This window comes from Schistocerca nitens, chromosome 6 (assembly GCF_023898315.1).
Source record: "Schistocerca nitens isolate TAMUIC-IGC-003100 chromosome 6, iqSchNite1.1, whole genome shotgun sequence".
Lineage (NCBI taxonomy): Eukaryota > Metazoa > Arthropoda > Insecta > Orthoptera > Acrididae > Schistocerca > Schistocerca nitens.
In genome coordinates, this window is record NC_064619.1 from 200987026 (window position 1) to 201563741 (window position 576716).

At 41.3% G+C, this 576716-nt stretch overlaps 1 protein-coding gene and 1 pseudogene across 1 annotated transcript; one reads left to right on the top strand and one right to left on the bottom strand.

Moving 5' to 3' along the window:
- Positions 1–37497: 37497 nt before the first annotated feature.
- Positions 37498–455005, bottom strand: LOC126263283 (alpha-catulin). The gene is made up of 11 exons (XM_049960368.1): positions 454919–455005; positions 224241–224442; positions 151083–151648; positions 141249–141503; positions 140182–140430; positions 116904–117063; positions 102089–102210; positions 76991–77041; positions 71975–72253; positions 61128–61334; positions 37498–38325 (listed from the first exon to the last, which is right to left on the bottom strand). Exons 1-11 carry the CDS (start codon positions 455003–455005, stop codon positions 38188–38190), a joined length of 2316 nt encoding a protein of 771 aa, XP_049816325.1. The 3' UTR covers positions 37498–38187.
- On the top strand, positions 124034–124151 carry LOC126191850 (5S ribosomal RNA; annotated as a pseudogene).
- Positions 455006–576716: the final 121711 nt, after the last annotated feature.

The following is a 576716-nucleotide window of genomic DNA, read 5'->3' on the forward strand; positions in this document are numbered from 1 at the left end:
TACTAGCTGATGTAACACTTCTGCCATAATTCTATTAGGTCCTGGTACTTTCTTTTTTTTAACTTCGTTTTTGCCCACCTCGCTGCCTCATGAGTAAATGGAATTGCAACAATATTATTCACATGCTGCTCTAGTAATTCAGAGTGAAGATGCCGATAGTACTCTGTGTCTGCCATTGTCATATCTTCCACAAACAGAGTTCTGCATAGTTGTTGCCCTGATGTCTCCCAGTCTCTTCATTGTTCCATCTTATTGTCTTAGGATTGATAATTGCAACATTCACACTAATTTGTTGGGGGTGTCAACATCAAATGCACATCACTGCAGTGTTTGTAACTTGAATTCTGCTTTTAACAGTTCCCACTCTGTGCTGATTGTGTAGTCACTCAGGCTGGATGTTAGCATCTAAGTCATTATCTGCATCTGTAATTGTGAAATAAATGAGATTATGGCCACTTGTAAGTCCATCACAGATCTTACAGTTTGTAATGTGGTCACCAATTTTCGAGTTTGTGATGGTGATTTCTATATTTGTTTTCACATCTGTGCAATTTTGGAAATTAGGGAGGTTTAGAAGCCTGTTTATGACATTTGGGCCAAGTTCTTGAACAGCGTTCTGAAGACAGTGTCCTCTTTCATCAGTTACTATGCTATGCCACAATTATGACTTCACATTTGTGTCCTTTGTGAAAATGTGTCGGCCCCATATTTATGCTGCTTTTAACTTTTCTGTATGTGGCTGTATCCTCTGACTGTATAGAAAATGTTGATTAGTTAGGTAAACTTTTGTAAGGCAGTCATTGTTTCTATTGTCACTGCATGTTCATCAAATGTTGATGTATCTTCACCACTGTTAAATCTTTATCTGGCACCATAATGGCAACTGCTGGATGGTGACCTGATGTTATGATCTTTGCTGTAACTGGCATGTGGGGTAATGCCCCATTTGTAGAGTTTGGCTGTTATATACATAGTATGTGTAGGTCCAACTTCTCTAACACATGCCCAAGTTCTTCCATCACCATAGCACTGCATATCACATTTATCTAACTGATTTTAATAATTTATCTACTTTCCATGGCCATTGGACTGTGAGCTGATTGTATGTGAATGCTATGGGAACCTAATAAGCACATAGCTATGGGGCCATTGCACTGCAGACTGTTAAGGATGGTCTGAGCACGTGTATTACATTCCCAGATATTGGAGTGACTTGAAGACTTCTTTGATAAATGTAAAAAGTATGTAAGTCAATGCAGGTGAGTGGGAAAAACAATTCCATAGCATTCAAATACAGCATTATTAGTGTGCTGCTTGAGACACTCACATAGGTAACATATCTAAGTGTAACATTATAAAGCAATACAAAATGGAACAATCCTGTAAGGATGGTAGTAGGGAAGGTAATGGCTGACTTTGGTTTATTAAGAGAATTTTAAGAAAGTGTAGATCAACTGTAAAGGCAGCCACATCTAGAACAATAGTGGGATCCATTTTCGAGTGCTGCTCAAGTGTTTTGGATCCCCACCTGGTCACTTTAAACAAAGACATTGAAGCAATTCAGGGGCATGCTGCTAGATTTGTTACTGTTAGGTTCAATCAACATGTGAATATTACTGTGAGAATCCTTGGAGGGAAGATGATGTTCTTTTCACAAAACACTATTGAGAAAATTTAGAAGACCAGCATTTGACTTTGAGTGCAGAACAATTCTACTGCCACCGCATACATTCCACATAAGGACCATGAAGATTAGATAAGATAGGAAAAAGTAGGGTTCGTACAGAGGCATATAGATAGTCTGTTTTCCCTTGATCTACTTGTGAGTGAAATGGAAAGGGAAATGATTAGTAGTGGTACAAGGCATCCTCCACCATTCACACTACAGTGACTTGCAGAGTATGTATGTAGATGTAGAAGTAGATCTACGTTAGGAAGTCAGGGGGCTCTCTTTGATTCTGTGAAGATTTTAAGCAAATTATTACAGCTCAAGTAGGCATTGAATCTTATCTCTTGCCTTATCCCAACTTTTTTTCTAAACTTTAGGAGGAAAACTCTTTTCTAAAATTGTTCTAGTGGTGGTGGCTCTTGGAAGATTATTAGTCTTGACTACACTGCTGAAGCTGTATCAATATAATAGGCTGCCTTTTTATGTGGCTAGTAGCACCACTACACTCCACTGGCTTCTTGAACAGATGACTGCACTGATCTCGTATTGTATGAATTATGTAAATTATATTCTGGGAGTGATCACACAACAAAAGGACATTTGTGGTTCTTGAAAAGAAAGGCCTTTAGTGTAACTTTTCCACATCTGCCTTCATTTGACCAGTGCTCACTAGATAATGCTGTGCCAACAGAAACAAAGAATGTATAGAAGCTATTCAGAACATTCCTGTGCCTGAATCCATTAAGGTCCTTCAAGTATTTGTAGGAAAAGTGAATTATTACACACATTTTATTTCCTGGGCTGCCTCCATAGCCCTCCTGCTAATCTGTATCCATAAAAAGGTATTCCCCTTTCAGTGGCCAGAAGAGTGCCATCTTACTTCACAGAAGTTAAAATCTGCCCTCCAACTTGCACCTTGCCTTGTGACTTAACAATCTCACTTGCTTCTGCTACTGACAACAGATACAGTCCAATAAAACAACAGGGCTGTTCTGTTTCATCAGTTAGAGGACGGAATGGGATGCCAGTCACGTGTGTGTCAAACACACATACTCCAGATCAAGAATATTATTTACTGATTGAAAAGGAAGCATTAGCCATCACCTTTGATGTCCATGAATTTTACGTTTTTTGGGTGCTAACAAATTTCATTTTTTCACTGACCATAAACTACACATCACTTACTGAAGATATGGCAAATTTGCCAAAACATATGGCACATTGTCATCAGTAGGCTTTCTATTTGACAAATTTCCAACAACCCATTCACTATCACACTTCTGTTCATCATTTTAATGTGGATGCACTTTCTCCCTTCTGGCAGATCCAGTTACTGATTTTGGCTGCCAGGATACAGTTCTTTTATTTTGAGTCATCAGTCTTCTGACAGATTTGATGTGGCCCACCATGAATTCCTCTCCTTTGGCAATCTCTTTGTCTCATAGTAGCAGATACTGTGCTGGCATAACCTGTCACCAGCACACCGGTTGGCAAAGAGCTTGCAAGAAGATTGATAATAAGTGTTGAATCAATTGTGCCTGTCAGGAGAGAGAGACAAAAGACAGACTCGCAAGCAATGTGCCACCAAAGCCCTCTTGACTGCTAGTATTTAGGTCACTGCCACAGACAGGAGGGCCCAGTCAGTCACAGACAGTCAGCCCAGTTGCAAAGAGAGTCAGTCTCAGCTCAGTCACTATTCTAGTTGGCATCTGTCAGTACATTGTGACCAGATTTGAGTTTATAGTGGGACTTGTACTTCACCAGCAGATGATTAATGAATCCTGTTAATGCATGTGTGCAGTTATGTTATAGAAAGAGGATACATTCCACCAAACAATATCCTCCCTTTTTTTTCCCTGATACAAGACTTTACAGTGGCAACAACAACACAAAATCCGACAAGAAAAATTCAGTGCAGATTGATGTTAATCAACTTGTCCAATGATTTTGCTCCATTCTCTTGTGTTTTAGCTTGCTGGGGTGACCATTTTACTAATATGTTGTGTTCTTGCAAGTGTACCAGGAGGGGTGCTGTAGAACTAATCAGATTTGTCTTTTCAGAGACATTGCTTGCTTTTTTGCTATATCGTATTTGTGTAAACCATAGCTACCTCGCTCCCTCCACCCCCTCCCACCATGCCTCAGCCACAGATGACCAATGGGATGGATCTAACACAATTTTCAGTTTCAGAACCAACAAATTGCTGCCTTGCTGACAATAGTAAAACAACTACGAGCCGCACAAGCTGTGTCGGCCGCACAACAGACAAACAAATAAGTCCAACAAGTGCCGCTGACCAGCATACCACTGTTCCAGCAATTTAATGACACAGAAGAGCAATGGCTCGAATACCTGACACAGTTCCAAGCACATTGTCAAGTTCATTGCGTTAAAAGTACTGTAAACTGCAATACTTTCTTTTGATTGTGGGATCGCCAGTGCTCTGGTTACTACAAGAACTATACCCATCTGCGTCTCCTGACAAACTCAGCTATGATGTAGTAATTCATGCATTAACTCAGTACTATGACCAGCAAGTTCAAGTAGCTGTAGCCAGGTATCAGTTTGCTCACTTGCAGAAAAAGCCAGAACAGACATACCATCAGTGGTACACAGAATGAACAGGCATGACTAGGAAGTGTAAATGTAAGTGTTATTGTGGAAACTTTTATGGTGATTTAATGATTAGGGATGCAATAACATTCATGTGTTCCAGATGGTAGAATACAGGAACACATCCTAAATTACTCTGATCCATCACTTCCTCAAGTATTGCAAATGTTAGAGCAATATGATTCGGGTGCCGCAGTGGCCGATATGTTTGACCAGGCCCCGATTTATCGGGTCGAGTTGCCCCTTACTTGTGACCACCCCAAGCAGAAGCAACATTGAGTGTGTACACAGCCATGCAGACAGCCACACAGACGTGTAAACAGGCCTGTGAATTTAGTGAAGTCTTGCCCTAGATGTTTTGCTTGGCATTAGACAGGAGGGCCAGCATGTAATGCAATGTGTTATATGTGTGGGAAATATGGCCACGTCCAGGCAGTTTGTTTGCATTGGCACAAAAATGCCAATTTTGCTCACTCCCAGAAAAACAGGCTTGTGCACTTGTAGTGAACATTGTGTCTTCCAAACCTACAACAGGTTCTGACAAAAGTAGGATCAAGGCTGTGTCTCCTTCTAACCATAGTGCTGTGCAGTGACATTCTAACAAACTATTTGTCTCATTATGAATTGCTGGTCATCGTGTGAACTTTCAGTTAGACACAGGTGCCCCAGTAACTTTGCTTAATCATGCCACGTATGAACAGTTAGGCTCACCATGTCTTTCTAAATCAAGCAAGCACCTTACTGCTTACAACAAACAGGAAATTCCAGTGCTTGGACAATGTAGTTTGCCTGCCACCTACAAATCTCTCACTAGGTCAGTGAATTTTGCTGTGTTGAAATCAAGAGACAATGAGAACATTTTCATTTTAGATGTCTTTGATTTGTTTGGACTTAGCATCCACGAGAACGTACTTTCCATATCAGCTTTTGCACCGAAAGACAGTATTGGTAGCTTGCTTGAAGACTTTCCTGAACTATTTTCAGTTTTTCTGCCCCCCCCCCCTTTCCAATTGCTTTAAGAGACAAAGTATCCAGTGAATTGAAAGAATCACAAGATAATGGTGTAATTGCTCCCATTCAGGCTAGTCATTGGGCAAGTTCATTGGTTTTATTGCCTAGGCCTTCTGATCACATTCGCATTTGTGTTGAATTCAAGTCTACAGTCAACCCACAGACAATAGTTGACACTTATTCATTACCTCGTTCTGAAGAAATCGTGGACAGCCTAGTAGATGATCTGATAATGTGTTTAGATGATCTCAAAAATAAGAATGAGATTGATATACTTTGTCTGTCTGAGCACCATGTAACTGTGGGGATGGAAAATGTCAATATAAATGGGTATAATTTAGCATCTTACACTTGTAGATCTAATATGGATAAAGGAGGAGTTGCCATTTTCATAAAACAAGGGAAGAAATACAGAGCTGTTGAAGTAAGCAAATTTTGTGTTGATCAGCACTTTGAGGTTTGTGCATGTGAACTTCCGCTAGATAATGTTTTGTTGATATTAGCAACAGTGTACAGGTCTCCACTAGAAGATAGTGAGCTATTCATAAAAAAGTTTGACTCCCTATTGTACTGTCTGTCAGACAAAAAGAAGAAGTTATTAATCTGTGGTGATTTCAGTGTTAACTTTCTAAGCAATTCTGATAGGAAAAGTGAACTACAAGTGTTGTTAACAACATATAACTCATAATCAGTGATCAATTTCCCTACATGTGTAACTCTGAACAGTAGTACTCTAATAGATAATGTATATGTACAGCAAGAGAATGTAGAACAAACATATGCTTTCTCTGTGGTAAATGGATTATCTGACCATGATGCACAACTGATTAACTTACAAAACCTAACAGGGTGTACACTTCTTAGAAACCATTAAGCAAAAGTGTGAGGGTGCTCAACCTGGTATCTATAGATCACTTCAGAGAAAGTTTAGAAAATATAAACTGGGAAGATGTACCGGTATATAATGACCCAAATGCTAATGATAAATGCAGCATATTTCTTGATAAATTTATATCCCTTTTTGAGCATTCTTTCCAAAGAAAATTACTAAATGTAACACCACAAACTTTTCAAAGAACCTTGGATTACTACAGGTACTAAAGTGTCTTCAGAAAGAAAATGAAAACTGTATGAGACAGCAAGAACTAGTAAAGATCCAGAAGTAGTTTTACACTATAAAAATTATTGTAACATACTGAGAAAAGTTGTAAGGAAATCAATAAATATGTATGTTAAAGAAGAAATTAACAACTCTAGCAATAAAATCAAATCAATATGGAATGTTGTTAGGAGGGAGACAGGAGAAGTAACCACTGGGGTAGGTAGTATTACTGTTAAAGAGAATGGTACCATCTTAACCAACAGTACACAGGTAGCCAACGTATTTAACAATCACTTCTTAAGTGTAGGAGAAAAAACTGATGAGATTAGTTCAAAAGAAAAAGCCAGGCAGTACATGGAAGAGTCAGTCTTGAAAAATTTTAGTCAGATTAAGTTTCATCTAACAACCTCTTGTGAAATAAGGAAAATTATTAAATCTTTGAAAAATAAATGTTCTGTTGGAATAGATGACATCTCCAACAAGTTATTAAAACAATGTGGGGCAATTACAGCTGATGTTTTGAGTTACATATGTAATGCATCACTCACTCGGGTATTTTTCTAGACAGGACAGGTTAAAATATGCCATTGTCAGGCCTCTCTACAAAAAGGGAGACACCACAGATGTCAATAATTGTTGGCCAGTATCCTTGCTTACAGAATTTTCAAAAATATTCGAGAAGTAATGTACTCGAGATTGGTTAGCCATCTCAACAGTAATGGGATACTTAGTAAATCACAGTTCGGATTTCAGAAATGCTATTCCACTGAGACAGCAATATACAATTACACTGCCCACATAATAGAGTCTTTAAATAGTAAAATGTAACCAGTAGGAATATTCTGTGACTTATCCAAAGCATTTGATTGTGTGAACCATGACATTATGTTAGAGAAATTACAATTCTATGGTATAAATGGAACAGCATATGAGTGGTTTAAGTCATATCTACAGAACAGGAAGCAAAAAGTCTCTTTATATGCTTCAAGTGATTCAAAGGAGTTTGCCCCTTCATCTAACTGGGGTGAAATTACATTAGGTGTTCCACAAGGTTCGATCATGGGTCTCCTCCTGCTCTTGATATATGTGAATGACCTCCCGTCTTATGTGAAACAAGATGCTGATCTGACACTGTTTGCTGATGATACAAGCATAATTATTAATCCAGTAAAAGAAATTCCAATTGAATATGATACAAATAAGGTCTTTGGTTTTCTGCGAATGGGCTTGCTCTGAACTTTGAAAAAACACAGTACATCCAATTTTCTGCTGCAAGAAGTATAATTCCTTCAATAAACATAACACATCAAAAGAAGTCAGTAGCCAGGGTAGAGCATACTAAGTTTTTGGGTGTACATATAGATGAGAATCTTAATTGGAAAATTCATATTTTTTATCTCCTAAAGCGTCTAGATTCAGCAACTTTTGCAATGAGAATAATTGCCAATTTTGAGGATATAGAAATTAGTAAGCTAACATACTTTGCATACTTCCACTCTCTGATGTCATACGGAATAATATTCTGGGGCAACTCAACACTTAGGCAAAAGGTATTCACTGCTCAAAAGAAAGTAGTTACAGTAATGTGTGGAGTTCATAGTCGCACATCTTGTAGGCATCTATTTAAAAGGTTAGGAATTCTTACAACTGCTTCACAGTACATTTACTCAATAATGAAATTTTTTCTCAACAACATGGACCAGTTTAAAATCAACAGTGCTGCTATAAAACTTTTTGATAAATTACCAGATGAAATAAAATGTCTGACAGATGGCAGTAATAGTGAAGCTTCCTGGCAGATTAAAACTGTGTGCCGGACCGAGACTCGAACTCGGGACCCTTGCCTTTCGCGGGCAAGTGCTCTAGCAACTGAGCTACCCAAGCACGACTCCTGGTTCGCAGGAGAGCTTCAGTTAAGTTTGGAAGGTAGGAGACGAGGTACTGGCAGAAGTAAAGCTGTGAGGACAGGGTGTGAGTCGTGCTTGGGTAGCTCAGTTGGTAGAGCACTTGCCTGCAGAAGGCAAAGGTCCTGAGTTCGAGTCTCAGTCCGGCACACAGTTTTAATCTGCCAGGAAGTTTCACATCAGCGCACACTCCGCTGCAGAGTGAAAATCTCATTCTGGCAGTAATAGTTTCGAAAACAAATTGAAATCATACCTCCTTGACAACTCCTTCTATACCATAGATGAATTTTTGAATATGAGTAAATAAATCTGGAGATATAATATATGCATTTTGTACCATTTAAGGGAACAGGATAGATAATAGAAATATTTAGAGGGGGGGGGGGGTTGTTTGGGGGAAGAGACCAGACTGCGAGGTCTTCAGTCTCAACGGATTAGGGAAGGAATTCGGCCATGCCCTTTCAAAGGAACCACCCCAGCATTTGCCTGGAGTGATTTAGGGAAAGAGTTGACTGCAAAAGTGCCACTGTGTTCAAACTACCTTGATGATATTGTCATCTCAGATCATACACCAGAGGAACACATTGCCAATTTGCAAACTCTGTTTTCAGTGTTATCAGAAGCTGGACTCAATTGTCGTCTCAAAAAGTGTGACTTTTTTCAAACTGAACTACAGTTCTTAGGTCATGTGATAAACAGTCAGGGTGTGCACCTCTTCCAATCTCATTTGCTTGCCATCGGTGACCTGCCTGTTCCTCGCAATGTGTCAGAACTGCTGTCAGTACTAGGCAATGTGACATACTACATTCAGTTCATACCAAATGCTGCTCAGATCATGGCTCGATTGCATCACTTGCACTGCAAAAATGTGCCTTTTGTGTGAACTAAAGACTGCCAAGATGCATTTCAGAAACTCGAAAATGCCTACTCAGTGACAGATGATTAGTGCCTTTTGACCCTGCCAAGCTGGTAGTTTGCTTTTTCCTAAGGAACTGTTGCTGTGCTTTTGGTCATAATTGGTGCGCAAGACAGACCTATTGCTTTTGCCTCAAAGTTGTTGAATCAAACTTAGTGCAATTATTCTCAAATAGAAAAAGAGGCTCTTGCTATTGTGTATGAAGTGACCAAGTTCCATCACTATTTGTATGTTTGCAAGTTCTATTTAGTGACAGATCACAAGCCTTTGTAGTCCTTTTTTCATCCAACAAAGCCACTTCCCACACACACTGCTCAAAAATTTCAATGCTGGGCTTTGTTCCTTTTGCAGTATCAGTATGAAATTGTATACAGACCTATGGCAAAGCTTGGCAATGCAGACGCCCTATCTCACCTTCCGATTGGTCCAGACTATGATTTTGATGCTTCTGCAACATCTTGTTGCCAAATCAACATGCAGGACTCTGAATTGTTGGAATATTTTCCCTTGCAGTACAAAAAATTGCACAGGTCATGGAAGCAGACCCTGACCCCAAGATTTTGTTGCATTACATTTGAATATCTTGGCCTCATTCATTGACAGTGCCCAGAACTCAGTTGTGTGTCGATAGTTTGCACGTTGGCATAGCCTTCAGTTCAACAGGGTGTGATTCTAGTTCCAAATGATAGTGGACAATCGTGTTTGCTTATTCCCAAAGTGTTGTGAAAGGCTGTGTTGCAATTGCTCCACCAAGGACATTGGGGAATTGTTCGCACTAAACAGTTAGTGTGACTACAGTGTACTTGACAGGACACAGATGCCTGTATTGACGAGATGACATCACAGTCTCATGCATGCACAGAGAACCAGTCTGCTCCACCACAGACATTCTCAGCTTGGTCTAAGACACAATTGCCATGGCAATGAGTGCATGTAGACTTTGCAGGACCATTTTGGAACACCCGTTGGCTTGTAGTGGTAGATTCTTTTAGCAAGTTCCCATTTGCAGTACCTGTGGCTTCTACCACATCACATAGCATCATTCAAGCATTGTCCTCCATACTGTCAGATAACAGACCACAGTTCAGTTCACATGATTTTGAACAGCTTTCAGAACGAAATGGCATTCATCTTCTAAAAAGTGCTCCGTTTCACTCATAGTCCAACAGAGAAGCAGAACACTTCATACACACTTTTAAACAACAGATGGCCGAGCTTTGCACCACCTGCTCACAGAAACAGGCACTGCAACTCCTTCTTGCCTCATATTGCACGAACCCATGAGACGAACCATCACCGGCAGAACTTCTGCATTGCCACTGCTATTGGACGCTGCTATGCTTGCTACACCAACCATAGCATCATCACCACCCTGCAATTATTGCTTTGTGCTGTGGGATCTTATTCTTTTTAGGGTTTATAGCAACCATGGGCACTGGGTAAGAGGTGTGATCCAGGAACATATTGGATCTTCTATGTATTTGATTGCAGGTCCCAGTGGTTTGCAGTGCTGCCACCAGAACCAACTTTGCACATGTCATTTACCCCATGTTTCTGCTGCTTTTCTTTCCCAAGATTCGTGACCTTAAGGGACCATGGGGCCTTTGCAGCCACCCAGTTGTGCCACCAGGACATCCCAGGTGGAGCAAATGGATGATGTGCCCTCGCCCCTGCTGCCCCACTCGCCAACCCAATGGACCTGGACCCCCAATTGCCATCACCCTCATTATCCTAGGACACGCCCTCAAGCCCGACATGTGCCCTGGCAGCAGTTTTCCAGAGGATGTTGTTGTTGCCTCGCAAGCCAGATGGTGGAGTATGCATGTCAGTAGTATGTCGTCCTCCACAGTCACGGTTCCCAGCTCATCTCTACATCCAGCATTCTGGCTCTCTCCCCATTGTCATTGACAGCCACCCTACATAACAACAGGGCAACTGTGTTTTTTTTTTTTTTTTTTTTTTTTTTTTTGTGGTGGTGGTGGTGGGGGGGGGGGGGAAATGTCCTGGCATAAGCTGTCACCAGCACACCATTCAGTAAAGAGCTTGCAAGAAGATCGATAATAGGCGATTAACTAAGTGTGCCCTTCAGGAGAGAGGCCAAAGACAGACTCGCAAACAATGCGCCACCAATGCCCCCCTGACCACCAGTGTTTAGATCGCCGCCATGGACCAGTTGGCCCAGTCAATCACAGACAGCCACTCAGTCGGTCACAGTCAGTCAGTCCAGTCACAGATGGAGTCAGTCACAGTCAGAGTCATGGCTCAGCTCAGTCACTATTCTAGTTGATATCTGTCAGTACATTGCAAACAGATTAGAGTTTATAGCGAGACTTGTTCCTCACCAGTAGAGAGGCTAATGTGGACTATTGCAGAAGAGCTTATACCACAACAACTTATTTAAAGATAAGTAGCTTTTTGTACTTATGATTAAAGAACCCTGTTCATACATGTGTGCAGTTGTGTTACAGAAAGAGGAGACCGGCCACCAAACGACACCCTTTCCTTTCTTCCCCTTCTTCTACAGTGGCAATGAGGACACAAAACTTACTTACATTATTTGCTGGCTGTGTTCTAATCTCTGTTTTCCTTTACAGTTTTTATCCTCAACAGTTCCCTCTAGTACCATGGAAGTTATCCTGTGGTGTCTTAACAGAAATTCCACCATCCAGTCCCTTCTTCTTGTCAATGCTTTCCATGTATTTCTTTCCTCACTGATTCTCCGGAGAGCCTCCTCATTCCTTGTCTTATCAGTCCACCTAACTTTCAACATTCTTCTGTAGCACCACATCTCAAATGCTTTGATTCTCTTCTGTTCTTATTTTTACACAGTCCATGTCTACAACCATACAACGCTGTGCTCCAAATGTACATTGTCAGAAATTTCTGCCTCAAATTGAGACCTATGTTTGATGCTAGTAGACTTGCTCTTTTTCCCATGCTAGTCTACTTTTTATGTCCTCCTTGCTCCATTCATCTTCATCCATTTTGTGATCACCAATACTGATGTTAAATTTCTCACTGTTCTCATTTCTGCCGCTTCTCATTACTTTCACCTTTCTTCGATTTACTTTCAATCCATATTCTGTACTTATTAGACTGATCATTCCATTCAGCAGGTCCTGTAATTCTTCTTCACTTTCCCTGAGGATAGCAATGTCATCAGTGAATCTTATCATTGGTATCCTTTCACCTTCAATTTTAATTCCACTCTTGAACCTTTCTTATATTTCCATCATTGCTTCTTTGATGTATAGAGTGAACAGAAATAATGAAAGACTACATCCCTGTCTTATAGCCTTTCTAATCGGAGCACTTTGTCTTTGATCATCCATTCTTATTGCTCCCTGTTTGCTCTTGTACATATTGTACATTATTTGTCATTCCTGTTGCTTACCCCAATCTTCCTCAGAACAAGATTGAAGGAGTATGATTTACACTCCAGAAAGAGATATTCGATTCTCATACTGCCTTGCAGGGTGGAATACAGGAAATTTCAAGTCTCATTCTGCTCTACTTAATGAGATTGCTGAATTTAGAGAGAGACACAGGAATCTTCCTGAAGTGGTTAGTAATTTACATGGTGAAGTGTCAGAATTAAGAAAGATAATGAAGCCTTATCTGTTAGTGTTGTTGGATTAACTAACTGAGTTCCACAGTTATCTCATGAGCAAGACCAAGCTCTAAATGAAATGCCTACTGCACAGAAAGAGAAATTAGATGATACCATACCTAGCTAACAGATAAGGATAACCAATTAATTGGCAAAGTGCAGGAGGAAGTCAACTGAGTTAGAGAGACAATTATATCACAGAAAGATAATTTGAATAAAGAAATTAATGAGAGATTAAAGGAAGTCAAAACACAGATAAGAAATGATTTTGGTCAATGGTGGAATGAAGCAAATCATTGTCAGGAAGCAGTGAGTCATGAGGTAGTTGGGCTAAATGCAAAGTTGTGCAATAACCAGTCTGTTGTCAATGATAATGAAAGAGGAAATGGACAACATTCCACAGCATTTTCTCCACAATATCAAACCACATCTAGCAATCCAAATTTGTCAATCCAATGACACACTGTGTGGAGGACATGGACAAATTAGTTACTCTTATGATGGAAGAGAAACTCATTAAACACCATCAGTTTTAAGTGTTCAACCCAGAACAGAAGACAATTCATCCCATCATTTTTATTTGTGCATGTAAAGTTGCATTGCCACGAGTGTGAACTGAAGCACAGAAGATTGGTTACATGAGTGGATTTTTACTTTGTGATAAAGGACTTTGACTGTGGATGCAGCCAAGTCCTGCAATACCTGTGAACAATTCAAGAAAGTGTTTATTGTGAAGTATTTGTCAAATGTGATACAGTAGCATTTGCTTAAAGAAGTATTTGATCATAAACCTTTTAATGTTCATCAAGGCAATTTACACAAATGCTTTGAAAAATGAGTTAATAATACCAAATATTGGACAGAACCAATAGCAAATAAAGATTTGATAAGGATTCTCAAGGCCAAACTGTCCCTAGAAATCAAGGTAAAACTGATACGAATCTGTAAGAGCACTTTTCTGTATTAGACACTCTTGATATGTTGTATGAAGACCTGTAGGTGAATGGATCACAACCTCACCATCAGGTGAACTCTAGTAATCAGAACAACTATCTCAGAGCTAGTGTACCACAGGACAATAGAAGGTACCAAAACATGACTGGGGCAAGTTAACAAAATCCCACTGTAGGTAACATGTACAGCAATGGCAATAATTAAGGAAATGATAACTTGAAAAACCATAGCCACTTCCTAAGTACCAGGCAAGAAAGGAGATTTAGCCCTGATTTTCAGACAAATCAAGGATGTAACCAGTGGCATCAAAACCAATCTACACCTCCTAACATCAACGATAACTTATGCAATAATCCACCGATCATCACAGAAGTGGTGGAGGACATTTGTCCTTCTGGACTACAACCAGTGTTAAACTAAATACAACCACATCTTTCTCCAATATATTGGTTGACAATTGTTATAGGGGCCGTAGTAGTAGTAGTTTATTGATATTATGGTATAATGATGAGAACGACATATCTATAGAACCCTCAATCTGCCATGTGTATTGAAATAGATGGCTAAATTGTAAATGCTGTACTGGACATAGTATCAGTGGCATTATTCCAAAGGATTCAGGATAGAGCTTGCATAACCATTCTTCCTACAGTGAACTGTCACATAACTGGGGCTGTTGGAGGACATTCTCAATCTGTAAAATTGCAGACATGACTGAAAATAATACTGGGTAATGTAGCAAAATTTTGCACATGCTTAGTGGTGCCAACTTTATTTGTCGACAGTATATTGGGGCTAGAGTGGCTGCAAGAAAAGGAGTCAACAACAGACTTTTCTTCAGGCACACTGGCATTTACAAATGAGGTAGTCACAGCCGCAGTTAACCTGCTGGCAAATGAACACATCCATGGGAAATACTGCCAAGGATTTGTCATTAAATGGATTAGTCAAGTAACTGCAGATAGGACTAAACAAATGCCTGTGGTAACAGAAACATTGTCACTACAAGAGCAGGTCAAAGCCAAGATTGATGAATCAATATGTTGTTATTAATAACATATAACTTAGAATTAGTGGTCAATTTCCCTACACATATAGCTCAAGACAGTAGCACTCTAATAGATACTGTATTTGTACAGAAAGAGGATGTAAAACAAACACATACTTTCCCTGTGGTGAATGGACTGTTAGACCATGATGCACAACTGATTAACTTACTAAACCTAACAGGGTGTACAGTTCTTAGAAACCATTAAGCAAAAGTGTGAGGGTGCTCAACCTAGTATCTATGGAGCACTTCAGAGAAAGTTTAAGAGACATTAATTGGGGAGATGTATATAATGAGCCAAATGCTAATGATAAATGCAACATATTTCTTGATAAATTTATATCACTTTTTGAACATTGTTCCCAAAGAAAATTACTAAATGTAACACCACACACTTTTCAAAGAAATCTTGGATTACTACAGGTATTAAAGTGCCTTCAGAAATAAAAAGAAAACTGTATGAGACAGCAAGAACTAGTAAAGATCCAGGAGTAGTTTTACACTATAAAAATTATTGTAACATACTGAGAAAAGTTGTAAGGAAATCAAGAAATATGTATATTAGAGACGAAATTAACAACTCTGGCAATAAAATCAATTCAGTATGGAATGTTGTTAGAAGGGAGACAGGAAAAGTAACCACTGGAGTAAGTAATATTACTATTAAAGAGAATGAAACCATCCTAACCAATGGTACACAAGTAGGTAGTATATTTAACAACCATTTCTTAAGTGTAGGAGAAAAAATTGGTGAGAAAAGTTCAAAAGAAAAATCCAGACAGTACATAGAAGAGTCAGTTTTGAAAAATTTTAGTCAGAGTAAGTTTCACCTAACAACCTCTTGTGAAATAAGGAAAATTATTAAATCTTTGAAAAATAAATGTTCTGTTGGAATAGATGACATCTCCAACAAGTTATTAAAACAATGTGGGGCAATTACAGCTGATGTTTTGAGTTACATATGTAATGCATCACTCACTCGGGTATTTTTCTAGACAGGACAGGTTAAAATATGCCATTGTCAGGCCTCTCTACAAAAAGGGAGACACCACAGATGTCAATAATTGTTGGCCAGTATCCTTGCTTACAGAATTTTCAAAAATATTCGAGAAAGTAATGTACATGGGATACTTAGTAAATCACAGTTCGGATTTCAGAAATGCTATTCCACTGAGACAGCAATATACAATTACACTGTCCACATAATAGAGTCTTTAAATAGTAAAATGTAACCAGTAGGAATATTCTGTGACTTATCCAAAGCATTTGATTGTGTGAACCATGAAATTATGTTAGAGAAATTACAATTCTATGGTATAGATGGAACAGCATATGAGTGGTTTAAGTCATACCTACAGAAGAGAAAGGAAAAAGTCTCTTTATATGCTTCAAGTGATTCAAAGGAGTTTGCCACTTCATCTAACTGGGGTGAAATTACATTAGGTGTTCCACAAGGTTCGATCATGGGTCTCCTCCTGCTCTTGATATATGTGAATGACCTCCCGTCTTATGTGAAACAAGATGCTGATCTGACACTGTTTGCTGATGGTACAAGCATAATTATTAATCCAGTAAAAGAAAGTCCTATTGAACATGATACAAATAAGGTCTTTGGTTTTCTGCGAATGGGCTTGCTCTGAACTTTGAAAAAACACAGTACATCCAATTTTCTGCTGCAAGAAGTATAATTCCTTCAATAAACATAACACATCAAAAGAAGTCAGTAGCCAGGGTAGAGCATACTAAGTTTTTGGGTGTACATATAGATGAGAATCTTAATTGGAAAATTCATATTTTGGATCTTCTAAAGCGACTAGATTCAGCAACTTTTTCAAGCAGAATAATTGCCAATTTTGAGGATATAGAAATTAGTAAGCTAACATACTTTGCATACTTTCACTCTCTGATGTCATACGGAATAATATTTTGGGGTAACTCAACACTTAGATAAAAAGTATTTTCTGCTCAGAAGAAAGTGGTTAGAATAGTATGTGGGGTTCATAGTCGCATATTTTGTAGGCATCTTTATAAAAGATTTGGAATTCTTACAACAGCCTTACAGTACATTTAATCACTAATGAAATTTGTTCTCAGCAGCATGGGCCAGTTTAGAAACAACAGCGACATTCATAACACCATAAATAAGAGAGACTAACACTATCCTTTACTCAACCTATCTTTGGCACAGAAAGGGGTAAATATGCTGTTATAAAAATTTTTGACAAATTATCAGATGAAATAAAATGTCTGACAGACAACAATGAAATGAAATGATCGTATGGTATTTATTGGTCGGGATATCCCCTTCGGGGTTTGGCCGCTGTATTGCAAGTCTTTTTAGCTGACACCACTTCAGCAACTTGCGTGTCAATGATGATGATGGACACATAACGCATAGTCCCCTGCTGGGAATTGCACCAGGGCCCTCTTGCATAGTAGGCAGTAATGCTATCGCTGTGCTATGGAGGCAGATACAGACAGCAGTAATAGCTTCAAAAATAAATGGAAATCACTTCTCCTTGAACTCCCCCCCCCCCTCCCCCCATGAACCATAGACCTTGCTGTTGGTGGGGAGGCTTGCGCGCCTCACTGACGTACCGTACTGTAGGTGCAACCACAACGGAGGGGTATCTGTTGAGAGGCCAGACAAACATGTGGTTCCTGAAGAGGGGCAGCAGCCTTTTCAGTAGTTGCAGGGGCAACAGTCTGGATGATTGACTGATCTGGCCTTGTAACACTAACCAAAACGGCCTTGCTGTGCTGGTACTACGAATGGCTGAAAGCAAGGCTAAACTACAGCTGTAATTTTTCCCGAGGGCATGCAGCTTTACTGTATGCTTAAATGATGATGGCATCCTCTTGGGTAAAGTATTCCAGAGGTAAAATAGTCCCCCATTCAGGCCTCCGGGCGGGGACTACTCAAGAGGACGTCGTTATCAGGAGAAAGAAAACTGGCGTTCTACGGATCGGAGCGTGGAATATCAGATCCCTTAATTGCTCAGATAGGTTAGAAAATTTAAAAAGGGAAATGGATAGGTTAAAGTTAGATATAGTGGGAATTAGCGAAGTTTGGTGGCAGGAGGAACAACACTTTTGGTCAGGTGAATACAGGGTTATAAATACAAAATCAAATAGGGGTAGGTTTAATAATGAATAAAAAAAAAAAATAGGAGTGCGGGTAAGCTACTACAAATAGCATAGTGAACACCTTATTGTGGCCAAGATAGACACGAAGCCCATGCCTACTACAGTAGTACAAGTTTATATGCCAACTACCTCTGCAGATGATGAAGAAATTGAAGAAATGTATGATGAGATAAAAGAAATTATTCAGATAGTGAAGGGAGACATAAATTTAATAGTCATGCGTGACTGGAATTCAATAGTAGGAAAAGGAAGAGAAGGAACCATAATAGGTGAATATGGATTGGGGGGGAAGAAATGAAAGAGGAAGCCACCTGGTAGAATTCTGCACAGAGCATAACTTAATCATAGCTAACACTTGGTTCAAGAATCATAAAAGAAGGTTCTATACATGGAAGAAGCCTGAAGATACTGAAAGGTTTCAGATAGATTATATAATGGTAAGACAGAGATTTAGGAACCAGGTTTTAAAATGTATGACATTTCCAGGGGCAGATGTGGACTCTGACCACAATATATTGGTTATGAACTGTAGATTAAAACTGAAGAAACTGCCAAAAGGTGGCAATTTAAGGAGATGGGACCTGGATAATCTGACTAAACCAGAGGTTGTACAGAGTTTCAGGGAGAGCATAAGGGAACAATTGACAAGAATGGGGGAAAGAAATACAATAGAAGAAGAATGGGTAACTTTGAGGGATGAAGTAGTGAAGGCAGCAGAGGATCAAGTAGGTAAAAAGACGAGGGCTAGTAGAAATCCTTGGGTAAAAGAAGAAATATTGAATTTAATTGATGAAAGGAGAAAATATAAAAATGAAGCAGTAAATGAAGCAGGCAAAAAGGAATACAAACGTCTCAAAAATGAGATCGACAGGAAGTGCAAAATGGCTAAGCAGGGATGGCTAGAGGACAAATGTAAGGATGTAGAGGCTTATTTCACTAGGGGTAAGATAGATACTGCCTACAGGAAAATTAATGAGACCTTTGGAGAAAAGAGAACCACTTGCATGAATATCAAGAGCTCAGATGGAAACCCAGTTCTAAGCAAAGAAGGGAAAGCAGAAAGGTGGAAGGAGTATATAGAGGGTCTATACAAGGGCAATATACTTGAGGGCAATATTATGGAAATGGAAGAGGATGTAGATGAAGATGAAATGGGAGATATAATACTGCGTGAAGAGTTTGACAGAGCACTGAAAGACCTGAGTCGAAACAAGGCCCCGGGAGTAGACAACATTCCATTAGAACTACTGACGGTCTTGGGAGAGCCAGTCATGACAAAACTCTACCATCTGGTGAGCAAGATGAATGAGACAGGCGAAATACCCTCAGAGTTCAAGAAGAATATAATAATCCAAATCCCAAAGAAATCAGGTGTTGACAGATGTGAAAATTACCGAACTATCAGTTTAATAAGACACAGCTGCAAAATACTAACGCGAATTCTTTACAGACGAATGGAAAAACTACTAGAAGGCGACCTTGGGGAAGATCAGTTTGGATTCTGTAGAAATATTGGAACACATGAGGCAATACTGACCTACGGTTTATCTTAGAAGCTAGATTAAGAAAAGGCAAACCTACGTTTCTAGCATTTGTAGATTTAGAGAAAGCTTTTGACAATGTTGATTGGAATACTCCCTTTCAAATTCTGAAGATGGCAGGTGTAAAATACAGGGAGCGAAAAGCTATTTACAATTTGTACAGAAATCAGATGGCAGTTATAAGAGTCGAGGGACATGAAAGGGAAGGGAGTGGCAGTTATAAGAGTCGAGGGACATGAAAGGGAAGGGAGTGAGACATGGTTGTAGCCTCTCCCCAATGTTATTCAATCTGTATATTGAGCAAGCAGTGAAGGAAACAAAAGAAAAAATCGGAGTAGGTATTAAAATCCATGGATAAGAAATAAAAACTTTAAAGTTCGCTGATGACATTGTAATTCTGTCAGAGACAGCAAAGGACTTGGAAGAGCAGTTGAATGGAATGGACAGTGTCTTGAAAGGAGGATATAAGATGAACATCAACAAAAGCAAAACGAGGATAATGGAATGGAGTTGAGTTAACTCGGGTGACGCTGAGGGAATTAGATTAGGAAATGAGACCCGTAAAGTAGTAAAGGAGTTTTGCTATTTGGGGAGCAAAATAACTGATGATGGTCGAAGTAGAGAGGATATAAAATGTAGACTGCCAATGGCAAGGAAAGCGTTTCTGAAGAAGAGAAATTTGTTAACGTCGAGTATAGATTTAAGCATCAGGAAGTCGTTTCAGAAAGTATTTGTATGGAGTGTAGCCATGTATGGAAGTGAAACATGGACGATAAATAGTTTGGACAAGAAGAGAATAGAAGCTTTCGAAATGTGGTGCTACAGAAGAATGCTGAAGATTAGATGGGCAGATCACATAACTAATGAGGAGGTATTGAAAGAAATGGGGAGGAGTTTGTGGCACAACTTGACTAGAAGAAGGGATCGGTTGGTAGGACATGTTCCGAGGCATCAAGGAATCACCAATTTAGTGTTGGAGAGCAGTGTGGAGGTTAAAAATCATATAGGGAGACCAAGAGACGAATACACTAAGCAGATTCAGAAGAATGTAGGCTGCAGTACATACTGGGATAGAGTAGCATGGAGAGCTGCATCAAACCAGTATCAGTACTGAAGACCACAAGAGCAACAACATCTCCTTGACAACTCCTTCTGTACCATAGATGAATTTCTGGCTACTAATGCTTAGGTTGCCAACTAATTGTTAAGTAATGTACCCTTAATGTTGAGAAGATGACTGAGTGGTTGTGAACTAAATTCTTAAGTCCTACAGAATGAGAATCTAATTTGATCTTCAATTGGCTGGCTCATTGGTGCAATATGTTCGTGGATACATCTTTTAAGCCCTGAGATGTGACATTTAGTTGAACAGTTATCTAACAAGTGATTTATCTCAGAATTTGCTGAGCTGAATGATTAACATTTTGTGAGCAAGTTGAAATGTATACCAAATATCAAGTGTACCAAAATCACTACATGAACACTATTGTAGTATGACGTGATGAATAAACACTTGAACCATCAAACTGCTAACTGCCATTAAGGAGGAAGGAAGACATTACAAATTAATTATGCTAGTAGTTGATGTAGCAGTATCACCTTGAATCTGAATATCTTCCGTCTGTAGTTGAAGTGAAAGGGAGCAAATGATTACCCATATTGCTGAACAAAAGTCTTTTCCACCTCCTCATGTAACTGTTCATTTGTTTCATGTCTGCTACCAACCTTGATGATGTTGCTGGATGGAGTCCACCCCTACCTGAATGACAGTACTACCACCTCGCAGTGTCTTCCCACACTCAACCAGTTCCGAACTGGATCCATCCTCTTGGTTTCCTGACTCCTTGCGATTATCACCTCAAGTCAACACCTTGAGTTGCAAATTTACAGTTGATCCAAAGCTAACTTCAAGAAGTATGATGAACTGTATGTTAAAAGCATCGTATAGTGTCTTTTTTTTTTCTTTAAGCCAACACACCTTCAACTCACACTCATTCTTAATAGTTTAAGTATAATGGATCAATATGACACTACAGCATGCATAGACATCTAATACAATTTACAATTACGTCCCTCAGATCTGAAGGCCTTGCTTGGGTTTCTATCTTGTTTTCCTTGAGCTATGCCAAGATGGAGAGGCAGATTTGTTAATTCATGGTTTATGAGCCTTTCCAGTTCTAAGATATATAATAGTGAGTGGGAATGGGCAATGAAAGATATACCATAGCTACACAACATTACAAGAAGTGAATACATATACACACCACTGTATGACTATAGGAATGATTAAGTAGGAGATCCTTCATTTCACTTGTGGTGTGAAATTTCATTATGTATATGAACTTTCTGCCATGCCAAACCTACTGAAATAACTGTTATATTCAACAACTAAATTAAATGGTACAATCAACACATGTCATTTCACGCTTCAAGGATATGTTCCCATTGGGGAGGGGGGCGAGGCTGTATAGTATCCCCTTTCGTATCAGAAATGACAATTCAGCATGTGTGGGAGGATTTGTTAACTGTGGTAATTATGTGTATTGGCCAACAGTAGTCAACAAACAATTTTATATCTATTTCAAATGTACTAGATCCTCTATGCACACAGGTTACGCCATGAATGTTGAAACTGGTTGTGTACATGCATGGAATGTTGTTGATACTGAATTGTGAAGAAAAAGATGAATAAAATTCAAAATCATAATGATGAGAGATTTCAATTCAATTACATCATCTATTCATTTTATTAATAACAAAGTCAATTTTCAGGTGGTATGGATCCTATAGGAAGTTGGACACTGCAGACAAGGCTGCAGTATGGTTGATGTAATGCGTTGAGGATTGAGCAGTGCTACAAGAACTGTCTAACTTCTCTATTTGGGCCCACACTGCACATTGCGGAGTCCCTCTGACTGTAAATGCTCCTGGAGATTCTGTGGAGCATTATAGACTGCATTAGAAACTAAATCTAATATTCATAATAACAGGCAACATACTAAGAGATACTTCTCTATTTAAATCTGTTGTTTCAAAAAGTTGATTTTCATTTAATTAATGTTGTTGTGGCCCTAAAGTGTGGGTTACAATACATACCCAACTTGATTAAGACAGTAGTGCCCTTACAGATACTGTATTCGTACTAGGGATGTGCAATGTTGGGGTAAATCATCTATGCTGATTTCAATTTCATCATTGACATGTAAACATCTATGGTTGATAAGAACTGACATCAGTGATCAGTTTTATTGCATGTCATAAAAACAACATACATCTAATATACTTATTAAATAATGAATACTGCAATTATTAAACAACATTTTTTCTACAAAATGAACAATAACATTTTTGAGAGGAGTTTCCCATTCAGTCTATTGCATTGTCAACAGAAAGCATATCCTACCTTCAAGAACATTCATTCAGAAGCTGATGATATGACTATACATCTCAAATATTTATGTGCGTTTTTATGTAGCTTAGGGTAGGGAGCACCAATGCTGTGGCTTCATCTTCTTAACAGATCTTGTTGAAGCTCTGGAAAGTGATCTTTAAGATAACTGAACGTAATGATACAGCCATTTCTGTTCCTTTTTAAAAATTATTTTTTTCTTGTTTTATTTTATAAAGTTCACCTCATAATTTATATTTAGTTGTACCATTTTCCTGTAATGTGTTGAGGATTGAGGAATGTTGATATGGCTAATTCGTTAATATGTCCAGTTGGTAGTAAGAACTTTTTCATTTGTAATTTTGTTCTTCAGTTTCTCTCAATGGTCTGTATTTCTTGCATGTTAGATATTTTGATATTCAGTATATTAGTTATAAGCATTACCTTACTGTTTGTAACATACTTTTCTACAAAAAATTTTATGGGCCGCAGAATGTCACAAAAATGTGCCAGATCTACAATATCTGGAGCTGTCAATATCGGTGGTGCACTAGCATAGCAATTGAGGATGTTATTAATCACTGGAGGCAGCTGCAAAAAATTGTTCAGTCGTATAAAATGTTGACATCAATCCAGCAGATACTTCTCGGATTAATTTGAAGTCTGATCCTTTTTGTGACTCATAACATGATACTATTTTTGTTTAAGCCATAGTACAATCTTTTTCAAAGCAGTAATCAACTCAGGCAGTTTATGAATCTTTTCAATAGTTTTTTTCTACTAAATTAGGTATGTGGGCAAAATGTATGGTATAGGATTTCTTTCACGTGCTATTTGCATGCCTTTAACCATATTGCTCCTGTTGTGTTACACTGTTCATGTTTTGAATTTTATTTTGAAGTAGTTCTTAGTATCTTTAAATTTATTTTCCAGGATTGTCTTGAATGTGTGACTTCATGGTACTTTTACAAAAATGTGCAAAGATTTTCAGCATATTAAAAAAGCTTTCATTTTCCAAATTTTGGAAAGGTCATGTATCTTTGCAAATCATGTACAAAATTGCCTTACACAAACATACTTTTCATTCCAGTTCTTGAACCATATTCCAAGATAGTCTGTTGTGCGCCCTAAAACACTAACCATCATCATCATCCAAGATAGTCTAAGAACTTTAACACAGTGTTGGTTGAAGAGTGTTTTTAAGACACTAAATGTGAATTACTACTTTTACCTGATACACATTTATGAAAAATATTCCCGCTCACTCCCCCCACCCGTCCCCCTTCCCCACTGCCCATGTTTGACAAATCACAAATAATGTATAGTAGATAGTAGTAGTGTCATTATGAAATATATTCATTCAAATGATGAGAAAATTGAAAGTGGTAAAATCAGCCTGATTACATTTTCTAAGTGGCCTACCAATAAAATGCAGTCTTTAGTAAGCCTTCCGCACAACATTTTCTGTGTGTTCCTTCCAAATTAAATTGTTTGTACTTGCAATTCCTGGGCATTTAGTTGAATTTACAGCTTTTAGATTTGACTGAAGTTTAACAGATTTCTTTTAGCACTCATGTGGATGGCCACTTTTCATTATTTTCACACCATACAGTTATCTTTTCTAAATCATTTTGCAATTTGTTTTCGTCTTGTGATGACTTTGCTAGTTGATAAATGACAATTTCATCTGCAAACAGCCTAAGACAGCTGCTCAGACTGTCTCCCAAATCATTTAGATAGATAAGAAACAGCAAAAGGCCCTATAACACTATCTTGGGGAATGCCATAAATTCAGGTTGTTTGCCGAAGCATACTGGTATATGCCATTGTTAAGCCTCTCTGTACAAATAATGACCCCATTGAAGTCAATAACTACTGCCAAGTGTCACTTCTGACCTCATTTTCTAAAGTTTTTGGAGAAGGCAATATACTCTAGGTTTGTCATCCATCTGTGTAGCAATGAGGTACTAAAGAATACACAGTTTTGATTTCAAAAGGCCCACTCTACTGAGACAACTACTTCGATATTTACTGAACACATAATAAAGGAGGGCTATAGGAATAGAGGCTATATTGCATGAAGGGTTACCATCTGCACAATTCAGAAAGGCTGGTGTTGGTGGTAAGGATCCACTGGCACAGGCTGTGAAGCTGTCACTGAAATGAAGGATGTCATGTTGGGCAGTGTGCTGAGCAACAGGGTGCTCCAGATGCTCTCTTCACCACAGTTTGTCAATGGCTATTCATGTGGACAAATAGCTTGTTGGATGTCATACGTATGTAGAATGCAGCACAGTGGTTGCAGCTATGCTTGTAGATCACATGACTGGTTTCACAGGAGATCTTTGTGACCAGACTGGTGCAGGTGGTGGTGGGAAGAACATCACATTATCTTCATGTGGAGAAATTGACTGGGAGTCTCACAGTGTTCAATCATTTGTCCACTACAGCCTTGCCTTACATTAACAATCTGCCATTTTATTTGAATCTGAAGGCAGAGGTAATCCTGTTTGTAGATGATACAAATTTTGCTCTGGAGCTGAGCAAAGAACCCTCAACAGAAAAAATAGTAAATGATGTTTTTGTAGAGGTTATTGACTGGTTTTGCACAAATGGACTAGCTATAAAGTTTCAAACACACAGCTAATTCAGTTCTGTAATGTCAAAAGTATCCCACCTCCTAGTAACTTAGTATGTCATCAAGAAATAATAAAAGTGGCAGAAATTTCTAAGTTCTTAGGCGTGCAAAAAAAGTGAAAACTTAATTTGTAGAAATCATACAAAAGACCTGTTAAAACATTTAGATTCAGCTACTTTTGCCATAAGAATAATTTGCAATTACAGGGATATAGATGCCAGTGAGTTAACACACTGTACATATTTTCTTTTGCTGATGTCTTATGGGACAATATTCTGGTGTAACTCCTCACTCAGGCAAAAAGTATACATTGCCAAAATAAAGTAATTAGAATTACATGTGGGGTTCACACATGTCATCTTGCAGGCAAATCTTTGAGCAACTGGGAATATAAATTACAACTTCACAGTACATTTATTTACTTATGAAATTTGCTATCAGCAATCTGTCTCAGTGTGAGAGAAACAGAAATATTTACAAGTGCAATATTAGAAGGAAAAATTATCTGTAATGCCTCTTGATGAATCTAATTTGGGAACAGAAAGATGTGAAATATGTAGCTACCTTTGACAATCAACCAGTGGGTATGAAATGTCTGACAGACAAAGGCTTTTCAAATAAAGAATAAAAACGTTTCTCCTGAACTACTACTCCTGTACCATACAGAAATTCTTAAATAGAAATAACTCATCAAGAAGTAACATTTGGAACCTTGGTAACACATATTCAACAGAGGAATGTCATGTTTCATCGATGTACACTGGCTATAAATTTGCAAAATTCTCACATAAGCAGGCTACTGTGGATATTAACAGTTGATTCCTTTCTTGCATTCACTTAATCACACATCTTTGTCAACTAGATATTGGATGTCAGACAGAACACACATTCACAACATAGATTCATAAGTAGCAAAACACACATTTACTGTGTAACAAACTTGCCTCGTTGCCTTTATTTCACTAATATATCATGGGAAGAGGCTAAACTCAGTTTCACAAATAAAAATGCATAAATAATGTAAGGCTGTATGTAATAAATAACAAATTCTTTCTTTAAATTAGACACCAGGTACAAATTTGTCAAATAATTAATTGGCAACATGTTGAATGTGTCGTATGCTTGTTCAGCATATGGCTACGACAAAACAATTCTGTTGTAATTCAAGATATGGATAACTACCCTGTACTTGTGCACATTAACAGTGGCAAATTTTGTGGACCCAAGCATTTATAGGACACAGCCAGTTAAGCTCTCTCATAGTATTAACAAATTTCCAAAACCTAAATTAAAGTTATTAATTCTCTTTCCCACAAGATATTATGTGCTGCATACATACAATAAAAAATATTTTCTGCATGATCATACACATGGCTAGAGGAGATAACCAATGTGCAAGAATATTCATTCGCTGCTCAAAGCACTGGTGGCAGGACTACCACAAATACAGAAGCTCACAGCTTAGTCATACTACACAATATGATTGTAATACCTTTTCATATACATACATCTCACATATATTTAAATATTTCAGTCAAGATTGCACATTTTCTTCTGCAAGACATGCCTGCTGAATTAAAATAGACATTTATATTTTAATGAATTCTCAACAGTATCCTGTTAAGTTAACAACACGGACTCTCCTAAAGAAAAGTAAATGAGTTACTTAAAGTAGAAAATATGTGTGTGTTGAAGGATTCAAACAGTGAAATACATGTGGCATGTTCACAGCCCACGGGGCATTTACAGTATATGAAATAGATGACACTCTACATAGTGAAGCAGAACTATGGTGAGATAGTGATACACAGATGACAGCAAAGCTCAGAGAATTAATTCTGCTTAGAAGATGTACTAGATCTGTGCAAACACTTCTACCAGTTGGGAAACCTCTGTCCTTGTTCGTAATGCTCTTTGATATATAGATGATAACCTTTCAATGTCAATTTTTTATATCATGTTTAATTATTATGCAGGCTGTTTCTTAAATGTATTAGAAGTTGTATTTGATAAGTACAACTACAATATATGGGTAAAAATAAAATGAAACAAACATTATCAAATGAAAATTTAAATAGCTGCAATAAATGTTGTACACCTGGTATGGGTAATGAAACTTATTACAAGAAAGAATAAAACTGTCCATTTTAAATGGATATATTTTTTAGCTCTTTGCCTATGACTATATACAAAGTGTACAATAAAGTAAAAAATATACATAAATAATAACAACAGTAATAAATACATGGCTGAACATACAAAATACTAGAGTTTATTGGGGATACATACAGTTGATTCTGAGAGTTGAAAAAGTTTCCAGCATATTTACAGTTGACAACATTTATGGAACACAAATAGGGAACAGTACATATACATACATCACATGCATGGACAAATAAAAAATTACACCTATAGTAATGAGTATTGCTGTATCAAAATTCTACCCTGAGTTATACATGAGTACACAACAATATTGCACCAGTTCCACTGCTAACTCTTAATAAACCAATTGAAACATTTTCATAATTTTAGAATCTCCTTGTATTCACCTTTGAGCATACATCCATATAAACTGCTTTCATAACAATGATAATTCTATCACAATATTTGCAAAATTTATAATGAGGATGTCATCCACAATCTGTGAGTATTACAATTAAGAACCTATGTGAGTTGTTGCATTTGATCTGTCTTATACTTCCATGATGTGAGTAACTACCTTGCAAGAAATTAATATGCTAAATCTAAAAAAATTAATGGAAATTATTTTCCTTATTTGGTAAGTAGCTTGGAAAATGAAGGTAAATAAGTCATTCTATGTCAACCTACAGGTGATGAACTAATTTTAACCAAAATAAGAGTTTTATTATGACTACCCTCCTTCTGAAATAATGTGTCATATATATGTAAATCAATCTCAGTTCATTGCAGTTCAAAGCATTTAAATACTGAATGGTCTAAACATAAGCAGGATACTGAAGGCTAAAGAGAGAGGCACAGCCTGATAAGCTAGTCAGCAAGGACAGCAATGTGACTCTGACTCCAGAGCGCAATATTCAAAGTACACTGAAAGAATGGATGAAAGAAACAAAAACCATATGGAAACAGCTAATTAACTGCATAAAAAGGAAGTAAAGAGAGCATAAAGAAGGGGCAGTGGCAAAGGGAAGGAGAGGGAGGCAGTGAGAAAGAGAAGCAAACCTGCTAATGTTGGAGATAAATGCACACGATGTTACAGAATTTCATCAATTTCTCTGATACCATTGTTCTACTACTGAACCTTAAAGTTTGATATGCTATTCCTACACTGAGTTAAACTTATCAATACAGTATATACTCATCACTATAAACAGCGCTGCAAACAGAACACCAGCAGCTTCTTATGGTTTAGCCATTGTTTGTGACTGACTGTAATAAACATTAGTTCATCTGTAATTTACTAGGAGAATGTACCTAACAAAATAAGGAGTCTAATCAGATGAAAACAATAAGCAATATGCAATAAAAACAGCCACTGTTTCAGGAAATTGAGTATTTTATTTCTATACACCAACACTCTGCATATTTTTAGGCCAAAAGATGACAACAATCTGCAGATAGAGGACTAATGGACCACCAATCTGCTGCATACTGACAGTGTACTTCAAGTGAGTCGAGCAAACAATAAATATGTGTAAGACATTTTAGATAATAATGAGATGGTATGAAACATCTAACACTATTGAACTCAGGCCTACAAAAATAAACTTACGTGAACATTACTTATTCCAAAACTACTTTGGTACACAGAGCAAGCTACAATCGAGTTACATCATCAATAATCTTTGCCATTATAAAAACAGTGATATGTTATAACTGACTATGGACATCCCTGTCCGCAGCTTGTGGTCTTGCGGTAGCGTTCTCGCTTCTCGCACATGGGGTCCTGGGTTCGATTCCCGGCGGGGTCTGGGATTTTCTCTGCCTCGTGATGACTGGGTGTTGTGTGTTCTTCATCATCATTTCATCATCATTGATGTGCAACTCACCGAAGTGGCGTCAACTAAAAAGGACTTGCAATACAGTGGACGAACTTCCCCGCATGGGGCCTCCCGGCCAACAATGCCATACGATCATTTCAGTTCATTTTCATGGACATCCCTGGCCTTTGATCCATAAGCTACAGTGTAGAACCAGATGTCAAGCAAAGGCAATTTGATAACACACTAGATGATGATATTACGCAAGTAGTGGAATTTGCCTGGACTGAAATTTGTGCTATGGAATTTGATATTTATATACCAATGTACTATTTTGAAAAATGAATTAATTACTTTTACCATGCAGTTTACTATTTCCTCTGATGATCAAAGTTAAAAAAGGTTTCAATTTCATACTGGTAACACTTCACTATTTCAACTCAAACAACATACTTACTTTCTAAGAGTGTGCAGACTATATAATAATTTCTGACCTTATTATGAAAAGGATGGATTGCTACCCACCATATAGCGGAGATGCTTAGTCACAGACAGGCACAACAAAAAGACTGTCAAACAAAAAGGCCTTCATCAGATTTAAACAAAGTACCCACAAACACACTCATGCAAAAGGAACTCTCATAATCATGACCACAGTCTCTGGCTGCCGAGTCTGGCCTCTGTGTGACTGTGCTTGAGCGTGCATATGTTTGTTGTCTAACGCCAATGAAGGCCTTCTTGCCCAAAAGCTTTTGTTTGACAGTCTTTTTGTTGTGCCTACCTGTGACTCAGCATCTCCACTATATGGTGAGTAGCAGTCTAACCTTTTCAAAATATTGTTATTATACCATTCTGTATTTTCCGTTCTTAAATTTCTGAGCACGTAATTTTGAACATGATTTTAGCCAAGAAGTATTCGTGATTATTAGAAGTCCCCAGCAGTTTAGAAGGCTCTACAATGAGACTGGTCGTCATGCATTTGATGTTTTTAGTTATAGTGATCATACATTTGATGGCATTTTAGATAACTTCAGAATGGAAAAGAAAGCCAGGAGTGTAAGAGGAGATGAAGTTATGCAGTCTTAACAGTCCTTGAACAAAACATCCATTCATTTACAAATAAACCTCAATGATTCGAACTTCGGCATTGTCAAACCATAATAGCATGTATCAGAGGGAACAGGTAAAGATAAATCAAAATTTAGGCCTATTATGCATATGCTGTAAGGCTTCTTTAAGAAAGGAGAAGTAACTGTTTGAAGTTAGAAATGATCTTTCCTCAGCTTGCTAAGTCAGTTACTTTGAAAGGGCAGCTATTAAATTAGCAGTTCATATATGCAAGAAATTAATGAATTATGTTTGTATGAAATATAAAAACCTTTTTCAGTAAATTAACTAACACTGTCAACAAATTCTCTGAAAAATGTTTTATCTAGAGATGTTATCACAGGGAATTACTGATTCAGTCAGTACTATATTTTTTTTGTACTCATGGCATATCATAACTGGTGAACACTGCAAAAACAGCACTAAAACTATGGTGTTATCCAAATGCAGACAACAATAATAGTGCCATATGTGCAAAAGTTACTACAGTCAAGTTATAAAGTTGAAATTATATTCAAAAGAGCCTGCTAAAACCAAGGTTTGCAAAATAATTTTTAAAATTCCAAAATGTTTAATACTGTCACAAGAGCATCAGAATAAAGTTGGGAGGATATATAAGCATGAAGAAGTGAATGACAAATTTCTTAAGTACAAATTTTCAAAAGGCTTTTTTTTAAATATTCTGTTTTCAGTTGAATAAAAAACTGTTCATATCATTTATAAATCCTAAAGTTTTATCAACATTAAACAAAAATATAAAGAAGAAAATCACTAAACAATAAAAACATTTATAATTCAGAAAACAACAAAGATATCTGGAATGTAATGATGGAAACAAGAAAGGAGAATTAAATTATAACAAAAAATATATCAAAACAAGGGTAGAATCATGTCTGGTTCACTGAAGTTAATCTGTAGTACTGCAACATGGTTCCAAAAAGTTCCACATACAGACACAACACCTACAAAAAATAAAGCAGCAAACAAGAGCTCATTATGACTTGTCAAAAGTTAGTACAGCAATAAAAAAATAAAGATCATTAATCTGGCTGTGTGGACAGTCTGAGTGCTGGGTGAATTAATCAATAGATAGCATGAAAGATTATTTAGAGATATAATGATGAGCTGATTTTACCTACAGCGTGCAAATATGGTCTCATTTTTACTCGTGAAATATAGTGTTTAAGTCACAGAAAATTTAATCTCTGTCATTATCATTGTACAAAATAATAGAATCAGTGTTGAAATACGGCAAATGAAACAATAAGTTTATTATTATCACTGACATTTTCATCTGATATCAACACAGTAAGGGTAATGCGTAACCAAAATGTTTGTAGTTAAAGTAAAAGATGGACTAATTAACTATTTAAATGAACATAACTGTCTCTGTAAACTGATAGAGGTACAATACTATTCATACTAGAATTACAAAGATTGTACTTGAGGCATTGAATATAACCGGCTGTATAAAGAATATGCTACAGGTAATAAGAATATCTTATGTCTGCTAAATTATGGATACTTGGTAACTCCCATAAATTTAATATCAGACAGTTGTTTTTTGGAAAAAGAGTCGGTGGTTCTTTAAATTGAGATGGTCAAATTAGAGTTGTACCAATGCAAATATCAACATTTTTGTGATTAGTATGTCTTGTATTTACACTATTTGTAGCTATGGACTTATTTCTTTGGGATACCGTAAACAAATCTCACTGCAAGGACCCATTTAAAAAGCTATACACAAAAAAATTGAGATCAAACAACATTCAGCTGCAGATGAATGACCAGCTGCACAAGGGCACACTAAAAAATCTCACAAACTTTTGAGTCTTCCTTGTTATGGTGTAAACAAGGCCCTGCCCTCCCCCCTCCTCACCATCAACACGCACACTTACTTCTGCAAAAGAAGTATTTGTGAGTGTTGTGTGGATTTTCTCATTCTTTAAAGTATGCTTATTTGCCACACAATTGACCAACAGATGACTAGTTGCCTGTCCTTGATTTTTATTCATTATTTCCTGGCTTGTTATTAGAAATGTTAGGTACAGAATCTTAACTATATCAACCAAACTGCAATCTACATTAAGAAAAGAAAAACATATGGAATCACTAAAGACCAAGAACTCTCATGGATATGACGGGGTATCTAGCAGAATACTGAAGTATTGTTCTATGTATGTTAGCCCAGTACTTAGCCATATCTGTAACTTTTCCTTTAGGAGTGGTCGGTTTCCTGATCGATTAAAATACTCGGTAGTGAAGCCACTTTATAAAAAGGGAGACATTGATAATGTTGACAATTTTAGACCTATTTCTATGCCATCGGTGTTTGCTAAAGTTATCGAGAAGGTTGTATATACAAGGTTACTGGAGCATTTAAATTCACATAATTTGCTGTCAAATGTTCAGTTTGGTTTTAGAAATGGTTTAACAACTGAAAATGCTATATTCTCTTTTCTCTGTGAGGTTTTCGACGGATTAAATAAAAGGTTGCGAACGCTAGGTGTTTTCTTTGATTTAACGAAGGCTTTTGACTGTGTTGACCACAAAATATTACTGCAGAAGTTGGACCATTATGGAGTAAGGGGAGTAGCTTACAATTGGTTCGCCTCTTACTTTAAGAACAGGAAGCAGAGGGTAATTCTCCGCAATATTGAGAGTGGTAGTGATGTTCAGTCCCAATGGGGCACTGTTAAGTGGGGCGTTCCCCAAGGGTCGGTGCTGGGGCCACTGCTGTTTCTTATTTATATAAATGATATGCCTTCTAGTATTACAGGTGATTCAAAAATATTTCTGTTTGCTGATGACACCAGCTTGATAGTGAAGGATCTTGTGTGTAATATTGAAACAGTAACAAATAATTTAGTTCATGAAATAAGTTCGTGGCTTGTGGAAAATAATTTGATGCTAAATCACAGTAAGACTCAGTTTTTACAGTTTCTAACTCACAATTCAACAAGAACTGACATTTTAATCAGACAGAATGGGCATGTTATAAGCGAGACGGAACAGTTCAAGTTCCTAGGCGTACGGATAGATAGTAAGCTGTTGTGGAAAGCCCATGTTCAGGATCTTGTTCAGAAACTAAATGCTGCTTTATTTACCATTAGAACAGTATCTGAAATAAGTGACACTTCAACACGAAAAGTAGTCTACTTCGCATATTTTCATACGCTTATGTCGTATGGTATTATTTTTTGGGGTAATTCTTCTGATTCAAAAAGGGTATTTTCGGCTCAAAAACGGGCTGTTCGAGCTATATGTGGTGTAAGTTCGAGAACCTCTTGTCGACCCCTATTCAAAAATCTGGGAATTCTGACATTGCCCTCACAGTATATATTTTCTTTAATGTCGTTTGTTGTTAGCAATATTAGCCTATTCCCAAGAGTTAGCAGCTTTCACTCAGTTAATACTAGGCAGAAATCAAATCTGCATGTAGAATGCAGTTCCTTGACTCTTGTGCAGAAAGGAGTGCAGTATTCTGCTGCATCCATTTTCAATAAGCTACCACAAGAACTCAAAAATCTTAGCAGTAGCCCAAACTCTTTTAAGTCTAAACTGAAGAGTTTCCTCATGGCTCACTCCTTCTATTCTGTCGAGGAGCTCCTGGAAGAGCTAAAAAATTAAGCAAGTTCCAGTGTTACATTGTTGATTGTCTTCATTTAAACTTATGACTTGTCACCTGAATATGTTTTTTTTTCCTATATTTCATTTTATCTGTTTCTAATATCGTGTTATAATTTCATGTATTGACTCGTTCCATGACCATGGAGATTTCTCCTTAATTTGGTCCCACGGAACAATAAATAAATAAATAAATAAAATAAAAATAACTTCACAAACAGCTCTATGACAATGAAATAACAGCCATGCAGACTGTATTAAAAATCAAATACAATATTCTATCAATGCATACAATTATACATATTTCCAAAACAGATTAAAGATGAATTTGGTTCCTTAAGAAAATTTAGTGTTAAAACACCAAGGTATTAGAATTACATATTACAGATGAAAACCACTCATCAAAATCCAGAGTGACATTGATCTTTCATGTCCAGACACCAGCAGCCTAGTACACCCAGGATGTAACAGAAACATTGTGAACCTCATTTCCCTCTTGTTATGTAGAAATGGTGTAATATCTTAAATTTACACAATGTGCTCAACCTGCAGAATGACTAAAATAACAATTTCAAACAATGGAAACACCAGGTAGGAATATCAACAATGTAGCAAAAGATAGATCGCTACCTACTGTAAAGACGACACATCAAGTAACAGACAGGGACAATTAAAATACACTTATGTAAAGCTTTCAGCCACAGCCTTCATTAGTAAAGAGAGACACACGTCATTTACACACACAAGCAGGCACACCTCACACACATATGATCACCAAGTCAAGCATCGGGCCGGATGCTGGAGTTAGTGGCCGTGTGTGCACGAGATGTGCCTGCTTGTGTGTATGAATGGTGTGTGTCTCCCTTGATTGATGAAGGCTGTGGCAAAAAGATTTATATAATTGTCTTTTAATTGTACCTGTCTGCAACTTGACGTGTCTTCTTTACGGTAGGTAGCAATCTGTCTTTTCCTACATTCTTAAAATAATAATTTTCTCTTTTGTTACTACAGTTTTGTTAATCTTCATTCAGGACACACAAACTAATCATATACACAGTACTGTACATCTCCATATACTATATTACCACATTTTGGTCAGACAGAAAAAATATATGATATGAGAAATGCAAGTCATTAATTTCTATGAAAGTAAATTAAATACCTATACCTAATAAGTTTTTTATTATGTGAAATGATAATCTGACTTACTAGTTTCTCATTCAGATGATGTAGGAAACAGTAGTTAGTCATTTAAAGGGAAATTCCATAAAAAACATGATACTAAGTATGAGTATTAACAGCTAACTAAATAAAAATATTACATCCAGTGAGAAACTGTGCAAACTCATAATGTTTCTGGTTGGTTGGTTGGTTTTGGGGAAGGAGACCAGACAGCGTGGTCATCGGTCTCATCGGATTAGGAAAGGATGGGGAAGGAAGTCGGTCGTGCCCTTTCAGAGGAACCATCCCGGCATTTGCCTGGAGTGATTTAGGGAAATCACGGAAAACCTAAATCAGGATGGCCGGACGCGGGATTGAACCGTCGTCCTCCCGAATGCGAGTCCAGTGTCTAACCACTGGCCACCTCGCTCGGTTAATGTTTCTGTTCCATTTGTATAGTTGTTAGTAAAACCTATGTGTTTTCATTCCACTGTTGAATGTGTATGCCAGACTAGCAGATATGTCCAAATGTACCACACAGTAGTAGTTAGTATGTTGTTTTTCAAATTCAAAGAAATGGACATGACAACAGATGTATATTTAGCCACCATCGATTACCCAACATTACGGCATGAAAAATAAGGATGCAGCAGATAGAAGTAATGAGTATAGAAACAAGAGCATTAAGCCATGATAAAACAGCCAAACACAGCCATATGAACAAAAAGTGTCGTTAATACTATCCTGCAGATTTGTAATGAGGGGTGTGTTTGACAAAACTACACAAATTACAGTAAAAATTGCAACATAAATTTTTCTTTTGAAGCCCTCATAATGCATTAGTTCACACAAAAGAGAATTTTTATCTATAAATTAATTATGATGCTGGTGGTGGTGGTAGTAATAATTATAGCAGTAGTGGATGTTCATATTCCTGAACTAATTCTGTTGGCAATAGCCTGTGTCTCTAAACAATTTGTATGTCAACACACTGTTATCTAGTGCACAACACTCACTCCTAAGTGCACAGCTATTTATTGTCTTTAAGGCATCATGTTTATACTTCACTGGTCAGCTAATTACTGTTATGAATACCACAAGGGTACACAAGATTGTAGATGACTTCCTCACCTGATATGTAAAAACAATTTAATGCTGACACTGACAGCTTGCTACAGTTAAAGCTATTGTGGTTGTGTATAAATTGAGAAAAAATGTTTATAAATTCAAATAAATCTCCCACACAAAAATGTCATAGTTTGCAGGCACAGTTATAACTTTTGTCAGCTGATATTCACAGAGACACATGAAAATGCTTGGTTCCTCTCCATATCAGCACACAATATCAAATAACGAACAACAGCACCTTCACATCCTGCTGCTGCACAAGTGGAATGTTAAGAAGCTCATGCTTTCTTAAACCTAAAACAGCCTCTGCAAGGTATCATGTAGAAGTAATACTTAACATCATTGTCCATCATGTAACAGCCAGATGAACTAACATGCTTGTGAGACTACTTCCTTTCCTCACAATGTTACTGGCTTTCCATTGTTATATAATGATTCACTGATCTTATTGCATTGCCTTACACTTGCAGTCTGACTAGCAAATGTGTGTTGCCGATCATTTATTGCTTTACTGCTAGTTTTCTTTTTCGTTTTGTCACATACACAGGTAAGAGAAATACTGCAAAGGATGAAATGCACTCACATGAGTAATAAAGCATTACCACAAGGAGCACATTACTAGCTATAACGTATAAATACAATGCATATATATAATTGAATACTCATACAATAACTGGATTACAACAGTCTAAAAACAACTGTACAATTCACTTACAATTCAGTCAAATAACCTCACTGCACACTTTGTGAAGTTCCCTATAGCAATGTAAATCTCATTCAATGAAGACAAAACTCCTAGTCTTTTATTTTTCACTTAATGTTATTTGATGTTTAGGAACAGGTCACCACACCAAATATATGATGGTGTAGCACAATATATGATTAAACACTGGTCTAGTATAAAAATACATTTACAACATTTAAATAATAAGACATAATAATCACAGTTACAAACTATGTAATGGTCAACAGATAACACGGTGAAAATGAAACCTATTTATTGCAGGGATTCATTAACAATACTGAAATTTATAGAAGAGGAGACTTATCACAGATGACTCATGTAATTTGTACAAAAAAATCTCCCTCTACTGGGCAAAAAGAACAACAAAGTACGAACTCACACACAAATTTCATTGGAGATTCCCTTAAAAGGACTAGAACTAGAGGTATGGGATACGGATAGGGATGGGCGTTGGGGGAAACAGAGAGGTACAGAGGGCTTGCTTATCAAAAACATAAGCAAATGAAGTCATCCTTGCATAAAAAAGTATACAAGTTTCAGGGGTGATACCAAACACTATATCAAAGGCAGAGAGATAGTTTCTGCCTTTAATGGAAGATGTCAAATGCCAAAACCTGAGAATGTAACATATACATTTTTGTCTCTTATCATGATGTAAGCCCACAGAAACAAATGTTCTTCATAGTCTCATATGTTAGCAACATCTACAAGTGCTTGCCAAGAATTGGCAATTTGATAATATCAGCTGGCTTAGTATTTCATCTGAAGGAGCAGCACTGGCAGCAGGCTCCAGTCTCAGCCTCTCTTACGTACTGCCTGCTGATTTCCTCGGCAGGCCGCAGCAGGGCCTCAGAACAAAAGGAAAGACACCCTGGTACGGCGCGCGTCGCCCTTGGCCCTTCGGGCCATCCCGAACTGTCAGATGGAGGGATCGGAGCCAGGGGCACCACCCATCTTGCCTCCCTCACCCCCAGCTCCGGCCCCTGTCCCATCCTCGTCGCGGAATGGAGACCCGGATGTGCCACGGGAAGACAGGCCTCGGAAATCCAAGTTGTACTGCAACAAGAAACCGTATCTTATGTACTTCTCCTCAAGCAAATGCAAAGACATGCCATTACATTAATCAAGTAATACCACATATATGCTGCATGGAAATATTCGAGGAATTGTAAAAGAGCAATTGTGACAGTTGGTCCAGGTTAAATAACACTTTATGCTACTGCAACTACTTGTATGAATTTTAATTAGTTTTTGCACAGTGTGTGTCAAGCAAATGTAAAGTATGAAAAAAGATTAGAAGATATTAATGGTGAGAAACAGATCAAATTATAACGCATCATTATTCCATGTGATAGTTATTATGCTCAAAAACAGTCAATCTATAAATATGGGTTAAGTAAGCCAAATATTAGTTACTGGATCCTGAAGAAACACTGTATCTACAGTCTCTGACAATGAGACATGCAATTTATCATCCTCCACAACTTTCATATGAAGAACAATACTTTTTTTGTGTGTGCAATGAAATATATTGTCAATCATCTAACAAAAGGGTATTGAAACAACATAAATATGTTCTTCTTCTTAGGTATATACATCCTAATTGGCAACAAAGCACAGTAATCAATTTTCCTCTTAACTCCTTTCAACAAAACATTCACATATTTACTTGCATATTACAGCAGCGTGTTAGATTATCAGCATTCTCTGAAATTTTTTATTTGTTTTTCTATTTCCAACTTGACTGTCACATGAGACATCAGACTGATGATAGCAAAAGATGATTACCACATTTGTCACTGTGAACTTTTACAATATCCTTGTAGTGATGGAACTAAAAAGCTTGGAAAAACATTGTGTCAACTGCTAATGTAGAAATAAAAATGATATAGTGGCTCCATGTAAGTGAGAATTGCAAGAAAAGATGTAGAAGTTGAACATTTAGTGAAAGGTGACAGTGAAATATTTTTCTTCAAGCTCTATGGACAGAGTGAACATAGAAGAGCACTAATTTTGGAAAGAATGTTCTTCTTTGTTGAGGCTCATCATCTGGGCAAAAGAGTTTTTTTTTTTTTTTTAGATTTCAGAGCACCAGTAGTCCACATGAGTATGATTTGCTCCACTTAACAGCAGAATTTACACATTATCATTCAAAATTTAAACACACTTGTTTGTCATATCCACAAATGTCTTCCCTTTCACTTCTGTCATCCCGCCAGAGTTCCACCTCCATATATTTATGCTTAATATATGTACTTTCATATGTCAGTATCAAATATTATTCTGCTTAAAGTATGACTGTAAAAAGAGGTAAAGCTGTCATAAGCTCAAATTTTGGGTTGAACACCACAGTGTTTTACTAGGCACAATTCAATTATACATGGTATGCTATTGCTTTCCTATGGCCTATGAACTGATTTACCCAGATAGCTTTATGGGGATCAAGAGTTTAATATGGATTCAGAACCATGGAGCAAATTGGCATTTTTCACACGAACAAAAATTATCAGAGGTGAAAGAAGTGAAAAGTGACTAGGACTGAGTGGAGACTGAACTGGAGATCTTTTGCACTTTATCACTGTCAAAAATTTTACATCTGCTGAACTTCAAAATGTCAAATTATACAAAAACAAGGGTATAAAATGAAAAATGTAATTTAAAATTATACAAGCAAGCATAAAATTTTTGTTAGTTCTCAAAAGACAGCTCTTTAAACACTTAGAAACACTTAGGAGATTTATGCTACGTGACTAAACACGCACACACTTCAAGCAATAAGGGAAGATTTACACTAGACTTTTCACAGACATTAACACATGTCACACATTATTAACACACACACACGTACGACAACATAGAAGACAGCAAGCAATTACACAAACAAGCATGCACTGTGGGCCGTACATGTTGTTCTTGTGTCCTGTCACCTGGGAAGAGAAGAATAAGGGTTCCCAATGAAACGCATCATAGCCTGAGGACTCAGGAATCCAGGAATGTGATGATCAGCTAGTGCCCAGCTGCTGATTTCAACTCGCTGTGGCATGTACAGAGAAAACTGAAAAGTAAAACTCTTCACTAAAGTGCTTACAAATCTACATCCATTCAAACAAAAAGTTGTAGAAATTTCTTGAGACATTACATTATCTTACCTGCAAAACAAAATATACTGATTTTAACTGTACAATATATCCTAACTAACTTGTAATTACAGACTGAGATTTAATCAGTTAAAATAAGCTGGAACATCTTTGATTGATTTGCACTTCAAATGATGATGGTTCTGCACAGACTTTTAAGACAGTGACAGTGCACCAGAAATCTGAATAATTTATAAGTCATGCGCAACAGATGGCTGTAAATTACTTGCATATTTTAAACATTGTTTTACATAAAATCTGATATGAGAGAGATTAGCACACTCCACACTATGAAAGGAAGTAAGAAGAAATAGATAAACAATAAAATGTGCGCAGAGACACAGGAAGAATAGAAATAACAAGTCATGTGTATAGTATACTGTGGTACATGGTAAATTTGGATGAAAGGAAATGTTATTAGGTATCAAAGGTGGCAGGTATGTGAACTGGCATGTCTGTATTGGCTGATGGGAAGTGGCAAACACTGAAAGCAGTATGGGGTGAGAATTGGAACATCACAATCCAAGCCATCTGGATCCCTCACTCTGCCACTAGCTTCTCTGAACTATGCTTATCCTTACAACACATTCACCACTACTGTAATCGCCCTGGTCTCAATCTTGGGTAACCCACTGTCATTGCAGCCTCCATCCAATGGTTTCCCCATCTTCTGTCCTGTCACCCCCTCCTAATTCAGGTCCACACATCGCCTTCAGTGTGTGACACTTTCCACTGACCGCTACAGTCATGCCAGCTCATGTATGTGCCACCCCTCCCTCTACATTCCTAACCAGCAAACCAGCCATCCCCTCCAATTCACCCACCACCCAGTCCCTAGTCCCTCTCCCACCTCCCTCGCCCTTTACCCACCCTATCTAAAACTAGCCCACCACAACCAGTCCACCTGCCACAAAATAGCATTGGCATGGTTAGTCTAGCTGGCACCATGCAGGAATATAAATATGCGTGTGTGTTTTTTACTCTAGCTCATCAAAGGACACTTCCAAAAGCTAGCATGTATTCTTTCTTTTGTGTGTGCCAGTCAAGAACTCAAAACTTCTGCTTTTCAGTGAGTGGTCTTCTTTTTTGTGTATTCATGGTGTCTCAGATCTTTTGGGTCAAATTGAAACAGGTGATAGAAGGTCCAGAACTGAGTATATTGATACAGGGAACCAACTAACAGAAATGTATATTTAGTGTGTTATGAACATACACTGCATAACAACGATAATACTCATAGTAATTGTTCAAGTGATGACCGATAGTCTAAAAGCATGTATTGCATTGATGCATGCAGTTCTACTGCACTCTTGCAAAGATCCCATGTGTCTGTTGAGCACTGGAACAGGCTACAGATGATAAACAGTGTACACCTCTGCCCACTAACCAGACACTGTGTGCAGAGCTCAATAAAGAACTGAATTTCTTTTTGTTATCTATCAAACTTATTGTGCTGCACCAAATTAATATTCCACAAAATTTTAAAGAGTTCTCAAATGTAAAAATGTGTTGTGTAAACTTTGCATACACTTGATTTCAATCCATAAATTGCAGTGACTGAAATGTAGATAAGATATCAAAATTTTATTTAAAATTGAGAGCAGAAGGATATTTCATTTTGTTCTTGAGTGACTAGGTTTCATATCCAAAGGACAATTGTGCATGATGTGTCCATGCAGGGCCTTGCACATTATGAATCATGTGGTAAATGGTTCAAGATACTGAAGTGAGGTTTTCTACAAATGATGGAATGCAATGCACCACATATATTGTATGATAAATACTTTAAAAAATTTTTATTCACGGAGATAAAGAAGTAAGTCATCCACAACAGTGAGAGATCAGCAACTTGGGACACATTCAAACAACTATAGCACTGCAAGAAAAACCAAGAAGAGTGCACATACGCATCCACAACACCAGGGAAATGGCACAGCAGGATGTGTATGTGTGCCCACAGAAGCAAAAGTGTTAAGGACTATGAAACTTCCTGACAGATTAAAACTGTGTGCCCGACTGAGACTCGATCTTGGGACCTTTGCCTTTCACGGGCAAGTGCTCTAACATCTGAGTTACCCAAGCACGACGCACAACCCATCCTCACAGCTTTACTTCTGTCGTCTCCTACCTTCCAAACTTTACAGCTCTCCTACGAACCTAGCAGAACTAGCACTCCTGAAAGAAAGGATATCTCATTCTGTTAAGGACTGTGTCTTTAAACTACAGATATTCTTTAATCAGATATTCTGCAAATAAAGCCCCATTAGTCAAATGGTAGATTCACAATTACGGAACTTGCTGACAAAAACTGTAATTACCTTTCTTAAATTTTGTTTCCCCAAACAAGGAAAGTGTTTGACAAGCAAATTGAAGATGTGCCTTCCTGACAGTTCTTCCTGCTCCACTGACAGTATTTCAGTTATAAAGATATAGAAGATGTAATGAAAAAAATAGCATACGTATTTTATTAGATAGTTTCTCATTTATTTTCCTGTGTCCTTTTATCTTCTACATCCCCAATTTCTCACTATCTATCTCACAATACTTCATTACTTTATTTCCAGCAAGAGTTTGCTAGCTATCACATTAATAGGTTACGCAGCTGTAGCTCTCACAGACTCATAATCTGCATGTTTGTGTGGTGAGTCCATCATGGCCATTCCTGTTAGTGTTCTCAATTGCAGTCTTTAAAAAAATCATTGCCTTGTGTCAGACTCACTCAGTAACAGTGCTTCTCAATCATCCAACCTCACCTCAGAAAATCATGTCAATTAGCTTTTCATTTCTTAATTTTCTTCCTGTTCTCAATGAATGACAGGTTAGTTATTTTATTTCTCCTATTTGCAATCAGTATTACTGAATAGCTAGAATATCATCATTTCCAGGGGCACAAAAATATGATTTTTGGTATTTCATATAATTATTGAAAGAATTTAAACATTTTGAATGCTGCCATAATCTTCTCATTAAGAGGTATAATCTTGCATTGTAGGTTGCATTGAAGTCAGAATCTGTGTACATGTCTTGAGGCAGCATAACTCGTAGCACCCAAATTAACAGCATTATATTTATCCAGTATTCCAGCAAACTTTACACATAATTCCAAATCTTTTATAATCTTTATCTGGGTTACAGCCCTACAACATAATGAAAGGATACCATTTTATCAGTTATTAAATGCTCATTGTTCATGCACTAGAACTTAAGCATCAAGCATACTACTAACTCTATTCACTGCCCATTTTGCAGACAGTAATACGTATACCACTGAAGACACCGACAAGGTTTGGCTTTTGTTTCTTCAACCATAAAGGTTTTACATTCTTAACATCAGATATTTAACACATTAACTCATCTTTGAAGTAATCAGATCATCAATGCTGTTTTATACATTAGAGTTTGATTCTTAAAGAACTGGTTGGTGGGGAGGGCGGGGGGGGGGGGGGCGGAAGCGGTTACTGGTACTTATATATTCAGAAATAGTAATACTTGTTACATCTCCTTTATCGGCTACCCCCTTGCACAGCACATCAGCTTGTGCAACAGGAAGTTGAACCAGAAAATCCACATGGTGGATTGATGATCATTGGTCTAGTACAATAGCTAGCTCATATGTGCTTGTTAGGTAATTTTGCACACTTTTATAGGCTATTTTAGAGTTATTTCATCATCTCTGATCCAGAAATCTGATACATAGACACTATACAATAAATACAGGGTGTCTCAAATCTTTTGGGTCAAATTGAACAGATGATAGAGAGTTGACAATCAGTTATATTGAGATATGGAACAAATGATCAGAAATGAATATTGATTGTGTTACAGATATACACAGTATAAACTGCCTAACAACAACATAATTCATAGTAATTGTTCAAATGGGATTGCCAGTATCAATGCAGGCATGGCAAAGGTGCATGAAGTTCGCCGCATTCTCTAAGATCCCCCATGTCAGCTGTACCAGGAGACAGGCAGCTTGGACCCTAGCAAAGGTCTTCATCCATTTCTACAGGGATTTTGTACTCCAACATCCTTATGTAACACCAGAGGAAAAAGTCCAGATGTGTGAGATCTGGTGATTGTGCTGGCCATGGGACAGGACCTCCCCTTCCAACCCAACAATGAGGGTACATGTCAAGGTGCTTGCAGACATGAACATTGAAGTGGGCTAGTGCACTGTCACGTTGGAACTACATCCTTTATCAGACTGCAAGGAGTACAATCTTCAAGAATTGTGGCAGCACATCTCACAGGAACACTAGATAATGTGGAACAGTCAAATGGAGAGGCAGCAAATAAGGTTCTCTTAGTTGATCTTGGACAGTGCCCATCCTTACGATGACAGAGAATTATTACTGGTGGCCACCAGTGTGGGTAGCGTGGAGATTGTCCCCACTCCAGACATGGCTGTTGCAGGTGTTGAAAACACCATCATGGTTGAATGAGGCCTCATCCGTGAACAATAACAGGGTGTATACGCGACAAGGAAAAAAAAATTCCCGGATTTTTCCCAGATCTCCTGGTTAAAAATACATTTTCTCTCTGGTGAAAATACACTTTTTCCATGTTCAGTGACAGTACATTTTGCCGAGCGGTGTGGCTGAGCGGTTCTAGGCGCTTCAGTCTGGAATGGCGTGACCGCTACGGTCGCAGGTTCGAATCCTGCCTTGGGCATGGGTGTGTGTGATATCCTGAGGTTAGTTATGTTTAAGTAGTTCTAAGTTCTAGGGGACTGATGACCTCAGATGTTAAGTCCCATAGTGCTCAGAGCCATTTGAACCATTTTTTTGACAGTATACTTTCCCTCGGAACTGTAAAACTTATCCTATGAATGGATATGGTTTTATACAGCAGCGTAGAATTTCCTGGCACTTTAGAAAACGAATCTCGGAGGGGAAAAACATGTTTTGGAAAGATCTTTGATGTGCAGCAACATGTACACTACATGATGATGATGATGATGATGATGATTAGTGTTTTAGGGCGCACAACAGCGAGGTTATCAGCGCCCGGTACACTACATATTTTCATATTACAAAAGTATAAATCGAATTCCACCAACAGGAAAAGTTAATGGTTTAAATTAATATACATAGTGTTGCTACAACAAAAGCAAAGCTTTCGCATATAATATTTGTCTTGAAAATTAATAAGCGACAGGAGAAGCTAAGCTTTCACGTATAATGTTGATCTGTTTAGTGCATGATAGATTTTAAGATACATCACACAAATAAACCAATAAAATTTTTAATACTGACATAAATCTCTGATCTTCTGGGCTCGAAATTCTTCTAAATGGCTCATCATCAAAGAGTTGATTTTTAAAAGAGAGCAAACACGCTCTGATTTAAGAAATTCATCGTACATTCTCTCACATAGTTCATCTTGCGTACAAGCAAGTTTACTTTGAAAATAATGCTTCTTGAACAACAATTTGCATTATTTTCCTGCGACCTGTTATAAATGGATTCATTCAGCAGTTGCCAGAGAGCACCAGATAAGAGGCGTCACCGCGCTTGCGCAGCAACGGTGACGTAGGAAGCCCGTATTAAAAGATCTTACATTATGTCATAAAAGAAAAAAGACATTATTGGATACCCAAAGAGGTCAGAATTTCGTGAACCATACTAAAATGCATAGTTCGCCTTACAGTGCACATTCGTATGTCCAGATTCCCAATGACGTAGGCCTCAACCTGATATGAAGCTTTTCGGTGTGGTTTTCGGGCCATAAATTTTCTATGAGTACCATACAGTATTATCTCATGTTTTGTTCTTTATCATGGCATAATGCCATATGTGATAGACGATGAAAACATGCACTTGGAATGCAGCGAACAGTTGGAACTAGCATTAGTGTGGAATAAAACACTTTGTTTCAAATAAATTGACTGCCTCAGCAGGAAAGCTTAATAAAAGCCAAATTTCTTTAGCAAACCGACAAAAATAACTTTATTGTCCTGCAAGGAGATTTAATGCTTGACTGTCAGAAAGGTGGAAATAAAATAAAATCTGAAACTAGTAATATACTTCAGCCTTCCGTAATTATGTAAATGTATTTTAATTCACCTGGTAGCTCCCAGACACAGAAATCCATCTTGTTTTCATTTGACGTGAGAGCAGTAAATGAAGAGGAAACAGAAAAATTGCTAAATGTAAACAGAGGTCACATGGAGACTACCCCCACCCCACTATGACTCGGACTGCTCTGCACATCAGAACGTTAAAAGACTTTTCAAAAATAAGTTCACTTTGTGGCACACATCTTTCTGAAGAGTCTGATGCATACAACATATGTCTTCGAGGAAATGTAAGACACAAACCTTGCAATTGATATTGGATAGGATTAGTTGCAACCAGGAGAACAAGAACTCTTCAGAAAATCTGGACTCTTTATTGCCTATAAGCAAAAAACTTGCTCTTCTGTGTGACATAAAATTAAATATAGGATACCTAAAACCAATAAAGACAAGAGACAGGCATGACAGTACACATTTCTTCAATCCTTAGGTCCTAGCTATTTTTCTCTCTAATCTTGCTACAGCTTTACAGGGCGTGGTTTCCTTTCTGTGAAAGAACTATTACCTTGTCGAAGTTCGTCAAAAGTTTTGCTACATGAAATATAGATATGTCATTGTCTAAAGTCGTGTGAAGTTAGCACCCCTTTTTCGAGAAATATACATTTTTTTCACAGTTCTTGATAGATGTAGCATAGTTCTAGAGTTCTTTGTACAAAATTTCAATAGTTCTGCAGAATTTAGCGACCAAAACAACAATACTCTAAAAAATTTTCGTATCGAAAATGTTCTTTGGCAGTTTCCGCAAAATGTAAATAAGTACAAGAGTTCTGAGCACAGTTCTGAACAGAGCTCCAAGAGTTCTTTCGAAAATCCAAGTAACATTTTTTTGTGCAGCTAATAGTTTACGAGATAATTGCATTTTAATGAGAAAATCGTTTCACTTACTGTGAAGTTGGCACCCTTTTTTTCAGAAATATATATTTTTTTCAGAGTTCTTGATAGATATGGCATAGTTCTAGAGTTCTTTGTACAAAATTTCAATAGTTCTGCAGAATTTAGCGAAGAAAACAACAATATTCGAAAAAATTTTCGTATCGAAAAAAGTTTTTGTCAATTTTCGCAAAAATTAAACTTGTACAACAGTTCTGAGGACAGTTCTGAACAGAACCCCAAGAGCTCTATCGAAAATCCCAAACAACATTTTTCTATGGCGATAATGGTTTGAGATAAATTGATTTAATATGGGACACACTTTCTTTACGGAAAATATAAATATATTCGTACAACAGTTCTGATGCCAGTTCTGGACACCACGTGAAGAGTTCTATCGAAAATCCTAGTGAAATTTTTTTGTGCAGGTAATAGTTTAAGAGGTTATTGCGACTTAATTAAGAGTTCCATAAGAGCTCCTACTGTGAAGCTGGCACCCTTTTTTTCAGAAATATATATTATTTTCAGAGTTCTTGATAGATATGCCATAGTTCTAGAGTTCTTTGTACAAAATTTCAATAGTTCTGCAGAATTTAGCGACGAAAACAATATTCGAAAAAATTTTCGTATCAAATACATTCTTCGTCAATTTTCGCAAATTGTAAATAAGTACAACAGTTCTGAGCACAGTTCTGAACAGAACTCCAAGAGTTCTATCGAAAACCCAAGTAACATTTTTTTGTGCAGCTAATAGCTTACTAGATAATTGCAATTTAAGGAGAAAATCTTTTCACTTACTGTGAAGTTGGCACCCTTTTTTTCAGAAATGTATATTATTTTCAGAGTTCTTGATAGATATGCCATAGTTCTAGAGTTCTTTGTACAAAATTTCAATAGTTCTGCAGAATTTAGCGACGAAAACAATATTCGAAAAAATTTTCGTATCGAAAATATTCTTCGTCAATTTTCGCAAATTGTAAATAAGTACAACAGTTCTGAGCACAGTTCTGAACAGAGCTCCAAGAGTTCTATCGAAAACCCAAGTAACATTTTTTTGTGCTGCTAATAGCTTACGAGATAATTGCAATTTAAGGAGAAGATCTTTTCACTTACTATGAAGTTGGCACCCTTTTTTTCACAAATATGTTTTTTTTTCAGAGTTCTTGATAGATATGGCATAGTTCTAGAGTTCTTTGTACAAAATTTGAATAGTTCTGCAGAATTTAACGAAGAAAACAACAATACTCAAAACAATTTGTATAGCAAACATTCGTTATTAATTTTCGCAAAAAGTAAATTCGGACAACAGTTCTTAGGGCAGTTCTGAACAGAACCCCAATAGTTCTATCGAATATCCTAATTACAATTTTTTGTGCAGCTAACACGTTACGAGATAATTGCAATTTAAGGAGGGAACCTCTTCACTTACTGTGAAGTTGGAATCCTTTTCTTCAGAAATATATATTTTTTCAGAGTTCTTGATAGAAATGTCATAGTTCTAGAGTTATTTGTACAAAATTGGAATAGTCCTGCAGAATTTAGCGAGAAAAACAACAATACTCGAAAAATTTTTCTTATCGAATACTTTCTTTGTCAATTTTCGCAAAAAGTAAATTCGTACAACAGTTCTGAACAGAACACCAAGAGCTCTATCGAAAATGCTAATAATATCTTTTTGTGGCGATGATAGTTTATACGGTAACTGCTTTGATGTTAGACCCACTTTCTCCACAGAAAAAGTAAATTCGTTCAACAGTTTTGATGAACAGTTCTGGTTAACACCTCAAGACTTCTATCGATAATCATAATAACATTTTTTGTGGTTATAATAGTTTGTATGGTAATTGATTAATTGTGGGGCACTCTTACTAAAAAAAAAAATGTCTGTTCGTATCCTCTGATGCCAGCTCTGGATAGCATTGTAAGAGTTCTATCGAAAATACTAGTAACATATTCTGTGCAGGTAATTGATTACGTAGTAACTGCCTTTATTAAGGAATGCTTATGAGCATTTCCCGTGAAGTTTAACCCCTTTTGCGATAAATATAAATTATTTTCACAGTTCTTGATTTATATGCAATAGTTCTAGATTTCCCTCCTCAAAACACGAATAGTTCTACAGAATTTCGGGAAGAAAACATTAACTCGGCAAAATTTTGGTATGGTAAAAAATTATTTGTCAGTTTGGAAAAAATAAATTTGTATAACAGTTCTGTTGGCAGTTCTGGATAGCACCGGAAGAGTTGCATAGAAAATGATAAGAACACTTTTGTGGCGATAATAGTTTATACATTAATTGTTTTAATCTGATACTCACTTTATCTAATATAGCAAAATTCGTAGAATAGTTCTGATGACAGTTCTGAATATCACCCACAGAGTTCTACCAAAAACTATAATAACATTATTTGTGACGATGACATTATATGAGATAATTAATGTGGGACTCACTTTTGTCATGTAAAAGTAATAAATTCGTACAAAAGATCTGATGGCATTTCTTAATACGACCCTAAGAGTTCTACCGACAACTGTAATAACATTTTTTGTGGGGGATAACAGTTAATGAGATAATAGCATTTTCGAGAGACCCACTTGGTCTACATTATAATAAATTGGCACAACCCTTTTGCTGACAGTTCTGGATAGCACCGAAAGAGTTCTTTTAAAAACCGTCATAACATTTTTATGGTGCCAGTAGATTATGAAATAGATTGTGTGTTCACTCTGCAGTGGGTGTGCGCCGATGTGAAAACTTACTGGCAGATAAAAACTGTGTGCCGGACCGGGTCTCTAACCCCAGGCTGGGACGAAAGAATATCGTCACAATATCCTTTCGTCCAGGAGTGCTTCTTCTGCAATTTTCGTAGGACAACTTCTACGAAATTGGGAACGCAGGAGATAAAGTACTGCTGGAAGTACAGCTATGAGTACGATCGTAAATTCTCACTTTTATTTTGGAAAACCGAAAATCGAAAACCCGGATGTATATTCTACTAAATACAAAAAGTCTAAATGTTCAGCACTATACAAATGCCAGTACACCTTCTTAAGACTGACTGTAGTAACTGTAGGTGGAAGCGTGGGATGTGCACGCTTAGATTATTCAAGGAGAGAAGGCTCGCCAGTGCAAAACAAACATATGGCTGAGAGAACAGATACATTCACACGCGCCACTAACCATATGGTGTCACACCTGTCGAGAATCGCACCAGAGGTACAATGAGCTGTGGTGGAGTGCTGTTGGCGTGGTTACTATGCAACTTACTTGATGGGCATCAATACACCGTTATATTAATGTACAATACTTGAGAAACAATGTCATTCACACACTGCGAGTTCCTTATCACTCAGTACTAGACTAAATTACCGGCCTAGTGATAAGCAGCCTATGTACCTCACCGACTACACATCTTCGTGTTACAAGAAAAAAAGAGAAAAATACCAAGGGCCACAAAATATGAATCCGGATAAACCGGAAATCCGGATTACTGAGGACCAAATAAACGAGGTTCTTATTTACAAATTTCGAACTTCTTATTAACTTTAATACTGTATCCCCTCAACATTATAACACCTCTATCAGTCATGTATTGAATTAGGATTTAAACATACTACTTAGTTCGTTTGTACGATATATTCAGTAAATATATTTACATTTCTATATATTGTAAAGACTTTTAACTCTCGCTGTAGTGTAACTCATCAGACTTCCACACTTCCTTTCTAACTAGAACAAATGTTTGCAACAATATTAACGACAGCAATTTCAAATTTATTCGTTACACACAGCACATGTTTTTAAGTATCCTAGCGGCTGGTGATGTTGCCACATAACTGTCATCCATGAGGGTCCTGGGCATATTTTTAGCTGTTATTGGGCCCTGGATGTCATGAGAGCTCAAAACAATTACTGTTTTACGTAATAAAATTCATCTGGTTCTTCCTGATTCTAAAGGTATACACTTCATGTGTGCCTTTCATTGTTGCATGATTCAGTATCGACGCTAATGCTCTCGACATATGAGCCGATTGCTCGTTTTTATCCACTGTGCCCTTTCGTATTTCATTTCAGCGATTAATTTATTTGTTTATCAACGTAGTAAGTAGTACAAAGATAATCCAGAATGTAAACTGCACTTAAATTCTGTTTGAACTGTTTAATAGTCAGTGTCCGCTGTCTGAACGTCAAATTTCAGATTAATACACTGCGCGTGGTTGCGTTATTTTATAGGAATTTTATTATTGAAAGTGGGAAGTACTAGATAGTGTTGAAGAAATACAAAGCATATTGTTCGAAGACCATAATATTATTCGAAATTTACCTGTACCAATAGGTGCAGCCAAAACAGCATTTGTGATGCTGTAATTACCTCATAGATAACGATATTTGTCTATTGTAGTTTTGTATTCCAATCAGAATTTTGAGAGCATCAAAGCCTCATTTCAGCGTGAGAGAGGGGTAAAATCAATAGATGATATTGAACTGAAAGCCTTCATGAGTCTCTTGTTTTTAATTGTTGTTAACAAAAGTAACAGATAAAGCCTGGAAGATCTGTGTGGAACTGATGGTGATGGCATTGAAAAATTTCACCTCGCAAATGAACATAAAACGTTTCAAATTTATTCTGGAGAGCCTTAGATTTTACAGTCGCGCTATTCGTGCTGAAAGGAGACAATTAGACAAGCTAACAGCTATTCGGGAAATATTTACTGTGTTTGTACGCAACTACCACAAATCTTACACCCTTGGAGAAAATGTTACAGTAGACAAGAAGCTGGAAGGATTCTGTGGAAGGTACAATTTTCAGCAATATGTATCAATCAAACCAAACGAGTATGGATTCTTAAATGTGGATTCTTAAGTATTTTACCTGTACAATTTGGAAATATACGCTGTGTTGCAACCAGAAGGATTTACCAACTGAGCAATAAACATTTTGATGTTGTTCTGTGACTGTGTAAACCTATATATCAGTCAGGTCGAAATGTGAAAGCGGACAACTGGTTTACTAGTACTGGAATGATAATAGAGCTATGAAGGGAGAATTTTTCTTTTGTTGGCATGATGAAGAAAAACAAGCGTGGAGATTTCTCTAGAGTTTGCTATCAGTAAAAGAAGGGATGCCCACATTTCCTTTTTTGGCTTCCACAAGACTGAACTTTAGTTTCCTCCGTACCTAAAAAGGGGACGTGTGTGATCCAGGCATCACGTTTGCATGAAGATAATTCGATAGATGCTGACATTGTAGATAAACGGAAGCCATCCACCGTAAATTTTAAAATAGCGTTAAGTGTGGTATTTTCACAGCGGATAAGCCGAATGCTTTGTACAACGCTGCAAGAAATGTGCGCCGCTGGTCAATGGTTGTATTTTTGTAATGATCAGTACCGTTGGAATCTATGCACAAGTGATTTATTGTGGCAACAGTAAGAATTGTATCAAAATGAAAGGGTTCCTGAATCAGCTATGTTATACAATGTTGTTTTCTTCGCTAAATTCCGCATAACTATTGAAATTTTGTACAGAGAACTCTATAACTATGACTTATCTATCAAGAACTCTGAAAAAAATATATATTTCTGAAGAAAAGGGTGCCAGCTTCACAGTAGGAGCTCTTATGGGGTTCTTAATTCAGTTGCAATTACCTCTTAAACTATTACCTGCACTAAAAAATTCTACTAGAAATTTCGATAGAACTCTTCACGTGGTGTCCAGAACTGTCATCAGAACTGTTGTACAAATATATTTATATTTTCTGTAGAGAAAGTGTGTCCCACATTAATCAATTTATCACAAACTATTATCTCCATAGAAAAATGTTATTAGGATTTTCGATAGAGCTCTTGGGGTTCTGTTCAGAACTGTCCTCAGAACTGTTGTACAAGTTTAATTTTTGCGAAAATTGACAAAAGATGTTTTCGATAGAAACATTTTTTCGAGAATTGTTGTTTTCTTCACTAAATTCTGCAGAACTATTGAAAGTTTGTACAAAGAACTCTAGAACTATGGCATATCTACCAAGAAATCTGAAAAAAGTATACATTTCTGAAAAAAAAGGGTGCCAACTTCACAGTAAGTGAAAAGATTTTCTCTTTAAATTGCAATTATCTCGTAAACTATTAGCTGCACAAAAAAATGTTACTTGGATTTTCGAAAGAACTCTTTGAGCTCTTTTCAGAACTGTTGTACTTATCTACAATTTGCGAAAATTGACGAAGAATGTTTTCGATACGAAAATTTTTTCGAATATTGTTTTCCTCGCCAAATTCTGCAGAACTATTGAAATTTTGTACAAAGAACTCTAGAACTATGGCATATCTATCAAGAACTCTGAAAATAATATACATTTCTGAAAAAAAGGGTGCCAACTTCACAGTAAGTGAAAAGATTTTCTCCTTAAATTGCAATTATCTAGTAAGCTATTAGCTGCACAAAAAAATGTTACTTGGGTTTTCGATAGAACTCTTTAAGTTCTGTTCAGAACTGTGCTCAGAACTGTTGTACTTATTTACAATTTGCGAAAATTGACGAAGAATGTTTTCGATACGAAAATTTTTTCGAATATTGGTTTCCTCGCCAAATTCTGCAGAACGATTGAAATTTTGTACAAAGAACTCTAGAACTATGGCATATCTATCAAGAACTCTGAAAATAATATACATTTCTGAAAAAAAGGGTGCCAACTTCACAGTAAGTGAAAAGATTTTCTCCTTAAATTGCAATTATCTAGTAAGCTATTAGCTGCACAAAAAAATGTTACTTGGGTTTTCGATAGAACTCTTGGAGTTCTGTTCAGAACTGTGCTCAGAACTGTTGTACTTATTTACAATTTGCGAAAATTGACGAAGAATGTTTTCGATACGAAAATTTTTTCGAATATTGTTTTCGTCGCTAAATTCTGCAGAACTATTGAAATTTTGTACAAAGAACTCTAGAACTATGGCATATCTATCAAGAACTCTGAAAATAATATACATTTCTGAAAAAAAGGGTGCCAACTTCACAGTAAGTGAAAAGATTTTCTCCTTAAATTGCAATTATCTAGTAAGCTATTAGCTGCACAAAAAAATGTTACTTGTGTTTTCGATAGAACTCTTGGAGCTCTGTTCAGAACTGTGCTCATAACTGTTGTACTTATTTACATTTTGCGGAAATTGTCAGAGAATGTTTTCGATACGAAAATTTTTTCGAGTATTGTTGTTTTATTCGTTACATTTTGCAGAACTATTGAAATTTTGTGGAAAGAACTCTAGAACTATGGCACATCTAACAAGAACTGTGCACAAAATGTATATTTCTCGAAAAAAGGGTGCTAACTTCACACGACTATTGTCTAATACTGAAAAAGCTGTTAATACAAATAGTACGCAAGACTGGTGTGATTTCTTGATCTGATTTCATCTATTTTGTCACTGTGTGCTGGATAAAACAAAATAGGCCTTTCTAATATTGCAGAAATTGAACACACACCAAATAAGTGAGACTGTTTTGGGAATCATTTTTATAATACGACAGAATATAATTCACTAAGTACCAATACGAAATACCTATTTGGCCTACTACAAGCAAAAAGCTTTAATTAGGAAATAGTTTCACATTTCATTCATATGCTCCAGTTTCTCATGCACGAGACCAAAAAGTAGTAGAATGAAATTTTTGTATAAATTTGGAATCATCACATTCTTCCATAATTTGTATGATGTCCCTAATTCTTCTCCTTCCTTGTTCTAACAAACAGTCTTGTCATCACTAATTCTGTAACTATTCCGACCACTGTCAAAACTCATTCTCCGGTTAACTTTACTAAACCCACAATCACCGGTTTAGTTGTCCAGCGATTATTCTCTGGCTAGGTGTTATTACATGTTTGTACAATGTGTTTTCAGTGCTACTCCCAGAATGGAACTTAAGCAGCTGCTAGCCGGGGACTACAACTGGCCCTGTCTAGTGTAGCAATCTCGCCAAAACTTTTCTGTCAACATTTCACTTTCTTGGATACACTGAGAAGATGACATGTAATCCTTCTTACCTGTTATTCCTGTTAGTCATTCATTTCCACTCTGGTAGTCTGAATCTATGGATTTCACTAGCAATTAAGACAATGCTGAACATTCGCAAACCGAATCAACCACATAAACAAGCAGCAGTTGGCATTCACTGGTTCGGCTTTATTCTGTCCAGCTCATATAGCCCCATCCCGTTCTGTCTGCAGGAAAGTTTATTTCTAGATGTGACGACGATTCCCCTGGCAGAGACATTACGTACACTATGCACGCATTCAACTTGTAATTCACTCAGAAATCAACTTAGAACGTGTTCAAAAATTATATGAATAATCGATAGACCGACGTGAGCTGGATGCTAGGTGCTTTGTGAAACAAGGTTTTTTCCCTCAAGAATATGAATTTGCCCCCTCCTCCTGAAATTTCTGCATGGTTCAGATACTCCGGTTTGTCTCCACACCCCGCTAGATCTGGGCCTGCTGCGGGTACTATTTGGCTGGTTGCTGCTACACACCCAACAGCCACATTTCTGTAGCCAGAAGCGGGAGAAGGTACTACTCATATGTGACTCAACTGCGTGTGTGCATGAGCCCACTCATAACTGATTAAATGAGTCTAATACAAACAGGTGTGACATCATGCTCATCGGAGGCAATTTGTTGTTATGAAATATTGCATAGTCTTCCGAAAGCCTTTAACACATTTTGCTGTTGGCAGATGCTTGTACGAGCACTGTGTTATTTTATATGGCACATTTCCTTGGCAATTTAAGTTTTATTTTCGTCTTTGTTTTTTTTTTTTTTTGTTTCTCGTTTATGTTTTAACGCTACAGTATTATTCTGCAGTAGGGGGATACAGTAATATCCTTTGTTAGAGTATTGGTTCTTACCAGTCAAAATTACAAAAATTTAACTGAATACTAAAACAACGAAAAATTCCCGGAATTCTAAAAAATTCCTGGGTTTTTCCTGGTTTTCTCCTGGATGAAAAAATTCCCGGGTTTTTCCTGGATCTCTGGGGTCATATACACTCTGATTAAAAACTGTATGAAGTGTGACACTGCAGCACTGCAGTGGATAATCCATTGACAGAAGTGAATGCGGGGCTCAAAATCTGTTGGTCCCCGTGTTTGCACATGCCCTTTATGATAGTGATATAATACATGTTCCACAAATACTCTTCACACTGTATCCCTTGAAGTGTGCATGTCTCTGGCAAGTTGACAGGTCCAGAGATAAACTTCTTCCAGTTACGATAACAGCTGTTGGGAAAGTGTCCTCTGTGCATTTATTTGCTTTACAGGAACATCATCCTGCCACACCATACATTAAATGTACGTCTGTTATCTCTCATGATGAACATACGAATACAGTAACACACCTCACCTTGGTCACTAGCTGTCTGATGCAATGGACTACTGACACCAGTGACAGTGGTATGTGTGCACCAATGTGATGCATGTGGTCTTTATATGACTCATGTGCTATGAGCTAAGTTCTGCACACAGTGTCTGGTTAGTGGGCAGAGGTGTACACTGTTTATCATCTGTTGCCTGTTCCAGTGCTCAACAGACACATGGGATCTTTGCAAGAGTGCAGTAGAACTGCATGCACCAATGCAATACATGCTTTTAGACTATCGGTCATCACATTAACAATTACTATGAGTATTGTCGTTGTTATGCAGTGTATGTTCATAACACACTAAATATACATTTCTGTTAGTTGGTTCCCTGTATCAATATAATCAGTTCTGGACCTTCTATCAGCTGTTTCAATTTGACCCAAAAGATCTGAGACACCGTGAATACACAAAAAAGAAGACCACTCGCTGAAAAGCAGAAGTTAGACTGTAAGATGTACAAAAATCAATTTTTTTCACCTAATAGCTTTAAAAAAATTTGATGATAAGTGTTTCATATCAGCCAGAATGTTGTTTCTCAGCACAGGCACCAGCATGTGGCGAGCAGTACAGCCATAACGAAAGCAACCTCAGCATAGAACACAAGGAGTTCATCTATTGCAGCGAAAGGGTTAAATGAAGTTTCTTATCCAATGGTGATAAGATATTACAAAGAAAATAATGACTGGGGACTATACTGTATTATTAAGTCAGGCATAACTAAACTGGACATGGACAGTGGCTGCTAGAGCTAGAAGCTTTGGAAGAACATTCCTCCAGTCAGAGTTCTCAACAACTGAACGCTGTCCGCTATAAAGGATAGTTCACTTGCAGTATTCAAGAAACGATCTGTTCATTTGCAGTGTGGAACTGGGCCCTGCTCACAGCCTGTGTGACTATCATCAGCCACAGCAAACAACACCACATTTATGTACACTGGCAGTCATCTCCCTGTTTGACAGAGCCTTAACCAAGTGGCAGCTAACAGCCTTTATTTAAAAGCTATAGTGACATGTAACAAACATTATTTGACAAGTAATTTTAATGAAGATCTTAAGGAAATGCTTATAGAATAGTTTTGGGGAAATAATTTTTTGGTATGGATAGTTGAGTAATGATTTAAAATACTTGTAAAAAATAAGCATTTACTCTACAGCCCACTGTGATTTATTATTGTTTCTCCTGTGGTGATGTTAGTTATAATAGCTGCCTAACAAGTAAAACAGCATTAACTGTTGCTCAGTGTGAAGTTCTATTACTTTTAATTAACTAACAATAAATTCCATTTTACTCATTAAGCAGCTGTTAACTTTCCAATGTGCATGTGAAAGTCATCTGCAGAAAGTACATTTATTTTTGAAGGCAAAAATTCCTACTCCAGTTTTTTTGTCTTGCCAGCAGTTTAGTCAATAATTAATGTCAAAGTTTGCTATTTATACAAATGGCCTCCAGAAATGGCCTTTACCAGAACAGGCAACCACAGATGAATGACAGAACAAGCACCTACACAGTACTTGTTGAAAATACGTGGCAATACATAGAAAGAAAAGCATACCATAATTGCTCTGTGACATGTGCCAAGTAGTTCTGCAGGTACTTGGAGGAAGTACTGTGATAACCATCATTCTATGAGATATAATGTTTTTGTGACACCTATTAAATTTAGTTCTTGTCAGAAGCTACATCTCATAACTGACCAACTCATTTATATTATAAATGCCCATTTCAGATTTTTGCTCATTGATTTATCCCTAGTTATGACTCTCTTTTGCTTGGTTTGATACTGAAACTTTTGTTCACTTGGAGAGTAACATGCTATGTTTGGACAAAGTAGTTCAATGAATTCTGTATAATAAGTCATTTCATGTATGAATTAGCTAGTCCTAATATGTTCTTCTAACTTTACAACAGAAAAGTAGCAATAGCTCAGTAAAGAGTGGTTTGCATGAAAAGGGAACATTACTCTTCGATTCTCTCTCTCTCTCTCTCTCTCTCTCTCTCTCTCTCTCTCTCTCACACACACACACACACACACACACACACAAACACACACCTCTACCTCTCTGCCTGTCTATCTATATGTCTACCTACTACTTTCTCCACTTTATATATAAAACAGGTAGGTCAGAGACTGTTGTTAAAAAGATTCCTTTCCCTTTAACATTTCTAACAGGAGGAGGAGCTACTGGCTATGAAAACTTCCACAATTCCATAACATTTACGTGTGTTTTCTCCTGTCACCAAGGGTTAGAAGATTTTTTTTATCTATCCAATCATATTAAGAAGTTCTACATATTATCAAAAAGCACAAAAATGATTATTGTAGTGTCCATGCAACCAGTGAAATGTACATAACAATGTGGCATACCAAATTAGTCCAAATGTCCACATTATCTACAGGTTTCATTTGCAACTTCAGTTTAGCTAACACTACTAGATTTAGTATAAAAGTTCTGGTAGAATGTAAATACTTTAGTAATAACAGAGGCCAATCACTGAACAGCAGAAGCATTGATTCATTGACAGGCACACACAAAAAGAGAGAAAACTTTCTAGCTTTTGGTGTCATCCTTTCTTGAGTTAGGGTACAAATATACACAGAAAATGAGCAGCCAGCTGGTGCCATGTAGGGGCAGAGGTGGGTGTATGCATGTGAGCGTATATGTATATGTACATGTGTGTGTTTTCTGTGTGTATTTGTACTCTAGCTTGAAAAAATGATTACTCCAAAAGTTAAGAAGTTTTCTTTGTATTTGTGTGTGCCAGGCGACAACTCAATGCTTCTGCTTTACAGTGAGTGGTTTCCTTTAGTCCTAAAGTATCTACCAAATTTAATAAGTGCTGAAGCACCAAAATTTTTATCGCAATTCTGGTATTATAGGAATGTCTATCGTCTTACTGCAGAGAGATGCCCTTCTAATCACAAGACCAGGTGGATTCTAACAAAAAAAACATCCTGAACACCCAAGCAGTCATGAGGAGTTTCTGTAACAACCTGGTAAATAAGCCTCTTGGGGATCATACAAAATGGATGGAAACTTTCATTGGTACAAACTTACTCTTGAATTCCATCATTTGCAATTTCACTGGTCCCAATTCACCAGTTACAGTCATAATCACTTCACCATTTTGTGGGAAACTCACATTAAAACCACAGTCTGTTATCATTCATGATAATGTTTTGGAAAAAAGAATTGGCTCCTTTTCCCATTTCAATGAAGATGTAGCAAATATTCAAAAGTTTTTTGTTTTTCAGGAACTGAAGCAGTACTGTATGAATTTCACTCACACTTTTTTCCATCAGTAAACCCTTTTCGAGTGAACAGTGTTTTCAAAATATGAGTACCTAAAAACATTTTTTTGCAACTGAAATTATGATAACTGATCACCAATTCTTTTGAAATTTGCTTTTATAAAAAGCATGTTCTAAATGATTCAGTTTTTCATAACTTTCAAATGACTCATTGCCTTTTTCGAATCTTTGTTCCATCAAATGCTTTTCATAGAAAACACTTTTTACCTGAGGCAGGAGCCAATAGGCAGTTTGAAAACACTTGTTACTTCAACTCATGTACTTCTGTAGCTGCTTAATATATCTTAAAATTCGATTTCTTGATTACTACCAATTCCTTTCCTACTCCTTAACATAGAAAGTAATCAGATTTCACATTGTGATAACAAAAATGGTTGATCTATATGGGAGCAAAATTAGACTCTTTGCAAAAATAAGAAAGCCAGAATGAACTGCACAGGTGAGATTATTACATTTCCTGAGTGGTGCAACTTTGAGAAACAGAGCAAGAAAGAAAACTTTAGAAAACAACAGTATGTAGACGAAACTGTACATCATGTGCAAATGTGTCAGTCTAAATGGCATTGTCAACTTATTACCCAGAGAAAAGGTTGGTATGTAAAACACTCCAATATCAACACTGAGAATGGTAAGTTTAGGAATAGTATATTGTTGATGAATTGAACAGTTTGTGTCATTGCATAATAAAAGATGCTGAGGGAACTGATGATGAACAGAGCAACAAACTTTTGTATTGACTCAGTGACTCATATACTTACAGTTGTAGGTAACACTAACAAATAATGCAGCCTGTATGCTCAGGGAAAAAAAAAACAGATGGACTCCTTAATTTCTGAGCAGGGCATGTATATGTCCTATCTGTTATTCACATTAAAAAAAACTGTACAGCACACTCAAACTTCCAGCAATCTGACAACCCACATTCACTGTCAGAGAACAAATACTGATTATCTCAAACCAAGTTAAATATTGTCATTAAATGCAAAAGTAATATGCTACAGAAATTACAAGATTAATAAAACTGAAATAGGGTGAAACATAGGTAGTTTACCTTTGTGGCACAAACAAAGCAAGTTGTCACCACTTTAGAAATGCAGTCCATAAGACTTTTTGTTTCTTGGATAACATTGTCAACCTTTGTGAACGTAGCAGCTTTGCCCACAGTTGGGTTTTTCACCGTGAACTGAAGCTGCTGCACATAGGTTGGTACCTTGTCTAAATTTTCAAGTAGTTCCTTCTTATGAGGACCACCTGGAACCTAAGCAGAAAAAGTACACGTAAGTATTTCAGGCTGGCAATAAAACTTAGTACTTTAGGTGTTTCTGGAATGTAATAACAAAAGACAGACCTTAAACAACAAAGCACTCTTCAAACATACACAGATCATCACTAATTCTTGGATAGGAGTTGCAGTGACACTACTTAGGATCTTATGACACATATGGTGCACACAAGGGTGATACTAGATAGGCACAGTGATTTCTAACATGCTCTAAATGAATCACCTTTATTGCTCAATGTATTTATGTGCTGTAGATTCAATAAATCACATACTATGGAATCATCATTGCATTTGTTGGCCACATATGAAGGCATCATATCATTTCGTATGTGAAATATCAGACACGATTTTCAATTATAGTCTTGTAAATGCTGAGAGTTTTCTTGCCCAGCATTTTACTCGGTACTGTTATGACATTTTGAAGGACAGATTATATTCATATCATGTTTATTACCACGTAGGATTATTAATTTATACATCGAATTAACTAACAATCCCAAATTCTGTTAAATTCCCCCCTCAAAATTGTGTATTAAACTTTTAGCAGAGTTTCTGTATGAAAAACAATTATTATAATCAATAAATACACATAAGTGGGCTAAGTTATTGGTTATGATTTAATATTGCAATAATTAACTATTTTAATTAAATCAACTGTGGGTTCTTGGTGAAACATTGTAAATTAGCTAAACAAACACTGTTTTCTGCCTTGTTTCACAATTTTGTTATTAATGTTACTTATGCTATTTGATGTTTTCCCTGTAACAGGTAATCTGCACCATTTCTTTTCCAGTTTGTCTCTGTTTTTCATTGGGGACACTAGGAATCTGGCTTGCTTCTTCATCTTTTTACCTAAAATTTTACCAGTGATGTTGGGGCTAAATTCATTATTTGTGGCTACTGTTTTTACTGTGTTAAGTTCCTGGTCAAAGTCTTCTTGGAACATAGGGATAGAAAGGAGGCAGTGGATCATGTGGTGGATTGCTGCATGTTTGTAAGTTGTAGGATGATGGGGGGAAGCCAGGATGAATGTGTCAGTGAAGGAGTCTTTTTGTTAAATTTTAAATATTTATGATTACTGTCTTTAAGCTAATGTCCAGGAAATTTATGCCCCCCCCCCCCCCAAAAAAAAAAAGCCACGGTGCTTGTGGAACAAGGCAAAAAACAATGTTTGTTTAGTTAATTAACTATTTAAGAAATACATCTAGAAAATGGTACCAAACCTAGGTAAGTAAAGGGAGGTTTATCTTTGGACATAGAAAAGACTTCAGTGCTCTCTACTCAGTTAGAATGCAGATGTGTGCATGTATTGTGTTTAATAAATAAATCATTTTTAAGTCCAGCTGTTCTGATTATGTTATCAGTATGCTTCCTATCACCCAGTAGGGAATTCTACTACAGTGATGACCCTGTATAAATGACAAAATGCGTCATGCAAGTTATCGTGATGATCAGCCTACTAAGCATTTACAATGCAGCCATCTGGGATTAATATGTGTAAGTGTATCATAGCACAATCATTGTGTGGAACCAGTGATAAAACATGAGTGTACTTCAGCTACATGTGGAATGTTGCCAATCAACACAACACTTACAATGTTATGAGAAAGGCGGTCAACAAACAACTTGTTATTGGACTTTGAACAAGAGTCTACAATGAATAAACAACAGTGTGCACAAAATCAACAAATACATCTTAGTTCAAGTGGTGAAACATTTCACAAGTCACCTTTGCTGCATTGTGAGAATGGACATTTGCTCATTCTGCTCATTCTCACTCAAACCTTTGAATACTATTCACCAATACCAGCTTGGCTGTTCATAGACATGCCATGTAATAGCCTTTATTTACCTTACAAGCTCAACCCACATCCAAAAGTGCCTCCGTTCAGACCTGGCAGCCTACTCTATAGTTGGCCACCAACGAATGTGAATTTACTTAATCAGACATCCTTGATGATGGCACCAAATTTGTCATTGTCATTTGACATCTGGCAGAACAGTCAGACTTAATCAGTGACAACATCTAGGCAACACTTCCCCACAACAAGTATGATGCAGCCAAACCAGCAGTGCTACAATTGCTCTCCAGGACATCTGAGCAACAGTTAAAGCAGGCTACCTATGATGAACAATTGGGTGATAGAATGCCATCTCACTTTTTGTAATGATTTTGATCTACACTGGACACTGACCTCATGTTGGATGCTGACCTGCGGTCACTCTGGATCATTAAACTCCCACCACAAGTACAAATATGAATGATGTCACATGAAGCCTAATCTTCTGTGAGATGTTTCACTTTAATGGACAGGGTGTTTAAACCTCAAGTGCCCACCACATTGAGCAGAGCTGACGACAGCCCCCCTGACAGTAAAGTCAGCACTCTGACTCAACACACTGCACACAGTACCACTCCTGCTGCAGGCAACACTATGATGAGCACCACCACCACTGACTCATGATCACAGCCCTGCTGGTACCATGCACAGTCTGGAGAAACCGCAAGCAACTTCTGCTCCCCTTATTGATTCCCAAACTTCAAACATGGGCTGCCATAGGTACACTAGCCTGTACAGAGAAGCAAAGATGCCAACAGACACTACACAGGACTCAAGTGCATGCCCCCCAACCGCACACCTGGGTGGCTGACTGTTCATCTTCAATTGTAATTTGAAAATGCGCTTTCTGGAGGACACTGGAACTGACATTAATCAATACCACTAAAGAGCAAACCAACATTTGACAAAACATCAATATTACAACTTCATGGAGCAAACAATTCAAAGATCAAGATACATGGATCCACCACGCACACCTTACAACTATCACCTAAGTAGCAACTCACATAGAACTTCTATGTCACTAACATCATGGAACTGGTAATGGGAATAGACTTGCTTTGTCACTTCCACCTCTCACCAGACATCTAACATGCTTCACTCCTGCAGCACAATATGGGATATCACATCACAGGGCTGCCCATCTGGAGAACTGTATGATGATATTAGGTTTGTCAACACACTTAAGAAGTGTATCATGACAGCAGAACAACTGTTATCCATTCACAAGCTTTATGCTGTCAGCTCCGCAGCTTCCAACACACTCCATGCTGGAACGTGTATCTCCTACAAGGTTTCAAGGACACACTGGCTGCACTCATGCTAGTAGAGGAGCAGCTCAAGGCCATCTCACACACTGCCACTCTGATGAACACAAAGGAACACAGACAACACCACTCTCATTGACTGAACACTTTTGCATGTGCAGGTGTTGGTGTACCTTTAGATGTCTCTTAATTGAACACTCCTGCTTACAGCTTGTTTAATGACTGTGAATGCAAATGATTTACCAAAACTAAGTAGCTGAATGCCTTAAATATCTTCTGCAATTCAGCATATAACACACATTTTGTTACTTCCATTTCTTGTATTTTCGTCTCTTGGTTCTTGGCTGCTTGATACATCTTATGCATGTTACCCCAACTTCCTAATGTAGTATGGCCAAATCTCTAGCATTTCATGCACCTTAAAGTACTTGTATAAAAGGCCTTACCTCCAATTCAATGGAACCATTCTTAACATATTTAGGTAACACTGGCATACTTAAAGTTACAACAAAAGTAGCAGTTTTCTTTTGCTATCATCTACCTTTTCCGTTACATTGCATGATGTTTTCTAGTTCTCTCTCTCTCTTTTTTATATAGATTAGCTGTGGCTATATCCATTATATCTTGGCAAGTAACAACATCTTTACTTGAATTATGTGATAATTCTTGGACTACTTCAGATGTGTGTGCCAAATACTGTCTAATCTGTCAAACTGCTCAGATAGTTTTAGCCACTACCAGATGATGAGCTACTCAAATGGTCTAACTTGTCCTGTGCTGAATATTTCTGGAGAACTTCAAGTAGTGGCTCTTGTCTGGGTTTTACCACTGTCAAAACAAACTAAATATAGCAACTGCAAAAAATATTCAGACCATTAATTAATGACTTGGAAAAATCTCTATAAGTTTATTATTGTAAATGGAAAACCATAGAAGTGTTTCTCATTGGATGCTGAGAGATGAAACTGATTCTGTCAAAGACACCTTTGTGAGAAGACTGAAGATGGCCAGAATGGCTGGATAGTGTGACAGACTTCAGGAACCAGTACCAGGATGCTGACCCTGCCAGAACAGCAGAGGAAGGCTGCTGTGTACAGCAACTGATGTGGTGCATTCGCTAGCCTGCCTTCTCTGAGACTAGAATGAAAACTGTGAATTGTTGCAGCACTTTAACACCTTAGGTCAGAATAATTACACAGGTGCTAATCTCAAAGGCTAAGCTGGCTGCCGTTTGCTACACTGTATAGATGAGGTCTACCACTACAACCTTAAAAAATTGCCCAAGTAACTTCAAAGACATTCTGGGAGGGCATTTTTAATTGCTCATAAATTTGTAGAGATGGTTCATCATTCTATTTCCGCACTTTATGGTGATGGTAAATTATAACTGACTTTGCACAAAAATGTATGGAACCTTAATTTATTAAAATGACCCCCCCCCCCTCCCTTCCTCCCCTAAAGCCACTGAGCCATTGCTCACATCACAGATTACACTCCTCTATGTACATTCTTCCCAGAAGCTTAGCTGGGCACAATTTCAGACTAGGCAGGGAGCTGTTGGAGTCAACGCACTGAAATCAGTATTAAGATTATGTCAATAGATTTACATCTTTTTCCATTCTTTCTTTAAACATGGCAGTTTGATATTTGCAGTAGAATGGCAGTTATTTCACATGGCTACTGTAGTATGTATAAGGGTGAGTCAAATGAAAACTTTAAATATTTTTTAAAATAGTATTTATTGTGTGGAAGTGGTACAAAGCTGTATCACTTTTCAACATAATCTCCCCCATGCTCAATGCAAGTCCTCCAGCACTTAAAAAGTGCATAAATTCTTTCAGAAAAAAATTCTTTTGGTAGTCCGCGCAACCACTCATGCGCCGCGTGGCGTACCTCTTCATTAGAATGGAACTTCTTTCCTCCCATTGCGTCTTTGAGTGGTCCAAACATACAGAAATCACTTGGGGCGAGGTCTGGTGAGTATGGTGGATGAGGAAGACACTCAAAATTCAGGTCTGTGACTGTTGCAGCTGGTGTACGGGCAGTGTGAGGCCTTGCATTGTCATGTTGCAAAAGGACACCTGCTGACAGCAATCCATGTCGCTTTGATTTAATTGCAAGCTGCAGATGATTTTTTAAGAGATCTATGTATGATGCACTGGTGACAGTGGTCCCTCTAGGCAAGTAATGCTCCAAAATGATGCCTCTTTCATCCCAAAAGAGAGTCAGCTACCGTTCCCTGCTGATGGTTCTGTTCGAAACTTCTTTGGTTTTGGTGATAAGGAATGGCGCCATTCCTTGCTCGCTTTCTTCGCTTCCGGTTGGTGGAAGTGAACCCTGGTTTTGTGCCCAATAATGATTCTTGCAAGGAAGCCATCACCTTCTTGTTCAAAGTGCCGAAGAAGTTCTTCACAAGCATCAACACGTCGTTCTCTCATTTCAGGAGTCAGCTGCCATGGCACCCATCTTGCTGACACTTTGTAAAACTGGAGCACATCATGCACAATGTGGTGTGCTGACCCATGACTGATCTGTAAACATGCTGCAATGTCATTCAGTGTCACTCGGCAGTTTTCCTTCACTATGGCTTCAACTGCTGCAATGTTCTGTGGAGTCACAACTCATTGTGCCTGACCTGGACGAGGAGCATCTTCCACTGAAGTCACTCCATTTGCGAACTTCCTACTCCATTCATAGACTTGATGCTGTGGCAAACATGCATCACCGTACCGAACCTTCATTCATCAATGAATTTCAATAGCTTTCACACCTTCACTATGCAAAAACCGATTAACAGAACGCTGTTCTTCCCTGGTGCAAGTTGCAAGGGGGGCGGCCATCTTTATACTGATACTGCGATGGTATGTGTGCATCTGCACTATGCTGCCACCTACAGGTCATTCTGCACACTGTTTGTAGCATGTTTACCAACTTACAGGATAACAGCGCAAAATTTCAATTTGTTGTTAGAAATTTAAGGTTTTCATTTGACTAGCCCTTGTAACAAGGTTCTATGTACTTCAGAAGAAGACTTAATTGCATCTACATCTATACTCTGCAAACCACTGTGATGTGCATGGAAGACCATACGTCCTACTCCACAAGTTATTTTGGATTATTCCTGTTCTATTCAGATATGCAGCATGGGGAGGGAAGAATGATTGCCTAAATGCCACTTTATGTGCTACAATTAGGCTAATCTTCTCTTTGTGGTCCCTATGGGAGTGATACATAATGGTTGTAATACATTCTAAAGGTCAGCAAGTTGGGTATTTTGCTCACTTGTACTTCCTCAAGTACACTGCGCAAGTACAAATGCTCCAAGTGGGGCAGCCTTGGGTAGAACAAGTTGCCACAGGGAAGGCAAAGACCACCTGGTCTGACACACTCACTCCACTGCTGTTGCGATGGTTATTGTAGTAGCTTGGTGTGTCTGCAGGCTGTCTTTGCTTGTGTCATACTCCCACCAGTTGATGGATTTACACCGACATGAGTTTAGTTAGAACATAGCGCTATTCTTATTAACAACAAATGCATGTAGAAAAATGTAAGTTAATGTGGATGAGTGGGAAAAACAAACCCATAATGTTCGAATACAGCATCAGTACTGTCCTGCTTTACACAGTCATGTCGTTTAAATGTCTGGGCATGATGTCTTGAAGTGATGTTAAACAGAACAAGCAAGTGAGGATTGTAGTGGTAGGGAAGGCAAATGGCCAACTTCAGTTTTATTGGGAGGATTTTAGGAAAGTGTGGATCATCTGTAAAGGAGTCCACATACAGTACACTAGCGTAACATATTCTTGAGTACACAACAGGGTTTAAAGAAGAAATCAAAGCAATTCAGAGGTGAGCTGCTAGATTTGTTAGCAGTATGTTCAGTTACCATGATAGTGTTACAGATATGCTTCAGGAGCTCACGGAAATGCTTGGAGGGAAGAAGACATTCATTTCAAAGAACACTACTGAGAAAGTTTAAAGAACCAGCATTTTAAGCTGACCACAGAATGATCCTACTGCCATTAACATACATTTCACGTAGGGACCATGAAGATAAGATACGAGAAATCAAGGCTCATATGGGGGCAGACAGACAGTTGTTTTTCCCTTGCTCTATCTGTGAGTGGAACAGAAAAGGAAACTACTAGTTGTGGTACAAGGTACCCTCTGCCACACACCATATGATGACTTGTATGTAGATGTAGACATAGAACTGCATGTAATGGACATGTTTGTCTTGCACATTACACCCTCAAATTTTGGGAAAAAGTAAGTTATTGTAATTTTGTTCCAGCTTACCTGAAACCTAAATTTTATTACAGATTTGATGAACAGTAATGAACGTCTCTTCTCTGTCAAAACAGATGTCATATTTAGTAACTGTAAGGGTGATTACACAAATGTTACTATTCTTTGCAATGGCCAAATGTCAACTTTCTCCTGAATGAGATGGAGACAGTGCTGTTCCAGCGCTTGTAGTATCCACAGTTAAAAGATGATAACACAACAGCTGTACCATACTGCCAAAACACCAGTGACACTGCAAATAGCATTCTGTAATTAATTGCAATTTTCATTTGCTGATTACACAGCATATATTAAACAAGAAAACTGGATCTACAGTAATCTGAAGGTACCTCTTTATCTTTGGGCACAGTATTACAATGGCATTGCTTTGTGCATTCATAATAAAATAAATTGAATTGTTGGATACTTCTCACTTTGGAGCACTTCTGTTGCATCTTTCAATGGCTCTAAAAATGTAACGAGTTCTTTTGGAGTGTTGTTGTCATAAGAGGTTACCTTTCCATAATACGCCTTTCTCAAGAAGCATTTCCACGATTTTATTGTACTGTCCAACCACAGATTGTCGTACTCTAAACAAGCTGTTCCATCCAATCTTGATTTCATGGTTCAAGTTTGTCAGGCAGCATAAGCTCTGAAATAAATCACTTTGACCCCATTTTTCAAATAATTGTCATCAACAATGTGTGTCAGGGCTGTGTCCAAAACAAGTGTAAGGCATGCATAATGCTGAAAGAATTGCAATGCCCTGCATTTATTAACACCTCGGTAAGTGAGAAATGAAATATTATTAAAATGCTGGAGATTTACTCTCAAGCTAAATAAAGTTTTTCAGTGTAGTCCTTACAAATTCCCCAAATTTTTCTTCTCAAGAAAGTGATTTATCACAAATACCATACTTCACAGTGCCTTGTCTCAATAAACAAATGCACAGTAATAGATAGGTATCATGTTTTCCAATATATATTAGTCGAAATATTCACTATAAATCCAAAGACATTCACACCTATGGTCTGGTTAACGCTGTGCATCATACACATCCATATTTCATCGGCCTGTCTTCCAGTGTTTCATATTTATATCATAGAGTGAGGCAAAATGTTGGAGACATCTATATGTCCCAATTCTGAATTGGCATTTAAAAGCTCCAGACATAAAATGTGAAGTCCCACACCTGATATTAATGTAAATGGACAAAGATCTCTAGCACACATTTCTATGCACCTCCTAACGTGGTATGCTGTCACTCACCCAACCTCCACAACATCCTAGTCCACCCCTATGCCACTCCCAATCTCAACCCCTTGCCACAATGATCATTGTAGAAGACCCAGGTTTATCCTAACCCATCAGGGGCTAGGTCACATGTGAAAGCAGCCATGTCATTTGCCAGCTCTGCTGCAATCATTGCACAGTTTTTTATATTGGTGTGACTATCAATCAGCTGTCCACAAGGATGAATGGCCACTGCCAAATTGTGGTCAAAAGCAAAGTCTGCTGAACATAACACACTTGATTTCAATTGCTGCTTCACTACCTGAGCCATCTGGATCTTTCCCTCCACTACCAGCTTTTCTGCACTGGGCAGATGGGAGTTATCCTTACAACACATTCTCCACTCCTGTCATTATCCCAGCCTCAACCTATGCTAACATACTCTCGTAACAGCCTTCCATCCAACAGTCAACCCCCCCCCTCTCTCTCTGTCCATCATCTCATCCCCATTCTCATCTCTCAAATGTTCAAATGTGTGTGAATTCCTAAGGGACCAAACTGCTGAATGGCACCTGATACCACGTGGCCACTTTGCGTGGCTCTCACCTCTCATCACCCTGTGTATTTGCATCTCTCTGCCAACGCATCCACCCGTCTTTCCCAGCTCCTCTCCTTTTTCTCCCACCTCCCTGCCTCACAATGTTCTGATGCTGTGCTTGTTGGCAATTTAGTCCCTGCACACTCCATCAGAAAGCGTTAGTCTCTCTCCCCACCTGTACACTACTATCCTTTCCCCTTCTCCATCCCCTCCAGATTGCTGCTTGCATCCCACATGATGTTGTATACCAGCCCGAGATGCTGGAGTTGGCGGCTGTGTGTGCGTGAGGTGTTCTTTTGTGTGTGTGTGTGTGTGTGTGTGTGTGTGTGTGTGTGTGAGAGAGAGAGAGAGAGAGAGAGAGAGTTTTACTGATGACGGTTGTGGCTGAAAGCTAATGTGAGTGACTTTTAATTGTGCCTGTCTGCAATGTGATGTGTTTTCTTTATGGTAAGCAGCAACCTGTTTTTTACTACACTGATAATAGTCCTACCTGGAGTTTCCATTGTTTGATTAACCAACATGTGAGATAGCATTAACTCTGTCCCATTATTGTTTAAGCAGGATTCCATGCAGAATTTAAGCAAAAACATCCATCTCAGTTTATAAGACTACGTACTAATTTAATTTCAACTGCTTCCTTCGTAACACCACCCTAAAAGCTGCAAGTCCATGCCAGAATCTTCATGTTGTTATATTTCACAGGATAACTGGTGCCAAGGCAGTGTTCTGTAATAGGAGATTTGCTTGGCTGTTTCAAGTGAGTGTGACATTTATGTTCAGTAAACCAATGGTAATTATGGTCTGCCCAATATATGAAAGGCCACAATGGTGAGGAAGATGAGAGACACAAAAAACCAAGATCATTCTTTAAGGATCCAAGATAAAACACCAGCTAAGAGGGCTGCTTTGTGGTGACTCAGTGTGGACCCTGATATCATTATATTACCTGCAGGCAATGGCAATGTGTTAGATAAGCCAGGTTATGTTCAAAAGATATATGTTTTACAATCTGATTCGGTGTATTGTAAAATCAGTGCTGATCCAACAAAGAGTATTGAGAGAATGACAAACAACCACCTGAAAAAAAGTTGCTTTCTGCAGGAGACTATCAACAGTCTTACTTTTATGCCTTGGCTTAATCCTTTGATGACTACTACAGCAGAACCATATTGAAAGACGACTTGTGAAAGCTGACAAAATTTTAGTCATATGTGGGGGCTGTCAGTGGCACCAAGAGAACAGGATTCATTAACATTTACAGCACGTTATTTATAACCCTTAAACAGTGTTGCCTCATTAGATATTAATCAACATTCGATACATGTCTCAAAAGTTAATGAAAAACACACAATAACTTACGAAATTAAATTAATTAAAAAAAGTTATTACCTGGTATGAAAACTGTCTTACAACTTTATACAAGCGATTTGCCTCCTCAGCAAAGTATTCTGCCTGTGTAAAGAGGTCTTGTGTTGTCTTTAATGCTCCTTCACCTCTTGTGAACTGATACATGGAAAATGCCATGGAAGACATATTTTTGGCACGCTTCACAATGTCGTTGTTCTCTTCCAGCGCTGATCCACTTTCCTGCCACTTGTCTGTCTCAGCATCCATCTCTGATGATATGAGTTTCATTTCCAAACCAGTTTTTGCTATCTTGGCCTGTTCCTGAAAAATTTGAATGACATTTTAGTATTATGCTTTCCTATACTATGCACAAATGGAGAACCACACAGAACAGCATCTGCATGATGGATAGCAAAAGCGAGGCTACATTTATCCTACTACACTGAAAGCTGGCATGCTGTTGCTAATCTACATTTCCTGCATTAACTAATGGCTCATGTACGTAATGTGAGAGAAACTGCTCCCTTGAAATAGTACATGTATATTTGGGAAAATGAATAGCTGTCTATTTCAGGAGACACTACGCAAATGATTCTGACAGAAAAAAGGAGAGACAGGCGTAGAGATTTCTGAATATCTAAGCTATTGTGATAATACTGGTATTCAACAATATATGTTTTTAAAATGCCAGCTTCCTCCACTGTAGGTAATGTAATTCTCAAATTGCGATAACACTGGACTTACGACAAGAAATATATTTAATTGACTGTAGAAGAGAGTGCTGCAATCAATGAACTGACCACATTGTGTAATGGGCAGTCAGTATCTTAATAGCTGAATTTGGATTTTCATCCATTCTTCTTCTATCTGTTTTTAAAAAATTTATATCAGTTTGCTATAACAAGACACGTTACCTACAATTATGAAGGATAGATTGCTACTCACTATAAAGATGACACATCGAGTTGCAGACAGGCACAATGGAAAGATGGTTACCCACTAAACTTTCGGTGAAGCATTCATGAGAAAAGAGAAACACAAACACATTCACACCAGCAAGCACACCTCACATATACATGACTGCTATTTCTAGCTACTCAGACCTGAGAAGCCAGAGATAGCAATCGTGAGCTTAGCATGTAACAGCCTTTTTGTTGTGCCTGTCTGCAATGCAATGTGTCATCTTCATGGTCAGTAGCAGTCTATTCTTTATGTAATCATCAATATCCCGACCTGGTTGATTGGTTGGTTTAAAAGGGGGGGGGGGGGGTGACCAAACTGCTAGGTCATTGACCCATTGTTCCAATTAAAATAATTCCACAAGGGTGGGAGTAAAATAATTGAGGCATACAAAACACAGCTGGAAGAAAGGAGAAAACCAAAAGAATGACAGAAGGGCAACAAAACACTAAAATGGACAAAATCAAACAAAAAAACCACAGAGAGATGCAAGAAACATGTAGAAGAGATCAAAACAAGAGAGCAGGTTACCATGGCTGGCTGACCATGAGAAAAAAAAGAAGCCAGCCACTCTGCAGCACATTAAAACCTCCGCCCTAAAGGCACTAGGGTGGAGGACACAGAGGGAAAAAGGACATGCGCTAAAACTTAGACCAAATGATAAAACTCACCCTCACGAATAAAACGTAAAACTAAAGCTGCTGTTGGAGCATTGTCGCCCGACACCGAAGGCAGGGTGCTGGGAAAGTTAAAAGTCCACCGCAGAGCAGCTACAAGTGGGCAGTCCAGCAAGAGGTGGACGACTGTCATTTGTGAGCCACAGCAACACTAAGGTGGGTCCTTGGGACACAGGAGGTAATGATGCATTAGCCACGTATGGCCAATGCAGAGCCAGCAGAGGACAATTGATTCCCTGTGAGAGGATTGCATGGAAGACTTCCACACATTCATAGTGGAGGGACTCCAGCCTCCACCAGGACACTGGTCACCAGACTCGTTCTAAAAGCTCCCGTTGCTAGGCGAACGCCACAGTACTGCACTGGGTTGAGGAAACGCAACACTGAGGGTGCCACCAAACCGTAAACCAGACTCCCATAGTCAAGGCAGGATTGAACATGGGCTCTGTAAAGCTGCAGCAGTGTAGAGCGATCTGCACCCCAGTCGGTGTCGCTCAGGCAGCGGAGGGCTTTGAGGTGCTGCCAGCACTTTCGCTAAGCTGACGAAGGTGAGGTAACCAAGTCAATCAGGTGTCGAAAACCAGTCCTAAGAATCGATATGTCTCCACTACAGTGAGTGGATCATCATTAAGGTAAAGTTCTGGTTCTGGATGAATGGTGGGATGCCGACAGAAATGCATGACACGTGACTTTGCAGCTGAAAACTGGAAGCTGTGGGCTAGAGCCGATGACTGCGCCTTGTGAATGGCTCCCTGTAGGCATCCTCAGTACTGGAGGAGCAGTACAAAATGCAGAAGTCATCCGCATACAGAGAAGGTGAGAGTGACGGCCCTACAGCTGCTGCTAGAGTGTTAATGGCCACTAAAAATAGAGACCCATTCAATACAGAGCCCTGCTGGACCCCATTCTCCTGGATATGGGGGGCAATATTGGAAGCACCAACTTGGACATGGAAAGTACGAAGCGACATGAAGTTTTGGATAAAAATCGTGAGTGAGCCCCAGAGACCCCACTCATACAATAGGGCAAGGATATGATGTTGCCAGGTCGTGTCATATGTTTTATATACGTCAAAAAAGGCGGCAACCTGATGTTGGCATCAGGAAAATGTTGTTCAGATGGCAGACTTGAGGGACACAAGGCTATCAGGATAGAGTGACCCTGTTGAAAGCCGCCATGAAATGGAGTCTGTAAGCCGCGTGACTCCAGGACCCAACCTAACTGCCAACACGCCATATGTTCCAGCAGCTTACAAAGAAAGTTGGTGAGCCTGATGGGCCGGAAGCTATCCACATCAAGTAGGTTGTGACCAAGTTTGAGCACCGGAATGATGGTGCCATTTGAGGATGCAAGAGGCTGGGCGGTACGTCAAGCATAGTGCTCAGAAAAAAGCTCGGCAACTGCGTGTGCATCGGTAGATAACGCACCATTGATGTTAATGCCAGGGACGCCTGTTGGGGTCTGGTACCTAAAAAGACATCTGATCTACGTCCAGACTTGGGAAGGTGACGTATGGCACCCAATGGTCAACCAGTACCTCTCCCAACAGACCTATTTCCATTGTTTTATAAGCTGGTGAATGCAAGCACAAAGTCGCTTAAAGGCTATTAGGTGCCCTAGCGAAGGGTGCTGCTTATGTCACTGTTGAGCTCGATGATTTGGGGTCACATTTATTAGCACTGAAGTTTGACCTTGACTGCTTAGAGAATGCTGGTGTTTGACTGCCAGCAAGAGATGATGTACTACACTTTATGGTGTATCATCCACGCTGATACCACCCACTCCAACCAGGTTCCCTCCCCATGGGCGTCACTCAGCTGCAGCAAAGGCCACCTGGCAGTGTGTCCATTGCTGGGAGTCCCAATGCCCCAGGGTGACGGGCATCTACTCCTTGGCATACATGGTGAGTTAATGGTGCAGGCATCAGCAGAGTGATCCCTATGTGGTCATGGAGCTACTACAACCAACAGGGTACATGGTGGCCGCACCACAATGGACTGGCTACCGTGCTGGATATCAGGCGCCAACGAGCTAAGAAGTTCATTATCGTCGGCAGTGCAGAAAGCGACATTGCAAGGAGGATGGAGGAAAACACACACAGGAGGGTGACCACGCCCAACAGTTGGAGAATGAGTGGAAGTGCAGATCCATGTCAACAAAGGATGCGGGAGGTCCTAGCACATGATGGACACTATGCACCATGTAAGGCACCCTTCCACAATTGGCTTGCACTTTGGGAAAATTTTGAATAATGGAGGTCAAATCCTACAGGGACCATCACATGAAGGCCAAAAGTCTGAGACTTCTTTTAGTCGCCTCTTACAACAGGCAGGAATACCTCGGGCCTATTCTAACCCCCAGACCCGCAGGGGAGATTTCGGAGCTGGACTTTCCATTATATTAGCACATGGTTCTATCTTAGTTTTGGACAAGACCATTTACGCTACATTTGTACTTATTATTTTTCAGAAATTTTATATGAGAATGTATTTTACTTCACAGACACAATACTTTGATAATCTTTAGGAGAGACAATAAATGTTAAAGGTGCCCTAAGGTTAAGAAATTACAGAAGAATACAGAGATTTTGATACAAATGAAATTTCAGTTACTTAAAAACAGAAACACTGCAATTATTTTCAAATTACACCAGATTCTATTTGGAAATATGATAGATAAATATTAACACTGAGATTCCTGCACAGTACAAAACAATTTTCAAGAAACTGAGTAGCGCACATTATTTTTTTTTAAATTTTTTTAAAGCACTATCAGCTACTTCTTGACATTGCTACACCATTATGATGTTCTTGAAATGTAGCAAGTTTAAAATTAATCAATTAATAATCTCAGGCAGCAATGTGCAGATCAGCGGGCACATCCTTCTACAAGCCATAGTTAAGATACCTTTAACACTGTAACTTCAAATGAAAATGATAACATAAAATAAAATCACTGAATTATTGAAATAGTGCTTAGCAAAGACCATAAAGCTCCTAGTTATTGCTAAGCTGAAACAGTGATTATTTGTGCAAAAGAAGCTTTGTGCCGATCTGTGACTGCCAGCTGAGAAGACGCCATGGTGCAAACTAGAACATGGAAGCAACATGCAAATGAAAGGTCAGATATGGAATGTAAGTGAGCTGTTAGCATTAGAAACTACCTGTAAGGCCAGACAAATCTCGAACTGAATACTTTTTCAGTCACCTCGTCTGGTAAGAAATCTGCAAATGTATATTTTTACGAACAGGTTGGTAAGCACAGAAGAAGATGATGGTGGTGATGAGAAATTCTATAAGTACTAATAGAGGTGATAGTAGTGGCAGTGGTAACATCAGTAGTAGTAGTAGTAGTAGTAGTAGCTAGGAAATGGCCAATGAGTGGACCATTTATCCTCTGAACACTATTATAAGTAACTTACCTCTGAATCTAACCTCACAGGTTTTAATGGTTTGCTGGTTGTACCATGTTTCTGCAAACAAATGAAGCACTGTTAGAAGTTGGTACAATTTGTCATCACAACACAAAATGATGTAAAATGTGCACACTATTTACAAAATGGAAAGTGTAATATCATTTAGATATTTCAAAGCAATGCTTCCCACACAGCTGTACACAAACTGCTTCCAGTTAGTTTATAACGTACAAATTTTCACACATTGGTAAAAAAATACTTAATATCAAATCACAGTTTAAGTTTTCCATAAATAAAAAATTTCTCAATTACCTGTGAGTAAGTTCTTATGTTTTAAATTTACAGACATATTATGACAGACAACAAAATGTGGAAACAAATTATAATCTATAGACTACGGAGCTATACACTACAAAAAATCATGGTGCATTGTGCAGACATTCAGCATACCAAATTACAGTATGTGCAGTTGCAAATAAATCTGTTAAACTGCCGTATCTGCTGATACATGGGAAGGTGTCAATGACTGAATTACTATTTGCTGTTGTCTGAATAGAAGAATCAGACTAAACTTTTTAGTCAACAATGAAAGCCTAAGATACTTAAATTATAGTAGTCTCTATGCTGCATGTCAGTTGAAAGTATGACAAGGCATAGCAATATTGTTGTGAAGAAAGTTACCTCAGGTGATGCTGAAAGTTAGTAAATTCTCTAAGGAGAATGATTTATTGCTTGTTAGTGAACAATTCCTCTCAAATTACCGATCTGAGAACACACATACAACAAATTTACAATTTTATAAAGTGGTAATGATCCTCAATGGGCAGCTGCTCTTCTGTATAATCTGATATCAAGAGCACCACTAATAAATGAATGTAACATGTACATGAAGTAACACAGATAAAGTGAATTTTGGCCACTTACACAAGACATCCTTCTCTCTTCACACACATGATAAAAGAGATAATTCTAACTAGACTGATGATTTCAAAATATGCAGGGTTATTAAAAAAAACCGGACCCAATTTAAATATTTTATAAAACATAAATTACAAGCACAAGTCACAAATTTGAAGCTTCCTGGCAGATTGAAACTGTGTGCCAGACTGGGACTTGAAACTGGGATCTTTGTCTTACATGGGTAAGTGCTCTACTGACTGAGCTATCCAATCACGACTCACAACTTGCCCTCATAGCTTTACTTCAAGCAGTACCTTATCTCTTACTTTCCAAATTTCGCAGAAGTTTGTCTCCATAAGATGTGGGACTAGCACTCCTGGAAGAAACGATACTGTGGAGTTACAACTCACCCACAGCCTGGGTGATTGTTTCCAGAGTGAATTTTCATCCTGCAGTGGAGTGTGTGCTGATTTCAAACTCCCTATCAGATAAGCACTGTGTACCAAATTGGGACTTGAACATGGGATCTTTGCCTGATACAGTTATGTGTTCTACCAAGTGAGCTATCCAAGCACGACTCATGACTTGACCCCATAACTTTGGGTTTGCTAGTATCTCCTCTCTGCAATATCCTTTCTTCCAGGGGTGCTAGTTCCACAAGTTACACAGGAGAACTTCCATGAAGTCTGAATGATACAAGATGAGGTGCTGGTGGAAGTAAAGCTGTGAGGGTACCTTGTGACTCATGTTTGGACAGCTCAGTCAGTAGAAGTTTTGCCCACATAAGGCATAGGCCCTAGGATGGAGTTCTGATCCAGCACACAGTTTTAACCTTCCAGGATGTTTCAGATCAGTTCACAATCTGCTGCAGAGTGAGAATTCATTCTGGAAACCATCTCCTCAGGCTGTGACTGAGTCAGGTCTCCACAACATTCTTTCTCCCAGGAGTACCAGTCCTGCACGTATGCAGGAGAAAATCTGTGAAGATTGGAAGGCATGAGATGGGATACTGACAGAAATAAAGCTGTGAGGGTGGGTCACGAGTCATGTTTGAGTAGCTCAGATGGTAGAGCACTTGCTCATGTAAGGTAAAGGCCCCAGGTTAAAGTTCTTGTCTGGCACTGTTTTGATCAGCCAGAAAGATTCAAAACATGCAAACTTTGTTGCTGAGTAAAAGTAATTCTGGAGACATGTTTTAATGCTTGATGTGTCTCCCTCTTGCTGCACAGCAAACATCCAAGTGGTAGCCAAGCTCACCTGATGTGAAGAATCACCTTTTACGTCACCCAGTTCCCCACAGCTGTGATTGCACGTATGCAGGAGAAAATCTGTGAAGATTGGAAGGCATGAGATGGGATACTGACAGAAATAAAGCTGTGAGGGTGGGTCACGAGTCATGTTTGAGTAGCTCAGATGGTAGAGCACTTGCTCATGTAAGGTAAAGGCCCCAGGTTCAAGTTCTTGTCTGGTACTGTTTTGATCAGCCAGAAAGATTCAAAACATGCAAACTTTGTTGCTGAGTAAAAGTAATTCTGGAGACATGTTTTAATGCTTGATGTGTCTCCCTCTTGCTGCACAGCAAACATCCAAGTGGTAGCCAAGCTCACCTGATGTGAAGAATCACCTTTTACGTCACCAAGTTCCCCACAGCTGTGATTTGATTCCACAAGCTGACCAAAATTGTTGGTAGATGTGGGACACAAACTGCCTTTTTAAAATAAATCCCCAAAAGAAAAAGTCACATGGCATGAAATCGAGAGAACTCAGTAGTCATAAGGTAACTGCCAGGTCCTTTTTTCCCCCATGCAACTTCTACATATATACTCTGCAAACCAATGTAGTGCATGGCAGAGGGTATCCTGAACTACTACTAATTTGCATTCCTGTCTCACTTGCAAATAAAGTGAGGGAAAAAAGCTGTCTAGGATTCCCATTTGTACAAGGGCTATGCTGAAAGTTTTTAGCAGAATGTGTGAAAAAAATTATTTGCAAAAAAATGTTTACAACTTTTCAAAATACTCTCCATTAGCATGCATACATTTTTCCATTCTCTGAAACCACTTAGAAAATGTGTCAGTCCAAGCTTCTTTGGAGATGTCACTTAGTGCACTCTCGTACGCTGCAATGGCCTCTTCATCTGATGAAAACCGCTGCCCTTGAATTTTTTCCTCAGTCTTAGGGAACAGAAAGAAGTCACAGGGGGCCAGGTCAGGTGAATAGGGGGGATGGGGTAACACTCGCACTTTTTCCTTCTCCAGAAAGTCCATCATTCTAGCAGCCCTGTGCGCAGATGCATTGTCGTGATGCAGCAGAAGGTGCCCACTCTTGGACTTTGGGATGCTGTGACTTCCATGTGGCGATGACTTTTGGGAGACAATCATTCACGTACCATTCAGCATTGACTGTACATGTGTCCAAGGTCACAGAGGTGAGATGCCCGATCTTTGTGAAAAAAAGTTGCCACCATCTTTGTTCCAGAGCTCCAACTTTGTCGAACTTTTGAGGGTGGTTCCTCCCCTGGAAAGCACCACACAGAAGACTGTCTCTTCTTTTCAGGGTCATAATGGTAGACCCACATTTCATCACCTGTGACAATATTGTAGGTGTCTTGGGACTTCCCTCCATTGAATTTTTCGAGCATGAAACGACACCAGTCCACTGTCGCCTCCTTTTGGCTTTCTGTCAGGGAATGTGGCATCTGACGGGCACATCTCTTAGTAAGGCCTAAGTGACTATGAATGATGGTCTGTGCTGCTGTTGATCCAATATTTAGGGTCCCTTCAATGTCAAAAAAATGTAAGATGTGGATCTTCTTTAATCATTTTCCTCACAGCATCAATGTTTCCAGGAGTCACAGCTGTTCCTGGCTGACCGGGACGAGGTTCATCTTCAATTGACTGCTGACCCCTCGAAAACTTGTGAAACCAATTTCCAACTGTGGCCCTAGAAGGGGAAGCTTCACCAAAAACACGCAGTTAAGAAGAATGGCATTCTTCAGCACTTAAACCCTTTTTATAATCGTAAAAAATCATGGCGCGAAAGTCGCAGTGCGACAGTTCCATCATGCACTGTCTCTGACTCAGCACTGCCTGTGCTTTCTTACCGCGCTGTGGGGGATCACCGCTAGCCAGGGGCTGCGCACGCGTGTCCCAAGGTCGAAAAACATCGCTCTTTTGAATGAAAACAACCCCATTGTCCTCCGCCTTATGGTTTACGGGCTGCTAAAACCTTTCGACATAGCCCTCATATTCCTGAAGTATCTCTGCAACACTTGTGTGTCGTTCAAACTTACCAGTAACAAATCTAGCTGCCCTCAACTGCTTCAATGTCTTTCTTTAATCCAACCTGGTACAGATCCAAAACACTCAAGCAGAACTCAGGAATAGGTCGCAGTAGTCTCCTGTATGCGGTCTCCTTTACAGATAAGCCAAAGACAACCATTTTCCTTTGCAATCACAATCCTCAAAAGAACTTCAAAAATGGTTCAAATGGCTCTGAGCACTATGGGACTTAACATCTATGGTCATCAGTCTCCTAGAACTTAGAACTACTTAAACCTAACTAACCTAAGGATATCACACACATCCATGCCCGAGGCAGGATTCGAACCTGCTACCGTAGCAGTCGCGCGGCTCCGGACTGAGCGCCTAGAACCGCTAGACCACTGCGGCCGGCAAAAGAACTTCACCACAACATCAACAGCAAACCACAGCAGATAACTACCAACCCTATGTGCCTGACCATTTATGTTATAGAAAATAACAGCAATTCTATCACACTTTTCTGGGGCATTCCTGATGATACCCTTGTCTCTGACAGATAAGTCCAATAATTATGCAGTAAATTAATGTTAAGGACATTGCTCTGCAATTTTGCAGGTTCCTTCTATTACCCCTCTTATATACAGGATTCACCTGCGCTTTTTACTAGTCATTTGGCACTCTGTACTGGACAAGAGATTCACACGCAACTTAAGTGAGGGGCCAATGTCATAGAGTACTCTCTGTAAAACAAAACTGGGATTCCATATGGAGCTGGCAACTTATTTGTTTTCAAATCTTTTAACATTTTTGTGCACTAGGAATGCTTGTAAATATGCTTTCTTGGCATTTTCTGGATTTTATTGTTAAACCACAGTGGGTCTTTTCCATGCATTATTCACTTAATAGTCACATACTTCTCCAGAGCATGATTTACAATCTGTTTAAACTTTGCCCATAATTCCTGTATGTTCATCATTACAGAACTAAATTATGTCACTTCATTGTCTAAGTGAGATGCTAACAACTGCTTATGTGCTCTTTCTAGCAGAAGCACTCTCCTAGCCTTCTCCACTGATTTATCAACTTTTGTAACCACAGTGACTATGACAACACCACAGTCATTAATCACTATCTATATATTGATGCCATCGTTAAGGTCCTGCCAATTTGTGGCTACAAGGTCTAAGATATTTCCATTGTGTGTGGGCGGCCGAACTAGCTGGTCAAGACAGTTTTCAGACCACGTGTTCAAAAGAACTTCACAAGACTGTCTGCCTGTATGTCCTGCAATGAATCCACTGATGTCTCTGTTTATGCTCAGTATATTGAAGTACTACATGATTAGGGCACAAACTTTCTTTGAATGATTCTAGCATTATCACAGCTTTAATTTTCAATCATTAACTTTGTTTTATGATGACACATAACACACATTTAGCTTCATCAAGTCAGTATCATGTTGCTATGTTTCACAGGCATTTTGTGAATCCCATATGTAAACATGGGGATCTATTCAGCTTTTCAATAGCATGACAAATAAATTTAGCACTAAAATTTATGCACAGGAGAAATGTTTCTTACCATGTCACCACAAAATTCAATACACTTTTCATTACAATTTTTGATAAAGAGCTTGCACCAATTGTACAATGTACATTTTGTACAGCAAAATGGATCTAAAAATTCATCATAGAATTGGTTGAGGTTTTCTTGATTCTCTACTAGCTCTATTGATGGACTTATCTGCACTATCCAAGACACTTTCTTCAATTTGTCTCATGTCCTCATCTAAAACATGCAGTCATCTTGCACTTCGTACTTTGTAGAAACATCCCATATGTTGAAATTGCTTAAACAAATGGTTTAAAGTGTTCCTAGTTGGTGGTTCAAAGTGTTGAAACTGTTGACTCACTTCTGAATTCAAGAATGCAGAAAACATTATGCTGCTTGGTAGTCATCTTACTCACAACTGCTGTGAACTGGCTGTCTGTTAGCAGAAGCACTCTAGTGATCATTAACACAACTGTCAGCACTCTAGCAGTAAGAAACAAAAACTTTAGATCCTCTTGATTCCAAAGGACTGAAGATTATTCACATCCAATTTACATTTCATGAAATAAAAATTAATCAACTTGGATCCATCTTTTTGAATAACTATACATTACAGAGTACTTACAACACAAAATAAATTTCAAATAATCTCAACAACTGATCAAAAAAAGAATGATATAACACATTTATGATGAAATAAAAGAAATATCTATAAATGGTAAGTAAAAGAAATAAAGAGGAAAACACAGTCAGGATATGTCTGGCATGTTATGTAATACATCACTAGATAGGGAATTCCCCCAGTGAGATGACTGTTATGTAACAGGAAAGGGTATAGTCAAAGCATTGGTTTTATTCTGACTACTGTCAAACTGATGAACACAGTAGAATATATACTTCCTGGTGTGCAGCCATTTTGAAAATCCCATTTTTCATCACAATATTTCAGTGTCTTTCCTAATTGTCTTTGCATGCTGCAAGCAAAGAATTTTGATATGCTTTTGATATGGTGTGCAACTTGACAATTATCAGTGCACATCTCCATCACATATAGATTAGCGGGTGATGAAGCTTGACAGAGGGAGAAGCCATATGGAAGACAAACCAACAAAATGAAATTCATCCAGTGTTCCAATAACAATGCAGAATGAAAAGGCTGTGTTTGTGGAGAACAGGGTGGCTTTCTACCACAAAAAGACAAAATCTGTTACCAACTATCTGCATTACTTGGCTGGGCAATGAAAGAAAAAAGATAAATTTGATGTGCACCTGTACAAAGTGTCCCCTGCCCTGTCTCTTGGAAAGATGCTACTGTGAATTAAAATATTCCAGGAAACAACGATGTCAAATTATGTTTTTGCACATAATATATATCATAAACACTAAAAAATGTGTACATGCTGTTGCTCTAGAAGGCTTTAGATGTGAAGATATACTCCTCTCCTAATTCATCTCCTACATGCACTGCAGTTAGGATCTAAGTGCCATCAAAGCAGCTTCTTTTTCCTCCATCACAACCTACTTGTTCTTCAACAATCTGTGGTTAACATTTCATCCTTTTTGTCATTCACTGCATTTTTAATGTTGCACAATTTTACTTTTTCCAATGGTGTCTACAAAAATAATTTAAAGCTACATTTCTTGTTTACAAATATCAATAACATTGCTAACATTTAAAATTTGTAATAAAATGGCAGTATTACAAGAGGTGATCACAAATTTCTGTTTAAGGGTGTTTCTGCAGCATATATGTAAAGTAGCATGACTCTCGTGTGGGTATATAAGCACCGACATGTAGGCAACGTATTAGTATGGTATTCGTGTCTTTCTGATGTGCATATGGCAAATGCAGAATTGTGAATTATGACTACATTATTGCCAAATGCATCCAAACAGGATCAATGGGCTGTTATTCTTTTCTTGGCTGCTGAAGGGCGAACACCAGTAGACATCCACCAGTTTTAAATTGACCCCACTTTTAATGTGACCTTTTAGGGCTATTGCTGCTAGCTATTAATTGGCATATTACTTTCTGACAGTATAGACTGTAAGGTTTCACTCCCTTCCTTGTTGATCAGTAATGAGCTTGTAAATAGGAGTGGCACATGTGTATGATCTTTTAACTGGTGACTGTGAGACGTTGTTCCTCGTTGCCACTTATATATCCCCACTAAATTTAAAACCTGTTAGCCACTCATGTAAAAGGAAAGTTTCATTGCTCTTTATAGTTTATATAATAATTTTATATCACATCTGCCACTCATTTTTACCACAGTTCTGTACCGACCTGTTCAATACGCTTCTTTACTACGCATAATGCAATTTTAACGTATTTCATGTATTTTTTATGTAATTTTTTTGTTTTGCTTCATTTTAAATGTAAACCACTAAATTCATATTGTGAACGGCTGGGCTAGCGGCCCCACATTCTTCTCTCCGTCAATAGATGGCAGCACTTTTGCCACTTTGGTTTACCAATTTGCCTCCACTTTCGCATCCACTACTCCCTGTTCTGTGGTCACAGGCAGCACACCGTACCTGGTACAAACAATGCTCAGGGACCACAACACAGTACAAGTGTCGTGATATCATTTGTATATTTCCCTACCCAGGCAGTTGTCCTTAGTACTGTCTGGTTCCACTTTCGCATTGACATTGGTTTCACAGCACCTAGCCCGACCAATGGTTTTGAAATGTTTGTTAAAAGTTTATAAAACTTTTTAGCAAATTTTTTGTTTGTTTTTATGTGTGTTGCGGCATGTGAAAATTATCTACCGGCTTTTGCTATTTCCAGTACAATCCGAAACAGGTCGTGTGAAAATAAAGAAATTTACAACTGAAGCAGTATTTTCAACCTCTGCCATCAGAGGATGAAAAGTATGTCTCTTGAAAACCACCATCATGGAATGGTGCACCAAGGGACGCTGCTGATTCATGAAAATACATGTCCCTGTATCGCAAATGTCATAATGCAGACGTTAAACCAACTCGAGTGTGAGATACTTGAGCACCTGCCCTATAGTCCTGTTCACGCCTCACATGATTATCATGCCTTCAGTCCCTTAAAAAAGGCCTTGAAAATATGATTCCTATCGGACGAGGACATGCATCAGGCACTTACAGATTTCTTTACTCAGCACTACATGGTGTTTTCCAAAACAGGTATCTTCAACCTGGTGTTTCAGTGGGCTGATTGGCTCAATGCTCATGGGGATTTTGCCTGATTGCATACCAATTCTGGACTGTATGGACTACAAATGGAAACTTTTTGATAGCCCTCATAATTATGGCATTTTTAATAACTGTCATCTGCTAAATTATGAATAATACATACAACTACAGCTCATTTAACTGAATATTAAACATTTACTGTAGTATTTATATAAAACAAATACTACATATTGTAAAATGGTTCTTAGTGGACAGAGTAAAAGAAGCTACAGTATCAAGTCAGCAAAAAAGAGATGAAACTTTCCACGGCAGCAGCAACTTTTAACAAGGATTGATAAAAGTTAACACAGACACTCTTTGACAAAGGAATGAACATTAAGCATCCAAAATCAGTTACTGTCAGCAAATAACACTGCAGAAATCAAAACTCGCATCAGCATTCTTCAAGGAAAACTATAGCATATGAAATACGCATAAAAGGGTAGTGTAGATATGATAAAATATAATTTGAGGAAATATGCACAAATTTGGTGTGGCAGTGTGTTGTACCTTCCCTTTTGCTAAACAGATAGAAGGCCTGAATCTGGTAAATCACTTGATTTTTAACTTCATACCTCTATATTCAATAAGCGACAAATTAGGGAACTAGATACATCACAGGAGCATATAGATTTGTAACAAGTAATAGAAAGACTTTCGCGAATTTTGTTTCATGGGCATTAGGCCATGGTACAAGGCATATTTCTGAGCCTAATGTTTCATCTCCAAAAGCTCAGATAACAGTTTCAAATTTTAAAAAATCTCAGCAAAACAAATTGTTTATATGTACCTGTGCAATGGTCAGGTCATCACATCATCAGACTGCTGCCTACAACAGCAGAGTCATACCAACATATGTTGTGGTGTAAATTGAAAAAGGGGGGGGGGGGGGGGGGGAGGAAAGGAAAGGGATTTCATGTAACATGACAGCAGTGATACCCTCCCTTTCCTTACTTTTCTCCCCCTCTCCACCTTCAATTTACATGTAATGTATCACAGCTGTGGAGTTGCATGGTGTCTGTTCTTTCAGACACATTAAAAAAAAAAAAAAACAGACACCAAGCATTCATTTATATAACTGATTCTTATAGCTGGGCAATGGATCCACCTTCTTCAGAGCAGAAGCACAAGTATGTCTGACCTCCTGTGGGAATCTCAGTGTAGCATGCATGGAGGAAATGGACTAGGAATGCAGATAGGTGGTGCTCGATGGGATCAGCTGTGAGGCATGCCGAGATAGTCTGCACAGTTGTGATAATACTGCGTCTTGTATGGTGCAGTGGTTTACGCACTTGCCCCATAAATGGGAGATTCCAGGTACGAATCCCGGTCCGGTACACATTTTCACTTATCGCCACTGAATCCATGTAACGTCCCACTGCAGTTGACAGCAGTGATCCCCTCCCTTTCCTTTCCTTTCCCCCCCTCTCCACCTTCAATTTACATATAATGTATCACACATGTGGATGCTGCATGGTGTCTGTTCTTTTGGATATGTTATGGTGCTTGTAGTGCAAGAGAGTTGGTGCTGCTTGATTAATTTATCACTTAATCACTTCCTTTACCATTTTCCTTATCACTTTTTCTTTATTTGTCACTTGTCTAATTTCAGTCCTCCTCCTTTTCTGTTAAAGTTATTTACGTGCATTTGAATTTTTATGGCCCCTTTGTGCATCTTAGCATAGTGATTTGATCTCGATAAAATCACAGTATCAGAGAAAGAAATTTGGTAATTCCATTTTCCCAATGCATCATCTTCCAATTTATCTGTGTTTCCCAGATGACAATTGCTCTAGTGTTCCTTAAGCCAGGTGTTTATGCTTCTTTGTAGTTCCTCTGTAACTTGACACATATGCAAGAGACTTTATATATTGCCACTAAGGAAAGTGAGAGGTGTATATCATGTAAATTGTTCAAATGTCCATGCACCTTTAATCTAAACACTATGTCAGTATCTGTCTCTTCTTATTACTCTGTTGACACAATCTCTAGCTGCTTATACAAATGGGAGAAAACTTCCCTTTATTTGATTTTGTCCAATAAGTGCTCCAGATCCTTTAGGATGCAGTGCCCTGTTTATCTCTTTGTCAGAGTAGCTGTTTCTTCTGAAAGTACGCATTAAATGATCGAGCTTTTCTTTCACATAGTGTAGTTCACAAATATTTTTAGCTCGCTACAAAAACTTTTTAATCATTCCTCTTTTCTACTATGCAATTTATGTCAATGTGTCTATGCGTAAGAGTGGGCTTATGCAAGACTTTGTGCCCTAAAGTTTCATTTTTTTAAGTACTCTAATATCCAAAAATGAAATTTATGTGTCCTTTTACGGTGGCAAGGGCAGTGGATCCCACTGACATCTATAGTGGTTTATTGCACAAAGTTAACAATAGCATGTCATATGATATTACAATATAAAAGGCTCTTCTGGACTTGGGGTGGAGCTGGCACGGTGCTGTGGTTAGGGTGTGACTGGTGGCTGTCGATGCTCGGCACGGCACGACAGGATCCTGGCAATTGACCCTGTGGTGACACGAACACAACTGGCGACTGGCACCTGGCGAGGCTGGCAGCATCAGAAGCCCAACAAGTCAGCAGCAGAATTGGTGGATGATGGAACTATTGGTGAGACACCACTCAGTAAGTGCCAACCACCCCCGATGTGGTGAGGCCACTCGACTGGTGAGGGTGATATCACTCTGGGCAATGGTGGTGTTGGCGATAGCTGGGTGGTGTGTGTGCAGTAGAGTGGAAAACTAGTGCCTCTGGAGAGGACATGCCTGCATCCCAGCCACTAGACAGCATACAGGATGTGGGGGGGGGGGGGGGGGGGTAGGGGGGGGGGGGGTAATGTTGGTGCTTGATGTGTCTCAGTTAGGAATCAGCCACAATGAAAATGAGTCCTACTTTCCCTTTTTTCACAGTGAACTTTATGTTATAATTAATGTCATTTGGAAAATTTAGAAATTCTAATAGTTCTTTTTCTCCATGAAGCCAACATCCAACACCAACAAGGAGGTTTCTTTTGAACCATCTCAAAGGCTCTTTCTTCTATTTTCCCAAACAGAAATTTTATTTAACTGGTGTGAGAAGCAACTGCTGTGGGCCACTTCTGTAAAGTATACAAACAATAAATCATGACTAGTGCTAATCTACTGACACTGATTATTATGAGCATTATTTCTACATTAGATTCAAATATATATTAGAAGAAAAAATAGGTACTTAAAAAAGCCACTGCTCCTTCTCTAGTACTTCTCAACTGTTGTAATACTACCCAGCTGTTGCTTTTTTTTTTCTAGTACCTTAAAAAGAAGCATTAATGCAGCTCTATACAGATCACTATTAGCTCTCTATATACAGGCAAAAATAAAGATCTTTCTAACAGAAATATGAAAGTTATGCAAAATGTACATCCTCAAGTTAAAATAGTCTGGTAAATTGTAGTATGTGTGGTTTATGAGAAATTCTTTTACTTAGTTTTTTTAATATTTCACTATTTTCAGTTTTCTGCATAATGTCCACTACCTACTGTTACAGGCTTTTGTGCCAGAGTATAAAAATCCATTCTCAGCCCTAGGCAGGAATTCACGGTCTGCGTGAAAACTGTTTTATTTCAGATATTGATGTTGCGAATTATACAGTTCAACCTAAATTAATTCCTGTCATTAAACACAAATATCACAATGGAATGTACATATTAGCATGTTAAGTGGAAGGAACCCCAAGTCCCTGAAGAAGCTTCTTCAAGATGTTTGGTTCTTTTAGCACACTTATGTACAGTAAGTAGTTTTAGCTCAGTTGTTCCAGAAAAGTATGCTACAGGTCAGTATGTATTGATATTATGTGAAGTATGCTAGCGATCCCATCTTCCGGGGCCACTTCAGTTTATTATTCGTTTGCGTGCTCAAGAATTTCATACATGTAGTCTCGTCCAGCACATGCCCATTGATTTCTGAGGTTTTTGTATTATAAGGGTTAAGCTCTTGGCTGTAAACCAGTTGGAAGCCTGTTCCATTACTCTCCTGCCCATGTATGGTCTGGATATTCTTGGGCCCTTTATCTATATACGTGTGCCATCAGCAAACACTACAGTTTCTGAAGATTCCTCCAACATCCAACACCAAGAATGAGAGAGGATCAAGCACCAAATCATGCGACACATCATCACTCTGAAATTAATATAATTTGTTATTGTGACGCTTTGTTTTGTATTCTTATGATAAGACCCCATCTATGCAACAGGACGGCCCTTAATGACACACCATTTTAATTCACCAAGTAGGACTATAAGACCTGCACAATCAAAGGGCTTGGTAATATCATAGAAAATGCCAATTCGTCTTTAGTTCTACTTGAATTAAGTTTGTGAGGTGATATTTTGCTTTTTCAGTTAAGAAACCTAAGTGAGTTGTTGTTAAAAAGTTATTATCAGACAGATGTTCAGATCACTGTTCGGATCATCGGCTCCAGTAACAATTTTTATGACATCACCAAAACAAAACTTTATAGAGAAGGAAGTGCAGTTGAGAGCTCTTTTCAACACTACAAATGTTTACAAGTTCCCATTTTCAGTTCTGAAGTCAAGATCATTTTCTCCATTTTCCAATTACAGTTTGCCTGAAATGCATTTTACCAGAAAAATATTAGTAGCACCAGTTCTGAGAAGAAATACCTGCACGGGAGGTCTGAAGAACCCTATGTATAGATGTTCTTCTTTGATCTGTTTAGTTTAGGTAATCAGAATATTTATGATGAGTGAACACACCTTCATATGCCCACTGCTTCCAACACAAGATACAGCATGAGTGATACAGTCCACAAACTGCACAGTATCCAGTCTTCATACTATCTAAATATATGGTACCTCACAAACACATGCAGCCCAACTCATCTCCAAAAAGTCTTTTATGTCTTTTGATATTCTTTTCAGCTGTCAATAACATCTGTTGACAAAGTGCCTAAGATGTCTTAATATTATTTTCTACACATTACAAATGGAGATTGTCAACTTCTTTAAATGTTCTTATAAATTTAATTAAAGCAGTGCACAGTTTTTGAATCAGAATTTTTTTCTTTGTCTAATTAAATGGATGTAGTGCATTTTTGTTGTCATCCTATGGTGTCCATATGATTGGATTACATAACATTATATCTTGCTATATTGTTCATGCAGCATATGTCACTTGTGTGATGATGGTGATAATTATTCCTGGCCAAAAGAGAATAAAATGAGTGCAATATGATAGACTGGATACTTATTTTAAGTAAAATCATTTACTCACATTTACTGTTCATTTGTCTCTGCTGGCACACTGGCACAAATAAATCACTGTTACACTGGCAAATTTCAGAGACGTTTATAATGAAGTAACTGGGTTTCATTAACGTTCATAAAATTATAATGTAACTTCAACTAACTGCATACACTTGTACATAAACAGTTACACTGTGACACTCATTTTACAAATTATTATTTTGGCTTTAGTGGAATATACTGAACATTGTGCTGAATATACCACCTGTAAAATAATGTTCTGAATATATAGTGTTTCACGATCCATTTTCTTGTCTGTCATTTTTTTGTCACATATGAGAGATGTCTCAAAACATTCTCAAGGATTTCATTGCCAGTACAAAATCTTTTGAGACAATTCTTGTAATGCATCATTAATCAAATTTTCATCTTTTAATAATAATCAATTTTACACTTTGTTCATGTGCGGATTCTAAGTAAAGGATGGCCTGCTTGTTCTCTGAGAGTAGTTTGTGAGATCCAGGATAGTCAATGCTAACTATCCTAATAACTCGCATAGAACTGTGCATAAGTCAGTGATGAATGTGTATCCATTGACCTTGAATGAAATTCTTAAACATTGTCGCACACTTTTTCCACACTTCAGCACAACTTTTGACTCTGATGTGACATATATAGATTTTGCATTTGAACCAAATGCACCCTCCTCTGGTCAAAGGTAGTGCTGCTTTTATTACTTCACAAGTGAGTGACTAATATTCACAAAAAATTATTTTGTTTTCTTTCAGACCCTCAGTGTGGTAGATGTCTTGTAAAAACATTGTAGTAATAGTACTGAACCAGAATACTTCTGTAATTGATGATGTCTTGTTGCTGTAGATTATACAGTAGCAATAGGCCTATTTCATCCCTATGGGCATCTTCAGGCTATCTGCAGGCAAATGTGCTTTGTTAACAGGTGCAAAATTATAAATAATAACAATTTTGTTTCTTTGTGTGTCGGTACTTACATCCATATTCCATCATGACATTATCGCTGTCTTATAATTTTATTGTTGTGTAAGGAACTCCAATTGCAGCCTATTTTTATTTCTTAATCATTTACTTTACTTGTGACTGCTATTGTTGAGAAGTGTCAGCTTAGGTCTTTTATTGATGGTATATAGTGTTGTAGTTTTGACAGCTACGACTGACAGCAAATCCAAAGATGCTGTATGGTTACAGTTTGATTATTTGTCTGCATATTTTAAAGATCTGTAGCATGCTAGTATTATCTTCACTGTGTTTTCATACTGTATACATCTTTGTTTTTATTTTGTTTGAATTATTTAGAATCCAGCTGTACAAGTTCAATTAAGTTGCCTATATAACTTTTATGTTTCAGGTCCATTTGACATTTAATATTTTATCAGGGTCTGTCTGTGAGATATACTGGTTTCAGTTTCTTCCACAACATTAATTTTGTGTTTGTTATGTGATCTGCCTAAGTTTTTAAGTGGTTGAAAAATGTGGATTAGTTTGTGTTGCTATTAATTTTGTGTTCAAAATATTCAAATGTGTGTGAATTCCTACGGGCCAAACTACTGAGGTCATTGGTCCCTGTGTGTTCTCTGTACCTAGTTTCAAAGTTTCTGCCTGTTTGTCCTATACAGAATTTTTCACAGTCTTTACAACTGATGTTATATATGCCTGTTGGTGTGTATAGTGGTGGTTTTGCTTTATCAGAATGGATCAGTGCTTTGAGGTTGTGTCCGGTTCTGTATATGAACTTAACTTTTGTTTTCTTTAGTAATGTGTTCGGTTCATTTGATATATGTCCTGTGTAAGTTTGTGGTATGTATTTGAACTTTTGTTTTGTGGGTATTTCTTTTCTTAATTTTATGTCATTATGGATCTTAATGTGTTTAGATTTATTGTGTTTTTTGTATAGTGTTCTCTCAATGCTTGGATTGAAGTCATTTTTTTGAGCTACATAAGTAAGGATTGCTAATTCCTTTTGTATGGCTGTATGTTATCAAAATAGATTTATTAGTTGTTAATCATTGTGTCAAAATATGCATATTTGTATGTTTTCAGGTGGCAAGAGTTTGTGTTGTTATTGGTTTGCTTGTGAATTTGATTTTAGCTTGTAGTTCAGTCAGCATTTTACGTAACAGTTGTAATATGATGTCAGATCTGTCTGTTAGCAGCAATCATCCACATAACAGAAATAATGTGATTTTCGTTATTAGGGGGTTGGTTAGATTGAAGAATTTTAACTAGAAACAGTTTAGCCAGAAGTCAACTATTGTTCCTAATATGCCACATCCCACAGTAACACCATCTTCCTGGGTGTAAATATCATTGTTAAGTTCAAAGTAATTTTGTTTTAGTAGATTTATGATCTCATGTATTCCATTCATAGGTAGCTCCCTATATTGTACTAAGTTCTCTTCTATGATGTTATTGTTTCTTGGACTGCTGTTTTTGTAATAATGTTATAAATGTTGAAGGACACAAATTTTCTATTCTGTGAAATTTTTATGTTTTTCATTTGATTGGCTGGTGTTCTTGAATCCTCTATTGTGAATTGTTTGTTATTGAGCAATATTTTTTGAGCCAATTATTCAGTTTTTTATTAATTACATATGTGAGACTATCAACAGAGTTTACTACAAGACATATCAGTATTAAATTTTTATGTATCTTTGGTCGTCTGTGTAGTTTGGGTGTTTTTGGATTCATGTTTATTTATGCTCTTTTTTCAAAATCAGTTAGTAGGATGTCACAGCTTTTTTTTTTTTCTTTTGTAGTTTCTGTTGTGTATTTGTCTGTTGGGTTCCTATTTATTTTGGTTATTTGGTTTGCTATAAAAAAATTCTTGTAGTTTGTTAATATAGTCATTTTGTATATTACCACTACATTATTACCAACGTCAAATTTGATTACTACCGCATTGTGTGTAAGCAGCCTGTAGGTTATGTTATTAAGTGTGGCATACTCTTTCTTTGCTAGTTTGTTATGTATGATTTTGGGTTAGAACTGCCTGCACTATTAATTTTGTTATGTTGGTGAATAAACAATTTGACTGCGTCAATAGCTTGTTGCTATTAGGTTTTCCATTACTTTCATATGTGGTTTTAGTTGTACAATGTGCTTTATATGGTAATAGTTGTTCATAATTTCTAAAGTTAATATTCGTTAAACTTTTTGTTCTTATATGGAACTGGAACAGAGATGTGTATTTCTGTATTGGCTATGTGGCCAGGTAGATTGTGGAATTTCTTTTTATGGTTTAGACATATTTGTTCGATTGTGTACACAACTTTGTCTGTAAAACTGGACAACTGATGAAATATCGCCGGACTTCTATTAACACTAAGAGCAATAGTAATTGAATTAGACAAAGATAATAGTCTACTGGTAATAAACAAAAATGACTATATTAACGGCGTATAGGACTTTCTTTATAGCAAACCACATTTGTTAGTTACTTACATGTTCCAGGGATAATGTTGCACGACAGATTGCAATGATGTGGAATGAGTCATTTTACACATCATTATAGTAATAGAAATTCTTCTACACAAGTTGCAGACAGGCACAATTAAAAGACATTTACATATAGCTGTCAGCCACAGCCTTTGTCAGTAAAACCACACACACACACACACACACACACACACACACACACACACACACAAAACCACCAACTCCAGCAAATCGGGCCAGCATTCCGACCGAGATGCTGGAGTTAGTGGTTGTGTGTGCATAGGGTTGTGTGTGTGTGTGTGTGTGTTTTTTACTGACGCAGGCTGTGGCCAAAAGCTATATGTGAGTGTCTTTTAATTGTGCCTCTCTGCAATTTGGCATGTCTTCTTTATGATAAGTAGCAATCTGTCTTTTACTATATTGTTGATATTCCTATCTGTAGCTCCCATTGTTAGAAATGTTATATCACCAGATCAGTGATCAAAAATTTTTGTTGCAGCATTGTGCACCCTTATTGTTATAAAGACTGCTGACCAAACTGAATACAGACCCCACAAACAATTACACAGCAGAAACTACAAAAGTAATAAAAAGCTGTGACACTCTAGTAACTAATTTTGAAAAAAAGAGCATATATAAACATGAATCCAAAAAGACCCCAACTACACGGACAACCAAAGATACTTAAAAATTTAATATCTGTATGTCTTGTAGTAAACTCTATTGATAGTCCCACATATCTGATTAATAAAAAGGTGGGCAACTGTCTCAAAAAATATTACACATATATCAAACAATACACAACAAAAAATTCAAGAACACTCGCCAATCAAATAAAAGACACAAAAATTCCAAAGAATGGTAAATTCATGTCCTTTAACATTACTAATTTCTACAAAAAGATACCAAACCAAGAAAGAAAACTTATTACTATGTAGGAAGCTACCTATGACAGAAAGACAGGTGATCATAAATCTACTAAAACTGGTACTAAAACAATATTACTTTGAATTTAACAATGATATATACACCCAAGAGGGTGGTGTTGCAATGGGACATAGCACAGCAGGAACCATAGCTGAAGTCTTGCTAAACACTTTAGAGCTAAAATTCTTCAGTCTAACCAAGCCACTAACAATGAAAATCACACACTATTTCTGGTTCACGGATGACATTCTACTAATAACAGATGCATCCAACACTGACTAACAACAGTTACATAAAATGCTGAATGAACTACACACTAAACTCCAATTCACAATGCAATCTGATATCAATGAAAAAATACATTTTTTGGACCTGACAATCAAAAATAGTAATAATGAGCACATATTTGAAATCTACAGAAACATGCTGTGTCAGGCAATAATGTTAATGCAATCTCTTACCACCGGAAAACATATGAACACACATTTTAACACAATGATTAAAAGACTAATAAATCTACCTTTAGAACATAGACGTGTACAAAAAAAGTTGGAAATATTTACTTATGTAGCTCAACAAAATGACTTCAGTTCAAGCACAGTGAGAAAACAATATGAAAACTGCAATAAACCTAAACACATTAAGATCCTTAATGACAAAAGTAACAAAAGAAATACCCACAAAACAAATAAAAACAAAGATACGTTACAAAAACATAGCAAAGATTATACTCCCATGACCTAGACCATTACGATACACAGACAAATAAATGAACAAACTGCAACCATACAGCATTGTTGGATTTACTCACAAAACCACAACAGTATACAGGATGAATCACCTAAAACATGCCCCACAAATATTGCCAAAATGGAGAGTGCTATTGATGTGCAATTTTCACACAATGGATTGGTAATCAGGGCTCTTATTGTTAGCCAATAAGTAGATTATAATAATACTTAGAAAGTGTACTTTTTATGCAAACATACATCTTTTTAAATTGAGCAATGCCTAGTGACATTAACTAACTAAAACTAGGATAAATTAGAATGTCAGTGGTGTCTGTTGCAGGATTCCAGTGTGAGTCGTTTATGAGACATTGTATTTTGAAAAATTCCCATGCTGACACTTGTACAATAGCTGAGATAGCACTAACTAAAAAACAATATAAGAGTATGCACTAGATATGTGGATTCTAACCAGTGACAAGACAATTGACCATCACAGGTTTTGCTCAAAATGACCACCAGCAGTGACAATACACACTTCCAGTCTGGTATGAAATGACTGCTGCACACATACTAGCATTTCAGCAGGGATGTTCATTGCTGCATCTCATCGGGTGTAATTGGTATGACCTTGTAGACAGCTTCCCTCAGCTTTCCTCACAGAAAAAAGTCTACAGGCATCAAATCTGGGGTAAAGATTGGCCAAGTTACAGGTCCTCCGCATCCAATCCAATGATTTGGAAACAATTAGTGAAGACATGTTGTAGTACTTCATGCACTATGGGCTGGACAGTAATCATGTTAATACCACAGGTTCCTCCTAATCTGCAAATGAATGTATTCTAACATCCATGCAGGATGGTCTTTTAGGAGGCTCCCATACTTGTGTACATTCAGTGTTCTGTCTATGAAAAATGGGCCTATGAGCTGATGTTTCACTATCCCACACAGCACATTTATACTCCACTGACACTGATGTTCCACCTGAGGGATTGTCATCAGACCAATAGTGCATGTTTCAGCAGTTTACCTGGCATGATTGGTAAATGTGGCTTCATCTCTAAACAAGATAGATGATATATCTTGAGTATTCTGTGTTGATGCCCATGTACCGAAGTTAACACAATTCTCATAATATATTCGACACAGTTCTTGATGGAGAGAGATGGGATAAAGATGGACCCTATGTTGATGGAGAACTCATACGACACTTGCCTGAATCATGCCACTTCCTTGTGTGATTGCACGGGAGCTAATGTGCAGATCACCTGCAACAGCAGCAAGAACATTACTTTTCTCCTCTTCTGTCATCACTTGTTTCCTCCTGTTATGTTATCTAGGTGTTACACTATCACTTTCGTGTAACTGGGTGCAGAGGTTGATAAAAAAATTGCCACAATGGTTGACATCTATTGAGATATCTTGCCGCACACACCGTACAAGACCGAACTTCATTCTTCATACGCTTTCCATAAACCATGAGCATGTCAGCTTTTTCTGCATTGGTAAATCCCATTGTCCACTCACAATCTACTGCTTGGACTGCCACACAGATTGCCCAGCAAGTTGCAATGAGTTCTAGGCTCAAATGGCTCTGAGCACTATGGGACTCAACTGCTGTGGTCATTAGTCCCCTAGAACTTAGAACTACTTAAACCTAACTAACCTAAGGACATCACACACATCCATGCCCGAGGCAGGATTCGAACCTGCGACCGTAGCAGTCGCACGGTTCCGGACTGCGCGCCTAGAACCGCGAGACCACCGCGGCCGGCCTGAGTTCTAGAAACACGTAAGCAAACTTATCATCATCATACTTTACAACTATGCAGGTTGAATGGCACACACAAGTGCTGGCGTGGAGATTTTTCAAAATACAATATTTCATAAATGAATCACACTAGGATCCTGCAACAGACACCACTGACATTCTGATGTACCCTACTTTTAGTTTGTCAATGTCAATAGGCACTGTTCCATTTAAAAAAAACATATGTTTGAAGAAAAAGTACACTAAGAATTATTACATGCTGTTTATTGGCTAACAATACAAGCCCCTGAATATAAAACCATTCTGTGAAAATCGCACATCAACAGTGCGCTCCATTTCTGCAATATCTGTGGTGCAATTTTTAGGTGATTCAGCCTGTATACCATCGATAGAAGACCTAAGCTGATATTTTCCAAGAACAGCAATCATAAGTAAATCAAATGATTAGCAAGTAAAATTTGGGTGCAATTATCATTCCTTATGCAGCAGTAAGATTATAAGACAGTGACAGTGTCACAATGGAATACAGATGTAAGCAACACCATACAATTAAACAAAATTGTTATTACTTATAATTTTGCAACTGTTAACAAAATGTATTTGCATGCTGATAACCTGAGAATGGCCAAAGAGTTGAAATAGGCATACTGTTATACACAGCAAAACAGCATCTATAATAGTAGCTTTCTGGTTCCATACTATTATTGCAATTCAAAAAATATCCACTGGTGTATTAGCCACCTGGTATCGGTACCTCATCCACTGTGGTCATTATACATCATTATTTGAAATTGTTATGCTCTTTTCTACATTAAAAAATAGAGAAACTAAAACTTACGCATATCGGGAGTGGAAAGGAAATTAATCTATATTGCCACAAAGTTATTGCTGATTTCATCTGATTGAATGTGCAATAGCCACTGGTATGTTCAGGACAATGTTTGTCACAATCTCTCACAACAGTGATACGCTGATCTCCCCAGATAAGAGATTTTGCTGTATGATGCTTCACAGTTAAGTGAACAACACATCATTCCTTTTGTGTGCTAGTTGTGTGGGACCTTTGAGATCCTAAATGCAGCAGATATCACCCTCCTAAGCCCACCAGTCACGGGAGCCCATCCAAAGCAAAGTATCAATATCACAGAACAATAAACAGTGATTTGATAGGCCACCATCCCATTGTTGTCGAATTCTAGAACATGTTGGTAAATGTTACACATCTTACACAGGGCACGACATGATATTCTCACAAACAACCAAAATTCACGTGCAGTTTCTGAATACGGCTCCTGCTGTGTAATTTTTCAGACTGTTGACGGATTTACTCCAACCTACTTTGAGAGGTTGGGCTGAAATGCTAACATTGACATATTTAACCCTTTCCACTCCAACAGTGAGTGGTGCTCGATAGAGCGAATTTTGTTTTCCACTCCTATGTTGAACCTCATACTACATAATTTCTTGTAGCTCTCATATGCCCCGATCTCGAATCTGAGTGTACTGGGCATCAATGCTGCATAATACTTGTATCTAGGGAATCCTGTGTTAACTTGATGGTAATTTGTACATTTAAGTTAGTAGGAGCAAAATGGCTAGTTACTCATGCATCTTCCTTTCTGAGGAAGAGACTGTAGAGCTTTTAGAGGGAATTCTATGTGAAAATGAGTGTGACAATGATTTTGATAATAATGATTTTGACAATGGAAGTGACTCATTTGTCACCATTTCAAGTGAAGTGATGATGGAAACAATCTACCCCGAAGAGCTTCAAAAAATATACAATGAAAAGTCTTGTATTGAATGCTTACATAAATATATTGGAATGAAAGTGCAATTTTTGTTTTAATATATACCATTATTGTTGGTCGGTGACTGCATTGTTTCCACAAAGGGACTCGCGCAATTCTCTGTGGTGCACTCACCGCCCAGGCAGCAATGATTTAAATAAGAGCACATAGAAACACCCTGTGTCTGCATTACAGAGTGCAGAGGGTTAAGCATGTAGTACACTTGAAGCCAATTTTACACGTGATGCATACTACCTTTATGAGATCACACTTTTAATGAACAGTAGCACATTTGTGATGATTTCCACACATTTTATGACCAGTGAAAGACAAATAGTAATTGAACTTTAAATTAATATTACAGAAAAATGTAAAACAATGACCCTGAAGAACAATCATGTACATCATAGTCTTAAGATAGAAATCAGGCAGCTGACATGATTTATCCAAACTTGTATTATGTTTACTACACTGTTATATCTATGAAAATTTTGGAGTGAAATTGTAGTTAATTGTTGTGTTCAATTTCATTTTTAACATTTTATTTCCTTCAATGTAATTATTACTTCAATTTAAACACTTTACTCCGGATCATCTTGACTGCGAGTGCTTCTACGTTTATTTCAGTTGTTCAGTAGTTTAGTTTCTTAGGTTGTTTAACTAGTGATAAGTTACTGGTGGTCATTACATGAATCTAATAAATAAAATAATTTATTATATCAAGAACTAACATAGTCCAAGCATAGTTTTCCAAGAAATTTTATAATTTACTTGCTTGCGACATAGCTTCTTATTTAACATTTTTTTAGAACTATGTGATATAAGTAGTAGCAAAGTTCTTTCAACTTTTGCTATCAAACCGGCTACATACCTTTTATTAATGGATATACCCTGAATGTTGACAGTATTTATTTGAACCCAAAAATTAAAAATTAACTTTAGCTGCATATGTTAACTGCCAGGAATACTAAATTTCTTTATTTACTTATTTTGTCACATATCGAATTCTGAGGTTGTGAGCATCTTTCATTAATCACATGAAATGAGTTGTGAGAAAGACTTGGGGTAAATAGATGGATGCAAACCTCATGCATATAAGAAACATTTTGCATTGCATATAAAACTATTTATTTAAGTCTGACTGGATGAGATTTCCCTGCATGTCATACAGAACATGGCAACAGCTGAATGACAAACACACACATTAAATAACCAATTGCTACTCATACCAAGCATACATGCCATCATTTCACTGATACTAACAATAATATCAAAACAATCCACAAAGATGGTAAAATTGAGTTTTATTATGAACTTATTTACATTTTATTGTACAATACATGACTGAAAAATTATAAGCAATAAAACAGTAAATAGATGCCCAGAATTATTTTTGAAGTACTCATTTCTAACTGATTAACTCACAAGCATACCTAATGCAACAATATGAATTTATTTGTAGGCTATTAGTATTTTTTGTTGTTGATGAATTAACAGTTGTTTACCAATATCTCACCGCCTTTTAAGAATCTTTAGACAAATGAAGCCACCCCATTGTAAACATTTCTGAAATTTTGCAGTGGGGAGAGGGATGCATGTGTCCCATTTGTCAGAAGAAGCTAATGTACTTGTACCACATGTAAATATATTATTTGAATTCATGTAGTTACCCAAGCAAGCACTAATTCATTTTATTATTTACACACTATGTTAGTTATGATCAGGGGGAAACATTATAAGTTCAAATAGACTAAGCATTACAAAGAGCAAAAGGACTGCAGTCAACAAAATTGATGACTTGCTAATGTTTAATATTATATTATGTACATATAAGCATCTGATCATGGCAGAATACTAGCACACAGTGTCATACTTATTTAAGTGATAAATAAAAATGCACATGTTAATGAAGAGAGTATTCTACACTGGTGTCAACACATTAGACAGTTTCATGCTTCCAATAAGATAATGATACAGACTGGTAATGGTTAAGAAGACACTGGGATGGATATATGCAATAGCATTAACACAGTCAAGAATAGTCTGACAAGTATAAGGTAAAAATATGTGATGAGAAGGAGAGTTAGAGTGAAATAATATGAAAGGTAAAAGAAAACTGCATGGAATAATACTAAATGACACCATCAGAATATCTCTTGCTGTAACTACAGAGTCTGTTACACAGCACAAAGCCACGCATTTCTAATCTAAAGTAATCAACTGAAGTAATAAGACTCACCCCTGGTCTTGGTAAGGACATGTACACCTGTTTTCCAGATTGTCGCCCCTGGCACTGCTCCACAATTTCTTTTGAAACAGTCTGGACATCCGATGCTAAAGCCTGCCACATATCTGCAAACACTGTGGACAACATCATCATCTCAGAATACAACAGAACAGCTGGATGAGAGTAAGTTGTGGATGCTAAAATGTGTTGAATACTAGATGACCAAGCACAATTAACTAATTCCACATCGTTGAGGGTTCTATCTTATGGTTAGGTGTACAAAATGCTGGCACTGAATGAATGAATTATTGATTAGTTAATTAATTAATGCTGCCTCCTATTTTATTTGCTGGTAATAAAATATAATTTCTGCTTTATTTTCTTACAATGAACTTACAATATGAAAAAAACAGTACACAATGACTGCAATATGCTAGCCTAGCAGCAGAGTGTTTCTCCATTGCATCAAATGATTTGGTTGCTGCATTCAATCAGATGAATTTCATAGCATGGGTATCCCCTGCAAATGATGTCTGCAACTTCCATCCAACTGGTGAAAGTAATGGGCTGGGCTATCCCTATGAGCAGTATAATGTAAGACACCCAGAATCACCAACTGAAGTATATGATATGTCTTTTTAATAAACAGCACCGATACACTGTAACTTCATTGCATGAACAAATATACTGCCCAACAAAAATGTGAAGCATCCAAAAGACATGGTCAGATGTTAATGTAGCTTTGTACACATACACAACATCAATGGGTATTTAAATTATTAAGAGCTGCAATTCTCTGTGACAGGTAGAATGGTCACCAGAGAGCATTTGTGTTCTCTGTGTTTAGTATTATTACCACACCTAGTAGAGTATACAAGGGGTGTGAACAGCTTTGGATGCTGAATGGTCACTGTGAAAGACATGGAGCTGTCAAGTACTCATGTCAGACAGAATTATTATCAGTGCCTGACAGAGTTTGAAAGGGACCTCATTGTGGGTCTACATTTGGTCAGCTGGCTGAATCATGCAATATCTAGATTTGTAGGGCATTCGGATGCACTGCACTGCATGGTGTAATGCTCCTCCCTTGATATAGCAAATAGAAAACTGTTCTTTTTCTTCACAACATTGTGAAAGAAGCAAATAGTTCTCATTACACAAAAAAATGTGACTTTATTGACAATTGTGTCGACCTGATCCACATTCACATTCACAAATTCAAAACACAAGAATAACACACACAGCTAAAGATCATTTACATTCCAGAATGAGATTTTCACTTTGCAGCAGAGTGTGTGCTGATATGAAACTTCTTGGCAGATTAAAACTGTGTGCCCGACCGAGACTCGAACTCGGGACCTTTGAGTATCGGGTGTGAGACGTGCTTCGGTAGCTCAGATGGTAGAGCATCTGCCCGCGAAAGGCAAAGGTCCCGAGTTCGAGTCTCGGTCGGGCACACAGTTTTAATCTACCAGGAAGTTTCATATCAGCGCAAACTCCGCTGCAGAGTGAAAATCTCATTCTGGAAACATCCCCCAGGCTGTGGCTAAGCCATGTCTCCGCAGTATCCTTTCTTTCAGGAGTGCTAGTTCTGCAAGGTTCACAGGAGAGCTCCTGTAAAGTTTGGAAGGTAGGAGACGAGATACTGGCAGAAGTAAAGCTGTGAGTACCGGGCGTGAGTCGTGCTTCGGTAATTCAGTTGGTAGAGCACTTGCCCACGAAAGGCAAAGGTCCCGAGTTTGAGTCTCGGTCGGGCACACAGTTTTAATCTGCCAGGAAGTTTCATATCAGCGCACACTCCGCTGCAGAGTGAAAATCTCATTCTGGAAACATCCCCCAGGCTGTGGCTAAGCCATGTCTCCGCAATATCCTTTCTTTCAGGAGTGCTAGTTCTGCATGGTTCGCAGGAGAACTTCTGTAAAGTTTGGAAGGTAGGAGACGAGATACTGGCAGAAGTAAAGCTGTGAGTACCGGGCGTGAGTCGTGCTTCGGTAGTTCAGTTGGTAGAGCACTTGCCCACGAAAGGCAAAGGTCCCGAGTTCGAGTCTCGGTCGGGCACACAGTTTTAATCTGCCAGGAAGTTTCATCATTTACATTGTTTCATATTTCAAACCACTTCATGCATCTGTACACAATCAACTCTAAAATTGCTCTGATGCAATTAGTGCCGGGAACAATAATATAAGATGCTATTTTTTATTGAACCTTCCTATGAGTCAATACAATGCTAGCATCACATCCAGTTTTATATTATACATCAGGTTTAATTTATTAAGCATTTCTTGTGAATATTCATTCTTTAAATATTTTTAAGAATGGCAGTTGTTGATAACATATGTAATATGTTGGCAATATTCAGCCTCTAGACATCCTGTCATACTGGTCATGTCAGTTACATATCCATATTATAAAAATTAAAAATATGAATAGTAATATATGTTTTGTCTGCATTTAAAATTGCATAACAAAATAATAACAAACAACATAGTTTTGCTTTTAGTGCATTTGCTGTTAGTTATTTGCAAACCAGTCTTAAAGTGTATTCTCACATTACGTGAACATATAGATAAATGAAAAACATATATATATATATATATATATATATATATATATATATATATATATATATATATATATTTACAGCAAAATTGCACCCAATGACAGGAAAACTATATGAGCATCCAGAGTTATGGATAATCAAATCACAGTATTGGAAGTGGTGCCACGATCAGGAAGCTTGGACTGCTGATGAATGGTGTCACATTGTGTTCAGTGATGAACTGCGTGTCTGCACTAATCTGAATGATCATCATTGGCAGGAATGGTGGTGATACACAGAATGGTCCCATTCTTCCAATGTTTTCGAGAGGCTCAGCAGTGTTAATCCTCGCATGGAGGCGTGGGGAGCAGTCGGGTATAACTTCACATTGTGACTGGTTATGATTGAGGGAACTCTGATGACACCACAGTACATCATCGATAATATGCATCATCATGTGTTTTCTCTCATACAAGAGTACTATGGCGCAATTTTTCAACAGGACAATGCTCCTCCACACATGGCCTGTCTCTCTTCAAACTCTCTGCATAATGTTAAGGTACTCCCATGGTCAGCAAGACCTCCAAGATCTGTGCCCAATAAAACGTGTGGGACCAGCTCAGAAGTCAAATCCACCCCAGTACCAATATCCAGGATATCAAGGACCAGTTCCAAAAGTTGTTGGCCAGCTTGCATGAGGAGAGGATACTACGGCTTTATGAGAACCTTCTCAAGTGAATCAGTGCAAGTGTCCCGGCCAGTGGGGACATCATTCTGATAAGTGGGTTCATACTACAAAATTCTTTGTAAATTTGACACAACTATTTGTATAAAATGATAAAAGTTAGGGATTCTAGGTTATTAGAAAGTCAATTTGTTTTTGATGTAATCTTAATATATTTTTATATTGATTATTAAAAGGATTTACTTTACAAAATTTATTATATGAAAGATTTTTGCTTTATAAAATATTTCATTTAAAAATCTGTTATTCTTTCCACCTGAATATGTTGTCATTTTTCAATGAATTTGAACAAACTTATTTTCATTGTCACTAGTGAAACATTGAAATTGTAACAATAAAAAAATAATATATTTGTCATGACTGTATATGAGGGCTGGTGTTTGGCCAATGCAATTTGTGCAATTGTGAGTTTTAAGTTGTTGGAAACCAGAGGTTGGGGCCACTATGTGAGATTTTGAAAGTTAAAACTGGTAGTGGAAGAAGATATTACTTACATTGACATAAAAATTAATTTGAAAAATATAAAACCTGTTCCACATCATGTATATAATTAACAAATTGAAGACTTTTGCCATGAAGCGGAATGAAGACCAATCAAAATCAACAACTGTTGGCAGCATCAGTCTTCTCCAGGCAAGTATACAAGATATCATGGCATGTTTCCTACTTCTAAACTTTTAAGATATTACAATAACCTTATTTAATTACTTGGAAGAACAGCAATTTAGAAGGGTAAATTTTTTGTGACAAGTTTTCATACATACATGGTGATTCAGAAGGAATGCCACATAACTTGTGAGGTGATTCTACATGTGAAAAACTAAAAAAGTCCTACAAACATGTGTCCAATTTTGGATTGTCATGGAACTGGCGAGAGAGAACAGGTTGAATACTACACACATCCATGAATGAATATTATGAAGACAAGTGCGAATGTTACTTACTGAAATCCTGTGCAGGTGCTGTGGTGGACAGAATAATGGTGGGACAGATGACTGATCCATCCTACAACAGATGTGGGGGTTCTCCTACAGATGGCAGTACTGTGATGTTGCACTGAGGCAACATCTGCAAGTGTACCCAGTGTTTAATCATGAAATGGATCAGTTAGCAGCCATGATGCCATGTGTGTGTCGTACTAAAATGTTGTTTAATTGAGCAAAACCAACATCTTTTTTAATACCAACATGTCGCATATGTTCACCCATGCAGAATATGTAGACATGTTGTTTGTGTATAGCTACTATAATGGTAGTGCTCATGATCTGTGAAGAATACCAGAGATGTTTCCCTGATCAATGGACCCCCTGGGCCAGGGTACTTCCCCAGGTTTTTTGAACATAACATGAATCCATCCAGTGTACACACAACATCAGAATGTGAGGTCATCCAGTCAGTTGAGGAAAGGAAAGACACTACTCCAATAGTACAACAGAGTCCTACCACCAATACACGGCAGATTAGCCATCAGCTCAATATTCCACAAATGCAAGTGTGGCAAACACTACATTCCGAGCGTTGTACCCATTCCATGTGCAGCTCATGCAACATCTGCATTCAGGCGATTCAGGAAGCGGACAACAATTTTGTGAATGGTTGGCTGTACACAGAGAAATCATACAATACACTTTATTTATACATGAGGCTACGTTTATATGCAATAGTATCATGAAAACCTGCAATTCTCATACACTGGTGATGGAGAACCCACATGACACTAGGAAGGCAAGATTCCAAGTTAGGTTCTCAGTGAACATCTGGTGTGGTATGACCTAGTGACAGAGCCCGTGTTCCTACCAAATCGCATGAAAGCCACAGCATACTCACATTTCCTGATAGAGGACCAACCTGTACTTTTGGAAGAGATGATTTACAGTAACGATTACATACACTCCTGGAAATGGAAAAAAGAACACATTGACACCGGTGTGTCAGACCCACCATACTTGCTCCGGACACTGCGAGAGGGCTGTACAAGCAATGATCACACGCACTGCACAGCGGACACACCAGGAACCGCGGTGTTGGCCGTCGAATGGCGCTAGCTGCGCAGCATTTGTGCACCGCTGCCGTCAGTGTCAGCCAGTTTGCCGTGGCATACGGAGCTCCATCGCAGTCTTTAACACTGGTAGCATGCCGCGACAGCGTGGACGTGAACCGTATGTGCAGTTGACGGACTTTGAGCGAGGGCGTATAGTGGGCATCCGGGAGGCCGGGTGGACGTACCGCCGAATTGCTCAACACGTGGGGCGTGAGGTCTCCACAGTACATCGATGTTGTCGCCAGTGGTCGGCGGAAGGTGCACGTGCCCGTCGACCTGGGACCGGACCGCAGCGACGCACGGATGCACGCCAAGACCGTAGGATCCTACGCAGTGCCGTAGGGGACCGCACCGCCATTTCCCAGCAAATTAGGGACACTGTTGCTCCTGGGGTATCGGCGAGGACCATTCGCAACCGTCTCCATGAAGCTGGGCTACGGTCCCGCACACCGTTAGGCCGTCTTCCGCTCACGCCCCAACATCGTGCAGCCCGCCTCCAGTGGTGTCGCGACAGGCGTGAATGGAGGGACGAATGGAGACGTGTCGTCTTCAGCGATGAGGGTCGCTTCTTCCTTTGTGCCAATGATGGTCATATGCGTGTTTGGCGCCGTGCAGGTGAGCGCCACAATCAGGACTGCATACGACCGAGGCACACAGGGCCAACACCCGGCATCATGGTGTGGGGAGCGATCTCCTACACTGGCCGTACACCACTGGTGATCGTCGAGAGGACACTGAATAGTGCACGGTACATCCAAACCGTCATCGAACCCATCGTTCTACCATTCCTAGACCGGCAAGGGAACTTGCTGTTCCAACAGGACAATGCACGTCCGCATGTATCCCGTGCCACCCAACGTGCTCTAGAAGGTGTAAGTCAACTACCCTGGCCAGCAAGATCTCCGGATCTGTCCCCCATTGAGCATGTTTGGGACTGGATGAAGCGTCGTCTCACGCGGTCTGCACGTCCAGCACGAACGCTGGTCCAACTGAGGCGCCAGGTGGAAATGGCATGGCAAGCCGTTCCACAGGACTACATCCAGCATCTCTACGATCGTCTCCATGGGAGAATAGCAGCCTGCATTGCTGCGAAAGGTGGATATACACTGTACTAGTGCCGACATTGTGCATGCTCTGTTGCCTGTGTCTATGTGCCTGTGGTTCTGTCAGTGTGATCATGTGATGTATCTGACCCCAGGAATGTGTCAATAAAGTTTCCCCTTCCTGGGACACTGAATTCACGGTGTTCTTATTTCAATTTCCAGGAGTGTATGTACATGTGACATGGTGGATCAACAATTCACTGTACCTGACAGGTATACCATTATCTGGATAACACATTTCCTCAATGATGGATTGGCTAAGGCAGAACCATTAACTGGCATGCCATATCACCCGACCTAACCCCACTAGACTTCTATTTCTGGAGCTGCTTAAAGAGAGATGTGTACGCTACAAATATGGATACACATGAGGAACCTGTAACTCCCATCACCCATGCTGTTGGCCGCATTAAAACCTGGTGAGATGAGGTTTGATGTGCAACACAAAACACCCTCCATCACGTTGACAAGTGCAATAGGTGGGCTGGGGTCTTTCTGAAGACCTCGTGTAGGATGGATCAGTCATATATATGCCCACCAGTATCTTCTTCTACATGGATTGTGTTTGAGTTCAAAAGGCACCACATGTGGTGGTTACGTGATTCTCTCATGTAAATCATAAAAGGGTGAAGTAAAAATTTAATATTGAGTCCCAAAGGCACGTGACTGATGATACAACCCACCTGTAAATCACACCACAGATTACGTCAAGACAGCATTGCATCAGCTGACAGTGCATGCCTTCATTGCCAGGCATCCAAACAGTTACTGTGGTGTTACTTATATATGCCGATCAAGCCACTAGTAGGTTGGAACTGGTGACCATAATCAGACGGCAACCACACCAGCAGCCCTACCAGCATCCATCAGACAGCTGACGTCATCGTCAGCCTGCCATTCAAATGTGGTGGCCCCAAGTTTGGGGTGCCAGCTGCTCCACATTCCCATTGCTGCTTTTGTCCAGCAATCACCGGCTGTGCTAAGCCCAGTTGATATGGCCTGCAAGAATGCTGTTAGCCTCAGCTGACCACCAGCTGTTTACTTGGGATCCAATGTGTCGCACCGCAGAGCCACGATGCTGCTGTCCTTGCCACATGCCATATCGTAGGTCACTTCATGCGAGACAGAGACAGACACCTGACTACATCCGCAGGACGCTCTGGATTGATGCCAGACTGCAACTACTGGACAAAGGCATCCATCCGTATCTGATCTAGCTGATGAACAATAACGAGTTCTCCTGAACACTGTCAGTCTTGCTGCAGCCACCTCCACCTCCAAAGGATTCCTGTAGTCTCTCTTTACACCACTGAGCCCACAATGCTCAGGTGAGAGAGCTGAAAGCCATTCTGACAAATCTAAAGAATGGCTTCTCCACAATCCCTCCACTGCAGTCATTGCACACCAGACTGTTACATTTTGGGGTCAATGTCATCATGAGTAAGCATTCCTTGTGTCTGGATTCTCTCTGTCCTCCTACGTATGTATTACTGATGTGTCACATTTACGTCAGGAATGAGGGAGATTGTGTGTTGGGGGGGGGGGGGGAGGGGGGGGATGCCAGGGTAGGCAAGTGTAAGTAGGAGTCAGTCATATAAATAAAAGGCGAGCATATACATACTGTAATTTATAAATTTAAGAGCCCTTCAGGGATCACTGAGCAAGGTGGCGCAGTGGTTAGCACACTGGACTTGAATTCAGGTGGATGACGGTTCAAACCTGCATCCAGCCATCCTGATTTAGGTTTTCCTTGATTTCCCTAAATCACTTCAGGCAAATTATGGGATCGTTCCTTCGACAGGGCACAGCCGATTTCCTTCCCTAATCTGTATTTGTGCTCCATCTCTAATGACCTCGCTGTCAACGGGACATTAAACATTAATCTCCTCCTCCTACTTTTGAGATGTATGCTAGTAGACATATACAGAATGCCTGAGTCATATGGGGCTTTCGTCTTCCTTTCTGTTCTTGCACTGTACTACTTCTGCTTCTATTTGTGGAAGGTCAGTTGGAATGATAAAACAGGATCTGCCCAAGACTGCTGTTGGGATCAGTGTAAGAAATAATGGGAGACATAATAGGAGAGGGTATTGGATTTCAGGGAAATATGATGAGGAAAAGCTATTATTTGAGTAACAGGAGTTGGAATAAGGTTGCACGGGTTGTAGCTGGTAGACCCCCTATCATTAAAGGAATAGTCATTGTATCACAGGGTTTATGGAGCTTGTCAACATCAGAAGGTCTCTCTAGGATGAGTGGTGTATTTTAAGATTTAAGCTATATTTTTCCAGAAGCTCTAATCACTAATGTGACAGCAGTGACTTTATTGCAGATTCTTTTTGTAATCTGCTTATGTCTGTGTTGTTTCTACCAAATTATTGTGTTTTTACTTTAAATAGCAGATTTCACAATGTAGTGTGATGAAATGTAATGGGCTAACAGGATGATGTGTAGCATGGGGAACAGCACAAATATTTTGGTGAGGATGAGCGATATGAGTGAGTACGTAATTCTGCAATTTTCTGCAACTGTAGATAGATCAAGTGGGTACTATGGGAATTTGTAGTAAACCACACAGAATTCCAAGACTCCATCCCTACAAAATGATTTAACCCTGCTGCCAAATGGACAGTGAATGTCATAGATTGTAAGTGTTTTGTGGACTAGATTTGCCTGGAGCCTCAATGAGAGAACCTAGAAGACAGTGCATGAATTACATACAAGTGAACCCAATCATGTAAGGCATGGTCATCGGTAACAATTGGAGTCAAAGTGTAGTTATAGAGATCAGCTAGCCTAGTGTCTGTTTGAAGGACTTGTGCACAGTTTTCAGAAGAACCCAGTGACTGTAACTGTACAAATATAGACACTCTGTGATATCTGAGAGTATGTTCTACCCAGCTCTCAACAGCACACCACCAATGTAAATTTGGGGACCGGAATTTACATTGCAGTATGGATAGAGTACCGCGGTGCCAAGGAAAATCAGGACACAGTGTTCTAATTACCATCCCAAAGGCATGTGGCTGATGAAAACACATTACCTTAAAAAGTGGCAAGATGCTCACAATGACTTATCAACACTCACTGTGGCAATAGGTACAGGAATATGTCAATAGTATCACAGAACTTTTTGAGCTTGGTAACCTGAACAGGTTTGCCTTTACTAGAAAACAGCCAAAGAAACAATCACTGGTGTGTTATTTATATGCACTGATCAATCCACTAGACAGGTTCAAGCCAGCAACTGTAACTGGACATCCAATGTTCTATTGGATCTCCTAGCCTCTACCAGTCAGCCATCATCATCATCATCATCATCATCATCATCATCATCATCAGCTCACTACTCATTCATCAAGGTCCAAAGTACAGGAGATCATGCTGCCTTCACCTAGCCACTGCTCACTGTGCTAAGCCGAGGCACTACATACTTCAGGAATGCTGTGCTGCCTCAGTTAATTGCTGGCCACCATCTCAGCACCTAGTGCATCAGCAACACATAGTCACAGTGCTGTTGGCCAGGCCATGCACCACAACACAATGTCACTTCATGTGAGCCAGATATCAACATCTGACTATTCCCATGGAACATGAACACCATGTACTGAGGCCATGTTGGGACCATCATTAAAGGGTAAACATCTGTATCAGATATAGCTGATGAGCAATAAAAAGTTCAGAATGTTGTCTGTCTTGTTGCAGCCACATTCACCTCCAGTGAATTTCTGTAATCTCTCGTCAACCCCTCAAACCCACAACATACAAGTGGGAGAGCTGAATGCTATCCCGACAAACATGAAGAATGGCTCCTCCACCACACTTTTGCATCAGTCATTGCACATCAGACCGCTACATATCTATGACCTGCAGATGCACTAAATGCTATTCTTACACAAGGAAGTGGGCAAACCAGTCAAAAGACTGATGACCCCCCCCCCCCCCCCCAATTGCCACCAACTGTACAGTATTTTGAGTGACGTCTGTCACTTACTCTGTTTAATTTATGCTGCATGTATATTCTAACAAACAATGCTGCATGTATTCCCTGACAGACATCTGTGTCTCTGAAAATATTTTCAATTACGTTTTTGTGACATGTTAGTGGAATAGCACAAACAATATTTTCCTGGTATTTTCACTCAGAGTTCAGCTGAATTTATTGCTTGGCCTGTACATAATTCCCCAAGTGGTTTTACACGGTCTAGTCACATTAATGTGACCACTGCCTATGTTCACTGTCAACGAGCAATAAACGCTCACAGACAGATAGCAGCATTAGCACTGGAGAGCATATAAACTGTGTCGGGGAATGCAATAAACAGTGCAGTCATTGTTGTAATGCTGAAACTGAGCAATTTATCTCACACCCAAAAGGGCATGATCATTGGCCTTTGGGCCAAGGGTGGAAGCATTTCTGAAATGGCTATGTCTGCAACTGTTTGTGTGCCACCGTAGATAAAGTATTCTGTGCATGGCGAGTTGGTGCTAACTAAAACTGTTACTCGGGCAACTGTGGTGCACCATGGACCACAGATTACAGGGGTGAATTACAGCTGCAGATATGTGTACAGGTGAATAGACATGCAACTGTTGAGCAACTGACCAACCAAATGAACCAACGGGCTACCACCAGTGTCTCCTCAATGGCCTTTCAGCAAATGTTGCTGAGTATGAGCTCCTGCAGCAGGTGCCTAGTACACACACCCATGCTGATTACTGTTCATCAACAATGAAAGCTGGAATGTGCCCGCCAATATTGCAACTGGATGTCCACAGAGAAGTCCATTGGAATATGGCCAATGGTGTTATAGCATGAAATGTCCGGAAGTAGACACACTGCAATAATTGTTAGGAGGGTCCAGGCTGGAGGAGGGAGCATTATAGTCTGAGGAATGTTTTAGTGGCATTCCCCGGGTGATCTCATACTCTGGAAGGCATAATGGATCAACACAAGTGCATCTATCCTTGGGAATCATACCCAGCCTTACATGCACTTCCTTTTTCCTCAGCATGATGGTATCTATCAGCAGGACAATGCAACATCGCACACAGCTCACTGTGGACGTGCATTGTTTGTTAACCATGAATCCTCAACTGAGAAACTTGGTACAGCTGGCCATGGCACTGGAGCTGATATGACTCCACATCCCTTTTGGTACCTTCCAGAACCTCACTGATTCTCTTCCTGCACATCTCGCAGTGGTCCATGCTGCAAAAGGTGGTTATTCAGGCTTTTGACAGCTGGTCACATTAATGTGACTGGACAATGTATATTCAAAAGTTATTTTTGCGGGGGAATCAAAAGAGGAGAGTGGCTGTCAAGACACTTCAGAGGCAAGCAGTGACATTATTTCTGTAACTATAATGCTTGAACAGTGCAGATGACAAAGGCTGAGGATGAGGATCTCACACTGTTGGATTCTGATAAGGCCGGAACATCACTGTCTGTGTGGCAGATATGGCTATATTAACTGAATACAGCACTGTAATTTTGGATGCCAATGGTGCACATTCAGAACTTATTTGTACTTTATTGTTGATTATATCAAGAATACTATGAAGGAGCAAACTAATCTGTATGCCCACTGAAGTGTAAGGACAATATTAAACATGAATTCCTCTTCAATTGACATACACTATGAAAGTAGAAGTAGCCCTTGCTAAAATCAGAATGTATATTTATATGTAACAGATTTAACAATGTGAAACTTCACATATTATGGTTCCAATCCTGTTTCTACTACATGTAAATGATTTACATGTAAAAAATAGTGACAGAAAACTATACTATTTGCTGATGCTACAGCATCTTAACTACAGGTAGTACCAAGGAAATGTTTGAGAAAACATTAAAACTGTCACACTGAATATAGTAGAATACTTTATGCAAAGAGCTTTATTATTAATCTGGTAGAAACTCTTGCAATGGAAATATTCACCACCTAGTCCAGAAATGTACAAACAATTAGAAAAAATGGAGAGTATACAATTTCACTGTGTAGGGCTACACTAGAACATGAAATGGGATACACATGCAGACTACATAAACACAAGGCTGAACAAAACATGTTTCACAATATAAATATAAGAAACTGTGTATGATAATCTTAGGACCATATATTTTACTTATGATCACTTGGAATTGAAATAAGGTGTAGAATTTTGGGGAAATCGTGAAGCAAGTTTGAAATCATTTAAATTACAGAAAAAGCTTATTGGACTAATAGACAGGGTCGATCAAAGGTCATTATGCAAGTAGTTACTTAGAAAAAATGAAATTTTGCCACACACATTTATTTAAATGCTAGAAAATGTAATTATAAGAAAAATTAAATAGTAACAGTCCTTGCATCATACATAGTGAATCTATGTACAGCTACAACACAAATGAATGGTCTACCTTTACAACAGCCATATACAGCACTATTATAAAAAGGCATATGCCATCCCCGCATCAAACTGTGTAACACATTACCCAAATCCACAAAAGTAATAATGGAAAGGAAAAATTTCAAATCAACCATGCACAATTAGTTGATCAAGCATCTCATCTATACAGTAATAGGGTATGTAGAAACATAAAAAGTGTAGCACCAATTAAAATTGTGTTTGTAAAGTGTATAGAACAATAAAATAAGGTGTAACATTAATTTTTACCAAAAATGATGTATGTGTAAAAATTTTATGAAATGTGGATAGTAATTAAGGAATGACCCTCTTCTTCTTTGTTTACTGTGAAGTCCTAAGTTTAGAGGACCAATAAATAAAAATTAGTCCTAGAATCGTGTTGTTTCATGCAATTTCAGTCCTAGCATTTTGAGTCATGATAATTATCTGTCTGTTCTCAGAAACTTTCATGTAAATGATTATTCTTTTGTCGTGGAAAAAGGGGAAACTGCCCACAAACCACTGCAAAGGGTTGTAGAAATGGCGTCTGCTAATTTCCAAAGTGCGTACATGCCATCTCATAAGATAACTACACATGACACAAAATGTTAAATTTTGTGGTTACGTGTATTTTAAGCAATACATGCCACAAAAGGCAAATAAATATGGTATTTAACTACACATATTATTAGAGCCAGATGAAACATATGTCTACAATTTTTATGCAAGTGAGAGATCTGACAGTGAATTTAGAGATAATATTGCCTGGGTATTTATCTATAAAAGATTACGCTGTGTTTACAGATAGATGATACATCAATACTACCATTGTTTCAGAAATGAAAACTGCCAAAACCAGTCTTGTGGGAGCTACAAGGACATCCAAGCTGAGATTACCTCATTCAGCAAAACATACAAACCTTCAGTAAAGTGAACAAATTTTTAAGTGTCAAGGGACTGTCTTAGCACTGTCTTGGAATGATAAATGAAAGGTACACATTGATAAGCACAAGGCATAACACTGAAATGGTCATCCTTACTGATAAGAGAGGTAGGGAGAAGTCAAGAGAGGAACGCATCTACCAGCTTCTGGGTCTATGGCAACTGTCTGTGGAGGTCTTGATGAGAGCCGAAATTCAAAGCACAACCTGGTACATAAAAACTCTCCAAACTATTGATTAGATATACTTTTTGAAAGAAGTGAAGTGGTGTAAGAAGGAAACAATATCAGGCATAAATATGACTGCAAAAGAATGACACAAAGCTACATGCTGCCAGAGTAGTGAGCGCAAAAGATCCACACCACTGAAAAATGGACACACATTTACAACTAGATAGCAATGATGTTAGCACAGAAGCATTGATCTCACTTTAGGTTTGTAAACATGCAAAATGTACCTATTATGGAAGTATTCAATGCACAGAGAAATAATTAAGGGAAGCATACAATCGGTTTCAAGAAAGACCTCACTGTGAAACAATTTCAAACATTCTCAATATAGGGTCAAGAGAGGATATAATGACATATGAGTAAAATTTCAGTCTTTACCAGACCAGTTTAACTAGTCTTTATCACTAATTATAATTCAAATGACCAGTTTTTGGTTATTTAGACAGTCATCCTCAGGTCACATCAAAGATTGTAGTGATGTAGCATGTGCATACACTGTTTAAGATGTGTTACCTTCTTTAATCAAGTATTTTGAATGACCTGAAGGCCATTGTCTAACACTAAAAACTGGTAATCAGAATTATTATTTGTGATAAAGACTAAACACTTGTATTTGAATCATCAGATTATGTACTCAAAAGCTTAGCTACATCAAGCTCGATTCAACTATAAATGTGAAAGTAACTAATGTGTTCTAACCAACACAAAACATATATATAAATATAAATAAAAAATTCAAATACAGTTCATAAAATAGAATGTCAGTTTGTTTGATCCAGTAACACTCATTTTACTTCCAGCTGAACTATGTGGTAATTGAGCTAAAATGAAAAATTACCTTCAAGATTTTCCTTTGCTATTTTTGATGTTGGGTGCAAAGATAAAGTGTGAGCAGCTGTTATAACTTGTGGTCCATATATCCTCAAATTAATTTCTGTGTATTTGGCAGAAACTTGAAGAGTGTCGGTAACTGCTATATGTCTGAGAAGCTTGCACACCTAAAATGGAAGTTGAAAATTACAAACATTCTGAATGAAAATTTGTCCACATTAAATGGTTTCTAAATTTTTCATTTGAAGATGTGCAGGCAACACGTAATTGCAGTTTTCGGTTCAATGTGAGCAAAGTATTGGTCATTTCAAATATCAGTCTTATTAATGATATGTATGGTAAATATGATTCACAACTATTGTTAGTTACTTAAGTCATCCTCTCAAGACAATCCATATAACTGCTAGAATAAGACACAAGCATAAGTTTCATGTGCAATCAGAATCATGCCACATTTTGCCATGTTTTACATGTACTATGCTTTACCAAAACGAAATCAAGAACCTTAATCGACATTTAAACTCTGAGCCATTCATTACAATGAAGAAAATTAACAGTTTAATGATACTGAATGGAAAATGATTTACTTCTCTACTTCACTCAACAAGACCTTCAATACCAATAGACAAACATAGATTCCTTTTGGAAATGATACTGTTTTAGAAGATACTAATACTTATTTTTCAAACAAGTCTAAAGATTTTTTTTTGAGGTGGGAGGGAGGTACTGATAATCATCCACAATTCAACTGAAAATTTCATTTATAGTTACAACAAATTTTTGACAACTTTTAGCAGTGTGATAAGCAGTACAGTAAACTCCTGTTTATCCGAATCTTATCCAAAATCCACTTTATCTGAAAAATTTTTTTCCGATTTTCGCGGCTCACATTGGCGCTGTATGATGCATTGCACAGCTATGCTTTTGGCTAGCTAGACTGACACTTGACAAGTTTCAACTTGTCTGCACCAGGAGCCATGCATTCGCCGGTGTTTTAATCACTGCACTGGCATGTATAAAAAGTTCAAATGTCGCCAATGTATGTGTGTGTTGGTTGAAGTTTTAGGTTGGTTGGTGTGATTTTTAAAGGGACCAAACTATGTGGTCATGGGTCCCTTGTTCCATTGAATGAAGTCCATGGGATAAAACGGAAAATATACGGGACACACCACAGGAGTTTGAGATGGACAAAGAAAACACAAAGCTGAACACACTAGGGACAACAGAAGACAAGAAAAGCACAGACATACAAGAAACAGGCAGAAGAGCTTACAACAGTAGAGCAGATGTCCTGGGCTGGCTGATCAGGTTGAAGTTATAGCATGTTTTTTGTTCGTATTGTGTCGTTTCTTGCCATTGCCATCTATTGGAACTCCTTGGAAGTACAGTATGTACAGTATTGCTCTACGCATCATGATGTTGAAGTTATAGTATATTTTTTGTTCGTATTGTGTTGTTTCTTGCCATTGCCATCTATTGGAACTCCTTGGAAGTACAGTACATACAGTATTGCTCTACGCATCATGATGTAGCCCTGTTGAAATCGACAATGAGAGTGCGGCGCCAAACACTTTCTGCCTGTTGTCAGCACATCAGACGAAGCCGAGCATTTAACAATTTAACAGTGTTGCCGCATGGGCTTGGGTAGGACAGGGGAGAGGGGATAGACGTATCCAATGCTTTCATTCCATGGCTGCCACAGCCTGGTTTCAAAAGTCAAAAGCTTTGTCTAGTGCGCCTTGAGTGTTGTCAAGTCATGAGTCTGTTTGTTTTCGATTTAACGTTTTGTGCTCACACTACATGCTTTAAAATGTCCACAGATAAAAGTGGCCAAATGCCAAAAAAGAATCAGTTGAGTGCCAGTAAAAAAATTCTGAACGTGACTACAAGCGTAAAACAAAGAAATAGTGTGATCTTGCTCGAAGAAAAACTTTGCGCTTTGCAGAGATTTGATGCTGGTGAGCCACTTGTGAAAGTTTCTGCGGATTTGAATGTCGGTAGAAGTATGATTGCTGATTAGAAGACAAATCGATCATAAACTGAAAAATTTTGTTCCATCCAATTGTCAGGCAGCACAGTGAAATCTCCAAAAACAATGAGAAAAGGTGCACATCCTCAGTTAGAAGAGGCCTTATTTTTGTGGTACGTACAAATAAGAGTCAAAGGTATGCCAGTTTAAGGTCCTCTACGTCATCAAAAAGCGATGACTTTTTGTGAGCTGATTGAAGGAAAGGAGCAAGAATTCCTCGGAAGCAGCAGCATGGCATTTGGGAAATTGCCATCGGCAGTGAATTATTATCCAGGGATGAAGCCGCTATCACTGATTTTAAGAAGAAACTGCACACAATCCTTGACAAAGGGGGTTATACTTGTGATCAACTTTATAACTGTGATGAAACCGTGTTGAATTACAAAATGTTGCCAACAAAAACTCTTGCCTCTACACAAGAAAAAAAGGCATCAGGATATAAAAAAAAAGAGTTACTGTACTCACATGCAGTAAAGTCCCTGGCAATCATAAATTGTGTCTTACTTATATTGGCAACTCCAAAAAACCAAGAGCATTTAGAAGGCAACCAGCTGATAAACCTTTGCCATTGTGGTACACAAATCAGTCTAAGGCACGGATGAATGGTGCCAGCTTCAAAGAGTGGTTCCAGGCAGAGTTTGTTCCAGCTGTAGAAAAATACAGCAAGGAAAATGGACTTCCTTGAAAAGCACTACTTCTTGTGGACAATGCTTCTTCTCACCCAGATGATCTACAAGACGGGGATACCAAAGTTCTATTTCTCCCACCAAATGTCACGTCTCTATGTCAACCGTTGGACCAAGGTGTTCTTGAGGCGATGACAAAAAATTACATATGCAAGCTGCTGGAATATTTAATTGATGTGACTGATGCTGAAGATTTTGTGCAAGATCTTAAAAAATCAATGTTTTAAGTGTCATTCATTGGATTGCAGACACTTGAAATCTAATTCCTCCAATTTCTCTTGTAACGTCTTGGAAAAAACTATTACATCATAAGGCAACTCATCAGTGGTGGGAAGGAGGCAACACCAAAACTCAAGCTAATGTGCCAAAAACAGATGAAAATGACGTAATTTTTGTGAATTTACTGAAGAAGGTACCGGGTTGTGAAGACGTGAACTTTGAAGACATTGAAGAGTGGATGGAGAATGACTTTTTTGATTGGACTGAAGAATAAATTGCCCTAATTGCAACCAAGTAGGAAGCGTCAGATGACGAAGCAGAGAAAAAGATTCCTCACACAGCTGGTTACGAAGCGATCCAAACAGTTCTGGAGTACATCAGCCAACAGGAAGAGGCAACTTGTCCCGAAATCGTTGGTTCCAATGTAGGAAAGATATTGCCACAACAAAAGTGTCTCAAACCAATAAACAAGAAACCATTACACACTTTTTTACCAAAAAAATAAATTCTAATCAAGCGTCCTAGAACTTCAACATCCATAAGGTAAAAGTTTTTTGTTTTTTACTTTAAAGTTCCTCTAGACAAACTTTCTGTTCCTTCGATTAATATCTAGATTTGTTTCATAATTTTGTACAGCAGTTTATTTTTTATTCAAGAGAGTAGGTAATAGAATTAAAACTCCTGTTTTTTCCCACTGCCAAATAAGGTGGATTTTTTTCTGTAAGAACACAAAATAAATGAGTTTTGCTATTCAGCATTTAAAACTTTGAGTTTTCAATCATACTTTGGCACCTTTTTAACACGTCAACACAATTTTTTCAGTCAAAAACATGCAGGCCTATTTACAACCATATCAATAACATTCTAAGTACCCTACGTATGTTTTATGATCATATTTCACGGTATTGACGCAATTAGGAGTGTTTCACATGTGAAAACAGAGGGACTTCGGTTGATCCGAAATTTTCGTTATCCGAACCAGCCGTCATCCCGATTATTCTGGATAAATGGGAGTTTACTATATTGTCTTTTCTTCCGATATCACTCAAAATTTGAATTTACCTGTTTTACTAAAAGCTAAAAATAATTTGTCTCTTTTTTTATACACAGTGTGTTTAGCTTCATAACAAAAGACTGAGACGATGACCTAATGGAATATATGTCAATAATATCAAGGAGCAACATGGGTCCATATCAACGCTGACTGTAAATGATAAGTTTTATTTTTGTAACAACTTTCCCCCAGAACTACTTTTTATTTACAGTTTTCTAATTGGGCAAGTGGGTGCCTGCTTAGTGTTCTGTGTTTGCAAACAGGCTGTAAACTTTTCAATTTCCAAGCACTCCTCCATAACAGGAAGGTTTGCAGAATTATATTCACTGTATGATCATTCATCATGCATTTTACCAAATGTGACATAATGCATCCATTCAGTTACTATTTCTAGATTTTAGCTTCCATGTGAGCATCAAGCAGTTTGCTGCAGAATTCTAGAGCATATTCTGAGTTCTAATATAATAAATTTCCTAGAGACCAAAAAGCTTATGTCCACAAAACAGCACAGCTTTAGAAAGTATCCCTCATGTGAAATCCAGTTTGCTCTTTTTTCACATGAGATACTGCGAACTACAGATGACAGGCAATGAATTTCTAAATTTCTGAAAGGTATTCGATACAGTACCCTACTGCAAACTGTTAACGCAGGTACAGGCATATGCAATAAGCTCCCGGACTGGCTTGAAGACTTCCTAAGTTATAGAACCCAGTATGTTTTCCTCAAACATGAATGTTCGTCGGTGACAGGAGTAACATCAGGGGTGCCCCTGGGAAGTGGGCCGGACCGTTGCTATTTTCTGTACACACAAATTATATGGCAGACTGGGTAGGCAGCGGTCTGTGGTTGTTTGCTGATGATGTCCTGGTGTACAATAAGGTGTCAAAGATCAATGACTGTAAGATGACACAAGATGACCTAGACAAAATTTCTAGTTGGTGTGATGAATGACAGCCCATTAGAAACATAGAAAAATGTAAGTTAATGCAGATAAGTAGGATAAACAAACTGGTAATGTTGCAGAGCGAAATGAAATGGAACGAGCATGTGAGGATTGTGTTAGGGAAGGCAAATGATCAACTTCGGTTTATTGGGAGAATTTTAGGAAAGGATGATTCATCTGTAAAGGAGACAACATATAGGCTGCTAGTGTGACCTGTTCCTGAGTACTGCTCAAGCGTGTGGGATCTGAACCAGGTAGGATTGAAAGAAGACATCGAAGCAGTATAGAGGCGAGTTGCTAGATTTGTTACCAGTAGGTTTGATCAGCATGCAAGTGTTACGGATATGCTTTGGGAACTCAAGTGGGAATGTTTGGAGGGAAAAAGACAGTCATTTCGAAGAACACTATGAGAAGGCCTAGAGAACCAGCATTTGAAGCAGAGACCTGTGTGTCCCTAATCCACTACAGTCCTCCAACCGTGGCAAGGGACCTACAATTTTACATGTAATCTGAAACGTGTCATTCCAGCCAACTCTTCACATAATTGAGAAGTGAAGGCTAGATGAAAAGCAGACTAAAAATTTCCATTGTCTCACTGCACTTTGATCCTATGACTGCTCTGTTTCCAGGCTTGTCCTTTACCACTTGACCACCAGGCCTGAACCTGAACGTGATATTAGCCCAGAACATTTTAACACCTTTCAAAATGCTCAGAACTGTAATTTAAAAAGTTTAATTCATCTAGCATCTAAGAAAACCAATATTTAGAAGAAAGATTATACATTATTTATTTTACTTAAAATTACAAATATTAACAATAGTGCAAGAACACAGGACAATAATAAATTACAGCTTGTTCTGTACCTCAGCCAATAAAATCAAAGCAAACCAAAAAATACCTAATTATACACAGAATTATATAAGACATACTATACTGCCCATTTTTCTGGAAAATGATGTGCACAATTTTTCAGGTAAAATGTCTCTTAGGTAAACCAATAAAGATGAACTGAATGGTGAACATACACGCCCTGGAAGCTAATAGAAATTGGCAAAAAAGAATCAAACTTCTGAATTTTAAATGGCTATAGTCCTTTTGCATAGAGTTTTCAAAACTGAAAGTTCCTCTCTAAACTGTATTTATGTGTTTTGTGTTGATTTTATGATATCATCAAAACCTTACTGACAGCACACCAATTCACCAAACATTTGGGACTACTCATGCTAGGTAGATGAGATAACTGGAATTTCTTCACTGTTACTGCCATTAACCCACATCTACTAAGAGGCATTTTGGCAATATGTTATCGAGGGATTCTATAGTGGTCTTTAATGAGCTTATTTCATTCATTCAGTAATGGATCATTCAATTTCAAAGCACATATTTACACAGAAGAATAGCACAGGATTCCGAGGAGAGATTAAGTACTATCTGAAAGATCCTACACTGCAGTGGTTACATCCATATCTTTGTCATGCCCATCAGGAATTAATGAAAATTATATCCAGACAAGAATCACCTGGTGCAACTGGCTCTTAACTCAAAATCTGGACTTCCCAGTTTATATACAATGGATTGATGAAGCTACTTTCATATCCAATGGTGAGGCAAATATCTACAATGCACACTACTGGCAAGAAGAAAATCCTCACTTGTTGTACCATGATAACCAACACAACTTGAGTACAAATACTGGACATTTCTATGAACTGCTCCCAAATGTAATGGGCAGTAAGAATGCAGTTGTTGACATGGTTGCAGTAAGTTGTATGCTTGGCACATTTTATTTTTTGGCTAGGTGTACTTTATATCAAATAGGTCCTGATCAATAGATTGGTAGAAAGCTGCCAGTGACTTGGCCATCACAGTTTCAAAATTTCATAAGCCTTGATTATATCTTTGGCACAACAAAGAAATGAATGGAAATATCAATTTTATGAAGCTTCTGGTCACTCCCAAATGCACTGTTATAATGATTGTTATGTTGTTTTCTATAAGTGATTTATAACAATCCATTTTGGTGGTGAACCCCCATAGAAAGATGTGTTTGACTGTACTTGGAGGAAGGCATGAAGTGTTTTGAACACCAAAACAAGAATACACGTTTCTTCTAATAATTTTTGTAAGTACACTGTTAATATTTGCAGCCATTCGGCTTCAGTTGCTACTTCTATGCTATTTATCTAGTAGGTAAGAATAACTATGCCAACAGCCTTGCCGCAGTGGTAACATCGGTTCCTGTCAGATCACCAAAGTTAAGCGGTGTCGGGCTGGGCTAGCACTTGGATGGGTGACCATCCGGTGTGCCGAGCGCTGTTGGCAAGCGGGGTGCACAGCCCTTCTGAGGCAAACTGAGCAGCTAATTGATTGAGAAGTAGCGGCTCCGGTCTCAGAAACTGACATACGGCCGGGAGAGTGGTGTGCTGATCACTTGCCCCTCCATATCCGCATCCAGTGACGCCTGTGGGCTGAAGATGACACGGCGGCTGGTCAGTACCATTGGGCCTTCATGGCCTGTTCGGGAGGAGTTTAGTTTTTTTTTTTTAAGAATAACTATTGCTTGTCCTTTACAACTGATACATATATTTTAGTTTTTAACTGAACATGTGTCTCATAAATATTTTAGGTATCTTGGTCTATATGGAAACAAAATCAATAACTGTTTCTTTGCCAAAAACTTCTGTTTTTAAACAGTGTGTGTGTGTGTGTGTGTGTGTGTGTGTGTGTGTGTGTGTGTGAGAGAGAGAGAGAGAGAGAGAGAGAGAGAGAGAGAGAGAGAGCACGTGTGGGTATGCACACAATGAAACAACTGAAACAATTATTTCCTTTGTAAACCACTGAAGATCACTAAAACAGTTAGGAAAACATCTTCAGTTAAAAACAAAAATAAAATTCAGTTGCAAATGATGGGTAACTATTACTCTGATCTAGAAGTTAATCAGCATTTTATAAGTGTCAAAATTTCCAATCAAGTTTATTGAAAGTTGAAAATACAGAAAAAAGTTTGCTTCCTTACTTAAACATAAAAAGTAATTTTTTTCTTCTTTCCTTACACCATTGGTCAGATTGTCATATCCACAAAGCTTTTTGAGCATATAAAAAAATCTGCAGACAAAAAATTAGTTTTCTCCATTTATGACACCCTTATCTGAATGGTTAAAAAAATTTATCTGAAAAATATTACAAGTACAATTTTCTAGAAAATGGCATGGTATGTTTGGTTTTAAGCACCCCCTACATGAAATAAAGCTGCAATTTGTTTGAATGTGACCCTCATGTGTACTGAAGATTATATGTCCTGCCCTGTTTTGATTAAATGGGCTTAAAACTGACATTGTAAAATACACAAATTTTCAGTAAAGCTGAGTTGCACTTATGGGGTAGGCCATAAACAAAGTCCTCATTCAAGTCTACTATCTCAATTGACTTGTATGGATATACTACACCAGAGACAATGTTACTTTCTGGGGCACTTTCTATAAACTAAGATAGTGATACACCACATATGAAATTATAATTTTTTGGTCAACACACTCAGCTGAGTTTGCTTTCATTTCAGAGAGGTAATGAAACAATCTGTTAATCATCCAAGTTAGTGTTCCAGTTATTGCCTCCACATCAGCTCACAATTATATAAATATTAACTACATTTTGCTTCTCACTCATTTTTCATTAGTTTCTTAGTTCAGTACTTTTACACATGCAACCATACTCTGCAAACCCCTGTGAAGAGCATGCCAGATGGTACTTCCCACTATGCCATTTATTTGGACTTATTCCCGTTCCATTCACTTATGGAGCACAGAAAGAACGACTGCTTGAATGCAACTGCATGTGCTGTAATTGTCTTCATAATCATTATGGGAGTGATACTTAGGGGGTCGTAATATATTTGTTACTTAAAGTTGGTTCTAGAAACTTTCATGGAATAGTCTGCATATGTCTTCAAGCATTTGCTAGTTTAGCTCTTTTTGTATCTTTGTGACACTCTCCCATGGGTTGAATGAACCTGTGACCATTCGTATTTCCCTTCTTTGTATCTGTTCAAACATCCGCTGTCAGTCCTATTTGGTTTTGGGTGCCACATACTTTAACAGTATTCTAGGATGGGTCTCATAAGTGTTTTGTATACAGTCTCCTTTGTGGACTGTTTGCATTTCTGTAGTATTCTACAATTGAAACACAGCCTACCACCCGCTTTACCAATGAGTAAACCTATGTGATTGTTCCACTTCATATCCCTAACAATTGTTATGCCCAAGTATTTGTATGAGCTGACTGATTCCAACTGAGACTCATCCACATTGTTGTCATAGGATACTATTTTTTTTCCATTTTGTGAGGTGCACAGTTTTACATTTCTGAACATTTAAAGCAAGATGTTGATATTTTCACCATTTGACTGAATGTTTGTGCAGCTTTTTTCAGACAATGCTTCACTGTAGACAACTGCATGATGTACAAAAAGCTTGAGGTTACTATTAATTTTGTCTGTCAGGATGTTAATATACAACTCAAACAGCAAGGGTTACAACACACTTCCCTAGGCTACAAATGAATTACTCCTACATTTGTTGTTGATGCATCCTCCCTACCAATAAATTCTCAATGCAGACAAAATTACACTTGATAGCCTATGTAAATGTAATTTCACTAATAAATGTTGCTGTGATACCAATTCAGCTGATATTCAGAAGTCACACCAAATCTACCTAACTGCCTTCACCAATGGCTTCCAGGATGTCATGCGAGAAAAGCGCAAATTGTTTCTAATGCCTGATGGTTTCAGAATCTGTGCTGATTGGCACAGAGACCAGTCTGATGAAATATCTCATTATGTTTGAGCCCAGAATGTGTTCCAAGATTCTATGACAGATGGATGTCGATGGTATTGGGGGACAGTTCCATGGATTATTTCTGCTACCCTTCTTCCAACTAATGGCCATATGCTCTTGCTCATGTGTCTGGTATATTAAAGTTAAAAAGGGGGATGATTCACTCACAAGTTCTATAGGGAAGCTTACAGGATTTCCATCAAGTCCTGGGGCTTAAATTTTTTAGTGATTTCAGCTGTTCCACTACAACCCTGACATTAGTATGTATATATTTCATCTCTGACATCTTACAAAAATGAAACAGGGGCTATTACTGTAATTTACTTTCTAAAGAAAATTTGAAAACAGAGTTCAGCATTCCTGTTTTGCTTCGCTATCCTCAATTTCATTTTCTTTGTTATCTTCTCTATCCAGTGCATGGTCAAGTACTTTTCTAAACTCAAGCCACGTGCTACTCCTCAGAGCTAAATATTTTGATGTCCTTGAAATAAAACACTATTACTACTTTATCTAGTTCACTGAACATACAAATCTTTCTACTTGTTTTAGTTGGCCTTTGTACTTCAGTTATCATTCTTCCTACAACTTCCTCACAGTCATGGTACCAGTTTCAATGTGCACATCCTCAAAGAGGTTAGATGAAGTCTATTTGTTGCCATTAGATCCAATAAATTTTTGTTGTGAGTATACTTTCAAACTGTGTGTCCCAAATAGTTTTCAGAGTATTGTTCCACAGGTTGTCTTAGCAAGCCAACTCTGACTGGCAGTAATTTTTTTATTGCAGCCAATGTTACCTAGCTAACAAATACTGTATGAAAAGTATTCTCTCTGGTTATTGCCAGCAGCGGATGTAACTTTCAGGAAGCTCGTGACACTTGGCTTATTTGGAAAAATTTATTAATTTGCTACCAGTTTCTGTCAATGACCATCATAAGGCACCTGAAGCCATGTTATAAAACAAATGAAAACAAAATCTCAAGGTACAAAACCTCGTAAAGACATAAAATACAAAGTGTAACATTTCCAGAGAAGTTTTAGCATTTTTCCAGGACAGTTTGAGATCTCAAGGGTAAGTAAATACATACAATGACTAAAAATGTAAGGACTTCTGTATTTCTCCCCTGTGTAAGCTAAACTCTTACGTACTAACATCAACATCTTTTGTAATGAACTTTTTTATGTGGAAAGGAAGCCAAATGATATGTGTGTCTCATTAAGACCACTGTTGTTATTTTATTTCAATAAAACAAAACACATTTTGGGACAAAAATATGCATTTCCTTGGAGTCACAAGACAGATTTAAAATACCTTTAGTGATTCCAGAAATAGCCTCAGAAAAATTTAGGCGTCTGGAAAAAAGTGAATAAGGCAGGGAAGTGTTGTGAAAACCAGCACTATAGGTGACCACCAATAAAATGTTGGTTTTACCATGTTCATTATTGTTCCATAAAAACATGGGAGAACTGCCGGATATCAGTAACTTCCCGCCACAATATTTCGGCGCAGAGTCTTCTGGCCATCTTCAGGTGAATGCCATTGTAGTAGTACTGGCGAGTACGCGCTGGGCTCCACTATTTAAAGCATTCTGAGGTGACATTGCGCATGCGCTGCTCAGCGCGTGCGTTCATAACGGCTCCGTGCGCTGCGCCTCGCGCCCTCCACTGTGAAAGCCTGGTGTATCGGTGTCAGGTCGATTTCCATCTTTATGCAGATAACTACGTCGACTACGAAGTTTCTCTATAAAAGGATTCCGAGCAGAGTTCAGCTGATAACCGCTATCTCGATTGATGAGAGTCTCGTTGTCAGACAATCTTATTTCCACAGATTCATTGATAATCGAGCTCCAAAAGTTTGATGTATGGGCCAAAATTTTTGTGTCGTTGTAATTCATGGAATGGTCTGTGGAAATACAATGTTCGGCGATTGCGGACTTGGTGGGTTGGAGAAGGTGAGTATGCCGTTGGTGTTCCACAATGCGTTCCTGCACAGTTCGTGTTGTTTGCCCTATATATGATTTGCCGCATTCACACGGAATTTTGTAAACACCTGGTTTACGCAGGCCCAGGTCGTCTTTAACGGATCCCACCAGTGATGAAATTTTGGAAGGAGGGCGAAAGATGACTCTCACTTGATACTTTCTCAATATTCTGCCTATCTGTGAAGAAATATTCCCAATAAATGGTAGATAAACAGTCGACCTGAAGGCCTCTTCCTCTTCCTTGTTCCGTCGTTTGTAGGTCTTCATCACTCTGTTCACTTGCCTAGGTGAAAAGCCATTCTTCAAAAATACTTTTTGCAGGTGTTCCAGTTCCGCTTGAAGACTGTCGGCGTCAGAGATAGTATGGGCACGGTGGACCAAGGTTTTGAGAACGCCCATTGTTTGTGCTGGATGGTGGCAACTAGTAGCTTGTAGATACAGGTCTGTATGAGTGGGCTTTCTGTACACCGAGTGACCAAGTGTGCCGTCACTCTTCCGTCGCACCAAGACGTCTAAAAATGGCAGACAACCATCTCTCTCTATCTCCATGGTATACTTTATGTTTTCATGTATGGAGTTCATGTGACGTAAAAATTCTTGGAGACGGTCCAGACCATGACGCCACACTATAAAAGTGTCGTCAATGTACCGCCAAAATACTGTCGGTTTAAAAGTGGCAGAGTCGAGTGCTCTCTCCTCAAAATCCTCCATAAAAAGATTGGCCACCAGGGGAGACAAAGGACTCCCCATGGCGACACCATCAGATTGTTCGTAAAATTCGTTGTTAAATATAAAATATGTAGAGGAGAGAGTGTGCTCAAACAATGCTGTAATGTCTGCACGAAACATATTGCCAATGAGGTGTAGTGAGTCCACCAGAGGCACCTTTGTGAACAGTGAAACCACATCAAAACTGACCAATAAATCACTACTTTGCAGTTTTAGTGACTGAAGTCGTCTGATAAAATCACCAGAATTCTTTATGTGATGTGCACACTTGCCTATCATTGGTTTGAGCAAAGATGCCAAGAATTTTGCTAGGTCGTAGGTGGCTGCTCCAATGTTACTCACAATTGGACGTAATGGCACATTTTCCTTGTGGATCTTAGGCAGTCCATATAGCCTAGGTGGAACTGAACTGTTTGGTTTCAGTCTCTTGATGACCTCCTTCCGTAGAGAACTATTTGATAAAAGTTCTGCTGTTATTCGCACTACTCGGCTCGTGGGATCCTTATCGATTTTGCGATACGTTGAATTACATAATAAAACTTTGATCTTATTAATATAGTCATCCCTTGGTATGAGGACAGTAGCGTTTCCTTTGTCAGATTTTAAGACTACTGTATCCACATCTGCTTGTGAGTTACGGAGAGCTATCCTCTCCATGGGCGAGATGTTATTCTTCATTGGTGCACCCCTGGTCAATACACGGCAAGACTCTCGACGAACTTCCTCCGCTTCATCTGTATCAAGACGGCGTACAGCTTCTTCGATGGCACTGATGAAATCCACTAGTGGCGGTGAAACAGGTGTGGGAGCAAAATTCAGTCCTTTTGCTAGCACAGACAAAGTCGCGTCATCTAAAGTTTTCTCTGTCAAATTAACAACAGATTGTCGAGTTGGAACTTCCTGCTGCATCTGTTTAGAAAGTCTGTCAATCTTGGCAGTTTGCCTCGCCACAGCTTTATCATGGTTCCAGTTTGCTTTAGCCCATGTCACACCATCCACCCAGTCCCACGACATAGAAGATAGTCTTGCTGCCAATTCCAAATGTATGTGGAACATGTCCTTTGATACAGAATCCAATTCACGCCGAGTAAAACGAATCCTTTCTCACACCAAAGCCATGCTTGCTTTACGTTTGATGTTGTTTGCAGCAGTGGTATTTATGAAATGCACAATTTTGGCAAACGTTGGAATAATGCCCTTGTCTCTGCAACTTAATAAGAATATCAACAAGCTCAGCAGCCTCGCTCTTCTTTCACGTAACTTGTTGAATCTTAGAATACATTCCATCAGTTCCTCCCCGTAGAGTTGCTTGATGTGATGTTTAAAGATTTCCCGGCGTACTGATTGTTCCATAAAAACACGGGAGAACTGCCGGATATCAGTAACTTCCTGCCACGATATTTCGGTGCAGAGTCTTCTGGCCATCTTCAGGTGAATTCCACTGTAGTAGTACTGGCGAGTACACGCTGGGCTCCGCTATTTAAAGCCTTCTGAGGTGACATTGCACATGCGCTGCACAGCGCGCACGTTCATAACGGCTCCGTGTGCTGCGCCTCGCGCCCTCCACTGTGAAAGCCTGGCGTATCGGTGTCAGGTCGATTTCCATCTTTATGCAGATAACTATATCAACTACAAAGTTTCTCTATAACAGGATTCCAAGCAGAGTTCAGCTGATAACCGCTATCTCGATTGATGAGAGTCTCGTTGTCAGACAATCTGTGTACAGAAAGCCCACTCATACAGACCTGTATCTACAAGCTACTAGTTGCCATCATCCAGCACAAACAATGGGCGTTCTCAAAACCTTGGTCCACCGTGCCCATACTATCTCTGACGCCGACAGTCTTCAAGCGGAACTGGAACACCTGCAAAAAGTATTTTTGAAGAATGGCTTTTCACCTAGGCAAGTGAACAGAGTGATGAAGACCTACAAACGACGGAACAAGGAAGAGGAAGAGGCCTTCAGGTCGACTGTTTATCTACCATTTATTGGGAATATTTCTTCACAGATAGGCAGAATATTGAGAAAGTATCAAGTGAGAGTCATCTTTCGCCCTCCTTCCAAAATTTCATCACTGGTGGGATCCGTTAAAGACGACCTGGGCCTGCGTAAACCAGGTGTTTACAAAATTCCGTGTGAATGCGGCAAATCATATATAGGGCAAACAACACGAACTGTGCAGGAACGCATTGTGGAACACCAACGGCATACTCGCCTTCTCCAACCCACCAAGTCCGCAATCGCCGAACATTGTATTTCCACAGACCATTCCATGAATTACAACGACACAAAAATTTTGGCCCATACATCAAACTTTTGGAGCTCGATTATCAATGAATCTGTGGAAATAAGATTGTCTGACAACGAGACTCTCATCAATCGAGATAGCGGTTATCAGCTGAACTCTGCTTGGAATCCTGTTATAGAGAAACTTCGTAGTCGACGTAGTTATCTGCATAAAGATGGAAATCGACCTGACACCGATACGCCAGGCTTTCACAGTGGAGGGCGCGAGGCGCAGCGCACGGAGCCGTTATGAACGCGCGCGCTGAGCAGCGCATGTGCAATGTCACCTCAGAATGCTTTAAATAGCGGAGCCCAGCGCGTACTCGCCAGTACTACTACAGTGGCATTCACCTGAAGATAGCCAGAAGACTCTGCGCCGAAATATCGTGGCAGGAAGTTACTGATATCCGGCAGTTCTTCCGTGTTTTTATGGAACAATCAGTACGCCGGGAAAGCTTTAAACATCACATGTTCATTATTGTTCGTTATTACCTACTGTTTTATGTCTATTATTTTACAGGTATGATGTGATTATTCTTCTGAGAATACATAGCGTACAAACTGCCAGGAACTGCCACAAATTTCTTCTTCTTATCATCCATGCTTTCTAATATATCAACTACTTTTGGGGTGCCAAAATGTACAAGAATAAATAAACTGTCTATAAAGCGTCACACTGTACAATGTACTTGCTAGCCTCTGGCCTGCCAAGGAGCACTGCAGTCTTTGGTCTATGGATAAACCACAAAAGTCCACCACATTATGCCACATAAAACAGACCTGGCCTGTGGGTAGATCAGTGAGACTAGATCCAATGGGCAAGCCCTGCACATTTGTGGGAAATGATGGGCTTCAGATCGGCGGGCTCGATCCATTAGAGATACCCACAGAAATCGCCTGCGATATTGCCCCATTGTGGAAGTCCACTTGTGTGGCCAGCAATTCATGTGTCACAGACACCATGTTGATGAAATGAGATCGCAATGATCAATCCATGCAACACACAACTTGCGCAAATACTCCGAGAATCAGTACTAATGAGGATAGGTTGCAGCTCACTGTGAAGATGATCGCAGAGCCATAGGCAGGCATGTAGAAAAGACAACCACACTCTCACAACTAAATTTTCAGCTATAGCCTTTGTCACACAATCACTCGGACAAAACTCATGCACACATGACTGCCATCTCCAGCCTCTGCACCAACAGTCTCTTGAGAATCAGATCCAAACAAATCACTACTCACGCATCACTGCCTCTCATTGGCAGCTGCTAGGCTAGTGGCAAGAATTGGCGGCACTGACAGCAAGCTGAGGGGAATGGTAGAAATGGGAGAAGCAGAAAGAATGAGGGAGTAGGGAAGTGGTGCCCAGCCAGTGACTATGCACGACATCTCAGTAAACAAACCATTTCATCTACTGAGACAAAAATGAGATTTTTCATGTATTTTTCAAATTTCTGATTTCCCTGACACTTTTAAAATTCCCTTATTTCCAGAACTTGTGGCAACCCTGGCATTGCGAGACAATAAACATAAAAATATGTAACCTGTGACAAAAATCTTTCAAGCATTAATTAAAACAAAAGTGGCAAGTTCTGGGTACAATGCATAATTCAGTGTATCACATTGTCCCACAGGGACAAAGGAACAAATGATTAAGATTAAGGTTTCCAGAATATTAATGGTAAGTCATGTCATCTCATGGATATAAGAAAAACTAACCACAGTTAAACGGTCCAAGGTACACAGTATTAAACTCAGTAGCTTCATAAAGGGTACCTTAGTATGCAGAGGACCTGTCAATAAAAGCATTAGTTCATCTCCATACAAGTGGCTAAAATGACGTAGACATGACACCTAACTTATAGTCAAACAGATACAAACAATGGAAAAATCAGGATGGAATAATGACAACATTATGAAAATGATAGATTGCGTCTCACTATATAGTGCAGATACTGAACTGCAGACATGCAGACACACACAACAAAAGACTGCCAAACAAGTGAGCCACGACGTCTGACACAAGGTTCCGTCTTGTGAATAACCATACAGCTCTTACAACAACAAATAACAACAAATAATATAACAATAATGTCAAAAAACAAGAAACATACAACAGTTATAAGAGTTGATGCGAATGCATATTCTGACGGAACCTGTGATGCCTGTGCATAACATTGACTTTAAATCATCACATACACGTAACAACAAATTGCATATTGTTGCAATGGATGGATATGTGTGTGTGTGCGCGCGAGTGTATACCCGTCCTTTTTTCCCCCTAAGGTAAGTCTTTCCGCTCCCGGGATTGGAATGACTCCTTACCCTCTCCCTTAAAACCCACATCCTTTCGTCTTTCCCTCTCCTTCCCTCTTTCCTGATGAGGCAACAGTTTGTTGCGAAAGCTTGAATTTTGTGTGTATGTATGTGTTTGTTTGTGTGTCTGTTGACCTGCAAGCACTTTCATTTGGTAAGTCACATCATCTTTGTATATATATATATATATATATATATATATATATATATATATATATATATATATATATATATATATATAGTAGAGGGAAACATTCCACGTAGGAAAAATATATCTAAAAACAAAGATGATGTGACTTACCAAATGAAAGTGCTGGCAGGTCGACAGACACACAAACATACACACAAAATTCAAGCTTTCGCAACAAACTGTTGCCTCATCAGGAAAGAGGGAAGGAGAGGGAAAGACGAAAGGATGTGGGTTTTAAGGGAGAGGGTAAGGAGTCATTCCAATCCCGGGAGCGGAAAGACTTACCTTAGGGGGAAAAAAGGACGGGTATACACTCGCACACACACACACACATATCCATCCACACATATGCAGACACAAGCAGACATATTTAAAGACAAAGAGTTTGGGCAGAGATGTCAGTCGAGGTGGAAGTGCAGAGGCAAAGATGTTGTTGAATGACAGGTGAGGTATGAGTGGCGGCAACTTGAAATTAGTGGAGATTGAGGCCTGGTGGGTAATGGGAAGAGAGGATATATTGAAGAGCAAGTTCCCATCTCTGGAGTTCGGATAGGTTGGTGTTGGTGGGAAGTATCCAGATAACCCGGACGGTGTAACACTGTGCCAAGATGTGCTGGCCGTGCACCAAGGCATGTTTAGCCACAGGGTGATCCTCATTACCAACAAACACTGTCTGCCTGTGTCCATTCATGCGAATGGACAGTTTGTTGCTGGTCATTCCCACATAGAATGCATCACAGTGTAGGCAGGTCAGTTGGTAAATCACGTGGGTGCTTTCACACGTGGCTCTGCCTTTGATTGTGTACACCTTCCGGGTTACAGGACTGGAGTAGGTGGTGGTGGGAGGGTGCATGGGACAGGTTTTACACCGGGGGCGGTTACAAGGATAGGAGCCAAAGGGTAGGGAAGTTGGTTTGGGGATTTCATAGGGATGAACTAACAGGTTACGAAGGTTAGGTGGACGGCGGAAAGACACTCTTGGTGAAGTGGGGAGGATTTCATGAAGGATGGATCTCATTTCAGGGCAGGATTTGAGGAAGTCGTATCCCTGCTGGAGAGCCACATTCAGAGTCTGGTCCAGTCCCGGAAAGTATCCTGTCACAAGTGGGGCACTTTTGTGGTTCTTCTGTGGGAGGTTCTGGGTTTGAGGGGATGAGGAAGTGGCTCTGGTTATTTGCTTCTGTATCAGGTCGGGAGGGTAGTTACGGGATGTGAAAGCTGTTAGGAAGAAGGTAGAAGGTAGGGGTGCGGGGTGTCGGTGGGGTCAGGAGGTTGATGGAGTCAGGTGAAAGGTTTTGTAGAGGGCCTAAGGTTCTGAGGGTTCCTTGAAGCTCCGCCTGGACATCAGGAATGGGATTACCTTGGCAAACTTTGTATGTGGTGTTGTCTGAAAGCTGACGTAGTCCTTCAGCCACATACTCCCGACAATCAAGTACCACTGTCGTGGAACCCTTGTCTGCCAGAAGAATGACGATGGAACGGTCAGCCTTCAGATCACGGATAGCTTGGGCTTCAGCAGTGGTGATGTTGGGAGTAGGATTAAGGTTTTTTATGAAGGATTGAGAGGCAAGGCTGGAAGTCAGAAATTCCTGGACGGTTTGAAGGGGGTGATTTTGAGGAAGAGGAGGTGGGTCCCGCTGTGACGGAGGACGGAACTGTTCCAGGCAGGGATCAATTTGGATAGTGTCTTGGGGAGTTGGATCATTAGGAGTAGGATTAGGATCATTTTTCTTCGTGGCAAAGTGATATTTCCAGCAGAGAGTACGAGTGTAGGACAGTAAATCTTTGACGAGGGCTGTTTGGTTGAATCTGGGAGTGGGGCTGAAGGTGAGGCCTTTGGATAGGACAGAAGTTTCGGATTGGGAAAGAGGTTTTGAGGAAAGGTTAACTACTGATTTAGGGTGTTGTGGTTCCAGATTGTGTTCATTGGAATTTTGAGGTTTTGGAGGGAGTGGAGCTGGAAGTGGGAGATTGAGTAGATGGGAGAGACTGGGTTTGTGTGCAATGAGAGGAGGTTGAGGTTTGCTGGAAAGGTTGTGAAGGGTGAGAGAGTTGCCTTTCCGGAGGTGGGAAACCAGGAGATTGGATAGTTTTTTAAGGTGGAGGGCGGCATGCTGTTCTAATTTGCGGTTGGCCTGTAGGAGGATGCTCTGAACAGTCGGTGTGGATGTGGGAGAGGAAAGATTAAGGACTTTTATTAAGGATAGGAGTTGACGGGTGTGTTCATTGGCTGAGTTGATGTGTAGGTGAAGGATTAGGTGGGTGAGGGCAATGGATTGTTCAGTTTGGAACTGGTATAGGGACTGATGGAAAGATGGGTTGCAGCCAGAGGTGGGAACTTTAAGTGTGAGGCCTTTGGGGGTAATGCCAAATGTCAGAAAAGCCTGAGAAAATAAAATATGGGAGTGTAATCTGGCTAGGGTGAAGGCATGTTTGCAGAGGGAATGTAAATAAAACTTAATGGGGTCGTTGTGGGGGTGTTGTGAGTGTGACATGGTATTAGAAGGTGGAAAGTGTAACATGAGGCTGAAATGAAAATGAAAATGAAAATAAAAATAAAAATATATGGGGAGAGATAAAGGTGAACTAGAAAGCAACTGGAGATCTGGTGTGAAAAAAGGGGAAAAAGTGTTGGTTAGAGCTGGGCTATGTTGATCCTGTGGTGAACTTGTGTATGTATACAACGATGTGTATAAAGGTTAGGTGGTTGTGTTGCCACCAAAACACGTTAAAGGGTGGAGAAATTCGGGAAAATTTCGAAAAAACTACGTGTAAATGTATTAAAAGGAGTGGTTTTGTGGCGGCAAATTATGAAAATGAGGCTAACAATTGTCTGACGAAGAAATAATGACGTTAAAACTTGTGGGAAGCGGCTAAAAATGATCAGTGATGTGAGAAAAACTGAAATGGAAATAAAGCAAAAGTTATTAGAACTAGCCGAAATGGTTGTTGAATAGGTGAAAGGAACTGTTTGTGAACTAGAAACGGTGGATTTTATAGCAGCGGTAGTGTTGAAAGCGGAAAAAAAAATATTTTTTTTTGTTATATCCTTCTTAAAAAACCTTGATCCTACTCCCAACATCACCACTGCTGAAGCCCAGGCTATCCGTGATCTGAAGGCTGACCGATCCATCATCATTCTTCCGGCGGACAAGGGTTGCACGACCGTGGTACTTGATTGTCGAGAGTATGTGGCTGAGGGACTGCGTCAGCTTTCAGACAACACCACATACAAAGTTTGCCAAGGTAACCCCATTCCCGATGTCCAGGCGGAGCTTCAAGGAATCCTCAGAACCTTAGGCCCCCTGCAAAACCTTTCACCTGACTCCATCAACCTCCTGACCCCACCGACACCCCGCACCCCTACCTTCTTCCTAAAATCCACAAACCCAATCATCCCGGCCGCCCCATTGTAGCTGGTTACCAAGCCTCCACAGAACAGATCTCTGCCTACGTAGATCAACACCTTCAACCCATTACATGCAGTCTCCCATCCTTCATCAAAGACACCAACCACTTTCTCGAATGCCTGGAATCCTTACCCAATCTGTTACCCCCGGAAACCATCCTTGTAAGCATTGATGCCACTTCCTTATACACAAATATTCCGCACGTCCAGGGCCTCGCTGCGATGGAGCACTTCCTTTCACGCCGATCACCTGCCACCCTACCTAAAACCTCTTTCCTCATCACCTTAGCCAGCTTCATCCTGACCCACAACTTCTTCACTTTTGAAGGCCAGACATACCAACAATTAAAGGGAACAGCCGTGGGTACCAGGATGGCCCCCTCGTATGCCAACCTTTTCATGGGTCGCTTAGAGGAAGCCTTCTTGGTTACCCAGGCCTGCCAACCCAAAGTTTGGTACAGATTTATTGATGACATCTTCATGATCTGGACTCACAGTGAAGAAGAACTTCAGAATTTCCTCTCCAACCTCAACTCCTTTGGTTCCATCAGATTCACCTGGTCCTACTCCAAATCCCATTCCACTTTCCTTGACGTTGACCTCCACCTGTCCAATGGCCAGCTTCACACGTCCGTCCACATCAAACCCACCAACAAGCAACAGTACCTGCATTATGACAGCTGCCACCCATTCCACATCAAACGGTCCCTTCCCTACAGCCTAGGTAATCGTGGCAAACGAATCTGCTCCAGTCCGGAATCCCTGAACCATTACACCAACAACCTGACAACAGCTTTCGCATCTCGCAACTACCCTCCCGACCTGGTACAGAAGCAAATAACCAGAGCCACTTCCTCATCCCCTCGAACCCAGAATCCCCCACAGAAGAACCCCAAAAGTGCCCCACTTGTGACAGGATACTTTCCGGGACTGGACCAGACTCTGAATGTGGCTCTCCAGCAGGGATACGACTTCCTCAAATCCTGCCCTGAAATGAGATCCATCCTTCATGAAATCCTCCCCACTTCACCAAGAGTGTCTTTCCGCCGTCCACCTAACCTTCGTAACCTGTTAGTTCATCCCTATGAAATCCCCAAACCACCTTCCCTACCCTCTGGCTCCTATCCTTGTAACCGCCCCCGGTGTAAAACCTGTCCCATGCACCCTCCCACCACCACCTACTCCAGTCCTGTAACCCGGAAGGTGTACACGATCAAAGGCAGAGCCACATGTGAAAGCACCCACGTGATTTACCAACTGACCTGCCTACACTGTGATGCATTCTATGTGGGAATGACCAGCAACAAACTGTCCATTCGCATGAATGGACACAGGCAGACAGTGTTTGTTGGTAATGAGGATCACCCTGTGGCTAAACATGCCTTGGTGCACGGCCAGCACATCTTGGCACAGTGTTACACCGTCCGGGTTATCTGGATACTTCCCACCAACACCAACCTATCCGAACTCCGGAGATGGGAACTTGCTCTTCAATATATCCTCTCTTCCCGTTACCCACCAGGCCTCAATCTCCGCTAATCTCAAGTTGCCGCCACTCATACCTCACCTGTCATTCAACATCATCTTTGCCTCTTCACTTCCGCCTCGACTGACATCTCTGCCCAAACTCTTTGTCTTTAAATATGTTTGCTTGTGTCTGTATATGTGTGGATGGATATGTGTGTGTGTGCGCGAGTGTATACCTGTCCTTTTTTCCCTCTAAGGTAAGTCTTTCCGCTCCCGGGATTGGAATGACTCCTTACCCTCGCCCTTAAAACCCACATCCTTTCGTCTTTCCCTCTCCTTCCCCTCTTTCCTGATGAGGCAACAGTTTGTTGCGAAAGCTTGAATTTTGTGTGTTTGTTTGTGTGTCTATCGACCTGCCAGCGCTTTCGTTCGGTAAGTCACATCATCTTTGTTTTTAGATATATTTTTCCCACGTGGAATGTTTCCCTCTATTATATATATCTGTCTGTCTCTCCATCCATCCATCCATCCATCTAACTCCTTACTCTATATATAAAAACCTCCTGTAACGGGACATCCTCCTCTAGCATTACTTTTCCTCAAGCAGTAATTGTTGATACCAGTACTGTTTTTCAAATTTTCGACACATCAATATTATCTCAGTTGCTTTTCTGAAAAATTTCATATAATTTTATACACAGTACACTATATTTCTAGCTAAAATTTATGAAAAGGAATGTTATAATCAATAAGTACTAGTTCTCAATGTACAATTACTATTATTATTATTATTATACAAAAGCAAACGGATAATTGAAGCTATACATCTGCAAGTAAATCATCTTATTTTTCTATCATATACTTAAGAAAAGTAATTGATATCTGCTGTGTGTTGATGTGTAGTTTATTCATGATTTGGATAGCACATCAGTATGAATAAAAGTAATCTACTTCTCTGACATTCTTGGTCTATTAAATTTTCTTTATACTGGTTTGAGAGATCAGACTGCACATATAATTTTTTTTTCAATCAATATATTTTTGAGCACTTGATAGCCTTTGTGTATCACAACTCATCACTTCAAGTATGACTCTGTAGACATTGTTCAAGGCTTTCTTATACATGTTATGACTCACCTCAAGAATGTGGTCAAGGCATTCAGTGAAGCGATCAGAGCAATCTTGCAGGCGGTCAGCATCAGCTGCAAGTGCAGCATTGCGTATCGCTGCAACTGTGTCGTGTGCACCCCGTAGTGCAGCTGGCAGTTCTGCTGCTTGTTCCAGAGTTGTCTGTCGCAACTGGTGTCCCATGTCACGTGCAGCACGAATTGCACCACATACTGCACTCTCCATTTCACTTGTAGGTGAACTGCCTTCACATTGTTCCTGTGAGAGAAAGTATGAGAACCTGGTGCACACAAGACATTTAAGACAGTTACTGTATCAGTCATCAGGCTAGACACTGTGACCATCCGTTTGTGCCTTCCTTTTGTACTTATAGCCTTTTAACAATTGCTAGATTATTTATAATAACTAACTGAAAAGTTTTTGACAAAATGCAAGAATAATGGCCCATCAAAATTATCAGTTGCGGCTGTGCCCAACTTGTGCAACTTGTAGCCAACAATTACAATGACACAGAAGCAAGGCCACCATCAGCATCTGTGTGTGTGTGTGTGTTTTATCCTCTTCTATCAACAGTACATTCTTCTACATAATGTTAGTTTTGCTTAAATTTGTAAGGGACAGATAACTATCTCTGTGTCCTTCATTATCGAATACCAGTAATACCATAAATATGCAGGGATTTTCACAATTACTGTCTGTCCATTTCTGAAGTACTTTACATTGCAGCTGTGTAAGTTTTATATAGTTGTTATTTCTCCAATGAAACATTTGTTAAAAACATCAAAATAATGTCTAAAAAGTAATTTTGCATTAATATCATCTCACAGTGATACATTTCTTTACTGAGTGTAAATAAGAGTGATGGAACTCAGGAAATTTTCCATGAAAATATGATTCAACTAGATGAGAGTTATGCTACTGCTCCACAATTTTTTGTTCCAGAAGTCAGAAGACTTCAGATTTGTAGTATTTACACAAATTTACTGAAGAAATTTTCCTAAGAAAACATCTGAGATATGAGAAATCAGAAGTAAGTCTCCTCTCAGCTTTTAATATTTCATGTTGAGAGTGCTTACCAGACTGACACCAACACGTAACAGCTGGTTGAGCTCAAGTTTCGCCCGATCACAGAGTAAGAGGATGCTCTCACGATGCTCGTGACTGGTGTATGCTGAGTCCGTGAAGTCTTGCGTACGTTCCACGACAGCATCGAGTGCCACTGTAAGGCGCTCCTTGCAGCCAGGTCCAAGCAGTGTCAGTCGCGTCATCTCCACCAGGTCCTCAAAGTGTTTTAGCGCACCAGACACAGTCCGACTAGCATCCCAGTCCTCCTGCAACACACAAAATCTTCCATGCTGTTGGCTGTCATCTTGTTCTGCAGTCCCATACCTCTATTTGCTTACTTTCACTTTGCACCATGTGAATTTCTTTATACTGATTTAATGTGTACATTGTTCATGACTTAATGATACTCTTTTGGCTCCTATCATCACCATCACCATCACCACCACCACCACCACCACATCAAAACAAGTGCTTCACTGCCCAGCCATGTCGTGGACAGTTCTGTGAGACAAACACTAAAATGTAAAAAATTTACGAGTGCAGCAGCATTTTGGGTTTCTCATGAATATATAATATGTTATAATACTTAAAACAATTTAATTGTATCAAATTAACCTGTATTTAGCAAACTTCCAGTACTATGGTTTGTTTTAAACAACATGTCAAATAGAAAATAGCTCCTGAAACCCATTCTTCAGTGAGTAATGTGAAATTAATGCTCAATTTCGTTTCCAGTAATCATTAAGAGCTGACAAGAATAGCTGTGCTGCCTTCCTTACAAGTCAGTCGCAAAACGTGATGATCGCTCATTTATCTGTATATCTGCAGATATTTCAAACCATAAAAACGTTAAGTGGGAGCAGAAGAAAACATATATGAATGTATTTAAAATTTGGAAGCTTTTTGAGCCAGTGGTTCTTTCTTATGGCTAAAGGCTTGAAGGGGAAGGAAGAGGGGTGAAGAAAAATGGCTAGTGGGGTTTAGAAACTGGCAAGAGTTTGGAAAAGTTGTCTAGAAGCTTGGGTCAGAGAAGACTTACCAGACGGGTTGAGAAAGAAAGACTAATTCTTGGGGACTACACCAGATCAGATTTGAAAACCTGAGACCTTAAAGGTGGAAGATAGGGTAATACATGAGACAGACATTATTGACAAAACATTGGCATGTTAATAAAAGTGGAAAGCGAAATGCATTGTATGTTATAGAGGTGGAGGGGGAGGGGGGGGGGGGGGCAATAGACCATGAATGAAATAGGAAACTAAAAGGGTGTGAAGAAAGAAATAATTACCGTGAAGAAATGCTGAGACCAAAGAAACTAACATAAATTAAGGTGAAGTGGCTGGCAGGAACCAAGGACATGTTGTAATGCCTGTTTCCACCTGTAGACTTCTGAGAAACTGGGGTCTCGGTGAAGATCCAAATAGCACATGTGGTGAAACAGGCACCAAGGTCTCTCATGTTATACAGCATATTCTGCTACAGGATATTGTATGTTGCCAATATATACCCCCCGACTATGGCTATTCATCCTAACTGAGAACTTGGTGGTAGTCATGTCAATGTAAACAGCCAAACGGTGTTTATGTAACAGCTGGTATAAGACAAAAAACATTACATTTTCAAAAACTGGTTATTTTTGTTGACCACAAAATGTTAAAATATTTCCAATGCTAGTGCAGTACATTCAGCCTACAACTGAAATTAACATCAAAATATTAGCTCTTCCATAATTTACACGATTCTTTAATTGATATTCTGGAAAGCACAAATGTAAATAGAAAGTGACTGGATCTTGTGCGGATAATGCCAATACAATTTTTGGCACGGTTCAGAGTGAAGAACAGTGTAAAGATTTATTAAAACTTCCATAGGGCTTAGGAAGAAAAATAGTTTATGTGGGCTTAGCAGCATATATTGCCCATAATGATAATTAAACATTGGCTGACATGTTACCAATAGATGTCTAACATACTGAGTTATGAAACTTTATTTGTACTTTCAGACACACACCATGTGTGTAGAAGCTCTCAGTGATATTTATGAAGAAACAGAAGATGCAATGTAAAATAAAGTTGAGTTACAGTAGAACATTATGACTTGCACTTTTATCTGCAGCTGAGAGAATCTTGCAAATTTATTTGCCATTGAAACCTTACTTCAGTGGCTTGTAATTATCTTTTTGTTCGGACAATCATTTAAAACAAAATAAAATGTCAGTTTTAAATATGAAAGTACATTTCTTTTGAATTCGTTGATATTGGGTTGTAAAACTCCTACCTCAACTATTACAGGAGATCCTTTTTAATTAATAACAGGATTAAGTTTGAAAGCTATTCTTAAGAATGTAAATTATGTACATAGTTTTTTATCTTTTTTATGGCTGAAAAGCTTTTCTCAATTAAGGCACTGGACGTATGAATAGTTAAATTCAGAGTTTTACAATTTTACAGTATACAGTCTGTAGCCCATTTGACAGTAATCTTCAACAAATCACAAATAATTTTAGGATCTGTTTTTCTGTAAATACACCCAACCACTAGTCATGGTCTTAAACAGGAAAAAATAAAACTGATCTATAGCAGTAGAGTAGCACTAAAACTAGCGACTGTAAAGCAATTTCAGAGTAACACTGTTCATATTGATCAATATTTTGTACATTTCAGAGTTCCAAAGTTATTGAATCTACCTTGTAACTCTGCCTTGCAATTGCCCCATAACTACATCCAAAATTTTACAGTAGAGTCTTCACCAAAGGTTGTCTCCAAATTGACTGTAGTATTATTACAAGGATGTCTAGTTACTGGTTCATATATATGTTGCCCACGACTGACTCTTTCCTATATTCTTTCAAATCTGTAATGTTTGTCTTTCAACATTTCTTCAAATTTATTACTTTTGTTACACATTAGCAAATGTCATAAGCTCAATGTATCAAACAAGGTCTCAATGAGAGGAAAATACCGGGAAAAGTCTGTAGAATAAAATTGAAACAGACATCCTCCATCGTGATTTCAAATCCACAAAAAAACAGTATAGGCCTCTTCGTCTCATTTATCTGGATCTATTATCTTTCTGGAAAGCGAGAACTGTTGACTGTAATGTAAGGTTTTCACCAAACAGGATGCAGAACTTCACCATGTAGCACTTCGGGCAGCAATTCTTTTACTTCCTCGTCTACAACCCTAGTTCCTTAGTCCAACTTGAGGAAAAGAAAAATGCACAACCATTAACAGTGAGGGAAACAATTCTGGATTCTTTGATCTTTGACATGGCTTGCAATAGGACTGAATTCAGTCGATGAGTGAAGTGGTGAATGAACATTGCAGTAGAAAACATGTTTATCACTCTTTATTGCAGTCCATTCAGATGACCAGCAAATTGCAGCTCCTACATTACTTTGAGCATCTTCATGAATTTTAGAAATCTTTCATGGATTGACCAACAGCTGTGACATAGTTAAATACTGACAGGACCTGTGAAAAACAATCCGTTGTTTCGTGAAGAATAACCAAGACAAAAATTGAATCATTTTTCTCCTTCCTTACTTTATTAATGAGTGTGTTTGAAACATAAACATTCAAGTTGCTCTGTAATACATTTGAGACTCATTTAAATATAGAAGAATGAACTAAATGATGTTTCAGTTTTTTGTCATATTCAATGACAAGGTGTACGAGATCAACATAACAGCATTCCTTCAGGTTTTACATATTAAGGCATACTTACATCCACTTGTTGCTGTTGCAAAGCTGCGTATTGAAATGCTGTATAGAAGATTTCTGGTTGTTAGTATGACCCAGTTCTAGGTCTGCCCTCTTGTATTATGTTCTTGTCCTCTTAGAAACAGCAGGCAGAAAAGTTTGACAGCAGGGTCCCAGACACACACTCTGGTGCTGCCCTGCTCAAATCACCATGATTTCGCCACTCAGCGGTACTATAAGCAACTGGCTTGGTTGCTTGCCATCTCTCTAACAGCAGCGTACCTATGTGATTGTTGTTATAAACTCGTAAGACTTGGATTAAACTATATCCTACATATTTAATTAGTAATCTTCCTTAATTTCAAGCATGTTTTCCATAGCACTAGAAAAGAAATCACAGCTTTTGGTTGTTACAATCAAGGCCAACAGTTGTTTACTGCAACACCTGGGGTAGCAGGTAGCCACACATCTTCGAGTTCCAGCAATCGCTTGTACTGTGCACAAACATACAACTTATGTTGAGAATCATGAAAAATCAGCAGCTCTAATACAAAATTATTGTATAATATCATATTTGTCAACCCATGTCAGGAATTACTTTGAACTCCAATGCTTTCATTAGCTTCATCATTGTTTCGAAGGTCATTCTGGGTAAGCAATGCTTATCTTGAGTGCATTAACTGCCTTACTTTTTGTTGCAAGAAAAATGTCTTGACGTACAACATGCATTCTTCTGTAATGAATGCTCACAGCTGTGGTTAAAATTTGTAAATATTCAAGCTGCAATATGTAAAGATTTTTTTTCAGATAATGGAAGGAGATAAAACTATCATATGGAATTTTCCTACTTATTTGTTGATTTTTAAAAGACAAGTATCATGCACAAACAATTTAGAAAATGATTATACACCTCTGAGCAATGGAATGTGTTTAAAAAAAGTACATTCATCTACACAATGAATTCCAGACATAAAAATAGGATTCACTTGAAATGAAGTCTAAAACAGGCTCATACAGAGCAGAATTACCAACTGTTAAAGGTGCAAATATCTATGACTTTGGTCAAAGTTAGAGTGTTTGACCAAGTAACATATGTATCAAATTACATGGACCACTAGGTTCAGAAGAGATGAGAGGAGATTAAGAACAATATGGAGCAACAATGGTTAGTATCGTTCATATATCTGAATGAACAGCAAATATCACAGAAAAACTGCCTGGCCATTGTCCAGTACCTTCTCTATCAGGGGTGAAGCACCCACCAAATGAATATTTTTGTTAATGAGTACCAAGTGAACATCAGAACAATGATCATTTAAATTTGAAACAATACATGCAATGATAATTTTAAAATTTAATATTGGCAGTTGTGAAAATTTTTAAGCAGTTCTGGACCAAAACCCAGTATTAATAATAATAATAAAAAACACTCCTGTGAAAAACATGATTTTAACAATCAACATACCAATGCTGAAATAACATAAATTTTTTACTAAATTTAACTAACTGAAAACCTCATCTACATCTACAACTACATAAATACTACACAATCCACCATACGGCACATGGTGCAGGGTACCCTGTACCACTACTAGTCATTTCCTTTCCTCTTCCACTTGCAGATAGAGTAAAGGAAAAACAACTGTCTTTATAACTCTGCATGAGCTCTAATTTCTTGTATCTTCTTTTTGTGGTCCTTACATGCATTGCATGTTGGAGACAGTAGAATCGTTCTGCAGTTAGTTTCAAATGCCGGTTCTCTAAATTTTCTCAGCAGCATTCCTCAAAAAGAATTGTACCGTCTCCTCAGGGATGCCCATTTGAATTCCTGAAACATGCCTGTAAAAGTTATGAGTTGTTTGAACCTACCAGTAGCAAATCACAAGCAGTCCGCCTCTAAATTGCTTTGATGTCTTCCTTTAATCTGAACTGGTACAGATGCCAAACTCTCAAGCAGTACTCAACAATAGGCATCCTAGATGCGATCTCCTTTACGTATGAATCACACCTTCCTAGAATTCTGCTGAGAAAATGAAGTCAACCATTCACTTTCCCAACCACAATGCTCACAAACTCGTTCCATTTCATATCGCTTTGCAACATCACGCCCAGATATTTAAACAATGTGACCGTGTCAAGCAGGACACTACTAATGCTGTATCTGAATATTACTTGTTCATTTTCCTATTCATCTTCATTAACTTATTTTTTTTATCTACATTTAGAAGTAGCTGCCATTCACCACCACAACTAGAAATTTGGTCTAAGTCACTTTGTATCCTCCTATAGTCACTCAACTTCAACACCTTATCATACAACACAGCATCATCAGCAAATAACCACAGATTGCTGCCAACCCATCTGCCAAATCATTTATGTAAACAGAGAATAACAGTGGTCCTATCACGCTTCCATGGGGCACTCCTGACGATACCCTTGTCTCTGATGAACACTTGCCTGTCACTTATGAAATCCCCAGCCACAGCCTCCAGAGAGGTCTGCTCTGACTTCTGAAAAAGCTAGCTGCCTTATGATACAGTTCAAAACACAAAACAATACAAGGTTGCAAGTCACATCGCTTGGAACAATAATGCAATTTGTTTTCCATTATGTAATGAAATCCAAATTGCTGCAATAGGATTTTATTGTTTTATTGCAATGAATCCATTTTGGCTAGATTGTCATCTTCAGAAAAATTACATAATATTTTTAATTTATTTTATTATATTGTTAGTTATCATATTTTCAGATATACAAATTTTGTACTTATATCCATATACTATCAGTGGTCACTGTTACTCTGCATTGTAATACAGTGTAGTGAAGATTTAGGACTCTTACGTTATAAGTTGTTTTGTGGTTTGTTGCTGTTATTAAGGACGATTAAACACTAAAACTCGTATAGCAGCAATTTCAATTTCATTACATAACATCTCTAAGGGATATCTTCAATTCTGCATGTGCACTGGTTCGTAAATTGTTTTCCACTGTTTTATTGATAGTTAATGAAAAGTCATAACAAACGAAAAAAACAGATACAAAATATGTCTTTATACTTCTGATGTATTTGCTTCACTTAGCACAATGAGAGTGCCTGCATCTAGGGGTTTGTTTATCGATTTATTGTTTCAACTGATTCCCAGTTCAGCAGTATCTGTGAAACAAATCACATCAATAATGTCAACAAAGTAGTGTATCATGTTCTGGAGAATCAAGTTGTTTTGCTGTAATACTAAAAAATTTTTATTACAGCTTTTGGTAAAACTGCCTTTCTAACCTCCTTGGATCCTAATCTGACATGTATTTCTTGAGATATTACTATTTTTCAATGGTTTGTAACCCATTTTGAATTTTGTTGACTACAGCTCCATCTACAACACATCAAAACAGAACTAGCCTTTTTCTGAAAACCAATTCATTTTCCAAAATCACTATGTAAACACAGTTACTGGATCCACTAAATGTGTTTACATAGTGATCTTGTGAAATGAATTGGTTTCCAAAACAAGACCACAATACAAAATTATAGATGCCTCCTGCATCGACTGATCAGGTAACCAAAACTAAAAAATGTCGAATACAAAAATTACGGATTTTTTCCCACAGGATTTGTACTTGCAATAAAAAATAGGGGTTCCTGTTTAAGATTTCAAAGTTCACCCCCTTCCACTCCCTGGGGGTGGGGCAGGGGAGTCAAGATAGGTGTCAAATTGGATGTCTGCCTTCAAGACAAACAACTTTTATTACAGAATTAGAAAATATTTTTCACTCTGCAGTGGAGGGTGCACTGATATGAGACTCCCTGGCATATTAAAACTGTATGCCATATCGAAACTCGAATTCGGGACCTTTGCCTTTCACAGGCAAGTGCTGTACTAACTGAGCTACCCAAGCACAACTCAAAACCCATGCCAATAACTGTACTTCTGCAAGTACCTCATCTCCTACCTTCCAAACTTCACAGGAGTCCTCCCGTAAATTTCGCAGATGTTCTGTAAAGTTTGGAAGATTTTGAGACGACATAGTGGCAGAAGTAAAGCTGTGATGATGGATTGTGAGGTGTGCTAGGGTAGCTTAGTCGGTAGAACACTGGCCCGCCAAAAGGCTACGGTCTCGAGTTCTAGTCTCAGTCTGGCACACGGTTTTAATCCACCAAGAAGTTTCAACTATTATAGCCTCTGTTGTTAATCTGATTTGTTGTTTTCCAGATATTTCCCAAAACAATATTAAATGTCTCACCCTTACTTCAATTTCAGACTTGTCTGGATTATTCTAAGATTAGAGTCAGCAGTTTTGAAAACTGTAAATGTACACTACTGGCGATTAAAATTTCAATATCACGAAGATGATGTGCTACAGACATGAAATTTAACCGACAGGAAGAAGATGCTGTGATATGCAAATGATTAGCTTTTCAGAGCATTCACACAAGGTTGGCGCCAGTGGTGACAACTACAACGTGCTGACATGAGGAAAGTTTCCAACCGATTTCTCATACACAAACAGCAGTTGTTGCCTCGTGAAACGTTGTTGTGATGCCTTGTTTAAGGAGGTGAAATGCGTACCATCATGTTTCCGACTTTGATAAAGATCAGATTGTAGCCTATTGCGATTGCGGTTTATCGTATCGTGACATTGCTGCTCGCGTTGATCGAGATCCAATGACTGTTAGCAGAATATGGAATCGGTGGGTTCAGGAGGGTAATACGGAATGCTGTGCTGGATCCAAATGGCCTCGTATCACTAGCAGTCGAGATGACAGGGATCTTATTCGCATGGCTGTAACAGATCATGCAGCCACGTCTCGATCCCCGAACCATCTGCACGAACAGTTCGACGACGTTTGCAGCAGCATGGACTATCAGCTCGGAGACCATGGCTGCGGTTACCCTTGACGCTGCATCACAGACAGGAGCGCCTGCGACGGTATACTCAAGGACGGACCTGGGTGCACAAATGGCAAAACGTCATTTTCTCAGATGAATCCAGGTTCTGTTTACAGGATCAAGATGGTCGCATCCGTGTTTGGTGACATCATGGTGAATGCACACTGGAAGCGTGTATTCGTCATCACCATACTGGCGTATCATCCGTCGTGATGATATGGGGTGCCATCTGTTACGCGTCTCGGTCACCTCTTGTTCGCATTGACAGCACTTTGAACAGTGGACGTTACATTTCAGATGTGTTACGACCCGTGGCTCTACCCTTCATTTGATCCCTGCGAAACCCTACATTTCAGCAGCATAATGCACGACCACATGTTGCAGGTCCTGTACGGGCCTCTCTGGATACAGAAAATGTCCGACTGCTGCCCTGGCCAACACATTCTCCAGATCTCTCACCAATTGAAAACATCTGGTCAATGGTGGCCGAGCAACTGGCTCGTCACAATACGCCAGTCACTACTCTTGATGAACTGTGGAATCGTGTTGAAGCTGTATGGGCAGCTGTACCTGTACATGCCATCCAATCTCTGTTTGACTCAATGCCCAGGGGTATCAAGGCCGTTGTTACGGCCAGAGGTGGTTGTTCTCGGTACTGATTTTTCAGGATCTATGGACCCAAATTGCGTGAAAATGTAATCACATGTCAGTTCTAGTATAATATATTTGTCCAATGAATACCCGTTTATCATCTGCATTTCTTCTTGGTGTAGCAATTTTAATGGCCAATAGTGTAAATGTATCTGCGGCAAAGGCCTCCCGTCACATAGACTCTTCATGTGGTGTAAGTCCCAGAAGACACCACTTCGGTGACTCGTGTGTCGGTGAAGGTGAAGGTGAAATAATGATGAAGACAAGACAACACAACACAACACCCAGTCGCCGAGTGGAGAAAGTCTCTGTCTCTGGCTACAGTGGCATACCGAATGGGGCGGGCAAGGGGCCGAGGGGGGTATCTATCGTGCTCTGGGCACCACTTGCAGAGGGCGCCAAATGGTCTGCAAGACAAACAAGAATCTCTGGAAAATCACAAAAATTCCAACATTGTAAAATGATATCTGCAGCCTTCACATTTTAGTATCCTCCAATCCATCCTCCTCTTCTTTTTCCTCCTTTCCCTTGCATTTCTCAGTGTTTACCGCACTTCACTTCACAAAAAAGCGCCCCCAGTGCAAGTTAGAGACAGCCGAGTGCTCACCTCGGAGGGAACGGGTGGCCCCACGGGCGAGGCGCCGGAGGCAGCTGCGCCGGCCCGCGCCAGCTGCGCCGCCGAGTCGAGCACGCCGTCCTTGACGACGTAGTGGATGAGGTCCATGGCGCGGCGCATCTGGCAGAAGACGGTGTCACGGTTCTCGCGCGCCGAAGGGCAGTCGGGGTGCCGCAGGCACGCCTTGGACGAGGTGAGCAGCATCATGGTGGAGCGCTCGAGCACCTGGCGCGCGGCCGCCATCTGCGCGCGCCGCCTCTCGTCCTTGAGGTCGTTCTGGCGGTCGCCGGTGAGGTGCGCCAGCTCCACCATCTCGGCGCCGAACTGGCTGAACGCCTTGACGAACTCAGTGAAGTTGGTGACGCCCTCGAGGCGGCCGAGGCTGCGCGCCACCTTGTCCTTGGCGAGCAGCAGCTGCTTGACCACCACCACGTCGGCCAGCAGCAGCACCCGGGTCACCGACGCCAGCAGCCCGCGCGCCGCCCGCACCACGGCGCCGCGGTCCGCCAGCGAGTCCTCCAATACCGCCGCCTCGCACAGCTTCTCGATCGCCGCTCCTGCAACACCGTAGCAGTTCAAATAACACAACTCCGTCATTGATCCGTCGGTTCGGGTCCTTAACGAGTCGGCATCGTAGCGGGCGCGGATCCAGGTTTCACTTCTGGGGAGTTCAGAGATTGTTGCTGTCTTTTGTCTCCCCCTCTCCTCCACATGTAATTTGTCTTCATCCCCCATTTCTAAAGTGCCACCAGATGTGTACCATTTCAATAATAATAATGAAGAAATTACCATAAAATATAAGAAAATTTAATGTAAAGGTGAAAGTTCACGGGCTTCCAGGCAGAAAGCAGCGAGAACCCTCGCAATTCGAAGAGTAGAGAGAGGGAGGGGGGGGGGGGGTACGTCGTGTTCCTCTTTTGAAAAAGTTGTAAACTAGTCAGTTACCTTATATTTTAAAATTCTGAAAACATATTTATTGCTTTTAACGATTTATTCTACCACATTCTATAAATGTTTTAAATTTTACAGTTAAACTTAACGCTAACATTTAAGTTTAGTAGCAATTGTCGTATCCTACAATGAAAATTATGTTCACATTTAGCTGGTTCACATCAGTATCTCTTTAAATAGTATGTTTGGACTAAACGTCAACAACAATTAATCAAATTTGTATTTTTTAAAATTTTTATGGTAATGAAGTACTCCAAGCTTGGTAACACACGTTACAGAAAATGTGGGATATTGCTAAGAGTGGCCGGCCGTTGTAACCGAGCGGTTCTAGGCGCTTCAGCCCGGAACCGCGCTGCTGCTATGGGCGCAGGCTCGAATCCTGCCTCGGGCATGGACGTGTATGATGTCCTTAGGTTAGTTAGGTTTAGGCAGTTCTAAGTCTGGGGGACTGATGACCTCAGATGTTAAGTCCCATAGTGCTTAGAGCCATTTGAACCATTTTTGCTAAGAGTGTGATACAAGGTACTTTCACGGTCTGGGCCATACTTACACAACAATACCTCTTTAAAAAGTATGTTGTGAATGAAATCAACAATTAACGAATTTTGTTTTGTTTTTTTAATTTTTTTAAGGGTGAGTATAAAGTACACCCCTCTTGGTAATGTGCATTATGGAAAATGCCTTGGTGTTGCTAAGGTTAATATACTGCGACCTTTCGACGAGTGTCGTACTCAGCTTCTGAGGAATGCAATAATAATAATAATAATAATAATAACGAGCAGAAACTAGCAAAATACACAAAGCAATCACTCATATAAATACATCGGCTACACCACTGCAATTTCATAACCACTTCTACAACCCTTTGGATCACATAACATCAACAGATACGAAGAAAGTAAACTGGAAAAAGAAAAGACTACATGGCAAGCACCCGTATAATCTAACACAGCCACACATCGATCAAGACGCATCCAACACATGGCTAAGAAAAGGCAATATATACAGTGAGACTGAGGGTTTCATGATTGCAATACAGGATCAAACAATAAACACCAGATATTACAGCAAGCATATTATTACAGATCCCAATACCACAACAGATAAATGCAGACTTTGCAAACAACAAATAGAAACGGTAGATCACACCACAAGCGGATGTACAATACTAGCAAATACAGAATACCCCAGAAGACATGACAATGTAGCAAAACTAATACAATTACAGCTTGCCTTACAACATAAACTTATAAAACAGCACGTTCCTACATACAAGAATGCACCACAAAATGTACTGGAGAATGATGAATACAAATTATACTGGAACAGAATCATTATAACAGATAAAACAACACCACATAACAAACCTGACATCATACTCACCAATAAAAAGAAGAAATTAACACAACTAATCGAAATATCCATACCCAATACAACAAATATACAAAAGAAAACAGGAGAAAAAATTGAAAAATACATCCAACTGGCTGAGGAAGTCAAGGACATGTGGCATCAGGATAAAGTTGACATTATACCAATTATACTATCAACTACAGGAGTCATACCACACAATATCCACCAGTACATCAACGCAATACAGCTACATCCAAACGTATATATACAACTACAGAAATCTGTAATTGTTGATACATGTTCAATTACCCGAAAGTTCCCAAATGCAATGTAACATATACCATACAGTTAAAAGGAAGTCCCGCTTGATCAAGGTCCGCGTCACTTTCCATTTTTGACCAGACATAACGTCTGAGAAAGGAAAGAAGATAATAATAATAATAATAATAAAAATTATTATTATTATTATTATTATTATTGGTTCAATGGCTCTGAGCACTATGGGACTTAACATCAGAGGTCATCAGTTCCCTAGAACTTAGAACTACTTTAATCTAACTAACCTAAGGATATCACACACATCCATGCCCGAGGCAGGATTCGAACCTACGACCGTAGAAGTCGCGCGGTTCTGGACTGAAGTGCCTAGAACCGCTCGGCCACCAAGGCCGGCTATTATTATTATTATTATTATTATTATTATTTTCTTTCTTTTCTCAGACGTTATGTCTGGTCAAAAATGGAAAGTGATGCGGACCTTGATCAAGCGTGACTTCCTTTCAACTGTACGGTATATGTTATATTGCATTTAGGAACTTTCGGGTAATTGAACATGTATCAATAATTACGGATTTCTGTAGTTGTATATATACGTTTGGATGTAGCTGTATCGCATTGATGTACTGGTGGATATTGTGTGGTATGACTCCTGTAGTTGATACTATAATTGGTATAATGTCAACTTTATCCTGATGCCACATGTCCTTGACTTCCTCATCCAGTTGGATGTATTTTTCAATTTTTTCTCCTGTTTTCTTTTGTATATTTGTTGTATTGGGTATGGATATTTCGATTAGTTGTGTTAATTTCTTCTTTTTATTGGTGAGTATGATGTCAGGTTTGTTATGTGGTGTTGTTTTATCTGTTATAATGGTTCTGTTCCATATAATTTGTATTCATCATTCTCCAGTACATTTTGTGGTGCATACTTGTATGTGGGAACGTGTTGTTTTATTAGTGTATGTTGTAAGGCAAGCTGTTGATGTATTATTTTTGCTACATTGTCATGTCTTCTGGGGTATTCTGTATTTGCTAGTATTGTACATCCGCTTGTGATGTGATCTACTGATTCTATTTGTTGTTTGCAAAGTCTGCATTTATCTGTTATGGTATTGGGATCTGTAATAATATGCTTGCTGTAATATATGGTGTTTATTGTTTGATCCTGTATTGCAATCGTGAATCCTTCCGTCTCACTGTATATATTGCCTTTTCTTAGCCATGTGTTGGATGCGTCTTGATCGATGTGTGACTGTGTTAGATGATACGGGTGCTTGCCATGTAGTGTTTTCTTTTTCCAATTTACTTTCTTCGTATCTGTTGATGTTATGTGATCTAAAGGGTTGTAGAGGTGGTTATGAAATTATAGTGGTGTAGCTGATGTATATATATGAGTGACTGCTTTGTGTATTTTGCTAGTTTGTGGTCGTTTTGTAAATAATTTTCTTAAATTGTCTACCTGTCCATAATGTAGGTTTTTCATGTCGATAAATCCCCTTCCTCCTTCCTGTCTGCTTAATTTGAATCTTTCTGTTGCTGAATGTATGTGATGTATTCTATATTTGTGGCACTGTGATCGTGTAAGTGTGTTGAGTGCTTATAGGTCTGTGTTACTCCATTTCATTACTCCAAATGAGTAGGTCAATATTGGTATAGCATAAGTATTTATAGCTTTTGTCTTGTTTCTTGCTGTCAATTCTGTTTTCAGTATTTTTGTTAGTCTTTGTCTATATTTTTCTTTTAGTTCTTCTTTAATATTTGTGTTATCTATTCCTATTTTTTGTCTGTATCCTAGATATTTATAGGCATCTGTTTTTTCCATCACTTCTATGCAGTCGCTGTGGTTATCCAATATGTAATCTTGTTTAGTGTGATTTCCCTTGACTATGCTATTTTTCTTACATTTGTCTGTTCCAAAAGCCATATTTATATCATTGCTGAATACTTCTGTTATCTTTAGTAATTGGTTGAGTTGTTGATTTGTTGCTGCCACTAGTTTTAGATCATCCATGTATAGCAAATGTGTGATTTTGTGTGGGTATGTTCCAGTAATATTGTATCCATTGTTTGTATTATTTAGCATGTTGGATAGTGGGTTCAGAGCAAGGCACAACCAGAAAGGACTTAATGAGTCTCCTTGGTATATTCCACACTTAATCTGTATTGGCTGTGATGTGATATTATCTGAATTTGTTTGCATATTAAGTGTGATTTTCCAATTTTTCATTACTATGTTTAGGAACTGTATCAATTTAGGACCTACTTTGTATATTTCCAATATTTGTAGTAACCATGAGTGGGGTACGCTATCAAAAGCTTTTTGGTAATCAATGTATGTGTAGTGTAGCGACCTTTGTTTAGTTTTAGCTTGATATGTCACCTCTGCATCTATTATCAGTTGCTCTTTACATCCTCGTGCTCCTATGCAACATACTTTTTGTTCTTCATTTATAATTTTGTTCTGTGTTGTATGTGTCATTAATTTCTGTGTAATGACTGAAGTTAATATTTTGTATATTGTTGGTAGGCATGTTATGGGGCGATATTTAGCTGGGCTTGCTATGTCTACTTGATCTTTAGGTTTCAGATCAGTTATTCCTTGTGTAAGTGTATCAGGGAATGTGTATGGGTCTGCATTGTAACTGTTAAATAATTTAGTTAGGTGTGAATATGTTGAGGTGAACTTCTTTAGCCAGAAATTTGCTATTTTATCTTTTCCAAGGGCTTTCCAATTGTGAGTAGAATTAATTGCTTTGGTGACTTCATGTTGCAAAATTATCACTTCAGGCATTTGTGGTATCATCTTGCATGTGTCTGTTTCTGCTTGTATCCACCGTGCATGCCTGTTATGTTGTACTGGGTTTGACCATATGTTGCTCCAGAAGTGTTCCATGTCTGTTATGTTTGGTGGATTGTCTATTTTAATGTGTGTGTTATCTATTGTCTGGTAAAATTTCTTTTGGTTTGTGTTGAATGTTTGGTTTGTTTCCTTCTATTTTTACATTTTTTGTATCTTCTAAGTCGTTTGGCCAATGCTTGTAATTTCTGCTTCTTTTCATCTAATTGCTCTATCGCTTCTTGTTGTGAGATTTTACCTAACCTTTTTCGTTTTTTTTCTGACTTTTCATTTCTTATAAATTGTGTTAGCTGTTCAATGTCGATTCTCAGTTTTTTCTATTCTGCTCTGTAGCCTGTGCTGTCATGCTGGTTTTGTGGGTTTCTTGTGTGTGTTGGTTGCTTCTGATCTCTGCCTAGTGTGTATATTTAGTGTAGTGAGTGCTCCTATATAAACCAGTAGTTGTAACTCTTCCATTGTTGTGTTTTCATTTATTTTGTTGCGTATGATTGTGTTGATAGTTTTTATTGTTGTTTCGACTTGTGCGTTATTTGGCGGTCTATGCAAGAATGGTCTAATGTCTGTATTTGTGTCTTTGTATTCTATATATATCAGCTGAAATTATCCTTCTATATCTAACATGTGTGTCACTTCGTGTTCTATTTGTGCTTGTTCTGGTGGCTGTCTTAAGATTTCGTTTTCCTCTGATTGTTTAATTGATGTGTGTTGTTCTTTGTTTGTTTGCTCTGGGATGTTTGAGTCCATTACTGTATTTTCTTCTTCTTCTGATTGCACATTATTTTGTTCCAGTATTTGTTGTACTTGTTGTTTGATGTTTTCTAATTCTGACTGGGGTATCCTGTTATTTTTGATTATTACACGGATCTGATCAGCTAGTCGTTGTTCTGTTAAAAATTTTAATTCTGGGTATCTGGTAATAAATGTTGTGTATACTTGTGATCTGTATCCAGTTGTTGTTTGGTAATAACAGAACATGAGGTGTCGATTAACTTCATATGACCATCTCATCATCTGTCTTTGTTTTCCTTATAGGGTGGATGCAGGAAGCATATCCTGCAAAACACCTCTATTTGGATTTAAATCATTTTCCAGTTGGCTAGCAGTGTCGTTACCATTGTGGGCGGGCGTAGGGTTCAAGCGTCGTCCCCGACCATGACGGCGCTTGTCCGATGCTTCTTTAGTTCTGTCCTGAACCAACTAATCACACTAAAAGGGGGGTTAGCTCTATTAGTGGTTTGTTCTTTTCGTCGCCTTTTACGACTGGCAGAACATACCGGAGGCCTATTCTTTTCCCGGGCCTCCACGGGGTTTATTATTATTATTATTTGTTTACACAAGTGAATAGTACATTGCATTCGCTTAACGCCCACGAAATAGCAATTCACAAAAATAAAGCCTTTGAAAAGCAAAATTTGAGAAGAATATACGCCACGCAATTAATTTAAGAGCCGTAACAGCAACAAACGTTCACAGCTCTAATAACGTTATAATGTACCCAGTACAGATGATCCAGGAGATATCGTCGATATTCAGGGGTGTCACAAGAACGAGCATTCGACGCAAAAATGTGAAGTATACACGGGCTCTAAAATGCTTATCTTAAGACTGTGACTACTTGTTCAGTAGAAGACGTGTTTCACAGCAGCGAAGATGAACAAGTGCTCATAGCTTTTGAGATACGCACTTTACAGCCTATTCTTATTGGACATTTTTTGTCTTGTTTTGGCGCCCCTACCACCACCTTTCAAAATATGCGAATCATAGAGGCGGCTGGTGTGTCCGAGCGGTTCTAGGCGCTACAGTCTGGAACCACGCGACCGCTACGATCGCAGGTTCGAATCCTGCCTCGGGCATGGATGTGTGTGATGTCCTTAGGTTAGTTAGGTTTAAGTAGTTCTAAGTTATAGGGGGCTGATGACCTCAGAATTTAAGTCCCATAGTGCTCAGAGCCATTTGAACCATTTGCAAAGCATAGAGCCTGCAGTAGAAGAGATTTGTTCTGCAGTGTAGACGATTAAAAATTGCTCATAGCTCACCTTTTCGTGAGGCAACGGAAACCTGCTTTCAACTTCAAGGAATCCATTTCTAATACAAACATGCTTTCCACTTCAAGGACTCCGTTTTTAATACTCTGTTCCCACCTCCGTAATGCTCGGTTTACACTAGCAAGTTATTGCAGCAATTTACTTGCGCGGAGTGACTTGCCGCGCGACTTGCAAGTGTAAACATATCGCCAAGTCGACTTGCAACCGTAGCAATTTATTGCGGAAGTGACTTGCTGCACGTTTTCCGCGTCCAGTGTGAACACCACGCAAGAAGTATCTGCAAGTAACTTGCAGCTTTTAGGATTTATTTCTATTTCCTTCAAAGTGGGAAGCGCAAGTTATAGTAAGTATGTCTTCTGCATAACACTCATGTTTAACATTTTACTTAATGTGGTGACTTAATTTTATACAACCATCTTACGTATTATATGCAAACAAATTTCAGAAATGGAGGAGAAACGGGAATGGATGAAGCCAGGATACAGAACATTTTATTGAAGCTGTGGAGAGCTACCCCGAATTATGGAACGTGCATAACCGGGACTTTTAAGGATGAAGTGAAGAAGATGAGCGCATTAAATGAAATCTCGTGGATATTCGACACATCTGTGAAACAAATACACAGAAAAACTAGCATGACTTGAAGACACAACCCCTTTGCCACCTGCATCCACTTGCTTGTAGTTTTAGGAGTCAAGAAAAAGACGATGTGTAATTATTACATGTTCTATTTAATTAGCTTGTCACTTTCCATTTTGTGAGCTTAGGAAAAAAAATTTATAATCATATCGTTCTGTAAAATGCAGTTTATTCAATAAAAATTTAATTTCACTGTTGTGTTTTCACATACCTTCAAATAATTTTCCCTTTTCAAGACGTCAAAAATGGCTCTACATACATCGGGTACGATCAGAGAAATCGTGCTGACGGGAATATGAAACAAGTACATTAGTGACTTGTATGAGTCTCCTACAAAGAAAAGATTTCAAAATTCAAACTTTTTTTTAATTGTATGTTTCACATAAATAAATGAAAAGGCCTATTTTATTCGTAGCTCATCTGTAGCTATAAATCTTAGAGTGACTAGCAAACGTTGCTTTGCTGAAATAGCAGTACGTAAGTTTGTGTCTCGTTCTGATATGACGGGCGCTATTAACGTCATCAAACACTCCAGATGATTTGAGAGCATTCTGCATTAGTTTTCAAAAGTATCCATGCTCTTGATACTAAGTTCTTGCAAAAGGTTATTATAGGCACCATTCTGCGATCTTCTCAGTATCCACTCTCTAACCGAAATACTTCTGTTTTTCATGTTTTTCATTACAATTACAAGAGCTGCAGCATATCCCACCCGCCTACTTGTCATTTTATACTTCGGCTGACACTAGTAGTGCTACTCAAAGCATTTGTAAACAGTATCAGCAAATTGACGCAAGTTTCTTGCCAAAGAACTTGCGGAAGAATCTTGCTTAATTCTTGCGCTGCTGTGTACAGAAAGATGCAAGCGGCTAACAATAACTTGTAGCAATAACTTCTGCAAGCGACTTGCTAGTGTAAACCCAGCTTAAGGCGCTGCCACATAGTGAACAATACAATACAGTACAATACAGTACAGTACAGTACAATACAATACAGTATTTCTAACCGGAAGTTCCCGCTGTTAGGCTGTACGATCTCGTAGAGGCATTGTTTCGCCGAGTGTTGTCAGTAAAGGAGTCTCTGACTGCTGTTAGCGTGGCTTTTGAAGTTTTCTTATCACTGCTTTAGTCTGAGGTAAATACTTTAGATTTCTATCTAATTACCGTTGAAATATATTCATTTTTTAAAATTCTTACGCTGAAATAATTAACCTGCATGAGAACCATGTCACAGAATATGTTTACAACGTAAAAGACTAGAGAATGAATATTGGTCGTATTTCAAAGACAGTGTATATGAGAACTGTTAAAGAAAATCTGTAAACCTCATTCAATTTTTTGTGAAACAAAGCGAGGCATTCCTCCTCTTGTAACTCACTTCAGATAATGCCTACAAACCTGTAGGAGGTACGTGTGATAGAGCTCTATAATTTATTGAGTAATAACTGTCATATTGTAAATGTGTGTGCATTCATTGTAAGAAACATTTTAGATACTAAAGTGTAAACTTTCATGTCCATTATAATGGATTCTGTAACAGCTGAAGAAATCCGTATAGAAACAGTGAGAATATTAGCCAATGCAAAACCGCCGAAAAGTAATATAACTGTGGGTGAGAGAAGAGCTTTAAAACTCCTGAATGACGACGATAGTATTTTGGTTCTCCCAGCTGACAAAGGAAGCGCAACGGTGGTTATGGATGTGGCCGACTATCAGAGAAAAATTACGGATCTACTGGATCCGCAAGCATATAGGAAGCTGAATAATGACCCCACTAACAACGTTCTCAGAACTGTGTCGCGGTTAATAAAAAAGTCCTCCATTGAAGAGAGTGTACAGAAAGGTCTCTGCAGTTCGGTTGCGCTACCACCGAGGCTTTATGGATTGCCCAAAATTCATAAAGAAAATGTTTATTTAAGACCGATACTAGGTGCCATTGGTTCGCCCACCTACTCGTTAGCCAAGTGTTTGACTACGCTGTTAAAACCACATGTGGGCCGTTCGGACTCGTATATAAAGAATTCGACACATTTCATCAGCAGATTGAATGGCATAGTGGTCCAGCCGGAGGACATATTGGTCAGCTTCGATGTGGTATCGCTGTTTACCATGGTTCCACTTAATGATGTATTGGAACAGCTGGATCGAATTTTTCCTGCCGATATCTTAGAGCTGTTTAAGTGTTGTTTGACGACCACATACTTCAAGTGGAATGAACAGTTTTATGAGCAAACGGATGGCGTGGCTATGGGAAGCCCCCTAAGTCCCGTAATTGCAAACTTCTTTATGGAGAAATTCGAAGAACAGGCCTTAGGTACTGCCAGCAAGAAACCAAATGTATGGTTCCGATACGTGGATGACACGTTTGTGTTGTGGAGACATGGTAGGGAGGAACTAAGCCGGTTCCACGAACATCTGAACAGTATAAACTCAAGAATTCAGTTTACAATGGAGGAGGAGGTAGACGGCAAACTACATTTCCTCGATGTGCTTGTGTTTAGAAACGAAAATGGTAGTTTGGGCCACTCAGTGTACCGCAAACCCACGCACACGGACCGTTATTTGCACCGGGATTCGAACCACCACCCACAACAGAAGCGGGGTGCTATCAAGACGTTAGCGGACAGAGCTAGAAATATTTGTGAACCTGAGTTGCTCGACGCTGAGATGGAACATCTCCACAATGCACTAACGAAGAACGGATATTCGTCCGCCGAAATAAAACGTGTGTTGAGGCAGCCACGCAGAAATCATACTGACGTACAGGCTACTGCAAAATCTAAGGTTTTCCTGCCGTTTGTTAAAAATGTAACGGAAAGAATAGGGAGGATCTTGACGAAGCGGAATATTACCGCAATTTACAAGCCCACCAGGAAGGTACAGGAATACCTTAGGCCTGCCAAGGACGCTCGCAAACCATTGGAAAAATCTGGAGTGTATAGGATCCCATGCAGCTGTGGTGATGTTTATGTGGGTACCACCAAAAGAACTGTTTCTAAACGTTTGGAAGAGCACAAGGGAAATTGTAGGAGAAACGGAACGATCAGCTGTTGCGGAGCATGCTTTCCAGCCAGGGAACCACAATATTCGTTTCGAGGAGACGCAAGTACTAGCGGCCACGAGCGGATACTACGAAAGGCTCTACAGGGAGGCAATCGAAATCGCTAAACACCCAAATAATTTCAACCTAAAGGAGGAAGGCGTCAAATTAAACGGTATATGGATGCCGGTGTTAAAGAAGATGTGTACCACTCGTCCACTACTGGGTGATGGCAACGGCGATCGACGGCGACGGACAGCGGCCAATTGCACTGACGTTTTCAAAACACGTGACGTCACGCCGCGGCGCGGGGGCGCGCGGACACGGAATTTAGCGGCAGTCAGTAGCGAGCCAGTGTGTGTGTTGGACCTTCCATCAAGCTACGGACCCCCTTGAAGATGTCTCCCGCAGTCGGAGACGAAACGTTGGGAATCACCTCAGAATTCATCAACCGACCACGGCATAACAGCCCGGATAATTATAATGGGCATGAAAACATTTTAGAAACAACGTTTTACTTTTATTGTGTCAGTTGTACGCTGCAGAAATGCAGAGGAATTGTGCACACATTTTTTGAAGGCAGAACGACCGATACCTTATTGGATCGTGTAATTTAAATACTACATTTTTAAAAAGTTGAACCTGCCTATTCTTTTTAACGAAGCCCGAAGTAATACTTATCACTTTTTACATGGAAGTCAATATAATGTAAGCCAGTTTTTATTTGCGCGGTCAAAATGTTTTCAAACAATGATGATGTACTGTAGCCACCAGTGCCTGATACACCAAAAGGAAGAAAATAAGCAATGATCTGCAAAATAACAATTAAGGTGATACAATATAACAAGATAACTGATTACTTGCTGATGTTTTCGAATAGTAACCGCATCACGCCATCGCATTTGTGACTATCTTTGGCGAGGCAAATTGTTGTTCACGCATTGCATAATTTTGGTTCGATGTAATTATTTTTTTTCACTTTATTATCTGCCCGAAAGGAACAAGGGCGCTCATACCTGGGAGCAAGGGGTGCGGCCCCGCCAGCTCGTAACTCTCAGGAAAAAGAGAAAAATATACTGTGGTCAGCTGTGGTTTAGGAAATGATTTCAAGGTCGGTATTACGCACGTTTTTAAAGGCGCGGAACTGAAAGTTTTTATGGCTACATACAAGTCGCCATTAAAAATACTCCATGCCCCTACGTCTAACCCGCCCTACCCCCCCCCCCCCCCCCCCCCAACCCCTCCCTTCTACAAACCATCGTATGGCTGTATGGCTGCCCTAGGGAAGAGGGATACGTTACACAGTATTTGGTGGTTCCTGTTTGTTGTAAAATGTGTTTTATTTACATTACTTGTGCACATCATCTGCAATGTTTGACTGTGTTGGTAAAGTATCCTTTCCACCGCCTTCTAGGTAGCACGTGTTTTCAGATCTCTACAACGAAGTTTTATCTATTTTGCTACATTTATGTGACATTTCTGACTAAGTAGATTTTTTATTTGCATTCCTTTTCTTTGAGATGGCTCATTCTCTAGATCTCAACAATCCTAAACACTGTGAAGACGTTTATTATTTACGTTACCTGCGAAAGTGATTCGAAAACTGAAGGAGATTAAGGTGCTGTCGATGAACTGAATGTTTTAGATGAAGCATTCACAGGGGATTCGAATGATCTTTCTGTTGAGCAACACGCTTTTGTTGGTGAACTTGACGCTGAATCATTTGTGCTTCCCAAATATGCCATCAGCGATACGTTGGGCAGTGAAAGTGGAAGTGAAGAAGAATGGAAGGGAGATTGTTCTTACTTTGACGACTGAAGAACAACTCTCTAGGAAGAAAGGAATGATAGTCTCACTCTCATTGCAAACAAGACAAACTTGAAAGCAAAACAAAATCAAGCTAGTAGAAGCCCTTAAAGCTCTGGCTGGACGCAACTACTCAACAAATGAAAGCTTTTATAGGATATCTTCTTAGATGGACGTTCACCAACTTCTGCTCTCACTAATTTTTTGAATTCGGACCATACATTAGAAGTAGATCCAATCGTTGATGTAATGACAAGCGAAAGATTTAAGAAGATTGTAAGGAATATTCATTGCAATAACAATTCATGGAAATTTGACAAACTGCATTAACTGCAGCCACTGATTGAAAATCTCTTGCAGAACTGTAAGAACAATTTTGAGAACTACTCATCTACATCAAAAGATTAATCGACAATTCCCTTCAAAGGATGATGATCAATACATGCCAATAAAACCAGTGAAACGAGGCTAAACTGTGAGGTGCTTGGCAGATTCATAACTGGATACATATTAAACTTCGATGTTTATACAGGCAAGCGTAAAACAAACAGTAACATGACATTCGGTCGAAGGGTTGTGGTAGATAAAACGAAGAAAGTACGCAACAAAAAATAATGTAGTTGCATTTGCGATGTAAAATCGCCAATGAGGTGTGCGCCCATATTGATACTAGATAGGAGTATGGGAACAGCTATTATTGACGCTGTGATAATAGTAAAATAGTTATAGGTATTTTATGACCAGTTATTTAATGACACGTTTCGAAAATATCATCATTAGATGAGACTTAAGTTGACTCAGTACACTGTATGGTGTTTGTTCACTGGACTGATTCTGACAATGATATTTTCTAAACGCTACATTAAAAAGAGTCGTCACAAAAACACCTGTGGTCATTTTACAACTATCATAGCATCCATAATAGCCAGTCCCATACACCTGTCTAGTATAGTTGCTTTTGAAAGATTCTTCACCACTGTGAAATTGATGTCAATACTTTTGAAGAAGGGTGTGTGTGCATGTGGAACAATGATGATCAATAGGGAAGATTTACCCTGAATTATGGAAGAAAACTTGAAACTGTGGAGAGGAGAATATCAATTTGAGACAAAAGTGGATGGATAACCGTCCATTCACTTTTCTGTCCTCTATTCATGACCCAAGAGAAATAACAATGGTGAAGAGGTAATACAAGGATTGTACTAGTACAGAGATTCCCTGTCCTAAAGCTGTGGCAGGATACAACATATTGGGTGGCGCCGATAAGTCTGACTAACTACAAGAAAGATATGCTGTGAAATGGTGGCACAGAATATTTTATTTCCTGGTGGATGTTGCCGTAGTCAACAGTTTCATACTGTGGAAAATACACTACTGGCCATTAAAATTGCTACACCACGAAGATGACGTGCTACAGCCGCGAAATTTAACCGACAGGCAGAAGATGCTGTGATATGCAAATGATTAGCTTTTCAGAGCATTCACACAAGGTTGGCGCCGGTGGCGTCACCTACAACGTGCTGACATGAGGAAAGTTTCCAACCGATTTCTCATACACAAACAGCAGTTGACCAGCGTTGCCTGGTGAAACGTTGTTATGATGCCTCGTGTAAGGAGGAGAAATGCGTACAATCACGCTTTCGACTTTGATAAAGATCGGATTGTAGCCGATCGCGATTGCGGTTTATTGTATCGCGAAATTGCTGCTCGCGTTGGTCGAGATCCAATGACTGTTAGCAAAATATGGAATCGTGGGTTCAGGAGAGTAATACGGAACGCCGTGCTGGATCCCAACAGCCTCGTCTCACTATCAGTCGAGATGACAGGCATCTTATCCGCATGGCTGTAACGGATCGTGCAGCCATGTCTCGATCCCTGAGTCGACAGATGGGGACGTTTGCAAGACAACAACCATCTGCACGAACAGTTCGACGACGTTGGCAGCAGCACGGACTATCAACTCGGAGACCATGGCTGCGGTTATTCTTGACGCTGCATCACAGACAGGAGCGCCTGAGATGGTGTACTCAACGACGAACTTGGGTGCACGAGTGGCAAAACGTCATTTTGTCTAATGAATCCAGGTTCTGTTTACAGCATCATGATGGTCGTATCCGTGTTTGGCGACATCGCGGTGAACGCCTATTGGAAGCGCGTATTCGTCATCGCCATACTGGCGTATCACCCGGCGTGATGGTATGGGGTCCCACTGGTTACACGTCTCGATCACCTCTTGTTCGCATTGACGGCACTTTGAACAGTGGACGTTACATTTCAGAAGTGTTACGACCCGTGGCTCTACCCTTCATTCGATCCCTGCGAAACCCTACATTTCAGCAGGATAATGCACGACCGCATGTTGCAGGTCCTGTACGGGCCTTTCTGGATACAGAAAATGTTCGACTGCTGCCCTGGTCGGCACATTCTCCAGATCTCTCACCAATTGAAAACGTCTGGTCAATGGTTGAGTAAAGTTTCAGATAAAATGGCTGTGTCGACCATGTAGCTCGTTCACTCCTCACTACTGCAAACGTAGTGGCGTCTTTTAAGGTGGCAAGATGCAGCCTGCGATACAAGAGCCGTCTGTAGCAGTCCTTTTGTAAACGATGGGCTGTTGATCTGGCTGTGCGAGGCGTACGTACACACACACACACACACACACACACAAATTATACTAATTAAGGTACGGCTAAATATACAGCCTGTTACGATAGTGGGTCAGTGGTCGTGCGGTTCTAGGCGCTGCAGTCTGGAACCGAGCGACCGCTACGGTCGCAGGTTCGAATCATGCCTCGGTCATGGATGTGTGTGATGTCCTTATGTTAGTTAGGTTTAATTAATTCTAAGTTCTAGGCGACTGATGACCTCAGAAGTTAAGTCGCATAGTGCTCAGAGCCATTTGAACCATTTTTGATAGTGGGTCAGAGCTCAGATTGATGGTTTGTTTACATTAAAAGTCATAAATTAGACTTGGTTGAACATAACTGTTTACACAAGGAGATGTGCCACAATGCATGCTGTGTCAGTATGCAGTCAGCCACACTACCCCAAAGAAGGTTTTGGGATCCTTGCTGTTCATGTTGCATACTAATGACATAGCAGACAATATTATTAGTAAGCTCAGACGTTTCGCAGATGATGCTGTTATCTACAATGAAATACTTTATGAAAAAGTTGAACTAGTCAGAACTTGATAAGTATTCATAGGGGTGGCCAGACTGGTAACTCGCTTTAAATGCTCAGAAGTTTAAAACTGTACACTCCAGAAAACGAAAAAACGCATAGCATTCTACGAATGCAATATCAATGAACGCTAACTGGAATCAGGCAACTCATATAAAAATTTGGGTGTAAAAATTTGTAGGGATATGAGATGGAAGATCACACAGGCTCAGGTTAGGCAATGCGGTTGGCAGATGTCAGTGACTGAAGAGATACTAGGAAAATCCTAGAAAGGACGTTGCTCCCAAAACACTCAAGTGAACCATCCTAGAACACTACCAAAGTGTGTGAGACGCATAGCAGATTGGTAACACGGGATATCGAAAGTATGCAAACGTATGCAAAAAAGGGGCAACACGAATGCTCATACGCTTCTTTTTAACCTCACTGTAGAGCGTTTCTGACATCTCCAAAAACCTGAAGTTGCAGACGCTTGAAAGATAGTCGCCAACTATACTGTGTTAAGTATATGTAAAAATTTTCAGGAACCAGCATTAAGTGTTGAATCTAGGAATGTACCAAAACTTCCTACATGCTGCCTCTGTAGCGACCGCAAGGATAAGACGAGACTAATTAAAGTGGGCACAGAGGCATTTAAGCGATCATTCTTCCATATGCTTGCTGAAAAAGATGAGGCCCTAATGCATGGTACTGCTGGAAGCGCTCTCTGCCACGAATTTCACAGTTGATTTTAGATTATAGACAAAGATGTAGATGTTCATTAAAACCATTTACAAAGGACCAAACCGTGTTCAGAAAGGATAAATTAAACACTGTTGGTGGTGGAATGTTTATTGCTGTCAGAAGTAGTTTACCTTGTGGTGAAGCCGAAGTAGATAGTTTCTATGTGTTAGTACGGGTACAGGTTATACTTGACAACCGGAATAAATTAATAATTGATTCCATTTACCGACTCTCCGACTTAATTGATACAGCTACTGAACAGTTCGAAGAAAACTTAAGTCTCATTTCAAATAGGTCCACCACTCTTACAATTACAGTTGGTGGCATGTTAGCGAAAATACATGTTTAAAATCGGTTGTAGGCATAAACCGTCATCCAAAATAGCTCTGAATGCTTTCTCAGAAAATTATTTTGTACAGTTAGTCCAGGACCCCACTATAAGTGTAAGTGGTTGCGAAAGCATATTTTACCTCTTTGTAATAAATAAACCTGAGCAAATATGAAGCAGCATAACAGATACAGAGATTAGTGACCACAAGATTGTTGTAGCGAGACTGAATACTGTAACCTCAAAAACCACCAAAAATAAACGCAAATGACATTCATTTAAAAATGCAGACCAATCTATGTAAGTGTAGATCAGATGTGGTTTGAATTCAAAGAAATAGTATTGACGCCAAGTGAGAGAGATATACCCAATAACCCAATAAGAGATGGTGCGGATCTCCAAAGGTGCAAAAGCACGTCGGAACACTGTTGCAGAAGCAACGAAAAAAGGTCGCCAAATTCCAAAGAACGCAAAACCCCGAGATTGACAGTTTTATAGAAGCTCGAAACCTACCGCGAACATTAATGCGAGATGCTTTTAATAGTTTCCATAACGTAACTGTTTCTCGAAATCTGGCAAAAAATTCAACGACAGTTTGGTCCTATGTAAAGTACAGTAACAGAAAGACACAATCAGTACCCTCACTGCGCGATAACAATGGTGATATTGCAGATGACAGTGACACTAAAACATAGTAAACACAGTTATCTGAAATTCCTTCACTAACAATATATAGTAAATATTCCAGAATTCGAATCAAGAACAACTGCCAACAAGGATAACTTAGAAGTAGATATCCTGGGTGCAGCGAAGTAGGTTAAATCATTTAATAAAGGCAACGCCTCCAGTTCAGACAGTATACCAGTCAAGTTCCTTTCAGAGTGTGCTGATAGAATATCTCGTTAGAAGTCATGTGCAACTGCTCGCTCGTCGGAAGATCTGTATCTAAAGACAGGAAAGTTGAACAAGTCACACCAACACCGAAAAAAGAAAATCAGAGTAATCCGCGCTAAATTACAGACCCATATCGCTAACGCGATTTCAGTAGGATTTTGGAACATATACTGTGTTCGAACATTACGGGTTACCTCGAACAGAACGATTTATTGACAAACAGTCAATAAGGAGACAGAAAATATCGTTCTTGTGAAACTCAACTAGCTCGTTGTTCTCAGGAAGTAGTGAGTGCTATCGACAGGGGATGTCAAATTGATTCCATAATTTTTGAATTCCACAAGGCTTTTGACACCGTACCTCACAAGTGATTTATAATCAAATTGCGTGCCTCAGTATCGTCTCAGTTATGTTACTCGATTTGTGATTCCGTGACAGAAAGGTCACAGTTCGTAGTAATTAATAGAAAATCATCGAGTAAAATATAAGCAGATATGGCGTTCCCCAAGGAAGTGTTATAAGCCTTCTCCTGATGTACATAAAATATTTAGGAGACACTCTGAGCAGCCCTCTTAAGACTGCTTGCAGATGAAGCTTTCATTCACCGTCTTGTCAAGTCATCAGATGATCGATACCAATTGCAAAACGATTTAGACAAGATGTCTATATGGTGCGGTAAGTGGCAATAGATTGTTAATAATGAAATGTGTGAAGTCATTCACACGAGTACTAAAAGGAATCCGCTAAATTACGGTTGCATGATAGATCATACTAATCTGAATGCTGTGAACTCAACTAAATCAGTAGGGATTACCATTACGAATAACTTAAACTGGAAAGATCACATAGATAATGTGGGGAAAACAAACCAAATACTGCGATTTACTGGCAGAACACTTAGAAAATGTTACGGGGCTGCTAAAGAGACTGCTTACACTATGCTGTGCGGGATCTGCATCAAGTAGATTTGACGGAGAACATCGACAAAGTTCAAAAAATGGCAGCTCGTTTTGTATTATTGCGGAATAGGGAAGAGAGTGCCACGGATATGATATGCGAATTAGAGTGGCAACCATTAAAGGAAAGGCTATTTTCGTTGCGGCACGATCTTCTCATGAAATTTCGATCATCAACTTTGTCTCCAGAGTGTGAAAATATTTTGTTGATGCACACCTACATAGGAAGAAAAGACATCATAATAATATAAGAGAAATCGTAGTTCGCACGGAGAAAGATTTAAGTGTTAGAGACTGGAACGGTCGAGAAATAGTGGTCTCGCGGTCGCGTTCTCGCTTCCCGAGCACGGGGTCCCGGGTTCGAATCCCGAAAAGGGAGGGGGTCAGGGATTTTCATCTGCCTCGAGATAACTGTGTGTTTGTGTTGTCCTCTTCATTTCATCATCGAGATTGGTCTGAGCAAAGGTTGGGAATTTGTACGGGCGGTGATAACCGCGTAGTTGAGAGCCCAACAAACCAAACATCATCATCCTTATCATCGAGAAATAGCTTGGTGGTGGTTCGATGAATCCTCTGTCAAGCACTTGATTGTGAATTGCAGAGTAATATGTAGATGTAGGAGAGTAAAATTATTTAACATTTAAGGTATTGTTCGCAGCAAGAATTGCACATTCAAAGACAAAATGGCTTCCCTCACAAGGCTGGGGTGGTTTGACGATTATGAGAATGAACGAAAACATATTTCTCTAAGTCCATTATCGCCACAATGGAATATTATAGCGACATTGTGGTCCGTACTTTAAAAAAAATGAATTTACACTCTTTAAGCACGTCTCAAGGAACTGGGCTAGTTCTTTTGGTGAGAAACGGAATAAAATTTCGCTGATCTCTATTCAAGATTTCTAAACATTGTCCTCGGGAGGATGCTGACTGGTTGGGGTGTCAAATGTGGGAACACGCGACAATTACGTTTTGTACCATATTTTTTCTTCAGCCCTCATACTGATAAGAAAGTATTCTCCTAGTTTTCTTCTACATCTGACAGTGTCTTTTATGACGTTTTCTTTATAGGAAAGTTATTCCGGATCTGTCATGCCTATGCCTTCATTTTAAATATCTGTTTACGGATTTATTAGGCATTCTCTAACTGGCACACTTTCGGTCATAGAATATTTTCTTTCAGACACAGAGTAAGAAGTAAATTAGGATATTAACAATAATATTTGTTATTTCTTGAAGTATTACGAAACACTTATTGTTCCACAAGATTATAGACGACAAGATCAGAGTAGTGACAAAAATCTATGGCAAACTGGAAGGGATAATATTTCTATTTTCAGCATTTCTGCCTTCCAGACATTTGCGTGATATGACGGCGTTTAGTGAACGCAGTCCGAGCAATGTTACCCACTGTGCGTGCTTTAAATAACCGCGTTAATCTCTAATCTCGCCAAACGCAATCGATGAACTTCGGAGTAAATGTCAAGAAACATTCTTCGTGAAAAAGATGGGAGATAAATTAGTTACGGATAAGGAGTGCCGAGCACGGCAACACACAATCATGTTATGAAAATCAGGCAACTGTTATGGCGACCTTCCCTCGAGCGTCGAGGAGAAGACGGTTGGTCTGCGTTGTAACGAACTGTCACCCGAGTCTGATACTCATATCGGGTCTCCAGCCGGAACATAACGTCATCTTGTCACAATACTTCGGCGGCCCACGAGGCCGAAATGTTGTGTCAAGATAATGTTATGTTCCGGCTGGAGACCCGATATGAATATCATCAATTACGACGCCGGAAAGATTACTTAGGCATGTCACACGAGTCTGTCTCGTCAAATGACTAAGAATCGGCAGCTATCGACACACTGACTTAACAAATTAAAAACATCACTGGAGACACGTTTGCGATACTTTATAAAATTCTGCATTTCGTAGGATTGTACAACTTCGTACAGTATTAAGGAAAAAATTTCGTTTTAATCAGAAAAGAGTCTATTTGGCATTGGAGACGGACAGAATACAATGGACCACCTGCACGTCGTGATTGTACTGTAGAAGGGAGCAATAGGTATGGGCTACCACCTTTCATAGGATTCAGAGATTTTGAGAAAGCCTTTGACTCATAGAATATTGAACAACATACATATCAGTTCTACGGATTTTCATTAGATTGCAACACGATAGAAGTTATTTCATAACTGAAAGAGGAGCCAGACAATTAAATTTCGTATCAACAGTACTGTTGTGGGCAGCGTCCTAAACTGAGAAGAAGAAGAAGAAGAAGAAGAAGAAGAAGAAGAAGAAGATGATGATGATGATGATGATGATGATGGAGGAGGAGGAGGAGGAGGAGGTGGAGAATAATACGTGTGACTCCCCAAATTCGTTAGTTATACCATCATCGTTTTGAAGATAAAGTATAATTTTATCTGCACTAGAGGCAGACAGCACAACAAAGAATAGAAAAATGTAATAGAGTCTGGACATAGGCCTGAAATAATGATAATCAACGTACATAAATTGTAAAGACTATCAATAAAGTCATACACCAATTAATGAGTTTTTGTATTTAGCGCAGTTGAAAGCTAAACGGCTCCACTGACGCCAAAGGAACAAACAGAATATAAACAAATGAAGTCGAGTGTGTTTGGTAAACTAAGCAGGGTATTCCAAACTAAGTTTCCTACTTGTACGATACAGAAAGTGCACAGTCCATATGTGTCACATGTTTTGACGTGTGGCAGTGACGCACGGATTTTTAATGCGACAACCACTCAAAAACCTACAGTTTCTCAGCGAGAAATGGACAGATACATTTGGAAATTACTAGTAGATTCAGGAACAGAAACAAGAAACCTTAGTGGAAGGCGTATTTAAGATTGTAATAAAAATGAAACGGAAACGGGTAGAAAATGTATCCAGGTGAAAAGAAATACCGAGACGACCTACTAATGGCATGTGGGTAGATGACTTTAAACAACATGCAACAGTTAATGAGTGTGTGCATAACTCAATACTGTAATGCTGAAGAAATCTGGAGGTATTTATCAAGTAGTGAATGTCACATGACTCAAAATGATGATGATAATGATGATGATGATTTCGTCAAAATATAAGTGCACTTGTACTACGTCATGAGTGTACACAGTTTTGAATGTATACTGAAATAAAACGCTTTACTATTATTTCTTTGAACATGAGCTGGCAAGTGATTGGTAGAGAGTATATTTTCATAACAGAGTGTATGTCATTTTCATACATACCATAAGATATCACTACAATTGAGACACCAGAGTGATTTCAACCCTTCTAAAGCTCCTCAAGCCGACTGTTGGTGGTGTGACTGTAAAATGGAAACGCGAACAACCACCACAGATAAAACAAGACCAGGCAGACATAATGAACTGGCCGTCAGGGACTTCCGAGCAACATGGAGGGTGGTTGTGTGAGCTCGTGTGCTCCAGCCTCCGAGCAGAACGGAGATCATCATCATCATCATCATCATCAGGAGCAGCAGCTTATGTGTTGTTGTACACAGTTCGTACACATCGTTTAGTTTAGTGGTATCCTAACTCACACTATGTGATCAAAGGTATAAGGACAACTGGCTGAAAATGACTTACAAGTTCGTGACACCCTCAGTCAGTAATGCTGGAATTCAATATGTTGTTGGCCATCCTTAGCCTTGATGACACCTTTCACTCTCGCAGGCATACGTTCAGTAAGGTGCTGGAAGGTTTCTTGGGGAATGGCAGCACATTCTTCACGGAGTGCTGCACTGAGGAGAGGTATCGATGTCGGTCGGTGAGGCCTGCACGAAGTCGGCGTTCGAAAACTTCCCAAAGGTGTTCTATTGGATTCAGGTCAGGACTCTGTGCAGGCCAGCCAATTACAAGGATGTTATTGTCGTGTAACCACTCCGCCACCGGCCGTGCATTATGAAAAGATGCTGGATGGTGTTGAAAGATGCAATCGCACATCCCCGAATTGCTTATCAACAGTGGGAAGCAAGAAGGTGATTAAAACATAAATGTAGGCCTGTGCTGTGATAGTGCCACGCAAAACAACATGGGGTGCAAGCCCCCTCCATGAAAAACACAACCACACCGTAACATCACCGTCTCCGAATTTTACCGTTGGCGCTACACACGCTGGCAGATGACGTTCATCGGGCATTCGCTATACCCACACCCTGCCATCGGATCGCCATATTGTGTACCGTGATTCGTCACTCCACAAAACGTTTTTACATTGTTTAATCGTCCAATGTTTACGCTCCTTAAACCAAGTGAGGCGTCGTTTGGCATTTAAGGGCGTGACGTGTGTCCTATGAGCAGCTGCTCGATCATGAAATCCAAGTTTTCTCACCTCCCGCCTAACTGTCTAGTACTTGCAGTGGATCCTGATGCAGTTTGGAATTCCTGTGTGATGGTCTGGATAGATGTCTGCCTATTACACATTACGGCCCTCTTCAACTGTTGGCGGTCTCTGTCAGTCAACAAACAAGGTCGACCTGTACGCTTTTCTGCTGTACGTGTCCCTTCACGTTTCCACTTCAATATCACACCGGAAACAATGGACCTAGGGATGTTTAGGAGTGTGGAAATGTCGCATAGAGACGTATGACACAAGTAACACCCAATCACCTGACCACGTTCGAAGTCCGTGAGTTCCGCGGAGCGCCCCATTCTGCTCTCTCATGTGTAATGACTACTGAGGTCGCTGATATTGAGTACCTGACAGTAGGTGGCAGCACAACGCACCTAATGTGAAAAACTTATGTGTTTGTGGGTGTCCGGATACTTTTGATCACATATTGTACTTCGAGGAGAAGTGAACAGTATCTGATAATTTAACTGTTTTAGTGCTGCTGTTTATTTTGTTGAATGAGTTAGCGTCGTTTACAATAGTTTGTGTTGAGTGAATTTACTTTGTGGTGTAGTTTGCCGCCGCAGAAGTCGCTAGTGTAGCTCGATTCCGTGACTTGCAAACAGTATATACGCAGCAGAGCACCAGCCTCCTAGCAGAATGAAGATCGACAGCAGCAGCTTATCGGTTGTTCACAGTTTGTATACATCGTTTAGTTTAGTGCTATCCAAACTTACCTCTGAGTAGACTAGTGGTTATTCGTACTTCAAGTTTTTTGCGTAAATTTTACTGCATATCTTTGTGTGAAGCAAATTCCTCGGGCAGCTTCCTACCGCAAGAAGCGCCACGTCAAGTGACTCCCTTCAAATCTCTTGTTAATACACAGCGTGTAATTTAGATCAGTGCTTTAGAGTTTGCGTAATTATTTCTTGCAGTAGCTGCTGTACGTAAACAGCTGAAAGTTGTGTTGGCCACGGGCGACAGACTTCTGTGTACTGCTCAAGCTGCGGCGAAATCGGGGCCCCGTTGACGAAACCTGCGACATCTCTGGTGCTGTTTGAATCCTCTGGGACCTGGTTGCTGCTGTATCTTCAGATATTCAACATCAGACCGGACTGCCTTCTCTCGAGAGCGAATGGCGGACAGAGGTGGATTCACATGTGGCTGGGCGAAAGGCGAAAGAGAGCACGGACCGCACGACTGTCTCTTTACGCCTTATCAATAGGTACAAGGTGATGCCTAGTGTTGAATGCTTCTCCTGTTGGGCCAGTGGCCGATTTTTCTGCCCACTCAGGACAAGTGCAGAGGGCAAGTATGCTAGTCATTGGGAGCTCCAACGTTAGGCGTGTAATGGAGCCCCTCAAGAAAATTGCATTCAGGGCGGGAAAGAGAGCGGTATGTTTGACGGGGAGGGGAGGGGCCTCGTCCGAGATGTTGAAGCCCTGTCGGCGGCTATGGGTGCAACCGGCTGCAAACAGTGGCACATGTCGGCACGAACGACGCCTGCCGCTTTGGTACTGTGGTCATCCTCAGTTTCTATTGGCGGATGGCTGATTTGGCGAACACAACTAGCATCAAACACGAGGTAAAGGCTAAGCTGACTAACTGTAGCATCCTAGTCAATGTCTGTCGCTGTCCTCTGGTTTGTAGCACAGTGGAAATCTCAGACGATTCTGCTATGGTATCAGATGCAAATTTCTCGACCTCCTAGTACTTCCTTTAATGGGTTACGCGTGCACAACACGGAGGAAGCAGGTACTAGGGTAGCAGAGTACGTGTGGCGCGCACATGGTTTTTTCCTTTTTTTTACGTTAGAGGAACCCCCCCATTCCTTTGGGACCAGATACGAACTGTCAGTCAAAACTTAAGATGCATCAGCCACAATTTTCTCGGAGAATTCTCGTCCTCGTAGATCGGACATCGAAAAGATTATTATTATATTAGTAAATTGCAGGCGCATCCAAGAAAAGGTCTCAGAATTAATATCGCTTATTGAGAAATCTAATGTCTAAATAGTATTAGGAACAGAAAGTTGGTTGAAACCGCAAGTGAATAGGAACGAAATCCTAAGTTCAGATTGAAATATTTATCTCAAGTATAGGTTAGTCGCCAATGTCGGCGACGTGTTTAATGCAGTAAAGAATTCGATCATATCTGGAAAAGTTATCGAGGACTCTGAATGTGAATTAATCTGGGTGAAGTCAAGCATCAACGGCCAGTAAAAAAAAATGGTAATCGGATGTTTTTATAGACCGCCTGGAGTCAGAAGCTGTACTAACAATGTGCTTCAGCGAGCACTTGCCCAAAATCGTTAGCAACTTTTCTGATAATGCCGTTGTAATAGATAGTGACTCCAACTTGCAAGGCTTATTCGTGTGACAATATTCTGAAGGTCTTGTCCAAAAATTAGAGAACGACGCATGAAGATAATGTTTTAGACCAGCTAACAAGAAACAGTTCTGAACTTATCGAATCAGTTAACGCAGAGGAAGGTATTAGTGATCATAAGGCTGTGGTAGCAACTGTGACCACAGGTTTTACAAGGAATGTTAAGAAAGGTAGGAAAACAATTTTACTCAGCAAGAGAGACGGAATACAAATTGCAGAATATATGAGTAATCAACATCAGATATTCAGTGCTGAGGACGAAGATGCGGACTACAAACGGAAAAAAAAGCATCCTTCAGTATGCCTCAGACAACGATGTCCCGAGCTAGGTGTTAGATGATGGGAAAGAATCACCGTGGTCTAATAGCTCTGTTAGCAAACTGCTAAGTAAACAAAGAAAGCATCACAGATTCAAGCGAAGTCAAAACCTAGCAGACAAACGAAAGTTGCAAGAATCGAAAATGACCGTAATGAACCATGTTCGCACCGGCCGTCTGCACATCCGATCCGTAGTATTCAGTTCACATTTACTACACCTTCCAACCAATACAGCTGTCGCAAAGTCCTGAATCAGCAGTCGGAGAGTGAAGACTGTTTCCTGACCACGGCCTAATTAATTAAATTTGTTTATAAGATAATTATTGTGTCTAGTGTTATTATTTCTGAAGTTACAGAAACAGAACGATCAGTATGGAAAAGATGGACTAAAGAATGGCTTCTGAAAATAATAACGCCTTCGCACCTTCTTTTGAAGGAGCTAAATTTTCGAAAAAGGAGTGATTTTTTGTATCGTTGCATTACATTATACAGCAACTGAGAATAAATGACATTGTACTGAGCAAATTGATAAATGCTTATGAAAGACTTGTAGTGACACTGGCAGAAGCTGTACTGATGTGGGATTTCCTTATGTGATATCAACTTCATTGCTGAGCTACATAGTTCTGGAAACATGTAGTGCCATATATGAAGTACTAAAGTACTTCACATGGTCTGATCATCTGGTCTGCATCAATTCAAGAGCCGCCAAGACTTCTCACAGGCAGAACACAAACAGTAGCAGTAAGGCAGACAAACTTTTCAGTTGGTGATTCATTCACACGCTACTATTTGTCTGTGCAAACACTTTCTGTACAGACGAATCGCTGCAAATATCTGAGCGTGTCAAGAGCGCATAAGGAGAACAATGAGAGAAACGTTCAATGACTTTGAAAGTAAAATTTTGTCAGCCGATCTGATAAAAGTCCCAAAGAGGTATTGGTCTTACGGAAAATCAGTAAGCAGTTCGAAATCATCTACTCAGTCACTCGGTTACAATACAGGTACCGAAACGGAAAAAAAACGGAGAGAAGGCCTAAACGCAGAATTCGGTCTCCCGAAACTGTTTCACCGCCGTAGATCGTAACACGGTCCCTGCTTTCAATTGTCATACGAACGTCGAAACGGCAGATATTGAAATAAATAATTGCGGAATAGGAAAGCAACTACTGTCGCTTAGTAGTGGCAAGGCATCAGGACGAGATGAGACACACGTAAGATTCTACAGAGGTTATGCGAGAGAACTTGCTCCCCTTCTAGCAGCAGTTTATTGTAGTTCGCTGGGCGACCAAGGGTACCTAGCGACTGTAAAAAAAAGGCACGTCATTCCCGTTTTCAATTAGGATCCTACAACAGATGCACAGAATTGTAAACCTATATCGTTGACGTCAATCCGTCGTACAATTATGGAACGTGTTCTATGCTAAAAAATTGTGCCGTTCCTGGAGAATGAAAATCTCCTCCATAAAAACCAAAATGGATTCAGCAAAACAGAGATCCTGCGAAATTCGGCTCGCTCTGTTCTCCACGAGATCAACAGCGCGGCAGACAACGGCGCTCAGGCTGTGCCGTGTTCATTCACGTCAGGAAGGCATTTCACGCGGTCCTGCACTGCCGTTTAGTGAAAAAAAATAAGAGCTTACCTAGTATCGGACCAGATTTGAGACTGGATTCAAGACTTCCTTGCCAAGAGAACTAACGTGTCGCTCTTAAAGGATCAAAATCGACAGATGTAAATGTAATCTCCAGAGTATCCAAGGAAGTGTGATAGGCCTGTTATTGTTTGCAACGTTTGTAAATGATCTAGTAGAAATCATAGGAGGCTCTTAAGACTGTTCGCAAATATGCGGTTGCCTATAATATAGTAGCAACGCCACAAGACAGTATCGATTTGAAAAATGACTTAAAGAAGATTTAATGACAATGTTTCTGAGCACTAAGGGACTTAACTGCTGTGGTCATCAGTCCACCAGAACTTAGAACTACTTAAACCTAACTAACCTAAGGATATCACACACATCCATGCCCGAGGCAGGATTCGAACCTGCGATCGTAGCGGTCGCGCGGTTCCAGACTGTAGCGCCTGGAACCGCTCGGCCACTACGGCCGGCTATTAACATGTATGGGAAAGGAAGTCCACTTCTGTACAACTAAACTATTGATAACAAGTTTGCCGCGCGGGATTAGCCGAGCGGTCTTAGGCGCTGCAGTCATGGACTGTGCGGCTGGTCCCGGCGGAGGTTCGAATCCTCCCTCGGGCATGGGTGTGTGTGTTTGTCTTTAGGATAATTTAGGTTAAGTAGTGTGTAAGCTTAGGGACTAATGGCCGTAGTAGTTAAGTCCCATAAGATTTCACACACATTTTAACATTTTTTGATAACAAGTTGCCGGAAACAGTATATACCGGGAGAAACAATCCAGAACGACCTTAAGTGGAATGACCACATAGAACAAATAATAGGAAAAGCAGATGCCAGACAGAGATTCACAGAAATAATCTTAAGGAAATGTAACTCGTCCACGAAAGAAATGACTTACAAGGCGCTTGTTCGGTCGATTCTAGAGTATTGTTCATGAATCTGAGACCCTTACCAGGCAGGATTGATAGAAGAAATATAGAAGACCTAACGAAGAGTGGCGTGTTGCGTAACGGGATCGTTAACAGTTGCATACCAATTGGGGGGGGGGGGGGAGGCGGGGCTAAAACTCATGTCGTGTTCAGTAGTTTATTTAATAAATACATGACATTTATCGTAATTATAATTGCTACAATTGACAATAGGAACAGCTTTTGGTTTACACTCATTGTTGAGTTTTAGCGATTGTTATAACTGAAGGTGTAGCAGGTCAACAATCACCACTCGCAGTCAACCGGTAAACAGTGTGGTGAGTGGAAGGTAATATCTTTGTGGCATTTGACAGAATGTACAAGAAGATGAAATTGACAGATGAAGAAATTAGAAATTTGCTTCAGAGTTCAGACAATGAATTTAGTGGTGAACTATCCGAAAGGTCAAGCAGTGAAACTGAAGATGTAGTCATGGAAATTCCAGATCAAGTAGTTTCTGACAGCAGCGAGTTGGATGAAAGTGAACAGGGTAAGTACTGATTTTTATTACTTTTTGCAGATATTTTGAAGTATATTAGGTTGTGTGTCTCGGTAGAGTGCTTAGTTTCCTGGTTTTCGGTTCTGTTTCATATTTTTATAGACATCCAACCAACAAGAAGACGACCCAGGCCGAAAGCACAAATTGATCAACTTGAAAAAGACAAATATGATATGGAAGAGAAGCCCTTACGTAAATCAAAGGAGGAGGTCTGTTGCTAAAATAATGAGAACCCCGAAAGGAACTAAGCCAGGGATAAAACCTGATACACCAGGTAAAGCTTTTCTCATGTACTTCGATGATAACATCCTGGATAACATTTTGATGTGTACCAATCAAAAGCATGGAAATCTTAGGGAATCATCTGAAGATATTTTCATAAAAAATTCGAAAGCATTTGAAAGGGAAGAAATTGTGTCAGCAATTGTGATATATTTAGTAAAGAAAACTTTCCGATGTACCGAGCTTCATTTTCGGAGCATAGACTGAGGCTCTCCACTGAAGTGCTTGCGTTTTGATGATGCTCTAACTCGAGCAGCTAGAAAACAGACCGACAAATTTGCTCCATCAGGGATATATGGAACATGATAGTAAATTTCCTGAGTTTTATAATCCTAGTGAGTCAGTCACATTGGATGAAGAACTTGTGACCTTCCGTGAGCGATGCCCATTCAGGCTATATATTCCAACAAAACCAGGAAAATATGGAATAGAGGTGAACCTGTTGTGTGATTCAGATACGAAATACTGCTTCGCTGCGGATCCCTAGGCTGGAAAGCACGCTAATGAGAAGAACCATAACAGTGGCCCTGAAATCGTTAGAAGATTGATTGAAATGTCTAACTTGAAACAATCTGGAAGAAATGTTACCATGGACAGAAAGTTCACTACCGTTCCACTCGCATCTGATCTTTTGAAAGAGAAAATAACTACTGACAAACGCGATGTTCCTACAGAACTCCGTTCTGTTTCTCTAAAAAAAAGCTACACCAGGAACAATCCGATTTGCCTTTAGTGATGATGCCACTTTAGTCAGTTACGTGCCTAATAAAGGAAAGGTTGTTACAGTATTGTCAACCCAACATCATGATATGAATGTGACGGAAGAGAAGCCAGACATCATCCTATTCTACAATTGTACAAAGTCAGGAGTGGATACCTTCGATAAGTGTGTAAGAACGTACAGCTGCCGTCGAGCAATGCGTCGGTGGCCAGTGGTGGTGTTTTTCAACTTGATTGACATTGCAGCATACAATTCATATGTTGTATTTCAAGATACAAGGAATGGACAAAGAATTACCCGACAAAGAGTTCTGGAAGAAAGAAGTACCTGAAAGATCTTGCTCGTGAACTTTGTGATCTCAACATGAAAAGACGCGCTCAAAATGCTGTAGGCCTACACTCAAAATACACTACAGCGTTATAAACTTTTGGGTATGAGTGTAATCAAAATCAAGGTGGTGTGAACAGAGGAAACAACGTTACGGAGCCGCGACGGAAAGCAACACGTGCAGTTGTGCATAATCTGCCAAAGAAAGGACGTTGTTACTTATGCGCCAGAAGCAAAGACCGTAAGTACATGAAGGCTTGCACTTCTTGCAGGGAGTATATCTGCCCTGCACACACCAAGAAAGAAGTAGTAGTTCGTATTGTTCTGAATGTGAACCTGAGTAATCCTTGTAATTGTGAAATTAATACAAATAAAAGTAAAAAACTATATATTTTTTACTAAAAATGTCCCATAAACCCTTTCCCAGTAATAAAAATCAAAATTTTAATCTTCTAATCTGCCAAAATTATGGAAATAAATAAGTAATGTGATTTATCCTAAATAGAGAATGTGTGATCGTTGTGGGGTCAGTCGCTGGCCCCTCCCATTGACGCTGACCAGTGCAACATACAGCATTGGTATGCAACTGTTAAGTTGGCACAAGAGCGTTACAGAGATGCTCAACAAACTCCAGTAGCAGACGCTACAAGAGAGATGTTGTGCATTCTAGAGAGTTTTGCCAGTGAAATTTCGAGAGAGTACTTTTCAGGAAGAGTCGCACAGCATGTTACTTCCTCCTACATACGTCTCGCAAAATATCTACGTTGAGAAAATTCGAAAATTAAAGCTAATACAGAGGCTTACCGACAGTCGTTCTTCCCACGTGCCACTGGCGAGTGGAACAGGGAAGGGCGGATCAGTTAGTGGTACCAGAACTACCCTCCGCCACGCACCGTCGGGTGGCCTTCGGAGTACCGGTGTAGACGTAAATAATAATAATAATAAGGCCCGGGAAAAGAATAGGCCTCCGGTATGTTCTGCCAGTCGTAAAAGGCGACGAAAAGAACAAACCACTAATGGGGCTAACCCCCCTTTTCGTGTGATTAGTTGGTTCAGGACAGAACTAAAGAAGCCTCGGACAAGCGCCGCCATGGTCGGGGACGACGCTTGAACCCTACGCCCGCCCACAATGGTAACGACACTGCTAGCCAACTGGAAAATGATTTAAATCCAAATAGAGGTGTTTTGCAGGATATGCTTCCTGCAACCACCCTAGAAGGCAAACAAAGACAGATGATGAGACGGTCAGATGAAGTTGATCGACACCTCATGTTCAGTTATTACCAAGCAACAAACCTAGGAACCAACACAACTGGATACAGATCACAAGTATACACAACATTTATTACCAGATACCCAGAATTAAAATTTTTAACAGAACAACGACTAGCTGATCAGATCCGTGTAATAATCAAAAATAACAGGATACCCCAGTCAGAATTAGAAAACATCAAACAACAAGTACAACAAATACTGGAACAAAATAATGTGCAATCAGAAGAAGAAGAAAATACAGTAATGGACTCAAACATCCCAGAGCAAACAAACAAAGAACAACACGCATCAATTAAACAATCAGAGGAAAACGAAATCTTAAGACAGCCACCAGAACAAGCACAAATAGAACACGAAGTGACACACATGTTAGATATAGAAGAAAAATTTCAGCTGACATATATAGAATACAAAGACACAAATACAGACATTAGACCATTCTTGCATAGACCGCCAAATAACCCACAAGTCGAAACAACAATAAAAACTATCAACACAATCATACGCAAAAAAATAAATGAAAACACAACAATGGAAGAGTTACAATTACTGGTTTATATAGGAGCACTCACTACACTAAATATACACACTAGGCAGAGATCAGAACCAACCAACACACACAAGAAACCCACAAAACCAGCATGGCAACACAGGCTACAGATCAGAATAGAAAAACTGAGGAAAGACATCGGACAGCTAACACAATTTATAAGAAATGAAATGTCAGAAAAAAAACGAAAAAGGTTAGGTAAAATCTCACAACAAGAAGCGATAGAGCAATTAGATGAAAAGAAGCAGAAATTACAAGCATTGGCCAAACGACTTAGAAGATACAAAAAGAAGTGAAAATAGAAGGAAACAAAACCAAACATTCAACACAAACCAAAAGAAATTTTACCAGACACTAGATAACACACACATTAAAATAGACAATCCACCAAACAACAGACATGGAACACTTCTGGAGCAACATATGGTCAAACCCAGTACAACATAACAGACATGCACAGTGGATACAAGCAGAAACAGACACATACAAGATGATACCACAAATGCCTGAAGTGATAATTTTGCAACATGAAGTCACCCAAGCAATTAATTCTACTCACAATTGGAAAGCCCCTGGAAAAGATAAAATAGCAAATTTCTGGCTAAAGAAGTTCACCTCAACACATTCACATCTAACTAAATTATTTAACAGTTACATTGCAGACCCATACACATTCCCTGATACACTTACACAAGGAATAACTGATCTGAAACCTAAAGTTCAAGCAGACACAGCAAACCTAGCTAAATATCGCCCCATAACATGCCTACCAACAATATACAAAATATTAACTTCAGTCATTACACAGAAATTAAGGACACATACAACACAGAACAAAATTATAAATGAAGAACAAAAAGTATGTTGCAAAGGAGCACGAGGATGAAAAGAGCAACTGATAATAGATGCAGAGGTGACATATCAAGCTAAAACTAAACAAAGGTCGCTACACTACATATACATTGATTACCAAAAAGCTTTTGATAGTGTACCCCACTCATGGTTACTACAAATATTGGAAATATACAAAGTATATCCTAAATTGATACAGTTCCTAAACATAGTAATGAAAAATTGGAAAACCACACTTAATATCCAAACAAATTCAAATAATATTACATCACAGCCAATACAGATTAAGCGTGGAATATACCAAGGAGACTCATTAAGTCCTTTCTGGTTCTGCCTTGCTCTGAACCCACTATCCAACATGCTAAATAATACAAATTATGGATACAATATTACTGGAACATACCCACACAAAATCACACATTTGCTATACATGGATGATCTAAAACTACTGGCAGCAACAAATCAACAACTCAACCAATTACTAAAGATAACAGAAGTATTCAGCAATGATATAAATATGGCTTTTGGAACAGACAAATGTAAGAAAAATAGCATAGTCAAGGGAAAACACACTAAACAAGAAGATTACATATTGGTAACCACAGCGACTGCATAGAATCGATGGAAAAAACAGATGCCTATAAATATCTAGGATACAGACAAAAAATAGGAATAGATAACACAAATATTAAAGAAGAACTAAAAGAAAAATATAGACAAAGACTAACAAAAATACTGAAAACAGAATTGACAACAAGAAACAAGACAAAAGTTATAAACACTTACGCTATACCAATATTGACCTACTCATTTGGAGTAGTGAAATGGAGTAACACAGACCTATAAGCACTCAACACATTTACACGATCACAATGCCACAAATATAGAATACATCACATACATTCAGCAACAGAAAGATTCACATTAAGCAGAAAGGAAGGAGGAAGGGGATTTATCGACATAAAAAACCTACATTATGGACAGGTAGACAATTTAAGAAAATTCTTTATAGAACGAGCAGAAACTAGCAAAATACACAAAGCAGTCACTCATACAAATACATCGGCTACACCACTACAATTTCATAACCACCTCTACAACCCTTTAGATGACATAACATCAACAGATACGAAGAAAGTAAATTGGAAAAAGAAAACACTACATGGCAAGCACCCGTGTCATCTAACACAGCAACACATCGATCAAGACGCATCCAACACATGGCTAAGAAAAGGCAATATATACAGTGAGACTGAAGGATTCATGATTGCAATAAAGGATCAAACAATAAACACCACATATTACAGCAAGCATATTATTAAAGATCCCAATACCACAACAGATAAATGCAGACTTTGCAAACAACAAATAGAAACAGTAGATCACATCACAAGCGAATGTACAATACTAGCAAATACAGAATACCCCAGAAGACATGACAATGTAGCAAAAATAATACATCAACAGCTTGCCTTACAACATAAACTTATAAAATAACACGTTCCTACATACAAGAATGCACCACAAAATGTACTGGAGAATGATGAATACAAATTATACTGGAACAGAACCATTATAACAGATAAAACAACACCACATAACAAACCTGACATCATACTCACCAATAAAAAGAAGAAATTAACGTAACTAATAGAAATATCCATACCAAATACAACAAATATACAAAAGAAAACAGGAGAAAAAATTGAAAAATACACCCAACTGGCTGAGGAAGTCAAGGACATGTGGCATCAGGATAAAGTTGACATTATACCAATTATAGTATCAAGTACAGGAGTCATACCGCACAATATCCACCAGTACATCAATGCAATACAGCTACATCCAAGCTTATATATACAACTACAGAAATCCGTAATTATTGATACATTTTCAATTACCCGAAAGTTCCTAAATGCAATCTAACATATACCGTACAGTTAAAAGGAAGTCACGCTTGATCAAGGTGCGAGTCACTTTCCATTTTTGACCAGACATAAAGTCTGAGAAAAGAAAGAAATAATAATAATCATACAATGTAGGCTTTCACGGTCGGTGTTGTCTTCAGTTTAAACTTCCGGGCTGAGAGGCCGTGGTCGATGTATAAAATTTCCACCTGACGTTTCGTCTCCATCTGCGGGAGACACCTTCTGAGGTCGTCCGGCTACTGCCACTGAGGCTCCAGGTACTCTCGCATTTATAGAGGGCACCACCATTCGTCACGTGATGCCGACGGTATGCCTATCTTTGGAAGGCTCAAAAATGGTTCAAATGGCTCTGAGCACTATGGGACTCAACATCTTAGGTCTAAGTCCCCTAGAACTTAGAACTACTTAAACCTAACTAACCTAAGGACATCACACACACCCATGCCCGAGGCAGGATTCGAACCTGCGACCGTAGCAGTCCCGCGGTTCCGGACTGCAGCGCCAGAACCGCTAGACCACCGCGGCCGGCCTTTGGAAGGCGTCATCATTCTCGATTAAGAGTAATCGATTGTCATTCTGCTGGCGCAACGTCGACATCCATATTTTGTCCAACTTTAAAACTTCCTCTTTTCTATTGAAATTGTTATGGTGTTTGTGAATTTCTATTGCTTCTCTACACATGCGCGCATGATAATGGGATGTTCGTGCTAGAACGCTTGTCTCATTAAATTTAATTTCATGATTCCCATCTCGAAAAACATGCTCAGCTACGGCCGTAGCCTTCCAAAGATAGGCATACCGTCGGCATCACGTGACGAATGGTTATGCGCTCTATAAATGCGAGAGTACCTGGAGCCTCAGTGGCAGTAGCCTGACGACCTCAGAAGATGTCTCTCGCAGATGGAGACGAAACGTCAGATGGAAATTTTATACATCGACCACGGCCTCTCAGCCCGGAAGTTTTAACTGAAGAAAAAAACATAATAATAATAAAAAGTCGTATATCGGCGGAGGGAATCACTTGTTAAGTTCCAATGTGCTACCTGATGTGTTGGCAGAAGAGCCAACACCGTGTTGCTAGAGGAGACCGAAATGCACGCGTTTAAGCTCACGCAGACTGGCGTGAGGTCTGGAACAAGGTAAGTAATTATAGTAGCCAAAAATAGTACATAGCTTCTGGAATACTTAACTTTAATCCATAATTGGAGAACATCGCTCTTGTTTATACATGAATAGAATCTCAATATAAACTGGTAATGGCGCCTTGCTAGGTCGTAGCAAATGACGTAGCTGAAGGCTATGCTAACTATCGTCTCGGCAAATGAGAGCGTATTTGTCAGTGTAGCATCGCTAGCAAAGTCGTCTGTACAACTGGGGCGAGTGCTAGGACGTCTTTCTAGACCTGCCGTGTGGCGGCGCTCGGTCTGCAATCACTGACAGTGGCGACACGCGGGTCCGACGTATGCTAACGGACCGCGGCCGATTTAAAGGCTACCACCTAGCAAGTGTGGTGTCTGGCGGTGACACCACACTACCAGCAGTCCAGATAGCAAAATGAGTGTGCACATGGAGTTAAAAGGAATGAGGTGCAATGGTCGAGGAGCTCGTCATAACGAGGTGGTCTAAAGCGCGACGCTACTGGACAGTGGACGACTGGAAAGGAGTAATCTGGAGTGATGAATCACAGTTCCATGGCAATCCAGTAGAAGGGTTTAGGGTTGGCGAATGTCTGGAGAATGTTAGCTGCCGTCATGAAGTATGGACGAAAGTAAGATAGGTTTGTCAACAACGTGTGCTATCAGCGACAATAGTAGATTCCAATGCATAGTGTCTCCACAGCAGTGTTGCCACTATGTTCCAACCCACGTATGCAACGAACACGACAAAGTAACTCGTCACCCTGATTACAGGTTTACGTGCGCGAATTTTCTCAAGATTCCGATATGTAAAACTAATAATAATAATAATTTGACAGCCGCGTGGTTTCAGGCGTCTTGTCACGGTCCGCGCGGCTCCCCCCGTCGGAGGTTCGAGTCCTCCCTCGGGCATGGGTGCGCGTGTCGTCCTTAGCGTAAGGTAGTTTAAGTTAGATTAAGTAGTGTGTAACCTTAGGGACCGATGACCTCAGCAGTTTGGTCCTATAAGATGTTACCATAAATTTCCAAATAATTTAACATCAAACCTCACGGGAAAAAAGGAAATGTACTGTGAAGTCAATAAATGCGTCATCTAATAAATAACTCGGCCGACAATTTTTTTTTTTTTTTTTTTTTTTGCAGATTTCCGTACAAAAGACTGAAATGTGAATGTGTTGTAATGTGTATAATTATGTTTAAAGAGAGTCTGTGAGAACTGTTCAATGGTAAATAAATATCTTAAAAAATTTCTTCCGTGTTGGTTATCAATATGGGACTAATAGAAGATATACAGAAGACCCAAGCGCTGTACGTTAGACCAGCATGTGCTTAGCAAGATTGTGAGGCATGTGAAAGACCCATCGTAGGTCAACAAACACCTTAGAGAGCTACTTCGAAAGTAAAGAGAAGATCACAGATTTAAGAGAAGTCTAGTTCGAAAAGTAAAGTAGCCGCGCGGTCATAGGCGCCTTACCACGGTTCGCGCTGCTTCCCACGTAATAGGTTAGAGTCCTTCCTCGGGCATGGGTGTCTGTGTTGTCCTTGGCGTAAGTTAATTTAAGTTAGATTAACCAGTGTGTAAGCCTAGGGACTGATGACCTCAGCACTTTGGTCCCATAGGAACTTACCACAAATTTCTAAACTAAAGCTGAACGAAGCCAAAATCACCGTAAGGAGAACATTGCGAGAAGTGTTCACTGAATTACAAAGTAAAATTTTGCCTACCAATCTGATTAAAAATCCAACGAAATTTTGGTCTTACGTAATATCAGTAAACGGATCGAAATAATCCATTCAGTCGCTCACTGACCATGCTGACATCCAATCGAACATGACCGAAATATTGAATTCAGTCTTCCGATATTGTTTCATCGCGGAAGATCGTAATAAAATTCTTCCTTTCAACCATCGCGCGAACGTCGAAACAGTGGATATTGAGATATGTGACCGTGGAATAGGAAATCAATTAAAATCGCCTAACAGCGTAACTGCATCTTGACCAGATGAGATGCCTTTTAGATTCGACAGAGATTATACAAAGAATTTGTTCCTGTTATGGAGGCAGTTTATCTTAGATCTCTGGAGCAACGAAAGGTAGAGGCCTACAGCGAGTGGAAAAAAAAGCGCTGGCAATTCTTAATTTCAAGAAGAGTCGTCGGATGGGTGTATGTACGTACATATATCAGGCGTTTCACATAACGCATTTTTTCTCTGTAACTCTCTGTGAAAGAAATATTTATTTATATAGGTAAACGTAAGAAACATCTTTCTACAGATGTACGAACATAATTTATCCATTGAGTTTCAGCAACGAGTAACAATTATTTTAAACTGAATATTTTTTTGTATCATTTAGCCGATGTATTTAAACCTACTGTATGCAGATCGGTATAAATTACACGTTTGTAAATTGTAGCTACGGAGACAGAAACGTTCAAAGTTTTATGGGTGATTGTTAGTAACATAGTAAGAGATGATACAAACAGGCGATGTTCCACGTACTGCGCGACCACTGTGTCACTTGTTGCGCGGAAACTAGGACCGGTGAGGCGAGGTTCTGTCGCGTTCCGCGGACTCTTGGCAGCTGCTGTAGCTGTTTTCTCTGAACTAACAAGCTCACCCTGTTGACAACTCTGTCCTCTTCGATTTTCTTCGTACGTATAAAATTCGAAGGTAGTTGCCTCAACATCGATTTCCTAAAGCGGAACGTAAAATTCGGGAAAAAACTGTCTTCAAAGATTAGAAGATATCCGAGAGCAGTTAAATACAAAACTTTTACAACTAAGTAACAGAATCGTCAGTAGCTAAGCACGTAGCGTAGAAGTCTGATAATTGTGAAGTTGCTTGTTCCAATCTTGCGTTAGCAACATTTCTTTTTACTTTTATATAAATTGCATATTTATTAACAAATATAAATTTTAATTAAGAAATACTGAATCCTAATTTTTAATAAAACATCGCCTTGTTATTTTTCATTAAATTAAAATTTGGTACTTATATGCAAAATGTCTTATTGATAAATAAAGTATTACCGGTGCATGCGATACATATACTTCCCAGTTTTAACGTCTTACAACGATTTTTCTAGTATTTAAATATGTTTGCACTCGCTGAGTAATCTTCGCATCTTAGTAGCTGCCATAACTTGGTATGTCACATCGTTGATTTAATTTTGTTATCTTTTGTTGAACTGAATAACACACAGAGGAATATTTTTTCCGTAACTGTAATGGCGTTTGCTTTCTCTATTGTTGATCTGAATAACACAGAAAAGACTATTTTTTCTGTAACTATAATGGCATTTGGTTTCGATGAAGTAGAACGCGAGCGCGACGGCTTTTGAATTTATTAAGCAATTTATAAACCGGGTGGTTGTAATTGAACTTTCACTATTTAACACGTTATAACACGGAAACTAATTACCGTATGAGTACCAAACTTGGTATCATTAATGTCGAGAGTACGGGGTGCACGATTTCCATGCGTCACAGCGCCACCTTCCAGTTCCAACTATGACCATCGCGTCCTGTGTTCAGTCATCGTGATTCATAGTTTCACACACGTGACCAGTCGCAGTGCACTTGTTTATGTTTCAACATGAGTTTGGACAAAAGGAGCAGGGCATTATTGGTGAAGCTCTATTATGAAAACAACAGTAACGCTGCAGGTGCAGTTCGAGAATATTGTCGGCTGAAAGGATTACGGAAGGGTCCTCTTCTCCACCTGTTGTGCGGAGCACCGGAGCATGATGAAGTAATTCGAATACACTGGAGAACTAGGAGTCGCTCCGGGAAGAGGCCGACGACCGGATGCACCACAGGTGGTTGACGAAATCGCTGTTGCTATGGGAGACAACGCTGCGCGCATTTCCCGATCGTCATGCAGTGCGCGTGCTGTGTCGCGACAGTTGAACATCCCGTGGTCCACTGTAGGGAAGGTGCTTCGAACCATTCTCAAATGGTATCCGAACAAGATCCATATCGTACAGCAGCTTGCACACAGGACGCACAACGACGTGTTGGCTGCGCTCTCCACTTTCTAGCAAGGACTGAAGTTGATGAGGGCTGGCTCTGGGGCATCCCACTGACAGATGAATCTCATTTTTCTCTGACGAGTGAGATGAACACACAGAATTGCCGAGTGTGGGATCTTCACCTCCAGACACTGTGCATGAAGTTCTTCTGTATGGTGAACGTGTCACCGTATTGTGTGGCTTGATAGCTACTTACATCATTGGCCCATTCTTTTTTGAACAGGTGGACCAAAGAAGTACAGTGTGACTGGCCAGTGTTATTGCGATATGCTTCGGCAGCATGTCACGCCCGTCCTGCACGAGAGAGTTGCATTGAGCTCAACAGTTTTCATGCAAGATGGGGGCCACCGCACACCGCTCGCGATGTTCATCTGCTTCTCCGAGACACATATGGAAACGATCGAATTATCAGCCGACCGTTTCCAAATGCTTGGCTGGCACGATCACCTGATCTCACTCCCTGTGATTTCTGGCTGTTGGGTTACCTGGAGGACAAGGTTTACCAGGGGAACATTCGCACATGTGCTGATCTGAAGCGCAGCATATCAAGAGAGGTAGCCAGCATACCTACGGACATGCTTCGTTTTCCTGTGCAGAATGCAATCCTGCGCTTTAAGACTCTTCTGGACATTGATGGGCACCATATTGAGCCCCCTTGGTGGCAGTAATGGTACCGGAATGTAATGGTATGATGTACCGTAGCAGCACATTAAAAGTGTTTCAATTGAATTGATTCTGCATTATTTCTCTTTGTCCTTGATATTAATGCTACCAAGTTTAGTGCTCGTAGGGCAATTCGTTTCCATGTTATAACGTGTTAATAGAGAAAGTTTATTTATAACCAGCCGGTACATGCAGGACTCCTGTGCTAAGAGTCTTCAGGCACATTTTCTCTGGTATTTTCGGCAGATACATGCGATTTCGTGTTGCAGCGCAGTCAGCCCCAACGAACACCATTCATCACGTGTTTCATGAAGAACGTAGTGTTGCTGGAAATCTTCGGTTTGTTTCCCGTTACAAGCAAAATCATTTTTAAAGCGGAAGTTTACGTGTCCATTCGATAGAGTGGTCCATAATGAGTGTAGTGCGATATTCGATTCATCGACATTGATCAAAGCAGACAGTAAAATCGCGAAGAGTAATCAGTACTGAAGCAGTGACTGAACAGTGCTTCTGCATGGCGCTAGCAGTCAGCGTGTGCCACGGCGGTGATGTAGTTGCTGGAGTACGGGATTGATTGATTGATTATATAAGCCCGCATCTCGTGGTCGTGCGGTAGCGTTCTCGCTTCCCACGCCCGGGTTCCCGGGTTCGATTCCCGGCGGGGTCAGGGATTTTCTCTGCCTCGTGATGGCTGGGTGTTGTGTGATGTCCTTAGGTTAGTTAGGTTTAAGTAGTTCTAAGTTCTAGGGGACTGATGACCATAGATGTTAAGTCCCATAGTGCTCAGAGCCATTTGAACCATTTTTGATTATATAAGGGAAGCAAAAACAACATTGGTCAAGCCCGCTGCTGCCCGCACCGAAACAGGGTTTATTGTGCGGTATCGTTCCCTGTGTCTCTAGTAAAGCCAACCAAAGCCCTTGTAACAGTGCAAGGAGATCCTTTACAAGTGCTTTGCTAGACACAATTTCTTCAGATCTGGTTGGTTCGAAATTTCTGTGTACTTTTAATCTCCGATGCCTCGCATTCGAAGATCAAATGTGATGTACTTTCCTAGCCCAAACCACACATCCTGCATCTTGAGTCTCCTTTTACTATCCCCACTGTACAGTATGTATGTGTTTTTTGAAATTCCCATGGCCTGTCATAATCTGTGATCTTGTTGTAGAGGCTGCCAGTGCTTTCAGGGCTGCTTGGCTGTCTGAATAAATGAAAATGCTACGATCTCTGTAGCACCTCCGCAAATTCTCCTCCACACACACCCTGATAGCGGATGTTTCTGCATTAAACACAGTGGTCATCTTCCTAGAGAGATTGCACTCCCCAGCCTTGGCTGCACCTCGTATACCCCGGCCCCATCACCTTGGTCTGTTTTCGAACCGTCAGTGAACCAGACTATGTCCCCAGTACGGTGTCGAAATTTGTTCTCCCAGAGCTCTCTACTTCCAATTACTACATTGAAAGACTAGTTGAAGCAGCTGGGAGTTTTTATATAGTGAGCCGGCAATTCCCCAACCATACCTATGTCTACCCCACTCAGTATCTTAGTGTGAGACCCTGGATACCTGAGTGAGTTCCAGTTTTTGCCAGTCTTTAGCCTGTGTGCTCCAGCTGCTGCCGCCATCTTTACCCACAGGTGTAATGGGGGCATGTCCAGCATTGTTTCCATCCCAGCTGTGGGCGTGCTGGTGCTATTTCCGCCTGTAACGGCTAAGCACGCCAATCTCTGCACCTTAGCAAGCTCATTAGGAGCTGCCTGATTTTCTACCTTTTTCCACCACACTGTAGCCCCGTAAGTGATCATAGGCCTTACTACCGTGGTGTATATTCAATACATGCTCTTCTGGTACTCATTAGCGTACCTTTCGACTTGAAACAGGTGCTTCTTACGTGGGAAGTCCGCGATAGTTTCTCATTCAGGGTTACCCCTAGATATTTCACTATCCCGTTCACTGGTATAGTTACATAGAGACGCTTCAGATTCCAATATGTGTGTTGGATCTGCTTCCTCGTAAATGGTACTACAACTGTCTTCCTAGGACTGACCCTTAGAACATGTTTCCTGCACCAATTTTGCACATGTTCAATGCTCCTTATGCCAAGTATTACTATGAGAAGATCGTCTGCGTATCCCAGAATACCGGTTACTCTTCGTGTTTTACTGATCCTGTTAATACATATCGATAAAAGAGAATCGCACTAGACTAATTTTGAGACCGCTATGTTGAATGGGCATATAAAATTCCGATTTAAAAATCATTCTGTTTGTAACGGGAAACAGACGCTTTCCGTCGACAGAGGTCGCCGCTTGAAAGATGCGATGAGCAATACTTGTTTGGGGTGACTCCAGCTACACATTGCATAAACGAAATTGCAGATATCTCACGAAACACCAGGAAAAAGTGCCTGACGACTCTTAGGAGAGACACCTGGTATGTACCGACGGGGATACATGCTGAACGTAGGTGTACGTCGCCAAGTGGTGTAGCAACTGAGCTAATAGTACAATTTTTTCATTGAAGTAGACTTAAAAGCTAAAAGCGCAATCTACTCCATTCATTATTGAAGTCTCCTTAACATTCTGTCATTATTATTAAGTGCACATGATTTCTAAGTCAAAGAATTTACTTTGTTGTGCCGTGTAAAGGCGAGAGTACAAATTGGCAACAGTACAGGTAATTAAAACCTCGCATTGTCAAGGGTTGGGTACACTTAAAAAAGAGTGCCTGCTCTGTTTCACACAGTACTGCAACTGCTATGTATGTATATGAGCATACGACAGACCGCCGGGGCACTATCAGTCATTCATGCGGTATGGAGTCACCACAAAGCACTCCCGTCCGTTGTCAACGTTTCGACATTGGAGCCGCTAGCTCCCAATCAAGTAGCTACTCCATTGCCATCACCCTGCTCCAGCTCTCCCACCGTAGGAAAACCCCTGGCAGTACCAGGAATCGAACCCGCGACCCCTGCATGGTGACGTCGACCACTCGGCCATAGAAGCCGACAGTGTCTAGGTACTTAACTGCATTTATTTTATACAACAAATTCTTATTAGGCGGGAAATACGGTTCAAACACACTTATGAACGCTTATTTATTCAGTGGAGGCCACACAGGGACGTACAAAATCCTGCCAAAAGGTTTGCAAAAGAGATTAGAAAGTCAAACGGAGGAACAATTAGGAGAACACAGGGGAAGGTGTAGTAGAGAAAGATCAGGTGTCTAATAGATAATAAACTGAAAGCTCTTAATCAAGTACAAGAAATTTTGAGCTCAAAATCTTTATGTAGCCATTGTTGATTTAAGCAAATAGCCTACGATTCCGTCGATAGAGATACACTATTCAATGTCCTAGAAGAATTTGGAGCTGACAATAAAAAATAGCAATCATTAAGCAAACTGAGTAATACAGTTTCCAAAGTTAGATTTTTAGATGAAATATGTATATCTTTCGAATTTGAAACAGGCGTGATGGCAATGGGCTGTGTCCATTTCTCAATCCGTCACTCAACTGCGATTTGGAGAAAGTAGTGCAACTGAGAAAAAGAACAGCAGAAGAAGGAGTAAATGAAGTGAAACTTCGAAGAACGAGGGACTGACTGTTTAGCTTTTGCCAATGTTTTAGCAATCTTACCAGAACCTGCAAGATCCATTGAAGAACGCATCAGAAAAAACTCCTAATATAAATTTCGTTTGAAAAACCATGTATACATGAGTAACGTTAAAAGTGCATCAAAATATATGGAACCAAAATGTGGAAGATTAAAGATAGACTTAGAATAATAATAATAATAATAATGTCGTGTGGCTAGAGCCTCCCGTCGGGTAGACCGTTCGCCGGGTGCAAGTCTTTCGATCTGACGCCACTTCGGCGACTCGAGCGTCGATGGGGATGAAATGATGATGATTAGGACAACACAACATCCAGTCCCTGAGCAGAGAAAATCTCCAACCCAGCCGGGAATCGAACCCGCGTCCTTAGGATTGATATTCTGTCGCGCTGACCACTCACAAGGGAACCTCCCCATCGCACCCCCTCAGATTTAGTTATAACTTGGCACAGTGGATAGGCCTTGAGAAACTGAACGCAGATCAATCGAGAAAACAGGAAGAAGTTGTGTGGAACTATGAAAAAATAAGCAAAATATACAAACTGAGTAGTCCATGTGCAATATAGGCAAAATCAAGGACAATGACGCGAAGGAGCGCCGTGGTCCCGTGGTTAGCGTGAGCATCTGCGAATCGAGAGGTCCTTGGTTCAAATCTTCCCTCAAGCGAGAAGTTTAATTTTTTATTTTCACTTTATTTGACAAACTCTTATGTTTTCATCACTTTTTTGGGAGTGATTATCATATCCACAAGAAAACCTAAATCGGGCAAGGTAGAAGAATCTTTTTACCCATTCGCCAAGTGTACAAGTTAGGTGGGTCGACAACATTTTCCTGTCATGTGACGCACATGCCGTCACCAGTGTCGCATAGAATCTATCAGACGTCTTTTCCTGTGAAGGAATCGGTTGACATATGACCTTGCAATCAAACGTTTTTGGTTCCAATTGGAGAAGCACATCCTTTCGTCTACTAATCGCACGGTTTTGCGGTGCGGTCGCAAAACACAGACACTAAACTCATTACAGTGAACAGAGACGTCAATGAACGAACGGACAGATCATAACTTTGCGAAAATAAAGGAAGTAAACTTTTCACTCGAGGGAAGACTTGAACCCAGGACCTCTTGTTCCGAAACTGCGCACGCTAACCACGCGACCACGGCGCTGCTGCGCGCAGATTGTCCTTAATTTCGCCTCTTGCGCATGAACTACTCAGTTTCTATATTTTTGCTTATTTTTTCATAGTTCCACACAACTTCTTCCTGTTTTCTCGATTGATCTATGTTCAGTTTTTCAAGGCCTATCCACTGTGCCAACTTATAACTAAATCTGAGGGGGGTGCGATGGGGAGGTTCCCTTGTCAGATACCGAGGGGCGGGGGGGGGGGGGGGGGGGACAGTCTTAGAATTAAAGCGGCTGGGGGAAATAATCCAGCAAAATGCTCTGTAAAAAGCAGCTAACGTAAACAGACTCAGAAAAATGGAAAAAGGCATTCCATTTAACAAAGAAAAATTACGACATAACACTGAGGCATTACATGTGGCGATTTTAAAACTGCGTGTCCTTATGCTTCAGGATGCCTCGCCCCAAACAGAGCCAAACAGTTGAATAATTAAGAGAAATTATGAAAACAGGTTTTCAAAACTGAGGAACAACAAGGCAGCCTACGAAAAAACTGAGGATACAATAAATACTATGAGAAAGTCGAGGATTACATTTTATGGCTACTTACACAGAATGGATAACAAGAGGATGACAAAAATATTTAATTCTTTTGACAAAAAGTCAAAACCCCAAATTTCATAGTTTATAGAAGTTAAGAAAGATTTACAAGAGTTGGGAACCACAGCCAAAGATACAGGAAACAGGCAAGAATTCAAGGAAAAAGTGCAAAAAATAAAGAGTTTCCGGAAGAGAAAACAAACGCAGGGAGAAAGGACATGTACAGAAGAAAGAACAAGAGAGAGAGCAAGAATGAAGTAGCAATTAGAAGCCACAACAAAGAAAAAGTATATGATGTCATAAATCAGATGTTTCACGTGGCCCTGGGTTGGCCAAATTAGAAAATTACTGTTCACTCTCGAGAAATAGAAACGTTATTTTGTATTTAACGTTTTGCATTTTCCACCAAATTTTAATTTATTGTGAATACTGACATTTTCATGCAGTTAGTAACTAAAAATAAAATAAATGTTATTTTATGTACATATCATTTAATATTTGTTAATTAAACTTTCTATTTGTTAATAAGTATGAGTTTAAAGGAAAAGTAAAAAAAAATGCTACTAACGAGATTGGAACCAAAGCTTTAAGGTTGGCAGATTTTATAACCATGCGCTTTGTTTTTAATAACTTTATGAACCGGAAAACTTTATTACAAACCCTTAAAGGTCTACAGTTCTTGTTTCGCAAACGTTTGCATTACATATGCAATATTCAGCACATCAATAAATTATTACAACATCGGTACGCTACATTTACCGCATGATAAATAGTTCAGCAACACTTAAGCTCATTAACAACACATCAATATAAATTTAAGCTCCAGTATCAGTAACTTTTTTATGAAATTTATCTTACTATTATCATCGAACTTAAAGGAATCTGTCTTTAACATTGTTGTGCACTAAAACTTTTCCTCAAGATGATGAGTAAAAAAATTGGCATATTCTTCTTTATGTTGTTTCTCGTCCGCTGACGAGCCTATGGTTGTTTTGGTTGCGTGTGAAGTACATTTGGGATGAGCCCGTCTGACTTCCGAATGCGCTAGGAGTTTACGTGAAGTTGAGGGATTGGGGTTGTTTGCGTGTTTTCTGTGTGTAAGCTTGTGTTTGGTGTTTTACGTATGTGTTATTGGTCCGTACAGAGGTGTGTAAAGGTTAATTATGTGCGTTTGTGAGCATCTTCTGTGGGTTCGTTTCCTAAATTTTGAATGAGAATGTGGGGTGAAGTTTGTGTTGTTTCGTAAAATTTTGTGGCTTTGTCTTGAATAAGTGTGTAAATGGTGAGTTGACCTAGGAAGTCTGTTATGTGTTTGTTTGGGTCGTGTCTGCCAGTGCCTGAGATGACACGGAAAACTTCGTTCTGGGTCCGTTGAAAAAAATGGTTCAAATGGCTCTGAGCACTATGGGACTTAACATCTGAGGTCATCAGTCCCCTAGAACTTAGAACTACTTAAACCTAACTAACCTAAGGACAGTACACACATCGATGCCCGAGACAGGATTCGAACCTGCGACTGTTGCGGTCGTACGGTTCCAGACTGAAGCGCCTAGAACCGCTCGGCCAGATCGGCCGGCAACAGACCTTCAATTTCACCTTTTATTCTTCTGCATATTATTCTTCTCAACACCGCGAGTCCATGAGCTGATAAGCTGATTGTGCGGTAGTTCGCATACTTATCAGTTCTGGATGTCTTCGGCACTGAGTGGATAATATTTTTGCGAAAGGCTGATGGTGTAGCGCCAGGTTCATAGACTTTGGTTGCTACGTCCACCAACAATTTCAGAAATTCCGATGGAAAGTGTCGGTATTACCTGGTCACAGGGCTGTGCACAAACACAAAATTAAACCTTACAAACTAGCGGTAGCGCGTAGACTGACCAGATGCTGTTGCTCGACGGCAGTACCACAGCTGGCTGTTGCCGTATGTGAATGGTAGAGACGTTTAACATGAAATATTTTGTTCTGATGAAGCCTGGCTGCGTTTATCAGGGCTTGTGAACTCGCTGAGCAATTGATGTCGGAGTTCTGAAAATCGTTGTCCGTACCAAGAACATCTGCGTGATGTGTAAGCCAGAGTATGGTGTGCAGTTTGCGAAACACTAATTGCTGACCCTATGTTATTCCACCAAACCCTAACTTCTGGCAGAAAGTCTGAACAACATACTCCCGCATTTGGCAGCGAACTAACAAGTAACAAAAGAGCTGCAAATATTTCTTGCGAGGTAAGGCTAAATTCACATGATGGATATCTGACTCGCGTTTTCAAATCGCGCTTTTAGAAATCTAACGTCCATCTTACAACACATCACATGGGCGCGCTGTAACGCAGAGTTTGCGCAAAAAGTCTCCAGACGCAGACAAACGCGTTACGCGCGGTTGTAAAGATACAAGCCCTTGCACTATTCTGTTGACCGGGCGCTTGCGTCGTGACCAGGCGTATTTTTTGTGTGTTTCTATTACTTTTGTTGCCTGCCCCTGATAGCTGAGTGGTCAGCGCGACGGAATGTCATAGCTAACGGACCGGGTTCGATTACCGGCTGGGTCGGAGATTTTCTCCGCTCGGGGACTGGGTGTTGCGTTGTCCCTGTCATCATCATTTAACCCCTCGACACGCAAGTCGCCGAAGTTGCGTCAACTCTAAAGACTTGCACCAAGCGACCGGGCTGCCCGACGGCCCCGTCTACTCTAGCCACACGGCATTTCCATTTCCACTACGTTTGTTTATCGGACGCTGCGAAAAATGAGTGAAACCGAAGGCGAGATTATTGACATCGAGTTACTAATTGAGAAATGGTTCAAATGGCTCTAAGCACTATGGGACTTAACATCTGAGGTCTTCAGTCCCCTAGACTTAGAAACTACTTAAACCTAACTAACCTAAGGACATCACACACACCATGCCCGAGGCAGGATTCGAACCTGCGACCGTAGCAGCAGCGCGGTTCCGGACTGAAGCGCCTAGAACCGCTCGGCCACGAACGCTTGTCCACAGCGGCCGGCTACTACTTGACAAAGCAGACAAAAAAGGCAACCGTATAAAAGTAAATTTTTGAGACGGCGAGCTTTGGAAGAATTAGTTTTGATTTTCTGTGAGGGAAATCACTTAAGAAGAGAAATACAGGTAAGAAAAGCTTTCTCGTTAACAAGTACACTTCCATTCATATCAAACGGTCTGCATATTCAAAGCTACCTTAGTTAATAAAATAGCGCGAACATTATTCAGTGCGGAAGTGTGTCGTTGATTGAGGAAAGCACAATCCACATTGGTAACTAATGTGCGATGTAGTGTTCTCCAATTATTACACGCTACACCAAAAGTACACTTAACGTACCTACGTGCTGATATTAGACAATAGTTAAGTAATAGTTCGTTCATAAGTCGGCTGCTTTCCGTGTAGAGTCCCACTAAATTTTCCACATGCCTAATGGTTCATCGACTACAATCACGAAAGGGAGGGCCATGTCTTGTTTTTCTATTGAGGGTCTTTGTTTCGTTATATTCTAAGATTTTCCAGCGAGTTTTTCATACAGAACAAAATGTCTGAAAATTCATCATTCGCTGTCTATCCCATAAGCATGAATGTCTGCTCAGTTAAAGCGATAGTAGGAGTCATATAGCGCCAACAGTACTAGAGAAAAATGTTTTTATAAGAGGCTGTCCGTTCGGGGTTTGTGTTCTGAGACGCTTACCATCGACAGCTCCGATGAAATGAGAAAACATCGCATATTGTCGAAATCCTCGAGATATTTCAATCCATTTTTTTTCATCCGGTGTCAGCATCGCAATGTCTGGATGACTTTGCTCCCTCGACCAATTATCCCTGACGTAGTAGATTTTCCAATTTTGTACGAATATTGTAGCTCCGCCGCTGAACAACTGCTTGCAATATCCGAAACCGAAACACAATGCAAGCGGGTAACTGGAGCTACTAATGCGCTCTACCGCTCGTCATCTGAACTCCCTTGAAATCCCATTGCGCGACACCATGCGTCAACGCGCGTTACAGCTGAACTTAGCATTAAGCAAGAGCACACACCGTCAATGTGTCTACGACATTATTACGAGGTGTTTGTAAAGCTAGAAACTATCGTTTTCGTGTTGAAGTACTAAGTAATGAAAATATTTTCTCAGACGTCTATTCATGGCTGCTCATACTCCACCTGCCAGAGCCTGACGGAGCGTATGAAGCGACCGCAGCCAGCCTGCCTGCCCACCCGCTCCAGCAACGACGGGCACAACGCTTTATTCTTATGAAGCACTCTGCGTTACATCTGATCAAAAGTATCCGGACCCTTATTAGTGGACTTTAATATGGCCCATTATGATGGCTTGAATTCTGCTGAGGACACTTTCAAGAAGTGACTGAATGTCTGTGGTGGAATTGGTCGAAGGGCAGCCATTTTTCCTCAAGAGCAGCAACCACAGAAAATGGTCATGTAGGACGCTGGTTCTGGAGCGAAGTCGACGTTCTAAATCATCCCAAAGGCTTTCGATTAGGTTCAGGCCACGACTCAAGACATTTAAGGAGTGTTTCCGTAGGTTAGAAAATTTAAAAAGGGAAATGGATAGGTTAAAGTTAGATATAGTGGGAATTAGTGAAGTACGGTGGCAGCAGGAACAAGACTTCTCGTCAGGTGAATACAGGGTTATAAATACAAAATCAAATAGGGGTAATGCAAGAGTAGTTTTAATAATGAATAAAAAAATAGGAATGCGGGTAAGCTACTACAAACAGCATATTGAACGCATTATTGTGGCCAAGAAAGATACGAAGCCCGCGCCTACCACAGTAGTACAAGTTTATATGCCAACTAGCTCCGCAGATGACGAAGAGATTGATGAAATGTATGATGAGATAAAAGAAATTATTCAGATAGTGAATGGAGACGAAAATTTAATAGTCGTGGGTGACTGGAACTCGACAGTAGGAAAAGGAAGAGAAGGAAACGTAGTTGGTGAATATGGAATGGGAGTAAGGAATGAAAGAGGAAGCCGCCTGGTAGAATTTTGCACAGAGCATAACTTAATCATAGCAAACACTTGGTTCAAGAATCATGAAAGAAGGTTGTATACATGGAACAAGCCTGGAGATACTGGAAGGCATCAGATAGATTATAGTATAATGGCAAGACGGAGATTCAGGAACCAGGTTTTAAATTGTAAGACATTTCCAGGGGCAGATGTTGACTCTGACCACAATCTATTGGTTATGAACTGTAGATTAAAACTGAAGAAAACTGCAAAAAGGTGGTAAATTGAGGAGATGGGACCTGGATAAACTGAAAGAACCAGAGGTTGTAGAGAGCTTCAGGGAGAGCATTAGGGAACGATTGACAAGAATGGGGGGAAAGAAATACAGTAGAAGAAGAATGGGCAGCTTGGAGAGACGAAATAGTGAAGGTAGCAAATGATCAAGTAGGTAAAAAGACGAGGGCTAATAGAAATCCTTGGGTAACAGAAGAAATATTGAATTTAATTGATGAAAGGAGAAAATACAAAAATACAGTAAATGAAGCAGGCAAAAAAGAATACAAACGTCTCAAAAATGTGATCGACAGGAAGTGCAAAATGGCTAAGCATGGATGGCCAGAGGACAAATGTAAGGATGTAGAGGCGCATATCACTAGGGGTAAGATAGACACTGCCTACAGGAAAATTAAAGAGATCTTTGGAGAAAAGAGAACGACTTGCATGAATATCAAGAGCTCAGATGGAAATCCAGTAATAAGCAAAGAAGGGAAAGCAGAAAGGTGGAAGGAGTATATAGAGGGTCTATACAAGGGCGATGTACTTGAGGACAATATTATGGAAATGGAAGAGAATGTAGATGAAGATGAAATAGGAGATATGATACTGCGTGAAGAGTTTGACAGAGCAATGAAAGACCTAAGTCGAAACAAGGCCCCAGGAGTAGACAACATCCCATTAGAACTGATGACAGCCTTGGGAGAGCCAGGCCTAACAAAACTCTACCATCTGGTGAGCAAGATGTATGAGGCAGGCGAAATACCCCCAAACTTCAAGAAGAATATAATAGTTTCAATACCAAAGAAAGCAGGTGTTGACAGATGTGAAAATTACCGAATGATCAGTTTAATAAGCCACGGCTGCAAAATACTAAAACGAATTCTTTACAGACAAATGGAAAAACTGGTAGAAACTGACCTCGGGGAAGATCAGTTTGGATTCCGTAGAAATGTTGGAACACGCGAGGCAATACTGACCCTACGACTTATCTTAGAAAATAGATTAAGGACAGGCAAACCTACGTTTTTAGCATTTGTAGACATAGAGAAGGCTTTTGACAATGTTGACTGGAATACTCTCTTTCAAATTCTGAAGGTGGCAGGGGTAAAATACAGGGAGCGAAAGGCTATTTACAATTTGTACAGAAAGCAGATGGCAGTTATAAGAGTCGAGGGACATGAAAGGGACGCAGTGGTTGGGAAGAGAGTGAGACAGGAAAGGAAACAAAAGAAAAATTAGGATTAGGAATTAAAATCCATGGAGAAGAAATAAAAACTTTGAGTTTCGCCGATGACATTGTAATTCTGTCAGAGACAGCAAAAGACCTGGAAGAGCAGCTGAACGGAATGGACAGTGTCTTGAAAGGAGGATATAAGATGAACATCAACAGAAGCAAAACGAGGATAATGGAATGGAGTCGAATTAAATCGAGTGATGCTGCGGGAATTAGATTAGGAAATGAGACACTTAAAGTAGTAAATGAGTTTTGCTATTTGGGGAGCAAAATAACTGATGATGGTCGAAGTAGAGAGGATATAAAATGTAGACTGGCAATGGCAAGGTAAGCGTTTCTGAAGAATAGAAATTTGTTAACATCGAGTATAGATTTGAGTGTCAGGAAGTCGTTTCTGAAAGTATTTGTATGGAGTGTTGCCATGTATGGAAGTGAAACGTGGACGATAAATAGTTTAGACAAGAAGAGAATAGAAGGTTTCGAAATGTTGTGCTACAGAAGAATGCTGGAGATTAGATGGGTAGATCACATAACTAATGAGGAAGTATTGAATAGAATTGGGGAGGAGTTTGTGGCACAACTTGACTAGAAGAAGGGATCGGTTGGTATGGCATATTCTGAGGCATCAAGGGATCACCAATTTAGTAGTGGAGGGCAGCATGAAGGGTAATAATCGTAGAGGGAGACCAAGTGATGAATACACTAAACAGATTCAGAAGGATGTAGGCTGCAGTAGGTACTGGGAGATGAAGAACCTTGCACAGGATAGAGTAGCATGGAGAGCTGCATTAAACCAGTCTCTGGACTGAAGACTACAACAACAACATTTTCCGTCAACCATTCCCTCACAGTTGGTACCTTCTCACAGGGTGCGTTGTCATACTCATACAGAGAAACATCGTCTCCGAACTGTTCCTCTACTGTACACATAATGCACAATGCTGTAAAATGTGTTCATATTATTCTGTATTTAGCATTTTCTGACGCGCAATAACGGAACCGTACACTAACCATGGAAAACCACCACGCCGTCACACCAGCGTATCTCGTACCTCACTATTGGCACTACACATGATGACAGGTAAAGTTCTCCCAAACCCTTCTGTCGGACAGCCGTGACGTACAGCGTGATTCATCACTCTGAATCACTCGCTTCCAGTCACTCACCCTACAGTGGCGGCGCTCTTTACATCTCCTCAAGCATCGCTTAACATTGACTGCAGAAATGCGAGGCTTACGAGGAAATGCTCAACCGTGGTACCCCATTCTTTTAAACTCCCTGCGCACAGTCACTGTGCTAGCTGGACTGCTGTTACCGCTTTCGAACTCACCAGTGACTGCTTCCGCTGATTCCATGCGATTTTTTACAGCCACCCTCCGCAATGCTCGAAAGTCCATGTCCGGTCTTGGTTTAGCTCTGGTTGTTCCTTCGCGTTTCGACTACACATTCCCATCGCCAACAGTCGATGTGGGGACCTTTAGAAAGGATGAAACGTCTGTAACCGATTTGTTACTCAGATGACATCCAATGACTCGTCCACATTCGAACTTCCTGAGCTCTCCCGACGGACCAATCCTGCTGCCGCTGGTTCTCTACTGACAATGCAACACTCCCCGTCTCCTCCTGTGCTGGCGGGTCCGCCTCTCGTGACATCTAGTGGTCAATTACGCATTACATAGAGTGTCCGGATACTTTTGATCACATAATGTATGCCTCAGAAAAAGTTGTATATTCCCAACGCTCAGAAAGAAACAAAAACTGCCAGATTCTCATACAATGATTCTTTGCAGTATTCTTGGACAGCTTATCAAGTATGTAAAGGAATAAAGTTGGAAATCAGAGATATTCAGAACTGCAGTTGGGATGTCAAACTTTTACCTATTTTTAATATTAATTTGACTTTAACTGTAGATGCCCTTACATCATACCTACACCAAAAGTAGCATACCTTCTCTCGAATAGTGTTAGTTCATAACAGCACGTGCAAAGATACGCCTTCCAAACAGTTCCAAAAGTTTGGAACTATATTGAGAAACATATTATCACGTCTCTGCGCAGAAAAAATAATGGTATAATAACTGTTACGATTATAAACGGCGGGAAATTTCATGGTAATTATTACGGAAATTCCCTGATGAAACCTAGTCCTTGGATCTTCTACAGACTATCTTGTATGAGGGACAACCGCAGCCGGATGTACACATCTTGAAAAATAATCGCATGGCTGTTCTTGCGAATAATTTTTTTATTGACCTGTTTCGTAATCTAGAAGCCACATAATTAGGTTAAATATGATGCAGTTTTAATGCCATAATTCACCATATTTAACCTGATGATGTTGCATCTAGGCTACTAAATCGGTAGCTAAATAATTTATTTACAGGAGCAGTCAAACGGTTATTATTCAAGTTGTTTTGGATTTTGATTTGCTGTGGGTCATTTTAATTTCATCCTCATTCAACTGTCCTTATTTTACCGCTTTGCTAACAGCCTCTCATCAAAATCACAACTTATCGCAGCTGGAGAAATGATGATGCAGGGCGGCAAAAGAAAATTAACCTGAAACGTGAACAGCAGCGTGAATGCGATGCGGTCGAAGCATACTAAACAGATAATTTGCATCAGAGGGAAACTTTAGTTGCTATAGATCCCTTCGTTAAATAGGAAGAGAAAGATTACAGGGGAAATTCCCCTTAAATGTAATGAGTACAACGTCACTTTACTGGTCAGCACGGCATACGTCGCCGCTCCATCGACCACTGGTTGGGGCTCCAGCCCGACAGTTTCTCTGTCCAGAGTAACTCCGATTGTAGGCTTTAGCTGTTCGCTGATTTTAGACTTTAGGTAGTGTTCTCGTTCTTTTTTTCATTATTTCTTTATAAACTTGCTCGACTTGTCTTACCCGTTACGTAACACACATTTATGCTGCTTTCCTGCTCTCCTCATGATTTCAAAACATGGTTCAAATGGCTCTAAGCACTATGGGACTTAACATCTAAGGTCATCATTCCCCTACACTGGTCGCAGGTTCGAATCCTGCCTCGGGCATGGATGTGTGTGATGTCCTTAGGTTAGTTAGGTTTAAGTAGTTCTAAGTTCTAGGGGACTGATGACCTAAGATGTTAAGTCCCATAGTGCTCAGAGCCATTTGAACCATTTCCCCTAGACTTAGAACTACTTAAACCTAACTAACCTAAAGACATCACACACATCCATCCCCGAGGCAGGATTCTAACCTGCGACTGTAGCAGCAGCGCGGTTCCGGACTGAAGCGCCTAGAACCGCACGGCCACAACGGCCAGATCCTCATGATTTCCAGGAACAATTAATTTCACATCTTATGTATGTTCTATAATGGGAATACAAGGTCCTTTGCACCTGTGGATATCTGTTGGTAACGTACTTATAAATTTAAGAATTTCAAAGGACAAATCCATTTGTGCACTATGTGATCAAAAGTATCCGGACAACCCCCAGACATACGTTTTTTATGTTAGGTGCATTGTGTTGCCACCTATTGCCAGGTGTTTATCTCAGCGACATCAGTAGTCATTAGACATCGTGAGAGAGCAGAATGGGGCGCTCCGCGCAACTCACGGAGTTCGAATGTGGTCAGGTGACCAGGTGTCACTTGTGTCGTACGTCTGTACGCAAGATTTCCACACTCCTAAACATGCCTAGGGCCACTGTTTCCGATGTGGTAGTGAAGTGGAAACGCGAAGGGACACGTACAGCACAAAAGAGTACAGGCCGGCCACGTTTGTTGACTGACGGCGACCACCGACAGTTGAAGAGGGTCGCAATGTGTAATAGGCAGACATCTATCCAGACCATCACACAGGAATTCCACACTGCATCAGGGTCCACTGCAAGTACTAGACAGTTAGGCGGCAGGTGAGAAAACTTGGATTTCATGGTCGAGCGGCTGCTCATAAGCCACACATCTCACTCCGGTAAATGTCAAACGGTGCCTCGCTTAGTACAAGAAGCGTAAACATCGGACGATTAAACAGTGAAAAAACGTTGTGTGGAGTGACGAATCACGGTACACAATGTGGCGAACCGATGGCAGGGTTTGAATATGGCGAATGCCCAGTGAATGTCATCTGCCAGTGTGTGTAGTGCCAACAGTAAAATTTACAGGCGGTGGTGTTATGGTGTGGTTGTGTTTTTCAAGGAGGGGGCTTGCACCTCTTGTTGTTTTGCGTGACACTACCACAGCACAGGTCTACACTGATATTTTAATCATCGTCTTGCTTCCCACTGTTGAAAAGCAATTCGGGGATGTGCGATTGCATCTTTCAACTCGATCGAGCATATAATGCACGGCCTGTGGCGGAGTGGTTACACGACAATAGCATCCCTGTAATGGATTGGCCTGCACTTCGGCCCTGGCCTCACCGACCGACATCGATACCTCTCCTGAGTGCAGCACTCCGTGAAGAATAGGCTGCCATTCCCCAAGAAACCTTCTGGAACCTGACTGAACGGTATGCCTGCGAGAGTGGAAGCTGTCATCAAGGCTAAGGGTGGACCAACATCATATTGAATTCCAGCGGTAAGTCATTTTAATCCAGGTGTCCGGACACTTTTGATCACATAGTGTACGTTATGAATAAACCATGAAATATAGTACTCCACAACAGGCAAATTTGACAAACAGAAATCACCAATTAAGCTAACTGCTTGGATAACGGAAGGAGAGAAAGGAGCCGAGCGAAACATTTGTGAATTCACATTTACCATTTCTGCACAATTTTATCCTCTGTACACAGCAACAAATCACGGCTCTAGTGCCAGATGCAGATACTCCGTAATATAATCGTGCAACCGACAGAGCGAAATAAAAAATTTAGGGCATAAACAAGTGGATTGATCCCTGGAGATTATTCCCAGCAATTGAATGCAAAAAGAAGAAAAGACTGCAGTAACTCATTACAAACTAAAGTGACACTCGACCTCAGTAGAGCATATTCCTTTTCCGTGTTATAACACATCCTTGACTGGTTACCGGTGGAGAAGGGGCATCCGAACTAGACCAAAAATCTTTTTCTAGAACTTTTCAGTGATCGAACGAGAGGGTGTACACCATAGTATGTTAGCAATACATTTGAACAAAACGGAGCAAATGAAGCATATAGTGCACAATATGGATTGTCCCAATGATCACATCAATACACAGTGTTTCACACAGACAGCTCCGACGGCACTCGTTATCGCAGCCAAATGATCGATAATACAAATGATGAATGTCATTCCACGATAAACCATCCCAGAAATCTTGCACCTGTAGTTACAGTTCGGCATGCGTAGCACTTGCACTGGGACAAGTTGTAAATGGAGCATTTCTATTTTTTTGCTGGTATGACAGCAGATCTCGAGGAGACAAATCCAATGATATTATCCTTCCGCAGAGCTAACAAGAAGTCACCAAGTACAAATAACTGAATGTAGGAATTCATGAGCTGTTGTTTCGATCGTTGAACGACCCGCCCCCCGGAAGTTTCCACCACTGTCCAACGAAACTTGCGCCATTGAGACAATAGGTACGGGATGTTTACGCTAGTCTCGATGGAAACCTGCTTCGTCAAGACAAGGGGTGAACTGTATGTTGCCTTCGGAAAGAGTCAACTAAAAAACTGGACAACTGTAAGTATCGTAAGAAAATGACATGCCTACAGCTGTCCTTAAGATCTGATTTGTAATTTCTTATTAACAATTTTATGATTATATCTTATTTACCAGTCAAAAGGGTGGGCATACAAAAACTGCCTAAGTAGATCAAGTTTGTTATGAGATATGCTGTAGTTCATTTACAATACACTGCATGTAAAAATTTCACATAGCCGAATCGTTCGTAATGCATAAATCATTTTCAGAATACAATGCCATTGACTAGTGAAGCATTAGTCGACATGCTTAACTTATGGCGAATGTTCCAAAAATACATCAATAACAGCAGTACTGTATTCAGAACGAACGATTCCCAAGCAATTGCCGTCCAACTCGTCCCATCTTAGTTAATTTCATCAAAAGACTTCGCGAGACTAAAGTTTTGCTCCAAGATAACGCATACGAAGGAAGACTGTTACCAAAAATCTGCAGAAGTAGCAGTTGTTGCGCTAAATCTCCGCATGCCAGTTTTCGTCAAATGTATAAAAAGGCTGATATGTGTCAAAGAAGTGTTTCTGTGTGTTAGTAATATACATAAATAACGACCGATAAATCAAGAGCAACAAGACAGTAATTTCCAATACTGTCAGTGGATTCTCCAGCTACACAATAATTTTATGGAGAACCCACACTGGCTTTGTCAGGTGTACAACCAACGATAGTGGAGTGCGAATGCGTGGCGTGGCATAATCGGGCAGCAAGTGATCGACACTTATTTCGTTGATGGTACGTTGAACTGGGAAAAGTGCACGGATATTTTGATAAATTCTTTACCTTTGCTATTCGAAAATGTGTTCTTGAGAACTCATCAAATGACTGCAGTGGCGAACATGAGAGAGGGAGTTCTGTCGCGTGTAAAGCGATACTCCAGGTGTGTTGACAACAGTGAGATTATTTGTGATGCAGCGTGTACGATGCTGTCTTGATATAAATCGTTCCCTCTTTGAACACTCTCTTCAAAATAAAAGTCAACAACGCAAATGTGACGCCATATAATGATGTTTATTGTTTTTGTTCACAATCCTAGTTTTAATTTATTTCATGGACTATTTTAATGCACGGCGTTTTACCGGTGTGTAAATGATACAGTATATGCCAAAAAAGGAATACATAATTTGATTTCCAGTTAAAATAATAAATTTCATCTTGGGAATTCTAATAATTTTGTCACTAATAAACATTCCTTTGCAAGCATCAGACGTTTTTATAGATATTCTCGAATACTGTGGGAGGTATAAAAAATTAATTGTCTAGGTTCCTTCGAGAAATTCGTAAACTTCCGGGTGGCAGACAAGTCTATGGCCACAACAACAGCACAAAAATCCTCATTTTCCGCTTCCTTGATTTTTTGTTAGCTTTACAAAAGAGTTATACCACTGAATTAGACTCATCAAAATCTTATAACCTGGAAGCAAAAACCAGGCATAGTTCCGTTTACAAAAATAAAGTTGATGCCTTTGGTTAATAACGAAACTACTAACACGCTCTGCTGTTTTTCATATGTGCCTGGTGTCCTGGTCACTATTCATCTTTAACAGGTCAAAAGTAAGTTGAGGTGAAAAAATTGGGCATCTCGCCCTGTACACACACACACACACACACACACACTCTCTCTCTCTCTCTCTCTCTCTCTCTCTCTCTCTCTCTCTCTCTTACACACCACCACCACCACCACCACCACCACCACCACGCAACCGATGGATCCACCTTCATGTCGTAGGCGACATTCTTCTGGATGATGGTGCTCACCAAGTCAATACACAAACGACCCCCTTCTGCTTATAGGCTTATAAACTTTTGTCAGAAAAAGTCATTCCCGCTACATCACAACAGATGCCCGAGCAATTTAATGGTGAAATAGAAGGCGTCATTAGAGATATTTTGCAACCAATGGTCTGTGCTGAGAAATGACGCGTTTCATATGCTCAAAAATTTTCCTGCTCCCTGTCCCGACGGCCAGAGTTGGTCGCCCAACAAATCCTATCTTAACGTGCTCTTCCTATACTAATTAACTAGTGTAGGAGCTCCGAAGTGTTAATCTATACAAGATGACTAGCGAGTACAGAAATCTGCTGATGGGTCAGTCCAGCTTCTCGTAAGCCTATAACAAAACCACGCTCTCGATGTACAGTTGAATCCTTATCGTTCTATACATAATTGCAGCATTTTAGCACACACCGGGCTCGTTTGTTTGAGAACCAACTGCCAGTCTTTGCACAAAACATCTATCCTTCGCAAGTTTCCCTGAACGTTTTTTAATTTTCTAGCGTTGCTGCCTCACGTACACAACTGCATCATTGGCATGATCGTCGTTTTAATCATCAACATCTTCCGATTGTAGAAGACTTTGACTGATACACCTACTTATAGATATTCCATCTGGTTTTGGGTCTTCGTAAGTTTCTTCGCGCTGTTGGCCTGAATTTAATTTTTAGTATTGTAACATCCTTCAAGAATCAGTTTCTCGCACACAGTGCACTCCATGCTAAGATGCAACAATATTAAATTGGTGGCACGATTTGTAAAGCAAAAGACATCGAGTTTCTTGGGACTAAAGGTTGATGGTATACTCTCGTGTAAGGCAGATATTCCAACGCCCTGCAGAGACTGTGCGCACCTTTGTTGAGGATTATACACTGCAGCGCCAAAGAAACTTGTATAGGCATGCGTATTCAAATACAGAGATATGTAAACTGAGAAAATAGGGCGCTACGGTCGGGAACGCCTATGCTACAAGCGTCTCGTGCAGTAGTTAAATCGGTTATATATGCTGCAATGGCGAGTTATCGTGCTTTACGCGAGTTTGAACGTGGTGTTACAGTCAGCGCATAAGCGATGGGACACAGCATCTCCGAGGTAGCGAAGAAGTAGGGATTTTCCTGTACGACCATTTCAAGAGTGTACCGTGAATATCAGGAATCTGGCAAAACATCATATCACTGACATCGCTGCGATCCGGAAAAAGATCCTGTAAGGATGGGACCAACAACGACTGAAGAGAATCGTTCAACGTGACAGAAGTGCAATCCTTCCGCAAATTGCTGCAGATTTCAATGCTGGGCCGTCGACAAGTGTCAGCGGGCAAACCATTCAACGAAACATTATCGATATGGGCTTTCGCAGCCGAAGAGCCACTCATGTACCCTTGATGGCTGCACGACACAAAGGTATACGCCTCGCCTGGGCCCGTCAACACCGACATTGGACAGTTGATAACTGCAAACATATTGCCTGGCCGTACGAATTTCGTTTCAAATTGTGTCGAGCGGATGGACGTGTCCGGGTATGGAGACAATCTCATAAATCCAAGGACCCTGCATGTCAGCAGGGGACTGTTCAAGCTGGTGGAAGCTCTGTAAGGGTGTGGGACATGTGCAGTTTGAATGATATGGGACCCCTGATACGTCTAGATACGACTCTGACAGGTGACACGTACATAAGCATCCTGTCTCATCTTCTGCTTCCATTCATGTCCATTGTGCATTCCGACGGACTTAGGCAACTCCAACAGGACAACGCAACAACTCACACGCCCATAATTGCTAGGAGTGGCTCCAGGAACACTCTTCTGAGTTTAAACACTTCCTCTGGCCACCAAACTCCCCAGACATGAACATTATTGAGCATATCTGAGACGCCTTGCACTGTGCTGTTCAGAAGAGACCTCCACCCTCTCGTCCTCTTAAGGATTTGTGGACAGCCCTGCAGGATTCGTTGTGTCAGTTCCCTCCAGCACTACTTCTGACATTGGTCGAATCCATGCCACGTCGTGTTGCCGCACTTCTGTATGCTCGCGGGGGCCCTACACGATATTAGACAGGTGTACCAGCTTCTTTTGCTCTTCAGTGTAACATGGCGTACAGCCAGCACTAATGATGCACTGAAAATTGTTTGCTTCACAAACTTTCCATATCCATCTGTATTCGTTTGTTTTTCCATTTAGAGACAGTAATCCTAACTCTTATCTTTGTATTTCACTTTCGATCTTGCCATGTATACCCTGCCACACGTCAGATAAATTTCATTTCTGCTCTCTGGATTCGTAGTGTGTACGATTTTGTTGTTACCCAGGTTTAGCTTCCATATATCACAACTGGTGGGGACAGTGTTTTTGAAAATTTCAGAAGCGTATCTTTCCTTAGTTTCCTTTGTGACATCCGTCCTGTACTATCAATCATTAATTTAAATTTCTGTATATCTTATGCTGTATGCCAATTTCATCTTCCTGTGATATATTGTATCATAATATGGAGAGCAGTAACAGCCCTATAAAAGTCGGATACTCCGCAAGCTACTTTCACATCCCACGATTCCGCCGCGTTAAGAGCAAAGTGTTAAGTTCTATTAACTAGGAAATCCCGAATCTAGCCAAAACGCTGGTCCGATATTCCACAGACCTGCACTTTGTTCATTACGCGACAGTGCCGAACTAGACAATATGCCTTCCAGAAGACTTGGTAGTCGTCATTAACATCTGCTCCACCATCTACTGTTCTTTAGTCCTCTAGGATGAAAAGAGCGAAATGAACTTAACAACACCACTTTTAGCGGAATCAATAGAGACTCTTATAGAGATGGTTTTCTTTCTTCAAAAAATTGCAAAATTTTTCCACAATTCTGTAATATACTGACTCCAGCGATATAGACTTGTAATTATTTTCATCTCCATAACTTTTACTGGAAAGCGGATAGACTTGTGCCTCCATCCAATAGCTTGGAATCATTTGTTCATCCAGCGCCCTATGGTAACTTTCTGCTGTAAGAGGAGCACGTTCTCTCAGATAATCTACACTGCCTAACAAAACATGTGAAACACCCAGAAGGGGAGGAGGAAACAAATGATACTTCACGGGTTGTGGGGATCTATGACGTTATTTCAGTGAGTTTAGTATCGTGTCAAATTTACAAAGAAATAGGCGGTAGAAAAACAATTTTTAGTCTGAAGTTGCACTCCCTCTGGTCTGGGTGCTTGCACTGACTCGGTTGGTAAGAGCGTGATAATGCCACTGTATCCTCTCTTGAAGCAAGCTGGTCGACAACTGTTGTAACTGGTACTTAATATCCCGGATACTGGCACTGGAACAGAGTTGCCGTCCGATGTGTTCTATCGGCAACAGATGTGGGGACCTTGCTGGTATCGGGAGTACCTCAAAATTACGCAGACAGTCCGTAAAGACGTGTGCCATGGGTGGACGAGCGCTGTCTCCTTCGCTTGAGACGTAACATGCAAAAACGCACAGCTGTGATGTCGCCAGCCGTGACCTATGGTAATACGCTATAGCTACCCATACCACAATACCGAGAGTAAGCTAATATGCTGTACCTCTCCAAAACATTGGAAGAATGGGACCTCTCTCTCTGGGCCGCCGACATACTCTCCAACGATGATCATCAGGGGTCGTGCAGAACGTTGATACATCGCTGAACACAATGCGTCGACATTAATCAGCAACCCATGCTTCCCGGTCACGACAGCACTTCAAATGCGGGATTCTGTGATGTGATGTTGACAGCCTACTGTGGGACGGCAGTTCCCTAGTCCGGCTGCTGCTAGTTTCCGACCAATGGTGGTAGAAGACACAGACTATTGCACATAAATACTCGGCCTTTCCGTGTCGTTCACCGTTACCACTCAACATCTGACGCGGTTTACTCCTCTTATGTAACCTACCAGACCTGATAACAACACTAAAAACGAAAAGAAGTAATGCACGCTGGTGGCCATACTATCTGTCACCATGAGCGTCCGCAGGAATTTTTTCAAAGGAGAAAATTCCCAGTTTTCATATAACCGGTCCAGTACATTTGAAAACTTAACATTTCGCGAAAGCTAAACTTGACAAGAAATACACAAACTTATTGCATCTCCAAAGATCGGTAGTTTTCTGCTTCTTATTTTTAAGGTGCATTACTTTAGGACCTCAACAGTAAGCATATTCGGATAGCGCATGCAAACTATACCTTTAATGTTGTTGATATGAATATGGATGCCAGTTTTGATTCAGCGATCTGCTGAAATTATATACGCATATGATTAAATCCACGGAATTCAATGAGCTTTGGAATAAAACTACAGAATATTCACAGAAATTTATTCCCATTCCAATTATGTTTGGTTAAAATAGAAAATTAAAAACTGAAAATGAAAATAAAAATAAAAACGTCAGCACGATTGAGAATATGCAAAGGTGCCATCTTTCTTGGTGCCATCTACAAAACTTTGTTTGCTTACAAAACTTCACATTCGGCCACGTTACTATATTAATGGCATTACTTCCATGCTTTATAAATTGTATTGTAAGTTATATAACCGAAGTTGAACAAAATATGTTTTGAAAGGCAAATCCCTTTTTGGTTGGCTAGGTAAAGTGTAGCACAGTGCCAGTATACGGCAAGACGAGTGCGGGAAATCTCCCTAAATGATCCTCAAATTGGCCCAGCAGCCCAGGACTGAACCAAGGCAACCCTCGCCTCTCCAGTTTGCCTCATTATTATGCAGCATGACAACTGGACCGCGGTGTTCAACTCTGTGACTGCGTGTGGCCCTGTGTTGCACTCTCACACTTCCTGGACAGGGCTTATTTTCGACCTTCAAATTTCACAGTTTTTCTCTCTCTTTCAGCGTAGAAAATGATATTTTCTTTTCTTCGACTGATGTATTTGGAATTACGTGTAACTGTACACACCTACAGTATAGCATGGCCATGTTGTCATGAGTGTACTATAATAGCTCTATCGTTTAGAAAGAACATGCAAAATCAGCAAGCCATCTTAGGTATTTCTTGCCTACAGACAAATGGTAAACTACTGCTGTGGAGGAAGGAGGGGGTGAGGGGGGGGGGGGGGAGGCGTCCTTATGAAAACTGAGGAAGGATGACTCCCATGTATATCACTGCCAAGTTTATGATGTGTTGCGAAATACCGACGGAATCCACGCGACAGGGTGTTACCATCTTTCCGCCGGCACCCCCCCCCCCCCCCTGCCCTTCCCGCTATTCGCCGACGTCTACGCCTATCACAGAAAACTGCAATTGTAATTACAATTATTATTTACATGCCGTCGTGTATGAAGCTATCTGTGTGTTTCACGTCCAGCTGCCTCTTCTCTGCCGATCCATTTCGGTTGATCTATAAAACAACATTTATCTCAATATTTGCCATTTCGGAGTTCGTGTGACCGAGTACAATATTAACTATTTTCTTAGTGAAATTATTTCAGGAGGCACAATGCACTGTATATGACTAGATTCCCTGTCTTCTGTTTCGGTATTAGTGAATGAATAAATGATTTCGATCTGTTTAATGACTTGACATAAGCCCAAAATTTCTTAAGATTTTACGTCACATCTGTAGGTAAATCCTTAGTTCATAATTAATTTAACGCTTCTCCCATTATTCTCCTTCCGTTTATTGGTCTGTAGTGCCTGTACTGAAACCACAGCCATTAAAAAATCTAGTAAAAATATGTAAGTAGGTGTAATGTTCTTATGGTGAAATCTTGACTGTAAAAATTTCAGGATTAGTCAGAGCGGCGACTTTGTTTGATCAAAAAGTTTCCCTGCGATATCTATGTTGAAATCCCGTACCTCCCTGAACCAATTTTTGTTGTACGAGCAATTATTGCTTTACTAGTTATCATGGCTTTAAAGTTTTAATCCATGACACTTTTACCACTAATTATTCCATGTTCATTTAGTACTGAAATAGGTGCAGGACGTTAAAAAATGTATTTTATATTTTGAGAGGTCGAACTATGAGCCAAAATAAGAAAAAAAATGCAGTAAATACACGCTCTGAAACGCATGAGTTATTAGTACATGTTCTTCTCGCTACTGTGAAACACATCTCTTCTACTGGAAAGTCCACATGGCTTTACTTTCTTTTACATTCAGTATACACGAAATTAATGATTTTGTTGTTGTTGTTCATGAAATATTGTTTAGCTACACTACTCTGGAAGACAAGCACTGCAGTTAAGCTTTAAACGGAAATTCCATCGTCACCGTCAGCCGTCACCAATTCGTGCCACGACGTTTATTGTGCGATAACTTCGAGTATACGAGATTTCTCTGCAGGAACATGCTTTTTATTACTGTCAATGGAACGTGATGTCAAAAGACTTTGATAACGACGACGCATAATGTTTCGAATCACACTATAGTCATTACGAACATGAAGCACGGTATTACTCAGAAAGTAAAGTACAATTTGCACTGGAATTAGTAAAACAAGAACCGAAACGTAAATATTCAGGTTTGATCCACAAAACATTCATATCGAAATATCGCTACTTATTCTATTCACATTTACAAAAATTACGAAATTAACGACTCTTCATTTGCATAAATGACGAACTCACATCTACGTAACAATTCGCAGGCGCACGGTAACACTTTGTCGCACTCATAATCTTGCAATGGCAAACGGACCTGCAGCCCGGAAACCGCGCGTAATAACGAAGATTTCCAAGGCTGACAAGCGCGCCGGAGGCATCTGCGATCGAGTAATACGTAATACAACAATTCAATGTACACTGTTGTTGTTGTTGTGGTCTTCAGTTCAGAGACTGGTTTGATGCAGCTCTCCATGCTACTCTATCCTGTGCAAGCTTCTTCATCTCCCAGTACTTACTGCAACCTACATCGATCTGAATCTGTTTAGTGCATTCATCTCTTGGTCTCCCTCTACGATTTTTACCCTCCAAGCTGCCCTCCAATGTTAAATTTGTGATCCATTGATGCCTCAGAACATGTCCTACCAACCGGTCCCTTCTTCTTGTCAAGTTGAGCCACAAACTCCTATTCTCCCCAATTCTGTTCAATAACTCCTCATTAGTTATGTGATCTACTCATATAATCTTCAGCATTCTTCTGTAGCACCACATTTCGAAAGCTTCTATTCTCTTCTTGTCCAAACTATTTATCGTCCATGTTTCACTTCCACACATGGCTACACTCCATACAAATACTTTCAGAAAAGACTTCCTGACACTTAAATCTATACTCGATGTTAACAAATTTCTCTTCTTCAGAAACGCTTTCCTTGCCATTGCCAGTCTACATTTTAAATCCTCTCTACTTCGACCATCATCAGTTATTTTGCTCCCCAAATAGCAAAACTCATTCACTACTTTAAGCGTCTCACTTCCTAATCTAATTCCCGCAGCATCACCCGATTTAATTCGACTACATACCATTATCCTCGTTTTGCTTTTGTTGATGTTCATCTTATACCCTCCTTTCAAAACACTGTCCATTCTGTTCAGCTGCTATTCCATGTCCAGCCGGCCGCGGTGGTCTCGCGGATCTAGGCGCGCAGTCCGGAACCGTGCGACTGCTACGGTCGCAGGTTCGAATCCTGCCTCGGGCATGGATGTATGTGATGTCCTTAGGTTAGTTAGGTTTAAGTAGTTCTAAGTTCTAGGGGACTGATGACCACAGCAGTTGAGTCCCATAGTGCTCAGAGCCTTTTGAACCATTTTTATTCCAGGTCCTTTGCTCAAAAATGGCTTTGTTTCCTTTACTGCTTGCTCAACATACAGATTGAATAACATCGGGGATAGGTTACAACCCTGTCTCACTCCCTTCCCAACCACTGCTTCCCTTTCATGTCCCTCGACTCTTATAACTGCCATATGGTTAATGTACAAATTGTAAATAGCCTTTCGCTGCCTGTATATTACCCCTGCCACCTTCAGAATTTGAAAGAGAGTATTCCAGTCAACATTGTCAAAAGCCTTCTCTATGTCTACAAATGCTAGAGACGTAGGTTTGCCTTTCCTTAATCTATCTTCTAAGTCGTAGGGTCAGTATTGCCTCACGTTTTCCAACATTTCCACGGAATCCAAACAGATCTTCCCCGAGGTCGGCTTCTACCAGTTTTTCCATTCGTCTGTAAAGAATTCGTTTTAGTATTTTGCAGCTGTGGCTTATTAAACTGATAGTTCGGTAATTTTCACACCTGTCAACACCTGCTTTCTTTGGGATTGGAATTATTATATTCTTCTTGAAGTCTGAGGGTATTTCGCCTGTCTCACACATCTTGCTCACTAGATGGTAGAGTTTTGTTAGGCCTGGCTCTCCCAAGGCTGTCAGTAGTTCTAATGGAATGTTGTCTACTCCCGGGGCCTTGTTTCGACTTAGGTCTTTCAGTGCTCTGTCAAACTCTTCACGCAGTATCATATCTCCCATTTCATCTTGATCTACATCCCCTTCCATAATATTGCCCAGAAGTACATCGCCCTTGTATAGACCCTCTATATACTCTTTGCGCATTTCTGCCTTCCCTTATTTGCTTAGAACTGGGTTTCAAAAAATGGCTCTGAGCACTATGGGACTCAACTGCTGTGGTCATAAGTCCCCTAGAACTTAGAACTACTTAAACCTAACTAACCTAAGGACAGCACACAACACCCAGCCATCACGAGGCAGAGAAAATCCCTGACCCCGCCGGGAATCGAACCCGGGAACCCGGGCGTGGGAAGCGAGAACGCTACCGCACGACCACGAGATGCGGGCTACCTGGGTTTCCATCTAAGCTCTTGATATTCACGTAAGTGGTTCTCTTTTCTCCAAAGATCTCTTTAATTTTCCTGTAGGCAGTATCTATCTTACCCCTAGTGATATGCGCCTCTACATCCTTACATTTCTCCTCTAGCGATCTCTCATTAGCCATTTGGCACTCCCTGTCGATCTCATTTTCGAGACGTTTGTATTCCTTTTTGCCTGCTTCATTTACTGCATTTTTTATCTCCTCCTTTCATAAATTTAATTCAGTATCTCTTCTGTTACCCAATAATTTCTATTAGCTCTCGTGTTTTTACCTACTTGATCCTCTGCTACCTTCACTATTTCATGTGATCAAAATTACCCAGACACCTGGCTGAAAATGACTTACCAGTCCGTGGTGCCCTCCATCGGTAATGCTGAAATTCAATATGGTGTTGGCCCACCCTTAGGCTTGATGATATTCACGCAGGCATAAGTTCAGTCAAGTGCTGGAAGGTTTCTTGGGGAATGGCAGCACATTCTTCACGGAGTGCTGCACTGAGGAGAGATACCGATGTCGGTCGGTGAGGCCTGGCACGAAGTGGGCGTTGTAAAACATCCCAAAGGTGATCAATAGGATTCAGATCAGGACTCTGTGCAGGACAGTCCATTACTGAGATGTTATTGTCGTGTAACCACGCCGTCGCAGGTCGTGCATTATGAACAGGTGCTCGATCGTGTTGAAAGATGCAATCGCCATCCCCGAATTGCTCTTCAACAGTGGGAAGCAAGAAGATGCTTAAAACATCAACGCAGGCCTGTGCTGTGTATGTGCCACGCGAAACAACAAGGGGTGCAAGCCCCCTCCATGAAAAACACGACGACACCATAACACCACCGCCCCCAAATTTTACTCTTCGCACTACACACGCTAGCAGATGACGTTCATCGTGCATTCGCCATACCCACACACTGCCATCGGATCGCCACATTGTGTACCTTGATTCGTCACTCCCACAACGTTTTTCTACTGTTAAATCGTCCAATGTTTACGCTCCTTACACCAAGGGAAGCGTCGTTTGGCATTTACCGGCATGACGTGTGGCTTATGAGCAGCCGCTCGACCATGAAATCAAAGTTTTCTCACCTCCCACCTGTCATAGTACTTGTAGTGGATCCTGATGCAGTTTGGAGTTCCTGTGTGATGGTCTGGATAGATGTCTGCCTATTACACATTACGACCCACTTCAACTGTCGGCGGTCTCTGTCAGTCAGCAGACGAGATCGGCCTGTACGCTTTTGTGCTGTACGTGTTCCTTTACGTTTCCACTTCACTATCACATCGGACTTCGGCATGTTTAGGAGTGTGGAAATCTCGCATACAGACGTATGACACAAGTGAAACCCAGTCACCTGACCACGTTCTAGGCCTGTGAGTTCCGCGGAGCGCCCCATCCTGCTCTCTGACGATGTCTAATGACTACTGAGATCACTGATATGGAGTACCTGGCAGTAGGTGACAACACAATGCACCTAATATGAAAAACGTATGTTTTTGGGGGTGTCCGGATACTTTTGATCACATTGTGTACTTCACATATCCTAATGTGACTTCGGAACCCTTTTTCCCCTGAAGAATTTTACATTAGAGTGATTTGAACGAAATGCCTTAGTATATTTCTTTCTGTCAACGAAAGATTATAACCCCCCCCCCCCTTCTCTTGCTCATCCCACCGCCGCTAAGTCACTCACAAGGAACCCCTTGAGTGTGAGTTAGCTAGTTCATTAGTAAGGTTCATCTGAAAGAGTTGTTTTAACAACTATGACAGGAAAAATATTAGCTGCTAATGACTCACAATGTGCAACAGGAGGGCGACAGAAAATGATTGGCCAGGAGGTGCAGAGATCAACCTTCTATGGGACGTATTTATTATTTTTCACAAAATGGACGTTGACGCTCGTAAATGTTTGAAGCAGATTGCACCATGAACACTGAATTAAAAATGGCATCCCACAGTGATCACAAAAGTTCGCGTCTTCAAGATCGGAGGCAAACTCCTTGAAATTTAGAAATAGTGTAGGACGTTCTGCTAGGTGTCAACTCAGAAAAAATGCATATACAATCATATTGGTGTAACAGGGCGATCAAAACTGATGGAATGTGATGGCATGCAACCGAATGCGGAACAATCTATGGCGGAGCGTATCGTGAAACTAGCTATCCTGTGAATCGTAGCTGCTGATAGTGTGGTAATATGTTTTTTTGGCTCGGAAAAATAAACAAACATCCAGAGACTGAATTTGTCCCGTGGTTCCAGGTGGTAAGAACTGCAATGTCACTTTTCAGGAGGGAGTATGACTTTTATTCGCAGACCAAACCAAGAATGAAGCAAAAGTAAGTTATTTTGACCAGCTGTTGGCCAAAACCAGTGCTCGTACCGTAGTTGTAGTTCTCTGATGCCCATTATCCCCACTCGTGCTAGCTGTGATGTAAATATTCCCTACTGCCCTTGCAAGATTAACGCACACGAGAAAGAAACGTAGGGGGCAGAGCGCATCTAAATTCTCGCAACACATTAGATAACTTTCCAGCCAATTTACTGTCGCGATTAACAGTCGCTTAATTGTATGCGAATGTCTTAAGGCATTGATGTCAGTCTTGATACAACTCTCTTGGTATCTCTGACTTCCAGGGTTCGTTTTGTGTGTATTTCATCTTCAAATCCCGATTTGTCAGAGTTGAAAACAATTTCTGTAAAGAACGATGGAATAAGTTTGCTTATCTCATCTGCAATTTTTCAGGTAGATTCCGCAGTTTGCTCTAAAATTTCATTATCTTATGTTCTGCACTTCTGTAGCACTGTTTGAAGTTTTGCGACCACCCACTGCTTTCCTTAAAATCACTGTAATCTATGACGCGGGCAACTTTATGTGCGTAACAAAGTAGGCCACTATCATGCACATTCTGTAAATTACATCGAAAATCCTTGAAATGCGCAAACACAAGTGCATCTTGTCCTCCCTTAACATCCGTAGTTTTTCTTATGCACTACACGGTCATACTGCTGCCGACTTACCCGAAATCTGTTTATGATTGTTTACCATGCTGTGGTGACCTTCCATGTACGTAATTGAGGAGTGCCGGAACAAAAACCGATAAATCCGCATTTGCTGTTAATACAAAAAGTAACAAATAGTGATCTCTAAATGCCTCCACAAGCTATAAAAAGAAGAAACACACCATAAAACACTTGATGTCACGTTGTGCTGAAAATTGTTTTGTGGCAGCATGTATTATTACTCCCGTGTCTCCCCCCTACAGCTCAAACATGCGAATACAGCAAAAGTGGATGTATCGGGTTTTGTTCCGGCGCTCCTCAATTATGATTAGTACCCACTCCTTGGACAATGATTGTGCTTTACAACATTTCACCGGAGACGGGATTTGTGGCTCCCTGTCTGACAAGGATAATTAACTACATGGCTCGACACCTGGTTCAGTTTCACTTTTACTGTTAAGCACGTATCGTCATTATTGCTCTACTCCTGTACATTGTCCGCACTGTCGGGCGTATAGAACACCACACATTCCACTGACTCATTTAGGGAGAAACACTAATATTTCATCAGCCATTCCTTTCTCACACTGCGAAATTCTTTGGGTTCCTTTCTGACGAAATGTCAACTTCGGCAACTGTTGCTGTAGATACAATGCAATGAAATGTTTGCTTTGTTTATCGTTGCCATTGATCAGTTTTGTATCAACACCTCTTGCACTGTTGTGAGTTACCCGTCGACTAAGCAGTTCAACTACGCCCCAAAGCCTCAGGCGGTGCTCACCATTAGATACCTCCAGTCCCGCCCCCTGTTTCCATCAGCAGCCAATATTGTGGTTGCACGGTGTACAGCAGGCGGGGCGTCGAACGCCGTTAACACCATTGGCCTTCTGCGATCTAGAGCTCAATGAGTTCCTTGTCAGAACACCCCGAATCCTTCAGAACTCTCTGATCTCTTCAATAAATCAGTTCCCGCGAGAATTCCCAATTTTCCAGGTTTTCCAGACAAATTGCCAGCCTGTAAGTGACTACTGCTGTAAATGAAAGAAACGAACCGCTGCTGCATGCGTGAAATTCTTAACGGATGGGTTTGTTGCGGGTATCTCACCGGCGGCGCGCGCCTCCTTGCAGGCGTCGTACATGTCGGCCTTGATGTCGGGGTTGTCGTCAGCGATGGTCTCGCCGACGGTGACGAAGCGCTCGACCGCCAGGTTGACGGCCTGGCCGACGCGCGCCACGGCTCGCACGCTGCGCTCCGAGCATAGCGGCCGCTCGCGGTCGCGTTCCCGGTGCGCCACCAGCGTCGAGATCTGCAACAGGCGGGGGAGGCCGTCCATGTAGCGAACTCCGTCACAAACTCACTTTGTACAACAGGGGGTGACGGGCTTCATAATACGGTACTATAACGCGGTGTGCTCTTCACGGTTCGGTACCAGGGTCACTTCTTTTCCTGGGACGCATCAACAACTGGCAAGTGCTATCACTTCATTTCCCAGGAACTTCGCCCAATGGAAGAGGGGTCAAAATAAGCTAATTCGTGTCTCGGCTGATCTGTAGTTAGTCGACAGTCTGATAAAATGGTGGTGTCAAAGTTTTCGAGGAATTTTGCAGGTACTTGACGTCAGTTTGAGTGCATCCTATAATGAGACGAAATGGCTAGCGTCGCTGCTTCTTAATTGTGCGTCCCGTGTTCAAAACCCGAGTCTTTTTCATTTATATACCTATATCTGTAGAAGATTACTAACCCGCCAGAGTAGCCAAGAGCGCTAACGCGCTGCTTCCTGGACTCGGGTAGGCGCGCCGGCCCCGGATCGAATCCGCTCGACGGATTAACGACGAGGGCCGGTGTGCCGGCCTGCCTGGATGTGGTTTGTAGGCGGTTTCCCACATCCCGCTACGTCAATGCCGGGCTGGTCCCCACGTTTCGCCTCAGTTACACGCGTCGCAGACATTTGAAACACGTTCGCACTTATTTGACGATTTACACTAGATGCAGACATCTGGGGTACACTGATTCCATCCCTTCGGGTACGGGGTGGCGGCAGGAAGGGCATCGGGCCACCGCTAAAACTAACCTTGCCAAATCCGTTCTAACCGCGCCGACCCTGCGATCGCTGCGCGACTATGGCGTAAGCGAAAGAAGAAAAATCTGTAGAAGATTACTACGCGAATGTTTTCCAGTATATACTGATATGATTTTGTCCTTATCAGTCCACAGATCGTACGTCAGATGAATGAATTAAAAAATAGGTATGAGAAAATAATTTCGAATTGTTTTCGGTGACATTTCTGTAATGCTATCATCATTCATAATCCACTGGAAGCGCCAGTTTTCGTGAAAGTGATCTGTTATCCATGGTTTCTCGCGAAAATATTGCTAACCCGCGAAATCTTCACCAATGTGAACGACATTTCTTTCCCGAGTGAGAATCATACGAAGAAGTGTCACTGTGACAAATCTGTCTTCGCCGCAATGCTCGTGGTGTTCGGGTATCTCTGTTTCGAATGTTTCTGCGATCCGTATCATGCAAGGGAATGCACAAAATCTTTCTGAAGAATAGACATTTGAATAAAATATAAGAACTGATATGGCAATGAAATATCAGAATATGAAAATTTAAAAAGATTCTAACCCCTCAACGTAGCACCCACGTGTATTACACAGGGAGATTGTAATCGAGGTTGAACTTTCAAAACGCTGTAGAAATAACACCACTGGTCAGAATGACGCCAAATTGCAACGGAATATTATCGGAGAAGGGGGAAAACGTATGGCAGAAGAAAAAAATAGAGTGGAAATTGATCAATAGATGGCGCAGTATGTGTCAGAATACGTAAATGAAAACACCTGTCATGCGCACGACCCACTGAAGTTGGTATAAACACGCCTGGTACACGACTTTTCCTCCTCTCGCATCTGCGCCGTTCGCCATGAGTGTCTCAATGCAGGATCGCGCTCTGCTTATAAAGCTGTATTACAACGATGATGACTGTGCACACGTCGCTGTGCAGGAGTTCCGGACACTGAAGGATTTGAAAAAAAGGCGTTGGTCCGATGACTGCCAAGGGTCTGGAGAAAATGATTCGGAAATTCGAAAAGACGGGTCCTTTTGGTGTGCAACCTGAGAGGAAACGAATTGATTCAATATCAGTGGAAGCACTGGCCACAGCAATGCAGGAGGAGACGAGTGGTGGTGTGCAAATGTGTAGTGCACGATCATTGGACATACCTGTGAGCACGGTGCATAAAACCCTACGAAACACCCTTCTTTGCTCTCCATTCAAAATTACCCTTGTGCACGAGTTGCTTCCTGTTGACCTGCCAGCAAGAGAGACCTTTGCTTTAGAATTTATTGTTCGCATGGAAGTGGATAACGACTGGCCGTGGAAGATTTTGTAGACAGACGAAGCCCACTTCCATCTGCCAATACACAGAATTGTCGAATATGGGCAACGGAAAATACACACGCACTTCATCTTGAGAAGGTCACTATGTGGTGCAGGTTTACGGCAGGATTTATCATAGGGCCATATTTTTTGGAAGAGACAGATGCTTCCGGTCCTGTTACCTGTACCGTGACTGGTAAGCGCTACGAATCTCTTTTGCGCAACCACGTAATTCCAGTTCACCAACAGCGTGGACGTGTGGGTGGGATCATTTTTATGCAAGATGGCGCACCTGCGAACATTGCAAATCGAGTTAAGCAGCTGCTGAAGTGCCATTTCGGAAATGCTAGAATTATCAGCCGCCATTTCCCCACAGCATGATCGTCCGAATCACCTGATCTTAATTCGTGTGACTTCTGGCTATGGGGCTATCTGAAAGATAGTATGTTCAGTGTTCCGATTACAAACTTACTGCATTGAAGGTACGCATTGAGCAACACATTCTGAACCTGACCCCGGAAACAGTTCGATCAGTTGTGGTACATGCTGTTTCTCGAATCCAACTTGTTGCAGAAAACGGTGGTTAAGTTATGATGCGAAGTTTCTGCGAAATCAGGTGATGACATTTGCCGTGTTCTCCTCGTTACTGTAATGTATGGCACCCTTCTTTAAAGATGGACAAATAGAAGGAACGTAACAGCACCCAATTACAGGATTAGTGGCGAACATTTGGAGTATTTAACACCGCATAAATGCCAAAAGAAACGCACCATGGAGGAATTATCGAATGGGACGGAAATCGGTAGATGTGGTACATAGAACAAAGAAATGATTACACTTTCAGAAATACGGGATGATTTACTCAAAAGAAAGAGCTTCATGAACTGAGAAAGTCAATAAGATGTTGATCAACCTCTGGCCCTCTTGCAAGCAGTTATTCGGCGTGGCATTGACTGCTAGAGTTGTCAGATGTTCTCCTGTGTGATATACCAAATTCTGTCCAACTGGCGCGTTACATCGTAAAAATCCCTAGATGGTTCGAGGGCCCTGCCCATAATACTCCAAAAGTTCTCAATAGTGGAGAGATCCGGCGATCCTGCTGGCCAAAGTAGAGTTTGGCAAGCACAAAGACGAGCGGTAGAAACCCCCAACTGTGCGGGCGGGCATTATCTTGTTGTAATGTAACCCCAGGATTACTTGCCACGTAGGGCAACAAAACGGGGCGTAGAATGTCGTCGACGTACCGCTGTGCTGTAAAGGTGTCGCGGATGAACTAAAGGCGTCCTGCTATGAAAAGAAATAGCAACCCAGACCATCGTTCCTGGTTGTCGGGTCGTATGGCACGCGACAGTCAGGCTGGTAACTCGTCACTTTCCGGGGCGTTTCCAGACATTTCTTCACTAGTCATCGGGCTCAGTTCGAAGAGGGACTCGTCACTGAACACAATTCTACTGCAGTCAATGAGATTTCAGGCCGAAGACGTGTCTGGACAGGCCTGAAGGTGGGTGATATTGCATGAAACCAATAACTTTGAAAAAAAAAAAAAAAGAACAGCGTTCGTACTCATCGAATTGCAGGAAAAAATTAAAATCTTTATTGCTGTAGAACCTTTTACTGTCGCCGTGTATGTAACGAAGAAAGAAAGGATGACTGGGGTTTAACGTTCAGTCGACGACGGACCAGCTCGCATATCCGTGCGTGTTAAGGCGCCACTTCCGGGACGGGGTGACGCACCGGCTTCGGATCGAATCCACCCGGCGGATTAACGGCGGGGGTCGATGTGCCTGCCAGCATCTATGTGCTTTTTTAGGCGGTTCCTCACATGCCTCTAGGTGAATACCGGCCTGGAACCGAAGTCCCGCTTCAGTTACACGTTTCGCAAATATTTATCAATTTCTCGCTCACTTTCGCATCACTTACACTACGCGCAGACAATTGCGCACACAATCCGTCCTGGGGGAGAGAGGGAGGGATAAGGCGTGTTGACAGAAAGGGCATCCTGCCCTTGCTCAAACTAATCATTCCAAATCCGTACTGGACGTGCGTAGTGTCGTCCGACGAGTCGCCATTCAGCTTCCGGGGTCATGAATCAGGGTGTCTGCTTTAACAATGTAGGTAACTTAAGTGTTAATCTTTGTTTACGCCCTAGTGATGAGTATGCTGCGGGTACTAACGTCTTCCAAGCTGGCTTCAAAGGGCTGCACGAATATGTTCCTGGTTTTATGAACACTCAGGCACCATATTGCTCTTCGTCTTGCCAGCCATATCGCCCCATCTTAGCCCTCTGGTTACCTACCAGTCGGGCCTCTCGGACCCGTGTTGTTTTAACTGACACTATTTTGACTATTTATGACATGAATCACCTTTAAGGTGTTAATACTTTTAAAATAATTTTATTTATTGAAAGCTAATATTTTAAACAACACGATTTTATACTTCTACTGGTAGCTTTTTAGGTCCACAGACAATAGCATGTGGCCGAGAGATTCTAGGCGCTTCAGTCGGGAACAGCGCTGCTGCTACGGTCGCAGGCTCGAATCCTGCCTCGGGCGTGGATGTGTGTGATGTCTTTAGGTTAGTCTATGGGACTGATGACCTCAGATGTTAAGTCCCATAGTGCTCCGAGCCATTTGAACCAAGACACTAGCAGAATGGTCCCAGCATACTGGATTTCTATCTTTTTTCTTTACACGATATGAAAATCTTGTCATTTTCTTAGTTGGTGGTTTCTTCAGTCCGGTGTTACTAATGAATTCATTAACTTATTTACCTGTTAGTTGCTTTCCAAAATTGACAATTAAAGTCCGACGTCTCATTTTTTGTTGGTAGCCAGCATAATTCAAGTTATGTATTCATTTATTACACATTCAACAATCATGTTGAAGAAAATCACCAGTGGTCAGTGTCTTGTTTCTCTTCATACTGTATCATCGCGTCTTATGGTCTAGGGTGTCAACGCCACTTTCGTGGCATTGTACATCATTATAACTTCAGGTTATTACTTCTGATGGTGATACCGTTGGCCGGTCATGAAGAGAGCTCAGGACAGTAACAACTTTATTCTTGTTTGGAACATAAGAGGCTATCATCACATATGGTTGAAAAATAAATAATGTACAGTATACTTCACATCTTTCAGATGTAATAAAATCGGCAGGCAGTTCACCTGTGTTCTTTCATATAGTACCGACTACCGTCAGATCTCTTGACAACAAATAATGAGATAAATCTAGGGACGTAAAAGAAGTAACGCAGGTGATATTACGTCCAGACTTTTCAAGTTCAATCACCAGAGTTTCCACAAAATTCTGTTCGAGTCGCACGGCTATGGTTTGTTCCTCTTTCTACAAATACACTTTCATCTTCTTGCAGTAGCTTGTTTCACTGTCACAATTGGCCCACAACTTTGTTTCGTATCTACCAGGTTTTTATGGCATATATTGTGATCAACTGTCCATCAACAATCCTGGAATGTAGGTATATCTCAGGGTAGTACCCCATATCTCAAAAACTTCTCTGACTGGTTAAAATTTGTCACTGGACCTAAGCTCAAGTCGGGCTGCTGCACTGCCAAAGCGCAACACCCTCAGAATAGCATGGAAGCGGTTGTCAGACAATTTTATGGAACCGTTATCGGACATTCTCTCCACTCAAAGCTGACTGATATCTTCGTTTATTGACTTGTAAACACCCCTAACGATCAGAACACTACGAAACTCAACAGAATTTGCAATGAATTGTCCTCCTCCTTCGTAATGGGATTTATCATCATCATCATCATCATCATCATCATCCATCATCATCACAGGCAACTGCTATGAAATAATGTACCACAATAAGCAAGTGCTCATAACAGGGAGGACTGCTGAACACTGAAAGAACAACAACGCGAGTCAACAATACCAAATGACGTAACAGACGCTGCGCAAACAGACATATGGTTGTTTAAAAATTGATTCCAACCGCACGGGATTGCGATGCCCATGCGGGAGGAAACGTGAACCAACACGTCACCACAAAGCCATTGGTAAATTTTTATGATTATTTTGCAAAATTATGACTAAAAAAGGCAAATTAGGAAAAGTCCTAAAATTTCATTAAAATAAAATGTATAGTTAACAATAGAGGTAGTTAAAGCGTTAATCATAAGAAAATTACTGGGGCTGTTTGGATTAGTGTATGAAATGCAGCTATGAACATACAGTATATGTAATATAATCCATCTATGGAATCTGGTACATCTACAGAATCTAATCATTAACGAGTGGGTCCTGCTGGACTTAGCATACCTGAAGAAACTTGTGGTTTCTTCCTCGCTGAAATGAGACAATTACCAAGGCTATACTGCGTTCATCATAAGAATAAACCTGATTAACCATTACACCATGTATTCTTCCGCGTTTGCTTGAATCTCATTGGATTTCGTTTAGCGTGGAGCAGAAGCCAAACTTTGTCCAGTACAGTCAAGTACGCTCATAGAGCGATAATGCAGGACAACAGCTTTACCGGCGCATAGAACAGCTGCAGAGAAACAATATAGCTTCGAGTGTCATTTAATTTTTAAAGAGAATGAAATAATATTTCAGCACTACCGCACGCTTCTTAAGGACCAGACGGAAAGCGAAAAATGCTCTCGTTCTCACTTAACATAGTATTCTAATTACAAACAAGAGTGATGAAAATTCTTAACTTAAAGACAGGGTAATTTTTCTGAGCGAGCTAAGTGTGATGCAAAAGCATACTGTAGACTGTAGAGATTTCACCGCATTGCTGAATACTGAAGCCACTGAAAGTATTAATTACAGTCAGTCGTCTGGTAATCTCTTAGCTCCTTCCTTACCCGAATCCGAGAAATACATTTCAGTTCTGGAACTGTCATCTGCTACGATGATAAGGAGTCGCTGAACAACAGAATCCCCTAAGCCACCCAGGCGCCGCATTTTCTCCTTTTCTTTTATGATGAGCCGTTCTACATCCCGCCAGCGTTCGGTAGTGACATATGAAAAAGCTACGTGCGTTAGTTCAGGTATGTCTGGCTGCCTAAGTCTTGTTATTTCTCACGACGTATTCCTTAACTTGGCTCCAGATCAGTTCTGTTGGGTTCATATTGTAATGATACAGTGGCAAATGTAAAAATGCAGCATTTGTATAGTGTGCTTGAGGCTGTGAAAAATATTGTTTTTCACATTTCTGCTAGACTTATCACTCTGATTCGTGTGAGACTAGATCTGTGATGTAAAACAATGGACATAGTCCGAATAAAAAGTATTTGGTTTTTCATTTTATCTTAAAAAATTAAATTCTTACGTTTTCTTAATTTAAGCAACCTTTGTTAACAATTTTTCATAAAATGTCGATAATTAAGAAATGAATTTTACGATGACGACATGTAGGTATTACAAATTGAACGAAAAAAGCACGTCCAAAGCGGGGTTCCAACCAGCGATCCGTGAAATGCACCTGCACATTAATCTACCACGCTACCGGCACCGGCACATCAATCTATCACGCTACCGGTTACGCTACATGTCCAACGCACCAGTAAAACTCCGCTGTATGAAATTAGAGTACATCGGAAAACTTCAAAGCCGAATTTTTTCTGTGAATTTATGAAAAACATTAAGAACAACCTATTTGACGGCACTTTTTAACCATGTTCCACTCGCGTGTTTCACTGCGGAGCAGCCTCAGCCATTTTCATAATGCACATAACAGCGCGACAGTCAGAATACAACAGCACAGACAGTGACTGCACACGATTTTTGAAACAAAAATTACGAAGCTAAAGTGTGATTAAGAAACACGCAACCCATGCTCAAGGTTACAGGTGAAGACCTTAATGGCAGCGACGGCGGAGAATAAAGACTTCGGAACGGCAAAGCTGGCAGAAGAGGCAACCCTCCTTTCTGGGGATTAAATGAGAAGGTTCAAATGGCTCTGAGCACTATGGGACTCAGCCCTGTGGTCATAAGTCCCCTAGGCCGGCCGCGGTGGTCTCGCGGTTCTAGGCGCGCAGTCCGGAACTGTGCGACTGCTACGGTCGCAGGTTCGAATCCTGCCTCGGGCATGGATGTGTGTGATGTCCTTAGGTTAGTTAGGTTTAAGTAGTTCTAAGTTCTAGGGGACTGATGACCACAGCAGTTCAGTCCCATAGTGCTCAGAGCCATTTGAACCATAAGTCCCCTAGAACTTAGAACTACTTAAACCTAACTAACCTAAGGACATCACACACATCCATGCCCGAGGCAGGATTCGAACCTGCGACCGTAGCAGTCGCGCGGTTCCTGACTGAGCGCCTAGAACCGCTTGACCACCGCGGCCGGCTAAATGAGAAGGGAACTACTGGCTTGTGGTGGAGGAGAAACACGAAAGACTAAGGGAGACAACCCTAGCAGAAAACCCGTCCTTGCGTTAGGCCTAGCAAGCCAGTAGGAAAGTTTTCATATATTGCTTTCAAAACACAGACGAGTCTCGGAACGAACCACTCAGGATTTGACCTCACTACTTCAAGTACTGATGCGAATGATGGGGAGACCTATGACATTCATCAGTACAAGAAGATGAAACCAAATGGACTAAAAATAACCTGAATATTGGCACCCTTAATATATTCACCCTCAATGGAAAACTGGAATAAATGACAGATTTACAAACAGAGAGAAAGTTAGATTAAGTGTGAGATATACGAGGTGCGACAATTAAGAATGAGACTGATTTTCTTTGCAAGATGTGGCAACCCCGTAGGCTTGCGTAGGCACAATATCTTTGGCCTTGGTCTATAAGCTGCTTCTAGTCCAAGTGGCACATGACTCAGTTAACAGGGAAAGACTCTGGGAAGAAATGAAGAAGATAGGTATAGAAGATGGATTCATTAATGTAATAAAGACAATGTACAGAGGACACAATTGTAGAATTAGAACACCACTGGGGAACTCTGCATACTTCGAAAAACAACAAGGACTTAAACAAGGGAGTATTCTATCTCCTTCACTTTTTAATGTTGTGATGGAGGAAATGATTAGGGCAGTTAAAGATATAGTAACAGAAAAAGACAAAAATATGATTTTTGCAGATGATATGGCAATATGAGGCGATAAAGAGGTAGATGTACAGTTACAACTTGATGCGTGGAAGGAAATAATGAGAAGGTATGGATGAAAAATAAAGATAAGAGTGAAGTAACGGTATTTGGAAGAGACAAAGGGATCAACGGGAATATTACTTTGAATGGAGAATCCCTCAAAGTGATAGACAGTTTCACTTATTTAGGGAGTGAAATATCTAGTGATGGAAGAATAAAACGAAAGTAATAGGTTACAGAGGGGAGGGCAATTTCTACCAAAAAATAAAACACCTGATTTGGAATAACGAAGTTTCAGAAAAAACAAAATTCCTTACGGATAAGAGTTATTACTTCCCTGTTGTAAGCCGCGTGGGATCCGTGTGGTCTGAGGCTTCTTGTCACGGTTCGCGCGGGTCCCCGCGTCGGAGGGTCGAATCCTCCCTCGGGCGTGGGTGCGTGTGCTGTCCTTAGTGTAAGTTACTTTAAGTTAGATTAAGTAGTGCGTGAGCGATGACCTGAGCAGTTTGGTCCCATAGTCCTTGCCACAAACGTCCAAAAATTTTTCCCTATTGTCACCCATGGAGGAGAAACATGAACAATGACAGAAAGGGACTGGAGCAGACTGCAAGCACGGGAAATCAAATTTCTCAAAGCAGTCAATGGAAAAACAAGAATGGACAGAGTAAGGAATGTAGATATTAGAAAGGACCTTAAACAAGAAAGTACGAGAGAAGAAATCGAAAAAAAGAGATTAAGATGGTACGGGGATGTTAAGAGGATGCTTGGGCAGAGACTTTCCAAAATTATGGAAGAACTAAAAATGGATGGAAAAAGACCTAGAGGGCGCCCAAGAACACGGTGGAAAACAGGAGTGAGAATATCTGTGGAAAGAAGACGTGGCAGCAAGTGGAGGGAGAAAAGTGGTGGGAGGACCGAGCCACATGGAGAGGACTCGTCAGCACCCAGAGTCGGCAGTAGCGGTAGCGGGATCCGGATACAACAACAAGTAATAAGATATCTAATGCATAAGTAGCACCTACTTCCAAGAACGTAACAACACCAGCATACGTGTGCTACGGCTTCTGGTCAATCACTGCGTTTTTGTTTGTTTACATCAGGTTTATTCTTATGATAAGCAGAGTATAGGTATTAACATCATGTCTCCTCTGTGTGTGCTTATAAACAAACACGTGACGGGACGCCTATGACGTGGCGGTTACAGAGAGAGCCTAGGGAACGCGGCAGGGTAGCGACTGCCACGGCTGCTCGCTATTCGCTGCCCGCCCGCTTGCTCTGACAACCGGCCGACCCGGCCAGGTGGCAGGCAGCGCACAAGGAGCGTGACTGCGAGCAATTTTCCGGTGAGCAGACGAGGGGTATCGCACCCGGCACGGCGTCCCACGAGGGCTCTCTATACCCGTGAGGCCCTCTGGAATTTAATTAAACCTGACCTGCGGGAAAAGGCTTTCGGCGACGGCGCGCCGTAGCTGCAGACACAGCCCGCGACGACCCCCGCCTTCCACATCCCACTTGGTTGCCCACGGCCAGTCGCCTACGTCACTCGATTATAAAATTAAAGTAGGTCTAAAATAGCCTTCCCTCTATAAGCGGGTCGTCGTTCCGGCATTGTTGCCAAGTCACGAACGATGCTGATACGGCATCCCGCGACCGCGAACCGCCAGGGGTGACGTCTGGCCGCCAGGTGTTCGCCGCTCTGCCAGCACGAGTCGTCGACTTCGGCCGCCGAGACATTTCAGTCTTCACTGGTGCGAACTAACGTTTGTCAAAACTGGATCTCCCACAAACAACACCTGCCCGAATGAATACTCGCGGCACAATAAGTGACTAAAAAGGGACCTTAATATTGGGCCTTCTCGAGTTTCTTGACAGTAGTAAGAGCCGCGGTTCTACATCTATATCTACATTTATACTCCGCAAGCCACCAAACGGTGTGTGGCAGAGGGCACTTTACGTGCCACTGTCATTACCTCCCTTTTCAGTTCCAGTCGCGTGTGGTTCGCGGGAAGAACAACTGTCTGAAAGCCTCCGTGCGCGCTCGAATCTCTCTAATTTTACATTCGTGATCTCCTCGGGAGGTATAAGTAGGGGGAAGCAATATATTCGATACCTCATCCAGAAACGCACCCTCTCGAAACCTGGCGAGCAAGCTACACCGCGATGCAGAGCGCCTCTCTTGCAAAGTCTGCCACTTGAGTTTATTAAACATCTCCGTAACGCTATCACGGTTACCAAATAACCCTGTGACGAAACGCGCCGCTCTTCTTTGGATCTTCTCTACCTCCTCCGTCAACCCGATCTGGTACGGATCCCACACTGATGAGCAATACTCAAGTATAGGTCGAACGAGTGTTTTGTAAGCCACCTCCTTTGTTGATGGACTACATTTTCTAAGCACTCTCCCAATGAATCTCAACCTGGTACCCGCCTTACCAACAATTAATTTTATATGATCATTCCACTTCAAATCGTTCCGCACGCATACTCCCAGATATTTTACAGAAGTAACTGCTACCAGTGTTTGTTCCGCTATCATATAATCATGCAATAAAGGATTCTTCTTTCTATGTATTCGCAATACATTACATTTGTCTATGTTAAGGGTCAGTTGCCACTCCCTGCACTAAGTGCCTATCCGCTGCAGATCTTCCTGCATTTCGCTACAATTTTCTAATGCTGCAACTTCTCTGTATACTACAGCATCATCCGCGAAAAGCCGCATGGAACTTCAATGGGCTGACATTAATTTACTAAGGCAGGAAGACGCAATTTAAAAAGCAATCTGGATGATTGTTAAATTGGGAACGGGCGATGGGACGGTGAACGGACCATTTAAAGACAACAATGTCGGTATTTGTCACAGGAGGTTTAGGGAAACAATGCTCAACCCAAATCATAATCCGATATTACAGTACCTATACTGTTCAGAAGTACGACGTAATGTTCCTTCAAGGAACGGCTGCAGGCGGTGGCGGTGAATGGAGCGTGTGTTTTGACTCCACGAAACGCGAGTATGAAGATCTGACGACGGTCAAAAACTGACGAAACCGATTACCATCAAAATAAACGTTTTTACGGACGAGGCTGTTTGTGTCCATTTTTGAAGTACTTTTTGCCAGATCGCTGTTCTCCGCGAGAAATGTTCTTAAAAATTACATCAGCTGCATAATGGGGGACGACAATGAAAACTTGGGCCTGACCGGGACTGCAACGTGGATTTTCCGCTTATCGCGAGTATGCATGCATGTCCGATGGAACATTATATCGTTCTTCTGAACAACACCGGAACTGCAACATCGTGCTTATTCGCCGACATGGGACAAGCGACTTTCAATTAAAATGTCTCCTCTATGCGGGAATATACATAACGGATATACGAATGCAGGTTGTACACACATGGCTGACTACATATGGAAGCTTGTGTCTGCCCATGAAACGTGCTTGGATATCCAAATAATAATAAGGCAAGCGCTTGCTATAAGCGGCAAATCCATGTTCGAGACCCGCTCTGGCACAAAGTTTCATTGTCGTCATTCCGTTGGAAAGCTGACGGTTCGCCACATTTGAAACTGCTAATACATTTCATGTACGGAATCATAATGGTCGCACAGGAATTTGAACCTGGTACGCGAAAGCTCCTAGGCCGGTATTACACTATTCAAACTTCTTTGCCAAAGTTGATATGTCAAATATTTATGTCAAGGAAATTTGATGGTGTAATAGGGAACTTTGTCAAATGTCGCCTGTCGTCAAATAAATATGATCAAATCTAGGGCCTCACCGTAGATTTGATCATAAAAGTCGTTTGTCTTCTGTTCACTGCAATGTGAAATGTAACCGCTTGGAGCGCTGGTGTCGCTACAGCTATTTGACGTCTCTGTAGTGTATTTGTAAATATGGCTTAAAAGTTGGTGTGTTCCTTCGACTATTTTTTTATATTTTTAAAGAACTTGCCTCCACAGGGTTGTGGGTGAGCAAGGGGCACAGTACATGCTATTAATTGTGTGTTGATGGGGAAGTGGAATATGCTGCAGGCGACTTCATGACCACTATCACAGCTACAGGCATCCACCTCTACATCTAGAAACATCCAGGCAGCTTTTCAGCAAGCCGGAATAAAGAACAGAAAACAAAAAAATCTTTCTTAGCTTTCCATTCTACTTTGTTTATCCTCGAACTCTAGAGGCCACAAGTTAAAAAGCGCTTCATCTGTTTCGTACTTATTAATTTTGTTGTTGTTGGAACACTAATTCCATTATTCAAAAATAAAAATAGTTCTTATTGCCCATGTAGTGTACTAAACATTTATTTACATTCACATATTGCCCATTCAGTGCTTTATAAATCGATTCACACCTCTCCGGAATTATTTTGATTAATGTGCAATTTGATATTCGACTGCTGTGTTGTAAACTAGAGTAGCTCTCTCCTGTGTCCAGAAATCCCAGTGCAACAGTTTGCCTGTCTTCTGCACGTAAAGTATTTCTCAAAGGAGTATTCTCTTTTTTAATATGAGAAGCCACTTCAATGAGCAATTACTGAAATACACTCTCACTTACGTCCTCCATTAGCAGCTCTCGTAACACATTTTGCTGAATGCTTTTACTATCTCGACGTAATACCTATGGCTTCATCCAAGTATCTTTCATCCAAATACACACACAGTGCAATTGTGGTACTAGCAACTGCAGCGCATAATAAGATGTTGTTGTCCGTCATCCTGAAATTTTATCAAAAATATGACGACAGTGTAACACCCCTTTTTAGCGCGACGTCAAATATCTTTGTCAAAAAAATTGACGAATATTTGATCATATCTTTGATCAAATCTTTGTCAAAGAAATATGATAGTGTAATACCGGCCTTAGCACTCCGCATTAAACTGGGGACACTTTATAAATATTCACAAGTTTTGGATGAACTTCCGCCGGTAATAATATGTAAAAAAACAAAGAATTTCAGTAAACTGATTTGAAAGGAACACACGACTACTTTAAAAACCCAAATAATCAAAGTTCTTCCACAACAAAGTTCACGACTTCGCAACACGTGGTGTGCCAGTTGGGCAAATTTTCATCTAGTCCTTGTACAATGCTGCGTATCAGCACGTGCTCTGTGGGGGACACATCGGCTATGTTGCGACTCAACAGCTCTGAGTTCATGTGGCTTTGTACGGTTCAGTGCCGACAAGTTAAAATTGGCCGCAACACGGATATGTAGCAGATGTTAAACGTCTGTGTTACGGTAGTGATTGCAACGAACACAGCGTCCTCTCCACTACGCTAATCCGAAAGCTGTGTCTTGTGCTCACTACAGCTCTTCCTCTCCGCTCGACGCCCTCCTCCGGCGGTGTGTATGATCTCGTGCAAACACACCACGGCTTACGCCAGCTTCTGTTTAGATGTCGTCAGCAGCGAAACTATAAGGCGGCCGCCAGCGCAAGGCCCCGGCTTATGACGACACGAAGAAAGAAAACAGTTTAGCGTCCTCATTCAAATCCTCTGTCAAGACGGATTGACTATCACTAACGCTTCTCCTGTCAGTACGAAGGCTACAAAGAGCAGCGCAATACGCCTCTTCTAAATGGTTGTTACAACTTCCACAAACAGAGGTCTACAACAAATAACCAACCAGTTAAAAAAATCAACAGCGTTTTGTTATAGGTTTCTGTAAAACGTATTTGAATATTAATATCTTTTGGTTTTGAAGCTTGCCCAGCTCCGAATCACAACAATAATGACCGAGCGATTTGATGCAACGATTAAAAACGCGTTCCTGTGGTGTGGGCCAGGCGGGAGGGGGGGGGGGGGGGGAAAGGGCGTACTGGGCTGGCATGAGCCACGTTTCAGTGGATTACGACCAATGTGAACGAAGCGTCAAGACGAATCCTTTGACGCCATAAGCAAACCTATTTTATTTTCTGTCATGATTTTGCATTCGTCATTCTAACAACGGGTCTGGTGGCAAAATTACAAGTGACAAACTGCGGTTTCTATAATTATGTGGAGGTGAACCAGTGTTGTCTGACGCAAGCATGGAACATCGGGCATGGAACTTAACAGACACACAGACGTACGAATGGTGATAGCAAAGAAAATTTCCCACCACCTTTCAGCATCTGGTTTCGGACCAGAAGAATTGATTGACAAATTTAAAAACTTGACTTGTTATTGTCAGCAGTTAAAGCAGACTGGTGACAGCACGCGCTATGGATCGTTCACTATTAACATTTCCATACCGGTTTCAAAACTCTTCAGATTCCACCAAATAAATCCTTAGGCTCCCTCATTTATTCAGCAACGTCCCACACAGTTGAATTTAGTAAGTGAAAAAAAAAAGTTCGTATGTATAGATGATGGTTCAAATGGCTCTGAGCACTATGCGACTTAACTTCTGAGGTCATCAGTCGCCTAGAACTTAGAACTAATTAAACCTAACTAACCTAAGGACAACACACACATCCATGCCCGAGGCAGGATTCGAACTTGCGACCGTAGCAGTCGCTCGGTTCCAGACTGTAGCGCCCAGAACCGCACGGCCACTCCGGCCGGCTATAGATGATGTTTCAGGAGATTATAATTTAGAATGTGGTAATATAGACTAATTCGAATAATACATACCATATAACATATGTCCAATTTTTATTGGTTAGAGAGATATAGCTGTTAGAATCGAACCCAAATATTCGCAGAAGCTGTCAAATAAAGGCAAATGATGTTCACACTAGTTCTTTAAAAATTCCACCTTCGACTTCGATGCGCTTTCAACACCACCAGTAGGTCTTCTGAGACCGTCTACGTGTCCTTTTATGCGGGCAGCACACTATTCTTAGTGTGAAATGTCAATCTGTCTCTTGCGTTTACCTTTTCTTTAAAAAAATGTTCAAATGTGTGTGAAATCTTATGGGACTTTAACTGCTAATGTCATCAGTCCCTAAGCTTACACACTACTTAACCTAAATTATCCTAAGGACAAACACACACACCCATGCCCGAGGGAGGACTCTAACCTCCGCCGGGACCAGCCGCACAGTCCATGACTGCAGCGCCTTAAACCGCTCGACTAATCCGGTGCGGCTACCTTTTCTTTGTAGATGTCATTTTCAAACATCTCCACAGGCAAAAATCTGAAGGGGTAAAGCCGGGGGATCTTGGTAGGAAAAAAAAAAAAAAAAAAGAAAAAAAAGACAATTTCTTCCGCTCCATCCTCCGGAGAACATAACGTTTAGGTGATGCATCATCCGACTACTAGAATCTGCAAGGGACTCGCGTCATGCTGGAAGAACATACCTATCCTTGTTGCCAAACGAACCTCTTCTAATAGTTCTGGAATCTCGATTTCAAGAAAGACACTGTTACGAGTGAAAGTGAATTCATCAGTAAACAGCATTCATGGGATAACTCGGTAATTTGAAATTTGCCAATGACAAAATTCCAATCGTCTACCTCCATCTCCTTGTCAAGGTGGTGAATCCAGCGTGATTAATAAGGCTAAAGGCCGTGCTTACATAATGTCTTGAATGTTGGACGTTGATACGTGCACAAATTCTGCGTGTATTTGTGGAAGGACCTTCTACCAACTGTGTAATGTCCTCTACTTCATCCACACACTATTTCAGATGACTGTGGCTGATGGGCACTGGACCAGCCTCGCGCACTTTAATGAAAACATGGAGTAAACTCTCTTAAACCCGATATTCAGTGAATTGTAAACTGTCGGCCCTATGTTACACAAGCAGCAGCAGCATTTCCATTACAAAACCTAGACACGAATTAATCTACTCTCTCCCCGCAAATATTTACTATTCCTCCCGAAACTCCCCCGCCCTGTGTTTAAATTAAGTACCTTTCGGATAGTTTCGCAGATATCGTCCTAGATTTTACTTTTTTTTAACACGTAGTAAAAGCTCGACTTTTGAAAGAGTCTCCTGAGGCTAAATAGCGTAAAGTCACTTGAAGTTCTGTTTTTCCGCTTACTGCCAGTTTGACATTAGTAGAGATTTGTAGCAAGTTCTTGAAATCATTTGGGTTCTGGGTTTACGCACCATCTTCTTATCTTCCATTACTCTTTTGGTTACACCATCGGATCCATCCTATGTGCTAAAATAGCAGCAAAAACTGAAGTCATTACACCACGACTTTATACATGAAGCTCGTTATGGTCGACTTTTCGCGATCAGCTGAGTCACGTCTTTGTAGATATTTAAGTCCGTGCGAAACTACGCACCATTCACGATTGGTTGGGTTACGCAAATGAACAAAAACACCCTTTTGTATCCACGTCCCTTAGGAACGTAGTTTTAAGGATCCGATGTTGCATTCCAGGCGAGCGGGCAATTCATATCGTTTCCCGTGGTTCCCCTGTATCTATTAAAAGGCGAAGGCAGTGGCTGTTCCTTTGAAAAGGACACTACCCATCATTTTGCCCATCCTTATTCAATTCGAGGCTGTGATCCCTTTCTAACGAACTCGGCTGCGTCTGATGCGTCCGAACATATTAAGCAATTTTTCGGTAAACGCCTGAAGTTAAAAGCAAAACATACTTTGTATCAAATCATTCTTTTCCAGGAAGTAAGAAGTAATTTCGACGCTTATAAACACTATTGTCCAAGGATATATGTTACTTTGATTGTCAGTGGCCAAAATATGGTGTATAATTTCGTACCTACATTCTATATGTGTTATTATTACAATACAAAATTACCCGGAAGGGTCTACATACACAAAGGTAAATGTTTATCTCTAGTTGTTGTTGTTGTTGTGGTCTTCAGTCCTGAGACTGGTTTGATGCAGCTCTCCATGCCATACAGTAAAGCTGCACGCTTGGGAAAAATTACGGCTGTAGTTTCCCCTTGCTTTCAGCCGTTCGCAGTACCAGAACAGCAAGGCCATTTTGGTTAGTGTTACAAGGCCAGATCAGTCAATCATCCAGACTGTTGCCCCTGCAAATACTGAAAAGGCTGCTGCCCCTCTTCAGGAACCACACGTTTGTCTGGCCTCTCAACAGATACCCCTCCGTTGTGGTTGCACCTCCGGTACGGCTATCTGTATCGTTGAGGCACGCAAGCCTCCCCACCAACGGCAAGGTCCATGGTTCTTGGGGGGAAGGTTTATCTCTTAGTGTAAATAATTAATAATGAGAACTTACTCAAAACCAGTTAAAGCGTAACAATCGTCTGTTTATTGAGCACAAAATGTGTTCACTGTAGAAGTAAGTATAAACGTGTAAAGCGTTTGACCATGAATCAAGGGGAGGTGTGGAACAACCACGAGACCAAGTTCTGTGGCTTATGAAAAGAGGAATCTCAGACGAGAGCTGCAGAGATGGACGCCCTATTATGGATCACCAGCGCTATTGTCATATGACCTCACTACACGGGACACTGCGGAGAGATGTGGAATTTAAGAGGGGCGTTGTCGCAAACTCTAGCTCCTCCCGTTGATAGCCAACCAATGACGATGGAAACTTTTTCTACCACTAGGATTCTAAACGCCTGTCCCTGAGGCGAGCAGTACCACACAATTGTGCGTTTGCTACCTTGGCTACGGAGCAACTTTGATATCAGTAAATATCAATTAAAAAGTTACCAGAGCAGCAATTCTCAAAGAGCTATTATTAGTGGGACGACGAATAACGAAAAACCAGATTATGTTGACAATATTTGTGGATCTTAAAAAGGTATTCGACACTGATTGAAATCCCGAGAATAATACAGAAGAAATTACGGAGACAGGTGACTGATACGGATGATATACTAAATACGAAAGGGCAGTATTGGAACATTAAGATTGGCAACATCTTGTTTGGAAGCTTATCACCACTGGTGTTAAAATTTATAACAAATTAGCTAATAATGACGGGAAAGAAAATACTAGTACGTGAACAAAAATACAAGCAGAACAAAATGAATGATGAAGTTCGCAGACACACAGCCCGTTTTCGGAACACATACAGTCGAAAATGTGAAAGAATTTTTATGCTTAGGAAGTAAGTGAACAACAAAATATCAGTATATTGACGAAGACGAAGAAAGCTTCGTTAAAGGAATGAGTATGTCATGAAATAGTGACATGGACTTAAGAAAACAATATTAGGCTTGTATGTTTGGTTCGTAAAAGAAAGCGTTTTTTACCTTCGTCAGTACGCTGATATTTCGTCTGTTTCACCTACTTCCTAGGCATGAGAATTCTTTCACTTTTTTATTGTGCGTGCTTCAGTTTTGATGATCAGTTAGTCATAGTCCTCATTTCTGCTACACTTTAATCACGTTCATCGTAGCTCATTCTATTTAAAGGAGCTTCTGTTCGCATGTCATGTCACATCAAAGCTCGGCTCACCATAGAGGTATACCTCCTGATAAATGGTGTTTTATCGCTACCGATCATTCAGGGTAGAATCCGAAAACGATTGATCATTAGGTTGTTAATTACTGTTATTAATTGGTTATTAGGAGAAGCATTAACGAAACGCAGCGTGGTGGAATTGCGAATATCCAGATACTACAGAACAAAAATTACTTAATACTTCGCAGCTGAAGGCGAAATGACATTGAAAGTGTGACAAAAAGCGTTTAACTTAAAGTTCACCGAGCAGAATCAACACAACCTGCGAATCAAGAAACAAGCTATCACTTGATGAAACACCGATAAAATTCACCACTTTTGATAAAGAATTGCATCGATAAATGGAAACAGATGTTCTGGTAGTGACGGATCACAGTTGCGCCCACTATGGCAGCTACTACACGCCCTCCGAAAACTGGCAGGGGATGGGGGAACTTTGATAAACTGAAACCTGGGCCTGGTTCATCGCTGTTCGGGCAGGCACATGGCTCTTCTTTTGCATGATAGTTCGCCACAGTTTCTTTCAAAACTGTCGCCCAGAGCGCAATTCACTGTGACAGTATGGTAACGAAGCACCTGTATCACCTCCACAAAGCATTAGTATCAAATAACAAGCAAATCTATGGGTGTTCTGTATCAACAAAAATATTTGCTCATTTGCCCAACAAAAAAATGGCTCTGAGCACTATGGGACTCAACTACTGAGGTCATTAGTCCCCTAGAACTTAGAACTAGTTAAACCTAACTAACCTAAGGACATCACAAACATCCATGCCCGAGGCAGGATTCGAACCTGCGACCGTAGCGGTCTTGCGGTTCCAGACTGCAGCGCCTTTAACCGCACGGCCACTTCGGCCGGCTCATTTGCCCAACACATAAAATGTCAAGACTAAAATAATTTTTCCTAGAAAACAAGTCCTATTCCATAGACGAATTTTTATTTGAAAATCATATGTTGCAATAATATAAAAACCAGTTTTTAAGCATAGTTGCATGATTATCACTGAAAAATTATACGTCCATAAATTTTAAAACTAATCACGTAGGTATATACGTCCTGTAAACGGACTCGCTCCACATCATTTCGATAAAAGAAATCGTTCAAGTGACTCACTGAATTTGTAATTAAGAATAAGTAACCGACGATAATCTTGAAGACTTAACGTTCTTCTAAACATGGAATTTTTCAGTAGTTTCTGAAAATAGTGTTCTCACCTGATGTGCCATGTATGCTGATAGCGAACTTATTATCGCGTTATCTGAAGTTGAATTCAGAGGTTATCGCGATGGAGAAAATATCGTTATGCGTAGAAGACATCAGTTGCTATCCTTGTGTAGTCCGACTACCTCTTAATATCGTGTCGGACCTATTTTTGCCCCGGCGTAGTGCAGCAACTGGATGTGGCTTGAATCAACAAGTCGTTGGAAGTCCCCTGCAGAAATACTGAGCCAAGCTGCCTCTACAGTCGTCCATAACTGCGAAAGTGTAGCTGGTGCAGGATTTTTTGTGCCAACTGACCTATCGATTATGTTCCAAAAAAGTTCGATGGGGCTCCTGTCGGGCGATCTAGGTGCCTAAACCATTCGCTCGAAATGTCCAGAATAATCTTCAAACAAATTGCGAAACAGGTGTGGCGGTGATGTGGCTCATGTCACCCATAAGAATTCCGCCGTTGCTTGGGAAATATGAAGTCCATGAAGGCTGCAATAGTATCCAAGTAGTCGACCATCCAGAGGACCCAATCCACACACTGTTATGGAACCTCCACCAGCTTGCACATTCCCTTTTAGACAACTTGGGTCCACGACTTCTTGGGGTCTGCGCCACACTCGAACCCAACCATCAGCTCTTACTAATTGGAGTCAGGACTCATCTGACCAGGCCACGGTTTCCCAGTCGTCTAGGGTCAAACTGATATGGTCACGATCCCAGGAGATCCGCTGCAGGCGATGTCGTGCTGTTAGCAAGGACACTCACGTCTGTCGTCTGCTGATATAGCACATTACCGCTAAATTCTGCCGCACTGTCCTAACGGATACGTTCGTCGTACGTCCCACTTTGATTTCTGCAATTATTCCACGCAGTGTGTTGCTTGTCTGTTAGCACTGAGAACTATATGCACACGCTGCTGCTCTATGTCGTTACGTGAAGGCCGTTGGCCACTGCATTGTCCATCGTGAAGTTGAGCAATGAAGAGATCGTAGTAGGAGTAGACGAAAGGTTGAGCAGGAATGAAAAAGCCATTAAAGATGCTGCAGAAGAAATAATAGGCATAAGAAGGAACAGAAGAAACCACGAATGGTTTGACGAAGATAACAGGTTAGCAATAGAGGAAAAGAAGAGGGCAAGAACAGAAGTGCTACAGAGAGAAACTAGTAATAATGTGGAACAGTATAGAGAATTAAGGAGAAGAGCTAACAGACTGTGCAAGAGAAAGAAAAGAGCGTGTACGAAGAAAAAATTTCAAGAACTTGAAGAGTGAAATAAGAAAGTTCTATCATGGTGTAGGCAAAATAACGAACGGATTCCAGCCAAAAATAATGGCGTGTTCAAGTAAAGATGGGAAAATGATAAGGGAGAAAGAACAGCTAGTAGGAAGATAAACTGAAAATTTCAAAGATGCACTAAGCACCAGCCGATAATATGAAGAGACAGCTGCACAGAAGGAAAGAGTGTAGCTAGAAGTAGAAGTAGACAATGATGCCAATGAGGCAAGAAAGTCAACATCCAGGAGGTCTCCTGGGCTGTGCACAAGTCAAAAAACAAGCGAGTCCAGGGCAAGACAGCATAATCCCTGAATGAATCAAAACTGATGGTGAGGCCGTAATAAAGGAACTGCATACATTAATATCAGACGTATGAGAAACAGAAACTATGCCAGATAATTGAAAACCGGAATAATATTCCCATTTATAAGAAAGAGGACAGGACAGCATGTGAAGCTATAGAGGTATTACACTCCTATGCACAGATTAGAAGGCCTTCACAAGTATATTAAACGAAAGGATACAGAAGTGCACAGAAACACACTAGTATGGCTTTCGACCAGGCCGAGGAACAACTGAGACAAATGATGGAAAAATTCTATGAATATGATACAGATCTGCATTTCCTATTCATCGACTTCAAACAAGCCTCTGACACCATAAAACGACAATAACTATACAGAGTACAGGTAGAAGTTTGTATATATGCTAAACTAATAAGACTAATCAGTATGACGATGACAGAGACAAGAGCAAAAGCAAAGGTCCTTAGCAGAACAAATGAAAGCTTTGACTTTAATGAAGGCGTGAAGCAAGGTGATAGCCTCTCCACTGCCCTATTCAATACAGCCCTGCATAGTGTCGTAAATAAAATAAAAAAAAGAGGCACCATACTTATGAAAATTAGCCAGATACGTGCATACGCTGATGATATTACTATAGTAGGAAGAAATATCAAGAAGTGTCCTCTTTTAACTACATGGGAGCCATAAGAACGAATGATAACAGTATTGGAAAAGGCTATCAAGGGAAGAATACATGCAGGAAACATAGCTTACTTTACAAATATCCAAGAAACATACCGGGCAATTTCGGAAGTCGTTCGGAAATTCAGTATTGGCCTCATAGTATATGAAAAGGTCCGTCCCCGGTAGCTGAGTGGTCAGCGCGACAGAATGTCAATCCTAAGGGCTCGGGTTCGATTTCCGACTGGGTCGGAGATTTTCTCAGGGACTGGGTGTTGTGTTGTCCTAATCATCATCCCCATCGACGCGCAAGTCGCCGAGGTGACGTCAAATCGACCTGACCCGGCGAACGTTCTACCCGACGGGAGGCCCTAGTCACACGACATTTAAATTTTTTTAGTAAATGAAAAGAAAACGAAATACATTGTAATGTCACCATCTGAGGCCAGAAGAACCCTTAAAGACCTAGACATTAATGGGAAACCCTTCAAAGGAGTGTCCTCTTTTTAACTACTTGGGAACCATAATAACGAATGATAACAGTATTGGAAAGGCTATACGGGGAAGAATACAAGCAGGAAACAGAGCTTACTTTACAAATATGGAACTTTTCTGTAATAGCCTTGTTACAAGAAAAACAAAACTGTTAATATTTAACTCCCTTGTCCGCTCGTTATCACATACTGGCCAGAGGTATGCAAGTTGACAGAACGTGACAAAAATGCATTAAGAACCATTGAGCGGAAAATACTACGCAAAATCTATCATCCAATAAGGGAGGAAGAAGACTGCAACGCCGAATTACAGGTGTTGATTCAAGGCAGGGACATAGTAAAATTTGTGGAATCACGGCGAATACGATGGCTAGAACAAGCGGAGAGAATGGCAGAGGATAAAATTCCAAAGAAAATCATGAAAGGTGTGATCCATTCAGCTAGGCGAAAAGGAAGACCCATGAGGAGGTGGATTGACGACGTAATTGTGGATCTCATCAGTATGGGAGTCCGGAGAAGAACACCAAACAACCGAGAATTGTGGAAGAAGGTCGTTGAAGAAGCCAAGGCTCAACAAGGGCTGCAGCCCTACCGAAGAAGAAGAAGATGGCTGTACCATCGCGTACACAGTATACAAAAGGCCAGTGCGTTGGTACAACTGTCATGTGATTCATGTGAAAAGGTTTCCAATGTGATTATGGCCGCACGAGGGGAATTAACAGACGCTGAATGCGGTGTGGTAGTTGGGGCTAGACACATGGGACATTCCATTTCGGAAATCGCCAGAAAATCCAGTATTTCGAGATTCATACTGGCAAGAGAATGCCGAGAATACCAAATTTCAGGCATTACATCTCACGACGGACAACGTAATGGTCGACGGCCTGCACTTAATGACAGAGAGCAGCGGCGTTTGCTTTTGCGTCAGTGCTAACAGACAAGCAACACTGCGTGGAATAGCCGCGGAAATTATTGTGGAACGTACGATGAACGCATTCGTTGGCATAGTACGGCGAAATATGACGTCCTTGAGCTATGGCAACATATTACTGACGCCAGTGCCTTTGCTAACAACACGACATGGCCTGCAACGGCTCTCCTTGGCTCATGACCATACCGGTTGGATCCTACACGGCTGCAAAACCGAGGCCACGATTTCAGTTGACAAGACCTGATGATAGGGTTAGAGAGTGAGGCAGATCCTATGAAGCCATGGACTTATCAACAAGGCACTGTGGAAGCTGGTGGTGGGTCCACAGTGGTGTGCGATGTGTTTACACGAAATGGACTGTGTTCTCTGGCCCAACGGAACCCATCTTTGACTGGAAATGTTCGGCTACTTAGAGAGCATTTGTAGCCATTCGTGGACTTCATGTTCCCAAACAACGACGGAGTTTTTATTGATGACAATGCGCCATGTCATCGGGTCACAATTGTTCACGATTGGTTTGAAGAACATTCTGGACAATTCGAGCCAATGGTTTGGCCAGCCGGATCTCCTGATATGAAACACATCGAACATTTATGGGACACAATCGAGAGGTCGTACAGTCGACAAATCCCGCTCCGCCAATACTTTCGCAATTATGGACGGCTACAGAGGCAGCTTAGCTCAAATTTTCTGCAGGGGATTCCGAACGACGTGTGAAGTCCTCGCCACCTCGAGTTGCTGCACTACGAGGGGCAAAAGCAGGTCCGACTCGATATTGGGAGGTATGCCATGGCTTTTGTCACCTCAGCTTAGGTGGCTTGTGATGTGTGATGTAGATGTAGAGAATTAGCGTTTCACGGAATATGAGCACGAACACTGAACAACAAAGGAGCGTTAAAGAGAGCAGTGGACATTGAGAGTCGAACTCGGTTGTAATAGCGGCGGAGAACAACAACAGTTCACAGTCTGGTTGGAGTCCACGCAGCGAGCACGCGTAACAGCAAACTCACAGACCTGAAAAAGAATACTGGGTCGGTCGTCGAAATATTACAAAATTGTTAAGGCTTTCGTGGCCACTTGTTGACAAACTGCCTATTGGCTTCTGTCTCGGGTCTTCGGCCGACGTTCATCTAATGATTTTTCTGACGTTTCGCCAGCACGAGTGGCTGGCATTGTCAAAGCTTCACCCTCCATTGCCGGTGGTGAACTGGAGGCGAGCTTTTTTTTTTTTTTTTTTTTTTTTATACTATTCATTTCCGCTCCTGATGGGAGGCGGATGGGCCGCTGGAGAGCTTGTTGCTCTATTGGGGCCAGAGATGAGGGTATTACATTTTTCTTTTCTTTATTTATTTTGTACTTATTGCTAACTTACATACTAATTACACTTTTCCTAAAATAGTGTTTGGCAATATAGAATTGTTTTGTTAACTTATAGACTAATTACAATTTTTACAATTTTTGAAGCAGTAGAAGTGGAATTAGAGTTAGAAATGGAGCTAGTAATAGAAATGAAAATAAGAACAATAATACAAAAGTACAAAAGTAAGGGCGACAGTGGAGGCGGGTTTATGTGCCGATTTGTTGCTATCGATTAGGTGGGGTTTATGGTGGCGGGCGGTCGGGGTTCAACGCCTGGAGGTGAGGGGGGGTAGGAGTGTCGTTGTTCTGTATGTGTAATTGTCTTGCGTGTTCGTGTTGGTGTATAGTTTCAGGGAAGGTGTGGAGGGTGTTGTTTATGATTGTTCTTGGTGGGTAGGTGTATTTGTATTTGGGTTTGTTTTTGTGTCTTGGTCTGTGGGTGTATATTGTGTGTAGGTCGGGTCGGGAGGTGAGGGTGGTTTTCGCATAGCGGGCTCTCAGGATGGCTAATCTTGTTTGAACGGGGGTGACTTTTGCTTCCTCAAAGACCTCTTGTCTGGGGGTGGAGGGTGGGAGTCGTAGGATGCTGCGAAGTAATCGTCTTTCGGTGCGGAAGATTCTTTCTGCTTGGGTCTTGGAGATGCAGGCGAGAGGCGCTGCCGCGTATTCAAAAAGTGGGCGGATGAAGGTTTTGTATGTGTTTACAGCTGTCTTGTCATTGCAGCCTGTAAATTTGCCTTGTACCCTTCGTATGAGGTGTTGTCGTTGACGGGCTTTACTTAGGGTCTCATTGACGTGGTTGCTCAGGTTGAGGTACTTGTCAAGGTGGACGCCTAGGTATTTTGCGTTGGAAGAGGGGAGGAGCTGGGTGCCCCACAGCGTGAGGGAGATGTGGTCGGGATTTTGGTTTGTCTTTTTGTGGATGTTTCGGTGTTTGAATAGGATGAGTTGGGTTTTGGTGGGGTTGGGTTTGATGCGCCATTGTCGCATCCAGTCTTCTAGTTTTGTCAGGTAGGTCGCTGTCTGGTTGTTGATGGTGTTTATCGAGGGTCCTGAGTTCCAGTATGCGGTGTCGTCTGCATATAATTGGAGTTGTTCGGTGGTTCTTGTCGGGGTGGGGATGTCAATGGTGTAAAGGGAGTAGAGCAGGGGGGAGATAATCCCACCCTGAGCTACTCCTGCTTCGGGGCAGAAAGGGGATGAGGTGGTTTGGTTGATGTGGATTTGGCAGCGTCTGTCGTTTAATAGGGTTTTGATTAGTTGTACTGTCTGCGGTGGGAAGCCTGTCTTAAGCAGCTTGTATAAAAGTCCGTCATGCCAGATTTTGTCGAATGCTCGCTCGATGTCCAGAAAGATAGCGAGCGTGCACTGTCCAAGGTTCTGGTGTCTTGTTATGTCTGAAGTGAGTCGGAGAAGGGGATCATTGGTGGAGTGGAGTTTTCGGAAGCCGGACTGGAGGTGAGGGATGAGTTGGAGTTTGTCAGTAAAGTGTGTGAGTCTGTCTGTAATTATCCTTTCGAAGGTCTTGCGGAGGACGTCAAGGAGGGATATGGGGCGATAGGATTTGGGGTCTGATTTGGGTTTGCCTGGTTTGGGGATCATGACGACTTTGGCGGATTTCCACGCTGTGGGGATGGTGTTGTGGGAGAGGCAGAAGTTGAAAAGGAGGGACAGGAGGGGGATGATGGTGTTGAGGGGGCAGTTGCGGAGGTGAAGACGCTGTATCCCGTTCTCGCCAGGGGCTGAGTTTCTGCCTGAGAAGATGGCCTTTTTAATTTCTCTCTCGGTAATTTCATTCTGCAGTTTAATTTCTTCTTCTGTGGGGGCGGTGGGGGAGACGAGTAGCAGGGGGAGTTCTGTGGTGACTGTATTGTGGAAAGGTTCGATAAATAGGGGGTCCTGTGGGAATTTGTGGGTGTCTTCTAGGATGGTTTTGAAGGTTTCTGCTACTTGGGTGGGGTCGGTGGTGGGGGAGTCGTCTACGTTTAGTTTGAATGTCCTGTCAGTGTTTTGTCCCGTGAGTGTCTTGAACTTGTTCCAAAATTTGCGTCCTTGTCTGTAGTCAAGTTTGGAGCAGGTTTCGTCCCATTGTTTTTGTCGGTGTTCAGAGGTGAGTCGCTTAATTTCGTTGTTTAGCCTGTTCCAGATTGTTTTAAGGTCGGGGTTTCTGTCTTTGTTGATTTCGCGGTAGAGTTTTCTTTTTTCTCGGATTAGTCTGAGTATTTCGGGGGGAAGGTGCGGTTTGAAGGAGGCGATGGTTTTGTTGGGGATGGCTGCGTCGATGGCTGTCTTGATGGTGTCTATTATTCTGTCATTGATGTGGTTAAGGTCGTCGGTGTCGGTAATGGTTAGTGGGGCCAGTAGGTTGTTATTAATGGTCTCTTTGTACTTTGCCCAGTCAGCTTTACTATAGAGTTTAATCGTTCGGGATGTGGGAGCTGGGGGAGGGGGATTGATGGCGGTGGTGCTGAAAAGGATGGGTAGGTGGGGGCTGGTAAGGGTGTCACCTATTGAATACTGGGTGATGGTATCAGCGAGGGAGGGGCTGTATAGGATGTGATCGGGGAGGGAGCAGCCGTTGTGTCCTATGAAGGTGAAGGTATTGATGGGAAGTCTTGTAGCGTTTTCGGTGGTGAGGAAGTCAAGTAGGTCGGTTCCATTTTGGTTGTGTGTGGTGTCTCCTAGTAGTTCATGTCTTGCGTTCAGGTCAGTTAGGAGGAAGTATTCTTTAAAGGTTGTTAGGTAGCGGAGGAAGGATCTTGGAAGTGGTGTATTTGGTGGGTTGTATAGGCAGGCTATGATGAGGCGTCTACGTCTGGGGCGGGGTATGGATATCATGACTGCCTCCAGATGTTCATATTGAGGTGGGAGTGGGACTTCTTGGGTGGCCAGGGTAGTCTTGGTGTATATAGCAACACCACCTCTGCCGTCAGGTCGGTGTTTGGCGTAGTGGTCGTAGTTGCGGTTGAGTCTCAAATTGTCGGTAGGTTTGGTCCAGGTCTCTGCTAGTCCAAGGATGTCTATGTCGTTTCTGCAGAGGCAGTCGTTGAGAAGGGCTTTGCGGCTGTGGATGCCTTCTATGTTGACAAAAAGGAGGTTGGTGGGTTCTCTATTGGGGTGTACTGCCATGAATGGGATTGGGGGGGGGGGGGATGAGGGTGTTGGCATGTGTGTTTAACTTCTCAGTGCTTGCGAATATGGTGTTTTGATTATTGTTGTTGTGACGTTATTGCCTGCTTGATTGTATTTGAGGTCTTTGAGGAAGAATTTTTGGGCCACCTGTCGGAGAGTAGATATTATCTCTTGCCGCCGGCCTTGGAAGAGGGAAGCAAGGGTGAAGGTTATGGATTTAAGGAAGTCCTCGATGAGAAGGTGAGGACCTTGGGTGGCGGGGGTGTCAGCGAGCCTTGGGTGGCGGGGGTGTCAGCGAGCCTTGGGTGGCGGGGGTGTCAGCGAGGCGAGCTCGCGGCCGCAGACTATATGTACCTGGCGCGCCAACGTCCGAGGGCTTCTCCGCGGTCATTTCCGGTGCGGTTCTCCTCTTGCTACGTCGCAGGTAGCAAGAGGAGAACCGCACCGGAAATGACCGCGGAGAAGCCCTCGGACGTTGGCGCGCCAGGTACATATAGTCTGCGGCCGCGAGCTCGCCCCCAGTTCACCACCGGCAATGGAGGGTGAAGCTTTGACAATGCCAGCCACTCGTGCTGGCGAAACGTCAGAAAAATCATTAGATGAACGTCGGCCGAAGAACCCGAGACAGAAGCCAATAGGCAGTTTGTCGTCGAAATATTGTTCATAAAATGGAAACAACTACTCCACAGAACACGCATAGTGGCAGCTGTCACGTTGTTGGGTCTAACAGGTAGATACGAACATTAGCACAAATTAGGAAGACGCAGAGGCCGCAATCAACCGAGTGGAAAGACAAATGACTTTTCTAAAAGCAGCCACTTCCACACGGCTAATCAAGACGCACGGGGGACAGAAAATGCGAAACAAGCTGGTGGAAGGTAATTACGCTGCCATTGGAGTGAAAGCCATTCAGCGCCGCCTTCCGCCGCCAGGGGGCCGGGACGGAGCGGCCGGCCGGCTGTTGCTGCGAGCAGCCCGGGGGCCGGCCGGAGCGGCGCGGCCGCCCGGCTTACCGCGCGCCGGGCGCGGCCAGCGCAGCGCCGCGCATTCAGCCGCTGATCAGGCCGACACCTCAATGGCACGCACGCCTTTGTCGCGCGCGTAAGGCTTGACTAGTCATTAGCAGAGTGCCGTGCTGCGCCGCTGCGGGCGTTGCGCAGCTGCGCAACGGGATGCAGCCGCTGCGTCTCCTGCCGCTTTGACTTCCACTCGTCACCGTCTGGCAAGAGACGGAGAACTTGAGGTGGTGGCTGACCTGCTCTTTAGTAGTACTTTTAAATCGAATTTAGCCTCACAACTGGCCTTATGAACTGTCCCTCTTCGATTTTCTTCGTACTAGGGGGTAACCAAAACAAACCGAACTAATTTTTCGGTGGGCAGAGCTTTTGTAGTACCGCGTTTCGCCGCTAGGAGCGTATAGAGCGAAAATTCCAAAGTCAAGTCAGCCGAGTGTCGTCCTGTAGGATGATGATTATGATGATGATTGGTTTGTGGGGCGCTCAACTGCGCGGTTATCAGCGCCCGTACAAATTCCCAACCTCTGCTCAGTCCAGTCTCGCCACTTTGAAATGATGAGGAGAAAACAAACACCCAGTCATTTCGAGGCAGGTGAAAAACCCTGATCCCGCTGGGAATCGAACCCGGGACCCCTAGCTCGGGAAGCGAGAACGCAACCGCGAGACCACGAGCTGCGGACATCTTGAAGGACGTCAGGACTAGTATCGGCAGAGTTTATAGTGGCAACTTTTTGTGTGATCGTCGTTTTTGCATGGCTGATTTTCGTGAACAGCGTGAGGCGGTTAAATTCTGCTTTTTGCTCGGAAAAAATGGAAATGGAAGTATTAAAAATGTTAAAAACGGCATGCGAGGAAAACTCGAGTGTGAGACTGGTTTTCCCCTTTCAAAAATGATGAAACTTTAGTTGAGGACAAACATCGTTCTGGTTGTCTTTCCAAGGTCCAAACATATGAAAATGTTGAACACATTCGTGCAATCCTCAACGAAGATAGACGACGGACAGTTGAAGAAATTTTGGAGCTTTCGGAGTGACTTAAGAGTTCAGTGCAGTGAATTTTGACAGATCTGTGAGTAAAATGGGTGGCTGCCAAATTCCAACCAGGACTGCTGACTACTGAGCAAAATGGAGGTTCTTTGGAACAGGAATCCCGAAATTATAAAAAGGTTTTTCAAAAATTATCACAGATGACGAAACATGGTGCTATTATTACGATCCAGAATCTGAACAGCAATCAAGCCAGCGGAAGACTACAAGTTCGCATCGCTCGTCAGATGAAATCAAACATTAAGACAATGCTGATTTGTTGTATCGATGTGAGAGGAGCCGTCCATTCACAGTTTGTTCCCCGCGCTCATAGAGTTAGCCAATCTTTCTAATTGGAAGCTTTGAAAAGATTGCGCAACAGTCTGCGGCGGAAGCGGCCTAGTTAGTGGCAGTCGGGTGGTTGGTTTTTCCATCATGACAATGCGCTGTACACACAGCCCTACCTGTACGAAATTCTTGACCAAAAATGGTATGACCTCTCCTCTTCACCTCCCCCTCCCCCCATACTCACCAGACTTTGCCTCTTTGACTTCTTTTTTGTTTCCTAGAGTGAAAAGATGCATGAAATGAAAGCATTGTTTCTGAGGTGAAGGCGAAAAAAAGGAAACGACGGAGGCTCTGCCAAGCGTCACAAAAGATGGATTTAAACAATGTTTCGAAAAATGGAATAAAAGATTAGGCATGTTTATTAGTGCAAGTGGACAGTACTTTGAAGGGGATTGAAGTTTCGTGTGTAAAATGTGAATAAATAACTTTACAAAAAGTTACTTTTCTTTTAGGTACTCCGTTGTACATAGAGCCTGCCCTGAAGATCATTGCCTGGACATTAGTTTCCTAAAGCATAAAGATACAATGAAAACCTCGAAAAAATTGACTTTCAAAACGTGCCAGCGCAGTTACGTAAAGGTAAACTCCGTCCACAGGCCCTGGTGGGGGGGGGGGGTATGGACGGGCGTGGGGTCGGCACACCGTTCACCGTCCTCTGTCAATTTTCCTGACCTGCAGCTGCTTCTACTCAGTCAACTAGCTCCTCAATTGGCATCGCAACACTGAATGCATCCCGTTTAGCCCTTGCAACAAGGAAAAATCCCTGGCAGTATCGGGAACCAATCCTGGGTCCTCCGCATGGCAGTCAGCCTGACTGACCATTCAGCTACGGAGGCGGACAGGAGCGCCAGTAAGTACAAAAAATTCCGAACATTTTGACAGAGTGACCAATGGCTGAGTGTAGAGTGTAGTCTTGGAATCACCAAGTCTCACTAAGCCAACTTCTTTTACTCAAGCATGAAAAATTCTCGGTTTACTTGCCGCGTCAGATTCTCATAACATACTAAGCTTTCGATTGTCGTCATGGACTAAGTCCGTCTTGAGGTTCCCTCTTTTATACCCAGAGGACAGCATCTGCTTGGCCGTATTACGTCACGATGGCATCACGGTAACGGCGTATACTGAGATGGCGCCGTCTACGATCATAGATTTTGTTTGCGCGCTCTATCCAGCGTCGCTTGCAGTGCCATCCCTCGCGCGCGCCAGGCGGTAAAATGCGAGAAGTCGTCCTCTGGGCACTCTCTTCATCAAGTGCAAGCTTCCTTACATTGCTAAGCGCATAGCAGATGTGCCTGTTGAAGTTGTTTTCACATAGTTTTATTCCCACTACTTCCCTTTCACATAGTCCCAAAAGTTCTATGCGTGAGCAACTATTCCCACTTGTTCAAAAAGAATCTTGGTTTATTCAGTAGGCTGCTGGGCCACAGCTGATTTTTTCTCCACATACTTGTATATTTAAGGGAGCGAAATACACTGTATGCCATATTTCCGTAAGAGTCTACGGATCTTCCTATATATGTAAATTATGATACGCGGTTAATATCTCCTAACCATCACATCCTCCGCTGTAAAACGCTGAGATAATTTGCATTTCACGGAATATCACTACGAGCACTGCAAAAGAAAAGTGGAAGCCGTTTGTCGAACTCCGGCAAAAACAGAGAGAAACAAGAGGTGTTTCACAGTCTGAGTGCAGACAGGTAATACACATAACAGCAGAACTCTCAGCACCTGAAGAAGATGGCTGGGACAGTCATAGAAATATTGTGGATAAATTGGAAATAACAGCTCTGAGGAATACCCGGAAACACACCATCGATCAATCGCACCGAGAAAATCTGAGAGCTAACCCCAGTAATGCTGTAAGCAACCCGCACCAGTATAAGCGGTGTTATCAATGCAAGATTAATAATGTCCTCACTCTGCACCGCACAGGCAGGCGACGGGAATGCAAAACTACCTATAGTAGTCATCTACCTATAGTTCTATGGCGGGCTACTACTTCCTCCGTGGCACTACCGATGCCGGAAATGCTGAAACGCTAAAGTAAAATTCAACAGTTCAACTCGGAAGGAATGGGCATTACTCTACTATTCCAAGTAACATAGTTCTGCTACAATCTTATTTCAGTCCTATGTTACATCACTTGGTTTCACCGCTTACATACTAATACTATACTGAGTTAACAAAAGTCGCGGAACAGCGATGTGCACGCATACAGATGGCTGTAGTATCGCGTACACAAGGTACAAAAAGGTAATGCATTGGCATGGGAGTCATTTGTACTCATGTGATTCATGTGAAAATGTTTCCAATGTGATTATGCTCGCACGACGGGAATTAACAGACGCTGAATGCTAAATGGGATACTCCACTGTTTCCTGGAGTTTCTCGTAAGTAGCGTAGTCGTTCAGTGGTGGATTTCTTTTCCTATATATGCTCAAAATAGTGCATTTATTTACGTTCAGTGTCAACTGCCAGAGTATCCATCACCCATCAATTCTCTGGTCGTTCTGTAAATCGATACCGCCTTTAGATGTTGCTACTTTCTTATGAACAACCACATCATCTGTGAATAGTTTTAATGAGCGTCTAGAGCTTTGTATTAGATAATTTAGATACATTGCAAGCAGTAGCGATCCTATCACATTTCTTTGGGGTACTCCGGAAATTACCTTTACACCTCTCAATTTTGTTCCGTTAAGAGCGACACGTTGAGTTCTATCCGTTGTGAAGTCTTGAATATTGTCACAAATGTTGTCCGCTACTCCGTAAGATCATTTATTTTCTCACTAAACGGCAGTGCGGGACGGTGTCAAATGTCTTCCTGAACTCAACCTGAGCGCCCTTGCTTGCAGCGCTATGGATCTCAAGTAGTGAGAAAGCGAGCTGAGTTTCGGAAGATTTTCGGAAGATCTGTGTTTGCGGAATCCGTGTTAATTTTTATAGAAGAGATTTTCGTTTTGCAAAAACGTCATAATTCTTGAGCGTAACACATATATTCATAATCGGAGTGTATACGTGAACAAGGAAAAAAAAATTCCCCGACTTTTCACGGATTTACTGGTTAAAAATACACTTTTCCCCGGGTGAACATACACTTTTTCCGTGTTAAGTGACAGTGTACTTTCCGCCGGAACTGTGAAGCGTATCAGTTCTCCCTGGCACTTTAGAAAACGACCTCCTCCTCTTCCCCCCCCCCCAAAAAAAAAAGAGTTTTGGAAAAATCTTTGATGTGCAGCATCATGTAACGCTGCAAATTTTCGTATTACGTAAGTATAAATTCGAATTCCACCAAACACAGCACGTTAGCTTCCGAAGCATTGAATTGGACATTGTGATGCGCTTTTGTAAGCCAATCATAGTTAGGTTCACGTGGCCTGACAGCCGATGACCGCAGATATCTGTGCGGTTAAAGGCGCTTCAGTCTGGAACCGCGTGACCGCTACGGTCGCAGGTTCGAATCCTGCCTCGGGCATGGATGTGTGTGATGTCCTTAGGTTAGTTAGGTTTAAGTAGTTCTAAGTTCTAGCGGACTGATGACCACAGATGTTAAGTCCCATAGTGCTCAGAGCCATTTGAATCATTTGAACAGCAGATATCCAGCGCATAGGGCATGTGATGTAGTCAATCGTAGTAACACTGCTGTTAGTAGCGCGTACACACACACATGGAAAAATCTAACGTTCAAATTAATATACATATTGTAGATGAAGAGCTAAGCTTTCACATATACTGATCTTGAAGACTGATAAGCCACAAGAAAAGTTAAGCTTTCACATATAATATTGATCTTGTTGTGGGTGTGTTACACTTTAAGATACATCAAACAAATGTGCCAGGAAAACTTTAAAAAATTAAATAAATGTCCGGTTTTCTGGGCACGAAATTATTCTAAGTGGTTGGTCCTCAAAGTCTTAAGTTTTAAATTAGAGTCAAACGCTCTGTGATTTACGAAATTCATCGCCCACCTCACACTTATCATCATCTTGCGTAAAAGGACATTTACTTAAAAATTAACACTCTTCGAACCACCATTCGCAGTATTTTCCCGCGCTCTGTTACACATAGGTTTGTCACAGCAGTTGCCAGAGAGGCAGAAAACAGGCGATACTGAGTGTGAGCCGTTACGATGACGTAGGAACCCTGCATGTTCGTACGTACACAGCACAGAAACAGGACATCAGGGGATATTCCAAGAGCATCGGAATTTCGTAAACCATACCAAAATGCATAATTCGATTTGAAGTGCAGATTCACAACGAAGTAGGCCCCAACCTGATATTAAGCTTTTCAGTATGGTTTTCGGGATGAAAAGTTTTTGTTGTGCCAATATTGTATTACATTATGTTCGGTTCTTTATTGTGGCACAATGCCATACAAGCCAGAAGACGAAAACGTGCACCTGAAATCCAGCGAACAGTCGAAAGCAGCAAGCAGTGTGTTCGTTTCAAATAAATTGACTGCCGAAAACGGGGAATCAGAAAAAGTGAAACCAATAACATATTCTAGCCGTCCGTAATTATATGAATGTATTTTAATTCGCTTCGTAGCTTCCTGCCACAGAAATTCGTTTGGTTTCCATTTGACGTGAGAGTGGTAAGCGAAGAAGAATCAGCAAAAATTCCTAAACGTAAACACGGATCACGTGGAGACAACCCTCCCCCCCCCCCCCCCCACTCCAAGCCGAGCGGGAGAAAGTACTGCCCATACGCGACTCAAAGGAGCCCACTGGCAACCGCTCAAACAAGCCTAATGTAAGCAGTAGTGACTACATGCTCATCGGAAGCAATTTATCACAAAGTATTGCATTGTTTTCATCCTAAAACCTTTGACACATTTTGCTTTCGGCAGACACTTGTGTGTGCATTACGTTTTTTGTTGTTGCAAATGGCGCATTTCCTTTGAACTTGCAAGATACAGCAAAATTCTTTGTAAGAGTTTCATTTCTTACCAGTCAAAATTACAGAAATTTAAGGGAAAACTAAACAATGAAAAATCTTCAGAATCATAAAAAATTTCTGTCTTTTCCCGGGTTTTCTTCCAGATGAAAAAATTACAGTTTTTCCCCGGATTTCCCGGGGCGCACACACCCTGATAATGTTACACAAAAGATTGACGTCAACAGTATAGGTCTGTAATCGTGTGCATATGTCCTTTTGGAGTAAGGAGGTTGCCCATATGTTTCGTGAGTCTGTAAGTCGTCAATCCTTTGTTGCTCATGTTGGGCCGTAGAGGTCTTACGTTCTTATGAACTTTGGCATGTCATAAAACGTTTGTAGTCTATTCTTAATGACACTCTCTTCCAGTGATGATGACCTGCGAAGCTTTGACACATTTCTCATTGAACTGGATATTGGGTCCAGGGACAATTTTTCGTCTGTCTCCTCCTGCAGCAGCAACTGAATCTTATGATCGCAGTCGACTTTTTTCATCATGAGTCTTGCAATGCCCGTATCAGCTGGCAGACTAAAATATTTAACAGACTGCTTTTTTCAGCGGTAGGATTGACTGTCATTGTAATACGTCATTGCCTAGGTGTTTTTGTTCTTTTAGGTATGAACTAGATGAAGACAGGTTCATGGCAGTGAGATTCAAATGTTCTCTGAATCTAGTCTTTAACATATTTTCTTGTCTGCCCAATGTATATTTTCTCACACTTATCGAATTGAATCTTTCACGAATATTATCGTAAACTGTTATTCATAACTTACATTCTTTTCTTTTATATACTATTTTACAGACATAAATGAAGTTAGAAATGGAAGTAGGGAGTCCATAGTACCAACAAAACTCACTGATGGTCTAAACATTTAATACACTTTATACTTGTCAATAGAAGGAAATTAAAATTTATACGCTTATTACCATAGTCGTATGATGGGATAATTACACGAATGTTATCAAGAAATACCTTTGGGGTGTTATAAGGAACAACAGTGGTGAGTGTTTTACGTGGACTATAGTGTACCCAGCTACACTTGATGTAGCTTGGTCTATGTTTGATCTACTGACTGACTGTAGCATAATATGAAGCAATGCACACTAAAGACTGCCAAAGCAGTTTCCAGCATTTTCTACTATTTTTGGTATTGAGATACACTGAAGTTGTGTTTTGCGCAGCTTTTCTAAATATGATGAGTTCTACATATTTAAGTGGTATGTAACATATAAAAGCTATTTGGCGGATATTGTTAATTTTTCAGTTACAGGGGTTTTTGGTCAGTAAAATTCTGGATTTCTTAGAACTAGTTACATAACATGTGTACGCTTAAGACATGTGCACTATCTTGTACCTGGAAACGGACAGTCTTTTCTACCATGAGACACTTGATATTTGGAAATGGATGGAGTTTCTTTACTGTCTTGACAATTTTCCTTGTGTCGAAAATGGAAATATTATGTTAGTTGCCAAAGCTTCTGTTTAAAAATGTTTTTGTCTTGTAACTGATTTTTGATAATAATCTATTTCTCTTAATAATTGTTACTAGTGTGTGGTGGAGCAATAAAGTAACACACAGACTATTAAATACACTATACAGTACTGACAATATTTTCTCGATTGCTACAATTTTAAAACTGAACACAATATTTGATCCTAGGTATATGAGCATATTGTACATTTGGGCAGTTTTTAAGATTTGGAAAAAGCTTACTTCTCTGGAGCAATTTTTGTAATTTCAGAAAAAACTGTAGTACTGACAAAGTGAATGCTTCTATGTCAAAATATGTTAAACTTGTATTACAGGGCTGGTAGCGGCGAAACTCGAAAAAGTTTATCAAGGCAAAATTCACTCCGCCCTATACAGGGAGTTTCAAAAACACTTTTACTAACGTTGGGCAGATGCATAACGCCAAAACAAGAAAACAATGTCTGGTAAATATGACCTCCAAAATACGTGTCTTTGGAGATATGAGCATTCGTTCATCTGTTCTATTACACATAGCTCATGAAGGATGCATTTTAGTGCCCGTATTTACCAGATGTCTTTTTTCTTTTACATAAGGAACCTGCCCTCAAAGATTGTAAAAGTATTTTTGAAACACCCTATACAAGGAAAGCAAACATACTGTAAGGCTATTTTGTCTTATTTGATGCATATGGCGCTGAAGACAGGCATGTGTCGATACTAGTCCCGCAATATGAGACGTCGTATTTCCTGTAACCATAATACTACACAACGCCGGATGAAGTGCGATACGTGGTTCACTCTTTACCTATTACAGATATTGGTAAAACAGAACCCTGAGTAATGAAGCGTGGTTGTCGATTCGTTTTGGGTAATTACTACGTTTGATAATCTGCCAATGACTACTTGTCGCCACCTTCCTCATCCAAGTTTGCTGAATAACTGCAGCACATTTTCTTCGCTAAGAACGCGATCTCGTTGTCCAGCTAAGTTGGTGCTACTTCCTTTAGCCAGTCAACGAAGGAAACTTTGCGGAAAAAATCTGTATAGTCTCAAATTTTTTAACACTAGTATGGGGAGGAGGGTGGGGGGTGGGGGGGTGAGGATCATGAGTAACATAAGAGAAATCCTGACCAGTGGGATGTGAGCTGTGCGCGGGGAAGGGAGGGGGGGGGGGGGAGCAAGAACGTTTAAAGGTCGTTTTTCTTATGTTACTGAGTATTTCGAAAACCGAGGCTTCTAGCAAAATTGTTCCCAAGCGTAAATTTAAACTACATTAAATTTCCTACAAAAAAGATAGTACTCAGTTTATTTCTAGGACTAATAGTTTCTGCATTGCTGGGAATGAAAATATCGTAATTATTAAAATTAGTGATTTAATGGTATAAAATTTATGTATATTGTTAAATAACGTGGGTTAAACTAAATATTAAGGTTTCTACCACATCCAAGAGCAGTAGAGTCATATTAAGGGATGAACTGTGTTCTGGGGGTAAAACGAGGTGGAAAGCCAGAAGTGGAGGTAAGAAGCGTGAGGGAACGTAGGTCCCCGCATTGTGGTCATGCATTTCCCTCATTCATAGGTCTGCAAACATATGAGCGAGGAGGTGGGGCCGGCCGGTGTGGCCGAGCTGTTCTAGGCCCTACAGTCTGGAACCGCGCGTCCGCTACGGTCGCAGGCTCTAATCCTGCCTCCGGCGTGGATGTGTGTGATGTCCTTAGGTTAGTTATGTTTAAGTATTTCTAAGTTCTAGGGGACTGATGACCTCAGAAGTTAAGTCCCATAGTGCTCAGAGCCATTTGAACCATTTTAAGCGCAGGTACCTTCCCCTAAGCCACACCTTCGGCAGCACAAGTGGCTTTGTGCGCAGACGGACCTAGGTGTATAGTCTCGCAATGTTGTTTCTTATTCAGTAATCGCGAGTGATTGCCACGATCGCTTGTGGAGAAGATGGAGTTACGGTCTTGTCTCCCATGAACCTGATGCTCTGTGCCTAGGTGGATCTACATCTACGTGATTACTCTGCTGGCAGAGGGTTCAATGAACCACCTTCAAGCTGTGGGTTCCCTACCGCACTAAGTCACTAATAGCAAGTACAGGATGTTTCACAAAGTTATACCGACCCTTTAGAAGTTCGCATCATGAATCTCTGGCGATGCAGAGTGCAGACAGGCGCGGGAGTGTTTATTTTCCACAGATTGTGTTAACATTACATGAAGTACAGATATTAATAATAATACCAACCCAACAAATTCATATGGATAGAATCTATGTAAATCCCTCCTCACTGTTCTGCGGTGCAAGAGGGAAATTGATACTTAAGTCATCCTGTACAGAATCTGCAGCGTTCATCCGGGAAAGGCAATTTCACCCACCACGAATGCTGTTCCCCCTTAGTTTACCGACGTACTATATTTCCCCACAATTTTCTGTCCTGTTCTCTCATGTGAGTAGCCAAATAAGTTCACTGAGCTCTTTGTTCTATAGTGGAGTTATTCAGTTTATTACGTGCGGATTTATTTGCAGTTGTTAAATGAGCTGTTATGTGAAAAAGCTCAACAGCTGGAGTTGTCATCTGGCTTTCACACTATAGAGACCGTGCCAAGTTTAGCGTTCTGTCAATGTGTATTCGACCTTCTGACCATTCATTGCCAATCAAATTCCTTTCCCACCAACACCACATAGGTCGCTGACGATATCACGCTTATAAAGTAAGTTCTTCACAGCCACTGTTTACAGGAACGTGTTTTACAAAAAAGCACTTAAAAACTGCAAACAAGTACTCACTTAATAAACTGAAAGTAACTCCACTTGGGAGATACACTCTGCCAGTAAACTGGAAAGTGAGCAACGGTCATGTTGGAGGGAATCGCCCTTCTCGGAAGATCCCTACAAATGCCGTACAGTATGACTGGGAACCAATTTCCCCTGAACCAGTGCAGAAAAGTCGGCAGAGATTTATGTAGAATCCGTTCATAAGCTTTTCTTGCATTTGTATTATTAGCAACTCATACTTGTATTTCAAGTAGTGTTAACGTACTTCATGTACAACAGTAATAGAATAGGTGTAAAATCATCTGAAGGAAGAAAGAAGGAGAAATGGCGAGAAGATAAGAGACTACTAGAAAGAAATGAGAAGGAATTGAAATTGTCAGTTGGTCTCTAGTAGGGCAAAATAAAAGGCAAATACCACTACTACTGCTACTACTACTAGTAATAAATTTTTATTATAATGAAATAATAATAATAATAATCAAAATATCCACGGGTGTGCTGCCGGTCTATAGTGTCCAACGGGCACAATATTTCGGCGATCATACATGTCGCCATCATCAGGTGAACTGACGGACTGAGCTCCTGTGAACGTGCCGGCACGGAGATCCGTACGCTATGGCTGCTCAGAGGGAACTGGGTTCGGTCGCGGCGGCGGCCGATTTAAATACCCTCCGCCCGCGGCGCGCTCCCTCCACCGTCCGCGCCCCGCGCCACGGTCGCGCGGTGGAACAGATTGCGACGGCGTCTGAGATGACGTCGGTGTGATGGCTCTGTCCGCCGTGGTCGTCACAACTATACGTTTGCTCGATTTACTCTTGATTAACCCAATCGCTGGTTCCCAAGCCTTGCTAAGATTATAGCCACAGTCACGGTTTATGAGGTCGTCATTGGTGCGAATTTCGATGGCCTCTCTAACAACGCTGTCCCAGTATCTCGACATCTGTACCAGAATCCTCGTGCGGTCATACTCCATGGCGTGATTTTCCGACAAACAATGTTCAGCGACCGCCGACTTGCTCGGATACATCAGTCGAGTGTGCCTCTGGTGTTCACGGCATCGATCCTCGACGGTACGCATCGTCTGACCAATATACGACTTGCCACATTGACACGGAATCTGGTACACGCCGGCCTTCCTCAAACCGAGGTCATCTTTGGCGCTCCCCACCAGTGCACGAGTTTCATTTGGAGGACAAAACACAGTTCCGACCCGGTGTTTCTTCAGAATGCGGGCGATTTTCCCCGAGAGTGCGCCTGTGTATGGAGTAAAATGCAGTGCCTACCTCCTCCCTCGTGACTTCATCCATCTCAACAGATTGTGCTGCAGTGGTTGGGCGGAGAGCACGTTGAATCTGCCACTCTGAGTACCCATTTTTTCGAAATACAGTTCTCAGATGTTCCAATTCCTGGGGTAGACTCTCTGCGTCAGAGATAGTGCGCGCCCTATGTATTAGAGTTTTAAGTACCCCATTCCTCTGTGAAGGGTGGTGGCAGCTGCCTGCGTGCAAATACAGATCAGTGTCCGTTGTCTTCCGGTACACCCCATGACCTAGGGTGCCGTCAGCCCTTCTCTTGAACAAGACGTCAAGGAAAGGTAATTTACCCTCCGTTTCAGTCTCCATAGTGAATTTGATGTTGGAGTGTATGGAGTTTAGATGTGTAAGGAAGTCAAGGAGTTTATCCATACCATGTGGCCAGATGACGAACGTGTCGTCCACGTAACGGAAAAAGCAAGTAGATTTCCATACGGATGACGACAGGGCTTCCTCCTCTAAGTTCTCCATGTACAAATTCTCTACCACCGGTGAGAGTGGGCTACCCATGGCGACTCCCTCCGTTTGTTCGTAGTATTCTCCATTAAAAAGAAAATACGTGGACGTCAAGACATGCCTAAAAAGTTAAGTGTTCTTCTCGTCAAACTTCTGACTAATCAATTCTAGTGATTCTCGCAGGGGCACCCTCGTAAACAAGGAAACGACGTCAAAACTCTCCATGATATCTGACTCATCCAACCTGAAGCTATCAAGGCGTTTAACAAAATCCACGGAATTACGGATGTGATGAGGGCATTTACCCACATAAGGACTTAATATTCCCGTCAGGTATTTCGAAAAAATGGGTACTCAGAGTGGTAGATTCAACGTGCTCTCCGCCCAACCACTGCAGCACAACCTGTTGAGATGGATGAAGTCACGAGGGAGGAGGTAGGCACTGCATTTATTCCATACACAGGCGCACTCTCGGGGAAAATCGCCCGCATTCTGAAGAAACACCGGGTCGGAACTGTGTTTTGTCCACCAAATAAAACTCGTGCACTGGTGGGGAGCGCCAAAGATGACCTCGGTTTGAGGAAGGCCGGTGTGTACCAGATTCCGTGTCAATGTGGCAAGTCGTATATTGGTCAGACAATGCGTACCGTCGAGGATCGATGCCGTGAACACCAGAGGCACACTCGACTGATGTATCCGAGCAAGTCGGCGGTCGCTGAACATTGTTTGTCGGAAAATCACGCCATGGAGTATGACCGCACGAGGATTCTGGTACAGACGTCGAGATACTGGGACAGCGTTGTTAGAGAGGCCATCGAAATTCGCACCAATGACGACCTCATAAACCGTGACTGTGGCTATAATCTTAGCAAGGCTTGGGAACCAGCGATTGGGTTAATCAAGAGTAAATCGAGCAAACGTATAGTTGTGACGACCACGGCGGACAGAGCCATCACACCGACGTCATCTCAGACGCCGTCGCAATCTGTTCCACCGCGCGACCGTGGCGCGGGGCGCGGACGGCGGAGGGAGCGCGCCGCGGGCGGAGGGTATTTAAATCGGCCGCCGCCGCGACCGAACCCAGTTCCCTCTGAGAAGCCATAGCATACGGATCTCCGTGCCGGCACGTTCACAGGAGCTCAGTCCGTCAGTTCACCTGATGATGGCGACATGTATGATCGCCGAAATATTGTGCCCGTTGGACACTATAGACTGGCAGCATACCCGTGGATATTTTGATTATCAAATACGCCGGGCGAAACTCAAGAATCAATAATAATAATTATTATTATTACTATAAATTATTATTATTATTATTACTATAAATTATTATTATTACTATATATTATTATTATTATTATATTATTATATATTATTATTATTATTATTACTATAAATTATCATCATCATAATCAAAGCTTAGTTCTGAAGTGGGAATCATGTTTTCCTTCACGTATTCACCTGATCGCCTCTGGTTACAGCATCACCTTCTGTAACAGATGAATAAACTAACCGTACTGTGTTACCTGGCGGTACGGCTCCCGCCACACGGCGCTGCCTTGCACTTCCGCCTACGGAAGGCGTACAACTCCAAGAGGATTTTCGCGCAACACGATTTAGACCCGGACGAATCCGTTGCGCTGCCGGATATGGTGAAAACAGCAGGTCAACTGATACCTAACCTCAGTCTTTCCTCTAACACTTGAGGATCTTCACGGGGCTTGACCGATTAGTGGTGACAATCCCAGCACAGGCTCCAGTCGGGCAAGTTATTTAAAGCATCAGTATTTTATTTGTAAGATAGCTGTTTATCATGACAAAACGTCATCTCTGATGCTTAACACTTGCTCCACTATTCAAGGCTGCAAAGAGATAAACAAGTGAGCTGTTCCGTTCGAATTTTTCAGACTCTAAAGAAAAATGTGATCTGTCAAACAACCTAAATCTAGAAAACACACAGCTAATGACTCATGTCGGAACAGCGTACGGTTTTTATAGAGATATGACACATTATTCTTGCCTTTTCAACTGATAAATCTATTACAAATACATAACTTTTTGAAGAATAAGTTCTGTAAGCATTGATGACTATCGGCATAAAATACATGAATAGTTGCCCTAATCTGGAAGATGTCATATGCCATACAAACTATACGATTCTTTAAAAGCCTTGTTTTTTGTATCTTTCATTCGTTTGGATTAAAGGTTTTAATACAAATACTTTCCAAAAGGTTTGACCAGGAATCATTTCAATCAATATTACAGCTGTCTGAGCTGCGAGTGTGCAGTACATATCTACTTTTCAGTAAACATAATCCGAAAAATCTATTCTCAATATCAAACATCTGCAGTCTTTTCAGAATTAGATACATCATTATTAAAAATAATTTAAGTGATTTCATCATTGTACCACAGCTGTGTTTTTGACACACTAGTAATATTGTGTAAGTATAGTTTGTTTTAATGCATCCATTACAGCTTTTCTTCCAGCAGAATGCGAAGTTTAAAAGATACTAGAATTAGCGACAGCAGCTCAACAAGCTTCGTTGTGCTTGAATTCCATTGGCACCAGACTGTTAGAACAGTGTAACGCCTTACTGAGGATTGTCACAACAAAGCTGCACCAAATGACAACTCCATCGGCGATGGTACAGGGTGATTCAGCTAAGCCGTTCACCTGAGGCATGTAATACATCGTTTAAGACATCGTAATTCTGTTTATATGCAGATGAATTCTGAGATAATTCTCATTGAACGACGTATAGTTTCTTTCCATAGCTATATTACTTACAGAGATAACGGTACCATCTTCGCTTTTTCAATTGGAAATATAGAAAGTTTATCGCTAGTCGCAGTTCTAAAAGAGACATTTCACTCTTTAAATCCGATTAGTAATTACTTGGTAATTACAATTCCTAGAATTGTTTTAGATATGAGTTTGCTGTCTCACGCGGAAGTTCGTGATTAAATAACCAAATTCATTACGGAAATACGAGACGTCTGAGGAGGATGAAACAAGGTGTTGCACCATTGTAATAACGCTGTGACAGGGGCACAAACGAAATGAAGCTTTCCTTCTGCGTGTGCCGTTCACAAGTGTTCAGTGCTGGCTAGTTTGACAAAATAAATGTCTTTCACAAACCAAGAGAAAACAGATGTACTCTTCTTTCCGGCGAATGCTAAAGGAACGCGAGGAGAACTGTTGAGCTGTGCGCACAGAGGTATCTCGACGTACGATGTCCATCAAGAATTACATTTCAGTAAATGTGCAAAGAATTGTTACTGGAATAGTACGGAAAGGGTAGGGAGCAAACCTGCAAGGAGCGGAGCGAATGAAATTACAAGTGCCTCTGGAATAAGTCAGCTCAGTGTTGTTCATATTTTTTTGCGCAGACAGCTTTCACCTGTATCGTAAGTCACATCACCAACGGATTAACCACCGAGATTGGAGAAGAGGCATGGAATTTAGTCGCTCTGATCGGTTCTGATGCGTTTTCATGACAATAGGTTCTTTCTCCAAAGAATTTTCTTAATCGACGAAGCCGCATTTACAAACAATGAAAGGCTCAATGTAAGAAATATGTATTTGGCCGCTGGGAATGCACTGGCTGAGGCATATTGGACATCAGAGACAGTGGAATGTGAACGCTTGGTGCGAGTTTATTGGAGACTGCGTGGTTGGTCCTTCATTCTTTGATGAAACCTTAACGGGTAAATAATACACAAAATTTCTTACCGAAGTATTACCGGTCGCCATAGATAAAGTACCATTTGAAATACGTAGATGTATGTGGCTCCGGTACAATGGGTGACCGCCTCACTGTTTGCCTGTGGGTAGGAACGCGCCGGCCGGAGTGGCCGTGCGGTTCTAGGCGCTACAGTCTGTAACCGAGCGACCGCTACGATCGCAGGTTCGAAGCCTGCCTCGGGCATGGATGTGTGTGATGTCCTTAGGTTAGTTAGGTTTAATTAGTTCTAAGTTCTAGGCGACTGATGACCTCCGAAGTTAAGTCGCATAGTGCTCAGAGCCATTTGAACCATTTGTAGGAACGCGCTTACTCAGCTCTTTTTGTCGCTGGATAGCACGTGAAAGCGTTACCAGTGGGCCTCTACGTTTGCTTCACTTGACGCCACTACATTTTCTCTCCTGGGATAAATTCCAAGATGATGTCTGTGCACAAGCTCCAACGATGCAACAGAAATTAAAATATCGTTACGTTGCAGCATATGCAATGGTAACGAAGTAATCGCCTCGGGCTTTCCAGAAATCCTTGCTCCAGCCAATAAAACGTGTACTGCAGTAGATGGTGGGCATTTCTGATATTTGATGACATACTAGTATATAGAATTTTGAGGAGGTATATATGATCACATTATTATGTGGTTTCCTTTTTGTTGCTATTGCTGATGTAATTTTGTGTTTATCTTGACCTCAGCTCCATGTTTTACAAACCCATTCAATTTTTGAAACGCAATTTTCTTCAACTCTCTGGCAGGAAGAAGAAGAGAATTGTAATCGTAGTTAACTGTTGAATCATCCGTAGATGACACGTCGTTTGCCTTCCTGTTGGTGTGTCAGTTCAGCCACATGTAACCAAGTGTGATTGGAATCAGTTTCCAATCAAATTTTTCTCCACTGTGTTTTTATAAGTAGACTCTCTTAGATGCCTAAAGGTGGAACGGTCATCAGATTGACGATAGCAATAGGTTTCATGTTCGAAACTGTTAAGTCGTAAGTTTTAAGTACTGTAATTACTCAGAAAATTACTAACGCGATTTTGAAGCGTGAAACGCCATTGAATTTGTCTTTTAGAACTGCGACACTAGTAGGAGGAATTATTGAAAACGCATAGTTGACCTCGATATTTCTGTAATTGCTACGCAAAAGAGACTGTACATCGTTTAGTGAGGACTACCTCAGAAATCATGAAAGTGAAAACAGAATTACAATAACCTAAACAACTGAGGAAATATCTGAAATGAATAGCTTAGTTGATTCACCCTTTCCGCACAGTTGACAACCACAGGACGCCTCTAAACTGGAAAATCAACAGCTTTACATGTCGCCCGCTGAGGTCTAAGAAAATTTTCACAAGCGCCTATTTGCAAGATCTTATACAAACGATTGCAGCAGAAGTCGCACCAATTGCAACTGCTAGACTATCAGACAGTCGACGACAAAGTGAATCGCTTTGAATTTGCTGCACGAATGCAACAGGATATGGAGGAGAGTGCCTTTAGTGAGGAAGCAAATGTTTCTGACTACGAACAGACACAATATGACATTCTTGGACACAGAAAATCCCTGTAGTGTCGTATTACGCCCGTTACTCGCAAAATGTTAATGCAGTCGGTACGATTCCTCAGTTCAAAGATTGTGTCTGTTCTTCATCAGGGAACAGACGAATTCAGGACACGTGAATCTGGATGTGCTGCTAACTTGGTCCGTTCGTAACTAGACTTACAAGATGCTGCTGCACGCTATTGCCTTGTTGATGCTCGTGGTAAATCGCGGGATCGGACGCGGTCGAGATACCGCCCACGTGCTCAACTGATATATCGTTATGCTTTCTTGTAAGGCAATGTAGAAATGCAGTGTCTGGGTCACCTTTTTACAAGCAATCCTACGCGAAGTGTGTTCTTGTTAATAATGCTTTGAAACATGTTGATACGAAAACGCAATGTTTCGATAACGTAGCTCGTTGTCATTATCTGGTGAACCATAAGTCATAACACTGTTAAGCATCAGAGGGCCCGTTCGATCTTTTATACCTGCCGATTAAACCTTCCCTTCGCACTTAAAAGAAGAGTCAAGAAGTCGGCAGCACACCCGTGAGCACGTTATACATCAACCACAGCAAACCTTGAGATCTTACACTGATGAAAACGTTTCAGTCGTTTGTAATACCTTTATAATGCATAGGAACTAAACGAAACAGTTCAATAAATACGATCAATGAAATACTACAACGAGAGTAGATCTCAAAATTGAGAAGCGCGGTGTAGCCGTGCGGTCTCAGGCGTCTTGTCGCAGTTCGCGCGGCTGCCCCCGCCGGAGGTTCGAGTCGTGTGTGTGTGTGTGTGTGTGTGTGTGTGTGTGTGTGTTGTCCTTACCGTAAGTTAGGTTAATTAGTGAGTAAGCCTGGGGACCGATGAACTCAGCAGTTTGGTCCCATAGTCCTTACCACAAATTTTTCAAGATTGAGAGGTACGTTTCGGGTTTTCCTGACTGAAATGTGCTGAACCAATTTTTGTTGTTAGCAAATTTTATTTTACTAGTCTTGAAGACACAGATTTAACTTTTTAGTTTGCCACGTCATTATTAGCGAGTATTCAAAATTAGATTTCTTGCAATGACTGCGCAACTTTACGCTCTTGCCGCCCTTGGAAATTCCATCCTTATTGTCGTCCGTCTATTCTGTACCTTGACATGCGAAAACCTCAAGCACAGCGCAGGTGACATAAAAAATATATTTAAAAAAAAAACGTCTTACCACGAAGGAATGGTCCGTATGGGACGGAGATTGATAGATGTAATGACAAACAAATGATCGAAATTTCAGACAAACTGGATTGTTTATGATTTATCCCAGACAAAGAGTTTCACAAATTGAGCAAGTCAATAAGCCGTCGGTCCACCTCTGCCGTTATGCTGGCAGTTATTCGGCTTAGCATTGATTGACAGAGTTGCTGGCTGTCGTCCTGAGTGATATCGTGCCAAATTCTGTCCAACTGGGGTGTTACATCGTAAAAATCCCGAGATGGTTAGAGGGCTCTGCCCATAATGCTCCTAACGTTCTCAATTGGGGGGAGAGCAGTGACTTCGCTTGCTATGGTTGCGTTTGGCAAGCATGAAGACAAACAATATAATCTCACGAAACTTCCTGGCAGATTAAAACTGTGTGCCGGACCGAGACTCGAACTCGGGACCTTTGCCTTTCGCGGGCAAGTGCTCTACCACGGAGCTACCCAAGCACGATTCACGCCCCGTCCTCACAGCTTTACTTCTGCCAGTATCTCGTCTCCTACTTTCCAAACTGTACAGAAGCTCTCCTGCGTACATTGCAGAACTAGCACTCCTGTGTGCGGGCGGGCGTTATCTTGCTGAAATTAAACCCAGGATGGTTTGCCATGAAGTGCAACGAAGTGGGGCATAGAATGTCGTCGACGTACCGCTGTGATGTACGAGTGCCGCGAATGAAAATCAATGGCGTCCTGCTATGAAATGAAATGGCACCCCAGACTACCACTGCTGGTTGTCGGGCCACGTGGAGGGCTACAGTCAGTTTGGTATCCCACTGCAGTTTCGAGCGTCTCCAGATATGTCTTCGGCCTCAAATCTCATTGATTGGAGTAGAATTGTCTTCAATGATGGGTCCCGCTTCGATATGAGCCCCTGTAAAGACGTGTCTGGAGATGTCCCAGACTGCGGTGGGATACCAACCTGACTGTCGCCTGACAGCCAAGAGTGATGGTCTGGGGTGCCTCTTCATTTCACAGCAGGACCCTTGTGGTTGTCATTCGCGGCACTTTCACAGCACAGCGGTACATCGACGATATTCTACGCCCAGTTTCGTTACCCTTCATGGCAAGTCATCCTGGGCTTACATTTCAGCAAGGTAATGTCACCCGCACTTGGCAAGAGTTTATACTGTTTGTCTTCGTGCTTGCCAAAAGCAACCTCCGCCAGCAAGCTCGCCGGATCCCTGCCCAGTTGACAACGTTGGGAGCATTATGAACAGGCCCCCCCAACCAGCTAGGGATTTTGACGATATAAGGCGCCTATTAGACAAAATTTGGAACGATATCTCTCAAGAGGACATCTAACAACTCTAACAATCAATGCCAAGCCGAGTGACTGCTTGGACCAACGCGTTACTGACTTGCTCAATCTATGAAACACTTTCTCTTGAATAAATCATTCAGTTTTTTCTGAAATTGTAAGCATTTGTTTCTCTGTAGATGTACATCACATCTATCAATTTCCGTCCTATTCGGCTAATTCCTTCGTAGTGCATCTTTCCTTTTCTTACAGGGTACTTTTAAGACTCTCGTTAATGAGGATAATTCCCATCACAGGAATTGCTGGGAATGCATCCATTTCCAGCTGCACATTTCTATGCATGCACATCTCCCAGATACTTTGCACCGAGTACTTCGCTGTGTCATTACGTTTGAGTGAGTCAAAGGAGCAAGCTTGTTCAGTAATCAGTCAAATACAACAAAAAATGGTGTTTACCGCAGAACAGCGTGTTTTCATTGACGAGTGTCATACGACGCATAATTCGTGGAAAACGTGTGCGGAACTGTTTGCGCAAGAGCGCGAGATGAAGAGTTTTAGCAGAGCCTCCAGCAATATCTATAATGCAAAACTTACTGGCAAAATGGCGTGGACAGTCTCTACAGCGACTGAAAACCGTAACTGTCCGAAAGAGTTTTCGAACACCAGAAAACATTGCTCGCTTGAAGGAAACCTTGGAACAGATGGGGATTAAGAGATTCGCATGTCAAAACATTATCAAAAATGACGTGCATCTGTGTCTTTACAATTTTACTGTTGTGAAGCGTGCTGACGAACTTTCGCTTGTTGAGTTCTGCCGGTGGTTTCTGACTGAAGTGGAGTCCGGACTTATGGAAGCATAGTTTTCATATCTTCAGATGGTGCCTGGTCATGGTATGTGAATTCACGAAATATGCGTCTCTAAGCATCAGAAGATCTCCGTTAGTACTCTGAAGAGCCATTGCATAATCTCAACATTTGTGTCTGGTGCGCTGTCTGTCTAGAGTCCGCTTCGTAACACGATTCTTTCACCAAACTGTTAATGCTAGCTGGTACATCTCGAAACTGACTCATCAATATTTCGAGCAACTCATACAAGGTTAGTGACCGTATGAATATTTTCAGCAAGAGCGAGTATTCAAACAATCCTCACACACTGGATACGCTACTGCTGTTATCCCTCTGGCAGAGTTGCAACGTGCGTCTCACAGTTTGATAAATCAAGCACAGAGTTACATCCATGTTACGTTGGCCACTTCCCGAATCTTCTGTGACGTTCATTAACAAGGGTCAATTCCCCGTGAGTTTTAACGGTTTACATCGCAACGAAACGTCATGTTTCAAACTGGACACTCATTCTTAACTTTAAGCATCATATTGCAAGAAAGTCAGGATAATACTATTTTTCATTGAACTTCGCAAAAAAAAAAAAAAAAGCCTGAATAGGCCTATTCGTTGCTTACCTATATAACATGGTTGTTCAAATATGGATACGTAATTATACAGGGTTCTTCTAAATGATGGACCCATTTTCAAAACTTCGTATTATTCAAGTACAAATCCAAAATGAACAAGCTTTACACCAATGAAAAGAGAAAGTTTCAGAGTTTCTTTCATAATGTTTGATATAAATTTAATAATTTGTAATTAATTAGTTTTTAATATTTATTTAATAATTAGAAATGTGATAAACGTTATAAATGTTCAATGTGGCCACCGTTGGCTGCACGGCAAACATCGACACCGTAGCCAAACTCGTCCCACACACGCAAAAGTTTATCTGCTGTCACTGAGTGCACGGCAGCAGTGATCCGGTTACGCAGACCGTGCAGAGTGGTTGGTAGAGGAGGGACTTAAACAGACTCCTTCACATAACCCCATGAAAAATTGTCGCTGGGTGTGAGATCAGGAGATCTCGGTGCCCAGAAGTGCAGAGCGAGGTCCTCAAGTCCCCTGAGACAGAGCCAGCGCTGAGAAAGGGAGCCATTCAAAATGCCTCGTTCATCACGGTGCCAATGGGGCGCAGCTATATCTTGTTGGAAAATGAAGTCCTGGAAATCTTCCATAACTTGAAGGAACAGCCACGTCATTCCTGTTACAGTTCTTTCCGCAAAGAAAACTGGTCCATGAACTTTTTGTACGGGATATGGGACAGAACACGTTGATCTTCGGTCAGTATCTTTCGTGTTGCAACGGTGAACGTGGATTTTCCAAACCTCATATGCCACCAAAAACTTTGAAACTTCCTCTTTTCATTGGTATAAAGGTTGTTCATTTTAGATTTGTACTTTAATACATACGAATTTTTGAAAAAGGGTCCATCATTTAGAATAACTCTGTATATTTTTTTAATTAAAGAAGAGCGACGTGCTCTGGATTTGAGCTAAAGACGAATTCACACCTACGTGACAAATCCTCACGCATACGTTACACTACGTGGCACTTACAATAATGAAATGGGAAACGGACCTGGAGCCCGAGAACACACGGGCATTAACGAAGAATCCCGAGGTTGGCGAGCGCGGCCGAGGTAGCTGCCTTCGACCAGCAGACACTACAAAAATGCAAGGAACATCTTCACATTTTCTCACGCGATTGCACAACCGATAGTTTTCGAAGCGGAATCTGTGAATGAATTGTATACGTCAGAGAACAGTTGGACTCTTCCAGAACTTTTTCCAGATTCCCTCAGTCTTTCAGGGTCTCCAGAGCTTTTCTGAATTTTCCAGTAAATCCAGTTTCCCCGAGAATTTCGGATCTTCCAGGTGTTCCAATCATTTCGTCACTCTAAAGAACGCTCTTGTCCGAGAAGTGTTCCTCAAATCATTCTGACACAATTCCATCTGTATTCGGTATTGTCGAGATATATTCCCGTAACCGCCGGCCGAAGTGGCCGAGCGGTTAAAGGCGCTACAGTCTGGAACCGCACGACCGCTACGGTCGCAGGTTCGAATCCTGCCTCGGGCATGGATGTGTGTGCTGTCCTTAGGTTAGTTAGGTTTAAAAAATGGTTCAAATGGCTCTGAGCACTATGGGACTCAACTGCTGAGGTCATTAGTCCCCTAGAACTTAGAACTAGTTAAACCTAACTAACCTAAGGACATCACAAACATCCATGCCCGAGGCAGGATTCGAACCTGCGACCGTAGCGGTCTTGCGGTTCCAGACTGCAGCGCCTTTAACCGCACGGCCACTTCGGCCGGCCGAGTTAGGTTTAAGTAGTTCTAAGTTCTAGGGGACTTATGACCACAGCAGTTGAGTCCCATAGTGCTCAGAGCCATTTGAACCATATTCCCGTAACCAAGTATTCGTTCATCGTTGCTTCCGTTATTGCGTGATTATTCGTGTAGCCACTAGATATACGAGTACATACTTATATCCTATTGAATTGTGGGTATAACAAGAGCTCGTGAATGCGCCATTTAAGTGGTTCCTCTTATCTGAACAGATTTTTTTCTCCTATATGCTGATGGAGCACCTCGGTGGAAAAATGACGGAGTAAGATCTCGGATTCGATACCCGGTCAGTCCTAGGAATTTACCTGTAACTTTTTACTTTTTCCATTTCTGGCAACGTTTGATAATGTCAAAAATGCTGAGTAGAATCGTGATTCAGAGCCCACGTTAATCTGTAGGTCCCCAATAACTGGCTTGACAAATGGTTCTAAGTTAGGTGGAAGGCATCGGCTTACCACTTCCAATAGGGTCATGCCTATTAAAGCACTGCGGTGTTCAATCTTTGGACAGATACTGTTTTTGTGCTGATGGACGGTCACCATAGTTGTACTAGCGTTAACGGTAACAGCTGAGACTGCATGAACTGTACCCTAGTCACGTCAGAATAAATTCCAAATTGAATCGCCACGTGACAGCTTCATCTACGCCGCTAGAAGCAAGTACAGCAATTCTGCCGTATGACGTCTGGCCTCGGCAGTGGCGAGGCACAGCGGCGCAAGGTGGCTGGAAGGCACGGCAGCTGCTATGTTCCCGCCACTTGCCGGTGGCCTACTGAAAATAAAAGACTCTGCTATCAGGCTCAAGGGACCGCGCGATGCCATCTGGCCGCTCTGACAGCCCCTGCCAAATGGCGTCATTCAGATGCTGTATGGAGGGGCAGGAGTGGGTCAGCACACCGCTCTCCCTGCCCTTGCTGCTATCGAGACCTGTGAGCCGCTACTTCTGTTTGAAGTACCTCCTCAGTTTGCATCACGAGGCTATATGGGCTCCCTTCCAGTGCTTCCACCAACGAAATATCGCTGGCAGTACCGGGAATCGAACGCGGGTCTTTCAGGTGGTAGTCAGTCGCTCTTACCACTCAGATAGGTCCGTGTCACGCTATGGGATATCGAAATAGAGATTTGCTAATACTGCCGACTACGCCCTAGCCTGACACGAATTCCGTATGGGAAAGAAATGAAAGTAGCGAAACTTTTCCTACGACAACACGTTTTTACAATCATCTGTGTTTAAAAGGATTTATACGGCACACAGCGCGCTTGGTTCACACAGCTGCTGCCCTACACAGCTAGCTCATGTCCACGAATGCAGTTCTTGCGCTACTTCGGTACGGTATTTTAGGGTCTCAAAGGTCGGCGAGCGGGAGCTGAAGCTACTATGTATCTGACCCAAGGCATCCAGTTTTTCTCGATTTCTGCCGACTGCAGACTCGAAATAGACGCGATTGTGGAGCAAGCAAGCTAAAAAAAAAGTTGGAAGAGTTATGTAATTTACATCTCCCCCCACCCAGTGCTTTTCTGTTCCTAAGTTTCAGTTGGTACGATCTGCTATGTAAATGAAAAATAATTCAGGAAAAAGCCTCCTGTGACTGATTCGTTTGTCAGCGCTTATGGTGATGGAAACGTGGTCGTATGTGGGAGTACTAGAACTGTGCCGGTTGGACACTGACATCCGGCAGTACGCGGGAAAAAGCTGAAGAATAACGTTACGTGAATTGTTAGTGGGTGTGCCTGTAGGCAGTTATACTCGGTCCATCTAATCTGAACCCTCAGATACATTACCGTATGCTCAGACATTGGTCATTGCCAGCGTTGCTAAAGTTTCTGTTGTCGTAGCGGGTGCAAAGGCCAGTGCCTAAACCGACGCAGAGGTGGAGCATCCCCTATACAGAGAGACCACAACTTCTACTTCATTGATGAAATTCTCAGTAGAACCAACTGATTTGTGTGTGCATGTATGAGTCCAATCTAACGTCTGCACCATTTCAGGGCAGTAATGTGTTCATTGTAAATAAGTATTATAGTAGTTGTATTACACGTTTATTACCTTATAAATAAATTTTAAAAAAAATTTTTTATTTTAAATTCAGTGCATTAGTATTTATAAAATGATTCTTTCATATAGTGTTCATTAAAAAATAACGATCATTCCACTTGGGACCTGTGAAATGGTATATTAGGTTATTTGTTTGAGTTGTAAATATTTGTCATGTATTGTTGTTTTTCTGACATGTTCTACATCCTGGAGGACCTCTCACTACGCTGTCAGATGGTTTGACAACACCATGCGTCGAAGGCCAGTACAGATCTGACAGTGTAATCACGTGACACGACTAACTACTCCATTTGCGTTAATACAGGATTTATCTTTGTCCCTCCCAAAGGCAGCTGCTGTATCTAATCCCATTCCTTATGAGTGGACACAGTTAAAAGCATTTCACCTCATACAGCTATATCGTCATATACTTTTGAATAGGGCGGAAAGTGTGGCAATCAAAGTTCGACAGACCGGGAAAAAAAGTGGGAAGTGTGATAATCTCCCACAGCCTGACTCTTTGCTTTGTTAAAGTTATCGCAGAACGAGCTTCGTTTAATTTTGCTCTCCGGACGTCGTCTTCGCGCTTGAATTGTAGCCAGAAATTGTCTTATGTAGTCAGCCAACTTCTGCGCTAATGGTTCTATACCTGGGGAGCAATTTCCAGTGCGCCAGACGATTGCTGTTTCACGCAATGTTTCATGTTGTTGTGCTCGAGATGCTTTTTCTCTTTAGAGCAGAAATGATATATGCTTTTCAGAAGGCAATAAAAGCCCTGAATTCTACAGTTACCGCTTAAAGTTTTCCACGACCAGAACCCGAATTTTATGGCTTTTCTCATGAAATACAAATATCGTACAATGTGTAACTAGTCACAGTTCATCGTCTGTACCAATTCTGTGACTGATTAATGTTAAATGCCGTGAATCAGCGAGTTTACAGGTATTCTTCAAATATCAATGGCCTTTCCCAGAAAGTTAAAGCAGTTTCTCGCTGTAAGTTGTGTGCTGCTGAGCTCGTAGACGATGCAAATGTTTCGCGCCATCATACTGCATGCGGTCTGCTGATAATCATTCAGTCGGGAGCAACATGTGTGCTCGCTTAAGATAAATCCGTTTGACATTAACGAACATATACAGTTTGAAACATACACTGACAGCCAAACCATTATGACCACTGCCAACCGTCGTTGGACGCTGCCTGGTGCTGGTGGTGTTTCGGGCACGTGACCCAGTAACAGAAATATGTAAGCGGAGCAGACACGGACGGAGGATCACTCTAACGAAGGTATGGGCTGCAAGCGGGGAAGTCCGGAAGTCCATTGAGATAAGCGGAAGTGTGTTTCGGAACACACCGTTCTACGTACATTGTTGAACATGGAGCTCCATAACAGACCACCTATACGTGTTCACATGTTGATCCAACAACATGGCCAATTACAATTGCAGTGGGCACGGGACCATCGGGCTTTGACCGTCGATCAATGTAAACATGTCGGCTCTTCGGGTGAATCACATTTTTGGTACACGACGTCGGTGGTAGTCTCCACAAACGTCGTCATTTGGTTGAACGGCAGCGCCAAACGCGTAACGCACCACGGCGCAGCGAGATGGGAGCAGTATTATGCTATGGGAGACATTCACCTGCAATTGTATGGGACCTGTGGTAATAATTGAAGACACACTGACAGCTGCGAACCAACTGCATCCTTTCATGCCTAGTGTCTTCTTCGACGGCAATGTCATCTTTCAGCAGTATAATTGTCTGTGTCTCGGAGCCAGAACCGTGCTACAGTGTCTGAGGAACATTATAGTGAAATCATGTTGGTGTCTCGGCGACTAAATTTGTCTGATGTAAATCCTGTGAAACCCATTTGGGTCGCTAATGGGCGCCATCACCGCGTACGCAAATCAGCGGCGCGTTATTTACACGAATGACATGACCTGTGCGTAGACATCTAATGCCACATACCTCCACAGACCTACCGACAAACTGTCGGATCCCTGATACACAGAATCAGTGTAGTATTTCTTCCAAAGATGGACAAACAAGCTATTAAGCAGCCGGTCATAATGTTTCGGCTCATTGGTGTACTGAGCTGGATGAGTAAGTACTCGGCCGCAGTTGTTCAAGCTTAAGACTTAATTTATGTGGTTCCACTGAGTATGAAGCAGTTGAAAATTAGGTGTTTTTAAATTAATCTGTGAATATTGCACTACACAGAATTTGATATCCTACGGCCGTTTTCTCTTTGTAAGCCCAGCCATTTATCAGGATGACGCTGAACACACGACGACAGAAGAAAATTTGGGAGTATACACTCACTGATTACCAGACTGCGCCGGGAAAAAAAAACTAGATTGCATTTGAAGGACGGTGCTTGCGTTTCATGGAGTAAGAGCGTAAGGTACTCTTGATGGTAATTCGTGTGGCGGCCAGAGACGAATTTCGGCGGCCCCCTTTGGTGGTATCCGAGAGGAACAATATGTACTTTCAGTGGTTTCCAAAATAACCCATAACACAAATATAGCACTAAATTAAACCACGCATTTCATAGTCTCTCTCTCTCTCTCTCTCTCTCTCTCTCTCTCTCTCACACACACACACACACACACACACACACACACACACACACACACACACACACTTACTTAGATGATGAAATATGGGGTGTATCATCTCAATATTTCAGTATTACATCGTTCTTTTTTTTTCAGTCATCTATTTCGCTAAAGTTTTAAAGTCTTTACGAAACGTGTAGTAATTAGCTAAACTTCTGAAGAGGAAACACTCGAGAAAGTATTCATTTACTAATTTACTAATAATAAAACGGCCAGGGTTCATACTACAGGCATATTAAAAAGCGCAACTTTGTCGTTTCACATAACACACGATTTACTAACCGGTACCTGCTTTTCTCAGGAGATGGTTGCATCGGAACCGAGCTCCATCTCAGACGCTGCGTAGTTATTTCGTCGGAGCTAACCTCGTTTTAAGACTGGTAAAAAAAAAAAATCCTTTACAGTTACCCATTTCTGCGAAACACAATTCTGTTTGTCCATGATATCAAGAGCGCCTTAGACAATGGTGTTCCAGGTTGGTGTCACCTTTGTCTACTATCGCAAAGCATTCGATACACTTCCACGACGTTGTTTACTGAACAAAGTACGAGTTTATCGAGTACCCGACCGGATTTGTGACTGAATTGAGGACTTCCTAGCACACAGAACTGAAACCATTTTTGCTACCGAATATAAAGTTTACGGATGTGAAGATAATTTTAGAAATACTGCCATAGAGAGTTATAGAGGTATTACTGTTTTACAATACACATAAATGACTTAGTGGGTAATACCGAAGCCCCGTAAGGCTGTGAACAGACGATGCTGTTGTCACTATAGAAAGGTCGAAATGTGAGAAGATTTTAGCAAAATGCAGGAGGACCTAAACGATTGGTGCAGAAAAACGTGGTTGACTCTGAACATCAATAAATGTAACGCGTTGCGTATAAACAGGCGAAGAGACCCGTTAATGTTCGATTAAGCTAGTGACTATAAACTGTTGGAAACAGGAACAACCACAACGTACATTGGAGTAGCTGTCCGGAAGGACGTAATGTGGTGTAACCACATTAAGCTAATTATGTGAAAAGTAGACACCATGCTGAGATTCAGTGGACAAATACTAAGCGAAAGTAATTTATTCACGAGAGAAAGTAGCTTACAAGACAATCGTTCGCCGGATTCTTGATGCTGCTCACCGGTGAGGGTCTCGTACCAAGCACGATATCAAGATGATGTTGGGGAAGGGGGAGAGATGAAGAGGAAGAGGAAAAGGGAGGGAGGGAGGGAGGGAGGGAGGGAGAGAAAAGCAGAATCTTTTGTCACGGTATAGTTTAGAAAGTGCTGTGGCACTACGGAGATGCTCAACAAATTCCAGTCGCAGATGTTACAAAAAAAGCGTTGTGCATCAAGGGGAAGTTGAAATTTCGAGTCCACACGAACTAAGAAGTGTCGGCAAACGTACTACTTACTCCTCGCTCTCCTTACACGCGTCTCGTGAAATGGCTACGACGAGAAACATCAGAGAAATTAGAATCGACAGTCGTTCTCCCCATGCGCCAATCTCGAAAATAACAGTGAAGGGTAGAAAAGATGGTAGTTTAAGAAATATCTTCCGCCACACACTGTAAGGGAGCTTGTGGACAGAGATAGATGTAAGTGTAAATTTGATAAAATTTCCGTTGTAGAATATGTTGAGTTGATGGCGGAGTCGGAGGGGCAATTTCAATTGGAAGCTCAGACAATTCGGAGTCGGAGGTGAAGCTCCGTTATATCGCTAACATTCACTACCGCCTGGTCCAAAACAAATACAATTACCTTTTGGAAGCTAGCTAACTGTATTTCTGCTACAGAAGTTATGCTCCTTTCCAGACTTCGTGTAATTTGAAAATTTTGGTGCAGAACTCAGTGTTACATCTACGAGAACATTTTGAAAAGTAATGCCCGCAAATTTTTAATGTGACGATTCTTAAACCTTTTTAAATAAAACACACGTTATTAAGGTTATACATCTTTATTCTTCATATCTAGATATGTCACCCTCTGCCGCTAGGGGTTCCGAGTTGTAGCGTGTAACATGGCGATGTGTAACGTAACTACACTCCTGGAAATGGAAAAAAGAACACATTGACACCGGTGTGTCAGACCCACCATACTTGCTCCGGACACTGCGAGAGGGCTGTACAAGCAATGATCACACGCACTGCACAGCGGACACACCAGGAACCGCGGTGTTGGCCGTCGAATGGCGCTAGCTGCGCAGCATTTGTGCACCGCCGCCGTCAGTGTCAGCCAGTTTGCCGTGGCATACGGAGCTCCATCGCAGTCTTTAACACTGGTAGCATGCCGCGACAGCGTGGACGTGAACCGTATGTGCAGTTGACGGACTTTGAGCGAGGGCGTATAGTGGGCATGCGGGAGGCCGGGTGGACGTACCGCCGAATTGCTCAACACGTGGGGCGTGAGGTCTCCACGGTACATCGATGTTGTCGCCAGCGGTCGCCGGAAGGTGCTCGTGCCCGTCGACCTGGGACCGGACCGCAGCGACGCACGGATGCACGCCAAGACCGTAGGATCCTACGCAGTGCCGTAGGGGACCGCACCGCCACTTCCCAGCAAATTAGGGACACTGTTGCTCCTGGGGTATCGGCGAGGACCATTCGCAACCGTCTCCATGAAGCTGGGCTACGGTCCCGCACACCGTTAGGCCGTCTTCCGCTCACGCCCCAACATCGTGCAGCCCGCCTCCAGTGGTGTCGCGACAGGCGTGAATGGAGGGACGAATGGAGACGTGTCGTCTTCAGCGATGAGAGTCGCTTCTGCCTTGGTGCCAATGATGGTCGTATGCGTGTTTGGCGCCGTGCAGGTGAGCGCCACAATCAGGACTGCATACGACCGAGGCACACAGGGCCAACACCCGGCATCATGGTGTGGGGAGCGATCTCCTACACTGGCCGTACACCACTGGTGATCGTCGAGGGGACACTGAATAGTGCACGGTACATCCAAACCGTCATCGAACCCATCGTTCTACCATTCCTAGACCGGCAAGGGAACTTGCTGTTCGAACAGGACAATGCACGTCCGCATGTATCCCGTGCCACCCAACGTGCTCTAGAAGGTGTAAGTCAACTACCCTGGCCAGCAAGATCTCCGGATCTGTCCCCCATTGAGCATGTTTGGGACTGGATGAAGCGTCGTCTCACGCGGTCTGCACGTCCAGCACGAACGCTGGTCCAACTGAGGCGCCAGGTGGAAATGGCATGGCAAGCCGTTCCACAGGACTACATCCAGCATCTCTACGATCGTCTCCATGGGAGAATAGCAGCCTGCATTGCTGCGAAAGGTGGATATACACTGTACTAGTGCCGACATTGTGCATGCTCTGTTGCCTGTGTCTATGTGCCTGTGGTTCTGTCAGTGTGATCATGTGATGTATCTGACCCCAGGAATGTGTCAATAAAGTTTCCCCTTCCTGGGACAATGAATTCACGGTGTTCTTATTTCAATTTCCAGGAGTGTATGTCGGTGCCTGAAAAACAGCGTGCTGTAATCGAGTTTCGAGTTCGAAGAGTTCGTTCACACGTGGAGGACTCTCTCCTTCAGAATTACGATATCAGACCACACACGAGCGCTGCGACATCTGCAACAATCCTACCCCTTGGGTCCGTCGTCATCGATTATCCTACGTACAGTCCCGACTTTGCTCCATCCGATTTTCATCTGTTTCCATCTGTTTTCAGTACTTGAAGAACGCCTTCGAGGTCTTCACTTTGGTAGTGATGAAGCACGGCAAGCAAAAGTGAGGTTGTGGCTCTTTCAAGAAAGTCAGCCATTCTACACTGACAGTGTCAACAAGCTGGGCTCTCGTTGGGAGAAATGTGTTCGTCGTGAGGTTGACAATGTTGAGAAATAAATATGTAGACATGGAGAATAAAAATGTAGAATGTTAATAACGTTTGTTTTCTTTAAAAAGGAGTAAGAGTTTTCAGCAAAGAAATTTGGATGCATTACTTTTCAGCACGGCCTCGTACATCTACTACTCCGCATGCCACCATACGGTGTGTGGCGTAGAGTACTTTGTGTACGAGTGTCCCTTACCCTCTTTCCTGTTCCAATAGCGAATAGTTCGATCACTGCTGGTAAGCCTCCGTACAGGCTCGTACCTAATTTTATCTTCAAGGTCTTTTCGCGAAATATACATAGGAGGAAGCAATATATTGGTTGACTCTTCTAGGAACGTGCGATCTCGGAAATTAAACCTTTTTTACCGCCTTACTCTTGGATTTGCTGAGCATCTCCGTGACTCTCTCGTGCTTACTAAATATGCTGCACTTCTTTAGATCTTCTCTGTTTCCTCTATCGATCCTGTCTCGTACGGATCCCAGACTGACGAACAATATTCAGGTATTGGTAGAACGAGAGGTTTGTAAGCTTTTTTCTTTAGTTGATGAACTATATTTTCCGACGAATTTCAGTGTGGCATCTGTCCTACATGTGATAAGTTTTATGTGGCCGTTCCACTTTAAATAGCTCCATACACAGTCTCCTAGACATTTTCTGGTTGTGACTGCTTCCAGTGATTGTTCTGCAATCCATAAAATAAGTGGTCTTTCTGTGTATGCATAAGCAATGCGTTACATTTATATTGCGCGTCAATTGCACTCCTTGCAGCAAGTGTCGATCCACTGCAGGTCTTCCTGCATTTAGCCACAATTTTGCAGCGTTGCGGTTTCTCTATACATAACAGCATCAGCCGAGAAAAGCCCCAGCCAACTTCCGACATTATCTACTAGGTGATTTACGTAGATTGTGAAAAGTAATGGTCCTCCCATGGGGTACGCCTGATGTTACTTTCACGACTGAAGACTTCTCTCCATTGCTGCGTTAAGGTGCGTGTCCACTAGCAAGTAAACTTCCGTAAGTCGCTTGCGGAAGCTACTTCTGCAAGTTAGTTGAGATGGAAACAAGCAAGTCGACTTCCGTCTACTTGCAGAAATAGCTTCCGAAAGTTGGTGGAAATCAATTTTCGTATCTTTCTGCAAGTACTTGCCGGACTTTCCGGTTGCTCGAAGTTTTTCCAAGACTTGCAGAAATCGCATTTTTTTTTCAGCACCGGTACGAAAATATCAATGTCCAAAAGGAGAATGGCGCAAAGACAGAGGGCTCCAATCAAAAAGTACCTTTGGAACCCCTAAACATATAACTGGCCACCGTCAGCCAAGGAAGTGCGAAATGAATTTACGGGTTAATTTATTTCACCACAACGGGAAGGAGAATGACAGGATAGGCATCTTTAAAGTTTAGCTGATATTTTTTAATGTTAACGTTAACACGAACGCATTGCATTTGTAATAAAAGTAAAAAACACTTTTCAAAAATCGAAGAGTCGATTTCTTGGTGATATTCAGCTTGCGACATTTTTGTATCCTGATTTCGAATATATATTAATGCAGAATACAGAAGAGAATTACAGAAATTGCATACGACAATCTGAGCGACATCCTCTGATTTTAATTCATTCATTAGATTTTGTTAATGAATATGTTGACCTCCGAATCAATTTTTAGACACAAACATTGCCTTTTTTCTCAACTTTTTAATTTCGTTAAATTTTTTCCTCAATAATAACAAAGCAACAACGATGACGGCTGCTATGGTTTTAAGCACGTTGCTGTAAACATCCACTTGCCGGTCTCACGACGCGCCTGTAGTTAAAACACTTATGCAAGTACCGTACTTGCAGCAAGCGGCTGAAATTAACTTGCCCGAGAGACTTCCAGAAGTAAACTTGCGCAAGTTTTTCTTCTAATGTAAACACCTCAGCAAGAGCTTACAGAAGTTGCTCGCTAGTGGTTATGCGCTTTTACAAAGTAGGGAAAGAGCGTGACGTTGCATCACCCTTGGTGTCGCCGTTGACAAGAGAAGAGCCGTAAGCGTTGCAGGCAGGCAGGCAGGCAGAGCAAGGCAAGGCAGCGGCAAATTCTGAGCGACGGGCCGTTCCGTTTCGCGTGCGGCCACGTGCACGCCGGATTAAGCGGCTCCGCGCATCGACCCGCGAAACCATACAGCGGCCGCCGCGCCGGTGGCGCCTGGGGCTAGGAGCTGCCGGGCTACCTGTTGCTGACTGGACGTACGTCGCCTGACCCCTAACCGTTAGCTTCCCTTACCTTACCTTCCTGCGTCCTAATCTCACCGTCCTCCATGTTAACGCAGCGACTTGGGCGCGCCACGCAATATGCTTATTCGTCAGGTACACATAAGGAGCTTTCATATTACATAATTTTCCAAACAAGCGGAACGGAGTGAGTTAGCGACACGCTTAACGAAAGTACAGCTTCCTACCGAGTAATATGAAAGTAAATCTGAAATATTGGGTGGGTCAAGTGCTGAGCTTTTTTTAAAGTCAAGGCACGTAAGTTCACAGATGCACGAAAAAAGTCTTTAATTTGCCGTGTTGTATTAGTAGCTATGGCAATTAATTACAGAATTTCCATTACACAAATTGTTCAATTTTCATATAACCCAGCCTTAGCTTTCTAAGTATATTCTACCTACGTAAAGGTACACGGTACTGGCTTTGCAAATGAGATACACCAGCTGCGCAATAAAATATTTAATTGATGATTCATTTATCATTATATTTTTATTTCTCGTTAGAAGCGGAATAAATGAAAGTAAGTTGATCTCAAGTCCTATTCAAACCCCAAATTAGGAATTTGATGAAATGAACAGGATTGTTCCTATCATTAATGTTGATAGGAAGAGAAGTTTTGTAAGAGTTGTTGGTCATTAAAAAGGAGAGGATTGATACCTCTATAAATCCCCTCGTCGCAGATCTTCAAAGTCACTAACTTCAGAAGTTCATGTACAGTTCAGATGGTAATTTTCACTCTCTCAAGTAGTGAGGTGTGGTAGCCTATTATACGTGACTAAAGCCCGAGTACAGCAAGTGACAGGATACATTCCGGGACCATTCCTTGTCCGTGAGCCAGGACGGAGCCTTTGAAAGTGACCATGAAGTGTACGACACCTTCAGTTTTCTCGAATTACTTCAACTATTGTTAATGTTGAATCTTATATATTTCAATAATTAAATTTTCCTGACTCAAGGGGAGCGCAACTGCACCACTTACGTGTCATCGTTGTTGTTGTCTTCATTCCGAATACTGGTTGGATACCGAACACCACAGCCTATCCTCTGCAACCTCACAGACTACATGAATTTGAACCTGCTTGCTATATTCAAGCCTTGGTCTCCTTTTACAATTTTAACCCCTCCCCCACCTCCTTCCATTGCCAAATTGAATTCCTTGATGCCTCAGGATGTGTCATATCAACTGAGCTGCTCTCAATTAAATTTTGCCATTTTTTCTCCATCATTCGATTTACCACCTCTTCATTACTTATATGATACACCCATTTAGTCTTCAGCAATCACTTGCAGCACTGCTCTTAAAAAGCTTCTATTCTCTTCTTGTCTGAATTGTTTATCACCCATTTTTCACTTCCATACAAGCCTCCAATCCAGACAAATACTTTCAGGAAAGACTTTCTAACATTTTCAAACTCGATTTTCACAAAGTGCTCTTCTTCGCAAATGCTTTTCTTCCTATTGCCACTCTACATTTTATATCATCACTATTTTAGCCAATGTCAGTTATTTTTCTGCCCTAATAATAGAATTCGTTTACTGCTTTTAAGTGCCTTATTTCATACCGTAATTTCCTCAATATCACCCGATTTAATTCGACTACAATCCTTGTTTTACTTCTGTTGATGCTAATCTTACACTATCTGATCGAAAGTATCTGGATACATACTAATGGACACTAATATGGAGTGTGTATTCCCATCGACTTTATGACGTCTTAAGCTCTGTTGAGGACACTATATAATGAGGTGTCTTAATGTATGTGGAGGAATGGAAGCCCATTCTTCCTCAAGAGCCGAAACCAGAGAAGGTAGTGACGTTGGAAGGTGGGGTCTGGAGCGAAGTCGTCGTTCTAACTCATCCCAAAGGTGTTCCATTGGGTTCAGGTCGGAGCTCTGGAGAGGTCAGTCCGTTTCACGAACGTTATTGACCAAAAACCATTACCTTATTGATGCTGCTTTATGACAGAATGCATTGTCATAATGACACAATCATTGTGTACGTAATACACAATACTGTAAAATGAATTAATATCCTTCCGCATTTAAGAGTTTTTTGAGCGCAAGAAGGGGACCACAACATAACCACGAAAAACACCACCATACCGTAACACCACTCCCTCCGTACTTCACTGTTGCCATTGCACATAATGCCAGGTAACGTTCTCTAGGCATCCGCCAATTCCCAAACCCTTTCATACAAATGACACGGGGTATAGGATGATTCATCACTGAAATCATTCGTCTCCTGTCTCCACTGAGCAGTGGCCTCGTTCTTTGCAGCACCTCGAGCGTCGCCTATCACTGATTACAGAAATGTGTGGCTTCTGAGGTGCAGCTCGACCACTGTATCCTATTCTTTTTAAGTCCCTACGCACAGTCATTGGGCTAGGTGGATGGGTGCTAGAACTTTGAAGCTCACAAGTGATTCGTTCCGCACCACTCGATGGTCTCTGCCCGTCAGTACATGAAGTGTGCCCGCAGCTTTAGAAGGATTAAAATGTCCCTGATGGATTTGTTATACTGTGACATCCAATGACTGGTTCACGTTCGAAGTCGCTGAACTCTCCAGAGCGACTCATTCTGCTGTTATCGGTTCTCTGGTGACAGAATATATCTCGTCTCCTTTTATACTGGTAGATCTGCTTCTCTTGAAATCTAGTGGTCAATAATTTCTACAACACGTCGTGTAGGCAAAAATGATAAACGATAGATGATAAACGGTATTCATTGGACAAATATATTATACTAGAACTGACATGTGATTACATTTTCACGCAGTTTGAGTACATAGATCCTGAGAAATCAGTACCCAGAACAACCACCTCTGGCCGTAATAACGGCCCTGATACGCCTGGGCATTGAGTCAAACAGAGTTTGGATGGCGTGTACAGGTACAGCTGCCCATGCAGCTTCAACACGATACCACAGTTCATCAAGAGTAGTGACTGGCGTATTGTGACGAGCCAGTTGCTCGGCCACCATTGACCAGACGTTTTCAATTGGTGAGAGATCTGGAGAATGTGCTGGCCACGGCAGCAGTCGAACATTTTCTGTATCCAGAAAGGCCCGTAGAGGACCTGCAACATCCGGTCGTGCATTATCCTGCTGAAATTTAGGGTTTCGCAGGGGTCGAATGAAGGGTAGAGCCACGGGTCGTAACACATCTGAAATGTAACGTGCACTGTTCAAAGTGCCGTCAATGCAAACAAGAGGTGAGCGAGACGTGTAGCCAATGGCACCCTATACCATCACGCCGGGTGATACGCCAGTATGGCGATGACGAATACACGCTTCTAGTGTGTGTTCGCCGCGATATCGCCAAATACCGATGCGACCATCATGATGCTGTAAACAGAATCTGGATTCATCCGAAAAAAAGGCGTTTTGCCATTCGTGCACCCTGGTTTGCCGCTGAGTACACCATCGCAGGTGGTCCTGTCTGTGATGCAGAGCCAAGGGTAACCGCAGCCATGGTCTCCGAGCTGATAGTCCATGCTGCTGCAAACGTCGTCGAACTGTTCGTGCAGATATTTGTTGCCTTGCAAACGTCCCCATCTGCTGACTCAGGGATCAAGACGTGGCTGCACGATCCGTTACAGCCATGCGGATAAGATGCATGTCATCTCGACTGCTAGTGATACGAGGCCGTTGGGATCCAGCACGGCGTTCCGTATTACCCTCCTGAACCCACCGATTCCATATTCTGCTAACAGTCCTTGGATCTCGACCAACGCGAGCAGCAATGTCGCGATACGATAAACCGCAGTCGCGATAGGCTACAATCCGACCTTTATCAAAGTCGGAAACGTGATGGTACGCATTTCTCCTCCTTACACGAGGCATCACAACAACGTTTCACCAGGCAACGCCGGTCAACTGCTGTTTGTGTATGAGAAATCGGTTGGAAACTTTCCTCATGTCAGCACGTTGTAGGTGTCGCCACCGGCGCCAACCTTGTTTGAATTCTCTGAAAAGCTAATCATTTGCATATCACAGCATCTTCTTCCTGTCGGTTAAATTTCGCGTCTGTAGCACGTCATCTTCGTGGTGTAGCAATTTTAATAGTCAGTAGTGTAACTTTGATTCTTTCTTCTACATATTAATCGGTCTGTTTTAAAATGCAGGCAACAATGAGGAATATAACATTGACAGCTGCTTCCATGAAGAATACTACATTTGGCTCTCGTACATATAAGCATACTGAACTGCGCACACGTCTTGTAACGCTTGTGTTTACGTGAAGCGTGGTCTCTTAGATATCGGTAGATGGCTAAGTCCGAAATGCTTTATGCTACGAGGAATAAAGTCCTCCTATTCCTGAAGCATGACTTTTTTTATTAGCGACCAGTCCAGCCTTTATGCAATACTACTGATCATTTTCATCATCGTCGCCTCCACCTTACCCGACTTTATGTCGCAACTGTATGACTGATAATTTCTTCAGCCTTGAGCGCTCTTTTCTGCGACACTAATTATGAACTTGAAGACATATCGCACCTCCAGAAAATAAATCTACATTAGTAATTCGCTGACGCATTCAAAGTTTTATTCCTTGGGCTTTTCATCTTAGATGATTTTCGATCTTCCTCTTCGTCCACGAAAACTGCCTTGCCCATCTGTACAACAATAGTTTTGTTTACATTTCAAGCTGCAGCAGTTACTTTATTTCGATCATCTAATTAACAGAGAGAACGGGACCACAATAAAGTTTTTTTTTCGTATTAAGTATGCAGATACCCTGTTCCTTTGAAGATGAAACGGGAACACTTGCGTCACCCTCATGACGGTTTCCCCAAAAATTAATGTACGGGGGAACCCAAAAAAGCTACACTTTATTTTGGCGGGCCAAGTAAGCTTTATTGACTGCTTCACTATACTTCAAAGTGAGATAGGTACACGACACTAGTTTTCGACATAATCACCACGTCTCCGTAAACAACGATCGTTCAATTCCTTGACGATAAAAAACCGTTCCTGGTTCACGGAGTCATTCAAGAACCGCTGAATGAAAGGAGCAATTAAAGACCACTTTTTTATGTTTTTCTTGAATAACTCGAAAACCGCTCCTTCTAGAGGTAATGTTTCGTACTGCAAAGTTAATCTACGTCAAATTTCCTACAAAAGAAAGGCATAGTCAGTTTTTCTACAGAGCTGGTTTCCGCTTTTCCGCTTTGCATCCCCCCCCCCCCCCCCCCTCGCTCCCAGATGTTTTTTCACCTTGTAAATGAGACGGAAATCGCAAGTTACAAGTTGTGGACTGCATAGCGGATCAGTATCGGGCACGTCTGTGCAGCCTTGCTCAAACTGTTGGCACCATTTGACTACGGCTGGAGGCGACACGGCATTTGGTCCGTATACGGTGAGCATTTCACGGTGAATCCGCGTACAATGTAGACGTTTTGCCCACAGGAGTCGTACTGTCCCGCGTTCTTCAACTTTGGAGTACGTTTTCATCTGCCGCGCAATTCATTCGCACGACGTGATGAGCTCGTTATCAGTACCGCAACAGAGCTGTCTCTCTTCTGAGAATACGGCGCTCTTGTTCCGCAATGGGATTACAGCGGGACGACTTATGTAAATTACTTTGCGAGGTCCGTACGTACCTGCTCCCAGTTACGCTTCTTGAACTTTTCATTTCTCAGTAAGTCACCTCACTTTCTTTTCCCCTATTCATTAATTGTTTATATGAACGCGTGGTGTCTATTCTTTCGGACATGGCCGGAAGAACAGACACCACGCATTCGTATAATTGATTAGCCTAACACTGCAATGGATCCACCTTCTTTAGTGCGGATGCACAAATACGTCCGACCTCCTGTGGGAAGCTCAGAGTAGCCAACATGGAGGAAATGGACAGGGGCCGTGGATAGGTGGCGCTCGATGGGAATGTGGATCGGCCGCGAGGCGTGCCGAGAAAGTCCATGCTATTGCGATAACGCGCTTGGCGCAGTTGTTAACGCACCTGCCCAGTAAGCAGGAGATCCCAGGTTGAATCCCGGTGGGGTACACATTTTCACTCGTCGCCGCTGATTTCGCGTGATGTCCCTATGCAGCTGACAGCAGTGAGTCCCTCTCATTCCTTTCCTTTCTTCATCTTTCCATCTTCAGTTTACATAAAATTCATTAATTGTGTTTTATCACGTTTCTCTTTCTCTCCCTCTTTCACCCCTACTATCACGTTCCCTGTTGTTAGCCCCCCTGCCTTCACGTAACTTGTCACTATTATTGTAACAGTTAACGAACGTAAACTGCTTCAATTTTTCTCTATATGCGTTATAGTAATTACGAAGGGTTTTACGTATGTTAAATACATTAATAAAAATAAAATGCACACCATTCCTCTCAAGAGCTTTCTCCTGGCGTTATAACAAAAACAACAACAACAACAACAACAACAGCAGCAGCAGCAGCAGCAGCAACAACAACCACAGATAAACATAAACCCTGTGACGATATGTAATAACAACAAACTAAATTCCTGCAGGCAATGAACAAACTCTCACATAAGACAACAAAGTGCCTCAAATTGAAGCATATCGCAAATCTGAAGCATTGAAGGAAAGAAGAAAGATTGTGTTTAACGTCCCGTCGAGATCGAGGTCATTAGGGGGGAGGGGGGGGGGGCACAAGCTCGGATTGTGTCCAGCATGGGGAAGGAAAGCCGCCGTGCCCTTTCAAAGGAGCCATCCCAGCATTTGCCTGGAGCGATTTAGCGAAATCGCTGAAAAACTAAGTCTGGATGGCCTAACGCGGTTTTGAACCGTCGTCTTCCCGATGCGAGTCCAATATGCCGAAGTATGGAATGGTTGTGGGTAGGGATAAGACATGGAAGGGAGGATATGAAGATTTTGCTACGCTCCACTGCTTTTCTTTGTAGCTATCAATCCAAAACGAACTCTGGACATACTGCAGACGGCAATGCTGCGTTCTCTGGTGATAGGTCAACACAAAAACACAATCTGAGTCACAAGAACGTTCAGGGACTGTTCCCACTTAACCTAGATGGTAGCCACGCTGGACTACTGCTCACGTATCATCCTGGGGCTTAAGCTGCCTGCGAAAAATCATCATGACGCTGTAGGGGTAACAACATAACTAGAGAATTTTACGACAACCTAGCAGTATTAAACAAGTCGCGAAAAATATAAAAAAGAAAGAATAAAAAATTGTATTCTTGCTAAAATGCGTATCCCTGAAATTACCGTACATTCTCCGTGTACAGGACTGGGTGCTATGCTTGCATGACGCTAACACGATCATAATGGACAAAGTGAACTAACGACACTACAAAAATATAAGAAAAAGTTTTATGCACTAAAAATATAGCATCGGAGTTTTGAGAACTTCATAATACTGCGGCTTTCGAGAAAGAATAAAAAACTGTATTCTTGCTAAAATGCGTATCCCTGAAATTACCGTACATTCTCCGTGTACAGGACTGGGCGCTATGCTTGCATGACGCTAACACGATCATAATGGACAAAGTGAACTAACGACACTACAAAAATATAAGAAAAAGTTTTATGCACTAAAAATATAGCATCGGAGTTTTGAGAACTTCATAATACTGCGGCTTTCGAGAAAGAATAAAAAATTGTATTCTTGCTAAAATGCGTATCCCTGAAATTACCGTACATTCTCCGTGTACAGGACTGGGTGCTATGCTTGCATGACGCTAACACGATCGTAATGGACAAAGTGAACTAACGACACTACAAAAATATAAGAAAAAGTTTTATGCACTAAAAATATAGCATCGGAGTTTTGAGAACTTCATAATACTGCGGCTTTCGAGAAAGAATAAAAAACTGTATTCTTGCTAAAATGCGTATCCCTGAAATTACCGTACATTCTCCGTGTACAGGACTGGGTGCTATGCTTGCATGACGCTAACACGATCATAATGGACAAAGTGAACTAGCGACACTACAAAAATATAAGAAAAAGTTTTATGCACTAAAAATATAGCATCGGAGTTTTGAGAACTTCATAATACTGCGGCTTTCGAGAAAGAATAAAAAACTGTATTCTTGCTAAAATGCGTATCCCTGAAACTACCGTACAAAAAAATGGTTCAAATGGCTCTGAGCACTATGGGACTCAACTGCTGAGGTCATTAGTCCCCTAGAACTTAGAACTAGTTAAACCTAACTAACCTAAGGACATCACAAACATCCATGCCCGAGGCAGGATTCGAACCTGCGACCGTAGCGGTCTTGCGGTTCCAGACTGCAGCGCCTTTAACCGCACGGCCACTTCGGCCGGCAACTACCGTACATTCTCCGTGTACAGGACTGGGTGCTATGCTTGCATGACGCTAACACGATCATAATGGACAAAGTGAACTAACGACACTACAAAAATATAAGAAAAAGTTTTATGCACTAAAAATATAGCATCGGAGTTTTGAGAACTTCATAATACTGCGGCTTTCGAGAAAGTAATTTGAAAAGTGGAAATGAAAAGCTTCTAAATGCATTTTTTTCATAAAAGGCGTTTACGGTGATACTGTGTTCTCGTTACTATGTTGCATATTCATCGACTTGTTCCAAGAGTCAAATCATCGAGAAAAAGTTTCATTCACTGCTAGATCGCACACGGTCTTTGTGCCAAGCAGTGTTTCGCAATGGAGTTCCAAGTGCTATTCTCCATTTAACCTGGGATGGTTTGAAGAGCTAACACACGTTTTTGGTGAGTGGGAACAGCTTTTTGACCTTCAACTGAGATCCTGAATCATAGAGAAACGAAGTAACGTTAGCAAGGCCTCTGATCAGCAAGATTTACGAGCGATTATTGAGCCACCTGAAACTATGAACCACGCCTCGTAATTTCAATGTATGCAATTAACTTATTTCATTTTAATTGTGTTGCTGCAATATTGTTATCAATGCGGGCGCATAAGATCTCCAAATAATGTGTGATCCAAGACTCCCATAGTCATCCATCTCAAACATCTGTATGTAAATTCTTAGACTGACACAGAAGACTGGAAGTATGCCAGTGTATTTAAAACAGGAAAAACCATGTTAGATGTACGTCATGGCGCAACTATATGGAAGACCAAGCGCATCTATACGTTACAAAATAGGAAGACCTGTGGCGCGATGTTACCATTTCTTCCTCAACAAATGGTTCAAATGGCTCTGAGCACTATGGGACTTAACATCTGTGGTCATCAGTCCCCTAGAACTTAGAACTACTTAAACTTAACTAACCTACGGACATCACACTCATCCATGCCCGAGGCATGATTCGAACCTGCGACCGTAGCAATCGCGCGGTTCCGGACTGAGCGCCTAGATCTTCCTTAACAGCAAAGGGCGATTTTACAGTACGCTTTGCAACATTTGATTCAAAAATGGGTTAATGTAAGGAACAGAAATAAATGCTGGAAGATTTTTTCCTCGACTTTAATTTTGTTATTCTCTTGTAAAAAATGTAAAAGAAATGAAAAATATTTTTTGTTGACTACAATTCTACTGATTCAAAGACTACAGCTGCGTTTTTGTACTTGCATTATCACAAATAAAATTATGTCCCTGTAGTAATGACACTTGAAACGAAAACCTTCTTACTGGTACTTAGAACATGTCAGTTTCCTGGTGTGGCACTTAGAACGTTCTTAAAAAAATTATTTATTCTGTAATTTGTCAATTTTTTTGCAGTGATGAGATGAGCATCACAATTCTGTGGTATCAAAATACCTTAGTTTTCTGATACAAGTACAAAAAGAGATTCATTGTTTTCTGCTTTTCCGGACGAATGTGAGGTTTAGCAATTAGAAACTTTTTCATTCCCACTCTTCTACATTTAAAGTACTGAAATAACTGACTTTGGAACTGCACTACACGACAGGGGAAACTGAAGTGGGGAACAGGCATATGGAGGCAACAGACAACCAGTTCTACGGTGTAACGATTAACGCGCGTCGGTGGCTAGTAGGACGAAGGCTTTGGGTTTGACAGACACACACACACACACACACACACACACACACACACACACACACACACACACACACACACACACACACACACTTGCAGTCGTATAAATTAGGTCCATGGCTAATAGACTAAGGTATAATTAATAATAAGTTATGATTAATACTCTTCCAGTAAATTCGTACTAAGATACCTGTCCTAAAGAGAAGGCAATTCCTTCCTCTCATACTAGACCAAAACAGTTGGTTTCTCACAGGAAGAGGCATCGATGAACAACTGCTAAATATCCGAGGATTGACAGATAAAAATCACACCATTTATTGTTCGCGGTAGCTTGCAATAAAATGTAGCACAAAACAACTTGTGTGCCTGATACCAGGATAGTCATTGTTAACAGGATGTTAGAGCATAAAAGAGTGATCGCCTCGATTGCTTGCTTTCAATGGTGAAATTCTCCTGACCGGTAGGCGTTACAAAAATGACTGACTGCTTCTATTTTGAGAAGATTGTCGAATTTCTGTTAAGCAGCGACGATGTTTTGTCTGAATGGCTATGGGTGAAACTGGGAAATAATGTTAGATCTTGCAACGTTATGTGTAAATAACCAAAATAATCGTAGTTTATAGGGTCGATAGATTGTATAGAGTATATGTTCTGGAGGTATTTGAGTAGTCCTGGGAATTTTGCATCTCACTTCCACTGTAGGCGGGTGAAAATGTTTTATATCAAATAAAATGTCTAAGTACGTAAGTGGTATTATCGTTATTAAGTACCTAGCAGGACTGAAACTTGTCGACTTAGCTTAGGTAAAAATATCGAATCCTAGAATTGCTACTTATCCTTGAAGATAATGTAAAGGCTTCACATATCACAGTTGTAGAGGGGAAAAAAGCCGACTAGTACTGAACAACATGCTACCACGAAGGCGCTTCAGATCAAGAGCGGGTTGACACGTATAGGTACGGAAAAAAATTCCAGTGGGTCTTTGGACACAATATAACTCAGAGAAGAAAACAGAAATGCTGAAACGTCTCTGACGAGAGAGGAGTGGGGAGAGGGGGGGGGGGGAAGAGGAGAGGGAAGGAGTACGAATTTCCACGAGCTAGACGGAGACCCGGAAAAAGTGTTTATGGCAGTACAGCAAGCACAACAGAAAAAATGGTTCAAATGGCTCTGAGCACTATGGGACTTAACATCTATGGTCATCAGTCCCCTAGAACTTAGAACTACTTAAACCTTACTAACCTAAGGACATCACACACATCCATGCCCGAGGCAGGATTCGAACCTGCGACCGTAGCGGTCACGCGGTTCCAGACTGAAGCGCCTAGAACCGCACGGCCACATCGGCCGGCAGCACAATAGAACAAAGAAGGAATAACAATAAACATCATCTCCTTGTCTCTCTGATGAACACGAACGTCTGGACTAAGAAAGCCATGCTGACTGCCTACTTTGAATGATTAACTGATTAAGTGATTGATTAACTTACTGAATAACTTCAACAATGTTGATACACTAAACAGTTGGTGAAAGAAGGCAAGTTTTGTAAGGAAATGCGTCTGAAGCAATGAAAACTTGAAAATTCTTTTACAGATATCTCAAACGTTGTTTTCCGCGTTCGTTTGTTTCCTACAGTGTAACTCCTTTTATTAGCAGTCAACTTTACACTTTTAATATGAGCTGCAGTATACTGAGTAATCAGTAGTTTTTGGCATCGGTTTCACCTTCCTGCTATAGCTGTACGCCAGGTGCTGTTCAGTATATTTCGAACAGTCACACGAGTTGGGGGCGGGGGGGGGGGGAGGGGAGCGGTAGAGGGGCGGCAGAGTTGACCCTTCCTGGCAGTTGCACGCCGCGAGCCGACCTGATTTCGCGCTGGTGTGGGTTACCCAACCTTCCACCACGGAGCTCGGCTTAGCGGGGTCACACGAGGCAGCTGGAGGGGAGCTGGCTGATCGATACAGACTATGAATAGACGCACTCGCTTACTGATCTTTCAGCACTCTCCAAAGAACCTAAAAAAAAAAAAATCGAATAGTGCAAAGAGCAGAGTGGCAAGCGCCCATGACATACGATTCACGCGTATGAAGCGTGCTTCGTCTTTCAGTATATTCGACGCAGATGTGTCATATTTACGTTTTTCATATGCCTAACTGAATGAGGGAACAAGTTTAATTAACTAAAAGACAAAGCAATATGTCGTATTCGAAAACTAATTTTGGTATGAAGTTAAGGCGCAAGAGGTAAAGATCATTAGCGGTTACATACAAAATACGTAACACTTAACGAGTATAATTACGATAACAAAAAATAAAACGGATAAGACATTAATAGTGAATTAACGACGTTGTGCAAGCACACAGAACTTCAGCCTTCGGAATACCGGACAAGGACGAATATGTACTGCTGTATTGGATTAAAATGTTAAGTTTTTACAGCACGTGCAATCATGATTCTATCAATTCACTCAGATACAATATGTGCATGTATTGTACAGAGGGGGGGGGGGGGGCATACACTTCATGGCTCAGCGTCTCCCATTTCCGACTGTTCGAAAGATGCCAGCAGGGAACATTCCTTGCGACTGTTACACCATTTAAAGTTATGGGAACTCCTTGTACGGCAGTCCAGCAAATCAATTTCTTCGAACTACAGTTTGTGCGGAAATACGGAACCTGTCGATACCAACAGTCTGTTTTGATCAAAGACGTTTTCAAAATGACTGACATAAATCACTCAAACAGAAATTCAATATACGTCAAATAACGCGCCATAACGTTTTTAGTTATTTTCATAGCACATTTAGTCAAATTACAAATACACTGTCACATTTGAAACTATATTAGACCTCGGGTCACGCTAGTAGACTGTCACCACAACCTAAGTTCAAGAAAATAATATAGAAGCGATGTTGGCAGTGGTATATTCTCCCTCTCGTTGCAAACGTTTGACGTCACGCGTCACATCATTAGGTCATGGGTCAAAGCCGATGTTTGGTATCGGCAGATTAAATCCGCCCAGCACACATGGTCTTCCCACAATATTTGCATAGACATCTGTTGCATTGTTTCGTCCTACGTAATTAATCGCCAGAATCCAGAAAAGGTTGGAAACAACCCCAGACTATCACAATACTTTACTCCAGATTTCACAGATGCCATATGGCACACATGCGACTGTGATTCTCGAGCCACCTGAAATGTTCGTTCGCGCCCATCCGCTAGCCACACCACATATCGTGACTCAATAGTCAAAGCTTGCTCCTACTGCTCAGAACAGTAATTGTATCGTAATCAGCGCTTCTGAGCGCCAGTAATATTGTAAAAACCGGAATCGTACCCGCCATTGGCGTGACATGTTTCTCAGTGGACTGACGTACCACAGCGCACCAAACAACTTCCCAGGTAAATACTGAACAACAACAACCAGTCAGCAGCCACACCGATAGAACCATATTTTCGATATTAGAACATACCCACCATCCTCGCATACTTGTATCTCTTGTCGACTGCAAGTCGCGGACAACAGAGATCAGTGTAGGTGTATGAAGGTCGCCATTCGGTGCTGGCACGAAGGAAACGTTAGTCTCGTACACTGTAACACGCCGATGGCAGGTTACGATTAAGTTAAAAAACAGATGCTGCTGCAACACATGCCGCTTGCCAACAGAGCATCACTACCACAGGTAGACTACACTCCTGGAAATGGAAAAAAGAAGACATTGACACCGGTGTGTCAGACCCACCATACTTGCTCCGGACACTGCGAGAGGGCTGTACAAGCAATGATCACACGCACGGCACAGCGGACACACCAGGAACCGCGGTGTTGGCCGTCGAATGGCGCTAGCTGCGCAGCATTTGTGCACCGCCGCCGTCAGTGTCAGCCAGTTTGCCGTGGCATACGGAGCTCCATCGCAGTCTTTAACACTGGTAGCATGCCGCGACAGCGTGGACGTGAACCGTATGTGCAGTTGACGGACTTTGAGCGAGGGCGTATAGTGGGCATGCGGGAGGCCGGGTGGACGTACCGCCGAATTGCTCAACACGTGGGGCGTGAGGTCTCCACAGTACATCGATGTTGTCGCCAGTGGTCGGCGGAAGGTGCACGTGCCCGTCGACCTGGGACCGGACTGCAGCGACGCACGGATGCACGCCAAGACCGTAGGATCCTACACAGTGCCGTAGGGGACCGCACCGCCACTTCCCAGCAAATTAGGGACACTGTTGCTCCTGGGGTATCGGCGAGGACCATTCGCAACTGTCTCCATGAAGCTGGGCTACGGTCCCGCACACCGTTATGCCGTCTTCCGCTCACGCCCCAACATCGTGCAGCCCGCCTCCAGTGGTGTCGCGACAGGCGTGAATGGAGGGACGAATGGAGACGTGTCGTCTTCAGCGATGAGAGTCGCTTCTGCCTTGGTGCCAATGATGGTCGTATGCGTGTTTGGCGCCGTGCAGGTGAGCGCCACAATCAGGACTGCATACGACCGAGGCACACAGGGCCAACACCCGGCATCATGGTGTGGGGAGCGATCTCCTACACTGGCCGTACACCACTGGTGATCGTCGAGAGGACACTGAATAGTGCACGGTACATCCAAACCGTCATCGAACCCATCGTTCTACCATTCCTAGACCGGCAAGGGAACTTGCTGTTCCAACAGGACAATGCACGTCCGCATGTATCCCGTGCCACCCAACGTGCTCTAGAAGGTGTAAGTCAACTACCCTGGCCAGCAAGATCTCCGGATCTGTCCCCCATTGAGCATGTTTGGGACTGGATGAAGCGTCGTCTCACGCGGTCTGCACGTCCAGCACGAACGCTGGTCCAACTGAGGCGCCAGGTGGAAATGGCATGGCAAGCCGTTCCACAGGACTACATCCAGCATCTCTACGATCGTCTCCATGGGAGAATAGCAGCCTGCATTGCTGCGAAAGGTGGATATACACTGTACTAGTGCCGACATTGTGCATGCTCTGTTGCCTGTGTCTATGTGCCTGTGGTTCTGTCGGTGTGATCATGTGATGTATCTGACCCCAGGAATGTGTCAATAAAGTTTCCCCTTCCTGGGACAATGAATTCACGGTGTTCTTCTTTCAATTTCCAGGAGTGTAGTTTTCCTCGAATGGGGGATGTTAGCGTTGAGTCAAATTGGGCCCGAGAAACGAACGCCATCTTTTATCATAAGCGAACGATACATAGCTTTCGGTCGGATCCATACACCGGTTTATTCGCCTACAGCACACTCAGGCAACCTGTAGCATCAGTAAGGCAATACATCATTTCAACGCCTCGGAATTCACAAAGCAGGTTTATGAACATCCCCAATCACTCATCCTGAATCCAACTGAGTACAGATCGGACACTATTAAGCGAGATGCACTCACCTTGAATCCAACTTTGAACAGTCTCAGTGCGTGGTGTGGAGTGGATGAGTATTCATGGATCCACATGGCTCCCCAATGCTTTCGGTGTATTGTGGAGTCACTGGCACGACACGTCACTGGCATCACCAGGGCAAAATAGGTACAACACACCACTACGGTGACGACGACATATTCATTGCTCATGAGTATGTCCTGCATAATTTTTTATGGTACACCATAACTACGATTTGCTACCATTTCATATGCAGAGGGAAATTTACGATTGCGTATAGCGTTCAAAATTATACACAATTCTCCATAGTATATCTGCCACTGGTAATAACATTTTGAAATATAATTCCGGGGAATCGTCAGAAGATACTGCTTCGCATCACTTGACCTGCATCCAATCCAGTGAGAATAAACAGATTGGAAAATTCACAGTTTTATTTTTACATATGACGGTATAAGAGCCAACGTGATAAAGAAATCGTAGGTGCAGAATGGATATCGGATTTTCATGCTATGTGTTATGCCTCTGATTAACTGGTGTATTCCGTGACTGAATATTTAGAATCTGTGTCGCTCCTGCTTGTTCATGTAGGAAGGTTGACATCCACCCCACACAGATTCAAAATAGTGTACCAGGAGCTAGACAGACTACGGTCATAGAAAGTACTTCGTGCTTGTCAACTTCTCCTGCTCCCTCTCCCCCCCCCCCCCCACCCCCCTCTCTCCACGCATCACAGAAGGAGCACATCCCTTTACACTGCAAACAGAGATTAACAATAAGACACCAGATGTTTGGGACTATCAAATGGTTCAAATGGCTCTGAGCACTATGGGACTCAACTGCTGTGGTCATAAATCCCCTAGAACTTAGAACTACTTAAACCTAACTAACCTAAGGACAGCACACAACACCCAGCCATCACGAGGCAGAGAAAATCCCTGACCCCGCCGGGAATCGAACCCGGGAACCCGGGCGTGGGAAGCGAGAACGCTACCGCACGACCACGAGATGCGGGCGGGACTATCAAATCTGAGTTCAATACTCACATGTTGATTCAGTCTTAAAAAGGGAAAAAAAGCGTTCGTGGGTTCGGTAAACTACTGCAAATGTGACTGGCGAAATCTGGACGATGTGACATATTGTAGAAGTACGTCTACAGAATTTGAGGAGGGAGGTGGCTGTAAGGCAGACTGACAGCAGTTTACCAAGCACAATAAAAAAAAAAAACTTCTATACAATGCAGTCCCAGAAAAGAATTAGAATCACTAGCACTCGCAGTTCTTGGTTGTGGTGATGCCGATCTTCAAGCACTTTCACGCAATACGGAACCAGCAATGAATGCTTGCGTGCAATACATTTGTTGATTTATTTGTTGATCACGTATTTTCTGCCTACTGCATGAAAATAAGCGTAGAAATTTTGCTCTATTCACCTACTGAATCATTCGACTCATCCTTTTATATTTTCAACTCGGAAACTACTGTCTGAACAGCATAGGAGGAATGGTCGTTCTCAACAAAGCAAAAATCCCGTCTATAATACCACATAATGCGGCCATCTTATGAGAATCATTTTCTGTATAACGAACACTACTTTGGAACGATCTTCTTCAAAACATGAGAGAAACTAAACTCTTTCTACCTTTAAAAGACAGTTAATGGTCGCCATTTTCTAGCAGAATAGCTATCTCTTCCACGTTATGTTATGTTAACCGGGGACGTAGAAACGACAGAGAGGCTCTGTCCCCGCCGCAGCCGCAGTGGTCCGCAACCCCACGGCGACTACCGGAGTCCACCCCTCCGCCGCCCCACACCGAACCCAGAGTTATTGTGCGGTTCGGCCCCCAGTGGACCCCCCAGGGAACGTCTCACACCAGACAGGTGTAACCCTTATATTTGCGTGGTAGAGTAATGGTGGTGTACGCGTACGTGGAGAACTTGTTTGCGCAGCAATCGCCGATATAGTGTAGCTGAGGCGGAATAAGGGGAACCAACCCGCATTCGCCGAGGAAGATGGAAAACCGCCCGAAAACCATCCACAGACTGGCCGGCTCACCGGACCTCGACACTAATCCGCCGGGCGGATCCGTGCCGGGGACCGGCGCTCCTTCCCATCCGGAAAGTCGTGCGTTAGACCGCACGGCCAAACTGGCGGGCTCTCTTCCACGTACTTGGCTGCACCCCATTCTTTCCCCTTTCTCTACTGAAACAGCTTGCTCTAGCTTCGTCACCTGACAATAGGAACTAGAAATGAAATATCACTTCACTATATATTGAATGCCATGATGAAAAAAAGAAACAGTTCCTGTAACACGGAAATATCTAAAACAACAAATTTCAAATCAAAATTACATTCCACTTGATAAAACTGAGGCACTAAGAGGTATCAGTATTGTTAAGGCAGTAGATATTAATTATAGTCATAATCTTTCTCTCATTGATAAACTACCTTGGAAAGAAAGGGAAAAATCATCAAACCGTGTAGCACGACAGTCAGTGACACACGACCCACTAAAACCATCAGTTGACAAACACTGCCTGACGAAAAGGAACTGAAGCCCCAGGAAGGGAGGAGGAAACGAATTGAAACTTCATGAGCTGAGAGGATATGTTATGTCACTCAACTGCTTACAAAATCGAGTCAAATTTACAAACAACTTCGCAGTGAGAGTCCATTTATCACTATGATGTTTGTCCCCTTCTGGTCGGGATGCATACACTGGTTCGTTTGGAAAGTGTGTGAGCAAGCATTGCATCCTCTCCTGATGCAAGAGAGCACACAGCTGTTGTAACTGGTCCTTGATATCCCAAATACCGGCTTTGGGACGGGCTTCACGTCCGAGCTGGTTCCACGCATGTTGCATTGGTTACAGATTTGGGAATCTTGCTGCTGACGGGAGTACCGCAACACCACGTGCCACGTGTGGACGAGCTTTGTTCTGCTGAAAAATGGCTCCAAGACACTGTCACATGAGGACGCAGGAGGTCCGCGACGTACTGTCGACAGTTCCCTCAGTCACTGCTAGCCGTGGTCTCCAAGTCATACCCGATGGCACCCCACACCATGACGCCATGAGTAACACTGCTGTGCCTCTGCCTTCTGGCGCTGCAGTCCGGAACCGCGGGACTGCTACGGTCGCAGGTTCGAATCCTGCCTCGGGCATGGGTGTGTGTGATGTCCTTAGGTTAGTTAGGTTTAAGTAGTTGTAAGTTCTAGGGGACTTATGACCTAAGATGTTGAGTCCCATAGTGCTCAGAGCCATTTGAACCATTTTTTTTGTGCCTCTGCCAAAACAATTGAAGAATGGGACCTCTTCCCAAGCCGCCGTCATACTAGCCGACGACGGTCATCAGCGGGTCGTGCACAGCCGCGATTCACCGCTGAATGCAATGTCTCTACATCTCCATCACACTCCGCAAGCCACCTAATGGTCTGTGGCGGAGGGTACTTTCGGTGCCACTATCTGTCCCTCCAACACTGTTCCACTCGCGAATAGTGCGTGGGAAGAGTGATTGTCGGTTAGCCTCTGTATTGGCTCTAATTTCTCGAATTTTTTCCTCGTGATCAATATGCGAGATGTATGTGGGGGAAAGTAATATGTTGTCCGACTCCTCCTGAAAAGTGCTGTCTCGAAATTTCAATAGTAAATCTCTCCGTGATGCACAAAGCCTCTCTTGTAACGTCTGCCAGTGGAGTTTGTTTAGCATCTCCGTAACTCTCTCTCGCCAGCTAAACGATCCCGTGACGAAACGCACCGCTCTTCGTTCCTTCTCAATTTCCTCTATCAGTCCTGCCTGTTAGAGATCCCAGATAGATGAACAGTACTCCAGAATCGGGCGAACAAGCGCCTTATATTTCACTTCTCTCGTGGATGAATTACACTTCCTTAAGATTCTTCCGATGAATCTGAGTCTGGCGTCTGCTTTCCCCACTACCTGTTTCATGTGGTCATTCCACTTAAGGTCGCTCTGGATAGTTACGCCTAGATATTTTAGAGCAGACGCTGTCTCCAGCTGTTTGTCATCAGTAATGTAGCTGAATAGTAGTGGATTTCCTTTCCTAAGTATGCACAACATGTTACATTTATTTACGTTCAGATTCAACTGCCAGAGCCTACACCATTCATCAATTCTCTGCAGGTCATTCTGCAAATTTTTACCATCTTCTGGCGTTGCCACTTCCGTATAGAAAACTGCATCATCTGCGAATAGCCTTAAAGAGCATCCGACGCTTTCTACTAGATCATTTATATATATTGTAAACAGCAACGGTCCTTTCACACTTCGGTATGGTACTCCTGGTATTACCTTTACATCTGTCGATTTAGTTCCGTTAAGAGCAAAGTGTTGAATTCTGACTGCAAGAAAGTCTTCAACCCAATCGCAAGTGTGCTCCGATACTCCGTAAACTCGTATTTTTTTTCATTAAACGGCAATGCGGGAGTGTGTCAAATGCCTTACTGAAAACAAGGAACACGGCATCAACGTGAGCGCCATTGTCATCTGCGCTGTGGATCACATGAAGGAACAGAGCAAGCTGAGTTTTGCAGGATCTCTCTTTGCGGAATCCACGTTGATTTTTATAGAGGAGATGTTCATTTTCTTAAAACGTCATCATTCTTCAGCACGCCATTCATTAGCAGTCCATGCTTCTCTGTCACAGCACCACTCCACACACAGTCGTTCACGTTATGGTGTGGGTTGGGTTGTTCTGGGGGGAAGAGACCAAACTGCGAGGTTATCGGTCTCATCGGATTAGGGAAGAACGGGGAAGGAAGTCGGCCGTGCTCTTTCAAAGGAACCATCCCGGCATTTGCCTGGAGCGATTTAGGGAAATCACTGAAAACCTAAATCAGGATGGCCGGACGCGGGATGTTGTGGTGTGGCCAGCCTCGGCATGGGACAGTGATTCACTAGTCTGGCTGCTTCTGATCTCCGACCAATGATGCAGGGTGACACAAAACTGTTGCAGGAAGTCCATTTATTGCTTGTTCTCAGGTGGCAGACGCATATGTGAAGGTATTTCGATGTGCTGAGTGTACAGTATAACTATCCTCCCATGTGGTCATTAAATGTGGTCGACTTGAACCTAAACGACAAGTAAGCCTGCCCCCACGTTCCCATGTAGTCCTACATCAACCCACAGTCACATACGAATTATATTGCACAATTCGAACAGCCAGCAAAATGGAGATCCACAACGAGGTCCCTACCGAACTTTGTCAGTTGCTGATAATGCCGTTTCGCGCGAACACGTGGCACTTACTTGTCCTTCGCAGAGATAACTCAATGTCTGATGTTTTTTCACTGCCCTTATATATCCTGGAAGGTCTGGTAACAACACTAATGCACAAGGGTAGCCGTCTTTCAAGTCACAGAGAATTGGAACTCTAATCGTTTACATTACCATCGACGGTGTGTACATGTACAAAGTTACACTGACATCCGAACATTTTTATCAGGCATTACAAAAATCGTCAATCTCTTTAAAAGCTCCAGTGCCAGTGTAGCTTATTACATCGACAATAATCTTGAACAGGAAGAGATTAATTAGACGGTGTTATAGGATTAACATACGCAAGGTATAACGATAGCACCGGCGTCCTACCCCCAGACAAAGCAAAACGGAATTAATTCATTGTTCGTTTCTGATGATGTTGCGACTGAAAATCAACAACAGATAATTATTTTTGCTCTGGGCAGCAGAAAACAAGTGTTTGCTATTTTCGAATACGTTTTCAAGGATATATACACAGCTGGTACGAAATAATGCAAACCTTATTACAGGTTTTAAGCAGAACAACTTCAACTTCACACGTATTTATGATGGAATTGTCGGCAACAATACGCCTCTTAAAGACTTTAAGAGTATTTGCGCAGATAGTTGGAACCACAATTCAGTATCGGTTCATAGTAACTCATAAACTAGGAAAGTGAATGATGGTCGGCGTAACCACTCTTTTATTTTGATGGAAGATGCGGCGCTAAGATTCTTATCGATTAGCAAAAAGGAAATAATATTCTAAAAATATATATTTCTACATCTACATACGCTGCAAATCACACAGAACTGCCTGGCAGAGGGTTTATCGAACCACCTTCACAAAAATTCTCTTATTCTACATTCCAACAGCGTGCGGAAGAAACGAACAATTATATCTTTCCGTGCGAGCTCTGATTTCCCCCCGCTTTTCTTATGACGATCGTTTCTTCCTATGTAGGACGGCGTCAGTAAAATATTTTCGCATTCGGAGGAGAAAGTTGGTGATTGAAATTTCGTGAGAAGATTCTGATGCAATGAAAAACGCCTTTGTTTTAATGATGTCCATCACAAATCCTGTATCATGTCCGTGAGACTCACTCTCCTATTTCGCGATAATACAAAACGTGCTACTCTTCTTTGAATTTTCTCAATGCACTCCGTTAATCTTACCTGGTAAGCATCCCAGACTGCGCAGCAGTACTCCAAAAGAGGATCTAGAAGCGTAGTGTAGGCAGTCTCTTTAGAAGATCTGATGTAACTGTTATGCCAATATAATGCAGTCTGTGGTTTGCCTTCCCCACAACATTTTCTATGTGTTCTTTCCAATTTAAAGTGTTCATAATTGTAGTTACTATATATTTAGTTGAATTTACGGCTTTTAGATTACACTGATTTATCGTGTGACCGAAGTTTAACGGATTTTTTTTTAGCGCTCACGTGGATGGCCTCACACTTTTCATTATTTAGGATTAATTGCCGATTTTCGCACCATTCAGATATCTTTTCTAAATGGTTTTGCAATTTGTTTTGATCTTCTGATGAGTTTACTAGACGATAAACAGCGGCATTATCTGCAAACAACATGAGATGGATAGACACATTGTCTCCTAAATCGTTTATATACATACGGGACAACAGAGGGCCTACAACACTATCTTGGGGAACGCCAGAAATCGCTTTTATTTTACGCGATGACTGAATTCTCTGAGAGGAAATAACGAATACAGTCACATAACTGACACAATATTCCATAAACACGCAATTTCCCTACAAGCCGTTTATGTGGTAGTGTCAAAAGCTTTTTCGAAATCTAGGAATACGGAATCAATTTGGAATCCCTTGTCAACAAGACTCAACACTTAGTGTGTGTGAAGAGCTAAATAACACTGAAATCGAAAAGGTCAAAATAACCATGAATAATCTAGTGTAAGGAACATAAAGGAATATATATATATACCAGGTGATCAAAAAGTCAGTACAAATTTGAAAACTGAATAAATCACGGAATAATGTAGATAGAGACGTACAAATTGACACACATGCTTGGAATGACATGGGGTTTTATTAGAACCAAAAAAATACAAAAGTTCAAAAATGACCGACAGATTGGCGCTTCATCTGATCAGAATAGCAATAATTAACATAACAAAGTAAGACAAAGCAAAGATGATGTTCTTTACAGGAAATGCTCAATATGTCCACCATCATTCCTCAACAATAGCTGTAGTCGAGGAATAATGTTGTGAACAGCACTGTAAAGCATGTTCGGAGTTATGGTTAGGCATTGGCGTCGGATGTTTTCTTTCAGCATCCCTAGAGATGTCGGTCGATCACGATACACTTGCGACTTCAGGTAACCTCGAAGCCATTTATCGCACGGACTAAGTCTGGGGACCTGGGACGCCAAGCATGACGAAAGTGGCGGCTGAGCACACGATCATCACCAAACGACGCGCGCAAGAGATCTTTCACGCGTCTAGCAATACGGAGTGGAGCGCCATCCTGCATAAACATCGTACGTTCCAGCAGGTTTTTATCAGCCAGGCTGGGAATGATGCGATTCTGTAACATATCGGCGTACCGCTCACCCGTCACGGTAGCTGTCCAGCGCCATCTGTCGGACATTTTGTGAACGTTGTTTTCTTATTTGGTTCTAATAAAACCCCATGTCATTCCAAGCATGTGTGTCGATTTTTACCTCTCTATCTACATTATTCCGTGGTTTATTAAGCTTTCAAATTTATACTGACTTTTTGATTACCCGGTATATACACACACACACACACACACACACACACACACACATAACGCAGTTTCACATCCCGTGTTCTGTTTTCGGTAGGTAAGCTTCGGTTCTCTTTTTGTTCAAATGTGTGTGAATTGCTAAGGGACCAAACTGCCGAGGTCATCGGCCCTAAACTTACACACTACTTAAACTAACTTACGCTAAGAACAGCACACGCACCCATGCCCGAGGGAGGACTCTAACCTCTGGCGGGAGCGGCCGCGCAGTACGTAACATGGCGCCTGAAAACGAGCGTCCTCTTTTTGTCACGTTCGTGTGTTATGATAAGAGAAGATGTTTTAAAGGAAAAGTTAATTTCTACCGTGAGCTATCAAAAAATGAAAACACTCGGTAAATAGCTACAGAAAAAGGAGTTCAGGGTATGAACAACGTTAACTGCTTCTGCAAACAACAATTAATATCTCTAGTCCGCAATTTTCATTATAAATACTGGGTTTAAGGAATTCTCGATTAACTTATGGAAAACTAATGTGTTTACAATTACGAAAGTGCATCTTAATTTGAAAGATTCAGAAATATTAACAAAATATTCTAAAAGTAGTTTTGATTTTGGTATAGCTGTTTTCATGTGTTCCATAGCGAATACACGAAGGCTACGGAACTTTACCTTGTGACAAATTCATTTAAAGGGCTAAATAATAGAAGACTGTACCATTGTGCTGTTCTCCTTACCAGATACCAGAGATACGCTCGCCTAAGAAATAATCGGCGTTATTAATTCGCACGCACGGATAACAACGAAGGAGAGGGCAAATTGGTTCAGGCGAAATTTGCAACAGTGTTTAAAACAAAAGTCACTTCAAGCGTTCCATTTCTTAACACGCCATGGGTATGTATATGCGAATAATTCACCCATGTAAACAAGCCAGAGTCGAGTTAACACGCATAAAGTGGCTGACAAACTCAGTGTGGTGAAAGCCCGTTAGCAATATTATTAGATGAAAGTAGTAAAAGGAATGAACAAACGAACTCGAAGGTAATAAACAGCTGCACCGGAACTGTAGGCGTATCAGAAAAACGCGAACCTAATTTTCACAGGCAGACGTATTATGCGTATACCTTTCACACACAGCCCAGTGTGCGATCTAATGTCATACTGCATTTCTTAGGTACTCAGTTGCGAATATTCACTACAACGAGAAAGCACGGCAGTGTGTCACCTACAGAGAATCACAAAAACGTGGACATATATCGCTAAGAATATTCGTTACAGAATACAGCGTAGATATTTTGAAATTTAGTATAAGTGTCAAGTCACTGACGTAAATACGTCATTAAACATGACAATACGGACAAGTTTGCTAGAACATTTTATGTTAGACCCGAGTAAGGGGAGAGAGTGTAGTCGTCTACATGTAGAAGCAAAAATTCAATCCACTAATGAAAGTGTGAAAGACAAACATCCATAATAAAACTATTTTGAGGTAATACAACAGGTTGGCTGCGAAGGTCGATAACATTGAGAAGACAATCGGTACACTGAAAACATTGAAAAAAATTGAATTCACTTAGGAAAAGAAAAAAGTCCCCAATTAGCTTGTATACGTATACACTGATGGAAAAAATCGCAACACAAAAAAATAATTAATGAAGATTAATGAAATTTCGGCAATACATTTGTCTGGGTAACACATTTAAGTGATTAATATAGGAAGATCAAGTGTTAATGTAAGCGCGAGATTTTTGGGTTACGTTTAACTGAAAAAACTGACATTTAAAGAGTATGGTAGAAGATTTCATTGAAAACAATAAGCATTTTCTTTAAAATTTTAACCCACAAATTACATTACAACATTTGCAAAAGTTGGGTATAAGGTACCCCCTACCCCCTCCCCCCTGTTGGTACTGCTAGGATTAAAGACGCGTGCGGATATACTATGGATGAGTAAGGCACACGAGAGAAGCGATGAGAACATAGAAGACAATTACAGTAGGAAATAATCTCACATTATCGAACCCACGTTGGATGGTAATTGTGGTAGTAAGGGTACCTCAATGAACATTCAGCATACGAAAATGAACAATCAATCTTAGGAGTTTATGCAAGACCTTAATGCATAGTTGTGGAGTACACCATTATTCCACTTTGTCACAGATGAAGTGTCAATCGCGAAACGACTGAACAGAGAAATAAAAGAACCCTACGTGGAAGCAAGTCGATCCTCATAGGTCATACAACAGGCTGACATACATCAACAAATAATTGATCACTATTATCGAACAATAATCATCAAACCAGTTGATGTCCATGATAATAAGCCTCTATATACAGCTTACCGCTATATTAAAATGATGGATTTGTGCAAGAAGAAAGTTAATGTTGGAGATTTCGTTAGGATTTCCAAATGTAAGGCTGTGTTTGAGGTATCACATCTGTCAGACTGATCAACAGAGATATTTAGTTTGGAAGATGCAATGAGCAAAACCACAAACATACCTCTTGAAAGACAGCATAGGAGGTGAAACAGCAGGCAGTTTCTCCCTAGAAAATTCCATAACTGCTGGGCAGATGTCAAGGATGTTATATATAGAAAGATGCGTAAAACAGCAAACAGCATAGTTGCATAGCACTAGTTGAAGGAAGTGCATCATATAAGGGCGTGGAAATTTCCTCACCAAACTACTAGTAGAATTCCAAAATGGCTCTACGCAGTATATGACTTAACAGCTGACGTCATCAGTCCCCTAAACTTACAACTACTTAAACCTAATTAACCTAAGGACATCACACACATCCATGCCCGAGGCAGGATTCGAACCTGCGACCGTAGCAGCCGCGTAGTTCCAAACTGAAGCGCCTAGAAGCGCTCGGCCACCGCGGCCGGCAGTAGAATTCCATATTCCAGCATGTAACTGTTGCGGTTCAGGTACAAAGCTACAGAAACGATTGTCGTGGAGTTATAAGAGGATTAACTATTGAATGAGGCCTGTAAGGAGCATAAAATAGCATATGTTGCAACTAAAGAAAGGACAGAACATCAAGTAGCAGACTGAATTTTGACCAACGTTGCCAAGGACATAAGCAAAAGATCGGATATTGTCATCAGGCAACATTTTATGGCTTTAGTGGTTGATAAAACAATGCGTGTCACAGTTAAATTTGGTGTCACAATAAGTTTTCGACAAGTTAGGAATGCTGCCTGTTGTCCAAAAAAACCCTAAAGTTGCTTCACAACAAGAAATCGCTCATCTTTCGCGGTATCTCAATGAGTCGCAAAGCACAAACGATGGAAAACGCAAGTTAAAACACGACGGTTCTACCGATATCTAAAATATCCGGAGGATTTCTCCCATCCTAAATATCTGTACTAGCAGGTCTTTCAGTAACAGGGTGCATTGCAGGCGGAGCCTCAGGAATGGCTCTCACAGTTAAAAACGTAAAAATTTGCATGAACAGCTTGACGAAGCCAAAAGACGTAACACAGATAAACATTGCGAAAGGACTGTATTTAAAACCATACCTTCACATAATGGAATTGCTCATAAATTTAAAAAATGATTCTCACTATTCTGACAAATAGCCCTCTTACAAATATAGGTCTGCTTAAATACGTCAAAAAGTATCACACTGTCAGATTAATTGGAGAGGTCACGCGCATTATACTGCCTAGAACTACATGGAAAATGAAAGAAAGCAGAGTTGTGATTTTAGATGTTAATGGAGGTTGACGATCTCACTGGACGGCGTATGATAAGGGAACTCGAAATATCATCTGTTACTTCGATTTGTTTGGATATTTACAACTGCCCGAATGATTACGTTACTATTTCACCAATAACTAAATATTCTATCATTTTCAACGTTATGAAATCTTCGACACGTATTTGTGTGGACACTTAAGTCTCTCCTGATGACTGTAATGACGAAGAAGGAATGTATATTACATACTGTATTACACATCTACACACCTCAAAAAACGTTTTGCATCACCTCGATTCCGAGATTTCCGCAACCTGTACAGAAAATTGGAATAGAAGTCAACATAAACATCATTTCCGCCCTTTTTACTGCTCATGAAAACCACACATTGCACGTTGTACCACCATACAGCGAGACCTTCAGAGGTGGTGGTCCAGACTGCTGTACACACCGGTACCTCTAATACCCAGTAGCACGTCCACTTGCACTGATGCATGCCTGTATTCGTCGTGGCATACTATCGACAAGTTCATCAAGGCACTGTTGGTCCAGATTGTCCCACTCCTCAATGGCGATTCGGCGTAGATCCCTCAGAGTGGTTCGTGGCTCACGTCGTGCATAAACAGCCCTTTTCAATCTATCCCAGGCATGTTCGATAAGGTGCATGCCTGAAGAACATGCTGGACACACTAGTCGAGCGATGACGTTATCCAGAAGGAAGTCATTCACAAAATGTGCACGATGGGGGCGTGAATTGACGTCCATGAAGACGAGTGCCTCTGGAATATGCTGCCGATATGGTTGCACTATCGGTCGGAGGGTGGCATTCACGTATCGTACATCCGTTATGGCGCGTTCCATGACCACCAGCGGCGTACTTCGGCCCCACATAAAGCCAGACAAAAACAGCAGTGAACCTCCACCTTGCTGCACTCGCTGAACGGTGTCTCTAAGGCGTTCAGCGTGACCGGGTTGCCTCCAAACACGTCTCCGACGATTGTCTGGTTGAAGGCATATGTGACACTCATTGGTGAAGAGAGTGTGATGCCAATTCTGAGCGGTCCATTCAGCATGTTACTGGGCCCATTGTACCGCGCTGCATGGTGTCGTGGTTGCAAAGATGGACCTCGCCAAGGTCGTCGCGAATGAAGTTACGCATCACGCAGCCTACTGCGCACAGTTTGAGTCGTAACACGACGTCCTGTGGCTGCACGAAAAGCATTATTCAAGATGGTGGCGTTGCTGTCAGAGTTCCTCCGAGCCATAATCCGTAGGTAGCAGTCATCCACTGCAGTAGTAGCCCTTCGGCGGCCTGAGCGAGGCATGTCATCCACAGTTCCTGTCTCTCTGTATCTCCTCCATGTCCGAACAACATCGCTTTGGTTCACTCCGGGACGCCTCGCCACTTCCCTTGTTCAGAGCCCTCCCTGGCACAAAGTAAAAATGTCGACGCGATCGTACCGCGGTATTGACAGTCTAGGCGTGGATGAACGACAGACAACACTAGCCGTGTACCTCCTTCCTGCTGGAATGACTGGAACTGATCGGCTGTTGCACCCCCTCCGTCTAATAGGCGCTGCTCATGCATGGTTGTTTACATCTTTGGGCGGGTTTAATGACATCTCTGAGCAGTCAAAGGGGCTTTGTCTGTGATACAACATCCACAGTCAATGTGTATCTTCAGGATTTCTGGGAACCAGGGTGACGCAAAACTTTTTTTGATGTGTGTATTATCTGCCTCTGCAGCCAAGTTGTCAGCATGGCTGACTGACTTGTGGAAGATCCGGGTTCTATTTCTGACACTGAAAGGGATGTTTTTCCTTGGTGGTAGAACTGTTAACTCAGCCCCAGGAGCCCAACTGAGGAGCTACTAGACCAATTAGAAGCAATTCCAAGATCAAGAAACCCAACACCGACCAGGACAGGGGTGCGCTGGCCACATGCTCCTCCATACTGCATCCAGTGACGTCACTGGCAGGGGGTGACATGATGGTTACATTGTGGAAATTTTTTCCCCCCTACATATCTGTTAATCACTTGAACTTTGGGGGTATGGATTGTCACATGCTCTGATGTTAAAAAAAGAGATCTTCAAATTTACATGCAAATTATTTCCCACCATTAGTTTTAAACAAAGGATGCGTTAATAGGGCTTGAAACGTGCAACAGTATTTCGAATATTACATCATGAATTTACAAAAAACATCGATCATCGAAGTATGTGATATTGATGATTTAAACACACACTTAAAAGAGTTTGCAAGAGGTTTTGAGTTACGTGCAAACGTCAATACGCTTAAAATGGAGATGCGAATGACAATTGAGAATATGAACTTTGAAAAGGATGGCTCAATACGACAATTTTAAGGCTTTCTCAAGGGAATGCAACAGTCTCCAAGTGATAAAGTTTATGAGTCACATACGACAGCGGGTATATTATCGATTAATACAATTCACATTGAGTGCAGTGTTCCAAGTAACACTTGTATTAACGATAAAGAGATTCATACAGTTTATGGGTCTTGTTCCTCAGTAGGTCCTGGGTATTCTTGAGGTTCCAGCAAACACAATTTTCCTCCCAGCAATTTTTCCGGCATTGGACAATTCTGAATTGAATATTGTTGATCATGCACACTGTGTCACAAACTTTCGAGGTGAAGCAATCATTATACTTCTACATCTGAGACAGGGGTACGGAAGTATTGTGTAAAACCAGCATACGTAAGCATTCGAGTAACACTTTTACATCAACATCTACATCAATAGAAACTCCAGAAAGCACCGTATGGTGCATGGCAGAGGGTGCCTTCTACCACTATTCATAATTTCCTTTCCTGTTCCATTCGCAGGAAAACGACTGTTTATCTGTCTCTGTACCAGCCCAAATTTGTCATATCTCGTGGTCTTCACACAAAATGTACACTGGTGCAGTAGACTCGTTATGCAGCCAGCTTCAAATGCCAGTTTTCTCAATTTTCGCAACAGTGTTTCACGAAAAGAATACCATTCTCTCTCTAGGCATTCCCATTTGAGTTTACAAAGCACCTCTGTAATAATCGCGAGTTGACCGAACCTACTAGTAACAAATCTAGCAGCCCACCTTTGAACTTTTTCGGTGTCTTCCCTTAATCTGACCTGGTGAGGATCCCACACACTCAAGAATCAGTCAAGAATGGGTCATGCGAGTGTTCTATATGTGGTCTCCTTTACAGATGAAACACAGTTTCCCAAAATTTTGCCAATAAACTAAAGTCGACCATTCATTCACCTTCTCTAGTCCCATTCTAAAGCGCTGGTTGCCTTTCAAATCACTTTGCAGACCTAGATACTGAATCAACGTGACTGTGTCAAGCACCACAATACTGTATTCGAGCATTATGAGATTATATTTCACACTCATCTGCATTAATTTACACTGTTCTAGATTTAGAACAAGTTGCTATTTATCACACCAACTACACTGTCCAGTCAAATTAATGTGACCACTTGTCAAAAGCCTGCATGGCCACTTTTCACAGTGCAAACCGCTGAGGGAAACGCAGAAAGAGTGCAAATGTGGTTCGCAAGGTACCAGCAGGAATGGTGAGCCATGTACACAATAGTGTCTGACCAGCTGGGCTGAGTTTCTCGGCTGAGGACCCATGGTGCGAACAGCCCGATCGAGGTGGTCGGACGAATTCTCAGTTATTAAGTTTAAATCTGTGGCATTTGGTGGCCAGTGGAGTACGGTAGTATGATAGTGGTGCTCTTCAAACCACGCATGCATATTACGAGCTGTCTGACACGTTGCATTGTCGAGATGGTAGATGCCATCGCGCAGAGGAAAAAATGACGGCATTTACGCGTGGCATGGTCCCCAAGGAGAGATGCCTATTTGTGTTGATCCACTGCAGCTTCCAGAATGACTAGATCGTCCAGACAATGCTATTAAACATCTCCCAGACGAAAACACTCTCTTCTTGTTTGCTTTCGGACATTTCACGCCGTACAGTTCTACAGCCATCTGTCCGATTGGGCATAAAACGTGATTCATCTGACATGGCTACCCATCGCCGCTCAGTGGACGTCCAGTTACGCTATGGCATGCAAATTCCAGCCTCCGTCGCCGATTAACAGCAGTCAGCATGTGTGCATAAAACAGATGCCTGCTGCAGAGGCCCATACGCAACAACGTTCGCTGAATAGTCGTTAAGGAGACACTGCTCTTGGTTCATATGGGCACCAAGTTGCATGTCTATTTGCCCGTACACATATCCACAGCCATTGTTCACCCCTGTAATCTATGGCTCGTGGAGCACCACAGTGGCCTCAGTTTTGGATAGTACCGTTTTCGAATCCTGCCTCGGGCATGGATGTGTGTGATGTCCTTAGGTTAGTTAGGTTTAAGTAGTTCTAAGTCTAGGGGACTGATGACCTGAGATGTTAAGTCCCATAGTGCTCAGAGCCATTTGAACCAGTACCGTTCTCCGTGCAGAGTATACTTTAATCATAACAGCACTCGAATAGTTTACTAACTTTGCCGTTTCAGAAATACTTCCATCCCTGGCCCGAAAGCCAATGATTATGCGCTTTTGGACGTCAGATAAATCACTCAGTTTCTGCATTGCAACGACCGCACTGTTTTCCGCGTCCCTTGACATGATGTATACACCCTATACTGCTAGTGCTGCCATCTGCCGACGGTGAGTAGTTATTGTATGTTGACGCCAAATAAAGGTGGTGGTCACTGTAATGTGTTTGGACCGTGTACAAATTTTGTCTAAGTATGGTGTACCCCCATGAACCAAGGACCCTGCCGTTGGTGGGGAGGCTTGCGTGCCTCGGCGGTACACGTAGACGTACCGTAGGTGCAACCACAACGGAGGGGTATCTGTTGATAGGCCAGACAAACGTGTGGTTCCTGAAGAGGGGCAGCAGCCTTTTCAGTAGTTGCAGGGGCAACAGTCTGGATGATTGACCGATCTGGCCCTGTAACACTAACCAAAACGGCCTTGCTGTTTTGGTACTGCTAACGGCTGAAAGCAAGGGGAAACTACAGCCGTAATTTTACCGAGGGCATGCAGCTTTACTGTGTAGTTAAATGATGATGGCGTCCTCCTAGGTAAAACATTCCGGAGGTAAAATTGTCCCCCATTCGGATCTCTGGGCGGGTACTTTCAGGAGGAGGTGGTTATTAGGAAAAAGGTTCAAATGGTTCAAATGGCTCTGAGCACTATGGGACTTAACATCTGAAGTCATCAGTCCCCTAGAACCTAGAACTAATTAAACCTAACTAACCTAAGGACATCACACACATCCATGCCCGAGGCAGGATTCGAACCTGCGACCGTAGCAGTCGCGCGGTTCCGGACTGCGCGCCTAGAACCGGTAGACCACCGCGGCCGGCCAGGAAAAAGGAAACTGGCGTTCTATGGATCGGAACGTGGAATGTCAGATCCCGTAATAGGGCAGGTAGGTTAGAAAATTTAAAAAGGGAAATGGATAGGTTGAAGTTAGATATAGTGGGAATTAGTGAAGTTCGGTGGCAGGAGGAACAAGACTTCTGGTCAGGTGAATACAGCGTTGTTGTTGTTGTTGTTGTTGTTGTTGTGGTCTTCAGTCCTGAGACTGGTTTGATGCAGCTCTCCATGCTACTCTATCCTGTGCAAGCTTCATCTCCCAGTACCTACTGCAGCCTACATCCTTCTGAATCTGCTTAGTGTATTCATCTCTTGGTCTCCCTCTACGATTTTTACCCTCCACGCTGCCCTCCAGTACCAAATTGGTGATCCCTTGATGCCTCAGAACATGTCCTACCAACCGGTCCCTTCTTCTCGTCAAGTTGTATCACCAACTCCTCTTCTCCCCAATTCTATTCAATACCTCCTCATTAGTTATGTGATCTAGCCATCTAATCTTCAAGCATTCTTCTGTAGCACCACATTTCGAAAGCTTCTATTCTCTTCTTGTCTAAACTATTTATCGTCCATGTTTCACTTCCATACATGGCTACACCCCATACAAATACTTTCAGAAACGACTTCCTGACACTTAAATCAATACTCGATGTTAACTAATTTCTCTTCTTCAGAAACGCTTTCCTTGCCATTGCCAGTCTACATTTTATATCCTCTCTACTTCGATCATCATCAGTTGTTTTGCTCCCCAAATAGCAAAACTCCTTTACTATTTTAAGTGTCTCATTTCCTAATCTAATTCCCTCAGCATCACCCGATTTAATTCGACTACAATCCATTATCCTCGTTTTGCTTTTGTTGATGTTCATCTTATACCCTTCTTTCAAGACACTGTCCATTCCGTTCAACTACTCTTCCAAGTCCTTTGCTGTCTCTGAGAGAATTACAATGTCATTGGCGAACCTTAAAGGACCCGGAAGAGTATTTGAATGGAATGGACAGTATCTTGAAGGAAGGATGTAAGATGAACATCAACAAAAGCAAAACGAGGATCTTGGAATGTAGTTGAATTAAATCAGGTGATGCTGAGGGAATTAGATTAGGAAATGAGATACTTAAAGTAGATGAGTTTTGCTATTTGGGAAGCAAAATAACTGATGTTTTCAGTCCACATACGTTTAACACCAGAAGAGAAATTTGTTAACATTGAGTACATATTTGAGTGTCAGGAAGCCTTTTCTGAAAGTATTTGTATGGAGTGTAGCCATGTATGGAAGTGAAACATGGACGATAAGTAGTTTAGACAAGAAGAGAATAGAGGCTTTCGAAATGTGGTGCTACAGAAGAATGCTGGAGATTAGATGGCTAGATCACGTAACTAATGAGGAGGTACTGAATAGGATTGGGCAGAAGAGGAATTTGTGGCACAACTTGACTAGAAGCGAAGAATCGGTTGGTAGGACACGACCCGAGGCATCAAGGGATCACCAATTTAGTACTGGAGGGCAGCGTGAAGGGTAAAAATCTTGGACGGAGACCAAGAGATGAATACACTAAGCAGATTCAGAAGAATGTACATTGCAGTACGTACTTGGAGATGAAGAAGTTGCACAGCACAGGGTAGCATGGAGAGCTGCATCAAACCCGCCTATATCCGGATACTACTGTTTGAGTGCATGCTTGCCACTGAAATTGTTGATGGCGTGTTTTCAGGAAGTAAAACGAGCACTTGTAAATGTGCGATAGGAATTAAATCCAGCACGTAGTGCAATGTACAACAATGTATACGAACAAGGAGCCAACTTCTGTGGAAAATATCCTACATTTCACTAAGCAATGAGCAACATACCAAATTACTGAAGACAATTGTTGGAGGTGCACAATTACCATTATTGTTTCTTTAACGGGCGCTGATGACGATGAGGATGTTTGGTTTGTGGGGCGCTCAACTGCGCGGTCATCAGCGCCCATGCAAATTCCCTATCTGTACACAGTAGTATCTAGCCACTTTCACGAATGATGATGGAATGAGGAGGCCGTCACAAACACCCAGTCCCCAGGTAGAGAAAATTCCCAACCCGGCCGGGAATTGAACCCGGGACCCGGCGATCCAGAGGTAGCAACGCTAGCCAATAGACCACGAGCTGCGGACACTCATGAGAGCTGTTCTATGCACATTTCGCTTACTACCATGCGACAGACATGGACAGTTAAAACATCGATTCAAATCGAAACCCCACACTTCGTAATATCAGCATTGCAGATGGATCGCAAACAGACCCGACAACTCTGTCCAATTGGCTCTTTAGATCATCAAAATCCTGTTTGGAGGGCCCTGCTCATAATACTACAAATGTTCTCTATTGGGCAGACATCCAGCGACCTCGTTGGCCAAGGTACGGTTTGGCAAGCATGAAGACGAGCAGTAGAAACTCTCGCCGTGTGCGAGTGGGCATTGTCTTGCCGAAATGTAAACCCAGGATGGCTAACCATGAATGGAACAAAATGTGGTTTAGAATATCGGTGACGTACTGCTATGCTGTAAGTGTGCTGTGGACGACAATCAAATGGTTCCTGCTATGGAAAGAAATGGTAACCCATACCACCACATTCCTGGTTGTCGGTAGGGCTGTTGATAAAATATTGATATATATCGTCGATGTTTTTCCCCGATATATCGATTTGAAAATGGCACTATCGATGCATCAAATGGTTCAAATGGCTCTGAGCACTATGCGACTTAACATCTGAGGTCATCAGTCCCCCAGAACTTAGAACTACTTAAACCTATCTAACCTAAGGCCATCACACACATCCATGCCCGAGGCAGGATTCGAACCTCCGACCGTATCGGTCGCGCGGTACCAGACTGAAGCGCCTAGAACCGCTCGGCCACACCGGCCGGCCGATGCATCGATTCCGATGTTTGTATTTTATAATATGCTTTCTCGCAATTTTCCGTGAATATTTGAAATTGTAGTAGAGGAGGAGGAGGATATTAGTGTTTAACGTCCCGTCGACAACGAGGTCATTAGAGACGGAGCGCAAGCTCGGGTGAGGGAATGATGGGGAAGGAAATCGGCCGTGCCCTTTCAAAGGAACCATCCCGGCATTTGCCTGAAGCGATTTAGGGAAATCACGGAAAACCTAAATCAGGATGGCCGGAGACGGGATTGAACCGTCGTCCTCCCGAATGCGAGTCCAGTGTGCTAACCACTGCGCCACCTCCCTCGGTGAAATTGTAGAAGAACATAATTTTACTTTCACTGTGTGAAAGGGTGTCACTACTTTAAGAGCTTTCATCACGTCCAATCTCTCTCTTTGACTATGTGAAGCAAGTACAGGTGGCACAAATAGTAGTCCGATTGCACTGGGGATGGCGGTGTGAATGGAATAACAAGATGACCGATCGGCATTCTTCAAAAACCGTTGCTGAAAATGATGAACAAAAATCTAAATGATAAGACTGGTCTTTGCAGTGGGTGGACACGTGTGAAGGGAAATGCCGACATAATTGTACGACGAAGCCGAACGACGGACCCACCGGACATTTTTTATTGTGCCACTTACATTCCGTTACCACTGTTAGCAAAATGGTTATCCCCAAGCGCGATAGTGCATTGTTTTCCTTTCAACTCTTGTTCTGAGGGGGGGATAAGCAGGCTGCTAGGTTGTTAATGTACAGAATATCTAATAACTCAATACTTGAACATACAGCTCTAAAACCGGCAGTATATTTACAACGTGCAGCCAATATTTTTATATGCCTGTATGTCGATGTTTTTCTACAGGTATACCGATACTTTTTCGCTATACTGAGGGCCGATAATATATTTTTTTAAATATCGATATATTGGATCCCCGATATTTTTAAAAATATCAACAGTTCTAGTTGTCGGACCGAATGGCGGGCGTAAGACCGGTTGGTATCCCACTGCTATATGCGGCGTCTCCAGACACGTCTGCGCTGCTTATCTGCGCTTAGTTCGAAGCCGGACACATCATTGAAGACAATTCTACTCCAATGAGTTTCCAGGTTGCAGACGGTGGGATACCAACACAGCATGAGATCCGACAACCCGGAGTGATGGTCACGGGTACTATTTTATTTCACAGCAGGAATCCTCTGGTTGTCATCCACGACACCCTTACAGCACAGCAGTACGTCAACGATGTTCTATGCCATGTTTTGTTGCCCTCTATGGCAAGTCTTCCCGGGCCACATTTCAACAAGACAATGACACACTACACACACACACACACACACACACACACACACACACACACACACACGACGAGAGTTTCTACTGATTGTCTTCATGCTTGACAAATCCTACCGTAGCCAGCAAGGTCGCTGGATCCAACTGAGAACGTTTGCAGAATTGTGAGAAGTGCCCTCCAACTAGTTCACCATTCGACGATCAAACTCGCCAACTGGACAGAATTTGGAACGATGTTCCTCAGGCGGACATCCAACAATTCTACCAGTCAAAGCCAAGCCAAATAACTGCTTGCATAAGGGGCGCAGATGGACTAAGATGTTATCGACTTGCTCAATTACTGAAGTACATTCTCTTGTACAAATCATCTAAGTTTTCTAAAACTGTAATCAGTTGTTTGTCTTTAAATGCACATCACTTCTACCGATTTCCGTCCCATTATAACAAAAAAATTAGGCAAGTGTGCGTATAAATCGTGCACTGTGGGTTCCGTACACAGTTATGTTTATAAGCAATTCATCCACCCTGAGAATCGACAATGTCAACGATGTTTGATTGTTATTGATATCGATACTGGCAAGATATTGGTCCTGAGAATTCCAAGACCGTATCACAATCTCTACAGTAGTTCCACAGACTAACCCAGGCATTCAAAAAGAAGCGAGCAAGGAACTTCAGTTTATATATGTATGGAGAGAAGACTTATTAAACCATTTTTACTTACTTACTAAAACAAGACTACAACTTAACTGCTATGCTTCCATGCAGTAATGTTCGTCTATTCTGCTTTTGACGGATAATGAATGAAATGCATACTCAAAGGGCAAAATATATTTTTACGCAATATAATAAGAATTTAATAAGTTTCAGATTTTGTACTTTATTTGTACAGTACTACCTTGTTTCTTGCCTAATTTCATGATTCTTGGTCAACGGGAAGTTGATTTATAAGCTCCTCCGCATCGTGCCATGTCTAAAAACGGCTAACCTTATCAACGAAATGCTGTGCAATAGACCATTCCAGGTTGTCATCGGTAACAACAGAAGTAAATTCATGAAACTTAATAATGGTCTGCCCCAAGGTTCAGTACTGGCTCCACTGCTTTTCAGCATGTATATAGCCGATATGCCTAGGACGAGATCCAAAATGTTCGGATATGCGGACGACTGGGCCTTGGCCACACAACACCGACTGATGGAGGAAACTGAGATCACACTATCCAGCGATTTGACCACTCTAGGAAAATACTTCCGTGACTGGAGGCTCCAACCCAGCCCATCCAAAACAGAGGCCACTTGTTTCCACCTGAATAACAAATTAGCAAACAAAGAGCTCAAGATCCGCTTTGATGGCGGCATTCTTCCATATAATATAACACCAAAGTATCTGGGCGTGACACTCGATAGAACATTGAGCTATAAACAACACCTTGTAAACACTGCTGAAAAAGTCAGAACTAGAAACAACATTGTCCAAAAGCTTTGTGGCACTAGTTGGGGGTCCACTGCCTCCGTTCTGCGTAGCTCTGCACTAGGACTTGTCTATTCTGCAGCAGAGTACTGTTCCCCAATATGGTTAAATAGTGCTCACATCAAGAAGGTGGATGCAGTCTTGAACCAAACGATGAGGATTATCTCTGGAACGATCAGGTCAACTCCTGTCCAATGGCTGCCTGTATTGAGCCATATCCCGCCGCCACATTTGCGCAGAGAACACGCACTTGTCAGGGAGCGTCGAAAAATCCAAAATAGCCCAGATCTTCCTATCCACACCCTGAGTAATGGAATTGAGCAAAAGAGATTGAAATCCAGACACCCCCCTCTCGCAAGTGCCAAAGATCTGGTAAAGAACGCTTTTATTCTTGAGGACCGCTGGAGAGAAGAATGGGAGGAAAAGACACCGCCTCAGGTTAACACCTTATTGGGAACATCTAACAGACCTCGGGGCTTTGATTTGCCCCGCAAAATCTGGTCTACCCTTAACAGGATCAGGACGAGCCACGGCCGTTGTGCGGACTCCTTGTACAAATGGAGCATAGTGCCATCACCACAGTGCGACTGCGGCGCTGACAGGCAGACAATTCACCATATCGTGGTAGAATGCCCTCTGAGGGCCTACCCTGGGCCAACAAGGGACTTCATGGATGCGACTAACAGTGCAATCGAATATATTTCTAACCTAGATGTTTGTTTGTGATATTGTAACTGTTTTGTGTGTTATGTACTTTTAGATTTTTCATACGTGATTTGTACTTGCCATACGCTAAATAAAAATAAATAAACGGGAAGTACTCTATACGTTTCGATGAGTGAGTCTACGAGTATCAAAATATGTGACAAATGACCCAATTTTTTGATTCCATTGACTTAGGAGTTTAAATTTTTTACGCCACCTAGGGACCGTAGACTGTAGAACGCGACAAATTTGAACTTGATAAGCAAAAGTGTTCCAGGGGAAAAGGGTCTTAAGAGACTGACAGATAGGCGGATAAAACATGATCAAAGAAAAATTTTTCTTTTTACATAAATACAAATTAACAATTTTCGAATTTTTCCCTTTGCTTGTACTGTGAATCCTTGTTTCTTGCCAAATTTAATGATTTTAGGTAAACAGGAAGATCCTATATGTTTTGATGAATAAGTTTTCCAGTATCAAGATAAGTGACATAAACAGCTTTGAAGTTTTACACCTCTAAGGAGCCATAGACCTTAATGTGTGACAATTTAAACTTGATATATCTAACCCTTCCTTAGAAAATGGGTTCTTAAGTCACAAACAAGCAATCCTACAAGAGTCCCATGTTTACTGACTGAGGCTTGGGCCATAAAATTGTCTTTCGTCCGAAAAGTAGTGTGTTTGTGATCTGAAGGGGGTGATATTCCACGCAAGTATCAATAACATTTTTCCCAACGCGCGCGCGTTGTCGTTTCTGAGCACCAGCAACTTGAGAATGGCTCTAAAACCCGTTGTTAACTGCGTCATGCACGTTCGAATCCTGCCTCGGGCATGGGTGTGTGTGATGTCCTTAGGTTAGTTAGGTTTAAGTAGTTCTAAGTTCTAGGGGACTTATGACCTAAGATGTTGAGTCCCATAGTGCTCAGAGCCATTTGAACCATATTCGTGGCAAAAGAATTATTGTAACTTGTGTATTGCGAGAGAGTGTCATTTGAAGGTAGCGACACACTGAGGATCCACCAAAAATACATTGTTCTTGGTGCAATTTTGTTATAAGTAAATTTCAGTTAGTAAAATAGCTACGATTACAGCATTTAGCAAGTCGTAACATCTTAGAAATGCCCATACCTGAATTGTTATTACTATAGCATGGTGAGTAGCGTTGTTGATTCATGATCAGGTATGTGATCTGATGAAGGTTCGCGTCGCAACATCGAAATATTTTTTTTCCTAACATTCGCGTATATAACAGGTTCTGATGCTTTATTATTAGTTTAATGTAAGCATATACCACATTATTTGATGTTATGTAAATATAAGTTCACCCTTTGAGGAGTGAGTTTGTTCGATTGGTTTAATCTACAGGACAGAATGCGCTACTTGTATAGAGATATTTTGTTCCTTTTGCTTTTGAGTTTCGTAATTTACATGTTGTAAATTCTACTACTGCGTAGGAACAGAGATCAAGTAAGAAGGATCTTAGGGTTTTACTAAAATGTGAGAAAGATAAAATAGTGTTTATCTTATGTGGAGAACTACTGCAAATTTGTGTCGCACTGTTTGTAATGGAACTTTTATAAGCCTGTGTCGTTATTGATTGGACATAGTACTTTCCTTTTTGTCTTAAAACAAGTACATCGATATTGAAGTTTTTATTTGCGTATACTACATATAGAACTTGACTAGGATATGAACAGCTGAGGAAAAGTGCGTTTTAATAGTGCTAACGTGGGAATTTTACGCGCGCCTGTTGAGTAAACAGTGTGATTTACGATCTAGAAACATCCCACAACGGCCGCTAGAGTGCGTTACGATCCACGTTGGGGTCAACGTACCATATGCACAAGTCGCATCGTTCCTGAGTGTTCAGCAGCACGATGAACTTGGCACGCTCAAATTTAACGTTCGACAGCATGGTCCGTATGTCGGCAGCTTAAGGCCTCTTCACTCTGCAATAATATGCAGTTAGTCTCATATATAAAAGTATGAACTGAATACAGGGAAACATAGTAAGAGGTATGAATGGAAATTAAACTTCATTTAAAAACAATATTAATTTTATTACCTTCCATGTATACAAACTTATTAATATCTGGCATTCTTCTTTCATCGAGACCATTCACCACGTAACAATAGTTAGCAAATAATTGTCTTCTGTACATATTGGATTCGACATGTATGTGATCATGTTCAAATGCAGCTATGCGGTCATTAAACTCAACTCCCATATGAACTCTAGGTTGCGTTATATACTTCACAACATAGCTGAACATATTTTTAGCACCATCGATTAACAGATATAATCAATCTGTGGCAAAACACACTGCAATGTATACAGTCTGCCGGCCGCGGTGGCCGTGCGGTTCTGGCGCTGCAGTCCGGAACCGCGAGGCTGCTACGGTCGCAGGTTCGAATCCTGCCTCGGGCATGGGTGTGTGTGATGTCCTTAGGTTAGTTAGGTTTAAGTAGTTCTAAGTTCTAGGGGACTGATGACCTATGATGTTGAGTCCCATAGTGCTCAGAGCCATTTGAACCATTTGTATACAGTCTGCATGTTTGTAATACTTCGAATTTTTTTTTTTTTAAATATACGCAATGTGTAACCTCTCAGTCTTGTAGTTTCTGTGCTGTACCACCAAACACTGCTACAATTGAGATGGAACACGACTGCTGCTGCTGCAGCTGCTGCTGCTGCTGCAGCTGCTGCTATTGCCACTGCTGAAGAAAACACTGATGTTAACCTTGTGTGGATTATTTGGCGGTGAGTTGGTTCACCATGTGTGACTGATTTTCATAGAAGCATTTCCACTCTATTTAACGGAACCAGTTCCTAGCTCAACAACAGTTGCAAACTAGATGTCTGATGCTATGCCAACGCTGGTGTGTTTCGACGACAGGTCGTCAAATAAAATGTACTTGTGAACAGAAACATTGTCTTGAAAACCAACCACATGGAGAGATGAGTAGGTGGGTTTATTTGCAGAGGTAAAACCCTCCCTAGATGCGCCTACTAATGACAGTCCATGTCAGTTAGGAGTGGTTGGGACAACTATTTTGATTTTCCCGCCAATTTTTTAATTTCCCGGATCTCGAGACAGTAGCCCATGTGGTAAAAATAGAATTGAAAGCAGACCATGACCCTCACCACTCCTGGGACACAACACCCCATCCTGGTTTTATTGTGCTAAAAATAGAATCAAAACTAGGTCAGGGGGTGGTATCCCTGTAACGCTGGGTGTATATTAGTCACTGGGTGACTGTAGGACAATACAGGGTGACTTAGACCAAATTTCTGTTTAGTGTGATGACTGGTATCTCATTCTACATATAGAATATGGATAGCACAGTGACCTCGCTTAAGGAGGACGACAGTTTAAACCTACACCCAGCCATACAGATTCAGGTTTTCTGTAATTTCCCTAAATCGCTCTAGGCTGGCATGGCTTCTTTAAGGGAGACAGCCGATTTCTTTCCCCATACTTGAAATTTTCCGAGCTTGTGCTCCACCTCCAATGACATCGATGTCGAAAGACTAGGAGACTGTAACTTATACATAAATGAGATTGAACAGAACACAAGGGCAATCAGTTCTTTAATACTATTCGAATATTTGTTATCCTTTTTACGTTGGATTAAAGGAAGTCATTAAAGCAATTCAGATGTGGTGCTACATTTGTTACCGGCAGGTTTGATCAAAATATAAACGTTACGGAAATGATTCGCGATCTGAAATGGGAGTTCCTGGAGATAAGAACGTCCATTTTGCGAATCACTATTGAGAAAGATTGCAGAAGCAGCATTTGTGGTTCACTGCAGAACGATTCAATTGACAATGTACGTCTCGTGTAAGGACCGCGAAAAACTAATAAGAATTCAGGGGTTCTACGGAGGAGTAAACACAGCAGTTTTTCCGACGCTCCATTCGATAGTGTAACAGGAAAGGGATGGGCTAGTAGTAGTACACGGTACCCTCCGCCACGCACCGTATGGTGGCTAGAGTAGTATGTATGTCGACGTATGTGACTGCACTTATCTTTTTAAATCTGAGACAGACCAGTCAACAATTTAATCCTATTCATTCTGAGAGAAAAATGTTACTCATGGCCTCACATTGATTTAATTCTTAATTCCAGCTTACAGTGTTTGCAGACTTCCCCACAGAGACTCAGAATGACAGTGGAAACACACGAACGAGCACCTATGGACCTATCTTCAGTCCTTTATACAGTTGCTATGGACGTGAAAAGGATGGACAGAGTGAACTGAACTGTTTCCAAGATCCGGTACACTGCTACGCTGTAAAATGGCGTTCAACGATAGAATGTTTAGTGTCTCAGAATGTACGATGACACTATCCTATCGTCAAAAAGAGAGAAATGTCTTAAATGACTTAAGCTTTATTATAAATGACATTAAGCTTTCAAATTCAGATCCCGACATTTCCATGTTTCACCGAAAACCAATTTTATGGTTTTCTGTGGTCTCCACATAAAAAATCTGTCTAAGTATTCGAATAACGATCATATGCTGAAAGCTAGTCGTCAATTTACACTATGAAAAATCACTGTTTAAATGCAAAGTAAAGTGGTCCACATCGGGCTCGGCGCGGAAGAACTTACAGTCAGGTAGGCAACAAGCAATAGGTTTATTAACAAAAACAAAGTCATTCTTCTCCATTCTGGAGCTTTAATGAACAAGAACACGCAACAGTTTAGCAGTAAAAACAACTGCCCCAGTTTAACACTTCCTGTAGGATAAGCAAAGACGCGATAGTTTGCCTAAAATGTCTAGTTTACTATCTGATGGAGGCCGTGTCTTACAGAAAACAAGGTGAGACGATAGTCTCAGAGCACTATCACAGGAACAATCCGAGATACCGAAGTCCAGGAGAGTGAGCATCATAAGATCAAGCCTCGGCATAGCAAGGACGAAGACTGCTGGCAGCTACGCTAGCGGCGTTCCCCGTTTTGTGAGCTGGCTTCAACTGCAGGATTTGGTGGACGTGAGGCGGGTGAATTGCTCGCAGACTATTTACGACCACGTGATGTGGCGGAAGCAAATCGGTCCATGCTAGGTGCGCCTTATTGTAGCGATGTCACTACCACTTATTGGTGAGGTGAGCATTCTGAATTACAGTGGTGGTCTCCTGAACTATGTTCAACAACAAGCCCGATATTACTGTTCCTGCCGTATGGGTACGCGTTGTCGTAGCCCCTGCGCTCTCGTATGTAGGCAACCCGTGGCGCTTTACTGTTACGTTGGTGGGCTATATGCTCAGACATAGCACAAACCTGAAAATTCCTTTGGCCTGTGAGGTTGGAACACACATTTTCCAACATTTCCACCAAGCCTTTCCGTTATAGTTTCCTTTGCGTTCAGTCTGAATCTCCAAGACCCGCTGTTTTGCATCCGTATTTTTGTACAGAAAAGGTTCAATGGATATTAGAGTAATTCCAGCTGCTCCAAGTAGGGAAGAAAAACAGATGAAGCTGCCACGAAAAGTGCTGAGTTAAAATTATTGTTACGTTATTTGCAGCTGGGTTGTTTTTTACAGCTTATATTTTCACACAAATATTACTGTACTATGCCACTGCACTTTCGCGGTTCCCTAAATGCAGCCATCACACCAAGCTGGTTATTTCTTACGACAGGTGTGCATTTACAATTTTAAGGTCGTTCAACAACATTCTAGGTGCACCTTACGAAATGAAAATATTTTTGTTCACACACAAACAGGAAATGAATGTCCGAAACTATCTAATGAGATATCACAGGCTTTTACTGTCTAATTTTCTTCCAGGTAAAGAAATAGACTCATAACAAACGGCAGTAGAGGACAAAATGAATACACCACTACGGTAATCATGTGGTTTATACGGTTCTAATATGCTCTCCAGCAAACCATGAGGCTTGAATTAATTTTTCCTGTAGCTGGTCGTGGCTATTTACCATCAGATCATGTTTTCGGGAATACTGAAAAACACACAAAAAACAGACAATGATAACCAATCTGCACATGTACACAGAAATTAACAAGGAATTTGGGACAATAAAAAAAACGTGGACGGACTTCACTATCCACCACAGATAATGTCACGTTAAACACCTTATCGTACAGGACAGTGGTACTACAGTTTTGACGATTGATCACTCGTTAAGGGGGGAAAGCGTGAAGATGTGAACCTTAACAAAATCCTGATGTTGGCTCAGAAAAGGATAGACAGCATTGTTATCTATCCTCCGGTGTTCTGCCTTTCGGTAAACCTTTCAAAAAGGCGAAGATGCTGAATATCTCTGGAGCATGAACGAATGACCTCTTCACAGATGGATCCCCCTTCAGTCCGCAGAATTATTCTCGCCGTAAATTCGTTTGAAGAGAATGTTGTAGGTGAAACTTCTTGTTGACTCCAGATGTACAGAGATGAGGCACTGGAGCTACATGTGCAACTTTTTACATGTGTACTCGGTCCAGGTTCTCTCTTCATAGACAACAATATCAGTTACGAAAAAATTGATCAAAAAATGGTTGAAATGGCTCTGAGCACTATGGGACTCAACATCTTAGGTCATCAGTCCCCTAGAACGGAGAACTACTTAAACCTAACTAACCTAAGGACATCACACACATCCATGCCCGAGGCAGGATTCGAACCTGCGACCGTAGCGGTCGCTCGGTTCCAGACTGTAGCGCTCGGCCACCCCGGCCGGCTACAGGTTGATCAATTGGATGAGTATTAGCAAGTGAAGATATCCACTGAATAGAATGGTCAGCGAGGGCTGCCAAACTGAATCCTGTACGGCACGTCTGAGATGTATTGGAGAGGCGAACTAGTCCGCCAGACGCTATAGGCTTCGGAACATAGAGCCTCTTTCGGGCCTTTACACGGGTTTTTATCAGAGACAAGCTTTTTACCTGTGCCTCTGGTCACGTGCGCATTGTATCATCTACACCTACATAGATACTCCGCAAGCCACTGTACATGCGTGGCGGAGGGCACCCTGTACCACTACTTGTCATTTCCCCTCCTGTTCCACATGCAAATGGAGTGAGGGAAAAAACGATTGTCTGTAAGCCTCCGTATGAGCCCTAATTTCTCATATCTAACCTTGGTGGTCCTTAAGCGCGATGTATGTGGTGGCACTAGAATCGTTCAGCAGTCAGCTTCAAATGCCGGTTCTCTAAATTTTCTCAACAGTGTTTCTCGAAAATAACATCACTTTCCGTCCAGGGATTCCCATCTGAGTTCCCAAAGCTTCTCCGCAACACTTCTCCGCGTTGTTCCAACTTACTGGTAAAAAGTCTAGCCGCCTATCTCTGAATTGCTTCGATGTCTTCCTTCAATCCGACCTGGTACGGATGCCAAACAGTCTAGCAGTACTCAAGAATAGGTCGCACCAGTATCCTATATCCGGTCTCCTTTACACGTGAACCACTCTTTCCTAAAACTCTACTAATAAACCGAAGTCGACCATTTGCCTTCCCTACCACAGTTTTCACATGCTCGTTGCACCTCTTACTGCTTTGTAACGTTACGCCTTGATATTTAAACGACTTGACTGTGTCAAGCAGAACACGAGTAATACTGTATCCAAACATTACAGAAATTCATCCTGAAGATGCCTAAATAAGTCGAAATGCGTAGTTGACAAAAATTGCCTGAAGATGCCTAAAAGGTGAAACGCGTAGTTGATACATAAAGAAACTAAAATTGCAACCAAGACTGTTTCCAACTAATACAAACATTACAGGTTTGTTCGTTCTACTTATCCGCATTAACTTACATTTTTCCACTTTTACGGCTAGCTGCAATTCATTACACCAACTGGTAATTTTGTCTGAGTAGTCTTGTATCTTTCTACAATCACTCAACTTCAACATCTTACCGCACACCACGGCATCATCAACAAACAGCCGCAAATTGCTGCCTACCCTGTCCGCCAAATCATTTACTTATAGAGATAACAGCTGTCCTATTACACTTCTCTGGGGCACTCCTGACGATACTCTTGTCTGTGGCGAACACTCGCCGTCGAGGACAACGTACTGGGTTCTGTTATTTAAGTAGTCTTCGAGCGACTCACATATCAATGAACTTATTCCATATGCTCGTACTTTCGTTAACATCTTGCAATGGGACACCATGTCAAATGCTTTCCGGAAATCTAGAAGTATGGAATCTGCCTGTTGCCCTTCATCCATAATTCTCATTATATCATGTGAAAAAAGGGCAAGCTGAGTTTCGAAGTTAGAATATGTTCAAGGATTCTGCAGCAAACAGAAGTTAGTGATATTGGTCTGTAATTTTGCGTGACATTTCTTTTACGTTTGTTCTACAATGGAGTCACCTGCGCTTTTTTCAGTCGCTTGGGACTTTTTCCTGGGCGAGAGCTTCACGATAAATGCAAGCAAGGTAAGAGGCCAATGGCATAAAATCTCACACACACACACACACACACACACACACACACACACACACACACACACAATACAGGGTGGAGGTTCAAATGGTTCAAATGGCTCTGAGCACTATGGGAATCAACTGCTGAGGTCATAAGTCCCCTAGAACTTAGAACTACTTAAACCTAACTAACCTAAGGACAACACACACATCCATGCCCGAGGCAGGATTCGAACCTGCGACCGTAGCGGTCGCGCGGTTCCAGACTGTAGCGCCAGAACCGCTCGGCCACCAACGGCCGGCAGGGTGGAGGTTCTTACTGATGTTTGAGAAACCCCGAAGCGTCGTAGATCACAATGAGGCAAGTAATTTAATATAATGTTGGGCATGTGACGTCACCACATGATGTACTTTGCCACAAGTGCAGCAACTGGGCCTGTCGATCCTGCCCTCGCCGGTATGGGCACTGATATACATCTCTCCACTAGGCTACTCTGTTTTCGTTCTTGTATTATCGCGTGTGATATATGGTAGTGCTCGCGGTAGTAATAATACGAGACTAGGATTTTCGGCTTATATTTAACGAGCTTGCAGACATGCATCTCTGTTATGAAGCTGCTAATTCCAATGCGCTAGCAGCACGACGCATTTACGCAAAACGTTTCCCACAGCGTGTTTTACCTTCTCACGTATCGTTTTCTACTGTGGATCGTCTAATGCGTGAGACGTGGACCCTGCGCGTAAGTAAACGCTGAATGCAACAAGTGTACTGAGCGAAGGTAACTCAGTGGTCGACAAACTGTGTTCTGAAATCAAGGTTAATTATGAGACAAGATGTAACATGTGAAATTATTTCTACTTTGTAGCTATTCGTGAGCACTACCATATCGTATCGGCTAGTGTAAGAAAGAAACCAGAGTAGCCCAGTGGACCGATAAGTAAGTAAATTGTAAATTTGTGGTAATATCTTATGGGAACAAACACTGCTTAGGCCATCAGTCCCCAAGCTTACACACTACTTAATCTAACTTCAACTAACTTACGCTATGGACAGCACACACACCCATGCCCCCTGAAGGACTCGAAGGACTGCGCGGACCGTGACAAGACGTCCAAGACCGTGCGGCTAGATATGTACTTCTACCCTCTAACGGCGAGGGTAGGATCATCAAATCATCCTATACATATACAGGGTGCTTCTTAATAAGCTTTAAAAGCCACCGAAGCGACGTAGTTGGTGATGAGGCAAACATTTGACAAATTTCTCACATACATATACACATTTTTCATTCGTATCTCTGGTGTATTTCGCCCTACTCATTCATCTGAATTCTGAGGAAACTTTTAATTCCCCAGTAACTGATTCGTCGTTACGATGGAAGGTGCTGTCGCTGGCAACTGACGGGTTCTTCGCAGTTTCACACCACGCGACTCTAGGGAGGACGTTCAATCTATCTGTGGTACTCAACCCGTGACGCATGATCTTCGGCCCCAAAACACGTTGGCAAAATTACTGGCTCACAGCGCTGCTGATTTTCACGATGTGGCTGATGCAGTGAACCACAGACAGACAGACAGATTGCGCTTCATACATTTAAAGGACTGATGACCATAGCTGTTAAGTCCCATAGTCCTCAGAGCCATACATTTAAAGTATTCCGAATCAACTACTTACAAAAAAGAAATACCAACAAGTCGTTTTCGGACATTTGTAAATATCACCACTTCCCATCAATACCTCCAGTCCAAGTGGCTGTAAGGGTATCTCATTCACACAATACTCTGATACAAATAATGAGTCATGTATATATCGGATTTAGTTGAAATATCTTCCGAAGTGCCTGATTCATGCTTTTCTGTCACTCGTTTTCACCCCAAACCGTTAGCCACATGGGCGCTACGGGTGTCTTACTATCAAAGGAAACTTCTCCGGGTGACAAGTGATACGTGTGTCAGTGTTGGTAGAAATTCGTTCCGCTGTTACAGATATTATGCTGACATGTCACTGTCATTCCCCCCCCCCCCCTTTGTCACAAATTCATTTTTTTAACTTTTAAAGCGACTTTCCTGTATAAACAATTTTTATCATTGGCAAAAGGCGCTGAATAACATACACTATCCTTGGACTGACAGTGTGAAAAGACGTATGTACTCTTTACCAACACCGACCAGGTGGATAAACAGTTCTCCAACTGAAGATCAGGGTATAACCATCGAAACGCGTAGTGGCAAAATAAACAAGTAACTGACGCAGAAACTGTTTTATTTGTGCTTATGAATAGTCGCAGCCCTCATACTGCCGCCCATTAAGGACGAAATAGTTAATTCTTGTAAAGTTGTAAATATTCTACATCATGTTTTCCTCTGGAACAATGCCTTCTTAGGACACGAAGCCACTCAGCATCACCATACTAACAGTTACGAAGACAGCCGTGTTTTAACACACTAACATATCAGTTATGGTACAAGATATTTTTCCAGTGATGAACTTAGAATGGGCTGTACGTACTACAAACAACGATTGCGCCATGTACTGCTCGTGAGAAATGTATATACAGGAAGACAGACTGTCACAGAGAGGAACAAAATGTCGCGGAGGCGACACGCTGACAATGCAAGAGGAACACAAGTGCCTCTTAGGAAGTCTCGGAATGAAAGGAGAGCCCTCACAGGGTGCTTTAACTCGCTTATTCTTCAAATTTGTAACTGCCGCTGACGTCATAACTTCTTGTTCCTGATTCTAGAAAATTGTTCTCACAGCTGCACTAGCCCCTACAATTTAATGTGGCAAGTAATTCAATCTGCGAATATTTCCTGAAGTGCAGGAAATGAACAGAGTGAAATTGATCCTAAAGCTTGATTTTGTTCGTGCATACATCAGACATCACAACATAAAGCTTTAGTTTTTCAATTGCAGAGCCTTCGGGATAATACTGCAATTATTATGATGTATTATTGTTATAACATTTCTTAAAATAAAACATGTACACTTCACAAGCTGTTTTAATCATCATTTAGCGATCAATGCAATCCTAAAGGATAAAAAGCTAATGCAGTACGTATATAGACGTAAATGGAACCCCCCATGAACGATTGCATAATTAGGTGTTTGTATTTGCTTATGAAGGATACTAGACTTATTTTCACGTTGTGGGCAGTAATTGCTTAGGCAAAACCAAACTAAGGTCAAGTGGTCGAAATATCGGGGTTCCCACGTACAGAAAAACAATCTGCTTATTTACAGTTGGCAATCGTATTATTTCGGGGGGTTATTGATTTTTCGACAACGAGGAAAAAATTCTTTCACACTATGTTACAGCAAAATACTAATCTGATTAAAGTGAATGAGTTTACTGACATTTTCTGCTTGTAAAGCAAAGAGTAACTACTCGAATGTCGAGTCGCATTCTCCAGCGACTACTCCTATATTATGCAGCGAGCCGCTCTCACACGTACAGAAAACTGACTAGAACAACAGATTATTTTTCTGTTGGACAACGTTCTTTTTCCTGTGCTACATTCTACTTCGGAATCAATGACGCAAACAAAGGCATGCTGCGCAGTGATTTAACGGCGGGGCATGTCGGGAGAAGTTGTCATACAACGTTGATCAGGATGTCCTAATTTAGGTTTTCCGTTCTTTCTGCACATCAGCCAAAGCAGTTACTTCAGCAGGAATATTCCTTCTATCCTTATCAGACTTAGAAATGTCCCCTTCACAATGACATCGCTGTAGCCTGTATGCTCAACTAAAGTCTGTTCACCAACTTTTTTTCCTGACCTTAAGATTGTTGCATGATTCTACACTCTCGCAATTTCTACTGGATTCGTACTGTAGCGGCTAAAATACAAGTAAAATGAAAATGCAGCAGTTGAAGTCTAATTTGCAACTCTTGCTGACTAATAACAGAGAGAAAAGATAAGCACGAAATCCTAAACAAACATTAAAATATTCGACCTAGCAATTTATGTCGTCAGTATATAAAACAATACGTTCCATATTCATCCCACCGACACACAAAATAAAGGGCTGATCGGCTAGTAACTATGATACAAAACACTTCCTGTTAAGATTTGGAGTATAGAAATCAGTTCGCCATTAGCATCGCAACTGGGTGATTATCTTGCCGGAGCACGAATCCATTCGTCGTCATACAGTGCCGAATGTAGAGGTAGGTCTAAATTTCTTGCTCTTGCGCTCGCTTCAGTTATGCGAAAGCGGGAGGCCACACTCGATTGTTTGTCAACCTAGTCAGTGTTGCTGTCACACAAGATCCCTGCAGAGGTTTTTCAGGAGTATTTTCTGACTTTTGGTGTAAGGGACCGTTAGACTCTTGAGAGCTGGTGACAGAATAATATGATTTATTCGGCTTTTCACCCCAATTACCTCTGTTTCAGAGAAAATACCTTCAAAAAATTGTAAAAAGAAATCACCGAAACGTACAGCCACACAAAATACTGTAAAACTACTAGCTTCTGACGGAACACACGTGGTCGCCGTCGCTAAGGAATCAGTTCAGCAGAACTTCGCCGTACAGCTCGTCCATCGTATTCAGTGAACTCATACATGAGCTGCATTTCCGAGAACTATTCATCAGTGAACCAGTCAATAATGCTGTATATACGTATCTATTGACGTACAACTAACACTGCCGGAGAAACAAAGCAGATAGAACATTACTGATGTAAGCTTGTCAGAGTGAAGCGTAAAGGGGGCATCACTGTTATAAACAGCAAGTGCCGTGAAGTGAATGGAACTAGTTTGTTCCAAACAAGACACACAGCGCATACGGTTGACATTTGCATTGTGGTGCACACACATTAAGTGTAGGACGGATACGGAGATTAATGGGGTTGAGGAATCAAACTAAATACGTTAACAGCTATCTCCGGATTATCCGCGTACGAATTACGTGGCCTGCGGATTACATGCGCGTGGTTGCCCATTTTAAAAAATCTAAAACACGTAGTCTCAACTCTTCCATTATATTTAGAGCCAACACTTTCGTTTCGAATACACTATTATGGATGCGACTCACGTTTTATGACGCAAACCGAGGCACTGAAATAAAATGAAATGTTGCCAGAGTATGCAGGACAAAATTTTGACTCTCCCGAAAAACATCAGGCAAAAAATGAAAGAAAGACAGAAAAAGAAAAAACTGGAAGATTATTTCTTGAAAGTGAATTGAAAGGAAATGAAATATTGCTTTAAGTACACCTTTGTAAATAATTTGTCGGTTTCTGGCGCGTAATGCGAAAATAATACAGTGGAGTTTCAAATGTGACTTGTGGCATGTCTTGTAAACACTGAAAATAACAGTTTCCGGTAAAAGTGTGTATTTTCGGTTATCTGTGTTTTGGTTATCGGTACAATCTTTAGTTTGTGTTAACCGGATAATAGCTAACTATGCTCTGTAACGCGACGCTGGAGACCATGAGTCCCTTATAACAAAATAATCAGAAAACATTCTGGATAGCCTACGAAATTTTGTTGCCAATTTCCGGTTTACCAGGTATTTATTTTTTCCGCTGAGACATGCTTAGCTGTTGTTTCTCCAGTCTACCCTACTTACACAGTGAAGACTGTCTCCATTTTCGCACTCTTACGGATAGAAGAGCAGACACAGAAAAGCCAGCTGAGCTACTCTTACACCATAGATGATACAGATCGCGCAGGAAGTCATTACAGGGGAAAAAAAAAAAAAAAAAAAATCTCGATCACCTGACTAAAAGCGGCGCACATCTGCAGGAGGCTTTTGAAGTACTGCTCAGTTAATCTTAACTGTAATACTTTCAGTAAAGGATCCTTAATTACAATGGTGAACTCTTATGCAGCGTTAGAACGTACCGAAAGCTATGTGAAAGGAAGTAAAATTTCGTTTCACAGGTACAATTGTTTTAATTTATAAGAAGAATGAAAGAGTTGCGAACATTTTTGGGAGTACATCATTTAATTTAAAGGCTGAAGCTAAAGAGAGAGATCCTTACCAGGCAGAAGCGACCGGCCTACTATTAGAGAGTACTTTTGTGTCTAAATATTACGAATAGGGTCGTCATACTCTATGTGATCAAAAGTATTCCGACACCCCCCAAAACAGATGTTTCTCTTATAAGGTGCATTGTGCTGCCACCTACTGCCAGGTACTCCATATCAGCGACGTCAGGAGTCATTAGACATCGTGAGAGAGCAGAATGTGGCGCTCCGCGGAACTCACAGACTTCGAAAGTGGTCAGGTGATTGGTTGTCAATTGCATCATACGTATGCACGCGAGATTTCCACATTCCTGAACATCCATAGGTCCACTGTGTCCGATGTGATAGTAAAGTGGAAACGTGAAGAGACACATACACCACAAAGGCATACAGGCCGACCTCGTCTGTTGACTGACAGAGACCGCCGACAGCTGAAGAGGGTCGTAATGTGTAATAGGCAGACATCATGCAGGAATTCCAAACTGCATCATGATCCACTGGAAGTACTATGACAGTTAGGCGGGAGGTGAGAAAACTTGAATTTCATGGTCGAGCGGCTGCTCATAAGCCACACATCACGACGGTAAATGCCAAACGACGCCTCACTTGGAGTAACGAGCGTAAACATTGGACGATTGTCCAGTGGAAAAAACGTTGTGTGGAGTGAGGAATCACGGTACACAACGTGGCGATGCGATGGCAGGATGTGGGTTTGGCGAATGGCCGGTGAACGTCATCTGCCAGCGTGTGTAGTGCCAACAGTAAAATTCCGAGGCGGTGTTATGGTGTGGTTATGTTTTTCATTAAGGGGGCTTGCACTCCATTTTGTTTTGCGTGGCACTATCACAGCACATGACTACATTGACGTTTTAAGCACCTTCGTGCTTCCCACTGTTGAAGAGCAATTCGGGGATGGCGATTGCATCTTTCAACACGATCGAGCACCTGTTCATAATGCACGGGCTGTGGCGTAGTGGTTACACGACAATAACATTCCTGTAATGGACTGGCCTGCACAGAGTCCTGACCTGAATCCTATAGAACACATTCGCGATGTTTTGGAACGCCGACTTCGTGCCACGCCTCACCGACCGACATCGATACCTCTCCTCAGTGCAGCACTCCGTGAAGAATGGGCTGCCATTCCCAAGAAAGCTTCCAGCACCTGATTGAACGTATGCCTGCGAGGTGGAAGTTGTCATCAATGCTAAGGGTGGGCCAACACCATACTGAATTCCAGCATTACTAATGGAGAGCGCCACGAACTTTTACGTCATTTTCAGCCAATGTCCGGATACTTTTGATCACATAGTGTATATCTGTATCTTAAAAATACGATGGTCCACAGATCTGTAACTCTACGAATGACAAAGGTTTCTAGAGCACAAATCAAGTTTTTTAATATATGAGGTTGGTGTGTAAGTTCGTAGCGTTTAATAAACACACAACAGAGACTCAAGTCATCAGTAATATAATCTCCTTCCCTATTTACATCAGTCTGCCAACGCTGGGGTAACTTCTCGATTCGGCGACAGTAGAAACCACGTTGTTTTGAGACGAAGAAAGCACCCAGCCATGTGCGGAGCGGATTTTCGTCCGGAAAGGAAGTTCCTTGAGGGCTGCTCGATAGAGAGCGGAAATGGTGAAAATCTGTTGGCGCCCAACACGTGTATAGTGCTTTTTGTCAGTCTAGCAGAATGCGGGGCGGGCTCATCGTGGAGTAGCATCGCTTTACACAGTCTTCCTGGTCGTTGTTCTTGGATGGCATCTGCAAGACATCCCAGCTGTTGACAAATGTCGGCAGTGATGGTTATACCATTGCTGTTCCATCACATGCATAACATTTTTCGGTTGTGCGTAGATGTTTGTACGTGGAACTGCTGCTTGGTATGGGCTCAACTATTCCTTTCTTATCCTTATGGTAGCGTAAAGACACCATTCCTCGTTAGCAGTAAATATACCGGATAGGAACGGTCGGCCCTAGTCGCGAGCCAGATGACAGCAAGCATAGATGCACATTCAGCCACCCTCTGATTTTCATGATTTTGGCTTAGAGTATGCAGTACCCACTTGGTATAGTGCATCATGACAGATACTCTGCTTCTGGCCCTTAATCACGTGACTGAGCTGTTGCTTTCAAACCTTAACATGACAGATAGGGGTGTGCGCAGTCTGTATCGTCTAAGACAGTGGTCGTCACACTTTTTTGCTCCAGAGCCAATACTGAATGTGGGGTGGTACCTCGGGTCGCATATGTACCGATATTCTTACGGATTAGTAACCTACATGAATTAGTGCGTTACGTGGTCCTAATAGACTAGCTATAACTAAGAGCCCGATATGCTGGCCATTGGTCCCCAAGTACTGATCGTTGAATGTCGACATTATTCCGAAGTTCGCGTGTCGAGTATCCTCTTGATTGTTGTCACTCTAAGCGACCCCGATGTTGTGACACTGTAATTGCCTGAAGAAGTGTTGTTGTGTTGTCTATGAGAGCGGATGATTAACTGATCACAAATGTTTACTACATGTTCTGAATGTTACTTTTCTTCTATTCATTGTACTTGCGTTACAACAGCCTTAATTTTATTTCATATTATTTACAACAAATGAGTAGCGCAGTTACTTTTGTATCAAAATTTATACCAGCTGATCGGTACACGTCGCGCAAACCTGTGAGTTGCCGGTACTGGACGACAAACAATAAAACATTCCCCTTCTCATATCCTCTAACACTGCAGTGGCCGCTCTACTTATCCTTCTGCCCAAGTGGTCAACTTTACTTAACTCACGCCCGAATGTATCCAACGGCAATTAAAATTCAACATTTTTTAGAATGTCACTGTTCCTGTAGGGTTTTTATTTTCCCTGAGCAGGCAAGCTACACTCTTAAGACTCTCTTAACGTTAGATGGCGTTTTTGGATTCGGCCGTAGTTGCTAGACGCATATTACTATAAAATAAAGTACGGCTGAGAACCACGGACTGCACATATATTACTTCCGGCCGCAGTTTGACGACCACTGGTCTAATAAAATGAACACACTTCGTACGCCGCTACAGCTGAGTAGACATAAAACCGAAGCATAAAGGCACTCTCCACGTATGCATGTCTTACTAAAAATGCAGTTGACTACACACAGTTGGTAAAATGCACACAAATGATAAAAAGCACAGAGTTAAACAGTATCGTCCGTACATGCCGATGGCGAACACGATTCGCTGCCGGCAGAATGTGTTTTCTATTATCTGTGTACATTTTACCAACTGTGTGTATTTATTCAACGGTATATTTCTCAACACATGTGTAGGTGGGAGTGCACTGCGATCGCGGCGTACGAAGTTTGTTCATTTTCAGCCATACCGAGCGCCCCACAACACAGCAGGTGCACCTTGCAAATCTGGTGTAAGAGGATGTTTGATGCTGCAGAGTCGTGAGAAAGAAGGGCGCACGAGGCGCACTTGGCTCGTCTCGGCGCGGCGCGCGCGGGACGTATCGACGTGTGGTGGTGTGTCCGTGGGCGCGCAATAGCGGCCGCGTTGGGAAGGCCGCCAGCGGCAACGCTAGGCCCCCCGGCACCGCTGAAGGCGCCAGCGCGCTCCAGCGCTCCCCTCGTCGCGCCTCACCGCGTCCATTTCACCTTCGCAAAAATTTCCCCTCTCTGATGTGTAGTTCCGCAACCACCACCATCACTGTTCCCCGTGAGAAGGCACCGTACTGAAACTGACTGGCAGCCTCTCATCAGCGACAGTTGTATCTGGGCTACAGCTACGTTCGCGACGCAGATTTTAAGTCTGGCGACATACGACAACAACGCGATAATGCAGAGTTGCAGTTCGGACATCACGACGCACCGTGGAAGAGAGTGGCTTGTCGCCCGTATACATCGGCAGCCGAGGCCAGTAGCGACAACACTGCTTAGCAATCTGACAGCGACGCGGTTCGCTGCAGAGTACCATTCCCGATACAGCAGAATAGCCTCGGAAGTTGTCGGAATGGTACGACGAACTATTTCCCTACCACATGGCGTGGTCAGGTTCGGCGTGAAATCCAAGTCGACAGCGGTGGTGTTTCAGACCCCCTGCTTGCGAGAAAATGACAGTCTCTTCTCTGAGTTGCGGTCGAGACGAGTCACTCAGTTTCCCAGTCAGCCCGGACACGTTTCCTGCCCCAGCGGAGCAGCGACGGCAGAGCGAGAGGCGGTGTGGCGTGGCGCGGCGCACACCTGTGGACACGACGGCGCGCTTACCTCTCGGTGCCTGTCTGAGGAGAGCGTCGCCATGGCCGCCGGCCGACAAGAAAGCCGCTCCGGCACTCCCGGCAGAGCGCGACGTGCGCTCCGCGGACCCGCCGCCGGCGCCGCGCCTGCGCCACGCTGGCGATCAATACGCACGCAGGCCAGCCGCCGTCAACGGAGGGCAGATAAACCGCTGGCTGAGGAGGCGCACGCCGCCGTCGACGGCCACCCGCAGCACCGGCTGCTCGCGCCGCCGTGCCTAGGGCTCTTCACAAGGAACGCGCTCGGCTGGACAGTAACCATAAAGTCTACGAGTCTCTGTATGCCCATCTTTATACAGATGGTTGCAGGACCTCGGCTTTTCAGTATAGAATGTCGGATCAAAACATCTATCACCCGCCTAAATTTCCAATTGTTATTATGTTTGAGTAACTAGTTTCGCAGCAACATTACGCCATCTCTAGGCCCCCTGACCGGCGTGTAGGAGGATTCTTACCTCCAATCTCTCCCATCTCTAAGCTTTGTCTAGTCTCTCTCATTAAACGCAGCCTAAAATGTCTTATGCGAAGCAATCCCTTACTGGACATGCGACATATTTTGTAGTGAAATCCATACGTGTCTGTATGATGTTCGGCAATTATCTTCACTGTCATCCTACTCTGTAGGAATCAGCATGTGTTTCGAAAAAGACGGTCGTGTGAAACCCAGCTCGCTCTATTCGTCCACGAGACTCAGAGGGCCATAGACACGGGTTCACAGGTAGATGCCGTTTCTTGACTTCCGCAAGGCGTTCGATACAGTTCCCCACAGTCATTTAATGAACAAAGTAAGAGCATATGGACTATCAGACCAATTATGTGATTGGATTGAAGAGTTCCTAGATAACAGAACGCAGCATGTCATTCTCAATGGAGAGAAGTCTTCCGAAGTAAGAGTGACTTCAGGTGTGCCGCAGGGGAGTGTCGTAGGACCGTTGCTATTCACAATATACATAAATGACCTTGTGGATAACATCGGAAGTTCACTGAGGCTTTTTGCGGATGATGCTGTGGTATATCGAGAGGTTGTAACAATGGAAAATTGTACCGAAATGCAGGAGGATCTGCAGCGAATTGCGGTGGTCTAGCGGTTCTGGCGCTGCAGTCCGGAACCGCGGGACTGCTACGGTCGCAGGTTCGAATCCTGCCTCGGGCATGGGTGTGTGTGATGTCCTTAGGTTAGTTAGGTTTAAGTAGTTCTAAGTTCTAGGGGACTTATGACCTAAGATGTTGAGTCCCATAGTGCTCAGAGCCATTTTGCAGCGAATTGACGCATGGTGCAGGGAATGGCAATTGAATCTCAATGTAGACAAGTATAATGTGCTGCGAATACGTAGAAAGAAAGAGCCCTTATCATTTAGCTACAATATAGCAGGTCAGCAACTGCAAGCAGTTAATGCCATAAATTATCCGGTAGTACGCATTAGGAATGATTTAAAATGGAACGATCATATAAAGTTGATCGTCGGTAAAGCAGATGCCAGACAGATTCATTGGAAGAATCCTAAAGAAGTGCAATCCGAAAACAAAGGAAGTAGGTTACAGTACGCTTGTTCGCCCGCTGCTTGCATACTGCTCAGCGATGTGGGATCCGTACCAGATAGGGTTGATAGAAGAGATAGAGAAGTTCCAACGGAGAGCAGCGCGCTTCGTTACAGGATCATTTAGTAATCGCGAAAGTGTAACGGATATGATAGATAAACTTCAGTGGAAGACTCTGCAGGAGAGACGCTCAGTAGCTCGGTACGGGCTTTTGTTGAAGTTTCGAGAACATACCTTCACCGAAGAGTCAAGCAGTATACTGCTCCCTCCTACGTATATCTCGCGAAGAGACCATGATGCTCCCTCCTACGTATATCTCGCGAAGAGACCATGAGGATAAAATCAGAGAGATTAGAGCCCACACAGAGGCATACCGACAATCCTTCTTTCCACGAACAATACGAGACTGGAATAGAAGGGAGAACCGATAGAGGTACTCAAGGTACCCTCCGCCACACACCGTCAGGTGGCTTACGGAGTACGGATGTAGATGTAGAGTGTATTTCATAGAAACACCTGCGCAACAGCTTCCGCTGAACACATCCCTTGCAGTCAAATATACTTCAACCGAAATTTTTGTTGAGTCCGCGTACCTCATAAGAACAACTACGACCAGATATACACTCCTGGAAATTGAAATAAGAACACCGTGAATTCATTGTCCCAGGAAGGGGAAACTTTATTGACACATTCCTGGGGTCAGATACATCACATGATCACACTGACAGAACCACAGGCACATAGACACAGGCAACAGAGCATGCACAATGTCGGCACTAGTACAGTGTATATCCACCTTTCGCAGCAATGCAGGCTGCTATTCTCCCATGGAGACGATCGTAGAGATGCTGGATGTAGTCCTGTGGAACGGCTTGCCATGCCATTTCCACCTGGCGCCTCAGTTGGACCAGCGTTCGTGCTGGATGTGCAGACCGCGTGAGACGACGCTTCATCCAGTCCCAAACATGCTCAATGGGGGACAGATCCGGAGATCTTGCTGGCCAGGGTAGTTGACGTACACCTTCTAGAGCACGTTGGGTGGCACGGGATACATGCGGACGTGCATTGTCCTGTTGGAACAGCAAGTTCCCTTGCCGGTCTAGGAATGGTAGAACGATGGGTTCGATGACGGTTTGGATGTACCGTGCACTATTCAGTGTCCCCTCGACGATCACCAGTGGTGTACGGCCAGTGTAGGAGATCGCTCCCCACACCATGATGCCGGGTGTTGGCCCTGTGTGCCTCGGTCGTATGCAGTCCTGATTGTGGCGCTCACCTGCACGGCGCCAAACACGCATACGACCATCATTGGCACCAAGGCAGAAGCGACTCTCATCGCTGAAGACGACACGTCTCCATTCGTCCCTCCATTCACGCCTGTCGCGACACCACTGGAGGCGGGCTGCACGATGTTGGGGCGTGAGCGGAAGACGGCCTAACGGTGTGCGGGACCGTAGCCCAGCTTCATGGAGACGGTTGCGAATGGTCCTCGCCGATACCCCAGGAGCAACAGTGTCCCTAATTTGCTGGGAAGTGGCGGTGCGGTCCCCTACGGCACTGCGTAGGATCCTACGGTCTTGGCGTGCATCCGTGCGTCGCTGCGGTCCGGTCCCAGGTCGACGGGCACGTGCACCTTCCGCCGACCACTGGCGACAACATCGATGTACTGTGGAGACCTCACGCCCCACGTGTTGAGCAATTCGGCGGTACGTCCACCCGGCCTCCCGCATGCCCACTATACGCCCTCGCTCAAAGTCCGTCAACTGCACATACGGTTCACGTCCACGCTGTCGCGGCATGCTACCAGTGTTAAAGACTGCGATGGAACTCCGTATGCCACGGCAAACTGGCTGACACTGACGGCGGCGGTGCACAAATGCTGCGCAGCTAGCGCCATTCGACGGCCAACACCACGGTTCCTGGTGTGTCCGCTGTGCCGTGCGTGTGATCATTGCTTGTACAGCCCTCTCGCAGTGTCCGGAGCAAGTATGGTGGGTCTGACACACCGGTGTCAATGTGTTCTTTTTTCCATTTCCATGAGTGTATATGTTGTACTCAATGTCCCGTCGAGACTGAGATTACTGTGGGTGACATTTTAGCAAAGTCGAACGAAAATTAGAAAATAGCCGGTAGCAATTTTGATAAATGATCATCCTACACGTCGGTCAGGGGGCTTGAAAGATGGCGTAATGTAGCGCCGAAACTGGTTGCTCAACTAAAACAAATGGAAATTCAGACCGCTGTTGGTGTTTTGATTCGACATTCTAGAAAGTCTACGATCGCCGATACGTGCCATATCCACAAGCGTACCAAGGACTCAAATATTTTCGTATTTAGTTTGTATTAAATGATACGAAAACCTGTCTAAGGTGTTGTACGGCCACATTTCCCATGAACTTCAAATTCTCATCGAGTATTGATTAGTGGTCAATGGGATGAAATTGAAAGTGCTGAAAAAAATATCCCACGTTCTGAGAGGCTGTATTATGGACCACGACAATCAAAGAGATCAGATAAACATATGCTCTAAAATTCATTCCTTAAGAACCAAGAGCATTTGCTCATCTTTCCTACTGTCAAACACAGCTCTTCTACTACAAGCTCTTTGCTATTACGAAAGACCTTCGGAATACATAGAACATGGCTGAACGCTTTGAGTTATTTTGAACATCACAGGTTGGTGCATGAGCTCGTAGCGTTTTTGTTTCGCATGTTGGTATTTCGGTTGCTATGGGTTTCTCTATCGACTAACTTTTTATTTGTAGTCCACTGTCGCTATCTGAGTTTACATACTGTCATTCGGAGGTAGAGTGGAGCTGTGGACGCTATAAAATGGGGTGCCCAGTGGAGAAATTGGACGTAATCTTCTATTTGAGTTCAATACAGGGGTGGCAGCAGCGGATGCAGCCAGAAACATTTTCGCCGTGTATGGGAATGATGCCATAGGCCAGCACGGGTTTCTAGTTTTAACTAGGATAGTTTTGACATCAGTGACTCCACATTCAGGAAGACCTTCAGGGTTTGCTGAAGATCGTTTAAACGCTTTAATCCACAATGATCCACATCAGTGTACTCGAGAACTGGCACACGTGATGAACTGTGATCGTTCCACCATCGGCCGACATTTGCAAGCAAAGGGGAAGGGTCAAAAAGCAGGAAAAGAAAGGAATGATTGAGCCCAAACACAGCAGCAACGCCCTTTACAAAGACCTGCGCGCACCCTCAAGAGATGATATGTATCTCGTGGAAAAGTGACAGTGTAGTGTACTAGGAGTTGCATCTCCGAGGTGTAACATCACTGCTGACGTTTATTGTCAACAACTAAGACGTCTTGCAGACGTAATCCAAGAACAATGATCAGGAAGACTGCACGGAGTGATGCTAGTCCACGATAACGCCCACCTGCATTCTGCTCTGCTGACAGGAAACACTATACAGGAGTTGAGTGGGGCAGTCATTCCGCGCCCTCCTGATTCATCTGATTCTGCGCCCTCAAGATTTTCACTTTTTCCGCTCTTTTTCGAACTTCCTTTTCGGATGAAAATGCGCTCCGAACATTGTCTCAACGAGTTCTTCGCCTCAAAACCCACGTGATTTCTAGTCACGGAATCGAAAAGTTAGCCCAGCGTTACTAAAGTCTCTGTTATATGTATCTGTTGTGTTTATTAAACTTATGGAAAAACGCCACGAACTTATGCACCAACCCAATAATTTGCTTGCTATTACGTACGACCTTCACTTGTGCTCTATCGTTAAGGACATACTCATTACAACGTCCATACAGCCCGATTCGGCACGTCGTCTTACGGAATCACGCACTCTTTCAAAAACTCAAGTTTGGTCACGGATGTGTTGGCAGATACTAATGACGTGTTCCTGCACTGTTTGTGCATCATTAACCTGTAACTGAGGAGGTGCACATTCATAACATAACTAGGGACGTGGGGTGTTCACAGAACCCTACATAAATACTATACTGAGGTTTCGATTTTTTTCTTAAATTATTTATTATACAATAAACATTGCAGCAATTGAAGAACGAGCAAGAAAAATAAAAATAGCATTCAGATTGTATCAGAACACATACATATCTCAATCACTCTCATACCAGTCCAAATTCCAACACTACAGCACAGTCGTCAAACCTGAATGTTTACATGCATCTGAGACAATAGCCAGGAACGGACTTTCAGACATGGAAAAGATAGAAAAGAAATTCCTCGGAAAGATTCTTGGGCACGGAAAAATATCCAATGAATTTACGTTCCGCCTAAGATCAAATCAAGAACATCAACGATTTGAAAATATCACCACCACAATGAAGAAAAGAAGACTGTCTTTCTACGGAAATATTAAAAGAATGGAATCAGAGAGGCTCGCCAACAAGATTCTTCTCTTCCAGGGACACAGGAAGACCCAAGTTCCATGGGTGAAAGAAGTGCACAGGGATCGCGGCAGAAGAAATTGTGAACAGGCAGATCTTTAGGAAAAAGGTTGCGAAGGTGAGGGATTTCTTCGAGGAGAAAACGAGGAAGAACAGAGTATTCTCGGCAGAAGAGCGTGCACGAGTGAACCAACGTATGAAGGAGTACTGGCGAAAGAGGAAGGAAGGAAGGAAACTTTAGAAAGTGAGGGAAGTTGTGTAATCGTAGCCCATAGATGGCTGTAACGAAAATAAATAAATAATAAACATTGCATCTAGTCTTTTATTAATTCCAAAAAATGTTCAAATGTGTGTGAAATCTTATGGGACTTAACTGCTAAGGTCATCAGTCCCTAAGCTTACACACTACTTAACATACATTATCCTAAGGACAAACACATACACCCATGCCCGAGGGAGGACTCGAACCTCCGCCGGGACCGGCCGCACAGTCCATGACTGCAGCGCCTCAGTTTTATTAGTTCATTTAAGTACAATTTTAATCACTAAGGTACTCGAATAATTATCCGTAACTGATAAATCAAAAACATGCGTGAAATTGTTTCAAATGTTCGTATACATACTATTTTTCAAACTAATCAAACAAAAAAAGCTTTAACCATTTTAAAATTATAGAGAGATATTAATCAAACAAAAAAAGCTTCGACCATTTTAAAATTATAGAGAGATATTAACAGACGAACAACAGACATATTAATACAACTTAAAACAATCATTCATGTCAAAAGTCTAGAGAAAAATCACATTTCAGCACTGAACATTTTCATCACTGGCAGAAGAGTCTGAATTGATATATTTACTGCAAATGTTTTTCATCTGATATACACACACGAACTGGTTACACTTGCAAAGAGGCATTTCTTGGACAAACTGTGCATCTTCCTGATGCGCGTTTATTACTTTGAACTGCTGGAATAAACTCTTCCGTATTTGAGATCTTAGCTGCCTTCAGCCAGATGGATCTTGGTACAGCCGAGTTTGAAGCTCTTTTTAAAACCTGAGGATGGACAAGCTCCTGCCCCACCTGTCTTATAAATTGCCTTCTTTCCACAGCAAAACTGGGGATGTTGCTGTTCATTATAAGTTGAGCATTAATGCAAGCAATATCTACCATCCGAAAGAACACCGCTAATGCTCACAGTTTTGTTGTTCTTCCTACGGTGTATGTTGCACGCAACAGTGTCAACTCCGCCTTTTGTAAGGTTGTAGAAGGTAATGATGTCAGGTTTCTTTCTGTCACCTGTTGTGTCAATACACTTGGAATTTGGATGCATTGTTGACAGCAGAATAACATTTTTACCTTTTTAGGTACGTATGAAAGGCAAGTGATGTCTGCTTTGTAAGCAAAATTTGTACTTGCAGTTTCTCTCCCTTTTATGACAGTCAATTCAGTAGGAAGCTGAGACTTATTTTTTTATCATTGCGCCAACAAGTGTTACCCGCTTTTTCAGTAATTCTTCAGCAAGTAAGATACTAGTGTACCAGTTATCTGTTGTTATATTTCGTCCAGTTCCTTGAATCCCCTCAGTAAGTCTCAAAACGACATCTTTGCCTGAATTACAAACATGGTAAGGCCCTTCAAGCTGTTTTCCCGTATACACTTACATTTGAAATGTATACCAAGCCCTTCCATCACATAATGTCTGTATTTTTATTCCGTATTTAGCAGGTCTGCTAGGAATATGCACCAAAAAGGGGCATTTACTTCTAAAGGGAACCAGTTGTTCATCAATTCTGGTATAACTTCCAAGGCTGTATGCATTTCTGCAGTTTTCGTTGAAGAAGGTGAATACTTCCAGTATTGCAGCCATTTTATCCAATTTCTTACGTCGCCCCGTATCATGAATATTATCAAATCACAAACACCTCGTAAGAAACAAAAATCTGTTCAGTGACGTAGTAGCGTGAAATATTTCTACTCGTAGTCCCTGTGAAGAAGACAGATCCTGTAAATTCATTTTAGCTGCTGTAAAACAACCAGCAATTATAAGCAGTCCAATGAAAGATCGTATTTCTATTACATCTGTTTTCCAGCATCTATTTTTGTTCTTGTAGAAGGCCTCAATGCGATCAATATAAAGGTTGGTGCACTATACTATTGAGCGAATTATTTGCTCATTTTACATCAAAGCATTCTGCAGCAGTATTGCAGTCTTTAGCAATTAGTTTGGTACCAGGAACCTGAGTTACTATATTTTGTTTCCTTGTTCTGATATTATAGGCTTCGGTGTAGTCATCCATTTAGTTACTTTATCCCTAACAAGCATAAACCTATCCGGTGTTGTTGGAAAGGGGGCCGCCGGATCTTCACTAGCATCGTCATCAGATTGATCACTTGCAGTCGCATGATCGCTGTATTCGCACTGTTGTACTTCACTGTCATCCAAATCTTCAATCTATGGAATCTCACAGTCTTCCTCTTCATTAAAAACTTTTAAGACGTTTTTGCTCTCCCTCATATGACATCATGATGTACACTGCTCAACACAGAAAGTCGCACGATTAGGGAGCATTTAAAACTTGTTGTGTACAGTGTTGAGTAGTTTTAAAAACACGAACAATAGTTCCGCAACAATGTGCTTCCCTTTGAACAAAGCTAAAAAGGCGCTCAACAGTTTGAACAACGTGCTTCACTAAATCCCAGTAAACTTAGTACATCTGGGGTGCTGTGAACACCCCACATCCCCAGTTAAAGGTACGGGACTACCGTACACCAAAGATTTCAAATCTCCCCACAACCAAAAATATAAGGGATTAAGGTCGGGGGAACTTGCAAGTGCAAAGATAAAACTAGTCTGAAAAAGCATTTCACGAACGCATCAAAACAGGAACTGTCTTCATTAAAACTAACGTTCGCGCTGCACTTATCCAGAACTATGAATACGATTTACAGTTACAAAACTAAGAGTTATTTACTGCATGCTCTGTATCCATAGACAATAACGGACGAATGTGTTCTAATCTGTTTACTCTCTAGGTTGTTCGTAATAGCAAAGAGCTTGCAGTAGAAGAGATGTTTTGCGATAGCAAAGATGACCAAATGCTCATTGCACTTACAGATATAGATTTTAGAGCCCATGTTCATCAGACTTTATTTCTTTCTTTGGTTAACGCTACCACCTTTCAAAAGACGGAATATTCGTACTTTTGTAACACACTGTATTTCAGAAGGGCATACAAATGGGTAGTACGCAGATAGGGTAAAGCGCAAATATGGCATCGCTAGAAATACCTCTCGGAAGAACGCATATACATTTTTTATGAAAACATTTCAATTTCTTCGGAAATACTGGAAAAATATCGTGTGTCACTATTTTTATTATTTGTTTTAAATCAAGCTGGGCGTTTGCAGAGTATGAGTTGGAACATTATCTCCTCGGTAAATTCCCACTGGACATCAATTCCTGCGTCACTGAACGAATATGGTCATCTAAAACAGTTTCATAGATCGTATCACTTACATTTCCTTTCAGTGTTAACATTGGATCGGGTTAAAACCACGATACGGCCACCTTAACCGTTAAACCACCTCAACATTACGGTAATCCAAATTTTATGGTTGCCCTCGTGTTATACATACATACATACATACATACACAAATACATACATACATACATAACAGACGTACCTTGCAGTGAGGGCACTGTAAAGGTAGATATGCAGATCTATGCTGTGCTCTTTCATTTGTAGGTAATGTACGTTTTGCGAACAGATTTAACGCAACCTTCATCATGAATGTTATAGTTATGAAATTCTCTAACAATTCTCGTCGATGAGGCTTTCTCTAGTCGTTTATTTATTTTAGCGAACTTTCATTGAATTGATCTTTAATTCGAAGCAAAATTCATTTTTAATGTCTTCATTTCTATGATTATAAACTCAGCCCTTCATCCACTATCGTGTCTATCTGACTTTTGCTCATGCTAAATACTACAGCTCTAGATAGCCATCGTACCTTTTTTTCGCAGACACACCAACGAAGCATGCGCCTACAATTTGGTCGCAACAGTCAACCATAATAAGAGATCAACATAACGCAACGAACGCAGGCGTACTGGCAGCTCCCAACACCTGTTAAGGGTCTTCCATTACAGGAGGAAACCGAAATTTAGCATCGGTGCATTGACTAAAGATGATTCCTGTGTGCTGTCGTCATTCTGTCCAACTCCAGTAGCAGTGTCGCCAACACATACGACTTCCACTTTGGCGGAGGCGAGAGCAGCATAGCTACCTAGGAGGTACAATTATTCTTGAGTCCAATGAACGCAAGCTGGCTGACAAGTACTCTACACAAGGCAAGAGAGCTATCTCAGCGACGGAAAGGAAAGCCTGAAAAGATACCCTGGTTTTCCTGTTGTGGCCGTCGCCACTGACATGTTAGCTACAAAAATCCCACGAACTAATTTGATTCATCCAAGCAACACGATTATTCTGGTGGAATGCCGTTATTCGTAAACACCTACAGGCGTCGCTCAGTGTCAGGTGTATCTCTGGTCTTCACAACAAAACACAGCCTGAAACTTCTTACACCCAAAATATCGTTAATAAGACAGTATCTTAGCACCTTAAAAATGCACAATTCATCAAGACGCATCACATGAAGTCTACCATCGTCTTCGGGCAAGACTTTTCCCTTTTTACAGTTACTTCATACCGAGTAACGGTAACATCACTAAAGCAGTGCAAAGTCCTTCAAAACTAACAAATAGAACAGCCAGTAAGAAGTCATGCACCACAGGGAGTCTAATTCGAAGCCGGCACCATGACAAAACGAGTCCAATTAAAACTCATCTGTCATAGCCAGAGCATCATGATATTACTGAGGGTGTTCGAAACAATATTTTTAGTCATCTTTTACATCTGATCTCGTCTTCCTTACCTCATCCAGAAAAAAATATTACGCCTTTATAAACGCAGATTTAAAGATTTCCGTCATACAGAACAACTGAAACTGCTTTAATACTGTGTAGTTCAATCAAATGGACCGTATGGGGCCTTCTCTTCTGCATGAATTTACCTTCCTCTAAGCATTGCTAAATTTGATGTCTTCTATTTGATAAACTTATTTTCTACTATCTCTCATTAAACGCAGCCTACACGTATTATGCGAGGCAACCCCACTGGAAATGCGACATATTTGTCCATTTTGTAGTGAAAGCCTTCGATGGCTATATGATGTTCGTCAGTTAACTTCCCTGCCATCATTAGTCTATTTCAAAGGAACATCTGGGCAGTGGCTTAGTGTATCAAAAGTACCTGGACACCCCCAAAAACATATGCTTTTCATATTAGGTGCATTGTGCTGCTACCTACTGCCAGTTACTCAATATCAGCGGGCTCAGTAGTCATTCGACATCGTGAGAGAGTGGAATAGGCGCTCCGCGGAACTCACGGACTTCGAACGTGGTCATGTGATCGGGTGTCACTTGTGGCATACGTCTAGCACGCGGGATTTCCACACTCCTAAACACCACTAGGTCTACTGTTTCCACTGCGATAGCGGAGTGGAAACGTGAAGGGACACGTACAGCATAAAAGCGTACAGGCCGACCTCGTCTATTGACTGACAGGCCGCCGACAGTTGAAGGTCATAACGTGTAATATGCAGACGTCTATCCAGACCCACACACAGGAATACTGAACTGCATCAGGATCCACTGCAAGTACTATGACAGTTAGGTGAGAGGTGAGAAAACTTTGATTTCATAAGCCACACATCACACCGGTAAAGGCCAAACGACGCCTCACTTGGAGTAAGGAGCGTAAACATTGGACGATTGAACAGTGGAAAAAAGTTGTGTGGAGTGACGAATCACGGTACACAATGTGGCGATCCAATGGCACGGTGTGGGTATGGCGAATGCCCGGTGAACGTCATCTGCCAGCGTGTGTAGTGGCAACAGTGAAATTCGGAGGCGCTGGTGTTATAGTGTGGTGTTTTTAATGGAGGGGGCTTGCACCCCTTGTTGTTTTGCGTGGCACTCTCACAGCACAGGCCTATATTGACGTTTTAAGCACCTTCTTGCTTCCCACTGTTTAAGAGCAATTCGGGGATGGCGACTGCATCTTTCAACACGATCGAGCGCCAATTCATAATGCACGGCCTGTGGCGGAGTGGTTATACGGCAATAACATCCCTATAATGGACTGACCTGAAACTTATAGAACACCTCTGGGATGTTGTGGAACGGCGCCGTGCAGGCCTCACCGACCGACATCGGTATCTCTCCTGAGTGCAGCGCTCTGTGAAGAATGGGCTCCCATTTCCCAGGAAACCTTCCAGCACCTGACTGAACGTATGCCTGCAAAAGTGGAAGCTGTCATCGAGGCAAAGGGTGGGCCAACACCATATTGAATTCCAGCATTACCGACGGTGGGCTCCACGAATTTTCAGCCACGTGTCCGGATACTTTTAATCACATAGTGTACTACCAACGAATTTTTTGTCGAGTTCGCGTGCTTCGTAAGAACAACTACGGTCTGAGATATTTGTTGCAAGTACTCAGTGTAGCGTAGAGGTGGAGATAACCGTCAGCGGGACGCTAGCAAAGCCGAACGAAAATTAGAAAATATCTTGTGGCGACTTCAGTGAATACTGATCCTGACACTTGCCATTCGTCATCTTCCTCGGACATGTTCAAAGTTCATCGATAGTGAAACAATCAAAAGCCTTAGCACACTTTTAGTACATAAAGAAGAAGACTTCGAGGATTCTTTTTGACAACGCTTTGGCTGTGTTTTACACAAAAACGAAAATGGACTCCGAATTGACCGTTGCAACTATGATGTAAGGTCAAGTATCGGATAAACGGACCTGTTCATGTGCGACACATTCGTTCGTTGGTGCATGTGGGATCCGCGTGCTTGTGGAGCACTGCTTCATCTTGAAATGATTGCAGAGTGGTCTCCAGAATGCCATAAATACTGCACGTGTGGCAGCTACATGTATATTCATTTTCAAAGTAAACTAAAAAACAAGAAACCTTTAAGGCATATGTGTTGGTCGACAAACTTGTTTTTCTGAATAGAAGACGATAACCCAATGCACTGGTATTCCAAACAGAGGAACACACCGTTAACTTTTTTCAAAGTTCATTACCGTATTTCCAACATAACATTTATCACGTAAAGAGTAAATAGAGTGAGCACCCACATTTCCCCATGTCCAAAACATGTTCATAAGCAAAAACAGTGCCTGAGATTTGTGGTGGTATGATTGAATTACTGAGAATTTGCATTAAAGTAACTAATCAAAATAAAACATTTACAGATTAAGCCATTTATTTCTAAAAACAATTACAAGTATTAATCATTAAGAAATAATAATACATCAAATCTTAAGTGGACGTTTATAAACATCGTTTGAAGAAAAACATTCATTTACACGAGGGTGCGCTGGTAGGTCATGCCTCAGAATTTATGTAAAAACTTAAAAAGTTTTTACATAAAACACACTTTATTAACATTCTGCGACTGTATTCTTCATGTCTACATATTTATTTCTCAAAACAGTCATCCAGGCGACGAACAGTGTTCTCCCAACGAGAGACCAGTTTGTTGATAACGTCACTGTAGGATGTTTCACTTGGTTGACGGAGTCACAACCTCATCTCTGCTTGCATCGCTTCATCACTACGAACGTGCTGGAAAGTGTTAAGTTTTAGAAACACTCCAAGCTCTGTTACACCCGCTGACGTTAGCACCACAGTTTCCTTGATTACAAGCATGAACAATGGTGTCCATACAATCGGCACAGTAAACATCTTTTATTCTTGTACGGATTTCCATGGGGGGCACTTTTTTGCGGTTATTACTGTTTCTCACGCACTGACATGGTTACGTTACAACTCAAGAGCGCTTTAGCAGCAGAGGGTTGGAGCTTGCGTCAGCGACGCGGGACAGACGACCAAGTAACATGCATGATCCTAACACCTCAACCGATACTGACAGAACAAAATATTCGTAGACATTACTTTTCAGCATGACCTTGTGTACCGAACTGCAGCAGCTTCTTTGCAAGATTCTCTTATTCAATGAATTGTAAGAAATGATGATAACTTTATTAGGTTGCTGCCTCCTCCGCAACTGTAAAATTAGCCGATCATGTGAACTGCATTTACGAAACAACCGCTCCAATCCAATCGACGTGTCCGCACGGGTGATGGCAGGTCAGTTTATTCGAAACTCTTTTTACATGAATCTCAAAACAGAAACAACGTCATCATCCTCTCCCCCAAGGAACGATTTCTTGTCTTATTTCACCCCTCGTCGTTCACCACCCACTTACGTTTTTGTACAAGATGGAGAGTAGCTGAAAGTAGTTATACTCTGTGGACATACACTCTAAGTATAAAAAAACTGATTGTATGGTTTTGAAAAAATTAATAAATTCTTAGGCATTTTTCTTGTTTTCTCTCCAGTGATCGTCGATGATTTCATAACATAGTCAGAGCGACCTGCACACATTGATTGGTCTTCACGTTCTAGTCTAATTTTCTATGCTGAGTCGTCATTTTGTTAATGAACTACTTCCGACTATCGTTGAGGTCACCTGTGCTTGCGTTTTTACAGTAGTTTCACAGAGTTACAGACATCGTCCATTTTGATTAACAGTCTGATTACCCCGTCTGCGGTTGGCTTTATTGTTCCAGTTTTTTCTCTATAGGTCTGGCCATCTACGGTCTCCTAGACATCAATTCTGACAGTTTTTTTCCCTCTCAAGGCGTGGGTTTTTCTCCAGCTGCTCTGTAGTGTTTTAGAATTTTGTTTTGCTACCTGTATTTAGTTCGCTACTAACGAAATGCAGTAGCAGTTTCCTGATAAATTTTAGGTTTGGTTGTTTCCGTTCGTTGAAGTTTGCTCTCAAAAGCAAGAATATTTCGCTTTGTTTTCAAAGATGTGTTGTCGACTACCGCGAGATCTCCAGTACTAGTACATCCAGTCGTGTACCTATTTCTTCTCTTTAAACAATAGTGTACTGCTGTCAGTCGGACTGAGTGAATTTGTCTCCATGAGTATACACTGTATTTGAAACTGTATTCACTTATATATTCGGCATCCCACAGTTGGGATGGCTGTATCTTCTGCATAGCTGAGGGGCTTACGATAACCTTGTCTACTGTAGGAAAATTACCCACATGGGGTGAAGAAAATTGTCGAGACGACATCCCCTTTGGAATAACAACTGTTGTGATATTAGCCCATTTCTCGTCAATTAATAAATAAACGTCCTTACAGAAAACATTCTGATTTTAACGAAGCGCTCTGGGGTCTGTGCAAACTTGATTCGCTACAATTTACCATGAGCATTCTCAATGTGTGAATTGGCCCCAGCAATGGATTTTTTGCTTTAAAAGATGGGTAGGGACGAAACTGTGCGATGTCATCGGTATTTTGTTCCCAGTGGAACAATTACCCAAGTGAAAGAAGAAAACAAATAAGACGTACGGCACAATAATAGGAGAAAGGAAGAACCAGAAGAACGTCAGAAGGACAACAAACACTATGATGGACCACACGGGACAAGAAAATCACAGAGAGACGCAAGAAACGGAGAGGAGATTAAAAACATGAAAGCAGATTACAATGGCTGGCTAATCATGAGAATAAAAAAGAAGCCAGCCACTCTTCAACACATAAAACCTCCACCCTAAAAGCCCTAGGGTGGAGAACACAGAGGGACAAAGGACATGAACTAAAACTCAGATCAAATGATAAAACCCACCCTCACGAATAAAACGTAAAACTAAAGCTCCTGTTGAGGCGTTGTCGCCCAACACCGAAGGTAGGGTGCTGGAAAAGTTAAAAGTCCGCCGCAGAGCGGCTAAAAGTGGGCAGTCCAGCAAGAGGTGGACGATTGCCATCTGGAAGCCACAGTGACACTGATGTGGGTCCTCGTGACGGAGGAGGTAACCATGTGAGAGTCACGTATGGCCAATTCAGAGCCAACAAAGGACAACTGATTCCCTGCGAGAAGCCTGCAGGGAAGACTACCACACATTCACAGTCTCCTTAATGACAGGCAGTTTGTTGTGCATACTGTTATGCCACTATGTCTCCCAAAGCCGAAAAACTTTGCGGCATAAGACAGAACGCAGGTCAGTTTCAGAGAAGCCCCTCTCTCCAGGAGCGGTTTCCGCGTAGCCTGTTTGCCAGCCTGTCAACAAGTTCGTTACCTGCGATTCCGACATGTCCTGGGGTTCGCACAAACACCGCTGAACGACTTAATCGTTCCAGGGCAGAGATGGACTCCTGGATATTCGCTACCAAAGCATGGCGAGGGTAGCATTGGGCAATAGCTTGTAAGCTGCTTAGGGGAGAAGAAACGACTCACCAGAACAGGAGCCGATGTACTGAAGTGCACGAGATATGGCCACAAGCTCTGCAGTGAATACACTGCAGCCAACGGGCAAGAATGCTGTTCAATATGGACACTGTGGACATAGGCGAAGCCAACATTACCATCAGCCATCGAGCCGTCGGTGTAAACAACTTCAGAGTCTCGGAACACGTCAAAAATCGAAGGGAAGTGAGACCAGTGAGCGGCGAGGTTAATGGAGTCCTTAGGGCTATGCAAAAGCCCCAGACGAAGCTTTAGCTGAGGTGTACACCATGGAGGTGTACGTAAACCGACCTCCAGTAGAAGTGGTAAAGGGAAGGACTCCAGTTAGGACAGAATGGATCGCACGCGAACTGCAATCGTGTGCCCTGACCTGGGCAGCCAATGCAGGAGATGAACTGCCGTGGGTGGGGAAAGGAGAAGGTGATTTGGATGGTCAGGAGAACTACGAATGTGTGCAACATAGCTGGCGAGCAGTGGTGCACGTCGGATCCGCAATGGAGGGACTCCGTTCTCCACCAGGGCACTAGTCACAGGGCTCGATCTAAAAGCTCCCGTCGCTAGGCGAACGCCACAGTGGTGCACTGGGGCGAGGAAAAGCAACGCTGAGGGCGCCGCCAAACCGTAAACCAAGGCGGGATTGAACAAGGGCTCTGTAGAGCTGCAGCAGCGTAGAGCGATCTGCATCCTTGTTGGTGTTGCACAGGCAGTGGAAAGCACTGAGGTGCTGCCAGCACTGCCGCTTAAGCTGACGGAAGTGTGGTAACCACGTCAATCTGGCGTCGAAAACCAGTCCTAAGAATCAATACGTCTCCACTGCAGTGAGTGGATAGTCATTAAGATGAAGTTCAGGCTCCGGATGAACGTTATGACGGCGACAGAAGTGCATGACATTGCGGCAGAAAACTGGAAGCCGTGGGCTCGAGCTCATGACTGCGTCTTGTAATTGGCTCCCTGTAGGCGCCGCTCAGCAACACCAGTATTGGAGGAGCAATACGAAGTGCAGAAGTCATCCACATACAGAGAAGGGGAGACCGACGGCCCTACAGCTGCTGCTTGGCCATTGATGGCCACTAAAAAGAGAGACTCAATACAGAACCTTGCGGAACGCCATTCTCCTGAATACGGGGGGAACTATGGGAGGCACCGAAAAGTACAGAACGACAAAGTTTTGGATAAAAATCGGGATCGAGCCCTGGAGGCCCCACTCATACAATGTGGTAAGTATATGATGTCGCCAGGTCGTGTCGTATGCTTTACGGAAGTCAAAAAAGATGGGAACCAGATGTTATCAGTGGTAGAGCGACCCTAGCGGAAGCCGCCCTGACATGGAGCCAGGAGGCCACGTGACTCCAGGACTCAAACCAACCGCTGACACACCATACGTTCCAGCAGCTTACAGAGAACGTTGGTGAGGCTGATGGGCCGATTGCTATCCACATCAAGCGGATTTTTACCGAGTTTGAGCACCGGAATGATGGTCTTCTCCTGCCACTGCGACGGAAAAATGCCATCGTACCAGATTTGGTTGAATATGGCGAGAAGATATCGCTTGTAGTAAGACTAGAGATGTTTAATCATCTGACTGTGGATCCCATCCGGCCCAGGAGCTGTGTCGGGGCAATTTGCAAGGGCACCGAGGATCTCCCACTCTGTAAACGGGACGTTATAGGGTTCACCGTGGCGTGTACTGAACGAGAGGACTTTCCTTTCCATCCGCCGTTTGAGAGTGCGAAAGGCTGGAGTAATTCTCCAACGCAGAGGCGCGAGAATAGTGCTCAGCAACGTGCTTGGCAATCGCGTTTGCGTCGGTAGATAACACGCCTTTTATAACATAGAGAGCACCTATTGGGGTCCGGTACCCAGAAACTCGTTTGATCTTTGCCCAGGCTGGGGAAGGTGACGTATGGCACCCAATGGTCGAGACGTATCCTTCCCAACACTCCTGTTTCCGTCGTTTGATAAGCTGGCGAACGCGGGCACGGCCGTTTAAAGGCTATGAGGTGCTCCAGGGAATGGTGCCGCTTATGCCGCTGTAGAGCTCGCCGACGCTCCTTAATTGCCTCGGCGACTTCCGGCGACCATCAAGGGCGCCCTAAAGAACGAGGGATCGTGTTTTCGGCCGCAGAAACCTGCTCAACCACCACATCGATATTACCTTGTGGGGGAGATTTAATGGTAACAGCAGAGGTGAAGGCTTCCTAGCCTGCCTTGTTTAAAGCCCATCTGGGCAGCCGCACGTGGGCCTGATGCCAGGGCAGTGACAGGAAGATGGGGAAGTGGTCACTACCACACAGGTCGTCATGTGCTATCCAGTGGTTAGGAGGAGTCCTGGGCTGCAAATTGATAAATCAATGACTAAACAACTACCATGTGCTACACTGAAATGTGTGGCGGCCCCAGTATTTAAGAGGCTGAGGTCGAGTTCGGATAGAAAATTTTCGACAGTCACTAAGCATGGTGCTACCCCAGAAGGGGTTATGGGCGTTAAAATCTCCCAGAAGTAGGAAAGGTTTAGGGAATTGATCAATCAGTGTAGCCAATACGTTCAGGGGCACCGCACCATCTAGAGGGAGATATACTTTGCAGACAGTTATTTCCTGTGTCGTCCGTATCCTGACAGCCACAGCTTCAAGAGGAGTTTGTAGGGGGCACAGATTCACCACATACCGATTTCAGGACATAAACGGAAACTCCACCTGACACACTATTATATTCCCTACGGTTCTTGTAATTCCTCTGTAGCCACGAAGGGCAGGGGTCCGCATAGCCAGGAACTAGCTTTCCTGGAGGGCAATGCTGAAAGCAGGTGTAAAGCTTAACAGTTACTGTAGCTAAGCCAGGTGGTGGAAAAAAAAAAAAAAAACACCGAAATTCCACTGGAGGATGATGATGTGATCGTGAGACTGGGAACGTATGAAACATTTGAAAATGGTTCAAATGGCTCTGAGCACTATGGGACTCAACTGCTGTGGTCATCAGTCCCCTAGAACTTAGAACTACTTAAACCTAACTAACCTAAGGACATCACACACATCCATGCCCGAGGCAGGATTCGAACCTGCGACCGTAGCATATGAAACATTTAATGAGGTAGTCTACGCCTCAGGGTCACCTGCTGCCACCGACTTATTTCCTGAACAGGCTATATCCATTTCGTCTGAGGCTGTGGCGAGATCTAGGTCCTCAGCAAACGCCAGAATCTTCACTTCATCTTCAGATGCACAGCTTGTAAGCGGCGGTGGTGTGGGTGCCACTGCATTTCCCTTGGGTTTGTCTGTCTGGGAGGGATTCACTGATTCAGTCTCCAGGACTGAGGAGATCACGAAGCCCTACAACGAGCTGTTTTTGTGCACTTCAGCCACTGGCAGGTGTCATCTTTCCCACTAGGAGATACCTGGGAAGGGAGTGACCCAAGGGACCCCTTCCTAGCGAGAGGAGACTTACGGTTCTCCGGCTGAGAAGTGGGAACACCATGGTTGGGCAGACAGTGCTCCCGAGGTAGATGGTGCAGGAGCAACAGGAAGGGAAGTGCCCCCACCATCAAGGGGGCAGGTGTAGTCTTCCGGCTCTGAGAGCCAACTGGAACTCTCGGAACTGATGGGGCTACAACTGTTCTTATAGCGGCGGCATAAGAGGAGGTCATAGCCACAGGATGTAGGCGCTCAAATTTCCTCTTGAAATGGTCCCAGCAATGGAATAACTGCGACTGAAATGGTATAGATTGTTTGGTGGTTCAACTTGGGCGCAATTCTCATTTGAAATCAAACTGATCAAGTTTGTCAGTGTCATTTTCCTTGTGGTGGCCTCGCATTCTCCTGAACAGCACACACTAGTATTTCTCGTGGGCGTTAGTGGAAAACTAATGAGGTTTTATTGACAGCGAGATCCTTTCCTCGTTTGCGAAGGGTCATCGATTTGGCAATCTTCCATGACGCTGTAACATATTCATTTAATAGAGCTATTTGTTATTGGTTTTAAAAGTGCCACAGATTTTCATTTCCGTTTTAAAAGTGTGATTCGGTCCTGATACAGTGCTGCTTCTACGCCTTATTTTGCGGTTAAACGTTGCTCTTTTAGTGTACTGGACTCTGGGGTATCGACTTTTTTTGTATTGTGATGAACAGTGCTGCATTTACAGGTGATTTACGGATTAATCTGTATGAACTTTTTATCACGTTTCTGGTTTCATGCTGATTCTATGAACGAGTTTCCACTCTTCGCAATTTCGGCATAGGAAGTTTATTAACTTATTTGCCCCGGCTCTCGCCGTTATTCTAGAACTTGTTTGTATAACTGGTGTGATATCGATCCGTATCGAGACGACTTACAAGGTTCTGTAATGTTGCCTTTACCTCCGGTGTCTCACGCTCAGTAGTGGCAAGGTGGTTTACAAATTTGCTTAAGCAAGAATGGTCACATTAGAGACCTACATGCTCAGTTTTTTGCTGGTGTTGTCTATAGTTTCCGGTCTAGCTACGCCTTTTGCTGGACGTATATTGCTATTTTGGCGGGTTTTAAACTGTTCCGAATTTGGATATAGAAGTTTAGAGACATAGTGTTCCCTCTTAAATGTGAGAAGGCCATCTTCGTACTTAGTCATTAAAGTCATTATAGTACACGATAAAGTAAGTCTTTTAACTTCATATTTACGATTAGGGCGAAGAGTAAACCAGTAACAGTTGCAGCATAAATATATCAGATCTACTTGCGTGGAGCACAATGTGACACACAGGATAGGGAGACGAGGAGGAACGTGGGGAGATGCAAGAAATAAGTAACGAAGGAAAAGCAAAGAGAGAAAAGCAAAAACGGGAAACACCTAATGTAACTAAAAGAAGAAATGAGTATGTGCTTCAGTGATTATCAGCGAGAAATGTCGACTATGTTAAGTATTGGGAGAGAAATCATGGTTAGGTTTTCCTTAAAAGCAACATTGTGTCGAGTTTTATGTAGAGCGTAAGATGGTGTGTTTCAGATGCGGATAGCAGTAATGAAGAAATTTGAGAACTTTTGATATTATGAATTGGCAAGCACTCTACGAAACTGTTGAAGTAGCGAGAATGTGTGGTTGAGTTATAAAGTTATTTGTAAGCACCCACAGGGTTTCAGAAGACGACTGTACGAAATCTACAAGACAGAGAGAAAAACTACACATCAGTGGGTAGACTATCTCTCCAAGATTTTTAACTCAGATGATATAAGTTTGGGAGTGTTTGCGACAGGGAAAACGTCAATACAACGTAAAACTCTAAATCACACACGTCTTGAAACCTAATGGTCGCTACAGCGGCTGCATTAATTGTCCTTCCTTGCAGTTTTTCCAAACTATCAGTAGAGGCAGGAACACACGATCTTCCGACATAATCCCATATGAAGTAATTACATGGAGCTAAGTCAAGCGACTATGGCGGCCACTGAAGAGGAGGAGAGTAATGATGGGAAGCACAGCCAATCAAACTTGGGGCATTTAGGCTCTGAGGTAATCAAGAACATTCGCCACGTCATCTGCTGATAAAACAGCGTTAGTCTGTTTGCTTGGTTTTACTATCATGTCGTTTGAATTGGCAAACTTAAGCAGAGTTGAAGCTGCGCGTGTGTTCGTCACTCCACTCATTTGTGACAGAAAACATTTTTCTGATAACTTGTTGTTGAAAATGTCCAAAAAAGCTTTTAGTGCAGCTTTCCTCCCTGTAAAAGCGATATTTCACCATTTTATCCTAGAATATAGCCATTAAGCCGTCATTTATTTATGTCTTTAGCGTAACATTAAATCTTACGTTATACAAAGACTGCTTTAAGAGGTTCTACCATACATTACGCTCAAAAAAGCGAAAGTATTTTGATCATTCACTGTTTTCTGTGGCTCGGCAGTGTTCGTTGACGCGTTTGGTGCTGTGTCCTCCAGAGGAACTATTTATTCGGAGTAATGAACTATTTTCAATTTTTCTGCTGGTCCTTTTTTTTACGAGATTTTAATTTCGTTTTGGGATGTCCTTCCTGCTGAAATGTGTATTCACTGTGTATTCCTTTTTTTTTCATCTTCCCAGGAGTATCTACTTTTTCGTCGTATTCGAACGAGATTCGATTTGCTTTTCTTTGTCGACCATCTAGTTTTTAGTATTAGACGTTTTACTAGCGTTTTGGGTGGTTTTATTTCGCGTGCCCATTTCCCACACGGCGTAGTGGTTGTCGCTGCATCGTAGCTGCTCCCCTTGCTGTGTCAGTGTCCAATATACAGTGTAACTGAGTCGCGTTTGTACGAGTAGTACATTATGGTGATTACTATGCGGCCTAATTCCTTTATTGGCCCTATCGTTGGGTAAGGATGGGGAGAGATGGGTGGAAAACACAATTTTCCCTTCTTCTGCCGCCCAGAAGCTGAAAGCAAAAACTTTCATAGTTCGCTATCAAACTGGTTTTCGGGTGTTTACGTTGTCTGTCAAGTAGTGCCTATTGACTGTGCACTCCCAGATGCCTTCAAATGCTTGATACAGCACCGATCAAGATCACTTCTCAACTGCACGTTATCGGTATGGAAGAATAAGCGGCTGTCACCAAACTTGCCCTGGAGGCGGGCATACCACAGCCTTTCAGTGGTATAGTTTATCAGGTAGTTCTGAAAGGCGCGCGAAGTCTCAGTGACCGCATTACTGCAACGAGCTGGTCACGCTTCAGGGATACTACTTAGCATCATTCCTTCAACAGTAGCATTAGTACCTCTACTTCGATTTCCGAACTCTGAGGTACCATTTTATTTCATGTTCCACCTTCCTGAAAACAAAAAAATAAAACTATGTAATACTATGTATTCAGTAAAAGAATATTTTGGAAAAATTTGGCCTTAGAAGATACTGTAGGTTCTATGGATGGGCAAAATGTTATGAGAAATATGACCTATGATACTATATTTTTCGGCACTTATATGTTCTAGCAGATGGCGAGTATAATTTTCACTGTGTTACAACTGGCTAACGGCGTCATAAGTTAATCTCTTAAACACTAATGAAAAGTTGTTGAGTGCCACAGCAATGGCAATACCATATTTTAGAAGGGCGGCATGCAACTGAACTAGTATAGTATATCTGAGGTGACAGAACAGTTACTCGAAATAAATTACACCGACAAGAGTTAAAGTAAACTTTGGTAGATTTCTACTGGAACAGTGATAAAATATACAGGTTGGGACAAATAAAAGTCACCCAAAAGAGTGGATACGATTGGACGTGAATGTCTGCTTATAACCACACCCCGTGACGCGCACAGCATGTGTACGCTCGCCACGTGATACACACCGGTTCAGAGCGTAGTGCGGGCTGTTGTCAGTGTGAGTGGAGCAGTGCAAAGGGGACAATGGTGCTCTCAGTGGGGCAGAGAATGTTCGTTATGGAAAGTTACGTGACCATACAGTCGTGGAAACGGTGTAGTCAGAAGTTTGGTGTGAAGCTTAATGGTGTCAAAGTGCCAGCAAAGAGTGCAATGCAACGCGTAGAGTGGAAATGGCATCAGAAAGAATCTGTTTTGAACTAGTAAAAAACATTTCGAAACATGCCCGCACACCAGAAAATGTGGCTACCGTTCACCAGAAAATGCTTCAGAGTCCTACCTAATCAACCCGACGCCTGTCGCAAGAGAGCGGCACAGATAATGCGGAGGAATACTCCACCTGGACCTGCACATGCATCATTACCAGGTGTCTGTTGTTCATGCACTGAAACCAGAAGATGCTCCTCAGCGCCTCCAGAGCTAACAATGAATGGCTTCGATACTGATTAGTTCTTTATGTCTGATGAGGCCTGGTTTCATCTGAGTGATTATGTCAACTCACAAAATCACAGGCTCTGGGGAGCGAGAATCCGCAAAACTTCCACGAAATATCATTGCATGATCAGAAGGTTGCTTTGGGGTACAGTGTCTGCACGTCGCACTATTGGTCGCCCATTCTTTCATCACACGCCGACTTCGGTGCGTTACATCAACAACATTTTGATACCATTTGTGGCAGCATTAACAGAGGAGGGAAAGACCTACAGTTACTTCGAACAGGATGGAGTAACTACCCATACAGCCAACCGAAACTTTGAGGACATTTTTACAGTATCTTCACTCCTAAAGGAGTTGTTAACAGAGGTCAGTCCGGTCGCTGCCCTAGCTGGCCACCCATTTTGTGTGGAGCGCCCTGAAGTCTAAGGTGTACCGCAACAACCCTCATTGTCTTCAAGAGCTGCAAAAGAGCGTTTCGGATGAGACAGTAGCAATGTCAGCAGACCAGCTTCGATCCGCCTTAGCAACTTGCTGAACAGGGCCCAACAGTGCCAAGAGATGAATGGTGGTGGCTTTCAACTTCTGCTAGTCAGGTTAGTACTGTATTTCATTTCCTCTGCTATGATTCTTTGTACCACGGAACTATGTCCTCCGTGTCACTTTTATCTGCCGTACCCTGTAGATCGTCACAAGCACATATAAAATCTAGCACTGCATTTGCTTTTCTCAATTTTGTATCCACAAAATAAAAATGTAAGTGAAAAAATGCAAAATGTTTTGTATACATGACATTTGCATAGCTTTCTGTGAAAATTGCCAAGCTCGCGTACATTTGACACCTCCGGATATAGTTACAATTTGGAGAGCAACGTATTTGTAATTCTAATTAGATGAAGAAACAAGCATGCAGTACTGCTCCCAACATTACGTGAAAAGAAGGGACAAAATACCAAGGACAATATTTGCATTTGGCAAGATAACTACTCACGAAGAATGCAGGTCTCTGGCAGTATAATTATTATGCGTAACCAGATAAAAGTACAGTGGATTACCGATTTTTTTTCTTATATTACAACTGTGGCTATAAAAAATACGTACATCAAATGTTGTATGTATAGAGTTGTGAGTATGTCAACCACTGAATCGAATTCACTGAATGCAATCCACTGTAATAGGTTCAGAGATCTTGCATCTGTAAATAAATAACTTATTTATTATGTGTTTCATTATAGATAGCTGTTGACTATAGCATTTTAATAAACATGTACATACCCGAAAAAGCAACACTTTTCAATTGTGAACTTTTCTGTATTAAAACAACTGGTTTATTTCTAAGTCATGAATTGGTAAGTTAATTTTTCCACTGACGTCCTTCCGAGTGCCAATGCATACAGTTTTTTCAGGACGAATAGCACATTTCTAATTCCACAATGGCTCATTAGATCCATATAGTGAAGAAGAGCTAGGCATTTCTGAAGGTCACCTTTCAGATAAAATACAAAAAATAATTCTGCTGAAAAAGAAAGACAATGCGATTTGGCCCTACGCAAGACAAGTTAGTGCGTAGCGGTGTCCGTTCGCGAGTACGCCACATGATACGAGTAAGACAGTGGATCATTCGGCTGTCACGAGCAACATGTAGGGCTACTCTGCGCAGCAGAGCAGCCAAGACTATGCTCACACGTTTGCGGGAAACACTTCCGTGTAATTCGGCATTCTATCTAATGGGAAACTACTAAGGAAACAAATCTGACCAATGAGCATATATTACGAAACGCTTCGCAATGCTTCGCTAAGTATTGCATCATAAAACTGTTACTCAGATAAGGTGTAGTTGGGAATTTTTGGCTATAAGCTCTATACAATCTGAGCCGCAATATTAAACACAGCGGGTGGAAAAGTAGTTTTCGTGCTATGAAAATCACTGCAGTACATATTTACTAGGAGCAAACATCTGCTCAGTACTTCAGTGTCGTGATGACAAAACCGTGAAGCCGTTGCCCGCGTTGTACCGCCCGCCAGCTACCAGCTACAGCCAGCCAGCCAGCATGAAGATCATCATACGTATCAACCCTGAACATGCAAACTCTGGCAGATCTGCGAAGACTTTCTGAAGAACTCATTACTATTTTTTTTTCCTTTCACTTTCGCATCCTACAAAAACGCTTGCTACTACCTTCCAACAGATTGTTCGCTCCGAAAGAATCTGTACCGAGCTTTGCAACAAATACAAACAGGATACCTCATCGTTAGTGTGAGGTGACTATTAGGATGTCAGATAGTAATGAAGTTTAATTTACCAAATGATTTTACAGCTATATCTATACTCCGCAGTACTACGTAGTACTTTGAGTACTATAGTCCGATCCACGAACGACGACGGTTCGCGCAGCTCGAGACATGACGGAAATTGCATTGTTGCCGGTTCCAAGGGGAACTTCCAGTAAGCGCATATACGTGTGCTCTGCGGTTGAAGAAAGCGTTTATACTCCAAATTATGTCTCCCGCTTGCTTATACAGAATTTATCGCTTGCCACCACCATCAGCCGTGACATCTCGAAACAAACTGAATGAAATTGACTGGGCATCTAATAACGATGATGTTTAATGCTCACACTGGCTACGAGATTCACAGCAGTGCGTTGAGAACACTACTGAACGCTCATTGACTGTCGGAGAATGCGTAACGCAGATGCGTAGAACAAGCCTGAACTCGACCGCCAGCGTTCGTGACTCCTTCTACAGTGTCACTTCCGTCTTTTCTTGTTCCAGTTGCGTATGGTTGGTGGGAAGAACGATTGCTGGTAAGCCTCGCTCTCTCTAACTTTGTCTTTATGAGATGTATGTTGAGGAAAGCAATATATTGGCTGACTCTTCTAGGAACGTACGCTCTCGGAACTTTAAAGCGTCTGCCGCTGGAGTTAGGGACACAATGGTTCCCCAGACATAAGAAACTATCTACTTTATTTCCATTCCGCAAACACATCGACCACTAATTAGATACTGTGAGATCAAATATATATCGCTAACTTACTTTTTGCACACGTAGGCTACAGTAGTTAAAGGACAGTTCAAACAAGCTCCTTAGCAACACAGAGTACGAAGGGCTGCATCTCCTTTACCACTGCGATGCCACAGCAATACGTAACAGCTATGGGGCTGTGATCGAACTGATCTCGTCGGTGTCCCAGCAAAAGGCGTCACAATTAAGGTTCTCCAGATGACGATCTTCGGGGATTGAAGCAAAAACGCACAGCCTGCTGGGTTTATACAAAGAACAGTTTTGGTTACGTAAATAGTTATTGTAGTGACTGCTCTCAAAAAACCTGAAAAAGATTTCCTGTTGCGAGATAGCACAACTCTTCTGCTCAAAGCGTGGGGTCTTCTGCCTAGGTAGTACAGAAACAATACGGAAAATGACGACGAAGGTGCGCGGGTAGCGTTTAGTTACGCTGAAAAAAATCTTAAAATAGATCACTTCCAGAATTGTACATGCTTTGAGTATAGGATGGAAGTGAACATCTTATTACCATGCGAATTTATACGTTTCACCCCTTCCCAGGTACCAAGGCATAAGAATAGTGCTTAATTCGTAATTCCTGGTGCCGAGGAATACTACACCCCCCACATGGAGTCTCAATACTAAGTTTAACAAAAATTTAAATGAAAGTGAAGTCCTGCTATCAACAGGTGTAAAATGTTGACAGTCTTCCAAAAACTTATTTACGATTGCTGCTCGGCTACCACCCACCCCTCTCTCACATCTTTAAGGGACAGACACTGGAAAATGTAATTCGGCTGCCAGCTGGAGTGGTTGGCGGTACGCCAATGGGAGTATCATGATAGATGGACGCCCAGTTTCGCTACTTATGTTGACAGAGTGCCGGAAATTTTCACGTCTGAGTAGATCGTTCAAGCAGATGGTGTCTACGTTCTTAAAGGCTTCATTGCCTGCCTTAAGCGTTGAATTTAAGATTTAATTATACACTATGACACTATGCTACAGATGACAAATTCGCTCGCATTCGCAAAATAATAAAGTGTTCCACAGTTTCACGCTCTTGTCTAATGAATGGCAGCAACACTCACTTCTCCAAAATCCAGTTATCGTAAGAATCTCTCATCCGTCGGTCTAAGTAAGGTAATTCTTCTACCTGCCTAACAGCATTTCCGTCTTTGAAACTCATTTCACATCAAAATGATTTCCTGTAGCACCGTGTGCTGTTGGGTCGCAAATACAAGACTCCAGTTTTCCTTTAGTCCCTTGAGGGATATGCAGAACCTATTTGGCAAGAATGGTGAGTCTGCAGCTAAGTGGTAGGTAAATATATTTCCACGGTGATGGTGAAATTGTCTTCTTGTTGCGTAACTTTCGTACATGTTGCGTACGTTAATGTTCTTTAAACTTCGGTTCAGGTAACCAATATTTATTAACTGAACCAATAATTTATCTATGATAACACGTATTTTATTTATTTTTTATTATTTTTTAAGCGTTTACATACCTCAGAGAACGAAACTGTACACAAAATTTGTATCCAATGGGAATACCAAGTGGTAAAACTTCACATTTCAGGAAGATACACGGAAATAAAACAAACTGAGGAAAAAGGAAAATTTCAAGAACTACATGGAGAGAATGCTTTGTTATTTCTGCACAACACACCTGTACTAATTCCTATTGCCACGCGATAATAATCGAGGAGGATAGCTCATGTTACCTCAAGAAAATAGAAACCTGTAGTTATAGTAACATTCTGGGCGAAGGGATGAAATACCTACAGTTGTCCCATAATAATAGATTGGGTCTGGATTGAATATTTCAACGGTGACTTTTCTGCCTATTTTACCGTTTCCAAAGCACCCTTAATACGTACGTCATTGAAAAATACAGGAATATACTATAAAGACAAGATTTAGGAGTTAAAATTCAAGCGTAGGCCTACACGCAACAAAAAACAACACTTATATGGAGGAACGAAAGGCATCGAAAAAAAGGGTCTGTCTCTATGTATAACTAGTCGTTATGAATATTGCACCTATTATTTTCTTCATTTGGGTCAGAATAATAAGTCGACAGATGCTTTCGCATGACACTCACTCAAGAGATGATGATTAGTGTTTTAGGGCGCACAACACACTCAAGAGATGGTTCCAAGAAAAAATAAATAGCTAACACCACCACACGAAAAACAAGCTGGTACATAGGTAAGGAAACATGGGGGTGGTGAGGGGTGGGAGATACAAGGAAATAAATTACACGACCGATTACACCAAATAAAATAAGTGTGTGTAAAAGAAAACTAAATTCAACGATCCTGGAACAGACTATAACATTCACGCTCTGTAAGCAACACGTGCAGACATTTCAGAACCACATCTACACAACATGTAGTAACGCTGACGTGTGATAGCTTATATTTTACATTTCATGAAACAGTCCGCCTCCCAACAAACATGAGACCTTACCTACTGATAATTACGACTAGTAATGATCTAATTCACAAACTAACGATAGAAGACCTACACGAAAGGCATTAACAGAAGTTTAGAAACTAGTACGAGAACTACAACATTCCATGTGAGGGTAGAAATAAAAATCACAGTAACTTCATTAATAGCTGAGTAAGCTCTGCTAATAATATTTCGAACAAACCTCGTACTAAAAACGGGGCGAGAGGGTGGGTGGGCGGGGCGAGAGGGTGGGAGGGCGAGAGGGTGGGGGGGGGCGAGAGGGTGGGGGGGGCGAGAGGGTGGGGGGGGGGCGAGAGGGTGGGGGGGGCGAGAGGGTGGGGGGCGAGAGGGTGGGGGGGGCGAGAGGGTAGGGGGCGAGGGGCGTGCGAGGTGTGTGTGTGTGTGTGTGTGTGTGTGTGTGTGTGTGTGGAAGGGGGTTAATAGTGTAAAGGGTGACCAAATCTTGAATACAGAAACAGATTCAAATAGATCTACGTGGTGATAGTTACGCGAAGATGAAGAGGTTTGTACAGGACCAAACAGCCTGAGAGTATTCGGGCTGCAGGCGGCGGCGAAGCCCGTGCATTTTTAGTTGGCTTATCAAGGGATTTCTCTTCAAGATGACTGGTTGATGAGCGACGAGTCGCTACCTCAGTCCCATGGAGCACTTGCAGGAGAGGCGTGTGTGTGGTCGTCCTGTTGCCTCACTGACATTCGAAGCATTCTTGCAAGCTTCTGAAGAATGGGAATGGACACTACAAAACAACGTCCGTAGACTTTTAGGGAGCACACCACTCACATGGCAAAAAATACAGTACCCCAGCATCTGATAAAAACTACCCTGGATGACAGAATGAGAGACTATTCATTTCAGCACTACAAAATTTGGCTCAGAAAATGAATAAGAATTGTTTTTGTGCAGGTAATTCGTACACAATAATACCCAATAGCACAAGTTGTTGCAAATCATTATTGTATTCATTACAATATACTATCAAATCCATGTTTCCCCCAATTCGTTTGGGAAGTGTACACTTTGGCTACAGCCAGATTTAGTAAACAAAACTTCACTTTACATTTTTGTTCGAAGTAAGTTTTCAATAAATACACCAACATAGGATAGTCCCCTCACGTACAGTATTCATTAGATGCATCGGTTACAGTGGTTACGAGAAGTCTACTGGCAGCGACGATTAAACGCTGTGACTTCCCCCAACCGAAGCAAGCAAAGGGGAAAATGCGGGTGGGTTAACGGGCGGTGCCGAGTAGGGAGGGGGAGGGGGAGGGGGGGAGGGGGGGAGGGGGGGAGAGAGAGAGAGAGAGAGAGAGAGAGAGAGAGAGAGAGAGAGAGAGAGAGAGAGCGCAGGGGGTACTTCTGTGAGCGGATGGGCGAGGGCGAAAGCGTAGCAGGCGTGGCTGAGAGGCGTCGCACAGAGACGCAGCGTGGCGTGGCTCGGCCTGGAGAGGCCCGCGCCGACGCCGCCGCCTTCGTTCGCGCGCGCTGACGCTGACGTAGGAGCAGAGCAGAGCAGCAGCCGGCGCCGCGCGATCGATGCCAGCCAGCCTCCCACCCGTCGAGGGACCAGGTCTGCCGCGGGAGTCGATCCCGAAATGCCGAGGTCTCAACTGCTCCACACCTCTAAACCATATTCGCTTCCTCATATTTAACCCATGACCTTCGCTTTCAACAACCTCCTTTAAAACTGCATTCGAAAAGCTAAAGATCCTGAGAAGTCCAAAAGATGTAACCACAAAGACTTCTCTGCTGAAATATATTTTTTTAGATTGTAGTGTGCATTAATATATACATGTACACTCCGTAAGACCCCTTACTGTGTGTGGTAAAAGGTACTTCTGGTACAACTATCCGCTCTCCCTCCCCTGGGCGTTCTGTCCCATTCGCGAATCTCAAGTGGGAAGAATGACTGTTGGTTAACCTTAGTACAGTAATATTCCGGACTTACGCGACCGGCGGGGGAGGGGGAGGGGGGGGGGGTCAGTGATAACAGTAACTCGAACTCGCGTTAGTGGAGGTCCACTTTTGAATATAAATACATACAAATTATTACATTAAAAATGAAACAGTCACGGTTACAAAGTCATTTTTTACTTAAAACAATGCGTTTCGCCCTGGTTAGGCACCGTCAGATTATGTAATACTACAAGAATGAAATTCACTGCGCCGGCGACCAAAGCTCTACGTCAGCCACATACACACAAAACCGTCTGGACGAAAATCCGGTCGTCAGAATAACAAAGTAACTGTGGGAAACTTGGAACAGTTGTAGAAGCAAGTAGAGCACAGCGTAGAGCCACGCGTGTAAGTTGGCCTGGATGCCAAACAGCTGGGTGGTCTAACCGGCAGTATTCTGACGACCGGATTTTCATCCACATGGTTTTGTGTTTATGTGGCTGATGTAGAGCTTTGGCAGCCGGCGCAATGAACTTCATTTGACAGTTTTACATAATCTAATGACGCCTAACCACGGCGAAACGCGTTATTTTGAACCATAGAAACAGGTTGCTGTATCACTCAGCCAACGATGGAGTGTAATGATACATAAATTCTGTTCAGTTGCGACCAGATACTAAAGAAAACAATGTAATTTGGAAAAAAGTGTTTAATAAAATATTCAACCATACAACGAATTATATTACAGCACTGTCTCATGCATTGTAACAGTCAAAACCAAATTTATTGTGACGTGGAAAACTTCATAAAATTTAACCATGCTGTCTGATGAATCAATTTTTTTCTTCTTAGGCGAAATTTGCTTGTAGCATGCTAATAACTTTTTTGTTCCCCGTTTTGCAACACAAATTTGTAACCGTTTTTCAACTGAACTGAGGCCTTCTGTCAAGTTTGCAACCGTAATTTGATCTGATTGAACTGGGTCTAAAGAATCAAGTTGTTCAATGTTTTGCTATTGCTCGCGCATTTCTAAAATATCAGCTGTCAGCTCCTGATCGTGTGAATCCAGAAGTTCTTGAACGTCAACACCATCCATCTCTAAATTTAATTATCTGGCAAGTTCGACCCCTTCTCCAATAAGACTATCAATTTGATAAGGATCTGGTGCTGATTACCCTGGCTTCCAGTGGTGAAAAAAAAGGGCACAGTTTTTTTCCAGACACCACTTAATGTTTCTTCCGAAATTTCATTCCAAATTTTCCAATAATTCTCACCGCATCTTAAACACTGAATTCCTTTCAAAAGTGTTAAACAGAGAGCTTGATGGCTTCACGTAGATACGCAAACAATCGTCTTGTGTAGTAAAGTTTAAATGTTTTAATGACTCTGTTCCGTCGGATGAAGCATGCTGGTTGTATTCGATGGTAAAAATACAACTTTCACACGTGAGTCGAATTTAATTAGAGTGACAGGGTGATGACCTGGTGAGTTGTCGATTAATGGCATCACTTTGTTTTAATTGAAAATAACGTTCGACTTCAGGTATGAAGTCATAGCAAACCAGTCCTCTAAAAGGGAAACTGTCACCCGAACGTAGCATTCGACTTCCACATCACTGGTTGGTTGGTTGGTTGGTTTGGGGAAGGAGACCAGGCAGCGAGGTCATCGGTCTCATCGGATTAGGGAAGGATGGGGAAGGAAGTCGGCCGTGCCCTTTGAAAGGAACCATCCCGGCATTTGCCTGGAGCGATTTAGGGAAATCACGGAAAACCTAAATCAGGATGGCCGGACGCGGGATTGAACCTGGTAACACAGCTTTACACTATTTTAAAGCTCTTGGATTTTCTTAGCGATAAAATAAGAGAGGTTTTAATTTACAATCACCAAAGCTAAACATCACTGTCAGTCGACCTCTGGCGGCTTTAAAACCTGAAAATGTTCTCTCTTCACCGCTGTAAAAGTTTTTAAGTATCTTCTTCCAGAACAGACCAGCCTCATCTACTTTGAATATGGTTTGTCTGGCATGGACACCACCTCCTACCATTGCTTTGAGTGTTCTGGATAGCGACGCAGTCTCTTATCAGCGCTTGCCGTCTCTCCACTTTCTGCGATGCTATGCCCGTTCCAACGACTTTTGAATAGGTGAAACCAGGGGTAGCCAAACTTTTAATCTATCGCCTACTTTTGTGTCTCTGTTAGCAACAAAATTTTCTAGACACCCACCAGTTCCACAGAAATGGTGATTTGTAAGTATGGAAATACCAATTTATAAGGCATATTTGCTGCGACTTAAAGCATATAATAAAAGTTACTTACAAATATTTTACGTAAAATTTTTAAGAAAACTCAACGAAAACGTTTTTAAAACCCCTACCGCCTACAGCCCACCATGAAAGTTGGATCGCCAACTAGTGGGCGGTAGAAATTAGGTTGACTACCACTTGACTAAACCAACCGTTACTAGGTGTGAACACTTCATCTTTGGCCCCTTACCAAGCTGCTTTTTTCAATCTCTCTAACATTCTTTTAGCTTGAAAGCGAACCGTGTCCTGACCAGCAGGACCATATTTCGCTCACTATATAATCACACCATAACTTTAACACTGTTGCCATCTGAGCGACAACATGACGTTTACAAACGATGATTGAGTTCAAAGACTGAGCACTTTCCACAGCTTCGAGAATTTTTTCTTTACCTTTCATAATTTCTATGACTGTTGATTCCGGTACATCAAACTTCTTTGGCAATTCACAAATTTTAATTTTTGCATCCAAGTATTTGGTAATATTAAATTTTTATTTACAAGATTATTATTTTTGTTTTGTTTGATGCAATGAAACAGTTCTGCTTCGTTTGGATGACATAGTTAGAATCTATCACTCAAACCAGCTTGGTGTATAGAAAGATTCCGCAAGAAACATGTATGAACCTTTTGTACGCCGAACACAATGTGGACGGAGTGGGCGGCGTTCAGACAGACAAATCCGGGTCTGCGTAACAGGAGGTCGAGGTGTTACTATATCAACTCTAATTTCTCAGATTTTTTCGTTGTGGTCATTTCGCGAGATGTATGTGAGAGGAAGTAATAAGTTTCCCAAGTCTTCCCGGAACGCACAACCACGGAATATCAGTAGCAAACTTCTACAACTCCTGTCTTGTAGCATCTGCTACTGGAGTTTGTTGTGCATTTCCATAACGCTCTCGCATCATGACATAACGTGCAAGCATAATATCAGAGCTGATAACATTTTTTAACAATCGATTACTTATTTCTTGTGTAATACGATATGGAAAAGTTGAAAAATTACTCATGTACCATTTCTCATTTAGGATGCAAATCAGCATAAAAAATGTTGAAATATTAGGTGCTCGAATGGGGTTTCCTAGACCACTTGATGTGTAATCTGTCATTTATTACATTTGTTGCTTGTATGTACGTAACCTGCATTTTTTAACGTGTTTGAGGGAGTGACTTGCTTCACTCACAATTTAACTTCGTACTATAATGTAGAAAACGGCGTACTCAATCTCTCATGGAATCGATTCATAATAATAACACTTCTGCGAAATATAGTAAATACCTAGGGGCGAAATAGTTTTGGTACCGGTATGAAATGAGCGTTAAGATACAAATGTGTCGATAGGGAACATTTGTTGTGAAAGAGCCTTAATTTTTTTTTGTTTGGTTGGTATGACATCTGCCAAACATATTTAGTATACATCAAGTCATGGAACAAACAACATCATATGTTTTCATCGTGTTAACAATGTCGAATTTTGTACCAGAAAGTGATGATTTGCGGAAAGCATTAATTTTTTTGTTTTCATTTGAAAAAAAAATTCTGCAGAGTCGCATCGAATGCTTGTCGAGGCAAATGGTGATCATGCTCTATCAGAAGCAACACGCAAAAGTTGGTTTCAACGGTTCAGAAATAATGATTTTGATGTGAGAAATGAAGAACGTGGAAGACCACCGTTCGAAGACGCCGAATTGCAAGCAATATTGGATGAAGATGATACTTTGACTCAGAAGCAAATGGCAGCAATGCTAAATGTTGCACAACAAACAATTTCTGACCGTTTGAAAGCTATGGGAAAGATCCAAAAGTGTGGAATATGGGTGCCACATGAATTGAATGAAAGACAGGTGGAAAACCGAAAAACCATTTGTCAAATTTTGCTTCAAAACATGAAAGAAAATTTTGCATCGAATTGCTACTGGCGATGAAAAATGGATTTATTTTAAGAATCCTAAATGGGAAAAATCATGGGTTAATCCGGGACAACCATCAACATCGACTGCAAAACCAGATCGATTCGGCAAGATGACAATGCTCTGTGTTTGATGGGATCAGAAAGGTGTGGTGTATCATGAGCTTCTAAAACCCTGTGAAACTGTGAATACTAATCGTTACAGACAACAAATGATCAATTTGAACTATGCACTGATCGAAAAAAGACCAGAATGGGCCAGAAGACATGGCAAAGTATTTTTTTTTACACGACAATGCACCTGCACACAAAGCAAAACTGGTTCAGGATACAGTCAAAACACTTGGCTGGGAGCTGCTACCCCACCTGCCGTATTCACCAGACTTGGCCCCTTCCGACTATCATTTGTGCGATGATGGGTGTCATGGCGGCTGCAGTGTAACACGTGTTAAGTTCGGCTCGCGAAGTTTAGTTGAATTCGAAGGTGTTCTCGCAGGTGGTGTTGTCTAGTACAAGTGGAAATCGTGTAAACAACAGTGTTCTGTGCAGTAGTGCTTTTTTTTCTGTGCTCCGCCAATATCTTCGAGAAAATGGTAAACAGAAGAGTCAACAGCAACGCGTCCAGCAGCGGGGCAGCAGCAGGTGCGGCGGGTCTGCTCTTGGCGGAAGGTGTGGCCGCGGCTCCCGGTATAGCGGAGCTGGTCCGCTCTGAGGTAAACGCTGCGCTTCGCGATAAAAACAACCTCGATCTGATAGCAGGCACTATATCAGATACTGTAACGGCAGCAGTATTGGCCAAAATGCGTGAAACTGTTGAGGCCAACACTGCCGAAATTACAGCACTAAAGAAGTCTGTGTCTGAATACGAGAAAAAGGCACGAGAATTGGAAGTGAAACTATCTGCCGCAACAGACGAGCTAGAACAGTACCAAAGGCGAAATAGTCTACGACTGTTTGGAGTAGTAGGAAATAAGGAAGAAGACACAGACAACCTGCTTATACAGGTTGCGCGTGAAAAATTAGACGTTGAAGTGACCAAGGCAGACATTGACAGGAGCCATCGGGTGGGACGAAAACTACCAGGTGCTACCAAACCTCGTCCAATAATAATTAAATTTGTCTCGTACCGAAAAAGGGCAGAGATTTTTACCCAGAAGAAGAAGTCAGCAAGGTCAGGGCTTACAATAAGGGAAGATCTGACACACGAACGGCTAAAGATTTTAAACAGTGCCATATCCCATTTCGGTCTTCAGAATGTGTGGACTCAGGATGGCAGAGTAATCATTAAGACAGCAGCTGGAAAGAAGACAGTCACAAACATGACAGAACTGAATAGTATTAAGTGAAGCTACTCGAGCCAAAAGTGCAAACTTAACACCATTTGCAAATTGTAACAGCCCTATACTCAGATATAGTCTTGTAATTGTATTAACTTTTTAATTATACCCACATTTGTACCTTCAACTAATTGTTTTTGTAACTGTATTAACTTTTCACTATTTTTTTGTGTCTGTAGCTCTAACCATTACTTAATTTTAGTTACTGCTAATACTTTTTTCATTTTCTCAGTTTATTCTCTTCCGTTCTGTAATATTTCTATTGCAATTATTAGTCTCTCCTTTAGTTCATTAATCACCCATCTCTTCGGTTTAAATTGTTCATAACAAAAATCACTATCAGTATCACTTTAGCAAATTTCAATCTAACTGTAGCTTCCTACGATAATCACTACCAGTATCACTTTAGTAAATTTCAATTTAATTCTAGCTTCCTACGATAATCTATTAATTATTAAGCTTACTTCTCTCTGCTGGCAGCATCGGCCTCTTAAATCCCCTTTCCCTTATTTCCATCCTAAGCTGTTTCAAATACGCTAATTACATTTCTCCTCTTACGACAGAGGATACACAGTGACACACAGCCATCACTATTTTGGTCATATTCTCCTTGCACCGAATCCATTTTCTATACTCCCGCAACCTCAGGAAATCTCTTGCAGTCGCCTTTCTTTCGGCACTCGCGGAGTCACAAACAGGGCGCGCAAAATCTCGGACACCCCTGTGTTATGTCACTTGGCGGAAGCAGCGGCCAGTGCCCCTCGCGGCAGGTAGTGCCTACCAAAGGGACAAACCAGTCTGCCACCCTACTCCAGGCTGCTCAGCGGAACGCGTCAGAGCTTTTAGCAGCTCACTGCAACATCCAGTCTTTACCTGCACATTACGAAGAACTTAGCCTCCTCTTCAACCAACTAAACTACCACGTAATCCTCTTATCCGAAACGTGGTTGAAACCACACATATCCTCTGCATCTATTCATCTCCCAGGGTACACATTTCTTAGGGCAGACAGATCAAAAAAGCGAGGTGGCGGGGTCGGCGCGTATATACGAACAGATCTCAAAGCGAAAGTCTTATGTACGTCAAATCCTGCTGAAGAAAAAGAGGCTGAATTCATGTTCATTGAAATAAATATACAAAGTCGGAAATTCTTGACTGGCGTCGTGTACAAGCCGCCAAAATTAAGCTCAGTGAGTTCCTTCCAGTCGGAATTACATTCACTTCAGTGTCAATACGAACATGTCATCGTAATTCGTGACTTGAACATAGACCTGCTAAGAGACACTCCCTCCGCAATAAACCTAAGAAGACTGTTTAGTTGCAATAGCATGAACATTCTTCCATTACAACCTACACACCATACGGCGCACAGTCATACTCTTATAGACGTAATCGCAACGAAACAGACTGACAAAGTAAGAGATGTTGGTCAAACATCGGCCCCTGGCCTCTCAGCACATGATGTAATATTCCTGGCCTACTGTGTGCAGCCCCCAAGGATCAAATCGCGTTACATAACTTGTAGGAACATGAAACGTATTGACCTTGACGCTCTAACAGCCGATTGCTCAGAAATCTCATGGCATCAAATAATCAGAGAACCTACAATCGACGGCAAAATTAACGAACTTGGTGATAAACTCACTGCCCTCTATGACAAACATGCACCTGTGCGCACAATTCATGTAAGAAAATCTCCTGCTCCATGGCTGACAGCTGAATTACGTCAAATTATGACTAATAGGGATGCTGCCTACAGGCGTTTCAAGGCAGATCCGAAACCCGAGCGTTTCGAAGAATATAGAAAGCTACGGAACAGAGTGAAACAATGCATTCGCAATGCTAAAATCAGGCACGCTCGCTCCCTTGTATGCAGCGATCTGACGCCCCCGACTCTATGGAAGAATCTCCGTAGCTTGGGGGTCGGAAAGGCAAAATCGGAAACCACTTTCCATGTGTCAGCTAACGAATTAAATGAATTCTTCTCTGCACCTCTGAATACCAGTACGGCTGATAATTACCGTCCACAAGAATCCCCAAACAGGATAACTAACAACGATACCTTCCATCTAAAGCATGTAACAACAAATACGGCAAGAAAAGCAACAATGAGAATCTCTTCTGATGCAATAGGCAACGACAGTATCGGTATAACCATGATTAAGAATGTTGCCGATATCTTAGTTCCTGTCGTAACTGACTTATTTAATTTTTCCCTCGTGAACGGAATATACCCCACTGCATGGAAAAGAAGCATAATTCGACCCATCCCTAAGATCGAAAACCCACAACTGCCTAGTGATTATCGACCGATTAGCATACTGCCTACTGCTTCCAAAGCACTTGAATATACTGCTCATGACCAAATCACTGAACACTTGCATGATTTCAGCCTATATGACAAATTTCAATCCGGTTTCCGTAAACATCACAGCACAAACACTGTTCTAATTAAAGTAACTGATGACCTGAAATATGCCATCGACAATCGAAAGGCAACAATATTGACGCTACTGGACTTCAGCAAAGCTTTTGACACTTAACTTTGACATATTGCTCAGAAAAATGCAACAGCTTAATTTCTTTGATAGTGCAATGAGATGGTTTGAAAGCTACTTAAAAAGACAGACAGCAATGTGTTGTCTGCGTAAATGAAAAATCTTCCTGGAAACATGTTTCCTCGGGAGTGCCACAAGGATCAGTCTTAGGACCAATTTTGTTTTCTTTATATGTCAACGACATTTCGTCGGTTCTGTCCTCCTGTAAATATCATTTCTATGCCGACGACCTCCAGCTCTACCTAAGAGTCAGACCTGAAGATGTAAACACTGCAATCGCTCAGATGAATGATGATCTGTCTTCAGTAGGGACATGGACGAAAAACCTGGGGCTTAAACTAAATGCAAAAAAGACGCAAGTAATCTTAATAGCCCATCAGAAATTAATAAGTTCAGATTTCCGCGAACGGCTACCTCCTATTCTGCTCGAAGGTACTCCAATACCATATCAGAAAACAGTGAAGAACTTGGGTGTAACTTTGGATGAGCATCTCAACTGGGCGGAGAATACAGTCGCAGTGTGCCGAAAGACGTCTGCTTGTCTCTATGCTCTCTAAAAGTTTCGGAACATATTTCCACAGGACTTGAAACGCCAGCTCGTGCAAGCACTCGTTCTACCGAACCTCCACTATTGTGATGTGATTCAACAAGGCATGAGTAGTGAAAATAAAAGACGGCTAGAGCTAACCATGAATGCCTGTGTGCGTTACACCTGCAACATTCGCCGATATGATCATGTTAGTGCTTCATACTCCGAGCTAGGGTGGCTGCGGCCGGACAAATTGCGTGACTACCACACTATGTCTACTTCACCGACTCCTCGTCGCGCAAGCACCCCAGTACCTTGCTTCAGAGATTAAAAACCTGTCATGCCATCATAATCGAAACACGAGGTCACTCTTATTTGGTATCCTAACTGTGCCCACTCACAAAACAAAAACTTTTGCAAACTCCTTCTCAGTTGCCGCTGTCCGCCTCTGGAACAAACTGCCCCTTACCTTGCGCAAAATTCAATCTCCTGCTGCTTTTAAGAAGAAGTTGAAGCATTTCCTACTATCATCCTCATAAAATTCTCCACAAAATTAATGTACAAGGCCAATCCTCTCATCTGTCAAATAGCAAAGCTAGCGTCTCCTATCTTGCTCCTGAGATGCCTTCCTCTTCATTTATCTCTATTAGCCACACAATCTTCTTTTCCTTTATATTTCCTTAATTATGTTTCACCATGAGTCTCCCTCATACTCCCTGCTGCCAGCACTCCTATCTAAAATCTGTCTCTTCAATAATGTCTAATTATAACACTACTTATGATCTACGAATATAAACTCTATATGTATGTATTTTTCCAGGTGTACCTTTCTAATTGTTACTTCACTTTTTGTAATAGATGTAGTTTAACATGCCTACTAAAACATACGAATGTAAAATAAGTAGAATGCCTGGTTAGATGTAAGAGGGCCTGATGGCCCTAATCTTGCCAGGTTAAATAAATCAATAAATAAAAATAAATAAATTAGTTTTTATCAATGGGACACGCACTGACTGAGGAACACTTCGATTCCTACGAAGAAGTCTAAAATTTGGTGTCTGTCTGGTTTGCTTCAACAGACTGACATTTCTATTGGCGTGGTGTCCACAAATTGCCAAAAAGGTGGTCAAAATGTATAGAAAGCAATGGTCAGTACTTCGAATAAAATGTTTTTACTTTTCAATTCAAAATTAGTGCTTCATTTTCACAAAAAACGCTCATTTCATACCGGTACACGTGGTAGTACATTAACGCGGATTCGCGAAAGTGCAAAATGGTACGAAAGATTGGGCATTTAATTGGCAGATTTAACAATTACGTAGCAACGAGTCGATTAGAATTATAAACTAGCAGGATTTACACGTCGCGTCTACACAACAACCTTTCGGTTACTGCGCATGCGCATCTTCGCGAAATGCAGTTCTGCTTACGTTTAGATTACCATCTGAATCGGTCATTTTAAACTGCGAAATCATACACACAATACCATAAGCCTACTCCCTCTCCGAAAAACAAACACTACGTATATAAAATCTCCTAAGAACATCTTTTTTATCCATCTTGTGGAGTACAATCTGTTTTCCAGGGAAGAGGATGAGAGAAAGGTATTCTTTCGCAGAGGCTGTTTAACAAACGGAAATGGGTGAACTATAATACGAGTATGTTCTAGCAATATTTTTAGGACTGTGCGTGCAGTCACCGGGGGAAGAACGATCATCAAATCCATGTTTCGCTATCCAGCTTTACCCTCGGCTCAAACCGCTGGAGCAACGGAAGACATTCCCTAGGCCAACGGCAATAAAGTTTTATAGCGTCTGCAGTAATCTCTCATATAGCTTCTTGCTGGTACTGAAGACTACTTCGCATTGAAAGAGCTTCCAACGGAAGGCTAAGACATTTATTCCCCTGAAATTAGGTTTTCGGAACGAAACTGCAATTCGTACAGGACTCGCACCATATACATGTACCGCTCGCTGAGAGGAAGATAATGTAATGTGGTATTTCACCCAATAGCTAGTCACGCTGTACTATGAAAGGGGAGAGGCGGGGGGGAAGGGAGTGAAGTGAGAACAGAACAATTTCCCCTCGGACTTCGGCAATTGCTCCACAATCCAAGAATTTGCCTCTGATTAGCACGAAACTGATTGATTGATTTTTTTTTTTTTGTAACCACCAAGATTCCATCCTATTTCTTCATCCATGTTCCGTCCCACTATGTCAGTAACGAATTAGATAATTTGAAACTACGTATTTCCTTCACAGAATTATGGAGCCAAACAATTTTTTTCTTTTGCTTACAACATACACTCTGAATCAAGCTAAAACTTGTTGTGTGATATAGTGTTATTTACACACAGATTGTTTTTCAATAGGCCTAAGAGTAGTAGGATTGAAACTTCCTGATAGAATAAAACTATATGCCGGACCGAGACTAACTCCGCTGAAGAGAGAAAATTTCATTCTGGAAACATCCTCCAGACTGTGGCTAAGCCATGCCTCAGCAATATCCTTTCTTCCAGAAGCGCTATTTCTGCAGGGTCGGGGGGTGAGCTTCTTTGAAGTTTGGAGGGTAGGAGGTGAAGTACTGGCGGGATTAAAGCTGTGAGGTCGGGTCGTGAGTCGTGCTTGGGTACCTCGGATGGTAAAGCACTTGCCCACGAAAGGCAAAGGTCCCGAGTTCAAGTCTCGGTCCAGCACACAGTTTTAATCTGCCAGGTAGTTTTAAAGACCATCTTAGTTCAGTCCTAGTGATGGCTGTCCCACCGCCAGTCCGGGCCAAGCATACGGCGTTAGGCGTGTGGCTCTGTAGTGGTTGCCAGCGGCCACAGGGCGTCAGCTTTGCAGTTTTGTTGTCACCGTCGGCGGGCACGCGGCAGCCCAGTCATTATTTTCTGAACGCCACGGAATACCACGAAACATTCTTGACCCGAATAACCACTACACAATGCTCAAAAATATTATGAATACAATACGTGGGATGGAAGCATTGGAAACTGATGACAGATATACATAAAATTATTTTCCGATTTTGGCTGTTAACTGATTTGTGCTGTCGCAATTTTGGCTTTTGTGCCATTGTCAAGCACAAGATAAGATGTAATTTTACAGAATAGAAACCGGCAAAAAGTAACAAGGTTCGTGTTTCTTTTGATGGTAACAGTCAATGATTCTTATAAATGACGTAACATGATACACATATTTCTTACACTTGCATGCAGGCTGAAGTCAGTGAACAAGGGGCTTTTACAAGACTCAGAGAGAGAGAGAGAGAGAGAGAGAGAGAGAGAGAGAGAGACGGGCGGGGTGTTGGTTGGATGGTTTGGTGTATAAGGGTATAAAGGGACTAAACTATAGGGTCATCAGTCCCTTTTTCCTGAAGCAAGCAAGACTCAAGGTACAGAAACACCCGAAGTACGTTTGAAAAAGTAAAAGGGGGAAAAGGAATGGGGAACCACACCTAAAAAGAAAACTAAAGGAACGAACAAAACACGGAGAACATACACCACAAGGAAAAGTAGGAGAAGGTATTAAAACCGCAGAAGAGATAGTCTGGACTGGTTTATCACATAATAAAAAAGAGGACGAGCCGGCAACTATGCAACACATTAAAATGTCCACCCCTAAAAGACAAGGCGTGATGAACGCAGGTAGGGAAAAGACGACCACCAAGAGATACAAATGCAAAGAAAGTGCGACAGAGTTAAAATGGAGGGAGGGTAGCGGCCTCTGAGAGAATACTAAATGCCCACCCGTAGATGGTACAATAAAAACACCCCTCACGGATAAAACGCAAAATTATATCTGCTGTTGAGGCAATGTCGCCCAAACTGAAGGTAGGGTATTGGGAAGGTTAAAAGTCCGCCGCAGAACAGTGGGCAGTCCAGCAAGATGTGGACGGCAGTCATATGTGAGCCACAGTGACACCGAGATGGGTCTCGCGACGGAGGTGGTATCCATGTGTTAGCCACGTATGGCCAATGCGGAACCGGTAGAGAACCACACAGTCCCTGCGAGAGGCCCGCATGGAGGTCTTTCACACATTCGTAGTCTCCTTAATTTGTTGTGCGTACTAACATGCCATTCCACCTCCCAAAGCTGAAAAACCTTGAGGCGTAATAATGATCGCAGGTCAGTTACAGGGAAGGCGATCTCCAGAAGCGGTTTCCGTGTAGCGTGTTTGACCATGATTCCGACGTGGGGGCCTGGGATCCACACAAACACCACTGAACGACTGGACCCTTCCAGGGCATAGATGTACTCCTGGATGGTCGCTACCAAAGGATGGCGGAGGTAACACTGGTTGATAGCTTGTAGGCTGCCCAAGAAGTAGATACAGAGAAGTAACGACTCACCGGATCCGCTCAAGAGCACGAGAAATGGCCACCAGCTCTGCAGTGAAAACACTGCAGCCATTTGGCAAGGAGCGCTGTTCAATATGTCCTCCTTGAGCACACACGAAGTCAATGTGACCATCAGCCATCGAGCAGTCGGTGTAAACCACTTCATCGTCCCAGTACACGTCAAGAATCGAGATGAAGTGACAGCGGAGAGCCGCGGGATTAACTATGTCCTGAGGGCCATGTGTAAGGTCCAGGCAAAGCTTCGGCCTAGGTGTACACCACGGAGGTTTGCGTGAATGGACCTCTGGTATAGGTGGTAAAGGCAAGGACTCCAGTTCAAACAGAAGAGATCGGACACTAACTGCAATCGTTGACCTGGGCCTCCAATACGGGAGATGAACTGCTGTGGATGGGAACAAGAGACGCTAATTCGGATGTTCAGGAGAACTACGAATGTGTGCAACGTAACTGGCCAGCAGTTGTGTACGCCTAACCTTCAATGGAGGGACTCCGGCCTCCACCAGGACACTGGTCACCAGACTCGTTCTAAAAGCTCCAATTGCCAGTCAAAGGCCGCAGTGGTGCACTGGGTCGAGTAAACGCAACGCTGAGGGCGCCGTCGAACCATAAACCAGACACCCATAGTCAAGGCGGAATTGAACAAGGGTTCTGTAGAGCTGCTGAAGCGTAGAGCGATCTGCACCCCAGTTGGTGTTGCTCAGGCAGCAGAGGGCACGAGGTGCTGCCAGCACTTACGCTTCAGCCGACGAAGGTGAAGAACCCACGTCAATCGGGCGTCGAAATGCAGTCGTAAGACTCGATATATCTCCACTACAGTGAGTGGATCGTCATTAAGATAAAGTTCTGGTTCTGGATGAACGGTGCAACGCCGACGGAAGTGCATGACACACGACATCGCCGATGAAAACTGGAAGTTGTGGGCTAAGCCCATGACTGTGCCTTGTGGATGGCTCCTTGTAGGCACCGCTCAGCAACAAGAGTACGAAATGCAGACGACGTCTGCATACAGAGAAGGTGAGACGGACGGCCCGACAGCTGCTGCTAGACCATTAATGGTCACTAAAAATAGAGATACACTCAATACAGAGCCCAGTGGAACACCATTCTCTTGGATGTGGGGGGGGGGGGGGGGGGGGGGGAACTATGGGAGGCACCAACTTGGACATGAAAAGTACAGAGGGCTAAGAAATTTTGGATAATAATCGGGAGCGGGCCCCAGAGAACCCACTTATATAATGTGGCAAGGATATGTCGCCAGTAGCTTTTCGTAAATCAAAAAAGACGGCAACTGTCGGATTGCAGACTCGAGGGAAACTAGATTGTCAGTGGTAGAGCGACCTGGGCGGAAACCGCCCTGGCATGGAGCCAGTAGGCCACGTGACCCCAGGACCCAACACAACCGCCGACTTACCATACGTTCTAACAGCTTACAAAGAACGTTGGTGAGGCTGATGGGTCGACAGATATCCACATAAAGAGGGTTTTTACCGGGTTTGAGCACTGGAGTGATTGTGCTCTCCCGCCATTGCAATGGAAAGAAGCCATCGCACCAGATCCGGCTGAACATGACGAGGAGATATCGCTTGTACTCGCACGAGAGATGTTTCATCATCTGACTGTGGATAGTGCTCAGCAAAGTGCTCAGCAAAGTGCTCAGCAAAGTGCTCAGCAAAGTGCTCAGCAATTGTGTCGGTAGATAGCACGCCACATGTCGTGGTCTGGTACCCACAAACACGTCTGATCTTCGTCCAGACTTGGGAAGGTGATGTATGGCACCCAATGATCGAGACGTATTTCTCCCAATAACTTCTGTTTCCGTCTTTTTGTAAGCTTCTGAACGCGGGCACGGAGCCGTTTAAAAGCTATTAGGTGCTCTAGGGAAGGGTGCCTCTTATGTCGCTGTAGAGATCGCCGACGCTCTTTGATGGTCTCACAAGGGAACCTCCCCATCGCACCCCCCTCAGATTTAGTTATAAGTTGTCACAGTGGATAGGCCTTCAAAAACTGAACACAGATCAATCGAGAAAACAGGAAGAAGTCGTGTGGAACTATGAAAAAAATAAGCAAAATATACAAACTGAGTAGTCCATGCTCAACATATATAACATTAAGGATAGAACTACCACAGTAGCGCCGTGGTACTGTGGTTAGCGTGAGCAGCTATGGAACCAGAGGTCCTTGGTTCGAATCTTCCCCCGAGTGAAAATTTTAATTTTTTATTTTCAGACAATTATCAAAGTTCAGGCACACACACACAATCAACTTCGCTCTCCAAAATTCCAGGACATGTTCAGATTTGCTTGGACATATGCAGGATTTGACGGTCTACACACGGAAAAATTTGAAAACGTTAAAAACATATGTTTTGACAGAGCACAGGGAAAACTGTGCGACTGTTGCAGTTTATGTGACAAACTCTTATGTTTTCATCACTTTTTTGGGAGTGATTATCACATCCACAAGAAAACCTAAATCGGGCAAGGTAGAAGAATCTTTTTGCCCATTCGCCAAGTGTACAAGTTAGGTAGGTTGACAACATATTCCTGTCATGTGACGCACATGCCGTCACCAGTGTCGTATAGAATATATCAGACGTGTTTTCCTGTGGAGGAATCGGTTGACCTATGACCTTGCGATCAAATGTTTTCGGTTCCCATTGGAGAGGCACGTTCTTTCGTCTACTAATCGCACGGTTTTGCGGTGCGGTCGCAAAACACAGACACTAAACTTATTACAGTGAACAAAGACGTCAATGAACGAACGGACAGATCATAACTGCGAAAATAAAGAAATTAAATTTTTCACTCGAGGGAGGACTTGAACCAAGGATCTCTCGTTCCACTGTTGCGCACGCTAACCACGGGACCACGGCGCTCTTGATCTCACACTGTCCTTGATGCTGCATATGTTGCACATAGACTACTCAGTTTGTATATTTTGCTTATTTTTTTCATAACTCCACACAACTTCTTCCTGTTTTCTCGATTGATCTGTGTTCAGTTTTTCAAGGCCTATCCAGTGTGCCAACTTATAACTAAATCTGAGGGGGGTGCGATGGGGAGGTTCCCTTGTCAGATTTTTCCGGCGACCACCAAGATACTGACTTTCTCCCCTAAAGAATAAGGGATCGTGTTTTCCGCCGCAGAAACGATCGTTCTAGTGACCTGCTCAACTATCACATATATGGTACCATGTGGGGGAGATTCAACGGTGGCAGCAGAGGTTAAAGCTTCCCAGTCTGCCTTATTTGAAGCCTACCTTGGTAGACGTCCAGGGAAATGGCGCTGGGGGAGTGACACGAAGATGGGAAAGTTGTCACAACCACACAAGTCATCATGGGCTCTCCGGTGGGCAGATGGGAGAAGTCCTGGGCTGGAAAGGCTAAATCAATTGCCGAGTATGTGCCATGAACCACACTGAAATGTGTGGGGGGCCCAGTATTTAAGAGGCAGAGGTTGAGTTGAGACATTAAAGTTTCGACATCTCTACCTCAGGCAGTAAGCACAGTGCCACCCCACAAGGAGTCATGGGCGTTAAAATCTCCCAAAAGTAGAAAAGGTTTAGGGAGTTGATGAATCATTGTGGCCAATGCGTTCAGGGGTACTTCACCATATGGAAGAAGATATGTGTTGCAGACAGTTATTTCCTACGTCGTCCTTACCCTGACAGCCACAGCTTCAAGATGGGTTTGAAGGGGCACAGGTTCACTAGATACTGAGTTCAGGACATACACGCAAACTCCACCTGACACACTATTGCGGTCGCTACGGTTCCTGTACTATCCCCTATAGCTGCGGAGGACAGGGGTCCACATTCCTGGGAACCAGGTTTCCTGGAGGGCAATACAGAAAGCAGGAGTATAGCTTAACAGTTGCCATAGCTCGACAAGGTGGTGGATAAAACTACAGTAGTTCCACTGGAGGATGACGTTATCGTGAGACTGGGAGGGCATGAAGCATGCAAGGAGGCAGGTTACGCCTCAGGGTAGCCTGCTGCTTCCTACTGTGGATGAGGCATCAGTGACATCCAGGTCCTCAGGGGGCGCTGGGATCTCCAACTCATCTGCAGGTGCAGAATTCGTAGGGAGTGGTGGTGGTAGGGAGTGGTGGTGGCGGTGGTGGTGGTGGTGCCACGAGACGGGTCATTTTTCTTAGCAGACTTCTTTATTTGCTTGCCCTCTCGATTCTCTTTAGGGGATTACTGCGAGGACATCTCTGAAGTAGCTTCAGGCATGGATGAAGACCGTGAAGCTCTTTATCCAGCAGCTTTTGGCTCCTTGAGCCACTGGCGAGTGTCTGCTGTGGCATTAGTGGAGACCTTGGGAGAGAGGGTCCCAAGGGACTTAGGTTTAAAGGAGAAAAAAGTTTACTTGATTAAATAGAATTAAAGTGGCTGAAAATATAATGAATAGAGAGGAGCCAGAGGAGGGTGTTGCTTCTCCTGATGGAGGGGGGGGGGGGACCGATGTCCCTGCATTGGTGGGGGGGGGGCTTGCTCATGAAGTAGGTACTTTGGGAGCAACAGAAGGAGATTTTACCCCTACCACCAAGGGGGCGGATGTATTCTGGAGGGCCCACTGTTTGTGGCATAGTGTGTGGTACTACTGGTACTTGTGATGGCGATGGTAATGTAGGTGCAGCATTTGTGGACGTCAACCGAATGAGGTGTAATCGTTCAAATTTACGTTTCGCCTCTTGGTAAGTCAACCGGTCCAGGGTCTTGTACTCCATGATTTTCCACTCCTTTTGGAGTACAGTGCAGTCTGGCGAGCTGGGGCGGCGCTGCTCTCTGCAGTTGATACAAATGGGAAGAGGCACACATGGAGTATCTGGATGCAGTGGTCGTCCACAGTCTCAACATGTGGTGCTGGAAGCGCAGCAGGAAGACATGTGCTCGAATTTCCAGCCCTTAAGGCATCACATAGGGGGAGGGACGTATGGTTTAACGTCACAGCGGTAAACCATCACCTTGAATTTTTCCAGCAATGAATTACCCTCAAAGGCCAAGATGATGGCACCAGTAGCAACGCTGTTGTCTTTGGGTCCCCTGTAAACATGCCACATGAAATGAACACCCCGCCGTTCTAGATGGGCGCGGAGCTCGTTGTCACACTGCAAGAAACCGCGATGGAAAATAATCCCTTGGACCACGTTGAGGCTTTTATGGGGAGTGACGGAAACAGGAATATCATCCAGCCGGTCACAAGCGAGTAACGTCCGTGATTGGGCTGGGGATGCTGTCTGAATCAAGACCGCACCGCTTCTCATCTTGGACAGCACTGTCACTTACCCGAACTTATCCTCAAGATGTTCAACAACAATGGAGGCTTCGTGGGTAGAAAGGAGTCCACGTCCATTCTGCTACAGACAAAATACCGAGTCGAATATGGCTCTCGTCTTTCTGTAGCCCTACGTTCCTCCCATGGTGTAGTGAGGGAGAGAAACGATTTAGAGTCATATCTATCAGCATTGTACTCCATCTTGCCCTTTTTAGAGACTGCTGGCACCGTACCGTCACCAGCAAGAGATGACTTAGTCTGCTTCATTGTGGGTCATCTGCTCTGATTCTACTCACTACGATCAGGGGCTCTACCCATGTGTTCCACCCAGCCACTGCAAAGGCCACCTGGCATGATGGCCGTTGCTGGGAGTCCTGATGCCCCAGGAAGACAGACATCTAGTCCTTGGCATACGTGGGGAGTTTACAGCTCAGGCGTCAGTAGTGTGATCCCTGTGTTGTCAGGGGGCTACTAACACTGAATGGGTACATGATGATCCCGCCACAACAGACTGGCTACCATGCTGGATATTGGGTGAAGAGAAATCAAATTTTGCCACGGGGGTGAAAGAGGACAGGAAACGACGGAAGAAGATGACATACCCCGAAAAGTGTCGTCGCCCAAATAGTTGAATTGCAGGTGGAGATGCAAAGCCATCGTAAGAGGTTAAGGAGATCGAATCTAAGGGCACTATGGGTAACTCATGCACCACGTAAGGCGTTCTTCCCCATATTGCCCGCACTTCTGTAGAATTTGGAAAATGGCAGGTCAAACCATGAAATGGGACCTGAATTTACGGGGCCGAAAAGTGTGAGACTCCTTTAAGTCGCCTCTTATGACAGGCAGGGATACCTCGGGCCTATTCTAACCCCCAGACCAGCAGTGGGGTGGGGATGTTGGTGTGTGTGGGGGGGGGGCGGGGGGGGGGGAGCGGAGCAGGAGGGGAAAAAAGGCTGTTTTCTGAGAGAATTCGACTTAAGATTTTAGGGGCAAGGAACTTACTATCAGTCAGGTCATCTTGCACCTCGATAGTCCCACGTTAAATGAGGTCGTAGTCAGTAGGTTAGGGGCCTAGATGGTCACACACTGCAGCCTGTTAAGCGTCCAGTTTCGCGATTATGGCTACTCAATTTCGCAATTACAGCCACTGAGGATTTATACGCAGTACCCCCGGAGCGCCGGTTTCATAGGCATCCCGCGCCGCACGTAGTTCATGGCCCACTTCACAAGCGAACGACAGCACACTGTCATCGGTGGAAGAGCTTCAGTTAAAACTTAATTGGAACCTCGTACGCCGACAACAGCTAGAAACGCAGTAACAGCAGCGGGTATGTATATGTACGCCCTACTTGTAGAATCGCCGGTAAACTGAACATTTAAATTGTACAGTGCTTGATCCTAGGAACGTTAGGTAAATAGTAAGTGCATAGATCTGTTAAACTCTTCTGACAAACACTATACTACTGCCAGAGACGGTGTTGGCAACCGTGTTCTCCGTTTGGTTTCCTAAAACCGAACGAGAGAGTGATACAAAAATTGGTTAAGGGACGGTAGTAACGATTGAATCTGAGTCAAAGGCATAATAACTGACACTAATTGTATCTGGCGTGCAGCTTGAACTTGCGCGCGCAACGATCTGATTGGCTACGCTAATTAACTCTGAAATGGCGCAACGTGTCGATTTTTTCCTTAACAATTATTTCTCAGTACGTCCTACCCTACAACGTCCTTACAAGCCTTTCAGACTGTTTCTGACCAATCTGTATATCAATTTCCTAGCAGATAACGTCGGAAGTTCCATGAGGCTTTTCGCGGATGATGCTGTCGTAGCCGGCCGAAGTGGCCGCGCGGTTCTGGCGCTGCAGTCTGGAACCGCGAGACCGCTACGGTCGCAGGTTCGAATCCTGCCTCGGGCATGGATGTGTGTGATGTCCTTAGGTTAGTTAGGTTTAACTAGTTCTAAGTTCTAGGGGACTAATGACCTCAGCAGTTGAGTCCCATAGTGCTCAGAGCCATTTGAACCATTTTGATGCTGTCGTATACACGGAAGTCGGGGCGCCAAAAAAAATTGTAGTTAAATGCAGGATCGACGTTTGTTGACCCTAAACATAAACAAACATAGCGTATTGCGAATACAAAGGCAGAAAGGCCCTTTTTTTGTACGATTATACAAATGCAGAACAATCATTGGTAGCAGTTACTTCCAAAAAATACCTAGCAATATGCGTACAGAGCTATTTGAAATGGAACGACTACATAAAATTAACCGCTAGTAAGGCAGATGCCAGACAGATTCATTGGAAGAATACTCAAGAAATCTAGTCCATCAACAAAGCAAGCAGTTAAAAAAAATAAAAAAACTGCTCATTCGACCAATACTTTAATTTTACTCTTCAGTTTGGGATCCGTACCGGATAGGACTGGCAGCAGAAATAGAGAAGAACCAAAGAGTCGTGGCGTGTTTCATTACAGTTTCATTTAGCTAGTACAAGCGCATCACACAAATGATCAACTCTAATGGCAGACGCTGCAAAAATGGCGTTATGCATCGTGGTGTGTTTATTGTTAAAGTTCCAAAAGCGTACGTTTCTTGAAGAGTCAACAAGTACAGGGTGAGTCACATAAGACGTACACCCCTTTTATTTTGTGAATGGTACACATATCTAAACATGGTTTTCGGCAAATGTTACAACGTCAAGGGGCACGTACCTTTTTTTGTTTGGTTAACGTTTTTAGTGCTAATGTCAACGAAGATACTGAAGCAAGTAGGTTTTCTTAAACGGAACAGTGTACTTTTTATAACTGAGTTCGATAGCTCTTGAAAACACAATTACAGCGATCTAGCGTTTGTAAATGCTGACGTTGAAACCTGTAGTAAAATATTCGAGAAATGTCCTATAATGTGCATTCACGGTGGCTGGAATCGGCATTAGCGGTGCAAACGCCGCCAAGCAGAGCTGTCGTGCTACCCTGTGTCAATGTCGACACATTTGCTTGTTTACTTGACTGCGCTGAAGACTGCTCATTTCTGATTCAACATCGGGCACTCCACGGAAGTCTTACAGAATTTTGTCGGTTTCCCATTCAGCAACTGAGAGACGACACTACGTTTCTCCAACATGTACTCTTTACCGATGGTTGGTTGGTTGGTTTGGGGAAGGAGACCAGACAGCGAGGTCATCGGTCTCATCGGATTAGGGAAGGATGGGGAAGGAAGTCGGCCGTGCCCTTTGAAAGGAACCATCCCGGCATTTGCCTGGAGCGATTTAGGGAAATCACGGAAAACCTAAATCAGGATGGCCGGACGCGGGATTGAACCGTCGTCCTCCCGAATGCGAGTCCAGTGTCTAACCACTGCGCCACCTCGCTCGGTCTCTTTACCGATGAAGCAACGTTTACTAACCACTCTAACGTAAATTTGCATAACATGCACTAATGGGCAGCCGAAAATCCACACCTGCTTCGTTAGGTGCAACATCATCAACGGCCATGGAGCGTGAATGGCATCATAGGAAATTACAATGTGGGAGCTCAACTTCATCTCAGGCGTTCTAAATGGACATTCGCGCGCACCCTTTTTGAAGAACATTCTGCTGGTTCTTCTACAAGAGGTACCACTGGATATTCGACAGTGTATGTGACAGCAACACGACGGTTGTCCAGCTCAACTCATCCCGTGTTGCAACGCAAATACTGAATGAGAACTTTCCTGGACGTTGGATAGGAAGAAATTCTGTTGTCAAATTGCCTGCGAGGTCCCTGGATTTTACTCTTCATTTAAAATTTATTTTATACGATTTGGGTTGTTAGCAAATAATTGTCAGTAAACTGTTTATTTCATTTGTGTGTGTACGAAATTGCATTGCAATGTCAAATAAGTCGACAGCGGTTATTGCACTTATCTGGTAACACTGTCATTACGCGCTTACATTCAGCAGAAACGACGTTTCGTTAAGAACAATATTTTTCGGTGCACAGGTGGTCACCAAAGTATTTTTAATAAAATATTTAGTTCAGGAAAAGATACGTCGAGACTTCCTTCTAACAGATGTTTAATACGGTAATTGCGTTTTGCGGCGTATAAAACCTCTTTATTTCCAAGGAATGAACAGTTGCTTTCTTTGTTTCAGCTCACGTAAATCTGGGAAGATACGCAAATGTGTTCACCTAAGGCCTTTATGATACGCTAGATTCTAGCGTACGTCGTATTTCCATATAAAACATTTGTAGGTGAACCTGTATCTAGGTCTTGAGTTGATTCAAGGGGAAATAAAGCTTTATTCTCGTAGCTCAGACCTGCGTTATGATATACAACTACGCAGCCTGCTTCGAAATGCCTGCTTGGCAGTGTTTGCACCGCAAATGCCGTTTCCGGCCACCGTGTTCTAGGAAAATTCTCGATTTTTTTTTTGCAACAGGTTTCAATGTCGACATTAAGAAACGCTTTATCACTGCAATTGTCTTCTAAAGCGCTATCGAATGAAGTTATAAAAATTATACGGTTCCATTTAAAAAAACGTGCTTGCTTCAAATATCCGTTGATATCAGAGCTAAAAGCATTAACTAACAAAAACATACGCGCCACTCCAAACTGCGCTTCGATATGTGTAATCATTCACGAAATAAAAGAGGCGTTACGTCTTACGTGACTCATCCTGCATATTGCTTCATCAAGGTATATCTCGCGAAAAAGACCATGAAAATAAAATTAGATAGTTCGGAGCCCACACAGAGGGTTACCGGCTGGCATTGTTCCCGCGAATTGGAAGTACTCTCCGCCACATACTTCAAGGTGGCCTGCGGTGTACAGATGCAGAATTTACAGTGTGACGTACCCACAACGTATATAGTACGATGGAAACTTCTTACAAAATGCTGAATAATTCTCAAACGTCTGAGGACGCATTTGCGAAAACAGTACAAAATTATCAGTAAGAATTAGCCAAGGTAGCTAATCACATTAGGGTTACCCAAATCGCGAGGGTGAGCGCTATAAGTTAAGCTCTCCGTAACTAACTTACAAACGTGTAACGGATCGCAAGCTCAAACACTTGGCTACGGAGCGTGTTACTTTTTAAAAAAGCAGCCATATCGACATCATTTGTATAGGTATCCTGTCCGAGTTGAAATCATCGTCCTCGGACGGTGCTTTCCTCGAAAAACGAATGGCACGCTGCCACACGGGCCGAGGATTATGGGAAGAAACTCATTACGCCTCAATTGCTGCGCGGTGTTGTACCGTGGATGAGTACCGTGGTCGGACGGAGTTATTACGTTCTACCTCCAGCCAGTTCATTTGCAGCACTATGATACTTTCCCACAAGCCGAGCTTCTGATTTAGACTCTGAATCTGATGAGCCGCCTGCTTTTTTCGAGTTAGTATACTGTCAGGTTCAGTTTCCCAACTGCAGAAACATGTCTTCTGAGTGACGTTTTGCTGCCATAGGAAGTTCCCTGCTGAAGTGATCACATAGCAATCCTTCTAGAGCCATCGTTGAAGAAAAAAACTATGGAGCACATTCGAACCTCACGGCTTAGACCCTTCGATAATATCGAAAACACACTACAATTCATTACAGCACCGGGGAAAAAATCCTCTATAGTGCTACCTTTAAGTAAACGAGGGCGATTTTCCTATCTTCCATGCAGTGACCATCATCTATATAAATGGAGTATGTATGAAAATAACTTACACTACGCTTCATTTTTATAAAAAAAAGCAGTAAAATTCTGAGAATAATGATTGCCATGTTGGAAAGCCCTTTTACACAGAATAGTAACAGCCATGAGGAATATGGTGCACATGTACAGAGGACAATTCTTCGCTGTTTTACGGAAATGTTGTTTGTTCACGAGACGTATAAAATGTCACTGTGCTGCTACTAATATTCCAGAAACCCGCATCAATTGAATGTAAGTCAGACTGAACCGAGACCCATTGTGTGTCCCATAATGTGTCCATCCTTATTCCAACAATTCATGCGAGGAAGCAACAGGTAAACCATTCACAGTTTGAGTTTTCATTCAGACTTGACTTTTTCAGTGAACCAGTATGCAGATGATGGGGCACCTATGCTCTAGCCAACTTGAGATTTCACTTCCAAGAAGACCCAAGGTGTGTGTTACTCCCGTTCTGTTCACTTCGCGGATGAATTTCTTATGAGTTATATTGAACAGGACAAACCAACTGGCATCTGTCGTCATCGCGTCGTAAACCAGGCGTATGTTTAACTTACTGAATGTCTCTTCCTTGCATTTCAGCTTTGCTACTTTTCCTCTCTAAGTACTGAAGTTCCCCAGTGTATTTCTGCTGCTGGCGCTTTCCGTAAGTCCTTTCAAGAGTCCTTTTAAAGAATCCTTTTCTTCCTCATCACTGATTTATTCGTTCGGTACAAGTGCGTTGACCATTGTAGTGACTCAGTATTTGTCTCCGACGGTACAAAATGTTGACTGCATAGAACTGCATCGCCCGAGTCACAATTCGGATATTGACCGCAAACCCTGTTTCAAATTAATGTCTTCTTTATTTCTGTACAGTTACTATATTATGAAGCCATTTTGTCATCTTGCCCCCTCACCACTACATCTAACAACTCCTGCACAGCGGTGTTGTCGCCGTCTCTAATAATAAGCGTGAAAATCTAATTTCTCTTATCGACGATGTCAATTGCGTCTTTCTTAGATCGAAACCATTCTCGCTGCTCCCAGTCGTACAGTCTTATATATACGACTTAGACCAGAAAAATTTGCTAATAACAGTCTTGATCGAGCAAATACTTAAATTGGTAGCCAGTTTCGATCTATTGTACTTACATCTTCTTCAGACCTTGTACTCAGCAAATGGAGTTGTAAACCAGCTTATAGGTAGTAAAATCATTAGCCTAATCAAGCGAAATGGTTATAAAATTACTGAGAACACTATACCCACGGTGGTGACAGGAGCTGGGCTGGCTGAGTAGGCTGCTCTAGAGAGATGTAATCGAATGCTAACTGTGGCTCAGCTGCTCTTGGTTAAATAGTGATAGCCCCGTCCCCTGTCTCTGCACGGTGTCATTACTGTCCAATGGCTACGAATATTCAGTATAAGTAATAAAAGCCACTCCTAAAATACACTGATTTTATCTATTAATGTAAAAAAAAACTAAAATTTCTCATAGAACGGTTAAAATGTGGAAACAAACTTCGTTAATGATTCTATTGCCTTTAAGCAGGTTTACTACTATCTTTGCAGAGTACAAGGTGAGCGTTGGTTGCCCTCTACAGGTGACTGACAGATGGCGGTACGTCAGCTTGGTAGCTATGGAAACGACATGTTACATCGATTCCTTTGTAGACCAAAGATGATGTGAAGGCTAGCGGTTGCAAAGTACGGCATCTAGTAACCATGGAGACGATGTCGATCATACAGCGATCACTCGTGACATTAAAAAATTACACTCTAGTACGCAGCCGAGAAAAATGCCTTCATACGCGTGAAATTATATACTTTCTCCGTCATAAAATGTGCATAATTACATCAAATGGTTCAAATGGCTCTGAGCACTATGGGACTCAACTGCTGTGGTTATCAGTCCCCTAGAACTTAGAACTACTTAAACCTAACTAACCTAAGGACATCACACACATCCATGCCCGAGGCAGGATTCGAACCTGCGACCGTAGCAGTCGCACGGTTCCGGACTGCGCGCCTAGAACCGCGAGACCACCGCGGCCGGCCATAATTACATCGTTAAAATTAAATTAAAATACAGAATACATTGCCAGCAAAAGAGATGCGTGTACAAAACACACACACTAACGTCAATTATTACATAAAGGGCCGCTATATGACGATGAAAATGCTATCATGAGTATACTGCTCATAGTAATTATATAACTATCTGCTTTATTATTATTTTAATGATTCTATTACTGTTAAGCAGGTTTACTACTCTTTGGAAAGTACAAGGTCTGAAAATCTAAATACAATAGATTTAAAGTGGTCACAAGTTTAAATAAAATATTTATGCGATCAACACTTTTTAGCAAATTTTATTTATACACCTGAGACCGCCGTTTTCCTACAACAATGCTCCAGAAAATTTTTAAATGAACACACCACCATTTGACTGTATTGGTGTTTATTTAATTACGATACAGGTTTCGGCCTTTTACGCCATCTTCAAGTGATTGAGATTATGTCATTAACATATATTGCAGGACATAAGCTCAAAAAATGGCCTTAAATTAAGAGAAATATTACTATCATTTTCTGATATTTTTACAACATGGAGATTCTACATCCGGCATTCCATGGGTAAACAATATTTTTGTTGATGTATGGCCATTTTTAAGCTTGCTGTCCAGCAACCTATGTCAATGACAAACTCAACCACTTGAAAATGGCATAAAAGGCGGAAACCTGGGACATAATTAAATAAACAACAATACAGTCAAATGGCGGTGTATTCATTTAAGAATTGTATGACTGTTGCTTAGCCAACATCAAAAACTGTTCCCGGAAATATTTAGACCAGTAAATTTCGCACTGTTAGTGTCATGGGGTACAATTCTTTTTCAGGGCTTGCCGCGTTACGGGTGCCGCACAGGGTAAGACGTTAGTGCGGCTGGCCCATCACTGCCTCTGGGCCGACAGGATTTCTTTGCGGAACGTTTTCCATTCCGCCTCCACATCAGATGGAAATGCAAACGTATATGAGGACGTCGTTTCCAGGGGAGTTGGGAGGTGCTCAGAAACGATGACACGGGGCATGTGATCTGCGATTGTAGCGGTCCCTGGCGATAGTCGTGGCTGAGTGTGGAGCGCCAAGCACAAATATTTCGCTTCGGCAAATTTACACTCAAGTTACAGCGGCCTTCACCTCATTAGCAGCTGTCTTAGAACAGTGGAGAAAATCCCAAAGAACATTCTGGAGACAGCAATGGATTTAAGGGAACTTAACATATTGAGAGTTTTAAACTTACGCAATTTCGCTTACCCACAATGTTACAATCAAACTGACTGTTTCGAACATTTGTGGCCAATTACAATTATAAGCATGGCTAGGAAATGAAAACGGATATCTGAATTTCGAAAGCAGCACGCTGAATCGTACCCTGTTCGAGCATATCACGTTTTTCTACTTAATATTTGTACTCACTTGCTTCCTTCCATTCCTTCGAAGTCCACATTATACAACATTTTCGCTTCTGAGTAATCAAATGCCAAAGCCCATAACAATTGATGGGGAGAAACGTCTTGAGTTGTTTTTATCTGGTCCCTAATTTTCGATTTAGAGGTATAGTAGCACTTTCAAGCACCGACGTGTCATTTCCTGCACTGTACGTTTTAACACATCATAACAAAGACGAAGCTTCGATGCCTTTTCTTAGCACATAATTTTTTAAAGCAACTACCATCGAATACGACGCTTTTTAATCTCTAAGATTTATTCCATTACGGCATCTGCTCAGTTCGTCTATAATGCACAAAATGATATCACAGTGTATCGGCTGACACTTCGCAGAATGTTTAGAAAATCCGACGTAACTCTTTCCGCAATTCACGCTTTGTAATGGTCTTCAATGTAATCCCTGTACTGCTTCGTTGCAGGTCTAGTCACCTCCTCAAAAATGGCTCTGAGCACTATGGACTTAACATCTGAGGTAATCAGTCCCCTAGAACTTAGAACTACTTAAACCTAACGAACCTAAGGACACCACACACATCCATGCCCGAGGCAGGATTCGAACCTACGACCGTAGCGGTCGCGCGGTTCCAGACTGAAGCGCCTAGAACCGCTCGGCCATACCGAGCGGCCGTCACCTCCTCCACTAAGGTTTGTAACGCGCAGGAATGCAATCCAACCTCGCCTGGTATACCACAGCAGGCATTGCTACTTGCCAATTCCGGTCAGCTATAGAAGTACCTGCTATGGTCCCGATAGGCTGCAGTTGTAAACGCATCCGCCAGGCAGCAGTAGCAGCTTCGCCGTGCGTCTATACGAAGTGGGTTGAATGTTTCGATCTGTCACGTAACTTACGGGTTCGTCCCACATGTGACCAAGCGACAGGAATTAGCAGGCGCTAGAAAATACCTATCGTCATCAGGGACCACACTCAGAGAGCAGTAGTGGAATGTTCTAGCGGTTCTGATTGACGTATTGCATGTTGGTTTTTGGCGCGGCCATAGATCGCTAGGAAAAAAAGTCAACATTCAATACGTCAACAAGTGGCCACCAAAGCCGCAACGATTTGGTTCTAAATGAGTCGTCGCTCCCGCTTTCAGACAGTCCGAGAGCACATGGACCGGCACAAACCATCCCGTGTACAATCACTTCATTCCCTGGCATCTGAACGATTAGGGACTATTCTCTCGCCAAGCTTCAGAGCTAGCCATAGACTATCACCGTCATCAAAGTTTGAATGATGTCAACAACGCACCCCGATTCTGTCTAGGAAGTATTGATCTACGCATTCGTGTGCAAAGGCAGTCAAAGCCAATTAACAGCGATGCTTTAAGATTTAGTGTTATGGATTAACATGAGATTTTTACAATGTCTTACTACGCTGGTGTTAACTCTGTCACGTTCATGGGCCTCCACAACATTGTGGATATCCTGCAGCCAACGTTCTTGGCGTCGTTCCCTGGGGCAATGTTCCAGCAAGTCAATTCCTGAGCTCATAGAGCTCTCGTATCGAGGGACTGAGTAACACCACAATCTCCGCAGTATCCTCCTTTGCCTCCCGCATGAAATGTATGGCATGAAATTGGACGTGAAATACGGAACTTACATCTACTCTCCTTTGTTCGGGAACTGCATATCGCGATTCAAAAAGACAAAAAAAAACAACAAGTAATTTAAGGACCAGTCAACATTGCAGTCGTTAGAGACGGTACACTCACTCAAACACTTGGATAAATTGCTGAGACACGATATCGGACACCAGGATGGGAGTGTTCCCGCCGCCTGGCAAAAGTTTACGACACAGAACGAGGAACACTTCGTTCCGGAAAGTGCTTATTGACGATTTATACAACAAATACTGAGAACAGATCCCCGGAATTGGAAGTCCTTTAATATCATCGATACTCTCGCTACTTCCGGCTAAGTTTCACATCTGGCTACATCTGATGTGGAAAATTATGTTTAAAAGGCCGAGGCAAAGCATTTCATCTCACCAGTTTCAATAAACTATTTTTAAACGCTGAAACAATGCTAATATGGACACTACTAAAAATATACATGTCACAGGTTTTGTGGTGATTAATTTGCTTAATGACGCGTTTCAGAATAATCATGCAAACACGTCTTAACTAGACAGTGTCATCCTAGCATGCGTGCATGTTACATGACTATGTTTCTCGGATGTAGACCCTGTTAACATTTTGTACGTACTTTCCTTTAGCTTGTACGCCAGTTTGTGAAGAATTTATGTAATAACTTTTTCAGTTATTAATCTGGTTCCGCTACGCTATTTGATGTCCTGTTATTTTTTCAGATTATCAAAAACGCACTCATTAAATGAGTCATTCATCACAAAACCTGTGACTTCTGTATGTTTTTTGTAGTGTCAATATTAGCACCGTTTCAACGTTTCTAAAAACTAAAAATGGGCGCATACCTCTTACATGATTATGACACAGTTCATTAAACGTACGAGTCATGAGCAAACTAAGAAGAGTAGTAAAACACCGTCACACCACTCAGCTCCTATAATAAAAGAAAACAACCGAAATAAAAGATTACGAAGCAGGATAGGTTTCAGACCACATTATGCCGATGGAGTACTGTAAAATTAGCGAACTTCTAACAAACTTTAAATATGATATCAAACTTTTTCTGAAATTTTGTCGCTTACATGCTTAACGACAAAGGTTTAACTCATCTGTAATCAGAAGTTTGAAGCTGTTTTATACAAAGCAGTTCGATTTGTTAAAGACTGGGGGGTGGTGGGGGGAAGGTTTGTGGCGCCTGATGTAAACCAGATAGAACACATTCTGGACGCTATTACGCGCCATCTCCGCTCTCACAAACCACTTGTCCATAATTTACAGGAGCTGCATGTTCTGGTGCCAGATACCTCCGGGAAATTACCAAGGTCTTGGCGAACCCATACTGCGCAGAATAGCTGATATATTGCGTTCCCAGGGAGGACAAACGTGTTGTTGAATAGATGATCATAATCTTTTTAACTCCGAAGTGTAATTAATGGATTAGATCCGCCCTCGTAGACAGGCTGGTCTAAACTCCTAGGGTATCATACAGACGACAGGGGATTTCAAATTGGATTTTCGAGATAAGGAACCAGAAGACCTGAATGAATAATTCAGCCGGAACTACGATGTCCTAAGTGAGCAGTGTGTTGGACCCCTCCCCCCGTCTCCTCCTTTAAGTCGTTGGTGCAAGAAACTCCGGGACAATCTGTTTTCAGTTTTTGTAAAGTTTTCCTTATGTGTGACAATTTGTTCGTACGGTCCTAGATCCGCTATCTCTGCGCAAAACGGAGAGTGGAGTAAAATGTTATGCGCCGTTGTAATGCATGTATTGAGTTTGGCAATTGTTGCTTTGAGAGTGCTTTCAGCTCTCGCCGTTACAATGCGTACGCAGTTTTATGAAGCAAAGCATATTCTATTTTGTCAACTAGTTCTCAATATACTTTGTTTAGGATATCCCGTCGTCTGTATAACTTTTACCCCAAAGATTTGGGACAATCTGCTCATTGATGCGATACTGCTGTGCCTGTGACGTTAATAAGAATGATGCAATGTTCCTTCGGACATGCTTTCATGTTGTTCTTAACACAGCCACCGCAGTATCGTATTTATCCGCCGATACCAAGCACGACTTTCAACTTAAATGTCCTCCCCTGTACAGGAATTACATATTGTGTATACGAGTACAAGAATAGAACAGCTGAAACTATTAAGGGGACTGCTAGCGTAAAGAGGGAAATCCGGTTTTGAGTCCCGATCCGGCACAAATTTTCATTGTCGTCACTCCTTTACACAAGCTGATGGCTCTGAGCACTATGCGACTTAACTTCTGAGGTCATCAGTCGCCTAGAACTTAGAACTAATTAAACCTAACTAACCTAAGGACATCACACACATCCACGCCCAAGGCAGGATTCGAACCTGCGACCGTAGCGGTCGCTCGGCTCCAGACTGTAGCGCCTAGAACCGCACGGCCACTCCGGCCGGCACACAAGCTGATGGTTGGCTGTATTCGCAACTGCGAAAACATCTCATGTATCCAGAATGAGATTTTCACTCTGCAGCGGAGTGTGCGCTGATATGAAACTGCCTGGCAGATTAAAACGCAGGAGAGCTTCTGTAAAATTTGGAAGGTGGGAGACTAGGTACTGACGGAAGTAAAGCTGTGAGGACGGGGCGCTGATTCGTGCTTGGGTAGCTCAGTTGGTAAAGCACTTGCCCGCGAAAGGCAAAGGTCCCGAGTTCGTGTCTCGGTCCGGCACACAGTTTTAATCTGCCAGGAAGTTTCATCGGGGCTGTCTGTGCCTAACATCTTCGAAGAGAGCCTGCGTACCTCAAACTGTTGTTTCTGATTTTTCTTGCAAAATTAATCACCTTTTGAAGGTGATTCCGCAAGGGAATTCTTTTGTACATACTGTTACACGCAAGCATACTTTCGTAAAACTGCTTTAATAGATAAGTAGTCTACTGCGGGTCCACTGGTTGAAGTCTACTATACTTCATTTGTCCACTGTTTTCCCATTACTGTCTGTCGCAAGAGATACAGGAGAGAGAACGCAAGGGACAGAAAGGCGGCAAGGAAACCGGCATAGAGGGTAGGTGAGGGTGATGACTGAAGGATGGTGGGAAAGAATGGAGTAGGTGGACAGTGAAGGTAAGTAGTGCTGCTGCTTCATCATACAGTAACATTTTGCAATTATATACATATAATTTGCACTATGAATTCCATAATACTTCGATATCTGGGGAACTCTGGTTACGGATGTCATAATAAGTGAAATCAGTCTACTTTTTAGCGTTCTATCGGAATCACCATATCCGAAATTGACCCTGATATGTATTGTTCGAAAGCTGAAACAAACTCTAACAATATTTTTTACTAGCCCTCAACTAGTATGAGCGCATCGAAATATTTGTGACATAGAGCCTGGTCTCTCATTGTAAGAGTGCAGTAGCAACACAGCACCTAACAATGGGTAGTGATTGCAACAGGAACATTTTTACTTAGTGTATACGGATTTTGGATAATGGTTAGTAATGGCCACCGCCAACTTTCCATTCACTCGTGAAGAAGCCCTGACAGTAACTCTATTAAGTTTTTTAAGAATATTTCCAGCAGATGTTTCATGGACGTTGTCAGACAAAAGTAGCTAGTCAACTGTAATTGGCTGTGAGTGGTGAGATGAGTCAGCAGGAGACGCCCGTCCCCTTTAACAGTGGGGCAGCAGGAGGCCGGCGCATCTCAGGCAGCGCCTGCGCCCCCAATTCGCCCTGTGCCGCTTCTGGCGGCCGGTAAAGATTTCTGCGCCGCGGGGGCGAGGGCGGCGGCGGCTACGGAGGGCCGATCGAAGAGCGGCGGCGGCCGGCAGACCCCTAACGACCTGAGACTAAAGACGCTCGCCGCCCGGTCCACGCTCAGACGCAGGCTCCGCCGTCACCTACAGGACAGCTGGACATCCGTGCCTTCAAGTGCACAGTCGCGACGTTTTGCCAGTGCAACTGCCTTCCGCATCGTACAGCTCACGAAGTACATAACTTATTGTTCATTATTCAGAGTTTCGGGGAAAGCGATAAATATCTGGCAAGGAGGCTTTACAGACTGCTCAGCTATCTTCCATTTTCTTCATACTTACCATATTTGAAGGTCATTGTCTAGACGTCAACTTCCTAAACCATTACAACACTATTCTTACACATACGCAAGAACTCGTCTTTGAAGGACAGCATACTTGAAGGTCCTGTTAAGTACAAAATATTTGTTAAATATTAACATAATCGTTTATAGACGAGCAAACTGTTGGTTCGAATATAGCAAGGAACATTCATTACTTTTTCAAATTCCATACTTAACAACCAGAAATATTAAAAATATAGGCCTACTGAATCAATTTTAATTAAAAATAACAATCTTATTATTAGCCACTGGCCATACGAAAATGCATTATCAGTAACACTGTTCAATCAACAGAAATAAAGAAGTATTTCATTTTCTATTTGATGTTTCGAATTTTCGCAACAAATTTTAATTTATTGTGGATCCTGTAATGGCATTTTCATGCTATTAGGAATTAAAACTCAAATGATCCGGCATTTGTAAATAAACATGGAATTTAAGTCAAAGAAATAATAAATGATACTAGCAGTATTTGAATCAGCAACCTAATGGTTACCATACTTAAACGCGACGCGCTCAGTTTCATTTTTTTTACTAAATCTTCTCCTTATCTGAAATGCACGAATTACACCGGTTTACAAATGAAAAGCGGGAATAAAGGCATTTAAACCAGCAACGATTTGTCTCTATTGTAGTCTCATACGTGATCTCAAAACAGCCTTCAGTTTAACTCTTTTTATTGGCAACTTAAATGATTCTTTAAAACATTTTATCAGGTGATTTGACGTGGACTCTCGACCATTATATTAAGAGTGTTTTATAGTCAACAGCACTCGGGAATCATCGAAGGCGATTTTTCGAGTTTGTTTCGGAACTGTGTTTTACTGTTTTAGGAAACTGACATCCATGCACTGAATGAGCAAATCCCATAAGTAGTGTCGGGGTCGAAAAGGGTCTGTCCATAAGGTCCCATTACATTTTGCAGTTATCGACAAATTCTAGTAGGGAAGAAGAAACAGATGCCTTATCTTGCAGTTTTTTTGTATTGTCACACGTACTGAAAACTTTACAAAAACCAACAATCGTGCATAAACGATTTAAGAATTAATGATTAATATGTCGGCCCCTTCGTACAAGAAAAAGCAATATTAAGATTGAATCTTTCACTACGCTGCGGCGTGTGCGTTACTTTTTAACTTTCTGGTAGGTGGAAATTGTCTGCCGGCCTGAGATTCGAACATGGAATCTTGTCTTTTGAGGGTAATACTCTGAACTTCCGCAAAGGTTGTACGGTAGGAGACAGCTACTGGCAGAAACAGACTTGAGCGGAGGAGAAAGGGTGTGTGTGGGCGTTGGGGGGGGGGGGGGGGGGGCGGGGCGCATCATGGCTCGTGTATACCTCAGTCGGTAAGGACAAAGTTGTAAAGTTCTGGGTTCGAGGCCGGGTCGACACAATTTTAATCTGCCAGAAAGTTTCAAAGCAGATTAAGTGTTAATGTTTGTCAGACTGAATTCGAGCTCGGAATAGACAAAAGTACTGAAAATCTGCCGTGTCCTTTTAGAAGGAACACTCCCTGAAATAGCTGTAAATGATACAAGAAAATCGCGGAAACCTAAATCTCAAGGTCGGACATGGATCTGTATGGAGCCCCCTTTCTCGCCAGCTTACCATCACCCATGGCCGTCATTCTGTGCCGAACGTTGGTCTGTTCCATCGTGGAATATGCAACATTCGTCGGGGTAAATGCGGCCAAGCCACACATTGGGCGAGTTCAGAACGTTCAAAAACTAGCACTGAAGTTTGCCCTACATCTTCATTACGAGGAGTTAAACAAGCTGGCAAAGCTCCAAGTTCTATCCGAAGGCCATCAACAGTGCATTCTACAATGCTCGACGAAAGCTGAACCCGAAAATCCGTGCACTACTACAGAAGTCGCAATCTATTGCACACCGTGACCTGACCCGCTGATAACTGCTCCAGCTGACAGCGAAAAGATACTGAGCTAAACGAAACGGCAAAAGTAAGGCCAACACCACCACCAAACTACGTTTTTTAACTCCAAGTCACGGAAACAAGGATCCGTCACAAGAACCTCGCAGCTGTGTCTTTCATACCTAATAGACGTCGTGATTCGTAAAATCTCGAAAACCGATGAACCAAGTGACCGTCGGCAACGACAATCCAACGAAGGAATGAAGATTATGGTTAACTTTGCACTGACGACTGTATCATTACAGTCGGAGCACTGGGAAAAAATACCTGTGTCGTCCTCAAAGGAACCATCCCATCATTCACCTTAACGGATTTTACGAACCACAGAAAACATACACTAGTGTGATAAAAGTCATAGCATATTTCCCAACATCGCGTCGGGCCTCATTTTGCCCGGCGTAGTGCAGCAACTCGACGTGACATGGATTTAACATGTCGTTGGTAGTTCCCTGCGGAAGTACAGTGCCATGCTGCCTCTGTAGCCGACCATAATTGCGAAAGTGTTGCCGGCGCAGGATTCTTTGCACGGACTAGCCTCTCGATTATGTCCTATACGTTCGACGGGATTCATGTCGGGCGACCTGAGTGGCGAAATTGTTCGCTCAAATTGTCCAGAATGTTCTACAAACCAATCGCCAACAACTGCCGCCCAGTGGCAAGGTGCATTGTCATCCATAAAATAAAAACTCAATCGTCGTTTGGGAACAAAGTCCATGTACGGCTTCAAATGCTCTCCAAGTAGCCGAACATAACCATTTCCAGTCAACGATCGGTTCACTTGGACCAGAGGACCCAGTTCATTGCATTTAAACACCACCTACACCACTATGAAGCCACCACCAACTTGCACAATGCCTTGTTGACAACTCGTTAATTCGGGGGAGGGGGCCAAACCGGGAGGTCATCGGTCCCATCGGATTAGGGAAGGACGGGAAATGAAGTCGACGGTGCCCTTTCAAAGGAACCATCCCGAAATTTGCCTGAAGCAATTCAGGGAAAACTTAAATCAGGACGACCGGACGCAGGTTAGAGCCGTCGTCCTCCCGAATGCGAATCCACTGTGTTAACCACTGCGCCACCTCGCTCGGTGTTGACAAATTAGGTTCATGGCTTCGCGCGGTCTGCGCCACACTCGAACCCGACCATCAAATCTTAGCAACTGAAATAGGGACCCATCTCACCAGGCCATGGTTTTCCAGTCGTCTAGGGTCCAACTGATATGGTCACGAGCCCAGGAGAGGAGCTGCAGGCGATGCCGTGCTGTTAGCAAACACACTCGCGTCGGTCTTCTGCTTCCATAACCCACTAGCGCCAAATTTCGCCGCACGGTCCGAACGTATACGTTTGTCCTATGATAGACATTGGTTTCCGCGGTTATTTTACAGTGTTGCTTGTCTATTAGCACTGATAAATCGATGCAAAGACCGCAGCTCTCGGTCGTTAAGTGAAGGCCGTCGGTAACTGCGTTATCCGTGGTGAGAGCCAATGCCTGAAATTTGTATTCTTGGCACACTCTTGACACTGTGGACCTCGGAATATTTAATTTCCTACCAATTTCCGACACGGAATGTCCAATGCGTCTAGCTCCAACTACCACTCCTCGTCCACAGATGTACGACCATAATCAAGTGGGACACCTTTTCACATTGATCACCTGAGTACAAATGAGAGCTCCACCAATGTACAGCCCTTTTATACCTTGTGTACGCGATACTACCGCCATCAGTCTATGTGCACATCGCTATCCCACAACTTCTGTCACCTCAGTGTAAATACGGATGGACCCATGGAGATCTGAACCGCTGACGTTCCAAATACGAGTCCAGCTTTTTTATCGCTGCGATAACAGGCTTGGTGGGAACAAGAAAGCTGACTGATCCGGTTCTAAAAGCCGGTATAGAAATGGCTGATTTTGCGGATATTGCACAGTCAAAAGCGACTATGGTGACCATCCATGACAGCAAATCATTTACCAACGTGAGAGGCTCTTTCTACTAATTTGGTTATTGAGTGTATTCTTTGGTAGAGACGGAATAGATGTCGGTAACGATTAGCAGTATCTGGAAAGGTCAGATTTAAACTTCTGAAACATCGTCTAATTCTCGTCACAGGAACCCAGTAAGGAATCAGTTGGACTGGAACTCTAATAGGCATCTGTTAATGCACGTGATCGGTTGTTGCCTTTAACTATTGCGGAAAACTGAAAATACGTTTTACCCTTTGATTATCCACTAAATCACTTCCAGCGCTTCAAGTTATTCGCAGAAGTTACTCTGGGTAGTAGCGTGCTCGAGTGGTAAGACTGAAAGAGGTAGTCAAAATTTTAACTATCACCTCGGAAAAAAATTACATTCTGGTTGCAGGAATGTGTCTGCGGTCCTGGTACATGCTAAAAAACCCAAATCATAGTACCGAGCCCTAGAGCAGCCGAAACAACATGGCGCAGCCCACTGATAAAGTTGAGTACGGCGCTATAATTTGTTTTCTAGAGCAGCGGTAATGATGCAGCTGTGTCAAGATTAATCCAGATGATGAAACTTCCTGGCAGATTAAAACTGTGCGCCCGACCGAGACTCGAACTCTGGGACCTTTGCCTTTCGCGGGCAAGTGCTCTACCATCTGAGCTACCGAAGCACGACTCACGCCCGGTCCTCACAGCTTCACTTCTGCCAGTATCTCGTCTCCTACCTTCCAAACTTTACAGAAGCTCTCCTCGCAGATGATGTCTGTAGCCTTCTGAATTCCTCTGACAGATGCAACATATCCATCGCTGCAGAAGCGAACTGAATGGGTAGGCTAAAGCACAGGAGCTTTTCTTTTTCTTTCTTACTTGTTCTGATGAAATTAATCGCTATATATAAAAGACAATGTCTCGACTGACTGACTCATCGTCGCCCAGTCGAAACCGCTAATGATGAAAACTTGAAATTTACAAAGGGTGTTGATCTTATTCTGTAGACGTTGTTTAAGAAAGGGATTTTTCGAAATTCACCCATGAGGCAGTGAAATAGGGGACGAAAGGTTTTCTGAAAATATGTCGCTATTAAGGCAATTTTCTAGATAGATACACGGAAATTGGTACTTTATTTCTCGGACAGAAATGAAGGAATACATGTTCAAGTATTTTTGGAAACTTAACCCCTATGCAGGTAACATAGGTGAATTTTAAAAAAAATAAGTTATTAAATAACTAACGAAGTATTTTTAAAACTACGTCTACAAAAATCAACATTTGAATTTTCTGTTAAAAATTTAAAAAAATTGTTTCAAAGTTTTTGGAAATTCAACCCCTACGATTATGGTACAGGGAAAGACTGAATCACTGACTCACCATCGCCCAGCCCAAACCAACGAGGATTGAAATTTGGAGTGGGTGTGGATTTTGTACTGTAGGCCTCGTTTAACAACGGATTGTTTGAAATTAGCTTTAAAAAATTTTAAGGCTAAATGTGTATGTGTTTGTATTTCACTTCACTGTTGGATACAAATGAATATCCGTTAGGGGATGAAAGTTTCTGTGCAAAATATCACCACAAGAACATTAAAGGCAGGATTAAGAAAGACCTCCAGCTACCAGATTCGCTTTTATGTCAGAACTACATTCGGGAAAGATCATACTTTATGGCCTTAGTGTGAAAACTTTAGGTGTTGTTGCAGTCTGTGAAAAACAAAAATTCGAACACAGAAAAATGATAATTGAGTCTACTCGTTAAGTTACAACACGATATTCAACTTTATCAATGGGCTACGCTTCACTGTTTTGCCTCCTCTAGCGGCATTATACGGTACTGTTGGGGGCAGAGATTTCCATAACAGACGTGTACCTGCAAAGAAACAAAAACTAATTACGTAAGTATATCTTTTTGAGGTGGTAAATAAAACTTTATGACCATCTTTCGACGATTCCGTGTCGTCGATATTGCAATTTTGTAGATTCTGTTGGACTATTAACTGCGCTGAAAGCCGAAAGAGATGACGCGCGGCCTCAGACACATGCTATGTACAGAGACACTCAGTTCTCTGGCCACCACTAATTACCTTTAGAAAGTAAAGAAGCTGAATCCTACACCTACATATGTCATAAAAACATCTGCGTCACACTAAGAATGCAAAGTTAACGTTCAGCTCATAAATTTTTACGTCCTACAGCACACTATAAGCGCTTGATAATTAATGCAATATACAGCTTTGCGAATTATTGCCGCGTATTTCGCCGCATCGTGATAGCACACAGCCGGCATCTCACTGTAATATCTACCAAACTAGCAGGACACCACCTGCGAGGAAAAAAAAAATTAAAGAAAAATAACTCTCCAACTGCGCGGCACATAAGTCACTGCATGTCGTTAAGAAGCGGGTACATGCAGTCAATGCAGCCCGTCTAAGTCCTACGCGGCCGGGCCGTCGCTAGGCGGGCAGCCAGCCACCACAGCCAGCAGAGAAGCGCGCCTGACCGCCGCGCCGCGCTGCTATGGGAGGGTGTGGTTACTTCATGCCAGAAGCAGCATAGCTTCTACCAGCGCTAGGGAGCCGCTCGCGGCTCGCTATGTATACGTACATCGGCGTCCCCGTAGTGCGCCAGGCCGCGACGCGGAACCGGGGCGCGATCCGCCCTCGACCGACCTTCCACAAAATACCTCGAGGCGGACGTCGCCAGACCAGGCGACCGGCTAGAAGTATAAAACGCACTTAGTGTCTGCGCTGCAGCAAGCTGACCACCGCGGTGGGCCCTCGGCCGTGCAGTGTTACCTCGTGCTAGAGCAGGCCCGGCCGGCCGCCGCCCGGCGGAGAAGGGGCTGCGCCGCCCGCTTTCGATCTGGAGCTGCCACCGGCAGTCGGCTGCACCGGCCGGGCCCGTTCTAGAACAAGGCTTGCAAGGTCGCTGCAAGGAAAACCTCTCAAGTCTATGATAAAAAAAGTTGGAGCAAACGTAATTCAACAGGTTATCCGGAAAGTACTGTAGTTACCCGCCGACTGCAAGCAAAAACAGAACACAGATGCCTTGATAACATTTATTGGTACAGGTACAGAAATTTTTGCCGTTTCTCGGTGAGACTGAATGATTTGTTTTCTGGTTTCCAGCCAGGTTCACGATTTCCTTTTTGCGCACAACGTAGTGACGCCCAGTTCACTCCTCTTCCGCAGGCTGTGACTGCAGTTCTAAATATCATCTGCTCCGACTCCCTGAGAGCTCTTAAATATACATTCAGATAAATCCAGCACGCAACGTACAGAACTCCCTTCTCCGTCTACAACGGTGATCTTTCTGTTGGGTGCCAGGACCCATGGGAATTTATATAAATTAATTACTGGATATGGCAGCCGAGGCAGCGTGTACTCTATATTCTGTGGCTCATTGTGGCGCCCTTTGACATGCTATTGGGTTGGCGCGTAAGTTCGTAGAGTTTTTCTGTAAATTAAATACAACAGATACACATAACAGAAACTTAAGTCATCAATAATATAGTCTCCTTCACTATTTATAAGTCTGCCAAGGCTGGGGTAACTTATCGATTCTGCGACTGCGGAAATCACGTGATTTTGAGATGCATAACTCGTCGAACCACGTTCGGAGTGCATTTTTATCAGCAAAGGATGTTTCTTGAAGGCTGTTCGATAGAGAGCTAAAAAGGTGAAACTCTGTCGCGCAAAATCAGGTGAACATAAGGTGGATGCGGAATGACTTCCCAACCCAACTCCTGTACTCTTTTTTGTCACTATCAGAAAGCGGGCGGGCGTTATCTTCGAGTACCATCAGTCACGCAGTCTTCCTGTTCGTTGTTCTTGGAGCGCTACTGCAAGACGTCTCAATCGTTGACAATAAATGTCAGCAATGACTGTTACACCTCAGGAAGTAATTCGTAGTACACCACGCCGCCGCTGTTCCGCCAAATGCATAACATTATATTTTGTGGATGCGCGCAGGTCTTTGTAACGAGAGTTGCTGCTCTGCTTGGGCTCAACCATTCCTTTCCTTTCCTCATGTTATGGTCGGTGTTGTTCATGAGCCAATGAGGCACATATGGCCACCCTCATTTTTGTCGTTTTGGCTTACAGCATGCGGTACGGATACAGTCGATTTTTGAACCTTCTCCATTGGATGCAAGTGTCGCACATTTGCCAATTCTTGAGTATATTAATGTGAATCATTGTGGATTACTCATCTTAACGATCTTTATTAAACCCCGAAAGTCTTCCAGAACTTGGGGAGTCATTAATGTCAAAACAATCCCCCTTAAAACATGAAAATCCTTTTGTTGCCGAACTCTGTCCAACTGCACTATCCCCGTGCGCAAATGTTTCTGGCTGCCTCCGCTGTTGTCACCCCTCTACTGAACTCAAACAGAAGATTTCGGAAATGGTTCAGATTTCTAATCTTGACACCATTTTTTAGCGTTCACAGCTGCAGTCACTATCTACAAACGACAATACGTAAACTCAAATATCAACAGTGAATTACAAATAAAAAATTACAACCGATAGACAAGCACATAGCAACCGCAATATCAACATGCAAAACAAAAAACGCTACGTACTTATGCACCAACCTAATACATCCTCGCTTTTGAGATAGTCATGCGTCGCTCAGATGAAGAGTGGCTGTATGTGATGGACAACATGTGGCGGTTGGTAGAAGTAATGCACGACTGTAGCGAGGGGATGAATTCCTTCTCACACGACTTCCGATAGCAGAATGTCCGATGAAGCATGGCTTCCTACGCCGGTTGGAGAACTCCCCAATGTGTTTTACTAGTGGCGTACATAGCACAGTGCGCGAGCGTGCATTAATTAAATCTCGTACATGAATATAAATCACGCACGCTCACGTATATTCGCGCTTTCGGCTTCGGACTGAACCAAACTGCGGGTCCAGTAAAATTTCCGAAGCCCGCTTCACTTTTGATGATCGCTCTTTCTGCGCTCGTTCCTTAATTTGTTAATAAGAACATCTTTCCCATGATTTCCGTCTTTGACTGATGAGATAGCAAGCGAGATCTTTATAAACGAAGTACCGGGTCTCAAGCCTTGCTTAAATTTAAGATCGAGTCAGTAAATATTTAAAGCGTTTACGCCTTAACGAATTTGGCACGGCGAAAGAAAAACAAATGTGGATCAAGGGACGTCGTGGGCACCAGGAATCTATCTCTAAATGTGCCTCTGAACAAAATAGAGAGAAAAATTAGAAAACAACACAATCAAAATGTAATGGATAAGACCTTGCAAGGATTGGTCTGCAACAATACCAGTCTCGTAAGAGCCTAGTGTACGAGCACACAGACGATGCAAGACAGTCATCAAAATAGCGTGCACAAAAACGGAATTTTAAACTCGGATGGAAATGCGAATGTACAATTAATTTTTGAGCTACTTCTCTACTCGAAACCATTGTGCGACGGCCGAAGGAAGCTTTTCTTCACTGTGACGACGTTTACCTGTTATAAATTTCTTCAGGTGTAAGTACTAGTGGCAATCAATCGAAGCAATATCAGTACTGTGAAGTCGTCGTCGTCGTCTGTCAAAGAGTAGACAGTCAAATGTTGTAGTTACAGGAAGTTGTTGCCAACGTCTCTTACCATAAGGGGCATATGATGATATTTCTTTGCGTATTGTTTCTTCTTCAGATGCAAGCGTTAGACACCTTTACTTTCGCGTACTTCAGTTCTCTCCGTACATCGTCACTTTTAAAGGTATCCAGTCTCTGCCTCAGCTTTTTACCGATACGATAAACTTCTCTTTGTTCCCTGCATCTTGCTAACAGGGGAACCACGCCTACTCGTCATCATCGATTTCGTCCAAATTTGTGGTATATGTACGACTCAGCAAGAAATGTAAGTGATATTACTGGGTGCTCTAGACTGCTGAGCGTTTCGAACCAGGTAGCATTTATGAGGTGGGGCGGGCGAGACTTGATCCATATATGTTCGCGTAGTTTCCAGGCAGCGGGTGGCGCAGCGGTAAAAATGCAGAACTCTAATCTGGGGGTCGTGAGTTCGAGTTTCTCTGGGGAAACATTTTTTGATTTTTTACTTTATTTGCACTGCAAATAAACGGAAATAATGCTCAATATGCTGTATTATCAATATTTTTCATAACAGGCACTAAAAGGAAAGGCATAGGAAAATGTGACATCGCAAATAAATGTTCCAGAAACGATCACGAGAACTTCGTACAGCTTATAATTTACAAGTGCTGGGATGATGATCGGAAAAAAATACACCATGGGAAGCATTAATTTTCCTGCCATCTTGCACACCTTATAAATGAAGCATTTATACAATTATCTGGTCGCTTTAAAGTCTCTACAGAAAAAAACATTTACTTTCATAAAAGGTTCTTCCTCACCGTACAGTTTGGCAGCAAACCACGCCAGACATTGCACAGGATAGCTGGTGATGTAGAGTACATAGATTTCGACGCAGATTTCTCGGAATGGGAATTCTTTCTCTCTTTCGATGATATAAAAGCATTTACACGACTATAAAAATAGATATTGTAGTGTTCTCCTAACGGAAAGCTTTTTTGTGGGGGAGGGTGGGGGTGGATGGAAATGACATGCGTACTGCACGATGGCTATCCTTCGACATCTCGAAATACCTCGTAGTATGATTGTCAATTTGTTTGTCCTCCCCATGAGTGGAACTTTGTTCTTCCGCACGTAGGGCTTCATCACACCAGCCTTTGGCTGTGTAACGCTGTTGTAAGTTTCCCAGATTTTGACAGAGTAATGATGACTTTCCTTATTTTGCCATGCAATTATCCACTGTTTTTTTTCTTTTTTTTACTCCTCGGTCCAAGAGACAATGCTTTCCTGTAAAACATACCTACGATGTTGGCAATAATTTTGCAAAAAGGTTTACAGCATATCGGGCTGAATACGAGAGCTTACTTTGTTCGAATTTCGGTTTGTTTGCAATGTAAAAAAAAAAAATAAAAAATTGATTTCCACAGGGAGACTCGAACCTACGACCCTCCGATTAGCGTTCTCCACACTTCACGCTGCGCCAACCTTTGCCTGGACATTATCATAAATAGCTCATGTCTAGCCCGGAGCGTACCAAAAATATTTTTTCTAAACGCTCAGCTATCTGAAGCTCCTATTTCTGTCACTTTCATGTCTGGCATATACCATAAATTTGGATGAAATCTGTGACGAGTAGATGCGACCCCCCTTATTATCCTTTACCCACGTCTCTGAGGCAAACAGAAAACTGGCGCATCCACCGCTTTCTAATCTCTTAATCCTGTTTATTTTCTCATTTTCCGCCACCGCCAGTCCTAAGAGCAGAACCTCACTCTACAAGATACGGGGGAAGGAAAAAAAATGGTTCAAATGGCTCTGAGTACTGTGGGACTTAACTTCTGAGGTCATCATCAGTCCCACAGAATTTAGAACTACTTAAACCTAACTAATCTAAGGACATCACACACACCCATGCCCGAGGCAGGATTCGAACCTGCGTCCGTAGCGGTCGCGCGGTTCCAGACTGTAGCGTCTAGAACCGCTCAGCCACCACGGCCGGCACGGGGGAAGGAAGATGAGTAGGAGTAGCAACTTCGTAAAAAAAAACTTTAGTCCTGGCACCGGATGGAAACAGGGTTACAAATGACGCCATGCAATGGTCTCGGCGGCGGCAAATAATGCCGCAACGGTGCTAAGATCCTAGGGGGCAGATCGCCGTAGGAAACCTGAGGAAATACCAGAGGCTCAAAGAAAGCAGCTGCAACACTTGTCACTCTGTAAGAAGCTGGTAACGTGCTTGAAAATTTGATATTATTCGAAAGTCATTAAGGGAAAGTAAATAGGAGGATATGCATCTTCATATTTTCGCGACGCAATGACTATTCCATAAAATTTCGGGCGTGCAGCCGCAAAATTTTCACTATTCTTCTAAACGCGAAATTTATGCGGCTGTACACCCGAAATTTTATGGAACAGACTGGAGGATACTTTGGAGTCTATGGTCAAATATTTCCCGCCACGATTCAATGGAAAATGTTTCACACTGATGTATAGGGTTTACGAGACCTGACAGCGTCATGGAACACCATAACATCTGCTTCTCACGCCTCCGTCTGTGAATGGTCGGCTGCAGTTCACAGGACTGGAATATCCGCAGAAAGTATCAGTCCAGTTCCGCAAGCGTAGCGCGACACTTCTTTACAGTACGCTACCGTTCTACAACATCATAGTTAACGAGGGACGGGAGGGGATTACAGCATTCCAACTATGAAGAAGAGGTAAGGGTAATGTCTCACAACATTCTTGGTGCGAATTGTTTCTTACATTACCACCGCTGTTCAGTCGATTTAAACTCATGACGCATCAATTAGTTTAACCAAGTTTTGTGCCCACCGTAGTGCAGAGCACAGCATTTTAGCTTTCAGAATCACGCCGTCTTGATTAAAATTTTCTCTTTGCTTTCAGGCCAGATTACGGTGCATTCAGAGGTTTTTCCATTCGTCTGGACACTGACGAAACTCGACTGCATTTATATAAAGACATTGTCACGCGCGGTCTTCCATTGTAACGAAATTCTATAGGGTGAAAAGTATTTAAACCGACAAACTCTGCGAGGTTGTAGGGAACATCAAAACAAATATTTTTCCCAAATGTCATTTTTTCCTATGAGGAGTATTTAAACAGGTAGAGGAAGATTTCTCTGGCGGCAAATTAATTAAATCAACAAACACTTTTCCATTTTTTATGACCAAGAGACAACACATTAACACAACCCAATTTCAATCACAGTAGATTTTCAAAAGTGCCTCCATTGACACGTAAACAAAGGTTAAACCATCGAATCATGTTCTGTCTGACATGGGCAAAATCCCCAGGAGTATCCTGAATTTTTCCTGCTGATGCTACTATCCGGGCAACCAGATCCTCTTCTGATGCAACAGGAGTTGCGTAAACAAGTTGCGCATCTCTCCCCACACAAAAAAATCCAGAGGGGACCTCTGCCAATCCACGTTTCTGGGAACCGTCGGTCCAAATATCGACGCACTCGACGACTGAAATGTGCCGGCGCTCCGTCATGTTGGAACCACATGCGTTGTATTGTAGGGAGCGGGACGTCTTCCAGCAATTCTGGCAATGTTCTGGCGAGAAAATTGTAATAGTACCTGCCATTTAATGGCCTATGTAGCAGATACGGCCCAATTAAACAGTTCCCAACAACAACGACCCACACAGTAACGAAGAACCGCACTTGATGCGCGCTAGTAACAGTGGCATGTGTGTTATCTTCATTCCAAACATGTGCATGTTGAAGACTTCATCACGCCTGAACGTTGCTTCATCGGTGAACAACACAGAGGATGGAAATGTAGGATGCATTTCGCACTGTTCCAGGTACCACTGGGAAAACTGTGCTCTGGGTGGTTAATCAACTGGTTCCTGGTTGTGGACACGCTGTAAGTGAAATGGACGTAACAATTGCTCTCTAAGGACTGTTCTTACATTCGTCTGATTCGTTCCCATGTTACGAGCAATTGCACGAGTGCTGATTGAAGGATCCAGCTCCACATGCTGCAAGACAACTTCCTCAAACTGCAGCCTTCTTACCGTGCGACGGCGTCCCTGTCCAGGTAATCTGCTAAATGACCCGGTCTCACGCAGACGTTGATACACAGCTGCAAAAGTCGTATGATGCGGGATACGGCGATTAGGATATTGTTGTTGATAAACCCACTGTGCAGCTCGTCCGTTGTCATGCGCTACGTAGTACGCACCAACCATACACTGTACTCACTCCAGGTGTATCGCTCCAGTAGTAAACAGAGACAATGCACTACTACACTGGTGGACAGCAGTGGCCTACAACTGAAGATCGTAATACGACCTCCACCGGTTTAAATAATCATCATGGGAAAAAATGACATTAGGGAAAAATATTTGTTTTGATGTCCCCTACAACCTCCCAGAGTTTGTCGGTTTAAATACTTTTCATCCTGTATGGTCTTCTCTTCCCATTAATGTATTTTTTCCAACTTACTTTGCAATTGGAGGTAGTACTCCGGGCTTGTGGTGTGACTGTAGATTTAGTTTAGACAGGGTGGTACATTAGTAGACCACAATTTGAGTCACCTGAACGTCTAACAGTGGTAGGCTTTTCGACAGGTTTTATTTGCCATATACAGGGCTATTACAAATGATTGAAGCGATTTCAGAATTTACCTCCATTCATTGTCATATGGTCACGACACACTACAGATACGTAGAAAAACTCATTAAGTTTTGTTCGGCTGAAGCCGCACTTCAGGTTTCTGCCGCCAGAGCGCTCGAGAGCGCAGTGAGACAAAATGGCGACAGGAGCCGAGAAAGCGTATGTCGTGCTTGAAATGCACTCACATCAGTCAGTCATAACAGTGGAACGACACTTCAGGACGAAGTTCAAAAAAGATCCACCAACTGCTAACTCCATTCGACGATGGTATGCGCAGTTTAAAGCTTCTGGATGCCTCTGTAAGGGGAAATCAACGGGTCGGCCTGCAGTGAGCGAAGAAACGGTTGAACGCGTGCGGGCAAGTTTCACGCGTAGCCCGCGGAAATCGGCTCATGCCACAACTGGAGACCGACAGCGCCGACTTCATTTTTCAACAGGATGGTGCTCCACCACACTTCCATCATGATGTTCGGCATTTCTTAAACAGGAGATTGGAAAACCGATGGATCGGTCGTGGTGGAAATCATGATCAGCAATTCATGTCATGGCCTCCACGCTCTCCCGACTTAACCCCATGCGATTTCTTTCTGTGGAGTTATGTGAAAGATTCAGTGTTTAAACCTCCTCTACCAAGAAACGTGCCAGAACTGCGAGCTCGCATCAACGATGCTTTCGAACTCATTGATGGGGACAGTCTACGCCGAGTGTGGGAGGAACTTGATTATCGGCTTGATATCTGCCGAATCACTAAAGGGGCACATATCGAACATTTGTGAATGCCTAAAAAACTTTGAGTTTTTGTATGTGTGTGCAAAGCATTGTGAAATTATCTCAAATAATAAAGTTATTGTAGAGCTGTAAAATCGCTTCAATCATTTGTAATAAGCCTGTACAGTAAATGCCTCATACTGCAGTGCTCTAAACTGTTCTCTTAAGTTACGACCTGGACTTCTGAAATGGCTTCTGGCAAGTTCCTCTGGAGCAAAGAACACTGTGTCTACGCCTGTAATTAGCAGCTGAAGCGCAGAAAATTATTCACATTATGTCTCTCTCGAAAGGATGACATGTATTCAAGCACAGTCTATTTCGTGTTTAAACACTTTTGGGCGCCTGGCACTAGCCTGGATACGTCGCATTCAACACGAAAGAGAACGTGGAGTTATTACAACAGATGTTAGCGTCGTCACTCCATGAATTCAAATCAGCACATCAGCTGTTTTCAGCACAAAGTTTCCAGAACATCATTACAGTGAATGCTAAGCGATGTGTAGCTGCAGTCATTTCACCCATGACTCATCAAGTTGAGTGAAGACTATCCTGAGCGCCACCTGCAGTTTAAAGAATGTTGTGTGGACTTTTGAAGCCAAATTTAATTTGTCCGATAGTATAGAAGGACATTGTTTTTTTTTCATGATTCGCACAGAAATGTGGTAGTTGCGTGCGGTGATAAAAGGGTCAGCCTTATGGTCTCGATAGGTGTTTGTACTAAGGTGACGCTGGCCTTTTCTTCTTTGAAGGTGGTGCCCGTGGTGAGAATTTCCTGACGCTCTTTTTAGGAATACTTAACATTTCACTGCAACAGACACACCACTTACAAGGGGAGACCACAACGATGGGATCACAGTTTTACTGCAAACTTGTACACCTTTAGTAGGGAAATAAAACAACACAATGTGTGATTAGTAAGGTGTCCATTATGTGGCTTATGTATCTGTGTGTAGGTGCCGGGCGTTAGTGTTCATTGTGGTGAAGTGTTTAGCGTTCAAGCTTCGTAAGACGAACATGTATGAGGCGACGGTTCGACTCTCAGTCAAAATTAATTATTAATCTATTTTTTTATCACTGGTCATGTTACTTAAGTTATGCAACATTTGAGAAGAAATATAATTTTTAAAAAACCTCGTGTATTTGCATGAAGTTTTAGTGACTTTCATGTTATTTGACTACTTACTATTTTAATTAAATTTATTGTAAACGAAGAAACGCATAGAGTTATCATGGAAATATGTGCCTGCCGTGATTTGCGAAATCCATTATACAAGCAATATAGGGCACCCGGAACTACTAGGCACCTCGACTCTTCGAGCTGCAGACGCGGAGGCAGGTTCCATTTCGCAGTTAACCTGCGTAGCGGTAAGACGTTGCTAATGTAGCAAGAACGAATAGTGAAGGTGCAAAGTTTTTGAATATCATAGAATTTATACCTGTACTACAAAAATTAAGTGACTCCCTGTTCTTCGACTGCTTTAGATAACGCATATCATGATTAAATGCATAGTTCTGTTAAAAGATGCGTTCGTGTACCGTGAAAGTCTTCAAGAAACGGACTTTACTGATACAGAGCAATCACCGGTGATTTCTGCAGACGCAATGGCGATTGGAGAAGTACTTTATCATCCTGTTGTCGAAACGTTAGGAGAAAAGAGACTTACTGCTGACGAGGAACTCATTCATTCCGACGAAGTAGATGAACGTCTATTTCGTGAAGTTGACGATATTTCCGACAATTAGGATTCTGAACGAGTCGAAAAGAAGACAAAAGCCGAATGCATTCCGTAGGAGACGAAAATAAAACTAGTAACACTGGAAAAAGAACACCCCACGTGGAATCTACAAATTCTCCAGAAGAAAGTATCTCCAAATTTAAAAAGGAAGGGTAATTTGAAAAGATAGGAAGAAAACATAAAAACTGGAGTATCAGCGATTGATAAATATGCACTAACTGGCTCGTGGACCAATGGCCGCTTCGCAGAGGGTCGCAAAAATCCTCAGTAAGTTAGTTTCGTTTCTGTTAACTTTTATCTAATTCTTTCTATCTTCAACAACCGTATTTTAACAACAGATTATGACAATAATATGCAACTTTGATTCTACGAGTTAGGTAAGCAAGGATTTTACAGCAGTGGGCTTTGGCTCCTGCAGGCCAATGTCAATCCGAGGACTTCATCTTCAAAGCATCACTGTCGTGGGCTAAAAAATTCAAACGGCACAGAATTTGGCACAGAATGATCACGACATATGTGAGTAACAGGGAATCTATGACCTGAGAAGGAACACTGGAAGCCTCATTAAAGCTTCAACTGCAGACGATGGCACTTATCCCTAATTTCGACTAAAATTTTGTGATTAAAACAGACCATACAAGTTGGCAGTACTAGTCAACTTACAACACAACTTTTCTTGAAAGAAATTCAAAAATTATGTCTGTTAAAAGGCACTCACGGCGCAATACGCGATAACAATGTCTGGTGAATCATTATCGTAAGTGTTTTGGTGTTTGCAAGAGGCCACGGAAAAGTTTGGATCAAAAGTTCTACGAACTGTTGAGAAATTAACGACAGCCTTTCCAAATGTCGTTGTAATTTGTTCGAGGTTTGGTAAACAATCACACAGGTGTAGAGTTCGTTTTTAACCAGCGTCATGCTTCCTTACATGGGAAAGGCGGGTGGGGTAATATAATTACAATTGGGGTGGGGGTTGCTAAACTTATACGATGACTTCTTTACCGATGACGCAGGTCTTCCAACTTGCCCAGTTAAAGTCATACTCCCCCTCTCCCAAACGTACTTCGATTTGCCAACCATGCGACGTTTATTTCTATCAGAAAGTAAAAACTGTATCAAGCGTCTTCAGAACGGTTTTCTTTATGATGGATAACGAACGAGAAATTGCTCCTCGTAAAGCTTCTTTTAAAATCCATTCCATCGTAGATCACCATTTGTTAGCAGCTATATTTGCCAAAACGTTGAGTTACGCATGTTTTGCGTCCAAGCTATCGGAAGAAAGAGAAATTTTTCAAAATGTGAAGGCGGTGTATTTTCCCTTAGAAACTCTGAACATTCCCTGTAAATGCCGGGAAACTGCACTCATTCGATGTAGTAGTTACCGTTTCAATTTATGTTTTCTATGTCTGTATGACCAATACCATCCTGCAACGTGTGACGTCGAGCGCACACCCGAGGAGTAATTTTACATTAATCTTGTAGTCTGGCACATGGTGGCTTACCGTATTACTGATGGTGAATAACGTCGTTCGCATCATTATTTATCGTCTTTCAAAAATTAAAAACAGTAAATAGTCAAACAACAAATTCACTACACCTTAATGAAACCGTACGTGGGTTTTTTCATTATATTACCATTCAAATGCCATATAAATTAAATATTGTGACCAGTGAAGAAAAAACTATAGCTTGAGAAATGTGTTAGCGGGGTTCGAGCCATGGCATCGACCACGACACTCTTGTTAAGTGCGAACGCTAACCACTTGACCACAATCACTTCTTACGGCCACCACCTTCGCACAGATAAATCAGTTACTTAGTAGACGCGTAAAATTTCTCTTGTTATTTTCTAGGAATTGCCAGAGTAATGCACCTTCCTACATGCACATTATGCTGATTTAATGGCCTGCTAAGGGCGTACAAAGTTTGAAGTAAATCCATGATTCCAACGCCGTGGACTCCTCTTGTTCGTAGTGAACGCAAGATGGAGATCCTAACAACACCTGTTGAAACAGTTCCCTTTTCTCGGCCGTGTCAACTTTTGGTTTGTCGAAACTTGGCATGTCCAGTGCCGCGCAGTGGTCTTCCGCTCTAAACTATCTCGTCCATATTTCAGACGCATACAGCGAACAGCTTCTTGCACATTGTCGGTTGCTGATTACTGACATAAGCACCGAATTTATTGCTTCAGAGGAATTCTACTGGTCGTATCTGTAACTTCTAACAAGGGAACCTCCCCATCGCACCCCCTTCAGATTTAGTTATAAGTAGGTACAGTGGATAGGCCTTGAAAAACTGAACACAGATCTATTGAGAAAACAGGAAGAAGTTGTATGGAACTATGAAAAAAAAAATAAGCAAAATATACAAACTGAGTATCCAAGTGCAAGATACGGAACATCAAGGAGAGCGTAAGCTTGAAGCTCCGTGGTCCCGTGGTCAGTGTGAGCAGCTGCGGATTGAGGGGTCCTTGGTTCAAATCTTCCCTCGAGTGAAAATTTTAATTTCTTTATTTTCGCAAAGTTATGATCTGTCCGTTCGTTCATTGACGTCTCTGTTCACTGTAGTAAGTTTAGTGTCTGTGTTTTCCTACCGCACCGCAAAACGGTGCGATTAGTAGACGTAAGGACGTGCCTCTCCAACGGGAACCGAAAGCATTTGATCGCAAGGTCATACGTCAACCGATTCCTCCACAGGAAAACACGTCTGATATATTCTATACGACACTGGTGACAGATAATAATTGTCTGAAAATTAAAAATTAAATTCTTCACTGAAGGGAAGACTTGAACCCAGGACCTCTCGATCCACAGCTGCTCACGCTAACCACGGGACCACGGCGTTCCTGAGCTCCCACTGTCCTTGATGTTGTGTATCATGCACATGGACTACACAGTTTGTATATTTTGCTTATTTTTTTTCATAGGTCCACACAACTTCTTCCTGTTTTCTCGATAGATCTGTGTTCAGTTTTACAAGGCCTATTCACTGTGCCAACTTATAACTAAATCTGAAGGGGGTGCGATGGGGAGGTTCCCTTGTAAGACAACAGCGTTTTAGAACACTGCTATACTGTACAAATGCTATATGTTAAAAGTAAAACCTGCCAGAATTAGAATTTCAGCTTGACGTTCTGGCGGTTCAAACTGTTGTCTGCTGCTTATGGCACGTATGTGTATGTATTTGCTGTTCACTAGCCAGCTGGGGATCCATTTGATGACTGACAAGTTACACCGAAGTTATGAAGTTTTCAACGTAGCGCGGATGGAACGGTGACAGGATCTACTTCTACAGTTTGGTAGCCACCTTAACCAATTTACTACCAATTTTTGATTAATTTTTCCATTATTGCTATTCATTTGCATCCAAATAGAGAGAAAAACAACTATTTTGAATTACTACAGGAATATTTTTGAGAAAATTCAAGTTTTAGTCATGACAGCCAAAATTTCGTTTTGTGAATCATATATGTAGTCAAATGGAACGACCGGATCAAATAAAAACTACAAATGAAAATCTCATAACAAGGTAAACTACGTGGTAGTGAATATTTTTCAGAACAGTAATATAGATGTTTTCACTGAAACCACAAACTTACTGCGGATTAAGGATTACACTTTCTCTTACAAATTAATATCAATGCGATAGATCTGACGTAAATCTTGCTAAAGTTTTTAAAATATTTCTCATAGTAATGATTTCTACCTAACACTGACGCTGGACGTTATATATGTCGCGTTACGAGGCCGTATTTCGCCACACCAACTGCCGAGTGCAAGTGCATCAACAAACCCGTCACAAGGTGTGCTCCTCTGAGCAAAATGGTACCGTTCAGACCGGTAATGGTATTATCCTATGTGGAATGGTTATGTAAAATTAAACGTAATTCCAGATGCTTCAACAAGCGTCCCTCACTGATGAGCAACGCAGAGGTCATTATGCCGAGTCATGTTGCGTCCATTTTTTTGACTGCACTTTTATGCTCAGAGAAACATGTCCGTTTGATCCCGAAATGGGCTAGAGCGATCCGATGAAGGCTTCACAGATGTGAAAATAGTTCCATGGCCCACGAGCCTATAGATCCCATCTTTGATGCAGGCGTTAAGTTTAGGGAGGCTCTCAAGTGGTCAACGGATAGTACGCCTTACAAATCTAACTTGTCGGTTTGAAAAATGACTAAGGCGATTTGTTGTGGGAACCACTAACCACCGAAAGCCATTGGGGACATTTTAGAGCATGGTCACGTAACAGTCACCCACAACTAGCAGATACTGATTGAAGTGAGGGCCGCACATCCCACTCGATGGCATCTCAGATGTTCAACAGCTAGCATATCAGGTGATCTGGGACGCTACCCATGTCCGTGAAATGTTCCTCGAGCTTCCGAAAATTCAAAAGCCATGGACTAGACCAGCTTGTTCACGGTTCAGGTTGTCTTCGGATTGTTGCGGTAGCACAAAGGCATTCATGTGGTAGGACAATAGTAAGACGTGTCGGGTGCTCGATTTCACTCATGTTAGCCCTCCCTCGTTCCGATTAAAATAATTCCACAAGGGTGGGAGTAAAATAATGGAAACATACAAAACACAGATGGAAAAAAGGAGAAAACCACAAGAATGACAGAAGGGCAACAAACACTAAGATGGACTCCTGAATAGACGACATCATAGGATCGCGAGGGTAGCACTGGTTGATAGCTTGAAGGCTGCTCAAGGAGTCAGTACACAGGAGAAATGACTCGCCAGGGCATGAGCGGATTGCTCAAGAGCACGAGATATGGCCGCTAGCTCTGCAGTGAAAACACTGCAGCCATCTGGCAAGGAGTGCTGTTCAATATATCCTCCATGAACATACGCGAAACCTACGTGACCATCAGCCATCGAGCCGTCGGTCTAAACCACTTCGTGGCCCCAGTACATGTCGAGAATCGAGAGGAAGTGATGGCAGAGAGCCGCAGGGTTAATGGAGTCCTTAGGGCCATGTGAAAGGTCCAGCGGCCTAGGTATACACCATGGAGGTGTACGTGAATGTACCTCGAGGAGAGGTGGTAAAAGGAAGGACTCCAGACAGAAGGGGGCCGGACGCGAATCGCAATCGTGAGGCCTGACCCGGGCCACCGATGCAGGAGATAAACCGCCGTGGTTGGGAAAAGGAGATGGTAATTCGAATGCTCAGGAGAACTACGAATCTGTGCAACGTAACTGGCAAGCAGTAGTGTACGCCTAACCTTCAATGGAGGGACTCTGGCTCCACCAAGACGCTGGTAACCGGACTCGTTCTGAAAGCTCCCGTCGCTAGGCGAACGCCACGGTGGTGCACTGGGTCGAGTAAACGCAATGCTGAGGACGCTGCAGAACCGTAAACCGGACACCCATAGTCAAGGCGGAAATGAACAATGGCTCTGTAAAGCTGCAGCAATGTAGAGCGATCTGTACCCCAGTTGATATTGCTCAGGCAGCGGAGGGCATTGAGGTGCTGCCAGCACTTCCGCTTGAGCTGACTAAGGTGAGGCAGCCAAGTCAATCCGGCATCGATAACCAGTACTAAGAATCGATATATCTCCACTACAGTGAGTGGACCATCATTAAGGTAAAGTTCTGGTTCTGGATGAACAGAGCGACGTTGACAGAAATGCAGCTGAAAACTGGAAGCCGTGGGCTAGAGCCGATGACTGTGCCTTATGAATGGCTCCCTGTATGTGCCGCTCAGCAACACCACTACTGGAGGAGCAGTACAAAATGCAGAAGTCATCCGCATACAGAGAGGGTGAGACTGACGGCCCTACAGCTGCTGTTAGACCGTTAATAGCCACTAAAAACAGACACTCAATACGGAGCCCTGCGGAACGCCATTCTCCTGAATGAGGGCGCCAGCGAGATCTAGGTCCTCTGCAGACGCCAGAATCCTCAGACACAGAGCTTGTAGGTAGTGGTGGTGTGGGTGCCACCACAGTGCCTTGGTTCTTGGGGATCTTTTTCTTTTTAGTTTTCTCTTGCTGCTCCTTAGATTTGTATGGCTGGGAGGGCTTCACTGATTCAGTCTCGGGGACTGGGGAGGACCGCGAAGCCCTACGGCCGACTACCTGTGGTTGCTTCAGCCACTGGTGGATGTCAGCTTTGCCACTGGTAGGAACCTGGGAAGGGAGTGACCAAGGGACCCCTTTCTGGCGGGAGGAGCTGAAGAAGACTTACATTTCTCTGGCTGAGAAGTGGGGATTGATGTCCCTGATGGTTGGGAGGGGAGGGGGGTGTTGCTCCTGAAGTAGGTTGTGCAGCAGCAATGGGGAGGGAAGTGCCCCCCCCCCCCCCACTATCAAGTGGGCAGGTGGAGTCTGATGGCTCTGAGAGCCAACTGTATGCGGCAGAACGGAAGATGGTATAACTGTTGTCTTAGTGGCGGCATAGGTTGATGTCATATGTAGCCTCCCATATTTTCTCTTAGCCTCAGTGTAGGTCAGTCAGTCCACAGTCTTGTATTCCATTATTTTTCTTAATTTCTGGAGAATCCTGCAGTCTGGCGAGCAAGGTGAATGGTGCTCTCCGCAGTTGACACAGATGGGAGGCGGGGCACAGGTAGTATTGGAATGTGTAGGACGTCCACAACCCTGACAGGTGACACAAAGTACAGTGGGAAGACAAATGGCCGATCCTCCAGCACTTAAAGCACTGCATCGGGGGATGGATATACGGCTTTATGTCACAGCGTTACACCGTCACCTTTACCTTCTTGGGTAATGTGTCACACTTTAAGGCCAAGCTGAAGGCACCTGTGGCAACCTGATTATCCCTCGGACCCCAGTGGACGCGCTGGACGAAACGGACACCTCGCTGCTCTAAATTGGCGCGCAGCTCATCGTCAGACTGCAAAAGAAGATCCCTGTGAAATAGGATACCCTGGACCATATTTAAGCTCTTATGGGGCGTGATGGAAACAGAAACATCCCCACCTTGCCACAGGCGAGTAGTGCCCGTGACTGGGCAGAGATGCTGTTTTGACTGAGACCGCATTTTGGACAAGCCCCTCACCTCCCCAAACTTGTCCTCTAAATGTTCCACAAAAAACTGCGGTTTCATTGACCACTGACAAGAAAGATTATCCTTGTATATACGAGGTACTGGTGTGAATAAGCTTTGCTGACATTCTTAGTCTGCCGCTCCTCCCATGATGGTGCGGCCGGGGAGGGGAAGGGGTGGGGGGGAGATTTGGTGTCGTATTTATTAGCACTGAAGTTAGACCTTGATCGCTTAGAGACTGCTAGTGTTTGACCACCAGCAAGAGATGACACACTACGCTTCATGGCGTGTCATCTGCCCTCATGCCACCCACTCCGACCAGGGGCCCTCCCCATTGACGCCACCCACCCGCAGCAAAGGCCACCTGGCAGGATGGCCATTGCCGGGAGTCCTGATGCCCCAGGGTGATGTGCATCTACCCCTTACCATACGTGGGGAGTTAACGACGCAGGCATCAGCAGAGCGATCCCTGTGTGGTCATGGGGCACAATCGACAGGGTATATGGCGGCCCCACCACAATGGACTGGATACTGTGCTGTATATCAGGCGCAAATGAGCTACGAAGTCCATTATAGTCGACGGTGCACAAAGGTTGGAGGAAAACGCACACAGGAGGGTGACCTCGCCCAACAGCTGCAGAAGGATCGGAAGTGCAGATCCATGTCAAGGAAGGATGCGAGAGGTCTCAGTGCATGATTGACGCTATGCACTATAAAAGGTGTCCTTCCCCAATTGGCTCGCTCTTCGGAAAAATTTTGAAAAATGGTGGTCAAACCCTACAGGAGACCATCACTAAGGCCTACACGTGTGAGACACTTTAGTCACCTGTTATGACAGGCAGGAATACCTCGGGGCTATTCTAATCCTCGGACTTGCAGGGGGTCCATCCTGCGTTCAGCTTTCACACAGACGATATGTGAAACGTCTGGGGACATCCTACTCACGTGGAACACTGAACTATGAGGCATGCGACGTGAGGGATCGCTCTCATGGGCAGCAGCTCTTCTAATTAAGTTGCTCAAGAGTATAATCCACATTTTGGAAAGATAACTATGATAAATGAAGAAAACATGAGGATGTACAACTTTTTATGTATACAACGAAATGTAATTAACGTTTTGGTTAATCTGTTCCCATTAAATAGTCTACGGAAGTTTCATGTATTTGATTAACGACGGAACTACTTTTCATTACATCACTACTCTTTCAACAAAGAGCTCTTACAAGCGACATCGGAGGCACTAAAGGCAGAGGATTAACTCAGTTGTACAAAGAGCAGGATGTCGATCATACGTACGCAGTATTACACATCATTCGCCTGAAGTTATCAATGGAAACTGCGTGTCAATGTGGTCGGACGGGAACAGAAATCCCGTTTTTTCCCGAATACGGGCCAAGTGTCTTAACCTGTCATTGTAATAGCCGGGCCCAGACTGGTACTGCCTGTACGATCTTTACGTCACATTCTGTGTGTGGTTTCATCATGATTCGTATCAGGATCATCGGCATGACACAGCGTCAATTTCATGTTGAGAAGCCAGCGTTACCCCGAAAGAAACCGCTTGCATAAACGATATAATGATATATCTGTCTACTTATTACAGAGCTAATTGGGGAGTAAATGAATCTGTTGGATACATCGAAACTCTTGCAATTAGCATAGAAACTTATTAGCGTCTTGGCTAAACGCTACAGCTACATGCTATATTTGTTCCGTGATGTCCTCCCAAACTTTAGCCTGTCACTATTCTTGCTGTGATTCCATTTAGCTATACCCAACGACTTTCGATCCACGAGAAGCTTATATGCAGATGACATGCTTACGACAGTTCGTAGCGTTAGTGAAATGATGTACTGAAATATCGTGCACATAGCAGTCGAGCGCAATGGCGAAAATAAATTTCAACAAAGTAGTTAATTTCAAGGTCTCTTATAAGGGGACCGCGCCTACTCGTCATCATCCATCCCTTAAATTTTTAGTATATGCAGGGCTTGGTCAGAAACGAAAGTGACAAACGTAAGAGCTCCAGATGGGCAGATTTCTGGCAGCGGCTAGCGCAGCGGAAAGAATAATGATTATCGGGGGATCACGGGGTAGAGTCTATGCGAAAACTTTTTTCAGGTTTTACATTACTCTGCATACAAACCGAAAAGATGCTCGGTGTATTGTCCGGGTAATTCAAAAAGAAATAACACATTTTAGATGTTGCAGGCAAACTATAAAAGATGGAAACACGCAGCGCATGTCACTGGATAGCGGAAGGTTCAAAGTTTTGACACAGATGCGATGTTTGTAGCAACATGGCGACTACACCACAAGAGAATCATTGTGTGTGTTGGAATCTGCGCGAAGTCAATCGATTGTACTAGTGCAACGTGCATTATGCAGTCGATGCCAAGAATTTTGTATGCCAGTCATGAAACTGCCTCTGCACAAGAAGATTTATGACTGCCAAACAAAATTCTTCTTGTGCAGAGGCACATTGATGACTGCTACACAAAATTCTTGGAAGTTGATTGCGCTTGAAAAGGGAAGAGCTCTGGTCGGCCACTCATGTCTGATGAAATGTCAAATGCATGAGATGAGTTTATACGGAGCCCTCAGAAGTGCACATGACGGGAAGGTCAGGAACTTCAACTTCCTCAAACAACGGAGGGACGTGTTCTGATGCAACGCCTGCATACACTATGTGATCAAAAGTATCCGGACACCCGCAAAAACATACGTTTTTTTTCATATTAGGTGCATTGTGCTCCCACCTACTGCCAGATACTCCATATCAGCTACCTCAGTAGTCATTAGACATCGAGAGAGAGCAGAATGGGGCGCTCCGCGGAACTCACGGACTTCGAACGTGGTCAGGTGATTGCGTGGCACTTGTGTCATACGTTTGTACGCGAGATTTCACACTCATAAACATGGCCCACTGTTTCCGATGTTATAGTAAAGTGAAAACGTGAAGGGACATGTACAACACAAAAGCGTACATGCCGACCTCGTCTGTTGAAGACGGAGGCCGCCCACAGTTGAAGAGGGTCGTAATGTGTAAGAGGCAGACATCTATCCAGACTGCATCACGATCCACTCAAGTACCGTGACAGTTAGGAGGGAGGTGAGAAAACTTGGATTTCACGGTCGAGCCGCTGCTCATAAGCCACACACCACATCGGTAATTGCCAAACGACGCCTCGCTTGGTGTAAGGAGCGTGAACATCGGACGATTAAACAGTGGAAAAACGTTGTGTGGAGTGACGAATCACGGTACACAATGTGGCGATCCGATGGCAGCGTGTGGGTATCGCGAATGCCCGGTGAACGTCATCTGCCAGCGTGTGTAGTGCCAACAGTAAAATTCGAAGGCGGTGGTGTTACGGTGTGGTGGTGTTTTTCATTGAAGGGGGCTTGCGCCCCTTGTTGTTTTTCGTGGCACTATCACAGCACAGGTCTACATTGAAGTTTTAAGCACCTTCTTGCTCCCCACTGCTGAAGAGTAATTCGGGGATGGCGACTGCATCTTTCAACACGATCGAGCACCTGTTCATAATGCACGGCCTGTGGCGTAGTGGTTACACGACAATAACATTCCTGTAATGGACTGGCCTGCACAGAGTCCTGACGTGAATCCTATAGAACACCTTTGGGATGTTTTGGAACGCCGACTTCGTGCCAGTCCTCACCTACCGAGATCGATAACTCTCCTCAGTGCAGCACTCTATGAAAAATGAGCTGCCATATCCGAAGAAACCTTCCAGCACCTGAGTGAACGTATGCCTGCGAGAGTGGAAGCTGTCATCGAGGCTAAGGGGTGGGCCAACACTATACTGAATTCCAGCATTACTGATGTAAGTCATTTTCAGCCATGTGTCCAGATACTTTTGATCACATGGTGTATGAAACCTTACAAATTGCAATTACTGCAGCAACTGCGTCCCAGAGACCATACCAGAAGGTACGCATATTGATTGTCTTTCAGTTCTCCAGGATATGGCAAAGGACCGTTTTTCACAACGCCTCGTCGTTTGGGATGAATCGACGTTTCATCTACTGGGTAAAAAATACCGCCGTAATGTAAGAATTTGGGTATCACAAAATCCTGGTATCGTCGTCGAACATGAAAAAATCACCGAAACTTGATGTTTTTTGTATCGTTTCTGTTTACAACGTTTATGGCTCTTTCTTAAAAATGTTCAAATGTGTGTGAAATCTTATGGGACTTAACTGCTAAGGTCATCAGTACCTAAGCTTACACACTACTTAACCTAAATTATTCTAAGGACAAACACACATACCGATGCCCGAGGGAGGACTCGAACCTCCGCCGGGACCAGCCGCACAGTCCATGACTGCAGCGCCTAAGACCGCTCGGCTTATCCCGCGCGGCTATGGATCTTGCTTTTTCGGGGAGGAAACTATGACAGGAATGTTATATTTCGACATGCTGTGAAACTGGTTGTTTCCTCAACTTAACGAAGATTCCAATGTCTCCATTTTTTATGCATGACGGCGCCCTGCCTCACACCTTGAGGTGCGGTGATATTTTAACAATATCATCCACAACGTTGGACTCGAAGAGGTGAATAATTAGGGGTACCGGTATATAAAAGCGTCTTCGTCCCGCCTATTGCAGCGACTCTTCAAGATCTGAGAAATCGAATTATTGAAACCGTCGATTCCACAAACAGGGTCCTGTTGATTCGTGTGTGGAATGAAATAGACTACAGTTTCGATGTTTCTCGAGCAACGCATGTTGCAACACGGTGGGTGTAGTGTCTCTGTGCGAACATAAAACTCTGAACCTTCTTGTACCCAGTGACATACCCAATGTGTTTCTATCTGTAATAGTTTGTAATACGCGACCGAAATATGAAAGAGAAACGAAAATTTAGAATTGCAAATAAATTTCCGGGAAGGGATTATGGATCATAAGGCGTACACGAGAACTTCGTACATAAAATTAGGCACTTTTATTGTTTTACAATTGACTTACTCGTGTTGTGATGACATTCATCGTAAAAGTAGGAGAAGCAGAAGTTTTCTTGTCATCTTCCAAATGTAATAAGCGCCCACATTTACAATTACATCGTGGTTTTAAATTTTATCTACTTAATTTTGTTTAGATTACTTTAGTTATGTCATGTTTCGTAGATCATTTTCTCGATTATTTTATGGCAGCTACTCTTCAAGATCTGAGGAATCGAATTATTGAAACCGTCGTTTGCTTACATTCATAAAAGGTTCTCTCTCTTTGCACTGAGTGATAGCGAAACACGATTACGCATCATTTCTCCAAGTACTGGTAATGAAACATTTTTGCAGTCTTCTCGGAGTATGACTTTTTCTCTTGATATGATCAATTTTAAGCTCTTTGATCAAATTATTTACCGGAGGATAAAGACACCCATATCAGGGTCACATTAGCAAGTGCATTTGTGGGAGAATTACTTTAATACTGCATCATGGCAATCGTTTTTCGCCTTCAACACGTCTTCGTATAAATACGGACTTGCTTGTCCTCCCCAAGCGTCAATTAACAGAAGAAATTTGCTCTCCTGAATGTTAGCCTTCATTTTATCAAAAATTTTCTGTGTAAGATGGTTGTAAGTTTCTCAGATTTTCATTCCTATATTTTGTCGCATACTCCATTGCACCAAGTTTTCCTTTCCCTTTCCGTTTCACGCATTTTATGAAAAACATTAATATAATATTCTGAGCATTAATTCGTATTATTTGCAGTTTAAGTAACGCAAACACTGAAAAGTTTCGCATAGAGATTCGACTCCACGATCCTCGGATTGTAACTGTATCCTATTTCCGTTGCTCGAGCAACTACATGAAAACTTGCTCGAGCAACTACATGAAAACTATGTTAACACGAATGGTTCGTAAGTCATCCGACCAACGCCAAAAGCGCTATTTTTCCTAAACGCTTGGCCATCTGGAGCTTCCACTTCCGTCACTTTCATCTGTGGTCAAGCCCTGCATATACCACACATTTTGGGTGATATCGGTGATGAGTATGCGAAGTCACCCTGTTAGTAACAACACAAACGATGCTCTTTACTGGTATATTCATGTGAAAAATAAATAACTTGCTTTGGTACACTACATCTACATCGATACTCTGCAAGTCACTCTCAAGTGCCTGACAGAGGGTTCATCGAACCACCTTTACAATAATTGCCTATTTTCCACTCTCGAATAGCGTGCGGAAAAAAAGAACCTCTATATCTTTCCGCTCGAGCTCTGATTTCCCTTATTTTATTATAAAGATCGTTTCTCCCTACGTAGGTCGGCGATAATAAGGTATTTTCGCATTCGGAGGAAAAAGTTGGTGATTGAAATTTCGTAAGAAGATTCCGCCGCAACGAAAAACGCCATTTTTTTAATGGTGTCCATCCCAAATCCTGTATCCGTGACACACACTCGCCTGTTTCGCGATAGTACAAAACGTGCTTCTCTTCTCTGAACTTTCAACACAACTTTCCCGCACAACAACATTAAAACCAGAAACACTCAAAAACTCATTTTTACGTTATTTCGTAAGGTAAGATGAACTATCATATGCATTTCAGCTGAAAATGAGTCAGTAAAGGTTAGAATACAGTTCTGATGATTAATAAAATGTGGACACACTACATAACAGTTATTAGCGTGTAAGTTCAATCTGATATTACTAAAGTTGTAAAGATGGCCTACTCAACAAAAATTATATTCATACATGCGCGACGTATAATACGAACTTTACGACTATTCTAAATTCAAGTTACGATGACTGCTACAAAGGTCACGGTGGAACGCGCCATCTCTCGTACCAACCACTCTGCTGCACGGCCCTGTGGGATGGACTTCCAGGTCACACATCAATGATTCCGCGAGAGGGCACAGTGACGAAGGGTTCGATTACGCAGTGAATCAGAGATTAGTGAAGCTCCAGGCAACAGACGCCTACAATAGGAATCGACAGTGGGAATACAAAATTTCTGCGTCGTATGTAAAGAAAAATACGTTATACAGCGTCTGCCGAAGTACTGGATTAACAGACGAATTACAAAAATTCATCAGTAGACACACAGTCTCCTAGCAACGCAGATGCAAACTGACAGGGCAGAGAATTACAGCAGTAAAGAACTTAAAAGACCACAGACTGGGACGAAAAATACGATGATTAACAGAGTATTTTATTCTGTTAATGTCGTGCCATTTTCCACATCATAAACAAAAAATACGAAATCATACCATACTTATCTTTGTTCACAAATATTCCATATTCTGATAACTTACTTGCTAATCTAATTATCTTATCTCTTTCAAAAATCACAACAATTTCTTGTACGACACCTACTAGTCACCAAATAACCTACAACGTATAAGATATAATACATTGCGCAACAAAATTAAGGATCACCTCTTCGAAACCCCGTAGTTGACTCCCAATGCGACGCAAAAGTTTGAAATTTCCCTCAAAGGTGCCTACAAACTTCCTATGTAATGGTGTAAAAGCGTAACACGCTGAGACTTCACCCTAGGACTCGGCGTCGCTTCAAACAGCACGCTGTTGACATATGCGATAAAAAGGCAATAACTCAAATGTTCATGTGAGCTGTAAGATGAGTAAAGGATCCTGCATTGGCGCCGGGTTTCACCATAGTTCCGTCGAATGCCACCATGGACGTGTACCACGGTGTGAATGTCGTCATAGCCACTCTTACCCACAGTTCACCTCTTCTTTTGACGTCTCTGCGATGTAGATCAAAACCACGACACCCAGAGTCAAAATCACGCGCTTTTCTTACGGGTGGCCGAGAAAAACATTTCAGACACATTGCCACTGAGTGTCGACACGAAAAGGCCTCAGGCATTGGAATAAAGAGCGTCATTAAATTTACCCCTTTTCCATGGGGCGTGATTCCCACACATTTCGTGGTCGAAAACGACAGTAATATGAGCGAGACATTCTGTGACACTGCTGACACCCTCGGGCGTTTCAATCCCCATTTAACGTGATCCCACCCTTTTCGAGTGCAGCGCGACCGCAATTTTTGCTCTTGTGTACATGATGGAACCACTAGGGGCCGTTCACAACCATTCAACGAAATCTGAACGTGATCCGAAGCAGTAAAGGGTAGTTATGCCTTTTCAACCCAACTGACGCGGGAATGGAACGTTAACATGCGCGAGAATGAAACGTCAAAGCTTCCCTCTAAGATCATCTAGTTCGGCAACACCCTCGCACCTTTGTTGAGCTCGGTAGGTATGTGCCTGTCAGAAATTTCCACACCAAATCCGGCTGGCGGCTGCTCTATCGCCTGAATGTAGGCAAACTGCACTCATGAATATCGAAGGGATTGCCTAACTGTCAGGCGCTACAGCAGCCGCCAGACTGATTTGGTGCCGAAATTTCTGACAGGTACACTTCTAACGTGGTCATGAAAGGTGCGCGACTGGTGATTGGCACAGAGGGTGTTGCCATACTGGGGGGGATGGGGGGGTGGGTCTTTGAGGGACTCTGCTGTTTTATTCACACACATGCTAACATTGCACTCCCGCATGATCATTTCAAGAACAAGTACCTGTCACTGCTCCGGATCACGTTGAAATTTCGATCGCAGAAACGTCAAAAGAAGAGGTGGAAGGAGTGCAAGAGGGGCTGTGACAACTTTTTCCTCGTGTGACACGTCAACGTTGGCGTTGGGCAGAATTGTGGTGAGATTTAGTGTCAATGTGACATCATCATTAATTCACCTCACAGCTCACATGAAATTCCGTAACTGTGGCCTTTCTATCGCATGTGTCGACACCTTGCCGTATGAAGCGTCGCCGAACCCGAGGGTGACGTCGCAGGGTGTTACGCTTTTACACTATTACAGAGGAAGGTTGTAGGCACATTTGAGCAGAATTTCAAACTTACGCGCCGCAATGGAAGACAGCTACGAGGTTTCTTTGATTCTGTTGCGCAGTGCTTTTTCTTTTATTTTATAAACACTTTACCGTCCGCACGTCTCGTACAAATGTATTCGCTTGGCGCTGGCAGCGTTAGTTCGGATTACTTGGCTTGTCGCCGGCCGTTCTTGATATTATCGGGAGATTAAAAATTGTCAAGTTTTACTAATCTCGTAGTTCTCATAAGTTCACAACCCTGTTTCCCTACTTTCATAAAATTTTTAAGATATACATACGTAAATAAATACAAAATTTGTTTCATATAGTTGTTTCTCTGCATTGTCTTTGGTACTTAGTACTTCCCTTTTGTATGATATGCAGCAAAACAGTCTCCAAGATGTAACGCAACTCCACAAGACTTGCACATTAAGTTTGTTGTTCTTTTTTTGATTCTGGAACATGCATAGCAGTTCCTTCGTTTTCGTTAATTTGTTTCGGAGATAAGTACTAGCTGGTGTTGCTTTATGTGACCGGAAAGTCTGTCAACCGGATCGTGATGAGACGTTCGCGATGTAGTGGCAACCCCCAAGTTTTGCTCAGAAGCAGGTACATGGTCTTTTATCCACGAATCAGACACTTTCAATGAAAAATCGTGAAGTCTGAGACTCTCGTGGTCTGTATTGAAATATTGCCATGTACCGAACGCATTAAATAATGCGCAATTAAAGAGGTACATGCAAACCTTTTTTTGACCATTTTATAGTTTTTCTGTATACAGGGTAATAGCTCAAATATTGGTCTGTCCGATTCACCCCTTTCATGTATTTGTTGTAGTCTAATACACTTTCAGTTTTTGTTATTGTGTAATTGGTTTTTCTTTTAGTTTTCGAAACTCTACATACCTGTGCGAGTACTTCACCTTTCCGTTGATGACAAGCTTCAAACACATTGACTTTTGCGCGCTTTATTTTTTCCGGAAATCCTATATTTTCCCGTATCGTTCCACAAGCCCGAATTTTCTTTTCAAGTAACTTCTCTGCAAGTTCACACTGTTATAATAATTATCCATGTAGGGGTGATGCCGCTTTCCATAAGAAGGTGTCAATAGTTCCATCACTATTTTTGCTAAAGGCTGTCCAGCGCCGCTATATATCTTGAATGAGGAAATGTATCCCGTACTGGGCAGGTAGGTTAGAAAATTTAAAAAGGGAAATGGATAGGTTAAAGTTAGATATAGTGGGAATTAGTGAAGTTCGGTGGCAGGAGGAACAAGACTTTTGGTCAGGTGAATACAGGGTTATAAATACAAAATCAAATAGGGGTAATGCAGGAGTAGGTTTAATAATGAATAAAAAAATAGGAGTACGGGTAAGCTACTGCAAACAGCATAGTGAACGCATTATTGTGGCCAAGATAGACACAAAGCCCATGCCTACTACAGTAGTACAAGTTTATATGCCAACTAGCTCTGCAGATGATGAAGAAATAGATGAAATGTATGATAAAAGAAATTATTCAGGTAGTGAAGGGAGACGAAAATTTAATAGTCATGGGTGACTGGAATTCGTCAGTAGGAAAAGGGAGAGAAGGAAACATAGTAGGAGAATACGGATTGGGGGGAAGAAATGAAAGAGGAAGCCGCCTTGTAGAATTTTGCACAGAGCATGACTTAATCATAGCCAACACTTGGTTCAAGAATCATGAAAGAAGGTTGTATACCTGGAAGAATCCTGGAGATACTAAAAGGTATCAGATAGATTATATAACGGTAAGACAGAGATTTAGGAACCAGGTTTTAAATTGTAAGACATTTCCAGGGGCAGATGTGGATTCTGGCCACAATCTATTGGTTATGAACTGCAGATTGAAACTGAAGAAACTGCAAAAAGGTGGGAATTTAAGGAGTTGGGACCTGGATAAACTGAAAGAACCAGAGGTTGTAGAGAGTTTCAGGGGGATCATAAGGGAACAATTGACAGGAATGGGGGAAAGAAATACAGTAGAAGAAGAATGGGTAGCTTTGAGGGATGAAATAGTGAAGGCAGCATAGCATCAAGTAGGTAAAAAGACGAGGGCTAATAGAAATCCTTGGGCAACAGAATAAATATTGAATTTAATTGATGAAAGGAGAAAATATAAAAATGCAGTAAATGAAGCAGGCAAAAAGGAATACAAACGTCTCAAAAATGAGATCGACAGGAAGTGCAAAATGGCTAAGCAGGGATGGCTAGAGGACAAATGTAAGGATGTAGAGGCTTGTCTCACTAGGGGTAAGATAGATCCTGCCTACAGGAAAATTAAAGAGACCTTTGGAGAAAAGAGAACCACTTGTATGAATAACAAGAACTAAGATGGAAACCCAGTTCTAAGCAAAGAAGGGAAACCAGGAAGGTGGAAGGAGTATATAGAGGGTTTATGCAAGGGCGATGTGCTTGAGGACAGTATTATGGAAATGGAAGAGGATGTAGATGAAGACGAAATGGGAGATAAGATACTGCGTGAAGAGTTTGACAGAGCACTGAAAGACCTGAGTCGAAACAAGGCCCCGGGAGTAGACAACATTCCATTAGAACTACTGATGGCCTTGGGAGAGCCAATCATGACAAAACTCTACCATCTGGTGAGCAAGATGTATGAGACAGGCGAAATACCCTCAGACTTCAAAAAGAATATAGTAATTCCAATCCCAAAGAAAGCAGGTGTTGACAGATGTGAAAATTACCGAACTATCAGTTTAATAAGTCACAGCTGCAAAATACTAACGCGAATTCTTTACAGACGAATGGAAAAACTGGTAGAAGCGGACCTCGGGGAAGATCAGTTTGGATTCCGCAGAAATGTTGGAACACGTGAGGCAATACTAACCTTACGACTAATCTTAGAAGAAAGGTTAAGGAAAGGCAAACCTACGTTTCTAGCATTTGTAGACTTAGAGAAAGCTTTTGACAATGTTAACTGGAATACTCTCTTTCAAATTCTGAAGGTGGTAGGGGTAAAATACAGGGAGCGAAAGGCTATTTACAATTTGTACAGAAACCAGATGTCAGTTATAATAGTCGAGGGGCATGAAAGGGAAGCAGTGGTTGGGAAAGGAGTGAGACAGGGTTGTAGCCTCTCTCCGATGTTATTCAATCTGTATATTGAGCAAGCAGTAAAGGAAGCAAAAGAAAAATTCGGAGTAGGTATTAAATTCATGGAGAAGAAGTAAAAACTTTGAGGTTCGCCGATGACATTGTAATTCTGTCAGAGACAGCAAAGGACTTGGAAGAGCAGTTGAACGGAATGGACAGTGTCTTGAATGGAGGATATAAGATGAACATCAACAAAAGCAAAACGAGGATAATGGAATGTAGTCAAATTAAATCGGGTGATGCTGAGGGAATTAGATTAGGAAATGAGACACTTAAAGTAATAAAGGAGTTTTGCTATTTAGGGAGTAAAATAACTGATGATGGTCGAAGTAGAGAGGATATAAAATGTAGACTGGCAATGGCAAGGAAATCGTTTCTGAAGAAGAGAAATTTGTTAACGTCTAGTATAGACTTAAGTGTCAGGAAGTCGTTTCTGAAAGTATTTGTATGGAGTGTAGCCATGTATGGAAGTGAAACATGGACGATAACTAGTTTGGACAAGAAGAGAATAGAAGCTTTCGAAATGTGGTGCTACAGAAGAATGCTGAAGATTAGATGGGTAGATCACATAACTAATGAGGTGTTGAATAGGATTGGGGAGAAGTTTGTGGCACAACTTGACTAGAAGAAGGGATCGGTTGGTAGGACATGTTTTGAGGCATCAAGGGATCACAAATTTAGCATTGGAGAGCAGCGTGGAGGGTAAAAATCGTAGAGGGAGACCAAGAGATGAATACACTAAGCAGATTCAGAAGGATGTAGGTTGCAGTAGGTACTGGGAGATGAAGAAGCTCGCACAGGATAGAGTAGCATGGAGAGCTGCATCAAACCAGTCTCAGGACTGAAGACCACAACAACAACAACTCGAATCACACAGCATCCGAATGAGTATGCCATATTTCGTAATTTTCGACGGATTGTAAATTTTAAAATTTATCCGTCCACGCCACAGTATCATTCCTTCATCAACTGAGATATTTTGATTTGGATAAAAGTTTCTTTAAACTTTTTGGAAAAAATAATGAATTACGATTTGCATTTTGAAAAGTAGGTCGGCATTATCCGGTTTATTGTTGTTGTCGGAAAAATGATATTTGTCTGAATCCGTTGCGAGACATCGTTTTGCGAAGTATCGGTGTGTCTCTCAACGGATTCGTTGACCAATAATCATCGATTCTTGCTTTTTTTTTTACAGTTTCTATTAGGATAGCAAGCCTAAACCATTTTCTAAGTTCGGGTCGCGTAACGTCGACAAATTTGGCACTTTTTTTATCCTGTTTCCTTCTATTGCAATTTTGACTGAAGTACTTTTTGGTTTCGTTGCTAGTATATTCAGAGATAGATCGTTCCCAATATACAATTCTACGATATCCTCGACACTCTGTGTATCTTTGGGAAATATGTTTGGTCCGGGAGATCCTTCAAATTTATTATTGGTCCTCGGTAAATAAAAGTCTGTCCACTGTGCACTGTCGTCTTCTTCTGATTCATCCGAATCCGTTGGCAACCGTAGCGTTGGCCGAATTCGTCTTGGACTATTTCACTATCTTCCGGCGATTCTGCTTCACTTTCATTTTTTTTTTTTTTTATATTCAGTGTCTTCTTCCCACTCGGCCAAGTCGTCCGAAACGTCAGACAAGACGTCCGCGCATTCATCGTAAATAATCGTATCGTCTCTAACAAAACACCAACAGAACGCAAAAGATACCATACTGCTGTAGCCAGCCACCGTGCGATACTATGCGCATGACACCATTGTGGTGTCGCCGGCTACTGAGCGATACTATGCACATGACACCGCTGTGGTGTCGACGGCCGTTGACCGCTATTTCGCTCACGACACCACTGTGGTGTGGTGTAATATCAGAAGAACTGTGATGCGGGAACATATTTGGCCCCCACGGCCGTTGTTTTAATGTAATAAATTTACAAAGCACCTAAGTGTAATGTTTCCACATGACAATAGCAGTCATAAAAATAGCAGATTGTTCGAAAGGCCTAGGTAATACTAGTGGTGGCTAAAACAGTTGTACATAAAGCTGCTCTTCTTCAACGGGCAAAATAAATACAGAAACTGAATAAGTAGCTGAGTGGAGCAGCGCAGTGCGGTTCGACGAGTCGCGATTTTTAAAAAAGCAAGATTTCGTCTGCATCAATGGTCCAAAGGGACGTAACTTGCAGTACGGGGATGGCAACGTGTAGTTCAGGCCGGAGGCGGTTCTGTGATATTTTAAAGGTGGGTTTCGTACCAGGCCTCGGGCTCACTCATTCAGGATACCGATGGGGGGCTGGGGTAGGTGGTGCTGTGATGTTTTGAGGGTGTGTCGTACCACGACTTGGGCCCACAATTCAGATTATCGTGAAAATGAACGGGAGGTATATTTCAACATACTCTGTGTTGCTCTTCCTCTACATCTTTACGATGAGTATTCTGTGGACACGCCCGTCTTCGAAGATGACAAAAGCTGTGTTCACACGGCTGCATGCATACGTTCCTGGTCAGGCAATCACTTACTTGTTATGCAATCCATACCACCTCTACTGGTACGAAAAAAAATCATCCAACCTTACTCACAGACAATGTCTGGAGCTATTTGGAACCGTATATGAAAATGGGCCAATCAACATATCCGCAATTTGGTAGCTCTATGGGTTCTAACAATCAATGAGTGGGTTCAGCTGGGTACAGCATACATCAAGGAACTTGTGGACTCTTCCACGCCGAATTGAGGTCTTGATCGGAGCTAAGAGCGGTGTTACACGTTATTAGCGTCATGTCTCCTATAAGTGACTAATTTTTTGTCCGGTGTGCTTTATTTTCTTACCATAACTATAACGCTACGCAAAACCAACACTATACATAATGTATGCAGACATTGATGCGTGGAACATAACACTCATAACAATTTTTACTGTGACGCGGCTTGATAAGCGCAAGGGATCGAAATCTGGTAATGGCTAAATAATGAAGTGTTATTTTCAAATAAAAGAATGTCTACTATCGAAATTGACATCATTTAAGAAAAAAGACTACAAAGAGAGAGTGTAAATTTCACTGCGCGCTCCGTCAAGATTTTCCGTAACGGCATCTGAGTAGATCTGGTCCTCTTTGCATCCTTATGGACTATCGTATGTTTCTATCAAATTATCCACTCTATGAACGCCTTACTGAATAACTCCACGTATTTTAAAAATATGAGCAAATTCGTCACTACTGTATTCTACTGAGTGTGTTATCAGAAAAATTGTCATTTTACCATATTTAACTATATGCAGTTACTTTCTTTCGTAGTGCTTGCAATTACCACATTTCACGCTAATCATTTCGACTGTTCTGCAGTTCGTGGCACAGCTCTAAAAAATTTTTACACAACTGCAGAGAGTTTTCATAACACTGTGTTTTTTTCATTCTTAGTGTTTACAGATTTTCAGACAACTCGCGAAAATTATGGGTACAAAGGTTTCTCTTCCGAAAGTTTCGGAGGAAGTTGTTAGACTTTAAGCCATTACTGCTCACTGTTGCGAGTGCAAAACATTACATATGGTGAAGTCACAGTAATGTAAGCACTTCAGGTAACCAACGTTCACTTACATTTCTCCTTTAACCGTTTTGTTATGCAACTTCTGTCAACGCAATTCTTGGAAGTTACACTTAAGTAATACCACTGTCACATCTACGTATCTCAAATGCTTACTCCACTCTCAGTTTACAATTGCTAGAACCACAGTTCCCTCCTTAAGCCAAAACTACAAAAAAGACTAATGTAATGAGTGCTGCATTGCTTTGATCAAATAGCAGGAGAAGTGATGTTAATAAGTGCTCTGTTGCCATTCAGACAGAAAAAGACATTGTCAAATTTTAGGAGCACATGTTCTGATTGTCTGGCAGTTGAAACTAATTTTGACAGGTTTACAGCTGGCTGCATTCTGAACCAGTCATAAAATTGGTGTTAATATGGGTGTCAAAAGAACCATGCTAATTAACAAAAGATTTATGTGCAGCTCTGTTTAGACAGAGTGCCAAATCTGCATGTCCTCAAGTTCACATTTTGCATCTAGTTCAACAGTTATTTAATGTGAGAATGACAAAAGTATAAATATATACCCTTTTTGTAAACAACTGCTGCTTGTCTAGGCTCATTCCTACAGAACATATTTTGCTACTTGCACCTACAGCTTTATATTATCATTAGCACAAACTTGGAGTGTAAGAAACCACAGCATTACATAAAAGTGTAGAGCAAGTACATGTGCCTGTCTTGTTTAATATAAAAAAACTTAAATCTTACTTAGAAATAATTATAGGACTACTAACGATTTGGGTAGATGCTGACTCCAACGCTTTCCCTTATTTTCACCAGGTATGTACTACCTGATGGAACCCATTAATTTTGCTGTGACGATGACAGTGCATTTAAAAATAAGGTGTTTAATTGCTTGTTTCACTATTGTTTGTGTGTTTGACATGTTCCACACCCAGGAAGATCCCCTCTTTTGAGGGTCTATGGAATGTATAATTAATCTAATCAGTGACTGTTGTCTGTTCAACATCCCAAGAGTCAATAAATTACACTGTAATGCACAGTTGGAACTTATTAGAAATGACAGGGGGGGGGGGGGGCAGTACCTTATCTCCAACTGTGCCTTTGTGAAGTAGGTCTAAGAATAGCCAAAGCATAAAAAGCTAGTGAAGTATTCATTTTTGTAATAAATGCAGGCAATAACTGACAGGATTTAACATGGAGACTTTTCACACTAAAAGTGTTTCCAAAGAAAAAATTACAGAGAAAGTAAGTAGAGCGCATGGAACATGGGCGTACATTAGTTGCTTGCCATGTAACACAAAGTACTATTTATTTAACAAGAGACACACATTTTCTACATGGTTCTTAAAGCGAATCACTGAAAAATTAATAAACCAAAAATTCTGTGCCCTCCTTTATATAAACTCACTCTCACTCTCTCTCTACGTAGGCCCTGCTATGCTTAAACAGGACAAGCAATAAAGCGATATACCATTACCAATAACTATAAACTCACAAGCATATTTTGTGAGCCCAAAGGAGTTGTGAGTACAACTAAACATACACAAAGCATCTAATTCCTGAAGAGATCCTACAATCTACAGGGATAGCTGGAAGGTTACAGCTCAATATCCTATGGATGCAGTATCACTGAGCCATAGAAGGTGCCCAGTTTGGAATGTAACTGACCATGTTTTTGTTGAAGAAATAACCCCTGTGTTAGATTTGATCCCTTCTGTATCCAAAAATAGGTCCAGTTCTTTAATGAATGTGGCACCTGGCTTATTTTAATTTGTAATATGTTACTATGTAAATAATATTTACTTCATCTAGGAGGCTTGTATGTTTGTGTAAAGGGTGGCTTTTAGATGCTGGGAAAGTAAGATTAGCCTTTGAACATCCCACTAGTGATGAAACTGCTACAGGGGAAGCACATTCTCAATTGGGCCAAAAAAGTGGTTCATAGGTTGCCCTTTGCAGCACAATACTTGATATACAGCTGTTCGAATAAAGTGAAAGTAGATGATAAATATGTCTGCGATTTTCAGGTAGTATTGAGTAGCATCAGGGTACAACTCAGTTGCAGAACAACAAAGGAATCATTACTGTGTGTGGCTAAGAGTTGTGAGCCCGCAATTCAGATGGCTGCCCAGCTGGTAAGCTGTATATTGAAGTTTCACACCTCACAAGTTCTAAGAACAACAAATTAATCAGATTCTTGAAATGGTGTAAGAAATAGTGCAGATACAATTAAAACAATGAACAAGGACTAATACTGTTGAAGCAAGTGACTACAGGTACTTTGACAGTATTAACCACTGAATTAGAACCAAACTGTGCATATTGAGAATTGAGATGAGCATCTGCTAGGTAACTTACATATTGATGCATGGGTGATATATATGCATCATCCACAATGAGGCCAACAGCAGGCTCTTGAGATATACACAGTGTCAAAGCTAAACTACAATTGCTGTCAACCTTTAAGTTTAATAGTATTTAGTTGGTCACATGAACATATTTATGAAACTGTGAAGGCAAGTTTGGTGCCAGTATATCTGCAACCACAGGTCATAGTACCCGCACAAGTTACTTGCAAAGGGACGTTACTATGTGGCTGCAAGCTGTGTAAGTAATGAGAACACAGGGTTGCTGACATTCTGCATGATTCTATCATCTCTTACTGAACACAGTTGGAATCTCCTACAGTAGTCTTTATAGCAACAATATTATGGGACTACAAACCAAGATTAAAGTCAACAAATATACAGCAGCTAGCAGCTACCAAGTGAATCTAGAGGAGGACATTGTAAAGCTTCCATCTCAGCTGTTGTTTACATGGTTTTAATTCTGCAAAATTAAATCAAGTAAATATGTTCAAAATTAAATAAACTACATACACAAACAATAGTTGAGGCGGAATTGTCAAATGTCTTTCAACAAATACATGGTTGTGGTAAATCACATGAAGAAAATAATCTATAAATAGACACCACACACAATCTCAATATTTTTATATTGTGAAGCTGACATACTTTATGTATACTATGGTTATTTCTAGTCTATTAGACTGTGTATTTGTATATCAGGATAATGCATCCATTACCGAAACAGATGTTAGACATATCTCTGTGAAAATATTAGTTTCACAATTGCTTATGCGGCCAACAGGCATTCTTATATAAACAACACTCCGAAGTAAGATGGAAAATCAAGCCTCCTCACTGCCTTAGTAGACAGTTGGATTACATGAGCAATATTTCCATCTTGTGTGTCTTTACATGGCAATAGAGTTATGTTTGGCAGTCCACCAATCACAAATATTTTTTCCACCTGTTCCAATACTGTTACAGAAAATAACTTGACCACCAGGGGCACACAGGAAATAGTGAAAGTACATGTAATCAATACACACAGACAGCTTCCTTCAAACAGAACAAAATGAAACCATATGAGGCAGCAAAAAATGGTTCAAATGGCTCTGAGCACTATGGGACTCAACATCTGAGGTCACCAGCCCCCTAGAACTTAGAACTACTTAAACCTAACTAACGTAAGGACATCACACACCTCCATGCCTGAGGCAGGATTCGAACCTGCGACCGTAGCGGACGTGCGGTTCCAGACTGAAGCGCCTAGAACCATATGAGGCAGCATCCTGCTCTTTATTTGTGTAACAGTGGTGAACATATTAATCACGAGAACTGTCTTTGTAGGGTGCTCTACCTATATATTGTTTATTGTTACTAACCATATATTTACACAATACTTAAATCCCGCATCTTTCAGCCGTGTCAGGCAGGGGGATAGGGGGGGAGGTTACCGGTATTATTGCTGCTGCTGAGCTGTCCACTGGCTGGGAATGTTGAGGTTGTTAATATCTACTTATGATCAGCACTAACACATCTTTTCCATTCCTTTGACTTCTACACTCAGTAATAACATGTTCGTTTATGGCCCAAACATGTGAAGATACACAAACAGAGGTTGTGATTGAGGCACTGGGAAATCACTATGGTCAGATAATTTGCCCACAACTGCACTGTTAAGTTGTACAATGCTCTCTCAACACCAAGCATCTTCTGTCATTACATCCTCTTATTGCTGGACGTCTACATAACTTATGTTCAGAAAGATTGAGGATTAGAGACAGCCTCAATAACATTAACTTGTCACAGGACTATATTTTGTTTTCCTCAGTATGGAAGATAATTCACCATATCTCACACTTCACGTACCATGATATACACCGGTGGGTTAAAAAAAATCCACTATTTCTGGATGAAAGTTTTATGTGAATCGGTTCATCGTATTAGGTCGCAATATAATTAAATGTTAGCTCGAACATGTTCCAGAAACTGATTGTGGAGAAAGGTATATTGTAAGTTACTCTAAAAATAGTATTGAGAGAAGAAAATATAATTACAAAATTCATACATGAAACAATACTCCCAAATTCAATCTTGGCTATTTATGGGAGAGAACAGGTCTTAGGCATACATCCACAGAGGTAAGTGTTGAACACGGAAACAAAATATTTTGCACCACTTAACGCAGATATTAAACGAGATGGTTGTCAAAAAGTATTGGCTTTACAAGACAGAAAAATAGAATAGTGTTGATAAACACGATTCCATATTGCCAAGTAACGCAGTCTACTATTTTGATGGAATAGATATATACGTAAACGCCGAAACGACGCGTTATTTCGGGCTATCATTTGTGAGCCACATAATTATGTAACTATCAATAACGATGAAATACTGTGGAACGAAATGGTGAAAGAACGTTATATCGTGATTGTAGTTAATAAAAAAAAGCGGAAAAAAAATATCGAAGGAAAGCATTTTCTGCAATTGAAAACACACACGAATCATTTCAGTACACTGACATTAAAACTACTTGTGTGCTTCACAATGTCAATCTCTTGGAAAATAAATTTACGTGCAGTACTGAGCATCTAGTAACCCAATTAAGAGAAAAAAACATTAAACATCTGTTACTTCTGCGGCAAATTTGTAAAAATTTATGTTTATTTCATGACATTCTAATAAATTAAATCGTTCATCAAGCACTGTCATAAAAGCTGTTGTTTTATTTCTCGGAGCGTCACTGACAGCTAATAAAGCGTTGTCTATGCAAATATACACACACACACCCACTTCTCATTTGATACACACAACACAGAAAGGCGATATATGGCATATACGCTGCGCAGGTCATTCGTAAAAGATGTATATAGGTTTGAAAAGTTGTGCCCTACCTGTTTCACTAGCGGGATTAGAGTCTGTTCGATACTTTTAGTTTTAATTTCCAAGTTATTCTGCTCTATCGGCTTCTGTGCGGCCATGTTTGGCCGAATGCACTACAAACCAAAGTTATTGTTTGCCGTTGTCAAGCTTGACGTTATCAAAGACATTACATGAATCATAACCTTGTCCAGAAGTTGGCGAAATGCCCAATGAACAGTGAGGAAATGGCGATAATACGAGAAACCAAAAAAACACACAGACGCCTTTTGGATGTGCATTCTGTATAAGTGTTACCAATACTTAAAACAACTGCCTAGTTGGCAATTATCACGCAAATTCCAATCTCTTCAAAGAAAGGATTCATCATACAGACGTATGGAATTTATCAAATAAGAGCAGAGGAGCAACTACAGATACGCGCACTTTCGACATAGCTGCTGAAGGGGACAGCTTAATCGATAGAAATCAATTAACGTCGACCGATATTGATGGGTGCTAAGATCGCTGCCAACGTTTGTAAGCAAACAAAACTGCGTTAATACGTATTTATCTTCAGATTCGGTGGTGATACATGGAGTTAAATACCGCTAATATTATGTAAATGAGTTTAAAATCGCTTTATTTATTGCCATAAAATACTACCGTATGTTGCCGAGAACCTACAACTTTAGCCAATGAAACAAACTTACAGTCTGCCTACGTATTTAGATTTCTATCGATTTTATTTTTACCAGTATTGCCAAATTAGCTTTTTAGGAGATAACCCTGGCTTACTAACACCATTCAGTTTTTAGCCGGTAAATGAGTGTTTTAGCTGGGTTCCCGATGAATGGACTATTTCAGAATCATTTGCCTCCTTTTCCGCTTTTATGGACTGTGGGAAAGCATTAAAATCCTTGCTAGTCAAGGGAGAATTATCTGCATTGAACTAAGTTACAAAACGCGCATCAGTACCTGTCTCCCACGAAAATATATTATTAGATTGAATTAAACAGTATAACAAAGGAAACTAAAACTGTGCTGGCGTGTGCTTCGGGCACGTCAGCCTACACATACACAAGACCAAAAACGTAAATACGACATATAAACAGGTGAGACTGGAAACGCTATTGCAGCATAGCTGATATCAGGGAAGTTTCGCAAATACATAATAATGAAGGAAGCTGTACTAGCAAGAGGACTTCCATTTATGCAGGATCAGTCAGAAGTCATACGCTTCACAATTGCAACAAAAGATTTGCCAGCGACTGAATTGAGGTGACGAACATCGAACTTCTGTTCAGTGCAGTAATATGCTAAATGTAAGACGTAATGTAACACTAGTCCATATTTATGAAGTTTGTTCTATAAATATCTAGAAGCATTATTTATATTTTTAGTGTGAAAAAATAAAGTTATACATAAGAAATTGGCATGCAGATCTTTATTTAAATACACTTTTGCGTCAAAATATTAAGGATTTTTAAATGTGCTGATGTTTTGTGTGCATATCATAGAAATAAAATCTCAGACTGTTATATCTGCATTTGTAGTACAAGTACATCCAAAAATCATTTCTCCAATAAGATGCACAAGGCACACTACTAAATCTTAAGTGCTTTTCGGAAGCTTTACATTTTTGAATACTGGTGTCCGTACATTTCCTCACCAGCCATTAAAATAAAACGTTGCATTCAAGATACGATGCAAAATCCTGTGGAACAATATTCCCTGAAGTTATTTTAAACAGTTTCACATACTTGTTTTGAGTAAATGTGAGTAAATTATTTTTCAAAAGCATAAATTCAAAGTAAAAAAAGTTCCATGAAAGCAATATCAACGTTGATTACATTTTGGCTTGTCTGTGTATAAAATTTGATCGAATTATTCTTCTACAGTTGGAGTTGTCTAACAATATTGATCTTATTGCATTTTCGTATATGTCCATCACCTTCTTAAATACTTTTCACTATACTATTATTATTGCAGAAATATAACTATGCAACAATAAAATATGTTTTACGTCAGCTCTTTTCTGGCTTTTTTTATAGACACATTTAGATTATTTCGTTTTGGAGCGTTGGCAACACTTGTTGTTGCTTGTCTCTTGTGAGTTCATAAGTCCCATATTATGTGTTTTGTATGAAGTCATGAGAATTGGCAACAACTGAGAAGCAAACAGTTAGTTTGGATAGAAGATACACTTATACAAATTTTCAGACCTTTATGAATATTCTTAGTAGAAGTAATGTGAAACTGAGAAGAACACAATGAAGACACATTTGTGGAAGTAAGCTGGCAGATGAAAGAAACCCTAATGTAAACATGTGAAATGCAATGATGTGTGTGTGTGTGTGTCAAAAGGATAGATTTCAATCAGAATGAATTTTCAGTTATGAAGAAAAAAATTATTTATTCGCATATTCATGAGTTATCTCCGAATTTTCCATTCCAGAACACAGTTCTACAACTTTTAATAAGGATCACTGAGTCAAAATCTCTTACATCGAGCAGACTAATACTGTCATTGCCTTTCAAAAACTCTCGACTTTTGCCCTTCCAACAAAATTTGGAAAAAATAAGAAACACAGTGAAAATTAAAATAAACATATAAACTAAAAAATAACTAATTTATTGGCTTCTTAATGCTTGTACATGACCTCAATTTTTGTTATGCTTGGAAATTAAAAAGAAAAACGTATATAACAAGTTCATATTATTCCACTAATCGGCATTTTCTTCCACCAAAGCGTCCTCCAGAATGTCCACATAAAATTCATTGAAGTCATTGAAATGTTTCTTCCCATTTTTCCCATTTTGGTGATAGCTGTTGGTGCATAAAACAATTCATTAGTCTGTCTGTAGAATTTTCGTAAGTTTGTTCTTCAAAGCACTTGCAATATTTTATCGGACACTGTGTTTCTTATGCTGAAAAGGTCTTGCTTGTCAGTGCCGTTTTAACCGTGGATCAGCTCCTCTCAGTGGACTTCTTCTCCTTTTGCATCAAAAGGTGCGGTTTCCCGATGTATCCACTGGAATAACACATCAAGATTGTTTAAACTCCATGTATTGCCTGTAATATACGATTCTTGATAATGACAGATCGACTACGTTTGCACATATTCCAGTCTCACAAGAGAGTGTACATCTATCAGAGTCCATCAAGACAATAACAAATGGTACAAGTGTATTTCAAGATAATTTGTTCTCTGGTGAGCATTTATTTGACGTCACGGAGGTCACATTTTCTCCACGCCCTGCACCCACAGCATCACATAACAGACGACTTCATCCAGCTGATAGGAGCAACAGTTGGTGATCCACCTCAACGACAACACAGGATTGGTGCAACTCCGATCTGCACAGATCGTAAAACACCTCCTGAAAATGGAGTGCCTCCTACTTACTAACCACCTTAACTCTTTGAACATCTTTCATCAGCCAGTGGAGAGCAGGAAAAGGGGACATCTCATTCCCAGAATGATATTGTGGCAATTATCGACAGCCATATCATCAACAGCCATTCGTTCTTCAAGTTAGCTTCTTTGACTCTAAACTTAGCCAGTCACATATTGCTTGCTAGTATGCACTTCCTGTTATTCTGGCCTGGATTAAATGTAATAAAAGTGTACTTCAGTCACAAGTGTAGTTTCGGACTACTCTCCACTGGGTGTAGTGCATGAATACCCACAGATGTGACCACGTTTTTCCCTTGATTTCGCTTTTTCACCATTCCACGCCGTTTGTCTTTGTGAGACTTCGACTAAACAGTTACTAACAATGGATCAGCTTAAAACCAATGTTCCATTGACGCCACTTCTGCTGGATGTAACACATGTGACACAACAGTGCTCTTCTGTGCAACTACAACCGCAAAATCATCTTGTCTTGCCGACAAACATGCCACTGCTTGAACTTAACCCTTTTGAGACTTTGCCACCTTGGCGAGAATGCCACGCAACGTTGCCAGCCAGCTACAGACATCACTTTCTCTGGCAGCTATGGATCTACATTCACTTTACCAGAAAGACTTGCAGTGATCGAACATGAACATTACTCTTTCCCGAAACTCCAGCTGGCATGTGATTATTATTTCTGTTAAGTGTTTAGACTGTTTGTAGTTGTGTTTTCAAACGGCTTTTGCCACTACACACTGCACTTCGCCGCAATGGACTACTTCCATGCCTCCATTTGCTGCTCCTGTTGTGTGATACAAGAATGTCAGATAATTTCCAAATTTACCACAATCACTCAAGGACAAATCGTGACTTGGTTTGCACTGGTCGACAGTATTTTGTACATCCATGGGATCCACAATGATGGTGCTAAATTCGTGTACCTCATTGGCCAGTTGCTTGAACACACCAGCCTGGTAAATGACCTAAAATCTCGCCATCTGTCTAGCCTAAATAGGCCAGCACACAGGACATTATTATCGAGCGCCTGTCTCGCTCGCCAGCGGACGCATATCATACATGAAGAGCAGCAGGACAACAAATTACTGTCGCAGCACTAGTGCAGATTGCGCACACTTGTCAGCCTTGAAGTGATTCGAGATGTAGCCCTATGGACTTGTAGGTGAAGAAGTTACCTCAGGACCTGCAACTACAACTATTATCTCAAGTCGCTGAGCCTTTGAACTCCCAACTGTAGCTCTCTGACCAATCACACTACACAGTAAGACATCACCAGTTCTTGCCCTCAGCGAGTCGTCCTGTGTTGGGCACAATTAGCAACAGTGCTTCAACCACTCCCTTTGCCTCTCGCCCATATAGCAGGGGCCAAGCGAAATCGCGCTTGACACTAGACAGCTTCATGCTGCCACCTGGGAGCAATCCATTGGTTCTACCATTTCTGGATCCCCACGCTGCTCCCTCCATCGACGAAAGTCCACTGCTAGTAGCCAGTGTAGCACAGCAGATGGTGCGAGTGACTCTCATCGTGTACTCCACACCTTGTCTGCCAACTATTCTGGCTCCATGTGATGTTTGGTGATGCTGCGAGGAACTGTCAACCTCCTTGTGTGTACAGCACCCAAACATGCCACATGGGCCAGTCTAGGCACTTTGTCCAGTGTCGCTGCAATAGGGCGCCACCTCCAAGATCAGTCATCATCCCTTGTATCTTCACCCTCCAACAGACTTTGCATTCTCGATTGAGCTACTTATATGCAGTTCCTTGTCGACACTGGTGCCAATTCAAGTGTCATCCGTCCCTCCATAGCCTCTCTGAGCCTTCTACCATCGTCCGTGGTTCCAGGGCAGCCAACAGCTCCAATATCACTGTCAACAGTGCCGCCAGTTTTCGGCTCCAGCTTATGTCCAAGCTCCAATTCCACATCACTGACATTCATGGTGCGGTCCTCAGGTTCAATATACTTAGACATTCGTGCAACAGCCTTGCTTCATGACACTTTGGGCTCATGCATTCCTGCTTTCTTTGCTTCCTCCACCACTACCTCACCTGTGGCCCACAGTGACCTTCTCACCACATAGTGTTCTGAGAGATCTCACCTGACAGCTTCTCTTGTCAGTTTCCTCACTGATCTTTTGACTCAACAGCAAGACATAGATGCATTACGTGCCAACAAAAACAACAACAACAACAACATCCGTCGGCTGATGACCCGTGCTTCAGCTAATTTGGTGCATGCTCTCCACAAGTTCAAAGAGTGAATGAATGAATGAATGAATGAAATTTTATTGTCGTTTAGCTATTACAGCAATTGACAAAGTCAAGTTACACATATACAAGTTATACAGCATATATACATGGGTTAAAGATCAATATGTGACATAAGTTTTACATAAAATACAATATTTAAAATGAAATAATATGAAAACATTGCATCATAACTGATTCAATTAAAGAAATTATGCTACACTCTCCAAATCGGTACCACTATGATATTTTACAGTCGTAAAATTCCTGAAGTGAGTAGTATGGGTTTGCAGCTAACCAACTGAACAATTTGTCTTTAAATACATCAAATGGAGCTTCTACCCATTCTAGTGGCAAATTATTAAACATCTTCATACCCACCACTTCGTAGCTGTTCAATGACTTGGATAATCTGTAGTAAGGTATGTCAAGATTGCTACTATTCCTGGTTCCATGAAAGTGTACATCTCTTCTACGCTGGTATTCTGATAAGTTGCTCTTTATATGCAGTAGGGCAGTGTAAATATACATGTTTATCACAGTTAATATTTTTAAGTTGATAAACAGTGGTTTGCAATGGGCCAGTTTATCACTGTTTGTGATAATTCGAATTACTTTCTTCTGAAGTACCAGAATGTCCTGAATGTGTGAGCTATTGCCCCATATTAGAAGCCCATAAGATATAATATTTTGAAAAAAAGCAAAGTAGGCTGATCTTACATAGGCCGCAGGTACATGGTTTATTAAATTCTTTAACAAATACACCACTCTAGACAGCCTTGCACTAATGTATTTAATATGTGGCTCCCAAGTCAGTTTAGTATCTATAACAATACCTAAGAACTTAACACTATTCTTGAAGTCTTCTGCTGGCGGATCTCTCAAACTAAATACAATCTTTTGAGTTTTACTTTCATTAAGCAGGAACCCATTAGCTCGGAACCAGACTGATGCCTGTGATATTGTGTCATTTGCCACAGTTTGGAGCATATCAATGTCTGAGCTGATATTGAAAAAAGTGGTATCATCTGCATAGAGAATGGAGTGAGTATTTATGTAGGATGGTAGATCATTTGTCATTAGGATAAATAGCAGAGGTCCTAATACTGAGCCTTGTGGCACACCGCACTTAACTTCAGCTAGCTGTGATCTCTGTTTACCAATACAAACAATTTGTCTACGGTTGCTGAGGAAAGATTCAAAAATGTTGTCGACTTCACTGTTTGTGATTCCGTAATAAACTAGTTTGTTGAGGAGTGAAATATGCTCCACAGAATCACAAAATGTAGCCTGAGCAAAATTTTTTCTTTCATAAGCATTAAGCACTTTTTTAATCAGGGAGTCAATGGCATGGACTGTGGATTTGCCCTTCCTAAAGCCAAATTGTACCAGAGTAATAATGTTATTACATGTCAGATAATCACACAACTGGGAGTAGATGATGGATTCCAAAACTTTAGATAAAATAGGTGTCAGGGATATTGGGCGATAGCTAGATGGGCAATTTTTGTCTCCGTTATTGTAAATGGGCACTACCCTGGATAATTTTAATACTTCTGGGAATACTCCTTCAATTAGACATCTATTTATACATTTAGTAAGAGGACATACTATGTAGCCTGCTTCAGGACCACCTTATGTTGAGTGTCCTGCCAACTCATTTGCTGGCTCTTGTTCACCAGCCACATTCCAACCATGCAGGATCAGTGACTCTTATTCCCCTAGTGTTTCATGTGATGTTCCTTTTCCCCTCGTGGGAAACCATACATGAGTCCGTCCAGCACCTGTGAACCACATGCTGACATGACATCTAATGGTATCTGCTACTGATTAACTTCCACAGAAGGTTCTCCCATATGGTTCAAAGTTAGATGTCTTATTGCTTCAAAACTATATCATACAAAGTCCGTCATGCAAGGCCCATGTGATAGCAGCTTGTCATCCGCAGTCCACCTTGTTCCTAAGAAAGCTTTTGATTATATGGAGATTATTGTAAACTCAATGCACGTACTGTTATTGACAACTATTCAATACCTCACATTCAAGTCTTGCATGATGTCTACATGGCATTCAGTTCTTTAGTGTTACTGACTGTCGAAAGGCTTACCATAATTTCTGATGCACAAAGACTATATTTCAAAGGCTGCCATTAACACACCATTTGGCCTGTTTCAATGTTGCTTTATGCTTATCGCCTGAAGAATGCTGCCAAATGTGGCAGTGGTTTATCGATTCCATGGTGTTTTCATTACCATTTTGTTATCCTTACTTATATGATATCCTCATCTCCTCTGACTCCTCCTAGGAACATGAGTGACACTTATCTTAGGTATTCAAAGTTCTTTTGGATAACAGTTTTGAGATCAACCACAAGGAGCCACAACTTTGACGCTGCAATGTTACCTTCCTCAGCCACACTATCACCCCGGTGGAGTCCATCTGATGTCCGACCACATGGCTTTCATTAGTGAACTGGCTCTACTTGAAACTTACCTGATCTCAGACACTTTCCTGGCATGGTGAACTTTTACCAGTGTCATATTCCTTATGATGCTTCTCTTCATGCTCCCCTGACAGATGCCCTGGTGGGTGAAAACACCTCCGTCACATGCTAGGTACAATGGTCCAAGATCATGACATGCACATTCAATGACCTCAAGCCAGCTCTTACTGACACCATCATTCTCATGCACCAAATTGCAGATGCTCATATTTCCACCACTGTTGACAAAAGTGAATCTTTGATCAATGCTGTCTTACAACAACAGGTCAGTGACACCTCACAGCTGCTCCATTTATTTTCCAAAAGACTTTCTTCTTCACAACACAAATGGTCAGCCTTCGGCAGAGAACTATTAATGATCTACAAGGATGTCTATTACTTTTCCAAAAGACTTTCTTCCTCACAATGCAAATGGTCAGCCTTTGACAGAGAACTATTAATGATCTATGAGGATGTCCACTACTTTTCTGAGGACATAGAGGGCGAGAGGTCACTGTTTTTACCAATGACAGGCCTCTCACAGATGTCATTCATGACTTTGTAGCCCCGTGGCCAATTTGATCCTCCCCACCCCCACCCCTCTGCCATTTCTGGCACGTGGGCCTTATCTGCCAATATAACACTGATGTCCGCTACATTAGAGGTGCTTACAAGGTTGTGGCTGACTATCATGTGTGTAGTCTGTTTTCTCCCCACTCAACTTAAATGAACTGGTTCATGAGTTAGTTCAGGACCCTGCTATCCAAGACTTATTATGTGATACCTCTTCCTCTTTCGCTGTTGAACCACTTCATATCCTCAGTTCTACTTTATTGGTTTTGTGTGACACATCAACAGGTACACACCATCTGGTGGTCCCTGCATCTATTTGACTTAAGAATTTTTTGGCCATACACGAGATGGTGCACCCTAGCATCAAGGCTACCACTAACCTGCTAACTGAGCATTTTGTCTGGCTGGAATTCAAAGAGATTGTCGTGTTTGGGGTCGCATGTGTTTACCCTGCTGATGCAGTAAAGTTAGCCATCACATTCACGTAAAGTTAGCCATCCTGTCCAATCTTCTCCAGGGCATTTCTATATCCAAAAAGCCAAGTTTCACCAAATCCAGCTCGACCTCATTGGGCATCTGCCCCTTCTCATGGATTTAAGTACACCCTCTACATGACTGACAACACAAGCAGATGGGCAGAAGCTATACTCCTTATTGACATATCAGCTGATTAAATTGTGTGAGACTTTGTCAATACCTGGATTTCTTGTTTTGATTGCTCCTCCTCCATCACAACTGATCAGGGGAGACAGTTCAGTTTGTGTCTCTACTCCTTTCCAAGCTGTAATCTTTCTGCAATGCCAACATATTCCACACCATGGCCCATCACCCTCAAAGTAAGAGGTTGATCAAGTGTTTTCATTGCACCCTGAAAGGTGCCCTGATGCCCCATGCCAGATCCTGGGATGAAGCACTACCTTGGATGCTTCTTTGTGTCCATACTGCTTTCAAAGACAACCTCAACTCCTCGTTGGCCAAGCTCCTTTTTGGTGAGCTCCTGTTACTTCTGGCCAAATTTGTTGAAGACTCTACTCCTCTTGCTACGTCTGAGCTCTCTACTCTCGTTAAAAGTGCATCCATTCTCACATTGCCCAACTGCACATTCCCACCCACTCCCTCCTCCTTGTCCCCACTCCACATCTCTCATATTATTTATATAAAGTCTTTGCATAAAAACCTCAGCCAGTGAAAGTTTGTTATGCCCTGCGATGACTCTGTTTGCATAGCCTTGCAGTCCCCATACTCAGGATCACACTGAATACTCGGCCAAACTGACAATACTACAGACATTTACCTGCATGGCAAACATCAAATAGTTTTGCTCAACAGGGTTAAACCAGTGCGGACATTTATATTTATTCATTTATTTGCTACTTTGATTTAGTCTGTTCTCTATACAAGAGAACATTGTCATGAATATAGCACATAATATTTTAAAATAATTTAAAATGTGTTAGTAATAACTAAGCATTATGCTGTTTAAGGGGGATGGGGAATCTACATAGAACATCTACATAAAAAAATAATAACTACAAGGAAAATGTCTACATTTGGCCCATTGGTGCACAGATCTCTGTTTATCCAGAATCCAGGAGGCACAAGATACTGGTCTATTATGCTGTGCAGCATTGGTAGGTCACACTTTTTGTAATTCAATTATGGACTACACTACTACAACACTACACTACGTTACACAACACTACTGTACTTGGTATCAGAACCAAGCTGGGTTTCCCTTTTGTCTAGACCGCATCAGGTGCAACTCAAGATTCTCAGGGGCTATGATGCTGTGCCACCCAAGTTGTAGAGATTGGGAGATGGCTGTCAGGGTCTCTCCCCCCAAGGCTTGTCTCCTCATTGCTTCCAGAAAGTTGTTGTAGGTGGATGTTCTGCTTTGGTATATCTTGTTATCATGATGTAAGGCCTCCTACTGGTTGTCTCTCAGCCATGTAGGCTTGCAGTTCATAAGATGATATCTTAGCTGTCCAACAAGTTCAACTAATGCCCCAGCCCCTTAGTTCTTATTGTGTTATAAACTACTGCACTTCCAAATACCTTCTGGTCCTGGTCCGTAACATTTTGTCTAATGGCAGATTCCCAGAATATGTGTTCCGGGGTGCCGATTGTTCCACATTCACAAGTGTCAGTGGTGCACTGTCATATTTTTAGTAAGTCGCTGGGATATGGGCCAGGTCATACTTCCTTGGTCAGAAGGAAGTATGTTATTCTTGTTCAGGGTGGAAACTCAACGAGAACCCTGTCTCACCCCCTGCCCTAGATGAGCTCCCCACAAGTGCTGATTACTTCTCTGAGTGCCTAGCTCTGCAGCCTCCCATATGTGCTACCATAGTGCTTCCTCAAACTTGATTGCTGTGAGTGATGTGCTTCCTCACACCATGCTCATTACCCTCACCTCCAAGTGTCAAGGTTTCTACAACCCCCCCCCCCCTCTCCCCCACACCCTCCATGACTGTCCTCAACTACGAGTGCTGCGAGTGAAGTGCTTACTCCTCTGGTGCCTTTTACTACATCATGTCATCACTTTCCATGATGTTGTGAGCACTCTTTGTGCTTTATGCACCCCCACACCCCCCCTGATGACCTGACCACCTGCCATGTTATCCTACTCCCTTCCTACCGTACCATGTTCCCACCAGCTTCCCACTGGTATCAATGGCAACAACATCTCTGCATCCTTTGATGCCTACTGCTGTCTTACAGTTTATGTTGCTGTCTAGCTTGGGATCAGCTGATCCCCTTGTCTCAAGCAAGTCACCCATGTCACTCACCATGCTGACTACAAGACTATAAGATCTCCTCGGTCAGCATTGAGCCATGACTCTCCATGAGAAACAGTCCAGCCATGCCTCCCACTGGAGCCAGCCACAGCACAATTGGTCATATAACTGTAGTGACTTCCAACTAACTGCCACCTCCTACTGTCACCTGACGTGTCTATGCTTCTTTTCCTCCCACTTGCTCTGCACTGTTTGGGGGGAAGGGGGTCAGGGGTCTCTGAGGTGACTATCAACAGCCACACCATTGACAGCTTTCTGTTCTTTTCAGTTAGCATCTATGATTCTAACTTAGTTGGTGGGTCATATTGTTTAGTATGTGCTTCCTGTTATTCTGTTCTGAGTTACATGCCATGAAAGTATGCTTCAGTCATAAGAGTGGAGTCATTTTACTCTCCACCAGGTGTAGTGCGCAAATATCCCCAAGTCACACTTCACAATCTTCCACATACTCAATGATTATGTGAATGAAATTTTTTGCTTTTTTACTGGCACTTTACCAGATGGGCAACATAAATTTGTAGGTAATAATAATAATAATAATAATAATAATAATAATAATAATAATAATAGAATACAAAGACACAAATACAGACATTAGACCATTCTTGCATAGACCACCAAATAACCCACAAGTCGAAACAACAATAACAACTATCAACACAATCATACACAACAAAATAAATGAAAATACAACAATGGAAGAGTTACAACTACTGGTTTATGTAGGAGCACTCACTACACTAAATATACACACTAGGCAGAGATCAGAACCAACCAACACACAGAAGAAACCCACAAAACCAGCATGGCAACACAGGCTACAGATCAGAATAGAAAAACTGAGAAAAGACATCGGACAGCTAACACAATTTATAAGAAATGAAATATCAGACAAAAAACGAAAAAGGTTAGGTAAAATCTCACAACAAGAAGCAATGGAGCAATTAGATGAAAAGAAGCAGAAGTTACAAGCATTGGCCAAACGACTTAGAAGATACAAAAAAAGTGAAAATAGAAGGAAACAAAACCAAACATTCAACACAAACCAAAAGAAATTTTACCAGACAATAGATAACACACACATTAAAATAGACAATCCACCAAACATAACAGACATGGAACACTTCTGGAGCAACATATGGTCAAACCCGGTACAACATAACAGGCATGCACGGTGGATACAAGCAGAAACAGACTCATACAAGATGATACCACAAATGCCTGAAGTTATAATTTTGCAACATGAAGTCACCCGAGCAATTAATTCTACGCACAATTGGAAAGCCCCTGGAAATGATAAAATAGCAAATTTCTGGCTAAAGAAGTTCACCTCAACACATTCACATCTAACTAAATTATTTAACAGTTACATTGCAGACCCATACACATTCCCTGATACACTTACACATGGAATAACCTATCTGAAACCTAAAGATCAAGCAGACACAGCAAACCCAGCTAAATATCGCCCCATAACATGCTTACCAACAATCTACAAAATATTAACTTCAGTCATTACACAGAAATTAATGACACATACAACACAGAACAAAATTATAAATGAAGAACAAAAAGGCTGTTGCAAAGGAGCACGAGGATGTAAAGAGCAACTGATAATAGATGCAGAGGTGACATATCAAGCTAAAACTAAACAAAGGTCACTACACTACGCATACATTGATTACCAAAAAGCTTCTGATAGTGTACCCCACTCATGGTTACTACAGATATTGGAAATATACAAAGTAGATCCTAAATTGATGCAGTTCCTAAACATAGTTATGAAAAACTGGAAAACCACACTTAATATCCAAACAAACTCTAATAATATCACATCACAGCCAATACAGATTAAGCGTGGAATATACCAAGGAGACTCATTAAGTCCTTTCTGGTTCTGCCTTGCTCTGAACCCACTATCCAACATGCTAAACAATACAAATTATGGATACAATATTACTGGAACATACCCACACAAAATCACACATTTGCTATACATGGATGATCTAAAACTACTGGCAGCAACCAATCAACAACTCAACCAATTACTAAAGATAACAGAAGGATTCAGCAATGATATAAGTATGGCTTTTGGAACAGACAAATGTAAGAAAAATAGCATAGTCAAGGGAAAACACACTAAACAAGAAGATTACATATTGGATAACAGCGACTGCATAGAAGCGATGGAAAAAACGGATGCCTATAAATATCTAGGATACAGGCAAAAAATAGGAATAGATAATACAAATATTAAAGAAGAACTAAAAGAAAAATATAGACAAAGACTAACAAAAATACTGAAAACAGAACTGACAGCAAGAAACAAGACAAAAGCTATAAATACGTATGCCATACCAATATTGACCTACTCATTTGGAGTAGTGAAATGGAGTAACACAGACCTAGAAGCACTCAATACACTTACACGATCACAATGCCACAAATATAGAATACATCACATACATTCAGCAACAGAAAGATTCACATTAAGCAGAAAGGAAGGAGGAAGGGGATTTATCGACATAGAAAACCTACATTATGGACAGGTAGACAATTTAAGAAAATTCTTTCTAGAACGAGCAGAAACTAGCAAAATACACAAGGCAATCACTCATATAAATACATCGGCTACACCACTGCAATTTCATAACCACTTCTACAACCCTTTAGATCACATAACATCAACAGATACGAAGAAAGCAAATTGGAAAAAGAAAACACTTCATGGCAAGCACCCATATCATCTAACACAGCCACACATCGATCAAGACGCATCCAACACATGGCTAAGAAAAGGCAATATATACAGTGAGACAGAAGGATTCATGATTGCAATACAGGATCAAACAATAAACACCAGGTATTTCAGCAAGCATATTATTAAAGATCCCAATACCACAACAGATAAATGCAGACTTTGTAAACAACAAATAGAAACAGTAGATCACATCACAAGCGGATGTACAATACTAGCAAATACAGAATACCCCAGAAGACATGACAATGTCGCAAAAATAATACATCAACAGCTTGCCTTACAACATAAACTTATAAAACAACACGTTCCTACATACAAGTATGCACCACAAAATGTACTGGAGAATGATGAATACAAATTATACTGGAACAGAACCATTATAACAGATAAAACAACGCCACATAACAAACCTGACATCATACTCACCAATAAAAAGAAGAAATTAACACAACTAATCGAAATATCCATACCCAATACAACAAATATACAAAAGAAAACAGGAGAAAAAATTGAAAAATACATCCAACTGGCTGAGGAAGTCAAAGACATGTGGCATCAGGATAAAGTTGACATCATACCAATTATACTATCAACTACAGGAGTCATACCACACAATATCCACCAATGCATCAATGCAATACAGCTACATCCAAACATATATATACAATTACAGAAATCCGTAATTATTGATACATGTTCAATTACCCGAAAGTTCCTAAATGCAATATAACATATACCGTACAGCAAAAAGGAAGTGACGCTTGATAAAGGTCCGCGTCACTCCATTCCTAACCAGACTTAACGTCTGAGAAAGTAAAGATAATAATAATAATAAAAGGCCCGGGAAAAGAATAGGCCTCCGGTATGTTCTGCCAGTCGTAAAAGGCGACGAAAAGAACAAACCACTAATAGGGCTAACCCCCCTTTTAGTGTGATTAGTTGGTTCAGGACAGAACTAAAGAAGCCTCGGACAAGCGCCGTCATGGTCGGGGACAACGCTTGAACCCTATGCCCGCCCACAATGGTAACGACACTGCTAGCCAACTGGAAAATGATTTAAATCCAAATAGAGGTGTTTTGCAGGATATGCTTCCTGCAACCACCCTAGAAGGAAAACAAAGACAGAGGATGAGATGGTCAGATGAAGTTAATCGACACCTCATGTTCTGTTATTACCAAGCAACAAACCTAGGAACCAACACAACTGGATACAGGTCACAAGTATACACAACATTTATTACCAGATACCCAGAATTAAAATTTTTAACAGAACAACGACTAGCTGATCAGATCCGTGTAATAATAAAAAATAACAGGATACCCCAGTCAGAATTAGAAAACATCAAACAAGAAGTACAACAAATACTGGAACAAAATAATGTGCAATCAGAAGAAGAAGAAAATACAGTAATGGACTCAAACATCCCAGAGCAAACAAACAAAGAACAACACGCACCAATTAAACAATCAGAGGAAAACGAAATCTTAAGATAGCCACCAGAACAAGCACAAATAGAACACAAAGTGACACAGATGCTAGATACAGAAGAAAAATTTCAGCTAACATATATAGAATACAAAGACACAAATACAGACATAAGACCATTCTTGCATAGACCACCAAATAACCCACAAGTCGAAACAACAATAAAAACTATCAACACAATCATACACAACAAAATAAATGAAAACACAACTATGGAAGAGTTACAACTACTGGTTTATATAGGAGCACTCACTACACTAAATATACACACTAGACAGAGATCAGAACCAACCAACACACAGAAGAAACCCACAAAACCAGCATGGCAACACAGGCTACAGATCAGAATAGAAAAACTGAGAAAAGACATTGGACAGCTAACACAATTTATAAGAAATGAAATCTCGGAAAAAAAACGAAAAAGGTTAGGTAAAATCTCACAACAAGAAGCGACAGAGCAATTAGACGAAAAGAAGCAGAAATTACAAGCATTAGCCAAACGACTCAGAAGATACAAAAAAAGTGAAAATAGAAGGAAACAAAACCAAACATTCAACACAAACCAAAAGAAATTTTACCAGACAATAGATAACACACACATTAAAATAAACAATCCACCAAACATAACAGACATGGAACACTTCTGGAGCAGCATATGGTCAAACCCGGTACAACATAACAGGCATGCACGGTGGATACAAGCAGAAACAGACACATACAAGATGATACCACAAATGCCTGAAGTGATAATTTTGCAACATGAAGTCACCCAAGCAATTAATTCTACTCACAATTGGAAAGCCCCTGGAAATGATAAAATAGCAAATTTCTGGTTAAAGAAGTTCACCTCAACACATTCACATCTAACTAAATTATTTAACAGTTACATTGCAGACCCATACACATTCCCTGATACACTTACACATGGAATAACTTATCTGAAACCTAGATCAAGCAGACACAGCGAACCCAGCTAAATATTGCCCCATAACGTGCCTACCAACAATATACAAAATATTAACTTCAATCATTAAACAGAAATTAATGACACATACAACACAGAACAAAATTATAAATGAAGAACAAAAAGGCTGTTGCAAAGGAGCATGAGGATGTAAAGAGCAACTGATAATAGATGCAGAGGTGACATATCAAGCTAAAACTAAACAAAGGTCGCTACACTACGCATACATTGATTACCAAAAAGCTTTTGATAGTGTACCCCACTCATGGTTACTACAAATATTGGAAATATACAAAATAGATCCTAAATTGATACAGTTCCTAAACATAGTAATGAAAAATTGGAAAACCACACTTAATATCCAAACAAATTCAAATAATATCACATCACAGCCAATACAGATTAAGCGTGGAATATACCAAGGAGACTCATTAAGTCCTTTCTGGTTCTGCCTTGCTCTGAACCCACTATCCAACATGCTAAATAATACAAATTATGGATACAATATTACTGGAACATACCCACACAAAATCACACATTTGCTATACATGGATGATCTAAAACTACTGGCAGCAACAAATCAACAACTCAACCAATTACTAAAGATAACAGAAGTATTCAGCAATGATATAAGTATGGCTTTTGGAACAGACAAATGTAAGAAAAATAGCATAGTCAAGGGAAAACACACTAAACAAGAAGATTACATATTGGATAACCACAGCGACTGCATAGAAGCGATGGAAAAAACGGATGCCTATAAATATCTAGGATACAGACAAAAAATAGGAATAGATAATACAAATATTAAAGAAGAACTAAAAGAAAAATATAGACAAAGACTAACAAAAATACTGAAAACAGAATTGACAGCAAGAAACAAGACCAAAGCTATAAATACTTATGCCATACCAATATTGACCTACTCATTTGGAGTTGTGAAATGGAGTAACACAGACCTAGAAGCACTCAATACACTTACACGATCACAATGCCACAAATATAGAATACATCATATACATTCAGCAACAGAAAGATTCACATTAAGCAGAAAGGAAGGAGGAAGGGGATTTATCGATATAAAAAACCTACATTATGGACAGGTAGACAATTTAAGAAAATTCTTTATAGAACGAGCAGAAACTAGCAAAATACACAAAGCAATCACTCATATAAATACATCGGCTACACCACTACAATTTCATAACCACCTCTACAACCCTTTAGACCACATAACATCAACAGATATGAAGAAAGTAAATTGGAAAAAGAAAACACTTCATGGCAAGCACCCGTATCATCTAACACAGCCACACATCGATCAAGACGCATCCAACACATGGCTAAGAAAAGGCAATATATACAGTGAGACGGAAGGATTCATGATTGCAATACAGGATCAAACAATAAACACCAGATATTACAGCAAGCATATTATTAAAGAGCCCAATACCACAACTGATAAATGCAGACTTTGTAAACAACAAATAGAAACAGTAGATCACATCACAAGCGGATGTACAATACTAGCAAATACAGAATACCACAGAAGACATGACAATGTCGCAAAAATAATACATCAACAGCTTGCCTTACAACATAAACTTTTAAAACAACAAGTTCCTACATACAAGTATGCACCGCAAAATGTACTGGAGAATGATGAATACAAATTATACTGGAACAGAACCATTATAACAGATAAAACAACGCCACATAACAAACCTGACATCATACTCACCAATAAAAAGAAGAAATTAACACAACTAATCGAAATATCCATACCCAATACAACAAATATACAAAAGAAAACAGGAGAAAAAATTGAAAAATACATCCAACTGGCTGAGGAAGTCAAAGACATGTGGCATCAGGATAAAGTTGACATCATACCAATTATACTATCAACTACAGGAGTCATACCACACAATATCCACCAGTACATCAATGCAATACAGCTACATCCAAACATATATATACAACTACAGAAATCCGTAATTATTGATACATGTTCAATTACCCGAAAGTTCCTAAATGCAATATAACACATACCGTACAGTTAATAGGAAGTGACGCTTGATCAAAGTCCGCGTCACTTTCCATTCTCAACCAGACTTAACGTCTGAGAAAGTAAAGAAAGAAATAATAATAATAATCATAATGGTAATAATAATGTTACTATCCTTAGGCCATTATAGCAATAGACAACATCACACATGTAATATAATACAGTTGATAATTTAAAAGAAACAGCAGGCTAGTTATTAACCCTTGAGCAGGTGTGCCTTTGTATATAGTGCAACAACAACAAATAACATTGTCTCCTCTGTACCATTGTTGCTTTACATCTGCAAGCCCATGCCTATTCCTTCATTATTACTTCAGCAAACTCAGTCCGAAGCTGTGCTTTCATATGTCCAAGTGAGCAGCAGTAATATAAAATAAATTATATAATAGATGAGAAAAAAATGTATGTGCAAGAAAATGGCCCAGATTCCAAGCTAGCATCACAATCCCTCAATGAGTCAGTTGTATATAAGATATTTGAGAATCTAATAAGCAACTGGCTGTGATCTGATGCAACTACGCTGTTCAGCATTCCGAGTGTGTCAATACTGTGGGGTAAGACTTGTGCGTGGCATCAGAATGGTGTAATGGAAGTTAATTTTATTATTTTTTAACTAAACAGTGATTTTGCTCATATAAGGTAAGTTTATTTTATCATTGTTTAACTAAACTAGGATTAAACTATGATTTTGTGCATTGATTATGTTACAGTTGGTAAATTTATGTCATGGAATGGGTGGGCTGCTAATCAGTCATACAGTGTTTGTTTGAATGTTTGTTATGATAAATCTTGTACAGTTTGTGGAAGCTTATTAAATATTTTTTGCTCCATGAGTTCGTAGCTGTTAAGTTATTTTGACAGTCTACGTTATGGAGTATAAATGTATCTATTGCTTCCTGTGTTGTAACAATGTATATTTTCTCTACATTTTGCTCCTTGTAACTTCTTCTTTGTATAAATTAAAATGTAGAACATATATAAGTTTATTACCATCAAGAATTTTTGTTCACAAAACAAAGGTTTACAATGTGCCTTATGTGAAAAACCAGTAATTACCCTAATAGCTTTCTTCTGCAATATTAAGATGTGATACACACAAGTAGAGTTACCTCATAAAATAATACTATATGATATTATGTTCTGAAGAAATGAAAAATAGTATGTTCTGAAATATGATTCAGGTACACAATCTGTAAGTCACCTGAAAATACACACACACACACACACACACACACACACACAATATAAAATACTCTTTATTAAACTGAGCAATAGTACAAAACTTCTAAGCCATCGCCTTGCCCAGCTCACACTCTAGTCGCGTTGCCGTGTCCCAAAGTGCTTCTACACTGCATGTGCCAAAGATGTTCGATCACACTCTAAATTGGACTGTGTACAAATTGGTCTGTGTACAAATTGGAACTTTGTACGGGCACTGATGACCACACAGTTGAGCACCCCACAAATCAATAAGCATCATCATCATCATCATCATCATCATTGGTCACACTGGGATTAACATCCACATTGAGCACCCCACCAGGAGTGCAGGGCTCAATGGGGTGTGGCGACAAGTTTGTGTCAACATGTGTGTGGACACCAGGCAAGGTGAGGCACCAGGTGAGGTGTGTGTGTGATGTTTACAGAGAGCCTGACCAGACTGTTTCTTGTGGATTGTTTGGAGCGTATATGACTGATCATGTTGTGGCTGGCACTTGTGTGAGGCATGATCAAATGATCTCTCACAGAGGAAGGAGCAGTGTGGCAGATGGTAAGGGCTGAGATATTGTGGTGGTCATCAGGTGCAGCCGTACTGTGACAGCAGAGCTGCGGGTAGTTGGTTGGATTGTGTGAATTTGTGACTGCATTGCATAGCCCTTGTGGTGGCTGAAGTGTTGTGTTGCATTTGTTGGTGTTGTGGTTGTCGAGGTGGGCATTGTTGTCATCCAGTAATGATGTAGGAGGTCCATGTCACAGTATCCACACTGACTTAAGACAGTCAAGGGAGACAGTAGTAGGTTTAACCAAAATCTCAAAGTTATGGGTTCCACATTTGAGGACTTGGCAGAGTACTGAATAAGGAGGTTGCAATGCAGGACGTATTGTCTCATCATGTAACATCACCTGGTTACAGTGTCTGAAATCTCTGTGATGAATACCTTTAACATGGAGTGTGGTGATGGTGGAGAGATCCATGTGTGGTGGATGCGATTTTTGATGTGTCATACCAATTGTGGAAGATTGAATTCACCAATGCTGGTTGCAGATAATATAATCTGAAGGGAGTGCAAGTGAATCTCAAAAGTCCTTTTTACATGCAACCTGTGTGCCTAGTAGGACCCATGGAAGTGCCTTGGTCCATGAACCCAGTTGCACATGAGTGTCACTTTCACTGTTCTATGCAAGCCATCCATCAGGCTATTGCTTTGTGGGTGGTAAGCACTGGTGCATGTATGGTCAATCCCACAGGAGCAGCAAAGATCATTGAAAAGGGCTGATTCAAACAATTGACACTGGTTAGTCATAATAGGGTCAGGTACACCATAATGCACAATCTACAGTTTGACAAAAGTCTGTGCAATATTTATTATGCGATGTGTTGTTCTGCCATGAACAGCACTGGCCCAAGTACATGTGCATGAGTTGGCAGTGTCAGGAGCACTGTTAATAGACAGTGTGTGCTGTGGTTTACTGACATCAAGGTGGCTAAAGGTGGCCAATGACATTTGTATTGGCATGATGTATGCTGGAGGCTGGAGGCAGGAGGGGATGTCCCCAGGCAAGAGAGGCAGGGCCATGTCCAACTGTTTGTTGTCTGTCATGTGGAGCTGTTCATGTGCTGCTGCAGGGGTTGTGGTAGTGAGGCGATGTGGAGGATCATTGTTTTCTGTACAAAGTGATTGCATCTGTGTGCTGCAAATGGTATGGTGACAATGTGTGTGGAGAATGTCCTCTGAAAGTTTGATGTTTTCACAGAGAATGTTGTGGACAGTACAGTTGATGGCAGCATGATGGGGTGCCAGTTGTGGAGGCATGGAAGAGTTGGGGATAGCTTGCACTCATTCACTTGAGACACGGTGAATGAGCGTGGGTTATAAAGCATCAGGGGACAGCTGGTAATATAGTAAAATGTTGATTTTAATCACTGGTAATACCATGTCAGTTAACAAGGTGGTCCATGGACACTAGAGTGTATCTGACGGGGGCACAGTGTGTGCAACAGTGCTGTATACCACAGCCAGGAGTGTGAGGGCAGTCAAAGGCTTGAAATTTGTAGTGGAGGAGTATGGAAATGAGCTAACATCAGAGCCTGTGTTGATTAGCAACAGCTGAGGTGGGCATTTGTGTGTTAGGTATTCTGGTGGGCCGTGGCCGTGTGGTTCTAGGCGCTGCAGTCCGGAACCGCGGGACTGCTACAGTCGCAGGTTCGAATCCTGCCTCGGGCATGGTTGTGTGTGATGTCCTTAGGTTAGTTAGGTTTAAGTAGTTCTAAGTTCTAGGGGACTGATGACCTCAGATGTTAAGTCCCATAGTGCTCAGAGCCATTTGAACCATTCTGGTGGGCTGGAGTTGAATTGGAGAGGTGACTAAGGCTTGTGGTGTTTGGGTACCTGCAAGGATCACAATGTTTGTGTGCAATATCACCAAATTGCATATGATACCAGCAGAAGCAGGACCTGGAACTAGTGCTGGATGCGTGACACTGTTGCCGTGTGTAGCTTTGTGTATTGATGTGCAGGTGGCAAGGAGTGCTGCAGTCTGCCATGATCATGGCCCTTCACGTCCAGTAGACTGTGTCTGTGTGGCAAGGGGGTGGGGTTCTCCACACATGTCGAATCTTGTGACACTGTTACTTTTTGCCCATGGCAAATCACAGTGAACATTCTGTCAGCCATAGACAAGTGCAGTCTGATTGGCTCTCCCATTCGTGATCATGGAGAGCTGTAGGTCTGTTGGTAGCTTGATCAACCAAATGGCCCACAGTCTGGCTTCTGATATAAGAGTTTGACTGACTGAGGTGCAGAGGCAGAGCCAGAGGTGTGAAGGTGTACAGTCATCCAGTTTCCTCTCATACATGACCTTCAGAAGTTGCTGTTCCAATGCATGAGATTATCTCTGTAACAACACTACTTTGGTCATCTCATACCTATTCTGCTCCAGAGGCAACTTGATGTGTCCATCTGGTTCACCAAGTGGCTGATCAGATTTGTAAGCTTTGATTGGTTATCAAAAATGCTATTTGTCTGAAAAACGCACTTGATAACTGTAAACCACGAGCTCAGATTCTTGGTGTCCAAGCGCTGGCTGAACATATCAATTTACTGGTGGTTGCACTATGTCTGTGAAGTGTGTAAGGCAAGATGGCTGCTGATGATCATGCACAGTTGGTTGTTGCATGGTGAAAAGTGAATGTTGAAGTATATTGCCAGTGATGCGAACATGGCATCGCAGATATGATTAAAATTGAGAAGACACTTGAAGGAGTCTGTGGAACCCACTGGATTTAAATAAGTTAATGGGTCCTGTTGACAAAACATCAAATGCCATTTTGAAAAAAAAAAAAAATACTTATTCAGAATCACAAAAGTATGACAATAATGAAAATATGTCAAAACTATGAGAGCACAGCAAAGACCATTACTGAACTGAAGCAAAGAAGTTTATATAAAGACATGTGACAGCCTTCAAAGATTAATAATGTACATATGCATAAGAACTTTGAAAATACTAATAATTGCATACTCATTTGTAATGGTTTATATATCACGAGGTAGACACTATACCAACAAGGATCATGTCCGAAGCCTTGTAAATTGTAACCCTTTTGTGAGAATGTCTGATGCCTGTCTATTGGTTGGTGTGTAATTCACTGTACACTTCTTCCCCTTAACTAGTTGATGAATGTAATGATACTTTGTCTCTATGTGTTTTGAACATTTATAAAATCCTGATTTATTGATTAATAAGATAGATAAAAAATCTACTCACCAAGTGGCAGCAAAACAAACAGATAAAAGAGGGTTGTAATTAGGCAAGCTTCTAGAGCCAGTGGCTCCTTCTTCAGGCAGAAGGGTTGAAGTGGAAGGCAGAAGGGTGAAGGAAGAGGACTGGAGAGATCTAGGAAAAGGGGTGTATTTCAGGAAAGTCACCCAGACTTACTGCACGGGATGAGAAGGAAAGAATGATTGTTGGGGAATGCATCAGATGAGATTTGAAAACCTGAGAGTTTAAAGGTGGAAGACATGGTAATATACAAGACAGAAATCACTGCTTAAACATCACGCACGAGTTAATAAGAGTGAAAAGCTATGTGCATTGTACATAAGAGTGGTGGGAAGGGGGCGGTGAGAAATAGATGAGTAGGACAAAGAAAGATGTAGAAAACTACAAGAGTGTAGTTACTGTCAAGAAATGTCGAGACAGAAGAAATTAATGTAAATTAAGGCCAGGTGGCTGATGAGAACCAAGGGCATGTTGCACTAATTCCCACCTGCGGAGTTATGAGAAACTGGTGTCTGGTGGAAGAATCCAGATGGTGTGTATGGTGAAACAGACACTGAGGTCATGATTATCATGTCGTGGAGCATGCTCTGCAACAGGATATTGCGTGTTAACAGTACACAACCTGTGTCTAACAGTATACAACCTGTGCCTATACTCATTCATCCTAATTCACCGAATTATCAATCCATAGGATTTATGTCAGGCAAATTTGGTTGCCAAGACATCAACCTGAGTTTACTATAATGCTTCTCTAACCACTATCGCATGGTTCTGGCTCCAAGACGTGGGTGATTATACTGCTTAAACATGTCATCGCCGTTGGGGTAGACATCAAGAATGAAGCAATGCAGGTGGTTCGCAGCTGTCAGCATGTCTTCGATTGCTACCACAGGCCCCAAGAAATTGCAGGAGAATGTCTTCCATAGCACAATACTGCTCCCAACAGCCTGCATCCATGGTGAGCTGCACATTTTGAGCCATCAGTCAAGTTGGTAATGGCATTTGTGGAGATGACCATCAAACTAGTGTATCAAAATGTGATTCACTCAAAGAGTAAACATGTTTCCATTGACTGATGGTCGAATCCTGATGGTTCCATGTCCATTGCAATCATAAATGATGATGTTTGGGTCAACATGTGAACACTTAGGGATGGTCCGCTATGGAGCTCCATGTTCAATAATGTATGATGAATGGTGTGCTCCAATACACTTGTGCGTACAATAGCATTGTCCTCTTTCACCAGAGATGCCACATATTGCCATCTATCCTACTTTACAGAGCAGACAAGCCTCCAAACCCCACATCTATAGAGAGTCAGAGATGTCCAACCATTTAGTGACTAGTGGTAGTTTCACTGTTCTTCTACCTCTTTCTGTACATGCTCATGACAGTAGCACATGGACGTTCTAACAGCTTTTCCAGTTTTGATGTACTCATTCACAGGCTTTGTGTATGATAATCCGCTCTTTGATCAATGTCACTTATCTCAATGGAGCTCCCCATTTGCAATCCATATCTTTGGTAGAGTGATCCTCCATCCATATCTGCATCACTTATATACATTTGTTACCATGTGACATGCCCACAGTACCATCAGGCAGTATCCAGCACCATGGTGGGCAGTGAGCATAATGTTTAGGCTCATCAGTGTATTTCCTCCTTCAAAATGCCATTGAGAAGTGCTGTTCTTACAAGTTACCTTAAACACTAATTATGTTGAATAATGGCACTCAACAGGGTTCTCATCATCTCAGATCTTACAACAGGGCCAAATGTGTCAACACAATCTGTTCCAAATCCTTGAGCATAATTGTCAGTGCCTCAGAGCCAGAACCATGCTACAGTGGTTTGAGGAGCATTACAGCAAACTCAAATCGATGTCTTGGTGACCAAATTTGCCTCTTGTAAATCCTATGGAACCCATCTGGGTCACTATTGGGCACCATCACTGTGTACGCACTTCAATGGCCCATTACTTACGTCAGTTATGTGACCTATGTGTGTAGACAATTAGGTGCACATAAGGTTTACTATGATGACTCACTTTTTCATACCATTTCTGTAAAGTGTCATCAATTCCAGCAACAACATATCTTGGAAAACAACTTTCACAGCTAAACAATAAGTTCATTTTTGGATGTAGCAACAGCAATTTAAATATTACTTTTGAAAAATTCCCATGAATTGTCATCATTTTCAGTTACTTGATTAATTCCTTTTTGTGCTGCTTTCTTAACAAAAAATAAGTTACAGGACCCATCATGGCAGAATGAGATAAACGTCTTCAAAATATCATTCTGTCCATTCCTGCACATTGAAAACCTGTACATCAATTTGACATGTACCAAATGCTTCAATTTGTACATCATTCTTGGCACTATCCATCTTTGTTGGAGTTTCAAATGGTTCATATGTAGTGTACCAATCACTCTGATTTGTTACATGATCCCCTGCATCACTGTCAGTGTACCACTCAGGCCAGTGTATTTACCATACATCTACAGAAAAATTGTTGCATCTTGCTGTTAAAACTTTCTTCTCAGTTTCCAAAGTGTCTGCATGACTACAATTTCTTAAATCTTCCACTGATATTATGCTAATTGACAGCATAGCACAGACTTCTCTTTTGTATGTGCTATTACATTAATTTGATCAATGGCCCTTTTTCTTAAACTTAAAACAAACCACCGCTGTTTTACACTGTTTCAATAAGTGACCTTCTTTAATGCATGAAAAGCATTTCCTATCTTCATTCCTTTCATAGTCAGAAGTTTTTTAATGTATATGTTTCAGATGAAGTTTGATTGTGCCCTTGTCTCTGTTTGTTAATCTTCATTTTTGACATCATTGCTGTGGCAATACTTACGTCATCACAATCTGTTATTCTCAGTTCACATTTTAAACACCAATTTTGTAACTTATTCCATATCCTCTCTTTAGCAGGTAAGTCATGTTGTGCAATATAAATGCAATCAAATCCTATGGCTAAAGTTTGCAAAAGTCACACACAAAGATTACCATCATTAGTTGGCTTGCCTGAAAGTGAAAGCTGAGCTAGTACTTCATCAAATTTGGCAAGATGGCCTTGTATTCCACCAGATGCTTCTCACCTAATGTTAAGAAATTTGTGTAGCAGATCAATATTTTCAGCTAACTGAACATCATAAATCTTATGTAGCGTATCCCAAATATATTTAGCAGTCTTGCATTACCCAATACAAAGTAAAGGCTTGGTGTCAAGTTACAGAACTGGCCCTTTCCTTGCTTTTGCTATTAGCCTGGTCCATTTAGCAAGTTCAGTTTCATACTTTTTTCCTCTTTCTTCTGGCTTGATCAGATTGCCATTTAAAGATTTCATCATGCACTCAGATAGTTCTCATTGCAATTCTCTAAGTCCCCCAACTTCCTTCACCAGTGAGTTTCTTAATTTACGTTGTTTATCTGCTATTGTCTCACCTTTTGCATTTCTGTTAACATTGAGTTATCATTGAAATCGGCTACAACAGTCCCTCTTCATGAAAACTTCATCAACTGTGCACACCTGCTACCATGCTGACAAAACATTAAATGATGTTTTAAAACAAAACACATATTCAAAACCACAAAAGTATGATAATGCTGAAAATATATCAAAACCATTACAGCACAGCAAACACCATTACTGAACTGAAGCAAAGAAGTTTATACAAAGACAAGTAAGAACCTTCAAAGATTAATAATATAATTGCATATGTATAAGAACCCTGAAAAAACACTTATATTTTCACAGTGTCATCATATGCTGCCATTGTTGATACAACGTTATGCCACTATTGGGTAGTGGTAACGAATATTGGTTATCAGCACACTTTGTTTTCACAGTCGGATTTGTGCACTGCTCACATTGATCCTGCACTCCATTTCTGTGAGCGTCACCCATTAATGTGGAGTATGACAGCCACCTTGTCACTACAAAGTAAGCACGATTGAGTTTGGAGACACATTTGTGCATGTTCGTGGTTGGTGCAGGGTCATTAGTGAAGGAAGGGGGATACTATCATAGTAGTAAGTCACTGATAGAAACGGCACATCCAGATTATGAGAAACTCTTTACTAAACTGAGCATTAGTACAGAGTGTCTGGTCCATTGGACTGCCCGGATGGTACTCTAGTCATGTTGTACTATCCTAAAGAACTTTCACACCGCTCATGCCAAAGATGTTCAATGACTCTAGGACAAACCACCCCACCCGCCCACACATAGGGTGAACATTAATAAAACTGACAAACTGCAGGGATGGATTCATAAGTGGAAAAGGAGGAAAAAAGGCCCCATGAACGCGTGTCAGGAAACACATCATTGCCACAGTGGATGACACTGACGAATGGAAGTTGCTCTGACCACTTGTCCTGTGTTCCTTGTGTGTTGTAGGCTGTGTGATTGGTGCAGCATACCTTAAGCAGCAGAATGGTCTGATATTCATGTCATGAACAAGCCAAAAAGGTGTTGTGTACCTCCAAGCAGATGGAAACTGTCAAGAGGCTGCACACCTAATCCAAAATGTGTCCCCTCACAGACACCGACCACACAATATTTCAATCTCTTTTTAGGCATTTGAATGATTTGAATGATCATAAGTCCTTTCAGATGAACATGCAGGGAGGCAGTGCATTGTGTGTACGTCAGATCTGGAGGATCAGGTTCTGCAGGATATGCTGCCTCTTGACCATTTCCATCAGCTTTGGTATACACCATCTTGACCTGGTCCTGACATGAATACTAGAGCATTCTGCTGCTTACAGTATGCTGTGTCAGTCACACAGCCTGCAACACACAAACAACACACAGTATTTGGTCATAGGAACTATCATTCATAGTGCCATCTACCGTGGCAGTGATGCATTTCTGGACACATGTTCATAGGAGCTTTCTTCCTCCATTTTCAGTCACAGATCTGTTCCTGCAGATTGTCAGTTTTATTAATGTTCACCCTGTATGCTGTCTGGACCTCCATAAATGTAGACACAGGAGAAGTAAGTAGCGCAAACAATGGAATCGTACCAATTAAAAAAAAAAAAGCGTAGAGTTTTGTACCCACATGAAGTAACTTTCATTTTAAATTAGAGCTACACCACTGCGTGGATAAATTAATAGGATAAAATGCCACAAAAGGAAAAATAACAGTTGTTGTTGTTGTTGTGGTCTTCAGTCCTGAGACTGGTTTGATGCAGCTCTCCATGCTACTCTATCCTGTGCAAGCTTCTTCATCTCCCAGTATCTACTGCAGCCTACATCCTTCTGAATCTGCTTAGTGTATTCATCTCTTGGTCTCCCTCTACGATTTTTACCCTCCACGCTGCCTCCAATACTAAATTGGCGATCCCTCGATGTCACAGAACATGTCCTACCAACCGATCCCTTCTTCTAGTCAAGTTGTGCCACAAGCCCCTCTTCTCCCCAATTCTATACAATACCTCCTCATTAGTTATGTGATCTACCCATCTAATCCTCAGCATTCTTCTGTAACACCACATTTCGAAAGCTTCTATTCTCTTCTTGTCAATTCTATACAATACCTCCTCATTAGTTATCTGATCTACCCATGTAATCCTCAGCATTCTTCTGTAACACCACATATCAAAAGCTTCTATTCTCTTCTTGTCTAAACTATTTATCGTCCATGTTTCACTTCCATACATGCCTACACTCCATACAAATACTTTCAGAAACGACTTCCTGACACTTAAATCTATACTCGATGTTAACAAATTTCTCTTCTTCAGAAACGCTTTCCTTTCCATTGCCAGTCTACATTTTATATCCTCTCTACTTCAACCATCATCAATTATTTTGCTCCCCAAATAGCAAAACTCCTTTACTACTTTAAGTGTCTCATTTCCTAATCTAATTCCCTCAGCATCACCCGACTTCATTCGACTACATTACATTATCCTCGTTTTGCTTTTGTTGATGTTCATCTTATACCCTCCTTTCAAGACACTGTCCATTCTGTTCAACTGCTCTTCCAAGTCCCTTGCTGTCTCTGAGAGAATTACAATGTCATCAGTGAACCTCAAAGTTTTTATTTCTTCTGCATGGATTTTAATACCTACGCTGAACTTTTCTTTTGTTTCCTTTATTGCTTGCTCAATATACAGATTGAATAACATCGGGGATAGGCTACAACCCTGTCTAACTCCATTCCGAACCACTGCTTTCCTTTCATACCCCTCGACTCTTATAACTGCCATCTGCTTTCTGCACAAATTGTAAATAGCCTTTCGCTCCCTGTATTTTACCCCTGCCACCTTCAGAATTTGAAAGAGAGTATTCCAATCAACATTGTCAAAAGCTTTCTCTAAGTCTACAAATGCTAGAAACGTAGGTTTGCCTTTCCTTAATCTTACTTCTAAGATAAGTCGTAGGGTCAGTATTGCCTCACGTGTTCCAACATTTCTACGGAATCCAAACTGATCTTCCCCGAGGTCGGCTTCTACCAGTTTTTCCATTTGTCTGTAAAGAATTCGCGTTAGTATTTTGCAGCTGTGACTTATTAAACTGATAGTTCGGTAATTTTCACATCTGTCAACACCTGCTTTCTTTGGAAATGGAATTATTATATTCTTCTTGAAGTCTGAGGGTATCACCTGTCTGATACATCTTGTTCACCAGACAGTAGAGTTTTGTCAGGACTGGCTCTCCCAAGGCAGTCAGTAGTTCTAATGGAATGTTGTCTACTCCAGGGGCCTTGTTTCGACTCAGGTCTTTCAGTGCTCTGTCAAACTCTTCACGCAGTATCATATGTCCCATTTCATCTTCATCTACATCCTCTTCCATTTCCATAATATTGTCCTCAAGTACATCGCCCTTGTATAGACCCTCTATATACTCCTTCCACCTTCCTGGTTTCCCTTCTTTGCTTAGAACTGGGTTTCCATCTTAGTTCTTGTTATTCATACAAGTGGTTCTCTTTTCTCCAAAGGTCTCTTTAATTTTCCTGTAGGCAGTATCTATCTTACCCCTAGTGATATGTGCCTCTACATCCTTACATTTGTACTCCAGCCATTCCTGCTTAGCCATTTTGCGCTTCATGTCGATCTCATTTTTAAGATGTTTGTATTCCTTTTTGCCTGCTTCATTTACTGCATTTTTATATTTTCTCCTTTCATCATTAAATTCAATCTCTCTTCTGTTACACAAGGATTTCTATTAGCCCTCGTCTTTTTACCTACTTGATCCTATGCTGCCTTCACTATTTCATCCCTCAAAGCTACCCATTCTTCTTCTACTGTATTTCTTTCCCCCATTCCTGTGAGTTGTTCCCTTATGCTCTCCCTGAAACTCTGTACAACCTCTGGTTCTTCAGTTTATCCAGGTCCCATCTCCTTAAATTCCCACCTTTTTGTAGTTTCTTCAGTTTTAATCTACAGTTCATAACCAAAAGATTGTGGTCAGAGTCCACATCTGCCCCTGGAAATGTCTTACAATTTAAAGCCTGGTTCCTAAATCTCTCTCTTACCATTATATAATCTATCTGATACCTTTTAGTATCTCCAGGGTTCTTCCATGTATACAACCTTCTTTCATGATTCTTGAACCAAGTTTAGCTATGATTAAGTTATGCTCTGCACAAAATTCTACCAGCCGGCTTCCTCTTTCATTTCTTGGCCCCAATCCATATTCACCTACTATGTTTCCCTCTCTCCCTTTTCCTACTCTCGAATTCCAGTCACCCATGACTATTAAATTTTCATCTCCCTTCACTACTTGAATAATTTCTTTTACCTCATCATACATTTCATCAATTTCTTCATCATCTGCAGAGCTAGTTGGCATATAAACTTGTACTACTGTAGTAGGCGTGGGCTTTGTGTATATCTTGGCCACAATAATGCGTTCACTATGCTGTTTGTAGTAGCTTACCCGTACTCCTATCTTTTTATTCATTATTAAACCTACTCCTGCATTACCCCTATTTGATTTTGTATTTTTAACCCTGTATTCACCTGACCAAAAGTCTTGTTCCTCCAGCCACCGAACTTCACTAATTCCCATTATATCTAACTTTAACCTATCCATTTCCATTTTTAAATTTTCTACCCTACCTGCCCGATTAAGGGATCTGACATTCCACGCTCGGATCTGTAGCAATAACGTGAATCTGACAGAATTTTTATTCATTTTTCCTAAAGACAAGAAGGAGAAGGGTTGGATGATATATCTACCAGAGTAGTTAGGTATGGCTCACAGTATTTACTACAATCACTGACATTTTTAATAAACAAATCTATGGAAGTATGAAGATTTCTGGGATCCCTCAAAGCCAGTAAAGTGATTCCTATACAGAAATGTGAATTGTGATTTACTCGTCTCATTACACACAAATGTTAATCATTCTATTGGTCTACTGGAGACATGTCAAAACATAGATAATACAATTTCACTGATATAAAGCTCTAGTTAATAAGATGGAGTTGTATATCCACATTAATGCAACCTTTTTATGAGTGATATCTTTACATATTCACGTAACAAGACAACTTATAAACTACAACCTGCTCAAATACACGGTTCATTGTTCACAAAATCTTCAACTGAGTGTTAGCATTACTGAAGCAGAGTATCATGTTGCTCTCTTTCCAGTGAATTTAAGTTCATACTCAAACTGTTCTTGGCTTGTAATTTGTTATACATTTTCACTCCATTTCCAGGGTACCTGGCATATAAGTTTAAACAATGGGCAGGGAGCATAAAATTTTCTTTATTTCTCATATTATAAGTGTGGTCAAAGCAGTTCTCCTGCATAATTCTAACTGGTATATAAAAAAATGATAATATCATAGATATACTGAGAGGGTACTGTTAATAATTTCAAGATTTCAAACAATGGGTGACATGATTTCCTTGGAGGCACAGCACACATGTTTCTAATAATCTTCAGTATGAGCAATAAGTTACTCAAATTGCCCCAAGAAACAACACTATACTTTATAACTGACTGGAAATAGCTATGGTACTCAATTTTCCTTGTGTCCATGTCAGTGGCATTTGATAATATTTGCATTGAAAATGCAAAACTACATAGTTTATTTACTAAATATACTCCAGTTTCAATTCTTGTTTAGGTTTAACCCTAAAACCTTCACAGAATCCAGTTCTTCTAGGATTTTTATGGTTTATTTTAATTTCTTGGGATGTTGACTGTTTTGTTCTGAACTGGATCACATGTTTTTTTTTTGATGTTTAGGGTTAATCCATTGAGATGAAACATGTTTCTAAATGACCTATTGTACTGATGATGCAGATAGGGATAATTTCTGGCTCACACTTCTCATTGAAAACAGGCTTGTCATTTGCAAATAAAACTGATGGGCCATTTATATTGATTGATAGGCCATTAATACAGAATAGAAACAAAATAGATCATAAGATAGAACATTACGGGTACCTTGTCTTACTGTCTTTCATTTGGAAGAATAATTTGCTGCATCTGTAGAGACAACCACTCTTTGTTTCCTACTGCACAGGTATGAAGTAAGCCAGTGTAGAACATTACTCCAATTTCATACCTGTAAAATTTCAGGATAAGAAGTGTGTGATTTACTTAGTCAAAGGCTTTTGTGAGGTCACAAAAGATCCCTGCAACTTTATTTTTATTGTCTAATGATGTGTTAATCTTGTCAACAACCATTTTAATTGCATCAATCATGCTTTTTGCATGATGAAAGCCAAACTGATTTTTCGAAATAATATCATATTTTTCAATAAAATTTTAAAACGGTAGGCAGCTACTTTTTTGAATACTTTTGACAGGACTGGAAGGAGAGGTATGGTATAATTTCCCATATCCTGTCTTGAACATTTTTTGAACAGCAGTTTTACTTCTGCATACTTTAGCACCTCTGGGAATCATCCATGAACAAAAGTTTGGTTTATCATTTTAGACAGTGAGTGTTCTATTATTTTACACACAAATTTGAGAAGTTTTATGGGTGTCCCATCCCAACCTTCAGAGTTTTTGTTTTTCAGTGTTAATGTAGTATTTTCTACTTCTAGTGCTGACACTGTTTTAGATTTTGTTAGGCATTCGGTCATATGATCTAGTCTGAAGGCACAAATTTGTTGTCATAATCAGCAACACTGACATCTGACTTTGCTTCTGGTGTATAACTGCTTTTTGAGTGAGACCCTCTGCAGTCATTTTAAACCATTCTGGACTGACATGCCCTTTTTTTAAAACTAACTATGTTCACAAATGTTCCACTGTCACCATTTATCCTTAAAAAGCACAACTTGCAAGAATGGATTTTCAGGCTTCATAGCCAATTTGGTATTTCACCTGAACTTCTCTAGACTAGTTATTTTCATTTTTTATTCTGAGCTGTGTCATTTCAAATAACTTTAACAAACCAGCAACATAATCTACTCTTTAGTTATAGTCAGTCATGTTTCAGTTTGGATTAAATATTTTATGACAAGCTTCATCAAGATATTTTCAAATTACAGTCTTCATTACCTCTTCACCAGCTCACAGCCAAACTGTCACCTTTCAGACTAACCTAGAACTCAGGCTATGCAACACATCAGTATGTCACCACAACTAAGATTTCCTCTTCATATTCATTGCATTCACCAACTCACAACCAAACAGCCACAGTTCAGTCTAACCTATACCTCGGACTATGCTCCAGTCAGTTTGTCATTACAACCTACATTCCAAAACATGATAGAGGCACAAAACAAATTCCTTCCCTCTCTCTTTCTCTCTCTCTCCCACTCATTCTCTTCCTGTATTCTTCTTTTTCTTTCTGTCTTCAGCCACTGGTATAATCTTTTGAACTGACACAACTGTTTCCTCTATTGTTTCATACTCTTAATCTGCACTGTACAGTAGCTTTTGCTCCAATTTTCTTTCTCTTCCTTCAAAACACATTTTCTTGTCTTCCTTCTTTTGTATATGTATTTTGCTGCAGATCTGTGACTGCTCTGCATATATTACTAGCAATGTCTGAATAAGAACTATTAAATTCCATATTATGTTGTAAAGTGTTTGGCAGGCCACTTCTGGTTCATAGCTTATATTATCTTGTAATATCGATGAAAGTGCTTCACTGTACAGTTAATTATCCATAAAAACTATTGTTTGGCACTGCCTCTGTTTCTTCTCTTTTTAGTACTAGATCATCAGAATGGTAACTATAACTCATCTCTTGAGGAGTGTAATGTAGGGCTTCGAGTAAATAACTTGAATTAAAAATGCCCTAAAATTCTTTAGGGTCTAGTTATCAAGACTGTTATTCTATGGAAGAAAAAGAAATGTACACTGAACGGCATATCCTATTGCGTTAAGAAGAAAGTAATTATTCACAGTTATTTTTTTTTCCAACTGAACTGGTATCAGGGTGTTCCTTCTGCTCATATGCTGCTTCTTTCTTGTATAGGAAACTTGTTCATGTGTTGATCAAATTATGTGATTAACATTCTATATTTAGTAACACTCATACTGCCAAAAATCTGTCCTGGTCTGAACAGGTTACATTCCAGGTCTTTATTTTTACTGGCTAGTCATACCACAGAATGCAGGCACACAATAGTCAGCACAACAGTTCTCTTGTAGATTGTTTAGTCACATGTGTGACGCTATTCACACTGCCAGTGCTGTTTTATTGCAGGATCTAGTGAATCAAGTCTAATCATAAAGGTGATAACCCTCTAAAACAAACTGATCATTCTTGCCACTGTAGTGGGAAGTGTTTTGAGATGCTGGTGACAGGATACAACTCAATATAACCTGCACAAGGCCTGAATTTGTAAACTAAATTGTCACAGAAGCACATCTCTTTAAAGATAGGCAACCTATGAGGGTCATTTTTAAAGTAAGAAGTGATAGCACATTGAGTCCACGCACCCTATCATGTTATGTCTGTTCACTGTTGCCACTTTTGGTCAGTCTCTCACTAAGCTGCCAATATGTTTCATGTCTCTGCCAGTATTGGTTGTATGGTTGTGGCAAGTTCTTGAGTCACATGAAACATGGACTGCACACTACACTTTCAGAGAATAAATGTCAATCCAGAGAATGGCATCATTCAAATTCCCCAACAAAACCATGAAAATTCAAAACAAAAACCTTCAACACGGAAAATCACGGCTACAATTTTTTATGACCAGAAAGGGTTTCTTGTGTTAGTCTTTATGCCAAGAGGATTGACAGTAAATGCTGAGAGGTGCTGTGAAACATTAAAGCTTAGGCATGCTATTCAAAATCACAATGGGGACTGCTCTCTGGCAGCATTGTTCTGCTTCACGACATTGCTTGACCTCATGTTGCAGGAAGAACAAAGATGTAACTGTTCAAAGGCCATTGTTGAACATGGAGCTCCATATCACAAGACCCCTATGTGTTCCTATGGTGCCCCAATGACATTGTCAGTTAGTATTGCAGCGGACACAGCAGCACTGAGTTTGCACCATGGATCAATACGAATGTGCTGCCTGTCAAATGAATCACATTTCTTGCTACACAAGGTCGACAGTTGGGACCTTACATGCCATCATGCAGGAGAATGGCTGCATGAAATGTGCACTGCACTACAGATGCGAGCTGGTGAGGGCAGAATTATTCTGTGGGATACACTGAGTGGGGCTTCCATGGGTTCTGTGGTGGTAATCAAAGGCAACAGTGAACTACACAAACATTATTGCGTACCACCTTCATTGATTCATGCTTGAAGTCTCCCCCTATGGCGCTGATATTATCCATCAGGATACCTGTTCGTATTGCAAAGAATTCTGCTCAGTTGTTTGAGGGGCATTATAGTGAAGTCACATTCATGTCTTGGCCAGCAAATGTGCTTGATCTGTTCACACTGGAACACATACTTGGCACCAGTTGTGTGCCTGTAAACTACCATCCCATAATTTGTGGGAATTACTTGAGCTCTGCATAGACGTCTGGTGCCACATACTCCTGGAATACTGTCAAGGACTTGTGGAGTCCATGCCAAGCAGTATCTCTGTTGTACTGTGTTTGAAAAGTAGAACAACACACTTTTAAACAGGTGGCCATAATGTTGAGGCTCATTGACATGTCCCTGGTTTGAAACATTGTGTAGCACACTGTTTTATACAAAGGATTACTTTTTGTCAAATATTTGAGTTTTGCATTTTCAGAATTTTTTGCATATTCAGAATTACATCACTTTCAAGATTTTCCTTTGACTGAGCTACAGAGATTGCGGGTTTGTCACTCTCGTATGTGAGAACTTTCTGAATTAATTTACATATAATGTAAACAGTATTGGCTTGTATACTGAATCTATTGACACATTACGCTTTCTGATCTGTGATTGATCACATTTCTCTTTCATTGTTAATATGATACATGAAAATTTTATGTGGAACACAAAAAAATATTTAAAATAAACAAATTTGGAGCTACAAACATCTTGGTTCTAGTAAACATTGGAATTTTTAATGGATTAATGGATAATGGATTTAATGGATTGAACTATCACATTTGTTACATTGCTGACCTCAGCAAATTATTGTACTGCAGCAACTACTGAATGCTTTGTGTGCTCTGCTTTACTCTGTTGTGCATTGCTCATTGTTTTCTTTTCTTCTTCTGAAATGAGCGAAGAAATTAATTGTAGTCCATCACAGGTCTCAAGTATGAATTTCACAACACCAGAAGGTATTGGCAATCCTTATGACCAAGCGATAATTCTGCACAGAAATACTAAAATACTAGGTCATGGTACCTGCACTCTATAAACATGAATTAAACATTACTTTAACCACTATATCAAAACCAGTGAATATTTAGCAACACAGATACTTGAGCAAAGTCCTTATATATTAATGCAAAAATAAATAAATAAATAAATAAATAAATAAATAAATAAATAAAAATAAAAAAATAAAAATAAAAATGCACACCTAAAAAGATTTTACACAGGTGTTGATGCAAACAGAAAACTGCAAGGTAAATTATCATTAGTTTATGGATTTGACACTAATATTTATTTCAAAAAGGAAACTGCAAATTTCTTTTCTTCTTCTCAAACAAGTCAATTACTTTGTCCTCGAAAACAGGGTGTTTCACACTTTTCATGCGGACACCAAAAAGGCACCTCAGCCATGTCTTCACTCTATGGAGTGTGCTGACAGAATGCTCTATGGTGCAAGTTATGGCAGGTATGGTTTGGCAGAATATAAGCAATCTTCTTAATGCTGAGTAAAACTTCGTTTATAAAAGTATGTCATGGAGCTTTATTTTCCCCAAACATTCCTTATTGGTCCAGACATCATACAATAATCTGGTTCCTGCTTCCAAGTTCTCAGCTTAAAAAACTTTTGCAAACCTTTTGTTTATCTTAGGTAATTTTCTCCCTTTTCCATTTTCATTAAATGTGAGTAAAGAAATCTACCTTTGAAAAATATGTCTTTATCTCTTACAAATCTTGTGATAAGTGAAATGATTATCGAATCCAAGTACAGACTACATATTGCCACTTTGAAATAGTCTTTGCATCTGTGGGTGTGCCTCCCTAATGATGGGATTTTTATACCTATGTCATGTTCCTCACATTCTTCAGTCACTGCTCAAAAATATTTTTGCTGAATTCATCATTACTCTCCACCTGCTTGTGAAAATTGGCTAGCGGGTCAGTGTTGATGTACCTGTAGACTGAATGGAGGTTCATATCAGTATACTGGAGTTTGTTCACTATTGGTTCTATGTATGAAAAATACTTTGAAACAACATGTAGGCAAATGATAAATGTAATTGATGATGTTGTGCTATCTAGTCAGCTAGCATTTGCTAGTGTCTTGATTGTTTTCGCTTTTATTTGAAAGGTGATTGAGACTACCCTTTATAGCCAAGAAGTTTTATTTGAATACCCTGATGGTTGAATATTTGTGTGACCATCTAGTTTCACAGAACACTGGAATGTTAAATATTCTTTTCCTACACAATAGGTTCCATAAAGAGCCTAATAATTTCTTTTATTTTATCACTTGGGATCTGTTAAGGTCATTGACAATTAAGTTTAGTCTGTGTGATGTGCAATGGAAATGAATAGCTGAAGGATACTTTTGTCTAACCCTTGCTTTCATTCTAGTTACATGGCCTGTCACTGTTGAAAAGGCGTCAAAGCCCAAGCCAATCAACTTATTCATATCAAGGCACAAATTTTAAACAAATTTTAAAATACATGAAGAAATCCTCTCAGAATCCAACATAGTTAGCTCTGAAAACCCTAAAAATTCTTCTTTTACTGTAAAGTTCAATTTATCATCTACAAATCATACTCCCTTTCACAGTTGCTCTTTCCATTTCATTAACCAATAATGAAAATTCTGGTGTCTGTTTACCTCATCAACAATCTTGTGTTGTGATGCACAAGCATATGTATGTTGTAAATGATACTCCAACACTTTCTTGTCCACTATTACTCAAAACAAAAGTAAATCTTGAAAATATCCTTCACTCAAGTTCTTTCCTCTGATAGATATGTCCTGAGTGACACAAAATATTCGAGTAGCAAGAACTGATTTTACTTTTATTCTATTGATATTTACAAGCTCTGTGATTCACACATGCACAGGTCACACCTGTCTACAAGAAGGGTAGTAGAAGTGATCCACAAAACTACCATCCCATATCCTTGACATCAATTTGTTGTAGAATCTTAGAACATATTCTGAGCTCAAACATAATGAGTTATTTTGAACAGAATGACCTCCTCAATGCCAACCAACATGGTTTTCAAAAACATTAATCATGTGAAATCCAACTCACACTGTTCTCACATGACATACTGAAAGCTTTGGATCCAGGCAACCAGGTAGACCCAGTGTTTCTTGATTTCCATAAAGGATTTGACCCAGTACCACACCTATGCTTATTGTCAAAAGCATGATCATATGTGGTATCAAGTGAAATTTGTGACTGATTGAGGACTTTTTGGTAGGGAGGACTCAGCATGTTATCTTGGATGGAGAGTCATCATTAGTTGTAGAAGTAACTTTGGATGTGCCCCAGGGAAGTGTGTTGGGACCCTTGCTCTTATTAATGACCTTGAGAAAATATTACTAGTAAAATCAGGTCTTTTGGAGATGACGCAATTATCTATACTCACATACTATCTGAAAGAAGCTGCATAAATATTCAGTCAGATCTTGATAAGATTTCAGTATGGTGCAGAGATTGGAAAATTGCTCTAAATGTTCAGAAATGTAAAATTTTGCACTTCACGAAATGAAAAAACGTAGTGTCCTATTACTATAATATTGATGAGTCACTGTTGGAATTGGCCAACTCACAAAATTATCTGGGTGTAACACTCTGCAGGGATATGAAATGGAATGATCACATAGATTCAGTCATGGGTAATGCAGATTGTAGACTTTGGTTTATTGGTGGAATATTGGGGAACTGCAATCATAAACAAAAGAGACTGCTTACAAATCACTCATGTGACCCATCCTAGAATATTATTCAAATGTGTGGGACTCATACCAAATAGGACTAATAGGGCACATTGAACGTAAAAAAAGAGAAGGACAGCACTTATGGTCACAGATTTGTTTAATCCATTACAGAGCGTCACAGAGATACTGAAGGAACTGAATGCAGAATCTTGAAGACATGCGTGAGCTATCCCAAGAAAGTCTATTAACAAAGTTTCAAAAATAAGCTTTAAATGATTACTCTAGAAATATACTACAATCTCCTATGTATTGCTCATATAGGGATCATGAAGATATGATTAGAATAATGAAACACACACAGAGGTATTCAAACAATTGTTCTTCCCACACTCCATATCTGAATGGAACAGGAAGAAACCCTAATAACTGGTACAATGGGATGTACCCTCTGCCATGCACCTGGCGGTGGTTTGCAGGATATAGATGCTGATGTAGGGTCAAGACACTAATTGACCACCTTCATGAAAGCATTTGTAAACTTGGCAAGCCTTTATCACAAAAGCACCAGAGATTCCTCTTTTAAAAACTGGTTTGAAAAGAGAACATGAGTACTTTTCCAACCAAGTTTTTTGAAAAGGCCTTTTTATAGTTTCTTCTCATAATGTCCTTTTTGAAACCATAAGACAACTTCAGAGTGCATATCATTGTCAGTAATCAATACTTGAATCATTCTGATGCTGAATGGTTTATGCCATCATGTAAATCAAAGATGTGATTAAGTACTAATGAATGTAGTTCCTCCGGCTTGTTGACACTGGAAATTGAACTTGATGGGTTGATGTCATTCCAATGAGTAGCATCAGTAGTAGTGATACCAGCAGACTGAGTACTAATGGTGGAAGAAGATTGGGGTAATGAAACTTCTAATGATAACAATGATAAGAGATTCTGCTCAACAGATAGCGTGAAGTTAAAAGCTTGTGTTGAGAATAAATTAGAAGTTGTTATGGGATGCACTTTCAATGTATTGGACCTGGAACTTTTAATGAGTCATAGTGGTTCCTTTTTCTGTGCATCAGAAACACTACTTTGTCCAGAGAAATTCCTGATATCCATCTCTGAAATAAATACAATGAAACTTAATTTCAAAATATTTAAGAGTAATTGACTTATAAGGATATTTAACCTGCCAGTGTATACTGTCTTAAGAATTTAGTACCTTTTTATTAGAAACAATAACACTAGTATGCATCATTTATAAAGATGTATGCTGAAGCATTCCTCCTTCCCTCTAAAGACTGAGCCACTTCAATAACAATTTTTCTACACAAGTCATGGTATGAGGATACTATGAATACTAAGAAGTTTTGCCTAACTTGAATGTTGTGATGAGAAAGAGAAAGCTCCAGTGATGAGGAATAAAAGTTAGTCCCTTTATAGACAATATTCTGTAAAATCCTGAATGATTAGAGCATACATTTATGAAACAATTCATTGTCAAAATTAGACTGTGGGACTGTGGACATCAGACCAATGAGGCGATTGATGATATCATTATTTAGTCATAGTTTACAAATCAATTTCACAAAATTTTCACATAAAAATGTACATGAAAATGAGGAAATGATCAACAAATAAAGCATTTTTAAATAATTGTAATCTGTATTAAGATTTCATTTATGAAAAAAATTGTTAGTATCACTGTTGAATACTTCTGGAAGTGTGGCTCATTAATTACAGTCTCTGGTCATGAAATGTGTGTGATCAAAACGTGACATTTTAATGCACACCTGAAAAACTGCAAATAATCTGAGGTAATGTGACAAATGAGGAACACTAAGAAACGCTATGTATAATAATTATGCTTTTGGTATTTATACTCTTTGCCAATTTATTTACACTTACTTAAAAGATATTTTCACTGTCTGAATACATTAAACTAAGTCCAGACCAGATGTGGAAAATTATAGAACCATTCTCAAAAATTCGGTTCTGACATATTAACATTGAAAATATACATTGTTGTGATGATGTATGGGCTTGGGTGGGATATGGAAGTAGGGATGATTTGTCAAGAATATTGCATTGTGTGCTCTTTGCTGCTGTACACTGTGACATGAGACCACTTGAACTTACATGAAAATGAAGTATATATGTAAAAAACACTGTATAAAAATATTTTATTGTTAAACCATTTCTACATAATAATGAATTTTGAAACATTTTCTTGAAAGGAAAACATCCGACTACACTATATATTTTTTTCCTTTCCCTGAGAAATGTGCAAGATGGGGTGGGGTTGGGGGAGGGGGGGGGGGCGGCTACTGCCCCCTTGCCCCTGGACATTGGCGCCCTTGCTACCAGCTTGTTGTCCTGCACCACACCTCTCTTTCTTCACTGTCTAAGTTGTCATTTGTTTATGCTTGCAGCTAAAGGCCACATTATGGGGCCCACATTATATCATCACAAAGTTTTCAGAAGGTGAATCATATCACCATTTGCACTTGTTAGGCTAGTTAGCCAGAGCTAATATGAGGACGTTTTAAGTGGTATAGGAGCCCTAAGAGTATTAGCAGAGGACATAATGTTTTGTTGTATCTAGAAATCACAGATATATCTCAATCTTGTAAGAGAATGATAAAATTATTGAATTGGATAGATAATAATTAATAATTAAATAATTTTACCTATCCAATTAAATAATTTTATTGATAACTGATTGTTTTTGTTGTTGTAAAAGAATGAGATGGATTTGAAATAACATTAATTTAATAAAATGAGCTACCTTACAGATTGAAACTGCATATGAGGTTGAACTTGAATCTAGATTTTAGTCTTTTACAGACATCACCCTACTGAGTCATTCAGACACTTCTAATGGGAAAACACTCAGTTTGCTTGCTATTGCTCCTCTGTTAGGTGGCTCAAGACCACTGTCAATTCAGAAATTCATGAAATTTTTAGACTATGAACAGTCTCTAGGCACTGTACCAGCCCTTCTCCAGTCTGTCCAATATCCTCCAGATGCTAGTGCCATAGCAGGTGAGAGACCTTCAGAGCCCTCAGATAAAAAAAAAAAAAAAAAAAATAATAATAATAATAATAATAATAATAATAATAATAATAAAAACCTGCTGAAGTTTCTGGATCTCAAATTGTATCAAGGGCACAAAATTAATGAGGCTTACATAGCTACCTGTTGACAAACTGCCTGTTAGCTTATGTCTTGGGTTCTTCAGCTGACATTTGTTTGGTGATTTTTCTGATGTTTCACCAGTACAAGTGGCTAGCATTCTCAAAACTTCACCCTTCATTGCTGGTAGTGGACTGGAGTCGAGCTCATGTCTGCAGATTATATGCACTTGTCATGTCAATATCCAAGGGCTTTTCCCCAGACATTATGCTGTAATTCTCTCCTTGCTACCTGCAATGGCCATTTGCTGCAGCATGGCATTCACCTTGACACTTTCCACTTTCTTTTTGAAGCTCTTTTCATGTTTGTGGATCTCAATGGTTTTCCTGAACAAGTTGGTGTGGTAGCTCTTCTCCATAGCAAAAACTTTTTTGCCAGCAAGTTTTATTGTGTGGTCAGTCTCAAAGAGCACATGCTCTGCCATGGCCAATTTCCCCATCTGCCTCAACTTGTAATACTGTTTATGTTCAGTGACCCTAGTGTTGATGGTTCATCCAGTCATTCCAACATAGACTCTTCCATGTTTAAAGAGATTGTGATATTTTCCCAACATTGAAAGTGGATCCCTTTTGTCATCTGTTGATCTGAGACACTCTTTGATCTTCTTGGTTAGTTTGTAAATAGTCCTTACACTGTGTTTGGACAATACATGCCAATTTCAGCCCATCACACTGGAGATGTATGACAGAAAGGCTATACCTGACATTTCTCCTTCTGATGTGTGACTGCCATGTGTTATATTATGTGATGCTTCTTATACAACTAGTGGAGTAGCCATAGCTCATCAGAATGCTTTCCTGGTATTCAATTTCACATTTGAGGTCCTACAGGTCACATATTCATCTTGTATGTGCTGTTGTTGTTGTTGTGGTCTTCAGTCCTGAGACTGGTTTGATGCAGCTCTCCATGCTACTCTATCCTGTGCAAGCTTTTTCATCTCCCAGTACCTACTGCAACCTACATCCTTCTGAATCTGCTTAGTGTATTCATCTCTTGGTCTCCCTCTATGATTTTTACCCTCCACGCTGCCCTCCAATACTAAATTGGTGATCCCTTGATGCCTCAGAACATGTCCTACCAACCGATCCCTTCTTCTGGTCAAATTGTGCCACAAACTTCTCTTCTCCCCAATCCTATTCAATACTTCCTCATTAGTTATGTGATCTACCCATCTAATCTTCAGCATTCTTCTGTAGCACCACATTTCGAAAGCTTCTATTCTCTTCTTGTCCAAACTATTTATCGTCCATGTTTCACTTCCATACATGGCTACACTCCATACAAATACTTTCAGAAATGACTTCCTGACACTTAACTCTATACTCGATGTTAACAAATTTCTCTTCTTCAGAAACGCTTTCCTTGCCATTGCCAGTCTACATTTTATATCCTCTCTACTTCGACCATCATCAGTTATTTTGCTCCCCAAATAGCAAAACTCCTTTACTACTTTAAGTGTCTCATTTCCTAATCTAATTCCCTCAGCATCACCCGACATAATTAGACTACATTCCATTATCCTTGTTTTGCTTTTGTTGATGTTCATCTTATATCCTCCTTTCAAGACACTGTCCATTCTGTTCAACTGCTCTTCCAAGTCCCTTGCTGTCTCTGAGAGAATTACAATGTCATCAGTGAACCTCAAAGTTTTTATTTCTTCTGCATGGATTTTAATACCTACGCTGAACTTTTCTTTTGTTTCCTTTATTGCTTGCTCAATATACAGATTGAATAACATCGGGGATAGGCTACAACCCTGTCTAACTCCATTCCGAACCACTGCTTTCCTTTCATACCCCTCGACTCTTATAACTGCCATCTGCTTTCTGCACAAATTGTAAATAGCCTTTCGCTCCCTGTATTTTACCCCTGCCACCTTCAGAATTTGAAAGAGAGTATTCCAATCAACATTGTCAAAAGCTTTCTCTAAGTCTACAAATGCTAGAAACGTAGGTTTGCCTTTCCTTAATCTTACTTCTAAGATAAGTCGTAGGGTCAGTATTGCCTCACGTGTTCCAACATTTCTACGGAATCCAAACTGATCTTCCCCGAGGTCGGCTTCTACCAGTTTTTCCATTTGTCTGTAAAGAATTCGCGTTAGTATTTTGCAGCTGTGACTTATTAAACTGATAGTTCGGTAATTTTCACATCTGTCAACACCTGCTTTCTTTGGAAATGGAATTATTATATTCTTCTTGAAGTCTGAGGGTATCACCTGTCTGATACATCTTGTTCACCAGACAGTAGAGTTTTGTCAGGACTGGCTCTCCCAAGGCAGTCAGTAGTTCCAATGGAATGTTGTCTACTCCGAGGGCCTTGTTTCGACTCAGGTCTTTCAGTGCTCTGTCAAACTCTTCACGCAGTATCATATCTCCCATTTCATCTTCATCTACATCCTCTTCCATTTCCATAAAATTGTCCTCAAGTACATCGCCCATGTATAGACCCTTGTAACGGAACATATTAAAGGCTTTACTTTAATGAAGTATGCGATCCCTTCCAAATTCAACCAGTTTAATGAGTATTTATGATTATAGAAAAGTTATTGTGTATGTTAACAATGATTGCATAACATGTCTCCATAAACAGTCAACCCATTAAATTATACTGAATAACTGACCCACACAAAAGTTTATATCACTTGATCACTGATACAGCAAATGTCATCATGAAAAACACTAAGTTTATCTTAGATAATTAATATGAAGTACGAAAAATAGTGGCCAACTTAGGTATTTTGGATCTCCTTAAATAAAAATCACCCAGTGAAACCTATTTGTTCACTAGGAGCGTTTTCACTCAGTATTCACGTAATCAATCCGATTTTAGACGAAAACCAACGTAATTCTTAACAATTCATGTTACTTACTTATTTATGCAAATTAGAGAAGTCAATTGACAAACTTCTAAAAAACGGCTTTTTTGTAACAAAGAATTATTCTGTCAAGTCAACAAATCTGTCTGTCATTTTAATAACATGTTAAATTATGTCACTCGATGCAAATTAATAACTTTTCTGCACAAATTATGATAACAGATGTACATGTGACTTATAAACTATATCTCTTTTTAGTAGTTCTTTGACAATGTTATAAATACAAGCAGCGAGAAGGGTCAGAAAGGCAGTCGGAGGCAGTCGGAATGTCACTTTGGTGAAGTGTGTTTCTGTGTTATTGTTTGGGATGGAAAAACAATGCAAAGAACATGTAAAGGAAGTACTACTTTGTGTTGTGTTATGGTCTTTGGTGGACAGTGGAATTAAGATGGCCACCAAAGTAATAAATATTTGATGTTTACATATGTGTTGGTTTCGTTTGTTCTTTATCATCAAAAGCACATGAAAAACACGGGACCTCATGTTTTTAACCCTAGACAACCAGATTTAGAGCCAGCATCAGCATCGAGACACAGCAGCGATCCAGCAAGCAGCAGCGATTACTACAATGCATTGTAATGGCGCCAACCTAACATCAAGTGCTAACAAGCTCCGTAAATGGGAGTGAAATAGTGCGATTACAGCAACTAGAGATATCAACGACTAGGCAGACCATTTACAAAAGTGGGGGCTCGTCCAGGATCTTTAAGTGCATCGATGATAATAGTGCAGCGATAAATTTCGTAAGTGCTTAGCATTCCAAAAAAGTTTATTTGTGCAGTGTGGCAACAGTGAAAATACGTCAAAAATAAATAAATAAATAAAGTGTGTTTGTGCGACTACGAAAAACTCATCACACCGCTCGGAAGATTAACGTCTGGATTATGTCAATGGAATTCATCAATCAAGACTTCAGCTTCGATAAAACCGAATATAAGTGACGAAAGCCAACAAGAACACCGATCATGACATCATAGCATAGCTACATAAAGCAAGGTATTTTGTTGTTGTCATTTAAAATAATTAATTGTTAACATGTCTCTACCTGAGAGTGATGAGATCGTAGGAAATGTGAAAATTGAACCAGGGGATGGTGAACAATTAAACTTAACAGAGTGGCTAGCAGGGTTTGCAACTCAAATAAGCTCGCAACTTAAACAATCAAGTGAACAAGTACGTTTGGATTTTAAACATTCAAGTGAACAAGTAAGTTTGAAACTTAAAGAAAACACAGATAGACTGGATAAGTTAAGTTTGGATTTTGATCTATTAAGTACTCATCTCAATGAGAAGTGTGAGGAAATTAAAACTACCCTCAGTAAGGACACTAGGGAGCAGCTGATATACTTCAGAAAAGAATTTCAAGATAAAGTTGAAAGCTTAAATGAAAACATACAAGCTAACACAGACAGCATTGCTGTCGTCTACAACAGAGTAGATACTGAAGCTAAAAGATTAGATCAGAGAATAGACAAAACATCAGAAAACCTTAAACAAGAATACAACCTGTATACCACTAATGTAGATACAAAAGTAGAAAATATACACACTAAATATACACAATTGGAAGATGCATTGATGTCAAAACAAATGTTTTACAATCAAAATACAATGTATGGACACATCCAAGTGAAATGCTTTCCTGGTGAAAATCTGCACCCTATTGACTTTATTCACCAATGTAAAGATCTGTTTGTTGTAGGAATGTCAGATAACATAAAAATTAAGTTAGTTAAACGGTTTCTAGAAGGGGAGGCCCTATCCTGGGCAAATGCGAATAATGTGTCTTGGAATACTTTTGAAGAGTTTGAAGCTAAATTTATTTGCAAATTTTGGTCACAATCCATACAAGCCAGATTAAAGTCAGAATTTCTAAATGGACCAGTGTATAGAGGGAAAGTAGGGGGAATGCAAAAATTTTGCAGAGATCAATTGAAAAAACTTGCTCACTTGAATAACTCTTTTGATATTATGACACAAATTGATGTTTTAAAAAGAAGATTACCAGAGAGACTGCAGTGGGAATTGGTCCATGGACCAGACGATTCAATGGAAGAGTTCCTGAAATTTGTAGATAGATTAGATAGGGCCTTGGAAAGAGAAAGTAACCAAAGTTTTGGCTCTGGCAACAACCAGTATGGGGGGTGGAACAGGAATGTAAATAGAGATTATTATGGGAGGAGAAACTTTGAAAATTCTGGAAATAATGCTCCAAATAGGGGAGATAGGAGATATGAAAATGATTTCAGAAACAATACACAGGAGGGAGGATGGAGGAGAGATAACAGGAATGATAGAAATAGGTATTGGGGAAGAGAACCAGATAGAAGGGGGTTTCTTGAAACTAGTGAACAAAATGACAACTACAAGCAGACAGACCGAGGGAACCAGCCGGGAAACGGTGGACAGTCCCACTAGATGTCCGTAGTTTTGGGGCTAGACAATATTATGACAGGACAACACATAACCGAAACTGGAAAAGGAGAGGATACAATGTAAAGAGTAAATACCATGAAAATACTGATGTAGTTAGAATGAATAAATTAGAATTTAATAAAAGGTTTTGGGATACTATGAGTAAAAGTGATACAGTTAATAAAAACAGTATTCAAGCACAGGTAGTTAGTGAAAGTGCAGAAGTTGAAGGTATTGCAGAGTTCCATAGTTGGGCTGAAAAAGATACTGGTGTTAATAACAAGTCAGACACACGACAAGTAGAATCTATTTTGGGGGGTTTATTTGATAAGAAGGGGGATGACGAAGTGTTTAATGGAGCCAAAGACTCAATTGCTGAGATTCAGATACATAGGGGGGAAACTGAAGATGGGGTTGTTGTGGAGAAGGAGGAAGAAGTAATAGAGGGACATTTAAATAATGATCCTAAATCAAGTGATGTTATTGATGAGAGTGTGGAGGAAGAAATAAAAGTATTTGTAGAATTGAAAAGTGATGATGTGGTAAAGGTAAGTGATGCGACAAACATGGGTAATAATGAGGTTAATTTAAGCGAAATGCAGACTAGGGAATGTGTATCTGAGGACAAGCTATTGCCTATTGGGAACTATGAAACATTAATCTATGAGAATGGTAATAATAATAATATTAAAGAAAATATAAAGGGATTGAATGTAAATGTGTGTTTTCAAGAAAAAGGGGAAAAGTTTTTAGAAGTTTTGTGGAACAGCTATGGGAACTGTATATACAAAGATGCCTTTTGGAAAGAATTAGCAAAGGTAAGTGCAACCTTGTATCCTATATGGTGGATAAGGATCCATAGTGGCCTTTATAAAAAATGGGGTGAAAACAATAATTTGTTGAGTGGCAACACAGTGTTAAGAGGAACAAATAAAAACAAAGGTTTATATTTAAATGTCAATGCTTTGCAAACAGAGAGGGATGTGGCTAAATGTAGGAAAGAGACATTAGACTTAGGAACTAAAGAAATTGAAAATGATCTATTGTTTGAAAATACTAAAATAGACAAAGATGTTGAGCTAGGTTGTCCATATGTTAAAGTAAACAATGACATTGGTCCATTTGAAATAAAAGAAAGCCCACATCCTAATGCGTATAGACTTATCTTTCCCAGATAAAGAAGGTTATTTGGATTAAGAAACATCACTGAATTGAAACCATATAAACATGATTAAGCACATTTCCCTGTTTGAATACAATTACTTCCCCAGTTTCCTTAAAGCATTTTACCAGCAAAGATTTTTACTGGGTGTGTCAAATAGCAACTACCACTCATCCTATAGACCCTGGAAAAGTTCCAGATCTCTGAGAGAATGTTTTTATATTTGTATTGTCACTATTGAATATTAAATTTTGAGACATCTTCTTTACTTGCAATGGGCAAGAAGGTGACAAACATTTATTACTTTCTTTTTGTATTGTTGAATGTGGGACATACTTGCACCAAATATAAAAGACAACGTAAAAATTGTTGTGCAAGACCCATCATTTTGTTACTATTGTTTTCTTAGGCATAAGATTTGTGTACAATTTTCTACAGCTAATCAGATGTTCAGCAAGTTTGATGTTTGTGTTATGTTGTGACCAATTTAAGTGTCCAATTTTAGTATTAATATGTTATTGTACTATCTTGATTATGTGTCTCAATGGGAGACAAGTTTTTTAAATATTTCCTTTTTTTAAAATGCGTATTATATTCATACATGTGACTTCTCTAGTGTTTGTGTTTATATATCATGTCCATACTCACAATTATGTTCTTTGTTTTCATTTCCTTTATGTGGCTCAAAACGAGCAGACAGGTGCAATATGTTCCTATGGACATCTGACCTGTCCATCTATGTAATATATTTATGTTCCTTCTATTATCTTGATTAATCTGTGACTCAATGAGAACTGACTTTGAAATAATTTACATATATTTTTTATATATCTTAAAATCACATGTGATATATTTGTGTCTGTTTTTGATCATTTTCCATGTGGCTCACTGGGAGCAAAGATTAACATTTTTTTTTTTACTTTCATATATTACTAAATATTTTTATGATGCTGTCATACTGAGAGCCATAACACAAAGTGCATTTGAAACAACACAACTAAAATAATTGCAGGAACAAGTCGTTTTGAAACGGTGTAACGGTCATTGTATACATACACATTATGCATAGTAATTGACACATTTGTCCTAGTCGGCTAATATCATTAACATTCTGTAAATGATATTACCCGAGGGGGGTATTGTAATGGAACATATTAAAGGCTTTACTTTAATGAAGTATGCGATCCCTTCCAAATTCAACCAGTTTAATGAGTATTTATGATTATAGAAAAGTTATTGTGTATGTTAACAATGATTGCATAACATGTCTCCATAAACAGTCAACCCATTAAATTATACTGAATAACTGACCCACACAAAAGTTTATATCACTTGATCACTGATACAGCAAATGTCATCATGAAAAACACTAAGTTTATCTTAGATAATTAATATGAAGTACGAAAAATAGTGGCCAACTTAGGTATTTTGGATCTCCTTAAATAAAAATCACCCAGTGAAACCTATTTGTTCACTAGGAGCGTTTTCACTCAGTATTCACGTAATCAATCCGATTTTAGACGAAAACCAACGTAATTCTTAACAATTCATGTTACTTACTTATTTATGCAAATTAGAGAAGTCAATTGACAAACTTCTAAAAAACGGCTTTTTTGTAACAAAGAATTATTCTGTCAAGTCAACAAATCTGTCTGTCATTTTAATAACATGTTAAATTATGTCACTCGATGCAAATTAATAACTTTTCTGCACAAATTATGATAACAGATGTACATGTGACTTATAAACTATATCTCTTTTTAGTAGGTCTTTGACAATGTTATAAATACAAGCAGCGAGAAGGGTCAGAAAGGCAGTCGGAGGCAGTCGGAATGTCACTTTGGTGAAGTGTGTTTCTGTGTTATTGTTTGGGATGGAAAAACAATGCAAAGAACATGTAAAGGAAGTACTACTTTGTGTTGTGTTATGGTCTTTGGTGGACAGTGGAATTAAGATGGCCACCAAAGTAATAAATATTTGATGTTTACATATGTGTTGGTTTCGTTTGTTCTTTATCATCAAAAGCACATGAAAAACACGGGACCTCATGTTTTTAACCCTAGACAACCAGATTTAGAGCCAGCATCAGCATCGAGACACAGCAGCGATCCAGCAAGCAGCAGCGATTACTACAATGCATTGTAATGGCGCCAACCTAACATCAAGTGCTAACAAGCTCCGTAAATGGGAGTGAAATAGTGCGATTACAGCAACTAGAGATATCAACGACTAGGCGGACCTTTACACCCTCTATATACTCCTTCCACCTTTCTGCTTTCCCTTCTTTGCTTAGAACTGGGTTTCCATCTGAGCTCTTGATATCCATACAAGTCGTTCTCTTATCTCAAAGCCGGCCGCGGTGGTCTAGCGGTTCTGGCGCTGCAGTCCGGAACCGCGGGACTGCTACGGTCGCAGGTTCGAATCCTGCCTCGGGCATGGGTGTGTGTGATGTTCTTAGGTTAGTTAGGTTTAAGTAGTTCTAAGTTCTAGGGGACTTATGACCTAAGATGTTGAGTCCCATAGTGCTCAGAGCCATTTGAACCATTTTTCTTATCTCAAAAGGTCTCTTTAATTTTCCTGTAGGCAGTATCTATCTTACCCCTAGTGAGATAGGCCTCTACATCCTTACATTTGTCCTCTAGCCATCCCTGCTTAGCCATTTTGCACTTCCTGTCGATCTCATTTTTGAGACGTTTGTATTCCTTTTTGCCTGCTTCATTTACTGCATTTTTATATTTTCTACTTTCATCAATTAAATTCAATATTTCTTCTGTTACCCAAGGATTTCTACTAGCCCTCGTCTTTTTACCTACTTGATCCTCTGCTGCCTTCACTACTTCATCCCTCAAAGCTACCCATTCTTCTTCTACTGTAGTTCTTTCCCCCATTCCTGTCAATTGTTCCCTTATGCTCTCCCTGAAACTCTGTACAACCTCTGGTTCTTTTAGTTTATCCAGGTCCCATCTCCTTAAATTCCCACCTTTTTGAAGTTTCTTCAGTTTTAATCTACAGGTCATAACCAATAGATTGTGGTCAGAGTCCACATCTGCCCCTGGAAATGTCTTACAATTTACAACCTGGTTCCTAAATCTCTGTCTTACCATTATATAATCTATCTGATACCTTTTAGTATCTTCAGGGTTCTTCCATGTATACAACCTTCTTTCATGATTCTTAAACCAAGTGTTAGCTATGATTATGTTGTGCTCTGTGCAAAATTCTACGAGGCGGCTTCCTCTTTCATTTCTTGGCCCCAATCCATATTCACCTACTATGTTTCCTTCTCTCCCTTTTCCTACACTCGAATTCCAGTCACCCATGACTATTAAATTTTCGTCTCCCTTCACAATCTGAATAATTTCTTTTATTTCATCATACATTTCTTCAATTTCTTCATCATCTGCAGAGCTAGTTGGCATATAAATTTGTAATACTGTAGTAGGTGTGGGCTTCGTATCTATCTTGGCCACAATAATGCGTTCACTATGCTGTTTGTAGTAGCTTACCCGCATTCCTATTTTCCTATTCATTATTAAACCTACTCCTGCATTACCCCTATTTGATTTTGTGTTTATAACCCTGTAGTCACCTGACCAGAAGTCTTGTTCCTCCTGCCACCGAACTTCACTAATTCCCACTATATCTAACTTCAACCTATCCATTTCCTTTTTTAAATTTTTAACCTACCTGCCCGATTAAGGGATCTGACATTCCACACTCCGATCCATAGAACGCCAGTTTTCTTTCTCCTGATAACGACATCCTCCTGAGTAGTCCCCGTCTGGAGATCCGAATGGGGGACTATTTTACCTCCGGAATATTTTACCCAAGAGGACGCCATCATCATTTAATCATACAGTAAAGCTGCATCCCTCGGGAAAAATTACAGCTGTAGTTTCCCCTTGCTTTCAGCCGTTCGCAGTACCAGCACAGCAAGGCCGTTTTGGTTATCGTTACAAGGCCACATCAGTCAATCATCCAGACTGTTGCCCTTGCAACTACTGAAAAGGCTGCTGCCCCTATTCAGGAACCACACGTTTGTCTGGCCTCTCAACAGATACCCCTCCGTTGTGGTTGCACCTACGGTACGGCTATCTGTATCGCTGAGGCACGCAAGCCTCCCCACCAACGGCAAGGTCCATGGTTCATGGGGGGGTTGTATGTGCTATGAGTGTATTAATCATCCCTCTTTTCTGGCTTGGGTGACAGTTTGACAATTTATGCAGGTATCAGAACATTTGTGTTGGTTTTTGATACACATTGTGTCCCAGGTTCTCACTTTTCCTTTTAACCAGCATGTCTAGAAAGGGTAGCTGTTGATCCTTTTCTACCTGTATGGTAAATTTTATGTTGGTATACAGACTGTTCAGATGTCTAAGAAAGTCACCAAGCTGTTCCTCACCTTGGATCCACATGACAAAGTTGTCATTAGTGTACCTGTATACTGTACTACATCTTAGGTTTACAAGGTGCCAAGACCAGTATCTGTATCTTTAATGTTCCATGAAGAAATTATCCACCAGTTGACTGAGTGGATTACCCACAGCCTTGCAGCTGTTTGTAGAAAATGACTTTCCTTGAAGAAGCTCATGGTAAGACATACACAAAAGAGCTTGGCGATGAAAAAAAGGAGGATTATAAGCTATCAAGAGCCTTAATGCTGACAAGAGTGTATTGTACTGCCTGCTGACAAGGGAAATGTGACCACAGTAATGAAGATCAAAGATTATGAGCAGAAGATCTGGGACCTATTAGACCAAATGATGTACCAGAAGTTAAACACAGAGCTGATACAGAGGATTACACAAAATGCAAACCATTTATCAAGCTGTCTTCTCTCTTGACAGAGTACAGAGGACTCTGTGCATCGTAGAAGCCCTACAATGACTTCTGAATTGATTACCAAAAATTCATAAAGGTAGTGTTCATAAGTGGCTCACTGGTTTATAAACTGGCAAAACACCTCAGCTCTCTGTTCTAGCCATATGTGGAGAAGACTGACACACACATAAAAGACTAAGGACATTTTACTGAGACGTAGAGAAAAGTAAAACTTGCAACAAATGACATACTGGTCAGCTTTGATGTTTCTTTTGTTTACCAATGTGACAATCATTGGTTCTCTGGAACATGTCAGTTTCATTTTACCACATGACATCAAAGAGTCCTTTGATGCCTATTTTACCATGAGCTGCAAACAGCTGGAAGGCATTGCAATGGGTAGCCCACTGAGTCCATGAAAAAGTCCTTTCATGCCTGTCTTAGCATGAGGTATTTCATGTGAAACAACAATCTCTGCAAACAGCTGCAAGGTGTTGCCATGGGTAGCCTACTGAGTTCAGTGGTCGATAATTTCTTCATGGAACACTTCAAAACACAGGCACCTTGTAAACCTTCAGGTACACTGATAGTGTACAAGTACATTGATGATATATTTGCCTTGTGGACCCATGGAGAGGAACAGATCAGTGACTTTTTTTGACCCTGAGTACTCTCAATGCCAACATAAAACTTACCACGCTGTTAGAAAAGGATCAACAGGTATCTTTTCAGGATGTGCTGGTTTCAAGGGATGGTGAAAACCTGGGACACAGCATGTATTGTAAACCAACACACATGGACCAATACCTGCTCAAATTGTCAAATCATGAACCAAGCAAGAAAAGAGCAATGATTAATATGCTCATAATACACACAAGATGAGTATGTCAGTGATAGCACCTCAAACATGAGATTCAACACCTGGAAAGAATTTGGATGACTGATGGGTATTCCAGTAGTTGCATAAGAAGCATCACAAAATCTAACACAAACCAAAGTGATAGATCAGAAGGAGAAATGTCAGGTATAGCATTTCTGTCATACATCCCAAGTGTGAGGGCAGAGCTAGCCATATATTGTGCAATCACAGTGTAAAGACTATTTGCAAACTGACCAAAAAGATCAAAGAGTTTCTCAGATTGACAAATATAGAAAGGGATGCACTTGCAATGTCAGGAAAATACCTCACACCGTGTAAATGTGGAAGAGTCTATGTTGGAATGACTGGATGCTTAATCAACTGCAGGATCACTGAAAAAGACCAGTATTACAGATTGAGGAAGATGGAGAAATCAGCCACGGAAGAGCACGTGCTTGTTTGAGACTGACCATACAACTAAATTGCTGAAATGGAGGTTTTTGCTTTGGAGAAGAGCTATCACGCCACTTGTTCAGTGAACACATAGAGAACCACATACATGACAATAGTTTCGAGAAGAATGAGGAAAGCCTCAAGGTAATGGATCCTGGATTCCTGTGCTGCAGCAAATGAGCATTGCAGGTGGCAAGGAGAGAACCACAGTGGAAATGACCAGGGAAAAGCCCTCAGACATTGGAATGACAGGTATAGATAATATGCAGATCCAGTCTTGATTCCAGTCCACCACCAGAAATAGAGGGTGTAGGTTTGACAATGCCAGCCACTTATGTTGGTGAAACAACAAAAAAAGTCGTCAAAGAAATGGCCAAGGAACCTAAGTCACAAGCCAACAGGCAGTTTGTTTACCAAAAGTGGAAATATGCTCAAGGTCAGTCTTATTCAGTGAATGGAGCCTTTGCCTAATATTGTTCCACATTACCACATCACAGATCAGAACCCGCAGTATGATGCTCACCAGTACAACCCCAAAGTGCTCCCACCCTTGGCTGTGCCATGGTACAAGGTATAACAAAGTTGACATGGGGAATCCCAGCCGACACAGTTTCTAATCCATAGTAGAATGAATGGCAAGATGTTTCTAATAACTGAACCTCATTTCTTTCTTGAACACATTGATGACAAGTTGCAGAGTTGGCATCATTGTACAATCTTGGGCTTTATTTTGTGGTCTTCTTTGGGTGATATTTAAGGTCCTTCTACTTCCATGGAAATTTCAATGAAATGCATAGGCATTATCTTTCACCAGGAGTTGATATTACAATGTGGTGCTGAACTATGTGCAACCAGGAATTTGTAATCTTACTATCCCTCACATCACCAGTTGATTTTCATTCTCCTAAATAATTAATTCATTTCATAAGCTTTGAGAGGAGTAAGATGTACAAACAACTTTTTTACTTATCTTCATTTTCTCATTGTTGGCTGCAGTTTGTCACATCTAGCGATAAATTCTTGAGACTGGATTTTTTTTTTAACTTTGTAGGTTCCAGATGACTTGATAACAATTAAGTAAGTATGCTGTGTTATTTCTGTTTCTATGACTTTTTTATTTTATCCCGTTCTTCTATGTCATATTGTCTTTACAATCTCCACTTTAAAACAGAAATTTACATTGTTATTTCCAAACATAAAAACATGTCTGATTCCATCAGAGGCATGCCCACTACTCCTACATTCTGCGGTACTAACAATGTTGCAAAGAGTTTACAGAGTTTCTTGACAAAAAAATAATCTTCACCAAGTTATATCATTATTTTGTAAATGACTCCAGAAATAAATTTAATAATTAGCATCAGATTGCATAATTAGTAATAGGAATTTTAAGTAGGCCAGATATTTCAAAATTTCAAATATTTCTAAAAGAAGAGTAATTTTAACTGTACATACAGAGTTAGTGCACATCGATTGTAACAAAGTAATTTATTTGTAAACATTTTAGCCTGAAATATAATACGTTATACACAAAATCATATGAAATTGACCTAGTGAAACATCTGAGATAATTTTAACCTATAAAAGATTTGAAAATATTTTTGGTATTGACTATTTTTGTTAAAGAAAGCTGTAGTCGAGGAATAATGTTGTGAATAGCACTGTAAAGCATGTCCAGAGTTATGGTGAGGCATTGGTGTCGGATGTTGTCTTTCAGCATCCCTAGAGATATTGGTTGATCACAATGCACTTGTGACTTCAGGTAACCCCAAAGCCAATAATCGCACAGACTGCGGTCTGGGGACCTGGGAGGCCAAGCATGGCGAAAGTGGCTGCTGAGCACACGATCATCACCAAACGACGTGCGCAAGAGATCTTTCACGCGTCTAGCAATGTGGGGTGGAGTGCCATCCTCCATAAACATCATACGTTCCAGCAGGTGTTTATCAGCCAGGCTGGGGATGATGTGATTCTGTAACATATCGGTGTACCTCTCACCCACCATGGTAGCAGTTACAAAACCAGAATCATGCATTTCCTCGAAGAAAACAGGCCCGATAACGGTAGATGTGGTAAATCCAATCCATACCGTGACTTTCTCGTTGTGCAATGGAGTTTCCACAACATTTCTAGGATTTTCGGTTGCCCAAATTCTGAAGTTGTGGGTGTTGACAGACCCTCGGAGCGTGAAATGAGCTTCGTCGGTCCACAACACGTTACTCAACCAATCGTCATCTTCCGCCATCTTTTGAAACGCCCACACTGCAAATGCCCTCCGCTTCACTAAATTGCCAGGTAACAGTTCATAATGCCGATGGATTTTGTACGGATAGCCTCAGAGGGTACGCCTAAGTGCCAACCAAACAGTAGTGTATGGAATGCTGGTGCGACGTGTGACTGCATGAGCGCTGACTTCCCCGTGCATAGACGAACCCACTTCAGTCTCCATTTCTTCCTGAACTTTCTCAGCAGCATTATGCCTTGTCATAGTATGAAGGATTTCACAACCGGATGACATATCTTCTGGTAAACCTTTTGGGATGTAAGGTCGTGGTCAATGAAACTCTTCGGCTCCTAACGTTTCGTCCAGAGCTGCGCTGGACATCTTCAGAGGGGTGTTTCTCCTCCGGTGAGTCTTGCCGCCACAGCTGCATTTGTCAATGGACATTTACCCCTTCGAATCCCCTTCCTATGGCGATAGGATCATAACGCTGAACTAGCAGATTCCTCATTCTGATAATATAGCTTCACTAAAAGCGCCTTTTCAGGTAATGTCAACATGCTGCGACTGCTGGCGTATCTGATTCTCTCTATTACAGCTCCTTTTATACACGATTGTCATGCACAGTCACTGACGTTTTGCTGTACAGTGCCATCTGTCAGACATTTTGTGAACTTTTTTTTCTTTTTGGTTCTAATAAAACCCCATGTCATTCCAAGCACGTGTGTCAATATTTACCTCTCTATCTACATTATTCCGTGGTTTATTAAGTTTTCAAATTTATACTGACTTTTTGATCACCCAGTATTTCTGCACCTGCTTTAATGCAGTATCAAGTCCTCGATGCATCATCTGAAGACTGTCCTGCACCAAACTTGGCTAATGAGTCTTTTGCTGATTTGACACCAAGTGTCTCCAAGCTCAACCTTTCCTGAATTGCTCTCCCTCCCCAAGAGCACCTCCATGACCCAGAATTCCCAAGAGCCTCTCTGATCATGCCAATGAGGACTTGCATTACTCTATCAAAATGCAAAAACTTACTTAAAATTCCAAAATTGGACTGCCATTTGAATAATAACAAAGATACAAATTAAACATATGCTTTAAATAAATTTGTATTGACACTAAACGTAGTATTCTGTATATAAGAGTTTAGACATAAGTAATGAATCATAGATATAGCCCATACATGCTTATGACAAATTATAACAAATATATGTTAAACATATGAAATAATAAACTTTGCCTGCTCAATTGATGCATCTTCTCATGCTAAATCTAAAGATGGTATCAAATCTTATGAACAGTTTATCATTTCTAAGCTACTAGCATTTTTAATACTGGCCTAATTTACTTTTAGTGAAATAAATCAGAAAAAATTAATACTCTAGGATAATCTAATTTGGTTACATATGGAGAGCTATGAGAAATACCATATCACATTAATTTGTTGAGTGACTGTGGAGAATGTAATGATCTGATACATTTACATAATTAAACATACTTAAATTACATAGTAACACAATAAACAAAGTATATGCAAATGTGTGTCTTTCTGTGATGGTAGCCTTAGTGTTAGGCTATAATCCAACACTTTGTTACATTGTATGCAGCGCACACTCCGCTGCAGAGTGAAAATCTCATTCTGGATTGTATGAATTGTCTGATAGTAAATAATTGTCAGTGATTATTGTGAGAACTTTCATTTACTATGATCACCTAACTTCTTTAGTTTCTGTGATAATGAATATTAAATTCTTAATAAAGCACCTCAGCATTGTGGGCACATTAATATGATTGAATTTTCACTACAATTAGACATATAATTCTTACAGCATTTTGGAGTCTCTGGAGATAGCCATTTTCCATCATGTTGCAAATGCCTTCATTGTACAAGTCAAACACATCAGACTAGGCTTGCTACTGGGCAGCCACTTCTTGTTTCTTGGGAAAAAACCACAAATTAGCCACTCCTTTGTTGATGAGTGCATGGTCTGCCATGAAAGCCCTAGGCCTCATCTCTCACCTCGATCCCCTCAGCTGAACCAACTCCTACATTCTGCTTCTCAGAACTTACATGTGGCTGATATCTTGCTAGCATATGAATTCTGTTACACACCTCCACTTAATCTGACATTCAGCTAGCCAAATTGACATATGTAGTAGCACTAATTTTTGACTTACAACAAAAAATAACCTACATTTGCATCAGATCAATAATTTGAAATAACTTTGTGGTTATGTATGAAGCAGCATGAGTATCACTAGATAAGACATGAACTTAAATGTACATATATGAAGGCATAATAAGTATAACATAAACTGTAGAAAAAATTAATATGTTAGTTGAATTCCAGAATAAACATAAAAAGTCATATATTAAAGAAAGACAGCATTAGTTTGAATTTTAAAATGAGTTTTTATGTTATTGTGCTGATTTTAAATGTAAATTTTTCCTTTGTCAAGGATTTAGATTATGGGCAGTAATAATACTTATAACCATTCAAATTCTGCCCTCAAATATTTAGTCTGTTGTATTTATTTAAGATTTTAGCATGTTGTCTTGCTGCACATTCATGTGCTTACACTGGTCAACAGCAATGTTCTGCTATGTGCTCCGGAAGCTACTGCTGATCACACTGGCTGCAACAGCGAAATACTGTGCCCATACATATGTCGATTCACAGCCACCATCTGGATTGAAGAGGAAAAACTGTCAAAATACATCTATGGTATAGCTCCTGGTAATGATAATCTACATTTAATCCCCAGAGATCAGGTTCTAAAAGCCTCCCTCACTGGAATCAATACATTTATAATATAAACTGCAATGCTTACTGATCTAACAAATTGGCAGAATACCTTTCACATATTGCTAAAATCCTTCCACCATTCCTTCTGCACTTCCACAAGAGAACATAGATTATGTGTTTGACTAACCCAACAGATACAGGAAGCAACCAGTCTTCCAACAATTGCCATCAAACTACAAAACTTAAAACAAGAATTTATGCAGTATCTCCCCACTAGTCATTCTTTCATCAGCATTTAGGATGCTTTATGCAGCTCTTAATGTACTTTCATCTACACTCACAAAATAATTATCCCTGTGAATGTAACATTTTTACATTTAATTTAGCAATAAAATCCCCTCTGAAATAATACACATGACCAATTGAAGTTACTCCAATATTGACATCTATATTTACATTTACATCTACACCCATATTGTGCAAACCACAATGAGGTGCATAGCAGGGGGTACATTCCATTGTACCAGTTATTAGGATTTCTTCCTTTTCCATTCATGTATGGTATAAAGATTGTTTAAATGTCTATGTGTGTGCAGTAATTATTCTAATCTTGTCTTCACGATTCCTGTGTGAATGATACATAGGGGATTTTAGTATATTTCTAGAGCAATCTTTTACAGCCAGTTCTTGAAATTTTGTTAATAGACTTTCTCGGGCTAGTTTATTTTCAAGAGTCTTCCAGTGCAGTTCCTTCCACATTCTGAGACACTCACCCATGGATTAAACAGATCTGTGACCATTTGTGCAGTCCTTCTATGTATACATTCAATATCCCCTTGCCTTGGGTCCCACACACTTGAGCAATATTCCAGAACTTGTCACATGAGTGTTTTGAAAGCAATCTCCTTTGTAGACTGATCACACTTGCCCAATATTCGACCAATAAACCAATAAACTGAAGCCTTCTGCCTGGTTTACCCATGACTGAGCCTACGTGACCATTCAATTTCATATCCCTAAAAAGTGTTTCACACATATATTTGTATGAGTTGTCCAATTTCAGCAGTGATTCATTGATGTTATAGTCTTAGTATACTATGTTTTTTCACTTTTTGAATTGCAAAATTTTACATTTCTGAACATTTAGAGCAAAGTTGCCAATCTCTGCACCATATTGAAATCTTATCAAGATCTGACTAAATATTTACGCAGTTTCTCTCAGATATTACTTCATTATAGATAGCTACATCATCTCCAAAAAGCTTGATTTTACTATTGATATTGTCTAAAGGTTATCAATATACAACATGAAGAGCAAGGGTTCCAACACACTTCCCTGGGGCACACTCAAAGTTACTTCTACGTCTGATGATGACTCTCCATTCAAAATAACATGCTGCGTCCTCCCTACCAAAAAGTCCTCAATCCAGTCACAAATTTCACTTGATACCTCATATGATCATATATTTGGCAATAAGTGTAGGTGTTGTACTGAGTCAAAAGCTTTTGGGAATCAATAAATAATCTCCCTGATTGCTTTGATCCAAAGCTTTCAGCATGCCATGTGAGAAAGGTGCGAGTTGGGTTTCATAAGATCGATGTCTTCGAAATCCATGCTGGTTGGCATTGAGGAGGTCATTCTGTTCAAGCTATGTCATTATATCTGAGGTCAGAATATTTTCTAAAATTCTACAACAGAAATGATGTCAAGGACATTGGATGGTAGTTTCGTAGATCGCTTCTACTACCCTTGTCGTAGATGGGTATGACCTGTACATTTTTCCAGGAACCGGTCATGGTTTTTTTGTCTGAGGGATCTACGGTAGATTACAGTTAGAAGAGGAGCTAACTCAGCCACAAATTCAGTATAGAATCTGACAGGGATTTTATCGAACCCTGGAGTTTGTCCAGTTTTAATGATTTCAGCTGTCTGTCAACACCACTAACATTAATACTTCTTTCATTCATATTTTCAGTGGGGCAATTCTCCTGGTTTTTCCTTTGAAAAGGAACATTTGAAAACTAAGTTAAACATTTCATCTTTTGCCGTGCTCTTAAACTTATACTCTGCGCAGAATTTAAAATTTACATTTATAACAACAAACAAATTATCATGATCTGTGAACCTAAATAAATCAAAATTGTGCCTATTGCTATTCCCTACCACTGGCATCAGTTCTGCCAGCCTCCTTATTCTTTTCATGCCTTACAGTACTATCAGTTTAAAAAAATACAAAAATTAAATATCCCACCCAAATTTTACTATAGTATAAGTGAATACACTTATTTATTTATGCATAAATTTAGGAACAACTTATTATACTAAGTCATGTTCAGTTATGTAGATACTCATGAATTACTTGTTATATCATTGTAGCCTGCAAATGACCCCTTTGCTGTTTGCCACTGAGCATCTTTTGGGATTTTAGTTCTCCTTTGCTGCCATAACACTCAAATTCTAAGCATCTTTTCTTACAAATTTTGTATTTGTTCAATAAGTCTGTACCCAACACAATGTCTTACATTCACCCTTTAGCAATAAAATAATTTGTGGCAAAATCAGTTCAATCACTTTCAAATTCTATTAACATTTCTTCATTAAAGGTTTGTTTAATCCACCCATTACAGTTTTAATTTTCACATCAATGACTGGAAAAATTATCAGTTTGTTATCCTTATTCCTATTCGCAAAATCTTCTGAGACGTCTGACACATAACTCCCAGAATAAAGCAGTGCACATACCTTCTTATCACAATTATTGATTTCTATGACTGGTGATGCATTTCCTGTGTCTTCTTTTTCCAAACATTTCTGCTTTAATAAATCATTCTTGTTATCCCTTTCTCTCTTCTACTTCAAAAGCACAGATATTGCCTACTGGCCAGTCTTCAGTGTCTCCTTCAAATAATTCATTGAACAGTTCTCTCACTTGTCGTTCACTTTGTTTCTCTTGAAGCTCCCTAGGTACCTCACATTTCTTGTACTTCCACATAGACTGATGAACTTTGTATATTAGGTTACATACTCTCCAGTCCTCTACAATATAATCTTCTAGAATTTTTTACATTCAGTCTGAACTTACATCTTCATCAAGAGCCATTGGCTCACACTTTCTCAACAGAAATCATGCACAGCTTCCTTCCTCAAATATAAATAGATCAGTAGTTTCAACATCTTCACGCACAACTCCATCACTTAAATTATAGTTTTCACCTAACAACAGTTCGCTTGCTACTGCTGATATAACACAAATGTCGCCTCCAGCTGACAAGACTATTGATACACCACCTTCGCAGACATTGTTCAATAATACTTCTCCCCACTCGCCCCCCCCCCCCTCCAACACACACACACACACACACACACACACACACACACACATAATTAGCATTGTTGCTGCTGCATAGTACCTTAATCAATAAAAAAATCTCTACTAAGTTAAGACTCATCTTTGTCTCTCTTTTGAACACAAAATTTTCTACCTGGACCATCTCCACACATTTGTTCTCTATGTCCACATTCATTAGACACATTTTAACTGTACACAGTCCCCCACCCTCATCATCTCCATCACACAAATCACCATATGTTTCCTTTGCACCTATTTCATCCTTCTCCCTTCAAGCCCCTTGCCATTTAAATTTTTTTCCCCTTCCCACAAGTGAGTAATAATATATTCAATATTTTTACATATGACCTCTACTTATTAATAGAATCATTATTTTCCTCTTTGAAATAACAGCCAGTATTAAAATCAGCTCCTAAAATGAAAAGTTCCTCATAGATAGTTACTATATTCTCCTGATGCATCTCTAACATATTTGTTAAATTTTCATCTTTCTCAAAAACCGTCAGCTCACCTCTTCTAAGAAAGGAACACAGTTCTTAAGAAATATTGATTCCAGCAGCCACAATATTTTTACACCTCAAAATATTGTCATTTTCCTTTAACAATAAATAACTTACTTCTGATGATGCACTATCAAATTGTCCACAAACATCTTCTCCCACATCTGTCAGTATGTTACAAACTTCTCAAATCAAATCAAATTTTTATTATCACGTAGCATGCCTCATGCAATCAAAGATTTTGACTCCAGACAAACTTAAACTAAGGTTACAATACCTATGTTGTTGCTTCTGCAGATTGGTATTACTTTACACGGTTGACACTATTAATAATAAGAATAATAATGAAAGGTTATAATACATATGGTGCCACTTTAGTTGATTTCCACCACATTTGATCTACCACTGTTTCTGTTTCAGATGCCAAATTCATCCCCAAAATTTTGCCAATGCTATTCTATTCCTCTTCTGAATAAAATAAAATGTCCAGTCCCATCTTTTCATCACCAAATGCCTGACTAAAATTTTTCGATAAACAAAAAATCTACTCACCAAGTGCCAGCAGGAGAAAAGAAAGAGGGGAGAAGGGAAAGGAGTGGTGAGGTTCAGGAAAAGGGTAGAGTTTGGAAAAATCGCCAAGAATCCCGGGTTGTGAGAGATTCATTGGATAGGAAGCAGTTCCTAACAATCACTTTTGCTTGTCATGCCATCCACAAAGTCTCCCCTGATTCTGGGCAACTTTTCCAAACTCTATCCCTATAACTAGTCCTCACCAGTCCTTTACCTTCATCTCTTTTCCTTCTCCTTCAATCCTTCTGCAGATGAAGAGGCCACTGGCCCTGAAAGCTTGCAAACTGTAATACCTTGTATATGTGTGTTCTCCAGCTGCCACTTGGTGAGTAGATTTTTTACGTATCCATTTACATCATATTGTTAAAAAATTGATTTTTTTTTTGGCTACAATTTTCTAATTTTAATGTACTCTTTTTCTCTTGTGCCACTTCAACCTGATCCAAAATTTGTCTACTATCCTAATGATATCCACCTCTAACATTTCAGTCTCATATATCACATCATTAAATGTAATCAAATTCCATCCATCACTTATTCATTTCCCTGCTGATTTATTGAGACACCTCTCGACCTGAGATGCAGGAAAACTCAGTTTTCCGACCTTCTATGCATCTTTTCCTGCCCATGAATCACCAGTCCCTCAACTGAAAACACAATCTTGAGAAATCTTGTCATTATCATCAACCTGTCCACCAGTAAAATTCATTATTCCTATCTGCTGTCCTCACTGTGCTGCTTCATCACTGACTTTGTCCTTAACAACATTTCTGTATTTTACATTGTTAATCTGAGATTATATTACTTTCTCCATCTATTAATCACCATTCTGACCACAATTAAAAATGTAATCTTTACCTGCTGTTCCTGCTGCAGTGCTTCACTTCTTACTTATCAAGTGTATTATCATATTTTACATTTTTAATCTGTAAATATACTGCTATTTTCGTCATATAACCACAATTTTGATCATATGAGTAAAACAGAATCTGCACCTGCTGTTCCAGCTGTGCAATTTCTCCACTGTCTTTGTCCTCTACATCATTTTTACATTCTACATCTTTAATCTGACAGTCCATTACTGTGTTCATCAATTCACCGATTCATTCCTTAGTTACCTTTTCAAATGTACTTTACTTTTGCTTGTAGCCCTCCACACTAGGAAATATCTCATTTTGTAATCCAACAGTTCCACTGCCTACTGGTTCCACTATCACACTGACTTTGTTATCAATTTCTTCCAGTAACTCTACTGTTTAAACTTTTAAATCTCCCCTTCTTTGTCTATCATTTCCTTTATTTCAGGTTCAACATTTTTAATATCAGAATTGATTTCAGGTTTTGAGCTTCCCCCTTCAGAATTAATTCCTATATACCAACTTTTACTTATAGCTACCATTTCCTCTAGCTTAAAATTTTATTCAGAATGTACTCTTGAAACATCAGAATTCAGTTTCCCCTTTACTGTATTTTAATGTCCTCATCATTTGAAATAACTTTGCAGTTGAATCTTCCAAAATTAAATTTTCCCACTCTCATTTCTGACTATCTGGTCCATTAGCATTCTCTGGCTTACATAAATTTAGTGACAGTTTAATCACACCACTCTCCATCTCTGATGATAAGACTGCAAATTCGCACATATTCACACTTTCAATGCCCGTAATTAACTTTCTACTCACACTTCTGCTCTGCTGTCACTGGAAATGAAGTCTTGAAAGCCTTAGGTATCATCTCCCACATTGACCCCCTCAGCCAACTCTTAAAGTCTATATCTCAAAATTTCCTTCTGGCTGATATCTCACCAGCATATGTGTTACATTACACCATCCAAACGACATCAATCTGTCATCACAATGCAATGAACCCCTTGGTATGGAATAGCATTGACCAGTTTGTCTTTTCTTCTTTTAATAAAGTTGTGGAACCCAATCCCCCATCTCAGTCAGAGAAGCATTTCTCTTCTCCAGCATCCATCTATAAAGGAACTTCCCTCAAACCCTCAAATTCTTCAAAAGTTTCAAAGTGAAGTCAGCAAAGAAATCCAAGACAATGGTGATTCCAATAGACTTCCTGGCCCTGGAGTCCTCTATTCTACCTGACCTGGTACTTATGTTTCTGCATTTTGTGCCAAAGCAGGTGGTGATGAGTAAAGACTCTGGACCATGATATCCCAAGTCCCTGATTTTTTACCTCTCCATACTGGAATGAATAGGATATGTTACAACTGTATGTTATTGGAACTATGTTTAGTTATTATGTTTATGGTTCTTAGCTGAGACAGCAGCAGTCTATTACCACAATTTTACTGAAGAACAAGAAACACTCTATGCCACTCTGTACCATTATTTCAAAAATTTATTTGCATAACACATGCAGCTTCACATGATGCCATGAAGGCATGAGAACAGATGAAATGTGAAATAATCTGAAATTCTCCACTTCCAACAATTGTCTCCATTTTCTATAGACTATTCAAAACTCTGATTCTACAGAGAAATAAATTTATAACACCTGATATTCCCTAATCAGTTAGCAGACAACACAATAAGGAGATGTTATCCACCTATGTGTCAGTGCAAATCCAAACTCAGTAAATGAGGTGGTAGACAATATTCCTTCTAAAGCTATTTCTGTGAACATGCTGATTACTGTTCTATTAAGGTTTTATACTGCTGAAACATGATTATATTTCCATCATACATGAAGTATTCTGATTATCTTTCAGGTACAAATTTACAGGTGAAGCAGCACCAAGGGGCTGTATACAAACAGATACTATACTTTTATGATTTACTTGTGGTGTCTGTGCATCATTGTACTTCATGCAGAGAAGTAATCATATCCCTTTCCATTACAAAAATTAAGATATATCTGAAAGATTATGTTTGGTGTGTTCTTGATGTTGTTGCTATCTGAAATAGACAGAATTTTGTCTAGACAATGATTTTATTTGATATGATTTAATCATGGAGACAAAAATAACAACAGTGGGCTTAGCCCACTATTGCCCACACTGGAATTAAGTCTTTTGTGTGGTTCAGCTCCATTCATTTCTAGTAAGGTCACCCAGTACCCTTAAGAAGCAGTAGGAGACCTTTCACTAATTTCTTATCAAACACAAATTCTTCAGGCTCTACTGACCAAAATATTCTGTCTTTTGCCCTCCAGATCTTTACACTGGAAGATTACTTGTGGTGCAGTTTGCTCCTCCTCACCACATAGTCTACATTCAGCAACTTTTTTCTGTATACCCACTTTGTGTAGGTGTTTCTTATAGTTCCCATGGATAGTCATGAGTCCTACCATGAGTTTAATATGTTTCCAGTTCAAGATCAGGATTACAATACTTTTCTCAAAGCTTAGCTTCTGCATCATTAGCTTGCCAAGTTTTTGTTTTGTACCAAGGTCCTATGTTATAAATTTTGTCTCCTAATCCAGCTGTGTAGTTTTAATTTCACCATCACCTTAGTCATGGTTAGGACAGCTTACATTCCAATAAATGGAGTCATCAGGACTTTTCTGGCCAGTCTATCAGTTTGTTCATTCCCACTAATTCCTGAGTGACCAGGGACTCACAGTAGGTTTACCCTGTTGCTTTCCCCTAGTCTCCCTAGGGCTTCAGGAGATTCTGCAATGATCTTTGATCTCATTGTATGGGCAGACAGAGATTTCAGAGCCACATAGCCATCTGAATAAATGTAAAAGCCATGATCCTGTAGCACCTACATAAAATCTCCTTTGTGAAACTCAGATAGCATTTTCATCTGTTTTTGACCCATAGGTAAACCAGAATGTCTACTGAACAGTATCATGGCTCATTCTTCCACTACACCCTTCATCCAATTGTGACATTGAAAGGTTCACTGAAGCAGATGGAAATTGGTATATGATCAGCAGGCATTTCTCCAGCCAGTCGTATGTTTACCAAATTCACTATATTGGTGTGAAATTCTGGATATCCTAAAGGAACTGAATTAATTCTAGTTCATAGCCTTTATGCCCCTGCTGCTACCTCCACTGAACCCAAATATGTAATGGGGGCATTTCCACCATGGTCTCCATCCCAGCAATGAGTGTGTTGCTAATTCCACTTGTAATGGCTAAGCAGGCCAATCTCTGCACATCACAAGCTCTTTAGCAGCCACCTTCTGTTCTACTTTATTACACCATCCTGTAGCTCCTTGAATTATCATAGGTCTAATTACAGTGGTATGTATCCCATACACACTCCTGGGGTTTACACCCCAGTTTTTACCATAAGCTCTTCGAGTGCTCATAAGAGTACTTTTGCCTTGGAACATACATTCTTTATATGAGAGGCCCATGACAGTTTAGCACACAGGGTTGTCCCTAGATACTTCACTATCCCTCTACTGGTAGAGTTTCATCAAGGAACTTAAGATTCCAGTGTGTGTGTGTGTGTGTGCAACATTTGCTTCCTCGTAAAAGGTAATACAATAGTTATCTTGGGACTAACTCTTACATCTTGTTCTCTGCACCAGTTTTTCACAATGTCTAGTAGACATTGTGCCATTGTCCTAACAGCACTACCAAATTTTCCAAATATTACTATGACCAAATCATCTGCATATCATTGGGAAAAGTAGCCTCTAGTATTTAACTCTTCAATGAGTTCATTCACCACTAGGTTCCACACTAGTGGGGACAAGAGCCTTTCTTGTGGACACCCTCTGGTGGTGCTGATTGCTAATTTCTAATTCATCATGGTGGCTTCTACCTTTCTTCTACTTAGGATGGTCTTAAACTACCTGTATAAGGTGCTCTCAGGGCTATGCTCTTATTCAGCTCTAACCCTGGATTCAAAGGTCATATTGGTAAAAACCCCCTCAAAATCCAGAAGGAATCAGAGAACTATTTCCTGAAAGTGTAGAGCATTTTCCACCTTTGCAGCAAATTGGTGAAGTGCTGTTTCACATGATTTACCTGGTTGATATGCATATTGGTTTACACATGAAGGAAAATCAATTACACTCTTCTCCCTAACATCTGTGTCTACATCTACACCTAAATCTACATCTACATCTACACATACACTCTTCAAAGACCATGAAGTTGTAGTGCCTCCAGAATTTTATGAAAGTCTGGAAACACTTGTGTTCCAGCCATTTCAAACACGTGTTATTTTAAAGCAGGGCGTAAGGATGAGCATGGGTACTGCACCCATTTATTGTTTGTGCAGGTGAAACTGGAAGGGAGAAAATCCGTCAGCGCTAGCAAGTGTTCAGCGCGACTTGCCAAGAATAAACACATACATCCTAGAAGCTCCGTGGCCAGCTGCAAGGAATAATGTAGCTTTGTAGTGCTGAAAAACAAATGGAGTGACTCGAGATAGTGACTGTTTATTAGACGTTGAACTGCTGTTGAGAGTACGTGGACTGGAATTGGATAGTCAGCCACGATAAAAGCTTATGTATTAATTGTGTTCAAAAATGTGTAAGTAACTGATCTTGGGTGCCCGGTAATTTGTGGGCTTACATCATAAAGTTTAGTTGTTTTTTTGTTCAAAGTTGAAATAAATATGTTCTGGTGCATTGAATGATATTCCATGAGTAGCGTATTTTTAAATAAGAAGAGAGAGAGAGAGAGAGAGCGAGAGAGTGAAAGTTTCCCCTTCCTAGCAGTAAAATCTTCAGAGAAGCGTCCAGTGCTAGCAGAAGACATTGGCGCTGCAAGAAAGCAGAACCAGCATTCTTCAACAAGGAAGTCCACAAAAATGCTTAAGCTGTATAGAGGGAGCTTAGCATTACACTGGTCCACCGCAAGAACGTGGCGACCGTAAAGAAAGGACCTGAGAAAAAAGGGGAAATATTAAGGAAGTTATAAGAAAAAGAGAAAAAAAAAAAAAAAACAGTTGGGAGTTGCACTATCAACCGATGAAAGTGAGGCTGAGGAGCGATTCTACGATACTTATCCAGAAATATCATGTTGATAAATGGTGAAATGATTAAAGGAATCAAGAAAATCGCACAACGCTGCAGTTAGTCTCAAATCACTGACGCCGCCGTCTGCAAACACTGACGCCGCTGCACACCAACACCGACACCGCATCACACCAACGCCACCACCGCTGTACACCAATGCCGACGTCGCATCACACCAACGCCTACGCAGCCATCCACAAAAGCCGACGCAGTCGTCCACCTATGCCGACGCCGCCATCCATCGACACTGATGCCGCCATACACCGGTGCCGACGCCGCCTTCCACCGATGCTGGGTGAGCTACTACTGACCTTTGATTGTTTGTGAAGTGTGGGGTGTTGTGGAAATAAGTGAGTGTACTTTTAATGATAACTAGATTAAAGGCAAAACAAAACACAATGGAAAAGGAACATCAATCCGTAGAGTCTATGGGGATTGAAAAACAGGGGCCAGATTTAGGTGAATTAATGAGGTTCATCAAAGCGCAGTTTGAATCACAACAGGATGAACTGAAGGCAGAATTAAACTCTAAGTTAGAATTGCAAAACACAAAACTAGAGGCTCAAGTTAATATCCTAAGTAATCAGATGCAAGAATGGAAAAAAGAATTGAAAAAAGAATTGTCCAATTCCCTGAGTGAACAGACAAGTATTTTATTTACAGACTTAGAACAAAGAAATGAAGCTAATATAAAAGGTTTAGTTCAAAAATTAGAATATGATGTAGACTGTAAATGTAGTAATTTGGAAACACAATTTAACAAAAAATACGACTCTTTGAAAGATATATGTAATGTTACACTTGATGTGGTTGAAGAAGAATTAACTACACTAAAAACCAATGTCCAGAAACAAGATAAGCTGCTGACCCTAGTACAGGTGCAAATTTCAGGGGTCAAATCACGGGTGGAAACCGTAGAACAGAACTTCAAAGAAAAGTTAATGACTGCAGAGCTTATAAATTTGAATGGCTTAGAAGAACAAGTAGAAGAATTAATAGGGTGATAGGTTGAAGAGAAACTAAGTGTTGATATCTCTTCCCCTATAGGAACTTCCGATTTAGATAACACCAAGAAAGACTTAGAAATGTTGAGGAAAGAATTCCAGCTTATGCAGGAGAAACTAGAGAAAGGCACAGTTTCTCAAAATGTTATATTAAATAAGGACATGATAACTGATTTGCAATGGGGATCAAATTCAGGCTTGTCCTGACAGTTTCCTAAATTCAAACCAGATGGGGAGGTACACCCCACCCATTTCTTAAAATGGTTTAACCAAGCCATACCTAAAAGTTGGAAGGATGCTAAGAAAATAGAGTTTGCAGTACGTTATTTGGAGGGTGAAGCTTCAGAATGGGGCACAATAAATATTGAAAACTTCACATCCTGGGAAGATTTTCAGAGAAAGTTTAAGGAAAAGTATTGGTTCTCAAGTGCACAAGAGAAGTTGATCTCAGATTTGTGGGATCCTAAATACTATAGTAATGCCTGGGGTACAATGTGCAAGTATTTTGACTGGCATTTGACAAGGGCGAAATATTTAGAGCGACCAATAGAAAAAAAGGGAATGTATAATGTTAAGGATACAAAACGATATGTACAAAACCCCCAGGGACGTTGACGTTCTGTGTCAACGGGTGGAATGACGTCCGTCAGTTCCCGAGTTGGGTTCGGTGTTGCTTCCACATTAGTTTTCCTACACCGAACGCCCTTCAAATCTTCGACTATCCTGTAATCTATTTATAGCCCTTAAGCTATCCTATCATATTAGTATTAAAAGAGACCAGTTATGGCTACACGATTATGACTAATTTAAGGAGTCACAATAAACAGTAACCTCTAAGCATGACATACAACTAACAGGGTAACATTCTAACAGGAGATATAAAATGATGGTACTGTTTTGGAAGAATGATACCTAGATGACATAAACTGAACATGTGTATGAAATATAAAGTGAAGTGACTAACTGAATAACTATTTGATTATAGTGTATACAGTTTCTACACTCCTGGAAATGGAAAAAAGAACACATTGACACCGGTGTGTCAGACCCACCATACTTGCTCCGGACACTGCGAGAGGGCTGTACAAGCAATGATCACACGCACGGCACAGCGGACACACCAGGAACCGCGGTGTTGGCCGTCGAATGGCGCTAGCTGCGCAGCATTTGTGCACCGCCGCCGTCAGTGTCAGCCAGTTGGCCGTGGCATACGGAGCTCCATCGCAGTCTTTAACACTGGTAGCATGCCGCGACAGCGTGGACGTGAACCGTATGTGCAGTTGACAGACTTTGAGCGAGGGCGTATAGTGGGCATGCGGGAGGCCGGGTGGACGTACCGCCGAATTGCTCAACACGTGGGGCGTGAGGTCTCCACAGTACATCGATGTTGTCGCCAGTGGTCAGCGGAAGGTGCACGTGCCCGTTGACCTGGGACCGGACCGCAGCGACGCACGGATGCACGCCAAGACCGTAGGATCCTACGCAGTGCCGTAGGGGACCGCACCGCCACTTCCCAGCAAATTAGGGACACTGTTGCTCCTGGGGTATCGGCGAGGACCATTCGCAACCGTCTCCATGAAGCTGGGCTACGGTCCCGCACACCGTTAGGCCGTCTTCCGCTCACGCCCCAACATCGTGCAGCCCGCCTCCAGTGGTGTCGCGACAGGCGTGAATGGAGGGACGAATGGAGACGTGTCGTCTTCAGCGATGAGAGTCGCTTCTGCCTTGGTGCCAATGATGGTCGTATGCGTGTTTGGCGCCGTGCAGGTGAGCGCCACAATCAGGACTGCATACGACCGAGGCACACAGGGCCAACACCCGGCATCATCGTGTGGGGAGCGATCTCCTACACTGGCCGTACACCACTGGTGATCGTCGAGGGGACACTGAATAGTGCACGGTACATCCAAACCGTCATCGAACCCATCGTTCTACCATTCCTAGACCGGCAAGGGAACTTGCTGTTCCAACAGGACAATGCACGTCCGCATGTATCCCGTGCCACCCAACGTGCTCTAGAAGGTGTAAGTCAACTACCCTGGCCAGCAAGATCTCCGGATCTGTCCCCCATTGAGCATGTTTGGGACTGGATGAAGTGTCGTCTCACGCGGTAAGCACGTCCAGCACGAACGCTGGTCCAACTGAGGTGCCAGGTGGAAATGGCATGGCAAGCCGTTCCACAGGACTACATCCAGCATCTCTACGATCGTCTCCATGGGAGAATAGCAGCCTGCATTGCTGCGAAAGGTGGATATACACTGTACTAGTGCCGACATTGTGCATGCTCTGTTGCCTGTGTCTATGTGCCTGTGGTTCTGTCAGTGTGATCATGTGATGTATCTGACCCCAGGAATGTGTCAATAAAGTTTCCCCTTCCTGGGACAATGAATTCACGGTGTTCTTATTTCAATTTCCAGGAGTGTATTTTTATAGAATGTTTTATATTTTTTGTAAAGTGTGATGTGGTTGGGGAGGGTTTATATCTAATTTTGAAAGGGGTGGGTAGCATAGGCGCAGACACGACCTACACACCACGCTCTTCATACAACCCTCGCAAACAATTGTGACTGGTTCTTCATCATTTGCCATTCCATAGGAGTTGCTAAGATCTTTTCTTTGGGGACTTCAAAGGTGACGGAGAGAATGTCCATTCTGCAGGAGACGCCGAACATCATACCTCCTCTGGCTTCTCACTTAAGTACCGGCGATGTGGGGATCTGGGGGAAGGGGGGGGTGGGAAGGGTTTCCTGTCTTTGGGGCTGTCTTCTTTCTTTCTTCAATCTTAGCAACCAATTCTTTTATTTTCTTTCTTACTTCTCTTAAGAGTACCAATCTATCTTTCCCTCTGCCCGCAATCATATACTTCTATTGCTGAAGTCCTCCTCTTTTCCATGATTTCTAAAAATCTTCAACTAAGAACCTTAGTAGGCCGAAGAATCAGGATGCACAATCACACTTCCACACACAAACAATTAAATACAAAGATGCAGACAAGTAATACACAGGGAGATGTAACAATCATCACAGATAAGGGGGGAGGTATTGCTCAGGAAGGGCTCGAGCACATGTGCTAAGTAATGACGGTTGCACATGGTAGTTTTGTGGATCATTTCTGCTACTCTTCTTGTAGACAGGTATGACCTGTGGTTTTTCCAACAAATGGCCACAGTTTTTTCTTTGAGGAATCTATGATAGATTATAGTTAGAAGAGGGGCTAACTCAGCCTCAAATTCAGAGTACAGTCTGATAGGGATTCCATCTGGCCCTGGACCTTTTTTCAGTTTTAATGGTTTGAGCTGTTTCTCAACATCACTGACACTAATACTTGTTTCATTCATTTTTTCAATGGTATGAGTATTAAATTGGGGCAGTTGTCCTGGTTTTTCCTTTGCAAAGGAACATTTGAACATGTAGTTAAGCGTTTCAGCTTTTGAAACTTCCTGGCAGATTAAAACTGTGTGCCGGACCGAGACTTGAACTTGGGACCTTTGCCTTTCGAGGGCAAGTGCTCTACCAGTACTGGGAGAAGTAAAGCTGTGAGGATGGGGTATGAGTCATGCTTGGGTAGCTCAGGTGCTAGAGCACTTGCCCGTGAAAGGCAAAGGTCCTGAGTTCGAGTCTCGGTCTGGCACAGAGTTTTAATCTGCCAGGAAGTTTCACATCAGCGCACACTCCACTGCAGAGTGAAAATCTCATTCTGGATTTCAGCTTTTGCTTTGCTACCCTCAATTACAGTTACTGTCTCATTCACTAGGGTCTTTACATAGTCTTTACATGGGACCAGAACTTCTTTGGGTTTTGTGAAAGATCATTTGGTAACATTATGCTATTATAGGCACTGAAGGCAACACACATTTACCTCTTTACAGCCAAATGAGTTTCATTCAGCATTTCTCTATGTGCCACCCTATGCTTTGTTTCACACCTATTATGCATTAATCTCTCTTTCTTTAGAACTGACTGTATACCATGGAGGTTCTCTCCCATTAAAAACTGTTCTACTAGGTACATATCTATTCAGTGTATTGTCAACTATTCTTTTAAACTTGAGCCATAGCTCCCCCCCCCCCTCCCCCCCCCTCCCCATGGCCATGTGCTGAAGCTTTATGTTCCTCGTTGAGACATGACACTACTGATCTTTTGTCTAGTTTATTGAGCAGATATATCTGTCTCCTTGTTTTAGTTATCCTTTGCACCTTGGTAATCACTGTTGCACACCTGCATCACAGTCACTGATACCATTTGTGATGTGGACATTCTTAAAGAGGTCAGGTCTATTTGTTTCCATCATGAGTGAGGTTCCTAACTATCTGTTCTAGATAGTCTTCAGAGGAGGCATTTAATAATGCTGTACAGCATGTCTTGTCAAGCCTATCATTAACAAAACTGTAATTCTCCCAGTTAATTGTTGGATGGTTAAAGTCTCCACCAATTATTACAGTATGACAGGGGAAGTTACGTGTGAGTGAACAGACATTTTCTCTGAAGTTTTTGCACCCGTCAGGAGAAGGGTCTGGAGGGCAATAGAAGGATCCAATTATCACTTTATGCCCACCCTGAAGTCTTACCCAAACAGTCTCACATGCAGCTTCAATTTGGATTTGAGTTTCTTGTCTACTGTGACAAATATGCCTCCTCCATTTCCCATTTGCCTATCCTCTAGATATACACTTAAATTTTCCCCAAAAATCTCACTGTTATCAATTTCAGATTTCAATCAGCTTTCTGCACGTAGTATTATGTAAGCTTCACTGTTTTTAATGAGCACTTCAAACTGTGGCACATTGTTTCACATACATTCACAGTTTACAATTAGTGTTTTAATACTCTCAGCTGTGGGAGCATTTCTTTCAATCTTACACTGATATTTCTGTGTTTCCTACAGCTATTGTTATCTGGATTGGATGGAGAGTCACCTAATCTAAAAAGTCCCTGTGTGCACCCTACACACAGTCAGCTACGTGTGTAGCAGTCTCTCATGTGCAGTGCACATCTAATCCATTTAGGTGGACCCTACAGTTCTCACCCCTATGGCGCAAGTCCAAGAAGTCACAACCTAACTTGTCACAGAACCTTCGAAGTGTCTGGTTCAGTTCTTCCACTCGACTCAGAACCAAATGGCCACAATCAGTTCTGGGGACAGTGTTGCAGATTGTGAACTTCATTGAAACTCGATGCAGAAGGCTGGTCTTCTCAACCTTCTCTGTCAGTCACTGGAAGGACCCAAGTATGACCTCAGATCCCAAATGACAGGCATCATTTGTTCCAACATACGCAACAATCTGCAGCTGCTTGCAACCTACTGCTGCTGCTGGAATAGCGTCTTTAACACGTTGAATGAAGCCCTACAAGGGTACACATTGAGTGCACCTGGTGTCCTTTCATGTCCCTTGCTGCCATTTCCCTAAAGGATTCCATCATTCACCTTATGTCTGAACTGCCAACAATTAATAGACTGCTGCTCTTTTGCATTTGCCTTATCTTGACACTGGAAAAAACAGGTTTCCCCAAAGCAGGTGAAGTGAGTCCCACTAGCTCAATTTCAGTGAAAGACAGCAACTCAAACGTGTTGGTTAGACGGATCGGTACAACAGCCTCAGTCCTCCCTGGTCCCCATTCACCTTGTACAGGATGCCTAGATCTACCATTGACATGCCACTCACAGTCAAGTGGTGAAGTAATGACAGATCCTGTACTTTCGGCAAAGGAGACAGGATCTACAGGAGAGGATAGTACTTGAGGTACCTCTAGTACTGGTAAGGGGAGCTCTTCCAACACACTGATTCACAGCAGCTGCCAATTATTTGACAATATTCAAGGCAATTTGGCTGCTTTTGAATTTCATCTGACTCATACCATGTTTGAGAACAGCATTCACAGTGGACAGCATCCACAGTACACATTCACGTGTGCATGAAGCAGTTTTTCTAATGTCTGTAGAAGAAAGGAGGACAGACTATTCAGCCTTGTATCCTTGGCCTTTGTATGACCAGTTCTGCCTGTCCTCCAAGCATAAGGAATGATTCCTGCTGTTGGACTGACACTAAACAGTCTACATAGGAATATAATTAGATCCTTTCCACTCATTACTGTAGAACTGGAAAAATACCACCTAGGCCTGGAGACTTGGATGGTTGAAATGTATTTTTGAAATAAACGCATTCTCTGGCAGATACCCAGTTTTCCCTTTGATTACTTGTAAACCAGTGTCTCAGAGACTAATGCCTGGTCTGCACTAAGGGAAGTGAGTTTTGAGGAGCACATACAACATCTCACTTCCTGCCCTTGTATGTGCACCATCCTCTTTCTTTAAGTATGTCCTGGATTAGTTGGTATTCTAGTGAGGATATTATGAAGTCTAGTACAAGTTGTTGTAACTTTCACTTCCTCACAGAATACCTTCCAGGAAGATAGTTTTTCTTACTTGATTGCAAGACTGTATTTGAAACAAGGGCCTCCTGATATTTTGTCTAGTATCTAGTGTTCCTTGCAATGCTGAACAGTCTTCTTACTTGCTTCCTTCACATTTCCAGATTGTTGTTCCATCGAGGTGCATCCCTGTTATAGTACTTCTTGGTCACTGGGCAGCTTTTTAAATATAAGGTCATAATGACAGATACCCCTGCATCTGCAATTTCCTCAAAATTTACTGTGTTCCCTATGAAAGTTCTGACTTCAGATACGTGTGAATTTAGGTCTTTCTTGTATAAGCCCCAGTCTATTTTCCTAGGATTCCCATAGGCCATAGTCTATTTAACATGCATTTCAACCTCTAACTTAATATATGAGTGGTGTTCAATAAGTAATGCTACACTTTTTTTTCTGAAATTGGGTTGGTTTTATGCATGATTTTCATGCAACATATTATCCTCCACTCCTTTGGCTACAAAACAAAACCATGTTTTTTCAACATAATCTCCATTCAATGTGACAGCCTTACACTACCTTAATGAGATGGCCTGTATGCCCCCCTGGTACCAGTCTAGTGGTCAACATCAGAGCCAATGTCTTGCTACATCAACAATATCCCCATCATCCACATACTGCTATGGAGAGCATCCTCCATTGGGCCAAACAGATGGAAGTCAGAAGTTGCAAGATCCAGGGTGTAAATTGGATGAGCAAAAACAGTCCAATGAAGTTTTGTGAGCTCCTCTTAGGTGCATAAACTTGTGTGAGGGCTTTGTGTTGTCATGGAGAACATTTTTGTGGTGACAAATGCAATGAAATCATTTCTTTGGTTTCCTGAGGGTAGCACAATACACTTGTTGATTGTTGCATTATGAGGGAGGACATCAAACAGAATAACACCTTCAGAGTCCCAGAAGATCATCATCATGACTTTACCAGCTATGGGTGTGTCTTTGAACTTTTTCTTCAGGGGAGAGATAGTGTGGTGCCACTCTATGGATTGCAATTTTGTTTCCTCTTTGGCATGGTGAACCCATGTTTCCTCACCTGTTAAAATGTTTGACAAAAATTGTCATAATCAGCCTTATAATGCACAAGCAATTACACACAGATGGCCCTTCATTGCTCTTTATGGACTTATGTTATGCATCGAGGAACCCAGTGGGCACATACCTTTGAGCACCCCAACTGCTGGATCAATGCATCAGTATTACCAACAGAGATGTCCAGTTGAGCAATGAGGTGTGTGATGGTGATCCATTGATCATCTTGAATGCGAGTTTCTATGTGTTCCAAATTTGCAAGAGTCACAACTGTGTGTGACCAGCTGGCACATAGGAGATTGGATAGGTTTGTACAACCTTGTTGTGAAGGTGACAGATGCCTCAGCCAATGACTCACCATCCTTTTGTTCATTGCCAGTTCTCTGTAGACATTCTGCAAGCACCTATGAATATCTGTGTGCTCTGGTTTTCCACCAAAAGAAATTGAATGACAGCTCTCTGCTTGGAACATACCTACTTTATAGATGCCATTTTGAAGTCAGTGTATAGTGCCACCACCTGTCAGAATGTCATGAAACTATAGGGGTTGAAGTGGGAATAACCCACAACAAATTCCACATTTTTTCAGTGAAACTGGGGGGAAAAAGTTGCATTATTTATCGAATGCCCCTAATACATTTGGTCAGATAAGGATGGATTCATTGTCATATGCCACTGTTTGACATAACTAACCATTAGAGTGGACCAAAAATTATGTAAATTACATATTCATTACACCTTCCCTTCTTCAGTTCCTGAGATTAGGTTCCCTGCACCTATCCAAGATTTCCAGACATTTTATAGTATAAATTCGAGTAGGTGCTCACCTCTACTGCTGGTGTTGCTGGTTCCTCACACAAGGTTGTGGGCACTGGCATCACAACCAACCGGCTGTTGGTCATTCCACTGTGGGCAGCTATCTACCAATCTCGTCACTTCCTAGGAGGGCAGAGTACTGTCATCATAAGGAATATAAGCTGAGGCCAATACTAATTCCCTACATTGTTTCATCCTGATGGTCACTAAGTCCCTGAAACAGATGTCTGCCATTGGAATGAAGAAATTCCATTCTTAACATAAACACATGTTCTGGAGTTCTTCAGATTTCCAGCAGATTTATCTGCAACACTTGCAGCCTCCAACTTGTCACCATGGCTGCTTCCAAAATCTTTGATTATCCTGGTGGTGACTTGCAAAAACCCTAAGTACAAATTCATATCAAGTGCATGCTGTGCCACCATTGATTTTTCACTGACGTCCACCACAAAGGCCTGACCAAATGGTGCTACTTTTTGGTTAATTACTCTCCAATCCTCTGTCAAGTCCTTCTGGTTCTGCATTCTTATGTTTTTGAAGAGAGTCTTTGAAGGAGTGTTCTTAAAAAGTTTAGGAACCAAAACTAATATCTCTGTAGTCCTGAAGAGTGCAGCCATAGTCTTGACCAACAGCTTTGTCTAATCCCACAGAGATACCTTGATCTCCATCTCTTTAAGTGTCTTTACTGACCCCATCCACTCACAGACAAAGATAAAAGCACTTTGGTCCATATAGACCCACATGTATTTGGGTCATGGACTTGTGTCCCCCCATCCACCATCCCAGTTCCCTCAAAGAGAGCCATCTGAACAACTCCCCTCTGCTGTGAGACAATGTTGACCAGTGGACGTTCCCATTGAATGACCACCATCATGAAAACTGAGACTCCACTACTAAAGGTCTGTTCCTGTATTTCCTTCCTTGGCTTCCTCTGCATTCATTTATTCTGAGAAGTGGGCACATTAGACTCCTCCCTTGTTCCCTGACTTAGAGGAAGAAGGAGTTGATTGCCCCTTCACTCAAGATAGTCTTTTCTTTGGAGCTCTTAGGTTCAACATCTTTTAGTTAACTCTATCCACATTTAGGAAGCCATTCTTTATCTTCGTTCCCTTTTTTCTCTTTGAGGAGTTTCCTCCTCTGAGCCCCAGACAAGGATCTAATCTTGATCTGGTCCAACTTCTTAGTAACTGTGTCCACTTCTTGGACTTGTCGATCTCCAATTCAAGTTGTGGAAATAACTTTCATCAGTTCCAGCCCCAATACTTTGGTGTTAGATTTAATGAAGACTGTCAATTTTATTTTTTGTGTTCTCCCTTTTGATCCATGAGAATTGGGGATATGTTTGGTCAATAATACAGAGGTGCCAAACACAGCAAACAACTATCCTGTAGCCACAAGCAAATGCTTTGTGTACTATAATTTGCTTTGTGTTGTGCATTTCTTTTTGTTCCTAATTTTGAAATGAGTGAGGAGACTAATCCTGGTGCATAAAGGGATTTGAATGAGACCATCACTACCAGAAAATAAATGAGCAATCCCTGTAACCATTATGTCAGTTCTGCTTTCATGGAAGCACAGAACATGGATGCAGGATGGCAACCCTTTGTAAGGGAGGCAGAGCTTATTCCCCCACACTGCTCCTCTCCCCTTGAATAGTCCAAGTTCTTGTTTGATTACAATCATGGCCAACTGCCATGAAATACTGTCCCCATAATAAATAACTTTATATTATTTTAAATTATGTAATTACTTTAATTGATAATATTTAATGTAACTGATCATGGGACAGATTTATATAGTGCTCATCCTTTTGCTTGAGATTATGTAAATCTCGAAAATGTGACTGATTTTATGTTACAGACAGTTTTCATCTTTCGAATAATAATGACCTTGCTTGTACTTAGTAATAACATACTGATCCATAGTTAACATTTTTATGAACATAAAAAAAAACATGGATCACCAAGTTTACTACACTTGGGAATCACATAATTCATTTTGTGTTTCTTGGTCCGTTACTTTATACACTCTTCCGGAATTTTATGCAGAAATGCACAAGATTCAGCAGGATGAACTCATACACTGGAGCAAGAAGAAATGAAAGTGGTTTTGATACAGGTCGAATGAGGTTCAAACTATTTGTTGTAAATATTCCTGGAAGGAGCTATTGTTAGTATAGTATTTAGAAATGAAACAAATCTGTTTTGTACAATATTGAAGTGTCTGTGTTATTCTGAGTACAATGCAAAGTTCCTTTGGACATGCATGTGTGGGGTTTCCTGTTTATCGCAAGTGGTCACCTTACCATTTGTCTATCTATGGATGACTCATGGCCAGATGCATGATGGAAGTTAAATCAGTGAACAGTAAATCACAGCAGTGCCACATACGGCACATATTATGAAGTTGTATGCCATGCTGGCACTTTACAAAATATATGAAGATAAAATAACATTTTTCCTAACATGTCCCATTAAAAAAAGATGTTAAACCGTAAATTTGTCTCCTAAAAAGCACCAAAAATGCAAAACACCATCTCAATTAAAAAGTTTAGCATCTCATTCATAGTTACATTACTGGAAGAGATTCATGGTTAATGAAAAATAACTTCAAATATAACCTATCCTAGTAATGATAACTTAGTATTACTAAATACAAGTTATGACATCTTGGCTGTAAAATATGTGGTTAACTTAGCAGAGGTAATAATATTATTTACATCATTTAACTTTTGGAAGGATTCTCCTTGTATGTAGTAGTGGTGACCTTGGAAATCCCCCCACCCCCCCTCCCCCCCCACACACACCAAAATGTCTCAACATCATTTTGTATCAAATTTTTACTGTCAGGACCTGTTTCTGCATGACACAGTATAGTTCTTCTTACAAATAGCACTTGTTGTTGTTGTGGTCTTCAGTCCAGTGACTGGTTTGATGCAGCTCTCCATGCTACTCTATCCAGTGCAAGGTTCTTCATCTCCCAGTACTTACTGCAACCTACATCCTTCTGAATCTGTTTAGTGTATTCATCTCTTGGTCTCCGACTACGATTTTGACCCTCCACGCTGCCTTCCAATACTAAATTGGTGATCCCTTGATGCCTCAGAACATGTCCTACCAACCGGTCCCTTCTTCTTCTCAAGTTGTGCCACAAACTTCTCTTCTCCCCAATTCTATTCAATACCTCCTCATTAGTTACGTGATCTACCCAACTTATCTTCAGCATTCTTCTGTAGCACCACATTTCGAAAGCTTCTATTCTCTTCTTGTCCAAACTATTTATTGTCCATGTTTCACTTCCATACATGGCTACACTCCATACAAATACTTTCAGAAACGACCTCCTGACTCTTAAATCTATACTCGATGTTAACATAATCCTCTTCTTCAGAAACGGTTTCCTTTCCATTGCCAGTCTACATTTTATATCCTCTCTACTTCGACCATCATCAGTTATTTTGCTTCCCAAATAGCAGAACTCATTTACTACTTTAAGCGTCTCATTTCCTACTCTAATTCCCGCGGCATCACCCGATTTAATTCGACTACATTCCATTATCCTCATTTTGCTTTTGTTGATATTCATCTTATATCCTCCCTTCAAGACACTGTCCATTCCATTCAGCTGCTCTCGCAGGTCCTTTGCTGTCTCTGGCAGAATTATAATGTCATCGGCAAACTTCAAAGTTTTTATTTCTTCTCTATTGATTTTAATTCCAACTCTGAGTTTTTCTTTTATTTACTTTACTGCTTGCTCAATATACAGATTGAATAACATCAGGGATAGGCTACAACGCTGTCTCACTCCCATCCCAACCACCGTTTTCCTTTCATGCCCCTCGATTCTTATAACTGCCATCTGGTTCCTGTACAAATTGTAAATAGCCTTTTGCTCCCTGTATTTTACACCTGCCACCTTCAGAATTTGAAAGAGAGTATTCCAGTCAACATTGTCAAAAGCTTTCTCTAAGTCTACAAATGCTAGAAACACTTACGACATCAAAAATTTTGTACAGTTAGGTTCATTACTGTTAAATCAGTATCCCTTATACATGTGCTCAAATTTAAGTTAATTAATGTTTTCATTGTGACCGAAAATTTTTCATCTTTTGAAGAGAACAGAAAACTGTCAGACTGAGTTTGAGAAGAGAAGTTCAGTACTTTGTGAGGAACACAAAAACACAGACAGATTCTGGTACATACGCTCACTGAAGAAGAAATAGGATAGTATAGGGAATTGATTAGGAAGCTGAAATGAAAGATTCCCTAAAAATAAACTGATGTATGGGTTCATAGTAATGTGACAACCAATCAAAGAAATATACCATCTCACAAAGCTACAGTAACATGAAGTCCTCCTCAAAACTATAACTGGAAATCTTAAACAGTGACCAATATACACAGCACAGTAGCAAATAAAATTTGCTACGAAAATAAATGGTGAAAAATTATACTAGCACAAGATAGAAGATTGAAATTTGAAGTATGTAGAAATTGAAGTAACTACAGATTTCACTAAACACTACTTTCTCTATTCCATCACAAATGGTGGAGGTACTCATTCAATATCACATACGAGCATTATTCCCCTGAAACTTTCTGAAGTTGAACTGATGCTTATTTGCTTAAATACCAGATCATACCAAAACACAATTAAAGAATAAAGAAATTTAATGATTATCTGAAGGATTGCTAATCATCACTGTTCTTAGTATAGTATGAGTCTTAAAAAAAACCAAGTAGGATAGTTCAAAGTCCTTTTAGTAATGAAAGAGTCTTTCGATACTGTTTTGGTTATGTAACAATGATAATTGAAGACTGGGGCACAGTGAGCATATTTTTTGTTGTAGAATATTTTGTGATGAAATATGATAATACTCATGGATTATTTCATGTCATATAGGAGGCATGTATTATCTAGTATCTGTATTAATTTATATATAATGTTCTGATAAAAGCTTGACAAACAGAATAGTTGACAGAAAAGAGATGGAAAAATGCCCACTCTACCCCTATTATGGGACACCCTGTGTATTTGCATGGGGCACAGTGGGCAACAATGAAAAAATCTGCAGACAGACTGGAAATATTTATTTTTCTTGTCAAAAACTATGTGATGCATTGAGTTTGAACATAATAAAATCACTGGATAATGTAAGTAACCATATCAATACCAAATGTGACAGTGCTGCAGTTTATTTTGCACCACTAACTGTGGACGGCTTTGGCGGTCTGTGAAGCTGATTTCATGTGTTTCCACATCTGCAGTAAGCAAAAAATGTCTGTCAAACTTACACTAGTTCTGCAGATAAGTCACAATTGCAGTGCCTTAATTTTTAATAATTGAACTCATAGGCACTACACAATCTTTAATTTTTTTTTTTTTTTTTTTTTGCCACTTTCATAATAACATAGTCATTCTCTTTGAGCTCACCTTCCCTGTTAAATTCTTCTTTGTAGTGAACACTCAAATTATCATCACTATCACTCATCTGATGAATAGTACAGCCTTCATGACTTGCTCTCTGAAATTTTGCGCTGACATGTTTAGGAATAGTTTACCGATTGTTTGATTTTGAGAATTTTGCCAATTTTTTTCCTTCCTATTTTCACATTGTAGAAACTCCTACTTCTCTAGGGTATCAGTAGGATTTATTGTCCTTGAGTTGCTGTCTTACAGATGGTTCCTCATGGAAGAGCGTGAGTTTCCTTCAGTGATACCAAGCCTCTTGAACTACACTGAAGCACCAAAGAAACTGGTATAGGCATGTGTATTGAAATACAGAGATATGTAAACAGGCCAAATATGATGCTGCAGTTGGCAACACCTATATTAAGACAACAAGTGTCTGGAGCAGTTTTTAGATCACTTATTGCAGCTGCAATGGCAGGCCATTAAGATTTAAGTGAGTTTGAACTTGGTGTTATAGTCAGTGCACGAGTGATGGGACACAGCATCTCTGAGGCAGTGATGAAGTGTGATTGGGAAATTCCAGCAGGACAATGCGACACCCTATATGTCCAGAATTGCTACAGAGTGGCTCCAGGAACACTCTTCTGAGTTTAAACAGTTCTGCTGGCCACCATACTCCGACACATGAACATTATTGAGCATATCTGGGATGCCTTACAACGTGCCATTCAGAAGAGATCTCCACCCCCTCGTACTCTTACAGATTTGTAGACAGCCCTGCAGGATTCATGGTACCAATTCCCTCCAGCACTACTTCAAACATCAGTCGAGTCCACGGCACTTTGTGTTGTGGCACATCCGCATGCTCGTGGGGGCGCTACGTGATATTAGGTAGGTGTATCAGTTTCTTTGGCTCTTCAGTATATTTGAACAGCTACTGGTTGCAGGCAGACTTACAACTGGAATAGTGCTTGTGTTGTTGCCACATGTTACATCTGTGCTGTTGCTACCACACTGCCATTTACTGGCACATTTCAAACTACTGCACCTCTTTGCCATCATATTGCCGAGATAAGTAACCATTTGAGATTGTGTCTAGGGATGATACACTGTTTTGCTGCTGTCAGAACTTTCATGTCATCTTGAATTACATTATTCACAGCTTTCTTCACCTCTTCAGCGGTTGTTAGACCAAAAGTAGTTTTTCTCTGTCTGTAGTGCACCGTTTTTGCTTTCTGCATATATGCCCCAGAAAAAATTGCTCACCCTGCCCCATAACTTATCAACACAATTAAACACATTTATTCAGTCGCAACCATCTACATATATAGTCTGCAAACCACTGTGAGGTGCAAGGCAGAGGGTACATCCCATTGTACTAGCTATTAGGGTTTCTTCCTTTTCCATTCACATATGGAGCACAGAAAGAATGATTGTTTCAATGCCTCTGTGCCTGCAGTAATTATTAAAATCTTATTCTCATGATCCCTATATGAGTGATATGTGGGGGATTATAGTATGACTTTCTTGGAATAGTTTATATCTGATGTTATAAGTCCATATTTCATATGGTGTGAAGGCACAATACCCATGATAACTGCTTACCATCACAATATTTGGTTTCTACAAACCCTAACTACAGATGTGGAAGAATTTGCAGAGGAAGGTAGTAAAACATGGGAGTCACAATTTCACTACTTGAGCACCATTCAGCCATTTAGTTTTCACATTTCTCTAAGTGCTCAAATAGTGTGAGCTACATGTATAAAACTATGATGACATTCTGATAGGCATTTCATACAATCCATTGCTCACTGTTCACCACTGGTCACTATGTCCCAGTCCCCCCAACAGTTAGTAAGAATAATGATAAACTGTATTAACATAGAGTTGATCCATACCTTAACATAGTAAATATTGAGTATGATGTTCTTTTCAAACAGAAATAAGTTGTATGTAAAATTGGAAATTTGAATGAGTAGCCAATTATATATCAATGTTATTTCCAAACAGAAATATGTTGTGTGTAAAACTGGCAATTTGAATGAATAGCCAATTACATATTGTAGATAAGCTTGGATTACATATGACATTAATCAAGATTCTATCATTATAAAGTTTTGAGACAAACAGATTTTTTAATGATCAGCACATAGAAGTGTGTGCCTGTGAATTACTATTGCAGAAAAAAGCTCACTTTCAACTGTAACTGTACACAGATCCACGCTAGGATACTCTAAACTGTTTATGAGGAGTCTGTATTCCTTACTGTGTTATTTTTATAATAGAGGGAAACATTCCACGTAGGAAAAATATATCTAAAAACAAAGATGATGTGACTTACCAAATGAAAGTGCTGGCAGGTCGACAGACACACAAACAAACACAAACATACACACAAAATTCAAGCTTTCGCAACAAACTGTTGCCTCATCAGGAAAGAGGGAAGGAGAGGGAAAGACGAAAGGATGTGGGTTTTAAGGGAGAGGGTAAGGAGTCATTCCAATCCCGGGAGCGGAAAGACTTACCTTAGGGGGAAAAAAGGATGGGTATACACTCGCACACACACACATATCCATCCACACATATACAGACACAAGCAGACATATTTAAAGATCTTTTTTTTTTAAATAGCCGGTGTGGATGTGGGAGAGGAAACTTTTATTAAGGATAGGAGTTGACGGGTGTGTTCATTGGCTGAGTTGATGTGTAGGTGAAGGATTAGGTGGGTGAGGGCAATGGATTGTTCAGTTTGGAACTGGTATAGGGACTGATGGAAAGAAGGGTTGCAGCCAGAGATGGGAACTTTAAGTGTGAGGCCTTTGGGGGTTATGCCAAATGTCAGACAAGCCTGAGAAAATAAAATATGCGAGCTTAATCTGGCTAGGGTGAAGGCATGTTTGCGGAGGGAATGTAAATAAAACTTAATGGGGTCGTTGTGGGGGTGTTGTGAGGGTGACATGGTATTAGAAGGAGGAAAGTGTAACATGAGGTTGAAATGAAAATGAGAGATAAAAATATATGGGGAGAGATAAAGGTGAACTAGAAAGCAACTGGAGATCTGGTATGGAAAAAGGCGAAAAAGTGTTGGTTAAGTTGATCCTGTGGTGAACTTGGGTTGGTAGACAGCGATGTGCATAAAGGTTAGGTGGTTGTTGTTGCCGCTAAAACACGTTAAAGGACGGAGAAATTCGGGAAAATTTCGAAAAAACGTGTAAATGTATTAAAAGGAGTGGTGTTGTGGTGAAAGATTACGAAAATGGGGCTAACAATTGTCTGACGAAGAAATAATGACGTTAAAACCTGTGGGGAGCGGCTAAAAATGATCAGTGATGTGCAAAAAACGGAAGTGGAAATATAGTGAAAGTTATTAGAACTAGCCGAAATGGTTGTTTTATACGTGAAAGCAGCTGTTATTGAACTAGAAACGGTGGATTTTATAGCAGCGGGGGTGTTGAAAGCGGAAAATAAAATTTTTTTGGTTATGGTTTGGAAGTGGGTTACGTATTATAGAGTATATATAGGCGGGATAGCAGTTGGTAGTCTGTGGTTACTTCAATGTAGATTGTTCTGAGTACTAAAGATTTGTTCCCATATAATAATCCCTGTGTTACATGAAGTACATAATGCATCACTAACTCCAGGCAGTTTCCTAGACAGATTGAACTATGCCATGGTTAAACCCATCTTTAAGAAAGGTAAAAAAAGATATGTCAATAAATACCAACCTGTTTTACTGATTTTTTTTCCCTAAATTTTTGAGAAATGATGTATTCTAGAACAGCATCTCACCTTAGCAACAATAATATATGCAGCAAATCACAGTTTGGGTTTCGGAAGAGTTACTCTTCTGAGAACGCCATTTATATGTTCATTCACCGAATTTTACAAGCATTAAGTAATAAAATAGCACAGGTTGGTATATTCTGTGACCTACTTTTGGAATTTGACTGTGTGAATCACAGTATTCTCCAAGATAAGTTGAAGTTTTATGGGATTGATGGTATAGCCAACAAATAGATAATCTTGTATCCAACAAAAATAAAAAAAAATAAATAAAAATAAAAAAATGCAGAAACTTTTATTAACTCAACCAATATGGTCTGGGACATAATTCTGACTGGGGAGAAATCATGTATGTGGTTCCCCAAGACTCAATCTTGGGTCCACTATTATTCCTCATACATTTAAATGATCTTCCCTCTGTTATACAACAAACAGAATTAGTTCCTTTTGCAGAAGACAATAGTGTTATAATCAATCCAAGCACATGTACAGAAACAGAAGAAAAGGTAAACAAAGTTGTTAAAAGCATCATTGGCTGGTTTTCTGTGAATCACCTCACTCTCAATTTTGAAAAGACACAACATATTTGGTTCTACATATTTAGGGGTACTAAGAAAATGAAAAATTTAAAATAATAAATAGGTTGGAAGCTTCAAAATTCTTAGGTGTCTGTATTGATGAGACTTCAAATTGGAAAAATCGTATTTTGGAACTCCTGAAACAACTTAGTTCAGCCACATTTGTGCTTTGAATCATTGCAAATCTTGATGAGACAAATCAGTAAGCTGACATATTCTGCATATTTTCATTCAATAATGCCATGTGGGATAATTTTCTGGGGTAACCCAACATTAACAAAGAAAGTATTCATTGTACAAAAATGTGTTATAAGAATAACAGGTGGTGTTCACCCATGTTCATCATATAGACATGTGTTTAAGGAGTTGGGCATTCTGAATACTGCTTCACAGTATATTTACTTCCCCACGAACTTTAATATTATACTACTCACCATATAGCAAAGATGTTGAATCGCAGATAGGCACAACGAAAAGACCGTCAAATGAGTAAACTTTTGGTAAAAAGGCTTTCATCAGAATTAGATAACATATACACTCACACAAATGCAACTCACACCAAGCTTGACCACAGTCTTTGGTTTCCAAGACCAAACTGTGATCATCAGCACATGATAGGATAAGCACTCTGGATGGTGGGGGCAAGAAGGAGGCTGCGGTGAGGAGGGGGAGGGATAGCAGGGTATGAATGGGGTATGGTAGAGTGCTGCTTGTTGGAGCACACAGAGATGAGGTGGAGAGAGGGTAGGACAGCTAGGTGCAGTTGAGAGGTTAGATTGAGGGCAGGGGTGGGAGCAGTGGAAAAGGAGAAAGGTAAAAATACTGTGGCTGTGTTGGCAGAATGGAGGGCTTTGCAGTGCTGACATGGGAACAGGGAAAGGGATAGGTGGGTGTAGGACAATGACTAATGAAGGCTGAGGCCATGAGGGTTATTGGAACATAGGATATACTGTAGGGCGAGTTCCCACCAGTGCAGTACAGAAAAGCTGATGTTGGTACGAAGGGTCCAAATGGCACAGGCTGTGAAGCAATCATTAAAATGAAGAAAATTGTGTTGGGTAGTGGGCTCAGCAGCTGGGTGGTCCAGTTGTTTCTTGGCCACTGTTTGTCAGCAGTGATTCATGGGGCAGACAGCCTGTTGTTTGACCATGTAGATTGCAGCACAGTGCTTGCAGCTTAGCTTGTAGATCAAGTGACTGGTTTCACAGGTAGCTCTGTCTCTGATGGAAGAGGTGATGCTTGTGACCGGACTGCAGTAGGTGGTGGTGGGAGGATGCATGGGAAATGTGTTGCATCTAGGTCTGTTAAAGGGATGAGGTGCATGATCTGTTCCATACATCCTCTAACCACCACCTACTCCAGTCTGGACACAATCATCATCTGCCTCATGAGAATCAGGGCGACCTGTCATGTGATCTACAAGCTAAGCTGCAACCACTGTGTTGCATTCTATGTGCATGACAATCAACAAACTGTCTGTCCGCATGAATGGTCACAGACAGACTGTGGCTAAGAAACAGCTGGACCACCTAGTTGTTGAGCACATTGCCTAATACAACAGTCTTCATTTTAATGACTGCTTCATAGGCTTTGCCAATTGGAATCTTCCTACCAACACCTGCTTTCCTGAATTTTCCCTGCAGTATGTCCTACATTCCCATAACCCTCCTGTCCTCAATCATCATTAGTCCTTGTCCTACACCCAACATCCCCTTCCCTGTTCCCACTCCAGAACCACACAGCCCTCTGTTCCACCAATGCATTTACAGTCTTTTTCCTTCTCTTCTTTTCTGCCCAGCCCATCCTCACCCCACCAACTAGATTGCTTCTCCCATCATGTGCTGCTGCTCAGTGTCTAGCCTAAGCGGCCACAGACTGTGGCCATGTGTGTGCGAGTTGCATTTGCTTGAGTGTGTGTGTGTGTGTGTGTGTGTGTGTATGTTGTCCAATTCAGATGAAGGCCTTTTTGGCCGAAAGCTTACTTGTTTGACAATCTTTTTGTTGTGCCTATTGGTCACTCGACATTCCACTATTTGGTGAGTAGCAATCTATCCTTTTCATAATATCATTATTCTAACCTGGATTTTCTGTTGTTTGATTTTCCCCATGAAGTTTGTTGTAAATAATCCATTACAGTTCAAAAAGAACAATTTTGTACGTAATTTCGAGACCATAAGGAACAATCACATTCATTACTCCTCCTTGAGATTTCTTTAGCACAAAAATAGGTGCAGAACACTGCAACCAAAATTATTGATTTGTTACCCAGTGATATAAAACGTCTGACAGACAGCAAAGTAAAATTTGAAAACAGAGTGGAAAAGTTTCTCCATCATAATTCCTTCTATCCAAAAGGAGAATTTCTCTTATGGTAATGTGTAGAAGGTGGTGGTTATCTATCTGTATATTAAAAAAAAAAAGATATATCTAAAAACAAAGATGATGTGACTTACCATACGAAAGCGCTGGCAGGTCGATAGACACACAAACAAACACAATCATACACACAAAATTGTAGCTTTCGCAACCAACGGTTGCTTCATCAGGAAACAGGGAAGGAAAGGGAAAGACGAAAGGATGTGAGTTTTAAGGGAGAGGGTAAGGAGTCATTCCAATCCCGGGAGCGGAAAGACTTACCTTAGGGGGAAAAAAGGACAGCTATACACTCGCACACACACCCATATCCAACCACACATACACAGACACAAGCAGACATTTGTAAAGGCAAAGAGATTCGGCAGAGATGTCAGTCGAGGCAGAAGTACAGAGGCAAAGATGTTGTTGAAAGACAGGTGAGGTATGAGCGGCGGCAACTTGAAATTAGCGGAGGTTGAGGCCTGGCGGATAACGAGAAGAGAGGATATACTGAAGGGCAAGTTCCCATCTCTGGAGTTCTGACAGGTTCGTGTTAGTGGGAAGTATCCAGATAACCCGGACGGTGTAACACTGTGCCAAGATGTGCTGGCCATACACCAAGGCATGTTTAGCCACAGGGTGATCCTCATTACCAACAAACACTGTCTGCCTGTGTCCATTCATGCGAATGGACAGTTTGTTGCTGGTCATTCCCACATAGAAAGCTTCACAGTTTAGGCAGGTCAGTTGGTAAATCACGTGGGTGCTTTCACACGTGGCTCTGCCTTTGATCGTGTACACCTTCCGGGTTACAGGACTGGAGTAGGTGGTGGTGGGAGGGTGCATGGGACAGGTTTTACACCAGGGGCAGTTACAATGATAGGAGCCAGAGGGTAGGGAAGGTGGTTTGGGGATTTCATAGGGATGAACTAAGAGGTTACGAAGGTTAGGTGGACGACGGAAAGACACTCTTGGTGGAGTGGGGAGGATTTCATGAAGGATGGATCTCATTTCAGGGCAGGATTTGAGGAAGTTGTATCCCTGCTGGAGAGCCACTTTCAGAGTCTGATCCAGTCCCGGAAAGTATCCTGTTACAAGTGGGGCACTTTTGTGGTTCTTCTGTGGGAGGTTCTGGGTTTGAGGGGATGAGGAAGTGGCTCTGGTTATTTGCTTCTGTACCAGTTCGGGAGGGTAGTTGCGGGAAGCGAAAGCTGTTTTCAGGTTGTTGGTGTAATGGTTCAGGGATTCCGGACTGGAGCAGATTCGTTTGCCATGAAGACCTAGGCTGTAGGGAAGGGACCGTTTGATGTGGAATGGGTGGCAGCTGTCATAATGGAGGTACTGTTGCTTGTTGGTGGGTTTGATGTGGACGGACATGTGAAGCTGGCCATTGGACAGATGGAGGTCAACGTCAAGGAAAGTGGCATGGGATTTGGAGTAGGACCAGGTGAATTTGATGGAACCAAAGGAGATGAGGTTGGAGAGGAAATTCTGGAGTTCTTCTTCACTGTGAGTCCAGATCATGAAGATGTCATCAATAAATCTGTACCAAACTTTGGGTTGGCAGGCCTGGGTAACCTAGAAGGCTTCCTCTAAGTGACCCATGAATAGGTTGGCATACGAGGGGGCCATCCTGGTACCCATGGCTGTTCCCTTTAATTGTTGGTATGTCTGGCCTTCAAAAGTGAAGAAGTTGTGGGTCAGGATGAAGCTGGCTAAGATAATGAGGAAAGAGGTTTTAGGTAGGGTGGCAGGTGATCACCGTGAAAGGAAGTGCGAGGCCCTGGACCTGCGGAATATTTGTGTATAAGGATGTGGCATCGATGGTTACAAGGATGGTTTCTGGGGGTAACAGATTCGGTAAGGATTCCAGGCGTTCGAGAAAGTGGTTGGTGTCTTTGATGAAGGATGGGAGACTGCATGTAATGGGTTGAAGGTGTTGATCTACGTATGCAGAGATACGTTCTGTGGGGGCTTGGTAACCAGCTACAATGGGGCAGCCGGGATGATTGGGTTTGTGAATTTTAGGAAGAAGGTAGAAGGTAGGGGTGTGGGGTGTCGGTGGGGTCTGGAGGTTGATGGAGTCAGGTGAAAGGATTCCTTGAAGCTCCACCTGGACATCAGGAATGGGATTACCTTGGCAAACTTTGTATGTGGTGTTGTCTGAAAGCTGACGCTGTCCCTCAACCACATACTCCCGATGATCAAATACCACGGTCGGGGATCCCTTGTCTGCCGGAAGAATGATGATGGATTGGTCAGCCTTCAGATCACGGACAGCTTGGGCTTCAGCAGTGGTGATGTTGGGAGTAGGATTAAGGTTTTTTAAGAAGGATTGAGAAGCAAGGCTGGAAGTCAGAAATTCCTGGAAGGTTTGGAGAGGGTGATTTTGAGGAAGAGGAGGTGGGTCCCGCTGTGATGGAGGACAGAACTGTTCCAGGCAGGGTTCAATTTGGATATTGTCTTGGGGAGTTGGATCATTAGGAGTAGGATTAGCATCATTTTTCTTCGTGGCAAAGTGATATTTCCAGCAGAGAGTACGAGTGTAGGACAGTAAATCTTTGACGAGGGCTGTTTGGTTGAATCTGGGAGTGGGGCTGAAGGTGAGGCCTTTGGATAGGACAGAGGTTTCGGATTGGGAGAGAGGTTTGGAGGAAAGGTTAACTACTGAATTGAGGTGTTGTGGTTCCAGATTGTGTTGATTGGAATTTTGAGGTTTTGGAGGGAGTGGAGCTGGAAGTGGGAGATTGAGTAGATGGGAGAGACTGGGTTTGTGTGCAATGAGAGGAAGTTGAGGTTTGCTGGAAAGGTTGTGAAGGGTGAGTGAATTGCCTTTCCAGAGGTGGGAAACCAGGAGATTGGATAGTTTTTTGAGGTGGAGGGTGGCATGCTGTTCTAATTTGCAGTTGGCCTGTAGGAGGATGCTCTGAACAGCCGGTGTGGATGTGGGAGAGGAAAGATTGAGGACTTTTATTAAGGATAGGAGTTGACGAGTGTGTTCATTGGCTGAGTTGATGTGTAGGTGAAGGATTAGGTGGGTGAGGGCAATGGATTGTTCAGTTTGGAACTGGTATAGGGACTGATGGAAAGAAGGGTTGCAGCCAGAGATGGGAACTTTAAGTGTGAGGCCTTTGAGGGTAATTCCAAATGTCAGACAAGCCTGAGAAAATAAAATATGGGAGCTAGAAATGTTCAGCATGTAACCATATTTACAAAGGAATCTGCAATATGAATGTAAAATGACTCATTCCACATCATTATTATTTATTGCAGGAAAAGGATCCATGGGACATGAAATTAGCTAACTCACTAACTAAATGACAGATTGTGTTACCTAATGTACTGAACAGTATGGACAAAACACTGGATAACCAACATACAGTTAAGGAATAAAGACATCTACTTTTCATTATAAGGATCAGTGTTCATAGAACAATATAATTCTCAGCATCAACCATAATAATCAACTCAGGTCTGCTAACTAATAGAGAGTGCATAACATTGATAGTCAGAGCTAACTTTAAGAGAGTCGCAGGACAGTAGAAGAAAGATGAAGCACATGAAAGTAAAACTCAAATGGTGTTACTACAGCTTAAGGCCCTGCACATGCCATCCACTTGTCATGCAAAGAATATGGCCCTCTGAGGGATTTAAACCTTAGTACTATGGGAACGGGATATGATTATCAGTCGAATGCAATCCCCATTCAATTACGCATAGAGATATATTTCACAGTAAGTCATAGATACGTACACAGCTTGCAATACACAACAGAAGTAAAAACAAACATGGAGGCTTAGCAGAGGAACCAGAGTCCAAATATGGTGTTAATCATGGTCAATATGACCTATCAGCACCACACAGCACCCCCCCCCCCCTTCCCCCACCCCGGTTAGGCTTGAGTGGAGGTCATGTGGGCATCGGCATTGATAGTAGTTGTGTGAGTTGGCAGGTGCACGAATGGGATTTCCATCTCGGTCGAGCAGAGTGACTGGCAGCAGGTCCACCAGCGGTAGTGGCCGATGCATCGACCGGCCCAAGAGCAGGTGTGTGAAATTGCCTGCAGCGTGGTGCAAGTGTGTCCACCCCATATTCAGATTGAGCCATCCGACAAGATGAACGGGCAGATTTCTGATGGGTCACACTTGTGGGAGAGGGACAGGCTATGCACTACACTGACATTTAACTGCCCTTTTGATGGCGAGGCCGCGGTGTCTGTTAGGAGCACAAGCACACTGTCATTGAAGGTGGTGATTGACACGTCATCATGCAGTGTGGTGGCACGTTGCAGCACAGGTTGAATGTGGGAGAGCGAGTCTCCACAGACGGTGAAGTGGTGACGAAACCCGCACATGGGGTGGATGGCGACGTGCCTGGAAAACCTGCGAATGGTGATGACAAATCACGGGTTAGAGAAAACAGTGCTGTGTGATGAGACAAAGCATTTTCAGGCTCTGCGGCAGGAAGGTCGTCAGGAGGGTCCGTCTGAGACGGCAGAGGGGTGTTGGAGTCCACGAAAGCAGATTTGAGCCTGTGCAATTAAACAGTTTGAGGACAATTTTTAACCATAATGTCAAATGTTGTCTCGCCCCGATGGAGTACTTTAAAGGGGACAAGGTAGGGTGATTGCAGGGGTTGTCTAATGGAATCATCCCTGAGCATAATATGGGAGCAAGAGTTGAGTGTGGTTGGCACGTAAGTGTCTGGTGGGGAATGGCTGATAGGCAGGTGTAGCCATGCATGTTTGAAGTGAATGCACATGTGACTAATGAAATTTGGGGATGGGGGAAAATCCTCAGGTGCTTGAGGTACGATAAGTTCCCCTGGTAGGACCGGGTTCAACCCCGAAAACGAATTCAGAGATGTTCCCTGTTTTAAAGATCGAATGGAGACCAAGTAACACCCATGGAAGCACCTCAGACCAGAGGCAGTCGTGGTACCTGAGGCAGTTTTGAGCGTGCGGTGCCACCATTCAACTAACCCATTGCTTTGTGGGTGGTAGGCTGTTGTATGAAATGTACATGACATGAAATGTGCATGACAAAATCATCCTTGCGGAATGTCGAAGTTGCCTAGTGGAGGGGTGGTGTAGTGGCCAATTTTGTTGCATTGACAGGGGACACAGCTGCATGCCCAAGTCTGACAGTCCAGTTTAATATTTTTCCAAATGAAAAGCCCAGATATGAGCCATGTAGTGGTGCAGACACCAGGGTGAGCGAGGTTATGCAACGCGTTGAAGGCTTGCTGGTGCAATGTGGGCAGGAGCAATGGCCTCAGGGTGCCAGTAGAAGAATCACACCACACCTCGTCCAAAACGCTTGGCAACTTGGCTTTGGTAAACACAAGAGATATTTGAGGATCCGTGAGGAGAGCTTGAGATTCCTCGTTGAAGGCCTGGAGAGCGCCCAGGTTGGATAAGTCGATGATGCGTGAGACAGTATTGATCTGTGAGAAAAAAATCAGTGGGGATGTTTTCTGTGCCTTTCATGTAGCGAATGTCTGTTGTGAATTGAGACTAAATCAAAGTGGCAGAAACGCCGAGGGGATGGGTCCTCAGGAGGGTTGCAGAAAGCATCTGCTAGTGGTTTGTGATCGGAGAGGATGAAGAAAGAGCAGCCCTAGATGTCGGGGCGAAAGTGTTTGATGGCTTCATAGACCACCAGAAATTCCCCATCAAAAGCAGAATATTTCTTCTGAGCTGTAGACAGTTTTTTATAGAAGAAATGAAGGGGAGAAACCATGTTGCCCTAGCGTTGCTTTAGTACTGCCCCCACCGCGATGTCACTGGCGTCACTGCTAGTGGTTTGTGATCGGAGAGGATGAAGAAAGAGCAGCCCTAGATGTCGGGGCGAAAGTGTTTGATGGCTTCATAGACCACCAGAAATTCCCCATCAAAAGCAGAATATTTCTTCTGAGCTGTAGACAGTTTTTTATAGAAGAAATGAAGGGGAGAAACCATGTTGCCCTAGCGTTGCTTTAGTACTGCCCCCACCGCGATGTCACTGGCGTCCGTAAAGATGAACAACTCAGCCGACGGCTCAGGATGGGCGAGTGTCATGGCGTGAGCTAAGGATGTTTTTAGAGCATTGAAGGCCGCCAACATAACTTCAGTACAGCGAACTGGTTTAAGGCCTGAAGTCTGTTTGCCCGACAGCGAGTCTATCAGTAAATCCTGCATGGCGGTGGCAGAAGGCAGATGCCGACAGTAGTAATATATTGTACCTTGTGAGTCAGCGGCCATCGCTGCTCCCCGTGCAACACCAACGCCTCTCTCGCCCATGCCAGTTACCCAAGGCAAGGCTGACAACAGACAGTTGTTGCATGTCCTGAGTTCTTTGTAAGCAGCCGGAGGTGGCAGTGATGTGATGGCCTGCACATGGGATTTAGGAGGCTGTATTCCATCTGTGGAGACGGTGTAACCCAAAAATGTGACTGAGGACTGGCGCAATTGGAATTTGTCCTTGTTGACCTCGATGCCATTGGAGTTCAAGGTCTGGAGGACCTTGTATAAATGATTTTCATGTTACTCAGCCGAGTTGCTGAAAAGAGTATGTCATCCAGATAAGGAAAGCAAAACTCAAACTGTGGTAAGACTGAGTCGATGAAACGTTGCCATATTTGTGATGAATGGCATGAAGTAGTATTGGAACAAACAGAGCGGTGTGATAATAGCTATCTCTGGAATGTCTTCCAGCACTACAGGCATCTAGTGATAGGCACGTTTACAGTCAATCACATTGAAAATTGTGGTGCCCAATAACATATGAGTGAAATCGTTTTGTCCAAGACGGTAAGAGTGTTTACACACATTTGAAAAGAACCATAGTGTTTGGGGACAAGGTGAATCAGTGAAGACCAGTTGCAGTCTGACGGTTGTAGAATACCTGCCTCCAAAAGTTCATTAATTTGCTGCCAGGCCACACAAAACTTAATGGGGTTGAGGCGTCTAACCCTGTGCGTAATAGGAGGGCTGGCAGTGATAATTATCTTGTGCGTCATTCTGTCAGTGATGGAAGAAACTGAGAACTGCACACGAGACTGAGTAATGTCCTGACGTTAAGTTTATGGACAAGTGGGGCGTAACGAGTCATAACCATCAGCATGGGTGGGAAAAGACAGCAAAAGTCACATGCCTATTATGTGAGTGTGGCTTGGGCTTGTTTGGGAAGGTTGGCTGCATGCGCAGCATGGAGTGGGTTGGGATGTACAGTGACTGTCTGTTGTCAGCCTTGCATTGGGTAACCGGTGCAGGCAAGAGAGATGTTGGTGTCACGCAGGGAACAGCAATGGTTGCCGTGTCACATGGTTGGTGCACAAGAGAGGGGGAATGTTTATCAAGACACGGGGCGGCTGCCTGGACACTGGGCATGGTCGTATCGCGCGCACGACTGTCATTAGAAGCACTGTTTGAAACACATGATACTGAACATGGTGAGTGCAGAGTCTACCAGACGTGAATCGTCATATGCAATTAATGTTTTTGGACTAATCTGCTGAGTGTCCGAGCTGGTGTCTGCTGGAGAAACAAGGTTAGGTGGCGGTACTGTGGACTTGTAATGTAATGGACTACTGAAACTACCAATACCGATACCACCAGCTGGCGAGGAGTGCGGTGCCATCAATTAACTTGAAGGAGCAAGTGAACTTTAACTACGTAAACATAAACATAATATTATTTTGTTACAAAACTGTTAATATGAGGACAATCATGAGGTATATTGCCACAGAACTATATTATAAACACTTTTTATTTTTCATACTATGTTTTTCAGGGAGACCACACAGGTTTAAATGATAATTTGTAGCTTAATATACTACGACTGATAATAATTAATATTTGTCCCCCAGAGAAAGAGGTGCATTACAGACTGCAGTTTCAGCAGCGAGGTACGAGCCATGATGCGCTCGTTATAAATGTGTGCTATTCATTGTTTCAGCTCCTATTCGTTGTTTCAGCTCGTCGTTTTCCCGGTGGAGCTGTGCGGCCGAATTGTATACTGACAGTAGGTCAGTGTCGCAGGACACAATGTCACCCCTGAAGGTGAAGCACTCGCGTACTAACTCACATGTCGCAAGAGAAACAGAACGACAAAAAATCCATACCGATAATTGGTTCATCAATATCGGCAATGTAGAAAGTCCAAGGAAAACACAGAGAAGGAAACAGCTGCACTGTAACTTTGACAGAGCCTGAGGTTTGCAACGTTGATGCATTGACAGCTCGCAGAAGTGACCTCATCGGTGAAAAGACATGGGGAGCCATTGATGTAGGTATGATAGACACATCAGCACCAGTGTTGACTAGGAAAATGAGCCATGACAAAACATCAGTCACGTATAAATGAATGCTTGGCTGAGTAAACGGAGTGCAATGTATGGGGACGCCTGTGAGGTTCCCCACAGGACTCAGCGTCTTTTAGGTCCTGCGGTCGGCTTGGATGCTGGCAAGTTAACCGGCACTTCTTAGCATTATCGCCGAAAACCTTGTGGTACCAGCAGTACAGATGAGCTGGGTATGGTGGTGGTGGTGACTGCGGCAGTGGAGGAGGCTTGTCCTCGTCGATTTGTTCTGGTTTGTATACTGGCATATATGGTGCATGGACGATCCTGGAATGTTCATGTGGTGGAGAGAGCAAGTGGATACTGCCAGGGGGTGTAGAAAGCGTGGATGTGGAGCGAGCTCTGCCTCTGCCAGCAGACGACCGGTAAACAGTAGCAGTTGTGCCAACCAACGGTGAGTGGTGAGCTGGTTGGTGTTGTCGTAGCAATGCATACAGCTGGTCTGTGATGTGGAGATGAGAGCTGATTGACTCAAAGGAGTGTGGTAGCAGGTGAATCTGTAGGTTGGTATGCAATTTGGCGGACCATACTGCCCACAGAGTGACGTCCGGCATTTTATGCTCACTCACGAGCAACTGAAGGCGGCGCCAGAATTGTGATGGAGTTCGGTCCCCCAGGTGTTCCTTGTACAAGGTCTTGATGGTTAGTTCTTGTGGTGAGCAGGCGAGTCGGTCCATGATCGTTTTCTTCGCGAACTCGTACTTCAGTGGAGGTGGTGGCGAGAGGAGTAGATCACAAATTAAGTCTGAGTGATCATGGAGGTGTGTGACGATACACAGGAATTTAGAGTTGTCAACAGACACACGATTCTACTCGAAAAGATGCTCAACAAGCGCAAACCATGATACAGGTTGTCCTTGTATAAAGGAGGCAGCTTTGGCAGATGACCATGGGGAGGGGATGAAGGTGGCTTCGGTGTCCCTTGGAAAACCAGCTGGTCCATGATGTGAGAGTCTGTACAGCAGACCAGCACAGTAGGCATAGGTGTGTTACTGGCAAGCATGTCTGTAGCAACGGTGGGTTGCATTGTCCTTGACGTGTCATGAAAACATGACGCAGCTGGCATGGTCGGTACTGTGGGAACGAGCGGTTGCGCAGTATGTGCAGTGTTCCCATAAACTGGACCGGAGATTACAGGTACTGAATTGAATTGACCCACCCCGGACATAACGCAGAAGGCTGGCGTGGTAGATACAGGCATTATTCCAGTAGGTACACAGTTCTGAATATTATTCACTTCACACTTCACATGTTGGCGTGCACAGTCCAGTGACATGAAACCTGAGTCCATTGTTTGTGTTAGCGGCGTAGCACTCGACTGTTGTAGACCAATAAAGTTTGAAGTTAACGTGGCTGGAGATCACGAATCACTGTAAATTAATGTAGAACCAGTCATTGGCGAAGGAATGAAGGCATCCAGCAATTGTTGTTGTGCTTCCAAATCTTTGAACAAAGCATTGGGTGAGGTAGCCATGGTGTCGTGTGCATAACCTGTTGATTTACAACATCCAGTGCGGAAGTTGCAGAAGACATAGAAACTTCAGGGTCACCAGTTTGGGAACAGGATACGACTATCGGTCAAATGCAATAACTATCCCCATTAAATTCCACATAGAGATATATATCATAGTAAGTCATATATGTGTACACAGCTTGTGATACAGAACAAAACTACAAACTAACATGGAGGCTCGGGGGAGCAATCAGAGTCCAAAGATGGTGTTAATCATGGTCAACCTGACCTATCAACACCACAGTACTATATTGAAACAGATGACAGATAACCTCTAAGCAAACACAAAGTGTTTCAGTTTTAAATGTCACCAAAATTTGAGAATCCTTAAGTCAGCACAATACATCAAATTCCCTGGCACAAATCACTACATAGCATAATAAGTAATTTAACAGCATAACAAATCCTCAAGTCAGCATAATGCAAAATAGTCCCTAGCATAAAATTCCACAGAGCAAAGGCAGAATGTTACCAGCTTAATTTCAACATAATTTCTTGTATTGACCACTACACAATATAATTTTTAAGTTAAGCAGTATATATAGTTTGTTTACTGATAATGTAACAAAATTTGTAGCACAAATTCATTACATGACATAACCTGTAAATGACACTATACATATATACCAGTATTAATAATTGTTTATCAAAATTAGCAACATAATCAGGATAAGTAACCACATTTTTCATTATATAACATGAGAATGATAAAAACGTTAAATATCCCCACATTGACATTATTCCTAGTACAAAACAGACAAAGGTATTACATAATTAAAGCAGAACATAGTAAGAAATCATAGAATAATTACTGGAAAAATCATTCAAGCGTTGGTGTTTACAATACACTGTAGATCTTAGCATTAAACAGGCAAAAGTATCAAATAATACATAAGTGATCTCATTGCAGCATAAATGTTGACATAAAGCAGAAATAGTACTGTAGTAAATTAAAGTTCATTCATTGAAGTAAATGAAGATAAAGTCTTTTAGTTCTACTTTGGAAATAAATCTATGTACATCACTTTTGTTTCATCACTACATATTAATTGGTCTGTTGCTTTTTTTTCATAACTACATCCTAAGGTATCTTTCTCATCACATTCTTACATCTAAAATTAATTCTACTTTTACATTTACCAGTTATTCTTTTCTTTAAATGTTGTGTCAAATTCAAAGTGTGTAGCTACTGAACAGTGATATACATACCTCTAATTTTAAATAATGCACTCATCCTTTCTCTTAATGAACTGACATATCAAAACTACATAATTTCTCATCAGAATTACATGCTCCATACAAATTAGTAATATTTATAGTATACCACCAAGCTATTTTGAATTATGTTTAATATGAATGCAAAATTCAGTAACATACTTTTCTCACCTGTCAAGTTGTAGTTGTTGACAAAATATGGACAGTCTTCCCCAAACATACTCATGTTTATGAAATTTAAATATTTTTTTCTCATGCAGATGCTTTACATTTAACAGATGTCGAATTGTTTCTTGCACTTACTGTTGAAAGTTTGCCCACTTATGACACACAAATGTTACTTCCATTTGGTAAACATTTGTCTTTCAAAACCAGAAAACAATTAAACTTCTCCTCCCTGCAATTTACTTCCTTCAAAACATCAGTTTCTATTATTATGTGAGTTATGTGAGTTACATTGTCATCAATCTTAAGCACACTAGGTGCATCAATATTTCCTGCATTAATTAGAGCATTTTATTCAGCTCTCAGATTTTCTTAGTGTGTTTGATTAATGATGTGCTTCTGGGTGTCCTGTCAAGTTGTTGTTTACTTTTTATGCACAATGTTTTGATGGGCAACATACTTAGGTGTTGTGAGTTTTGCTGTTATGTGTATGTGCTCCCTGGACTCCAACCACTGGTGAAGTATTATTAGTCTTGTACTGCTATTTATAGCTGATTTCAATTCCTGACTCCACCTCTGCTCTTTGATGTGCTCTTGTTTTTCAGAATGCACAGTGATATTCTATGAAATATAAATCTGTCAGCATTTGCTGGCTCTGTTGGCTGTGGTGGCAAGGGAGAGATTAATAAATAGAGTACCAGACACCAAGACTTAGTTAAACTGAAACCAATATCCCTGTCTATTAAGGTATCTGACACCTTTATTTCCATAGACTCCTTAAACTTACTGTCCCAGGGACTTGGCTTCTGCACCAGGATACTGACCTCACCACATTTCGTTTCATGACTATATTCAAAGCAGTGCTTGGTGACAACTGATTTGGTTGGTTGTTTTAATTGGGTGTGTCACTGATATTCCTTACATCTCTCATAGACTTTACTAATAGTCTGTCCCATATCAGACAGGCCATATACGCATGGAATGTAATACACACCCAACTTTTGAAGACCTAAGTGGCTGGTATGGTTGTTCAAAGATTGTGCATAAAATGGAAAGAACAACTTGGTAGAACACCCAGAAGCATGCTATCAATTTTGTTCATCTTTTAAATCAGATTCCACTATTCAGTGGATAGTCTCAGCCCTGACTCAATAGCAACTGTTAATTTGTGGATTTCTTTCCATAAATTTCAGCCAACATTTTTCAGTCTCTGACTCAGTGACTCAGCATTGCCAAGTCCAAAGTGCTAATGATAGAAACCCAAGATTTGGAGGAATTTCTGGAATTTGATCCCTAAGGGCATGAAATAGGGGATGAAAGGCTGTTTGAAAAATATCTCTATTAAGACAATTTTGGAGGTAGAATTACGAAAATTGGTATTTGGTTTCTCAGCCAGAAATAAAAAAAAATTGTTTGAGCATTTTTGGAAATTCAACCATTAAGGGAAAGGTTTCTTGAAAGTAAATCATTATTAAAGAACTACTAAAGCATTCTTAAAGGTACATCTGTGAAAATTATTATTTGACTTCTCAGTTGGAAATAAAAAAAATATGCATTTCAGTGTTTTTGGAAATTCAGGCCCCTAAGGGAGTCAAAAAGCGGATGAAAAGTTTTAAGACATTATGTCATTAAGAAAACATTTTCAAAGCTAAATCTATGAACATTTGTATTTGGCTTCTCTGTTAGAAACTAAAACATTTGTGCTTCACTGTTTTTGAAAATCCATCTCCTTAGGGGGTGAAATAGATGGGTGAAAATTTTTAAGAAAATGTTTTTTTATATTAAAGTTTTTTAAATATAAATCTATGAAAATTGATTCTTCTCTTCTCAGTTAGAGATAAAGACATAAATGTTGGGGATGAATATTCCTGTGGAAATATCACAACAAGAATGCAAAAGGAATGATTAACAGAAACCTTGGATTCCAGCAACCCCAATCACTGTTTTGTTAGAAGTACATTTGGAAAAGACCATGATTCTATAGATTTAATTGGCGTGAAAAGTTTGGAAGGTATTGCAATATATGACAAACATAAAAATTTGTTTGAAGAAAAAAAAAAATAATAATCTGTGCAGTCCATAAATACTACATGAGCAAAGCAGCAGGTCTTAAGCTAGTTTTAGATATACCTACATCCACCTAAGTATTTAGCTGTCTCTGCTCTCATTCTACTGTAAATTTTAATTTATTGATTTCTAGTAAATTTTGATTTATTAATTTTTTTCCTGACTTCTTTGACATAGACACTTTTATTTGAAAGTTCAGTTTTTAATTATCTCATCATTTGTGAAAGCCTGTCACTTGTTTCAGGTGATCTATTACTCAGCATATCTTTTGACTCATCAGTCCTAATGTTATTTTCTGTTATTTGCATAGTAATTTTTTTTGAGACTTAGATTTCATTATTAGTTACAGCTATTTGACTCCCTGACTCATTTGCATTTTGGGTCATCAGTTTTGTTTATATTTTGATAACCCAGTTTACACATTTTTTCATCTGTTTTGAAAAATATTTTCTCTTGAAAAAAATTATGGCTGAAATCACTGACCACAAATGAAGAAAATAATATTATCTTTTGCTGCACACCAAGCAGCAAGTTGAAAGCTTCCAGAAATTTTGTAAATTCACAAGTTCTATTTTTACTGAAACTAAAACAAAATTATCAGACCACCAGTCCAATATTTCAGTTACACAGAACTTGCCCACCAATTGTAGCCATCTTACTACCATGAGTGCTGATTTAAAGTAGTAGTAGTAGTAGTAGTAGTAGTAGTAGTTAATTCATCCAGAGGCAATTTACATTGCATGGATTTTGTCAAAAAATACATAGTATATATATATACACACATATAGGGTGAACAATAGTATACAAAATACAGATGTGCATAGTAGACTACATAACATCAGACCACATTGAAATAGCATGCACAACTTTGATTATTTACATTGATGTATGAGAAAGACTTTTTACATGGAATACACAGTTGATATTTAGATATAACACATACAATTCTAGCACTTTTGTACATATTATTTATTTAGATCATAGCAACAGTCAGATAAAAATTACTATTGGCACAGAGTACATAAATATAATTGTTTAGTATGAAGCTATTCCAGGTATTCTTTTACACTATAATAGCAGTTGGTCATTAAAAATTTGAATACTGCTTCTTTAAATGAAGACAATTTTTTTATTTCTTTTATCTTTGCCAGTAGTTTGTTATACAATCTGCTTCCTTGTATGTTTGTTTGTTTCTGCGCCAAAGCCTTGTTAACTCTTTTTATATGAATGTCATTGCACTTTCTTGTGTTGTAAGTATGTAGATCCGAGTTGGATTGGAAATTGTTAATATTTCGTTTTACATTAATTACGCTTTTCTGTATATAGAGGCACGGTAGGGGTAGAATATTCAGCTGTTTAAATAATTGTTTTGAAGGAGTTAGCCTTGAACTGTTGGTAATTATTCTAACAGCTCGTTTTTGCAGAGTGAAGATGGTTTTGAGATTTTTCTTACTATGACCCCAGAAGATGAGGCCATAGGTAATAGCAGAATGTAAATAAGCAAAGTAAACAGCTCTGCTACATTCCCTACTACATACAAAGCTAATAACGCATAAAGCAAAGCAGGCAGAGCTTAACTTATGCGAGAGATACAGGATATGGGATTTCCAGTCTAAATTTTCATCTATACGTACACCTAAGAATTTTGTGGTAGCAACTCTCACAATTTCTTTATTTTGTATTCTGAGATCTAGATCAGAGTGTGACTTAGCTTTCCTGTAATGGATATAATTAGTTTTAGAGATATTTATGGTTAATTTGTTCAGTTCAAACCAATTTTGCAAATATTCTATAACTCTGGTTGCAGATGTTGGCAATACCTGGTTCATGTCAGTTACTACAATGTTTGTGTCATCCGCAAACAGGGTTATATGAGTACCATTTACTGGAATCTTGATATCATTTATGTAAAGAAGAAATAGGAGAGGTCCTAGAACACTCCCCTATTGGCACAGTCTGAATATCCGATCTGTAAACAATACTTTGGTTTTTACTGTTTGTTGTTGCAATTTCTACTACCTGTTTCCTATTATGGAGATATGACTGAAACCACTTTTTAGCTACTCCTCGTATACCGACATATTCTAATTTGTCTAGCAGGATATCATGTTGGACAGTATCGAATGCCTTTGAGAGGTCCAAATTTATTCCTATTGTACTGTTGTTCTTACCTAACCCCGTTACAATATTTTCAATGAATTGGGTGATGGTTGACTCTGTACTCATTCCTTTGCGAAAGCCGCGTTGGTTTACAGACAATAGATTGAATTTCTCGAGGTAATTTGTAATTCTGTTTTTCACGACTGTCTCTATTACTTTTGAAAATACCGATAATAAAGCTATTGGTCTATAGTTTCCCACTTCATGTATATTGCCCTTTTTATACAATGGTTTTACTTTTGCAATTTTTAATCGTTGTGGAAAGACACCTTCTGAAAATGATATGTTTATGATGTGTGAGAGTGGGTCTGATATGACACTAGCACATCTCATCATGACTGAGCAAGGTATCTCGTCAATCCCTGAGGACATTTTATTCTTCTTTGTTTTTATTATTCGATTAACTTCCAATTTGTTTGTGGGAGGTAGCAATAATGAATTAACACTTTGTTCTTCTGGGATTGATGTTCTACTAATCTTAGAACAATTTTTATGCAGATTGATTGGACTATTTATGAAGTAGTCATTAATGTAATTTGCTAAAGTACGATTTCTGACTAGCACACCTTGATCATCTTTTAAAACAAAGTCATCTGGATTTCTAACATTTTTGCTTGGGCCTATTTCTTTTTTTGCTACATTCCATATAGCTTTTGATTTGTTTGCTGACCCAGCAATTACACTGTCATTGTGCATTGTCTTGGCCGTTTTGATCACCTTCCTGTAAATTTTCTTGTATGTCTTAACATAATCTGTGAAGTGTTCATCTTTGTTATCTTTTTTGAGTTGACTGATATGTTTTAGTGTTTGACTAGATACTCTAATAGCAGGTGTTATCCACTGGCTTGTGTTCCTAGGCATGACATTGATCTTTGTGAGCTTTTTAGGGAAACACATCTCAAATAGGGACATGAATGTACTAGAAAAAGCATTGAAAGACTCCTCATTTGTTGTTTGTGCAAAGACATCTTCCCAGGTTTCATTAGCTAACAACTGGATGAAAGTATTTACTTTTTCTGTACAGAAGTGCCTTTTGTATCCCCACTTATAATTTACTGCCTTGTGGATAGAGTAATTTATGTATGTTAATAGTGTATTGTGATCCGAAAGATCTAAGTTTACGTTTAGTGGCTCAGTGATACCATTCTCCATATTTGAGAAAATATTGTCTAAAAGAGAAGATGACAGTTCTGTTATTCTCGTGGCATCTGTAAAGAGTGGTTTCATGTGGAAGCTGCTGAGTATACTCAAAAGCTGTCTTTTTTCATCACTTTCAATTAACAGGTTAATATTAAAATCTCCACATAAAAATAATTTCACTTCATTACTATAAAAAGTGTTTAATGCTGCTTCTATTTTTTTGAAGAATATGTTTTTGTCACCCAGTGGAGATCTATATACTGTAATGACAACTAGTTTTTCACTCTTCTCCTCAGTTTTTAACTCTATGCACATGATTCAAAATGTTTTTCTATATTTAGATGGTCCAATTCTGTTTTCACTTTGAACTGCAGTCCTACTCTAGAGTAAATGCATACCCCACCATTTTTAAAAACACTTCGGCAATAATGTGTTGCTAAATTAAACTTGCTTATATTTATGAGACTTAATTCACTAACCTTGCACCAGTGATCAGATAAACAAATACAAGAGACATCAGCAAGATTATTTAAAGCTACTTCTAGATCTAGCACTTTGTTTCTGAGGCATTGAATATTCTGACACATTATCCTGACTGTTTTGCAGGTAATTTTTTTTTTGTCATTACCTGGTAATGTGCTGCTTTTTCCATAGTAGTTGTGACTTATCTGCAAATTTTCTTTCTGATTTGTCACAATCTTTTCCATTTCATTGTCTGAAGCCATAAAAAAATCCTTATTTAATGATGTAGATGTACCTTGTCTTTGACTCCTCCTTAGGCAGTGTTGTGTTGCTGCAACTGTTGTTGATGGTTTTGTTGCTGCTGCTACTGTTGTTGTTGGTTCAGTTGCTGCTGTTGTTGTTGCTGCTGGTGCTTCTGTGGCCGGAGGTGGTGTGGTGGTAGTGGTAGTGGATGTGGTGGTGGTGCTGACAGGATTCTTCGTGCTGTTGCTGCCTTTGATTCTTTTATTGGCACTGTTTCTGTTGGTGGTGGATCTGTTGTTATAGTATCTGTTGGTTTTGCCCTGTAATTGTTGATGCCTGTGGTTTCCTTCCTCTTTTCTGCCAGTGACTGTAGTGGAACTGCTACAGTTGTTGACACCATTTCTGCTTCTGTTGCTTGTGCTGCTGCTGTTATTGGTTTTGTTGCTTGAGCTGGTTCAGATGTTGCTGGTTTTGCTGGTGCTGCAGTTGTTACTGAATTTGATCATGATGCTGTAGCAATTTGTGGTTCTGCAGCTGCTTTAGTTGTTGTCTCCAAGACAGATTCACTTCCTCCATGGTTGCTTCCAGTAATGTATTGGTAGTTCATTACAATGGCTGGTACTGACTCATAGATACTTTGTTTTTTATATGGTTCTAACGTTTCGTAAATTGCTTTACACAGAGATGACTTGCCTCATCTATTCAGGTGCATGCCATGTTTTGTAAAGCTGCATCTATCCAGGAAATCGATTGATAGAAATCTTATGTTTGGGTACACTTTACACGCTGTTTGTATCTGTTTATTTGCCTCCTTAATTTCGGCATTCACACATGAAGCAGATATGAGGTCATGCCTATGTGGTATACCAATAACAGTTACTTTTTGGTTTTCTATTGAACTGAGGGCACTTTTGAGACTGATAATAGCATTAGCTAACTCGTTACAATACACGTCATTTGCTCCTCCAATTAATACAACATGACGATTTTTGTTGTCTTGTTTGTCCAGTAAAACGTCCCTAATAATTTCCCGCATTGGTGCTCCTGGTTTCACAAGACTGCATACTTTCAGATCGTAATAGTTTTGTAGTACTTCCGCCAGTCCGCATCCACGGCTATCTGAGTAGATATTTAACTCAGTGAGATTTCGTGAAGATTTATTATTTATTCTTGGAGACAAATATTTCACTTGGGCACAGATTTTCACTTCGCTGGTATGCATTTTCTGTTGAAGTTCATCGATCTCTGCGTGTTTTCTATGTGAGGCCTGTCTTTGTAGTTCATTAGTTAATGAACTTATTATTATTTTTGCTTCTTGCAGTTCGCTTTTATATTTTAATATATCAGGCTGTAGGTCTTCTGGTGTTAAGGCCTCATATTTACGTTTTAAAATGCCGATCTCAGTTAGCAACGTTGCAATCACTTCACTTTCGCATTCTGCACTGATCAATTTGTTTTCAATGTCGTCTACATAATAACTTATATTTGTTTATTACTGCTTCTAGATGATGAAGTGTGCCACAATTATACAAGATTGAGAACTTTTTACTTAACTTGACTGTCTATTATACTATCAACAATATGCATCATTATCTGCTCACTATAGCATCTAATAACTCGGATCTTTGCAAAATTGGCAAAATGTTGGCATTCTAATAAAGAAAAGACATGTACAAAACTTAAAATTTTGACAGTGGTTTAGTGAGCTCCCCCTAACTTACCAACAAAATTTTACAAAAGTGAACTTCTGTGCACCACTGGCATGGTTAATGTCTAACAAGACTCAACTAAAAACTAAATGATGGAAAGTACACATTGGAATATAAGCAACATTATGCAAAGGACAGATTGGTACTCACCATAAAGATGATGGAGTCTGACCAACATTCTCATCTTCTGATTCAGTAGAGAATGAACATCTGTGGCAAACACATTTTTTTCAATATCCCTAGAGGTGACCTTGCAGGCCATGCATCTAGAAAATCTCTGGAGAAAACATGTTTCAGGAAGATTGCATTAAGCAGATCTTTCACAGTGTGAACAACATGAGGTGTTGCCCCATCTTGCATAAAAACAGTGGTTTTCACACAGTTGGCTACACCAGAACAGGAATCAAAAATGTGCAGGCATCACCATACATCTGACAGGCCCTCGATCTGGTAGTGGCTGTAGTTTGACACAAGATGACCTAGACAAAATTTCTAGTTGGTGTAATGAATGGCAGCTGGCTCTTGATGTGGAAAAATGTAAGTTAATGTGGATGAGTAGGAAAAACAAACCCATAATATTCAGATACAGTGCCACTATTGTCTTGCTTGACACAGTCGCATCATTTAAGTATCTGGGCATAGCATTGTGAAGTGATATGAAACGGAATGAGCAGGTGAGGATAGTGGTAGGCAAGGTGAATGGTCAACTTCACTTTATTGGGAGAATTTTAGGAAAGTGTAGTTCATTTGTAAAGGAGACCATATATAGGGTGCTAGTAAGACATATTGCTAAGTACTGCTTGAGTGGTTGGGACCTGCTCCAAGTCAGATTGAAAGAACACATTGAGGCAATTCAGAGGCAAGCTGCTAGATTTGTTACTGGCAGGTTTGATCAGCATACAAGTGTTAAGGATATGCTTTGGCAGATCAAAGGGGAATCCCTGGAGGCAAGAAGACATTCCTTTTGAAGAACACTACTGAAAAAGTTTATAGAACGGGCACTTGAAGCTGATCACAGAACAATCCTACTGCCACAAATATACTTTTCACATGGGGATGACAAAGATAAGATACAAGAAATTAGGGCTCATACAGAGGGATATATTCAATCATTTTTCCCTCATTCTATCTGCAAGTGGAACAGAAAAAGAAATGACTAACTGTGGTATGGGTACCCTCCACCATGGACCATATGGGCTTGTGGAGTATGCATGTAGATGTAGATGCAGATGCAGATTCTCTTCAAGGAAGAATGGACTAAGAATAAAGGTACTTGTTAAACCACACCACACATCACACGTGTAATGTCCCTACATAATGTAATATGATTGTAATATTCTGGCTGCAACAACTGCCAGTACAGAATTTGGTATGACAACGCTTTTTGCTCTGATGGCAGTGCTCTTTGCTGGGGGGTGGGGGGGTGGTGGTGGTGGTGGAGGGGGGGGGAGAGGAGCATCTATGTTTTCTTGTAATTGTTGGAAATAAGTAATGCCAGTTGCAGATTGTGTTTTTTTTATATTGGGGATAAGTTTGCATTAGGAAGTAATGTGAAGTGCAGAGGTCAACAGGTAATTGCGATTATCAAGAATAAAAATTGAATTTGTGAAAAAGGTAAATATCATTTAAAAACTTTTATTCAATGTTAGATCCCCAGACCTTAAAAATTAACAATACTGGGTGAATCTGCTACTATCATGGTCCGAACGACGTGCAATATTTTGCCGTCAGCTTGTGTGTTCAAGATGTTCCCTAAGCGACCAGATTGTTAGTCAGAAGGTATCATACTGCCACTGTTGTTCAACCTTATCATTCTGAAAGTGTTTCCAGAAAAGAAAATCTTATGGCACTTGTGAATATTTTAGCTGCTAAGGGAGACAGCGTCTTCATTGTGAGTTGTAGTAGTTTTCTCCGACTTTGCCTGGGGTTCTCTGAGAAGCAGAGAAGCAGAAACTTCTGACCATCAACTCATCTGGTACCTAACCCATTCTCTCCCTACAGCAGTCACAAACAAAAATACATTCATCTATAGTCAATTTTTTTCACAGATTGTTTGTATTAGACAGGTAAAAATTTTATAACGTATGCATCTAAGGAAGCAAATTCAAAAGAGAGTTTTTTAATGCAATACCTGTCTTATCTTTGTCAAAGACAAAAAGTCAGAAAGCAAGTTAATTAATAATCAATTAATTAATCTTTCCTTTATGAGTAACAGTTTCATTTCACAAGAGATAAGTGCAGTTTAGCAGTCCCGCAGATTTGGCAGTTCTGTGTACTCATTGCAACCTGTAGTGTAAAATGTGCCTCTTCACTATATAGAATATTGCCTGGCTACATGTCTTCAACTTTGATCCATACCAGAAACCCGAATAGCAAATCCAGAATGTAGCTGGGTTTCAGGCTTCATTTGCTGCACACTCTGGATCTTGTATGGGTACCAGTGTAAAAGACACTACAAAACTTCCTGTACTGTTGACCATGGGATGGATAATTCTCATGGCACTGCATGAGCACTAGAACTACTTGGGGCAGCAACAAAATGGCTCTGAGCACTATGGGACTCAACTGCTGAGGTCATTAGTCCCCTAGAACTTAGAACTAGTTAAACCTAACTAACCTAAGGACATCACAAACATCCATGCCTGAGGCAGGATTCGAACCTGCGACCGTAGCGGTCTTGCGGTTCCAGACTGCAGTGCCTTTAACCGCACGGCCACTTCGGCCGGCTGGGGCAGCAACAGCAACCTTGTCAATAACCTCCACTGGGGTAGGACGTCCTCCTGTTCTAGGAGCCACACCATGCTCACCTGTATTTTCGAATTTCTTGTATCATCTTCTTTAAACCATTTAACGACATTGGACCTCTCCTCAGACCTTTTGCTGATACTCTCTCAATGCAGCACCATAACTGCTGCTGTACACATAACAAAGTTTCATTAACACTCTGTTCTCCACAGTCATACTGTTCACTCACATTATGGCTTATAAATGACCATGTGACTGTTCCAGTCCAACCCCCATTCAAATGGGGGAGGGGGCGATGGGAAAAAAAAGACTTGAATCTGATGATAACATTGTACAAACAGTGTACAGCACCAGATTTGCACCTGCTGCCACAACTGGAACTAATTTGTTTTGTAGCATAAATTGGTTCCACATTAATGCAGTGCATTGCTACTAAGTTTTGCTGCCATACAAGAATTACAGTCCACACAGGACCTCCGGGAGTTGCTGCACTTGAAGTATAATCAGCCGGTACATTCACTCAGGTTGAAGCTTTCCATATTAAGTGGAATTTGAACAGAAGAGACGTGGCATTTTGAGATGTTTCAGTCAACAAGGTGTTGTGGTGACCACACTGTACACAGAGTCATTAAGTATCTGCAACAGCATAGTATGTTACAAACTCCACGAACTTTTATGAGATTATCCTAACCAGTCTGGAAACAGTCCTGGTGACTAGTCAGTCAGCAGCCAGAGAGAACTGAAAGGCATTTAGGGCCATGTTAGTGCTTGAGTTAGTTTGAGTGCTTAAAAGTGAACATTCCCCTATTAGATCATTGTTTTTTAATATGCTTCTCAGCTTCTTGAGTCTGCTTTGCCTAACCTAATAAATGTGGTTGCAGCTGTGTCTTGCATTTTGTTCTTGTGAACTATTATGACACTGCAGTCACATGTCATTAAATGTTCTTGTACCATCCAGCCAGTAATGAGTTTGAGCGACCAGTTACTGACTGAGTTTATGTCTATGCTGCTAGTTGATTCATTGCATCTCATGTTAGTTGGCAGTTGTTTACTATGTGCCTTGCACATTCCTGATTGATGTCTTCCTCTGTCTATTGGTACTATGGCATTTATTTTACGCATACACTTAAGATGTTCAGGTAAAAAAAGACCTGTTTATTTATGTGTCCTGTAGGTATACTTTTACAGATTTGTGTATTGAAATTATAATTAAAGTTGTGATTTAGACAGTGTAATGTATTAATCATTCAAACTGCATAGTAGAGTAGCACAACAATACAATAGTAAAACATTATAATTAGGTGTGTGTTGATTTTACTGCACTATGCCTAACTTTTGCTAACATTTTTTGCCCATATATGAATATTTCATACTTAACACATTTCACTGAACTTTTACTATCAGATTTTCAACATAGATGACATCTGCTTCACTTCTTACTCCTGAGATCAATTTTCATCTGATGTGGAGGTGTAGATTATAATGATGTTCTTCTCTCTACAGCTTCTCTTGCAGCATTTCCTCTTGGAATATATCATTATCTCTTAATATCCCCATCAATTAGATGCTTGCCAAGATTTTCTAGGAATAATTTTCTTCCTTGTAGGGTGTTGCTTTCCATCGGGGTAAGCTGCCTTGTGTAGCACATAAGAGCTACATGTGCACAGATTGATATTTGAGAACACAACAACAGGCTATCTGTTTGTCTTCCTCTTTACTGTATAATTCACCATCATCTTGTCTAGTGTGTCCACAGCTCATTTCATAGCATTGTAGTCTAAAATAATTTGGTATTTTCTCTTGGTGCCATCAATGACTTTTGCATCATAGTGCAGAGTGCTTTGCACAATAACACATTTGTTTTTCTTTGGGGTATGATGCAAGTGATGTATTATTTATGAAAGCAAATGTTGATGTGTAGTTAGGAATCTGCCTGGTCCTCAGTAATTTTGGTGGGATGGAACACTTGCTTTTTCACACAGTTCCAAACATTGTGATATTTCTCTTCATCAGCATTTGTCCTAGCTCACAGGAAGTGAAAAGTTGTTGCAGGTAATCGTTCTGCCCTTTCAGGTCATAAGATAAGTCAATTTCAACCCTTAGACTTTATTGTTTTCAGGGGACTAGCTCATCATTTCCCTGTATGTGGGTGAATAATCCATACATAATGTGTTTCATTGTCATACAGGGTGTTTCAAAAATGACCGGTATATTTGAAATGGCAATAAAAACTAAATGAGCAGCGATAGAAATACACCATTTGTTGCAATATGCTTGGGACAACAGTACATTTTCAGGCGGACAAACTTTCGAAATTACAGTAGTTACAATTTTCAACAACAGATGGCGCTGCAAGTGATGTGAAAGATATAGAAGACAACGCAGTCTGTGGGTGCGCCATTCTGTACGTCGTCTTGCTGCTGTAAGCGTGTGCTGTTCACAACGTGCAAGTGTGCTGTAGACAACATGGTTTATTCCTTAGAACAGAGGATTTTTCTGGTGTTGAAATTCCACCACCTAGAACACAGTGTTGTTGCAACAAGACGAAGTTTTCAACGGAGGTTTAATGTAACCAAAGGACCGAAAAGCGATACAATAAAGGATCTGTTTGAAAAATTTCAACGGACTGGGAACGTGATGGATGAACGTGCTGGAAAGGTAGGGCGACCGCGTACGGCAACCACAGAGGGCAACGCGCAGCTAGTGCAGCAGGTGATTCAACAGCGGCCTCGGGTTTCCGTTCGCCGTGTTGCAGCTGCGGTCCAAATGATGCCAACGTCCACGTATCGTCTCATGCGCCAGAGTTTACACCTCTATCCATACAAAATTCAAACGCGGCAACCCCTCAGCGCCGCTACCATTGCTGCACGAGAGACATTCGCTAACGATATAGTGCACAGGATTGATGACGGCGATATGCATGTGGGCAGCATTTGGTTTACTGACGAAGCTTATTTTTACCTGGACGGCTTCATCAATAAACAGAACTGGCGCATATGGGGAACTGAAAAGCCCCATGTTGCAGTCCCATCGTCCCTGCATCCTCAAAAAGTACTGGTCTGGGCCGCCATTTCTTCCAAAGGAATCATTGGCCCATTTTTCAGATCCGAAACGATTACTGCATCACGCTATCTGGACATTCTTCGTGAATTTGTGGCGGTACAAACTGCCTTAGACGACACTGCGAACACCTCGTGGTTTATGCAAGATGGTGCCCGGCCACATCGCACGGCCGACGTCTTTAATTTCCTGAATGAATATTTCGATGATCGTGTGATTGCTTTGGGCTATCCGAAACATACAGGAGGCGGCGTGGATTGGCCTCCCTATTCGCCAGACATGAACCCCTGTGACTTCTTTCTGTGGGGACACTTGAAAGACCAGGTGTACCGCCAGAATCCAGAAACAATTGAACAGCTGAAGCAGTACATCTCATCTGCATGTGAAGCCATTCCGCCAGACACGTTGTCAAAGGTTTCGGGTAATTTCATTCAGAGACTACGCCATATTATTGCTACGCATGGTGGATATGTGGAAAATATCATACTATAGAGTTTCCCAGACCGCAGCGCCATCTGTTGTTGAAAATTGTAACTACTGTAATTTCGAAAGTTTGTCTGCCTGAAAATGTACTGTTGTCCGAAGCATATTGCAACAAACGGTGTATTTCTATCGCTGCTCGTTTAGTTTTTATTGCCATTTCAAATATAGCGGTCATTTTTGAAACACCCTGTAAAATACGCAAAACTTGATGTCATACTTTTCTGGTTTGTTAGGTATATACTGGTGGAAAGGGCAGTTTTCTGCATGCAACAACTTGTTTGTCTACTGTGAAGAACATATTGGGATTGTATAATATAGCTAATATTAGATGACCCTTTGGTTGTCATCTGTGGAGACTGCAATCAGACATCAGAATGACAGTATATTTGTTTAATTAACTTCTTTATTCTGGAACTCACCTGGAACAGCTTATTGGAGGTGTCCAGTAGCCTCTCATGCCAAGCAATAGATGTCCAGCATTGCTGACAGCGCAAAAAGTGAGGCGGAGTGTGGTATCACATGAATGCCACTGCCAGCAACATTTGCATCTGTGACTGATGACAGGGTGGCAGTGCAGCTGACTGTATCATGGGAGCAGCATGACTTCTGTCCAGCAAGTGGGTGGCTCTCTGGCCCAGAAGCAGCTCTCTTGTGACTCAAGGCAGGCTGCCCTGTCCTGTGGTCACAGGCCCATGGTGTAGGTTGTGGTACTGAGATGAGAATATTTTAGTACACAGATGGCTGACACCTGAGTACTTACATGCTCCAGACTATGTTCACTTAGAGCAGTTTCCTGCATGCAACAACTTGTCGGTTTACTGTGAAGAACATATTGGGATTGTATAATATAGCTAATATTATATGACCCTTTGGTTGTCATCTGTGGAGATGCAATCAGACATCAGAAAGACAGTATATTTGTTTAAATAACTTCTTTATTCTGGACCTCACCAGGAACAGCTTAGTGGAGGTGTCCAGTAGCCTCTCATGCCAAGCAATAGATGTCCAGCATTGCTCACAGCGCAAAAAGTGAGGCTCTAAACATTTCTGTGTTGAGAAGTGAGGAGAGCCTTCCATCCTTCTACTAGAGTATTGCAGCATCAGCTGTAGCTGTACTGCACCCAGCTGTCTCTGCTTCACAATGCCTGTCAGGCGTATTTTACTTTGCAATGTGTAACACTCTCGCCTGTCAGCAGCTGGTTCTGTTGCAGCCCACTTTCTCTCTGGTGTACTTTTTGACTGAATATGGTTGATATGCTACATTACCTTCCTTTTTATCAAGGCCAAATCCCTTGGGTTGATCAAACTAGATTATCTTTTACACTAGAGTTCCTGGCAAATGGCCCATCTGGCATTGTTTTGCCTCTTAATAATTATTCAAAAAATTGGTTTTTCTTAATCCTATCACTTAATCTTACACATTTTTGCAGGGCACCTTGTCATGCTCCTTAACTCAAATACCATGGAACTTATTTAATTTCTTGGCTTCTTGTAATATAACTTCTAACTCTCTATTCCAAACTTACAAGTTAAAATAAATCAATTATCCTCAATACTAATCCCTTTCATGCTAATCTTCTTTCTACTGAAGGTATCCAATGACAGATGAGTCCAAACTCAGCCTTGTGCTTTGTTATTATGTACCAAAACAAGGACTATGCTCAGCAGAACGAATGCTGCTGTGGTGCTTGGTATGACAATAGTGCTGCTGCATGCTGCCATAATGTTTCTAGCCATTATGTTTCTACCATAATGTTTCTCCTGATGGTTTGAATCATATTTGTGGACTGTGGTAATTCTGGCTCTAGAGTGTGATTTAAGCTGGTCAGATTCGCAGCAGGTAGCCCTTCCATGGGATCCTCTGGCCAATACTAATAAGGTTGCAAGATGTTCGGATGAGTTATCCCTAAAATTGCAGTGGGCAGATGGAGAGTAGACCCCATTATCTTGCACATTGTTCCATTTAATAACAAACCACTCCTGTTCAATTCTAGCCTCTTCGCTGACATAAGTTCCTCCTGCTCTAAACATCAAGCCATCTTGTCAAAAGTAGAGTACAACAAATGTGCCTCAACCTGCTGAAAGTATAATTCTGACCTGATCACTTCTTTATTGCATTCTCTTACCTCCTGTTATCCCATTAGCAGTTTCACTCTGCAGGAATCCTGCACCTCTCTTATTACTGAATTCAGACAGACTGCAATTAGCCCTCATTAGCATTTTTCTAGTTTTGCTTCCTCCATTTCTACATGTCTTCCCTTGTCTTTTGAAATTAATAATAGTCACTGCATTTTTACTCTTCCATATTTCTTCAATATCCCCGCTTGACAATTGTCATTACTACTTCCCTATCTAAGACTTCTACTTCAGTCTGCAGTTCCCTGGTATTATGATTAACTGTCTCTTCTGTAGCTCTGGCATACCACATTACTTCTCCATTCAGTTGTTGTAGTAGTCATGTTTATTCAATACATCCATCTCTAAATTTGCAATCTGTGTAGTGTGCCAATTACTCACTTCTTTGTTCCCTTTTGCCCATTGCTTAAGCTCTTCTAAAATGTCTTTCACCCTTCAAATGTCTTCCTCATCTGCTGTACAAAATGTTGTTTTCATAAGCCAACCTCCAGTGTCGATCCAACCCCTCTTCCTTTGGATATGTGAACAACCCTCAATACTTGTTCCATTTCACTCTGTAGTTTCTCATATACTCCATTTACTCTTTCGTGTACCCTGGCACTTCCTTTGAGTATCCCATGCCTGTCCATTCCCTGATGGAATATGTTGAATGCTTCGTCCAGTCTTCTCACCTCATTGCACATCTCCCATGCATTGAATACTACCTGTATCACCCAGTGATGATGGGTGATCATTATGTCTTCCTGCTTGGTGAACAATACTCCCCCTTCTAGGTGCTGGTTCCATAATTCTTCCACCTCAATGAATATCTGTAGTCCCCAAATGAACTGTATCATCCTGTCTTCTCTGCATCTCACCTACAAGCAGAAATACCTGTTACTTTTCTCCTTCTTAAATTCATTGCTACTCTGCAGCTGCTTGTATTAATTATACTAAAACTGTACCTAACCTAAAAAAAATTAAATGACTATATCCTAGGCCCTTAATCCATACAGGTTCCTCATTAACATTTCATTCACAAATTCTTGTTTATCTTCCAATACCTTTCTCTCCACTCTTGCTTTCCAGTCCATATCTCCTATCTCTGGAATAATTTCCAGACTTCCTCGAAAAGGTTTCAGCTGCCCTACATGCACCATTGTCATTCTCGTCGGCAACTGAATCTTGACATTTGGTGAAGTAGACTCTACCACTTGATATGGTCTCTGATACTTTGCAAAAAACTTCTTTGTTTTTCCCTTCGGCTTATATGAAGTTGACAGATCACCCACTCACAAACCTGATACTGTGGCATTCTTGCTGTAAGGTCCACTGCTTCATCCTGTTTCTCCAGTGCTCATGTTTGTTCCTCTTTACTCTATTCCAAATTTGCCTATTCACTCTGGCAATTTCGAATGGTAATGGCATTTTATGATCATGTACTGCTTCATATGGAGATAATCCTGTATTTGTATGCTGTTTTGAGTTGTAGGTGGAGATGACATACTTCAAGTCGATATCCCAGTTGGTGTGTCGTGAATCAGTGAAGTAGCCAAGTATCTTCCTGACTGATCTATGTACCCTTGCAGTTCTTCCATTTAGAACTGGATGCAGAGGGCTCATCCTTAACCTCTTCACATGCAGTAACTTGCACAATTCCTCGAGTAGATC

Excerpts from the sequence above, each read along its gene's own strand:
- LOC126263283 (XM_049960368.1), bottom strand. The coding sequence starts at position 455,005 with ATGGCCGCACAGAAGCCGATAGAGCAGAATAACTTGGAAATTAAAACT. Across the intron at positions 102,211-116,903 it reads AGCAAAGGAAAATCTTGAAG|TGTTTGCAGATATGTGGCAG; the intron begins GTAATTTTTCAT and ends TGTTGTCCACAG. Across the intron at positions 61,335-71,974 it reads TAAGACAGTTTTCATACCAG|GTTCCAGGTGGTCCTCATAA; the intron begins GTAATAACTTTT and ends TTTTCTGCTTAG.